The 540121-nt window shown below is 49.3% G+C and overlaps 11 protein-coding genes, 1 long non-coding RNA gene and 1 pseudogene across 45 annotated transcripts; 6 read left to right on the top strand and 7 right to left on the bottom strand.

The window, feature by feature from the left end:
* The first annotated feature begins 2799 nt into the window (after positions 1-2799).
* On the top strand, positions 2800-34062 carry RFX1 (regulatory factor X1). Of its 6 annotated transcripts, none has more exons than XM_074338083.1 (22): positions 2800-3036; positions 10715-11080; positions 17614-17723; positions 17943-18026; positions 18670-18777; positions 19808-19918; positions 20972-21067; positions 21436-21822; positions 22593-22687; positions 25339-25708; positions 27697-27878; positions 28851-28970; positions 29059-29174; positions 29390-29508; positions 29596-29705; positions 30072-30223; positions 30307-30404; positions 31407-31556; positions 31649-31857; positions 32303-32456; positions 32535-32580; positions 32718-34062. In XM_074338083.1, the coding sequence occupies exons 2-22, from the start codon at positions 10762-10764 to the stop codon at positions 32885-32887; spliced, it is 3306 nt and encodes a 1101-aa protein (XP_074194184.1). In that variant the 5' UTR covers positions 2800-3036; positions 10715-10761; the 3' UTR covers positions 32888-34062. The 6 variants fall into 6 exon arrangements, with proteins under 6 accessions (XP_074194184.1, XP_074194185.1, XP_074194182.1 ...); XM_074338084.1 differs by lacking the exon at positions 2800-3036 and adding an exon at positions 3448-3662 and having other exon boundaries at positions 17617-17723; XM_074338081.1 differs by lacking the exon at positions 2800-3036 and adding an exon at positions 3448-3662.
* Positions 34063-34130: 68 nt separating this feature from the next.
* Positions 34131-41836, bottom strand: DCAF15 (DDB1 and CUL4 associated factor 15). Of its 2 annotated transcripts, XM_019746138.2 has the most exons (13): positions 41679-41836; positions 39891-39988; positions 39671-39806; positions 38866-38972; positions 38646-38785; positions 38388-38558; positions 36115-36549; positions 35917-36008; positions 35684-35812; positions 35504-35589; positions 35211-35315; positions 35012-35127; positions 34131-34629 (listed from the first exon to the last, which is right to left on the bottom strand). In XM_019746138.2, exons 1-13 carry the CDS (start codon positions 41808-41810, stop codon positions 34574-34576), a joined length of 1803 nt encoding a protein of 600 aa, XP_019601697.1. In that variant the 5' UTR covers positions 41811-41836; the 3' UTR covers positions 34131-34573. The 2 variants fall into 2 exon arrangements, with proteins under 2 accessions (XP_019601697.1, XP_074194189.1); XM_074338088.1 differs by lacking the exon at positions 36115-36549.
* A 9893-nt stretch (positions 41837-51729) lies between these two features.
* On the top strand, positions 51730-56776 carry PODNL1 (podocan like 1). 2 transcript variants are annotated; one of them, XM_074338080.1, is made up of 10 exons: positions 51730-51865; positions 52000-52218; positions 52779-52872; positions 53163-53227; positions 53357-53466; positions 53712-53868; positions 54153-54268; positions 54721-55378; positions 56057-56205; positions 56340-56776. In XM_074338080.1, the coding sequence occupies exons 1-10, from the start codon at positions 51863-51865 to the stop codon at positions 56488-56490; spliced, it is 1722 nt and encodes a 573-aa protein (XP_074194181.1). In that variant the 5' UTR covers positions 51730-51862; the 3' UTR covers positions 56491-56776. The 2 variants fall into 2 exon arrangements, with proteins under 2 accessions (XP_074194181.1, XP_019601699.2); XM_019746140.2 differs by lacking the exon at positions 51730-51865 and having other exon boundaries at positions 51891-52218.
* A 428-nt stretch (positions 56777-57204) lies between these two features.
* Positions 57205-72290, bottom strand: CC2D1A (coiled-coil and C2 domain containing 1A). Of its 8 annotated transcripts, none has more exons than XM_019746121.2 (29): positions 72152-72290; positions 70660-70795; positions 69554-69663; positions 69396-69461; positions 69003-69137; positions 68680-68914; positions 65172-65296; positions 64722-64794; positions 64480-64551; positions 64257-64387; positions 64086-64158; positions 63303-63436; positions 62816-62930; positions 62562-62734; positions 61765-61887; positions 61620-61678; positions 61412-61528; positions 60191-60264; positions 60056-60114; positions 59886-59937; positions 59701-59800; positions 59524-59614; positions 59092-59229; positions 58937-59001; positions 58316-58379; positions 58099-58225; positions 57947-58023; positions 57818-57865; positions 57205-57737 (listed from the first exon to the last, which is right to left on the bottom strand). In XM_019746121.2, exons 1-29 carry the CDS (start codon positions 72209-72211, stop codon positions 57717-57719), a joined length of 2853 nt encoding a protein of 950 aa, XP_019601680.2. In that variant the 5' UTR covers positions 72212-72290; the 3' UTR covers positions 57205-57716. The 8 variants fall into 8 exon arrangements, with proteins under 8 accessions (XP_019601680.2, XP_019601682.2, XP_019601681.2 ...); XM_019746123.2 differs by having other exon boundaries at positions 58937-58998; XM_019746122.2 differs by having other exon boundaries at positions 62816-62927.
* Positions 72291-72356: 66 nt separating this feature from the next.
* On the top strand, positions 72357-91365 carry BRME1 (break repair meiotic recombinase recruitment factor 1). 2 transcript variants are annotated; one of them, XM_074338079.1, is made up of 10 exons: positions 72357-72467; positions 72913-72976; positions 73547-73598; positions 76992-77166; positions 80021-80102; positions 80339-80443; positions 83811-85076; positions 88194-88282; positions 90273-90365; positions 90691-90973. In XM_074338079.1, exons 3-10 carry the CDS (start codon positions 73568-73570, stop codon positions 90839-90841), a joined length of 1992 nt encoding a protein of 663 aa, XP_074194180.1. In that variant the 5' UTR covers positions 72357-72467; positions 72913-72976; positions 73547-73567; the 3' UTR covers positions 90842-90973. The 2 variants fall into 2 exon arrangements, with proteins under 2 accessions (XP_074194180.1, XP_019601693.2); XM_019746134.2 differs by lacking the exon at positions 72357-72467 and adding an exon at positions 72526-72624 and having other exon boundaries at positions 90691-91365.
* Positions 91366-93209: 1844 nt separating this feature from the next.
* NANOS3 (nanos C2HC-type zinc finger 3) lies at positions 93210-95898 on the bottom strand. Its single transcript, XM_019746168.2, has 2 exons — positions 95307-95898; positions 93210-93400 (listed from the first exon to the last, which is right to left on the bottom strand). The coding sequence occupies exons 1-2, from the start codon at positions 95764-95766 to the stop codon at positions 93357-93359; spliced, it is 504 nt and encodes a 167-aa protein (XP_019601727.1). The 5' UTR covers positions 95767-95898; the 3' UTR covers positions 93210-93356.
* Positions 95899-117454: 21556 nt separating this feature from the next.
* On the top strand, positions 117455-123715 carry LOC141572703 (uncharacterized). Its single transcript, XR_012498086.1, has 2 exons — positions 117455-117581; positions 118391-123715. It is a non-coding gene; the product is annotated as an uncharacterized LOC141572703 (long non-coding RNA).
* A 1654-nt stretch (positions 123716-125369) lies between these two features.
* On the bottom strand, positions 125370-142906 carry ZSWIM4 (zinc finger SWIM-type containing 4). Of its 2 annotated transcripts, XM_019746113.2 has the most exons (14): positions 142513-142906; positions 140289-140490; positions 138639-138995; positions 136797-136945; positions 136545-136695; positions 135514-135681; positions 134609-134959; positions 133152-133289; positions 132646-132900; positions 131898-132033; positions 130710-130864; positions 129228-129391; positions 127784-127865; positions 125370-127374 (listed from the first exon to the last, which is right to left on the bottom strand). In XM_019746113.2, the coding sequence occupies exons 1-14, from the start codon at positions 142663-142665 to the stop codon at positions 126515-126517; spliced, it is 3321 nt and encodes a 1106-aa protein (XP_019601672.2). In that variant the 5' UTR covers positions 142666-142906; the 3' UTR covers positions 125370-126514. The 2 variants fall into 2 exon arrangements, with proteins under 2 accessions (XP_019601672.2, XP_074194178.1); XM_074338077.1 differs by lacking the exon at positions 134609-134959.
* A 4226-nt stretch (positions 142907-147132) lies between these two features.
* Positions 147133-151280, bottom strand: LG07H19orf53 (linkage group 07 C19orf53 homolog). The gene is made up of 3 exons (XM_019746170.2): positions 150822-151280; positions 150685-150740; positions 147133-148419 (listed from the first exon to the last, which is right to left on the bottom strand). Exons 1-3 carry the CDS (start codon positions 150913-150915, stop codon positions 148273-148275), a joined length of 297 nt encoding a protein of 98 aa, XP_019601729.1. The 5' UTR covers positions 150916-151280; the 3' UTR covers positions 147133-148272.
* A 506-nt stretch (positions 151281-151786) lies between these two features.
* On the bottom strand, positions 151787-158222 carry MRI1 (methylthioribose-1-phosphate isomerase 1). Its single transcript, XM_019746150.2, has 6 exons — positions 157189-158222; positions 156873-157111; positions 155911-156086; positions 154677-154853; positions 154374-154598; positions 151787-152012 (listed from the first exon to the last, which is right to left on the bottom strand). Exons 1-6 carry the CDS (start codon positions 157321-157323, stop codon positions 151885-151887), a joined length of 1080 nt encoding a protein of 359 aa, XP_019601709.1. The 5' UTR covers positions 157324-158222; the 3' UTR covers positions 151787-151884.
* A 134-nt stretch (positions 158223-158356) lies between these two features.
* YJU2B (YJU2 splicing factor homolog B) lies at positions 158357-170635 on the bottom strand. Of its 6 annotated transcripts, none has more exons than XM_074338073.1 (12): positions 170560-170621; positions 169803-169843; positions 168285-168351; positions 167968-168012; positions 166686-166739; positions 165552-165634; positions 164142-164197; positions 162714-162774; positions 161742-161884; positions 161481-161653; positions 159161-159299; positions 158357-159034 (listed from the first exon to the last, which is right to left on the bottom strand). In XM_074338073.1, exons 4-12 carry the CDS (start codon positions 167968-167970, stop codon positions 158553-158555), a joined length of 1194 nt encoding a protein of 397 aa, XP_074194174.1. In that variant the 5' UTR covers positions 167971-168012; positions 168285-168351; positions 169803-169843; positions 170560-170621; the 3' UTR covers positions 158357-158552. The 6 variants fall into 6 exon arrangements, with proteins under 6 accessions (XP_074194174.1, XP_074194175.1, XP_074194177.1 ...); XM_074338074.1 differs by lacking the exon at positions 170560-170621 and adding an exon at positions 170408-170553; XM_074338076.1 differs by lacking the exon at positions 170560-170621 and adding an exon at positions 170425-170539.
* A 9065-nt stretch (positions 170636-179700) lies between these two features.
* LOC109454911 (high mobility group protein B3) lies at positions 179701-180282 on the top strand (annotated as a pseudogene).
* A 62950-nt stretch (positions 180283-243232) lies between these two features.
* Positions 243233-529268, top strand: CACNA1A (calcium voltage-gated channel subunit alpha1 A). 13 transcript variants are annotated; one of them, XM_074338069.1, is made up of 49 exons: positions 243240-243458; positions 258566-258888; positions 319521-319814; positions 358239-358344; positions 360392-360531; positions 411925-412016; positions 414512-414664; positions 418624-418817; positions 432646-432749; positions 433868-433983; positions 435272-435328; positions 436371-436466; positions 444797-445006; positions 448073-448185; positions 449414-449526; positions 449640-449771; positions 450085-450157; positions 451925-452042; positions 452178-452245; positions 455468-455574; positions 457729-458538; positions 466984-467447; positions 469266-469404; positions 470953-471082; positions 474939-474998; positions 475804-475910; positions 484278-484377; positions 486026-486186; positions 487679-487816; positions 489505-489706; positions 490805-490969; positions 493187-493297; positions 497304-497387; positions 504870-504986; positions 505137-505202; positions 505378-505493; positions 506940-507090; positions 510689-510816; positions 512086-512182; positions 515552-515657; positions 521798-521905; positions 522037-522137; positions 523196-523305; positions 523417-523555; positions 523712-523825; positions 525120-525155; positions 526194-526380; positions 526691-526938; positions 527743-529268. In XM_074338069.1, the coding sequence occupies exons 2-49, from the start codon at positions 258620-258622 to the stop codon at positions 527977-527979; spliced, it is 7287 nt and encodes a 2428-aa protein (XP_074194170.1). In that variant the 5' UTR covers positions 243240-243458; positions 258566-258619; the 3' UTR covers positions 527980-529268. The 13 variants fall into 13 exon arrangements, 12 of the variants coding, with proteins under 12 accessions (XP_074194173.1, XP_074194172.1, XP_074194170.1 ...); XM_019746095.2 differs by lacking the exon at positions 512086-512182 and adding an exon at positions 512992-513088 and having other exon boundaries at positions 243241-243458; positions 436377-436466; positions 527735-529268; XM_074338064.1 differs by having other exon boundaries at positions 243241-243458; positions 436377-436466; positions 527735-529268.
* The last annotated feature ends 10853 nt before the right edge of the window (positions 529269-540121 follow it).

The raw sequence follows: 540121 nt of genomic DNA, 5'->3' as shown, positions 1-540121 counted from the left end.
ACCTCAGTGGCCATGCTTATCTGGTGCAAAACTTTCCATGAATATAAAACTTGGAACAGAACTGCCAAGTCATAGTTTTCCCAATTTAACAGGGAGCCAATAACTGGCTTAAACAAGAGAGAACATTTATTTGTCTCTGCTGGTGGACAGCCTGGGGACCCCAGGTCATTCTGTCAGTTGCTCCTGTAGGGCAGTATATCCAGGGACATTTGGCTGTGTCTGGAGACACCTTTGGTCGTCACACCTGGTGAGGGGTGTACCACTGGCATCTAGAGGATGGTGACCAGGGATGCTGCTCAATATCCTGCAATGCACGGGACAGCCGCCCACCCCATGACAAAGAATGATTTGGCCCCAGATGTCAATGGTGCTACCTGACCTAGAATAGCCCCCGCTTCTTTTTTTGACTGACTTGTTGAAGAGACTGGGACAGTTGTCCCGTAGTGTACCTCACCCTCTGGATTTGTCTGTTGCTTCCTGATGTTGTCATTTAACTTGTTGAGCCCTTCCATTTCCTGCCAACTGGATGTTAGGTCAAGAGACTTGATCAGAGCCAGGTTTAACATTTTGGCAAGATGTGTCCTAGGGGAAGCTGTGAACTTCCTTTTGCATCACATTAAGTGGCCCACAAGGCCGTTGGGTCCTCATACTGTGATACTGAGCTTCATCAAAACTAACCCTGGTGACAATCTGGCCTCTGTAGCAAAGTCTATTCCCCTATACCCAGCGAGCCCTCTGGTACCCTGTGCATATCTTGTTCCCCATCATTCTCTCACCTGATGTTTTATAATGCTCATGATGATCAGTGCCTCAATTATTTCATTGGATTTTGCAAAATAATACTTTTTTAAAATCTTTCAGTCCTGTTTTTTTTTTTTTAAGCTGGCATTCTTCTTGGGCTCTTTGGTGACTGTGAAACACATTACCTTCCCAAGGTAAGACCATGCTTAATTCCTTACTTGTAATTACCAATGTTTCCAGGAAAGAGTTGGTCGAGATTCACTTCCAATGATATAACAAACGTGTTTTTAACTTTCAAATTGAGATTTAACATACATACAGTGCACAGATCTTAAGTGGAAAGCTCGGGAAATTTTTATATCTATATACCTGTGCTACTGCCATTAGATAAGAACATAGAACATTTCTAGCCCCACACTGCACTGCCTTCCCTGCCATGAAAATTTGTAATGAATATTTGTGATTGAAGAAATGATCTCTAGGTGTGGCAGTGCCCATCTTGGGGTTCATAGACTTCAAGAAGTGGGCAAATGGGTGGGAGGTGGAAATAGGGCTTCTAGGTCCCGCTCCCACATGGCTGGCCCTAGAACCCAACTTGTCTCTCAGAAGTAGCTGCAGGGACTGAGTAACTTGCTTGCCAACTGGGATGGATCCTGGGCACCTCCTGCCTGGAAGACTCATTAATTTGGGGGGAACTTGTCAAAAATGGGGCTCAGCTGGCATTTCCATGCAGACTGGGGCTGCTGCTACTTCTCCTCTTTCATCAAGGGGCACATCAGGGGCAGCAAAATACACTGGAAAGTCCCAGAAAAGGAGAGAGGTTGTCTGGGCTCTGCTGCCATCAGCTGTGTGACCCTAGGGGAGCTACTTCCCCCTCTGAGCCTCTGTTTGCTCACCTGTCAAGTGGGGGTAATATCCTACTTTGCAGGGTGTTGGGAGGATTTCATCTGGCTACATTATCTGTCTGACCTCACCTCCTGGCACTTAACTCTTTGCTTATTCTGCCAGAGCCAGATGTTTGTTCTTGCCCTCAGGTTTTGGTTCTGCAGTTCTCTCCATCTCAGTTTTTAGGGGCCTGCTTCTTCTCACAACTCAGGTTCAGTTCTCATGACCCCACCTCAGGTAACATAGGTTACATACAGCATCCTCACACTCTTCCTGAACACCCTCTAATGTTGCTCCTACAACCCCTATAAACCTATTTTATGTATTAATTTCACTGATAATCGTGTCTCCTCCTAGTAGAATGCAAAGTCTAAGGACTTGTCTGCTTATTTCACTTTTACAGCCTGGGCCTTGCATGGAGGAAGTGTAATTTTGGTTGAACTAGGAAGCAGATGCTCAGAGAGGTGGAGCCACTCTTTCATTGTCACACAGCAGAACTGGAATTAGGACCTTGGGCTCTAAGCCTTTGCTTTCTTTTTCCTCCCTTCTCTGACTCTGGTAGGGACCAGGGAACAAAATTTAACGGGGTGTCAAAAAACTCAGTCATCAAGATAATTATTGTTTTCAAAAATCAAAATTAATGCAAAAATATGATCAAAATATTTTTTTAAGTAAAAGACAAGATATGACCCTGCTTTGACTCACCTCATCCTATTCCCAGTCCTGGCGGATCCTGTCTTTATTAAAAACTTTAATATCTTGTTCCTCATGGATTTATTTTTTTCCATTAATTTTGATATTTAAAAAATATTGCATTAGAATATTACTTATCTCGATGACTGAGTTATTGCGCCCGCGCGTCACCCTTCTCTTTCTACTCCTCCCCTGGGGAAACTGAGGCGTGGAGGACTGGAAGGGGGGGTGCAGTGCGGAGCCCTGCTGAACTGCCAGAGCTCCCCCGGGAGGGGCCGGGCACTGACCTTAGCTTATCGCCCGAAGTGGAAGCAGCTAATTAAGTCCCCCGCCTGCGGGAGACCTTTCCCTGCCAGCGGGGCCGAGATAGCCGCGGTGACCTTTACGGAACCCAAGGCGGGGGCGGGAGAGGGAGCGGCGGCCGCGCGTAGGAAGGAGGTGGCGAGGTTGGGGGTAGCTCCGGGGCTGGGACCTGGGATCAAACACAGCCTCGGCTCCCCACGTCCAACCCATCGTCATAGGGCGATGGGGGAAGGGGAAAAGCACCCGTGACGTCATCGAACCCCGAGCCTGGCCTCAGCCACTGACGTCACAGATGAGCAGAGCTGCGTCATCTCATTCCTCCCGGGACGTCTGCACGCGAGGTCAAGAACTGGCAGACCAGGGAAGGGAGAAGTCTGAAAGGAGAGCTCTTTCCTTTCTCGCCCTTTACATTTGGTAAGGCGCTTATAGTACGCAGGAGCGGACTACCACTACCAGCAGGTCTTGCGTGCTGCGCATGCGCATGACCTCCAGTTAGCGCGGCAAAGCTTCGGGGTAGATTGAACTAGAAGGCTGGTTTTACAGCCGCAAACCAATCCCGACCTCACAGACCCCACCCCTTTATTCTTAGCCGCTGCTTCGTTGCGGGACTGACGGGCCCCGCTGCCTTTAAGGGTTCAGTTTCGTTTGATGGACATTCCTACCGACGAATCAGAGCGCCGGGAAGTCGAGAGGGTGTTGAAAAGCGTGCCTTGGGACCAATAACTTAATGTTAGGGCCCAGAACTATCCAATCACTTCTCCCGGCGTCGCCAATCACCCTGGGCCCCGCCCCCGGCCCGTGACGTAAGTAGGGTGGGTAGCAACAGTTGCCCCGGTGAGGGAAACGGAGGCGCCATAGCCACGGTAGTCGTGGCGACCAAGCAACCCGGCAACGCGTCAACAACAACAACTGCCCGGCCGACCCCCACCCCCACCCCCCCGGTCTGGCCCGGGGACCCTGGCACGTCCCGTCCCACTCCCAACATCTCCTCCAAGACCTCTGGAAAGCCCTTCTGTGGACAGAAGTGGGGAGAAGCCGAGGTAACAGGGGCGGCCCCGGGGTGGCGGGCCGAGACGAAGAGGACGGCGGGACCGGGGCGGTGGGTGTCGCTGTTATAGTCCGGGGGGAAGGGGCGGGCGGTCAAAATGGCGGCGGCGGCGACTGTCGGGGCCGTGGGGGCGGGGGCCGGGGCCCGGCTGGGGCGACACCACCCGCCCTGGCCCTGCGGCCCGGCCCCCATGAGGGGCGGGCGCTCGCAGCAGTCGGCTAGTGGAGGTCGGTCGGCCAGGGCGGGGGGCTTTTATATGTGGGGAGGTGCGGAGGGGCGGGCCTGGGGAGATTGAGCCAATAGGAGCTAGGTAGGGTGTGAGGCAGGGGCTGAGGCTGGTGGGCGGGGCCAGTCTTAAGGTATAGGCGGGGCCGGCTGGTGACCCCCCCCCCAAGGAACCCGTGGGACAGCTAACGCCGGCGCCTACCGCACTCGAGAGCAGTGGGAGGGCACCTGTGCCGCATCGCTTTAGAACAACCCCCAACCCCAGTCTTCCCCAGGACTCAGTGCCTGCCACCGCTGAGGCCTCAGTTTTCCATCCTGTAAAATGGGGAGAATCATTGTCATCGCCCCTTTTCCTAATTCCTTTCACGAATCTCTCTCACGTCATCTTTAAACTTTTATCCCATCTACTGTTTCTGAATGTTTGATAGATTAACTGTTAACTAGTTTTTATTTCAATCCTGCTGTCAGCTCCTAAAGCTGCTTTCTGTCTGAGCAGAGGCAAAGAGACAAAGTTTCATGGAGAAGCTGTGGGCTAGGAGTATGGCTTTAGCCTGGAGGACTTGGTTTGCAGAAAGCGAATCCTGTAGCGCCCAGGAGTGATCTTGAATGACTGAGTTAGAGGAACAGAAACTTGATTGCTTCTCTGTGGGCTGATGCTGTCCTAGACCTGGTGTGTCCCTGGGCAGGGGGCTTGTCCCTGGAGATAGGACCATTCCTAGCTGTTCTGCCCATCCAGGTCTCCTTTTCTGGGAATGGGGAGCAAATGGAGCCTGAGGAAGTTTCTTAGATTTCTTAAGCTGCTTCTGTTGGCCACACACATGTTTTTGTGTCAGTGAAGTTGGTGTCAACTGGGTCACATGTCACTGAGGAGGTACCAGCCTTCGGAGCCATCACACCAAGATCAGAGCGAAAGGGAAGTAAGTGCTCCAAGTTTGTTAGAGGAGAATCTGAAGGACTGCTTTGGCAGGTGGCAAAATCTGCCAGCTTGGGGAATAACTTGTGTTTTTTTTAATAGTCAGCCAGGCCAAGGCTACTTTCCTTTTTCTCCATCTTTCTTTGGAGCTTGGCATCAGCAGAGCTGAGTGGCTGTGTGCAAACTGCCATTTTTAAAACCAATCAATAAACTTCAAGAAAAAGGATCTTGCTTCAGGTTCTCCCAAAGCTTTCCCCCAAGAATTTGAGATAAGGCTGTGGGGCGGGGTGGGGGTGGGGTGGGGTGCTTCACTTCTCCAGGGAATTTTCCACCCCTCTGAGAGGGTGGGAAAGTTATGAAAGGTGGAGATTAATTTTTAGTCCAAGTCTAGAAATAACCAAGTTGCCAGAAAGATCAGTACCACCTGTTAGAAAGGCGAATTTTGAGCAGAAGGAGATGATTCCGATTATTTACTCTTGCTGACTGCCCCCCCACCCCCAAACCCGTAACTTACTTTTGATGGGCGCAAGCCCAGAGGGGTCATTTGACCAGGATAGGGAACACTGGCTTGGTTTGCTTGTCCTTGAAACCATCAACTGCTTTCTAGTTTTGTGCTCCCAGGTGAGTTACTTAACTTCTCTGGGCCTCAGTTTCCTTCAGTCTAAGTTGGGGGCAGTGATCATTGGCAATGATTTTAATTTCATGTTACTGTTCTGTGGATCCCATAAGAGAATACAAGTTGAGCATCAAATACATAGTAAGTGCTCAAACGATGTTAGCTGCTACTGTTATTATAATGATTGTCGCTTCCTGCTCAGCCCTCAGAATTACACCGTTGGTGTTTATTTTTATCATTTTAAATCTGGTGAAAGCTTAGTGGCTAGAAAGGTTGACTCACTTGCTGGGCTGTGTGGCTGGTGATAGGGATCCCAGGAGCTGGATGCCAGGACTCCAGTGTCTAGTGGGAAAGTGTCACTCTCCTAAAGCCCTTAGGAGAGGAGCCAGAAAGAAAAATTATTCCTGGGCCCCAGGCCCCGACTCAACCCCAAGCCTTCCAGGAGGCAGCTGGGTGAGCCAGGGGTGTGGATGTCACAGGAAAGGTGTCTCTGGGGCTGAGGTCCTCGTCCTCCCTTCCCACACATGCCTCAGCATTTTGGGGCTGAGGACAGGGGATGGGCCAGGTAGACCCCCCAGAGATGTTGCCTGCACATAGCAACTGCACAGTGCATAGTCTTCCTGGCCTAGGAGGTTCTTTTTGGACCAGGAGGCATCACCCACCCCTGTAACACAAGCCTGCTGCTGGCAGGAAACAGTAACTTTTTCACAAGGTCTCACGAATCAGTAGATTCGACACTCATAGCAGTGTGTTCCTGGCCCATGGACCCTCATTTGACAGTAAAAGTTGAGCCCCACTGTGTTCTAGGAGCTGGGGATGGAGTGATGGGCCCGTCTCTGCCCTTGGGGAGCTTCCTGTCTGGTAATGGAGGGAAGAGTAACTATGACTAAGAAAATAAACAAGGAAATACAGGGCCAGGAAGAAAATAAAACGGGAGTATGTGCTCCAGAGTGCTGGGGGGAGGGGCACTTGAAATCCAAGAAGGTGACAAATGAGCTGAGACCTGAATGATAAGAAGGAGTCTGTGGTGGAGGATGGGGGTAGAGGTAAAGAGAGCATATGGATAGGGGGACAAGCTGGTGCAGGAGGAGGCCTGGAGCATTTTAGGAATGAGAGACATTGTGGCTAGAACATCCAGAGTAAGAAAGGCAGGGACTGGAGGAGCCAGATCCCAAGGGCCCTGGAGGTCCTGGGAGGGACTCTGGATGTTATTTATGCTCTGTGATGGGGAGCCTTGGAGCCTTCTAAATAAATGAGTGACAAGATAGTATTTGTGTTTTCAAAGGATCTTATAGACTATAGAGGCAAGAGTGAAGCCAGGAGCTAATGACAAGGCAGTGGCAGCGGTCCAGGCAGGAGGTGATGGCTGCTCAGGCAAGCGTGGTGCTGATGAAGATGGGGAACAGTGCCTCACCTCAGGATCTATTTTGAAGGAGTTATTGACAAGTCTTAGAAACTAACGGGATATTGAAAATGAGGGAAACCCACATCGTTGCAGTTCATTTCCCCATTTCCCCATAAGTCCTTTAGTGAAGCCATTCTATAGATGAGAAGGATGAGTTTTCTTTCCCTTTCCTCAGGAGGGCCTCATCTAAGACATAAACCATGTGGTTATAGGATCTGGCATACAGAACAGGTCGCCAACTCTGGCTACCACCTGTTTTTGTGGCCCATGAGCTAAGAATGATTTTTACATTCTTAAATGATTGTGTGTGTGTGTGTGTGTGTGTGTGTTGGGGATATTTTATGACATGGATAATATGCCATGACGTGAAAATTATATGAAATTCAATCTCAGTGTTGAGTAATAAAGTTTTATTGGCACATAGCCACACTTACTTGTTTACATATATCTATGGCTGCTTTCCCACTGCAATGGCAGAGCTGAGTAATTGCAACAGAGATTGTCTGCCCACAAAGCCAAAAACCTTGACTGGCCCTTATATAGTTTGCCGGCCCCTGATCTAGAGTAATTGATTCATTCTCCAAAGAACATAGCTGTTGGCTTTGAAGATAGGACAGCCATTAGTGCTTTTCTTGGCAGTTTCATTGCCAAGGACTAGATTTGCTTAGTGATTCCCTTGTTTCATGTGCCCTGCTCCATAAAGAAAGGGATCTCATATTTAAAAAGATGGGGAAAGCCTCATGCTCTATAGAGATTTGTGACTTGTTCCTCTCTAGGGAATACCCTGCAGAACTCTGCTTAACCTGGTCATCCACAAATGGGAAAAAAAAGTACTTCTTGGTCAAATAACTATGGGAAACTTGGCATCCTGTATTGTCCCTTCTGGAGACTGACAATGGCAGTGCTAAAAAGGCCTCCCTCTAACAGAGAAGTTGGTTTTACTGTTTTATCCATCTCCCCCTCCCCTTTTTGAGCTCAGCCTTTCAGCTCTCATCCTGCCCCTGAGTGGATGGGATAAGGCCTGTGGGCTTTGTATCTCGAGGAGGAGAAAGCACCAGTGAGTGTGGAGCTTTTAAAGCCCTCTCCTGACAGATGGGGTCACAAGGGGCCAGGTCACTGAAGGCCGAGAAAGCCCAGGCCAGGGTTTCTCAGAAAATGCCCCCAGGGCCACCTGCCTCAGACTCATCTAGGGGTGGGAGTAGCTCAAACGGCAGACTCCAGGGTCATCACAGACGCTGGGCAGTGGGGCCCGGGAACCTGCATTTGACCAGCTTCAGGTGATGCTGAGGACACCTGGGTGCCTCCTTCCAAGAGCTCGAGGATCATGTCTGTCTCTTTCCCTCTCCATCCCCACCTGGCACAGATATTTGTGGAGTGAATAATAGCAGTAGCAGCTTCCACTTCTCAGTATTTGTTGGGTGCTGAGCAGATCTCATTGGATTTTTACAACAGCCCTGTGAATCGGCTGTTCTCATCACGCCCAGGTGACAGATAGGGAAACTGAGGCCCAGAGGAAGGTCAATCGTGTTCATGAGCTGAGCCAGAGTTGTGTGATGGTGTGAGGAGCCCCTGGGAGGTGGCCCCTCTAATGCAGGAAGGAGTTTGGGGAGGGCAGGGGCTCGAGGCGGACGTCATCTCCCTGTGCATGGCAGGCAGCCGCCTCTTTCATCTCCAGGTGGGCAAACTCCTCCTGCTGCCTGAGTCCCCGACAGGGAAGCACTGAGACCAACCACCCATCCGCCCTGCTTGGTGGATGGCTCCCCATAACCTGGACCAGGGTCTATCCCATCTGCCTCTGCCCCTCTGTCCCTAATGACTTGGCCTGGCAGGGAAGGTGGCCCCAGAGCTCCGCCAGCTCTATCTGTGGCAGCCCTGTGCGTGGGCACACCCAAGTATAGACAGAAGTCCCCATTTCCTGTGTAGTCCACAGCCCAGAGCAGGAAGGCAGGGCCTGGTGGCTATGTTCTCTTTCTTGGAGCTTTGTTAAAGGGCCCTGGCCAGTGATGTGACCTAGGGCCGTTTCCTAAGTGCTGATCCTGCGCCAGGTGCTTGGCCAAGCTTGCCCACCTGACCAGACTGAACTCTTCAGCAACCCTACATTGTAGGCCTACTGTCCTCCCATTTCACAGGCTGGGCAGTGGAGGCCCAGGGAGGGGAGGTCCTTCCCCACGCCACACAGGAGATAGTCAAGTTCAAGTTGTGCATCAGCCCCATCCAGGACTTGCCTCTCATCTGCCTTGCCCCCTGCTGACTCGGACATCTCTTACATTTGGCATCAAAGGGCAGAGTGGGAATCTCAGGAAGGGAGGTACCTAGGAACCACTGTGCTGCCCAGCATCCCTCAGGCTGCTCCGGGGGGCTTCCTGCTCCCCATTCTGCTACTCTAATGGGACCCAACCCTCTGGGGTTAAGGGTGACCTTTAGGTCTCCCGACCTGAAAATCTACTGATTGTGAGAGATAAATGAGCCTGTCTCTCTGAGTAGGGCTGGGGACTAAGAGCATGTCTAGGGGTCAGGGTCAGAGAGACATGAGTTCAAAGGCTTCCGTCCCTGTTGCTGTGTACCCTTTTGGCAGCTCACCCTGGAGCCTAGCTTTGCTCATCTGTAAAATGGGCATAGTGGCTCATCCCTCACTGGGCTGCTGTGAGATGGTAATCACAGCAAAGCCCTCTGGGGCTTCTCATCAAGGAGCACTAGTTGTTTTTCTCCTCCTTCCCCTTGAAAATCCCACTCTTAGTCGGACCTCAGGCAGCGCTCTCAAATTCAAATAACTTCAGGGGCAAGGCAGGGCCAGGAAGGTATGGGGCTGGAGCTTCACCTCTGAACCACTCAAACATTTGTTCCACTGTCCTTAGATGCTCAGGAGCTGGGAATGCACATTAGTGCACGGTGGGGGGTGGGGGCGACACCGGCTGCCCATCCCCTGCAGAGGCAGGGCTTAGGGAGAAGGGGGTGCAGCCTTGCTTAGCCCAGCACCTGGGAGAGGGACTGTGATCCTTTAGCCACCAGAAAAGCTGCCTCTGCCTGGTTAGATGGACCCCATTCTGAGGGCAGCAGCAGCTGCGGGGTCTGCCCTGTAGCCCTAGAAGGGCACCTTCCCTGCGATGAGTTCACATCTGGTGTGTCCACCTATAACTTCCCTTAGGCAAAGGCCTGAAAGCTTCTGTGGCCACAAGCAGTTCAGGGGGCTTTTTGGGCTCAGACATCTTCCTGGTGTCTGGCACCCCACTGGGAATGATACTCAGCCAAGAATCCAAGACCAGATGGTGGGCAGGTAGGGAGCTCGCACAGGCTGGCTGGCAGACAGCTTTCCCCACGACTTTCCTTTCCAGCAGTTAGCTGGCTAGTCAGGTGCTCAGAGCACCCAGGGTTCAGACTCAGTTTCGGTGCTTCCCTGCTATGTGGCCTGGGGCAAGCTCCTTAACCTCTCTGAGCCTCAGCTCCTCATCTGGCAGACTGAACCCAAACTCAGATGTGATTGTTGCAAAGTTTAAAACGAAATCATGTAAAGAATGCACTCAGTTACAGGGCCCAGCCTGCAGCAGCCCTCAGAACTGTATTATCATTTGTCCCTGGGTAAGGGCCCAAGTTCCCCCCAGCACAGGGATCCCCCAGGCACCAGGGACTGGGACAGAAGAAGGCAGGAGTCCTGGGCAGGGTAAGTGGAAGAGGCACAGAGCAGCCTCGGTCCATACTCAGTGCCCCTGCTGTGATGGGTGGGTTCTATCTGGCCACCAGCCTCGGGATTTAATTAAGTTAGTGATGAACCCAAACATGTCTCTAGGGAGCCAGGAGCTGTCCCTGGTTTCCTCTGCCTGTAGATTAATTCTTGTTTTTCCTTCTTTTTTTTTTCTCCTCTTCCCTCCTCCCCTTCTTCATCCCAAGGAATAAAAAAAAAAAGCCTTATTATTACCATTTTCCCCACTGTTGGCATGGCAACACAGGCATACGTTACGGAGCTACAGGCAGCCCCACAACCCTCCCAGCCACCACAGGCCCCGCCACAGGCTCAGCCCCAGCCACCACCACCACCATCAGTGGCACCCCAGCCCCCCCAACCCCCCGCCACCGCCACCCCCCCCCAGCCCCAGTATGTCACTGAGCTGCAGAGCCCCCAGCCCCAGGCGCAGCCACCGGGAAGCCAGAAGCAGTTCGTGACGGAGCTCTCAGCTGCCCCCACGCCCTCACAGCCGGCTGGCACACCCGCCCCGTCCCCGGTGTCCCAGCAGTACATCGTGGTCACCGTGTCAGGTAAGTGAACGTGTGTGCAGAGCCAGTGTGCTCTGTGAACAGCTCTGAGAGGAGCTTTTGGGAGCGTGGCTGTGAGGGCAGCGTGGTGATGCCCTCCCACTGTCACTTACTGGGCCTGTTACCAGGACGGCAACTTTCAAACTCTCCAGGATTCCCGGGATGGGATTTGGGGGGTAAGTGTCTGGGGACGAACTTGTCAGGCCAGGCAGGGAGGCCTCTGTGCCCTCAGCTCCTCCCTACCAAGGCAGCTCCGAGAGCTGTTTCTGTCTGTCCCCAAGTAAGAGGTCACTTAAAGAAAGGATTGGGCAGTGGAGTTCAAGTTCACACGCCTGTTGGAGAGGAGGGCGAGCATGTGGCTGCTGTGCTCTAGCCCTGGCCTCGCCGCTCACCAGCCCCTTGGCCACCCTGCCTCCGTTGCCTCATCCAGAAAAGTATCGTAATGGCTTCGCGGCTCGGGATGCGTGTGAGGTGCTCAGGGAGGCGCTTCAGGGAGATCAGCTCGAGAACCTGAGGCATGGTCTCTCCTCCCCTCCCGTTTCAGTTTTGGCAGGACTTAGGGGCCATGCAGGGCTCTTGGCTGGACAAGTTCAAGAGCATGTGGCCAAGGTCTCCTGTTTCTCACTATGGCCGCCCCTTACAGCCATGGAGCAAATGACCAGGAAGCTTGGCTTATGACACCCATGGTTCCTGCCCACATCACCTAACCCACGGCCCAGCTCCTCCCAGGATGGGGACAGGCTGGGCAGAGGGAACCAGGAGCAGAGGGTTGGGACAGGCGGTCACTCCCCTGAGGAGAGGGTGCAGCTCAGACCAGGACAGGGCATTGTTAGTGGTTTTCACTGGGTATAAGGTAGGGGGAAGATACAGCAAAACCCCAAGTTGAGGCTCACCTGGTTCTTCTGGAGTGGGGGGAAAAAGGGATGGGGGTCACAGGGCATCGTGGGGGGCTGTGGAAGGAGCAGGTCAAGACTGAGTTTAGGACGACAGATGACAGAGACTCATATCTGTGGCAATGTACGTGGCCTGTGGGACCAGGACAGACGTAGCCAGGGCTCTGGGCAGCATCCTGGAGGCTCCTGGTAGTTTTGGGGTTCCCAGGAAGGGCCAGGGGGTGGAGCACGCAGGGGCTCAGAGCAGTGACTCTACCACACAGATGGTATGGAGGGATGGCACAGGAGAGCCATGAGCACACCAGCTTGAGGCCAGCCTGTGGGCATGGCCAGGGTTGCGGCCATAGGTCTCCTGTGGGTTCTCAGCACTGCCCAGTGATCCGCTACATTTCCTCCTCAGTGTGCCCCTCACTGTCCGAGAAACCACTTCCCCTCTTACCTCCATTACCTCCCTTTCCGTCTGTGCTCTTGACCCCTGACCTTGCTGCCAACCTCACTGGGGACAAGGCACCATCACGTGATGAGAAGGACCCCATCCCCCCCAGCCAGTCTCCCAGCTCCTTGTGTCCATCTGTGTCCACCAGCTCTGCGTGTCCCAGGTCACCCCCTCCAGGATTGGCTGCTGCCCTCCTGGCCTTGTCGCTTGATCCCTATCGTACATGCTTTGCCACCTGTTCTCAAAGATGAAACCGCTGCCTTTTAACCAGGACCCAGCAGGTCCGGCACCCACTCCAGCTACTACCAGTGTCTTCTCTTCCCTTTAAGTCCGAATTCCTCAAAGGATTCATCCTGCCTGCCTCACCCCAAGCTCTCTTCTCAGCCACCTATACCTTTCCTCCCGTGTCCCAGATGGAGTCACCGTCCTCTCAGAGACACCCTCCTATCCTAGTCTCCACCCATATCCCTGCCACCCCTTCTACGCCCCCTTTGATGCTTCCTCCTCTTCTCCTGGCTTTATCAGCAGTGCCCTCATCAGGCCTTCGGCCTCCTCTCTACTCCAGTGACTCATCTTTCATGGTGGCCGTGTCCAGTGTCTCCGCTTTCGATGCCACCTCTATACTGACAATACCCACAGTGAAGTCTGTGCCCTGAGCTGCGGCCCTGGACCCCAGGATCTTGTGTCCAGCTTCTTGTGACCATCCACTTGGTCAAACAGGTCTCTCAAGCCACCATGGCCAAATGGACCTCTGGACTTCTCCCAATTCAAATCCTGTTGACAACCGTCGATTAGGTCCTGTCACATTCCAGCTCAACCCAGATGATTCTGAGGCAGGTGGTCCTGAGTCACTCTGAGAAACCCTGGCCTGGGCTTTCTGGGCCCTAGGAGATCTTGCCCCCTGTGTCCCCTCCCACAGGAAAGGGCTTTAAAAGCTCCACACTTGCTGTACTCCTGCTGATGGACACCCAGCCTTCCAACTCTGGCCTGCGAGGCCTGCGGCTGCCTGGCCCTGCCTGGTCCCACAGCCCCCCGCACCCCTGCTCCAGCTCCACTGGCCTTCCTGTGGCTCTGCTAACCCCCCAGGCTCAGTCCAGCCTCTAGGCTTTTGCAGTGTCCTCAGCCTAGAGTCCGCCCATCCTAGACTTTGTGGTGGCTCATCCCTTGTGTTCTTCCAGTCTCTGCTCAGATGCCACCCCCCTGATGCCCAGACCTCCTCACCCCCACTCTCACTCCCTGTCTCCTTACTTTGCTTTAATTTTCTTCTTAACATTCATCACCACCTGAAGTGATGGTGATAATGATGTCCACCTCCATATCTGTGAGGGCAGCGTTCTGTCCCCTGAGTCTTTGTGGAATGACTAGTGAACGTTCACCTGAGTGCTGGCCTGACCCAGCGCAGCCCTCACAACCCGCCAGCCCCTGGGTGGCCAAGAGCAGGCGGGAAGCCTTGCCTGGCTCTGCCAGAGGGCTTTACTCAGCCTCCAGGACACTGATTGGCCCTGGATCTCCTGGCTGCCGGCTTAAGCTGCCTTCTGGTTCAGGGTCCCTAGAGCAAGGGTCTGGAATGGGCACACAGGTCTAGGCCCCAGAACTCCCCAAGTCCCAGCCCCTCTCCTCTCTTCCCCTCAGCTTCTCCAGCTCCTTCTGGCGCTCCCCCAGGGAGGCCCCATGCTTAGAGGTCAAGGCCAGGAGAGGTCTTTGGGTCAGAGACCTGGGCAGGACTCTCACTAGCTGTGGGGCCCAGGGAGGTGGCTTTCATCCCCCACTCCCCACCCCTAGTCTTCCCACCATGCTACGGGGCACTCTGGGCTATTGAGATGACTCTCGGAATCCCTTCTTTGGTTGGGCAGTGGCTTAACCATCTTTTACAGTGATCCTGTCCTGGGGGATTTCATTTTCCTGCTGCTTCTGGCTCTGGTGGCAGTGAGCCTGTCCCTGGAAGGGTGACTGGACGATGCTTCCTTGATCTGTTCCGAGGAAGGGGAGGTTGGCTGGTGCCCTGCTGCTGCTCTGTTGACCCCTCCCCCATCCCTTGCAGTGATTTCCCAGGGTTCCTCCATGACCCTCTCCCAGGCTATTGTCCCTTTGCATCTAAGGGTAGCCATTGGGCCATGTGAGCCAGTCCCCGGGGTGGGAGGGGTTGGGGGGGGTGTAAGTGACACCAGTGAAGGCTGCAGCAAGGCGCCTGGGGCTCCTCCAGGGCCAGAAGCAATCTGAGCTGACCAGGGACCCAGGGAGTCAAAGGGAGGGAACAGGGAGGGGCCTGGACCCAGACCTGGAGTCCAGGCTGGCAGCCAGCTGGGAGTAGCAACAGAAGGCAGGTCATCCAGCTCGGTTCTTGCAGGCTCTGCCCTAAGGTGCCTTTGGATGTGATGGAAACGCAGTTCAAGTTTCCCTGCTCAAAAATAATCCTCTAGCTCCAGGAATCCCATATTCAGAGGCCACCAGACTCTTCACCGGAAACTTGAGGCAGAAGGAGGGTGCTATGGGCCCTGGCAGCATCCCCAGGACAGTGAAAGCAAGCCTGCCCCCCAGGGATGGGGCTGGGCTTAAGGTGGGCCTGCGTCCAGCCTCTTCCCTGCTTCTCTCTGGGAGTCCAAAGGACGTGTGCCCAGGAAATTGATGTGAAGGGTGTGGGGGGCTAGGGTTTCCCCACAGATGGGGAAACCAAGGTCAGGACAGACAAGGGACCCAGGACCCGGGGGGGAAGCAGGGACCTAGAGCCCCCGCTAAGAGCCCCTGACTGAAATCATCCCTGAGAGCAAAGGACCAGGAGGTAGAGGGCAAGACTGCCCCATCTGTTGTCTCTGGGGAACAGGCCTCCCTCAGCCTCCCCAAGTAGCTTGTGGCGTTTGAGGCATGAGTAGGTCTTGAAGGGGAAGTATGGGGTGGAGGGAGGAAGAGAGGCTCATTAGATTGAGGGACAGGAAATCAGCTGCCACTTCCTGACTAGAGACTTGAGACGGTGGGGCCCTCCCTGACCTCATGCACATGCCCAGAATGGAGATGGCAGACAGATGCAGGCGCTCTCAGACTCCATGTCCACCCCCCCACCCCAACCACACACACACAGCTCGGGCAAGACACAGACGGGGCATGCAGGAAGCCCTTCGTCCAGGAGTAGACTCTGGAATCTCACCTGCTCATCCTCATGTGCGGCCTGGCCTGCCCTCCTGACCTGGCAAACATGGGGGTCCCCGCCTTGGGGGCCACCCCAGAGGCAGGAGACAGGCAAGACTGCTTCCCAGGCTTTCCCGTGCTAGGCAGATGTCTGATCTCAGCAGGTCCCAGGGCCTCCGACTGCTCAGGATCCCTCTCAAGAATCAGCCTTGGTGTTTTCATCAGAGCCCTCAGGGCCTAGGACGTGTCTGGGGCCAGCCCCCCTACTCACTGCCCGTCCTGCATCAGGCCAAACTTCCCACGGGCCTCCTTGGTTGGGCGCCATCCCTTGGGCTGGGTCTGGCTCCCTGTGCCCCACAGACACCCAGGTGTGCCGGGTTCCTCACGTGACTCAGGGTTTTCTCAGGTTTCTTCCAGGAGGCCGTCTCAGTGAGGGCCTCCTCCTTCACGGCTCAGGGAAGCCTAAGTGGATGCAAGGGAAGATTCTAGTAAAACAAGAATCCCTGCCTCCTGGAGTTGGCTGCAGAGGCAGCTGGCCCAGCAGGCACGGTGTTGTCCTAATGCCTGCCCCACATGTGGCCCACGGGAGGCTTCCCTTGGAGGCTGAGCCCACCCTGGGATGTTCTGGACCTTGTGTTGTCCTAGTAGGCCCTGGACCCATGTCTGAGTGTATCAGAGCCTGTCCTCTACCCACATAGCTGAATCTGCACACCGCTGCCCTTGGGGCCTTAGCCCAGGCATAACCTGCGACTCTGGGTTCCATGCATGGTGTGAGGTTCATGTGGGCACAGACATTGGCCTGTGTCCTGGCCTGCCTGTTCCCAACCGGGTGACCTTGGGCAAGTCACTTCCTTTCTTGTCTCTGCTGTCTTATCTGAAATCAGGGTGGCAGGCAATTAAAGTTTTATTCATCTCCAGGTGCCCAAGAAGACCCTACCACAGCTCCTGGGGCACTGGAAGCACTATAGTTAATCCTAGTCCTCCTTGTCCACCGCCCCCCCATTCTTGCCAGGAGCCCCAGAAAGTGGGGCTGGAACCCGGGCTCCTTGTGGCAACATGTTGGAGAGAGGGCAGGCACACGTGTGCCTCCACCCCCACCCCAGCCTCTGGGACTGCTGGGAGCACACCAGGCCACATGAGTGGGTGGGATGCACACGGTCCTGGCTGGGGTGAGGGTCTCCCGGCCAGCGTCTCTCAGGGACACTACCTCCTGCACCCCCACGGCCCAGCTCCTGTTAATCGCTCAGTGAGATGTGCATGAAACTCAAGCTTCACCCGCCAGATAGCATCTCTGGGTACCAGCCTCCCTCCTGACCCCATATTATAGCCCCAGCTATGGGAAGGCCCCATTCAGGCTGCTCCTGCTGGGAGGGGAATGTTTATTCCCAGAGGGCAGCTGGGTGCTCTGCATCCACCCGGGGATTAGCTCAAGGCTGTGGGCAGAAAGCCGCCCTCGCACCCTGCTGCTCCCGAAGAGGTGGGCCAGGAGCACCACGCAGGCTCCCCTGGGTGCTGGGGCGGGGGCCTGGTGAGGTGGGCACCATGTTCTACGATTGCCTCTTCTCAGCTGCCCTTCGGCGTGAGTATCCACCTACCCCACCCCACTGAGGACAGAGAGGCTAGGACCGTGGAGAGGGTGGCGACGCTTAGCCACCAGCCAGCAAGGCCTTCTGAGGCCACTCCTCTGACCAGCTTCTATTCCTGGGAAGCCAGGGGTCATCTTGGGGAAGGGGACCCCAGTGTCTTGGTCCTTCTGGGCTGCTGGGACCCCAGGGTAGGGGCCAGTCACTGTCTGTCCACAAGTCCTGTCTGTTGGAAAAAGAGGGTCCAGCAATGCTGAGCCTTCACTGCATCATGGCTCCCCAATCACCCCTTTTGGGATGAGAAGGACGGGGGTGGGGGTGGGGCTGCTTCTGGATGTTAAGGGTCCTCCTGGCCCTCACTCTACCCCAATGGGCAGCGGCAGGGCTGGCACCCTCAGGGGTTGGGTTGGCTTCAGGCTTCAGCATCCCCTCCTGATGGGCTCAGGCTCAGGGTGGGGGTGGGGGCAGAGGCAGGGTTGACCCCGTGACCCCTTCTCCCAGAAGGTGCCATGCGGGCCAGTGAGACTGTGTCGGAGGCCAGTCCGGGCTCCACAGCCAGCCAGACCGGAGTCCCCACTCAGGTGGTTCAGCAGGTGCAAGGCACCCAGCAGGTAGGACACACCCCTTCCCCAGGGCAGTGGGTAGGGCATATGAGGGGGCAGTGAGGGCTGTGGCTGTGGGTACCTGGCCTCCCCTCCTCACCCCGCTGCCAGAGCCATCTGCTCACCTGTCCTTATCAAGATGTTCACTTCAGCTGCCCCTCTGCCCGCCAGGCCGGGCCTTCTGGGGGAAGCCAGCACAGCTCAGGGCCTTCTTCCTTGCCCCCGCAGCGACTGCTGGTCCAGACAAGCGTGCAGGCAAAACCGGGCCATGTGTCACCCCTCCAGCTCACCAACATCCCCGTGCCCCAGCAGGTAAGGCTGCCATACCTGGCCTCGGCCCTCACAGCCACCCTAGGGGGCAGAACCAACCCCCTATAGCCTTCAGGGGTCTGCCCTCACCAGCTGCGGGACACAGGCCCCATCCAGGGGCTGCCCCACCCACTGCCTTCAGCAGGTGAGACTGTCTGGGCCCATCGGGGAAGGAGGAGACTTAACAGAATTAAGGATTGGCAGTAAGGAAGGTGGCTTGCAGGTCCAGCCTGGTGTCCCCAAGCAGAGAACCCAAGGCTGATTAGGCGCTGAGAGCCCATAGCCAACACAGGGACTGTGAGTTCTCTATCCCCCAGGAGGCTGCAGGTGGGGTGCCAGGCTCAGCACAGACCAGGACTAAGTCCCATCACATTCAAGGGTGAGGCTCCCTGGACACAAACCCTGGCTCTGCTGTTTACCGATGCCAGGACCTCAGGCAAGCGTGTTGGCTGCCTGAGCCTCACTGTCACCTTCTGTTAAGTGGGGGTAACAACAGTGCTGCATCGGGGCTTTTGAGGCGAGTCCGTGAGCTTATAGGGTGCAACACTAGGCTGTCTCCTGGCTCAGCACAGATGCTCGTTAATGCTCATTAACTCCATACCACCTGTCATCAGTGAACTGTGGTCCTTCTCCCTTCTGGCTCCAGGCTCTCCCTACGCAGCGGCTGGTGGTACAGAGCACAGCCCCAGGTGGCAAGGGCAGCCAGGTCTCCCTGCCCGTGCATGGCACCCAGCAGGTGCACTCACCCCCTGAGGTAGGTGGTGGCCCTGTCAGCCCGCTCCGTGCTCCTCTCTCCCCAGGTTGGCCATGTACTCCCATAGTATACTTGGGGCTCCCTGTCATGCCCCCCACAGCCCCAAGTTCCAGAATCCTCCAGCCCTCTCCTCTCAGCCTTGATGCCCTTACTGATCCCGGACAGGGTGGCTTAGCTGCCTGATTCCTGACTGCTGTTTCTGGGAGGAGGAGCAACTCCCCCCCACCCCCCCACCCGACCCCTCTGCGTTGAGATAGGTCTTACAGCTCAAGCTCAGGTGTATCTCCCAGGACACAAAGTGGATCCTTCTTCCCTTTGCAGGGTGGGTAGAGGTTCCTCCACAGGGTGGAATCTGGGGACCCCCCCAAACATCTTTAAGAGTGTTGGGGGCAAGGAGGCCATGGGTGGCGGGAAGCATGGAAGTTGGCATTAGGAACTTGGGGTCAGACCCCCCCCAGCTCAGCCATTTACTCCTGAGGGACTGTGGGCAGGCCCTTGGAGACTTCTGCACCTAGAGTTTTCTACGCGTAAAACAGCTAATAATACCAGCATGTCCCAGAGCTCATAGGGGCTCTGTAGCCATCCTGCCTGGGGACAATGCCTAGTGACACTACTCATAGCTGTGTGGCTGTGGGCATGTCCGTTGCTGTCTGTGCCTCAGCACATCTGGAAATTAGGGAACCCCTTACCTATGCTTCCTCACCTCAGGGCTACAGCCCCTCCACTTATGGAGATAGTAGGTAGCCCCTGAACTAACACTGGAGTCTGGCCATCCTCACTGGGGAAGATGGGTTCCCTCACTAGCAGCTCTGGGCTTGAACCCCTAGCCTTGCCTGGGGTTGGCCAGGGCTTGTGGCCAGGACTAGGCATTTGGGTGCACGGGATGTAGCTGGTTACTAGCTTAGGTGGTTGGTACCTGCCCCCATGGGTTGCTGCCTTCCCCAACAGCTCTTGGGGACAGCCCTCCTCCTGAGAAGGATTTTGTCAGGTTCTAGGTGCCCCAGACAACACTCCCTGTCTTTCCTTGTAGCGGTCACCGGTGCAGGCCAACAGCAGCTCCAACAAGACAGCTGGGGCCCCCGCAGTGCCACAGCAGCTGCAGGTCCACGGCGTCCAGCAGAGTGTCCCCGTCACCCAAGAGGTGCCAAGCCAAGGCGGGCAGCAGCTGGGGTGAAGGGTCCTGGCCAGGCGGCCTCTGCAGCCTGCTAGGCTGTCCATGGGAGCTACAGTGGGGAAGGCCTGTAAGAGCGGGCAGGTGGAGGCCTTGCCACCTGGGCCTTTGGCAAGCACTTCTGCGTCTCTCCAGACCCAGCGTCCTCCTCTAAATATGGCTTCTGCCCTGGGGCCTGGGGGCAGGGTGGCTGAGGCTGCTGTGAGGATGAAATGTGGTCTCGTGGGAGGTTCCACTGAACAGCTTCAAGAAACAGCCTTGGCCCCTTTGGGCCCATTTGCCTGGAGGAAGCCCAAGGCCAAGTCCTGACTCACCCCTAAGGGGCTCAGGAAGAGGTCCCAGCCTTCTGGAGGAGGCAGCACTCTGAGCCACCAGCCATGGCAGCCAGAGCAGGTTAAGAGGCGAGAGTTGTCTGCCCTCTGGTTGTTACCACTGAAGTTGGGGGGTTCCCAACCCTTCAGAAAACCAGATGAAAGCCATAGATCCTCTTCCTGGAGGAAAGCAGATACCGCATCCTGAAGAGTTCGCAGTCTCCTGCCTGGTACCACAGCCCCTCTGAACCTCTAGACCTGAGTTGGAGTCTATATTCCACCACTCAGTACTGCACCCCCATCTTCTGTACCTCACTGTGTCCTGAGGGTGATACCCAAATCCCCACCATAGCATGGAAGTGAGGACAATTGGAACTGTGGACATGGGGGTGCGGGATAAGCCTATAGGGAGTAGGGGTGGAGAGCAGGGACCCCCTCAGTCAGTCCCCAATGCAACTCTCAATTCTTCCACTTCCCCTCAGCTTTGCTTTGCTGAGCTTGGGTTCCACACCAGTAACTGGGTGCCCAGAGTTAACGTAGTAATGAACCTGGAAAGCACATGGTGCAGGGCGGGCAGCAAAAAGCTGGAGGTGGCCTCTTTCTTATCAGGCTACTTCCAGGCTTACATGAGTGCATGTGGACAGGGGGTGAGTGCTTAGGGACATGTTTGCTGCCAGGATTACCATGGTCTGACTCCCTTTTCCCTTCCCAGAGGTCTGTGGTCCAGGCCACTCCACCGGCACCCAAAGCCAGCCCTGTGCAGCAGCTCACGGTGCAGGGGCTCCAGCCAGTCCACGTGGCTCAAGAGGTGTGTGTCTCCCCTTCCTACCTCTGGGCCCACCTAGCTCTGGGCAAATTGGGTCTGGGCTGGGTTGGGGAGGGAAGCAGGCCCCTCAGGCCACAGGGAGGGAATGAAGCCACCCCCGGGGGTCCTCAAGGGCCCAGCCCTGCAGCGGGATCCACCTTTGGCTGTGGGCCTCCCCTTCTCCAGCACCTGGCAGTTCAGGGCCCACGTTTTGCCAAGAGAGATCTGGAGTCTCCTCTCCCTGAGACACGGGGCGGGGATCTTCTGGTCGGGTTGCTGTGTGAGCCCAGCAGCCTGGTGGGCGGCGGAGGCCTGGAGCCCCGCCCGTGGCCGACCCCGGTGACCCCCCAGTGTCTCTGTTTGTCCTCCAGAGCTCAGGCAGTCAGTTTCCCGCTAGGAAGGCAGAGCAGCAAGAGCCCCGGCCCACGCCGCCGCCGGAGCCGCCGCCTCCCCGGCCGCCCACGCCCGGGCCCAGGCCAGGCGCGCTGGCCCCGGAGCTGCCGCCGCTCCCGTCCGCATGCAGCGGCGAGGCCCTGCAGCTAGGCAGCCCCGAGCCGCAGCCGCCCCATTACGAACCGGGCACAGAGCAGTGGGTGGAGCTGGTGGGCGTGCTGCCCCCGCACCTGCTCCTGCCACAGCAGAAAGTGGTCTTCGAGCCACTGCCCGGGCTCCCGGCCCGAGCCAGCCCCGACCAGAGGGTCAGGATCCAGAGAGTTCCCCAGGTGCTAGTGTTCGGCACGGCCGCCACGGCCCTCAAAGTAGGTGGCGGATACACGGGTGGGGGGCAAGGGGCGGGCGGGGGCGGGATCCGCTGGCCCCGGCCCGCGCCCGGCCCCACAGGCCCTGGAGACCACACCTCCGCCTGGCCCATCTGGGGACCCGTCTCTGATTCCCCCCCCCGCCCCCCACACACACACAAGTAGGTTTCAGGTCCCAGGCTCCGCCCCTACAGACCTGGGTGGGGGGTGGGGATGGGGAATGTAGGCCCCTCCCCTAACCTCCTGTGGGTAGTTCCAGGTTCCGTCGCATAAACTGAGATCCATCCCAGACCCCTGGCTCCGCTCCTAAATCCTGTGCAGGGTTACCAGGCCCCGCTCCTGCAGACGGTTCCGTCCCTGATGCAGACTCCACTCGAATCCCTGTCTGTAGTTCCAGGCTCCGGCTTTAGTGACAGCCTTGTCCCAGTGCTTGGCTCTGCCCCTGGGGTCCAACTTTCACACCCACAGTAGGACCCTCTCTGGGGACCCTCTTCCCGCCTCACTGGCTGGAAGGCCCACCCTGTCCCCAGCCCAAACAAAGTCCTGGCTTCTGACACAGTTCTGCTTGATTCCCAGCCCTGGCCGAGGCCACGGGCCCTGAGCCTCTGACACCCGGCCGGTTCACAGTGTGTTCAGAGAGCCCAGAAGTGCAGCCTTCCAGCCCAGAGCCAGCTGTCTTGGCGAGGCTGGGCGTCTGCCAGCCCTTTAGAGGCAAAAACAGAGGAGCTGGCCCACCTCTGACCCTCTGCATGCCCTTCCTCCCACGCCAGGTGCAGCAGCTGCAGCAGGTGCCCGTTCCACATGTGTACTCCAGCCAAGTGCAGTATGTGGAGGGTGGGGATGCCAGCTACACGGCCAGTGCCATGTGAGTTGGGGTGGGGGGGTACGGCTGGGGAGGGGATGGGAGGAGGGTCACAGGTCTGCTCAGCAGCCCCTAGGACTAGAGGCCCCAGTCCCAGCAGACCAAGTGACAGGTGGTAGCTGCTCCCCAAGGGCAGCCAGCCAGGCAGAGGTGAAGCAGGGAGGACCTTGTGGGTCAGACAGGCCTAGATTTTAGCAAAAATTAAATTAATTAATTAATTAAAAATTTTATAAGTTAAAAATTTCTAAGTAACAGGGAATGTTAAACAGTGAAAAAGAAATGGCCTTCACTTCTGACTCTCCACCCTGCCCCAGAGGGGACAGAAACTACCCCCTTTCTTTGTTCAGAAACAGACAGTGCGTTCTGCCCCTTATTTCTTCCCCCGATTGTGTACATCGATACTCGTCACCTAATTGTGCGTGTGGGTCCTGCTCACCCTGTTTCTCTGCTGCGTAATACTCCACTGTGCAGACGCAGCATGAATGATGGAGCTGGACTTTACCTGGGTGACACGTAGGCGACTTCCACTCCTGGGACTGTGCATGGCACCGCATTAACACATGTTACATCAGGCAGACGCCATGCCCCAGGCCTGCCCTAGCCCCAGCTTTATTGTTGCTTCCGTTTTTGGAAGTTTCATTTGGTTTTCTTTGCATTTGTCTGATTTTTCTTTTTTTTTTTTACATCCCTGTCACTTGTCCCTGTGGCTGTGATACTGGAGCAGATCAGCTCATGGACCGTGCTCAACTCAGCCTCTGGGTCATGATGGTGGGGGATGTGGCTCTGGCACCTGAGTCATGGCCCATGGCATCCAGCTAGCTCACAGTTCTGTCCATTTATTTCCAGTGCTGCCAGGCTGTTAGCCATGCATTTAACCAGAGGTGGCAGGGACCACAGAGACCATTGCAGAGGACACTGGTCCCCGAGGGTCTCTGGGATGTTAGCATCAGAGCTGAGTCATGAGCCCAGGCTTTGGGGTCCCGGGGTGGCTCCCTCTGCCTCTCTTGGTAGTATCTGTCCCTTGCTTCTGTTTGAATTTCTCCCTCCGTGGTTATAGTATGTGTGATCCCATGTGGTCCATCATTACCATCAGGTTTTTCTGCTATGTGAAGTTCTTGGAGCACTGTATATTCTGTCTTTCCCTTGCAGTGGATTGTTACTGGATTCCTAGCCCTTGTCTGGCTTTGATCCCTGCCCTGGCCAAAGCCCCAGCCCCTTCACCTCCCTCCCTGGCCCTGTCCAGGCCACAACCAGAGACACACACATTCGTTCATTCAGTGAGTCATTCAGCAAATAGCTGCTGGAACAACATGTTTTTGAGCAAGTGCTACGTGTGGGGAAGTGGGCTAGGCTGCCACTGGAGGGGGTGGGCACTTGCTGGTGCCAGCTCAGGTCATACGTTCTCTGTCACTTGTGTGGCAGATGTGGATTGGGGCGCAATGATCAAGATCTGCATGCAGGTGTCTGAGGGCAGGGCCATTCACCTCAAGTGACCACACCTCTCACCACTCTCCCCACCTCCACTCCCTCTCCTTGCTGCCCCAGAGCCCTGCAAGGCTCCCTTCCCTGCTTCCTTTTCCTTTAGGTGATAGCTCCACTAGCACCTTCTGAGCCAGGCTGACCTGGACCGGCCTTGCTACCTTCCTGGATTTGTAAAATTAATGTTATTTTTAGTCACTAATATGTTGAGAGGGCTCAAAAATCAAAACTATGTCCAATGATGTCTAGTAAGGCAGCAAGAGAGGTGCCTCCACCCACCCCTTCTCACCCCCATGACGGCAGACAGATGTTAGACATAGGTGGGAAATTCGGCTTAGTCTCCGCTCTCTTCCCAACACACCATCTGCACCCTTCCCTCCTCTTCTGTTCACCTAATGGAATGTTCTGAAGGTTGTTCTTTGACAAGACCATGGGACCTTCCTTTTCCTCCCTTCCCTTCTCACTCCTGTGTAGAATTCCATCATCTTTTACTTAATAGCCCCCTAAAGATGAACCCCCAGTCGTTTTTACTCTCTAGCTACAATTTGCAACTTTGAGCCCATGTCACCTGAGGCAGGTCCTGGGACAGCTAGAGAACTCTCCAGGGCGGGATAGGTGCTGGAGGCAAAGAAAACGCATCTGCGCCTGCCAGCCGTCCTGGATCGGCCCCCTCAGTGTGGCCATGGCATTTAGAAGTAGAGCAACCTCCTTCCCACCGTTTCCCTCCAAGGCATGTGCCACGTTCCACTGTGCCCTCGATTTACCTTTGCTCTTGGCTTCTCGTCCAGCTCCCCCCACTAGAACATTAACTTCTGAGGTGGGGCCTTTCGTGTCTTACCCATGTTGGGCCTGCAGTACCTAGAACAGTGCCCAGCATACAGTAAGCACTCAATTTTTTTTTTTTTTTTTGATTGATTGAAGTGTGTGGCCTGTTTCAAGTCACCTAATCTTTCTGTCTCAGCTTCCTCACATATGAGGTGGGGACTCTCATGTCAGACTGCTTTGAGGATTCAATGAAAAATTGCCCCTCAAGTACTGGGGGTGGTACCTGGTCCAATATATGGGGCTATGGCTTCCTGCTCCCATTCTGGGAGCACCCCGTGCAGGACCCCCTCCGTCATGCCCCTCGTCACTCAGCTCCTGCTCCTGACTCCCTCCCTCTGCTTCTTTCTCAGCCGCTCCAGCACCTACTCCTACCCTGAGACGCCACTGTACACGCAGACCGCGGGCACCAGCTACTACGAGGCGGCGGGCACGGCTGCCCAGGTCAGCACACCCGCCACCTCCCAGGCAGTGGCCAGCAGTGGCTCTGTGTCCATGTACGTGTCCGGCAGCCAGGTTGTCGCCAGCCCCACCAGCAGCGGGGGAGGGGCCAGCAACAGCAGCAGCGGCGGCAGTGGTGGCAGTGGCAATGGCGGTGGGGGCGGTGGTGGTGGCAGCAGTGGCAGCGGCAGTGGAGCAGGCACCTACGTGATCCAAGGTGGCTACATGCTGGGCAGTGCCAGTCAGTCTTACTCCCACACCACCCGTGCCTCACCAGCCACGGTAAGTACCAACACTGGCCCCAGCGGAGGCAGGGGGTGGGGGGGCCCTGGGCAGAGGCGGGGGGCGGAGGGCAGTGGTTGCAGTCTACTATTAGCAGGAGCCTAGGTAGCCTGGCACCAGAGTGCTCGAATGAAGATGGCCTGGGATCGACTCCTCACTGTGTGGCCTCAGATAAGTTATTCAGCTTCTCTGGGCCTCAGCTAGTATGCATGAAGCTCTTAGAGTGGTACCCCAAGAAATGTCACCTACTATGATTATAATTGATGATAGCAGAGAGATAGTGAGGGGAGGCTCCACTGTGGGGGGAGCTGCCCTGAGCAAGGTTCTTTGTTCATCTGGAAGGCGGTGGGTTCCGCCCCTCTGCCCAGAGGTCACTGGGAACAGTCACCCGGGCAGCCCTGGATCCCACCCTCACCTGGGCCCCTCACCAGCTCTGTGACTGTGGGTGGGGCAGGGCCTGGTAGTCCCAGGGTAGTCCCGGTCCTCTCAGAGCTTGGGGTCTGGAGTGATGGCTTCCGCACATTTTTAACTACTTCCCTCTCTCGTGATGACCCATTGTGGACCACATAACCAAGGTGGATGCTTTCTCAGAAGGCAGGACCTCCCTTATGAACCCAGTTAGCAAGGCTTCTAGCCTAGTTTTTTTTTTTTTTAATGCTGCTGTGACCCACCTAACTGATTTCATGACTCACTAATGAGTCCTCACCCGCAGTTTGCAAACATACTTCGCTAGAATAGTGCTGTCTGATAGAACGTTCTCGGGTGATAGATATGTTCTCTCTGTGATGTTCCATACAGAGGCCTCTGGCCATATGTGGCTATCAAGCACTGGAAATGTGGGGGTCACTAAGGAACTGAGTTGAGTTGCTTTTTTTTAAACTATTTTGATATAACTGTAGATTTATAGGAAGCTGCAAAAATAATAGAGAGAGATCCCCGTGGACCCTTTCCGCAGGTTACCCTGCTAGTTACATTTTGATATAACTGTCGTATAGTATCCAACCAAGCAGCGAGCACTGGTGTAATGTGGGGGGCTGCTTCTGACCAGTCAAGATGCAGAACCATTCCAGTACACAAAGGTGTCCTTCCCGCTAGCCCCTTAGAGTTACCCTACCTTCTCCCTCCCACATCCCAACCCCCTGCAACCACAAATGTGTTCCCCATTTTTATAATATAGTTATTTCAAGAATGTTCTATGACTGGAGTATTACTCCCTGTGACCTTTTGACACTTGCTTTTCTACTCAGCGTAAATTAAATTTGTATTTAAAAAGCTGTATGTGGCTGGCAGCAACTCTATTGGACAGTGCAGTTCTAGAGAGTTCCATGGGATTTAGTTCCCGTGGGTCATTGTGATATGATATGCCCGACAGCATGGTTGTCAGGATCACAATTGGAAACAGGTAGAGAGAGCACTTAGCAATGAGTACAGCAGCCTCCCCTTATCTGCAGGGGCTACTTCCCTGTGCAGACCCCCAGTGGATGCCTGGAACTGCAGATGGTGCTGAACCACGTACACTGTGTTTTTTCCTATACATACATATCTGTGATAGTGTTTAATTTATAAACTAGACACAGTAAGAGATTAACAACATCATGAAATAGAAAATTATAACATACTGTAGTAAATGTTATGTGAATGGTCTTTCACTCAAAATATCTTATTGTACTGCATTCACCCTTGTGATGATGAGATGATACAGTGGCTTGGTGATGCGATGAAGTGAGGTGAATGACATATACATTGTGACACAGTGTTAGGAGAACTATCTGCTTTGGGTGATTCTGGATCCTTGAGCCATGACAATGTTGATGATTGGATGTCAGGAGTAGACAGTGTTGATGGTTGGGGAAATCTGATATTTTTGTGACCGTCGTTGACCTCGGGTAACAGACCCCAGAAAGCGAAACCGCAGATAAGGCGGGGACTACTGCACTTGAGAAACTAATGTGATTCTTAGCACTTTTCCATCTCCACTCCGGCCCCAGGTCCAGTGGCTCCTAGACAACTACGAGACGGCCGAGGGCGTGAGCCTGCCGCGGAGCACCCTCTACTGCCACTACCTGCTACACTGCCAGGAGCAGAAGCTGGAGCCCGTCAACGCCGCCTCCTTTGGCAAACTCATCCGCTCCGTCTTCATGGGCTTGCGCACCCGCCGTCTGGGCACCAGGTGGGGCTACCCACCCCCAACAGACACAAGGCCCACCCCACCCCAAGTTATCCAGATTTTCATGCCCTCGCTCACTCCCCTCCTGGCCTCTTCACAACTTCCCACCTCAGGGCCTTTTCACCACTGTACCTTCTACCTTGTGTGATTTTCCCCACCTCCTTACTCAAATGTCCCCTGGCCCGATTAACTAAAACTGCCTTTCTGACGCTCTCCACCCTTCCCTTTTCCACCCCCCGCTCCCCGCTTACTTTTTCTCCTCAGCACTTCCTGTCATCCAACATGCCTCTAATGTTACTTCATTCCCTTGTTTTCTGATCTGTCTTCCCATGTTGAAAGCTACGTACCTTGCAAATACAGAGGCTGCGCATAGTCAGTGCTTAATCAAGGCCCGTGAGTCAGTGAATTCATGCAGGAAGGAACAGGGAGCCATCCGACAAACCCACCCTTCCCTGCCTCTCCTTTGCAATCCCTAGATCTCCCTGAGCCTCTTGTTCCAGTTTCTAGTTTAGGAATCATCTTGGGCAAAATACCACATCTCTCTATGACCCGTTTCCTCATCTGTCCATCAAGGATGGTGGGAGGACCCTTCGAAAGGGTAGAGATGAGGAGCACATGGATTCATGTGCTCAGAGCTCAGAACAGCGCCTGGCACATTCCTATGACTAGCAGTCAACAACTGTTTGCTGCACGCCTTCCCCGTGCCAGGATTGGGAGTTGACCTTGGCATGGGGCAGGCATGCCGCAAAGATGCTGGCCCTGTCATCACAGAGCTCAGTTGGCATGTGGGGGCCTCTCCTGGCACCCATAGCCCCTATGTTTTCCCAGCACAGCACCCCCAGCTCTGTGGAATGCGGGTTTCCCCCCAGAGGGCTCTATTTGGCCCCTAAGTAGCAAGGAGGCGGGTGTGATGTGACGCTCGCAATGGATGACCAGTGGCACCCCAGCCCAACCCTCCCCTCTACCTCCCTCCAGGGGCAATTCCAAGTACCACTACTACGGCCTACGCATCAAGGCCAGCTCTCCCCTGCTGCGGCTGATGGAGGACCAGCAGCACATGGCCATGCGCGGCCAGCCCTTCTCCCAAAAGCAGAGGTAAGAGGGCTGGCCCCTGCGCTGGCAGGTGGGGCAGGGCATGCGGCCGACCCCCACCCAACCACCCCACCCGCCCCTTCTCCCCCAGGCTCAAGCCCATCCAGAAGATGGAGGGCATGACCAACGGTGTGGCCGTGGGGCCGCAGCAGGCTACCGGGCTGTCAGACATCAGCGCCCAGGTCCAGCAGTACCAGCAGTTCCTGGGTGAGACCCCCTGGCCTATGGGCCGGGGCCCAGGGCAGGGTCTGTCATCCCCAGACGTTTCACTTGCCCTCCCTGAGCCTTTCATCCCCCACTGCACAAGGGGGACCCTTGCATGGTAGGAAATTGGTGACCACTTAATAGGATCCTAGGATGAAACTCCAAGGGGACAGGCAGATGGGGACGTAGGGCCTTATGGTGTCCCCTCCTGCCCCCAGATGCCTCAAGGAGCCTCCCTGACTTCTCAGAGCTTGACCTCCAGGGCAAAGTGCTGCCTGAGGGCATCGAGCCCGGGGACATCAAGGCTTTCCAGGTCCTGTACCGGGAACACTGTGAGGTAGGGCAGCTGGGCAAGCGGGCACGGGAGAAGAAGGGCCATACTACCTACCACCCAGCTTCCCTGAGCATCTGACCTCCCCAATAGGCCATCGTTGATGTCATGGTGAACCTGCAGTTCACACTGGTAGAGACGCTATGGAAAACGTTCTGGAGGTACAACCTCAGCCAGCCCAGTGACGCGCCACCACTGGCTGTGTGAGTCCCTGAAGGGGCGGAAGCGGGGCACATTGAGTCAGCACGTAGGGCTGGGGTGGCCGGACCTTGGGCATCATGCAGGACAAGGGGGCACCTGCCTGGCCCCTGCATTTGGTGGGGAGACATGGCCTTCTGACTCGTACTCTGGAGTGTGCATGCGCATGGGTCTGATGATGCGTGCATGCGATGGTATGCTGTACCGTCGTCTTCTCCCTACGGTGGGGAGGGTGGGTGCCTGTGTCACAGTATTGCAGAGTGTAAGACCCCACCTGACGTGGTGGCACTGGTGCCTATGTCAGCCTGACTTCAAGGGTCGGCGGGAGGCTGGGAGCCCCTGCCTGATCCCTGGGTGGGGGGTGCCCACAGGCACGATGAGGCTGAGAAGCGCCTGCCCAAGGCCAGCCTGGTGCTGCTGTCCAAATTTGAGCCTGTGCTGCAGTGGACCAAGCACTGTGACAACGTGCTGTACCAGGGCCTGGTGGAGATCCTTATCCCCGACGTGCTGCGGCCCATCCCCAGTGAGTGCACTGCTGCTGCCCCCTCAACCCCGTGTCCCGCCCCCCAACCCTCAGTCCTGCTCAGCCCCCACTGCCACCCACAGGTGCCTTGACCCAAGCAATCCGGAACTTTGCCAAGAGCCTGGAGAGCTGGCTTACCCATGCCATGGTGAACATCCCAGAGGAGATGCTGAGGGTGAAGGTGAGGGTGTGCGGGGCCAGCCTGGGCTCAGCTCGGCTCCTCCCTCTGGGCTGTGGGGCTGATGGCTGCAGGCCTCGGTACCTCTGCTCAATAGAGGCAGTAAGATTTGTCCCAATGCCTGTCTCCTGGGAGCGAGCTTTGGGCGTTGTCTTGACAAACCAGCCTCCTCAGTTGCCCACTTCCGAAACACAATCCCTTTGTAGTTTTTTTGTACACAATACAGCATATTAAAAAAATAAAAACCAACTGCAAGTTTGAAGTTCTCTTCAGACAACCTCGAGAAAAAGTGCTTTAGGTGTTCAGAAATAGGTAAAATCTCAAAAAAACTAGCAACGCTTATAAGGAATCAATAGCTCTCTTCATCAGTGCTGCACATTCACTAACTACTTTAATATGAGGAATTAGAAGGGATGTGCTTACTCTTGGGAAAAAAGAAAAAAGAGAGTTTTTGTAGTCCTTAAAATGCTAATATGACAGCTAAACAGAACTGAATGTCTGAAGAATCACCTGAGTGTGCTGGACACAGCGGGGCCTGTGGAGAGAGTATAAGTTGTATTCAGGGGGAAGCCCTTCAGAACTGACAAGATTTATATATTCATTTATTCAACATGTATTTATTGAGCACCTACTGTGTGCCCAGCATGGCTCTGAGGGCTGGCAGCACAGCAACGACCAAGATAAGATAAACAAAACTCCCACCCTCGTGGAGCTGACATTAATGGGAATAATAATGGAAACAAAATGGAACAAAAATTTATTGAAGCAGTGACCTTTCTGGGCAGTGCCCATGCGAAATTTTCTGTTGTGTCCTTTCATAAAAATAATAATGCTGGTCAGACATGTTTGAAAATCCAGACCCCTTGATCTTCCAACAAAAGCAACGTGGTACACCCTTCTTCCTTTTTAGAAAAAAGAAATAGGCTCAAAGAGATTGTAGTGGGTGGGGCAGGGGACAGCCGGTGTGGATTCCGCGGAAGCCACAAGACCCCCTCCTCCCCGCAGGTGGCAGCCGCCGGCGCCTTCGCGCAGACTCTGCGGCGTTACACGTCGCTCAATCACTTGGCGCAGGCTGCGCGCGCTGTGCTGCAGAACACGGCACAAATCAACCAGATGCTGAGTGACCTCAACCGCGTGGACTTCGCCAACGTACAGGTGAGCGCGGGGTGGGGCGGAGCAGGTGAGTGCAGGTCAGGGCGGGCCCTGGGCGGTTGCTGAGCCAAGGGGTTGCGCCCGCTGTACCCCAGGAGCAGGCCTCGTGGGTGTGCCGCTGCGAGGACCGCGTGGTGCAGCGGCTGGAGCAGGACTTCAAGGTGACGCTGCAGCAGCAGAACTCACTGGAGCAGTGGGCAGCCTGGCTGGATGGCGTCGTGAGCCAGGTGCTCAAGCCCTACCAGGGCAGCGCCGGCTTCCCCAAGGCTGCCAAGCTCTTCCTCCTCAAGTGGTCCTTCTACAGGTGCGCACCGGTTGGGTTGGATCCGACCAGGAAGGGGCGGGGCTGGAGGCCCCTCCTCCCGGGGCGGGACCCAGAGAAGGTTCAGGTCAAACAGAGACCAGAGAAGGCCCCGCCTCCTCGGAGAGGGATGGGAGAAGGCCCCGCCTCCTTGGAGAGGGTGGGGCGGGAGAAGGCCCCGCCTCCTTGGAGAGGCTGGACCCAGAGGAGGCTCCGCCTCTATGGGGGGGCTCTGATGCCCTTTTATGAAGGCGGAGGTCCTATTGGCGGTAGGCGGGGTGAGGGTCCTCCGTTCTCACTGGTGCACGCCCCAGGGAAACCAGTTCCGGGCCGGGGGTGTTAGGGGAAAGTAGCTAGGCTTGCCCGATCCTGGAGGTATTGAGGCGGAAAGATGGGGTGCGAGGGGTGGGGTCAGGCCTAAAGGACTTCTCTGTGCCACGGTCCCCAGCTCCATGGTGATAAGGGACCTGACCCTGCGCAGCGCGGCCAGTTTCGGCTCCTTCCACCTCATCCGGCTGCTCTACGATGAGTACATGTACTACCTGATCGAGCACCGCGTGGCCCAGGCCAAGGGCGAGACCCCCATCGCTGTTATGGGCGAGGTGCGCACAGCGGGGCGCTGAGGGTGCGGGCGGGGCGCCCCTTGGCGAAACCCTTACCCCTTCTTTCCCCATCTTCAGTTCGCCAACCTGACCACCTCGCTGAACCCCCTGGACCCAGACAAAGGTAGGCGAGGCGTGCCCCTGTCCAGGGCCCGAGTCGGGGAGGAGGCGGACCGGGGTGGGGGCGCTAGGGTGGAGGCGCTGGCAGGGGGCTGGTGGTACCCCGCCCTGCTCTGAGCCGGGCCTGGTCCTGTGCCCCAGACGAGGAGGAGGAAGAAGAGGAGGAGAGCGAGGACGAGCTGCCGCAGGACATCTCTCTGGCTGCTGGCGGCGAGTCGCCTGCTCTTGGTCCCGAAGCCCTGGAGCCGCCGGCCAAGCTGGCGCGGACGGACGCGCGCGGCCTCTTCGTACAGGCGCTGCCCTCCAGCTAAGCCAGCGACCTGCCCCTTCCCGCCCGCCTGCCCCCGCCCCTGTCCCCGTCCACGCCAGGGTCCTTCACAGCTTCTGTGGCTTCGCTGTCCGCCCTCCAGACTTGGCCAGGTCCAGAAGGGGCCCTCTGAGACAGAATGCAAGGGGGATCCCTGCCCCTGATGGGGCCGGCACAATCACAGGGCCGGGCGAAGCCGCAGCTGCAAACTCTGACACAAAAGACGTGCCTTAAGGAACCCGCCGCTGTGCCCAGGTGCCTCTTGGGGCAGCCAGCTGGCCCCTTGGCCCCGAAGGCCGCAGCCTCTCCCTCCCCCAACCCGCCGTCCCGCCACCCCTAGGGGGCAGGCAGGCAGGCCCCCTTCCCTGCGGAACTGTTAACTTATTCAGCTCGCTGGCTTTGCACAGCCTGTCCTGGGCCCAGCCCTGAGCCCCGGGTGGGCCCAGGTGGGCATCACCTAGGGACCCCCCCACTGTCAGCAGTAGCCCTGGGACCCCTCCCCCAACAACCTCACCGCCCCACCCCTGGTATAAGTGCAATTAAAGTCGTGGGTGTCGCATCTTTTCCAGAGCTAGGCCCTCCCTTGCCCCGCAGCGCTAGAGGGGGTACTTCCCGGAGCTGCTTGGCTTTGAAGGGAGGGTGGCAGGGGGCACTGCCTCCAGCTTCCAAAGAGCAGCGGGCTGGGCCGGGTGCTGGAGCCCACAGGGGCCTGCTGCCGGCAGTGGGGCTCCAATCACTCAGATCCAAGACCCCTGAGCCCCCCTCCCGCCACTGGTTTGTAATGGAACCTCTGTGCTTCTCCGTGCTGTGCGCCCCCCCACCCCCATGACTATTGTGTGATTCGTGAGTGCCGCCTGAGCGGAGTCGGTAACTTGTTGGGTTTTTTTCCAACCATCATGGCCTTATCTGTTCTGGTTTTCTCAGTGTTTCAACCTGTGAGATAGATGTTTATGGCAAAAAGGAAAAAAAAAAAAGAAAAAAAACCTGACCTATTGTATAAAAATCACTATTTTGTGTGCTCCGCGTGCTGCAGGCTTTTGGGGTGGCCCTCCCACTCCCCTCCACGTCCTTGGGCCTCCCCTCCCAGCGGTGAAAGTGTCCCCGCGTGCGGTAGTCTAGTGTGCCGAGCCGTTTTCTACCTTTTTGTAGTCTTTCTTAAAACAATAAATTCTGCTGTGATATTTGGCTACTGCTGACTCAAGGGCCTTGGGGCTCCAGCTGCCCCAAGTACAGTAAAGGAAACTCCGTGAGGCTCAGAAATAAAACATTTATTACATGAAGAGGAATAATGGGAGCAGGAGAATGGCCACGATGTTTGCCACCTCAGATGGGGAGACTGGGGGGAATCGGGGTCCATTCGGTCCCCCAGGGGGGCAATGTCCACACCTGTAGCCTGGGAAAGGAGCAAATATGCAAAGAGCAAGGGCCCATGCCCTGTGCCTAGCACAAGGTGAAGGCAGGTGGAACAGGGGGCTCCCTCCCTCTGCCCCTTCCCAACTTAAATAGGCATAAATAAGAAGCGTCCAGACTCAGGTCACCAGGGGCTGCCCCGCCCGCCTCCTTCCCACAGCCTAACACTAGTGGTGGTCGGTCATTGGGCGGCCGGCCAGCCAGGAAGAGGCTGCCAGGAAGGTGGCCAACTCCCAGGCCACAGAGGTAGTTGGAGTCAGTGTCCAGGCCGGCCAGGCCCTCACAGCACAATCCACGTGTATCGCTCGCTGTCTGCCAGAACTTTCAGTGAGCATCCTACAGGGAAGGGTCGCGACAGAACATGGAGTCTCAGCAGGCCCAGGCTGTGGGAGGGGCCTGTCTCTTTCCCAGACCTGATTTGGGCCCAGAAGGTTCTGGAAGGCAGGGACCCTGCTGGATTCTCTGCCTCCCACGTGCAGCCACCCAAGAAATGTCTGCTGAATGAATGAGCGACTGGCTGGGGATCCCCAAGTCCCACACCTGCCAGGCCCTTTCCTAGCTGGCTCCTGGGGCGGGCCTGGCTGGGCTGCCCTCCCCTCACCCCAATGGCCAGAGTGCCCCTCTATGCAGTAACACAGGAGTCAGCGCCTGCCCCGGGGCCTGGCCTAGCACTAGGAGAAGGACTTCTGTCCTTCTGTCACTGGGTCACGGGGCCCACCTTTGTGCAGTGCTTCGTTAGTCATTCTGTTGACGTAGCGGCCGCTGCTCTCAGGTACCAGCCATTTCATGACCATGTCCACACAGCTCTTGCGGTACGAGCTCCAGACACTGCCACTGAGGGCAAAAGAGTGCAGGCTCTCATTGCTCTGGCCACTCGCCCCAGCTCCCAGCCCGTCCCAGCCCCAGCCCAGCCTCACCTGGTCTGCCCTTTGACCTCAGTGAGATCACCCACACTGACTGTCACAAAGACGCCTGTGTTGAGGTCCCATGCCACCTTGAGGCTGGTGTGATAGGTCTTTGGTCTGCAGAGGAGAAACGGGATAGGACCACTACATCCCTGAGCTGGGACCCAGACTGCCCCACAGGCCTGCTGTCTTTAGAGCAGTTAACAGAGTGCCTGCTCCAGGTTTTGGGGGCAGGGGGAGTCTTCACACATCCCCTCTCCCTCTCTGAAGGGTGTGAGGTGAGGGCAGGACCCCTGGCCACTCACCGGAGCTGGCCCTCCTCGGTTGGGGACGGGAACGCCAGCAGCAGCAGGCCGATGTTGATGAGGACCTGGTTGGTCTCCGGACATACCTGAGGGACGAGTGGTAGATGGGGGCAGCTTTGAGGTGACCTCCTCCCAGGACAGATAGGCCCTGGGCCTGCCTTGTCCCACCCCTGGGCCCACCTCTAGGATGACGATGTCATAGTCGCTGAAGGAACAGAACTGGTGGCCCCAGGTGGCATCGTGGCGGATGACCTCATTGATGACATACTCGAAGTCCAATGTGAGCTGCTCCACCGTCAGGTACTGGCCCTGTGGGCAGGAGGCGGAGGGGCAGGGGAAGGACTGTGCCAACCGCCACCCCAGCAGGCTCCCTGGGGCTGCCCCCTGGACTGCCTGCTGCCACCGGCACCAACCTGGACAGCGGCCCGCTCCCTCATGGGCCGCAGACTGCGGCCACGGAGATCAGTCACCACAAAGGACAGGGAGATCTTGTCATCCTCGAACTCTGAGGGGGCAGGAAGTGGGGGTAGGGGCAGCAGGAGGCCTGAGGCCCCCTCCAGGCCTGCCTCCCATGCCCAGGGCCCTGCCTGCTGGGTGGGCTCCCTGCTCACCATCCTCTGGCTCCGTCCCTTCACCGGACCCCAGCACGTAATACAGCTTGGTGTAGTTGACATAGCCAGGCTCGGGGGCCGGCACCTCCACTGCAGGGGGGCTGTCCCGGGGCACCACCTCCCCACCTGGGGGTAGGGGCTCAGAGGACGGGCGGCAACAGCTGCCCGAGGGCCCCGGGTAGGGGGGTGGCCGGGCTTCCTCCAAGGTCCCACCCTTGGCCTCTTTGGCCCTGCGGAAGATGTCAGCCACAAACTCCTTGGCTTTGGCGATGGCGGGCGAGGGCTCAGGGGCCCCAGAGGGCCGGGCTGGGGCTGTCTCGGGGCAGAGGCTGGGCCGGGCAGGGGGCACCTCTGGGCTCTGGGGCCCAGGGGGGCTAGGAGGGGCTGGGGGGTAGGTGGTGTGGTCATACAGGATTTGGCAGAAGTTGCTATCGCCTGGAACATAAAAAGAGATGGAGGTGCTGGGTGTGGGGGGATGTCAATAAATGAGCTGAAGTCCAGGATGCTCTCCCACCCTGGGGGGTTCATCTGCTAAGAATCCTATGCTAAGTGAACAGTATGAAACACCCAGAAGAGAAAAAGGCCTTGTCCTTACACACACACACACACACGCACTCACGCGCATAAATACACATTCATTCAAACCTTGTCCTTGACCATCTATTGTACGCCATTCACTGAGGACAGGCGTGAACACGACAGATAATCCTGCCTTTGGGGAGCTGATCTTCTATGGTGACAGCAAATAAAAGGCACAGAACTTTGAGAGTTTACTACACAGCCTGAGTCCTCCCCAACGACAGCGGGCCTGCATCTATGTCTCTGTCTAACTAGGACCACATCCCCCTCTGGGGAATGTGGGCTCAGCGTGGAGAGCCCCACCACGCTCCCTGAACTGAGCACCACCGTGGCTGGGCCCTGGGCCCTGCCTGTACAGCTTCCTTTGGGCCCCCAACAAGGAAATGGGGGTGGGGGGTGGGAGCGTGTCCTCCCAGTTCAGAGAAAAGCTTGTCCAAAGTCACACTGTGAGGTGATTTGAGTCTGCCAACGCACTCCTGTCCACCAGAGTGGTGGCACTTCTAGGGGTGAGGGGATGAAAATGGAAAAGTCAAAATTCCCCTTGTAAACACCCTCCTCTGGTGTTTAGAGTTAGACATCAATGACAGTGCCCCCGCCCTGGGCTGTATGCACGTGGCTGAATCCTGTCTGGACTTTCCTAACAGGACCCACGGCCACGATGGCAGGGGGGCATCGACTCCATCTAGGCTGGGCTGGCAGGGGGTAGGGCCTCCCCGACGTGGGCACAGGTGGCCAGGGCAGCGGTGGGAGGCTGCGCATGGACCCAGGGACAAGGCACTCTGGTCCTGGCTGGTTTGTGGGCTCTGTTATGAACAATTAGTCCTCTCTTCATACCCATTGCCCTTCTACGCCAGGAGCAACCATTTTATATTTTAACATAGTTATAGGGCATCTTTTTATTTGACTGCATTCTTACAAAATTGAAACATTTGTAATTTATGCGTTATCTGGTTATAGATCTTGTTTCTTGTGCATTTGCGCATGACTTTGAGACATGCTCCCCGGAGTCTGCTGATCCAGGGGATGTACCCACCCTGTTCTGCCTCCTGGATCCCCAGGGATGGACACCAGGTGGCCCCCAGCGCCCCCCACCACAGCCTCAGACATGCACAAGCACAGGGCTGCTGGGCTTTGGTCAACTGTTGGCCCTAGGAGCGTGGGAAAGCCCCCAGGGCTGCATGTTGCCACCAGTCTGTGGCATTATCCAGCTTCCTCATGTTTGCCACTCTGTTAAGAAACATCACCTTGTGATTTTCACTGATATTTCTCTAATTACCAATGATGTAAGAAGGCCATCTGTCCACTCACCACTCCTTAAAATTTTTCATTAACATTTTTCTTTTTGAAGAGAGACAGCGCTGTGCTGTCCACATAGGACTGTTTAAACACAACTAAAATTAAAGTCAAACACTCAGTTCTTTGGTCACATGAGCCACTTTCACGTGGCTAGTGCTGGCAGCTGTAGTGGACACAGATATGGAACATCCCAGCCCCGAGGAAAGTTCTACTGGACAGTGCTGGCGTGGGGCGTGGCCGAGTTTGGATCCCGGCAGTCCTACTTCCTGGCTGTGTGACCTTGGATGCGGCACCTCTCTGAGCCTCAGTCTCCTCCTCTGTCACATGAGGTAGTGACAGGATCAATCTCACAGGGTTTACAGCAAATGCTGTGACTGTCATCAGAGCCGGGGACGTACCTGCTGAATGGACCGAGACGGCGCAGGCCACCAGGGAGTAGCTGGTGTTGAGCAGCACCACCTGGTCCTTCTTGAGCTGGAAGGCGGGCTGGAAGGTGGGGAAGGGGTACACCACCTGGTACTTGGTATGTAGCATGAAGCCGTGTCGCAGGCACTGCGCACTAGGGTCACCTACAGCAACACACGCCCATAGGCTCAGCCACCACCATGGCGTAGGGAGCCACGCAGCCCATGTCCCAAGGCCCCCCAGCCCCTCACCTGGGTGGGCCCGACTGGCTTCCCGGCAGGCGGCACAGCGGCCCGGCGGTGGCACAGCCACGGTGCTGATGTATATGTCGCGGTGGTTCTCGTCGCTCATCATCATCATGTTCATGAGCATCCCATTGGCCGACCGGGTGCTAGGGGCCAGCACAGTCTCAGCTGCGTGGCCTGGCGCCCTCCCCTGCCCACCTGTGGCCTCCCCATCCCTGAGTCTCACTTGAAGCCAAAGACGATGACCTTGGAGGCATCGCTGGGCCACTCGCACACAGTCAGGTACAGGTCGCTATAGATCTCCTCGTCCTGGAAGAGCCGCACCTGCCGGACCTGAGCCACATGTTCGGGTTGGTGCAGGGTCAGCGCGGGCCAGGGCCCACAGACGCCCACCTGAGGCTACATACACAATGCTGGACTGGAATTGGGGCTGGGCTGAGCTGACAGAAGCACCCCTCTGGTGGTGTCTCAGGCCAGGGAGCCCCAAGCAGCCCTGTCTGCACCCTTCCTGAGGACAGCCTGGGGAGGTACCCCTCACAAGTGGGGGAAACAGGAAAGCCCGTCCCAGGACTATACGCAGCCCACGGGAGCCCTGCCCAAGCAGAGGGGACTCAGCCAGACGTACTGGTTCCAAGCCCCATCCACCCCAAAAACATTCACCTCTCTGCGCTCCTGTGTAAACTGAGGTAAGAGCACTCACCTCCTGGGGTCGGGAAGGTGGGGGTCAAATACTCAAGGTCAGGGCTAAAGCCAGGGTGGCAACCCACTTGGTCATAACAAAGCTAACGGGTGCCACCCGGTCTGAGCCTGTGAGGTTCTACGAGCTGTGTATACTAAGTTGAACCACATGAAATTGCTGCTATTTACCTATTTTCAACTTTAAAAACAGCAATTTTATGTGGTTCGACCCAACATGGAGTCTTAACCATGACCCCACGAGCACACTACCTATTTTATGGACAAAGAAACTGGGGTTGAGGGGTGGCGTGACCTGCTGGGGTCACGCTGCTGGGCACTGGGCCTGGCCCTACCAGCTTGAGCTTGCTGTGGACGTTGAACTCCCACCAGTACAGGTGATAAATGTAGAAAGAGAAGTCGTCGTCCCCACTGCTGCTGGTGTAGGAGAGAACGTACCGGCCGCACTTGGAAAAGCCCAGGAAGATGTGTCTGGGGGCGTGAAGGGCAGAGTGGCCAGGTTAGGGCCAGCCCACCCCCCCACCCAGCCACCCCCTTGCCAGGCCCTAGCCTCACCCTGCATAGAGGAAGTCCTCATCCACAATGTTCTTTAGGGAGACGCAGACCCTGGGCGGCAGCTTTCGGAAGAGGCGAGGGGAGAGCTGCCCACTGATCTGGGGAAGGGGAAGCCAGGTCTCTTGAGGCACCATTAAGTGGAGGCTACCTGCAGCCCCCCAGTCCCCTCACCCAAGGTAGAGCAGCACCCTATGCAGGCCCACTCCCTGCCAACCGTAACAGTCACAGGTGGTCCAAGCTCTGGAAGATGGGATCCAGCTGGGGGAGAGGATTGGCCGGACCTCACTTGAGCCTCCCTCTCCACCAGGGACCGACACCACCCTCACAGCCCCACACTTCTTCAGCCTCAGCGTCCCTCTTGCCCAAGTACCCCCAGGCTCTGAAGACCAGCACTGGCATTACCTCCCCCAAGAATATTCCCCAGTCACCACTGGCCACATTGGGCCACCTGGCTGCCTTCCTGAAGGCTGTCCGATGGCACAATGAGCAGTGAGTGTCCTTGATCACTAAGGAGGCTGGGATGTGGGCATGACCAACTGCACTCACCTGTCCTTGACCCACTAACCTACACTCAGGGTGCTCAGGCCCTTCAGGGCCTCAGCTGGGGGCCAATCAAAGGTGGGGCAGACAGAAGGGTGGGACTGACCAGTGACCTTCCTACTCCTGCCCAATTCCCTCTTCTTCTCAATTAACTTAGCCGCTTTCCAACCGACTCCCTCATCGCAAAAACTTCACCAAAGAAAGATTTGGGGGGACAGGCAGGCACAAGCAGGGTGCTAAGTGATCAGGGCACCCTGGATCCTGCTACCCAGTCTGATGGGTGATACACAGTCCTGACCTCAAGAGAGTCCAGTCTGATGGGAAAGAGACAACCCTGTCTGGGGAGCTTCCTGGTCGATGGGGGAGACAGCACAGCCCTCAAGGAGATTCCAGTCTGATGGAACAACCCTGTCAACAAGGCCCAGGCTGACAATCCCTGCCCAGGGAGCTTCCAAGCTAAGGGCGGAGCCACAGCCCAGCCCAGGAGCTCCCAGGCTGAGGGCGGAGACTGTCCCTGCCCAAGGAGCCTCAGTCAAAAGGAGACACAGCCCTGTCCTCACGGAGCTCCCAGCCTAATGGAGAAGGCGCACTCCCTAACCACAGCGACACAGTCCTGACCCAATTGCTGCTGACCTGACATCTCTCTGCCCTCCCAAAGCTCCCAAACTGATGGGGGAAGAGATCCCGCACACTGGGAGTTTAGTCTGATTGGGGGAGAAAGAACCCTGCTCAGGTGGCTCCCAGTCTAAGGGGGAAGACCCAGCCCTCTCCGGGAAGCTCCCTCCCATTTAATGGGGGAGGCAGACGCAGGTACAGGAACTCCCAGCTCCCGTGTGGTTAGAGCCGAACAGCGAGAACACCAGCGGAGGAAGCACAAAGCCGGTAGCAGGGGCTCTGCCACGGGGGCGAGCAGGCTCCATAACACAGGGGCCACAGGAGCAAGGTTTTGAAAAATGAGTCTGACCCTGGATCGCCTCCTTTCTCCTTACTCCTCCAGCGGCCTCTAAGGCCCCCTCCATCCCAGCCCCGTCGCCGGTGTCCCGCCCCCAGCCCCTGCATCCAAGCCCTCGCCCCAACACCCCTCCACCCAAGACCTCTCCCGGGGCCCCGCCCAGCCCCCTCCTTCCGCGCCCCCTCCCCCGGGGCTCCGCCCCCAACCCCTCACCCCGCGAACACCCTCCCTCCCTCCGCCTCTTTCGTCCCTTCTCCGCACCCTGCGGCGCCCTCCTCCCGGACTCCGGGCCTCACCTTGACCCGCTCCAGCTGCTTGAGGACATGCTCCCGCCGCCGCCCCGCTGCCCGCTTTCCCCCGGCGCCCCCGGGGCCGCCCCCGCCGCTCCCGGCCCCGCTGTTCCGCTCCGATTTCGAGCTGGGCGCCATTTTCACCCCCTCCCTCCACTTCCGGAGCAACCGGCCTCTTCGCCCCACCTCCGCTGCCTCCTCATTGGCCCTTCCCAGGGACTGCGGCCCGCGGGTTGGATGAAAGCCCGCACTCGGGGCCTCGTCCCTCTATGCCTGTCCATCACAGCCATGTCGGCCCTTGATTGGTAGAGACGGTACAGCCTACGCGGTCTGTGGCCGTATTCCCGCCTTCCCGCAAGGACGCACCAGTAGCTTCACGCCGAGATGACTTTGACCCGATAGGCGGAGGCCCCTGTCCTTCCCGACGGCGTCACGCCCCGCCGTGGCTGGTGGGTTTCCATGGATACCGCGGGCGGTCCAGGCCCGTGGGTGGAGCAATGGGAGCTTGTGGTCCAGAAGGGCCTGAATCCCCAGCCCAGGGATGTCGGTGCGGAGGTGTAGTGAGCACCTCAGGGCCACCGGACCAGGCCGAGGAAACGGATTTGGAAAAAACAAAAAAAAAGATAAGGTTCCATTAAAACATCTTTCAGATGAGCTGGGGGGCAGCCTGGTGGGATGATGGTAATGATAGCCGTCAATCACTTATATGGCACTTTACACATGCCAGACACGGTTCTGAGCTTACAATTCTTTGCAGTAGGGTCGCCGTTATGCCCATTTTACAGATGATAGTAATCATAATAATTCTCTCTGCTATGAGTATCATTTCTGCGTGTGTTAGCTCATTAAATCTTCGTAACACTTTTGGAGCTAGATCCTTTTATACCGTGTTTCCCCCAAAATAAGACCTAACCAGAAAATAAGCCCTAGCATGATTTTTCAGGATGACATCCCCTGAACATAAACCCTAATGCGTCTTTTGGAGCAAGAATTAATATAAGACCCGGTCTTATTTTCGGGGAAACACAGTATCTTCATTTTATACATGATGATATTGAGGCTTACGATGTAGTGCTCCTGACTACCTGGCACATATATACCTCAGATACAAGCTGTTGTGACTATAATCAGAGAGGAAGTGAAGTGATCTTGCTCTCCATATTCTTCCAGCCTCACACTTTCATTTGTTCAACAAACATTTATTGAGCACCTACTATGTTCTAAGTGCAGCAGATATAGCAGTGAACAAGACAGACTATAAACAAGGAAACAAATTTCTGTTCTCTAATCCCAGGTAGGATTAGCAATCGAGGGGAAGGAAGAAGGTTACTTAGGCCAGTCAGAGAGGGGCCCTGTGAAGGTGAGGAGGAAGAATATTCCAGCAAAAACAAAGGTTTCAGGGGAGTGAGGGTGGCATGATTGAGAGACTGCAAAAAAGCCAGTTGGGCCAGAGCAGGAATGAGCAAGGAAAACAGACAGGGAAACAGATAGGGAGGGAGTGTATAGGGCTTGTAGGTAAGCAAGACACTTAAGTATAAAGAGAAGCCTCTGGAAGGTTTTTAGCAAAAGATGATGGAATCTGATATGAGATTTAAAAGATCATTGTGATCCAAAGAATTAAATAAATACCTATGAGTCCATATGGTATAAATAAATGATTGAATAAACAAATGGGGGGGAAGGAACCAATCTTCTGTATATGTGTCCAACTACTAAAGACACTTGGACACACCACTATGTTCTGTTCTGGCTGGTTGCCTGAGGTTTGGGGGTGAAATGGTAGGAGAACTGGCAAAGGGGCATGAGGACACTTTGGGGATGATGGAAATGTTTACTATCATAACTGTGGTGATGGTTTTGCAGGTACATACATGTGGAATTTTGGAAAGATGAGTTTTGACTCATGTATGCTTTAAATATTTTCATTTTGTTGTATGTAATGTATACCTCAATCAAGTTTTATTTTTATTCAACAGATACACAAGGATATATGGTGGTAAGCCCCACTGTCCTGTACACTCAGCCCCAACTACCCAGTTCTTGTCCCAGAGACAGTCAATATCTTTTTTAATTTATGAAAATGATCAAAACTGGTAGCCTCTCTCTGTAACTTTTTCTTCTTCACAAGATTAGCTGTACTCACATTCATCCATGTTGTGGTTTAAATGGTGATCCACAAAAAGATATGCTGATGTCCTAACACCCAGAACATTTGAATATGACCTTATTTGGGGGGGAAAATGTAATTATGTTAAAGATCTTGAGGTGAGATTATTTTGGATTAGCCAGGTGGGCCCTAAATCCAATGGCCAGTGTCCTTATAAGAGACAGAAGAGGAGAAACAGACCACACGCACATGACACACACACACACACACACACACACACACACACACACACAGAGAGAGAGAAAAAGTCCACATGGAAATCAGGCAGAGTTTGGAGTGACACAGCCACAAGCCCAGGAATGGCACTGATTGCCAGCAGCCACCAGAAGCTGGAAGAGAATCAAGGAAGGCGCCTCCATCAACTCTGCCAACACCTTGAGTTTGGACCTCTAGCCCCCACAAATCCAAATAAATAATTTGGACTTCTGAAATGAATATATTTGTGCTGTTTTAAGCCACCCAGTTTGTGGTCAATTGTTATGACATCCCCAGGAAACTAATACTATGTGTAGATCGAGTCCTTTGTGCACCATAGGTCTGGTTCTTTATTCTATTCCCCTCTTACAGGATTTTTTTCATTCCCTTACTCAACAGATGTTCATTGATCATGAAGCGAAGTTGCAAGCTGTGTGGGATGCAGGGCAAGAGAGAATTTTCACTCTAATAAACGAGGCTGCAGGAAATGTCCTTGCACATATCTGTTGGAGGCTGTGTAAGATTTTTTCCCAAGAATAGGTTGGTGGTCCTTGGGTGTCACAGAGAGTAATACTCTAAATCTTCCACTTGCTCCTCCCAAATCTCATCCCCCCACTTCTCCATCCTTTGTGGTAAGGCAGGACCGTGTGACTAATCCTGGCCAATGAAATGGCAGCAGAAGGGTTGTGTGGTACTTCCTGTTGGAAACATTGAAAAGCTGACTTGGGAGTCTCCTCTGTCTCTTCCACTGCACCAGTGACCATGCAGGCTGCTGTTCAAGATGGTGCAGCCTCTGTCAGACTGGGTGCCAGAGTGACTATGTGTCTCAGAGACCCTATTCGTATGTTGCAGATGAGCAATTCTGGTGTTAGTCACTGACCTTTGGGGTTATTTGTTATGCAGAATGATCTTGCCTGCCTAATTAATACAGGTGAAACAGAACCAATAAGATATATACAGATGGTCCCTGTCTTACAATGGTTCAACATAAGATTTTTCGACTTCATGATGGTGCGAAAGCAATATGCATTCAGTAAAAACTGTACTTCAAGTTTTGAATTTTGATCTTTTCCTGGGCTGGTGATAGGCCATATGATACTCCCTCGTGATGCTGGGCAGAAGCAGCGAGATAATGTTGCCCAGCTGTAGACTAATATAAGTATGCTGAGTATGTTTAAGGTAGGCTAGGCCAAGCTATGATGTTCAGTAGGTTAGGTGTATTAAATGCATTTTCAACTTACGATATTTTCAACTTACAATGGGTTTATTGGGATGTAATTCCATCATAAGTCAAGGAGTATCTGTATGTGTACGAGGTATGATAAAAAAATATGGTGAATGTTTAAATAAAAAAATGTATTACAGTAAAAGACACATTGCCATTAATCCCCCTCAAAATATTCCCCCTCGCTTCAAACACACTTATCCCATCGTTCTTGCCACCTTCTGAAGCAGTTCTGGAAGTCCTCGTTCGTGAGTATCTTTAATTGTGCTGCCATGGCTGCCTCAATGTCCTGAATTGATTAAAAATGTTTACTTTTCATGGTCATTTTGACTTTGGGGAAGAGCCAGAAGTCGCACGGTACCAGATCTGGTGAATATGGTGGATGAGGACACACCATAATGTTTTTATTTGACAGAAATTGCCGTACCAGAAGCGATGTGTGACATGGAGGGTTGTCGTGATGGAGGATGAAACCATTTGCCCATTCCATGTTAATGCACTGTTCGTGATTCATGATTTACGGCACACTTTGAAACACACCTTCTTTCAACTGTAGCTCACCCCAGACACCGAACAAGTTGAAACTTGTTAGTAAGGTTCAAGGCGCCACTGCCTATATTGAAGATCCCTGACTTTCCGTTGGCTGGCACTCAGCAGCAGCCTTCACCATATTTTGTGATCATAACAGAAAAGTATATATATCCTTTTATACCGGGGGTGCCAAAAAAAATGTATACACGTGACTTGTATCCATCTTTTGTTATTGGTATATATTCAGTATTACAATTTTAATACAGTTTTTTTCCTTTTTTAAAATGTGTATACATTTTTTTGGCACCCTCTGTGTGTGTGTGTGTGTGTGTGTGTGTGTGTGTGTGTGTATATATTTTTAAAAGATTTATTATGACAAATTGGCTCATGTGGTCATGAAGGATGAGAAGTCCCACAACCTGCCATCTGCAAGCTGGAGACCCAGGAAAGCTGGTGGTGTAGTTTCAGTCTGAGCCCGAAGGACTGAGAATGAGGAGAGCTGATGGCGTATATCCGAGTTTAATGGCAGGAGAAGACCAGTGTCCCAGCTCAAGCAGGTAGGCAAGAAGAAAAAAGGAGTGAATTCCTCCTTCTTCCACCTTTTGCTTTATTTGGACCCTTAATGGATTAGACAATGGCCATCCACATTGGGGAGTCATGAGTCCACTGATTCAAATGCTAATCGCATCCAGAAACACCTTCACAGACACACCCAGAAATAATGTTTAATCTGGGCACCCCATAACCCCCCAAAATTAAATTTGTTTAATTTTATTGGGGAATATTGGGGGACAGTGTGTTTCTGTAGGACCCATCAGCTCCAAGTAGTTGTCCTTCAATCTAATTGTGGAGGGCACAGCTCAGCTCCAAGTCCAGTTGCCGTTTTCAATCTTGAACCGGCAACCTTGTTGAGAGCTCTCACTCTAACCAACGGAGCCATCCCACCGCCCCTCCAGAAGCTCAGCAACAGCTCATTGTCTTCAATCTAGTTGTGGAGGACGCAGCTCACTGGCCCATGTGGGAATCGAACCGACAACCCTGTTGTTCAGAGCTCATGCTCTAACCAACTGAGCCATCCGGCCTCCCCAACCCGATATAATTTTATAATATAATTTTATATTTGACATATACAAGCAACATTCCAAGGACCCACATTTTCATTTTCACCAGATACTTTCAGGTTCTTTGTCTCTTTCTGACCCTCTGTCTCCATGGTCATCACCTGTTCTCTTCTGCGCACCCCTGAAGCCTCAGCGTTCCTCAAGGGTCTCTCTTTGTTTCCCTTCTCTTTTAATTCTATCCTTTCTTCTTGGCTAACGTCATCCATTATGTGGCCCCACTCTCACTTCTGTGGCTATACCCTGTATCCATTAGGATTAAATTCAGTTTAAAATAATAGGGAAAAAAAGAAATAAAAGAGAAACAGTGGCTTAAATAGGAGAGATGGCAGATCAGATTTCTCTCATGTTCAAGATGACTAGAGTGGGTTGTGTTGAAAAGCCTAAAATTCCATGTGCTGTTTTTGCTATCTTTGAGCCCTACAGGGCCCCAAAGCCCCAACCACGAATTTCCCTACTTTTGTCAGATATTCCCCGCCCCACGCACATACCCAATAGGAAAATGTCTCCACATGGCTAGGTCCTCTATCAGCTGCACCCGATCTGGTCTTCACCCTAATGGATTTCACCTCTCTGCCAGCCTAAGAGATTATTCAAACAAACAAATCACAGCCTCCCATGGGAACCAGAAGTCACCCCATCCTTTTGTTACTACAAAGCTTGCCTCCTACAGTCTCTGCATCTTGACCCTGCTCCTGAATGCACTGTCACCATGTGGCTCTGCGTGGTATACGGACTCCTTCTCCTCTTAGTTGTGAGTATATGTGACTAATAAACTGACGTTGATCTCATCTATTCAGTGTTAGACGTCATGTGTTTGGTCATCTTGTACTGTTTTTTTTTTTTTAAGATTTTATTGGGGAAGGGGAACAGGACTTTTATTGGGGAACAGTGTGTACTTCCAGGGACTTTTTTCCAAGTCAAGTTGTTGTTCTTTCAGTCTTAGTTGTGGAGGGCGCAGCTCAGCTCCAGGTCCAGTTGCCGTTGCTAGTTGCAGGGGGTGCAGCGCACCATCCCTTGCGGGAGTCGAACCAGCAACCTTGTGGTTGAGAGCCCGCGCTCCAACCAACTGAGCCATCCGGGGGGCAGCTCAGCTCAAAGGGCTGTCCGTGTTCAATCTTAGTTGCAGAGGGCAGAGCCCACCATCCCTTGCGGGACTCGAGGAGTTGAACCGGAGACCTTGTGGTTTAGAGCCCACTGGCCCATGTGGGAATCGAACCGGCAGCCTTCGGAGTTAGGAGCACAGAGCTCCAACAGCCTGAGCCACCCAGCCGGCCCTATCTTGTACTATTTTTAAGGCATGTGATCCCTCCTTCATCAATAGAGTAAATGGGTGGTGATCAAAACACTGGTCAGTATATAAATCAGGGGTATCAAAACTGCGGCCCGTGGTCCAACTGCGGTCCGCAATCCATTGTTAATTGGCCCGCAGCAAATTCCAAAAATATATTTAGTTTACTTAAATAAACCAGGTGAGGCAATACATACTTCACCTCGAGTGAGTGGCCCGGCTGTTTGTGTATTTTACCGCATATGGCCCTTGGTAAAAAACGTTGAAAAAAGTTTGGACACCCCTGATATAGATGGTACAGCTTTCCACTGTATGAGAGACCCAAGTTGATTCTCTCTTGTTGCTCTACTATTCAAGTCCTTTATTCCAAAGTTGATGTCATGGCCCAAGATGGCTGATGGAGTTCCAGCCATCAAGTCTACATTCCAACAGTAGGAAGGATAAAGGCACTCCCTTTTCCTCAAATTTGTACATACCACTTCTGCTTACAGTCATATGGCCACTCCTAGCTGCAAGAAAGACTGGGAAATGTAGTTCTTTATTCCAGGAAGCCTATGCCCAAATAAATATCAATAATTTTATGGGTTAGGTCCAGATTCTGAAGGGTTTACCATCGAGATGAAAGCTGATTAAGGACTTGGGCCTTAAACTGTGTCTTGAGGTTGGATGCCATCAAAGGATGAGGAGGAGCAGGTCCAAGGTGGGCCTTGGGGTCATTAATTGCTACTGAATTAAGGAAGGCCTTTCCTGTTCTAATTAGAAGACTACATTTTCCATCAGCCTCTTGCTCCCTCCCACATCCGCCCAACAATTCTACCCCACCACCACCAAAATGGGACCAGATTGCTGCACGAGCTACCCAGTGTTCTGCAACTGTCCCTTGTTCCTCTGACTCTACAGTCCTCCCTACTGTGAGACCAGAGCCTCAGGGAAACTGACAAACACCAACACCCCCTCCCCATGCAAACCTTCCCACACGTACAGACACAATTCTGCATGCATTCCACAAAGGTGTACTAAGTGTTGATTGTTCCAGGATCGACATTGGTGGACCACACTCCATGGCTGTCCCTACAGAACTCCCTTCTGGGCTGGGCAGAGCAGCACTTGGCAGGGCAAGATTAGGCTGGGCTAGGAACGGCTAGGCAGGGCAGGACAGGACTGTGCTGGTCTAAGCTGGGCTGGACTTGCCTGGGCTGGGCTGGGCTGGGCTGGGCAGGGCTGGACTGAAAAGGGCTATGCTGGGCTGGGCTAGGTGGAGGGAGGGGACTTTGTTGAAGGGAGATGAGGCCAGTGGGTCATTTACAAGAGTGATGGTTAGATTTCTAGCCAATCAGCATATTTCATCCTTCTAGCCACAGCGACTGGTTCCAGATGGACATGTGACCAATGAGATTCAAGCTTAGGGCTTTCAGTTAGACTAAAGCTGGGGATATCTTGGCACTACACAGAGAGGCCTGCGGTAGAACAGAGAGGTAGAGATAAAATCCATCTTAGGATGTCATTTGAGCCCCTGGATCCTATGCCTGAAAGTCACCTTCCCCCACATTTCATTCATGAGTCGATAAATGCTCTTGCTTGCATTAGTTAGTTTGGTTTGGGTTGTCCATTCTTTGCAACTGAAGGAGGCCTGCCAGAAACTCAAACAGCTTGGTTCTCATTGCTGTTTTCCTGGGGCTAGGATTGGTGCAATAGTACAGCAGTTCCCTGGGGCTGGCCCCATTACTGTGCTACACAATATTCAAACTAATGGCCATTAGTCTCACCTGGAGAACTTGGGGTGGGGCCTGTAGTTCTCTTCTGGCCAAAGCTAAGACCTGTCTCCTGTTGCAGCCCTGAGGGACCCTAAGGGACGCCCCCCCCCCCCCGCCATGAAGCCACACAGTGCTGGGAAACATGGACAAATGACCACCTTTAGGTCTAAGTTTCCTCCTCTGTGGAAGGAGGAGGAAATAGTAATACAGACACCCTCTCTTTCCATCATCCTCCCATATGTTGCTCCCTTCTTCCCACCCATCTGGTGTACCTCATTGTCATCTCCCCATGGCTGGACCCCATGGCCTCCTGTAGCAGGTGTTGTCTGGGGCCTGCCATGCCCCCTCAGGCGTCACCATCACGTACCTATCTTTCTTTAGGGCCAGAGCCTGTTCTACCCAAGGGCTGGGGAATTCAGGCCCCTTAAGGGCCACCCTCAACAAGTGATGAACGGAGGGAGGTGCGGGCTCAATACCACAGCTCCATTGCCCCTTAGGTGGGTGACGCTGACCATGTGTGTTACGTAACCTCCTAGTGTTCCCCTGCGGGACGGAGCCCCAGTTGCCTATGGCAGGAACTTGCTTGAGAACAAGAGTGACCAACCACCCCAATTTGCCCAGGACTAAGGGTCCTCCGGGACACAGAATTTAGAGCCCTGAGACTGGCAAGTGGATAACCCCAGTGATAACACATCGATTATGGGCTGTTCTTTTCCTTCCTTCTGTCACCTCCCTGCTCCCCTAACAGCTGCTTTCTCTGAGATAACAGCACACATACCTTGTCTCCAGCTCTGCTTCCGGGAGATCCCAACCTCCTTCACACGCTGTGAGCAGCCCACCGCCTCAGCCACTGAGTGCTTGTGAGGGGCAGATGCCGTTCTTAGAATGTTCTGTCTGCTACCTGGGTTTTCCCTGTGACAGCCCTTTGAGGAAGGGTCTTCTGTCATCTCCATTTTATGTGTGGGACAGCTGAGGCTCAGGAAGGAAAATGACTTAGCTGAAGTCACCTCACCAGTAAGTGGCATGTCTTAGGGATCAGATTGGGGGCAGAGACTGGTTTCCTCACCTGGTGGCACACACCTGGCATCAAGGGCTGGGATGTGTTGGATGCTGTTTCCCCACTTCATAGGCATTATCTCATTTAATCTTCTCACCCCTCCCAGGAGGTGAGACAACCTTTCCCTCACTTTGCAGAATGGGAAACCGAGGCCCAGGGAGGTGGCTGAGCCTAGGTTCAGGCCCAAGCAGGCTGGCCCTGAGTGCACATCCTTAACCGCCAGGCTGGTGCCTCCATACGTGTAATTTCCTTTTGGGCGGTGGCTGTGGCCATTTGGGGTGGGGGGAGTCTGGCTGCTAGTGAGGCCAGCTGGTAGGGGGAGAGGGGGAGGGGCCCAGATGGCAGACCTGGCTGAGAGCCCTCAAGACAGTGTCTGGGCTGGCAGGCTAAGCCCAGGCCTGCCCTGACCCCTCGTCACCAGCCCCAGTTCCTTGGGGACCCTCCTGCGGCTGAAGCATCCCCCACTCCTCTGCCCCCACCCCTACTCCTGCGGTTGGCCCAAATACCAGACAGGGTGAATTTCAGCTTTCCCCCAAACATTCCTTGCTCCCGTGGCCTGGCCCAGGCTGGCTGAGGTTACGCAAGCAGAGCTGGGGGTGGGGGACCAAGGGGACGGGCTGGGTTGGACTGTCCTCACCACCCCATCCGGCAGCCCACCCACCCTCCCAAAGGCGGGGAAGGGGGTAGGCCAGCTCTCTTGAGCTCCTGGGGGAGCAGGCTGCAGGGAGGGTGGCCTGTGCTGAGATGGGGGGCGGTGGCAGCCACGGCAGAGGCTCCAGGAGGTGACCGCCTGGTTTCCATTAGGAAGCCCTGGTCGGCAGTTCAGGCAAGACGGCAGAATTGGGGCTGGCTATGGTGAGGTGGGGCGGAGGAGGGTCTGAGGGTGGGGCCTGCCTACCCCCACACCCCATTAGGGGATGCTTCTGTCACCATGGCGACCCTGTGCCCAACCTGGCGACACCCTGACCCAGTCCCTCCACTCCCAGCAGCTAAGCCTGCTGCTGCTCCTACTGCTTCCTGGCTCCCCAGCTGCCCCCGGCATGGAGGACGCCGCCTTCCCCCACCTGGGGGAGAGCTCACAGCCCCTGCCCTGGGCCTGCCCCCCGCGCTGCTCCTGCCCCCGGGCCGACATGGTGGACTGCGATGGCCGGGACCTGCGGGTGTTCCCCAACAACATTACCAGGGCCGCTCAGCACCTCTCCCTGCAGGTGGGGGGGGGGGCGCGCAGGGTGCATGCTGGGGGCACCAGTGTGGGAAGTGCTGGGGTGGAGGGTGATGGGGTGTGGAGTCCACATGAAGGGTAAGGTGTTGGGTGTGCAGGTGTTGGGTTTGGTGAGTGTTGGGGTCTGCATATCAGAGGTGAGAGGAAGTGGGGGTACAGATATTGGATGTGGGAGAGACTGAGGATTTGGGGTGTCAGGGGTCAACATCTTAGTGGTTATGGGGTTGTTTGGAGTTAGAGTGATAGAACACTTGGGGTCAATTGTGGAGGTGATGGGGTGGTGGGCATCAGTGTCTTGGCAGTTATGGGGTTGTTTGGGGTGAGGGTGATGGGTGTCAAGGGTTAAGGGTAGGGGCGGATGGGGTGTTGGGATTGATGTCTTTTTGGTTATGGGGTAATGGGGCATTTGGGACCAACTGTGGGGGTGACAGGGATGTTGGGGCTCTCTTGTTTAGGGTGATGGGGAGCTGAAAATCAGGGCTGGGGTCACTTGTTAAGGACTCAGGGACATTAGGGTCAGGGGTGCGAATGTCCTCCAACCTCCAGAACAACCAGCTCCAGGAGCTCCCCTACAATGAACTGTCACGTCTCAGCGACCTACGGACCCTCAACCTGCACAACAATCTCATCTCCTCTGAGGGTGAGGGGACAACAGGAGGCCGCCCCTCCCGCAGGGTCCCAGCAGCCCTCTTCCTCCCCCCGCTGGGTCTGTGGGCAGCTCTGTGGCAGTTCCCAGAATTGCCCTTTGCTGAGCAGGATGGAAACTAGGGATGGGGGGGCGCTGTGGCTTTTGCGGACAGGGAGGGGGATGCCTGGAGGAGCCTCTGCCAGTCCCTGGCCAGGAGCTCTGGGTAGCTGGGAGCACAGAGTCCCCCTGTCCCTCACCCTCTGCCAGGCCTGGGGTCCCCTCACCGCCTGCCCTGCTCCTAGGCCTGCCTGACGAGGCCTTCGAATCCCTCACCCAGCTGCAGCACATCTACGTGGCCCACAACAAGGTGAGGTACCCACCCGAACCCCACCCCAGACCAGACCTGGCCTGGCCAACATCACACAGCACCGAGTGCAGAGGGGACAGCACAGGGCTGGAAGGGAGCCACCAGGACCAGTATGTTGTGCTCCCACAGCTCTCAGTGGCCCCCCAGTTTCTGCCCTGTTCCCTGCGAGTCGCAGATCTGGCTGCGAACCAAGTGACAGAGATCTTCCCGCTCACCTTTGGGGAGAAGCCGGCACTCAGGTAACCCCTGACCCAGCCCAGGCCCCCCAGGCTTGTCGTTCCCCACCATGGGAGTCTGAGGGTCTCATGAGCCTGCTCTGGGGGTCTGGGGGAGGCAGGGTCCGGGATGCTCTGTCTGGAGAAACACACACACACACACACACACACACACACTGAAGGCAGCCCTGAGCTGGGGTGCAGGGTGGGAGTGGAGGGCGCTGGGGAGCCCGGGGGCAGGCTGGTGGCCGGAGCCTGGCTCCCCTCAGGTCCGTGTACCTCCACAACAACCAGCTGAGCAACGCCGGCCTACCCCCTGATGCCTTCCACGGCTCCGAGGCCGTCACCACCCTCAGCCTCTCCAACAACCAGCTCAGCTACCTGCCGCCCAGCCTGCCGCCCTCTCTGGAGCGGCTCCACCTACAGGTGCCCCTTCTTCGCCTCATGACCCCCCTGGCCTTGCCTCCTCAGGCCCCTTTCAACCTTTCTCCTGGGGGGCCCCTCCACCTCCTCAGAATTCCAGCAGTCAGAAATATCTTAGAAATATCTTTCTCCGAGTCTCTTCCACTGGCACAAGTTGGTCACAAGTGCTGTGAGCAGCCTTGCTAAAGCCAGCTCCCTGTCTGTCACTCCCTCAAGAGTCCTCTGTGGCTGGCTCCCTGCTGCCCTCTGTCCTGGACCCTTAGTGTCATTCACTCCTCCTTTCCCAGAACAACCTCATCGCCAAGGTGCCCCGAGGAGCCCTGAGCCGCCAGACCCACCTCCGTGAGCTCTACCTCCAGCACAATCAGCTGACGGACAGCGGCCTGGACGCCACCACCTTCAGGTGGGGCCTGGGGCGGGGTGGGACAAGTACAGCTTTGTGTTGGCAGTCCGAGATGAGAATTCAGAGTCTGGGGCTCCCACTCTCTGTCCCTCTCCTCTGTGTGACTCCTAGCCCACAGTCTCATTTGGTGAGTGCCTACTGTGTGCCAGGCTTGCCTGAGTACCTGGCAGCCTTCCTCACTCCCGACTCCCCTGTGCCGCCATCTTGTTATACAATGTCACAGCTATCACATGCAGATCTGCATCCAGAACTCTGTCCTGGTCACCCTCACATCTAACCCTCAGGCTGGAACCTGCCCTGATCATCCCAAGTTTACCTCCCACCTAGATCTCTCAGTTCACCACCCCAAAGTTGGAATTTCCAGCTAACATCTCTCAGGACCACGCCTTGGCCCTCCTGCTTGGTCCCCCATGCTGAATGCCCAGACCCACGCTGACCTTCTGTCTCACCAGCAAGCTGCACCGCTTGGAGTACCTGGATCTGTCATACAACCAGCTGGCCGCGGTGCCCGCCGGCCTGCCCCGCACCCTGGCGGTGCTGCACCTGGGCCGGAACCGCATCCGTCAGGTGGAAGCAGACCGGCTGCGTGGGGCACGGGGTCTGCGCTACCTGCTGCTTCAGCACAACTCGCTGGGGGCCGCAGGGCTGCCTGCCGGGGTGCTGCGGCCTCTGCGGGGCCTGCATACGCTGCACATCTACGGCAACGGGTTGGAGCGTGTGCCCCTGGCGCTGCCCCGCCGCCTGCGCTCTCTGGTGCTGCCTCACAACCGGGTGGCCATGCTGGGTGCCCGCGACCTGACCTCCACACCTGGCCTGGCCGAGCTCAACCTGGCCTACAACCGCCTGGCCAGCGCCCGCGTGCACCGCCGGGCCTTCCGCGCTCTGCGTGCCCTACGCAGCCTAGACCTGACCGGCAACCAGCTGACGCGGCTGCCCATCGGCCTGCCCATCGGCCTGCACACCCTACGACTGCAGCGCAACCAGCTGCGAGCTCTCGAGCCCGAGCCGCTGGCCGGCCTGGACCAGCTGCGGGAGCTCAGCCTTGCACACAACCGGCTTCGTGTGGGCGACATTGGGCCTGGCACCTGGCATGAGCTACAGGCCCTCCAGGTTAGGGGTGGGCTGGTTAGCCACAGTGACAGTCCATAGAAGGTCCCCATGGCCCCTCCATGCCCCTGCCTGCCCAGCTCCTCTTCCACGAGGCCCTTAGATGATATCACACAGAGCCCCCTGTGGGTGTTGGGGGGGACCCTGGGATGGATGGGACACATCAGCCTCCAGGCCTTTGGCTATGCTGTCCCTGCCCCCTGCTCCTTCGAGACACCACTCCACCTCCTCAGTGAACACCGTGGCCTCTAGCTCCTTCTGACCGCTGATGATTCCAGAATTTAGAGCATCTGTGGGTGCCAGGAGCTGTTCTAGGCATTGGGGATGCCCTGGCCCCACAAACACCTGCTTAGGGAGAAAGTAATCAATAAAGATCGTAAGTAAATGATGAAGAGTGTTAGAAGGGTATGAGGACTCAGACGAAATGCCCTTTGAATGACATTAAATCAACATCTCCCACAGCAGGCGGGGACCTGTCTGGGCCCCCAGCACCTACAGCAGGGCCTGACCCAGAAAGGACTCAGTTTACCTCTGCTGAGGGGAGGCATTTGGCAGCCATGAAGAGGGACGATGGGACGGGGCAGGACTGGGCTGGGCATGGAGGGGAGGAGGGCCCAGGAGGAGAGTGGTTTGGGGCTTGGCCGAGCAGCCAGCCGGGCCTATCTCTGCCCACCTTCCCAGGTGCTGGACCTCAGCCACAACGAGCTGTCCTTCGTGCCCCCCGACCTGCCTGAGGCCCTGGAGGAGCTGCATCTGCAGAGCAACCGGATCAGCCACGTGGGCCCCGAAGCCTTCCTCAGCACACCTGGCCTGCGTGCCCTCTTCCTCAGGTGCCCTGAGGACAGCCGGGGGGGAGGGCGGTCCAGGTGGGCAGGGGAGGGCCCTGTGGACTGTGGGGACCCCAGCAGGCCCAGGGGGTCAGGATGGTTGTGACCCCCGCCCTCATGCCCACCTCTTGATCCAGGGCCAACAGGCTTCACATGACCAGCATCGCGCCCGAGGCCTTCCTGGGCCTCCTGCACCTGCATGTGGTGGACACGACGGGTAACCCAGAGCAGGTCCTGGTCCAGCTGCCACCCACGGCCCCACGTCGGCCCCGGGCATGGGGCCCCTGAGCCCGAGAGGCCCGGCGGAGCAGTCCAGACACCTGGGGCTCTGCTGGGCCCTGGACTAAGGAGATAGCACCCACCTGGGGCCTCAAGCTGCCTCTCCGAAGCCTTGAGGGCAAGGCCGCCGGAGCCGTGATGGCTGGGAAGCTGGGGCACCGCCTCCACACATAGGGAGGGACTGAGGCATGCAGCTCACACATCGGGTGCACAGCCTATGCCAGCCCTGCCAGCCCTGTCACCACTGCCCACAGATGGAGACAGCAACAATAAAGCCTAACCTTTCAAGTGCTCATCACTGACCGGGTGCCCTTCACCTTGTGGGGCGGGACGGGCTCTCACTATCCCTGTGTCCAGCAGAGGAAACTGAGGCTCTAGGATGCTAAGTGGGTCAGGCAATTTGGCCCAGGTCCTGCAGCCAGTGAGAAGCAGGGCTGGATTTCAAGGCCCTGAGACACATTTCAGTCACCAAACACCACCACGTATGGGCACATATAAACCCAGAGACGCCCAAGGCCACCAGCTGAAGAGCTGCATAGAGTGGCAGGCACCCCCAGGCAGGTCACAGACCCCATGACAGATGCACGGGACTTCACACGTGCGTCTAACACGTTTCACAGCCTGCTCCTCTTATAGGTACCTCCCCTTCTACTAACCCTGGGGAGGGTGTGTGTGAGGGGAGACCCATCCCAGCCACCGAGAGCAAGAAACAAAGGCAGGACGGAGTGAGCAGGACCGAGTGAGCCGGGTGTGGCCCTGGCTGTTTATTCCATGTGTCAACCCTAGCGCCCAGCAGGGTCAGGGGACCCCCCCTGGGGAGTCAGCCAGGCTCTGGCTGGCCTCAGAGGCTTCTTTGGGGTATGGATGGGCTTCAGGGTTAAGGCTAGGGAGGGACAGGAAGTAAAGTGCTTGCAGGGGCCTTGGGGCTTGGTCCTAGCCACCCTCCCACCTCTGGGGCAGGCCAGGGGCTGGATACCCCTGGGCTGTGCAAACGGGACTCTCCCAGGCCCACCAAGCCAGGCCTGGGCAAGGGACAGGCACCTTCCCTGACGCCCACTGCCAGGGAGGCTCCAGGTAGGCTGGGTGGGCCCAGCAGGAGACGCATCCATCCAGAGCTGATTGTCTGCTGATTGTCTGCTTGTCTGGTCTGAGACTGCAGCTGTGTCAGCTCCTCCCAGCACCAGGGCCTCGGGCCTGCTCCCCGATCTCCAGGGGCCACAAACCCCATCGACCCCTCACCTACGGAGCCGCTGCAGCTGTAGAAGAGGCCGCTGGGATCAGGGGGGGCCATGACCACAGCTGCCTACCCTCCACCCCCAACACCTGAGCTGCTCACCTCATTCTCAACCAGGTTCCGCCTATAGAGTGCCTCCTTTGCAGCTTCCTAGGGGTCCAATGGGTGGTCAGTGGGCAGCCCCTGACGGCGTTGGCCTCCCAGTGCCCACCCGGACCTTGCCCGGCTCACCCTGCTGCCATCATTGCCCAGGCGCCGGGCAGCCTCTGTGTAGAACTGCAGCTGACGTTCCAGCTGGGCCATGTATTCTGAGGGAGAGACAGGGATCAGGATGGGGCCACTGCCACCACCCCTCCCCCATGTGCCTGTCCCCGAGTCCCTACCCCTCCGGATGCCCGGGCCCCCCTGCTCCAGCTGTGCCCTCTGCCACTGGCTGCGTTGCATGATGTCTTGGTACTGCTGGGCTACCTCCGGGGGCACTGGCCGCCGTGCCTGCCTGAGGGACAGGATCTGGGGGGGTGCAGAGGAGGCTGTGAGGGCCCTGCCTGAGCCTGCAGCTCCCCCAGTCCTGCCCCACTAGCCCAGTGGGTGGGCACCCACCTTCCGCTCTAGACGCTCTTGGTCGAAGGCCAGCACACTGAGGCTATGCAGGGGCCGGGTGGATCTACGGGGTGGGGATAGGGATGAGGGAGTGCAAGCATCCCCCATCCTTGACCCCATTAATTCGACACGCTGCTACTGGGGAAGAGCCAGAGACAAGCCAGGCCCACCACCATGTTGTTATGCCCACAACCTACTGGTGATAATGGCTGTACACCCAGGCAACTGCAATGCCAGGCAGTCAGGGAGGACTTCCTGGAGGAGGCAACAGCCAATTTGGGACCCACAGGAGTCAGAGTTGGGCAGAGGAGCAGAGAGCAAGTGCGAGGGTAGAGGTACTCAGGGAATTGTAGCAGAGAAGCCCAGAGGACAGTGAAAACTAGGTGTAGCCATGAACTAATAGGAGCAAGTGGAGAGAGAGAAGGCTGAGTATATTGACAATGGTCAGATCAAAAAAGGTCTTAAAGGTCAAGCTGAGGAGTTTAAACTGGATTCTCCAGGAGAAGGGGAGCCACAGAAGGTCTGGAAGCAGGGAAACAACATGTTCCAATTTGTGCCTGACGGGAAAATGTCTAGGAAGGGCTGAGATGTGAAGAAGGGTTTCCTCGCTCAGCCACTCACCTGTTTCCCGGCTCCCTCGTAGGGGCAGGCACAGGAGGAGCCTTCCCTTTAGGTCCAGCAACCTGCTTCAAAGGACAGAACCAGCCTTATGAATCTTGGCCCCCTTGAACCGAGCCTCCCTCCCTGGGGTTGCTGCTGGGTGGGTGGGGTCTCACTGTGGGTACAGCTGCTGGCACAGGGTCAATGACCAGCCACCTCTCAGTCGTTGTCTCCAATTGCTGGGCTGTCAGTGGCTCTCGAATCCGGACCATCACCTCCAGCCTCCCCCCAGTTGGCCGGCGACCATCCAGTACCTGGTGGGGCGTGAAGGGAAGCTATTGAAAAGCGGGCAGTGGCTGGAGGCCCATGACTGGGATCCAGGAGAACCAGCATGATTTCCAAAAGTCGACGGGTGTGACTGAGACATCGAGTGGTCATGATAGAGCAGGGTGCTGGGAGTATTTAGGGCTGGGAGGGGGGAGGTCTGAGACTCCCAGGGGAGGGGCTGGGTCAGCAGAGGCAACCTTTGAGAGGCTCAGGGCAGGAGGCATAATGTTAATGAGGGACATAGCCATACAGGAGCATTCAGATGAACGTCCACCTCTCACCTCAAGGATCTCCCGGACCTCACATGCTGTCTCCAGGGCATCCAGCTTCAGCTGGGCTGTGCCCAGGACCCGGTCAGTTTTGAACAGCCCCCTGTGTGTGAGGGGGGACAGGATGGTTGCCCCAGGGCAGCTCCCTCTCCCCGAGCCCATATAATGCCTACCCCCTGTCCAGCTCACCCTTTGTGGACCACTTCGAACTTGATGCCTTTGGTCTGGATAGCCCTTCGGAAGCCTCGGTGGCTACGGTTGATGCACAGTTTGAACTGCTCCTTGAACTCTGCCCAGGGAAGGAAGGAGGGGTCAGGCTCTGGTCTCATGTTCTTTCTGTAGGGGGCGGGGGGGACCTGCTGCCCATGTCTCACCAGGGGAGTCTGTGTTCTTTATCACGCTGGTCTTGTCTTTCTGAGCTTCTTCCTGGGACCGGACAGGAGACATGAAAGCTCGGGGGCTGGGGCCTGGCCTGGGACGCCTACCCGACCCGTTCCCCAACCTGATGGGGCTTGAGCCCATCTCCCTCCAGCTCTTCACATACCACATTGGGATAGGGGAAGTCGAACCGAACGAAGACATCCAGGTCACCGGGGGACAACCCTGTGGGCAAATCAGGGTCAGGGCTGGGCAGAGAGGTGGTCCCCACAGCCCTGACCCCTGCCTGGTGCCCCCTCACCTGGGGGCGTGGGCAAGTTGATGCCCTTCACGATGAACAGGAGCATGTCATTGCTGCTGAGGTCGGGGAAAATCCTTCCGGAGGGCAGGTGGGGAGACAGGCACCTCAGCCCCACTGCCTGCCCACCTTCTTTTCCCTCGGTGGGTGCAGGGAACAAACCCCATACTGGCCTTTGGGAGTGTCTTGGCTCCACAAACTAGAGTTCCCTGTCCAGCTCTGCCACTGGCTGACTTTTGGGCCCTTACTTCAGTCTGTACATACTTATTTAGTATCTACTTTGCACCAGCCAGTGGCCTTGTTGCTGTGGGACCTTCCCTTCATTTAACAGTATTTCTGGAGCCCCTACCATGTGCCAGCCAGTGCCCTAGCTGCTATGGGGCCTTCTCTTCATTTGACATTACTTAAGCACCTACTGTATGCCATCCAGTGGCCTCCTGGCTGGGGATAACAGAAGTAAATGAGAGAGACCCTGTCTCTGTGCTCATGGAGGCTGAGCTGGCTGAATAGACAGATGACCAGTAAACATATAAACAGAAAAAAACAAAGCAACTCTGCAGAGAATTAAAATAAGGGGGATATTGAAGTGTACTCAGGAGGGGTTGCTTTAGACAGGGTGGTCAGGGAGGGCGTCTCAGTGGAGGTGACATCATAGGTGATTCTGGATGTCAAGAAGGGGCTGCTACATGGAGACCTGGGGAGGGGAAACCACTGGGGCAAAGGCCCTAAGTAGGAACATGCTTGGTGCATCCAAGGGACCAGAAAGAGGCCTGTGTGGCAGGAGGCGAGCAAAGTGGGGACAACAAGTGGAGAGAAAGTCATGGAGAGCCAGACCATGCAGACGTGGGGGAGCCAGGTGTGGGTTTTCCTAGGTGGCTATCCTAGGTTACCCCAGGGGCTGTACATAACCTCATCTGTACGTGGGAAAAATGATCCCAACTCCCCAGAGTGTAGGAAGACTTAACTGGAGCAGGACCAACAACCATCATCCTGCAGGCCCATTATGCACTTACTAGACCTTCCCCATTTCCAAATGTGTCACTGTCAACACCCCTTCCCTTGCCATCCTTCACTCGCACCACATGCCTGCCTCAGGACCCTTACACATGCTGTACTCCCGCCACCCATCCAAACTTGCTCCAGAGGCAAGTCCTCTGCCAGCTTCTGGGGAGGGCAAATCCCTCCTCAACAGGGTGTCTGGGCCAGGGACCGTTCGGGCCTTACTTGATGATACTGAAAGTTCTTTGCTCAAAGCGGGCAGTGGGCGTGGGGAGACCTCGGGCGAAAGCCTGCTTCAGAGTCTCCATGCTCCGCTTACAGTCCTCTGCCAGTTTCTCAAATCTGCCAGCAAGAGAGCCCTACTCAGGTCCCTGGTCCCAGAAGTGGGCTGGGGGTGCACACATCTGGCAGAGGTGGGCATGGGGGCACTTACTTGCTGGTTTCAGCAATGTTGCCCAGGTGAGTGAACTGGTTAGAGTGGTTCAAGCACATCTAGGGAGGTAGAAGACAGTGAGGGGAGGGTTGGGGGGCCATGACCCTGGGGGAGGCCTACTGACCCAGGCTGGGGACCCCCTTACCTCATGCTGTTGCCTTATGAGCTTGGTGAGTTCACCATAGCGCCGGGCAGACTCCTGAGATAGACCAGGGCCAGGCCGCTGGACCAGGGCGAAGTCGTCTTTGTTGATAGGGGCAGGTGGCACCTGAGGAGGACCAGGCTTATGGGGAGGGGTCTGCTTGTCAGCAATGAGCACATCCACCAGGGCTTTGTAGGCCACCTTCCCTGGCCACCACTCTGTCCTCTGCCCCTGCTCTTTCTTCTTTCCCAAGGGGAAAAGTGATATTCAGAGAGAAGTGGATAGTCCTGCTCAAAATGGCAGAACTTGTTAACTGTTTCCCCCAAATCTGATCCATACCCTCTTCCCTAGTAGTGGAAGTCTGGCTGGGCACACAGCAGCCCCACAAGAGAGTACATGTTCCAGCCTCCCTTGCAGATCAGTGCAGCCACGTTATTCAGTTCTAGCCAATGGGAGGCGAGCAGAAGTGATGGCTACTCCATGTCACTTCCTTTACAGGATACTGCTTAGCCCGCTCTTTTTTTCCCTCATGGCTTCCCATAGGCAGGATACAGACAGATCAGTGATCCACTTAAAGAACCTGGGCTCTGGAGGGCTTTATCTTTCAAAGCCCAGAGTACCCTGAGTGTTACATGCAAGAAACATAAAAATCTGTCGTGTTTATCCAGTCTTGGGAAGGGCCTATTTGTTACAGCAGCTCAACCTGCACCCTGACTAATATACTCCAAGTCACATGGCTGCTAAGTGGTCAGAGCCCAATGGGCAAGCCTGGGAAGATCCAGCAGGCCTCGGGGGTTCACCTTGGTGATGTCCACAGGCAGCCCGTTACGTGAGGCCTCCAGCATGGGCTCCAGCCCCTTGGCCTGACGCAGGTGCATCTTGGCACCCTCCATGTCGTTCTTCTGCTTGGCTCGCAATGCGGCCTGCAGGAGCTGCTTCTTTCGGCCCTCCAGGAAGGCCAGTTGCTGCTGGGCTGTGGGTACAGGGGCATCAGCAGGTGCTGCCCAGTCCATGGTCAGGTGATTGGCAGCCAGGGCCGGGAGGGGGCACCTACCTCTGGTGGATGTGCCTTTGGGGGCTGTTTTGGCTGCTGGGGTGGATCCTGGCTGGGGTGCCCTTGACGGTGGAGCCTTGGGCTGAGCCATGGGGGCCACAGGGCTGTTGGGCTGCTGAGGGACGGAGAGGAAGTCAGAACATTCTCAGCACCTGTGATGAGGCCACTCCTCAAATGGCCAGGGCCTGACACTGACAACAGTGACCGTCTTAGTTTCTGTTTCCTCAGCACCGAGCACCCCATACAGTTGCGTTCTCATTAAATCTCTGCAACAGCCCTGGGAGGTAGGGGCTATGATTATGCCTATTTTACAGATGAGGAGACTGAGGCTCAGAGAACAAAATAACCTGCCCGTGGTCACACAGCCAGGAAGTGGTAGGGCCAGCACATGAGGCTGATTCTTTCTGGCTCAAGACCCAAACTGTCAGGCTTTTCTTCACGGCTACTTCCTGCCTCACCCCAAGGCCCTGCCCCCAGCCCCTCACACCTTCTTAGGCTCTTCGTCCTCTTCATCCTCTGGGCCTTCATCCTGGTTGGCCAGCTTCATGGCAGTTTCCAGGACCCCCACCAGGCTCGGCTGGGTGGGCTCGGAGGCCTCCAGGCCCTGGATGGGGGGAAAGCCTGTGCGGCCAGTTGCGGCCCAGTCAGGAGGGAGAGACCCACATCATTACGGTGGAGACATGGCTTCCTCTCCCTCTAAAAGAGCCTTGGGCCTTTGAACCCACTTTAAATGCAGGTAAAAGCAGACACACCAGACCAAATCTCCCTCCTGTCTCTTGGCTCCTCTCACCTGACCCCAGGCCTTGACCAAACTCTAAGATGCTCTGCTGGGCATAAGAGGTGGCCCTGGGCCTGGGGGGACTTTCAGGGGACCAAAGTACAAAGAAATCATTGCTCCCAGTGGGGATGCACAGGAAACTCTGAAAACCCAGACGAGACCTCCAACCCACTGCAGGGGCTGATGGGAGACTGAGTAGGTATCTGTAAAGCTGAGAGCTGATGAGTAGGAAGGAGAAGTCAAACAAAGAAGAAATGGAGGGATTAGATAGCAGTGGGCTGGTCAACAGCCTCTTCAAATCAAACCCCGATTTTTAGCATTTGCCAATTTCCATGGCGTAAACACTTCCATTGTGACTGATTTAAAGCTACCCATTGTAGCTTACAGAATTCCTAACCATGTAGCAATCAGCTCCCTGAACCTGTACAGTTAGAAGGAATAGCACCTGCAAAGGCCCAGAGGCTGGAGGGGTGGGGCAGGGGCAGGGTCTACCTGGGGGCACTGGCAGCTCAGTCACATCCACAGCTCGGCCAGCCTTGTGGGCTCGTATGGCGTCTTGGTATTGCTGTGGGAGACACAGGTGTTCGAGCTCCCTGGGCATAGTCTTCAGGGGCTTCCCACCCACCCACTTGGCCCCCACACATCCACTTGGCCCCCACACACTTTGACAATGCGCTCATGCATACGAGCCTTCCGCTGGTCCCCTTTGGTCTTAGCCTGGGCTGCGGCCACGTGGTATCGCTCCATTCGCTGCTCCAGGGCCTCCAGGAGAGTCCGTGGGGGTGGGGGAACCTCTGGCCAGACAAGAGTAGGGGACAGAGTTAAGAATCTTGGAAGGAGAGACTGTCTTGCCCCAGCCTGCCCATTAAGAGCCCCAGGACCCTACCTGGCATGGAGGGCACTGTGGCAGGAGTCATAGGCTGTGGTAGTGGTGACGGTGAGTCTAGGGGCAGCTGATCTGGGGACAGAGAAGTCCAGTGCATTGAGGGGCATGCTTATGGCCACCCCCACTCCCAGGCTGGTGTAGCCTGAGCGAGTCCCCAGCCTGACCAAAGGGGGTGTCAGCATCAGGAAGAAGTCAGTGGAAGCCTCCAAAAGTCCTGGAGGATGGGTAGGTGGAGTCCTCACCAGGTGGAGGGGGCAAGCGGGACAGGTCCACAGGCTCCCCCCGGCTCAGGGCCTCCAGGACAGCATCAAAGCTCTGTGAGAAGGAAAGAGATCAGGGGAGGAGGCTGCAGCTGGAGCCAGGACCCTGTGAGGAGCCTCCATGCCCTGCCATGTGACAGACGACTCCCAGCTCTGCCCTTTCCTTTGCACTGTCTTGCTCAAGCCTCTTCTAGCACTTAGGTCCATTTCACAGAAGAGATAAACTGAGGCTTCAAGAGGTGCAGCAAATGAGACCTAGGGAGTGACCATGCCAGGATTCAAATTTAGGTCTGACTCCACCCCATATTCACTGCCACCATATTCACTGCCATTCAAATTTAGGTCTGACTCCAGCCCATATTCACTGCCACCATACAATGTTGGGAGCATCCTTTCCTCTCCGTCCAACCCTGTCCATCAGTCTAGACACACCTTGGCCACACGGAAGTGTCTGGTGGCGGCAGAGGTATCTCCCTGCTGCTTGGCATGGAGGGCAGCCAGCTTGTACTCGCGTTGGCGGCTCTGCAACTGTGCCAGGGGGCCAGTGCTGCAGGGACCTGGGAGGGGAAACAGTGTAAAAAGCATTTCTATTCTCACAACAGAGACTGCTCTTAATCCCATTTTATAGATGCAACAATTAAGGCTCAGAGAGGGGATGCTGTCTCCCCAAGGTCACATAGCCTGAAGACTGCGTGGTGGGGACTCTACTCAGGCCTGGGAAGCTCCGGAGCCTCTGCTGTTTTGCCCCCAAAAAATTTTTTGGAAAATTTTATGTACCCTTATGCATTTTTAAGTTGACATCTAAAATTTCTCATCTTAAGTTTCAAAAGTAGCTAAGGTTGTCATTCTAGTGTCTTGCAAATATTAACATTCGAAAAAGAAAACCATCACATCACTCTTTTAAATCTAATGTATTTTAACTACCATGGTAATTGGAAACTCACCAATACTCACTTTTAATTTTTTTTAAATATGGTAAAATACGTAAAGTAAAATTCACCATATTAACCATTTTTAATGTTCAGTTTAGTGGCGTTAGGTAGTATTCACATTGTGGTGCAGCCATCACCATCATCCATAAACAGAACATTTTTCATCTTCCCAAATTGAAACTCTGTCCCCATTAAACACTGACTACCTACCCCTCCTACCCCAGCCCCTGGCACCACCATTCTACTTTCTGTCTATGAATGTGACTCTCTAGGGACCGCAAGTTCAGTGAAATCATACAGTATTTGTTCTTTTGTGACTGGCTTATTTCATCTAGTATAGCGTCCTCAAGGTTCATCCACACTGTGACAGGTGTCAGAATGTCTTTCCTTTTTAAGGCTGAATAATATTCCATTGTATAGATATACTATTTTGTTTATCCATTCATTCATCAATAGACACCTGGGTCACTTATACATTTTGGTTACTGTGAATAATGCTGCTATGGATGTGGGTGTACAAATATTTCTTCGTGTCCCTGCTTTCAATTCTTTTGAGTATATACCAACATTTACTTGTAAAATATTTCCCAGGGTTCACTTTTAGCAGCTGGGAATTTCACATCATCTTCTCCTTTTATTTCTATCCACATCCCCTACGGAATTTTATCCTAACATGATCTATGTGGGCACTTGAAAGCCTTTTTTTGACCACCCTACCATACATTTGTAACCAAAATACATTTATGTGGTCTACCAGCAAAGTTGGGAAACAGAGGATTAAACCGCTTTTTAAACGGTATGTTAGTTAGTTGAAAATAATATAAGTAACACATTTTCAGAAGGAGTATCTCTAAATTGAAATAAGTACCATGGCTGGTATGAAAAAAAAAGCAAAATGGATACACTACCCATTGTCCACAAATCCTAGAAACACCTGGGAAACGGCCTGCGTTGTACTTTTTCAGACTGACAAGTGGACTCACTGCTGTACGTTTAGGGGTATTTGCCTGAGAAGGTGTATGTAGGTTGACGTAAAACACCTTGACATTTGATTGGTTTTACCATGTTTCCCTGAAAATAAGATCTATCTGGACCATCAGCTCTAATGCATCTTTTGGAGGAAAAATTAATATAAGACCCAGTATTATATTATATTATACTATATTATTATATTATACCTGGTCTCATATTAAAATAAGAGTGGGTCTTATATTAATTTTTGCTCCAAAGACACATTAGAGCTGATGGTCCGGCTAGGTCTTATATTTGGGAAAACGTGGTATCTCCTGTCATTGGAAGCCTCATTGTTAAAAAGTTTTCTTCTGGGGTTGAATTATTGTAATAATTACATTTAGTACATAATTGAGCAAAGCCTAAATATCTCAAGCTTTCTGATAAATAACTTTTACATACCGAGAGTAAAATTTTATCGGCAAGGCACCTCTTTCTGGAAGAGCGGATGAAGCAAAACCACGTGGCCACAGCCCAGGCTAAGACCAAAGGGGAACAGCGGAAGGCTCCCATGCATGAGCGTGGGGGCCAAGTGGGTGGGTGGGCAGCCCCTCAAGACTGTGTGGTGGAGGCTGGGTCAACTTCCTCACATGTAGCTATTTCCCTGTTTATTTCTTTCCTACTTTCCTTTTTCCTCTTTTAAAGTCTAGAGAAACATGCTTCACACTACCAGATAGGAAGAGACGGAGTCTTGTTATTACGATGTCACACAATTCTCTGTATTCCTGACAAGTTATATGCCAAAAATGCCAGCATGAAAAATTTGGGGTGATTTTGGCCAAGAATTTCAGGTGACGATTTCCAACGGTCCTTCTTGAACTTTGCCAAAAACAACGGCTTCCAGACCAGGCTGGCTGCAGAAGGATTGAGATCCGGTGTCCACCCTCTCAACCCCAGACCAGCCTTTTATGTCATCTCATTGGTTCCCACCTGGTAGCGTCTGCCCCTGGAGCAGAGCCCAGAGTTCAGATTCTAGAAGGGAGAGGGGTGGGTACTCCTTTTCTACAGTGGGAGGAGGGTGACCAAAGAGGGGGAGGTTAGGAAGGTTAACCTCTGGGTAGATGCGTCCTCCAGCCAGGTGAGTTTTAGGAGAAAAGACAGGCAAGCTGGCAGCTTGAAAATTATTCATTTAAAACTCTGTATCTGGGAACATTACTCAGCCCTAAAAAGGAATGGAGGGGCGGCCAGATGGCTCAGTTGGTTAGAGTGCGAGCTCTGAGCAGCAGGGTTGCCGGTTCGATTCACACATGGGCCAGTGAGCTGTGCCCTCCACAACTAGTTTGAAGACAATTTGAGCTGAGCTGCCACTGAGCTCCCGGTGGGCGGCCGGATGGCTCAGTTGCTTAGAGCTGTGCTCTTAACAACAAGGTTGCCGGTTCAATTCCCGCATGGGATGGTGGGCTGTGCCCCCTGCAACTAAAGATTGAAAACAGAGACTGGACTTGGAGTTGAGCTGCACCCTCCACAACTAAGATTGAAGGACAACAACTTGACTTGGAGCTGATGGGTCCTGGGAAAAACACACTGTTCCCCTTCTCCAATAAAATCTTTAAAAAGAAAAGGAATGGAATTCTGACACAGGTTGCAATGTTATGCTAAGTGTAGGAAGCTAGACACAAGACACAAAAGGACAAATACATTTGTAACTAAAATACATTACTATGGGCTGGGGGAGGGGGATGGGGAATTGGTATTTAATGAGGACAGAGTTTCTGTTTGGGGTGAAGTCTGGGAAACAGAGGTGACAGTTGCACAACATTGAATATACTAAATGCCACTCAAATGCACACTAAAAAATGGTTACAATGGCAAACGTTACGTTATATATATATTTTACCACCACAAAAAAGAAGATATTAATAATGAATTCCGGGGGCATGCCGACCTGGGAAGGGCAGGGGTGTCAATCAGTATAGGACCTGCACCCCCACAGAGAGGCCAACTGCTAAATACATCCCCCAACGTCCTATGTCAGCCCAGCCCTGCCCTTGGCCTACCTGGGGGCAGCTGGGGCTTAGCCAAGCCCAGGGATGAGGCTGGGACAGTAGGAGGAGGACCCTCCACTGTGACCCTGGGTTCTGGAGACAGCAGGTTCACAGAGGCTGGTGGGGTAAGTACAGGGGTGTGGCTGGGCGTGGCCGCTGGGCCCTTCCCTACGGCAACAGGTGGTGGGATGTCCTCTTCATCAATGGCATTGCCCTTCCTGACGGAGGCCAGCAGGTTTTCAAGTGTCTGGGAGAAAATGTAAATGTGGGTTTCAGAAAAGCCCAGAGCTGAGTGCGGTTATTGGGTCCCGGCACCCTCCCGTCTGACCGCTCACCTTAAGTCCCCGGTCATAGCGCCGTATCTTGGCGCCGTCTCCGGCTTGCTTAGCACTTTCGATCGCTGTCTGGTAAAGAGCCAGCCTTTCCTGCAAGGTGGCCTCCACCCCTGGGCTGGGGGCTGTGGCCTTCGACTGCAGGAGGGGCCAGGGGAATGGTGTGGGTGGGTAGTGACCCAACTTAGCCCACCCTGATGGTCTACTGCACACCAAGCATGTCAAACCTGGGCCAGTTGTCTCCACTCTGGTGGTGTACAATTTATCGCCCCCTTTCCCTACCAGGGAACTAGGGCTCTGAGGTGTCCAGTCACCTGCCTGAGGTCACGAGACTGAGAAGGGCAAGGGAGGGCCTTGAACCCTGGGCGGTAGGGAGCAGGGCTGTGAGAGTTATACCTGGGCCACAGGAGGGTGGGACTCCAAAGCCTTCTGCTCCTCCCCAAGGACCTCATTTAATTCGGCCTGCAGGGACACAAGGCCGGGGGCCTGTGTGAGGGCCCAATGGATGGGGCAACATCCATTGGAATGCCCCCTGCCCCACCCTGGATGCTCACCAGCAGGTCATCATCAGCCTCCACATCCTCTTCATCGGTCCCCTCATCCTCATCCAGGTCTTTCATGCACAAACTGGCCATCTTCTCAATGGCCTCCATGGGCAGTGGACCTGGTGGCAGAGGGAGGCACCTGACGGACCAAGATCCTTCAAGAGTCCCCAGCCTCCTGTCCCAGTCACCCACAGCCCCAAAGAATAGTGTAACAGGGACTGGGGCAGCATGTACCCCTCCCGGCCCTGCCATGGTACCCCACTGCCCTCAGGGAGTGATTCTGCTACCAGACGACCTCACCAGCCTCATCCCTTCCTTATCAAGTCCGGGTTCAAACTCTGGCTCTGGACGTTTCTCACTGTGGATGCTGGGCAAGTTGGGTGACTCAAACTTTTTATGGCTTGTGCATGTCCAAGATGGACTGCAAAAGAGTTGCATGTATTGAGTTGTAAGTATTTGGAGTTACAAATAAATTTTAGCCGGTAGGTGAATTCACAAATACGGAATCTGTGAATAATGAGGATCAACTGTATTAGCTAAAAAGTGTAAAGGTTCCGTTTGCCCTCTGGGCCCCAGCCCCACTTGACTACTGCGGAGTCCTCTGTCTCCTGCCATTTCTCCCAGGGCCTTTGCATATGCTGTGACCCCTCCCAGAAGTGCTCCCCAATTCTTCACATGGGACTACTCATCATGGGTGCCTCCTCCAGAAATCCTGCCCCAGCTCACAGGTCTCTCCCGTCACTCTGTGCTTACCTATCCCAGCCCTGATCACAGGAAAGCAGGTTGGACAACTAACCAGGTCCTGTTTGAAGCATTTTACGAACACTAGAAGATTAATGCCTGGGATATAAGGGTGGTTTATTCCCATTTTATAGATGGGGAAACTGAGGCCCTCACAGGTGCTGGGACTCAAATCACAGCCAGTAAAAGGTGGAGTTGGGATTCGAACCCTCACTCTGGGTCCAGAGTTGATCACTTAACCTTTAACCCAGACTGTGGATTCCAGGAGGGCAGGGACCTTTTCTGTCTCCTTTCCCCATCTCCCCAGCACCTAGCTCTGAATCCTGCCCATAGCGGGAGCTGAGGAAATGTTCTAAGGGTGGTTTGAGTCTTACCTTTGCCTTTGAGCTTCTCCAGGGCTTGGGGCTGGCCCCCAACCAAAGCCAAGAACTCAGCCTCCAGTTCCTCATTGTTAACTCCATCCTCGGGGATCATCAGGCCATCCGAGGAGAGATCAACCAGCAGGCCCAGCTGCGGGAACAGCAAGGGTCCAGTCAGACCAAAGGATGCGCCCCACCTTGCCAGAGGCAGCCACAATGGACCCAGAGTCCCCTCAGGATGAAGAGAACCCAGGCCTCCTGGGGAAGGCCATTTCCCTGGGAGTGCCAGAAGGCTGGAACAGGCCCAAAATGCAACAGGTGTCCCAAGATGGGCCAGGCCCTCTGACATAGATCAACATGGGACAAAGGGCAGGTAGGGAGACCCAGCTCCCTGCTCTGAGCCTGCACCCATGATGCACGGCTAGCCAAGTACAGTGGGGAAAGCAGGCCACACACCCTGCCCAAAGCACAGCCACTCTGCACACCTGGGCTTTTCCTCCCAGCATCCTCAGCAGAGGGGGCCATGCAAGAAGGTTGGGGGCATCAAGAGCAAATAAAAGCCCTGACAGTAACACAGACCTTGAAAGTGGGATTTTTGCCATGTAACAGACCTGTCTTCCTATCCTATCCTGGTTAATGACCCATCATGATGGGATATTAGGTTGATCTATACAAAATTGCTCTTTCTTTGGGTCAAATATTGGCAATTATGTATGGCTCCTTATAATAGCAATGACGATGATAGTAACATATCAAGTGCTATGTTCTAGCACTTTCCATAAACTATCCCAATGAATTTTCACAACTGTCCTGTGACATAGGGACTCTTAGGGACTCTGCGTCACAGATGAAGAAACTGAGGCTGAGAGCTGTGAGGCCAAGTATCCAATGTTCAGAGGACAGGAGAGAACCTCAGGCTGGCCAGACTCTAACACCTGGGCACTAAGCTCCTTTCATCAAAGCTGTGAAAAATCAAACTGTTACGGTGCCTGGGGCAGAGGAAATGGGGGACATAGAAGAGGTCCCGCCACCATCCTATGGGCTCATGGCAGCAGCTCTGGATTTGCACTTAGTTCTGATCAAGCTGTTAATTCCTATGACCTTGAGCAGGTGTCATCACCTCTCTGGGCTTCTGTGTCTTCATCTGTACAATGGGGATAAAAAAAGACTTGGCCTGGCTGATCCGAGAGTTCAAAGTGTGCTTAAGTCAGGGAAGCAATAACTGTCCTTCCTAGCCCATGTTGAGGCCTTCCCCTCCCCCACTGGAGCTGCTGCGGCAACAGGTGGCCCTGAACCTGGGGCGTGGAGCTAGGAGCTGGGGAGCCAGGTCCAGTAGGCCGCACTTTGGGGGTCGAACCTTACCTTGGGGGCGGGGGCCGGGGCTTACCTGGGGGTGGAGATCTGGTTCCCCTAGGGGGTGGGGCCCTCCCCCGAATGTGTGACAGGAGTGGGTTGGGTTCCCTCGGCGGGGCCAGGGGTGGGGTTCAGTGGGAGGATACAGACTCACCTGGCGGGCGGCGGCCGCGCCTCGGCCCGGGGGTCCCGGGATACCCTTCCTCTTGTGCATCTTCCAGACAAGATGCCTGGACCACCGGCCCCTCGCTGGGCCCTGCCCTGTCTCCTCCCCGGAGCCCTATCGCCGCGCACGCGCCCTTCCGGAGCCCTGCACCCCCTCGCCGGCGCCCCGCGACCGCCAACCCCGCGTCCTCGGTCTCTGGGGAGGCCGCCCTACTTCCGCCTCGTAGCTCGCGGGCGGCGGCACCGGAGCGAGGCCACTGGACTTGCCGGGCCCGCCGCACTGAAACTACAACTCCCGGCAGGCAGTACGCAAGCGCGCATGCGCGCTGCAGGGCGCTGGAGGGTACCTCGGGTACGGGAAAGAGGCGGAGCGTGCGCAGGTGTGAGCGCAACGCTGGCATTGCGCATGCGCGCGGTTGGGTGTCGCAGTGAGCGGGAAAGAGGCGGACAGAGCTCGAGCAGGTGTGAGGGCTGCGGAGGCGGTGTCGGGTTTATTGCGTTCTGCCGCCACCTACGAGCTGCAGCCTCACCTGGTGGTCCGAGTCTGGGCAGTCCTCACGTTTCGGTGGTGGGGTCGCGTTAGTGTGGACCTGGTCACCGGAAGCCAGACCGCAGCGCTCGGACCTCTGGCCTTCCTAGCCCCTCAGCTTCAGACCCTGGGGCGGCCCAGCCTCCATGAGGGGCCAACTTGTTTTTTATTTTCTCCAAAATATTTCACGCAGATAATTTAACCGAATTATTCCCTAACAGCTCCAGGCAGACCTGCCTAGTTCCTGATAAGGACAAGCGGACTTCAAGAACTTCTCTGGCCCAGGTCGGTTTGGGCTTTTCCCACCACCAAGGCTGGAAGGAATTGCTCTGAGGTGGCTCCTTTCCTTTCAAGGTCCTCCGGCATCCCCCGAAGGAACCCCTGACTTTTTGAAGCACTCCAGGTGGCCCCTCTAAAGTCCCCAGATGACCCTGAAGCGCCCCCATTGTTCCCTCAAAAGTCCTCGGATGTCCCTGGAAGGATCCCAAAAAAACCCAGCCTGGAGGGAGGAGCTTCACACAGGCTGCCCCAACTTAGGGGCTAGAGCCAGGGTCTCGAATGGTTCCCACGGAAGACACTCCTGCTCCACTCCTGCCTATGCACTCTCAGATCCTGGGCAGAAGATGGGCAATTCCCTTTTTACTATCAGCAGCATGGAGGAGGTTTGAGTTCTTACCCAGCCACGGCCCAAGGTCGCTATGATTCCCACCCTGTATCCTCTTGGGGCCCGACTGACCCTCAGGCAGCCAGACGGGTTGAAGTGGGGCTGGGGTTTTCTCCCCTCAGCCAATATCACTAGGGTCCATACCCAGAGAAAGGGACTTCTTGTAATGATGGTATTTTGCTCCTTTTCAGATTTCTCAAGGGAGGGATAAAATGAGTAAGAGGAAGAAGCTTCGGACCTCAGGTATTTGGATGTTCAAGTTGATCTCTTTATTGTTGCTTCTGCTCTTAGGAGGAATTTGGGCTTATTTATTGTAGAAATGCTAACATGACCACACCAGGCTCCTTTAAAACATGATTTAATACCCGCTAGTAAGAAAACTATAAATTATGGAGAAGTGCATAGAGTAGAAAGTGCAAGCTTTGTGGAGCTTTCTCCAGCCTCTGGTGGGGTCCCACACAGCCGAGGGAATGCCCTCAGGCTTCGTGGTGGGGTGTAGCCCCCATGCAGGCCCACTCTCAGAGGCCACCCCTGAACGGAGCTTGACATGCTGCAAGGCCATCTGGTGTGTGGCTAAGTGCTTCATTCTGGAACCAAAAACCTGGTTCCTCCCAGCTCTGCTGCTCACTGTGTGACGGCAGATGACTTACTCTGTGCCTGCTTTCCCCCTTCTGTAAATGGGATAATAAGAGCACCTCCTGGTGGTTCTCCACCTGGTGGGGGGAGGAATTTGCCCTCCAGAGGATATTTGGCAATGTCTAGAGACTTTTTGGTTTTCACAGTGAGTGTGTGTGTGTAGGGGCGGTGGTATTGGCATTTAGTGGGTCTAGGCCAGGAATCTGCTCAAAATCATAGCATGCACAGGACAGCCCCCACAACCCAGAATGATCCAACCCCAAATGTCAGTAGTGTCCCAGATATCGGTAGTGCCAAGGTTGAGAACCGCGTCCCGGAGCTCACATGTGGATCAGTATTTGTAACGCACTGAGAAGAGACTCTACGTAGTCACAAATATATGCTGCTGTTATGATTATCCTTCCAGACTTAAAAAACAAACAAATAACTTTTCATTTTGAAACAATTTTGGGCTTACAGAAAGTTGCAAAACTAGTTCAGAGGCCTGTGTCCCCTTTGCCCAGCTTCCCCCAATGGTAACGTCCATCATTGCCACAGGATGAGGACCAATCATACAGTACAGTATGAAAAAACAGGATGAACTTAGGTACACTGCTTCTTCCGAACTTTTTCTGCATATACACAAATGTAGTGTTTTTTGTTGGAAAATAGAATCATCACATGACACGCAGCTTCCATCTTTCACTTCATGGTGTATTGAGACCATCTCTGTCCATATACATACAGAATTTCCTCGTTCGTAAAGAAAAACACCCAATATTGCATAGTATAGCTCCATTACCCTGTCTATTGTCTAAGGTTACTCAAACATCTTAAAAGTTTATAAATTATTTATTTACTTAGTGCTTAATGAACTTAAGGAGTAGCCCTCATTTTTCCCCCAAAACGTGGGACTGAAAAGAAATTATCAACAGATTGAAAATATTTAGTGCAAAGATGAGCAACAGGCTGCTTGGAGACACAGGAATTTATCTGACCTTGGAGGGGGAAGCTGGGGACAGCCAGGCCCACCCACAGCAAGTCATTTGGGGCCTCTCTTGGCAATGGACTCCCCAGCTCAGTAGACCCCTGGGCTGGCCCAGAACAGCTGTTTCTGTGTGTCCTGGATGGAGTGGAGAGAGGGGAATACGATTCTGGCAGGTGGTGAAAGAAGCCCTTTCCCTCCCGATGTCTTTGGCCTTTGGTGTTGAACACAAGGTTCTGCCTTAGTTTTTCTTAAATTAGTCCTGTGGGGACAGATCACAGGAAGGAAATGGGAGGCTCTTCGCTTCTGTTGATATTTTTGCTTTTTATTTGGTACAAACGTCCATTAGCAAAGCAAGCTAGTGTTTGGGCATCTTAAGAAACCAAATAAACGAAGCTGCCATATTTTATCTTTTCTGGCAGACCACAAGGTGGGAATGTGTTTGTGTAAGAAACTCAATAGAGCCTTACGCTGCGTGCAGTGCTGGGGTGGGCACCTGAGGGAAGGGTGGGAGGCAGGTTGAGGATAAGAGCAAAGGGTGCAGCAGACTTAGTTCCTGCCCTTGACACCCTCAAGGTCTAGTGAAGGGAAAAAGAAAAATACTTCTCACGGAGAGAGCTAATTAAACACACAGCAGTGAGTTAAAGTTCTGAATGGGTACACATGAACCATAACTGACAGAATTAGAAGAAATTACAGGAAAGTCGCTGTGGTCTCATGGAACACAAACAGCTGAATAAATGCTGGGGAGGACCCTCAGCATTGGTGGTGTTGGGAGGAAAGGGAGGGTGCTTATACAATGGGTTTCTTTCAAGGTGTATAAGGAACTCCAGGAAGATCAGACTTGGCTCTCGCTTGTCTTTTGTCCTCACTGCCTCGTCAGCAGCTTGGTACACAATAGCTGCTCAACAAATGCTGACGTACACTTAAGTGCTCAGTGGATATCTGAATCCATCCATTCTGGATTCCTTGGGCTGCATATGCCTCAGCTTTATCATCTGTAAGATGGGCATAACAGCAGGACCCTACCTCGAAGTTTTATCATAACACACTCAAGTTCTTAGGACAGTGTCTGGCATGGAAATCACAAGTCAACCCTTATTATTTGTTCATTGAATAAATGATTCTGTTGGGGCCAGATCTGGAGAGGTCTCACAAGCCAGCCACTATTGGCAATTTCTATGTAAGGGAGTTTCCTATGTCCAACAAATAGATGTTAATAAGCACCTTTAGGCTCTAAATTGCTCTTAGTGACGGGGAAGGTATTGCACAGATACAAGGGACCAAGTGGCATCTGAGACTTCACTTCCTTAGCACTTAATGACACTGGGCCCTAGTTTTCCCAGGATGTATATTCTTTAGGTGTTGTGGAAAACTAGAGTGGTTGGTACATAATTAAGTTGTATCTGTGTTTCCCGGGAAGTGATCTACACGTGTTTATTCAGCCATCTATCAAGTATTTATTGAGCTCTGACAGTGTACTAGATGCTCTTCTAGGCACTTGAGACCCAGCAGAGAGTGAGATAGATGGATGAGGCCCGTCCTTGTGTGCAGCAGGCTGTAGTGGGGGAGACAAATGACCCAGTACATCGACAATTGCGGAAAAGCCATGAAGTGAATAAAATAGCATGGGTTTGAAAGGGGATGCTCTATAGAGAAGTCAGGGAATGGCCCCTCTGCAGGGATGTTTGAGCTAAGACCCGAAAAAATCAGTACACACCTCTCACCACTTCCCCAGAGAGATAGTAGGCTGGGCCAGGTGGTCTCGTGGTTTGACGCCAGGCCAGGCCATCTCAGGATTCGGACTCAGTATTGACCATTCCATAGATAAAAAGCCTTTGAATTCCATAGGCAGATAAATGATAGAACCTGGACGGGATTCCATCCCATCTCTCGCTCTCCAGGCAAGCGTCAGAACAGGGGTTTGCTGTCCTTGGAATAAACCTGCTCGCATTGCAGCAGTGCCCCTGCGGCTTTGGTTGTCTGCATGCTCTTGGCGTCCCCTACCCCTGTTTCTTCCTTTGTCTCTAAACCAGGAGAAGGAATCCATCCTCTGAAACCCCCAAAGAACCCAAGGCTCAGAGACTCTCATGGGATCCCCCAGAGTTCTGAGTTGGGCCCTTTGCGTCACCCTGAAGAGTCAGAAGGCAAGTCAGGACCTGCTCCTTCTGTAGAGCAGCGTGGGGAGGAACCAGGACAAGCGGCCTCCAGGTAGGTGGCTCAGAACATTCCAGCAAACCTCCCCATTGACAGTGGGCACAGCACAGCAGCCCAGTGAACAGGATGCAAAAGGGAGGGGACCAACATGACCCATCCAATGCCATGCCTCCCCCCCAGGGACTCGGAGTCTTTGGATTGTGCTTCTCAAAGCTTTCCTCCTGGGACTCTCTATCAAGAAAGGTCAATATGTTAGTCACAGGCAAGGAAAACCTTGAGTTTGTCAAGGTCACTTAGTTACAGAATGCAGCTTGTCCTGTCTGTGGGTCAAATCCATATTTATCTTACATTCCTTCTTGATCAAGAAGGTACTGAAGGAGTAGGTCTGTGAAATAATAACCCATAAAAGAGAATCAATATGTGGTAAGCAGCGTGCTAATAACAAACATCTTACACAGACCAGCTCATGCAGTCTCGCCACTGTGAAATAGGTTTTTATACCCATTTGAAAGATGAGGACTCTGAGGCTTCGAGAGAGCAAATGACTTGCCCAAGGCCACTGAGCTGGTTAAGGCAAGCTGCGGTTCTAGCTGTGTCTTGCTCCTGTGCTCTTAACCACTATGGTTTCCAAGTTCCCCTACCCTTTTTTTTTTCAGGAATGAATGTAATTAGCAGGTGGGGAAAAAAAAGGAACTGGAGAATAGTTTAGTCTGTTCACAGGGTTAAACCACCTGTAACTACAGCAGAGTAGAAAGGGATATTGTGAGTTAGGAGAAGGGGGGGTTCCTGCTCCCCGAAGCCTTCAGAGACAACGTCGTGGATTGGACTGCCAAAGTTTTTGAGTGAAAAATGTGTCTGACAACCGTTTTCAGTGGGTGCGGGGATGTGTCTGATCTCAGGTCCTGGCGGTCTTAGCACTTCAGGCAGCCCTGCTCTGTGTGTGATGTGAAGAGAGGGGCCACGTGTCACACCTAAGCCATTTTCCCAGACATGACAATGCCACTCTGCTCCTCACTCCTGGACAGCCCAGCAGGACTGATGGGGTTACAGCCACTCTCCAACCTGCCACCTGTGTCCTTAGGAATAGTCAGAAGCCACAGAAGTAGGTTCCCACCATTTTGTTTTTGTTTTTTTAAAATGTTTTATTAAGAAATACCCTGTGGGGCCGGCCCAGTGGCTCCACGCTCCTAACTCCAAAGACTGCTGCTTCGATTCCCGCATGGGCCAGTGGGCTCTCAACCACAAGGTTGCCTGTTCAACTCCTCAAGTCCCGCAAGGGATGGTGGGCTCTGCCCCCTGCAACTAAGATTGAACGCGGCACCTTGAGCTGAGCTGCCACTGAGCTCCCAGATGGCTCAGTTGGTTGGAGCGTGTTCTCTCAACCACAAGGTTGCCGGTTCGACTCCTGCAAGGGATGGTGGGCTGCGCCCCTTGCAACTAGCAGTGGCAACTGGACCTGGAGCTGAGCTGTGCCCTCCACAACTAAGACTGAAAGGACAACAACTTGACTTGGAAAAAAGTTCTAGAAGTACACACTGTTCCCCTTCCCCAATAAAATCTTTAAAAAAAAAGAAAAGAAAAGAAATACCCTATGCGTAGACTATAATAGAAAAAGATCATAAAGCAGAGAAGCTTAACACATTTATGTTGAGAAATGAAATCTTGCCAGCACCCAGAAGCCACTCGAACAACCCATCCCAAATAAAATTTTCTAACAGACTCTTGCTAGCAGTATATAGACTTATTCTGTCTCCGTAACCTCTCCTGGCACAATTCAAGCCTACGCATTAGCATATATTCATGTTTTATCCTGTTCTACTTCCAGAGTTGAAATCATAAAATTTTGGTTCCAGATTTTGGTCTTTATTTATTTATTTTTTTACAATATACACGTCCACACTTATTTAAATATAATCATAACCTCACCAGTGTTTTTTTAAAGATTTAAATTGTAAGAGCAGTTTTAGGCTTACAATAAAGTAGAAGATACAGAAATTTCCCACATACTTTTTTGTCCTCACACATACATAGCCTCCCCATTATCACTCAACCAGGTACTTTTTTTTTTTTTTTTAACCAAAGATCAACCTATATTGACACATCGTAATCACCCAAATTCCATAGTTTACCTTAGCGTTCACACTTGGTTTTGTGTATCCTGTGGGTTTGGACAAATGTATAATGATACGTATCCATCACTATTGTCTCATGCAGAGTATTTTCGCTGCCCTAAAAATCGTAGCCTATTCATCTCTCCCCCTGCCCCTGGCCACCACTGATCTTTTTACTGTCTCCATAGTTTGCCTTTTCCAGAATGTCATATAGTTGGAATCATATAGTACGTGGCCTTTTCAGATTGACTTCTTTTAGTAATACACATTTAAGTTTCCTCCATGTCTTTTCATGGCTTGATAGCTCATTTCTTTTTAGCATTGAATAATATTCCATTGTCTGGATATACCATGGTGTATTATCCACTGACCCACTAAAGGCCATCTCAGTTGCTTCCACCTTTTGGTAATTATGAATACACCCGTTTTTTAAGACACTGTTTCGCATATCTGCAACTTCCCTTCCTTAGAATTTGCAGAGTTGGGGGCTGCAGTGCCAGTCCAAGGGAGAATTCTTGTTCTTACTTCAGGAGCCAATGGGATTATAAGGGTAAAGTGCTGCCAGCGCACGAAGCTTGGATTCTAGACTTGGGACTCCACACCCTTCTTGGAGTCAGATGTTCCCCAGGGCACTGCTCCCGTCCTCCATCCCACCCTCTCTCATCAGGTGCTCCAGGGCCTTCTTTCCAGGAGGTTCTGAGCACTACTTTGCCTTTGGACTTCCTTGTCTGTCCCACTGTGCACATTGACAACATTGGAGAACTCCAGAACTTCCTGTTTTGTTTTTCTCCATCCAGTTCCCCGGATAAGGAAACAGGCGCTTCCTCCATGCTCCTTGGACAACCAGAAAGGGAGTCAATTTCCTTTCCTTCTTCCCAGGTGAGCCTGTTTTGTAGCCTTGCCGATGTGCAAACGACACTGCCCCCTTGAGCTGCAGGTCCTGCCTCCATTCACCCTCGGAGCCAACAAGGGCTGGTGAGAGTGTGCCCTGGAGATGGAGGGCAAAGGCCATGTTTGCAGCTGTAGGAAAGAAACTGGTTTTGGTGTTTTGTTTCTTTCAAGTCTTCATTCCTCCTTATCTTTATTGCTGCTTTGTTCTTGTATCTGGTTCACAGAACTCAGTTGGGAGGTTTGTCCCCCAGTTTGCAAAACCCAGGAAGACAGTGACAAGACAAGCAGCTACGAGAGAAGAGGACCTTGGAAGTGGGGCCTTTAGCCTGGTAAGACCCTAAAACCGGCAGGCTGAGCCCCATGAATGTGCAGCCCCTTGGCTCAGCCGTGGCAGCGGAGTTTGACTTTGGCAATGGCCAGATCTGTACCTCTCCACACCCCCTTTGTGAGTGGCTCGCACTACGGATGTCTCTGTACTGCAGGTGCTGTGCAGGCAGCTCACAGGCCCACGAGAGCTGCTCGGGACAGCTGTGCCTGCCCCGAAGCGCTCAAGTCCGGCACCCTCTGCCCACATGGCGTGAGAGTTAGTAAAACTCAGACAGGAAGCCCGTGTTCTGTCCTTGAACCCCTTTGGCTTCTCAGAAGCTTTTTTGTGAGTTGGGTTTGGGGGGAGTCTTACAGTGTTCTCTCTTGTCCTTGCCACCATCAGCTCTGGGGGTGACAATATCTGGCAAAACACACCCCTTAAAACGGGAGTGGGGGTGTGCCCAGCAGCTGTGTTTATAATCGCCCCCAACTGGGAATACCTTCAATATCTTTCAACAGCTGGAGAATGGTTGAACAAATCACGGTCTATCCAAACCATGAACACAACCCAGTAATAAAAAAGGAACAAACTAGTGGCACACACAACTACCTGGGTGGATCTCCAGGACGTTAGAGGGAGTAGGAAAGGCCAATCCCAAAGGTTTATATGCTGTAGGGTTCCATTTACAGCACATTATTGACATGACAAAATCAGACATGTTGGGTAGACACATGGTGGCCAGGGTTGGAGACGGGATGGCTGACGTGGGATAGAGGCGAGTGTGGGTACAAATGGCAATGCCAGGAATCTTTGTGTTGGCATCTTTTCAGTATCTTAACTGTGTTGGTGGAGCCACAGCCTCCACGAGTGTGAGAACCATATAGAACTTAATACACATACGAATGGGAGAGCCGAATAAAGTCGGGAACCTTAGTGATGTCAACATGCCTGTGATACGGTAGTTTTGTTATGTAAGATGTTACCACTGGGGCAAACTGGGTAAGGAGCAAAAGGGATCTTTTCACATTTTTCACAAATGCACATGAATGTACAATGATTTCACAAAAAGTTTAATTTTTTAAAAAAGGGAGTGATCGTTTTACTGTCAGTCAGGAAAAGCAGCATATCACTTGGCAGACAGGTTGCCAGTGGCTTCACTGAAGCCGTATGGACACGCTGTGACCTTCAGTGGTCTGACATTTGCACTGCAGACCCTGACCCTCTCCTAGAAAAGTGGCCCTGATCAGTGCAGGGAGGTAACTGTGGGGGAGGGTCCCCCAGCGCTAAAACTACAAAAGCAAGAGGGGAGCAGCTGCTGTCAGTAGGTACCTAGAGTTGCAAACCTTAGTACCTAGGTATGGAATTTATCCGCAGTCCAGTTTGAAGGGAGAGCTGATGGCACATGTGTGAGAAGAAGGGGGACGTTGGGTTGACTCTCTTGTTTAGGGCCTGAATAGATTGAAGAATGGAGTTGCTGTTAGTGGAGACAGGGAGATTCTCAGGGGGTGCTCAGGAGCTCGTGTGGTTGTGTCACATTGGGGATGACCAGACAAAGCCAGGTGGAATTGTCAGATACGTGCATCTAGAGGTGGGAGAGCTGGGCTGCAGTGACTCTGCAGGTTTAGGCCTGAGCACGTGGAGGATCAAGCTGCCATCTAGCCCGGGATGATACTCTGTGTCCCAGATAGAACCATCCTCTCTCCCTGAGCCTGCTCTGGTCATCTTCCACCTCCTTTAGGGACTTTTCACTTCTCTCTTCCTCTCTTTTAACCTTTTATCATGAAATAATTAGAGACTTATAAGAAGTTTCAAAAACAGTATAGACCCAGGTGTTCACTGATGGATGAATGAATAAACAAAATGGAATATTATTCAGCCTTAAAACGGAAGGAAATACTGATTCATGCTACAACATGGATGAACCTTGAAAACATTATTCTAAGTGAAAGAAGCCAGTCACAAAAGACCACGTATTTTATTATTCCAATTATACGAGGAACTTAGAGTAGTCAAATCATAGACAGTGTAGAATAATGGTTGCCGGGGCTGGGAGGGGCAGAGCAGGGAGTTAGTGCTTAATGGGAACAGAACTTCAATTGTACAAGACGAAAGAGCTCTGGAGATGGATGGTGGTGATGGCTGCACAGCAGTGAGAACATGCTTAATGCCACTGAGTTGTCCACTCAAAAATGGTTCAAATGGTGAATCTTATGTTGTGTGTATTATACCGCAGTTTAAAAACAAAACAGCATAGGGAGGTCCCTGGGTTTCCTCCTCTGGCTTCCCCTCGTGGTAACGTCTTTCGTAACGATAGTCCATCGCCAGCACCAGGCAGCTGACACTGGTATGGTCCACAGGCCCCCTTGATTTTTGTATCCCTGACCTCCACGTGCCTGGTCCTGCTGGGGAGGAGGAGCTGGTGGAAGGAAGGATTCCTGTGCTTCCAGTTCTCCCTTCAGCCCCTGGCACAAAGCTCTGTCCCATACTGGTACAGTAGTTCCTCCTTACCCACGGTTTTTCTTTCCAAGGTTTCTGTTACCTATGGTCAACTGTAGTCTGAAAATATTAAACGGAAAATTCCAGAAATAAACAATTCAGAAATTTTAAATCGCACATCGTTCTAAATAGCGTGATGAAATTTCACACTGTCCTGCCTGGAATGTGAATCCTCTCTTTGCCCAGTGTCTCCACGCGGTACATGCTCGCTGTCCGGGAGCCACTTAGTAGCCGTCTTCATTGTCAGATTGACCGTCACAGCCTCGTAATGCTTGTGTTCAGGTCACCTTTATTTTACTTAATAGTGGCCTCAAAGCCATGCATATAACTTCATTACAGTATATTATAATTCAATTTTTATTGTTAATCTCTTACTATGCCTAATTTAAGGCATTCCCCTATGTGTAGGGGAATGAAACATAGTACAGTGGTACCTCGGTTTTTGAATGTCTCTGTTGACGAACATTTCGGTTTATGAATGCTGTATATTGTATGGATCTATGGTGTCATTAGATAGTAAAATTCATGCCAAATTTGCAGTTTTAGGGGTTGATTTTAAAGGTCTGGAACGATTAATCCATTTTGCATTTACTTTCTATGGGGAAACCTTGCCTCGGTCTTTGAACATTTCAGAATTCCAACAGTCTTCCGGAACGGATTACGTTCGAAAACCAGGTACCACTGTATATATAGGGTTTGGCACTATCCACAGTTTCTGGCATTCACTGGGGCTCTGGGAATGTGTCCCCCGTGGGTAAGGGTGGACTACTATACTGATCCCTTCGGTCGTCTGCACAGCATCTGAGACTTTGTACAGGGGCAGTAACAAATAGAAAAATCTTTAGAGCAGTTGATTGTTGAAGGCCCAAGGCTGAGTCTTCCTCTCTCCACAGGAAACACTGCCAGAGCCCAGTGTGCAGCCGGCAGGAAGCCAGTCTTGGGAGGAGTCCCCAGGTCTCACTGTCTGGGAGGCCAGGGAGCCGGGAGACCAGACCCAGGCAGGTGGCACCTGCTCTGAGCACGACGTCCACAACCCTGTAACACTTGTGTCCAGCAGGGCAGAGTCTCAGCCTGAGGTCTCCAATGACGCCTCTCTAGCACGGGGGACAGTGGCCTTGGCCTCAGAGAGGGCCAGCCAGCACCACCTGTTGGAGCAAGGAACCAACTTGCCAGACTGTGGAAGCACAGAGAGGGGTGGGGTTCCCGGTGCTTGTGGCCAGAAAGGGCTTCAACCGAGCAGTGATGCTGAAGAGAAGGAGCCAGACCAAGGAGCCCCACAGGAGGAAGGTGGCCAAGGAGGAGCAGGTGCTGACCAGGACGAAGGAGACAGCGTCCTGGCCACTTGGGATCCAGAGCCCCGATCTGTGGCCCAGGGCCCCCCTGACCTCATGCAGACACTCAGCAGGGCTGGCTGCGCAGCAGAAGGGAGCTGTAGCAGCCCAGAACACTCCTCCCTTATGACCATTGTCCTCACAGACATGAGCACAGACACCAGCAAGCCAAAACAGAGGGCTCTGGGGATGGCTGGGCCCAGGGGGCAGGCGAACGCCAGGACACCTGCCTCTCTCAGTGGGGAGGCCCCTGCTGGAGGCCATCGCGGGGCACTGCTCAGAGGCGTGCCTCTCGCTGGGGAGACCTTAGGCATAGGGGAGGCAGCGGGGGAAGCTAAGCCCGCTAGTGATGTCCCAGGGGGCCCTGCTCTGGCTCATGGAATTCGAGAGCCCACAACAGGCGCTGGAGGTGTCAGCCCTGTAGCCTCCGAAATGGGCCCAAGTGTTGCTCAGACACAGGTGCCGGGCCCGGATCAAGAAGGGCTGGGAGGTTTGTGTGCACTGCCTTTGCCATCGCAGCCCTCAGGTGAAAAGGCAGCTGAGTTAGGTAGCCAGAGCCAGGAACAAGACCTTGGGGGGCTCAGTCTATCCCTTGGAGCATCTGCTCTGCCAGTGCACAGAGAAGCAGTGGATGGCCCTCCCCTGGATGCCAAGGCCTCCCAGGACAGCCCAGACGCTCTTGAAGGCCCGGTAGGCCAGCCTAACAGGCCTGACTCTGAAGATCAGGCCGCTGGGGGGGTGTCCCCAGCCATGGAGCTCGACTTCCTGCCAGACAGCCAAATACAGGATGCCCTGGAAGCTCCCGACTTTGAAACCCCACTTGAGCAGGTAAGAGCTTCTCCAAGTTACAGCCAGACCATGCCAGGGCCGGCGCCGGGGGCCACAAGCCCTCTCCCAGACTGTCCAGTAGTGGGGGGAAGATGGAGTGTGTGGCAGTCTTACACAGCACGTGAGTCTAGGCGTCCCAAGTCTTGCAGCTTCCATGGGTGTGGAGGCCGTGATTTTCCGGAAAGGAAAGACCTGCCTGTCCATGAGGGGCCTGTCCCAAACATACACATGGAATTTTGTTTTTCTGCTGGAATTTGTAGGGACTTTGCTTACTTCTGGGATCTGCCTGCCTGACGGGTGGTGGGAAAGCTGCCTAATGAGCCTCTGCCGGCTGAGGCATTGACCTGTCAGGGCTGGTGGCAGCCTTGCATCGGCCCCGCTCCCGGGGGAGGCGCCACATCCCTGGCTGGTGGCACACCTGAGCCTGGGCTAAGTGCTGGCAGGGGTCCCCTGGGAGGTAGGCGGTTCTCTTTCCACACACTGGGTTCGGCAGAGAGGCTGAAGAAGGTTGGGCACCTGCCTACAGTGACACAGCCGAAGGGGAGGAGGCTGGGTCTGCGTCCAGGTCTGCCTGATTCTACGACTGCGCCTCAGCCGTCCTGTCCTGGAATGTGGTCCCCGACTCCCTTTACCATTGTTGGCCCCCATTTCTTCAGCCATCCCTGTTGAGATGATTTTTTAAAAGTTCATTCAATGCATGCTTATGGAGAGCCTGCTCTGTGCCAGGCGTGAGCACATCAGGTGTGGTCCCTGCCCCTGTGAGGTTTTCCATGCCACTGTTCCTGCCTGCCTCTCCCAGAGGAAGCATTTAGGTAGCACTTATATCCTACCATTTTGGCACTTCAGAGTCTTCATGCAACACAGCCCCAAAAGACAAGCACAGGAGTTCATCTGGTGCCCAGTTGAAGAAAGCCATCTGTTCTGAGCGTGGAGGGGAATGTGGCTGGGTTGAGCGAACGTGGGTGTACTCTGCACCGCCCTCCTGTTTTTGGCCCTTCACAATGTTCGCCTATGAGGTGATTGCAGACCTGGCCTACCCTGCCACGTGTGGGCTGTGGCTCTTCATGCCACCAGTTTCGTGATCACCAGACAAGCAAGATCATGGAAAGTAGGTCACAGTGCAGTTTAGGCCTAGAGTTTGAACACCGTCCCCTGGATAGGTAGGCGTTCAGGTGCTGGCAACAGCTGACATTGGAGAACTGGAGCCTTGTTTCTTGAAAAATGCAAACCCTTCACTTGGAAATAAATGCCGCCTATGTTACCCCCAGTCTCTGGTCTTTGGGGCAGTGGCTAAGGGAGAAGGCTGGTGAAGCAGTTGAGACATTTGGTGGCATCCAGCAGGCAAAGGAGTGAGCCGTTTCCGGACAGGTTGCCAGACAGGCTGCCAGCGACTGTGTGCTTGGAAAACAGTCCGCAGTGTGGGGTCCCTGGACAGACAGCCAGTGGTCAGACCTGACAGGCCCCCAGAGGAGTAGGCACTGCCTTGACCAGGCGGCCGATGCCCGGGCATGTTTGATTTCAACATTGGGCGTTCCCGAACAAGTCAGGGCAACCAGGCTCAAGCAGGTTCCCATGGGAAGGTTCTGGATGGTACTTGGCAGGAAGGCCATGTGGTCAGGGACTCTTGGGAACAGAGCGCAGATGGATGGAGAGCAGCAGTGCTACCTCCCACCAACGGGCCCTCCACCTCACCAGCCGCAGCCGTGAGCACCACTTCGGAGGAGGCCCCTCGGAGACTCAGGTTCCACAGCAGTGACAGACAGGTTTCAAACCCAGGTCCCCTCATGGGAAAGTGCGGTGTTTTCATCTCATAACAACTCCCTTGGGGTGTGACACTCACCCTGAGCCAGTAGAGCCTCTGTACGGTGCTGAAGGAGCATCATTTCAAAAGCTGATTGCGGGTCCCTCAGGCCTCCAGCAGTGGCCCTGGCATATTCAGTGTGAGGACATCTGTCATGACATTTATACAACCCTGGTGGGAGGGAGGATAGTCCTCATGGCCAGGAATAGTGGGGTGAGTTGGGTGAATATATGACATCGAATTGTGTTTTAAGTCAGAGTCACCTCCATGAAATAGCCAGATGCTAGGAGACGCTGTGTTGTCTACAGCAGGTGTCCCAACTGGCACTGCTGGCATCTAGGGCCAGGTCATTCGTTCTCTGTGGTGGGGTGGTCCTGCGCACGTAGGGCATGGAGCAGCATCCCTGGGCTCCACCCATCGGATGCCAGTAGCACCCCCTCCCCCAGTGTGACAACCAAGACATTGTGAAGTGTCTCCTGGGGGCAGAGTCATCCCCAGGTAAGAGCCGCTGGGCTACAGGTATTTCTTCATGTCTGGTCCTTTGGATTCAGAGACCCCTTTGCAAGTGCAGCTCAACCCTCCCCCCCCCCATGCCCCTCAGGGAAGAGGGGCTCCGTTTGGAAAGGATGTCCCTAGAACAGGTTCCCCACCCCAGGACTTCGGTCTCCTTAGAAGAGGCCTTGGGCAGGCTGCCCCACCTCAGCCTTTTTGCCTCTTTCAGAGATGTACGAGTATATCACCTCCATGATTGAGCTTGACATTTTCCACAAAAATTAAACCACCGTTGACATTTAGAAACTTAAGCTCCTCGGGGTTATCTGGCTCGCTCCCCTATTAATTATGAATTTTTCCCTTGCAATATATTTTCAAAATCATTTTCTGACATAAAATGCATGGCTTATCTGGCCAACCTCTTCTCCTTGACACCAGATGCCCACTTTGCTGCAGTGGCCACCACTAGGGGTCTTCTCTACCCTTCTGGACGCTATAAGACAAGAGGGAGACAGGACTGTAGCACAGTTGTCAGGAACAGAGAAGTGTGGACAGAGCCACCTCCGGACACAGACCAGTCTGTCAGAAGGTGCAGGCCCAGGGGAGGACCCCAGGGTTGCCCTGTCAGCACTTTTTCTGGGGGGAGAAGGCACAAGCAGCCCCGGCTGGTAACACAGGTCTGGGTGTCACTTTTCCTCTGCAGGAGTACCCGCTTTGGTGTTGCCAGTGTGGCCAAGGGGAAGTGAGACGTCCCCTGCATGACTTTTCATTCCCTGTGCAGGGCTCGCCCAGCTAGACTGTTTATACCTGTGCTCTCTTTCCAGTTGTTTCCTGCAGGGAGCAGCCTGGGTCCTTGCTGGGCTAGCACCAGTCCACTCGCTGATGGAGGCCACCTTACCAAGGCCCAGCCCAGGTAGGCTGGGTGGGAGGCTCCCCAGGGATCCTTGCGTCAGTGCAAGTCCTCCCGTCGTTCCTGGGGGGGTGTAGCATGGCTTTTCTGGCACTGGAGCCCCCATGCTCTCTTTCCCCCCAGTCCTATCAGCTCCCATTCTGCTATTGAGGGTGATGAGGGAGCCCCAGCTCTCCAAACCAGTAAGGGAGCTGAGCCCTGTCTTCCCAACGGCGTGCGTCCCTTGCTCCACACAAGTGAAGAACTAGTGACCAGCCATTTGCACCCAAACCAGCCTATCTCCCCAAGAGCCCTGGGGTGGTAACCCCCTCCCAGTTCCGTGGTTTGTTTGAATGTAGTATGTACGTTTTTCTGGAGAGAGTGTTCAGCGCTTTCCCTGAATCTCCTCGGAGGGGAGGCGACCCTGACAGGGCTAAGGACCATTGGCCAAGACCATCTTGGGCGGTCCCAGTTCTGACACACAGTGGGCCCTCCAGGCTCTCCGATGTGTCCTGTCTCCTCGCTTCCTAATGGCTCTGTGCTCCTGGGCCGGCCACCAGTGCACTGCCCCTCCACCCAACCCTTGTGTGTGTGTGTGTGGGGGGGGTTCCTATCCCCTCGCCCCAGACCCTGTCACATTCCATCACCTCCTGTCCTTTCTCCCAGCCCCGCTGGGGGTGAGCACCATCCTCTCCTGTTACCTCGTACTTGAACCGGCTTCTGCAGAGGCGGCAGCTTGTCAATTATTTATGGCCAAGTTTCTGTTTCTGTCTGACAAGTGTGGAGGAGGGACTAGGGGTGCAGCCCTTAGCTGAGTTTCTCTCTTCCTCCTCTTCATCCCCCTCCTTGAGGTAGAAGGTGGAGCATTTTTGCCTCTTGCCCTTGTACTCTGTCACTAGTACCTGATGTACCACTTGTACACACACACGCACATATACACCCTGCACGGGAACCAGAGGCAGTTTAGTCAAAGGGGTCCCACTATGGTTTGAACAAAGAGGAGGGAGATTCGTGTCTCAATCTCTGATGGCTTCACTGGGCCGATGCAACCCCACATGGAATCTGGAAGCGCCCAGGGCAGGTCCTGGGGTTGGTGACCCATGATTGAGTGAGAGACACTGGAGAGCCTAAGGCCTGAGCCAGCCAGCCACCTCGGGGTGACCGAGGCAGGTGGAGCAGAACCAGAGATTCTGTAGTGACAGCCCAGGAGGTGCTGCCAGGCCTGGGGTGTGGTAGGCTTTGGGGAGAGCTGTTGGTGGGAGGCCGGGGGGCCACCCTCTGCCAGCACTCGCAGGCCGCACACATTAGACAATAGTGGGTGCTGCAGCACAGCCACCCCTCCCAGAGATGTTAACACCATCCAGTGCCAGCTCTTCCAGGAACTGCCCTGGGCACTGTGGGACAGGACAAAACATGGAGCTTTGATCTAGTGTGTTGGGTGGAGCAGGCGGGCTGAGAAAGAGACAAGCAAATTAAGTAGATGGCCCAGTGTTAGGGAGAAAAAGACTGGGGAGGGGGTTAAAATTTTAACTCAGTGATCAGGGAAATCCCATTCCTCCTACCCCCCCCCCCCCAAAGGAGACATTTGGGAAAGAACATTCCAGAGCCCTAAGAGGTGCTTAGGGGAAGGCAAGGAATTAAGTATGTCTGGAGCAGGGGAGAGGGATAAAAGGGAGGGGTGGCGTCTGGGCACTTGGCAGAGGGTGCAGTGGGCCAGTTTTCCATTTTCACACACACCCCCAGGCTACATGGGAGACAAGCTGAGGGGCAGGAGCTGGGGAACCAGGGAGCCTGTGGCAACAGTCCACCTGAGGGCAGCTGCAATGGGGAGAGGTGGCTGGATTCTGGGTGTGCTTTTGACAGAAGAGCCAACTGGGTTGGCCGGCAGAGCCTCTGCCCATGGTGGCTGAGTATCTGAAAAAGCAGGCAGCTCAAGGCCCCGCGAAAGCCCCCAGGATGGTGTTTGGCACAGCTGTGTGCTGAGGTCGGGCCTCTTGTCTTCCTTTCCTGCCAGCACCTACGAAGGCCTCAAGCCCTGTGAAGCTGCCAGGATGGAGGATGCAACAGATACTGTTCGCGGTCTCGTCATCGAGCTCTCCAACCTGAAGTAAGGGCTGGGGCGCGGATCCACAGGGAACACAGGACACACAGCAGGCAAGGGGCCCAGGGGGGTGGGGGTGGGGACCAATGGGGCAGCAAAAAGGATGCCCCCCAGGGGCCCAGGCCACCCAGCAAGGGGCTTCCCCATCCTTTGCAGAATGGTTAGGTTCTGAAGAGGGGCTGGGATGGTCACAGCCTCCTCTGTAACAGGCTGCTTCTGACTGTGCATGTGTGTCTGCATATGCCTGTGTGTGTGACGAGTGTGCATGAGCGTGTGACCAGCAGTGTGAGGTGCATCCTGCTCTGGCTCACTCAGCGCTGTTTCTGCGCAGCCGGCTGGTCATGACCACCCATCGGGACCTGGAAGCCTTCAAGCGCCTCAACTACTGGAAGGCCAAGCCTGTGGTGAAAGCCCCCCTACCCTACACATCAAAGGGGGCCGGGACTGTCCCTCATGGGGAACCATCCTGGAAGGGCTTGTAGATGCTTCTAAACAGGGAGCTGGGGACCTACCCCTCCCATGGATATGCGTATTTCCTTGGAGCCTTGGCCCCCAGAGGTGCCCGATGTTCCTGCTGAACAGCTGGCAACCGTCCCTCAGTAGACCCTGAAAAGCCTGCAATCCCTGAGGCTTCCCCTAGTATTTTGTTACCCCCAAGATGCTCCAGCGGGTCCTAGTGGGTCGTGGAAACTGCCCTTCAGCCAACCTGGAAGTCAGCTTCCCCTGGGAAACCCTGGCGGCCCCTCTGAGTCTACAGCCTCCCTCTGGAGTCTGTATGGGGAGGGAACCTGGAGGAGGCGGGCTGCAGCCCCAAAAGCAGGGCCCAGAGCCACCCAGATATTTATCTGGGTTTGCAAATTTTGGCTCCTTTAAATGTGGTTATGGCAGGTTCAGAATTTCTTTCCTGGAGGAGAAAAGGGCTCCCTTTGTTGCTTGTATGTTTGTCTTTCTCCAGATTTCCATTTTATCTCTTCTGGGAAGACCATTAAATGATTCTCTAGTGAGGCCCCAGGACCTGCTGTTTTAGGGCTTGGAGTGTTCATATCCCTTGACGTTCTGCCCACAAACCTCTCTAATCGCCTCTTTCCCCTTTTACTTCGTATCCTCCCTGAGAAGGCCAGGAGCTACTGCTGGGACACAAATCAGGGGGTCCTTGCAAGTTCCCAAGTGGGTCGGATTCCCCAGGAGCAGATGGCTGTGTGTGCCCATGGAGCTGCACACACCGTCTCTGGGTCAGTGAGACCACAAGACGTCTACCTGGAGGGTTTGCTTTCAGTGCTCAGTGGCCTCGCCTGTCCTCTGTGAGACAAGCTGCTTCGAGGCCTCAGCCTGGGAGGAGGCAGTCCTGGCGGGTCGTTACGATGCAGACATGGTATAGGGGTGGGCGCTGCACAGCTCATGCCCAGCAGGCCTGGCCATTGCCCCCGTGGCAGCATCACAAGCAGCCCCAGCCACTGCCGTCAAATCCACTTTCCAGAAAACAGTGCTTCTGTCAAATTGGTCACCGCCATGTGGACTGGACCTGCCTCTTTATTACTTGTTTTGTCTGTGCCCCCCCCCCCAGCACCCAGACTCCTAGGGCCATGGCAGGGCACCCCTCCTACTGCCTTCTTACACCCAGAGAGACCCCATGCAGGAGAAGAGTGAGTCGGGTCAGGGTCCCCCACTGCCTCTCTTTCCTTGACACTATCAGGGCACGCTAGTTAGTCCGGCTCCCTTGGTTGAGTCCTGGCAACTCTTGCTTATGCCATTAGCAGTTTGAAACAACTGGCGGTTGCTGGGATGTCGTGTCCCCAACTCAGTTTGAAGACCCGTGGAGCTGCTAAGAAGCCCTCCTCTGTCTTTCTGCTCCTATCTCCCCTCCAAGCCTAGGCAGCAGGCTGTCTTCAAAGACAGGCTCCCATCCCAGGCTCCCCTCCTTGGTGACCTCAGGTCCCAGTTCAAGGGCAAAGGGGATCTGCATAGTCCAAATCCTGCTGCTGCCCAACACTGAGAGCCTGTGTGGGCTGGGGGCAGAGGCCAGCTCTGGGTTTGGGGGAGGAATGGGGATAGACAGCTACTGCCCCCTGGAGGCCAAGGAAACAAGCTCTGGCAGTAAAGGGGGCAGATGGGTGGGGGCTCCTCTGAGCGCAGCCTCCCAGGAGAACTGGATCCCTATTCCTAGGTGGGGAGGGATCTCTATCTCCTTACCATTCCTGCCCAAGCAGACCCAGCTGCTTTCACAGGACCCCCCAGGACACAGCCCCATTCCTTGCCCCCACCCCCAGAAGTCCTTCCCTTGCTCTGAAGTTCCTGGCATGTGACTCCAAGGCGCCAGCTTTCTGGGACATTGTGGTGTAATTGTCTCTCCATTTCCCCCCTCAAATCAGGGCTCCACCCCCAGCATGGGGGAATCCCACCCATTTGGCATGTTACTACGTGTAGGGTGGCTGGGCATTTGAGGACACCAAGCGTCAAAGAAAGGGCCTACTGTGCTAAGCCGGCAGCAGACTGTCCAGCCCAGAAGTACCAGTAATGGGGCAATGACCTCGCAGAGTCCCACAGTTGCCCTGTGGTACCCACTCCCTTATCTCAGTTCACCCCAGTGCCTCCGGTTGAACAACAGTCAAGAAAGTAGGGGTCAGAGTAACAAGTGTGGCTGACAGGAGAGAAAAGAGGTGCCCCAGCCCCTCCGGAGATGTTCCTGCTACCGTGACCCAAGACCAGCCTCATCTGACGCTGATCCATCGTAGATTTATTGAGCGCTGACTAGGTGCCCAGAGCTGGGGCAGGTGGGCAGGGGTGTCCAAGGACCACCACAGGGCTCTTTCGTCTGTGCTCTCAGGCCCTGCTCCATCACTCCAGCCCCAGGCTTGGGGTGTGTCCAGGGGCAGGTCCTTGCCAGGTGCATCTTCCCCAAAATCCAGCCTTTATTGAGTCAGGGTCCCCAGGCCGGGGAGAAGGCAGCATCCCCATCCTCCCTGCAACTGCCTCCTAAGCGGAAGTGGAGGGACAGCATTAAGAGGGCGAAGGTCCAGACGACTTCCCCGCACCTTTGGAACCTGGATTTTAAAAGCAGAGGAGGGAGGAAAAAAACAATATTAGGTGATGAGTCCAGGTTCCCGAAGTACCATCTCAACCTGCAGAGCTGCCGAGCTCTGGCTCCATCTGGAGGCTGCTTCTGGAAGAGCATTCCAATCTCATTCCTACACGAGGGCGGCTCCAGGAGAGACCCAGAGCCCGGCACAACGCAGAAACCCACTGGGGACTGCCCGTGCTGCCCCCTCGTGGCTGCAAAGCTCCCGGGAGCCGGGATTTGTGACACCCAGGCAGGGAGACCTGCACCGTGCAGCCCTTCAGTGCCAAAGGAGGGCTCCCTCACCCTTCACTCCACACCCTGGGAGGTGAGATTTCCTGCTCCTTCAGAATTAAAAATGAGGATTCTGTAACCATCATCTCTATGTCCCCTCAGCTTCCCGCATCTCCAAGTTGGACCTCCCAGAACCTCCCAGGGATACTAGCATCTCCTCCTGCAGGCAGTCTTTCACTCTTTTAACAAACGTTCATTTTGCAACTGCCGGGGAGGGGCGGAGTCCTCCTACAGGGTCACCTCCCTCAAGAAGCTCACAATCTAATGGGGAAAGCAGTACCCGCCCTTGGCACCCAAATGGGCAGCGACACCTCCCCATCATACCCACCTCCTCTGTTGGCTGACTTCCCATAAAGTCACTAAAAGGGATTTGTCCTTTAAAACCCCAGAGGAGCTGAGGTCTTTTATATCTATAATGGTAACTGCTCCCATTTAAGCCCAAGCTACTCAAAGACTGCATGGTCCATGGCCTGGCAGCATGGCGGCCTCATAGGGAGCCAGTTAGAAATGCAGGTGTTCAGGACCCACCCAGACCTGCAGAATTGAAATCCACATTTTTGTGAGCCAGATCAGGGTAACCCCACATGGTGGGCCGTGCAGGTGAGAGCAAGTTTAAGACCTCAGGAAGGCTCCAGTTGCAGCTCTCTCCTAAGCTGCAGCCCTAAATGCCATCCTGGGCTGCTCCTCACACAACAAACTTGTAGGGCTCCCCCCCCAAAACTGACGTTCCCTCCTGCCTGCCTTGGACCTCTACCTGGAAAATCAGGCTCTTCCAACACCCTCAAATCTGTCCCCACAGCCAGCTGCTTAGGCCTGGTCCAACACACTCTGCACACAAACCTGGTCTTATCCCTTCCATGGCTCCGTAGTGCCCAAGTTCAAACTCTTTAATGTGACCTGCAAGGACCTATAGAGCCTTGGCCTGTTCCCAAATCTGACACCTCCCCCTCCACCATAGAAGCATACACACTCCATCCCTAAGTTCTTGAATAAGCCCCAATGCCTGGGCCACACTTCTAGTGCTCCACCAAACTTACTTAGGCTTCCAAAAGTCACTTCCTCCAGGAAGCCCTCTTGGACCCCCTCATCTGGATCAGGTGCTTCCTCTAGACTCCCCCATTCAGCACCTATCACCCTGTGTTTTAACTGCTGCTCTCCCATTTATCTTGCCCACTGCTGGCCCAGTCCAGTGCTTGGCACAGAATGGGCACACAAACTATGGGCAAACGAGTGAAGAAATGAGGAAGCTAGAGTTCAGAGAGTCTGAGCAACTTCTCTCAGGCCACACAGCTCCTCGGTGCCAAACAGTCCACGTCATTGCTGTACCTGTCTGCAGATCCTACTGCTAGTCCCCATGGCCTCCCTGCCACATAACCTGTGCCTGGAAAAGGACAGCATTTCAGAGAGGGACAGGCCCTTGCCCAAGGCCACACACCAAACTCAAGCCCCAGTTTACCCACATTGGGCAACACTTCTAGAATACTGTCCTAAGGTTTCTACACAGATTCTCTCCCCCCAGCCCTCTGAGGTGGGTACTGGGGCTAATTCCACTTCATAGAGGCAGAAGCCCTCCCTCCACAGCCGATTTCCCCAGCCACCTGCACTGGTTCCTCCTGCTCCTCGGTGGTGACTGGAGTCCTGTGTCCTCGCCTTGTCAGGCCGGGCCAGCCTCTTGCCAGCGGAGTTGCGGGTGGTATAGCTGTAGACAGAGGTGTAGCCTTGGCCGGTGAGCGGGCAGAAGCGGCGGGTGTGAGCGCGATCACGAGTGGCACCACACTGAGGGCACACGTAGTCTCGAAGGATGGGGCACAACACCCGGCCTTCCTCATCCTTGAGCACATGAGACTGGTAGATGGCTCGGGACTCGCCGTTGTGTTTGCAGAAAGAGCACAGGCGTTCAGGAGCTGGTGAGGATTCTTGGCTGGACCTCTGATCCTCTGGTCCTGGTGCTGGTTCTGGCTGGGGATCCAGCCTGGTCTCAGGCTCTTCTTCCCCACGCAAAGCCCCCACCAGACGTGCCAAACCCAGGTAATCTGTCCATGGGTCAAAGGTTCCCATGGCCGGGCAACGTGTGCCAAGGGCAGAGAGAGAAGAAACCCTGCCTGCTCCCAGTTAGTTCTTCTCTCCTTCCTCCCTGCCCCTCCCTGCCCCTCTCTGGAGCCTAGGAGTCTGGGCTGTCAGTTCCCTCCTTATACCTCTAAGGGGGTGTGAAAGGGGAGGAACAGGCTGTGGGAGATTCCTTATTGTCACAGGAGGGCTTGCTGCCGCTCCCAGTAAATGCACCTGCCAAGGAGATGCATCTCTGAGTGGGGGTAAGGGTGTGTGTGTGACAGAACATAGTCTGCAGGGGGTACCCACATTTTGGAGCTACACACCCCACCCAGAGGGCACTGGAAGGGCTACCCCCACTCCTCCTTAGAGAAGGCCTGCCACCTTGCCCCACAGGGTTTTGGGGGTGTGGGGTGTTGGAAGCCTGCCCCCAAGACAAACATTGCTGTAACTGGTAACTAGTAACTGCTTTCTTCCTTACCCTGGGCTGGGGGAGGGGCCGGTGCCCCTGGGCCTTTTGGGGAGGGAAGAAAGCTGCTGATTTTTTCCTGCTGAAAAAAACTGTCTTTAGAAGGGGGATGGTGCTTGGCTCATGGGATGGAGGGACAAGGACCAAGGCCCTCAGCTCTGGCCTCCAGAGCTCTTTCACACCCATTGTCTCAGTGGAACCCCACTTAATGGATGAACAAACTGAGGTGTGAAGCCACCTACCCATAGGTTTATTCACAAAGACTTAACAAAAAATCCTGCCTCTCCCATCCAGTTACCCAAGTCTAGGAGCCCCGGAGGCTAGGTGCTAGCAAGGCAGCCTGTCCTGGTTCTCGGGTGGAGAGGGTGTGAGATAGGGAGGTGGGGGAGAGCAGAGGTACAGGTTGATCTAATGGGGAACCCCCAGCATTCACCAGCACCTTGATCCCCCCTCCCTCAAATGAAACCTCAGCTTAGTCTCAGAAGGGTAAAGCGTGCCCAGGAATCACACATGTGGGGCACAGATATGCAGGTGGAGGGATCAGTTGGCACCGAGGGAGGGAATTTGAAGGTAAAGCAGGGGTCTGCGGGCACCGGGCAAGGAGAGTGAGAAAGCTGGGCCCAAGACTTAGACACAGAGAAGAGTGGCTATGCTGCCTACCCACCCCACTCCTTACTGCAAGAAAGAAAGATTCATTGAGCCCTCCTCGAGCAGGGCTCACCACTCCCTTTCAAAAAGGTTTTGCAGCTGCCCAGTCCCCCCCCCCCGCCCCCCCGCCCCACAAGGTGTCTTCTTCCCCAAATCCAGCTTCCATCAGGATCCCAGACACCAGCCCTCCCCAAGGGGTGAGAGGCCAGGGTCAGGGCAAGGTACAAGCTGAGCAATTTGGGGGAAAATCCTGATGGGTCTTGTTCCTCAGCCCAATCCCCTCAGGCTGTGTGCGGCCCAGCCACAGTGACATTCATCCCTCGGTGGGTCTGGCCTCCGTCCTCACAACCCACCGACAACAATGAATGTTGATTGTGACCTTCGCTGTGGCCTACAGGTCGGACTGGCCCCACCCACCAAGATTTGGAAGGTGGGGGTTGCGCTGGGTGGATGGCAGTTCCAGGCCTCAGGGTCCACTCAACGGTCGATGGTTTGCCTGAGCTGCCCAAACTCACCGACAGGTTGAATGTTCCCCCAAGCCCTTGGCAACTTCTTGGGGGTGGGGGGTGGGTCCCAAAGTGGAGGGCGGGGAGGCAGGGAACTGGAGAGGGGAGGGAGGGACCTATGGAATCATTAAGTCAGCAAATAGTAGGTGCCAACTGTCTGCTCCAGGACCTGGAAAAGCACTAGATTAATATAAATAATAGTAACAATAGATATTTATGTAGCCTTTTCTACATTGATCTTGTACTGGGTGTTGGGGTCCCTTCATGCATTTACTCAAATCACCTTCAAATGGCCCTGGAAAGTGCAGGTGACACCCATTTGTCAGTTTAAGAGACTGGGGCCAGGGGGCACAGCTCTTAGGCCACTGGCTCCGATGCAACAGAGATAAACAAGTCATTTAAATACAATGTATACCTTCTGTGAGCTTCACCAAGTTCCCTGGCCCCAGGATCGTTTATGAATCACAACAACCCCTGGGAGTCATCAGTGTCTCCATTTTGCAAATGCAGGGCCTGCAGTGCCCCCCCCCCAGGCCCACCTGCCACCTGCAGGTCCACTTGCCCACTGGTCAAGGGAGAAACAAAAGGACAAGAGGGGTGACCCACCACCCTCCTGCAAGTTCTCAAGGCATCTGAACTTAGGCTCTTGGTGATGTGAAGGTGCAAGATCGCTCACCCTCCGTCCTCAAAATAGGCAGCAGTCAAATCGCTGCTCTCACTCCGACCGTGGCAAGATGCTCCCCGCCCCCCCATTTCCTCCCGGTAAAACAAGCCCCCAGTCCCACCCTCCAGGGGCCGCGAAGAGTTGGGCGCCCGGCCCCTCGGTTGTCCCCACATGCAGTCTTAGGGGAGGCCGCCCTCCACCTGGGTCTAGGGACCACGAGGACGGCCTGGGGAGAGTCTTTCAATTTTTCAGTCCCACCTGAAATTAATTTAAAAAATGGTGTAACACACACACAAAATTTCCAGTACCCTCCCATTTCACTCAGGGGAATACGGAGCCCTAAAGAACCCCTTGGCGTAACCCTGAAGCGGATCAAGGACCCCAAGTGTGTGCTAAGATTGAATGAACCCCAGAAATCCCCTGGCAGAGGGGGTTTGAGCCCTCAAAGCCGTCCAAGCCCTGCCCCTGAGACACCACCCAAGTCTGGCCCGGGAGACCCGCCCCTCGAAAACCACCGACCCAGGCCCCTCCCCAAGACCCGCATTCTTAAAGCCCACCCACAAATCGTCCCTAGGACCCACCCTCTAAAACCCACCCTTATAGACTCCCATGGAGCCCACCCACAAACTCAACACCCATAAAGCCCACCCCCTAATTGGGTCCTCAAAGAGCCCAGCTCCCCTAAGGCCTGCCCCCGGGCCCCCGCCCTCTGAGCCTGCCCCTTTTGGCACACATTTTGCCTGCCCCAGGAGCGCTCAAAGCCAGAGAGCCCCGCCCCCTACGATCCTCCTCTAAAGCCTGCCTACCTAGACCCCCACGGACCGCGTCCCTACGGAGTCCCCAAACCGCTTCCCGAATCCTGCAAGACGCCCCCGTGAAATTTCGCTATGAAAGCTCTTCCCCAAAGCCCGGCCTCTGGTCCCCAAAGCCCGGCCTCTGGTCCCCAGGCCGGGGTCCAGTCACATCTCCAGCCTGTCAGGGGCTCCGGGTGCGGGGGGAGAAGCACCCTCCCCCACGGCCCACCCAGCGTGAGGCCGAAAGGCCCCAGTCGGGCCCTGCAGTGAGTGGGTAGGTGGGCGGCGACCAGGGCTCCTCCCCTTTACCCCTGACAGGTATCTGAGCCCTCCCAAGGGAGAATGTGGGGTCGCCCGTCTTGGGGATGGACAGGGGATAGTGGTTCTAACGAAGAGAATGCCTAAAACTCTGGCGGAAGGAGGGTGGGTTGGCAGGGCAGAGATAGTAATAATAGGAAATATAACAATAACGCTTTACATACATCACCTTATTAGGATGATGTTTTAGCCATGAGGAAGGTGAGGCTCAGAGTTTGGTATACCACTCTCGGAGGTTCCTCAAAAGCTTTGTTCTTGGTGACTATAAGGCTAGAATGTGGGGGTCATCAGGTCCGAGGCATTCTGGCCATATCGAGGGACCCCAAAGACACCTCTTTCCCTTCTGTGCCTCCTCTCCGCTTGCTTGCCTGCGGGCTTTGATTTTGACCTGTCAAGGAGGGAGGTCCCTGCAACGGTTGTCCCCAAAACTGGAGAACGGGCAGGGGGTGTCTGGTCCCGGCAGACAGGAAGGCGGAGCTGGGGGATGGGCGGGGCTTCGAACCGAGGGGCGGGGCTGCCTGGGGGGTGTCTGTCTCCCTTTGTCTGCAGTGGTCTACGCTGGCTTCCCGCTCTTGCCCTCGGTGTCTGTCTGGGTCTGACTGCCCCTCTCGGGCATTTGTTTGTGTGGGTCTCCCACCCTGCGTGCGCTCCTGTCCCTGGCAGTCTGGGTCCGCCTGTGGGTGGCTGGCCCCTTACACCTGATCTGTGTCTGTCGGCCAGGCCCCTCGGCATATGGGGCTGGTCCTTGGCAAGGGGCAGCCTCATGTCTGTCTGCGTCTCACTGTCTGGATTCGGGGCTCTTGCGGGGGGAGCTGACTTCCTCCCGCCAAGTGTTCTGAGGCTTAATGGGGGGCCGATTGGGCTTCCATCTGACTTTGAAGCCCAGCAGGGTGTGTGTAGCTGTCTCCTTCCACCCCCAACCCCGGCCCAGTGCAAAGCAGAGGTGCCCTTCAAGGCTATTTTGGCCCTCATTCCTCTTCCTCACCGGTAATCCCTGGGACCCCACTCCCACCACGCCCCAGCTGGGAGGGTCTGTCTGGGCAGGGGGCTGGGGGTGAGTGAGGTGAGGGGAGCCTTCCAGAAGCCACACTAACCTAGGGCCCACCCCCACCCTGAGCTCTAGGAAGGCAGGGCAGCTGGTGCTGGTCTGGAGGTCAGAGTCAGAGAAAAGAGGGTGGGAGGCAGCTCTGCCGTCAAGTTGAAGGGGGAGCAGCGCAGGGGTGGGGGTGGGGGAAGGCACAAGGTCAGAGGTTCAGAGCTTCCAAGGGGTGTCTGGCAGCCTGTATGTGTCTGTGTCTCTGTATGTCCATGCGCATGTTCCTACACCAGTGCCCTGTGTATCCCAGTGTGTACATGTCTGTGGGAGCTTGTGCATGGACCTAGAGGGGACCTGGGGGCGGAGGTGGTCAGGGCCTGGCAGACAAAGATCCTGTTGTGGGGGTATGGTAACAGCACACATGGGGTTCCTACGTGAGGTACTGCTGATGGCCCAAGCTGTCCAGAATGGCGAGCAGGGGGCTCCTCATTTCCCCCATATATGCGTGACTTCTCAGGTTCCTGCTCTGCCCTCCTCATGCCAGTGCCTGGCTTCCTCTGTCTGCTCAGGACTTTCAAGTGGGGATAGACAAGGGGCTCATCTGTCCCACCCAGACCTGGAGGTGGTCAGAGGGCTGGGAGCTGGACTTTCTTCCCAAGCCCACCAATTATGTGGGGCCAGGGTTAGGGGAGGCAAGAAGGCTCCAGCTTCAGAGTTAGGGTTGGGGGCTGTGGAGAAGCCTGGTGCCATTTAATGGGACATTTAGACACTTCTGCTGAGTCTCATGGTGCAGGGTGACCCTGGGTCTGGGTCAGGATGGACTCTGTCTGCAAAATGCCAGCAGCAGCTGCCTATGGGCCTGTTACTGGTGGGCTGTTGTGGGCTTGAGGTCCAAGCTACTCAGGTAGGCTATGGGGTTGAGGGGGGGTCTGTGGGTGTCTGTAAATCCAGGTGGGTATGTGCAATAGTGGAAGTCTGTCTCTATGCCAGCTTTGTGTGTGTGTGTTGGTTCATGTGTCGGCACTCCTATGGGCTTGTTTGTGTGTGGATGTCAGTGTGACTGGGTGTGTGTCAGGCTAATTGTGGGTAATGGCAGGACAACGTGTGAGCCAGTGTATGTGGGTGTCTGGCATTCGTTAGTGTCACTGTGGGTGACTGTAGTCTGTGCCATCCGATGACGGTGCCCCCTAACCCTGTTCACTAAAATGGCAGCTCCAGGAGGGCAGGAATTTTGGTATCTTTTATCCCCAGTAATAGAATAGTGCCTGTACATAACAGATGCTCAATAAACAAGTGTCAGGTTTATGGCCATCCGGGTGACTGTGGATTTCTGTGTGTCCCTGTGTCATTTCCCCGCGGGTCTGTGTGTGTCATTGTGCGTGTGTTATTGTATCTGTCTGTGTGTTGGTATTATTGTAGATTCCAGGTGTATTATCAAGTGTTAGGGTAGGTGATTATGGGTATAGGTACTATTGGAGGGGTTCACATGTGTTTGTTGGTGACAGTGTCCTAATGGGTGTCTAGGAGGGTCAGTTTTACCATGGGCAACCATGAGTCAGCATGTACAGCTGTGTCATGTGTGTATCTGTCAAGATTAATATGACCTGATATCAGCATCTGTATAGGTCTTGTACCATCTGTGTGTGTGTCCGGTTGCCTGGGTGACTATGGGTGACTATGGGTGTGTTCTGGCCTGGGTAGGCACGTATACGTCCATATGTGTATGTCCCAGTTCTTGTGGATAATAGTGTCTATCTGTGCTTGTGTCACGGACTTTAACATATATGTGATTGTCACGGTTACCCTGGGTGACAGCCTGTGGGTGCCCGACAGTGTACGTCTGACTGTCTGTGTGTGCAGTAGAGAGAGAATGATGTGTCTGTCGGTGTTATATGCAAGGCTGTGTCTGTGCCGTGGCCACTGTTAATGGTGGCTGCATTTTTGTGTGGCACTGTTTTCACGGGTGTCAGCCCTGGTTGTCCACGTCATTGTGGGTGATGTGTGTGCCCACGTGGCGGTGTTATTATGGGTGATGGGTGTGTGTGTGTGTGTATCAGCATTCCTACAGGTATTGTGAGTAATGGGGAGGCTGTATGTCCAAGTATAGTGTGTGTATTTCGGGTTCTTCATCAGCAATTTGGGAATATCTAACTATGGCTCTGTAAATACATCTGTAAGCAGTCCAGGGCGGTGGGGAAAGGATGAGAAAGGAAATGGGGGAGACTGAAGTGTAGTGGGGTGAGGGAATGCTTCTCAGCTCCCATCAGCCAATGAGGGTTCTTCTCCATTCCCCCACCCCACCCCCAGCATGCCTTCTAGGGCAGGTCCCTGTGAAAGGCTCCCTGTCGCTTTAAAAGGGCTCCCCAGCAATGGGATTCAGGGCCGTTTTCCCTTTTTATGGCCAGTTTTGGAGGGCGTGTTCCTGTTAGCAAACCTTGGCCCCAGTAAATACCCTGCAGCCGGCCTTAATGACAGGCCGGTGGGGAGCCGGCGGAGGGCCGCTGCAGCCCTGGGCCTGCGGCCGTAGCCAGGCGGGAGAGGGAGCCCCAGCGGGGATCGGTCTCCGCAGGGCCCGCGCAAGCCCGCGCGCCCGTGAACTTGGCCGGGGGCGCCCACCTGAACGCGCGTGCCGGGCGGGAGACCCTCCCAGCCCTGCATTTCCTAGGTCCCCACTGCTCTGTTGCCCTAAGAACAAAGCTCGCCGCCGCCCTGTCCCGGGGCCTCCCAGCGGTCAGGTGTCAGTCGGCCCGGGCGCTGCTGTCCCTACGCCCCCATCAAGCATCCCCGCCCCTCGGGGGCATCTCTGCCCGCCCTCCAGCCCCCACCCGCGACCCGTGCTCTCGGACTTGAGGGCCTCCCTTTTGGGGAGTCTGGTCCTTCCCGCGCCCCTGCTCCGGGAAGGCGAGACGCAGAGATGCCGCTGGGGCCTCCCCGCCCCCCTTCCCCAGCCGCCGCAACAATGGAGGGCCGGGCCGCAGAGGCCGGGGCGTCCGCCCCCCCAGCCGCCAGCAGGTGCGCGAGGGGGCTGCGGCCGGGTCTCGCCGCCGTCCCGCCCCTCAGCTCCCCCTCCCCGCGGGCGGTCCCCGGCCCGCCGGCGCCCGCGCTCACCTCGTTTTGGGCCGCCGCCGCGTGTCCCCTCTTGTTTCCAAAACCCGCCCGGAAAAGCCCCCTGAGCCAAGGCGCTGGCACGGGAAATTGCATTTCGGCGGCTCCGGGGCTGGGCAAGGGCTCCCCAGGCCGCGGGCAGGGGGAGGGGGCCGCGGGGCTCCGGCGCCGGCTCGAACCCGCGGCCACCGCCTCCCGCCCGCCTGCCTGTCTGTCTCGGTGACGTGCCCGCGCTCCCCGCCGCCGCCGCCCCCTCCCTCCTCCCCGCGCCGCGCCGGGTGGTGGGTCCAGCCCCGGCCGTGTGTGCCCCGAGGCCTCCCGCCAGGCGCACCAGGACGCACGCGGGGATGCCCACCGGGCGCCAAGACGCAGCTCCTGGGTCTCGCGCGGGGGACACGGGGGCATGAGCGGGAACACGCAGGGACCTGGATACACGCAAACCTCAAAAGCGCAGGGGGAGCATACGCGCGTACAAAGGCACGCGGACCACAAACACAAGGGAAGGGCATGCAAGGGGCTGTCACACACCCACGGGAGGGCGTGGCGGGACATGTAAGGGCACTGAGGCACCGGTTACACGAGGTTGTCCATAAAAGCAAGCTACACACACATAGGAACACCCAGGGACACACATACACGAAAGATACAGACACCACATCCACCCGGAAAGAGGAAGGCCCTCAGAACTGAAATACATAGGAGGCCCGGGGGCAGATGTGGATAATACTGACACACACATACACAGACTCTGAGGGATGGCCACAGAACACACACACACGTAAGCCCAGGGCCACACACAGCACACACAAGATATACAGACACACAGGGGTACACACAGAACTTCCATCCCTCCCCACCCACCAGGTGCACAGTTGTGGGACACACACACACACACACACACATAACACATAGACACAACACATGGATATATAAATAGAAGAGGAACACACCCTTAGAGACATACCAGGCACACAGGCTTAGGGGCACACACAGACATACAAAGTTCACAGACACACAAATATGTACACAATCACTCATGTACAAAGGGCAGAGGCACCTAGAATTCATAAACTCATACCCACACCACAAAACCCCAGGGCCACAGGGGTCTTTACGAACACACAAAATACAGGGACACTTGCAAGCAGACATGTGCACATGAAACCACCTGATTTAGGCACACGTGGGCTAGGTGCACAGGCCGTACACAGGTGGACTAGGAAGTTGTACACAGGTTGGGACTCTTTTTTTTTTTATTGGGGGACAGTGTGTTTCTCCAGGGCCCATCAGCTCCAAGTCATCCTTCAGTCTAGTTGTGGAGGGTGTAGCTCAGCTCCAAGTCCAGTGGCAGTTTTCAGTCTTAGTTGCAGGGGGCCCAGCCCACCATCCCATGTGGGAATTGAATCCGCAGCATTGTTGTTTTGAGAGCTCACACTCTAACCAACTGAGCTATCCGGCCACCCCAAGTTGGGACTCTTCTGAGCAGTCAGATACTTACACGGAGTTCCCATATTCATACACACACACACACACACACACACACACACACGCACACTCACACACTCCAGGTACACAGACACACACACAGCAGGGATCTTACACTGGCAGATGCTCCCTTCAGAGATCCACACACAGATCCCCCTGTAGCTCCCCAACACACACACACACACACACACATACACACACACACACACACACACACCAGCCCCTGCCTGCACCACCGGCTGGTGAAGGGAGGTCACCTCAAGGCAGACCCTGGCCTCCTGTTGGCCAGCGGTAAGCGGACAGATTTCTCATTCTGTGTATTTATTTATCTCCTGCCCCTGTCTGAAAGGGGGTTGGAGAAACCGTAAGTGCCCCAAGTTCAGGCCTTAACCTTTGTGGGGACATGGTCATGCTCCACCTGGCCATACCCTCTCCTTTGGCCCCCTCACCACTGTCCTGCCTCAGTTGCCCCTTTCCCTATACCCTGCCCGCTTCCAGGTCTCAGCCCAGAATTAGCCAGCTGACTCAGGAGGGTGATGTCCCCAGGACCCCAGTTTGGGTCCAGCCCTATTCTTACCTAACACCCTGCCAAATGGGGGATAATCCCCTGGGGAGAAGCTGCAAGACAGACAAAAATAGTAACGGGGCCTCCTGCGTGGAGTCAGCTTTGTTGTCCCTCCTGTGCTCTTCCCTTCAAACTGAAAAGGGGGATGGGAGTGCTCTGGAATATACTTCATTCATTCATTCACTCCCAATCATCTCGGACTCTTCCCAGCTCGCCAACGAAGTGAATATTGTCCTTTTCACAGATGGGCAACCGAGGCTCAGAGAGAGAGGTTGCCCTTGTTCAGGTGGCACAGCCTGGAAGCGGCAGAGCTGGGATTCTATGCAAGGCCTTTCCCGGTTTCCTTGGCATTAGGATAGGCCTGGAAAAGCCCGTTCTCCTGCCCGCTGAGCCTCCTGCCCGCTGAGCCACCCGCGGCCACCAGCAGGGGGCAGCAGACTCCAGAGCCCTCCCCGCCGCCGTGGGGGGCAGGCTGTCTCTCAGCTCCCTCAGACCCCCCCCACCCACCATCACTGTCCCAACACAGAAGCTGAGGACGCTGCCTGGACCCCCCAGGCTGGAACCTCCTCTGCTAAATGCAGAAGACCCAGAAGGAAGGCTCTCATTTTAAATAGAGAGCTCCTTAAATAGAGCTTCCCCACAAATACCACACTCGCACGTGGTACCTCTTAACGTCTAGCTCTGCTCCTTGCTGCAACATATTGGCTGAACGGGCAGCCTCAGCATTCCTGAACTAGGTCAGATCAGGAGAGAGCATTTCGGGAGCCCAGCCCAGTGGTTAGTCTCCCCAACCCCAGAATCCTCTGAATATGCCCCCAAGCCCAGCACAGATGGGAGGGCAATGGGGGAAGCCCCAGTGCCCCGGCTGCTTGATTCCTTTGGGCCAGCGTATGGGAAATGCTCGCCCCAGCCCCCAGTTCCTGGGGCCCCTGCCAATGCTGACTCATAGGGGACCCACGGCTGTGACTCAGCAGCGGCTCTTCCTGAAACTCTCCACGAGAGTTCCCACCCCATGTTACCTCCTGTCCTGTCGGAGTTCTCCTCAGGGACCCAGATGGGTCTGGGCTGGTGTGTGAACCAAAAGACCCTTTCAGCCCTGTCAAACCAGAGCCTCCGTCCCCAGAGGCACCCCCAAGGCTGTGACCATGGGTGGGTGTGCCTGGTCATGGGGCCTGTGTATGTCCAGATGTGTGTAGCTTTCACACTCAGGAGTCAGCCTAGAGAAACCTTGAGAAGGCAAGGCTCAGACTGTGCCTTCCCTCCGCACTCCACTGGAATCTGGGCAGGGACACTCCAGGGCCATATGAGGCCCTGGGCTGCAAGTTCATTCCTTCAACCACAAACCTTGCTTCTCCAGCCATCTTCCCGTCTCCGGAAATGGCAGCTCCAGCCTTTCAGCTGCTGGGGCCAAAACCTTTCTTAACAAATGCAATCCATTAACAAATTCAGTTACTGTCCTTCCTAAATGAATCTAGAATCCTACCTTCTCTGGGGTCCCCACCCTGGTCCAACCCCCATCGATTCTCTCCTGGACCAGTGCAGTTGCCACCTCCTTTTTCTCCAGGCCTCCACTTCACACAGTCTGTTCCTGCACAGTGGAGGGCGCCTGTGAACAAACCAGTCAGCTCATGCCCTTCCTCTGCTCAGAACCTTCCATGGCTCCCTTTTCACTCACACCAAAAGCTCAAGTGCTCCCCAGAGCTCTGCACCCTCTAGCCCATCTACTCCCGGCCCTCGCCTCTCCTATTCCCTCCCTCCCTCACTCTGCTCACGCCACATGGGTCTTCTCAGTGTTCCTCAAACACACCAGGCACACATGGTCCAGTCTCAGGGCCTTTGCACTGGCTGTTCCCTCCGCCAGGGACACTCTTCCCCCAAATACTCACATGGCTGCCTCCCTCATTTCCTTCAGGTCTCTGCTCAAATATTACTTCCTCAGTGATGACCCTCCCACGTATTTAATTTAAAGTCACACCCCGTTACTTTATCCTGCTGTATTTTTCTCCATTGCCCTATCGCCTTTGACCACACTATATGTTTGACTGCATACAGTACCTTGTTTCTTATCTGTCTCCTGCACTCACATGTCAGCTCCTCCTAAGGAGGAAGTTTTGTCCTGATCACTATTATAGCACCGTGAGCAGAGCCTCAGACAATATCTGTGGCATCAATGTATTGGTAAGTACCATGTTCCTGGCATGCTGGGAAATGAAATAGGCATGGACCTGCCTGCTACTGTCTGATGGGGGAACAGTCATGTAGCTAGCTCTCCAATTGCAATGAAGAATTTTCAGTACTGAGAGTCAGAAGCACAAGAGAGTACAGGGGAGGCGAGGGGGCCAGCATGGAGGATGGGGTGCAATCAGGGAAAGCTTTTGGGGGAGGTGAGGTCAAGCAAGTCCTTGATGGTCAGGGAGGGGTTTAGATATAAATAAGATGGCAAGATCTGGAAAGTTTTTGTTTTTAGTTAAGTTATTGAGGTATAATTTACATAGAGTAAAACTCAGCCTTTATACAGTTCTGTGAGTTTTGACAAATGCATACAGTTGTGTAATACTGCTTGAATCGTGATACAGCAGAGTCATTCAGAGGTTATAAGCATGAGTATGAGGTCACATGCGCTGGGCGATGCACACGGCAAAGAGGACAAGGTTGGAAACAGAGGGCCAGTGGGGAGACCAGAGTGGCTGTCCAGGTAAGAAGGGCAGGGAGGAGCCTGGAAGACAGGGGGTAATGAACAGCTTCAGGAAGTGGTGCTGACAGGTCTTAGAGATGGACCATGTGTGGGGACTGAGGAACCAAGGAGAAAAGCTGGGTGTCCCCTAGGGCAGGCTGAGTCAGAGGCACCTGTGGGACACCCAGGAGTAGAGGTTCAGAGAGGGGGTCATCATATGTGATGGCCAAAGCTATGCCTGGGGAGGATAGCATTTGGGAGGCCATTTCACAAAGAAGACTGAGGACGAGGGATGACACCAGGAGAACATAGTGTCCCAGGCCAAGGAGGAAGTGGGCAAAGATGACAGATACTACATAGAAGTTGAAGACAGGGGTGACTGAGAAAGGTGGCCTGACTCAAAAGTTTGGTGTCAGTGGTGGGATCAGGCAGCCATTTGCACAGTACATGCGAGGGAAGGAGACAACAGCACTCTCCAAAAGTTTATCATGAACCAGAAATGTCAGCTGCCATGTATATCACGTTTACATTTTTTTAGTAGCCATGGTAAAAAAAGTAAAAACCAACCAGTGTAATGAATGTTAATATTTGATTTACCCCACTACATCCAAAATAGTATTATTTCCACGTTATCAAGATAAAAATTATCAACGAGATATTTCACATTCTTTTAAAAAAAACATTTATACTTACAACATCTGACCTTTTGGACTAGCCACATTTCAGCTACACAGTAGCCACATGATAAGAGACAAACTCACTGGAAAGTGCAGGTCTAGACAGAACCTGATTTTGCTTTTATATGACTCACCTTGCCCTAAAATTTGGATATTTTATTCATTATGGATCTTTTGCGTTAATTTTGATTTTCAAAATCATCGCATTCAAATATTATTCCGTCTTCCCCACAAAAACTTGTACATGAATGTTCACAGCAGCATTATTTATATTAGCACAAAAGTGGAAACAACTCAAATGTCCATTGACTGATGAATGGATTTTTTAAAATGTGGTGTATCCATGCCACATATTATTCAGCAATAAAAAGGAATGAAATAGCAAGACATGCTACTACATGAATGAACCTTAAAAAGTGAATGAAGCCAGTCACAAGGCACATTGTATGAGTTCATTCATACATAAAGACGGAGAGTAGATTAGGAGTGCCAGGGGCTGGAGGACAATGGGGGGGTTACGGGGAACGACCGCCAGTGGGTACAGGGTTTCTTTTTGGGGTGCTGAAAATGTTCTAAAATTGATTGTGGTGATGGTTGCACAACTCTGTGAATATACTAAAACCATTGTATACTTTAAATAAGCCAATTGTATGATATGTGAATTTTATCTCAATAAAGCTGCTATGAAAAAACAGTTAATCTTGATTAATGAGTGGTTTGGTGCCCACTTAAATTTTTCGGCCCAGCCTTACTCTCCTCACCCTAGTCCCCACCCTGTTGTTCCTCCTACACCAAACTTAAGAAGGACAGCTAAGGTTTGGGGAAGGCCCCAGGGTAGGCAAGGAGGAGTGGTGAAGCCTGGGGAGGGGAGACGTGACCAGTTGTGCCCCCAGCACCTTTTTCCCTGCCAGCAGTCACTGTAGGAGTGGCAGGCTCCCGAATGGGAAGAATGATGGCTCTTTCTCAGATGCCTCTGAAGCCTGATTCCAAAGCCCTGGCCTGCCTACCCTCCCAGACATCCTGACTCAATTTGCCCGCTGTGTGCATGTGACCCTCTGCTGTCCCCCAAGTGACTCAGGCTGCCTGGAAGCCCCCCTCTCTGGGGACGCCTGGCTGCCCACGGTGACTTTTCACAGACATGGTGGAAACAGGCTGGCGCCTCTGGGACCCAGGCCGGAGTCCTGGGGGCAGCCCAATAGGGCCTTGGCCCCACAGCCCACCCGCAGAGGGCCTAAGGGCTGGGGTGGGGGTTGGGGAATTCTTTTCAAAGGGCCTTTGTGGGAGCGGCTGGGGGGGTTGCCGGGGGACCCCACCCTGTGTGACTCAGGCTTCATTGCTGGGTGATGACTCACACCCAGCACCCCCCCACACACACACACCAGCTCGCCAGCAGCAGGTGCTGCCAGCTCTGGCTTTGGGACGGGGCCTCTGCTGCCATGTTCATGTCTCTCTTCCCTGGGCCTGTGACCAGCACCCATTTCTAGGGGCACCGGCCCAGCCTTGACCTCCTTGCCCTATAGGAATGGGACCTAGGAGAAAACATCCCACACTCCCTCCCCTCCTTGGTGGGGGGCAGACCCTTGGTAGTAAGCAGTGACAGGCATTGTCTCACTGTTGATTCATAGAAAGGCAGGGTGTTGTTGCTATCTCCTCTTAACAGATGGGGAAACTGAGGCTCGGTGAGATTGTGGAATTTGCCCAAAGACACAGGAGATCAAACCCAGAGTTCAGGCATGCGGAAGCTGCTGCCGGGAATGTTACTGGGTAATAAGGTCAGCTGCCTGGTGTACCAATGGAAGATTATTGCATTCTGCAATGTGCGCCCATTTCACTGATGAGCACACTGAGGCAGTGAACACTTAAGTCACAGACCGAGAAGGAGAGGTTGGGCCAGGATTTGAATGGAGCCTGGGAGCCCGGGCCTTGCTCAGCCGCTTCCCCACGGGCCTCGGGCGCCCCCGACGCCGGGCCCTTCCAGCCGCCGGGGCGGCTGGACCAGGGCCGCCCGCCAGGCTGCCGGGCGCGGCGCCCACCGGCATCACGCAGCTATGAGTCACCGCGAGCCGGCCCCGCCCCCCGCGCCAACAAATAGCGTGTTGCCCGGCAACCATCGCCAGCGGGGTCGGGGGCGCCAGGGCTGTGAGCGAAGACACGGGTTCAAGCCTCCAGCTGGGTGGGAGCGACGAGGGGATCGGTGACTCGGTAGCCTTACCCAGGTTAGGGACTCAGGTCAAGATCAAGTCCTGCCATCCTGGTGGGCACGGAGATGAGAGTGAAGTAGACAGCTGTGGTTCAGTGAGGAGGACAGAGGTGTCTCTCTCCAAGCCACATCCAACCCTTGTTCTCTGGTGGCCGGTGCCAAAGTCAAGGGATAGCATAGGGTCCTCGTTATGGGGAGAGAGGAACCCCTAGAAGCTGGGCCAGAGCTGTGGCCACATGGTGGAAATCACTTTACTAGAGAGATTTAGGGGAGCGACCTGGGGTGGGGGGATCAGAAGAGTTGTGATGGGGGATTTTTGCTTTTAACCCTAAAAGGAGTTAGCAATGAGTACATTCTGTTCCAAGCTGTTCTACACGTCGTACATATGTATATTAACTAATTTAATGTTCACAATCGCCCTCTGACCTTTCACAGGTATTATTCCCAGTTTACAGATGGAGAAACTGAGTAACAGAGAGGCAAACTTCTTTGCTAGATGACGCAGAGCACCAAACTTGAACACAAGCAGGTTGACTTGGGATCCCTTACCCATCTGGGTCAGGTACACGCCCCCTCATGGCGACGGGCATATCTGCGGGCGTGTGCAGCATGGGTATAAGTAACGAGTCCACGTGGGAGCTTGGATGGGACTTGTAAGGGTATGGCAGGGGCCCCGGTGGGCTCCTTGGGGGCTGTTGACACAAGGAGCTGAAGGCTGTGCCCTCCAGAGGCTGTGACATGCCCCCTGCCAGACTATAAGTATCCGCATCTATTCACTCTGGGCTCCCCCGGACCCTATAATAGTCACCACCCAGCTGCCCACAGGACCCCTAAGGGGCTGCAAGAGCGGTAGCCCAGGGCCCCAGTCCCTATGAGATAGGGAAAAGAGCAGGTACCAGCACCAGGGCAGGGCTGGCAGGCAGATGTGCGCTCCCCCCCCCCAACCTGGCCTCCATCAGGGGGTGACCAACTGTCTGGGAAGTGACCATCTCTGCATTATTTAAGAAATGTTCATTTTACTCAAATGTTGAGTGAATCATTCAAATGGTTGAGTGGAGTGGCAGAAGAGGACAGAGTTCCTGGAGAGTCTAAATACAATGGGTCATAGTGGCGGGTCAGGAAAGCATCCTGGAGATGGTGCCCTAGGATCTGAAGGATGCTAAGGTGGGTGTGAAAAGACAGGTTGGAGAGAAAGCGGAGCCCTGATGAAAAGGGCCTTGTGGCCAATGAGGTGGGGACCATGTAGGAACTTTCTGCAGTGGATGGTGGAAAGGGGATGTGAGTGAATTTAATTGGCTCTGTCTGGAGAATGGATGGAAAGGGTAAGGCCAGAAGCAAGGGGACCAGAGAGCTGTCTGTTAGAGCATTTCCAGGCCAGAGATGATGGTGGTTCAGGGATACAGTTGCTAGATTTAGCAAATAAAAATACAAGAGGCTCAGTTAAATTTGACTTTAAGACAGAACAAGTGAAAAATTTTTAGTACAAGTATGTCCCAAACACTGCTTGGGACACAAACTAAAAACGATTTATTGTTTATCTGAAAATCACATTTAACTGGGTGTCCTGTATTCTGGCAAGAGTACCTGAGGGTCTCAAGGGCCCCTGGGGATGGGTGAAAGATAATAACTCACAAAGATTGAGCAAATGCACTTGAGAGTGGATAGTATCATCCCCATTTTACAGATAGGTAAACTGAGGCACAGTTTTGTTTTGTTTTTTGGTAATTTGTCTGTACAGTTGGTGAGTGACCCCCGACTGGTCCCCAGTCATGTTGGTTGCAGTCCACCAGCGAGTTAGAACGGTCACACCCGTCCTCCACAGGGTGGGGAATGGGGCTTGGGTACTCTGATTCAATAGGTTTCTGTAGGCCCAGGAAAGAGCCTTCCTAATGCAATAGACTCCAGAGCCCCTTCGCACAGCCTAGGATTTGTGCCACCCCCTTGCGCCCCTCTTCCCAGGACATTGAGGCAGTGGGAGGGACGGGAGGCGGCCTCAGGGGGGCTCCGGTCCCCCAGCGGCGGCTCGGCCTCGCCCTCCTCCAGGCCGGGAGGCTCCGCCGAAGGCGCCCGCCAGGAGGGGGAGGGGGAGGGTTATTTTTACCTCTCTCCAGGCGGCCTGGGCGACAGGAAGTGAGCGCGCGGCCCGCCAGATGTGGGGAGCCAGGCAGCTGGGAGCAGCCACAGCTGGACTGGAAGCCAGCCCCGGGCGGGGGGAGGCAGAGTGTGCGGAGGGTGGATCCCAGGCCTCGGGTGCCCCCTTTGTTTCCCGCCGCCCAAGCCTACCCTTCCAGTACCCCTCCCCCCATCCCTGGCTCATCTCGTTGGTGGCCTTGCTGTCCCCCAGCTGTGCTCAAGTCCCCACGATGCTCATGGGGCTCTCGGGTCCCGGGCGGGAAGGGGGACCCCGCTGCTCGCCCTGGGAACCCCTGGGTCCCAGCGGAGTGAGGGTGGGAGGGGGAGACGGCTGCTCGCCGCCCCGCCTGCCACCGCCATTGTTTACCCGTCGGCTGCCTCCTAGGAAACTTAACCCGCCCGCGGTAATTTTATTTGGGAACTTCGGCCAGTTGCTATAGTAACCCCAGTGACGTCAGAGGGGCTGGGGCCCGAAATCCCCGGGAAAGGGGGAATGTGATTAGGAGGAAGACCCCCAAGTAGGGATCCTCCTTAATCCTGCGCCTGCTCTCACATCTGGGGAGAGGGCCTCCAGCTGTGACACCTCTTGGGCTCCCTCATCTGGCTCGGTGCCAAATCGGGGTGGCAGGCCAGGCCCTGATGTCATCCGGCGCAGGGTGGGGGTGAGTCAGCCCCCCAGTGGGGGCTGGGCCAGACCTGGGGGCTATTCCTGTCTGACTCACCCCTCTGTGCCCCTGAGCAACACCCTGACTGCCCTGGGATTTTAGGCACCTTGCTGGGGTCTCCCCAGATCCCTGGGGCTTCTCTGCCCCTCTGTAGATGGGTAGACAAGTGCTTTCCTGGTGCTCTGTACCAGGCTGGGGTGTTGAATGGGAGAGTTAGTGGCAGTGAACTAAGGCCACCATGTAAGGTCCTTCTCCGGATGTGGGGAGTGGCTGGTGCCCTAGTGAGAGGGCAGGTGGTGGGATCCCTGCTCAGTCCATAACAGCCTGTCGCCAGGACGACAGGAGCCAGGGGCCCTGACAGGCAAGGAGGAGCACAGCTGCCAGCCAGCCATCCATCCAGCCAGGGATCGGGCTGGGAGGAGCCACCCTAACCACAGTGACGTGGGACTTCCTCGGCAGGGCCTGTTTGATGTCTCTGTGTGCAGTGTTGCCATGGGACCCGGCAGGCAGCCCTGCGCGTGTGAGCCAGGGTGATCTACCAGGCTGGGTCTGTCAGGGTCCTTTGACCTAGCTCCCCCACCCCATTTCAGGCCTGCTGGGTTGTGTGTACCTGGTGTACCTATAGTCACATCCAACCCCAGGCCTTGCGCCAAGACATAGCACATCTCATCTCAGAGCCTAGGAACAATGGCAAACTACACATTTTCAGGCCCATTTTATAGATAAACTGAGGATCAGAAAGATGTGATCATTGGCCAAAGACATTCAGCTATCAAGTTGGGAAGCAAAGATTTGAAACTTTGTTCTTCTACTCCACTCCTCTCCCCACTCTTATCACACTGGTCTCCTTGCTGTTTTTCAAATACCGGGGTTGAGTTCCTGCCTCAGGACCTTTGCACTGGCTGTTCCCTCCACCTGGAGCTTTTCCTCCAGATGTCTGCATAGCTCCTCCCTCACCTCCTACAAATCTTTGTTCAAATGTCACCTCCTCTTCAGGATGGCCTTTCCTGATCTGGCCCCTACCCCCTCTTGCTTCATCTCTTTTGCCCCCTTCTCTTCCCCACCAGCACATACCACCCAACACCCTACAGCTGATCCTTAAACTACGTAGGGGTTAGGGGCACTGATCCTCCACACAGTCAAAAATCCGTGTATAACTTTGACTCCCCCAAAACTTAACTAACAGCCCATTGTTAACTGGAAACCTTACTGATAACATAAACAGTCTATGAACACATATTTTGTATGTAATATGTATTGTATACTGTATTCTTACAATAAAGTAAGCTAGACAAAAAGAATGTTAAGAAAATCATAAGGAAGAGAAAATACGTTCACAGCATTTATTGAAAAAAAATCCACGTCTAAGTGGACCTTCGCAGTTCAAACCTGTGTTGTTGTTCAAGGGTCAAATGCATATATGTATATCATCCTACCTGTCTGTTTATTGTGTGTGCTTCCCCACCATAGATGACAGCCCCATGAGGGAAAGGGCTTTTTTCTGGCCTGTTCTCTGCTGTGTCCCCAGTACCCAGAACAGTGCCTGGTACACAGCAGACAATGAATGTTTGAAGAATGAATAAATGGGCGTGTGTGTGTGCCCTGTGCCACTTGACCTGGCCTTACCCTGGCCCTGTCCCCCATCCTCCTTGTCATGACAAATGATTGGTTGGCGGTTTGGAGAGCTCCCAACCTTGATGACTGCTGTCCTGGGTAAATTGGCCCGCTCAGGGCCAGGGTGTGGCGTCAAATGTTGAGGGACCAGGAGGCAGGGCTGGGGCCAGCAGGAGGACCCTCCAAGCTTGGGCTGAGTGATGGTAAAATGAGCTAGGGTGGTCCAAACTACGTGCAGGAGCACAGCTTATATGAGGTCAGGGGCCTTGGCACAAGTATCCTGGGAGGCCAGCATGGAGGAGGTGTTTCCCCTAAATTTGAGCCTGATTGGGCTAACAAGGTGAGCGGGTTATGAGTGGGAGGCTTGTTCTGGGGTGTGAAGGGAGTGTTCTGGATGGGCAGTGTGGAGAGGATGGCCCAATGTAACTTCATCACTTTCTACTTCTACAATAGAATGATGTGCGGACGCGCACACGCCCGTGTATGTGTGTGTGTGTGTGTGTGTGTGTGTGTGTGTGTGTGTGTGTGTGTGCGCATCTCCACAGGGAGACACCAGACCCTGGGAACTTCATTCCCGTTTGTAGCTGCTCAGGAAGCCATGTGGTTAATGCCCCACACCCCTCTGGGCCCCACCCTGAGTTGGGGAATTCTATGCCACCCCAAATCTTCCCCTGGGGCCCCACAGGCGGCTCTGCCCCCTCCTGCCCCAACCTGCCAGATCCTGCAGCCTGGGCTAGCCTGCCCCTTGAGCCCCAAAGAGAAGAAGGACCCAGGAGCCCCCAAGGGCTGGGCCTCATGGGATAGTAGCTAGGTGTGGCTTCCGATCCTCCCCCCCAATCCCACCAAGATCCAGGTGGGAGCTGGCTGAGACGCACTGAGGAAATAGGGGGTAGTGGAGGAATTCTGGAATACAAGGTGACCCAGAGGCATCCAATCAACCTCATCGGTCCCCTGCCTGGTCCTGCTGCTGGGTCCTCACCCCCTAGAATGACTCTTATTGCCCAAGAGGTGGGTGATGAAAAATATGGCCCCCACACCCAATTATATGATTTTGGGAATGTTGGGGGTGGGTGGAGGAAAACTGTCCCCTAAAGCAATAATCATAAAAGTCTGGGAAGGGTCCTCTGGCTCTGGAACACTGCCACGGCATGATGGTGGTGATCTGGGGCTCACCTGCCTGGGTCCCATCTTGGAGAGGGCAAAGTGGCGGCGAGGCATGCCCAAGGAGGCTGGCTTGGCAGCAGAGGGCACCCCGCCCCTCCTTTACTGCGTTTTGTTCCCGGTCCCCCACCTGGGCATGGGGCCAGACCCCAAGGCAGGGCCCCGTCCTGGGGAACAATGCCTCCGTGTTCCTCTTGGTGGAGGGGAGGTTGGGAGGATGAGGTGGGACAGACACGCAAGCCGTGCAGGAGAGAGAGATCCAGGGAAGGCTTCTCACCCAGTAATAAAGCAGGAGCAGGGAGTTTCCCAGAGGCCCTGGGTGGGTGGGGGGTGGGGATGTTGGGAGAGGAAGGCATCCAGGCGCAGGGACCACCTAGACTGGGGTTAGAAAGTCTTCCATGGCAGGAGAGAGTTGGATGGGATAAAAGGTGGGACTTCCCGAGGCTGAAGAAAGCACTGTGAGAATGGAGGAAGTGAGGATTCGTGTTTGGCAGGTTCCCAAAATACCTAGGCCTCTGCCCTCCCAGGGAGGGGTCCACAGTAGCAGTGTGTCCTGGGTCTGGCACAGTGCCCGACCCCCCATCTCCCTTCCTCCGGCCTCCTGGGTTTCTATTCCTGCGCAAGGGCAGGACTTAGGCCACGAGCTGTTCGGCGGTGCGATGGGGATTAGGATGCCTGCTCTCCCCAGGGAGAACCTTAGCTGAAAAAAACTGGCTGGACTCGGAGTCCCGGACCCAAACGGGGAAGTTGGGTTGTGTTTGAGGCACAGGCCGAGTCGCGACAAGGAGGGGAAAAGTTGGGGCTTGAGTTGGGGACGGGACCAAATTGGGGGACCGGAGAGAGAAAGTGGGGGCGGACCGGCTCTGGGGGCACATGACGGTGCGCCCGCCCCGCCCCGCCCCGCGCCCGCCCCCTGCCCGGCCCGGGGGAGGAGACGGGGAGGTTTTAAAAGCGATTCGGCCCAGCTGCAGGCCGGCCAGTGAGTGGGATGGAGCGCGGTCGGTTATCGCCCCCGGCCGGGCCCGGGCCCGCCGCCCGCCTGCGTCCCCTCCGCCCGTCCGCCGGGCCGGGGCGGCGGCCGAGCCGGGAGCGCCGCTCTCCTCCCCCGCGGTGAGTCGGGAGGGACCCAAGAGGGAGGTGGCGACGCCGTGGCGCTGGCGGCCGCAACTTTTCCGCGCTGGACTCGTGGGCGGAGTGGGGGTGCGCCCGGCAGGTCCGCCGGCCCTTTACTAGCGGGAGGACTCCCCGCCGCCAGGGGCTGAGGGGACAGCCAAGACGGTGCATCTGGCAGCGGCGGCAGCGGCGGAGTCCTGGGGCGCCCCCTACGGAGCGGGAGAAGGGCGGCCCAGCCTCAACCCTCTCCTGGGGGCCCCTCACCACTCCCTCGGCCCCAGGAGACCCACGAGAGCTTGTGGGGAGGGCGGGTCCCAAGGCTACTGGGGCAGGTCAAGGTGGGCAAGGGGTTGGTGGCAGGGGTGGGAGGGCATGTGCCCTGCTTGGGTTGTGGGGAGATGGATCTGTGGGTGTCCGGGTTCCTGTGGGTGTCTGCCTGGGATTGGTGGGAATGGGGCTGAAAGAGTGGGTGGGGATCTCCTAGAGTTCTGTGGATGGAGGTGGGGGACAGTGGTTCAAGTTCTTGACATGTTAGACAGTAAGTGGCAGTGGTGGGTGAGGAGGTGGGGTAGGGGCTTAGCAGTGCCGTCTGGGTTTGGGAGGACTTGGGGGACCCTTCTCCTACGTCTTGGCTCCTCCTAGCCCAGGAAAGAAGGGCTCCTTCAAGGTTGCATAGGAAGGGGGCCAGGTCTAGGAGATTCCTAGAGGGCTGACTCCCAGCCCTGTGCATTTAGGGGTCCCTGTGCCCTTGGGCTACAAGAGGAGGGTGAAAGGCCCAGACTGAATGCAGACTCTGTCCATCCTAGCCCCAGGCTGACCTCTGACCCCAGCACTGGACTTGACTGCCACCAAAGCCTACACTGACTTTCCTATGAAGCCCAGACAGGCCCAGACCTAGTGGCTTCCTGAATGCCTTGGAGGAGCAGTTGGCTCACTGTCACCTGTCCCATCTCTGCTCCAGTCCCAATCAACTCCATGATCAGTGGTATATGAAGGTGGCTGGGGGGAAGGAGTGGGACCCCTGGCATGAGGGGTGTCCTCTGGCAGCCATGCCCATGCCAGCCTGAGCTGGAGGGCAGTACCCGACAGGTGCCGGGGCTTAAAGGCGAGGTGATGTGAGACACACCCTGTCCGCTCGCCCACGCACCCTGCCCGGGCCAGCCCGTGTGCATGTGTTCACATGCTGCCGTCCTGGGGCCTGGTGCCAGCTCTGTCTGAATGCCCAGGGGGGCACCCACTGCCCTCCACCCTTGCAGGATGTCCTCTGGGAGCTTCCTTAAGACCCTAACTGGCAGACCTTGTCCATGGGCCTAGTGGGACCCCCAACATAGCTGCTGGCCTGGCCTGGCGCTGGCACGCGGAGCACATGCGTGACAGGGCGTGTCCAGGGGCGTCAGGCCTGTCTGTGCAGGCCTGGCTTCCAAGACTCTGAAGACCCTTGCTCACCAAAAGAACCAGCAGAGGCAGATGCTCTAAGGTCCTTTCAGGGACCCCTGTACCAACCTTCTCCTGTTGCAAGTGAAGGCCAGATTGTGTGCAGGCCACAGTTATGGGGCAGACCCCCATCCCATCTGAGGTCCCAGGGTAACTTGGCCTCATGGGTGCAATGGGATGACCAGCTCGCCACGGACCCAGGTGGAACTTTGATATACCTCCAAGCATTTTTCAGAGTTTGCCCTTCAACTTGGAGGCTGGGTGGGCGAATCTATTCCAAAAGAATATGCTGCCAGGAACCCTGGGACATCTTAAGGAAACTCCTTCCTGTGCCTCTCCCTCTGGTCCTTTCCTATTTTGGATGCACTCTATGCCAGGATGAGGCCTGGCTTTTCCTTAGACCTACTGCGTAAGTTTGGGCCTGGCTCTGAATCCCTCTGGGCCTCAGTTTCTCCATCTGTATATGGGGAGCATTGGGAAAGCAATTGGGGAGAAGTGTGTGCCCCCTCCCTCTCCAGGCACTCGCCATCAGATCTCTTTGGGGTCACTCTGGCCACCTTCCATCCTGCCATTGGGTGTCCTGGCTGGACACAGAGGTGTGTCTGGGGAAGACTGGTCATCCGGGAAGGACATACGCAGAGGGCAGTGGGTGTGTGAGAATCCTTGGGCAGACAAGGACGCCGCCATGCTGGGCACGGCTGAGTCATGCTCCAGCGGCGCCTTGCCCCAGGGTGCTGGAGCTGGCGCCACCCTGGGTGTGGTCACTGAGCTGTGGCCCTGGGCAGAGCAGGCCTGGGTGGTCTGGTATGGGGGCCTGGATGGTGAGGAGCCAGGGACCTGACTTCTGAGATGCTAAGCCCCTCCGCCTACCCTGACCTGGGTTTGGTGTCACAATCTACGACTGTGGTCACCCCCACCCTGAGAATGCCTTATGGAGCCCAGGGACCCTGAGTCTTGGGCCTGGCAATTATCAGGGTGCCTAGGGAAGAGCACAGGGCCTAGAAGCCAGTGACTGCCCTTAAGGCCAGCAGCCCCAAAAAGGCATGCCAGGGCTAGGACATGGACCTATCTGAGGATAAGGCAGAGTTGGACATGGTGGCAGGGTGTACCCCTCAGTTAAGGGCTCACAGCATGGATGTTAGGGGCCTTTAGGAATTCTGTGACTGGTCTAAGGAGCTGTGAAGTTTTAAGGCAGGGGTTGCAATGTGGTGTGGTGTGGCTGGACGCAATGGGGGCTGGGATGTGACTTGCATGGTTCCCCTATTTATAACAAGTGATTCAGTCCTCACTTACTCACCCCTTCCTGAGCCCGCCCCCTTCCCCCAGCCCTGGGTGGGCAGCAGGGCCCACCCACTTGCCAGTGCCCTGCCTTCCTCCACCCTGGTGCCAGCCTCTGAAGGCTGTCCGTCGGGAGGGTTGTTATGGTCACGACATTGGGATTGGGGTAAGGGGGGCTGGTGGTCAGGCGGCCCTTGGCTGGGCGGCCCAGGTTGGCGGCTGGCTCAGGGGCCCCAGCCAGGGAGCCTCTGCGGAGAGTCTGGGCCCATTAGGCAAAGCGTTAGTGACAGGCTAGGAGGGCGGGCGGTGGCGGCGGGCAGGGCGGGGCCTGTAGCCTTTGGTATTTTCCGATCCCAGCTGCTCTGAGAGGGTGGAAAGTATTTGGGGACCAGGCTTGGGGGCGGTGGTGGTGGTGGTGGCGCCCCCGGCGGAAGCGGCCCATATTCATTCTTGGAACATGGGGTTGGGGGGGGTGACAAGATGCGTGCCTGTGTGTCTCATGCCTCCACGCCCTGTCTGCAGCGCATTCTCAGGCACACGTGCATCCATCTGTGCAGCCTGGGGCCTGCTTTGCTCCCCCGACCCAGGGCCCACCCTCCCCCCACACCTTCATCTGCCAGGAGCTTAGCCCTCCCTGGACACCGTCTCCCCTGAACCTAAGAAGCAAGCCATTGGGAACAGGAGCCCTGGCTCCTGGGCACCTGTGTGATAGTGCCCCCTCCACGCAAGATCCAGGCCTTTTGTGACTGCGAGGATGGGGAGTGGCCTTGGCCCTGGCCCGGGGCACTGTGCAGGGGAAACCCCACAGGAAACGAGCCTGGCCAAATGGCCGCCCTTCCCGTTCTCGTCCCTGGGACACGATTGTGCTGTCTCACTTCCGGAGGAGGCCCAGGGAGGCCGGCCGCCCTTCGGGGCCTAGTCTGCTCCTGGTTGGTGCCCCCCAGACCCTGAGGGGACAGGGCTGGGCTAGGGCCTGATGGGAAAGTGGGTGGCCAGTGTATATGTGTGTGTATGGGGGGCTAGGGGGACAGATCAGGACGTCCTGTCCACCTTTCTCCCAGTGGTGGGCGCCACCAGATTTGGGTGCTGGGGTCCTACCTGTGTGCAGTGTCCTCATTTCCATCATCCTTCCTGTTTCTGCCTGGTTCGTGATGACCTCGTAGCCCTGTCCTAATTACGTGTAGCACTCATGGGATCCTTACAACCATAGTTTCCCTGCTTTGCAGATGTGGAAACGGAAGCCCAGAGAGGTTGAGTGACTTGCCCAGTCACCCAGCTAGGAAGCTGCAGAGCTGGGGTTCAAATCTGGCTGGCCTGGCTCCAACGTTGGGGTCTCTTAGTCACAGAGCCCCGTTTGCTGAACACAGGGCTGGTTTCATGCCCCACCCCTGCCTGGCAAAGGACCTGGAGCTTGGTTTTGATGCTCTGTTGTCGCTGTCTTGAAATTCTTAATTTCTGAATGAGGGCCCCTGTCTTCATTTTGCACTGAGCCCCACAAATTGTGTAGGTGGTCCTGGTGCAAGGCACTTACTGAAGGACATATACAATGTTGGTGAAACCTCACTGTGCTATGAGGTAGAGGTCCTTGGCTCAATTGTACAGATGAGGAAACTGAGGCCTGGTGAGCATTTGGGAAACTGCTTACACCTTGAGCCGGGTCTGGTGCTCTGGGGGTGTATGTGCCCAGCGTGGAGAGCTGGGCACCCACTGTCAGCATCCGCTCTGGTGGGGTGCGGGCTGAGGCCTGGCTGCCGAGGAGACGGGACCACGGGGGGAGGCCCTGGTGGTTTCCTCCTGCCCTTCAGTCTTCTAGGAAGTGGCGCCAGCTGGGGTGAGATCACTTCCTCAACCGCCTTCCCGCCACCCCCTCGGCTTCCTCTCTCCATGGCCCCATTTAGCCTGCCCAGGGCTCAGTGGTGGTGATGGGGGGTGGGGGTGGGAACAGGGCAGTGGGAGGGCATGAAGACCTGGTTCTAGGAGTCCCTGTAGCCTCCCTGGCCCAAAGAGACCCTTTTGGCATCTCTTCCTTTCCAGGCCTGAGACAGAAGGCATGACTGGGAGGGGGGTGTCCAGGTTGGTGGTCCAGCTCTCCCTTTAGCTGCTGGTTCACATGGGAAGAGGGTGTCCCTGGAAGGCTTCAGAGGACAGCAGCAGTTGGGACCTGGAGGGCACATGTCCTCAAATCTCATTACCTCCTTTGCTCTCTCCCCACCAGGTGCCAGCCACTGGCTCCGCCCAGTGCCCCCCCCAACCCTGTGCCATGGCCGGCTGGGGTTCCTGGGGATGGGATTTGCTGCCTGTCACAAATCACATTGCCAGGGATTTCCAACCGACCCTGAGCCCTGCCTCTGGGGCCATCGCCACTGCCACCAAGGATGCTGCTCGGGGATGGGATGGCAGAGAGGCCCACCACCACCTGCATCTGGCCTGGGGAGCAGGGCTTAGCTGCTTGTGAGCAGGGTCTGCTCCAAGTCATGTTCACAGTGGCTAAGTTCCGCCCCCCGGGCCCTCACCTCCTCCAGCTCTGCAGCTTCTCCCTACCGCTTTGCCCTCTCCCGCCTGTTCTGTTGCCGGGGCCTCCCTGGGCTCTGCCTCCCGTGCCTACTGAGCTGAAACACAGTTGATTTGTGCAGACTGGCTCAGTTCAGCAGGAACAGGAGTCAAGCCCCCTCGGAGCCCATGGCCTCTGCCTTCCCTTGGTGGGCCGATGCCTGAGATGAAAACCCAGATCTAGAGCTGTGTCTGGAGGAGGGACTTGGGGAAGAATGGGGCCAGGGATGGGGTGGTGGACCTAGCTATCTGCTGTAGGCCACCTCCCCCAACTCTGCGCTTGGCGACCCCACCACACACAGTCCTACCTCCAGCTGGGCTGTGCTCCCAAGGAGGTCGGGGGTATGTGTGTGTGTGGGGGTGGCTCTTCCAAAGGGAAGCCAGCTGTGTCCCTGCCTGGGTGACCCTTTGGGCCTATAGCCTTGGCTCCTCCTCTACCAAACCTGGTGGGGGCATGGGCTGGGCCCCACCTTCCCAACAGCCAGTTACCCAAGAGGAAACGGCCTTGGGCCCCCAGACCGTTAAATGCCAACTCCAGGCTTCCGGAACCAGGCTGGTCTGACCTGAGCGTGCCTGGCCCCTTTGCTCTGGGTTCTGCATCTTCCTAACTTATGTAGGGGAGGAGCCTTGACATCCCTCTGGCACATAGGGTGGGGGATGAGGCCCCGGTGGGCCCCCAAAAGGACACAAGCAATATTGCTCAGCCCTGGGGTGGCCCCAGAGCATGGAAGAACAGAGTGAAGCCCCCAGACTGTCGGGGTTGGCCCAGGTACCTCTTCCCCACCCAGGGCTGGGACAGAGACAAGCTTGGGGTAGAGAGTTGTGTGTTGTGCTTGGTGTCTAATTAAATAAAACCTGCCTCTACCTCATTCTTGAAGGTCTGGTTTGTGATTCACTCTCACCTTCCATCCCTGGAGTTCTGGCTTTTTGGGTGGGTAAGGTGGATCCATTCCCCCGGCGTCCTGGGCTCCTGACCTCAGAGGATCCCCATCCCCTCCCTGCCTGTTCTAAGGAAGGCTGCAACTTAGTCTCAGGCGCCTAGATTTAGGGTGCCTTAAGGCATGGAAATGGGACCTTGAGGGATGTCCTGGAGTTGGGGGGCCACCCACTTGCTCCCCACCCTGAGGGAAACCCTGGACTGGAGGGACTGATTTTGGGGGGGCTGATGTGACAGGGAAGGCTGTTCTGGGAGGGAGCTAGATGGTGTCATGATGAACAATGCCCCATGCCCAGGGCCAAGGGGGAATGGAACTTAACTTCAGGTAGCCGTGGGTGGTGACTCTGAGGCAAATGCTGGGCATTCAGAGATAACTGAGACCTGAGGGTCTTGAGTTAGTAAGATATAAGGGATATAAGGCCTGGGTGAGGGTTTGGGGTGCTTAGTATCCGAGAATGCTTGGGCCTGAGGTGTGTGACACGAGGGGGACATTTATGGATGATTTCGAGACCTGTGGGAGGCCCGGGTCCGAGGACGGCATTTGGAGGCTGGGACCACAAAGCCTCTACCTTCCCAGGCCTCAAGGCGGCGCTAAGGGGAGGGCCGACGAGTACGGGTCCGCCCTCACATACCTGCGGGAACACGCGAGGCGGGGCAGGAGGTGGGGCCACCTCCAATTGGTCCCCTCGAACGCAGGGTGGTACCACGAACCAATCAGTGCCCAACGCCGTCGAAGTCCCACCCTCGGAGCCGTCTAGCGTCCTGCCCCGCCCAGCCTCTCCGGGAATCCTGTCCTCGCCTGCCCGGGCCCTGGCGGTGACCAACAGTCCGTCAGCCTCTAAAGGCAAGAGGGTCCCCAAGAGGGGTCGTTTCTCGGAGAGCCAGGAAAACAAGGCAGTCGAGGGTCTTCCCGCTATTCCCTAGACACTTCACTATTTGGGGACTGGGAGCCTCGTCCAAGGTGGAGCCCAAACAAGCCCGGGCAGTGCCTCCATTGACCACGCCCACTGGCCTCTTTAGTTTCGGCCAGAGCTCCGCCCACCAAGGCCTAGTCTAAGCCCAGGGTTCCCACCTTCGGCTGGGTGTCTGCCTCACCCAGCTGTACCCAGCCCACGCCGACCCCCCTCACACCCAGCTCAGCAACTTGGAGACAACAGTGGGTGCCTGGAACCAGTGCACCCCCTAGTGGCCATTCCCAGCGGCGCAAGGGCCAAACAGCCTGGGGTGGGCAGTCGGTGGCCCCAGCAAGGTACTAAATAAGCCTTGTCTCTGCCTAAAATGGGTGCCCTTCCCTTAAACTTTGGAGCCCCCGTCTTCTCATCTGGAAAATGGGAATGATCCTTCGGACTCCATAGAGTTGTTGTGACAAGTGTAACATGACAGGTGTAAAGCACTCAGCGCAGGGCTTGCTCATTGTGACCTTTCCACCCTGCTTGCCATTATTCACCCTGTTACCACTGGATGAAACTAGCAGTCACTCCTATTATGCCCCTCGATAGAAACAGTGCCCTCAGACAAGGCTAGAGATTTTCTATGGAGGGAACATGGAGGGACCCTGTTTGGGTGCAGGCGCACACACCTCAGTCTCAAAATAAAAAAGCTGTGTTCAATCTTTAAAAAACAAAAAGGGAAAAGGAAATAACAATATACAGTTCAATAAATAGAAAAAAAAAGTTACAAAACGATGTGATCTTTTGTCCTTAATTACAAGAAGGGAATAGAAGGGGTGTGAGAAGGGGCAGGGAGGACAAAGAGCGACAGCAGCTGGGACTTAGAGATGCAAATAGAAAGTCAGGTTAAATGGAGAAAAATATGGAAAGGGAGAGTAAGGTGAAGGGGCAGAGCAGGGAGACAGAGGATGAGAAAGGGAAGGACAAACAGAGCCAGAAAAGGCCCAGATGCCAGCCTCTTTCCAGATTTGGGGTGGTGGTCCCTGGCTCACCTGTGCTTGTCTCCCCTGACACCAGGTTTGGAGGACAGTGTGAGCCTGGCTCGGTTCCTGAGTTGTATGTCCAGTGACTAGCAGGTAGGGGGAGGGACAGCAATGACAACCCCTCCCCGCCCCCCCAGCCCGCCCTGAGACCGTGGCACCCACAGGAATGGGAGTCCGGGCTGGATGGTGGGTGAGGTATGTGGCTGAGACCTTAGGCCTCTTCAAATCCTTCAGTGGGGGTGAGCCATTGGTCCCAGCTGGACAGCCTGGAAGGGGTGCAGTACTGAGGAAGAGGGCCCCTGAGGCAGTGAGAGGAAGGTACAAAAGGAGACACCCTAACAAGTCCCCTGGCCACGGAGAGCAGGGTGTGGGGAGGGTCTGCTACATTGACTTTGAGAACTAATTTCAGGAAAAGTCCTGCCTCCCAGCTCCCCTGGAGCCCACAGCAGGCCTGTGAGTTTGGGGAGGGGTAGCTTGCCTATTGCTTTAAAGGTGCCCAAGGCAGGGTCATACCAGCTACCCAAGCATACACCCCCTTCCAGGCCTCTGGGTGATGGTATGGCTTCTGATCCTCACGTCTTGCACACTCCTAGGCACACATGTGGCAGGACGCACCTCCCCCTCCAATCCAGGTGGGCTTGCGAGGATCACAGGCAAGACCACTTAGCTCCAGCTGGGCTCCTTCCCTGACTTAATACTGAGATGCCACGTGGGCCTCCAGTCCAGGCCTCCAGTAGAGAGCGTGTGCCACAGAGGCGGGGCAAAGGGGGACCCCTCCCACCAGCTGCCTTCCACCGCTCAGCCGAAACGTTCCCGCACCAACAGCATGAGCTTTTTCTTGCCCTTGTAGGTCTGTTTGAGGTTCTCCAAGAACTGGGCGAACTGAAGGTGCCCGTCGGGCGCCAGCAGGAAGGTCTCTCGGGCCTTGCCCAGGAACTCAATGAAATCGCCGTAGTGCCGTGGGCTGATGTGCGTGAGGCGGGAGTGGCTGGTGTTGATGTAGGCTGCCACCGCGGCATCTAGGAGCTGGCAGAGCGGCGCCCGGTCAGTGCCCAGTGGCTTGGCTGCACGGCGGGCCCCCAGGGGACCCAGGCCAGGTGCTGAGAGGGTCCAGCGGCGCAGGATGTCGGAGAGCATGGGGGCACAGTGTATGCTCCGGATGATGAGAGGGACGATGGCGGAGAGCTCATGCCGGCCTAGGGAGTGGCTGAGGGAGCAGGCCCAGAGGACGTCGTTGACAGCGGGATGACTGTCCTGGTTGAAGGCGATGCTGAGCTGCGCCAGGGCCAGCGTGGCCAGCTTGTAGGCCCGCAGCGGCAGGCCGCGATGCTCCATGTAGCGGGCCACGGTGAAGAGGTGGGCATGGCCCAGGCCACCGGCCGCGGCATCCAGCACAATCTGGTAGGCTGCCTCGAAGGCCGCGTGGTTCTTCTCGCACAGGGTGAGGGCAGGCAAGGCGCAGTTTTGTGGATCTTTCATAGCACACTGCAAGGCCAGGGTGCGGGCGCAGGCCCAGAGCTCCTCCCGCCGGGGTGCGTCCAGCTGCAGCCGCAACAGTGTGGCATGAGTGGTGCCTGTCACCGCCACGATGGTGGCTGCCTCCACGGGTGTGAATAAGGAGTACCAATTTTGCATGATGTTCATTAGGGCTTGTGAGCCTAGGGGACGTGAGAGGGTGAGACTGGTCAGGAAGAGGGGCAGGAACGTGGCCATGCGTCCATGGGTTTACCCTAACACCAAGATTCCCGGCAGCCAGGGCTGAAGACACACCCCCTTTGCCTCCACCCTCTGCTTTACCTTTCCTAAAGAGCAGAGGGCAGAGGGATTGGGTAGGAACTGTATGTGGGTGGTGGGGCAGGGGCAAGCTTTGGTGTCATTGGCTCTTCTCCAAGCCACTTTAGCCTGGCCAGCCTCCAGGCTTTTGTCCAGCTCAGTGCCCCCTGCCCGACATTCCCTCATGGCCTAGCCCTGAGCACAGGCTGGAGCCAGAGAAAAGTCTCTGCTTCTCTCCTGGGCCCTCCTGCTTTCACAGGGAGACGGGTGGAGGGTCCCTTTGGGAGCGCTCACCAATCTCTGTGGCACAGCTGACCAGCCAGCGCACCATCTCCCTCCGCCTCCAGGTCATAGTGCTCAGGGTCATCCGCATCACCTGCAGGGTGGGAGGGGAGAGAAAGGGGTCACCCAAAACCTTGGGCTGCCAGACGGAGGGAGGTCAGGGATCCTGAGGGGCCCAGGGAGACTTGGAAGTCAGGGGAGGAGGCAATAGGCCATATAATTTGGTCAAATGGCCTCACATCTCTGGGTCTCAGTTTCCTCATCTGTAAAACCAGGATAAAAATCGTATCTACCTCATAAGGTTATGAGAATTAAACAAAATTATGTAGTAAAGCTCTCTGCCTAGTACCTGTTGCCTCAAAGTGCTCAGCTAACATCAGCCATTACTATTACTGCTACTGTTGGTGTTATTCTGAGGCCTCATGGATCCTACTCTGGACAACAAGCCAACCCAGCCCTTCTCTCCATAAAGTTCCATGCTTCATGTCAGCAGATTTCCTCCTGTAGCCCCCAACAGAAAACTTGCCCTACAGGCCCCACCTTCTTCAGGTCCCACCTTCAATAAGCACTTTCCTTGCTTGCCTCTCCCCCTCTGCCCCATCCTCAGTCCTATTTGGTGGACACTGCCTTCTGGAAGCTCCTCTCTAAAGCTCTGCCCTTGTCCCACCCCCTCCATATTCAATGGCTCCAGCTCCTACAGGAAGCTGTTTTGGCTAATTCTGCCCCTGAGGGCCCCTTGCTTGCTAGTTCTACCTGGGAAGGTGCCACCCCTGCCAGCAAGCCAGTCCCAGGCTGTTCCTTATTCTCTTACTTTACTTAAGCCACCCTCTGAGGCCGCGCCCCCTCCACATCCCACACCCTGCACTTGGCTCCTCACCCACAGGCTGAATTAAACCCTCGGCCTCCCCGGTCCAAGACTGGACACTCACCCACAGGCCCCGCCTCCTTGACTTTAAACCACAGACTCCACTCCCACAGGCGGCTAATCACCTTCAGACCCTGCCCCAAGCCCTGCCCCTCGGTGGTGACCCCTCCCATTAGGCCGGGTTCCCCTACAGGCCCTGCCTCCAAGAAAGCTCCTTATTGTCAGGCTTTGCCTCCTTATTGCCTCAGCTCTAGCTCTGCCCAGCCGTGGTCCTTAACCTTAGGCGGCACACCAGTCCCGGGCCCCACCCCCAAGGCCAGAATCCCTAAGCTCTGCTCCTTCTTGTGGCCCACCCTCTCACCTACAGGCTCCAAGACCTTCCTCCTCCTTGGCCACGCCCCAGAGGTGGATTCTCACCTTCAGACCCCCTATGAGTCCCTTATTCATAGGCTCACCCTCAGTGGCAACCTCTTTCGCTCACTCCCAGGATTTACACTCTGCCTCTCTCTGGCCCTGCGCAGACGTGCCACTCACACTCAGGCCCTGCCCATAGGCAGCATTCCCCTCCCCCATCCTCCTGGGCACCCTCACCTGCAGGCCCAGCTCCAGGGCAATGCCCAGGAGGGTGGTGTCTGGTGGTGCGCTGGCCGGGGTGGCCGTCTTGCAGGCATCCTGCGCCAGCTTGAAGAGCAGGGATGGAGAGTGGATATTCTGCTGGATGGAGCCCAATACTGCGTGCAGCCACTTAGGGTCTCCTGGGGTTGGGGGAGAGACAGAGACACTGATGGTACACCTACACCAGACACCAACCCGTCACTGCCTGACCTGTTCATGCAGGTTCCTCCACACTGATGCACGGGTGTGAGCGTGGAAGGACATGCACCTGGCAGATTCTGTGAAGATCCAGACCACTCTCAGCACTCCCACACATGTTCTCTCCTCTGCCCTCCCCCACTTCCAGTGGGAGGAAGCCACTTAGGGACACGCTGGATGCCTAATCATCAAAAGCGTGGATTCTGGAGCCAGAATGCCGAGGTTCAAATCCTTGCCTTGCCACTCAGTAGCTGTGTGACCCTGGGCAAGTCACTTCACCTCTCTGTGCCTTAGCTGTCTCATCTGTGCAATACGTAATACTAACAATGGTACTTGCCTCACAGGGCTGTGGTGAGCCCATACTAATAAATCCTTTAACATGGCATGAGCTACACAAATGTTAGCTTTTATCACTATTATCATCATTGGTCTAGATCCTACAATTCTCCATCACTCCAATCTAGCCACACCAGCCTCCTCTGTTCCTCAAACATACTAGGCACAGTCAAGCCTCAAAGCCTTTGCACTGGCTGTTCCTTCTGTCTGGAATGCTCATCCCAGATGCTATGGCCTGAAATGTGTCCCTCCAAATTCAATATATTGAAGCCCTGACTCCCAATGTAATAGATATATAGAGATAGCATTTTGGGGAGGCAATTAGGTTTAGAGGAAGTCATGAGGATGGGGTCTCCATAATAGGATTAGTGCCCTTATAAGAGGAAAAATCAGAGATCTCTTTCTCCGCCATGTGAGGACATAGCGAGAAGGTGGGGTTGTCTGCACGCCAGAATAGTCTTCACCAGGAACTAACCATGCTGGCATCCTGATCTTGGACTTCCAACCTTCAGAACTGCGAGAAAATAAATTTTTGTTTAAGCCACCCAGCCTGGGGTATTTTGTGACAGCAAACTGGGATAGGACACAGATATTGGCATGGCTCTGCCCGCACCTACACTTCTTAGCTGGAATGTCAACCTGCTTTATCCCGCTCTGTCGCACTTGTTTCCTTCTCACTTACTGTGTAACTATCTTCTTTACCTTGTTTATTGTCTGTCCCCACTAAAATGTAACCCCACAGAGCACAGGATTTGGGTCAGTTTTGCTTACTGCAGCATTCTTAGCACCTGCCACAGTGCCTGGTCCATTTAGAAAGTGCTCCAGGAAAACTGGTGGAATTTGATAGAAGGACAAAAAGAAGGGAGACGAAGGAAAGGAGGAAGGCAGAGGAGGACAGGGGCACGGGGGCAGCACTGTCCTCACCCTTGGCGGCAGTCAGCATGGAGGAGGCCAGCTCGCACTGGCGGGTCTCCAGGTGACCCAGGATGAACCAGCGGGGGAAGCGGTTACTCAAGACGGAGTCCAGTGGGTTGGGGTGAGGCTCTCCAGCTGGAAGTGCTGTCTCCAGTACGGGCAGCCTGGGGTAAAGAAAGAAGCAAGCCCACAGTGAAGCAAGGCTGGAGTCTCCATCTTCCCTAGGAGAGACCACCTGCCTCACCTGGAGCCTCCCACCTCAGGCCAGCAAAGCCCTAAGCACCCAGTAAGTTGGAAGATGTGTGTGTGAGATGTTCACTGCAGTGTTGTTTATGCCATCACTTGGGGATTGAGTAAATAAACAATGCTCTATTCATACACCAAAGGCTATGTGGCTGATAAAAAGATGAGGGGATTATTTCTGTCCTGAGAGGACCGTAAAAAATTCTGCTTCTGCAGATGCTGGTGCATGTGTGAAATGATAACAAGGTAATTCATTGTAATTTTTTTTTTTTTTTTTTTTTTGCAATAGCATACATGTCTATCAGCTCCAGATCAGTTCTTTTATGATGCATCCTTACAGTGGCCCATATGCTATGCGATACAATTAAGCCTTTAAGATGCAATGTTCAGTGAAAGCAAGGTGCAAAGAACAGATACAGGATGTATCATCCATGTAAAAGGAGGGCCAACTTTTAATTTCTAGATGATGGGTTTGCAGAAATCTTGACTCTTGAAGAATAGATAAGAAAGTGGGAACACTGCTTGCATCCAGAGAGATTTGGGTAGGTTGGGACAAATCAGCCTAGAAAAGTACTCTAACTTCTGTGCCATTTGGATGTCTCTCAGATTCAAAATATTACATATTTACATACATATTTTTGAAGAGCATGATAGTTTATTTTTAAAAATTGTACCACTCTGATCATAATGACCAGCAAACACATTATGATGGCTTTTCTCTTGGCTGTTAACATTGCAATATTTTTGTATCCTTCAATATTTCAATAGGACCAAGAATGTTAAAGAAATTACATGTTTTATATGTAATAGCCAAGAGCAGTGGGCAGCCTAGAATGCCAGCATGAATTAACTGGGCTGTGAGTTCAGGTGGGAGAATACAGTTGTGAGAGCACCTGCCACCCCCAATCCTGACCGGACCCTGGGCTGAGTCCCCAGCTATCTGCTGTTCTTTACCTCATGGCTCGCAACGCAAGGCGGTAGGCCAGGTCCGGGTCGTGGGGCAGTAGTGCGGTGAACAGGTAGCGGGCACAGGTGTGCATGGGCACGCTCTCCCGGAACAGCACCTCTCCAAAGCCGCTGAAGGGACCCCCTGTGGGGTCAGCCTGAGCTCAGTCCCTAGGTGTGGGCTTGCTTCTGTGTTTCTGCCCCTCCTGGGGTTTCCCCAGACCCCAGGCTGAGTAGGGGATGGAGAGACCCCAGGATAGAATGGCTGGGAATAGCAGCTGGAGGTCCCCAGCATGGGGGCACAAAGCTGAGACAGAAAAGCCATGGAAAATCCAAACAGAGGAGACCCTGGGCAACCCTGGGTCAGGGGCAGGACTCAGATGCAGGGTGAAGCCAGAGGGTGGGGGTGAGGCTGCTCCTGACCTGGGTCAGGGCCAAACTAGCTCCCCATTGCAGTAGGGGGCGTGGTCTCAAAAGGCACGACCATAAGCAGAGCCAATCAAGACCAGCTGGGCATCAGCAACTAGGCTCATTGGCTCCAAGGTGGGCAGGGGGCAGGGCCTCACCACTCGCAGCAGTTATTGACTGCCAGAAGTGTTAGGGGGCGGGACCAAGGGCTCGGTCTCAGTAAATGCTAAGGTTAAGGACCAAAAGGCGGACCTAGGGCGGAACCTCTTGATGCAGCAGCAACCTGACCAGCTCAGGACAGGGGGAGGACCCTATCTTTCAGAACAGCCAGGGCTAGACGGGGCCTCACCTTCCAGGAGCAGCCCCGCCTGCTTGCGCAGCACCTGCACTAGCCGCTCATCCAGCTCCACCTCCTCCAGCAGCGTCAGCAGCTGCTCCTCATTGCGCACCACTTTGTCCTGGGCGTACAGCCCCTCGGGCAGGGCCCGCTGCTGTCCCAGGCCCAGCAGTGTCACCTCCAGGGCCAGCGCCAAATACGACTCCCCAGGGCTCCCAGGCACCGGCACATGCTGGTAGGCCACCTTCCGCTTCTCAGGGCCTGAATCTGTGGGAGATGGGAACCAAAGATGCTAGCTAGAGGGGGACCCTCTTTTCCAGGACCCCAATGGCCCTTGACCCCAAGCATGCAGACCTTTCAGTAGTATATAGGCCTACTGTGAAGTGATGACTTCACTTTCAGAAGCTAAGCCTATTGGTTCCTGGTACTGGTGGGGCATAGCAAGGGTAAGGGTGTAGCCTCACTTTCTAGGGATGCTGAGCCAGGGGGCTTGGCCAAGGGGTCCCCAGTGTGGGTACCTGGATAAAGGGCGAGAGTTTCCTCCTCCAGGCGACAGGCCTCCAGGAGAGCCCTGCAGAGGCAGCCAATGGGGTCCAGGGGGTGGCCCACCCATCCTTCTGTGTTGGTGATACAGGTGGAGCCTTTCTGTAGCAGCTCTGCGGGTGGGAAGAGGGGCTCAATGCCTGTCTACCCTCCCAAGCTCCGAGGGGGGCTTCCTTTCCCTGAACCCCCAGCCCAGGCTTCCAGTGCCTGCCCACCACCTGCCCACCCAGAGGCTATCTTATCTGTCCCTGGAGCTCTGCAGTAGCTCTCACCTCTACAGCCCTGGCCTCCTGTCCCACTGCCACACCCAGGCCTGGCAGGACACCTGAAGGAAACCGGGCACTTTCTAAAACCTCCAACCAGTATCATTCCCGCCTCATGACCCTTAATCTCACCCACCTCTCTCAAGTCCAACCAGCTTTCAGGGCCCCAGAGTGGTCACCCACCCCACCTGGCAGTCCATCTTCCATAAACTATGTCCTTTATTGCCTCTGGGCTCCTGCCCATGCTATTCCTTTTACCTGGAACACTGTTCCTCCCTCCCCTTCTGGGAAACTCCTATACATCCTTAAGATCTCAACTTAGCTCTCACCTCCAATGGGGGGCTTTCACTATGCCTCCAGGCTGAGTCAGGGCTCTGCTTGGGTCCTAAAACCCTCACGTTTCCTCTCATTACACCCTGTGTTCAATTTCCTGATAACTGGCCCATCCGCCCAACCCCATCACCCAGAGAACATGACTGGTGGACTCCCCCTTGCCCTCCACATCTATTCTATAGACATGTTCTTTCTAGGGCCCATACGGTGTGATTATTTTTTTTCTAATACAATTTGAATTTGTTGCCCATGTTTTAAAATTAGTAAATTCCCCATCAAATAATCCAGATTTCTGGCCTCTTTTAAAACTACAGCAGATCTGGCCACACTGCGTCCAGGTAGCCCTGTGGCTGGCACCCCATGTTCTAAGCTTACCAGGGGCTGGAAGCTTAGAAACTACATTTCTCAGACTCCTTTGTGTGAGCTATGGAAGGTGGGAGAAAGTGAAGCCATTATTCTCCTGCAGCAGCCATGATCAGGTATGTGGCTGTCCACGAGGCACAGACATGAGGTTTCGCCAGCAGCTTCTGGGTACACTCTTGGGAACTGCCCCTGTGGAGGCCGCAGGCTGCTGGGCTTACTGTGCTCCTGAAGTTCAAGTTCTTGAACTCAAGCAGCAGCTTCCCTGACTTTCAATCCTGCAGCCCTTCCAGTGGTTTTGTGATCGATCCCTCAATCCCCCGTTTTAAATTCCTTTCCACTCAAGACACCTGAGTGGTTCGCTTTTCCTGGTGGGACCCCAAGGGGTACCCACAGACCACCCGGGTTTTCACAGCCCCCAGTAGTTGCCATCTGTGCTATAGCCCTCAGGACCCTATGATAAAATTGGTGCCCACCTTTTTTCTGCTGCTTGTAGCTCTCAAGCTGATGCCGCCGCTGTAGCCGGAGTGTATTGACTATGGCACCTGCCAGCCGCAAGGCCTGGCGGGGATATCCGTGGGCACGCAGGGTGTCCACACGGGCACAAGCGGTGGGGAATGGCTCCCCAAGCCAGAGGGGGCGGCCTTGGGGGTCGAAGGTCGGCTTGTCGCTGCCCATATGGCCTGTGAGACTGGGGCCATAGCAGTCACTGGCCAGGATCCTCTGTAGGTGGGTGTCGCTCCAATGCAGTGACCCAGCCTGCAGGGCGCGGCCAAAAACCGTGTGGCGGGAACCTGCAGCTACCATCTCTTCTTCCTCCTCTGGGCCTGTGGGAGAGGCATCCAACCTGGCCTAGCAGTGGGGCCGTGGCCAGTTCCCCCCACTGAGTGCTGGCTTGGGGAGAGACTCTGGGTGCATCAATGGACATGTCACCTCCCCAAATCCTTACAGAAGTCTTTCAAAGGTGTGTGTGTATGTGTGTGAGCTATTATAGCACCTCATGTGGGTGGACAACTGAAGTTGAATCCCTGTCTGTCCATCTTTCTCCCCCCTACATTCCATTCCTCTTTTTTTCTCTTATTGCTCTCTCGATTCTCCCTTCCTGTTTTTGTCCTCCTCTGTCTCTTTCCCTCCATCTGTGCCTTTCTCTTGTCAATCTTTCTTTTCTTTTATCTCTGTTTCTCCCACCCCTGCCTCCATGGCCAGGAGGAGGATGAGTCGGGAGACCAGCCCAGAACTATAGGAGTCTTAAGCATGTCACTTCACTGTCCTTCGGGCTGCCCACTGTCCTTCTGCTGTCCCCTAGAGCTCCACGATGGGGAGGTTGGACCCCCCAGAAGAGGTGATGCTTTTTGGGGGATGGCAGGGACCCCTCTCCTACCTGGGCTGAGGGCCATGGTGGGCTGCAGGCTGGGCCTGTCGAAAGAGTAGTTGCCCTCTTCAAGTGGGCACACGTCCAGCTTGTCCCACTTGCCAAGCAGCTGGAGCCAGCTTGCCCGCTCCTCTGGTTTACAGTGGGGGCTTAGGACAACACACACCCACAGGGCCCCTGGGGAGGGAGGGAGGGTAGTAAACATGGACACTGGGAAGGTTCAACATTCATGTCAACAGTAGCAGCACACATTTATGGAGTGTCTACCATGTGCTGGGCAATGCCCTCTGCCTCACTCTCACCTCACGTCTGAGGTTGCAACTAATGGTCTCTTCACTTTACAAGTAGAAAAACTGAGTCACAGAGAGGTAGTCACTGCCTCAAGGTCACACAGGTGGCAAGTTGGAAGCAGAATTCAAACCCAGGTCACCAGACTCCTCTCACTGTCCACCCCCCCACGCCCCCCTCCCCCCACCATCTATCACAGGGGCCAGCAAACTACTGCCCCTGGAGAAAATCCAATCTATCACTTCTTTTTGAATGGCCTGTGTGCTAAGATTTACTTTACATTTTTTAATGGTGGGGTGAAAAATCAAAAGAAGAGTATTTGTGACATTAAAATTATATGAAATTCAAATAACTAAATAGTGTCTGTAAATACAGTTTTATGGGAATGCTTCCATGCCCATTCAGTTACATGTATCTGTGGCTGTTTTTCTGCTACAATGGGCAAAACTGGACAGAGACCAAAGGGCCTGCAAATCCGAAACTGTTGACTGTCCAGTCCTTATGGAAAAGGTGTGTCGAACCCTGGTCTAATGGATTTATAGTATTTTCTGGTCTGTTTCATCTACCAGGTGTCAGCTCCATGAGGGCAGATATTTAATTAGTTTCTTGCTGTAGCTCCAGCGATCAGTGAGTGCCTCGTACATTGGAGTTACTAATGAATGAAGAACTCAGGGGCCAGACCCCAATCTCGGGGAGGGCAAGACCTGCTGCCAGAACCCTGGTGCCCGCCCCGCTCCAGCTCTGGGCCTTACCCAGCTCATCCCACAGTTGCCGGCACTTATCCGTCATGCCGGCGCCCTGCTGCTGCCACAGGGCCAGGCGTGGGTCCTGCAGAAACTGCTCGGTCATGAGGATCAGCATGCGTGCCCCATTGGAGTCCCGCATCCGCAGCATCTCCCGTACCTGTGTGGGAATGGGGTGGGGAGAAAGGGACAGGGAGCTGGCACCAGGGCCTGGTGCCCCACTGTGCACAACCCGCTGTGTCCGACGTGCCCACACAGCACCTTGCAGAACATGGAGCGCAACTGCTGGCTGGCACCGTAGTAGCCGCCATTGGACAGCAGCTGCTTCACCTGCTCCTGGATCTGCTCCTCATCCAGGTGCCAACAGTTGGCGTCCTCAATGCCTGCGCCCGCTGTGGGGTCTGGGGCGCCTGCAGGGAGAGAGAAAAAGCTGAGGCTGTGGTTGGTGAGAGGAGGCCTCTCCCCTGCCATCATTCAGTCCTCCAAACCACCCAATCCATCCCAAAATTCCATCCATCATCCATCCATCCCACTTCAAAAAAACATCCATCCATCCATCCATCCATCCGACTATCATCCCGTCTAAAACACTACCTATTTATTTATCTATCCATCCATCCTTCCCATCTAAAACATCACTAGCTCATTCATTCACTTATTTATCCATCTTATCTGAAAAACCACCTACCAATCTACCCATTCATCCATGTCACCTAAAACATCACCTACCCATTCATCCATCCATCTACCCATCCACCTTGCTTAAAACATCACTAGCTCATCCATCCATTTACTGATCTATCCCTCTTACTCAAAACACTACCCACCCATTCCCCCCATTCATTCATCCATTCAGGTGGGATGATGGTCCACCCCACCTGAAACATCACCTGCCCTTCTGCTCATCCATCCATCCATCCAAACCACTCACCTGTCTATCCACTCCCTATGTCATACCATGCATCTATCCATCCATGCATCCATGACCCTTAGCATACCTACCTACCCCATTAATCCATCACCCACGCTACCCGTAACTTCCACCCGCTCACCTATCAACACCCATCCCACTGGTTCCTCCATCCAGCTACCCATCCCTATTTGTCTTTATAAGTCATCTGTACCAACTACTCAAAATACCCACCAACTTATTCATCCATTGACCCACAGAACTGCACTATCTATCCATTCAACTAACCCTAACTTTCTATCTGTTCTTCTCCCATCAAACCATCCATTCATATATATCTCCCAAAACACCCACTACCCTGTTAGTCTGTCCATCTGTCCTACACAGAACACCCACCCACTTAATCCATCCGCTATGTCAGTCCACTCATATGAACATTCCTATACCCATCAAGTCACCCCCAACCAATGCAACCATTGGTCCTTGCAGTTTTCCACCAACCCCATCTGTCCACCACCATCAGTGTACCTCAACCCCCTTAGTCAAAGCCCATCTCACCCAACCCCACCTCCAGTTACCACCCATTCCCTGTGCCTACCATTCTAGTTCATCACCCATCCACTCACCCTATATGTTTTTCCATACCATCAATTCACCCCAACTCCCCATCATGAATACCTTCTGCATCCACCCACCCCCACCATCAATTATCTATCCATGTCTCCACCTACCACTCACTATCTATCACGCTTCATCCTGCTCCATTCTCCCCACAATTATAGTTAGGCAACACAGCCCCTAGTAGCTCTGAGCCCTCCCAGAGCTCACAACACCTCCTGGTCTATACCTCACCCGACACCCACATACCCGTCATGCCCTCACCCATCCACACTCCAGCCTGCTCTTGTGATCTTCTGACACCCCCACCTTGGGGCCCGACCTCCCACTTGTTCCCTCAACTCTCGTTCTCCCCATTGGCTGATTTCCACCATTTATCTGCCCACAGCCACATCAAATCCAGGATCTGCCACCTAGTAGGTTTGTGACCTTGACCTCAGGCAATGGTACTGTCCTACCCCCAAGGGTAGGATCAAGGGAACCTGAGGATTCCATGACAAATGTCTGTCACATGGCAAGTGAGGTGGCTATGAGCTAGGTCTTCGCCGCCCCATCAGACCCCTGGGCGCCCTCACCATGCACCAAGTTGATCTCGGAGCCCAGGAGGAGGATCTCATCAGCCAAGCGCTGGGCGGTGGGCAGTACCTCGGTGTGGTGGGCGCTGATGAGGTACTGCACAAACTTCTGCAGCTGGTCCCGGTTCATCTGGGACAGCGTCTCAGAGATGGGCAGCCGTAGCTCCACCTGGCGGGCATGCCGAATTCTGTACAGCGACAGGGCCACCACGTGGGCACAGTAGAAGAGGTCTCGATTGTCACAGCCACAGCTTACAGATGTGATCTTGCAGCGGTCAAAGCTGATGGAGACGTGGTAGAGGCGCTCCGGCTCTCCGGGGCCTCCAGGTTCCCGGATGTTACCACTCAGGTGAAACCCTAAGACAAAAACCAAACTGTCACCACTCTGTCAACCCAGGGACAGATGGTGTTCATCCATGGCCCACAGCAAGATTTGGGTAGAGATGCCAGCTGAGTAACCTAGCACAAGTCAATGAAACTCTCTGTGCCTCAGTTTCCTCATCTGTCAAATGGAAATAAACAGTAACATACTCCTCATATGTTTGTAATGAAAATTAAATGAGTTAATACTTGGTCAGGGTTTAGAATGCTGTTGGCATACAGCAAGTCCTAAATAAACCCAAGTATGAATATTATTATTATAGCAATGATGTTAAAGATGGTTGTCTTGGCCTTTGAGTTACCAGGGATACAGCCCAGGGTCTGGATGCCCTGTAACTTCCTGGGAAGATGCCATAGGCTGGTGACACTTGGGGGCAAGGGGCTGATGTGTCAGGCCAGGGGCCAGGTCACCCCATCACCCCCTGCCCCTCCCTGGCCCCTGGGGAGCCCAGATGCCAGGCTCATCCAACTGGTTGGGCAGCTCAGGCCCCAGCCGGCTCATGCTGCGTCATGCGGGGAGACGGCGGCTTCCTCATACCGGTTAGAGGAGGCCGAGCCTGTGGCCAGCTGGGCCATGTCCAGGCAAGGGGGCCCCCAGGCTGACAGGGTTCAGGGAGGGTCACTTTGGCCAAGCCCCTGCCTCTAGCTGGGAGACGTGACCTGCCCCCACAGAGATGTGATATTTCAGGGCTCACTTGTTTTCTGGCTCAAACGCTACTGGTCCCCTTTTGAGCCCCACTGCATGAGGTCTAGAATCATCTTTCACTTCTAGCTCTAAACCTCTGCCTCCTCCCCTACCTGAGGTCGAAGACCACCCCTCACAGCTGACTCTAAACTTCTACCCTAGACTCCCACCTAAGGCTTGTTGCCTTAGGTCTAAGAACATCCCTAAATCTCTGATCCCAACCTTCAGGCGTAGGATCATTATTATCTCTGGCTCTAAACTTCAGCCCCAATGCATCGCTGGGTCTCTCTGCCTGAGGTCTGGTAGAGGTCTGCTGAGGTCTGGGCTCCTCTCATTTCTGGTTTACAAATGTTCCTTGATGCTGCCTTGGTCCTGCCCTCCTCTTTGTCTCACCACCTCTTCCCCACCCTCCAACTAAGCTGGCTAAGCTGGCAGGCCGTCCGTCCCCCGACCCCTCATTTAAGCCCGCTGCCTGAGGTCTAGGCAGATCCCTATTCCTTAGCTCACAAATCTTGTCCAACCCTTCCCAGAGATCCTCCAGGCCCGCTCCAGGCCTCCTGACAGGGTTGGGGGTAAGCACTCACCCACTTGGAGCACACGATCTACGGCCCCACTCTGTAGCAGGTGCAGCCCACGGGTGAAGGGCACCCGGGCATCATGCTCGCCCTCTGGGGACTGGTAGCCCAGCGACGAGTACATACATATCTCGCGTTCGCTGCGTGGAAACGACCAGAACACAATGCGCTTTTGGACTGGCTCTGGCACCCGGGAGAACCGCTCCTCGACCTGCAAGAAGGCCTGATGGGTTAGAAACCCTGGCTTGAGTCCTGGCTCTGGTACTTAAAAGTGTTATGACCTTGGGCAAGTCAATTTGCCTCTCTGAGCTTCAGTTTTCTCAAGTGTGAGATAGGGATGTTAACAGCACCAGCCTCCTGGATATCATGAGGATTAAATATACATTAATCTACGTAAAGTGTTTACAATAACACCTGGCCATAGTTAGTGTTCTAGAACTTTCTGCCACTTTCCTCCTGGATGTCAGATCCCAAGGTCCTGATGTAGGGTAGTCCTACCTCCCAGGCTTCGAGGCAGGAGGAAGGAAGATAAAAGTGACAACAGCGACCAACCCTACATTTTCTTAGCCTACACTGTGCTAAATGCTTTACGTACGCACTTTCCCTTAATTCTCACAACATCCTAATGATACTAATCACCCCATTTTGCAGCCTAGGGAATCTGAGGCTCAGATGTGGCTTGAATTCACTTTTTCAGGGTCTCAGAGCTAGTGAGCTCTGACTCCCAAGATAGACTCTGTTCCCAGCTTCCAAGGGCTCCCAGGAAGGGAGGGGTGTCCTGGCCACCTCCGTGGTCTCTAGGCAATGAACTGATCTGGTTGAGCCTGCGTTCCAATCAGGCTTGCTATTCACTGGCTGGGTGACCTTGGGCAAGTTTCTCAACCTCTCTGTGCCCCAGTTTCTCAGAGTGGGAAGGAGAACCACAACTCCCAAAGGGTTGCAGGAGATTCTATGAACTTCTATGGGGCAAGAGCTTTCCCAGTGCCCAGCCTGGCTAGGGTTGGTACGTGGGAGCCCCAGAGATGGTTTTAAGATCATTTTAGGCATCTCACATACAATGAAGGGGCAGGGACCTTTCAGAGCCCCTGCTCCTGGGTTTCAGGGGGAAGTGGGAGGATCAGTGACTGGCCCAGGCCTCGGGGACTGATGGCAGATGACTAAGGCCGTGAATCAGAGCCTGCTCCATCCACATTTGGCCCAGACCCATCAGTTCTGGCAGGCTTCCGAACTCCGGAGAGGCCAGTGGCAAAGAATGCCCCCTTCCCCCAAAGCCAGGCACAGCCTGTGAAGGCTTGATCAGGTCCTGGCCACATCTCCACATCCTTGAGCACCCACACTGAGGCTGGGAAAAGGGATGGATGTCCAGGGCCCCAGCCCTGGGGCATCCTGGCAGAACCCCGGAAAGCCAGAGGTGCGGTTCCAGGTGCACCTGTTCAGGTATCATCACAACCCAGACACCACTCCTGCTGCCCACCTCTGGAAGGACTGGGATGGCTGGGGTGGGGAGAAGAGTAAATAGTGGGGTATTTGTTGGGAGGAGGACCCTGAAACTGGAATAATCCCTGCAGCCCTGCCAGGAGAGGCTCAGCAGTTCCAGGTGGGAAGTGGTCGCAGGAGTACTGGGGGTGGGAGTACAGGACAGGGCCTGAAGGATCTGGAGGAGAGGGGGGTCTCCCCACGAGACAAGTGGGTTCTGGAGGCTAGAGGGGGCATAAAAAGATGTCTTACGCTGAGAGCTCTAGAAATGGGGGTCCTTGAGTGTAAGGAAGAGATCTGGACCGGAATAGAGGAATATAGGTCTCTAGGAGCAATGGGGGCTGCTTGTAGGAGATGGAGAGAGGAGTGAGGATTGAATGGGGTGCCCTAATTGGGGGATGAGGATGAACTGGGAAGAGAGGGGTATCCAGGGTTGTGAGAGAACCACAGGGAGGAGGAGAAGGAAGTGTCAAGAATTGGGATCTGGGACCCTGAGGGCATCCGTGGGTCTTGTGGGCTGGAGGGCAGGGCTGGCTGGGAAGGGATGAGGGTGGGTCATGGGGTTTGAAAAGAGTGAAATGGCAGGATAAGGGGCTGCCTCGGGGCAGGGTTAAGGATCTTGGGGGGGGGGGGGATCTAGCTCTGATGAGGGCAGGTCCGGAGGCTGAGAACTGGGAGGGGGGAGGTGAAGACAAGTCCGGAAAGGGGCTGGGGGTGCGTCCTTACCTCCCTACCCCCCTCCCGGCCCCTAGGTCACCTGCTCGAAGGCCCAGCTTTCAGCTACTCGCTTGGCGCTGAGGTCCAGCAGCGCCTCGGGCCGGCCCCGGCCGCGCACTGCCCCGGCCCCGGCATCGCCTTCCTCCGGTCCCGCGGGGTAGCCCCGGCTGCGCTTGGCCGCGGGGGGGTCCATCCGGTCGGGTCGGAGCCGGGGCCGGGGCCGGGACGGGGCCTGTTGGGGGTCGGTCCGATGCCTGCTCCGCTTGGCCGGCTCCAGCGACCCCTGCCCGCCTTCTCGTCCTTACTCCGCGCTCGGCCGCCCTCGGACCCCCGCCGCTCCCACCCCCGCCCCGCACCGGGCAGGCCGGGTGATGCGGCCCCTTTAAGATTCTTCACAACAATGAAGCTGCTTCGGCCGCCGCTTTATCCTCTGCCGTCGTCCCGCCCCCGTCGCCCGTCCCCATTGGCCCCCCCGTCGGCCTCCGAGGCCCTCCTCCGCCATTGGCGGCAACCCCAGACCCGTCTCCAAGTCGCCGCTGCTCATTCGTTATATGCACTGCCTCTTTTACCCGTAAGGCCCAATAAGAGAGCTCAGCGAGCTGCGCTGTCAATCACGGGGCGCCGGAGGCCAATCAGAGTGGGAGGACCCCTGCGGCGCAGGCCTTATGCAGAGTTTCGGGGCGGGCCCTGGGTTCATTCACAACATTCCTCCCCCACCCCCCTCGGGCTGGACAGCGCGCCCAGGGCAGCTGGAGCTGCGCCCACACACGGCTTTGTTTACTGAGGGTCGCTTCCGGGCGCCGCGAGGGGACAATCAACTCGGCTCCGTCCGGGACCGAGACAGAGTGACGGGATCCCCGGGCAGCAGCTCCTTCCTCTGGGCTGTGTGACGCGAGAAACTCTCCCGGCCTTTCTGGGCGCCGGGTCCTTTTGATGCTTTGGTGGGTGGGTGGGGGCAATCACGGGCCCCTTGGTAGATAGAGCTCCTGGGACTGCGGACCCTCTCTCCAGAAATAGAGCCTAATTCTAGCCCCTCTTTGAACCCCAAGCTAAGAAGCCCCAATCCATTCTATGCCCTAAATTTTACATTGAGTCATATGAAATTGCTGATTTTCGTCCATTTATGACCTATTAAAATGGCATTTTCATAAGGTTCGACGTAATGTATGTCAAATAGACCACCTCTGGTTATTTTTTCTGACCCAGCTTGTCCAGGCCACATCTTTGGCCTGGAAGCCAGCCATGGTTTTTAGCCACCACCCACCCCTTGTCTTTAGAGAATCCTGCGTTTTCCCTTCATCATATGTCTCTCTGTTATCATTACATTTCTTTATTTCAGCAGTTGTTTAATTTGTCTCTCCCTCTCTACCTAAGTGAGCCCTAAAAGGCTAATTGGTACACTGCTGTACCATCAGCACCTGAATGGCGCCAGACGTACAGCAGTCGTTCAGTCTATAACTTATTCAGTGAAGCAATTCATGCTTTGCTCCTATGCCATTGAAATGATCTACAGAACAGGAACAACCCAAGCTGGCCCTTAAATGGCATCATTGCTGCCTCTCCCCATATGGAAATGCTGGCTTTTTCCTTCCAGGAATTTCAAGTTTCACAGCTGCACTTTATGGCCAGTCCCCAACCCACCGTTCAGTAAACTCCCTCCAACCTACACTGTCCAGTCACCCTGGCCACAAGTGGCTTTTGAGTCTTTGAAATGGGGCTGGCCTGAATTGGTGTGTGCTGTAAATGTAAAACACAGTGTGTTTTGGAGACTTAGAAAAAAAAGATAAAAGTTCTTATTAATAATTTTTTATATTGATTAGACGTTGAAATGATATTTTAGGTAAATCTGGGTTAAATAAAATACATGATTGAAATTAATCCCACCTGTTTATTTTATTATTGCATTCTATTTTCCTCCATTCTATTCTATACTACTCCATTCTATGTGGTATCAGGACATTTAAAGTTACATATGTGACTTGCATTGTAATTTCTAGAGCCTGCCATAATGACAACAGAAACAATAATAGTGTACTGCCTGCTCTAGCTGTTTAGATATATCACATTTAAGCCTTCTAACAGACCTGCAAAGTGGGGATGTTGTCTCCATTTCTCAGATAAGGAAACTGAGGCTTGAAGAAATGGAGTCCTTGCCTGAGCTCACCCAGATTGGGAAGCCCTAGACTTATTAGAGTGTTCCTTTCTTGCAAAGGACTCAAGAAAAAGACCCACGGGGAGGAGTAATTGAGGTGGGGGAGAGGCAGGAAGGACTTCCTCAAATCACCTGTTTGAGGTGCTCCCGTTGCAAACAGGACCCAGGGTCGGGCTTTTCCCAGCGGCCCCCTTCAGCATCTGGGACACGGCTGTGTGTCCGCTAAGCCCAGATCCCTGTTCCTGAGGATGCTTCAGTAGGAGTTCAACATGCTGAATCGGAGAGCTCACTCCTGGCCAGCGGAAAAGAGGATGTTTAGGAGAAATAAAGAATGTTATCACAGGGTGAGGATGTTTTATTTTATTCTCTAACAACAGATACTAATATTGTCATCATCCCCATCTCATGAATGAGAAAACTGAGGTATAGAAAGTTCAGGTGACTTGCCCAAGGTCCGTAGCAGGAAAGGGTAGGGCCAGCATTCAAGCCTGGGTGGGTGGGCTGGTACTGTCACATGGGCTGGGGATCAAATGCACAGAGTTTGGGATACACCAAGATTCTATTCTGATCCCCTAATTTTACAGATAAGGGGAATGAGGCCCAGATAGGGTCAGAAAGTTGCTCAAGGCCACAGAAAGGATCTCTGATCAGGGAGAATGTATGAGGTCAGAAAGGACCTTGGGAAGATGGGTGTGCCCCCAGGATGAAGTCTCTAGGCCTATTTCAAGCCTGCTCTCTTCCTAGAAACACTTACAAGGAGAGGTTGGGAGGGGGGTTCCAGCTACCCTAGTGGCCCCCTCTCCCAGTGCAGCCAGCAAGTTGGAGCTTCAGGGAAATAGAAGCCACATTTATCCCGCCATCCCGCCGTGAGCTCACTGTCTAGGCATCCACAGCTCCTGACCCAAAACTCTCGTGTTCTTAAGACTCACGGGAAATGGGGCAACGCTAGAGACTCAGCTGAGGGGGGACAAAGCTCCCAAGCTCTGTGGCCACCCACATTCTAACTTTTCGAGGCTCTTTCCCTCTGCCAGCCCCCTGCAGCACCCCCATTTCCCTGTTGACTCAGGCAGGAAACCAGCCAAGGCAGTTTTGCTTCCTGGTCCCCACAGCCCCTCTGGCGGGCCCAGCTGGAAAGATTTGCTTCTTACATTTCTTTTCTTTTGGAACACAAGTTCATGGGCAAAGTGTCAAGGTCCTGCCAGGACAAATGGGCATTCCGAGCAGAGGGGGAAGGTCGAGGCAGGAGAGGAAAAGGCTTGGGGAGTAATAACTGTCTGAAAAGCCACATGTAATGATTACCCTGTCCCTGGGGGGAAGCCCAAGGGGACAGGCAGAGAGGACAGGCCTAGAGGTGGGACTTGGGCTCCCTCCTGCCCCCCAGGACACAAGGGCAGCTCATAATCATATCTGCCAATCCCCTGGCCCTCAGGCTCCCAAATTCTCCAGAGGGAGGGATGTTAGATCCCCATTTAACAGATACAGAAACAGAGTCAAGAGAGGTGAAGGGACTTGCTGAGACAGGAAGAGGCAGAAACTGGCATAGAATGCAAGGTGTGGAGTTTTCCAGTGTGGGGCCCTTGGCTCCAGCATTAATGGGGTTTGTGGACAGGTGAAAGGATAGAGGGAAGTCACGCAGGGCAGTGGCCTCAGGAAAAATGTGGCTGTTTGGGGAGCCCCAAGGGGTGGGGTAATGGGGTAATGTGGGAACGGGTGGGTTGACATTCCAGACCCCATACCTGTCACACCTGAATGCCTTTCTTTGCCCCTGGGGTCCTCCTCAAAGGACAGGCGTCAGAGGGACAAAGAGAGCCAGGCAATTTATGGGAAACTTTGGCCTGGAAATGGCCAGTAGGATTGGCTGGGATTGAGGCAGCTCCTGGTGGCTGAGGGAGAAGCCAGAAGACACCCCAAGTTCACCTTGTACTGGCCGTGCCCTTACAAGATGCCAGACAGTTTCACTTAGAGGGTGAAATCTACTCTCACAGACATAGAAAGATGAACATGTGTTCAAATTTTTATTGAACTCATGTGGGATCAGGCAGATGTGAAATGTTACACATATGGAGGCAAATTGGTTTTACCATGGGAGGAGGGCTGTTAATGGAACTGTTGAAATGGCTGGAATTTGCAAATCTACAGATAAGAGTGGTTGGGTATTGCTATCAGCTGCTTACAATTTACAGAGCTGTAAAATTGGTCAAAGAAAATGCTAATGCTATGAATCAGACAGCCTGGGAGGGTGTATTGTACAGCTGATACACTGAATGATGGTAACCGAGTCATTGAAAAGCAAAATTTTCCCTGCAGAAGCAATTCATTCTTTCACTCAACAAACACCTGAGAGAGACAGAAATCAGATCACTGGTCGCCAGACAATGGGGAAAGGGCGAATGGGGAGTGACAGCTAATGAGGACAGGGTCATCTTTCAGGTGATAGTTTGGAACTAGAGGTGGTCACAAAACACTGTGAAATGTACTAAATGCCACTGAACTGTACACTTTTAAATATCAATTTTATACGTGAATTTTAATTACAAAGACAAAAACCAAGCAAGCAAGGAGAGCAATTTCATAAACACAAAAATCCTAATTGACATCTTGAAAAAATCGGGAATTATGGCAGCAGAGCCTGAATTTGATGGCGACTTTCCAGTTTGGAGTTTCCCTGGGTCCAGCCTGGTACCTGAACTGTGACCTGCCCCTCATCCCTGACACAGGGAAGGAAGGTCACTAGGCTGGAGCTCCCGGCTGACTCCACAGGCAGCGCCCAGTCCAGCAGACCAGAGTGACAATTTTCGGGAGGGAACACCCAGGATGGAGCAGGAGAGAATCTTGGTGTGGGAAGACAGGCTGGGGATGGTCAGCTGCGAGCACTGGGACTCAGCCAGTGGTGGGTTCACGTCCTGGATCTGCAGTTAACACCCCAACCTGGGATGAAGTGATGGGTGGTAAGCACTAAAACAATGCCTGGTCCACAGGCAGCGAAAGGAAAACACTAGATGTTGTGACCTTTTTATACTCGTAGATCAAGATGGCACCGAGCAGTTCATAAGTGCATTCTGGTTTAATCAGCACTGTGACCCTACCAGGTGGTGTCAACACTTCTCTGTCCTATGGATGGAAAATGATTCCCGATGTCACCTGGCTTGTCCCTGGCAGAAGGGGTGACCTGGGCATGTCTGGGTAGGGTGTGCAGGTAAGTGAGGAGGTTGGTGGAAATCACCCGGTGGGAGGGAGGTAAAGCCTGCATGTGGCTGGTCTTCTGTAGAAATTGCTGGGGCTGACCGGCTTAGTTCACTTGGCCTGTGGCCCCAGCACTGGCCTGCTCACAGGACCACGTGACTGCAGGAGCAATGCAAAGCGAGGTTTATTGCTCCAGGGTAAACCAGTGGACACAGGAACTGGGGAGTTGAACTTGTTCTCGGGGCCACTGCTGAGTTCTCACAACCCAGGGAAACCGACCCACGCGCTATAGATGTGCTGGTTGCCTGCTCACAAGCAAGGCCACCCCCCTACCCAGATGTTCGAGCCGCAACCCAAGGCTCTCCGGAGCAGGGCTCCTGTCCACGGTGCTGCCCATGGAGTCACCTGCAGAGGTCTGAGCACGGAGGCGGGGGCTGCAGTGATGGCCTCCGCTGGGCCGAGTTTTTAGGAAGGTGTCTTGGTGGAGGAGGAAGAGGCTGCCTCCTTCTTCTTGGTGGGGGCCTTCACCAGTGCCAGCTTCTTGGGCAGGCTCGTGCTGGCTTTCATGACCACGTCATGTTCAATCTTCTTCCGGATCCCGACTTCCAGGTCCTGAGGGGGCAACCGCGGGGCAATGAGACTGGGATTTGAGGTGGAGGGAGTGAAGGAGGGCCTGACTTGGGGCTAGATCAGCAACTACCCCTGAAACAGCACCTGAGACTCTGGTGGCTGGGGTTTAGTCCTGCTTTTGTCTTGCAATCTTTGGGATATTACATACAAAAAAACCCCTTCTCATCTCTGGACCTCAGCTTCTAAACTTCTGCTCACCCCTATTTCACAGATGGGGAAACGGAGGCTCCTAGAAGGCACTTGCCCAGGGTTCCCAAACCACGTTTGGGAAACTGGAACCTGGCATGCCCAGAGCCTCTGATCTCAGCCTCCAGGCAGACAGCTCCTCCAGTCCCATGTCATCTCCGCTTTGCACATGGTGAACTGGGGCTCTGAGAGACAGAGATGTGAACAAGTTCAAGTACAGGGATTGGAAGCTAAGTGTGTTTGGGTCCAAAACCAGTAGTTTAATCATATTCCCCAAACCACCTCCTTGCCCTGTCCGTATAAGTTCCAGTGACCAGGAGCACCATGACCATCATCACATGCCTGGGCGCAGGGGACATTACAGCAAACATGACACAGAAAAATCCCTGCCCTCACAGAGCTGACACTCAGTGCATAGGTGGGGACAATACAAATGCCAATGACACATTATGATAAACTATTAAATGATGATAAATGTTAAATGCTGCTACGGAGAAAAGAAAATAAGGGCTAGTGAGTGGGGGTGGGGCTGTGTGGCTCCCATACAGGGCAGCTGTTCAGAAGCAACACTTGCAGTTAGACTTGGCTTGGAGGAAGGGAGTCAAGAGAATTTCTGGGTGAAGAACCCGGGCAGAGGAAACTGTGCAAAAGTTCTGAGGTGGGACAAGGAGCAATTAAAGGGCCAGTGAGGCTAGAGGGAGGAAGGGGGAGAGTGTGAGGAGACGAGGACAAGGAGGTGATGGGCAAAGTGTGCAGGGCCTTGTGGAGGACTTAGGTTTTTCCTGAGTGAGGTGGGAGCCATCGAGTTCTGGGCAGAGAAGGAAGATGATCTGACTTGAAGTGCTCACAGGCGCCCTCTGGCTGCTATGGGGGCTGGGTGGGGGGAGGCAGGCGATAGGGAGGATGTGGCTGCAGGTGCAAGACAAGGGGGTGGGGCCAGGGGAGCGGTGGGTCTGGGAAATGGGAAGTGGGTGGATTCCAGATTAATCCTAAAGGCAAAAAGGATGGGATCCTATCTGGATGTGAGAGAAAGTAGGGAATCAAGGATGACCCCAAATATTTTGAAATTCAGGACACAGTGTTCCTGAACAGAGACTACTCGTATAACTTGGTCACATCAGGGAGGGAGAGGAAAGGATCAGAAGCTTGGTTTCGGACATGCCCAATCTGAGATGCTCATGAGACAGCCCCCCTTCCTGTTCCCAGAAGGAGGTAAGCAGGCTGCTGGGCACAAAGTTCTGATAAAACCAAGGCTCTGGGGAAACTGAACAATTTACACAGATTACACACTAGTTAGTGTGGAATACAATTCGAACTCAGATCTGACTGAAAACTAGTTTTAATTTTCTGTAACTTCCTCATAAGCTCAACCCTACCCACCTATATAAAAAAGCTGCACTTAAAATACAACCACAAAAATGACAATAACCAACTTAGCTAACATTTATTTGCGCCCTGTGCTGTTCTCAGCGCTTTACAGGTGCCCTATGGCAATGAATCCTTGCCACTCTAGGGAAAGGTGCCATCACTATATTTCATAGGTAAGAGGCTCAGGGTGAACAAATATTAGCCATCAATGGAGCTGCGATTTGCACCCTGAACTGCCTTCTTGCAAAGCTGGGGTTTTCCTATGTCACCTCCCCTCCCGAGTTCTATTAAAAAACTCCTTTCCTATGTCACCTCCCCTCCCGAGTTCTATTAAAAAAACAGTAACAGCCAAAGCAGCTAAAGTGTGTTAAATACGTTTTGCGGGCCAGGTCTTGCTTCTACGAGGCCCGCTGAATATATGATGCTCCTGTATCAACTGCACACGGGAGGAAACCGAAGCTCAGGGAGCCGAGAGTTCTCCAGGCCCCTCTCCATTTCCAGGCGTCATCCCTGGAACCCTCCGTAGACCTCCAGGCTCCCTACCCTTAGCTCCTGTCCGGCTTAGCTCCATCCCTGGCCCCTCCGCCGGTTCCAGGCTCCATCCCCGGTTCCCCGCTGTGGCTAGGTTCCATCTCTGGTTCCCCACACCGGCCCCCTAACTCCGTCCCTCGCCCCTCGCACGCCCCCACTTACCTTCTTGAGCTTTCGCTGCTGCACAACGCGCGCCTTCTTGGGGGCGATAACACGACCTGGGGAAAGAGGCGCTCGCATGAGGTCGGGGAGTCCCGGGCCCACCTCGCCCACCTCGCAGCCTCCGGAGCGCTTTTTACCTCCTTTCCTCGGGGCCCGGTTCCGCTCCGAAGCCGCCGCGGTCTTGCTCTTCACCGGCTTCCGCGCTTGGAACTTGCGCTGCCCCTGCGCCATGATCGACTACACGCAGGAAGGGGCGGAGCTGTGAACAGCTGCAGCCGGAAAGGCGCAAGGCACGATGGGATACATGGAGGCTGGAGGGCGCAAGCGCTCACGGGAAACACCATGGCGAAGGGTTTAAGGGACGGCTCCCCACAAGAGTGGGTGATTATAGGCAGCGTCGCGCATAATATTCGAAGGAAAGATTATAAAAAGCTAAGATTTACTGCGCGCTCATTTGTTTTGCAAAACGTATACTGTTTTATGCTCTTTGTACACAAAATTCAGTTTAGGACAAGGGTGAGGTGAGTGAGGCACCTACTGGTGCAAAATGTAAGGGGGCCCAGAATTCTGTCATCCGATAGCGTTTTAGAAAAAAATCAAATCGTCAAACTACAGCCTGTAGACTGGCAGCCTAATGTTGGAAATAAAGTTTTATTGGAACAAGGGCTGGTATCCTGGGTGAGGTAAGGTCAAGGTATGTAAATGTAGGATTCCATCCTATTTAATAGCTTGGTATTTTGTTCGTCATGAATTTTTTTGCATTAATTATGATTTTTTAAAAATATTGAAACTATTTTTAATCTTGGTTACTGAGCTTTTTGGTGTCTCCTTTAAAAATATGCACCTGAGGTATAACCCTAGTTGCAGTTCTGAGAGCAACCTATGAGGGTGATACTAGTATTGACCCCATTTTATAAATGAAGAAACCAAAGTATGGAGAGGTGAAGTGACTTGGCAAAAATCACACAGCAGAAAAAGTGGCAGAGCTGGGATATGAACTTGAGCAGCCTAGCTCCAGCGGCTGGGCTCTTCCGAGCCATGCAAAGTCTGCTCTCCCTGCTGTAGGAAGAAGTGTGGTTGTGGGAAGAAGGTCAGCTTTGGGGCAGGCCATTCAATAAGTTTTATTATAAAACCTAGGGGTGGGGGTAGGGTAGGATATAGAGAGCCAGGTTGGTTACTTCTCCATCTAGGGTCCCACCCTCAGGAGACGGTGGTGCTTAAGGCTGCCCGGAGTTCTTTGGGGGCAAAGACGCCCAGCTCTGTGATGATGCCACCGGTGATGAGGTCATGGGGGGTGACATCGAAGGCAGGATTCCAAACCCCAATTCCTGCAGGGGAAAGAGGGGAGGCAAGAATGCAGGTATTTGGCTTTGTGAAAGTTCTCAAGCTGTTGTCACCTGTCCCCTCCCATGGTGGTTCTTAGAATTACGGAATCCTTGAGAATCTGGGGATACTAACCCCAAAAGTGCATGAAAGCATGGACTTTGGCACCCAGTAACAAGTTTAGACCTCTCCCTACATACCACGCCTGTATTGTTGCTGTCCAAGAAGGTTTTGAAGTCTAATATACAATTACCCCACTTCTGCCTGCTTCAAAGATCTCTTTAAGAATTTCCAAGAATCCACCTCAGGGAACTTTGCATGTCCTGTGCCCTCTGCCTACATGCTCTCCCTCAGATATGCACATGACTCAATGCTTTCTTTACTTTAGGTCTTTGCTCAAATGTCACCTTCTCAGTGAGGACTTCTCTGATCATCCTGTCTGAACCCCCTGCACAGATACTTGTTTGCCTCACTTCTCCTCAGCCCTTACCTCATTCTATAATTGTGTTGGTTATCGTGTTCATTGTCTGTCTCCCTGACCCAAATATCAGCTCCACGAGGGCAGGGACTTTTGTGTCTTTTTTCAATCTTGCATCCCAGCACTTAGCATCAATCAGGTGATCAAAAACATTTGCTGAATGATTTACTGAGTGTAGATCACAACTTACACAAGAGGCTGCAAACTGGTGGCCTATAACTGTTTTCTCTGGCTCACAGTTTTTTAAGACCACTGGATTAGCTGCCAGCTTTCAAAAGGTGGGAGATTTCAGATGTTAACACGTTGCGTACAGCGGGGTTTAAATCCCTCATACCCCTCTGTTCCGGCAGTTTTTAAAAGAAACTACTTTAAAATGCACTCTTCTCTTTAAAACGTAAATGCTTCTATGTCATTTATTATTTTTCTATGGAATTTTTTAGGATTTAGTCACCTATGATGTTAGTAATCCCTCCTGGTGTGATACTGCAGAAAGCAGCTTCCTTTATTATTAACGAAACACAAATAATTCAATAAAATGTGCAAAGTAAAAAGAGTCAACAGTAAAAACGAGAATTCTCGTTATCCGTCCCTAACGCATGGCTCAGAAAAAAACGAAGATTCTCGTGATACGTACGTAACATGTTAAAAAATATAAGGCTACTCTTGGAAAAGTCAGAAGACTCATTTTCCTGGGGTGTGCATTCCTGTGACCACTACTGGGAATCTCTCACAGCTGCGAGGCAGAGTGTCAGGCCACAGACTATACCTCGCCTGTGTCGCTTATGTCCTGCTGCCCCAGTTTTATTTTTATTTTTTGGGGGGGTGGTGGGTGGTCAACTCTGCTTTCCAGAGTCTTATGGATTATGACCGTGCTAATTACGCCTCTAGGAAAGTAGAGGTACCAAAAAAACAATGAGAAAAAAAAAAATCAGAATTAATGCATCTATTTTTAAAAAGCTATAAGGAATCACAACAGAATATCAGGACTTCTCTCTGCCTAGTTGTATAGTTATTTTTACTCTGACTCCATACTTGGACTATGGGGTGGTGGCCCTATAGTATTTTCAGTGCTTAACCAGTCCTTTTAAAAAAAGGTTTTCAATTATCATTGTTAATGGGTGCTAACTGAGGGTCAGGCCTGTTCTCCATGTCACGTGGGTTAATTCACTGAAGGCCCTGGGGTTTAAGAGGCAAGTCATAATAACAGCCCATCTTACAGATAGGAATATTGGGGTTCTTAGGGATGAGAGAACTTAGGCAACCTGCCCATAGCTACAAAGCCAGGAAGCAGGGAGAAGCTGAGAAATACCTTGTTTCCCCAAAAATAAGACCGAGCTGGACAATCAGCTCTAATGAGTCTTTTGGAGCAAAAATTAATATAAGACCTGGTCTTATAGAAAAATAAGACCGGGTATAATATAATATAATATAATATAATATAATATAATATAATATAAACGGGTCTTTATAATGTAACATAATATAGTATAATGTGATATAATACCCAATCTTATATTAATTTTTGCTCCAAAAGAGGCATTAGAGTTGACTGTCCAGCTAGGTCTTATTTTCAGGGAAAACACAGTATGTGTCTCTTCATAGGCACTTGGCTGAACATTATTCTTATTTCCTCTTCCTCTTCTTTTTTCTTATTTCTTCTTCAGGTAAGAAAACCGAGGTGGAGAATGGCAAAAAATTTGCTCAAGTTTTTCCAACTCACGAGTTTGGAATTCTGACCTTGAATTTGACCTCCAAGATGTTTCCACTCCAAGGAGCTGCCTCTGCCCCAGGAGGCTGATGACATCCAGCCCGGTGGAGGGACTGGAGTATCTACCTGGAGGTGCCCAGATACTGTGGGGCCTGCTCCTCCCCCTAAGCGATGGCTTACCAGGCGCTGCAATCCTGACTCCATTGATGTCAGTCAGCTCCTGGCCTGGGCGCTCCTCGATGATGATCTGCTGGCCCGACTCTAGATGGAGGTCACATGAGGAGCTGGGGGCGGCCACATAGAAGGGAATGCCATGGTGCTTGGCAGCAATGGCCAGCTGGTAAGTGCCCACCTTGTTCGCTGTGTCACCGTTGGCAACTACGCGGTCAGCTCCCACAATGACAGCTGGGGAGCAAGATGTCGGGGGTCAGCACCTGGCTCTGGATGCCTGGAACCCTGCCTGTTGGCACCCCACCTACTGACCTGACACGCCCCGGTGGGCCATAGCAGCTGCTGCCATGCTGTCAGCAATGAGGGTGGCAGGGATCTGCTCGTAGACCAGCTCGAACGCCGTCAGCCGGGCCCCCTGGTTGTAGGGCCGGGTCTCTGTGCAGAAGGCAAGCTCCAGGCGGCCAAGGTTGTGCAGTGAGCGGATCACACCTGTAGAGCCCCACCCATCAGCAGAAGGCCAGGGTGAGACAGAAAGGGACAGTCGGGCAGGGTTGCCCACTGGTTAGGGGCACAGATCTCCAAAGGCTTGCCACCCCTGGGGACCTTGCTGTGGCTGTTCCCTCTGCCTGATACATGTGTGCTTAGAAAACACCTTCTCGGTGAGTCCTTCCTGACCCCTCCATCTCACATAGCGACCCCCACACCTCTGACGTCTTTCCTGTTCTCCCTCCTCTGCACTTATCACCTTTGAATGCGTCATACATATTTACTGACTTGCTTTTGTCTATTCCTCCTAGTTTCCTGTCCCGATGGCTGAGATTTTGTTTACTGTGTTCACTGCTGGGTACCCAGCATCTAGGACTGTGCCTGGCACACAGTAGGTGCTTGATAAATGTTTACTGAGTGAATGAAGGAATCTATGCACGAATAGTGGGGTACACAGTAAGTGCCTACTAAATATTTGTTGAGTAAATGGATGAAAGTCTTGCCATCAGGGCCTCAGTTCTCAGGTCCCAAGGTGGGACCCAGGCAGGTAGGGAAATCTGGAGAAATTAGGATCAGGTGGAATCTGCTGCCTTGAGCCCCAACACCCAGTCCCCCCCTCCTCTCCTGGTCACAGGTACTGTCTTTCCTTGGGGCTCACTCTCTGCCCCGTCCTCTTAGAGTCCACATCCTGCCTACACTCTGCCCACGCAGGCCAGGCCCATAGAGTGATTGATCTTGGATGGGCAGGTGATTCCATCAGAGGCCCTAAGACACAAAGAGAATTTTGTGGCACTGTTGCGTAAGACCCCTGGCTTTATTCTTCATCTGAATACTGTCAGACCCTCTGCCAACTCATGGAGTGTGAGCAGGAGGGCAGAGCTTAGGAACAGAAATAGATGAGTCCTGATGCTATTTGAACCCCTGGATTCAGCCATACCTGAAGCGTTTCTGTACAAGAACTAATCAATTCCCACTTTTTCAGGGGTAGGAAAAGTGATTTGAGTTTCTTTCTCTTGCATCTAAAAGTGGCCCTCCCGCATCCCCATGGATGCCCACTCACCCAGGGCTGTGCCATAGCCAGCAGTGGCCAGTGCACCAGTGTTACAGTGGGTCAGCACGGTCACCTTGCCACCCTTGGGGGCTGCTCGCTCCAGGAGGTGTTGAGCTCCCAGGTCCCCAATGCTCCGATTATCCTTGAGGTCTTTCTCCAGCATGTCCTCAGCATAGCAGATCACTCTGGGACCATAAGGGGCTCTCAGCAGCAGCCACCAGGCCTCAGAGCCTGGGCTAGCCCCTTCTTCCTGCCCAGCTCCCTTGCTGAAAGCCTCTCACAGCTGTGAGGCCTGGACTCTTCTGGTATTGCCACCTGTCACTCCATTCACTCATGCAACAGGTTAACAGAGCACCTCCTGTGTGGGAAGTGCTGGGGGGCACAGCAGTGAACAAGGCCAACATCTCTGCCCCTGTGGAGCTGACACTGGAGTGTGGGAGGCAAAGGATGAGCAGATAATATGGGGAAGGAAAAGGCAGCAGAGTTAGGGGAATGGGGGTGTAACATATGGGGGCTGGGGAAGACAGAAACCTGAAACCTGAAGGAGGGGACATCTGTGGATACCTGGCTTGCAGAAATGGCATGTACAAAGGCCCTGAGGCAGGAGGAAGCTGGGAGGGGTCAAGGAACATGAGCGCAATGGTGTAGCTAGAGTGGAGGGGGAAAATGGGAAAAGAAGAGGGCAGGTAAGAAAATTCCTCAAAGCAAAAACCAGAAGAACGCGAGGTGGCACTGACAAAGACCTCCAAGGGAGCCAGGGGAGAGGAAGGGGGGCCTGGGCATGTTCAGGAGAGGCACAGTCAAAGGAGTTCAAGCACCTAGGAGCTGGGCTGTCTGGGCTCAACTCCCAGTCCTGCTTGTGTGGCCTCTGGCTAAGCGCTCCTTGCCTGTTTCCCATCTGTAAAACGGGTCGCTGTGCGCAAAAAATGAGTTAGCCTTCACTGAGCAGTGCCTGGCACCAAGAACCCTACCTCTCCCGGACCGCCTCCTCCGTGGCACCCTCTCGCTCGGCCTCCCGGGCTGCCGCGTCGGCCAGGTCGCGGGCGGCGCGGGCCATGTTGACCGCGGTGGGCCGGGCGGTGACTAAGAAGCTCAGCGCGTCGCGCACGAAGGCCACGAGCGCGGCGAGTCCCGGTCCCCCGGCGCCCGCCTGCAGTTCCACGGCGAGGCTGAGGCAGCCCACGAGCGCTATGGCCGGGGCACCGCGTACCTGAAGGGGAGGGATCCGGTCGTCAGGGGCGCCAAGTGCAGGCGCTCCCTACCCTCAGCCCTGCAGCTGCGCCGCACCTTCATGGCGCGGATGGCCTCCCAGGCCTGGCGCACCGAGCCGACCCCCTCGTAGCGCCTCTGCTGGGGCAGCAGCAGTTGGTCGAGGATCTGCAGTGAGCCCCTCGAGTAGCGGATCGCTTCCAGTGGGGGCATGGTGCTACCAACGCACTCCTCGCTGTTCCTCGGTGCAGGGGGCCCGCACGGAAGTGGGGCGGGGCCGGAGTGCGTGGGGCCTCCTCCGGAAGGAGGCGCATGCGCACGCCAGCCCCGCAGGTTCCCGGACCTGCCGTCCACGCACTGATCCTACCCCTATCTCCAGCAAAAGTCCGCCATTTAGCCGCCCCCTCGAACCACAGTGATGGCACCATTTACGAGAAACCTGGATGCAAGGTCCTGTGTTTAGCGTCCGGTTAGGTGTTCAGAGCATGACCCCAAATCCACGTGGGCACCTTCAGGTGCCTGACTTCTCCAGCCACAGTGAGCGCTGGCGGTCCTAATTGGGGATTCGAGGAATGAACAGGCTCTTACTGCTGCCCTAAGACCTTCCCATCCCCGTGGGGAGCAACGGCTGGTGGACTGGGGGCAGTCGCTGAGGCCACCACATCCGGATTACATATTCAGATGGAACCTCAGCCCCAGCAGGGGTGGGTCTGTTTTGTTCATGGCTGTATCCCTGGTGGCTAGGACAGTGCCTAGCGCACTGCACGTGTTCCATCAATATTTGCCAAATGATCTTTTCCAAGGTTTAGGGGGAGGTGGCAGGCTATGAGTCTCCAGGTGTATGCACGGTTGTTTTGGGACATTTTCTGCTGTTTACCAACTTCCTTCACAAGCAGCAACATGCTAGGACCTTTTTCATGACCTAAGTAGCCGCCAGGGGCCAGGGACAATGAACAGCTCACACCTGCATGGACCCTCTGTGTGCCCTCAGCCCTGGCCTCCCAGGTGCCTGGTCTCTTTTGCACTTTTCACTTTCAGCCTGTGCCACCTCCTCTGGGAAGTCTGCCATGATTGCAGGCCAACCTGAGCCACTACCTTGAAGCCCTCATGTTGGGTGAGGACCATGGTTGCAGTCACAGTTGTAGCCCCAGCATCACCATTTGCTTTGAGGCCTGCCAAGCTTAGTTGGGTGGTGGGGTAGGGGAGAGGGGCAGCCCCTGGGCCCGTCTAGTAACCTAAGGCAGGGCAAAGAAGCAGGCTTTAATTTTGGGGGGTCCTACAAGGCACATACAACCTCTTCGGGACCAAATAAATAACAACTCCATCACTGTGGGAAGGTAAGGTCTGGGGAGGGGGCGGCGTCTGAGCTCTGAGGGCTGGTGGGTGAGGGGGACCGCAGTCTATGAGGGGCTTCCTGGAGGGGGTCCAGTCCCTGGAATCGCTCACTCACTCTCTGAGTCTGAGTAGTCAGCCACGAGGGAGGAGCTGAGGGTGCAGGGGTGTGGCATGTCCTGGGGAACAGGTGCCTCCTGAGAGGAGCCTGCTGGAGACCAGGGCCTGTCCTGACAGCTCCCATCCTGCTCCTGAGGCGCACTGGTCTTGGCTATCTCCTGCAAGCAGTCTTGAGGGGATGTGGGCCTGTCCTGGGTGGTGCCCTCTAACACCTGTGGCTCCCCAGACTCGGCCGCATGCTGGGGGCTCTCTGAGATCTCTCGGGACTGCCTTCGCACGATGCCCAGATCCCCCACAGAGATGAGGCCGCCGGCAGTGGCAGATCTGCGGTTCTGGGCCAGCTTCTTCAGGACACCACCAGCTTTGCTGCTGCCACTGCTGCTGCTGCTGCCGCTGCCAGGTCCTGAGGCAGAGGGGAACCAGGAGCGGCTGATGATCTCTGTCCGCTTGAGTTTCTGCTTGTCCTCGTATGCTGGGGGGAGGGAGAAAAGGGGGGGGGGCGGAGGTCCAGAGCCATCCTCTGCCCGGGTCTGCCATGGCCCACTCACAGCCAGGACTCCCCATCTCTCCCCACCCATGCCCACTAGCCCCCACGCACAGTCCAGGGTGTGGAACTTGAGCAGGGCGGCCAGCCTGCGGTCATCCTCTGTCTCAGGCACCAGTGGGATGGCCAGGCTCGCCTTAGCCTGCAGGGCCTGGTCCCTCTCCTCTTCCTCCTGCAGGGCTTTTTTCTTTTCCTGTGGGGGGAAGGGATGGTGGCCATCAAAGCCCTAACTTCTGTGCCCGTTGACCCAGGGGGCATCACTTCAGATCTCAGGGTCTCAGTTTCCTCCTCTCTAAGATCATGGGAGAATAGGGCCTCACACATTGGTTAGGGCACAGAAGGTGCTTAACAAACGAGAGGTGCAATCGTCATTAATACGTGTACCATTCAGTTCTTCACTCATTCATTCCACAAATATTTACAGGATGCCCATCTTGTCCCAGGCCTTGTTCTAGACACTGGGGACACCGCAGAGGGCGGACAGACAAAATCCATTGCCTTCATGGAGCTGACATTCTAGTGGGCGAGAGACAATAGTGGTGAGTAGAAAAAGAATGCCGAAAGAGGGTAGGGAGTGGGCAGGAGGCTCAACTTTAAATGTGACTCAGGGTGGAGAGGAGGGTTAGGGACTATCTCCAAAAAAGTCACATCTGAGAAAAGACATCAGAGTGAGGGAGCCATGTGGGTATCTGGTTGTAGAGTGTTCCAAGGTGGATGGAACAGCCTGTGCAAAGGCCCTGAGGCAGACGTGTGCTTGGAGTGGTTGAGGAACAGTGAGGAGGCCAGTGTGGCTGGAGCAGAGTGAGCGAGGGGAAGGTAGGGCTGGAGCTGGGGCTGGGGCTGGGGCAGATCATTCAGGCCAGCCTGGTGGGTCACAGAGAGGACTTTGGCTTCTTCTACTTTAAGTAAGCCGGAGAGCTATGGAGGGTTCTGAGCAGAGCAAGGTGATCTGATGCAGGTGTTCACAGAAGCCCCCTGGTGGCGGTTTGGGGAACAGACTGGGGGGAGTGGGAGGGTGGGAGCCTGGAGCCCAGGCTGGAGGAACTGTGGGGCTCCATGTGAGAGGTGATGGGGGTGGTGGCAGCAGCAAGATACTAGAGATCATTTGAAGATAGAGGCTGACAGACTTGTTAACAGGACATGGGGAGGGGGCCACCTCAAAGGGCTCAGTACCTGGAAGGATAGATGCCTTCTTTTTCTGAGAGGGGGACGAGGTGGGCAGTGCTGGTTAGGGACTGAGGTGGACTCATTGAGATGTTATGTTTGAGGGTCCTTAGACCCCCCCAGGTGGAGACGCCCAGAAGGCAGGGGACACATAGCTCAGTGCACAGGTCTGGTTGAAGGGATACACTTTCAGTAACAAATAATTAGTAAGAAAAGTAGTACTTTTACTCCTAATAATGGTGACCAGAGAATGATCAGAAAGGAAAGAGGAAGAGATGGAGCCGTAGGATGGTGAGAAAGCTTGCGGCCCATGGGGTCGCCTAGGCTCTGTTAGCAGCGTCCAGGAGCACAGGCCACCTCACAGAGTGAGAGAAGAGGGAGAAGGTTCTCATGTCCCACAGAACTTAACAGTGCCCTGCCAGACACCCGTGAGGGTGAGAAATCCATTTCTATTACACTCATCTGAACGTGCCATGTGTTCTCTGTCACTCCCTGTGACATAGGTCCACCAAGTATTTTTGGCACAACTTCAGGAGCCATTGTGCTCACTGACAGCAACAAGGCCAGGAGCGTCTTGGAGCCAGGACCAAGCTGCAGGGGGTACGAGTGGCATTTGCATCTGCACCCTCAGTGCCTTCACACAGGTGCAGGGGACTTGTCCAAGCATGTACACATTGAAATACACATTCTTACAGTTTATTATAAATGAGTTTCCCCTTTTTTTTCTGTCAGTCAGGGCATAGCAGGAGTGATTTTGGAAATTATCTGGCGGTGGGTTGACAATCTACGAATTTCGTTTTGGGACAGCTGAGTGGGCCCATGAAATGTGTTAGGAGTTGATCAGTAAGTCAGTGCTTTCTGGGCCTCCACCTGATAACCCACAGCAGGGTCAGGCCTCACCCACGCCCCGGCTCTAGGCTCACTGTCCCTCTGAGATCTGCTGAAAACAAAGGCCGGTCCCTCCCCAGGGAAGGGCTACATGCTAAATGATAGCCGCTGGGCTAGGTACCTCCCATGGGCACCGTGAGGTCCCCACAATACAGTTGGGGAAACAGGCTCAGAGGGTAAAATGACGTGCCTATAGCTAAGATGTGATGGGGCGAGGGCTGGAGGCAGGTCTTAACCCGCCATGCGTTCTTGCCCTCCAGTGCTGGCGACATCAGGTGCCCCAGCTCACCTGTGGTCCGGACCCCAGGTAGAGCCCACTCACCCGGAACCTTTTCCGCAGCATGCTGTTGAGGGCGAAGTCATCCTTCCAGGCACTCTGGGCCTCCTGGATGTGGCTCAGGGTGGGGAGAGCCTTCTTGAGAGTGCTCCGGTCGGCTTCGCCATGTTCCAGGCGAAACATGGCGTCCGTCTCCAGCTTCTGCTTCTTCTCATGCTCTGCAACGGTGAGAGCACGGCTGGGCCTTCGGGACCCTGGCTCAGGCTCAGGGTCGGGGCCGGCTCCCCGGGTGTTCGCGGCGCTCACCTGTCGTCAGCACCTGCTCATTGTCTGCCATGTCCCAGCGCTCCTCCTTGCGCTGGGCACCACTCACAATCACATAGTCGCAATTGGCAGGATCCGTCTGCATCTCGATGTAGTTCACACAGAGGTGGCATTTCATCCGGAATCTGGGGGTAGGCAGGAATCAGGACAGTGTGACACCTGCCTGTTTCTTTCCATGGTGTATGTCATTCGACAAGTGTTCACTGAGCACCTACTACATGCCAGGTTCCATACCTGGGGTTACAGCCGTGGGTGAGACAGACAGGGTCCCCTCACTCCAGAACTGACTTTCTGTTTGGAGTTTGTTCATTCATTCATTCATTCGTTCATTCATTCACTCAACAAACCTTCCTGAGCTAGGCTGCTCTGTGGCAGGTATGGCACCAGCTGCTAGGGACACAGCAGTGCATCAAGCCAACCTACTCTAGGAGGTGTTAATGTTTTAGCAGGGGCCATGTTGGCAGCAAAGGCACAAGCAACCCGTGTTGGGTGGTGCTGGCCACTTTAGAAAAGGCCTTAGAGGCTGTGTTGGAGCAGAAACCCGAGGCGAGGGAGGGAGCCTTGATGTCTGGGAATACCGAGCTTTCCAGGTGGAGGGCACAGAGGTGGGAGCCTCCCTGGGATGAGGGAGGGACAGTGAGGAGGCTGTGTAGCTGGGGCAGAATGAGGGGAAGAGTGGGAGGAGGTGAGGGCAGGGAGGGGACAGAGCAGTGTGTGGGGCCTGGGGGCCGTGGGGAAGACTTAGGCTTTTACTCTGAGAAAGATGGGAGCTATGGAGGGTTCTAGGCAAGGGATGTGCCCAGATTGACAGACCAGGATAGTTTCCAGGACAGGTCTGCAGGGAATGGCCATCAGGAAGAGGGTACAAGCTCCCCTCCCACTCGGACTCCATTGTATCCCATTTACCCTGTGGCTGCCCCTGTGTCCCTGAGATGCCTGCCAGGCTGCCTCTACCTGTATATCGGGGTCGTGTAGTAATTGCCAACCTTCTTCTTTTCTGCATTGTAACGAACACCTGGGAAGAGAAGGAGAGAGTGGAGGCTCGGGCTCACACTACCCCAGTGTCTTTTCTCTGGGAGAGGGGCAGATGGGGGTGGTATTCTGCTCCCCTGCAGGGGTGGCACCTAGGGAGGGCACTGAAATTCAAGGCAGGACAGAGCTGTGTTCAGGCTGTGTGACAGGTGCTCAAGCCACAGAGGGTGGGTGGGAGCCAGAGGGCTTGGGTTCAAATTCTGACTCCCCCAGCTGTGTGAGCTCAGGCCAGTAGCCTCAGCCCTGTGGGCCTGTTTCACAATCTGGGCAGTAGGGATGACTACCATGCCCACTGCACAGGGCTACCGTGAGAACCACAGGAGTTCGTAACCCACACAAGCGCTTAGAACAGGGCCTGGCTCAGCAAGCTTCCAAGAAGCTTGACATTTATTTGCTGGATTTACTGTTTTTCTAGAAAATGTTTGGGTTTTTGTTATTTTGCTGGCTAGATGATATATACTCTTGACTGTCTGACCTTGCTTATCAGTGAAAAAAGTTTAGACTAGAAAAACAGAGCCTGGGCTGGCAGGTGACGTGGGCTGGCTGGGTTTTCCTTCCCTGGGTGGCTGCTTCCGTACCCGGCCCTGAGGGTGACCAATGTGTGGTGTCAGGCCCAGCCCCACTGTTTGTTCCCCGAGCACCTGCTGGCCTTTGGGGCAGGTGCTGACTGGGTCTGATCAGGGGGACGTGATGGGGGCTCGCTTGTCCTTCTCAGCAGTAGGATGGCCTGGTCCCCACTTCCTACATTTCCAAAGCCCCCGTGATAAGGACTGGACCCTCCGGCCAAGAGCTACTGGCTCCTGTTCACAGGGTGACCTACTTTCCTGGCCCAGGCACTGTGCGAGGAGCTGAGGGAGGTACTGTGAGGAGCCCAGAGGAGGAAACGAAGTCAGGATGTTTGAGTCACCTGCCTGAGGTCTCACCACTGCTGAGCGCAGCCTTGGATTCATTCATGCCTGTCTGTCTGTGCACCTGTGGTGTAGTCAGGGGTCCGAATTCTAATGGTATAAGGACAGTGATAGCAGCAAATTGACTTTATGAGCCCTTGCATGTGCCATGTGCTGTATGCTAAGCACTTTATATGCCACACAGGTGGACACTCACACCATCTGAATTTTACAGATGAGTAAACTGAGGCACACATAAGCTCGGTTGCTTGCCCAGGGTCACCCAGCTGGGAAGTGAGTCCAGAGCCCAGCCTGCTCACCGCTCCGCAATGAGGTGTGCGCCATCTCCTCCCTGACTCCTGACTGGGAACCCTGGCGGCGACGCCACCCGCAGTTAAGGGGCTTCAATGTCTGTGGGACTGACTGGTGGGGAGGTGGGCGCAGAGGGTGGGTGGCAGCTTACCCATGCCAATGTGGTTCTTGCAGCCGTCACACCAGATGTTATATGGCATCTCAAATCTACACAAACAGAAAACAGCTTATCTGCCACTATCCACTGGGTTTTCCCTTGGTCTCCACACCTGAAAATCCGGCCGCAGCTGCACTGCAAAGGGCACGCACACGGGGAGGATAAAGAATAGGGGGCGAGTGTTCCTACGGCCAGGCCTGTCCCCGCCTGCTGCTCCCTGGCCGGCCGACAGTCCCAGTGAGTCTCTGTGGGTGCTGCCGTGCCTCCCGCGCCTTACCACAGCAGCTCCACGGCCTGCAGCGGAGGAGGAAGCAGGCCACAGGGGGCACTGGTACCCATTTGAGTTAGCCCAGGGCTTGTACTGGCACTGGATTTCTTTCCAACAGTTCTATATGCAACATGTGATTCTGCTTTTCCATGAACAGCAGTGACAGAGCTTCCCTTTTAAAATAAAACCTTACGTAATGAGTAATGAGGTGAATTAAAGACACTGTACAGAGAAGGTGAGGGCTCAGCTACCAGAGTGGAGGGGGTGGCATGCACAGGTGAGCTTGGGCAGCTCTGGAGCATGGAAACAGAGGGAGTTTTGAGGTGACCTTCAGCCCTGTGCCTCTTGAGGCCACAGCTGAGACTCACATCTTGACTCCTTTTCCGTAGATATCCCCGCCTCTGATGATTTTGTCACCGGATCCTCTATTTAGGCCCAGGGTGGACACCAGAGGTTGAGATTGGAGTTCAAGAGGCACAGATGGAAGGGGTGAAGGGTTTACCCTTCTGGGGACACACAGCTGGCATCTGCTTCCTGTCACGGAGAGCAGGCCAGAAACAAGAGAACCCCAAGGGAAGGGCCATTGTCCTGGCTGGACAGCAGTAATAGCTGTGATTCTTTATCCTCCCCCTATCTGTGCCCTTTGCAATGAGACTCCGCAGCGGTTCCTGTCAGGAGTTGGTGTGTACTGCCCTACCCGCTGCGTCACGACTCCTTTTGCAGAATCGCTGGGACAGAGTGATGGGGTGCCAATTCCAGGTCTTGGCCTCAAGAGGCCTTGTGTACCTTTGCTTGCTCTCTTCTGGAACCTGACGCTGTTACATGAACAAGCCCAGGCTAGCCGGCTGGAGGATGAGACATGTGGAGACAGTCAGCTGGCCAAGGCCCTGCTGGACCAGCCAGTCCTCAGCTAGCCGACTCCCAAACATGTGAGAGCCTGGCCAGGTCAGTCAAGCCTGGCCCAGGCCAGCAGAGGCGTCCAGCTGAGTCACACGCTGAGGACTCAGACGTGCTTATCGTTTTGTACGTGGCCATGGCTGACTAAAACAGTGCCTTTCTGCCCGGGCAAACTGAGGTGCTGAATTCTCCAAGATTGAGGTCAGGTGACACGCGGCGCAGGCGTCCACAGGCCTTACCTGATGATGAGGATGCCCTGGGACAGCTTCCGAGCCCGCTCCCGGAGCGGGTGGCTGTGGTGGTATCGGTTGAGAGAGCCATGCTGTGCGGAAAGGAGGACGGAGCAGGTTAGCACTCCTGAGCAGGGCGGCTCATGCTCTCACACTGGCCAACAGAAGCCTCTTCTTGTGACCTACCAGGGGAGTTAATAGCACAATGGAAGGCACAGAGGCCCTGGGGAAGCCAGTGGGGTTGGACTCAGGAATGCAGGAGATTGAATCTTTCTTCTCCCATTTAGGAGTTGAAAGCCACGTGATCTGGGTAGTGACCTCGCCTTTTGCCTTCCTGAGCCTCCATTTCCCCTATCCATCAACTGGATCATAATTACCTCCAGGTGTTGTGGGGAGAATTAGGTAAGATGACAATATTGGCAAATGTTTACTGGATACTTTATATGTGTCATCTCATTTTAATCCCTCAACAATTCTGTGAGGACAAGTTGTTTGATTTCCTTTTGAAACTGGCGTGGAGAGGCTGGGTCATGTGCCTGGAGTCACAGAGCCAAGATGCACTGACTCATTCAGCGGGCCCTACAGTGTGGGGACACAGCTGTGAACAAGACAGATGAACGTCTCTGCCCTAGTGGGGTGAATGTTCTAAAGGGGGGAGAAGGACAATGCCCAAATGGATGGATAATGCGTCAGGGAATTAGAAGGGCTCTGAAGGGAAATAAAGCACTAGGTGATGACATAGAGAACGAGACTCATGGTGAAAAGGAGGGAAGGAGCCTTATGGTGAAAAGGAGGAACAGGTTCCAGGCAGAGGGAACAGCAGAGGGTGTGAGGAGGCCAGAGGAGCGGGAGCTGGGAGAGCGAGGGGCTCGGACCCAGAGCCTGAGCATCAGACCTCATCCCGAGCCCTGCTAGGAACATGGCCAGCTGGGCAGAGTACAAGGGCACTGACGAGAGCCACATCTACAACTGGGAAAAGACTGCCCCAGACTCATGTGCTAAAGCACAAGGCAGGGAGACCTCAGGGTCGCCCACATTCTGCAGTGTGGCTCCAACTTCAGGAGGGGCCGAGGTGCCTATGGCCCCTGCCCTGTGGGGGTCTCTTTGTTACCATGGACGTAGAGAAGGGAGCCTGCCCCTTACCTTTTCAGGGTTGAAATCTGGAGGGTAGTACTTGTTTACACCTTTCCTTTCACCCTGGAAAGCAGAAGAGATGTGACTCAGAGAAGGATCCACGGCAGATCTAGTCACCTCAAGGGGTGGGGCCTGGATGAGGGAGACTGAGGGACATCGTAGAGAATGGCCCTGGGCTCTGTGCCTAATGGGGACTGGTGACCTGGGAGAAAAACCACTGCCACTGCTGTGGAGAACTGCACGAGGGTTACACTCTCCTAAAGCAATGGCATTCAGTTTATTTATTATTTTTGGACCATGACTTACAGTGAAACATATTTAATATGGCAGCTGTGCAAATACACCTGTAATACAGCTGAGGCGCAGGTTTCACGAAAGAACACTTACTTTGGCTGGGGAGTCTCTCTTTTTAAATGATGGCAACCGGTCCTTGAGCTGACTGAACGACCGACCCACCAAAGCAGTGGGTCTCACATTACAACCACCTGGGAAGTTTCTAAAATACTAATAACTGGGATCCACCCCAGACAGCTCCTGACAGAGGACCTGCTCTGGGCAGTGGCACCTGGACACTGGGCTTTTAAAAAGCAACACGGAAAACATGTGTTTAAACAAATCCTTGTACACGCATGTTCACAGCAGCATTACTCACAACAGCCAAAAGGTGGGAACAACCCAAACACCCATCAATGGATAAATGGATAAACAAAATGTGGTCCATCCAGACAATGGAATATTACTCAGCCACAAAAAAAATTAAGGTCTGACACATGCCACAATGTGGATGAACCTTGAAGACACTGTTAAGTGAAAGAAGCCAAACACAAAAGGCACATTATGTATGATCCCATTTAGAGGAAATGTCCCAAACAGGCAAATCCATAGAGACAGGAAACAGATTGGTGGTTGCCAGGGGCTGGAAGACGGGGGATGGGGAGAGACTGCTAATGGGGATGGGGTCTCCTTTGGGGTGATGGAAACGTTCTGGAACTAAATAGAGGTGATGGTGGCACAACATTATGAATATGCTAAATGCCACAGAATCATACACTTTAAAATGGTTAATTTTATGTTATGTGAACTTCATCTCATTAAAAAATCAAAAAAGGAAAAAGCTTACCAGGTGATTTCAGTATGTAGCAAAGTTTGAGAACCACGGCACCAAAAGATCATGAATCCAGAGTTTGAAAATACCATCTTAGAGCTGGGGACTTTAGGGGAAGAAGGGGCCACTGCGGAGTACAATGAAGACCAGAAGAGAACCCCAAGGAACATAAGTCAGTCTACTCACCATCTTGGGACCCGGCTACTGGTCCTCGCCCTCAATGCGGCCAATCTGAAAAGACAAGACACTGACACTGATTGTGTTGTGTCAACCCACTGCCCAGTCCCACGCACCTGGGGAGCCTGGCGGGGGGTGTCCATGGCTTCCCTGCAAAGGTGCTACAAGCTGGGTGTGGTGGTGGCAACTCAGATGAGCCTCTCCCAGGTGTAGGAGGCATTCGAAGAGCAACATTTTTCTGTTTACAGTGTGTCCTGTCCACACTCCATGCATATATATTCACAGTTGACACTTCTCTCCCCTCCAGGGCCCCCATCATTGCTCACCTGGACCAGGGCAGTTGCCTCCCTCTGGTCTCCTGGCTCTGCCCTTGATGCCCACGGTCTGTTCTCCCTACAGGGGCCAGGAGGCTCTCTTAAAAAATATAAATCTGAAATATCATCGCTCTCCTGCTTAAATCCCTCGGGTGATTCCCACTGCTCGGAGTATCATGTCAAACCCCTTCCTGTGGCCTATGGCGCTTGGGTGCCTGCCTGCCTCTCCAAGCCCACCTCTCACCCTTCTCCCTTGTGCTTACTCTGTTCCAGTCACACTGGCTTCCTGGCTGCCTTTCGGAGGCTCAGTAGGTACAAGCCAACTGCCTTGAATGCTCCTCCACCAGCTGTCTGTTCTTTGTCACAGGTCTCAGCTCAAACATCCCCTGTCTGAGGCCTTGTCCGACCACCTGATCCAAAGTCACTTAGCCCCTGGAGTTCTTATCACATCACCCTGTGTCTGTTTACCTGTCTACAGTCTGTCTCCTCTGGCAGCTCTCACCTCGCTGTTATCTCCAGCACCGAGGACAGTGCCTTGTCCCTGATACATGCTGATGGATGAACCACTACGTAGTAACTGATTCAGGTTCCGTAAGAATCAGTGCAGGTGACACAGGTATCAAATGCAGGGGCTCCTTAAACTGGGGGTGGGACACCCCCTGCACCCTGCATGTTTGGAGGAGACTTTTAGGTCATATTAAAAGAAGTTCTACCTTACTCTAAAGAAACATACCAAGGAACTGAAGGGTATTCTATAACAAAGATTGGCAATTTTCTGTTAAAGGACATATAGTAAATAGTCCTGGCTTTGTGGGCCAGACTCTCAACTCTGCTCTTTATAGCTAGAAAGCAGCTATAGACACTATGTAAATGAATGGGTGCGGGTGCACGCCAATAAAACTTTATTTAAAGACATTGAAATTTGCATTTCACGATTGTTACCTGTCACAAAATATTATTCTCTTGATTTTCCCCAAGCATTTAAGACATTAATGCTTCTTAGCTGGCAGCCTGTACAAAATTAGGCGGTGGGCTGGTTTTGGCCTGTGGGTATAGTCTGCTGGCTCCCTGTGCTCGAGTCAGGAAGCTTGGTCTAATTGTTTCTCCCAATTTAACTGTGTGCTCTCTAACGGTTATTGTGCGTCAGGTGCGGCACTGAGCCTGACATCATTGTCTCATTTACTCTGTATTATGTCACTATTTCTCCAGTTGTTGTGGGGGCTTAAGTAACTTGCCCAGGGTCAGAAGCTGATCAGGAGGCAGAGCCAAGGTACAGCCACAGTTGTAAACTATTCTGCCTTTGCCCCGAATCTCTCTCCATCTTGGGTCCTTCATCTGTAAAGTGGGCCCCTGGACCAGATTTTTCTAAGGTCCCTTCCAACCTAAAAATGCTTTTGCCAACAAAATAGCTAAGTGCTCACCCAGGCTTTGGGGTCACAGTTCCCTGGACTTGAATCCCAAAACTTTACTTCTCACTCGCTGGGTGACTGTGGCCAGTGTCTGAGCTTCCCTGAACTTATATTTCCTTACCTGTAAAGAGTGGATGAAGGATACAGGACTTTCTGGGGTTGCTGTGGATGAAATAACACACTGTGAAGTGCTTGCAGAGTAAGTACTCCGTTTACAGGGGCTGGAGTCTTAACATGGTTTTCCCACCCCAGCTGAGGCTCTAGGGTGGATATAATTGGAATCTCTGGTCCTTGGTGTCAAGAGTAATTATAGACTGCATTTGCCCAGGACGTACTGCTTGGACTCAGATGTCGACTCTGCATCTTGCCAGCGGCTTGACTTTTGGCAAGTTGCTTACACTCCCTGAGCCTCAAGTTTCCTCACCTATAAAATGGGGGTTACAGAAGTATCAACCTGATAAGGTTGCTGTTAAGACTCAATGAGTTGAATAAAGTTCTCAGAACAGCGCCTGACAAGTTAAACGGTAGTTTTGATTATTTCTCATGTCCACCGTTCTACAAACGTCATTTTACAAAATCTTCACCACAACCCAGCGAGGTAGGGGTTTACTGGTCCAATTTTTCAGATGAGGTAAATCGAGGGACCCTTCAGGTATAATATGGGCCAGGGTTGAGTCTGGGTCACCGCTGGAGCTGGGGATCTGAGTCGGGGTTCGCGACTGGGACCTGGGCCGGCTACGAACATCCTGATCGCGACCGCAGAGCCCAGCGGTCTTTGACGCGCTCGTCCCCGTCGGACGGCTCCGAGGTCGGAAGAAGTAGCAGCCAAACCCCCGGGCCTCCCCGGCCTGCCGGTCCCTCCGCCAGCCCGCACTTACCTGCCCTTCTCCTGACGTCACGCCGCGCCCGTGGCCGGAAGTGAGAGCTGGGCGCGCAAGGGGGAGTGGCGCACTCCCTGCGTGACGGAGACGCCTGCGCGAGGCGGGGCGAGGCGATAGCGCCACGTTGATTGGCTGAGTGCAAACACGCCGCTCCCCAAAGTGGACCAATCCGGGCCTGCTCCTTCCGACCACAAACACGTCACGATGCCCCACCTCCGACCCCTCCCACTCTACCTGGCCCAATCAGAGACCGGCCTCCCTGCCGGCGAACCTCCTAGGAGCCCGAACTCGATCCCTGAAACCGTAGAGCAAGGGTGTTGGGCAAAGTTCTGCCCCGGCGGGCCAAACCAAACCAGCCCCTGGTTTTGAACGGTTAACGAGCTAAAACTGTTTTTCCATTTGTAAATGGTTGTGGGAAAAAAAAATCAAAAGAATAACATTTTATGACCTGTGAAAATAATATGAAGTTCAAATTTTAGTGCCCATAAATAAAATGTTATTGGAATACAGCTAAGTCCATTTATTTACTTATTGTCTATGGCCACTTTCCCACTACAATGGCAGAATTGAATGGTTGCAACAGAGAGTGTGTGGCCCATAGAGCCTAAAAAATTTACCATCTGACCCTTTTATGGAAGTGGGCCAGTCCCTGCCTTGGAGCCTTCATACTAGCCTGCTGTGCCTTCTGCGCAGGGGAGTGTGGCTTTTGAATTTACTTTTATGCTCTTATAGGGCCTAACAGAATCTGTTTGTCCATTTGTTCATTCAACAGCTGTTTATTAGGTGCCTGCTATATGCCAGGCCACAGGGATTTGAGAGTAAAGGACACACCCTTTTCTCATTGTGGGGACAGAGCCCCAGAGAGCAGTTTCCAGGCTCTCGGCCTCACATAGAAAGGTGCTGGATCAGGTAGTAAATGGCCATCAACTGTGATTGGATGGCCATCAGCGGTGGCTAGTTGGCCGTCAGCTGTAACCAGTGAGCCATTGGCCACTAATATAACTACTGTGGCTATGCTAGCAGAAAAAAGGGGGGCTAGCAAGAAGATGGTGGCTGAGCTAGCAAGAGCAGATTGCAGAGAGATGCATGCCGCCAGGGAGACGACAGTGGTGTGACTTCCCTATCCATGGCTCCGTGGGTGTTCCTTTTTGGCCTCACCATATCCTGTGTTCTTATGTGGGGAGCAGGAGCAGAGACCCCCGCCTGGATGACTCCCCGCACGACAAATGGCGCAGCGAGCAGGGTACGGTGCAGGCCAAAGCTCCCCGAAGGGCAGTGGAGCAGTTTGTGCGTATAAAAGCTCAGTCTCAGGAAGACCAGGAGGAGCAGCTGCCTGAGAGCTGGAACCCCATGGAGGGGTGGGAAGAAGAGGACGGTTCCCCAACCAGCACAGGCCGGAGAAAGCAAAGGACATTGCTGCCCTGTGGGCTGGGAAGTGCTTGCTGAGGCAGCCCAGATGCAGGACTTGTAGTCCCAGGAGGAAACGCTTGCTGAGTCCTCCCTGGGAGACCAGGGTGAGTTCAAGGTCATCCCTCACGCCCAGGACAACCCTGGCGAATGACTATGGACTATGGGGAATTGCCTTCTATCCCTAATTTAATGGACAGCTTGACTGTTTGTTTGGGAACATACCACCATGTAGTGGAACTGGGGGATGTTTGCTTTTGTGTCTTGACTGGCCACCATCGAAAATATGTAAGCACCTTGACTGTGAGCCACTGTTGTTCCAGCACAGTGCCCTGAGAGGCCCAGAGAGAGTGGCGGTGCCCTGAAAGCCTTGGCTGAGTCCAGGAAATCTGGCTGTGCCCAGAGAGGGTAGCAGTGCCCTGAGAGGCCCTGGCTGTGCCCGGGGAGACTGGTGGTACCCTAAGAAGCCCAGGAAGTCTGGCCGTGCCCAGGAGGACTGGTGGTGCCCTGAGAAATCCTGGCTGTGTCCAGCGAGCCTGGCTGTGTCCAGGATATTGCATTCACTTCCAGGCTCCTCGCACAGGGACCCTCGTGGAAGACGCTTGTCGCATAGATTGTGAGGTGAGACCCTATAGGGGTGGAGTGTGGGGACAGAGCCCCAGAGAGCAGTTTCCAGGCTCTCGGCCTCATGTAGAAAGGTGCTGGCTCAGGTAGTAAATGGCCATCAACTGTGATTGGATGGCCATCAGCTGTGGCTAGTTGGCCATCAGCTGTAACCAGTGAGCCATTAGCCACTGATATAACTGCCGTGGCTGCACTGGGTTGGTTAGTTGGTTGGCAGAGAAGCGGATGGCGGACTGCGGATTGTGTGGCTCCTGCTTCCTGTGTCTCCAACCCAGCTGCCAGCAAGACTATAGTGGTATGAACCCCTTATCCATGGCTCCGTTGGTGTTCCTTTTTGGCCTCCCCATATCCTGCGTTCTTGTGCGGGGAGTGGGACTAGAGACCCCGCATGACATGGCAAGTCAGTTATCACGTAGTTATGGTGCTGCATATTGAGTGCTCACTACTCACCGAGGATCATTCACCAGTGTTCACTAGTCACTTACATGTGTCATCTCAGGGAACACTGCTCCTAAGAGATGGATATGCTAGCATTCCCATTTTGCAGGTGAAGAAACAAGCCCAGAGAAGTTAAGTAACTGGCCCAAGGTCACACAGCTAGTGAGGGCTGGAGGATTTGACCACTATCTGCTGATACTACGTAAACCTGTTCCCTTAACCTCTGAGCTATACTGCTTTGGGTTGTATGCATTAATGATAAGGTTTGTGGTGGGCACCTAGAGGAATCTTTAACAAGGGTGGGGTGTTTAGGAGTGGGCAGGAGTGAGAGTCAGTGAGATCCCTATAAGGGTGACCCTTGGGCTGGATTAGGAGGAGCAAGGCAAAGGAAGGGGGGAAGGGCAGAGGCATGCTCACAGGTCCTGAAGAATAAGATAGAGCTGCATCCAGCCCCAGTAATCTTGCTCGCAACAGCTGGATTTTGCTTCAGTCCTCGTCTTGCACCTGAATGAACAGATAGTGACTGTAAAGCCATAAAATGCCACCTGTGAATGACATTTTGGGGAGGAGAGGTGTAATAACCCTTGGCTTTCAAGAGATGCGTAGAACCTCACTCTTCTCACACACAGGACAGGTGAGAAACAGCCTGAGATATGAAGAAACCATTCTATAATGATGCCAAATGCTGGCCAGTTCCTGTGGGGCTCGGGGAACCAACTTAGGGAAAGAAGGGTAATTAGCCAGCCTGGGCAGGGTGGCAAGAAGGGACTTGTGTTGTAGCTCTGGGGACCCTGACCAAGTCACCTCCCCTCTGTTTGCTCATCTGTAAAGTGGGAGATCTCAGCTCTGCCCATGGGAACAAATGCAATAAATGCCTACAAACGTATTTGTAAAACACTTTGAATAAGAAAGCTGTGGGCTGGAAAGGGCATTCTGGGATCATGGTGCAGCTTTTTTGTTTAAAAAAACTTATTTATTTTAAGTGTGTTTTTCCAGGACCCATCACCTCCAAGTCAAGTAGTTGTTTCAATCTAGTTGTGGAGGGTCCAGCTCACAGTGGCCCATGTGGGGATCGAGCCAGCAACCTTGTTAAGAGCACGGAGCTCTGACCAACTGAGCTAACCGGCTGCCCCCCATGGTGCAGTTTTGGAACAAGACAATGACAGAAGAGGAGGTAGGCTTTAAGTATCAGGAAGTTCTTTACATAAAGCTGAAACCCACTTCCCTGCCATTGGCACCCACTGCTCCTATTCCTGTCTTCAAGGGGCCCAGAGGGCCTACTACTCTTCCACAAGCCAGCCCTTCAGCTCCTTCCCACCTCTGAGAGCCTGCAGTTTAAGCCTAACTCTGGTTTCATCCCTCCAATCACCATCCACAGCTCAGAAAGCAAGTTAGACATTTTATATTTGATCTGTGGCTGTGATCAAAACTGTCTGGGGTGCCTGCCTAGCCCCTACCCCTCTCTTTGTGTGAGACCATCTAACCTCCAAGAAGGCACTGCAGCATTTGTACTAAGCCGGCCCATCCTCCGCCACAGCTGTTTGGTGAGGGATGTAGATTTAACCCAAGCTGGGCCAATCGGGTTTGCTCCTGGGAAGTTAGAATTGGCATCCAGATATGCAAGGGAATCTGCTTATGGCCTGCCGTGAAAACATGGAACTTAGGACGTAGGGGGAAGCCATCTTTAGCTATATGCAGAGAAAAGCAGAGATAAGCAACCATGTGGAGATAGAGAGAGAGAGAGAGAGGAAGAGAGAGAGAGAGAGAGAGACTGCCTTTATCTCTGGAGGCCTTCCAGTTGTTAGGTCCCTTGAGATATTCCTATAATAAATTCTCTTCCTTCGACTAAGCTAGTTTGAACAAGTTTCTTTCTTACAACCAAAAAATGCTTGACTGTGAGAGTGGTCCTGTGTACGGTTATGGGAAACTGGTTAGTCAACTGTTGTTTTGGAGCAAAGAAATGAGAGGTGGGTGATGATGTTAAGGCAACCCAAACTCTTTGTCATCCTTTTGAGAGAGCAAAGGGCAAGGACAGTGAGATGTTAGGAAAGAAATCCAATTGCTAATTTCTTTTTCCTGCTGGAGAAGAGAGTTTCTGTAGTAGACAGGTTCTATGGTGCCCCAGATTCCTGCCTCCTGGTGTGTACACCATGTGTAATCCTCTCCCCTGAGTGTGGGCCCAGTGACTCAATTCTAATTAGCAGGATATGATCAAGTGATGGCATATACGTGATTATATGTACCTAAATACATTACATAAGATTGTAGTGTCTGTCTTTCTAGGGGACTCTCTTTCTTGCTGGCTTTGATGAAGCCAGCTGCCATGTTGTGAGCTGGTCCTGTGGAGAGGACCATGAGGCAAGGAAGTGAGGGCGGTCCCCAGCCAACAGCCAGTGAAGAAGTGAGGCCCTTGGTCTGACAGCCTGCAACGAAGGGAAATTCTGCTGATAACCACACGAACTTGGAAGCAGACCCTTCCCCAGTCAAGCCTCAGGTGAGACCCAGCCCTGACCCACACCTTGATTACAGCCCTGCAGAGGACCCAGTTAAGCTCCACCCAGACTCCTGACCCGCAGAAACTGGGAGATAAATGTATATTGTTTTAAGCTATTTAGTTTGTGGTAATTTGTTACACAGCAATAGACACATCTAATACAGTTTCTTTCTCAGGCTATAAATCAACATATAATGAAAGAAACCTACTTGATGTGTTTTCAAATTAACTGTAGGCAAAACAGAAAACTCAATTATAGATCCATATAATTACCTCTGTCAGATCCCAGTGTGATCAGGATAATACTTGGGTTTCTCAGATATACGGCAGCTAGAAAACCCTCTTCCTGGTGTAAGCCTGGAGGCAGAGAGGATAGGGCCAGGGCCAGGGCATCAAGGCAGTTCTCCTGGTCCTTCATGGGCCTCCTCCAGCAGCCAGGCCCTGAGCACACAGCACACCTGGGGAGCCTTGGTGACTTTGCCATGATCCTACAATTCTAGGGGAGGGAGAAAGAAAGCTAGCAAGTTCAGTGACATATCTCTACTCATTAGTGGCTGTACCTGGCTTATTCTGCAGCTAAAGTCATTTGGGGAAACAAAATCTTGAAAAGGAACATCTATTTAGAAATACACGTTCCATGTGTGGCATGAGGAGGGTGGTGAAACTAAGGGCTTTGAGTCCATGCAAGGTAGTGAGAGCTACTTATTTGGCCTATGTCTCCAAAGAAGAAAAAGACAGAGCTGGATTAAAGGAGAAAGGGCCCATCCCTACCCAGTCGTGGAAGGGCACCTTGAAATCTTGAGGCCCCAGCGTGCTTTGTGGCTCTGTAACCAGAAGAGAACGCGGAGCAGAACCAGTCTCTACATTGAATAGCTCAATGCCATCTGTGTATTACCTCCAAACAATAGGAATAATAACATACTTAACTTAGGCACTGCTTTTATTGTACCAAGTTCAAAGACTTTTAAAAAGGGGCCTGTGTCTTTATGCATTTAGGAAAGCTGGATTCTGGGGAGCAATCGGCTTCTATTCTTGGCTTTGCTGCTTGCTATTCTAGTTGACCTGGTGTGTAATCGGAAGGGTCTGACTATCTCTTGGAGTCTACTGTTCTTGAAGTTTGGGAAGAAAGCAAGGAACCAGAGACATAGAGACACCCCTAGCATTTCTGGTTTTCTACAAGCTTTTGAAGTATAATAACTCAAAACATTTATGCTTCTGGCTGGGGGGAGGAGGCCAAGAACGCACAGCAGTGCCAACACAGACCGCATAAGGAAGGCATTTCCTGTTCTCTTGCTGGCTCTGTTGCCGTGATCCTTTATTCACCACTAAACGCCCCAAACACATTAGTCTAGTTCATGGCTCTCTGATGTCCCCCTACCAGATGAATCAGAAGGACATGGGGACAAGTGCAAGGGTCCTGCAATCAGTCACAGGCAGGTTGGCAAGGCTTTGGACTACCACATGCTTTGGTCCTGGCTGTAAGCCTTGGAGTCTAACGCAGGGTTGGCAAGCTTTCTGTAGAGGGCCAAATAGTACATATTTCACACTTGTGGTCCAGATGGCGCTGCACAACTCCTCAGCTCTGACGGTGACTGAAAGCAGCCATAGACAGTATGTAAATGAACGGATGTGGCTGTGTGCAAACTAAAACTGTATTTCCAGAAAAAAATCAGGCAGTGGGCTGGACAGTTTACTGAGCCCTGATCTAAGGGATTGAGAAGATGAAATCTTTATCTTAGAGCAACTATAAGTCTGACTCCTCCCGATAAAAGCAGCTGCAAAGGCGCTGTGGCCAGGGTGCAGGGAGGTCCGCTGTTTGAACCTTGGTCATCTGCTTACTGGTTGTTACAAAGTTCTTAATTTCAGATGCACAGGTTTGAACTTGGACCCCAATCACTTCCTACTTTTGTGACCTGGGGCAAGTTGTTAACTACTGTATGACTCAATTTCATCACCCCAAGTAGGAGATAATGATACTTTAAATTTGGAGTGGCAGAGGAGGTTTCATGGGATGACTTTGGGAAGGGTACTTAGCATGATAATTAGTATTTTAATCTAGATTCCATGATTGTCAAATCAAAAGTCTTTAGCTTAGCAAATAGGCTTTTTCCTTCCCACGGTATAAATTAATTGATGTTTATCAAAGTTGAAATGAGAAGAGCAGTACTTCTAACTTTTGGTCTTCTGCATAAATGACACCAAGTTTGAATCACTACATCAATTCATGATAGAACATTGTCTGTAGGAGAAATGGCACCAAAGAAAAGAATCATGTCTAGAATATCACTCTTGAGACCATGATTTGGATAAATTAAAATCTTTTAAAAAATATTTTGGAGTTAGTTTAAATATAGACAATTGAAATACGAAAGGAATGGAGCAGAATGCTCCTTCCCCCCCTACCATTCTCAGACTTTTACTACAGAAGGTTCTTTTCCTTAAGGAGTGTGTTGTCCAAAGGAAATCAGTACTATTGACAATTTTTAAGAGGAAGTCTCTCCTTCTGTTGCTTGGATTCTAATAAAAACATGGAGATTAAAGAAACAGAACTCGGACCCTCCAGGAACAGAAAGCCTCAGCATGAAGTTCCATTTCCAAGTGACGTTTCTTCATTGCGTCTAACTGTGCTGACTCACCTGCATTAAGGTGATTTTTCAGACAGCAAACCACAAGCATATGGAACAAGCTTCTGGAATAAGACCACGATGCAACACAGTGGGGAGGAGGTGCACAGCCATCAGGTTTAGGGACCACAGAACTGTCCCACCCCCGCCCTCACGTGGGCCCTATGTAATAAATTCCTTCTACGGCCACCAGGGGCACTCTCCAGAAAGATGCTGCTTGCTCAGAGCCCACTCAAGAAAAGGGAGAAGACGCTTTGTTAGGTGAGAGAACTAGTGAGGAGAACCAACAGAAAAAGGTGTGAAATGAAGGGAAGGGGGAAAAGAAAGAAAAATGTCTAATACATTTTAGAAAGTTGGAAAATCATCTTAAACCTCATGCAAAGTATTTAGATCGACTTTATTTCTTATTTATCCAAATATGCCAGGTACCCCTTGTTCATTTATTTATTTGACACCTATTTATTGAGTGCTACGAGGTGTCTAGCATTGTTCTAAGCACTGGGGATGCAGCGATAAACAAAACAGGCAGCCTTTGCTCTTCTGAGCTGATGTTCTAATGAGTTCAGTTTGGTTCATCCTGGATAGTCCATTCTCTACACGCAGGATACCATTTCCTGGCAGGGCATAGACTCTTCTGACCCATTACCCCAATCTGACAACTGCAGAATACGTGCAAAGGCAGGTGGGTGCTGAAGAGAAATAATTAAAGGGATACTTGATGGCTTTTGTTTTGTTTTGTTTTGTATGAATGCTAGCAGGTCAGAATAATTTATGTGGATGCTTGGGACATTCCTATAATTTAAGCAGCACATCATGAAGCATTTTAAAAGGCCAGTTTAAAATTTTATTTTTCCTCATGCAAATACCAGGGTGTCTTATGCTCAAATACCATAATTTCCACAAAGAGGCTCCTGCCATGGCTGTGTTAAACACCACCATAATTTACTTGTTAGAATCTGGAATAATAATGAGTTTGTCTGAGTGGTAACAGCCTGGAAGAACTGACTCTGAAAGATGTATTTAAGGGACCAGGCTGGAAGGCTGAGAGATGTAACAAAAGACATTTGGAGGTGAAATGAAAGGGCACAGGGAGGGAAGCTGGGCAGCTTAAAGTAACTTTAGTGGGGACAACAAGGGTTTGGAGGGATTTTGTCAGCAACTGAGTATTTCCAGGTCCTTAGAAATCACAACATCCTCATTTGATGGAAGGGAAAATGAGTCCAGAGAGGTTAAGTAACAAGGTCACAGAGCTCGTAATGGCAGAACTGGGAACAGAACCCAGATCTCCTGATTCTTGGCTGATGTTTGTTTCACTCAGTTGAACTGCCCATTATAACTGTTGATTGTGTTTCAGATAATCCAATTGGGTCAAGCAGTTTCCATAAAACCTGCCTGTTTTAAGAATCTCCACAGTGAGATAATTAATACAGTTTATCCTTTCTGGCATAGACAGTGGCTAGAGAATTCAAAATGGCGGCGGCTGTCGTGGAGGCAGCTCGTGCGCCGCTGGGAAGCACTGAGCTGCCCAGACTAGCGAACAATACAGTCAAGATGTATAAAGGTTACCACAAGAAGCCTAAGGGCAACATGTCTGCTGATGCGTTCTTTGTGCAGACGTGCAGAAGACATAAGAAGAAAAACCCAGAGGTCCCTGGGAATTTTGCAGAATTTTCCAAGAAGTGCTTTGAGAGGTGGAAGAAAATGCCTGGAAAAGAGAAGTCTAAATTTAATGAAACGCCAAAGGCAGATAAAGTACGCTATGGTTGGGAAGTGAAGGATTATGGACCAGCTAAGGGAGGCAAGAAGAGGACTCTAATGCCCCCAAAAGGCCGCTGTCTGGGTTCTTCCTATTCTGTTCAGAATTCCGCCCCAAGATCAAATCCACAAACGCTGGCATCTCTATCCGAGATGTGGCAAAGAAGCTGGGCAAGATGTGGAATGACTTTAATGACAGTGAAAAGCAGTCTTACAACAATAAGGCGGCAAAGCTGAAGAAATATGAGAAGGATGTTGTGGATATAAGGCTAAAGGAAAGTTTGATGGCACAAAGCGTCCCACTAAAGTTGCCCAGAAAAAGGTGGAAGAGGAACATGAAGAGGACAAGGAGGAAGAAGGGAGGAAGAGCATGAGTAAAAAAACTATCTATTAAAAAAAAAGAATTCAAAGTCTATTTAGTGAAAACTAACAGATTTATCTCTTAATTTTTGGCTCTAGTTCAGTGGTTCTCCACTGGAGCCATCTTGTCTCCTAAGGGACAGGTGGCAATATCTGGAGACATTTTTGGTGGTGACAACTGGGGGAGGGGGTATGTTCTTGGCATCCAGTAAGTAGAAGCTAGATATGCTGCTAAACACAAACATCTCAGTGCACAGGACAGCCCCGAACCACAAAGAATGATCCGGCCCCCAAAGCCAGTCATGCCAAGTTTAAGACACCTGGCGCTAGAGGCAGAAACCAAAATGGGAGCTCAGATTGGGAGCTATTGGGCCGTCTTGACCATGGGGGAAATGCCAAGTGGGTAAAGAATTTGTTGTCAAAGACATTGTCTCAAAAAAGAATTTAAAAATTCTTTGGGCTCCTAAATCCACCACTTTTCCCTTCCTGTTTATGCCGGCACACGGCACAATGTTTACGGCACATGTTTCATTGTGTTTCACTTGATTGGGCTTTGCAGATACTGAGTTTTTTACAAATTGAAAGTTTGTGGCCATCCTGCATCAAGCAAGTCTATTGGTGCCATTTTCCAACAGCATTTGCTCATTTCATGTCTCTGTAACACATTCTGGTAATTTTTGCAGTATTTCAAACGTTTTCATTATTATTATACTTGTTATGGTGCTCTGTGATCAGCCAGCAGCCATCAAGAATCAAGACAAGGCCCTCCACTAGCAAATGGATTACCACTCACTGAAAGCTAGGATGACGGTTAGCATTTTTCAGCAATAAAATATTTTTAAATTAAGATATATACTTTTTTAGGCATAATGCTACTGCACACTTAATAGACCACAGTATAATGTAAACATAACTTTTATATGCACTGGGAAACCAAAAAATTCATCTGACTCGTTTTATTACGATGTTAGCTTGATTGCAATAGTCTGGAACAGAACCTGCATTATCTCCGAGGGCATTCTGGGTTGCTATTTCTTGCCCTCATTTCCTTTCCCCACTCCTAACATTCATTCATTCATTTTATTTATTTTCCCCCACTCCCAACATTTAAATGCAATCCACTCCTGTCAAGGCACAAAGTCTCACCTCACCTCCAGATTCTCCAGTGAGGGTTACCCCAGGGTGGGCACCCCCCCCCCCCCCCCCCCCCCGCTAGGCACTAGCTGAGTCCCTTGGGCGGATCACTTAATTTTTCTGAGCCTCAGTTTCCTTCCCTGTAAAATGGGGAGGGCAATAACACCCATCTCCTCGGCTGCCGAGAGGGCCCCTTCACCCCCACTACTACTACCACAAGGCCTCCCCAGCGCACACCAGAGTTCACACTATGCCATTTTCTGAATCTTTTCCCGTCTCTGAGGCAGGGCTGTGAACCCCACAAATTGGGAAACTGAGGATAGGAGGCCACGGAAATACACCAGTCTCACAGCTTTGAAGGGACAGGCTGGAAATCGGGGGGGTCTTCTCAAGGGGCGCTCAGATGAGCTTCTTATCCCGCTGGGGCCCCTCTGATCCCGCGACCTGAGCTGCCAAGCTGGGGGTTTAGGGTTCCATAACGCCATCCCGAAGCGCATGCCGCGGGACACGCCCGCGAGGTGGGGTGTAGGGGGCACCGGGTAGGGTGTGGGGGGTGCTATGGAAAGCTGGCGATGCACCTGAGGCCCTGCCCAGACGCCGGCGCGGTTGTCAGGGCAACGTGGGCGGGGCGGGGCAAGAAAGTGGTGGTGGCTGCCTCTTTTGTTGGTTTATAGCCTTTTGCCTCAACTCCCGGAAGATTCTCCAAGTTATTCTGTTTTGTCCTTTCGTTCGTTTACTTTATAATTGGGCAAAAACTGATTTCCTATCCTCAGTAGCATGTTTAATTAAATGACAACCACCGGCGGGCGGATCCCCGCCACGATTATGTCCTGGGGGAGACCGCTTTAAAGATCTCCCAGTGTCAATCCGGTTCACATCCACATGTCATTTTTCTTTCCTCTTTTGCCCTTGTGTCCTCTCGAATTTATTAACGGTATCTATAATTTATCCGACTTCTCCGGCTAGGTCTAGCTTAGACCAAATCACGAATCTGAATTTTGCACAGATGATTCTGTGGTGACTAATTCCACGCTACAAAGGAGTTCACAGCAGGATTTCTTTAAATAGAAAACTTCCTCAGAGCACTGAAAACGATTCACTTTACATAAAGTAAAATTCATTTAAACAACAAGGATCTCCCCTTCTACTTTTTTTTCCATTGCAGACATAAACTGCTATGTATAGCTGATTGTACAGATTGTGCCCGGCTTAGCATGGGAATGGGGCTGAAAGCCAGCCTACATTGTATTCCCCAAGCCGGAGCACCGTGCACCTTCTAACTCGTCTATCAGAGTGGGTGCCTTTTTCTATTTGCATGAAGTTTTCATTGTGCCAACTACCTTCCTGAGCATAATAGTTTTATAGTAGTCAGTTGCTTGGCTTTGGGTTTATAGGATGCTTACAATAAGCTTTTATTGTGTGTCATTCCATTTTATTAGTGCCACAGATTTTGTATGGACCCAAGTTTTTGATTAAAATTAAACATGGTGCAAAGAATGTCATGTAGGGTTGGATATCAGTTCTCTTTCTGTGTTCCATTAGGTTATCCAGGAATCCAGATTCCTTCCAAGTTCTAGCCAGCAGAAAGGGGGAGGAGGAAGGCTGCCACAAGTAAGTCTGTGTTTAAGGAGATCACCTCTAAATTATCCTCATGTTTGCTTGAAACCCTTTGGCTCATACATAGTCACATGGACACACCTGGCTGCCAGGGTTCCTGGAAAATGTAGTTTCTAGCTGGGGGCGAGGTGTCCAGATAAAAATTCAGGAGTTGTATTATAAAAGGAATAAAAGGAGAGTGGATTGTTGGGACAGAGGCTGAAAGGCTCTTGAGGGTGAAGACTGGGCCATTGAATTTTTTGAATAAACAAAGCAGATATATAGTGTAAATAAATGGTTGCTGCCACCAATCTGATGCCAACAGGAATCCTCAATCTGATGTACTAAAAGGAGAAATTTTAATAAGGTAAAAAGTTTGCAAACTGGAAACACAACCTCTGGTGGAAAGCAAAAGTTCTCTCCACTGAAGAAAAGGGGAAGCCATTTTTTTATAAAGTCCCGGCCCTGGTCCCTGATTAGTCCATTTGTATGCAAATGAGGAATCCAAATTTGCACAGTCTGATTGGTTCAAATAGCACAGCACTGGCCTGTGTGGTCAGCTTAATGCTCTCTGATTGGTTGTTATTGAGCAGATCTGATTGGTCAGTAAAGATAAAAATGAGGCTATGACTGTGCAGTTTGATTGGATGGGTTAGGTCTCAGCACATTGATTGAAATACAATACCCAGCACTCCTTTATAAAGATTGACTCAGCCTGCAGGAGCATAGTGCAGGAGCTTGGAGGTTTAGTCTGTACTATTCCTCTCCGAAATATTAACATGCATGAGAGGCCTCTGTTGGCAATGGCTGCTAGAATCTGATTATGAATTTGTGCCCAGTTAACCATGAGGAGTCCTTCTTGGCAGATATATTCCTTCTTGGGGTTCACAATAGTAACTGTTTTGTTTTGTTTTTGGTTGAAGAAGGGTCCTGTTATATTTGATAAGCAGCATTGCATAGTGGAGAAGCATGAATTCCAATCTTGCCCTTGACACTTATTAACTGTAAGACACCACCAGCCTCTGTTTTTCTTTTTCTTTTAAAAAAAATTATATTAATTTCAGGTGTACAGCATAGTGGTTAGACATTTGTATAATTTAAGAAGTGATCCTGGAGCCGGCCCGGTGGCTCAGGCGGTTGGAGCTCCATGCTCCTAACTCCAAAGGCTGCCAGTTTGATTCCCACATGGGCCAGTGGGCTCTCAACCATAAAGTTGCCAGTTCAACTCCTAGAGTCCCATAAGGGATGGTGGGCTGCGCCCCCTGCAACTAGCAACAGCAACTGGACTTGGAGTTGAGCTGCGCCCTCCACAACTAAGACTGAAAGGACAACAACTTGAAGCTGAACAGCACCCTCCACAACTAAGATTGAAAGGACAACAACTTGACTTGGAAAAAAGTCCTGGAAGTACACACTGTTCCCCAATAAAGTCCTGTTCCCCTTCCTCAATCAAATCTTAAAAAAAAAAAAAAAAAAAAGAAGTGATCCCTGTGACTAGTCTAGTACACATCTGGCACTATACATAGCTATTACCATATTACTGACTATATTCTCTATGCTTTACATCCCCATGACTATTTTGTAACTACCAATTTGTACTTCTTAATCCCTTCACCTTTGCACCCTGTCCCCCAACCCCCCTCCCATCTATCACCCTGATAAATCTAGTACCCATCTGACACCATACATAGTTATTACAATATTTTTTATTATATTCTTTCTGCTATACCCTACATTCCCATGACTACTTTGTAACAACCAATTTGTACTTCTTAATCCCTTCTCATTTTTCACCCACCCCCTCAACCCCCCTCCCAATTGGCAACCATCAAAATGTTCTTTGTATCTATAAGTGTGTTTCTGCTTTGTTTGTTTATTTTGTTCTTTAGATTCCACATATAAGTGAAATCACATTGCATCTGTCTTTTCTCTGTCTGACATACTCCACTCAGCACAATACCCTCCAGGTCCATTAATGCCGCTGCAGATGGAAGAACCCATTCCTATCCATGGCTGAGCAATATCCCATTATATAAATGTGCCACCTCCTCTTTATCCATTCTTCCATTGACAGACACCCAGGCTACCTGTATATCTTGGCTAAATAATGTGGCAACAAACATATGCATGCACATGTCCCCTTGAAGTAGTATTTTTGGTTTCTTCAGATAAGTACCCAGAAGTGGGATTACTGGGTCCTTATCTCTTGTTATAGCCTTTGCTTTAAAGTCTATTTTGTCTGATATAACTATTGCTACCCCAGCTTTTCTTTTTTCCGTTTCCATTTTCATGAAATACTTTTTCCATCCCTTTTACTTTCTGTCTGTGTGTGTCTTTCAAACTGAAGTAAGTCTCTTATAGGCAGTATATGTAAGTGCTTTATCTATTCAGCCACCCTATGTTTTTGATTGAAGCATTTAATCCATTTACATTGAAAGTAATTGTTGATAGATATGTAACTATTGCCATTTTACTATTCATATTTTTGATCTTTTTCATCTTAAAGAAGTCCCTCTAAGATTCCTTGTAATACTGGTTTGGTGGTGATGAACTCCTTTAGCTTTTTCTTGTCTGGGAAGCTCTTTATCTGTCCTTTGATTTTAAGTGAAAGCCTTGCTGGGGAGAGTAGTCTTGGTTGTAGATCCTTACTTTTCATCACTTTGAATATTTCCTGCCAATCTCTTGGGGCTTGCAAAATTTCTGTTGAGAAATCAGCTGACAATCTAATGGAAGTTCTCTTATAAGTTATTAGTTGCCTTTCTCTTGCTGCTTTTAGGATTCTCTCTTTGTTTTTAACCTTTGCCATTTTAATTATAATGTGTCTTGGTGTGGTCCTATTTGGGTTCACCTTGTTTGGGACTCTGTGCTTTCTGGGATTGTATGTCTATTACCTTTGCCAGGTTAGGAAAGTTTTCAGTCATTATTTTTTCAAATAGGTTCTCAATCCCTTGCTTTCTCTCTTTTTCTTCTGGTACCCCTATGATGTGAATGTTGTTACACTCGATGTTGTCCCAGAAGCCCCTTAAACCATCCTCATTGTTTTGGATACTTTTTTTCCTTTTGCTGTTCTGATTGGGTGTTTTCTGCTACCTTGTCTTTTAAATCACTGATTCGATCTTCTGCTTCAGCTAGTCTTCTGGTGATTCCTTCTAGTGCATTCTTTATTTCAGTTATTGTATTCTTCACTTCTGACTGGTTCTTTTTTTATGGTTTCTATGTCTTTTTTATGCTTGGTACCTTTTTGTTGAAGCTTTCAGTTCCTTGAAAATCCTTATAACCAGTGTTTTGAACTCTGTCTCTGGTAGTTTGTTTGCCTCCATTTTGTTTAGTTCTTTTTCTGGAGTATTCTTCTGTTCTTTCATTTGGGACACATTTCTTTGTTACCTCATTTTGGATGCCTCCCTGTGTTTGTTTCTATGTATTAGGTAGATCTGCTACATCTCTTGCTGGGTGGCATTCTGTAGTAGGTGTCCTGTGGGGCCCTGGCTCAGTCTCCCTGTTCACCTGCTCCAGCAGTATCCCTTGTGTGGGTTGTGTGTGTCCTCCTGTTATATTTGAGCCTTGATTGTTATTGGCACATCAGTGGGTAGGATTGATTCTCAGGCTGACAGGCTGTGGGGTTTAGCCACATCCACAACTAATAGGATGCTGTGCTGGGGGCCTTACTACACAGAGTGGGACTTACCCCAGTGGGCTCTGGTGCCTGTTGAGACCACCCTTTGGGTGTGCCATTTGTGGGGCTAATTGGGTGGTGCTCTGTTGTGGTCTGAAGTTAACCTCCAAGTATATTAGTTCTGGGACCTCTTGGGAGGGGCTGTGGTGCAGATTCGGGTCAGCCAATGCCTGTGACTGGCCAGGGACTACCTGGTAGGAGCTATAAAATGATCCATGGTTGGTTGCTGCCTGTGCTGGACCTGGAGGCGTGTGAGAGAGACCGCACTGCAACTGAGGACAGCTGCCACCAGTACTGGGTCTGGGGTAGCTCCACAAAAAGCCAGCACACACTGAGGCCTGTTAAAAAAATAATAGATGCTGTCTTCTTGCTGGCTTCACATAGCAGAGGGGATGAGGGAGCTCTTTGAAGCCCTTTTTATAAGGATGTTAATCCTAGTCATGAGGGCTCCACCCTCACAACCTAATCACCTCCCAAAGACCCCACCTCCAGATACCATCACACTGGGGGTAAGGTTTCAACGTATGAATGTTGATTGGGTGGAGTCACAAGCATTCAGTCTATAGCAGTCCTTTTTTTTTAAGAAGTAGGCAATCTTTTTTTTATTTTATTTTATTTTTTTATTGGGGAAGGGAAACAGGACTTTATTGGGGAACACTGTGTATTTCCAGGCCTTTTTTTTCCAAGTCAAGTTGTTGTCTTTCAATCTCAGTTGTGGAGGGTGCTGTTCAGCCTCAAGTTGTTGTTCTTTCAGTCTTAGTTGTGGAGGGCACAGCTCAGCTCCAGGACCAGTTGCCGTTGCTAGTTGCAGGGGGCACAGCCCACCATCCCTTGCGGGAGTCGAACCGGCAACCTTGTGGTTGAGAGGTTGCGCTCCAACCAACTGAGCCATCTGGGAGCTCAGCGGCAGCTCAGCTCAAGGTGCCGTGTTCAATTTTTAGTTGCAGGGGGCGCTGCCCACCATCCCTTGTGGGAGTAAAGGAATTGAACTGGCAACCTTGTGGTTGAGAGCCCGCGCTCCAACCAACTGAGCCATCAGGGAGGCAGCTCAGCTCAAGGTGCCGCGTTCAACCTTAGTTGCAGGGGGCAGAGCCCACCATCCCTTGTGGGACTCGAGGAGTTGAACTGGCAACCTTGTGGTTGAGAGCCCACTGGCCCATGTGGGAATTGAACCGGCAGCCTTCGGCGTTAGGAGCATGGAGCTCTAACTGCCTGAGCCACCGGGCCGGCCCCCCTTTTTTTTTAAATTTTTATTGGGGAATATTGGGGAACAGTGTGTTTTTCCAGGACACATCAGCTCCAAGTCAAGTCATCCTTCAATCTAGTTGTGGAGGGCGCAGTTCAGCTCCAAGTCCAGTCGTGGTTTTCAATCTTAGTTGCAGGGGACGCAGCCCACCATCCCATGCGGGAATTGAACCGGCAACCTTGTTGTTGAGAGCTTGCGCTCTAACCAACTGAGCCATCCGGCCATTCCTCCTGCAGCACAGTGTCAGCTTGTTGTCTTCAATCTAGTTGTGGAGGGCACAGCTCACTGGCCCATGTGAGAATCCAACCGGCAACCTTGTTGTTCAGAGCTCGAGCTCTAACCAACTGAGCCACCCGGCTGCCCCATAGTAGTCCTTTTGAGTATATCCTATTAGGGATCATGTGATGTGATATGTCAGTGTTAACCATGACCAATTGCACTCTGGGGTCTTTAACCTCACACTTTTCTTCCAACCTGAGGGGTTGGAGAAGGCTGGAGAAAGTGGAAAGATGTGTGATGCAGTCTTGAGATGTGACACTGTCAGCAAGAGGTAATTAAGGGTTTGCAGGAATTGTCCCCCACGGCTGAAAGCAGAGGGTGCTAAGAGGAGGGGATGAAGGGCACAGAGGGTCTGCTGCAGAGAGGATGATAAAACAGCCCATGAACTCACAAGATGATACAGATTAATGTGGTGCTTGGTATATAGCAAGCACTCTGAGGGTGCAGCCACTGCTACAGTATTCCAACATCCGGGCATATAGGTCTGAAATGGTCAAATTGTGGACCCCACAAGCTTGCCCAATGACAGCACCTTTATTTCCCAGCATTTCCCAAGATTAACAAAGCTAAGCAGTCCCAGTAGCACTGAGACCTAAAATTCTGTGCCCCCCAAGAAATATTTCAGAAATAATAGAACTAACGGAAGTAAAATGACTGAAGTTCAAGGACTTGGTACCTCCAGCTTCTGCTCCTGCCTCATGGTGCATATAATCTATTCTCCACACAGCAGCCAGAGGGAGCCTTTGTCTTTCCTTTTCAGCAAAGTTTTCAAAATTGTCTTATCACTATTTTTTTTGTGAGTGTGTGTGTGTGCTTTTAAAAATTGAAGTGGGAGTGGCTGGTTAGCTCAGTTGGTTAGAGCGCGGTGCTAATAACAACAAGGTTGCTGGTTCAATCCCCGCATGGGCCACTGTGAGCTGTGCCCTCTTTTAAAAAAAAGAAAGAAAGAAGAAAAAAATTGAAGCAAAGTTCACAAAACAAAATTAACCGCTTTAAAATGAACAATTCCATTTCATGCCATTTAGAGCATTCTGAGTGTTGTGCAACCATCACCTCTACTTCATTCCGGAATGTTTTTGTCATCCTAAAAGAAAAGCCTTAAACCTGAGTCGAATGTGAGAGCCCGAACACTCACAATAGGGCGCTACTTGGATGGTGTTTTATTTGTAGTGTGTGGGCTGCATCCTTTGCCACACCCTTATATTACTCAACTTTGCTTTTCTCCCTCTTCTCATTTAGGTTTCAGCTGAGTAAGCGATACATCACTCATTGATTTGTTCACAGTCATTTATTTTGTCAGGCATTGAACCAGATGGTGAAAACACATGGATGGAAAAACTTGCCCTTGACTTCAAGGTAGTTACACGTGGTTGAGGTGATAGGTGAAGCAGTTAAACCATGGTATATATCAGAGGCTGGCAAACTATGCCCTCCCGGGCCGGCTCGGCCCAGTGGCTCAGGCGGTTAGAGCTCCATGCTCCTAACTCCGAAGGCTGCCGGTTCAATTCCCACATGGGCCAGGGGGCTCTCAACCACAAGGTTGCTGGTTCAACCCCCGCAAGGGATGGTGGGCTGTGCCCCCTGCAACTAGCAACGGCAACTGGACCTGGAGCTGAGCTGCGCCCTCCACAACTAAGATTGAAAGGACAACAACTTGACTTGGTAAAAAGTCCTGGAAGTGCACACTGTTCCCCAATAAAGTCCTGTTAAAAAAAACCCACAAAAAAACAACAACTATGCCCTCCCACTTGTGTTTGTAAATAAAGTTTTATTGGAACACAGCCATGCCTATTTGCTTATTATTTTCTATGGTCAATTTCATGCTATAGCTGGCGGAGTTGAGTCATAGCGACAAAGACCATTTGGTCCCAAAGGATGAAATATTTACTCCCTGATCCCTTTAAGGAAAAACGTTTGCCAACCTTTGGTATATACAATGAAGGCAAATTTAAAGTGTGGACAGAGAGCCCTGGAAACTGAGGAGCAGCCATTAACAGCTGGGAGTGGGGAAGTTGCAGGGGTAGGAAAGGCTTGCTAGTGCTAAAACTTAGGTCCATAAATGCATAAATCTTAGTCGTTCAGCTCAATGAGTTTTGCACATATGTATGCCCATGTCATCACCACTGGGATCAAGACATAGGGTATCACCAGCCCTCAGGGGGGGTTCCCAAACCATTCATGTAAATGGCACTGTGCTGGAAATCACATGCTTCCTGCAGCTTTTCCCTCGACTGCTGCTGGTACGTCCTTCCAGCTGACTTGTCTTGCCACTGTCAGAGTTCCATTGGTGGATATACATGTGTGTGTGTGTCTGAAAGACTCCACTGCTGAGGTTCTCTTCTCACCAGTTGGAGGTAGAGCTACACTATGGATTCTGGAGTATGACCCCCCAAAGGAGGGCGTAGGAGGTCTGTAGAACACATCCGGAGTTCTTTTATTTACCTTCTCCGTCTAATTTGCTCCATGAGTATGAATTTATTAACAAATCCTACCTGGAATTTGGTTAATTTATTAAAAACAACAACATTTTACTTGGAAATAAGCTCAGGCACAAAAAAGTTGCACAAACAGCACAAGCATCCATTCCTAGGTATACACCCCAAAGAACTGGAAACAGGTATTTTGGAAACAAAATCTTGCACATAAACGTTTATAGCCACATTATTCACAATTGCCAAAAGATGAAAACAACCCAAATGTTGTCAATGGATGAATAGAGGAACAAAATGTGGTCCATCCATACAATGGAATGTTAGTCAGCCATAAAGAGGAATGAAGCTGGATGAAGCTTACAATCATTACACTCAGTGAAAGAAGTCAGACACGAAAGGTTACATAGTGTATGATTTCATTTATATGAAATGCCCAGAACAGGCAAAGCCATGCAGCCTGAAAGCAGATTAGTGGTTGCCAGGGGCTGGGGGAGGAGGAAACGGAGAGCGGGCCAACCACACTGAACTCTGCTGTTTTCCAGACCTGCAGACCTCTGCACCACCTTTTCATCAGCCTTGACTTTGTGTTAGCCATCTAGCTAATCTCTTTTGTACTCAATACTCATCTCAAGCATCACCTCTTTCCAGAGTTTTTTCTTATTTTCTGTGTTAGATGCCTCTGAATTAATAGCACTTATCACCATGTTGTAATTATCAGCTTGCTCCTCTGGGGCAGTACAGCACAGCGGCTAAGAACCTCACCTCAAGTCAGTCCGCCTGAGTTCAAATCCTGCCTCTGCTCCTAATTAGCTATTCACATAATAACTTCTGTGGCTGTTTAGATGTGGATCTAAAAAGGGGGAAAATTATAGTATCTATCTTCCTTCTATCATCTTTATAAGGTTTCAATGAATGTATATATATATATATATATATATATGTATTGTTTAGAACTGTGCATGACACATAATGAATGCAATGTAAATTCTAGTTATTGCAGCAGTCATCTATTGCTATAGAAGCAAAGAGCTCCCCAAACCCAGTGTCTTGGAACAATAATATTTTAAACTTTTAAAAAATATATAGGCATTTAAAGCTATGCATTTCTCTAGTCACTGATTTAATTGCATCTCACAGCTTTTTACATGTCTGTATTTTCATTATCATTCAGTTAAAAATATTTTCTAATTTCCACTGATTTTTTTTCTCTGACCTATAGGTTATTTAGAGATACATGGATAAATTTCCAAACAACTGGAAATTTTCTAGTTATCTTTTTTTTTATTTCTAGTTTAATTCCATTGTGCTCCTACTCTGTATGATTTCAGTCTTTCAAAATTTGTTGAGACTTGCTTACAGAACTGTGCATGGGCTATTTTGGTGAATGTTCCAAATGTAACAATCATTTATTCTTGCTCACGTGTCCAAGGATTGGCTGGGACTTGGCTGATACAGGTGGGAATCAGCTGGGTGGCTTTGATTCATGCTTGAGCTTCTTTGTGCAGACTGGCTTTAGGTCTACTTTGCATGTGTTTATTCTGGGGCCTTGGTCAAAAGAGTAGCTGTTCTAGGGGGAAGCTCTCCTCCTGGTGATGACAGATAAGAAGGCAAGTGGGAATGTGTGAGGTCTCCTGAGGTCTAGGCTTGTACATGGCACAGTGATTCTTCCACTACATTCCACTGACCAAAGCAGGTCAGATGACCCAATGTCAAGGTGTAGTAACTATCCCAGTCTTTTTTTTTTTTAACTTTTCAAAAATTTATTTTAAGTGTGTTTTTCCAGGACCCATCAGCTCCAAGTCAAATAGTTGTTTCGATCTAGTTGTGGAGGACACAGCTCACAGTAGCCCATGCGGGGATCGAACCGGCAACCTTGTTGTTCAGAGCACCATGCTCTAACCAACTGAGCTAACCAGCTGCCCCCAATGTCTTTTATTTTCTGTATTTTGATGCTTTGACATCTGGGGCTTTGTTGACTCTAGAGGGACTGCCTTTCTCAGGGTTAGTCAGTTCCTAGAGATAATAAACAACTTTCCAATGAGGCCACCTTTCATATGCAAACCAACCAATTCAGAGTTCACATTCCAACCACCTCATTTATTGGGTTCTCATACTGTGGGCCACTAGCAATCTGCCATAATTGCCCCAGGGCCAGGTATCAAACAACTAGGGGCAGCCCCTACATCACAGAGCCCACAGAAATTATTCAAACTAGCCAATCCCAAACCTGTTTCCCCTGCCTATCTGCTTCTTCCCATGGAAACCACAATAAAGTCTCCTGTGCACACTTCCCCCTTTCTTGGCATCCTGCGTGACCCGGGTGCTTACACGTGTGCCCTGTGGGGCTTGGTGTGCTCCCTCCTCTTGGGAACTTTGAGTAATAATCTTTTCAATGGCAATTGTCTTCTGATCTGTTGGTCTCGCTATACATCTATTAATACACTATATATGAAAACACAAATGGTGGGGACTCTGCCTCTAGTGAGAGTGACAACAAAGTCCCATGGGGCAGGGTGTGGGTTGGGGGAGGGGTGAAGAGGTAGGAGCAATAATTCAATAACCAATAATACCCTCACTGGACTATAAGCCTTCAAAGTCAGGACCTGGGAGAATCCATTGTGTTTTCCAAAGTGTTTTAGCACCTGGAACATAAGTACTCCATGAATGTATATCAAACTCATCAATTACTAATAGGAAGCCTGACTATTCTGGCACCCTGGTACACTCAGATGAGGTGGTGTTGCTTCCCAGACAGCTGAGAAAGTGTCCTGGTTTCACAGCTGAGCATTTTGACCCAGATTTGGAAAGAGATGAAAAGGGTATGTTTTTTGTGCATAGCTTCTGCTCTCTCTCTGTTGTTTTCTCAAAGTCTCCCACTTGACATTCAATCACTCTGGGATGTCTCACCCCCACTCTGCATTTGTTTGACATGCTGTGAAAAGGCATTTCCAGCAGCTTTATTTTGGGATTTTGGCAGCATCACCTCCCCACCCACCAACTGCCCTACTCAGTCTGTTCCCAGAAGGGCAGAGAAGGCTCTACTTGTCTTGGGTGTTGACCTGGTCTCCTAGTTTGTTTCGCAGATGCCTCCGCAAGGACAGCCTTATTTTACTTCAATTTGTTTTCTCACCAGCTTCAAAATAGTGTAACAACCCACGTTCCAAGATTCACATCTAGCCTAGGGTTCTCTGGCTCCAAAATGGGTTTATGCAAATCTTGAAGGAGTTCCTCCATTCAGAAGGAGGAACACAGCTTTCTAATCTGGACCATACAATATCGTTGAATAGATGCTTGCTGGTGGAGATGGAAACGTAGAACATTTGTGGCTAATGTGTAGTGGTCACCAAATAGTTTCTGAGGGTCTCAAATTTTCTTCCTTTATTTCCTTTATTGGGCTCTAACTAGGGGCACATTTTGATACCCAGATACCACACCTGAAATAATGAAAATTCGGGCAATAGACTGGGTGACTTCTTTGTCCAACATTTTATTTTGAAAATGTGCAAATCCATAGAAAAATTACTAGAACAGTACAATGAACATTCACAAACCCTTCACTTAGACTCCCCACTTGTTAATATTTTCCATGTTGGTTTCATCTCTCTGTCTCTGTCTTTGTTTCTCTATTTTTGTCTCTCTCTGTCTCTGTTTCTCTCTCCATATATGTAAATGCATATACGAGATCTGACAATTAAGTTCACGAACTTGCCACCATGCATTTACACTGGCAGCCCTGTACAAACAGCTTGGTAAGGTTTCATAACCTTGGTATATCAGGGTCTCACAGCTGTGTTTGTGTCAACGTGGGGTGGTGTCTTGCTGAGTGGCGTTCATTATTACCGTTGTGTGTTTTTGTGTGCTGTCGTGAGAATGTCTGAGCTTGAATTAGAGCAATGAACAAACATTAAATTTCTTGTTAAACTTGGCAAGAGTGGAAGTGAACTCAGGAACATGTTATGGGGATAATGCCATGAAGAAAACGGCAGTGTACAAATGGGTTAAACGTTTTTCTGAGGGGAGAGAGCATGTCACTGATGGAGAGAGGTCAGGGCGGCCAGTAATGAGCAGAACTGGTGAAAACATTGCAAAAATTTGTCAAATTGTGTGTCAAAATTGTCAGCTGACTGTGAGAAGCATAGTAGACCAAGTAAACATCGATAGAGAAACAGTTAGGAAAATCTTTTCTTTTTTTTTTTTTTTTTTTTTTTTTAAAGAGACGGGGTCTCGCTATGTTGCCCAGGCTGGAGTGCAGTGGCTATTCACAGGCGCGATCCCACTACTGATCAGCACGGGAGCTTTGACCTGCTCCGTCTCCGACCTGGGCCGGTTCACCCCTCCTTAGGCAACCTGGTGGTCCCCCGCTCCCGGGAGGACACCATATTGATGCCGAACTTAGTGCAGACACCCGATCGGCATAGCGCACTACAGCCCAGAACTCCTGAACTCAAGGGATCCTCCAGCCTCAGCCTCCCGAGTAGCTGGGACTACAGGCGCGCGCCACCGCGCCCGGCGGAAAATCTTAACTAACAATCTTGGCATGAGAAAGGTGTGTGCAACATGGTCCCAAAGGAACTCACCAATGAACAAAAGGAAAGGAGAGCCGAAGTTTGCCAAGATCTTTTGGAGAGGCAAGACAATGTTTTGGGCCCTGTTATCACTGGTGATGAAACACGGGTATACCAATATGACCCTGAAACAAAGCATCAAAATGCACAATGGAAGTCAGCCAGTTCTCCACGACCAAAAAATTCCATCAGTTCAAATCAAGAGTCAAAACGATGTTGCTAACCTTTTTTGATATCAAAAGGATTATTCATTGTGAATTTCTACCAACTGGACAAACAGTTAATCAAGTTTATTATTTGGAAGTGCTGAAAAGGCTGTGAAAAAGTTAGATGAAAGCGACCTGAACTTTTCGCCAACAATTCATGGCTCTTGCATCACGACAATGCACCAGCTCACACAGCACTGTCTGTGAGGGAGTTTTTAGCCAGTAAACCAATAGCTGTATTGGAACACCCTCCCTACTCAGACGATCTGGCCCCCAGTGACTTCTTTCTTTACCTGAAGATAAAGGAAATATTGAAAGGAAGACATTTTGATGACATTTAGGACATCAAAGGTAATACAATGACAGCTCTGATGGCCATTCCAGAAAAACAGTTCCAAAATTGCTTTGAAGGGTGGACTAGGCGCTGGCATAAGTGCATAGCTTCCCAAGGGGAGTACTTCGAAGGTGACCGCAGTGATACTCAACCATGAGGTATGTAGCACTTTTTCTAGGATGAGTTCAGGAACTTAATTGTCTGACCTCCTATTGTGGGAATGGTGCTATACTTGCCTCTGGACATGGCTAGGGGACTTTTTGGCTGTAGTGTGCACTTGAGTTTTGTCTAAAATAGATGTAAAAAGAAGATGGTGCCAGTTTAACTATGAACCCAAAGAGCCCTATGGGAAATGGGTTTGGTAATCTTCGGAAAACATTTAACTTAGTACTTCTCATCCTGGGGTGGTTTTTCCGCTTGGGGGACGTTTGGGAAAGTTGAGATTGTTTTTAATTGTTATGAATGGAGACTGGGCAGTGCTACTGCCATCTAGTGGGTGGAGGCCAGGGTTGCTGCAAACATCCTACAACGCAAAGAAACGGCCCCCATGGCAGAGAATGATCTGGACCCAACTGCGCCGAGGTTGAGAAAGCCTGTTTTCTGCTGATATGAAACCTGCAGAGCTGTCATACCCTCAGGATAGCCCAGGTGTTAGTCCTATTTCATGAGACTCAGGTTTAGTGAAAATACAGAAGGTTGGGGCACGGGGACTATATGGTCTGTGGGTAGAGAGAATTTTGGAGGACTGTAGAATGATATATGAACTGCAACAGGATGCAATTGAGAGGAAGAAGAAAATAAAAATCTATAAAAAAATCAATGCTGAGGTATTCAAAAATTAGATATTTCAAAAGTTCCGTAAGTTGGATTTTCCAAAGCAAGTCTTTTATTCATTTGCTTATTCATCCATTCTTCAACTAATATTTATTACCTATTATGGGCCCAGTGCTTGAGCTACAGCAGTGAATAGACAAAGTTCCTACCCTCGTGGGGCTTCAATTTGAGGGAAGGGAGATGGACAGGAAACATGAAACATAAATATGAGTGTGTTAAAAGGTGGTAAGTGATATGGAAAAAAGGAATATATAACAGGGTAAGGGGGTTGGAAGTGCCAGGGAGTGGGTTGCAGTTTTACATAGGATGGTCAGGGTGGGCTTCGCTGAGAAAGTAAGAACTGAGCAAACTCGATGCAGGTGAAGGAGACAGCGGGTGGAAGCGCTTTCTAGGCAGGGAAAACAACAAGTGCAGAGGCCCTGAGGCAGGGTGAGGGCAAGGAGGTGGTGGTGGGGGATTGTGCAGGGCCTTGTGGGCCTCGGGAAGGACTTGGGGTTTTACTTTTAGTGCCATGGGAGCTGTGGAAAGCTCTGAGCAGGGGAGGGTTGTGACCTGACTCAATTGTTCAGTGGTGCCCTCTGGCGGCTGTGGGCGGGACAGACTGGTGTGTGTGTGTGTGTGTGTGTGTTGGGGGCGGGTGTTGAGGGCAGGAGAGAGACCTGGGCAGAAACAATGCACTGGTTCAGGCGGGAGATGATGGAGGCTTAGACCAGGGTGTTAGCTATTTGTGTTATTTGTGTTAGATCACCACTTCGCAATTTGCATTTTAGTGCAATAGCTGCATTTTCTTTTTTTAAAGATTTTATTGGGGAAGGGGAACAGGACTTTATTGGGGAACAGTGTGCACTTCCAGGACTTTTTTCCAAGTCAACTTGTTGTCCTTTCAGTCTTAGTTGTGGAGGGCGCAGCTCAGGTCCAGGTCCAGTTGCCGCTGCTAGTTGTAGGGGGCAGAGCCCACCATCCCTTGCGGGACTCGAGGAATTGAACTGGCAACCTTGTGGTTGAGAGCCCACTGGCCCATGTGGGAATCGAGCCGGCAGCCTTCGGAGTTAGGAGCACGGAGCTGTAACCGCCTGAGCCACCGGGCCAGCCCCATACCTGCATTTTTATGCATGGAAAATTTATTGGAATGGTTTAGGCAAATGAAATCATGTACAACAGAGAAAATCAGGTGGTTAAAATAAAGTCCAACGTTGCTAAATTTAATATATGTCCAACTCTAGGAGTGTGCCTGAGCTGTTATAATTCTTTTTTCTAGCAAAAGTTTTTTTCCCGTATCCTTCCCTGGGCTTTTAGGTATTTACATGAAATGTCTGCCTGCCAACCTCTAATGTTCTAACTGGGTGAACATGACCTTTCAAACTGAGGACACAACACACAGAGAGGAGAGGAAAAACTGGAAGTAAATTTGGATATAATCAGTTATGTGCACGGAGAACCGTTTCTGTACTGAAGACATACCAAACATAAGAAAACAGGCCATTTGTTAATTTCAGTGAGTCTGTTGGCAGAAAAGATATGTGAGGGTGTTGCCAAAAGCTCTGCCAACTTTAAATTTAGGACACCAAGTGCCCCAAGAGTGGAGAAGTTTTAGATTCCTTGCTCCCATTCTTACTATAACCTTTTTGTGATGTTCAGGGCTTGTTACATGAAGGGGAATTTTATTTCCAAATTTCCTCTCTGCTCCCCTTCTGCAAATTATCTAGACTGGAATTAAAGTCAAGTAAGTTTTTTGATGAGAGAATGGACTGTAGAGACCTTTTCTTTCATTCAGCCTTCCAAATGGAGAAACTGAGGCCCAGACTGGCGAAGTGACTTCCGTATGTGCCTCACTCCAAGGCGAGGCCCTTGGCTGTATCCTCTTGATACTGACTGTGTAATAAGTGATTTTTCCTCTCTCATGAAAACAAACAGGATCAGCGAACTGCTGCCTATTGATCTTAGTTCTTCACTAAGTTCTTTGAATTCCCCTTGGGAAATGCATTATGCAAACTATAGCTGGGGAGAAGGAACATGTAGTGTCGGCAAATTTTCCCTGAGAATTCTTCCTTTCTCCAGAAATTAGGCTCCAAAGTCGGTGTAAGGCTCCATTCAGTGGCAATAACAAACAAACTGGAAACTTTAGTGCCTTCGATCAGCACAAGTTTGTTTCTCCTTTCTGGGAAGCTGATTATCTTGGCTTACTTCCAAGCAATGACTCAGAGATCCAGGCTTCCTCCATGTTGCACCAGCACCAACACTCACACGGCTTCCAAAGCCACCTGGGGAGGGGAAGAAAAGACCAGAGGGGGCACAACAGCTCTTAACTGCCTCTGCCCCTTAGTGATAATCCATTGGCTACAATGAGTCACCTGGGTGTGTCCCAACTGCCAGACAGGCTGGGAAATGTAGAACATAAGGGTGAGCACTGAACCCTGCTTATTCTTTTTATTAGAGAAGAGAGACAATTGTTTTTGGATATCACCAGGATAATAAAAGGAGTGTGAACACTTTCTCCTTTTGAAAAGCAGACATTTAGACATGCTTTTAACACATAGTGGGCAAACCCTGTGTTTCCCCCAAGATCAAGTAAACCACATTTGTTTAAGGGTGATGCCCTGCTCTGATATTTGAACCCCCAGCTTTGAGCAGTGAGGGTGGGTCAATCAGGACAGGCTTCATTTTAAGGGCTTTAGAACAATAAAGATTTAATTCTCACCCACACTACCCATTTCAGTTATCTATTTCTGAGTAACACACTAGCCCCAAACATAGTGGCTTAGAGCAGTAATGGTTATTATTTCGCATGATTCTGTGGTTGACTGGGCTCAGCCAGGCAGTTCTTCTCCACGTGGTGTAAGCTGAAGTCCCTCATGTGGCTGCATTCAGGGAACAGGGCTGGAGAACCCAAGAGCTCTCCTCTCCCAGTAGACTCCCCTCACTCAACAGTCTGGCCTGAGATTCCTGTGAGAGAGAAAATAGAAGTTGTCAGTTCTTTTAAGACCTGGTCTTAGAAGTTCCAGGACATCATGTCTGCCACATTCTGTTGATCACTTCTTGACGGAAAGAGTAGACAAAAGTTGTGGTCTTTTTAATCTACCACACTAACAATTTCGGTGCCTTGAACCTTCCAAGAGAACCAGACTTTGAACCATTCAACAATCAGTATGTGCTACACCATGCTACAGCAAAAATTCCCCAATCCTGGTGGTTTAAAAGGGAATTGACAAATGTTTTCTGTAAAGGACCAGGTAGTAAATATTCTGGGCTTTGCAGGCCATATGGTCTCTGTGGCAACAACTCAGTTCTGCTGTTGTAGCTGGAAAGCAGCATAAACATGGCAGGTAGCAGAGCCTGAGGCCTCAAGTTGGCATTTCAATGTTTCCACTTGGAAGGGACACACGATACTTCCTCTCCCACCTGATTGGTCAGAACAGGACACATGGCCCTAACCTATCCCAAGGGGGCCTAGAGGTGCTGTCCTTCCATGTGCCTGGAGATTACACAAACCATGATGGCTACATATTAGGTAATACTTGAGCATTAACCAGCTTTGTCTTTGATGGAGAGTCTAAAACCAGGAAAGCATTTTGATCCGACCCCCAACACTTGATGTCTTAAAATTTCTATCATATCCATATTGCAATGAGCAATAAAAACATAAGGCCTGGTTCAGACAGTAGAATAGTTGCTATTTTGGGAGATCCTAAAATGGTCACATGGCCAGATGTTGGTAGAGTCAGAGCTGAACACAGGTTTCCTACATCTTGGTTCTGTATCTCTAACTTTTCAATAAAGGAGCTCTCGTTTTGAATTTTAACAACTGGTTACATAGCCCTTGCTCTGTGCCTGGCACCATTCTAAGCATTTTACCCATAAACCAACAGGTAATTTAATTCTCGTAACCACTCCAGAAGGGAGATACTAAGATTATTATGCCCATTTTGTAGACTAGGGGCAGCGGCTCTGAGAAGCACAGTGCCTTGCCCAAGGTCAACCATCTCATAGATGGGGTAGCTAGGATTTGAACCCGTATTGTTTGGCTTCAGGGTCTGTACCCTTAACCAATGTCTCTACATTTTATTTGCTAGTGCATTGATTCCTTGCTAGAAAAGTAAATATTCCCACACATAGAACAGTGACTGGTACCTTGAAAGGACCCAGAAATTGGCAGCTCTTATTATCCCAAAGTAAAATAAGTAACTCAGAGATGACATTTCCTGGTAACAGAATACTTTTTAGGGCACTGTGTTTTGATTAATCCATGGTTTGGCATGACTATCCTAAAAGAAATATTGCTTTTTAAAAATCCCCAGCATTTGGCTATTTATTTTTGTAATGTGAACCTCCCACGCAGTCTGTTTATTTAATTGCCCTGATTGGAGCTCTAAGGAATTACATTTAACATTTGTAAGCAAGGTTTTTATGACACAGGCTTTTGACTAACAGGGTAGAATGTTATCCTAATTTTGACCCCTTCAATCTACTTCATGTCTTCTTTCGGCAAAACCCTTTAGTCTTTGAAAGCCCCTTCTTTGTTTTCTGACACAAGTTGATATTCTAAGCTCATTCTGTTCATTTTCAAGGCACAGATTTTTGTCCGTTTTGTTCCCTCCTGTATCCCACTGCCCAAAACTGAGTTTGGCATTAAATTAATGATTTAATTCTTGAATTTCCCTTACTTTTCTGCTTTTTCTCCAATAACTCAATTTATACTACCTATTAAGTCAGAAATCAGAACTTGCACATTATAGGGAAACTCAAATGCCTCTCCGAGGTGAGACTTTCCCACTGACATCCTTTCACTGCAGCTAAGTTCAGCGTGGTCATAACTCCAGGATCCCAAGGTTGAAAATAGTTTTATGCAGCCTTAACAAGTTCCCAGCATCCTGTCTATTTTAAGGACAGAGGGGGTAAAGAAAAAAATGTGACAAAGAGTCACTTCCAGGGAGAAATGTCCCCTTTTACTGGCTCAGGATGAGGGGCCTCATCCCGAGAGATTCTCACTCCTGTAAATCACTCAAGTCCGAGAAACAGATGGTCACATGTTGGGGTTTTCCCCAGTATCAGATTGTGACTGCCAGGCAGATATCCTGCTCTGTTGGGGATGCAAGGAAACATCATTCTCAAGGGGCAAATCAGATTCTATTCAGGCGCTGAACTTTCATACCAACTGCTGACGAGTAGTCATTGGATAACTCATGGAATGTATGGCTCAGTTCATGCATTCATTCATTGTGGCAAGAGCTGTCCCAGGTGCTGGAATTACCGTTGGGACTGAAACAGACTAATGTTCCTGCATTCATGGGTCTGGCAGCTAGTTGGGGAGGCATACAATAAAATAAAGAAGTCAATTATTTGGTATGCCAGGTGCTGGTAACTGGTATGGAGAAAAACAACACTGTAAAGGGGGATGGGCAATACGAGGGTGGGAGTTTGTATTAACCATGTTTCTGATGCTTTGATATCTGGGGTTTGGCTGATCCTGAAAAGACTGCCTCTTCCAGGGTTAGCTAATTCCTAAAGCTAGTAAAGAACTCCAATCGAGATTACATACCCCAATCACCTCCTTTATAGGCCATTCACATTCCAGGCCACTATCCACCTGCCCTAATCACCCCAGTGCCAGGTACCAGACAACAAGGGACCATTCCTATTCCCCAGAATTTGATGAAATTATTCAGACTAGTGAATCTTAAACCTGTTCATCCTGTCTCACCTGTTCCTTTCTGCAGAAACCACAATAAAGACTTTTGCCCACGTTTTCCCTTTGCTCTCTGGTGCTTCACCTGTGGCTCTGCATGGCACGGTGTGCCCCATCCACTTGGGAACTGTCAGTAACAAACTGTCTTTTCAATGGCAGTTGTCTTCTGATCTGTTCAGCCTCACCATATCTGAATAATAATAAAATTTACATTTCAAAACAGGGTTGTGTGCAATTTTAGATCAGACGGCATGGGATGACCTCACTGACATTTGAGTGAATAACTGATCCTATGTTCATTGCAGTATTGTTTTCAATAGCCAAGTTATGGAGGATACCTAGGTGTCCATTGATAGATGCGTGCATAAAGATGTGGTACATATATGAGGATGGACAATTAAGTTTGCGAACATCCTAGAAAAAGTGCTACATACCTCATTGCTGAATATAATTATGGTCACCTTCAATGTACTCCCCGTTGGAAGCTATGCACCGATGCCAGCGCCTAGTCCACCCTTCAAAGCAATTTTGGAACTTTTTCTGGAATGGCCATCAGAGCTGTCATCATATTACCCTCGATGTCCTGAATGTCATCAAAGTGTCTTCCTTTCAATATTTCCTTTATCTTCAGGTAAAGAAAGAAGTCATTGGGGGCCAGATCAGGTGAGTAGGGAGGGTGTTCCAACACAGTTATTTGTTTACTAGCTAAAAACTCCCTCACAGACAGTGCCGTGTGAGCTGCTGCATTGTCGTGATGCAAGAGCCATGAATTATTGGCAAAAAGTTCAGGTCGTTTTCGTCTAACTTTTTCATGCAGGCTTTTCAGCACTTCCAAATAGTAAACTTTCTTAACTGTTTGTCTAGTTGGTACAAATTCATAATAAATAATCCCTCTAATGTGAAAAATTTTAGTAATATCATTGCAACAAGTTCATGAACTTAGTTGTTTGACCATATACACAATGGAATATTTCTCAGCCATAAAAAAGAATGAAATTTTGCCATTTGTGACAACATGGATGGACCGACAGGATATTATGTTAAATGAAATAAGTCAGACAAAGACAAATACCATATGATTTCATGTATGTGTGGAATCTGAAAAAGAAAACAAATGAACAAACAAAATTAAACAGAAACAAAGTTATAGGTACAAGAATAGACTGATGGTTACCAAAGAGGAGGGGTTGAGTGGGAAATGGGAAGGGGATTAAGAAGTATTAATATCCAATTATAAAATAAGCCCTGGGATGTAATGTACAGCATAAGGAATAGAGTCAATAATGTCATGATAATTATGTATGGTGATATATAGTTACTAAACTAATTGCGGGGATCGCTTTTGTAAGGTATTGAAATGTTTAATAAGTTGTACACTTGACACTAACATAATATTGTATGTCAACTATAATTAAAAATTAAAAAATTAAAAACTACTAAGAGAAAAACAAATAAACAAACAAAAAATGAAGGAAGTGAGGAAGCAAGCCGCATGGATATCTAGGATAAAGCATTCCAGGAAGAGGGAACAGCAAGTGTCCTGAGGCTGAGCCAGGCCTGGCGTGTTTATGGAACAGCTAGGAGCCCAGCGTGGCTGGATCAGAGTGAATGAGGGAGCAGTGGGAGGAGGTGAGGGCAAGGAGGTGACAACGCAGAGTGTGCAGGACCATGTGGGCTATAGAGGACTTTGGCTTTTGCTCTGAGTGAGGTGGGAGCCATGGAGGGTTAGGAGGGACATGATCTGACTTACATGTTCCCAGGCGCCATCTAGTGGCTCTTGGGGGAACAGACGGGGTGAGTGGAGTGAGGGGACCAACCCAGAAACCACAGAGGAGGTGCCTGCAGTGGGGGGTGGCTAGACCAGGGTGGTAACAGTTAAACAGGGACTTTTAACATGGGTGTGGGGTATTGTGGGGTGTCGATGAAACCTGGGCACAAATATTTTTTTTCCTTTAAATTCCTCATTGTTACTTTGAAAATTGTCTTTGGTAAGACATTGTTTTTTTAAAAAAATTCCCCGTTATGATATTTACAAATTTTTTCACTCTACATGTGGGCCGGCAGGGTACATGAGTCAGGGTTTTTGTTCGCATGCAACAGAAATGGATCTGTGGGTCTTACATTTAAAGGATGGGTTTTATGGATCATAATATATCAGAGCCTCATAGAATCTACCGGAAGCTGTAGAAACAGGCTTGTAGAAAGGGCAAAAGCTGATGAGCCCTGGCGTCTGGTGGACGTCATCTGGGTTGTGAATTGCTGATGCTAACGGCGCGTGGCCATAACCATTGGTAGATGCTCCCAGCTGCCAGTGTCTGCATCTTCTTGCCCAAGGGCCTCCCCTAAATTTGTCAAGGGCTACACAGCAAGTTGGAAGTGCCTGGGAATTAACAGCTACATCCCCACCCTCGCCACCATCAGCAGCCATTAATCCAGGACTGATGGGAACTGGTGGGTCAATCCCCAGCTCCCTCTACCCTCAGGTGGGATGCCTCTGAGGGGCGCGTCCTATGCAATCAATAGCCAGCAGCTTCTGGTGGGACGGAGCCCCAGTTGCCCAAGCCGGTAACATGCTCATGGGTGCACCTGTTTGGGCTGCCCTCCCTGTTCTGTCTCACAGTCCCAATCCCCTACTGGTGTCTCCTGGAGTCACCTCCTAATTAAACCATTTGCCCACATGAGTCCTTGGGTCAGCATCTACTTCTGGGGGAATCCAAGTGAAGACAATTGTATTCCATGGCAGGAATTTAGAATCCACATTAAGTGTGAAGCATTGAGAAGTGTTGTCAATATCGACATCTAGAAGTTTCTCTGAAATCTCTCAATTGCCTGGAGACAGCAGTCCTAGAGATAGGAGCCAGGCACAATGTGTTTCTGGGCTGGGAGTCAGCTCTGCTCAGAGTCCCCTTCTTTCTACACGGCTAATACTTGATGTAGTGGGGGAGGGGTCAGAGGGTGGTGTTCCTGGCAGAGCTCAGGACGTCCCTTCTCCTGGTCACTCATGTATTATCACAGTTTGTCTGTGCACTGTCATGCTGGATAGAAAAGTTAGTAGGAAGTTTATCCTTGTCTTGTCTGTGTTAGATGAACCTTCCTCCTTGGAGGCAAGCAAGAGGATTCAGAGTTAAAGTCACATGGCAGGCAGTCTGGCCACATGCTACCCCAGCTACTGTCCTTCCAACTCTCCCAAATGACCCTGGGCTATTCACCCAGGAGTCAAAGCGATGAGCCTAGGGTTGGTGAGTGTGAGACTCATGCCTGCCCTGGGAGGGGAGGCTGATGTTGGGACAGCCCTTGTGCTAAGATTACTGTCAGGGGGAATCCCCTCCCCCTGCCCCAAAGCGAGATCCTGGTGCTAACAGGAAGGGGGAAAGATAGATTCTGGATAGCCAGAAATATAGTCAATATTAGCTCCTCAGGGGGAATGAGGTGCTGTGAAATTCATGATTTCTTCGTTGCATTTAGATCAATTTTCCAGAGACAGAAAAAAAAAAAAAGTATCATGTTATAGCCTACTGCTCTGGACTGCCTTGGAGGTCACTTGCAAGCAGTTCCCTTTTACACCAACAACTACTTTCAACTCTCTGACTATATTTGTTTCCTACGGCTGCCATAACAATTGGCCACAAACAGTGGCTTTGGAAACAGAAATGTATAAGTTCTGGAGGTCACAAGTCTGAAAGCAAAATGTTAGCAGGGTTGGTTCCTTCTGGAGGCTCCAGGAGAGACTCTATTCCATGCTTCTCTCCTGGTTTCAGGGGGTTTCCAGGAATCCTTGGCATTTCTTGGCTGGTAGATACATCACCACTCTAATGTCCGCCTCTGTTGTCTCATGGTCTTCTTCTTTACCCACGTCTCTGTGTGTTATCTCCTTTTCCTGTGAGGAAACCAGTCATTGGATTTGGAGTCCACCTTAAATCCAGGATGATCTCATCTCGAGATCCTTAACTACATCTGAAAAGACCCTTTTCCCAAATAAAATCACACTCAGAGGTTTGGCGTTTAGGATACAGACATATCTCTTGGAAGACCAGCGTTCAACCCACTATACTGACTAAAGCCAGAGTCCTCAGCCTGTGTGGGTGTTATGGTCTGAATGTGTGTGTCCCTCCCAAATTCATATGTTGAAAATCCTAATGTCCATGTGATGGTATCAGGAGGTAGAAACTTTGGGAGGTGATTAGGTCATGAGGGTGGAGTCCCCATGAATGGAATTCATGCCCTTATAAAACAGACCTCAGAGAGCTCACTTGCTCCTTCCACCACGTGAGGACACAGAGAGAAGACAGCTGTCTGTGAACCAGGAAGGGGACTCTCACTAGATGCCTAATATGCTGGTGCCTTGATCTTGGACTTCCGGCCTCCAGAACTACAAGAACTCAAACAGTCTATGGTAATTTGTTATATCAGTTCAAATGGACTAAGTGGGCAAGCCAGAAGTGCTATGAAATTATTGCCTCTGGAGTGGCCCTCAAACAAAGTGGGACAGACATTGGTAGATAGATATTCCTCTTCCTCACTTTGCAGTGGGACATTTCTGAGGAGACTGCTGCATGGCCTCTCCTAGCATCCTGGCGGGATCGGGGCTTCATTGCTAAGAGTGGGAACGTGCTTGTGGCAGACGGACTCAAAGATGGTCCTCGCCTCCTGATATTCACATTATGTGTGATCTTCCCTGTAGGGTAGGTGTACTTTCTTTTAACCAATAGACTATGGCAAAGGCAATGGGAGTCAGTCCCATGATCATATTACATAAGATGGTCATTTCTGTCTTTCGAGCAGACTCTCTTGCTGGCTTTGATGAAACAAGCCACTATGGTGGGAAGGGCACGTAGCAAGGAACTGAGGACCACTGCTAGTCAACCCCCAGGAAGAAACAGGTCCAAAGCCTAACAGCCTGCAAGGAACTAAATCCTGACAACAACCATGTGATTTTGAAGTGCCTCCTTCCCCAGTCAAGCTTTTGGTTGAGACTGCAGCCCTGGCTGACATCTTCTTTGAAGCCTATGAGAGACCCTGAGGCAGAGGGCCCATCTAAAACATTCCCGGATTTGTGACCCTCAGAAACTGTTAGATAGCAGAGTGTGTTGTTTTAAGTTGTTAAATTTTGGGGTAGTTTGTTACACACCAATAGCTAATTAATACAGTGCTCGTTATCATGAGTTTTATTGGTTTCTCGTCTATATTTTGCTTCCCCATTTCTTCACCCTGCTTCCTGGGGTCACCTCCCCAATAAACTTCTTGTACTGAAATACTTATCTCCAGGTCTGTTCTTGGGGGAACCCAGACCAGGCCACCTGGGCCATCTGCTTTGGTTTCTGTGAGAATCAGTGCAAGTTGGAAAATGTCAAAGAACAGAAAGTATCTTAAAATGTCCACGTGGTGGTCGATAGGGGTGGATTTGTACTCAGCATCCATCCCAACCTCCTGCTGACATGTATCTTCTTGTAATTCAGAGGCTGGGCAGCAACACATGGCATTTCAAAGACTCCCTTGCAGCCAGACTACTAGAGATGAATTAGGTCCAGCCAGCTGGGAAGCATTCTGGGTTTGGAAGGTGCGAGGCCGACTCTTTGCTGCTTCCCCTGTTAGTACTGGTGAGGATGGTTGATGAGATCTTGGTTTTTCATTTTTATTTTTCTAGCAAAATTCCAGTGTCCAGCCCCCTAACTTGTGAGTTTCCAGAGTCATTTTGGCAGCTGCAGCGGCAGCTTCCTGTTTCTGAATCATGACCCTGGAGTTGTGGTTTTGAACTTAACACCACAGTGGGAAGTGGTTCCCCGATTCCTTCCTGTATTAATGAAGGTAACCACAGGTGCTGTAACAGATAAAACCTGTAACACCGTGTTTTTGAGATGGCAGAAGGATGATTTTCATTCTTGTGAAGTCAATGGGGTGTTTGGCCACTGGTTTCTTTTGTGAGACGGGGACCTCCAGATGCAAAGGTTAGGATGAGATTAGCCACGTGAGAGACTTGTTTGAGGCAATGCTGGTGTGAGGAAATGAGGATGGAGGTAGGGAGGTTGGGAGGACTATTGGCAATGTGCAGAGGGAAGACAGTGAAGGAGAGAGGGAAGGAAGGAAGGTGGGATGGAAGCAGCACAGTTGGCAGGTCAGCTCTGAGAGATCTGGCTGCACCATTTTCTTGTCCTGCACCTCCCAGGACCTAGCCGGCCTCAGTGTCCCTGCCCCACTTGGTCACGGGTGGGGAGCAGCCCATGGGAGGCATGGCTTCGGCCCCTGTGCAGTGCTGGACTTCAGAACTCAGCAGCTGGGGTCCTTTTCTCTTTTTTCTCTAAAAATGTGTACTCGATGTTTATAGCATGATTATTCACAATCACTAAGGGATGGAAGCAACCCAGCTGTCCATCAATGGAGGAACGGATAAACAAAGTTTGGTATACACACACAATGAGACATATTCAGCCTTTAAAAGGAAGGATTTTCTGACACCTGCTACAACATGAATGGACTCTGAGGACATTATGCTGAGTGAAAGAAGCCAGCCACAAAAGGACAAATACTGTATGATTCCACTGAAACGAGGTCCCTAGAGCTGTCAAATTCAGAGACACAAAGTAGAAAGGGGCTGGGAGGGGGGATGGGGAGTTAATGTTTAATGGGGACAGAGTCTCAGCTTTGCAAGATGAAAAGAGTTCTGGAGATGGATGGTGGTGATGGCTGCACAACCATGTGAATAGACTTAATGCCACTGAACTAGACACCTAAAAATGGCTAAGATGGTAAATTTTGTGTTATGTGTTTTATATCACAATTTTAAAAAGGAAGTTTTTTTTCCCCCCTGTTAACCCTGCCTGGTCCATGGAATCTCTTAATTGTACATTCATCCGTCAAATGATGGTCTCGAAAGCTAAGCGCTGTTTATGTGGCATGACTCTCATCCCCAGAAGCGTGAGGTCACACATTTGCCCCCTCCCTGACCCTTTAGTGACCAGTGTCTCATTTCCAGCTGTCAGGACCTGCCTGTCTTTGCCTGGGGATTCTTGTAGCCAGAGTCTGTTTGGCCTCCACGCTGGCTAGAGTGCTGGGGAATCAAAATGCCCAGGGAGCAGCCTTTTACTGATGACTGATGGGAGTGGGGGCAACAATGCCCCTGTTCCTCAGGTGGATGATTCCCAGGGGCTCCCAGACTTCCCTGGAGGGACTAAGCTCTAGTTACCCACAGAGGTAACGCTCTTGCCAGTGCATCCCTTAGCAGCTGACTTCTCTGTATTAATCCCTATTCTCTACTGAGGCTACTTCCTAAGTAGTCACCTTATCCTGAAATCCTTGTCTCTGTGTCCGCTTCTGGGGAAATTCAAATTAAAACATTCTGGAAGTAGGCTGAGTAAGCTAAGTCTATTCAACTTGAACTTGGGTGTGTGTGTGTGTGTGTGTGTGTGTGTGTGTGTGTGTGTGTGAAGGAAGCACCATGTAGGAAGGCATAAGCCTTGCAAAGAGTTGGCATTGCCCCAGCACAAGACTTTGCCTTGATGTCTCCTATAGCACAGGGACTGTGACCTCCAGTAGAGCTGTGTCCTAGAAATGGTTGAGTCGATTTATGATTTGAAGTGGGGGAAAAAAACCCCTAAAGAATTGCTTTTGCCATCAACCCAGAATTGCTAAAGTTCCTTTTAATATTTGGAAGCAGTCGTGGAGGAATTGGCAACCGTCTCCCTTCAGCGTGCAACTGGATGGACCCTCCGACACTTCTGAGCACAAGGAGCAAATACACACCCATTGTGTGCCCACTGACACCAACAAGAAGTTCCGTTTTCTGACCCCACTTTGAAAATGACAAGGCTGTCACTATCTGTAAAAGGCTGAGCAATTTCATTGCCAAACACAAGTTCAACACGGAGAAAACTGTCTGCCTTCCAGCTCAGGAGCACCTGCACAGCTTGGCACCACACCTGGCTTGGCTGCCCTAGGGGATAATGGAATGCCACCATCACGGAGTGGTCAGAGACTGCCAGCCCACCGATGGGCCTCTTACCGCTCCTGTGCCAACCACTGACTTCCACAGAGCCCCGGTTTGGAACCACTGCTTCTTTCTTGGTCGAGAAATAGAAGCAGATTTGGATTCTCTTTTATGGCACAGAAGTTGGCTGGCTTTCAAGGCAAGTACTTTGAAGACAAATGCTTGATTGGACTTTGGGAGGAAGTTTCTTGGGTTTTTGCTCACTCTCAGAGCAACCTGACAGGGAGATCAACCAGGGCTTGGCAGTCCTCTGGGATCATTTGAATGAGGGGGAAATCAAGGCCCTGTGGTCACCACCAGAGATTTTGTGAAAAATCTGGGAACTCCTTTGGTCAAATTGCCGGGATGTGAGAGGAGGTCAGAGACTAACCCTGTGGAAATGTTTAATTCTAGCGAAGACTTCTGCAACCTGGTGTGGAGAGAAATCTGCAGATATACAATTAAAATTTACTTCCTCCATTAAAACAGATTTATAAGCCGTTTCTCACTGTTATACAAATAGTAGGATGTGTTGTCATCACCCAGAACTAGAGCCATTCCTCAGCTGCTTCAAGCTAACATGCTACCTGCTCACACCTGCGACCTTCACAGGGTTGCTCAAGGGTACTGGAGCCCCCTTGCCTATACAGAGGGCCAGAAGTGCCTGGGAGTTTATGTCCCTCTCCCTCTCTGATCGGCCAATCACTGATAGGTTTTATGGATTGAATATTTGTGTCCCGCCCCCCCAGTTCATATGTTGGAGCCCTAACCCCCAATATGACTTTATTTGGAGACCTGGCCTTTAAGGAGGTGATTAAGGTTAAATGAGGTCACAAGGGAGGGGCCCTGATCTCATATGACTGGTGCCATTATAATAATAATAAGAGACACTAGAGAGCTCCCGCACTCGCTATGCACACACCGAGGAAAGGCCATATGAACACACAGTGAGAAGGCGGCTGTCTGCAACCCAAGGTGAGAGCCCTCCCTAGACATCGACCCTGCTGGCACCTTGACCTTGGACTTCCCAGCCTCCAGAGCTATAAGAAAAGACATTTCTCTTGTTTAAGCCACCCAGTCCATGGTAACTTGTTATAGCAGCTCTAGCAGGTAAATAGAGTCCAAAAGCCCAGTACCCTTTGCCTGTAGTCTGTGCTCCAGAACTCCCTGCTGGATGGGTCTGAGTTCAGGACTTCTGCTGACATTGCATCCTTGCGATGCTTCTTCCCTTTCTCTGTCCCGCTTCCCTCATGTCCTTCATAGCTATCCTGGGAGAGCTTCTTTATACATCACTTGCACCTGAATCCTTGTCTCAGGTTCTGCTTCGGGGAAAATCAGACCTAAGAAGTCAGGGAGGCAGAATTTTGCCAAAGGTCACTTCAGTTTTTAGCTGAGGACATAGAAACTGCCAGGACGTGAATTCAACTTGCAGAGCTTTGGTGGTTTCTATTAGTGGGAATCCTGATTCTCCGTGGGTGTTAATTAGATCAAGCCATGTCAGCTGCTACAATCAGTGAGTCCTGAAATCTCAGTGGCTCATCACAACAACGACTGTTCTCTCACTTGTTTGCTGTGTGCAGGTTGGGCAGCCCCTTACATCTGGTAGCTGCAGGCAGAGGAGGAACACCAGGAACTGGTGAGGAACACCAGTTCTTCACTGCTTCTGTCTGAAAATGGCGAGCATCATTTCTGCTCACAACTCATTGGTCAAAATTAGTCATCTGACCCGAATCCAAATACAAGGCATATGGATGAACCTAGAGGGCATTATGCTAACTAAGTGAGATAAGTCAGACTGAGAAAGACAAATACCATATGATCTCACTTATATTTGGAATCTGAAAAACAAAATAGATAAACAAAAACAGAAACAGACTCATAGATACAGAGAACAAACTGACGGTTGCCAGCTAGGAGGGAGATTGGGAGTGCTGGGTGAAAAAAGGTAAAGGGATTAAGAAGTACAAATTGGTAGTTACAAAATAGTCACAGGGATGTAAAGTACGGCACAGGGAATATAGTCAATAATATTGTAATCACTATGTATAGTGCCAGGTGGGTACTAGACTAGTCAGGGGGATCACTTCATAAACTATATAAATGTCTAACCACTGTGCTGTACACCTGAAACTAATACAAAATAATATTGAATGTCAGCTGTCATTGAAAGAAAATAAATTTTAAAAATTGATAAACTGAAAAAAAAAAAATCCAAGGCTATTGGGAAATGCGACAAGCACATGGGATATTCAGGGAAGCACAGTCTGTTCTTACAGTGGAGTTGCACCTGATACAAGAATTGAGTTATGAAGGCAGTGAAAAAGGCAAAAACTGCATGTGGCCCAAATTGCCTTTCACAATCTTTTAGAAAGGTAATATCAATCTGACTTGTAGACTCATATTTTCTTGTATCCTTCTTCCTCATTTTCAGGCAAAAATTAATAATTCTTCTAAAGTTTTGAAATTTTGCTAATAAAACAAAACTAAAATTTGAATGTATTTTTGTGAATTTCAATAAGGCATATTATTTGACTTGAATAAGAACCTGAATTAGATCCCAAAAACTCTAATAAAAAAAAAAAGTTGACAAATTATACTTCATTAAGATTAAGAAATTTTCTTCATCAAAACATCAAATTGAGAAAGTGCAAAGTCAAGCAATGGACTGGGAGAAGATATTTGCATTACACACGTATAGTCTCAAAGGACTCATATTCAGAATAAATAAAAAACTCCTACATATCGATGAGACAGATAACTGAATAACAAAATGGGCAAAAGGCTTGCACAGGCTGGGTGATTCTGCTTTAGGTTGCGGATTGGTTGGGCTTAGCTGGTGCCAAGTTGAGGGTTGGGTTTACTCTGCTCCACACTGGTTAATTCTGTGGCCCAAGATAAAGCAACTGTTTGGGGTATGCTTGTCTCCTGATGATGCAGTGCAAGAGCTAAACTAAATCATGCAGGCTCATTTAAATCCTTTACATCTGCTAACATCCCATTGGCCAAAGCAAGTCATATTATCAAGCCCAAAGTGGTGAGGAAATATACTCCATCCACAATGGGAGAGCATTGCCCAGCCACATGCAAAGGGGATAGATGTACTGAATTTCTAGAAGTACAAGCCCATCTATCATAGCTGTCATGGTTACGTTACGGGAGAGAGGGAGGTCCTTACCCAATAGGAAGCAGAGCTGAAAGATAGCTTGAGTTCTGACGACATTTTTGGCAGCCTTGGATCCAGCCATGCTTGGAGCCAGATTCATCTTTGGACTTCCCAGAGTCACCAATCGATACATCTCCTGCCACTTCCCTTTTTGATTAAGCTATTTGGAATCAGGAGCCTCTCACCTACAACCACATTTCCCAATACGCACACTCCTTCACACTATAATAGAACGCTCACCTCTTCTCATCAACAACAGCACTGGATGTTAATATTCTGTTTTCAGTTTTTGCCCATTTTCCATGTGTAGAATTGTACCTTGTTTAAACTCCATTTATTTACCAGCAATGACGACCCTTGTTCATCCACTGGCAATTTGTAATTTTCTTTTGTGAACTGGATTTAGCTCCTTTTTGGATTGGGCCGATTTTTCAGTCTGAAGTCAGGTTTGTAACAGGGAAATATTTCCCAAGTGTTTTGGGTGCTGAAGTAGTTTTTGCTGTTGATTATAATATCCCTCCAGGCTGAGAGTGTTTCTACCTTCATGTAGTCAATGTTTCTTGTTGAAACGAGCATAGAATGACTTGTGTCACCTTTCCCAAGCAGACTCAATGAATGTTATATTGGGTGAGAGAGCTAGAGTAAGAAATGACAGAAGGTGAGACAGCTGTCACAAGATTCCTGGAAGATGGCATCATATTTCACAATTTCATGGTGACTGCTCTTTGGAAGTGTGACACCTTCCAGGAGAAATCTAATGCTTGAAAGAGAATTTACCTATTAAAAAAACTTGAATATATAAATCCAACTAATTTCCAGGAGAGGGGAACAGCACAGAAAGGGGAACTTTTTTTTTTTTTTTTGGAAGCTATTCATTGTCACTTAGAGATCTGAGACTAGAATTTGGGAATATGGACACTGACTTCTTAACTCTTAGGGGAGACAAGGGAATGGAGTGGTTGAAATGCTTGCTCCTAAAATTGTAATCTGTGGCATACAGCATCAACATCACCTGGGAACTTTCTAGAAGTATAGAATCTCAGCCTTTGCTCTGGATCTACTGAATCAGAACCTTCTGCATGGGCTTTGACACATGATAAACCTGGCTTCCAATTCTGTTTATGTCACTTGTTGGTTATAGGGTCTTGGGCAATTTATTTAACCTTCTCTGAGACTAGTTTCCTTATTTGCAAAATGGGGCTGATGGTAGTAACCAACTCGCTGGGTAGTTGGGAGGATTAAACGAACTAGCTTATTGTATTAGTCAGGGTACATGTTAAGATGCTGTAACAAAGAGGACCTCCAAATACAGTGGCTTATGGAGCATCGACAGGTGTTTCTCTTTCACATAACAGTCTTCCAATGAGCTGTCCAGGTTGGCAGGACAGAGCTGTTCCACACATCGTCATAAGGAATGCTGCTTCTTTTCATCTTGTTGCTCTGTCATTTCTTAGGGCATTGTCCTTATTTGATGGACTGAGACTGAATCGCAGGCACATCTACATTCCACTTCTTGAACAAGTCACTCATCACTCTGGGTCACCTTTCACTGGCAAGATCTTACTCATCTGGACACACACCCAAGAGAGGCTGGGAAATGTAGTCTCAGACTGGGCATCCGTGTCTCCTCTGGAAGTCTCCACTGCAGAGAGTCAGAGAGTGTCAGAGAGTCTCCCCACTGTGTGTGCCTTGACGAATTTCAACCTGTACTACACAGCATTTTTACTATGATATTTCTCAGTCCAGAAGCACTTGCAACCTCTGATCCTGCCAGCTTGTAATATGTTACTGGTTGTGGTATGTTGCTGCCTCTGCCATTTGGCCAAGGCGATTATCCAGTCCTTCCTAATTACCTGGTCAGGAGGGAGATGGATAGTTCTGTAGTCACCATGGGATTGAGCAGCAGTGTTGTATTTAGAATATTTCCCCATGTGTGAGAGGCTGATTAACCACATTTGCTAAGTATCTAACAGCTGCTATTAGCCTTTAATAATCTTAATTCCCAAAGTAGCTTGGTGGCAGAAAAGCCACTCTCCCGTTTCTCCCTGCCAAGTTTCCCGGAGGACAAATATTTGCTCTCAGCATCTGTATGTTAGAGACCAGAAAGGAATGTTCTCTGCATCCTGAAGATCTAGCCAAGGGGGTTAGTAACAGAGTCCATATTTGGCAGAAAGATTAAACCCCGAGAATGAAATTGCTCTGACTCTATCCCAGGGGTGAATGGATTATGTTCTCTCAAAACATTTGCTTTAGAGATGCGCTAGGGAGAAGATTTTTTTTCTATATTCATTAACAGCTTACCTCTGTTGTACAAAATTAGAAATCAGTAGCTACCTATGCTACCTAACTGCGGGGAGGCTGGGAAATGTTCCTGGCTACCATTCTGTTACTTTGGAAGAAAGGGGAAATGGATTTGGGACAAGAAGCATGGTCCAGAGAGCAGGTGGTCTGAAGAGGTGGGAACAAGAGCGGATCTAGCAGTGACTGGCTCTGGCCAATGTGTTAGTTTCCAAGGACAGCCAAAACTAAGTTCCACAAAGTGGGTAGCTTAAAACAACAAAATTTATTCTCCCACAGTTCTGAAGGCTAGAAGTCTGAGATCAAGATATTGGCAAGGCCATGCTCCTCTAAAATCCGTACAGGAGAATCCGTCCTTGCCTTTTCGTAGCTTCTAGTGGCTTGCCTGCAATCTGCCTTGGCATTCCTTGACTTGCAGCTATAATACTTCAGTCTCTGCCTCATTGTCACATGGTAGTCTCCCCTTGTGTCTTTTCTCTCCTTCTTAAAAGGACACCAGTTGTGGAGACAGAGTCCCAGAGAGCAGTTTCCAGGCTCTCGGCCTCACGTGAAAAGGTGCTGGCTCGGGTAGTAAATGGCCATCAGCTGTGACTAGTTGGCCATCAGCTATAACCAGTTAGCCATTAGCCACTAATATAACTGCCGTGGCTAAGCTAGCAAGCACAGATTGTGGCTAGCAAGTGGAGTTGGTTGGTTGGCAAAGAGCAGACGGCGGATTGAGCAGCGTGTGGAACCTGCTTCCTGTGTCCTCAACCCAGCCGCCAGCGAGACTATTGTGGTATGACTCCCCCATCCATGGTGCCGTTGGTTTTCCTTTTTGGCCTCGCTATTTCCTGCGTTCTTATGCAGGGAGCGGGACTAGAGACCCAACATGACACCAGTCATATTGGTAAAGGGCTATCTCTACTTCAGTATGACCTCATCTTAACGAATTACATCTGCAACCACCCTAACGAGGTCATATTGTGAGATACTGGAGGTTAGGACTTAAACATATCTTTTCTGGGGGGGACACAATTCAAGCCAATAACCAAGGAACGGCTCAGTGAAATCACCATGGAGAGACAACTTGTCCTAGCCTTCTCCCTTCCCCACCCCCATCCTAAGCACCATCTGAGCCCCAGAAAACTAAGATGCAGCACTAGGGAACCAAGAAAAAGCACCCCTTCAAGGAGAAGAGTACCCCAAACTGGCTGAGACGAAGTTTACACCACCCCACGGAATAGGAGTTTGAACTAGTCATGAAATTGTTACCAAAAAATAGTCACATCTGTTAGGTATCTAAATTGGGAACTGAAATTCATACCAGTAACATCCTCAAGGGCTCAAAAGAAAGATGTCCAAACGCCTAGAGCAGCGGTTGGAACTATGGCCCACGGGCCTAATTTGCTGGCCGCCTGTTTTTGTAATTAAAGTATTATTGGTGCACAACCTCAGCCCTTCACGTATGCACTGTCTATGGCTGTTTTTATGCTACAAAGTCAGAGCTGAATCATTGCGACAGAGGCTGTATAGCTTGCAAAGCCAAACATATTTGTTATCTGGTCTTTTACAGGAGTTTGCGAACTCCAGTCGAGATCAATTTAAGACCAGTTTAAGAAATATATACTCCACATAAAATTTCCAATGTATTAAAATTGGTATATACAAAGTTCTCTAAGCCACCAGCTCCAGTTTTTTTTTGTTTTGTTTTTTTTGTTCCCAGCACAATTAGGAGGGAATCAAGACTGCACCTGTTCCCACTTTCCAGCGAACAATTGGGTAGTAAACATAGAATGTCATCCTAAGTGCATTCTAAAACTTGGGGAATTGTGGGTACATCTGCTTTAGCAATGCAAGCCCAGATGATTCCTGTTTTCACTCAATGCACAACTGACTTACAATCTCCTTATTGAAAAATTAGAGACCCAACATACTCCAATGCAAATGAGTGTTATTAAACACTATAGGCTTTGCCAAACATCCCGCAACAAATTAAATTGGTAATAACAAGCTAAACCCACAGTAGTTTATCATTAACTCAGCAAAAAGAACAGCGTTTGAAAACCATGGCCAACCCAAGACAACACAAAGACAAAATGTTCCTTTAGGAAATTATAAAAATTTCTACTATTGGCATACGTGTGTGTAATGCTGTGAGCTATTATTTGGCAGCCAGATTTCTAGGTGGAATACCAAATTAGAGTGCTCAATAAACTATCGTAACTTGCTGTTTTAAATTTCTGAACACTATATTTGCGTAAACCTTACTGACGTGCTTAGCGTAGGTGTAATGGACATCTGGTGGGTTTGCCTGTCCAATATCCATTCCTCTTCCTTCTGTCAACATCTTCTGATTTTCCTTTGGCAAATCATTGTCCTAGTCTCATCCAGGTGGTTTGAGAAGGGCCAACTTTAGGACTGGGCCTATGACCAAGAATGGCCAATCAGTTCATTTTATCTCTTTGCCCATAGTTCCACCAGGAGCACATATCTCAAGACAAGCCAATGAGACTGAATTCCAGGATTTTTGTCCTGGAAGTTGCTAAGCCTGGAGAACAAAACTACCTACAACACGGACAGCTGAACAGCTAATGAAGATAACACAAAAGGAGGCAGGCCTGAGAATAGAAAGAGACAGATTCCTAACACACAGTTTGAGCATCTGGATCCAGCCAAGCCGGAGGCCAATATGTGACACTCTCTTAAGAACCAAAAACAGAGATTTGCACTTTTGCAGCCCCTCAAGACCATCCTCCGAAAATCTGTACCCTAAACATGCCGCAGAACTCAGGAAACGCACTAGGTTACTCACTAGATTACTGGTTTGTTACAGAGGATATTAAAGGATACAAATCAACAACCAGATGAAGAGATACATAAGGCAAGGTCCCGAGCGCAGGAGCTTCTGGCCTCGTGGATCTTGGAAGTGTTTTGGTTCACCGTCCTGGCAGCTCTCTAGACCTGGTCCTGTTGGGTTGTCATGGAGGTTTCATTACAATGATTGATTAGATCATTGGCCATTGGTGATTGATTCCATCTCCAGTCCTCCCCTTCTCTCCCTAGAGATCAAGGTGTGGGACTGAAAGTTCCAATCCTCTGCTCACATGGGTGGTTCTCCAGGCAACCAGCCACCATCTGTAGGTGCTTTCCAAAATCACCTCCTGTGGGGGCAGAGCCCCAGAAAGCAGTTTCCAGGCTCTCGGCCTCACATAGACAGGTGCTGGCTCAGGTAGTAAATGGCCATCAGCTGTGGCTAGTTGGCCGTCAGCTGTAACCAGTGAGCCATTGGCCACTAATATAACTGCTGTGGCTACGCTAGAGAGGAGAAGAAGAGAGAATGGGGGCTAGCAAGAAGATGGCGGCTGGGCTGGCAAGCGTGGATGGCGGTTTGCGGACAGTGTGGATCCAGCCTCCAGTGAGAGTATAGTGCCGCCAGAGAGAATATAGTGGTATGACTCCCCTACCTATGGCTCCGTGGGTGTTCCTTTTTGGCCTCACCATATCCTGCGTTCTTGTATGGGGAACGGGAGCAGAGACCCCGCAGGCCATCCCGCATGACAAATGGCGCAGCGAGCAGGGCCTCCCGCACGACACCTCCTGTGACTATATTTAAAAAAAAAAAAAAATCACGACCTTAGCATAACAAATCACTCTTATCTAAGAAAATGCCAAGGGTTTTAGGAGTTCTGTGCCAGAAACTGGGGTGGAGACCAAATATGTATTTCTTATTATAAATGATAATATCCCAGATCCTAGGCTTTCCTTTCTGGGCTTATTAATTCCAGGAAATTCCCAAATTTCCTGCCTGTCAATCAAGTATCTGGAATTGCCAATGTCCAGGTGCTTTATTACCTCAGGAAACCCTCGTGTAAACTTCTCCTCTCCCCGTGAGTGAGAAATGTAATCTCCATGGCAGCAAGGTTAAAGTTCTCTTGACTTCACGTCATTGGGAGTTTAGTTCTCCAGGACAAGAAACAAACAAACAATCAAATCGGCAGACACCTTATACTGATTTCTGTACCACTCACAATGATTATGAACAAAGTCTGTAGGGGAAACATTTCTCCCTTTCCTTTCTGTTGCTCAAAAATACTGTCATGAAGCAGTGCAATATAACACCTATAATGAAGGTTCAGTATTATGTGCTGCTGACATCTGGCGAAACCAAGAGGGCCTCCAGTGACCTAATCACAGTTCCCCTCCCCACTCTGTTCCCTTGCCAAACAACATTCCTTATCAAACAGCTTGGGTGCAATGCCCACTTCTCCCTGAGAGGTGGGTTTCCCTTCCTGCTAGCCCTTAGAATTACTCCAACAAGCCAATCACATGCTCGAAGGGGAACCAATGGCCACCTCACCCTCTTGTTACTGCTAAGCCTGCCTCCCACAGCCTCTGTGTTCACTGTGTTCCCAAGTGCAACCCCATTTGGTCCCGCCTGGCATGCAGTCTCCTTCTTTGAGTATGTGTGACCAATAAATGGTGGTTAATCTCATCTCTTTAGTGTTGGGTGCTGTGCGTTTGGCCATCCCCATAACCCTAGGGCAGGAATCTCTTCCTCACCAATTGGCTGAAGGAGAGGCTATAAAAGAAGCAGTGGCTTTTGTCCCTCCATCCTCCTTGCTTCCCCACCCCCCAGCATAGCTAACAGGTATGACACACCCCTGTTAAAAACACTGTAGCAGTTTTGAACAGGGAGGGAGCAGGTCCCATGCAGGGCGTGTGTGTCTGTGGGAGTGTGTATAGGATTAACAAACCCCTAGGTGGGATCCTATTCACAATAAAAAGGAACTCAGAACTTGGATAGATTTTAACGCTTTACAGGGAGTGAAAACAGTCAATCTCAAAAGGTTATGTGCGGTAGGATTCCATTTACATAACACTCTTGGAGTGACAAAATGATAGGGATGGAGAACAGATTATTGGTTGCCAAGGGTTCAGGAAGGTGGGTGTATGATTACCAAGGGTTAACATGCAGAGTTCTTCTCGGGAGATGGAGCAGTTCTGTATCTGGATTGTGATGGTGATTTTAAAAATCTATACATGGGATAAAATTACATCTCACACACACACACACACACACACACACACACACGCTTCCCAGGTGAAACTTTAGGTGATGTCCTACCACCCCAAGCTGAAAAACCTCTAATTTCTTAACTGCCCAATGTAAGATTAATCACGCATTTATTGATTTTAATTAGAAAAACTCAAATCTGTGATCATACTCTCTCTAATATTGCGGCTCCTGCGCTTTTACAAGGTGCAGAGAAGTGCTGCGCAATTAATCCCTCCGTCAACAAATATTTATTAAGTACTAACTGTGGGTGGACTGTCCCTCTTCTCTTGTCCTTTAACTACCCCATACATATCAATGGCTTCTTACTGTCTCCAACTTTGACTCTGTCCAAGTGCTCTCTCTGGCTGCAGGAACCCACATCGATCACAAAGGAGATTTGGTGGAGGCGTGGGGCAGCCCTCATTCAGTGATGCAGGGGAGTAGAGGATAAAGACCCACCCCCCTCACCCCTCTGGTACAAAAACTCTGAGGTATGTGTTCCACACTGTGTCCCAAGGTTTCTTAGTGGAAGCAGTCCTTAGTGGTGACCTGCTCATTGATACGCCTGTGCTAACCTAAAAAAAAGGGCCTTTCAAAGTGAGAGGCAACAAGTGCTTTTTGAGATCAGTAAGAATAGCTCTTCGGGAAGCAGAAGCCCGGTTGTTCTGATTAGGAGACAAAGGAGTATTTATGAGGAGGGGAAGGGGAACATTATATCAATAGAAGGAAGGCATTTCTATGGTGCGGTGAACATAACATAGTGATGTTAATTCTAAACAATGTGTTTAATTTTCATTCCAGTAGTCATCAGTCCAATAGTCATAACTGCTTTTTTTGTGTTATCTTTGCAAATAGTTCTTCAGGACACAAGGTTGCCCTAGGCCCAGTCCAAAGGTTATTTTGCTTTATTTTTAAAACATTCCAAAGTTTGAGATATAAGATGTTTGAGGTGGTTCCTCTGGGGTGACAGCTCTGGCTCCATTTTAAAGTGGCTCCGTTTATATTGTTTACACCTGTATGGGCCACCATCCTTTTCCTGTCTCAGGTCCCTAATGCATCCTGGGTCCACCTCTCAAATAAACTACTTGGCCTTGAATGCTTATGTCAGGCCTCCTTCTAAAGGATCCAACTTAAGACAAAGCACCATGCTCGGCACTGTGGCACCTACTCCGATGAGCAGAGGGGAGGTCAGATATATGCACTGGGCAAAAGAAGGGTATTAGAATGCATTGGGACTTTGCTAGGCGCCAAATGCTTTTATTTCTGTTTTCCTCATTTAATGCTTACATGAACACATTTGCATTTACTTCTAAGTGCCTTATATATACCAATGGTGCCAAAAAAAGTACACATTTTAAGAGATGGTATCTATGAATTGCTTTTCAAAGTTGAATGGAATTACGGCAGCAATGTGTAGTATGACATTCACTCAAAAGATGGCGTTAATAAATGAATGCTAGCGTCATTCATTGTATTACAATTTTACTACAGTTTTCCTTTCTTAAAATGTGTGTACATTTTTTTGGCACTCTCTATTAATTCAGTCTTCACAATACTATGAAGTATAGCTGATTCTTGTTATTTGCAGTAGTTATGTTCTATAAATTCACTCAAACACTGAATGAGTGAATTCTGAACTATTACTCATAGGGGAACATATCCATCGGTCTGTCGGTCCATCCATCCATCCTTTCACCTACCTACCTATCACAGAGATTATAACCTTAAATCCTAAGAACAACTCATCCTGATAGATTCTTTTTCTTTTTTTAAATTTTACAAGAGATAAAAGGAGGCTTAAAAGAGGTAAATGACTTGCCCGAGGCCACGCCACCAACAGGTGACACGATTGAGGTTCCATTGCTAGAGCTTCTTGCACTGCCCTTCCTGTCTCCATCCTCCAGGCATCACTTACATGAGGCTGAAACAAACAGGCAGAATGAGGCCTTGTTTGACACCAATTCAAATTTTCTACTGTTCTGAGTGTGTTAAGGAATGACCACCAAAGTACCATGAGTTGATTTGGGAGCTGCAAATAAATTTTAGCTAGGCCAAGTTCAAATACGGGACCTGCAAATAACGAGGATTGACTGTATGTACCATTATAGATGAGGAAATAGGCACAAGTTTGAGTAACTTGTCCAAGGTCACACAGTTAATAAGTAGTAGCGGACTGGAGTTTGAATGAAGGCAGCCTGATTCCAGAAGCTAGGCCTCCAACCACTGCTCTACATTGCCTCTTGATAGACCCATGTGGGAAATCATAAATTAGCCTCAGGGCTCTCTCTGGCTGCAGGAACCCACATTGATCACACATGGGATCAAATCATGGCTGTGAAAGTTGAGGTGACAGGGTATTTGGCTTCTCCCAACTCCTCAGGGAGGGAAATGATTGTAACAGAAACTATAGAACTCTGAAAAGGATAAGAAATCTGCTATGTAAATTGTGAAACAAAAGTAACACCCGCCCCCATGTGTTTGCTCCAGTGTGTTAAGGTAAATGATAACTTGATTTAACAAAGAGCGCTCAAGTGGCAATGGCTCAAACAAGACAAAACTTATTACTTGTTCGATGGGGGTACACCGGGCAGCTGACTTCCATGTGATCATTCAGGGACTCAGGCTAATGGTGGCTTTGCAGTCTTCCACATGTGACTTCCCAGATGGTGTCATTCCAGGGCAACATAACTAGGGAAGTAGGGCATAGAGGGAACACCCAAGCTTCTTAAAAATCTTAACTCAGAAGTGGCACCGTTACATCTGCTCTAGTGTGGAGTATCAGTCACATGACCAGTCTCACTGCAAGGAGGGCTGGGAAATGTAGTCCTTGGCTAGGGAGCCTGTAATTAGGAAAAAAGGAGGAAGGATTTTTGTTGGACACCCAGCCAACAATGTAAATTTTATCAGGAAAGAAAATTAAAGGGAAGAGAAATAAGTCCAGTTCTATCTAATACAACTCAGCTAGCAATACTGTTTCAGTTTATGTTATAGTTTCAGGTTGGTGTTCTGCTTTCTTGTCAATACATATGTGTTTGGTCATATCAAGATTTACATAATTTTTCATCTTACAGGACACACGTTTCTTAATTTTGTGTATTGTTTAAAACTTTGGTCCTAAGGTCTTTTCTTTGAGATTCTTCCCCTCCTCCCTTGGCCCAGTGTCACAGGGACTACATTTACCAGGATCCATTGCCAGAGGAGCTTGGCCAATGGGAGGCAGTGGTAGAAAACTGGAGGGCAGGACAAGAGAGGAAACAGAGTTTGTGTCTTCTTTTTTCCCCTGGTCTTGTGGCTTCTCCACAGCAGTGGTGGTGTCTTCTCTATGTTTCCATATTCCTGTGCAGACTGTTCCCCATCCCCCTTTTTTGGGTCCCAAAGTTCCTGCTGGGCAACCCGTGTGGCTCCAGCTCCCACAGAACAGTCCTGTTTCTGAGCTCTGGTAAACAGTCCCTAGCCCTAAGAGTGGTAGCAAATTACTGCTGTTGCTAACCTTTGTGTTGTCTTTTTGGTCCCCATTTGGCTTCTTAGTTTTCTCATCATCTGAATGAACAATTCTATGTATTTAACTCCCTGTGTTTGCCATAGCAATGTCTAGACTAGTGTTTGATCCAACAAATGGGTACCATGGCCTAGCCAAGTTGAAACATAATATTGACCATCACAGTCCACTCCTTTCCATGTGCCACCCAGGTACATCTACTTAAATCATATTTAATATCCAAATAATGACAATAATAAAGTCATATTTCTGCCTCATATGCTACAATTATCCTGCATGAAACTGAAAAAGCACTAAGTATTTCCCCAGAAGAGAATGCAAAGTCCTTGGGCGCTATTCACTCTCCTCCTTGATATCTTGTAATTTAAATATTATGGTGTAAGATTAACTATACTCAAATACTATACTATAAAGTTAATCATCTTATGTTATAGTAGGATAAGAGATGGAAGAAAACAAAAATATTTGCTTAATAAATATATGTGCCCAAACATATTAACTATGAAATAAGGAAGAAATGTAACAATTATAGTCCTTGTTTCTGTATCTGGTCATGTGGTCATAGCTGACACTTATCACTACCCGTCTCCTATTCTCTTTGTCCTCAGCAAGCACTTCAGCTGGTTGTGGTTCTTGACCTCGTGGGGTGACCTAAACTTTCACTCCCAAAGAGTCTGGACCATTATTACATTAATAGCCTTGCTTGATTGGGTTGTAGTTTTCTATTAATTTTGATCATAGAGCATGGTATCACTAACAGAAAATCTGAACCTGTCACAAAACCTGCTGACTCCCAGATGTGTAAACTAGAAAAACAAGATTTGAGATTGTGTGTTACATGACATTATTGCTGCAAAAAGTCAACAAATATAATCTATAGCTATCACTTAATAGATGTGGACACAGAGTGGTCACAAATATATAAAAAGCCCAAACACCAGTGCAAAGAAAAAAAAGGCTTAAGAGAACATGCCAAGATGTTAGCAGTGGTTGGCATTGGAAGATGGATGGGTTGGTTGCCCAGTTCAGAAACATAAATCATGTTACCTTCAACAACAACAATAGTGACAATGGAATTAATGGGCTCCCATTACTGAAAAATTCAGAGGTAGATTTGGCTTCAGACACAGTTGGACTCAGATACTAGAAGGATGTTGTCAGAACACCATTTCTCTCCTTTTTTACATTCAGGTTTCAGTCTCAGGGAGGCTGACCCCCATCATTCCAGGATTACATTTTTGTTTTCTTCTCCAAGTTGATACACACCAATGGAAAAAGCTCATCTTTTTCCCAAAGGTTCCACCCCAAATCCTGGCATTGTCAGATTGGCTCATCTTGGGTCACCTTCTCACCCTCGAACAATCTCAGAGGCCAGGTAACGGGGTCCTTCTGAGGGGTGAGTCTACCCCAGGAGCTAGAGATAACAGTCAGACTTGTTCCAATCCCATGGGAAAGACATGGGGGTGGGTGGTTTTCCAAAGGAAAATCAGGCTGTTGCTATCAGAAAATATGGGGATGATGGGTATTGCACAGTTGAAAACAATATCCATCTACCACAATGAGTGCTTTTAGTTTTCTGTCTATATCTTTAAGTTTTTAACTGATGTGTATGTATTGCTTCTGTTATAGGCTGAATGTTTGTTTCCAAAAGTCATATGTTGAAACCTAATCTCCAATGTGCTGGTATTTGGAGGTGAGACTTTTGGGAGGTGATTAGGTCATGCAGGTGGAGCCCCAGTGAATGGGATTCGTGCTTTTATGAAAGGGACCCCAGAGAGCTCCCTAGCCTCATCCACCAGGTGAGGACACAGCAGGAAGATGGCCGTCTATGAACCAGGAAGACAGCCCTCACGAGATATTGAATCTGCTGGCTGTTCCCTTGATCTTGGACTTCCCAGACTCCAGAACTGTGAGAAATAAATGTCTGTTGTTTATAAGCCACCTAGTCTGTGGTATTCTGTTATAGCAGCAGCCTGACTAGACTAAGACAGCTTCTATAACGGAAGAAATATTATTAAAAAAGAAATCCTCCCCTTTCTGTTACCCCGCTTACTATGTATCCTTTATGTCTGTGTCCTTGTGGGGGATGTGTCCCCCTTGTGGGAGTGAGCCCCACAATCCGGAAGGGGGGACAAGTTCCCAGCTATGGCCAGTTGGCTTCCTAAATTGAGACCAGATGTTTGGATTGGGGGCCTTTTAGAGGTGCCATGTGTCCCTGGACTGACCACTGCTTTCTAAGCCAGACGCTTCTGCTTTTTGATTTCTTAATATGTGTGATGCTGAAATTCCATGGTGTTCTGTTGCTGGAAAGATATCCAACCCTGTGATTCTGAGAGATGCTCTGTCGTTCCTGTGGGAGCCCTCCAGGCTGAAGAGACAACCAGTCCCCAAGGTTAGGAAATGAATGTCCTGATAGAGCTAGGGGGGAGCGAAGGGCGCCAGGAAGAAATTTAACATTCAGAATGGCAGACTGATTACAAAATTACTCAAGAAGCATTAAGAAAGCAATGTATGCAGAGCAAAGAGGAGATAGTTAGAGATGCTTGAATTTTTTTCCATTTTTTTATTGCAGTAAAATACATGAAACATAAAATTTCCCATCTTAACCATCTTTAAGTGTACAGTGCAGTGGCATTAAGTATAGTCACATTGCAACCACCACCGCTTTCCATCCCCAGAGCTCTTATCATTTTCCCAAACTGCCACTGTCCCCATAAAACACGAACTCCCATCCCTTGCTCCAGGCCCTGCCACCTACCATTCTACTTCCTGTCTCTCTGAGTTTGACTATTCTACCTCACATAAGTGGAATCATACAGTATGTGTCTTTTTGCGACTCACTTATTTTACTTAGAAAAATGTGCAGATGCTTGGTTTCTATTCTTGAAGAATGGCTAACCATCCTGTGTTTTCTGTCTTTCTGCAGAGGCCTTCATAGTGATTCAGCTTCTCTTCTGGAGTAAACTTAAAAAAATCTTAAGCGGACAGCTCGATGAGTTTTTACATAAGTAGCAACTTATGTGAGGTAGGATGTAGAATATTACCAGTACTTTTTGTGACTGGCTTATTTCACTTAGTATAATGTCCGCAAGTTTCATTCATGCTGCAGCATGTGCCAGAATTTCCTTCTTTTCAAAAGGCTGAATAATGTTTTATAGTATATACAAACAGTGCCAACAAATGTTTACATATTTTAAGAAAGAAAAAAAACTGTATTAAAATTACGCTGATGGTAACCACTTTGAACACCTCTTGTAATTGCAGAAGTCAAACGTGACTTGTAGTCATCTTTTGTTATCCGTATATATTGAGTATTACAATTTTAATACAGTCTTTTCCTTTCTTAAAATGTGTGTACATTTTGTGGCGCCCTCTGTACATAATACATTTTATTTACCCATTCATTGGTTAATGGATATTTATGTTGCTTCTACCTCTTGGCTATAGTGAATAATGCTGCTGTGAAAACAAGTGTGCAATATCCCTTCAAAGTCTTGTTTTCAATTCTTTTGGGTATATACCCAGAAGTGGACTTGCTGGGTCATAGGGTAGTTCTATTTTTAATTCTTCGAGGAACTTCCATTCTGCCTCCCCTCCCTCCCTCCTCCCTCCTCCTCCCTCCCTCCCTCCCTCCCTCCCTCCCTCCCTCCCTCCTCCCTCCCTCCCTCCTCCCTCCCTCCCTCCCTCCCCTCCCCGTGAGTCAGTGAAGATGAGGAATGACTATTTGTGCAGTTTGGTTGACACCACCTTGATTCCAGCAGTTTTCCCACTGTTGCTTTTGTAGCAACAGTGCAAATGACAACACAGAGAAAGAGGAAAATAACATCTTAATATTAATATTATTACCAACGGTGGTTTGCTGGTAAATGTTTAACAACAGTCTCTCCAGAAAGAAAGAAAGGAAGAAAATAGAAAGAAAGGAAGAAAATAAAAAGAACAGAAGGAAGGAAGAAAGCCTGTGTGTCAATTTCCATAGTGTAAATACTTCTTGCATGGCCAATTTCAAGCTACTTAAGTGGCTTGGAACAATTCCTGAAAATTTTAACAATTGGCTTCTTCTAGCTGATATGAACTGGTTCCAGCACATCACTGATGCATGGACCACTGACAGGGTCTCAGGGACTCTCGGGGGTCCACAGAGCACACTTGGGGAATGGTTGATTTAGAGATAGTTGAAGAAAACACGTCTGAGGGTCTTAGTTTAGGAAGATATGAGGAAAATCACATATTTTAAACAATTTTTCTTAACATTTAATCCTGATTGGTTGTGTTCTGAAAACTGTCAAGACTGAAAGCAGATTGGCAAGGGCACTGGGTTGGGAGTAGAGGACTTCGCCCTGGTCCTGGCTCTCACGCTACTGGTAGAAGTGGTGGATGTGGCTGGTTATCTTTTGGGGCAGACTAGAAGCTTGATCTATCTCCACACTTCCTGTTATGTGAGAAGATTAAAGTCCTACTTACTGAAGGTACTGGTAACCTACAGATGACAGTATTCCTAATTAGCACACCATTGTGAACTGAATTGTGTGCTCTCCCCACAAATTCATACGTTGAAGCCTTAAACTTCCATGTAACTGTATTTGGAGATGGAGTCTTTAAAGAAGTCATTAAGGTTAAACGAGGTCATAAGGATGGAACCCTAATCCTATAGGACTTGTGTCCCTATAAGAAGAGGAAGAGACACCAGAGTGCGCATGCACAGAGGAACGACCATGTGAGGACACAGTGAGAAGACAGCCATTTGCAAGCTGAGGAGAGAGGCCTCAGAAGAAAGCAAACCTGCCACACCTTTCAGACTCCAAAAATGTGACAAAATAAATTTCTGTTATTTAAGCCACCCCGTCTGCAGTATGTTGCTATGGTAGCCTATGCAGACTAGTACACATGCCTTCCACACACCCCTTCCACTATTTTCCCTTTCTCACTGCTTCCTGCTTGGGATTCCACTTATTTCTGGGGAAAGCTGACTTCCCTCTCAGCTCCTGTGTAGAACATGTAGCCAAGTTTAGGCCAATCAGTGGGCCCCATCTACCTGCCTGCAGTCATTGGTTCAGAGGTGGTCATGTGATATAGACTGAGCCAATCAGAGTGACTCAAAAGACAGAGATTTTCTATATCCTTCTCTGGTTGTGAACAGGAAGCTTGAAGCGCGGAAACAGCTGGCAGCCTTCTTGTGACCAAAGGGATGGCCAACTATCAGTGAAGCCAACACCATAGAGGGTAAAGCAGAGCGATGGGAAGAAACGAGACTGCTGATGACACCGAGCACCAGTACACCAAGCATCTCTTGAAATCCCATCTTACTTTTCATTTATTGTATTTATTATGTCTGCTTGGGCTGCTATAACAGAATATCATCAACTGGGTGACTTAAACAACGGAAATTTATTTCTTACAGATCTGGAGGGTGGAAGTCCAAGATCAAGGTTCCAGTTGACTAGGTTTCTGGTGAGGGCTCTATTCCTGGCTTTCGGATGGCTTCCTTCTTGCTGTGTCCTCATATGGCTTTTCCATCGTTCATGCACATAGAGACAGAGTGACCTCTCTCTTCCTCTTCTTGTAAGGACTCCAGTCCTATCAAACTAGAGCCCTGCCCTTATGGCCTCATTTAACCTTAATTACCTCCTAATTAATTAGGGAGGCACGATTTAGTCCATAGCAGCCAATGTTCTTTATGTTCAATTCAGTTTGAGGTTTTACTTATTCACAACCAGAAGCAGCTTAAATGATGCAGTGGAAACTCAAGTGACTTTTAATAAGTCGGAGCCTCACTTTTCTCATCTGTGAAATGCTTACGAGGCAGGAGGTCCCTGTCATCCTCCTGGCGTTACCACGCAAATCAAGTAAAATAATGTGTTTGTGACTATGTGGAATCATATGAAGTTCATGGAAGATATTTATGAAAATTAATATAAAGAAGAAGGCTACTCGGTACGGCAAGGCAGGGGAAAACATGGAAAATCATACCCTATTTTTCCAAAGAGACAGATAAATAGCGACATGAACATGCATACGTGTCGTATGCACGCCTGATTCATAGGTCCAAAAATAAACCTTCAGACCCGATATGGTGTGAGTAACTATAAATACAGCAATATTAGCTGTGAGTGACAAGCCCAATTAGATGACAGAGAGATGATTTAGAAGGTCTTCATATAAAGCATCTTGAATAGCTGTAAAACTGTTTGATGTTTCAGCTGTAAACAGCTGTAAAACTATTTGATGTTTCAGCTCAAGAATGAGATGAAAATTAAGAGGAGATAGTTCATAATCTGTGTATACACTCTGCAGAAGGTTCTATCAATGTCCCACCCTTTCTTCTCATTCTTAGTCATCACACCCTCGCCCAACTTTCAATGGTCAGCACCTGCATTCATTTGCCTGAGAACTTTCTGTGGCCTTTGGGGCACCTATTTTGATCTATGCAGTCAGACCAGAAATACCTGGAAAAAATTGCCCTCATGAACGTCCATCAACCAGTGAGTGGTAGGAGGTGGTGGACAAATATTCCAGCTCCCCTCATTCCTCAGCTGGACAGTATTGAGGTCTGTATTCTGTGCTGCTTCCCAGAGGTCTCCAGTGGGACTGAGTTCCAGTTGCTTAACACATTCTGTACCGTTTGCCTTCCTTCCCTTTCTCACTTTCCATCCCCCTCCTGGATCTCTTGGAACCACCTCTAAAATAAATTACTTTCACTTGCATAGTGTCTTAGGAGTCTGCCTCTGAGGGAGCCTAGACTAAGACATGGTCCCCGTCCTGCATGCATATATTTTGTCAAGAATAATAAGCCCTTATGATTTTCTCTAGCGCTTCACATTTTTCAATGTGCCTTCACATACAATGGGGTAGTATTCAGCAATAGAAAAAGAATGAAATACAGATAGACTCAGCAACATGGCTGAATCTCAACTCCATTTTTGCTGAGTGAAGTAAACCAGACTCAAAGTATATTATGTACTGGATACTTCCATGTATATGACCTGCTGGGGAAGGCAAAAACTATAGGGACAGAAGTAGATCAATGATGGCTATGGGCTGAAGGTGCGAGAAGGGGTACATTGATGGGGGTCATGAAACTGTTCTATATCTTGATTTTGGTGATGGTTCCATGACTGTGTGCATTTTTCAAACCTTACAGAGCTGAACATTAATAAAGGGTGAATCTGACTGTAGATAAATTATACCTCAATTAAAAACAGTCCTTTAAAAAAGGAGCGTTCACCATCATTGTCTTAGCTGGTTGCCATAACAACCTGTAGCAATCAGGTATGATTATTCATTTTTTTCAGCCAACTGCTGCTTGCCTTCCAACCCACCATTCCTCTCAATTATTCTTGCCAAAGTCACTAGTGACCTCATATTTGCTCAAGCCTGTGCTAATTTTCAGCCCTAACTTCCTTGAGCATCTTTACCACTTGGCATTGTAGGTGCTCCCGCCTTGGACACTCCTCCAGCCCATGGCTTTGGTGATGCCGATCTGTTCCCTCCGCCTTTTTGCTTCTTTATCCCATCCCTCCCCATCTGTCTGCCTTTTCCTCTGCTCGTATTTCCCCCTACACTCCTAGGGGAGCTCCGCCAGCCTTTTTGCACCGTCACTTATATACTCAGGACTTCCCAATCTGTTTTATGTCTTGTCCACTTACTTCCTATTTCCCCGGATTTCCAGTGTAATACTCATCAGTTGATTTTGCAGCCTCCAAAAATGACATTAAATCAGGGAAGCTTTTTCTAAAGTTTCCAAAACAAAACTGTAGCTCAGTGTCACCGTCATTAGGTTCCAGGCCGCTTACTTACCTTCACGTCTTGTTTATCCATTCATCTGTTGATGGACACTTAGATTGTTTCCATATGGTGGCTGTTGTGAATAATGCTGCAATGAAAATGGGAGTACAGATATCTCTTCAAGATCCAGATTTTCTTTCCTTTGGATGTATACCCAGAAGTGGGATTGCTGGATCATATGGTAGTTCTATTTTTAATTATTTGAGGAATCTCCATACTGTTTTCCATAGTGATTGCACCAATTTACATTCCAACCAACAGTGTACAACTGTTCCCTTTTCTCTATATCCTTACCAACACTTGTTATCTCTTCTTGCCTTTTTGATAATAGCGAAGGCTCAGGATCTTGACCTCCAATGGCTAAAGATGACACTGAATAAAGCCAATTAAAATAGCGTTATTTCATCTTCCTTTGCATTTTTAATAACTGTAGAAGTTATACACATTGAAATGAAAAAATGCACTTCCAAAATGCAAAGAATAGAAAGTGAAGGTCTCCACTAATCTCTCACCGAGAGCTCACCAATATTAGTGATTTGTAATGAATCCTTTTAAATCCTTAGCTATAAAAATGTGCCATAGTTAATTTTGAAAGTTGGAACATATTGTACATACTATCCTGTCTACTTTATTTACTTGATAAGATTTATTGGATATCCTGTGATTTTAATACATTAATTTTACAACTGAAGAGGATGCTGTGGTAACTTGTCTGAATTCCTGAAACCTGTGAATTTTAGCTTATATGATAAAAGGGACTTTGCAGGTGTGATTAGGTTAAGGCTCTTGAGGTGGGAAGATTAGCTTGGATTATGCAGGTGGATTCAATCACACTGGTCTTTAGAAGAAGGAGGTAGGAGATCAGAAACAGAAAGCAAATGTGATGATGGAAGCAGAGGAGCAGAGGGAGATTTGAAAGTGGAGGAAGAGGCTGTGAGCCAAGAAATGCACGGAATGCATTTCTAGAATCTGGAAAAGGTAAGAAAATTCTCTTTCAGAGCATTCAGAAAGAAGCACAGCTCTGCCTATACCTTGGTTTCAGATTAGTGGGACCCATTTCAGATGATACCTTTGTGTTGTTTTAAGCCACTGAATTTGTGGTAATTTGTTAGAGCAGCAATAGGAAACTAACACAGATGCCATTCCATGTTGTGGCATAATTTATTTAACTTATTTTCTGTTGATGGGCATTTAGGTTACTTCATAATTTTTTTGCTCTTACAAAAGATGCTTGTGGTAGATTGCCCAAATGATACCAATACTTCACCCCTCCCTGTATCCATACCTTTTGCCATTACCTTTGTAGCACGCTACCATTTTGACTATGGCCTTGGCCATGTGACTTGCTTTGGGTCAATGGAATGTTGGTAAAGGTGCTTGAAAGATACCTACGCAACTGGGCTTACTTGCTCTTGCACCCTGGCCATCGCCATGAGAATGTGCCTGGGTTAGCCTGCTGGAGGATGAGAGACTATGGTGTGTAGTCAAGTTCCCCTCGTCACCCCAAGGTCAGCCAGCCAACCACCAGATTTGCAAGCAAGTCTGGCTAAGGTCAATAAAACTATCTGATTCTCAACTGACCCCAGATATATGAGCAACAAACTTATTGTTGTGTGCCACTGACATTTTTGTGGTTATTTTTTATGCAGCATTATCATGGCAATAACTAATGGACACAAGGCTGTTCTGAGCATTAGGTTAGGAAATGAAGTGTTGAGATAATTGTTATTGTAGTGGACACCTCTTGGGGGATCTACCTGTCTACAATGCAATGACCTCTCTTTATTCTTCTCTTTGGGAATCCTTCTCCCATCCAAAGGAATGGGCCACAGTGCCATGTTGGTTCAACGTGATTGCTCCTCCCCCAGCCACAGTTAATTGGATGGAAAAAGGCGTCTCACCCCAACTGGCTACTTCAGAGCCTTTATTTACTCTCCCTTGGAATTGGAACTAAAAGTTTCTTTGGTTTAACCTAGATTGGTCTTTTGATTGAAAGCACCATGGAAGGCGGGGGCGGGGGGAGGTCATTCTTATTTTATTCCCAACATACTGAGTGCAAGAAAATAATAACTATGTGTATTGAGAGCTTATTGTGTCCCAGGCACTATGCATTTATTATCTCATTTTCTCACATCAGCCCTATAATTTAAGTCCCATGATTATTCCCATTTTACAGATAAGAAAACTGAGATCAGAGAGATTAAAGGCCTTGCCCAAGAGCACACAGAAAGTAACAGGTAAGTCTGCCTCTCACATAGCTGACTGCAGTGCTATATATTCTGCTATCCTGTGGTAGGTGCTCAATGAATATTTAAGCATGAATATGTGGATGGATGCAGAGAAAAAAGATTGAAGCTAATGAGCAGACACTGAGAAGCTAGCAGGTTCTGATGACTTTTTGATGACTGGTCCTAGCTCCTGTGAGAGGCCCATTTGATGCTTGATCTTGCATCATCTGAGGTATGGCACATCCTTTCCCTTTCATCATCGTATCATCATCATCATCATCACCATTTTGCTTAGACTCCCTTTAGTGAGTTTCTGCTAGATACTGCCAAAAAATTCCAAATAAATATAAACATCACGTTTAGATTTCACATAATATAAATATTAATAAGGTTAACATACTTCACCCTCCCCAAAGTTTATAACAATGTTTATGCCTACCACAGCATAAATTAATGCCCATTTTTCCACATCCTAGCCCGCACTGGATATCATCATGTTTTTTTTAATGTACAGGGAAGAGACCAGCTTACTGTGTTCTCCCTGGACTGGTGGACAAAGTTTTCATGGTAGCCGTTCCCTTCCGTGTGGTCCTACCAGAGTCCCAGCGCTATGAAGGGAATGTCAATTCCAGTGCACCGTCTATTAACCAAGGATATGAGGCCTCATCTCTCAGACCCTGTGTGGTCAGTAAAACCTCCCAATACCCCCCTCCCCTTATGCTCTATGATCGTTTGTCATGCCATCTTGCATGCCTACCTCCTGACTGTCAGCTCTCTCGTCTCTGATTCCTGTGCTCCCCTTTGCTTCTTTAGAGCTCATGAATGCATGTATATGTGTACAACATCATTAACCATCAGGGAATGCAAATGAAAACCCCAATGAGATTTGACTGCACACCCACCGGAATGGCCGTCATCAAAAAGACAGGCAATACCAAGTGCTGGTGAGGCTGGGGAGTGACATGCCCACTGCTGGTGGAAAGCAATCTGGCAGCTTCTGACAGAGTTCAACATATGCTCACCCAAAGACCTGGCGATTCCACTCCTGCGTATTTACCCAGGATAAATGAAAACACATGTCCACACAAAGGCTTGTATGTGAATATTCAGCCACTTTATTCATAATTGCCAAACACTGGCAACAAACCAAATGTCTATCAACAGGTGAGGGGACAAACTGTGATCCATCCATACAATGGGATATAATAAAAAGGAACAGAAACTGGTAAACAGACCAACATAGACGAGTCTCAAAAGCATTATGTTGAGTGAAAGGAACCAGACACAAAAGAGGGCATAGTGTTGAGTTCATTTCTATAAATTTATAGAACAGGTGAATTTAATCTATGGTGACAGAAAACAGATCAGTGTTTGCCTGGGGACAGAGATGGGTGTGTTAACTGAAAGGGGCATGAGGGAACTTTTGGGGTGATGGAAATATTCTGAATCTTGATGGTGGTGGTGGTTACATGGTGTATACATTAGTCAAAACTTGTCACACTGTACACTTAAGATGGGGGCATTGTACTGTAGGTAACATATACCTCAGTAAAGTTGATTGCAATGTGTCATGTGTTACCTCACATTGCCACTTGATCTAGAGGCAGGCTTTTCTTCATGTCCTGTCCCACCATCAGATTCCATCTGGGAGTCTTCAGAAGGTCTTTTGCTAGCCTAATTTTTTGAGGACCCACCTGTGCTGGACACTATTGGAAGTGCTGACTGATTTCATAATCATTTCATCAAGATGATTAATCCATTCAAAATCCTTAACCTAGTTTACAGGGAAGAAACTGAGATTCAGATGAAGTCATTGCTTTGGGTTGAATTGTGTCTCCCCCGTCTTAGTCTGTTGGGGCTGCTATAACAGAATGCCATAGACAGCATGGCTTATAGACAACAAACATTTATATCTCACAGTCCCAGAGGCTGCAAGTCCAAGATCAAGGTGAGGTAGATTCAGTATCCAGTGAGGACTCACTTGTTTGTTCATAGATGATGTCTTCTTACTGTGTCCTCAGGATCTGTCCTCATGGCAGAAAGGACAGGGGAGCTCTCTAGGGTCTCTTTTATAAGGACACTATAATCCCATTCATGGGGCCTCTACCCTCATGACCTAATCACCTCCCAATGCCATCACATTGGAGATTAGGATTTCATATGACTTTTTGGGATATACAGACATTTAGTCTATAACACCCTCACGTATAGGACTTATGTTGAAGTCCTAACTCCCAGTATCTCAGAATGTGACCTGTTTGGAAATAGGGTCATTGCAGATATAATTACAGTTCACCCTTGAACAATGTGGGGTGGGAAGGGTAGGGGAACCAACCACCTGAGAAGTCAAAAATCTTAAATCAGCCCTCTGCGTACGCAGATTCCCAGTCTCAGATCAAACATACAGTTGATCCTCGGACAACGCAAGTTTGAACTGTGTGGGCCCACTTTTAATGTGTAAGGGGGCCCACACAATCCAAACCTGCGTTGTTTAAAGGTCAGCTGTAGTTCAAATGAGGCCGTTAAGGTGGGCTCTCACCCAATATGAAGAGTGTCCTTATAAAAAAGGAGAAATCTGGACACAGTCACACAAACAGGGAGGCTACCCCATGACCGTGACAACAGCCAGCTGCAGCCAAGGAGAGAGGCAGGAGCAGATCCTTCCCTCACAGCCTCGGAAGGAATGAGCCCTGCTGACACCTTGATTTTGGATTTCTAGTCCCCAGCCCTATGGGTAAACACACCCAGTTTGCAGTACTTCGTTCTAGCTTCTCTAACACTCTAAAACAATACCTTAGAAATCGTAGCAGCAGGAAGGGGAAAGCTGAGGTCTGAGTACAGGCAGATTGGACAGCAGAGCTTGAATACGTCCACCGTGTCCTTTCTTGGTTTAAATGATTGGCTCACACAGGCCAGGAATGAGGACATTCTGTCTTACATTTGTGTCTCTTGCTTTCCTCTGTCCTGATTGCCCATTCATCGCTGTTGCCATGTAGTTGGACTTTGCCCAGGATCTAGAAGCAGTAATTCTCTCGCCTGGGCAGAGGGCAAAGGCATTCATTTGTGCCCATGGTGGACAGTGTCACATTTACCAGCAGCGCTGTGTGTGCAGCAACAGCTGTTGGGCTCAGAGAGAGACTTCTACCACCCTGGAGGGCAGTATGAGTTCGGCCAGCTGTCTGCTCTTTTAGGCAAGAGAAATATGATTGGGAGAATGTAAATAGTGTAATAATGGCCCTCCTGTGTTGGGTGAGATGGCTCAAAAAACGGATGTCTCTAGGGATGTAAATGTGTAGGTGGGACAGTCCTTAAGATTTTCTGGGGATTCCTGGGAGAATTTATTTTTCCTTTTGTATCTGTTTCTTTTGGGAGCTAGAGAAGAAAAATCAGGTCAAGTAGACTGCTGCGAAAAACGATCCGGGTCTCAGGGATTCAGACAGTAACTGATGATGCACTGGCAGCTGAGAACTGGTTAAAGAAAAACAGGTAAAGTACATTGGCCATGCGGCCCCAGCCTCCCCCATTCTTCATCCTGTCTGGGCCCTGGGGGACTGACCTCTAAGGGTGACATCATTGGGCTGTCTTCCGGTGTATTAGTCAGGGTTCTCCAGAGAAGCAGAACCAATAGGATGTGTGTATATAGGAAGATATTTATTATAAGGAATGAGCTCATGCGATTATGGAGGACCACAAGTCCAGAATTTCCAAGATGGGCCGGGAAACTAGAGATCTAAGAGTATGGATGGAATAGTTCCAATCTGCAGGCAGACTTGAGAGATCCTGGAGGAGCCAATGTTTCAGTCTGAGTCTGAAGGTAGGGAAAACCAATGCTCCAGTTTAAGCCCAAAGGCCTCTACTGGAGAAAATCTCTTTGGCTCCGGGAGGTCAATTTTTTGTTCTCGTCCCGTCATCAACTGATTGGACAAGGCCCACCACGTTACCAAGGACAATCTGTTTATTCAAACCCCACTGATTTAAACGTTAATCCTATCTGAAAACACTCTCACAGACACACTCAGAATAACATGTAACCAAGTATCTGGGCACCACATGTGAGCCAGTCAAGTTGACATATAAAATTAACCATCACACCTGGTTTCCAGTTGATTCAGCCCAACGGGAGGCACTCACAGATGAAAGACGAAAGGAGAGTGAGGTTAGGAAATTTATTTTTTGGCTTCCTCTACTCCAGGTTGCCATGGATTGTGTGCATCTGTCTACTGAAGGCTATAGTTCCTTCAAGCTGCCCTCTGCATGGCTCTCTCTCTGTCTGCAGGGTCTAGAAATTGCTCCCCCGTTTTTGCCCCTTTGGGCCTGGGTGGGAATAGCTCCCTGCTGCTGCTAGCTTGGGAATGCTTCATTATCCCACTTACCCTGCTCTTGCAGTAAGTATATTTTATTAAATGCTTTTCAAATTGCCCAGTTTGAGCATGCCCTCTGTTTTCTGAATGGACCCCGATGGATATTATTAATAGTAATCATAACTAATAGTTATACTCATGTAGCATGTACTATGTGTCAGGCACTGCTCTAAGTGCTTTGTAAGTGTTAACTTTTCAAAAACTCTGTAATGAAAATATTATCATTATTATCCCCATCCTGCAGATGAGAAAGTTGAGATACAGAGAGGTTAAGCGACTTCCTCAAAGTCACAGAGCTAGTAAGTAGTAGACCAAGAATTCCAGTGCAGGCTGTGGGGGCAGAGCCCCAGAAAGTAGTTTCCAGGCTCTCGGCCTCACATAGACAGGTGCTGGCTCAGGTAGTAAATGGCCATCAACTGTGATTGCATGGCCATCAGCTGTGGCTAGTTGGCCGTCAGCTGTAACCAGTGAGCCATTGGCCACTAATATAACTGCTGTGGCTACACTAGCAGAAGGAGAGGAAAAAGGGAGAAAGAATGGGGGCTAGCAAGAAGATGGTGGCTGGGCTGGCAAGCGCGGATTGCAGTTAGGATGGCGGTTTGCGGACAGTGTGGATCCAGCCTCCAGTGAGAGTATAGTGCCGCCAGCGAGAATATAGTGGTATGACTCCCCTACCTATGGCTCCGTGGGTGTTCCTTTTTGGCCTCACCATATCCTGCGTTCTTGTATGGGGAGCGGGAGCAGAGACACCGCCTGGCACCCCGCAGGCCTCCCTGCATGACACAGGCCATCTGGCAACAGGGCCTTAGTCATTCACAATTGCTTTAGATTTTTCCAAGAAGTGATGATGATGATGATGGCGATGACAGCAGAAGCTAACATAGCGTGCTTGCTTCGTCATGGTCCCATGTTAAGTTCTCCGTCTGTACTCTTTTTTTCTTTTAATTAGTTTCAGGTGTACATGTTGGTTAGACATTTACGCCCCTCTCAAAGTGAAAATCCCCTCCCCCACGCTACTACCCCTCTGGTATCTTATATAACTCTTACAATACCATTGACTATTGTCATGCGGGAGACCCTGCTCGCTGCGCCATTTGTCGTGCGCGGAGGCCTTCTCGCTGTGCCATCTTTCAGGCGGGGCGGCCTGCGGGGTCTCTGCTCCCGCTCCCCACACAAGAACGTAGGATATGGTGAGGCCGAAAAGGAACACCCACGGAGCCATAGGTAGGGGAGTCATACCACCACAGTCTCACTGGAGGCTGGGCCCACCGGACGCCGACCTGCTGTCCGCTTTTCCGCCAACCGACCGACCGACTCTCCTCCACTCTCTCCTCTCTTCCTCTCTCCCAGCTCTCCTCTTCCGCTCTCTTCGGCTCTGCTCGGCTCCTCGGCAATCCTCTGTAGCCGCAGCAGTTATACCAGCGGCCAATTGGCTAACCAGCCACAGCCGATGGCCAATCAGCCACAGCCGACGGCCATTCACCACCCGAGCCAGCACCCTTCCACGTGAGGCCGAGAGCCTGTAAACTACTTTCTGGGGCTCTGTCCCCACAACTATCTTCCTTATCCTATACTCCACCTCCTGTGAATATGTATATATTTTAAATTATAGTTGGCATACAATATTCTTCTTCTTCAGCTTCGGTTGTATAACGCATTGGTCAGGCATCTACACAGTCTATGAAATAAGCACCTTGATAAGTCCAGCGCCCATCTGGCTCTGTACTCTTGACTTAATCTTTACCATAACTTTCACTGGCAGTGCTCTTGTTATCTGCAATTTATAATGGAGGGCACTGAGAGTCAGAGAGCTGAAATAGCCTGCACATTGTCACGAGGCAGAATGGGTATTCAAGTCTGTGTTTGGAGAACGTGGCAAAGGTAGGCAAATAGGGAGAAGTGGATAATTGGGGCCAGTTGTTCAATCTATTCTTGGCCGCCCACTCTTGCAAAGAACACAAGCGTTTAAAAGGTGGTTGACTCAGGATGGTCTCATTTGCCTAAGGGAAAAATCAGAACTTTTGGACATTTTCAAAGGACTTTTAAGGAAACCAGGATAGCTATTTATGTTCATCATGACTCATATAAGTCATGTGATTTAAAAAACAGGAAAATTCTATGGCTTCCGGCACAATGACAATAACATCTTACATTGCATAGCATTTTAGAGTGCACAGTCCACTTTAATATCAGATGCCTCGTTTTATACTCAAAACAATCCTCCTAGCTTTGCACTGGAGGCGATGGAGGCTTAAGTGAATTGACCAAGGTCACAGCTTGCCAATAGCAGAGCCTGGAATGAAGAAACGCATTTGATATGTAGTAGATGCTGAGAAACTTACATACAACACCAGTCAGCAAACTATAGCCCAAGGGCCAAATTCAGCCAGTAACCAGTTTTTATAAAGTTTTATTGACAAACAGCAAAGCCCACTCCTGACACGTTGTCTGTGGGGCTTTGATGGGCAGAATTGAATGGATGTCACTGAGAATGTCTGATTTGAAAGGCCTAAGAGATTTATTGTTTGGCCCTTTACACAAAAAGTGTGCTATTTCTTGACATACATCGTCTCAGTTTTCAGTGTAATCTTTTAATCTGTAGTATACTCACATGGTTCGAAAGCTCTTAAATGTAAAAAGGTAAGCAGGGAAAGCCCCCTCCATCCTTGCCCCCTCAGGCAGAGAGCCCCTGTGATTAGTTCTCATGCATCTTTCCAGAGATGGTTTTAATACACATAGAAACCAATGTTCTTTCTTTCCCTTTTCAACACGATCTCTTGATTCTCACAAAATCCCCACAAGAGGGGTCAGTTTGCTCTCCCAAGGCTCGGTTCCTTCACTTTGTTTCACTGCACAGGCCAGGGGATCATCTAGCCACTGAACCGGGGGTGCACTCACCACAGAGAGAAGACCCTTCCACCTCTGCATTCTTCCTATTCTACTCACCCCCCTTTCTTTAAAAAAGAAACTGTCAAGCATACACAAAGCAGAGAGAAGAATACAATGAAAAATAACAATGGACCCTAATGTCTCTATCCTCCAGCTTCCTCAATTAGCAACATTCTGCTCATTACATTTATCTTTCCCTCCCTTTTTTGTTTGCATTTTTTTAAAATTGGCGTGAAATTCACATCACATAAAATTAACAATTTTTTTCAGTACATTCACAATGTTGTGTGACCACCACCTCTATCTAGTTCCAGAACATTTTCATCACCCCAAAAGGAGACCCTGTCCCCGTCCCCATTAGCAGTCGCTCCCCACTCCTCCTCCCCGAGGCCCTGGCAACCACGAGTCTGCTTTCTGTTTATGGATTTGCCCATTTTGGATATTTCATATCAATGGAATCATACAACATGTGGCCTTTTGTGTCTGACTTCTTTCACTCAGCATAAATTTTCAAGGTTCATCCATGTTGTAGCATGTGTCAGTGCTTCATTTTTCATGGCTGAGTAATATTCCATTGTATGGATGGAGTGACCACATTGCGTTTATCCATCCCTCTGTTGATGGATGTTTTGGTTGTTTCCTGGAGATAGCATATCACCTTACCCATAAATCCTTCAATCTACATCTCTAACAGATAAGGACTTAAAAAAACATAATCCAAATACTACCAACAGACCTTATGAAAGTAACACTAATTCCTTAAGTTCCTTTAACACCAGTCCAAGATTAATTCTCCCTGCCTAAAGAATGCCAGTTTCTTAGACTTACTGTAATCATTTCGCAATATATATTAATACATAGTATGTTGTACAGCTGAAACTAATACAACGTTGTTGTATGTCAGTTATATCACAGCAAAAAAAAACAAAACACAAACAACAACACCTCAAAACAAAAACAATGCTGCTTTCCCCAGTGAGGTGGATTCCCCTTACTTTGTCTCCTTCACCTTGGGAAAAATATGGGGACTCTCTCTGCCCTAGATGCCACTTACAGGAAAAAGAACAGCCCTCATCTTTAAAAGGAGGCCCCTTTAAAAAGAAACTTGGGTCGCTCCCTTGCTCCAATACAAAAACTACAGGTGTGGCAAACAAACCTAAGCGCTATCAATTGCCTTTTTGCATTGAAAGACTCCGGGGAGAAGGGTGAAGGGAAGCTGTTTCTAGAATGAATAGAAAAGACTCAGGGAGGGGGTTAGCAGCTGTCCCTTAATGATTGTTTTTGTCAGAGCATCAATAATTTAGGTTGCGATCTGGCGGAGGGGAGGTGGTTAAATGACGAGCGTGACTGCATTTCACGCTGCCTCACTCCTGTTCTACACGCCCCTTCCGCAGACCCCCTAGGTGGAGGAGGGAGAGCCCACGTGTTATCACTTTTCCTCTGCTCCCATAGAGAACCCAGTCTGAAAGGAAGTGGAGTGGAGAGTAACAGCATCTTTCCAAAGCCGAGAGTGCTGCCCTGTGCTGGGAGGTTGTGAGGCAGTGTTAAGGGGCTTAGAGAAGAGGAGAAATTGATCCCTCCCGAGCAATGGGAAGGTCGTGCCCTTGGCTGGATTTGTCTCTCCTGGCCAGGTGCCCCTGTAGCACGTTGCTGGAGGTGATCAGGAGCTTTTGAGCCGACAATCCTTCCCTCCCGCCTCCCGGCATCAGGGAATCCTCCCCCACGCCGTCCCCCCCCCCCCCCACAGCTGGCACAGCAGCCCCGATTGGCGCCTGCCTTTGTGGGGAGCCCTTAGCTCAGAACACGGCTGCTCCTGCCATCCCCCTTCTCTCTCCTCTCTCGGGGCTCCCTTCTGCTTTGCATTGGGCAGGCAATGGATGCGTGGGCTTCAGCCGTCTTGGCCCCCTGGGTGCTGACAAGGGGGGACCCTCAGGACACGTGGAGGACCCGCTGCGCGGCGCACTAACCACACCACGGGAGCCCATGTTATACCGGTGAGTGAGCCGGGCTTCCAGAGGTGGGATGCTGGGATCTGGGTCCTGCAGGGGGTTCAGTCTCTATTTCCTTGCTGTAATATTACCTCTGTGTGCAAAGGTAGGAATACAGGGTCTCCCTCACCCCCTTCCTATGAATGGCTTTTCTGTGGGACGTGGGCAGTTGATTTCTGGATTTCACTTGTTTCTGTCTTAAAACCCCCTTCCTCTTTCTGAATAGTTTCTCTTGGCGGGTGGTGGGGGAGGGGCAGACCCCTCACTTCCAGCTTATACTACTTTCTTTCTTAAATTTCCATTTGCTTCCCACTGCCCTCCGCTCCCTGTAGACTTGATGTCTTTGCCAACTGCCCTGGACCGGGGACCTTTCCCCCGTGACTAGAGTGCCTGACCTAAGTCAAATTTTACTTTTTTATGTCCTCCCCACCCTTTCACTCAAGTCTCTTTCGGCTTCGAGATGCAGGCAGGCTGGACAAGTGACAGGGCGTGGAGGCCTGCGCGCCTCCCCTTCCCTCACCATGTCTGGCTTTGGGGGTCCCTGAAACAAAAGTTCCTGACACCCCGCGTGCCGGGCCTTGTCTTCTGCGCTCAACGCAGCGTGAATGTGCTGGAACAAGGGAGGTGGCAGATTGGGGTTAGGCTGGTGAGAAGAATGACATCGTCTTAGGAAACTGCTTGCTCAGTTTACTATTTAATATTCTCCCCTCCCTTGCGCCCCATGCAAAACAGCGACAGTACTCCACACTCCTCTAGCCCCCCCCCCCGCCCCCCTTTTGCTTTTATTTTGGACAGAGTTGACTCTCGGGGTGGCTTTTGTTTCTCAGGAAAGAGAAAGACTGGAGGCAGGATCCCTCTCCTTCTCTCTGGCTCTGCGGCTGACAGCTTCCCAGAGCACATGCTGCGGGAACCGTGCGGGCACAGGGGGAAGGCTTCCGCCTGGGCTCCCCTGCCTTCTCCTGGAGGCCTGCTTTGGGGGGTCCCGAGAGACTGAGCAGGGACAAGGAACCAGAATAGAATGTAAACAGGAGGACAGGGCATCTTCCCGGTGCTGCCTTCTCTGTTGCTGAACCCACAAGAGGGAAGCTCATACCTGTACCCCTCCCTCCCAGCGAATATGCGTTGTGGTGGCGTGGGTGGGGGCCTCTGCTAGCTATCCAACTGGGTCTGAGTTTTCTGTTCAAAGTCCACGACTTCAGGGCAGCCTTGTCATTTCCCACGCGCACTCTTTCGGGGACAGTCTTAGGTCCCTTGTGGGGGCGGGACGGGGTGGAGGTCTCAGTGTCTGTGACTGATGCTGGCCCCTCACATCCCAAGTGGCCTCTAGTCCCATCAACACCCCAAGCCCAGGCTGCAGGAAGGTTCCCAACTCCATACGTCTTAGTAGCTGAGTTTTTTCCGTGGATATTCTGTTTTCCTTCACAATACAGGAATTTGCAGAGACGCATACAGATGTCACTCTAGGGGGCAAATGCCATTGTCCATCTAGTTAAGATGGGTTTAATTCAATACTACCCATCACCCCCAAAAGTAAGCAGAAGATCAGGACCAATGTTCAGGAGGCAAAGGGTGGATTTGACATTGAACAAATTACTGGGCAAATGACCTGTAAAGTAATGCCATGTGCAGCTCTGGGACATGAGATGGTCGGCATGGGGTTTTACTTATTTATTTTATTCTTTTTGAAATGTTAACATACAGGACCAGAGGGCCCTTGGTGGCAGAGGGCAAGTGAGGGAGATTCTATTCCAGGATCTTTCAACCCTGCTGTCTTCACAGTGACAGACAGACAAGGGCCCTTGGCATCTCCTACCACCTCTGGCAAGGCCAAGCCTGTCTGATGGAGGAGGCAAGGCTGACTTAGCCAAGGGGAAAGGGCCACTCATCAGGATTCCCAGACCTTCCCCTCCAAGTGCAGGCCGTGGGCCAGCTGGGACCTTCTGGGAATGAAGTCTAAGGTGCCACCTAGCCCTGCTGAGTTAGAATCTGCATCTGAACACTATCTTGGGCCAGCTGTGTGCTCGTCAGAGACTAAGAAGAACCTGGAAGGGGGTGAAGGTAGGGTGTCACTGGGCCCTCGTGTTCCTGGCTGACAACCAGTCCAACCATGACTCCCCTGTGGTGGGGTTCCTGGGAGGCCTGGCCAGGTGATGTATAATGCTGAGCGTATAGTACGAGCTCACTAAATCTTGACTACTTTTTTTTTGACAAGCTAAGTTTTTCTTTTAAAATTCATTGACTTTTTAAATTCTTTTCTGTTTGTTCTTTTAAAAAAATACACCATTAAAAACGTCACTGGATACAATTACACTGAGTTTTGAAAGAAAGGAAAAGGATATTAGACCTGCAATCTATTGGCTACTTTTAAATTACTCTCCAGAGTGAGTGTGTATGTCCAGTTTTTCTTTCCTTTTTTAATTGTAAAATACACACTATTTTAACCATTTTAAAGTGAACAATTCAATGGCACTTAGTACTTTCACAAAGTTATGTAACCGCCACCACTGTCTAGTTCCAGAACATTTCCATAATCCCAAAAGGAGGCCCCTCCCCATAAGCAGTCGCTCCTCATTTCCCCACCCCCAGCCCCTGGCAACAACCAATCTGCTTTCTGTCTCTATGGATTCCCTATTCTCCATGTTTCACACATGGAACTGTACAATGGGTGGCCTTTGTGTCTGGCTTCTTTCCCTTCTGATTTCTTCTGTAGTTCACATTTCCGTCCTTTCCTTCTTCCCTATGTCCCACCCACTCTTCCTCTAAATCATGCAGGTCAGTTATGAGTAACAGAACAATATTACAGACTTAATTCCCACGTTAATTCTTAGTGACCAGGAACAAGTGTGGGCGTTCTTAGTTGCCAAACATTTTTCAGGACTGGGTGCCAGGGCTGCTCACTTTTGTCTAAAGTGGTGCTCACTTTTGGTATCCAGTTATTTGTCTCCAGCAAAAACCATCCCTAAAACTTTCAGCCCCAAGGGGAGGCAGTTTCTAGACCATTTCATGAGAGTTTTCAGATCCCAAGATGTGCGACAATTTAATCACAGTGGCACACATTCTGTATTCAATAAATATTTGTTGAATGAACAAAGTATGTCAGCACTGATAATTGTCATCATAATGAATTAATGTCTTCATATATTAAAATGTTGCTACCACACACAGCCACTGTCTGGCTGAAGGGGCAGAATGAATGAGGGAGATACTGAAACTCCTACCAGTACTAAATACTGAGAAGTCAAAAATATGTATTGAGGGGAAAAAACGTTCAAAGATGTAGGATGTAGGCACAACTACTTACCCACACCTGCTGAGGACATCAGAGTGAGCAGGTATGTAATGGTTTCATTTAAGAGAGTAATATTAGAGGAACACTCTCCCCCGGGAGAAGTTAAATTTTTTTCCTGGCAGTCTGTCATTTTTCCTTTAACCTTCCATAGCTGATGGAATCAAGTGAGTTTAAGAGAGAGAGAAAAGAGGGAATGATAAATGGGGCTGAATGTCTGGAACATTGGTCCGGCTGCAATATTGCCCAGCCTGGACAAGAGGAATCATTGATCTACCTGTTAACAATTATTTATGCATCCTTCCTGTCAGACAGGCCCTGTACTGGGCTTGGGGATTCAGCAGAGAATGGAATCATAATGGGAGTCACAATCATAACAGAGGCAAACATGAATTTAGGGCTTACCATGCGTGGGACACTGATCCCACCATGTTACATAGAATGAAATTATTTCATCCTCACAGCAACTCTATGAAGTACACGCTCTTATCATCCCCATTTTACAGATGAGGCAACTGCAGCCCAGAGAGGTAAAGTGACTTGCTCAAGGTCACACAGCAGGAGGTGGCAGCATCTGAGCCTAAACAGGCTGCCTGCTAAGTTGGGAGCGGTTCTCAATTAACTCTCATCAGCTATTGGCTGAGGGATCTTCCAAGGTTATTAACTCCCCAGCGTCTCTGGCTTGTCGCTTGCTCCTGCCACCTGCCGGAATGAGCCCCATGCAGGGAGCAGCAGGTGCTGCAGGCAGGGAGCCATGTGCATGTGTGGGTGGCGAAAGGTATAGACACTGGCAGAATTCTCTTGAATGATTCATAGCAGAAACATCTTTTGAGTTGGATTTTGGGATGGGGAGATGGAAGGGCATTCAGGATGGAGGCAAAGAAGTGTGGAAGTCAGGGGTGTGTTCAGGATTGAAGTAGGGAGTCCTTTAGGGTTGGCCAATGGGTGATCTGATAGTCTATGACGAATTGGAGGGAGGACAGACTCAGGGAAGGATGAAAGGTTACAGTCCATCGGAGCAAATGAGGGCCTGAACCAGGGCAAGTGGGAGAGGAAGTGCTAGGTAAGATGAGCAGCCCTTATGATGTGTAGAATATGGGGTGAAGGAGGGAGAGGTGGAACTCCACAATGGTTGGGGTGAGCAATTCCATTGCATTTTGGGTGTCTTGCAACTTTGACCACCAGAGGGTGCCTGTGAACACCTGTGTCAGGTCACATCCCTGCTCTCCTTAGAACCTTCCATAGCTCCCACCTCACTCAGAGCAAAAGCCAAAATCCTCCCCCAGGCCCACAAGGCCCTGCTGTCCCTATCACCTCCCTGTCATCACCTCTTCCTATTTATCCCCTCTTTTACTCTGCTCCAGCCACACAGGCCTCCTTGCTGTTCCTTGAACACACCAAGCATACTCCTGCCCCAGGGCCTTTGCATGGGCTGTTCCCTCTGCTTGGAACGCTCTTCCCCCAGACACCCTCATAGTTCCTCCCTTACCTCCTGCAGTTCTTTACTCCAGTGTTTCTTTCTCACTAGGGCTTTTTCTGGCCACCTTCTCTAAATGACAGTCCACTTGCCCTTTCGTCTTCCCCTCTCCTGTTTTCTTTTCTCCATGTGACATTCTGCATATTTTAACTGTTTATCTTGTTTCTTGTCCATCTCCCTACTAGAATGTCTTCTCTATGATGGCAGGGGTCTTTGTCCTGATCTAAACCATGTCTAAAGCACTGCCTGGCACACAGTAGGTACTCATTAAATACTGCTGGATAAATGAATGAATGAATGAATGAATGAGTGAATGATGGGGAGGATAATGGAGCCATGAGCTGAACTCGGGAGAAGGAATTCAGCTTGAGATTCAGTGGCTCCCATGGATCCTGCCCAAACACGTGCACTCCAGGGGTCTCCCAGCCTCTGTCCTTCTTGAATCCTGGTCAGTGTCCTGGGACCGCCTGTAAAAGCCATCCAGAGACCCCAGGCCATCTGTTTATCCTGGTGTCTCACTGTGCTGTGATCGGTCAGTGAGGGAGAAAGCAGTGAAAAGCAAGACCAGCTGTGACATGGTTTCTTGTCACCAGGGGATGGATCTTTGCAGCCGTACTCAGGGCTATGCTGGCGTGCCGGTCTCAGCCTTTGCCATCTGCCTGCCGTTTTATTTAGCTCTGTTCTCACGGATATGGGGCAATTCTGAAACTTGCCCTAAGCATTGAGAGATCTTGCTGGCCCTGGCTTTATTTTTCATTTCACCTTGTACTTAGCTTCTCTGTGCCAAGGTGGGGGTGTGGGGTGAGTCCACACTGTCTGAGATGGGGCTGCTTCGGGCTGTGGTCTGAATTCCCATGAAAGGTGGATTGTATGTGTCTATATCTATATGCTGTATCTACTTCTTGGTGCCCTCAATAAGTGGGTGTCTGATGCTGTGAGGCAAGAAAGCTGAAATGCGTGCTATGGTGAATATTTAAGTACCTGCAAAGAGAAGGGTGTATGGGGCCACCGGTTAGCTCAGTTGATTAGAGCACGGTGCTCTTAACAACAAGGTTGCTGGTTCGATCCCCACATGGGCCACTGTGAGCTGCGCCCTCCACAACTAGATTGAAACAACTACTTGACTGGGAGCTGATGGGTCCTGGAAAACACACTTAGAAAAGAAGATGGGTGGATGTTTCTTAACAGAGGTTTGTTTTTTACGCATTTTTTCATATTGTTAAAATATACATAACATAAAATTTACCCTTTTCACAGTTTTTCAGTGCATTAAGTACATTCACACTGTTGTGCAGCCATCACCACCATCCATCTCCAGAGCTCTGTCATCTCATAGAACTGAAACTGTCCCTATTAAACACTCACTCCCCATTGCGCTCCTTTCCCAGCCCCTGGCACCCACCATCTACTTTATGTTTCTATGAGTTTGACTTCTTTAGGGATTTCATATAAGTGGGATCACACAGTATTTGTCCTTTTGTGTCTGGCTTATTTCACTCAGCATCATGTCCTCAAGGTTCATCGGTGTTGTAGCAGGTGTGAGAATTTCCTTCCTTTTTAAGGCCAAATGATATTCCATATGTGGATACACATTTTGTTTATCCATTCATCCATCAGTGGACATTTCGGTTGTTTCTATGTTATCAATTTATACTCCCACCAACAGTGCACAATGTCACTTTTTTCCACATCCTCGCCAGCACTCATAATCTCTTATCTTTTTGATAATACCCATTCCAACAGGTGTGAGGTGATAGCTCATTGTGGTTTATATTTGCATTTCCCTGATGGTTAGTGATGTTGAGCACCTTTTCATGTACCTGTTGGCCATTTGGATATCTTTGGAAAAAAGTCTATTCAGTTCCTCTGATGGTTTGGTTTTTATTTTATTTTTTGCTATTTATTTATTTTATTTTTTGCTCTTGAGTTGTATGAGTTCTTTATATATCTTGGATACTAACCCCTTGTCTGATATATGATTTGCAAGTATTTTCTCCCATTCTGTAGGTTGCCTCTTCACTTTGCTGATGGTTCCCTTTGCTGTACAGAAGCATTTTAATTTGATGTGGTCCCACTTACTGATTTTAGCTTTTATTGCTCCCTGTTATAAGCTTTTACTTCCAGGCGGAGCCTTAACACTCACCCTAGACCTGGTTACCTGCTCTGGAGATTGTTTGTTCAGGGCCAGGAAGTCACTTTCACTATCAGCCAAATAAAACATCATCCGGAAGGTGATGGATGCATTTGAAGGCTGGTTTAAAATGACATTTACATTATCTTTACCGTGGCTGTTCGAATCCGCAATCTGCTGAGTTTCACACCCTTCAGCCTAGAATTCAGGAAAGGATACCATTTCCAGGGGTCTTAGCAACCCTTGTTTTGTCCAGGGCTAGATTAAGATGTTTTGTTGACTGAGATCTTAGCACACAGAACAAGACAGGAAGGAATGAAACTGCCCAGGAGAAGGTCAACAACAAGGGGAAGAAAGAATAAAGGCCGAGAGAGAACAAGAGAGAGGAGGTGAGAGGAAATGATTTTATGGGGAAATACTATGTTTTAGATCTTTCTAATGAACAGTTTGGTGTTCTCAACAGGACTCGGCTTCTGCGTATGTTCCCCTTGAATGCTAAGCTTTCAAAACACAAGAAAAACACTCATTAAATGAAACCAGTGTTGCTTCCATCAAGTTGTGTATTAGAGGATTGCTATGGACTGAATCATGTCCCCCATGTTTGTATGGTGAAGCCCAAACCACCAATACGATGGTGTTTGGAGATGGGAAGTCATCAGGATTAGATGAGGTCATGAGGTTAGGTCCCCATGATGGGATTAGTGCCCTTAGAAGAAGAAACACCAGAGGCCTTAGTCTCTCTCTTTTTCCTCCATGTGACAACATAGTTAGAAGGCGGCTGTCTGCAAGCCAGGAAGACTGTCTCACCAGGAACTGACCATATTGGCACCCTGGTGTCAGACTTCCAGCTTCTAGAACTGTGAGTAGTTAAACGTCTATAGTTAAAGCTACTCAGCCTGTGGTATTTTGTTATGGCAGCGCGAGCTAAGACAGGAAGGCTGCTGTAACAAATAGGCCCCCAATTGGATGAAAGGTTAAGCACAACAGAAGTGTGTTTCTGATTCCTCCTCATAGCCCTGGGAGGGTATTCCTGGCCTGCAGATGGCTCTCCTCAAGGACCCAGCCTCTCATAATTTCGTGGCTCTACCACACACTAGGCCTTTAGTGTCTTCCCTGTCCAGCCATCACAGGAGAGAGGAACGGTCTTGAGGACACACCTTCTCCTTGAAACTCTGACCTGGGAGTGACACTCGTCATTTCCACTCATATCCATGGGTGAGAATGAGTCACAAGGCCACACCAATTCAAGAGGACCTGGGAGTTTAGTCCATGGCCGCTGTCTGTTCACCAGGGTGTAGCCTCGATTCTGGGAGCAGGATCTGTCAAATTTTAAAATGTGAACACTCTTTGAAATAGCAATGCTATATCTAGGAATTCATTCTATAGAAATACTTGCAGCATTTCACAGAAATCTATGTATAACATAGTAGATGCAACATTTTGGGGAATAGCCCCAAATAAAAAAGACCCAGCTGGGGGGTGGGGGTGGGAGATGAGGGTGAGGGGCATCAACTATATGGTGATGGAAGGAGAACTGACTCTGGGTGGTGAATACACAATGGGACTTATAGATAATGTAATACAGAATTATACACCTGAAATCTATGTAATTTTACTAACAATTGTCACCCCAATAAATTAAAAAAAAAAAAGACCCAGCTGTCCAGACTAGATAAATTTTACAAAGTCTTTACAAAATACTATAGGAACTGGTGTGGAATATTGCCTAAGATATATTATTCTGTGCAAAAAGTGTTGAAGACTTTTATGTGTATATATATCTACATACATACATATACTTACGTGTTTACATACATATATAATCTCACAAATTCCATGCTTGTAAAAAAATTATTCTACATGTATGTGATTGTGTATTTGTTTTTCTATTGCTGTCATATCAAATTACCATAAAACAAATGGTTTCACAACAGCAGTCATTTATTATCCCCTCGGTTTCATAAGTTGGAGGTCTGATTGTCTTGGCTGGGCTGCAATCAGGTGTTAGTGGGCTGTGTGCGTCTCTGGAGGCTCTGGGGAGAATCCGTGTTCTTGTTCACTCAGGCTGTTTGCAGAATTCAGTTTTATGTTGTTTTAGGACTGGGGTCCTGTTTTCTTGCTGACTGTCAGCTGGAGGTGGTCTCAGCATCTAGAATGCCAGCATTCCTTGGCTTTTGGCTTTTTCACCTCAAAAACCAGCTGGGATAATCCAAGATAATCTTTCTGTTTTAAAATGGGTAACCTAATTCCAGTGGCATAGTCCCCTTGCCATGTAATGTAATACACTCAAGTGCCAGTTTATGGGGGATAAAATCCTGCCTACCGCAGACTGTCTATGTTTCAGGAGAAGTGAGTCTGGCAAGAAAAATGTTCCCTGCCAGACTCTGGGTTGGACGGCAGAGAGGCATTGGGCCTCCAAGAACCTGGGTCCAGATCCTTGACCTGTCTGCTCCGCTCCGGGCTATGGGACCTTGGGTGAGCCACTGCGTCTCTCTACTTCAGTCTCATCTTCAACACGAGGGAATAGATTTCCCGCTTCCTCTAGGACTGGTGTTGGGTGGGGACATCTGGCCTATGTCCCCTTTTCTTAACTCTAAACTTGGGTGTAGGGAGGAAGGGCATAGCTAATCCCTTTCAGTGAATTTAATATGAGTATTTTGGCTTTAAAAATATTTGCTGTGATGTAAGAAACATGCAGGAAAATGCTCAAATTACACAGGTATATATACTGTGTCCCCACCATCACTTAGGTCAAGAGGCAAGGATTTTCCATTTCCCTCGTGGGTTGCCAGGTTAAGCTAAAAAAAAAAAAAGATAACACCTGGTTACATTTGAATTTCAGATAAATAGTGAATAGCCTTTTGGTGTAAGTATATACCATGCAACAGGGTGTCCTGTACTTTATGTGGCGATCCTATCAGCTGGCTCCCTTGTGTTCCACCCCAGCCAACAACCCTCAGCCCCAAGGCCAATAGATTCTTTTTTTAAATTTTAATTTTATTAGTTTCAGGTGCACAAGACAAAGCAATACTTAGACGTTTATCATTTATATCCCTCACACTGTGTGAACCCCCCTCCCCCCATCCACTATCCCTCTGGCATCGCACAGAGCCATTACATTTCCACTGTCTCTATTCCTAATGCTGTACTCTGCTTCCTGTAACCATATAAATACATATCTATATACACACACATATATATATGTATACATATATATATAAATTTATGGTTGGCATTCATTATTGTTCAGCTTCAGGTGTACAGTGCAGTGATCAGGCATCTACATCATCCCTGAGGTGGTCTCCCAAATGGGACACGTGTCCATCAGATACCCTACAAAATCTTTACATTATTGATTACATTCCCCAAATTAATTTTCAAAACTCTGTAAGGCCAATAGATTCTCTTATCACCATAGATTCACTTTGCCTGTTTTTGAACTTCATATCAATGGAATTACACAGTGTGTCCTGCATTGCGTCTGTGAGATACAGCCACGTTATTGCCTATAGCACATTCTTTTTTCATTGCTGAGCATTCCATTATATGGGTGAACCATAATTTATTTTTCCACTTTCTTGTTGATGGACCTTTGGGTTATTTCCTGTTTTGAGCTACTATAGAGCTTTACGAACACAACTTTTGGTGGCTATATGCACTCAGGAATAAAGCTACCTCACCATTTTTAGTTTTAAAATTTTTCTCCCAGACGGTGAAAAAGACATCCTCCAACACCAGTGAGTAAATTGAAAGCTTGTAGGGTTACATGCTAGCCCCTTCCTGGCCTTTTTTTATTTCCTGGATGAAGGACCTCATGGGCATTTTTGAGTTCCCATCTTCTCCCTAAGAGCATCACGTCTTTCTAATCTGTATGATGAGCCTGCAAAGTTTTAGAGAATGTTTTCCGTCTACTTTTTTGCTTAGTGCTATATATTTTACTAATTTTACCCGAGATGAAGCAGCTTTTACCTGCTATTAACACTTGTTTCACAGTGGATGGGAAAGCACAGCTGTGTGAGTGTCCCTGTCCACATGAGGGGGGTGGTCATAGAAGGTCCCCTGACTTCCTGTGGTCACTCCCTCCCTGCTCCTTCTCCATAGTTCCTGAACTGGCCTGTATTAATCAGGAGTACCTCCAGGGCCATCTAGTTGCCATGACAACTCAGACTGGTCCAGGCTTGGTGTTGGGGGGTCAGCCTCCATTTCAGGTGTGGCTTCAGTTTGGATTTAGGAAAATGGTGGATACAAGTTGTACCTGGTGCTTCTGGAAAGTTCTGTTCTTGTTGCATAACAATAAGGCTTTCTGTGGCCTCAGGCTTAATGCCATTTATTTTCTGGTATTTGCTTTTCTGCATTGTCTTTTTTTGGCACCTTCTGTTCATGGAACCCAGCTGCTTCTAGGGGGAGACAACCCCACATGCTTTGCCATGTACTTTGTGCTGTGGTTGGGCAAACAGAGAGAAGGAACAGCACATCTGGTCACAAGCCCCGGCAGGTGCCAGGGAGGGACACCAGCCTGGGAAGTGCCTGTTGGCTGGAGATTTGTTTGTTTCTCCTGTGTACACAGAGGACAGCTGGGGCTCCAGTGCAACTGATGTCAAGGGCTCTGCAGAGCACACTCGATGGTGTTGTTAGAGCAGCTGTCCCCTCTCTCCATGGCCACTAGGCTCCGCCCACTGGACGCAATATCAACACAAGAGCCAGTGTTGACCAAGCACTTTCCATGGCCCGGCGCTGTGCTCAGGGTGCTGCCTTTTCACAGGTCAGCCCCCTGACCCACCGCGGTGGTAGCATCATCCCACATTGTACAGGAGAAAACAGACTCAGAGGGTTGAGTAATTGGCTAGGGACCACACAGCTTGTTGATTGTGTGCTGAGGTCAGACCTGGCTCTGGAATACATCTTCCTTCCCACCACACTTTCATCTCTTTCCCACTTAGGAGAAGTTCTGGACCCCGGGCAGCCGTTTGCAAGGTGCCTGATGATATTTTCCTGGGTAGAGCCATTCCTAAGACCATTCATTCATGAAATATCTAAGGTGTCAGGGACAGAATGACAAACAAGACAGATCACAATCCTCATCCTTGCGTGTGGCATTAGAATCCTGTGGGGGAGACAGATGTTATTTAAGCCCACACATAAGTACCAGTCCCAGAGAAGGACCAGCCCCCGTAGAAGACATCATTGGAGGACTTGATGGGGCGTGCCTGCATCTGACTACAGTCCTGAGTGATGAGAGGGGGCTGGCCCATTGCAGATGAGGGGAACCGCATTCTAGGAAGAGGGAACAGCAGGTGTAAAGGTGGAATGAGCTCGGCGGAGATCAGGAAGGGTGAGGAAGGCAGTGAGTCTGGAGCTTAGAGGGCAAAGGGGAGAAGGGAGAGGATGAGGTCGGGGAGATGGGACAGCCCTGCAGGGTGTGGCTTTTATTCCTACAACAGTGAAAATGCTGACTGATGTTTCAGAAAGACCCCACTGACTCACAGCAGAAAGCAGATTGGGAATTGGGAGTGACCGACCTGGGAGAGGCAACTGCCTTAGTCCAGAGTGAGCAATGAGGGGGGCTGTGCAGTAGTGGGAGGTGATGGGATTCAGGACATGTCTTGGAGGCAAGTGGATGGGACCTGCTGATGAATTTGACTTGGGGAATGAAGGGAAGTGAAGAACCATGAGTGAAGACTCAATTTGTGGTTTGGTTAGCAAGGTAAATGGGGGACCCATAAGGAGATGGGGAGACTGAGAGTCATGTGCTATAGGGCAGGGGTGGGAAAGGGAGCATTCTGTCCCAGGTCAGTGTGATAAACATGTGGATGTCTCAGAAGATGTCACCTGGAGTGTGTGGATTAGCTTTGGTCTTTCCTGCTCCTCTTTCTGCCTTCTGTAGGTGCCTAAAATATTTCCCATCAAGGTGTGTTCACTGTGCCTTGTCTCTGGGGTTTTAGCTAAATTGTAGATACTACACAGCACACACAATCTGTCAGCTGGATTCTTTCTTTAATTTTGACACAGGAAGAATATTTTTTGGGGGGAGGGATGACTCTTGGAGGTAGAAATGGAACCTTGATTCTACCTCCTGTCCTCAGTTTTATTTCTGTAAAATGAGAAAGAAAATACCTTCCATGGGTAACTGATTATAAAAGGAATAACAGATTTTTTTTTCAATTAGAAGGGAACATATTTGGAAAAACACAAAAGACTTAATAAATGTACGATCATAGGCAATTAAGAGTAAGGTTTCATGGGAGTAAATTGAAGCTTCAAGGCGTCAGGAAGGATAGATCTATGAAACCCTAGTAGTTATAAGGTTTGGAAAGAGACTGATAATGAGTTAATGCTTCAGAGAGGATTGGAGAGCTATCATGTCTGTGGATGCTTCAAGCAGGGTGAGAAGAAACAGTTGGGAGGTTGCTAAGCCTCCATTCCCACACTCATTTCTTTGCAATCCGGGGGCGGCCTCATTCTCTCAACGCATCGTCTTACACCTGTGGGTGTTGAGGTAATTTTGCAATATTTGTGCATGGGGTTTAACCTCATAATTCTATTTCATTCATGCTGGCCTTCCAGTGAGTTTGCTTTTCTTGGACAGACATGGAGCTGCTAATGGTGGGGGCTGATGCTGGTGGGAAAAATCCGTTTAGGATTGAAAATATGCTGTTGAATGAGATGTGCATTGTGAAAGCCATAGACTGTCTCACTCCAAGAAGAACCAAGGAAAGTCCTCCCCACGGACCACTAGGTGCTGCGTGATCTGCCGCATCACCTCCCACCCTCATCTCTTCTACTCTCCTCCTCTTTCACTCCTAGACACCCTGGGCTCCTGGTTCCTTGAGCAAGTCACACATGGCTCTACCTCAGGACCTTTGCACATGCTATCCCCATAGCCGGGAACACTCTTTTCTCAGATACCTACATGGTTACTGCATCATCTCCTTAGGTTCTCTGCTCAGATGTCATTTCCTCAGCGATGCCATCTCTGATCACCTATTTAATATACTAATCAGCCCACCCAATACTCCTTATCAGTTCTCAGCAGAGTTGTGTCCCCCCCAAATTCATATATTGAAGTTCTAACCCCCAACAGCCTAGAATGTGACTGCATTTGGAGAAAGACTTTTACAGAAGTAGTTAAGGTAAAATGAAGTCCTAATGCAATATGACCAGTGTCTTTGTGAGAAGAGATTAGGACACAGACATACACAGGGAAGATGATATGAAGACACAGGGAGAAGACTGTCATCTACAAGCCAAGGAGAGAGGCCTCAGAAGAAATCAACCCTGCTGACACCTTCATCTTGGACTTGTAGCCTCCAGAACTGTGAGGAAATAAATGTCTGTTGTTTAACCTGCCCAGTCCATGGCGCTTTGTGACAACAGCCCCAGCAAATAAATACACTTTTCCTGTTTAATTTCTCTCCACGGCACTTTTCAATTCCTAATGTCTACATAACATCCTTATTTTGTTCATTGTCCCTCCTTGCCCCCCTGAGATCATTCGTTCCATGATGAGGGAGACATTTATCTATCTCATTCATGGCTGTGTCCCCAGAGCCTAGCACAAGGCTGGCACATAGTAGGCTCACTCAATGTTTGTTGAGTGAATAAGTGAGTGAAATAGAGACAGAGCTTCCAGGGGTGCTAAGTTCCTCTGGTGTTGAGTATCCACCTGAAACATTTGTGAAAAGTGAGACCCTGTCCCTTTTCTCTTTTCCAAAAACCAGCTGAGGTGGCAAGAGCAGGCTTATTCAACAAATGGCCACAACCCAACATAGATTTTAAAATTGATCCTTGAATTCGTTCTTTCAGTTTTTTAAGTGACTTTCTGGAGCTCACAGGACCCAGGGACCAGAAAAGCCTGAACAAGCAGGCTCCTGATGACCCATTTTGCAGAGGGGAACACTGAGGTGCTGAGAAATCCAGCTTCCCACTTTCTGTAGCTGGCATCTGTGAGGTGGAACATGTGTCTGGGGACACAGCTTATGGTCTTTCACTACCATCACTTGCCTCTGTTGCCAGGCAGCTTCTAAGAACTGGGTTTCCTGCCCTGAGTTGCCAAGGAAATACTAAATCCATTGGGCTGGGCCTGAGGTGTATTTTGACTTCCTGTGAAGGAGGCTGTCTGGTCGCCTGTGCTGTCCCCTGATCTGCCTTCTCTCCTGTCCCTGTGTTCGCTCTTTCTGCACCTCCTCATTCTCCCTCTCTTTCTCTCTCTCCTCCTCTAGTTTCACCCTGTGCTGGAGGCAGAAGACCCTGAGATTTATGAGCAAAGCCCATGGATGTTGAAGTCCTCTTGGGTCCTGGACCCCATGTTCTCCCCCCACAATTATTATGACGCCCTGCAGGACGGTGGCTCAGGGCCCCCAGGTCCGACCCCCTCGGGCCCACCCAGCATCCCTCAGGTCTCGCAGTCCCACCGGATGAGCGGCAGCTGCGAAGGGCCCCCTTTGAAGCGGCGGGGCGGCCTGGTGGACCACCGGGATGTCATCTTGGCCCACCAGGCACACAAAATCCACAGCACCCCCCAGGCCAGAAGGAAGGAATGGGAGTGAGTATGCACGGGCCAACCCCATCCCTGGGCTGGGGCACGGGTGGGTGGCAGTGCATGCTGTCTCATGGGGTCAGGCAAAGCTCATTTCTTGCAAACTTTGAGGGGGGATGCCTGCCTCTGGAGCACACTTATGAGCTGTGCTGGCTGCTGACACCTCAGATTCCTTCCCTACTTGTTGACCAATATCTGCTGCCTTAAGCCCCCTTGTAGACCTTTAGGGCACCTCATGTTATAGCAACAAAGGGGTTAATTATAGGCGGGGCAGGGCATCTTCTGAGGACCCTGCTCCAGGACTAGGACCTGTTGGCAGATATTTCCAATGAGACTGCGTTCCTGAACTCAGCTGAGAAATGCTTCTTTCTGGGGAGAAAAGCAAGAATTGCACTTCTCAACCTGTGGTTTTGGGGGCAGAAGACAAGTTTGTGCTGAAGGCAGAGAGGGGACTGGGAGAATGGGGTGGTTCTGTCGACTCTGGTCTGGGCCCCCCTTACTCTTTGCCCCTAAAAGTGGGTCTTTTTCTGGTTGTTGCTGTGGGGTCAAGGGTGGGCTTCGAGCCAGCTCTGCTGGTGTGATCTTGGGCCACTGACCTTCCTGGGCTCATAGCCTTATCCGGGAAGTTGCTCTTTCCAGGCTGTTGGAGGACTGAAGGGGGTTTGTGTGAAGGTTCAGTTCTGAGTTCGGATGGAGAGCTGGTAGCTTTTCTTTTTCTCGAGTTTCTTTGCAAACAGCTCAGAGCTGGGGCCCTGGCAGACATCGGGAAGGTGGGATGTGAGTAGAAATTCCAGGGCTATTGGAGCTGAGGCTGACACGGATGCTGATCCCTCCAGGGACCCTGAAATCCCCTCTCCCACCCTCTCCACCCTCCCGTCTGACCTCAGGGAAGTTAGCAAGTCATCTGGGGCACCACACACAGCTTTGTCAGGTTTCCCCGATTTTTCGTCTGCTGGGATGGAGAACTGGGTTATATACGCCTGTGGGGTTTGGGGTGTGCTGATGGGGGCTGTGTAAATACAGGGTGCAATGAAAACTGGATTATCAAAATGAGCCACAAAGGACTCAGGTTACATGAGAAAGGTGGTGCCGGTCTGGCCTCTGAGGTGGGTTCCTGAGGTTAGACTGACATCTGGTGGCACATTTGGGCATCATGCAGAAAGGCAATGGTGACAAAGCTTTATTTTCTCACACTGCGGTGGTCCTTTTGACTTTCTCCTCTTCATCCATCCATCTACCCACCCACTCATCCATCCATCCATCCATCCATCCATCCATCCATCCATCCATCCATCCACTGATCTATATTTCTACCTATTCACTCATTTCTCCATCCATCCTTCCATTCCTCAATGTACTCATCCACCTTTCCTTCCATCATCCCTCCCTCCCTCCCTCCTTCCCTCCCTCCCTCCCTCCCCCTCCCTCCCTCCCTCCCTCTCTCCCTCCCTCCCTCCCTCCCTCCTTCCTTCCATGAATAACTAGGGTGCACCTAATACCTCGTGACAATGCTGAACACTACTTCTCTATTATCCCCTCTTCAGGACTCACCTTCTCTCTCCTCTCCATTTATTCCCATGTTTCTCCTGTTTCCTTTCATTTTTTTAAAAAAACAAATTTGATTCTCTCAGAATCAGTGAGGCTTCTCTAAGGGGCTAGAATGAGTTATTTCTGCAGACCCTCTGAAAAGAGATGTTTAGGGGAAGGAAAAGGATTGGTGAATTAAAGAATTAAAAAAAAAAAGAACCCTTTTCCCCAAGAAAAATGATAAGTATAATTTATAATAATCACAACTAATGTTTATTGGGCACCTACTGTATGCTAGACATTTTATAATCTTGATGCCCTTTTATAACTCTGCTATGCCCTTGGGCTTGCAGCTAGAAAGCGATAGAATTGTGATTTGAACCCAGAGGCTGTCAGACTCTAAAACTCAAGTTCTTAACCATTTGGCCAAAGAGTGTCCATGTAATAGGAGGTGGCAGGAACTTGCTTTCATATAACTCAGAAAACAAAGTCACATCAGGGAGAAAGAGAATCATTGTAGGATATTTAGAATCAGGAGACTTTGTTTTAGGTGCCATTTCTGCCACAACCACCTGGAATGGCCAACTTCTGCCTCAGTTTCCCATTCTTGTCACTTTTTAGGATCATAAAAAGACTCGAATCTTCATAGCCATGATTTTCAAACTGCTGAACTCTTACCTGTGTCAGTAAAACAAACACATTTTTCACACACCCATAAAAATGTTAAAAGAATGAGATGTCAATGAGAGAAATATTTTTAAATGGTCTTCATTTTTAAAATTCAATAGTATAACACTTTTGCCCTCATGTTTCAGAAGTTTGCCTTTATTTTTTGAATACTGTGTTTTGTAAGACCTTTTTCTTCTGAAAGAAAAGAAAGAGTAGAGAGAAGAGCACAGTGTACTCTGTATACCCATCACCCAAATTTAATAATTATTAGGATTTGCCAGATTTGTATCATCAATCCATTTTCCTCTTATTTTATGAGCTATTTTGAAGCAAATCCCAGACCTTGTATGATTTTACAAAACTTCAGATTGCATCTCTAAAGCACATGGACACTGTATTACTAATATCACACTGACAATGAGTTTTTTTTTTTTAAGGGAACAGGACTTTATTGGGGAACAGTGTGTACTTCCAGGACTTTTTTCTAAACCAAGTTGTTGTCCTTTCAATCTTAGTTGTGGAGGGTGCTGTTCAGCTTCAAGTTGTTGTCCTTTCAGTCTTAGTTGTGGAGGGCGCAGCTCAGCTCCAGGTCCAGTTGCCGTTACTAGTTGCAGGGGGCGCAGCCCACCATCCCTTGCGGGAGTCGAAACTGGCAACCTTGTGGTTGAGAGGACGCGCTCCAACCAACTGAGCCATCCGGGAGCTCAGCGGCAGCTCAGCTCAAGGTGCCATGTTCAATTTTAGTTGCAGGGGGTGCTACCCACCATCCCTTGCGGTAGTCGAGGAATTGAACTGGCAACTTTGTGGTTGAGAGCCCATTGGCCCATGTGGGAATCGAACCGGCAGCCTTCGGAGTTAGGAGCATGGAGCTCTCACCGCCTGAGCCACCGGGCCGGCCCGACAATGAGTTTTATGTCATCTCATTTCCAGTCCACATTCAAATTTTCCTGTGTGTGTTTTTACAGTTGACTTCTTTGAATCAGGAAGGTCTGTGTATTGTATTTGATTGTCATATCTTTTTTTTTTTTTTTTGCTGTGGTGAAATATACATAACATACAATTTACCATCTAAACCATTTTAAAATGTACAGTTCAGTGTCATTAAGTACATTCACATGGCTGTGCAGCCATCACCACCATCCATCTCCAGAACTGTTTTCATCTTGCAGAACTGAAACTCTGTCCCCATTAAACACTAACTTCCCCTTCCCCTTCCCTAGCCCCTGGCACCCATCATCTACTTTCTGTCTCTATGCATCTGACTCCTGTAGGGACCTCATGTAAGGAATCACACAGTATTTGTCCTTTTGTATCTGGCTTATTTCACTCAGCATCACATCCTCAGGGTTCATCTGTGTTGTAGCAGGTGTGAGAATTTCCTTCCTTTTAAAGACTGAATAATATTCCGTTTTATGGATGGACCACATTTTGTTTATCCAGTCTCGTGTTAATGGACCCTTAGGTTGCTTGTACCTTTTAATGATTATGAATAATGCTGCCATGAACATAGGTGTATAAATATCTCTTCCAAACTCTGCTTTCAGCTCTTCTGGGCATATATCCAGAAGTGGAATTGCTGGATTGTATGGTAATTATATATATATATATATATTTTTTTTTGGTTGTCTAATCTCTTTAGACTTATTTAGTCTATAGCACTCTATCCCCACCCCCCACCCCCTTTCCTATCCCATTGATTCATGGAAGAAACCAGATTAATTGTCCTTCTAGAATATGCCCCATTCTGAATCTCTGTTTGGAAACGCTCACATCAAAACCATGCGGCTTTGCCCATCTGTAGGAATCCGACCAGGCATAGCGCCACCAAGGTGAAGTAACCATAGTGATGGGACTCCACATCACAAAACGTCTTCATGAGAATTTAGAATGCTTTTTGGCCACTTTCTAATAGAGATTGCATGAGCTCACCAGTGTTTTCACTTCTTCCTGTGATTAATGGAGTCCTGGTTCCAGGAGGGGTCAGAGTCCCCGCTTTGCATTTCTCACTGCTCCTTTCTGCTCCCATTCCTATTTTCTTCAATCCTTGCTTTCTAGGCTGAAATCTTTCACTTTGTCAGCCTATATCCCAATCCATCAACCCATTTACACAGGTCTAAACAGACCACGGTACGTCACCGTCATGGTTATTTATCTTGTTTCTTGTCTGTCTCACCCACTAGAATGTCCCTGGCAGGGATGTGTTCTGTTTTGTTCATGTCTGTGTCCCCAGTTCCTGAGAGCAGGCTGGTACCCAGTAGGTGCTCGGTAAATATTTATTGAATGAACACATTCGATGAGAATGAATGAGGGTCACTGCCAACTGGCTAAATAGATTTGGGTCAACCAGACATTGAGGATTAAGAAAGCCAATGCTTCTCTTCATTTTAGATGAAACAATAACAGAGATGGAAGTTCGAGTATTTGGTTCCACTCTTCCACAGATGTACTCACTGGGGGTGCCCCTAACCCACTTTGGAGGTTCTTGTACCCAGAGTGAAATGAGGAGGTGCTGCCTCCCTCCACCTCTCCTCTCCCCTCCATGGTACCCTTTTCTCTGCCCCCTTCCTTTGCTCCTCTTTCTTCCTCCCTCCTCCCTTCTTTCTCCTTTCAACCGACACTATCTCCCTTCCTCACTCCTGTACTCCTTTCTCCTTCCAGCCCCTCTTCTCTCTCCCTTTCCCTCTTTCCTCCTCCCATTTACCCCTGACTTTATCCATTCCTCGCCCCTTCACTCCTTCGTCTCTCTCTCCTTCTCTCCCTTCCTCCTTCTTTCCTCTTCCTTCCTTTCCCCTCCCTCTCTTTCCTCCCCCCTCCTCTCTACTCTTTACTTTCTCCCTTCCTCACCCCTTCATCCCTCCCTCCTTCTCTCCTACTTCTTTTTCTTCACTAATATTTAGGACACCACCTCTGGGCTCAGCTCCACGTGGGGCCTTGGGGACACATCAGTCAACAATCTTCTCTTTCCAGAATGACAGTCTCAACCCAGCAGGAAAAGTCAACATGAAAGAAATGATGACAAGCAGGAAGAGTGCCCAGATGGGGGCTGTGCAAGGGTTGGGGGGAGTAGAGGGCTTCCAAGGAGGAAATGAATGTCCAGCCTTCTTCTCACACTTTATGGCATTTGGATCCCCTGTGGGGTCTTGTTAAATGCAGATTCCCATCTGGCAGTTCTGGGCTGGGGCCTGGGACTCTTAGTTTCTTTCTAACAGGCTCATCAAGTGAGGTTGATGCTACTGTCCATGGACCCTGGTCTGAGCAGCCAGATTCTAAGCCACTATCATCCTCCTCCTCAGCAGCAAATAGAGGACCTACAGGGAGAGGAGAGCTAAGTGAACATCCATGAGAACCATGAATAATACTTACTGCGCTGTGATGATAATAATAACCAATATTGATGGAGTATTTGCTGTCTGCAGGGCACAGCTGCAAGCCCTTTATGTATAGTCATTTAGCCCTCATCACCATTGTGATAATAGATTGTGCCGCATGTCCCTTTCCAAAGCATTGCTGAGTTCTGTGTCACACACAACAGTCTCATGGAGCAGCTAGAGCAGGCGTCATTGTTATTATTACTATTATTTTGCTCCTTATGCAGATAGGCAAACCAGGACAGGGACGGTGCAACCCTGACTTCCAGGCCAGAGCTGGGCATTTCTAGGATATGGGGGCTCAGGCCCAGCCTTCCTGCAGGTCACCAGCTGTGGCTGAGGTGAGCAGCCTGAACTGTCCTGGTCCCTGGGGCCTAAGTGGACAGGAGGGGATACACAAGATGGGGAAGAAGCAGGAATGAATTCTTCTGGTGAATCAATTTTCCCATTTATTCTCTGCCCCTGTCCCCCATTCTTTCCACCTTCAATGCCCAATAAGATAGTTCTATGGTTTTCAGTGGGAAAATTGGGATTACTTAGGATTATATGGGACTGTTGGTAAAATGACTAATGCCACCGGACCCTATAGAGAGATGATTAACTTTTATGTGGTTATCTCAATGATTATTGAGATGGATCTAAATTTTCCATGGCTCCCACCTCTCTTGGGGAAAAGCCAAAGTCCTCCCCAAGTCCCTCAAGGCCCTATGTGATCTGCCTGTCACCTCCCTACTTTCACCTCTTCCTACTCTCCCCCTTGCTCACTCTGCTCCAGCCACATGGGCCTCCCCATTGTTCATCAAACACATTAGGGCAGTCCTGCCTCAGGACCTTTGCACTAGCTGTTTCCTCTGGTGGGAATGCTCTTCCCCCAGGTACCCACATGGCTCCTCCCTCTTTTCCTTTCAGTCTTTACTTAAAGGTCACCTCTTCAACAAGCCTTTCCTCACCACCCTATTTAAAATGCAGCGCCTATTCATATCGATTTCCCCTGCTCTCCTTTATTTTTCCCATTAGCCCTGGTGACCAATTCATAGGTATGATGTGTTTGGCTTTTATTTTATTGAGTGTATTCTCTCTGCTAGCTCCATGAGGGCAGGAATTTTTGTCTGGTTTGTTTGCTAGGTCCTCTGGTTCTAGAACAGGGCGGGTCCAGCAAGGCACAGTCAATGGGCCAAATCTAGCCAGACACCTGTTTTGGTATGGCCCACAGGCTAAGAAGGTTTTTACATGTTTATGTGGTTGGGGAAAAAAACAAAAGAATAATATTTCTTGATATGTGAAAATCATATATAATATTTCTTGATATGTTAAAATCATGTATCACATTTGAATATACAAAATTCAAAGTCCATGAAGTTCTACTGGAATGCAGCCTGGTTGGTTTTTGTGCATATGTATTGTTTGTGGCTATGTTTGCGACACAGCGGCGGAGTTGAGTCTTTGCAACAAAGACTGGCCTGAAGTCTTTGTTTACTGCAGGCCAGTCTTTGTTGCAAAGATTCAACTTGAGAGTAAAAATATTTACTTTCAGGCCCTTTACAGAAGTTTGAGGACCCCTGGGCTAGAACAGTGCCTGGCACTTAGTGCTAAACCCTTCTCCCCTCTCGCCTGCGACTACCACGACCAACCACCAGGTGGAGCTGTGGCTCCCGAGCGAAAACGGAAAGTGGTCCGTTCACCCTCCCTGGTCCACACCTCTCGGCCTCATCCTTCCCGCTCCCGGTGGACAGTGTTTTGAGAAATGGAAGGCAGCCCCAAAGAAAGAATCCAATTTTCATCAGATATGGAGATTTCTTTTTTCATACCCAAGGGGGCTTAGTAAAGACGAATTGGGGTTGACTTAGGATTTGAAGGGCCCTTAGAGAGCTGAAAGGTTCCACGTAGTTCCTGAGGTGAAATGTGGGGGCCAGTGTGGCTTTGATCTGGGGTGTGGTTGAATTTCTGGCCTGGGAGCGAGAGGGCAGGTTCAAATCCCATCTCTACCCCTTGCTGACTGTAACTGGGGGAAGGGATATTCTCCTTCTCTTTGTACCTCAGTTTCCTTGTCTGTAAAGTGGGAGTAACAGCAGCACCCGCCTCTGGGGTTCTTACAAAGATGAGATTCAATGCATTACTATAGGGCATGCATTTAGAACAGTGCAGACACACAGTAAGCCTTGCTGACAGTGTGTGATGGTCCCAGGGAGCGTAAACTGTTAAGCAGCTGGAGTCCTCAGTTTACACAGTTAAAAAAAAATAGTAAGTTGTTTAGACATCACAGTTAAACTGAAACCTGACCTTTAAAGAAGACCTGCTTGGGAATCAGAGCACTTTTTTTCTTTGCTTTTTTAAGGGAGGCGGTTGTACAATTCTAGCCTAGCTGATATTAACAAAAAATAGGTCTGGTCCCAGGGAGCTTCTTTTTCAGTGCAGTTGGCTGGTTTTTAGTGCAGGAAGACCCTCCTTCTGTCTTTTGAATTAGCAGCTTTGGTTGAGGCCAGCCATTGAAGGCCCAGGAAGGTCTCCCCACAGATGGTGTGCGTGTCCCCCTCATTCCTCATGATCTATCAGGTTTTTCCACAGTAGTCTTTGGAACCCAAGCAGCTTGTGAACCTACATTCCCTCCTCCCCCGAATCACCACCTGTCCACCGCTGGTTCCCATTTTGTTTTTCTGCCACCATCACTCTAAAAGTCTGTCCTTTCAACACCTAAAATTTCTCTTGATAGTGTCTGCGCACTCTCTTTCCAGGCTCCCTTAACTGCGTCCACCCAGCTCTGCCTACACTTCCACCATTATTACTCTCACGTTGGTCAGGTCTCACTAACCTTCCTTCTGTTCCCTGCATTTTCACCTCTGGGCCTTTGCAGTTGCTGTTCCCTCTGGAACATCCTTGCCATGGCTGGCTCCTTCTGGCATTCCAGTTTTAGCACCGATGGCAGCTCCTCATGTAATCACTGTGGACCACATCACTCTGTTCATTATTTACAATTATGTATTTACTTCTAAGTTGGATTGCCAGTAACGTGAAACATGGTTTTTTATTGTCTTCTTTTCTACCACTGGATCCCCAGTGCTTAGAAAACTGCACAGTGCATAGAAGGTGCCAGTGTTTGTTGAGTGAATAACTGATTGATCTTTGGGAACTGAACATCTATGTTGATGACCTGTCTCTGTCTCTGGCTTGGAGGCCTTCAAGCCCCTCAGAGCAAGTGAGCATCCTTATCTCTTTAGTTCTCTGCCCAGAGCATTCTCTGTTTCCAAGTCCTGCATGCTGTACTCAAGGGGGTCGGCCTGGAGGAGGAGGCAGACATGCAGACAAGCAATTGTACGCAGCATCTAGGGCTTCACAGAGACTAGTTTCCATTGTGTTCCACAACCACCATGGGCCCAGCCTTGGGTCAAGGGGCTTAAGGTATGAGCTCATGAGGTCCTCACTCCATCACCCATTTCACAGGGGAAGCAACTGAGGCACAGAAAGGAAAATATTGAAGCCAATAGGGAAGAACCAACCCCAGATGTGTCTGAGTCCAGAGCCCAAACTTTTAAGCTTTTAAATCCTGTCCTTGCAAGATCATGAACTTGGAAATGACTGGCACATAGTAGACTGAATGAGTGAATGAAGTGTGATCACTAAGCTTTTTCCTGCCCTTCAGGTACTAAACTCCATGAAGGCAAGGTCCTTTTCTTATTGATCCTTGAATCTCTGGAATTAGCACAGAGTTTTACAGGTAGAAGTCACTCGATATCTGTTGAACTTGGTTGTGTCAAGTCTGAGACAGATTCAGAATGAAATCTATAAAATCCTGAAGGCAAGTGGGGCACACATACCCCAGTCTCTAAATCCTGGCTGCTGGAACTGGCCTAAAAGAGGCCAAACTGGGATAAAATAAAATGAAATAATTTCTTACCTTCTAACATTTCCAACTTGTACAGTCCCTTTGGGGAGGGGGTCAGATGTTTAGCCTAGGGCTACAAATCAGATACACAACAGTGCAGTAGAAAACAATCTCACCATCTCCTTGAAATGCCACTTTGCTAAGCAAATGTGTTCTTTGACTAGCGAAGAAGGCTGTTCTTGCCTGTTTTAAGTTCTGAAGGGCCCCCAAATGTGGTGTGAAGGACAGATTTGGGGGCAAAAGGAGCTGCTTTTAAATCTTAGCCCATCCCACTGGAGCTGGTGACCTTCGGCAAATGCCACAGCCTTTGCTGGTGGGGCGGGTGTGGAGGGAGAGGAGTGATTACAAAAGTTCTTAGTGCAAAGAGTCTGGGAGAGTGCATTGACAAGTCAGGGCTCAGAGGAAAAGTTAGCCTTATCTCTCCCCTCCTGTGGTCTGGGGATTGTCTTGGCAATATTTACATGTAGTTCCTCCAATCTGCATCTTAGGTCAAGGGATTCTGAATAAGAGCCCACACAGCTTTGTGGCTCTGGAGGTAGCTTGGCTGGATTCATAGTCTAGTTCTGCTACTTGCTGTGTGAACTTGCACAAGTGACTCCACCTCTCTGAGCCTTAGTTGCCTCATTTGTAAAATGTGGAATATAACAGCACTTGCCTCATAAGATTATCGCAAGGAGTAAACATTTGCAAAATGCTTAGAACAGTACCTGGCACGTTATAAGTGTTACAGATGTGTTAAGTTTAATAAAACGAACAAATTCCCACCCACGCTCCCAGTTGTGACCTCAAAAAGGGCACAAACTTTATCTTATTGATCATGTATCACCAGGGTCAAACCACATGGTAGGTGATTAGTAAAGGTTGGATGGAAGCTGATATGAGACTAGAATGAATTTGTGGCTAAGAGATGAAAATATAACCTCTAAATCTGGGGTGCCAGCTCTGGAGGTCACGTGGTCATTTGGTCTCTATTGCGAAAACTCAACTTTACCGATATAGCATGAAAGCAATCATAGAAAATGTGTAAAGGAATGAGCATGGCTATCAGTAAAACTTTATTTATATGAACAAGCAGTGGGCTGAGGGCTGTGGCTTGGTGACTCCGTCTCTAAATCATAGTGAGAGGTTAGTGGGAACAAAGCGGTGTTTCAGATGGTGCTTTCTGTAGAGACGGTAATATCAAAAGCCACCAGTGGTATCCCTTAAACCTCAAATGGAGCATCTATTTATTTATGTTATTAGTATTTATTCAGCACAGATGCTGTTTACATGTTGATCATTGTAATAGGCACTGTCATACTTAAAAAAAAAATCTTTAGAACAACCTTGGTGAATATCTTTAATTATCCTTCCCTCCTTTTTAAAATCAGGAAAGTAGAACCCAGAGTGGTTAAGTAACTTTTCCAAGGTCATACAGGTCAGAAATGACATTTCAACCCCGCTGAGTTAGTTTCTAAAGCTCTGGCCTTTTCCTCCCGGGCCAGAGAAGGGCTGGGGCCTTCTTTCAAAGCTGCCATTTAAATGTTCACAGCCACACACTCAGGCTCAAAAGCAAGCCTCTGAACATGGGGAAGCATCTAAAGACTAATACAAATGCATTGAGACACACATAATGGAAATTCTTTAGAAATTGGCTGGAGCCTGTGCACTGGCTGGGCCTGTTGGTGGGCCCACTGGAACATTCTGGAACTCTTCAGTTCTTGCCTCAGCAATGAGGATGCCCTGTTTAAAAGAAGCTTCATCCAACGGGGCCAGGCTGGAGGGCTCCTTGAGTTTCTCGGTCGTGGAGGGTGGGACTCTTTCTCCTCCATTTTCTTTCACAGCCCTGGCGGGAACCCTCAAATTTACCTGAAATGCCAGCTTGTTTGATTCCTACAAGTGCACCCAATTTTCAAGGGCTGACCCATTCTCTTTAGATGTTTCCAAAATCTCCAGTCCTGAGTCAGGCCTGTGTGCTGGCCTCTGGTTGACTTCGGTAGGTGAGCAGCACAGCAGGGTCATGGATTTCTTTGTGTTGGGGAAGGGTTTTTGGTGACAGTGCATCTATGTGGCTTTGGCTGCTCTGCAGGATACTCCTTCATGGCCTTGAATGCACAGCACCGCTCCTTGGAAGGCCTGTTAAAACACAGACATTGCAGGGCCTACCTGGAGTTTTTGATTCAGCAGACCTGGGAGGGGCCTGAATATTTGCATTTCTCGTCAGCTCCCAGGTGGTATGGTCCGGACACCCTACTTTGAGAAGCACGGCTGTAGGTCAGTGGTTCCCAACTTTGGTTGTACATCTGGATCACCTAGGAAGTCCTTAAAAATCCCAGTGACAGGCTGTCCGTACCCTAGAGAGTCCCACTCTGAGAGTGGAGTCCAGGCATTGGCATTTAAAAAGTTTGCAGATTATTCTAACGTTTATCTGTGCTTGAGAACCAATGTGCAGGTCAGCTCTGTTCACTTTACTTATGATACCCTCAGGGGAGACCCCCCAGGTTTATGCACAACTTGGATATTTAAAATCCGCTGGGAGATGAAAAAAAATCACGATGTCTAATCCATTCCTAAGCCAATGCGGAATTATTCTTGTATGATTCACTGTTTGGATCCTTATTCTTTTGGCTTCAATGATCTCCTCTCTGTGTATTCAGAGCAGATATTCAGCTGGAACACATTGGTACAGCTGATTGTTAAAATACTAAAATATTTCCACACCAGTTAGTAAATAGCTGTGGCCTGGAGCTGTACCGTGTGAGCTCCCCCACTTGCCAGGTCCCTTCCTGGGTCCTCCCTCGCTTCCTGACAGTCCACACTCCAGGGGTGGTGCCTCTTGCTAGCTGTTAAGTATTTTTAAATTTCCCCCCAGTGCATTTGAACGACTTGCTCATGTCTGTGTCTTTAGTTTTGGTGTCTGAGCAAATGGGTATCTCAAATAGGTAGGAAGGTCAGTGTGCAAACTCAGGGGTGTGGGAAAGCTCCTCTGTGATTGGAGAGGGGATTGGAGTGGCGCTGATTCCAATTCTGGTTGTAACACTGACCAGCTGGGGCAGTTGTCTAACCTCTCTGTGCCTCAGTTTCCCCAGAGGGCTGGGTGAGACTTAAATAGAAGTAATGCGTGGACAGGTCTTAGAATGGGGCCTGGAATGTAGTTAGCATTATAAGAGTGCTAGTGTTTGTATGAGTTACCTAGTACTGTGTAACAAATGGCTACAAACCATGTAACACATCAGCACAAATTCAGTGACTTTAGATAACACGCATTTATAATCTCACGGTTTCTGTGGCTGAGGAATTCTCTGTGGCTTAGCTGGCTCCTCTGCTTCTAGACCGCTCACAAGGCTGTAATTGTTAGGCCTCTGAATGTTAGAGACCTTGACTTAATAATGTTAGGTCTCTGAATGTTAGGTCTCAGTGACCTTGACTTAGAGACAGAGCCATGTCTGCAAGAAAACAACAAAATGTCTGTTGGCCTGCACGTGCAGATAGAGCGAAACTTGCGATCACAGAAATCGCCACAAAACAGCTACTGGCTTACCGGTAGGGAGCATTTTCTGTTCAAACAATGCTATCCTGTCAGCACAGCCCCTATAAAACCCTCCTCAACCCCTTCCTTGGGGCTGCAAGTCTCCTTTAGACAGGCAGCCAGGGCTGTAGCCATCTTTGCTCAGCCTGACAGACTTTCTCTTAATAAAATAGACCTTCTCTTAATAAACTTTCTTAACTTGCCTGACTGTGCACGTTCCTTTATCGGCCGACCTATCAGTAACCAAGGTGTTGGCCAGCACTGGGTCTCATCCGAAGGCTGGACTGGCACGGATCTGTTTCCAAGAACCTCTGCTTGTTGGCACTATTCAGTTCCTTGCAAATAGTTGGACTAAGGGCCTCAGTTCCTAGCTGGCTGTTGGCCAGAGGCTGCTGTCAGTCCCTCCCAATCTGGCAGATGGCTTCGTCAAAGTTGACAGATCATGTTTTCCCGAAAATACGACCTAGTTGGACAATCAGCTCTAATGCATCTTTTGGAGCAAAAGTTAATATAAGACCCGGTCTTATCTAACATAATATAATATAAGACCAGATCTTATATTAATTTTTGCTCCAAAAGACGCATTAGAGCTGATTGTCTAACCAGGTCGTATTTCCAGGGAAACACGGTGGAAAGACAATTTGCTAGCAAGATACATAGAAGCTGGAACCTTTTTTGTAATCTAATCAGGGAAGTGACATCCCCTCAAAGCTGAGGTATTCTATCGCTTGGAAGTAAGTTGCACAGGAAAGAGGATTCTGCAAAGTTGTGACCACCAGGAGGTGGAGAACACCGGGGTCATTCTTAGAAGCTGTGTGCCATAGAAGTCGTCGTCTCTTCATTCCTGGGTATAGGTGATGTAACTTCAGTCATCATCACTACCCCTTGGGGCGTGGATGTCATGCAGTGTCAAAGCATCCAGTGTGAGTCATCAGTCCACACCGGTTACCTTTGAGACCCTCCTTTGTCCCAGCAGCAGGGTCCTTTCAACTTGGAAACTCAACTGCTACTGAGACAAGTATAGGACCCAGGAACCTTTCCTGAGGGTCTGGCCACTTCAGATGCCCCATGTATCCTTCTACTCTTGGGGAACAGTCAGTCTGTACTTGGGGGATTTCCTAACCTCTCTTTCCTCCCACTTGCTACCCTCAAAGTCACCCTCCTCCCTCTGTTCCTGGGCACAGCTGGTCTAATTTCCTCAGTGAGGTCAGGATTTCCTAAGAGACAAGAAACATGTGGACTTCGAAGACTGTTTCTTTCTTCTGAGAGAGGAGACCACAATCTTTTATAACAGTGTTGTGTTACACAAGGGATGAGCAAAGTTAGAGGGGTGTACAGGTGGGAGCGATCGTCTGGGGCCTCAAGAGTGGGTCACAGAGGCGGTGAGGAGGGTTTCCTGGGGCAGGAGGTTGGGGGCGGGGCTAAAGAGGCCCCCAGTTATTTTGGGTTTGAAAAACCCCAAAGTTAGTTATTCAACGGAAGCTGGTGGATGCCATGTGCAAATATGGACTCAGTATGGCTAAATCTTCTGATTTTATGTGAAAAGGCAAAAATTTCATTTTTGTGTAATCTTCTGACTTGTTCTTAATGAGATATTTCTATTGTAAGATGTGGGTAGACCAAGAGAGCAATCTGTGAGCTCTCTGTAACATCTGCTGTGAACCCTAGTACTTAATGTAAATATTAGGTTGGTACAAAAGTAATTGTGGTTTAAAAGGTTAAAAATAATTGCAAAAACCGCAATTACTTTTGTACCAACCTAATACTAGTTATTAATTTTATTATGGATTCTTAAAATGAGAAGATAAAGTGAACAAAAGAGAGGTCTGGAGAGAAGAAATGCAGCAAGGCAGGGGAGAGAAATGGTGGATCTGAATTAGGACAGAAGTGTTGACAGTAGGATGGAGAGATTCAGAACCGTTTCAGAAGAACAATCCACAGGAACCACTTACTCATTGGCCAGGGCTGCGATTCTTACTACTTGCTGAGCCCTTTGCAGTGCAAGGAAGCCAGGGGGCCCTTCTCAAAATTGTGTTTTTAGATGCGTAAAATCAAACACAAAGTAGACTAATTATAATGAAAATTAGTTATCAAAGTATCTTCAGTGGAGCTGCATAGTGTAACAAAGGTGCTCCTTTAATAACATGTGAAAAACAAGATCTAGTGACAGGCTTACCCTTTTTAAGGTGGTGATGCGAGTCATGATTATTTCAAGATATTTGCAGTGATTGTAATGTGACATACAAATACGCTTTGTGTTGATGACAAAGTCACACGTGGTGCTAACGCTATTAATACTACTGCGATTCATTGCTTCCATTCATAATTTCAGCTAGAGGTCGTGAAAATTAAGATGTGAATTTTTTTCCCAGTGGAAGTCACAGACACCCTGAAATAAAAACAAGTTAAGTGCCCCTTGATCCAGGGAGTGAAGAAAGGGGTGGTTCAAAGGGAATTCTGAGGTTTCTGGTCTGGGGAGGATCAAAGTGGAGTTACCCAGGAAGCTGTAAGAAGTGAGAGGATAGAGCAGAGGGGAGAGGAAGAGGGTAAAAATAGAGCTGGGGAGGGGACTGTGAGGACTAGAGCCCAGTAACTAGGCCTGCGGACTTGGGAGCCCGAGTGTCTGGGTCCAAATCCTGGCCCAACTTTCTACCAGCTTTGTGAGCATAGTGGCTTCAACTGCACCTCACTTCTGGTTCCAAATCCAGACTCTGTTGGCTTGTATATCAGTTACTGGACCAACCTCTTGTGCCTCAGTTTACCCAACTGTAAAATGGGAGGTTGGTGATGACAATTGCATCACCTACCTCCCAAAGGTATTATCAAGATCAAATGAGTTAATTAATACATGCAAAGAACAGTACTTGGCACATAGTAAGTGCTGATGTAGATAGAGCCATTATTATAGAAGTGATGGAAGTGAATGAAGTTCATCATTAATTATTCATTCAGCACTGAGGCAGAGAACAAATCAGACAAGATTTGTTCTTGGGGTTTAAATTGTATAAGGAGAGACAAATAAAGCACAAGTAAATGAGAAGTGGAATAATTTGGGGTAATGATAAGTGATAATAAAACAGGGTGTTGTAGTAAAATGTGACTGGGATGGGAGCATCTTAGAGAAGGTGTTGAAGGACGGCCCATCTAGTGAGCTGACACTGGAGCTGAGTCCTGAATGAAGAGGATGAGCCACGTGTGCACAGTTCTTGGAGAACAAAGTTCCAGGCAGAGAGAATAGCAAGTGCAAAGGCCCTGAGGCAGGAATGTGCCTGGTCTGTTTAAGAACCAGCAAGGCAGCCAGTGTGGTGGGAAATGGTGTTGAAATGTTGGTGGGGGAAGCCCCTGTGTTATATGTCAGGGATATAAGGATGAATACATCCCCGTGAGAGCCCTCAATGAATTCAAGGACAGCCATGGACTATTCCAATGAAGTAGATACTTTAAGAAAGGTATAATCAAGGGATTCACAATAATTTCTAAAGAACTCATGAACCAAGACCAAAAGATAAGCAGGAAATCACCCAAGAACAGAACAAGAAAAATAAGACATGATCTCTGGAGCTAGCTAGAAGAACCAGCTAAGGAAATGATGGTTGGGTCATGAAAAGCAAGGGAAGGTAGTGTATCAAGGAGATCCCACCGAGGGCTCAGGTAGACAGAGATCAGGAAGAAACCAGGTGTTGGCCAAGTGGGGTGAGCAATGGCTCAAAGCCAGATGTGTCATGTGGGGGGAAGGGGAGATGAGTGAGCCGCACGTCTATTCTCCTAATCACTGAGTGTCAGGATATGAGAGTCATGCTTTGACTCATCTCTTTCTTTCAATACTGGGAATTGGTGTGTCATCGAGCACTTTCTATTCTTGCTGTGAAATGTCTTGCTCATCCACCATTGATGGGTATTGAAGAACCCCACCAAGTTCTGATGCTGAGTTCCGATCTTCATCAGCCTGTGTGCTCATGACTGCACCAACCTCTTCGCTATTTCCTCAAATGGCCGCCCCCTCCTTCCACTTGTCAATTTCATTCTTCAACATGCTGTCCCTTGTATGCTGCCGACACTTTCCATCTGAGTTTTCCTCAGACATTTACTCCACTCCTGTGTTGTTCCGGGCATTGGGGTAGGGGTTGGATAGCACTTGTTCCCATTTCTCAGTCAACTTGGATGAGGTTCTTACCCTTGAGGACTTTACATTCTGAAGGAAGAGCAATTGGGAAGGCAGCGATTACGATAGTTGCTGGTGATATTGACCACTGGTGATATTTCTGGCTCTCTGCTTCCTCCAGCTTGAGGATCAATATGAGCACACAACTTGCTTTGGTTAACAAAAGGCGAGGGGAAGTGACTTGAGTCATTGCTGGGTAGGAGTTTAAAAAGGAAATATGTGACATGCCACGTTCCCTTCACCCTGCTGTGACAAGATGGATGTCTATCATTCTGGGTCCAGGTGAAGGCCTCCTGCTGCCGGAGCTGGACATGCAGCAGGTATAAGAAATAAATATTTATCTTGTTAGCTACTGAGATTTGGGGTGCGTGTTACAACAGCAAAATCAGGCCCTCCTGACTATGACCAGAACACTTGTGACTTCCTCAGACACTGCATGCTGGTTTCTCTTTACTATATATGAGCATATTCTTTGCTTTGCTTCTAATTCCTTTCCAAATCCTATTGATTCTTTAAAAATAGCTTCAGTGAAGCCTTCTTTAAACTTTCATAACATTTACAGTCCCTATATCACTATTTAGCGCCTAATCTTTGGCTGTGGTGGATATTTTGCTGTGGTGTCATAGGTGAGTCTTGTTTCATTACTATTATGGGCTGAATTGGGTCCCCCACCCCCAAATTCATACATTGAAGTCCTAACCTCCAGGACTTCTGAATGTAACTGTATTTGGAGAGGGGTCTTTAAAGAGGCAATTAAGGTAAAATGAGGTCATATGGGTGGGCTCTCATCCAGTATAACTGGAGTCTGTAAAAATGGAAGCGATTAGGATACACTCAGAGAGGGATGACCAAGGGAAGACACAGGGGAAAGGTGACCATCTACAAGCCAAGGAGAGAGAGGCTTCAGACACTTTGATCTTAGACTTCCAGCCTCCAGAACTGTCAGGAAATAGACTTCTGTTGTTGAAGCCCTCTAGACTGGGGTCCTCTGTTATGGTGGCTCTAGCCAACTAAGACATTCACTGCAGACTGTGAACTTCTTAAATGCGGGGCCATTGCACCTTCTGTTCCCTCTTCCTGAGATGCTCTTCCCTCAGGATGGCTCCTCCCTTGCCTTCTTCAGGGCTTTACTCAAATGTCACCTTCTTAGCGAGGCCTCTCTAACTATCCTGTCTGTAATTAGAGCCCACACACATTTCCTACTCCCCGTTCCTTTTAAAAATATTTTCCTTCGCCCTTAGCCCAATCTACCACAGTACACATTTTACTTTTTTATCCTGCTTATTGTTTGTTTCTCTCCACCCACAGTCTAAGACATCAGCCCTCCATGGGCAGGACTTTTGTCGGCTGTATCCTGACATCTAGAACAGTGCCAGGAGTCAGGAGGAATTCAGCAAATATATTCAAATGAATGAACAGATGGGTGAATAATGAATGAGAACTTTTGTGGAACTTCTTTTGAATCCCTCATACTGCCTTGTGCAGTGTGAAGCATACAGTGGTTGCTTAATCAACACAGGCTGATTACATGAGTGGCATCACAGCTTCCTAGGAATGTAGATTTTTTTGAACAAAGACTTCTATTTGAAAATTTTGGCAGAGACTTGCTAATAAAAGATGAGATGAATATGGGATAGTACAAAGGAGGCATAGTCTGTAAGTTGGTAATGTGAGTGAGTCTGAGAAATACGGACACAGAAAATTGTGTCCTAAATTGTGGGAAGTGGAAAACCCAGAATTTTGGAATCAGAGGTATTGGTTATAAAGCCTTTGGCTGCAAGTAACAGAAAACCCAGTTCACACTGTTTGTTTTTTTTAACTTGAGTTATAATTCATATAACATAAATTTAACCATTGACCCATTTTAATGTGTACAATTCAGTGGAATTTAGTACACTCACAATGTTTGCAACCATCACTTCCGTCTAGTTTCAAGACATTTTTATCAGCCCAGAAGGAAACCCCATACTTTTATAAGTATAATAATAATAGTAAGTATAATAATAATAAGAACAAAACGTTGTTGGTTCCCATAACCGCAAGTCTAGTGGGATGTGGGCTTCAGGCACAGTTTAATCAAGGATCCAGCTTTATTTGTCTGCCATTCTCTCAGCATTTGCCTCTTCTGGGGGTTGGTTTTATTCCCAGGCTGTCTTCTCTCAGGCTTACAAGATGTTGGTCACTCCAGATAACCAACGTCCCTGTTCACAGTTAAGAAGAGGCAAAGCCTGGCTTCCTGGAGTAATCTCTTTAGAGCAAAAAGGTTCCTTCCCAGAAACCCCCATAAACCTCTCCTTGGGTTGTATTGATCCATGTTGACCCGTGCTGCCCATCAGTGAACCCATTGTTAAAAATGAGGTTACGGTTGACCATAATCTACCTACATTAACCAGCTGGATGGCTAATGGCTCTGGCCCACTGCCTGAGATGAGCCTGAATTTGCATCCTGACTCCGTCACCTCCCAGCTGTGTGATTATGCACCCATGACTCAACCTCTCTGAGCCTCAGTTTCCTCATCTGAAATGGAGATCATGTTACCTGTTCATAGAGTTCTCAGGAGTATAAAGTGAGTGATAGATGTACAGTACCCAGCATAGTCTGACAAGACTAATCACAACCAGCAGCTAGCAGATAAAAGCCTGAAGGATAGCAGCTTTTGGCTGCTGTTTGCACAACTTCGGGGCACCATTTACGTGGACTATACATGTGACAGTGCCCTCTGGAATTGTACAGCTTAGCAGATTTGCAAAATGCTTTCCAAGGAGTTACTTAACTAACCTTCCCCATGGGTTAGGCACCATCATTGCCCCTATTTTGCACATGGGGAAACTGAGGTACAGGGGTTAAATGGTCACTTGCCCTGGTCACACAAGACATAAGTGGCATTCGAACCCAAACAGCCTGACTCCAGATCTTGTCCCCTTGTAACCACCGGGCAGTTGGTCTCTAGTATTGCTAGCCATTGTGCTCAGCCTGCAGCATTTCCTCTTCCAGAAACCCAATGAGGCAGAAACCACTGATACAAGTGACAGATGCAGGGAAACCACATCCCAAAGTTCCCCCGCAGGAGCTGCGATTGAACCCACTTCTGCTTGACACTTATGTGCGTCCTCCCAGCTCCGTACCAGGCGGCCCTGAAGGTCTCTGCACTAACCTGAGCTCCTCGGAGGCAACTGAGATGGGAATCAAAGTCATTATGGTGATGGTTGCAAAATATTAATATTTCAGTGAGTGGGTTTCAAACTCTGTAAACAGGTGTGGTCCTCTTCTGCTCCTTTGTAAAGACGCAATTTACTTAAAGCAGAGGAACCCGAGCTCAACTTAACAAAGCAAAGATGGTGAGTGGCCGCAGGAGCCTGAGGAGGAGCCACCTTGGCAGCTTGGACGAGATACCTGGCAGCTCTGGGCGTCTCCTGAGGGTCCTCTCTCCCACCAGCTGGTGCGGGTCCCAAGTCAGGCTGGGGTCAGAGACCCCCTGGTGGTCGTCTGTTGCTGACAGAGGGGCCAGGACTGAATCATAGAAAGGGCTTTCTATTGCTTTCTCTGTTTCTGTCGATCTCTGTCTCTCTGTCTCTCTCTGTCTCCGTGTCTCTGTCCCTCTGTCTCGGTCCCTTTTTCTGTTTCTATCTCTCTCTGGTCTCTCTCTCTCTGCATTCCTCTTTTTTTCTCCCTGAGTTTCTCCCTTACTCTCTCCCTGGGTATCTCTGTCTCTGTCTCTTTGTTTCTGTTTCTCTCTGGTCTCTGTCTCTTTTTTGGGGTCTCTGTCTCTCTCTATTTTTCTTTTTCTCCCTGGATGTCTGTCTCTCTCCCTCCCTTGTTTTCTCACACATGCACACACTTTCCCTCATGCCCCCTTCACCCACCCGCTTTTGCTGCTCCATCTGCACGACCAGAATGACACCCTGTCTGTGGGTTGGGAACTGGGCATGGAAGAGGAATTATCCGCGCCCCCAGTGTGGGGTCTCAGCTGCTGGAAAGGCACATTCACAGAAAGCATGTATCTTGGGTCCAGTTCCCTGAAAGCAGAGCCCGAGATGGTTCTGGTCTGGGGACTGATCAGAGGTAGCCTTGGGAGAGACCTCGAAGGCAGTGCTTCTCAGAGTTTAAAAACCTGGGGAGGTTTTTACAAATCCTGATGTCGGAGTCTCACTCCTCATCAACTAAGTCAGAAGCCCTGGGGGTGTCTCCAGTTTGAGAACCAGTGGTCTATGGGAAATGAGGGAAGCAGGATAGGGTAGGGGAAGAAGCAGATCGAGGATGTGGGTCAGCTCAAGTTCAGCCTCCGCCAGATCACAAGTTCAGCCTCTGGAGCATGAAGACGACAGACCTGACCCCATCCAGGGCTCGTGTCTGGGTTGGGGGCCATTAGCAGTACAACTCATAGCAGCCTGGGGATGGGTGCCCCAGCCTGTTAAACAGGGACCAGCAGCCTCCTTTCAGGACATAAAAATAGTTTCGATCATAGAGGACCAATGATACTCCAGTGTTTACATTTCTGTTTTGGAATTCTGTGCCTTTCTGGGAGACATATACTGTTGAACAAAGAAAGAGCTAAAGGTACTAATGGAAGAAGTTGATTCATTTATTGAGTTCCCATGACATGCCCAGCCCTTTATGGAATTAGCATTCTCATAGGAAAGACAAATAATAAACTATTGAACCCAAACATAAGCAAGTCATTTCAGGTAGGTGCTATAAAGAGAGATGCTTTCCGATGTGATTATGAACAGGACGACAGAGGGAAGAGACATTACACAACAGTGGATGGGTAAGGAAGTCCTCTCCACACTGAGACTTGAAGCAGGAAAAAGCAGCCACTGATGATTGGGACAAGAGTCCCAGTCTGTGAGAACAGCAAGTGCAAAGGTCCTGAGGCAACAATGAGCCTGCCACATTTTAGGGGCAGAAGGGTGACTGATGAGGATGGAGCAGGGTGAGCTCGGGGGAACACAGTAGGAGACAAGGCCAGCAAGAATCAGGTCATGCAGACCCTTGCAGACCAGCATGGAGAGGCTGGGCTAGCTTCCTAAGTGTAATAGGGAGCTATTGAAGGTTTGAAATGGGAGAATACCATGATCTGATGTAGCGTTTCCTTTGAAAAACATAAAGTTCAAATAACATAAAACCAACCAATTTAAAGTGAACAATTCAGTGGTGTTTAGTACATTTATGATATGCAAACACCACCTTTATCTTGTTCCGAAACATTTTCATTGACCCCGAAGTTAACTCTACCTGTTAAATAGTCACTCCCCATTGTTCCCTTCCCCCAGCCCCTGGCAACCACCCATCTGCTTCCTGTCTCTATGGATTTACCTATTCTGGGCATTTCATACAAATGGAATCATTAATGTGGGTCCTTCTTGTGTCCGGCTTATTTCACTTAGCAAAATGTTTTCAAGGTCCATTCATGTTGTAGGGTGTAGTCCTTTTTATGGCTGCATAATATTCCACTGTATGGCCAAAGCACACTTTATTTGTCCATTCATCCATTAAAGGACATTTGGGCTTTTTCCACTGTTGGCTGTTATGACTATGCTACTATGAACATTTGTGTACATGAACTTGTTGAATATCTGTTTTCAGTTCTTTGGGGTATATACCTAGGTGTGGATTTTGAATTTTGAAAATTTTAAACCACTGGCCTCTGCACGAAGAAAAGATTGTTGGGGAGCAAGGGCAGAGCTGGGAGGCCAGGGAGAGGCTACTGCAATGGTCTGGGTGAGCGATCATGGTGGCTTGGCCTAGGGATGTGACAGTGGCCATGGAATGATGTCATTGGGTTGTATTGGGGCGCTGTGACCACCCACACTTATTGATAGAGAAGATATGGGGGGAGTTTCTGGCTCAAGGAAATTTTCCCCAAAGGTTTCCTATGATTCTGAGGTGAAAAAGATCTGAAAATAATGTGAACTACTCTTTACTGAGCTCTTTAGAGCCCTCCCCAATCAGCTCTTCTATCGCTGAGCGAAATTCTCCATGGATTGTGGCCCCTTCCTCCTTCTCTAATCCTGTCTTCCCCACAACCCTCCTTGTTTCCCACCTTTTGGCCCCCTCTTGCCTCTAAAATCCACAGGCTTATTCTGCCCCAGGGCCTTTGCACCTGCCATTCGTTCTGCCTTGAGTCCACTTCCTCGATATCCACACAGTGGCCCCTTTTAAGTATCAACTCTGAAGTCGCCTGCTCAAGAGACCACCTCCAGTCCATGTCATTCTCTATCGATATGTTCCCATTTTATTTTCTGTTTTGTGGTATCTGAAATTATCTTCATAAATGTGTGGCTTGCGTGTTCTTCTCGCCCCACTGGAACACCAACTCCTTGAGGGCAGGGATCTTTATCTTATTCACAGCTGCATCCTCGGGCCTAGAACAGTACCTGGTAAGCAATGAGTGCTCATTTGTTGCCTCCATGACTGGTGTTTTGATTGAGTGCTCATTAATGTGCATAGGATTCTGCCCTGCCTGAAGAGATCTAGAAGATTCTGAGTTTTTGAGTGGAGAAAACCTGAAAATACAGCTGAAGGAGCCAGCATGGCCCACGCTATCTCATGATGGCTATGATTCCAACGAGAGATGCTGCATCAGAGGGGAAAGTCAGCTGTCCTGGGAGGGAGGGTGCTGTGTGCAATGGAGAAGCAGAGAACTGAAAATAATGCACAATCTCTCTTGTTTCATGGGCAAGTGCGATGGACGAAGGCCGCCCAAGGGCTTTGTGGCTCCAAGCTCAGCTGCAGGGTTAGTAATAGGCTGTGCAACCTGGGCAAGGTCTCTGGCCTCAGTCTCCCTCCCAGGCTTGTTGGGAGAAGCCTAGAAAGACTCTTGCCTCAGTGTCTGGTACACAGGAAATAAACTCTCCCCAGATGATGCAGTGTTGAATTGCTCTTACAACCAAACTAATAATGATTAGTATTGCATGTCCAGATAATGAATATTACTATCATTATTAACATAATCAATATTTTCATACCCATAATAGTAATAAGGGCAGCTGTAGCATAGCCGGTCAGACAATGGTCTTGGTTCAAGTCCTGACTCTGCCAGTTACTAGCTGTGTGACATTGGGCGAGTCACTTCACCTCTCTGGGCCTTGGTTTCCTCATCGATAAAATGGGATCGTGATCATAGCCATTCAAAAGGGGAGTTAATACATGTGAAGTGTCTGACATTCAGAGAGTGCTATGAAAGTATTTCCTATTTATTCTTATTCCTATTTTTGTCACTACTATGAGATCTGTCATGTTTGAACCTGCCCCATAATTTGAGATATTTTCTCTGTGCATAAAAGTGGGTAATATGTTAAAATAGCTCTTTTCAAAATAACCTTGTTGGATCTTGCCTACAACCCTGAATGGTTTCCCTCCCGTCTCCTCTCCATCGCTCCCTCCCCCTTCCCCAGTTCTTAGAAAGATGGTGGAGGTCTAAAAGGGATAGGAGGTCCTGTGAAAGGTGAGAGAATAGGATAGATCTAGTCAGGGCGGAATTGGTCTAACAAAAATCTTAGAACAATGATGACTTTGATAAGTTTGCATTCACACAGGTGGTGGCAGGAGGTCTTTTGAGGGTTTTAAAATGGTCACAGTAATTGTGACCAAAACATTGCATCTCAAGACACCCAATGCCATGCTTCCCGAATATTATTGGCCAAAGATAAGGATTTCCTTCAGAATGGCTTTTTCACAAACTGGAAGGATGTAAGAAGTAAACGAACAAGACAGAGCTGGATTTGCTGAAGGGTCAACCTGAGAGATGACAGAGTGACAATCTTGCCACTGTCCGCTTTGCTTCCATCTTCTCTCTTGACAAGAAACAAGAAATGTCTTCAAGGGGGGTGCAGAGAGAACAGCCTCAGTAAAGGAGGAAGTGGCACCCAGAATGGCAGCAAGGGCAGATAAGAAAGAGCCGAGCTCCTTTAAACTCCGTCGGCTTGAACCAGACCCATCTGAAGGCAGAGAGAGAATTTGCAGATACAGTTAGGGAACCACTGGCCACACAGATTTTTTCTTTATTTTTAAAATTTATTTTTAAGCATACTATATGATATTAGTTTCAGGGGCACAACATAGTGATTCAACATTTATATACCTTATGAAGTGATCACCACAGTGAGTCTAGTAACCATCTGTCACCATCATAGTTACCTCAATATTATTGACTATTTCTATGCTGTACATTACATCTCCATGACTTATTATATAACTGGAAGTTTGTACTTCTTAATCCCTTTCCCCGTTTCCACCCATCCTCTCACCTCCCGTCTCTGGCAACCATCAGTTTATTCTCTGTATCTATGAGTTTGTGTTCTGTTTTGTTTGGTTTGTTCGTTTTCTTTTTTAGATTTTACATGTAAGTGAAATTAGGTGGTATTTGTCTTTCTCTGTCCAACTTATTGCACTTAGCATAATATGAAAACTTTAAACTGTGGAGAATTCCAGACACGGCCCGGATCAGGGTGAGGCACATGAGGTATTTGCTTTGGGTACAAACTATAAGGGGCACCAATAAATATTTTAATGCAATATTTAAAAAAGGAAAAACCAATGCAAAAATCTCTGATGAGCAAAGTATCACAATATTAAATAAACACCAAATTTGATTTTTCCTTTGGCCTCAGGCTCCAATATGACTTGGCATGTGTTATGGGTCGAATGGTACCCCGCTCCTCCAATTCTTATGTCGAAGTCCTAACTTATTCAGGACCTGAGAATGTGGCCTGATTTGGAAACAGCGTGGTTGCAGATGTAATTAGTTAAGGTGAGGCCAACTGGAGCAGGTGGGCCCTAATCCAACAGGACTGGTGTCCTTAGAAAAGGGGAAAATTTAGATACAGAGACACGTGCGTCTGGGAGAATGCTGTGTAAAGATGGAGTTATGCTGCCTCAGGCCAAAGAACTACCAGAAGCTAGGAGAGAGCAGGGAACAGATCCTTTCTTAGCACTTTCAGAGAGAGAGGGTGGGGGGTTGGGAGGGGCTTGATCTTGGACTTCCAGCCTCCACAACTGTGAGACAATACATTTCTGTTGTTTAAGCCACTCAGTTTGTGCTCTGTGTTATGGCAGCCCTTGCAAACTAATACAGCCCAGCTGTGTAAGTGTTAAATTTTGTGCCTAAAGTTAGTGCCTTACTCTCCTCACCCTTATTCTAGCCCTAATGCCAGAGGTGTTATTTAGGAAATGGGATTGGGGCCCTAGTCTGTCTCCCCTCCTTCCCTCCCTCTTTCTTTTTCTTTTAAATAGCAGCTTTCTTGAGATATATAAATAACAAACTCAACCCTTTGAAGTGTATAATTTAGTGGCTTTTAGACTATGTATAGGGTTGTATGACCATTGCTACCGTCTAATTCCAGAACACTTTCATTACCCCCCAAAGAAACCTGTACCCAGCATAGGCTGTTGTTTTCTGGGTTCAAAACGAAACAAAACAAAACAAAAAAACCAACTTATCTTAGGCCTTCCCTGACCGGCTCAGGTAAAGCTGATGACACCTGCTTTGGTCTCCCCACTGAGGATTCACCCCCGTGATAACCAGATCTGGCACAGGTGTCAATCAAAGTGCACGTGGGCCATGACCCTGCGCGGGGCCCTGGGGCTCCTCAATGTGCCCAGCCTAGCCCTTTAAATGCTGAATCAAGGGGAGATCCAGGGAGCACCCAGACAGCAGATGAGGGGCCCTCGGGGAAACTAGGGATAGTGGCCATTTATCCACTGTAGTAGAAATATTCCACAATTGTTAACAGCACAGAGGGTGAATAAATGGCAGCTGTGATTGTAATCTCCCAGTCGGTTTGGAGTTTCTTCTTTAAACACTAGCTTCCCAATTAGACCTTGAGCTATTTGAAAGCAGGGGTCCACGAATCAGTTATCTATGTGGCCCCAGTGCATGCGTGGCATACTGTGGGTGCTCAATAAACGTTTGTTGACTTGGAATTGAAAGTCTGGAGAATAACAAGGTTTTGGGGGAGAAAGATGGTAAGGCTGGTTTTCCCATAATGCACTTGAGGTGAGAGGACTCCCTCATGGAGGGAGGGGGTGTACAGCTCGTTGGACAGAGAAACACCAGGAGGGAAAGGGAGGTGGGAGAGGGAAGGCAACCAGTAAATGGAATGTCATCAAGCTGGTTACTACTGTGGGCAACTGGAGCTCAGTTCCGCCAGGAACCTCTAGAGGCAGCAGAGAACACGCTCTTCAGCGTCACTGCACTAGAACGGAGAGGGAGCTGGAGTGTTTATCCACTAGTTCTCATTTCTCATTGCTTTCCAGGATGTTAACTCCCCAGCATTTCTGTCTGGCCTCCCTCTCTCAAAAGTCACTGGGGGATATCATGAGTGGGACACAACAGCATCTGGCATAGGGTTCTTGTAAATATTTACTGAGATAATGCATAAAAACCACAGGTCCTCAATGTTGGGTGCTATTATCTCTGAAGCTGTAACTCCCAAGCTCAATGGAAAGAAGGCTGATATAGTCATTAGGGTAAGGCCAGGCTGCTGTAACAAAGAGGCCCAATACTAATTCAATGCCTTAAAGAGGGTAGCAGTTTGTTTTCCTCAGTTGTTATAGTCCAAGGTGCACCGTCCAGGTTGATGGGATGGCTCTACTCCAGGCAATCATTCAGGGTCCAAGGTTCCTTCTGTCGTGTGGCTCTGCCACTGCTGCAGACACTATCGATGCTCCACCCACATCACCCCTGACACATAACCATTTCTGGACCTGCTGGCCTCATCATCACCTACACCTCTCCGCCTCAGAGCGTTTCCTGGCAGCTGGAGTTTCCTGTATGTGGAAGCAAGGCAAGCCTGAAGTGTCTGGGAGCTTACCCCCTCCAGGGGGCAGCCTCGATCAATGACTGCTGAGACTTGGTGGATAAATACCCCAACTCCCTCCTCCATGGGTGGGATGGCTCTGAGATATGGGTTCTATGCTGCCTTGCAGAATTCTCCAGCAGGATTGACTCCCAGGTGCCCATGGTGGTAACTGGCTGTCTTCCCTACTGTATCTCAATTCCCCAGTCCCCTACTGGTGTTTTCTAGGGTCATTTCACAAATAAATATTTACACTTGAATCCTTGTCTCAGGGTCTTCTTCTGGGGAACCCAAACCAAGATACGATCCTCGAGGTATTGTCATTTCCTGGCTTACCAAGGATTAAAGTCAAATGTGAAGAGACGTCCCTTTCCTTAAGGTTCAGGATAGGCACTGAAAACTTCGGCTCGCATTTCACTGGTCACATGACTGCCCTGAATCGCAAGGGCAGCTGGGAAACGTAGTCCATCCTCATGCCAGCATGTTGGCGGACATGAGTAATCTCTTCCGCAAAGGTGACTGAGAATGAAAACTTGATGACCTTATTCATAAAGTGCATTATTCACTGGAGGATAACATCATGTTCACAATCATGTCTTTCTTCCTGGGTTAACTGAAAAGTTCCTTTCTGGCTCATTCCCAGGAACAAAGTCATTTCCCAGGCCAGAAATCATGGTGCTCTAGCACTTGAACCGTAAAACACAGAAAAATATCACCTTTTTCCTGTTTAGATGACACATCTGTAGATTAAGCGCCTGGACCCTAACGTATCTCCCCCCCTCTCAAGCCTGCAGAGCAGTCACAGAACCCCAAAATATGCATGTGTTTCTTCATTTAGGCTGCCACGTAGTTGTACCCAATTTTCCTGGGAACAATTTAGAGGGTTTTAAAACATATTTTTACAGCAAGATCTATTTTCATTTTTTTTGGTGAGGGAGGGGCGGGTTGTTGGTGAACCTTAAACACCACTCCTCCTCTTTTCTCTAGAGGAGGCAGGGATGGGTGGGAATGTTTCCAGTGTGCCAGGCAATGAATGCATCCAGAGCCCAGAAGAGCTGGTTCTTAATCCTTTTTGCCTTGGAAGCATTTTTTTTTCCACCATCCAAGCATCTTGCCAGCCAGTTCTTCCGTGCTCTCTTCTTCCTCCCCCAACTGGGAGCCTTTTTCCAAAGCTCTCAGATTAAAAAGTGCTGAGGGCAGTGTCTCTAAGTGCTCTGCGCTCCTGTTGTCATGGCAAAAGGAGCTCGCAAAGATAGACTAACTCCTTCCTCCTCAAGGGAACCAGCAACCTGGGGCCATGGTTCAACCTGGGGCTTTAGTCCTTCCAGTTTGCAGCAGCAGCCTCTGCCAGCTAAGGCATCAAACACTTTTATAATTTTGGTTGGGTTTTTTTTTTTTGTTTTTGTTTTGCATTTTAAAAGTTTTTAAAAACTGAGGTGTAAGATGCTTTGGGTGGGATGTGTAAAATACATATACTTTATGTTCGTAACTCTAATTTTTATCGAGGTATAAAACTATGTGAACATCTCTCACATACAGAAGAACAACCTTGCCCCCCACAAGATTCCTTGGTGCCCCTTCCCAGTCTATACCCCATTGATCACCATTGGTTAGTTTTACCTATTCTTGAACTTCCAGTAAACAGGAACCCTCACTGTGTTCTCATTTTTTGCCATAGACAATTGTCATTTTCCTAGTTGTAAGTGTGAATTAAAACATTTTCAGGAAAGCTTTCTATTTTTACTGATGTGTGACTTGTGACAACAATAGCGTTTACATAGTGCTTCCTGTGTTACAGCTGCTGGTCTGAGTGCCTTGCATATGTCAACTCTTTTCAGCCAGGCACAACCCTGTGAAGTAGGTACTAGTATCATGCCTACTTTTCAGATGAGGAAATTGAGGTACAGAGAGATTAAGTGACTTGCCTAAGATCACATAGCTGGAGTTAGCAGAGCTGGGAATGAAACCCAGGCATTCTGGCTCTAGGATTAGCCATTAAGCCTTACAGCCTCTCCATCCAAGTGTGATGCCTCTGAGATGGTCCCAATGATCCCACCTCTTGGTTTTCATGCCCTTGTGTAACCCCTTCCCCTTGAGTGCATGTTGGACCTACTGATTCACTGCTAACAAGCAGATTACAGCAAAGTGGTAGATGTCACTTCCTGATTAGGTTTCAGAAAGACCATGGCTTCTGTCTTGCTCTGCTTTCATTCACTCTTATTTGCTGGCACTGATGAAACCTGTTGCCATGTTGTAAGCTGCCCTGTAGAGAGGCCCACATGATGAGGAACTGAGAATGGCCTCTGGCCAGTGGCCCAGGAGGAAGTGAATCCTGTCAACAACCGTGTGAGTGAGTTCAGAAGTAGGTCCTTTCTCAGTTGAGCTTTCAGATGAGACCACAGCCCTGGATGATGCCATCTCGATGGCAGCCTCATGAGAGAGCTTGAGGTAGAGGCACCCACTGAGCCATACCAGGAACTACGAAATCAGACATGTTTGTTTTATACTGCTAAGTTTTGGGGTGATTTGTAATGTAGTGTTTGATAATTGATGAAATAAGCAAAAACACTGGTGTTGTTATACAGATGTGACTTCAAGTCACATCCCTCGGCCAAAATGCCAATCCTAAACCTTTTCAACAAAAATTCCAGTGCTGCTTTAGCTTCAAGGCCAAATTTAATACAAAAGCCCGATCCTACCCTCAATCCCAATCGCTTGGTCCAAAATTTTAAAAAATCTGGCTGTGATGGTCTTGGGCTAAAGGTAGCAGGAAGTCTTGTACATGTTGTCTTTCCCCTAATATATGTTTTACAATGAAATCAATGAATTCTTTTTATAAAAATGAATGTTATTGAACTATCTGAATTTACCCCTTATTTCCCCCAAGATAATCCTCATTAATGGTGGTAATGGTCTTTCAGAATTTTTCCCATTTGTGAACTAAGTTAAGCAAAATTAACATCCTGCATACCTATTGCTTTGAGACGTGTTCTTTTCCACTTAATAAGGGGTGATGATGTTGTGTTTATGATGTGGGCTAGAATTTCTTCTGATCTTCATTCCACATTGTTTAGAGAGCACCTACTATGTGCTAATCTGTGTCCCAGGGCTTGGATCCCATCAGTGCCTTCATCTGAAAATATATCTATTTAAATCCCTTTGTCTTTTGCTATATTTTTCCTCCCTTCTCATCTGTAAAATGGGGATAAGGACTACAACCTCCCTCATACAGTTTTGACAAGGAGAAGTAAATGACTATATGTCAGGTTTTCAGCTAAGTGCTTGGCACACAGTAAGAGCTATATTTATTAGCTATTGCTATGATAATTTCTCCATTATCTTTTCCCTTCTTTTCTTCCTCCATTCATTTCTGTCTTGCATGCCTCTCCCTTTCCCTTTTTATCTAGGGAGGAAGGGTGATTGAATTCCGACAGTGTTCTGTGTGGGTCCATTACCAGCGGCTAGGAAGAGAAGAATGAACTAAATTAGAAGATGCATTTGGCTGGCTCAGGGAGCAGTGGTGAAGAGCTGGAGCCAGCTGGAATGAAACAGACACATCTTCCTCCCCTTGCCCATCCTATTTCCCCGCCCCCTCCTCCAACAAATGATTTCTCATTGTTTCGGGAGATCCAGAGAGGTTTAGCCTGGCAGGTGGGCACTGAGGGTAAGGCTGGCCCCATGGCTGAAGATGAAAGAAAGGCCTGCTGCTGGCAAGAGCCACCCACTCCTTTATCTGCCTGTCTCCGAGGTCCCTCTGTTCCCTGCCCACACACCTTGCCTGCTATTTAATCAGAGAGAATGCACGCATCAGCCCTGTAGCCACCCTCAGTGGTACAGCCTTTGGTTTTTCTTACCCCTTTTAAAAATAAATCCATTGTCAAAGGAAGGAGACACTTTACTATTTGATCATTCACTTACTCATTCATTCAATACAACAGCTATTTACTGGGGGCCACTGGGGTCAGCGCTGGAAACACAAACATGAAAAGGCCATAGAACCCACCCCTCAGTGCAGCCGACACACAGATCAACAACCACCATGGAGTCAGAATGCTGCAGGGAGGAACATTCCGAGTGCACTGCGTTTACTCTGTGGAATCAGGAAAGCCTTCCCAGTGGAGGAAGCATTGAACCAAAGTGAGTGATGAGCTGAAGTTTGTCAGGCTAATGAATGTGTTGGTCTGGGGGAGAGCACCCAGATGGATGGGATAGCCTGGGAGTATCAGTCAGCATTCTTTTAATTGTAAGAGATAGAAACAATGCTGACCGACTCAGGTTTTAAGAAAGGGTGGTGGTGGAATTTATTGACTCAAGTAATTTAAAAGTAGTTTTCAGGAATGGCTGTATCCAGGAGCTGAAGTAAGGTCGGGGTTCAGGAATGGCTGCATTCAGGAGCTGGAATTCAGAGTTGGATTATTTTAAGTGAACTGTTACACTGATGGCCTATATTTGTGGCAAATCTCTGTAGATTTACATAAATTGATACACATGGGCCTGTGTGATGAAAGTTTTATGTGGCTAGACAGGGTAGGGTGTTGGGTTGCAAGTCACAGCAAACTCATGCAGACTGCACAGCAAGGGAAGATACTGACTTTCATCACGAAGTACAGAGGTGGTGTGGGCTTCAGGAAGGGATTGATCCAGCACTGTTTTCGTCACTCAAGTATCCAAGATCTTGGGATTGCTGTCATTGCAATTGAGGTTACATGCTTCCCTGTTCATGCTTAATGAAATAAAAAAGGTAGTTACCCGTGGCTCTTGTAAGAGACAGGGATGTCTTTGTGGGCTTTACTGTCCAAATGAACGTGTGGGGCAAGTTGGATTCCTTTTTCATCACTGCTGATCCTGCAACAGGGCTTGAGGCAGATTCTATAATGTCACATGGAGTTGGTTAAGTGCTAGGTTGGGTTGGGGAGAGCTTAGCAGCCCCATCATTGCGTGGAGAGATGTGCCAAGCCCCGGGAACCCTGGTGGATGTGCAGTGCGGGTCTGTCATTCAGGACATGTGGCCTGGCTAGTGGAGAGTGCGTTCAGGGGGGATGAAAGTACCCTTTCCTCCAGCTGGACACAGTCTCTCCTTGGGAGCATGTAGGTTCATTTTTTTTTTAAATTTCAAAAAGAACTTTTTTTCATGAAAATGTTCAAACTTAAACAAAATTGGAGAGAATCATAAACACAACCTTCACATACCGATTTCCTAACGTTAGTACTTGTCAACATTTGGCAAATCTGGTTTCTCTATACCGCCATCTACTGTCTGCACTTTGCTGGATTGTTTTAAAACCAATTCTAGGCATATTACGTATCTGTTAATCTTACAGCATCTATCTATAAATCTATTAAAAATTAAAATCACAATGCTATTGTTTAACACAAGTTTTTTGTACTGGAATAAGATTTACAGAGAAATTGCAAAGATAACAAGGAATTCCTGTATATCCCTCACCCAACTTCCCCTAATGTCATCATCTTACATTCGTGTGATCCATCACTGTGGTACATTACTACTGACTGAACCACAGATTTATTTGAAAATTTAACAGTTTTTCCATTAATATCTTTTTTGGGGCTGTTCAAGGATCCAGCCCCAAATACCATCGCATTTAGCGCAATGCCATTTTCACATCAACGAACAACGACTATAGTTTCTTAATATCGTCAAATATCCAGCATTTCCCCATTTCCCTGCTTGACTGATAGGTCTTGTAAGTCTCTTGGAATCCTGTAACATTTCTGCCTCCTTGTTTTTGTTTCCTTGCCATTTATTTGTAGAAGGAACTGGATTATTTCTCCTGGAGAGCAGTCCACACTTTGGATTTTGCTGATTGCATCCCCATGGTGTTGGTTTAGCGCGATCCTCTATTCTCTATATTTCCTGTGAACCAGTGTCTGGATCTAGCACAGGGGCTGGTGAACCTTTTCTCTAAAGACCCAGACCCAGATAATAAATATCCTAGGCTTTGCAGTTCTTGTGGTTTCAACTCTGCCATTGCAGTGTGGAAGCAGACATAGACAACAGGTAAACAGATGGGTGTGGCTGGGTCCCAATGAAACTTCATTTACCAAATCAGGTGGAAGGCGGGGTTTGGCGGGATCTTCACCACAGTCTGATGATCCCTGATGTAGGGGATTAATCAGATTTGGTTTTGGTGTTTGTGTTTGCAAGAATAATTCTTTGATGGTGCTGGGTAGTTCCTATTGCCTCATTGGGTGGCACATCTGGTTGTCTCTTATTGTGATGTTGAATTTGACAGGTGTTCTGATGTTATCAGCTCAATCCATCCATCATGAAGTTCTCCATCAGTGGGCTGCATGTCAGCATTCCTCTTTCTCCTATGTCATAAAAAAAGCATGTCAAACATAACACAGACTTACAATGGGATACATTTGGAGAAGTTAGATGCCTGAGTCAAGGAATAAAGGCATGGGTAATTTTGATTGATATTGCTAAGTAACTCGTCAGGAGGCTTGCACCAATTTCTGCTCCCACCAGCAATGGACTAGACTGCCACCGCGGTACCCCTCAGCCCCACCAGCAGGACGCATTATCGTGCTTTTGGGTTTTTGCCCTTGTGGTAGGTGGAAAATAACATCTCAGTGCAAGTTTAATTGCTTTTCTCTCATTAGGAGTGAAGATGAGCCCCCTGTCACCTGTTTAAGGGCCACTTGTATTTCCTCAGGCACCTGGGGAAAGTGATTACTAACGCAAAAGGCAGGACATGCATAATAGGTCGACTGGTCTATTTTTAAATCCCAGCCACTGCTGCCAGTCAACACATTCTGCTTATCTATTGGTTTGATTTTTGGCATGGACGTGGCATTCTCACCTGCTTAATTTAAAATTTAAGCGCCCGAGGTCTTGGGTTCAAATATCACCTTATCAGAATGCGTGTTATGTGTGTCTTCTCATGCTATCTGGTTTATTTCTGTGTTTCACATTGTCTTTGTTCCCTCACCATCATCTTCTCCCCCTCTCCGAAGAGAATGCAAACTCCATAAAAGCAAAAATGAGCGAAAATGTGGTCTCATGAAACATCTGATTTTAGGGTCATCAAAATGACAGCTATCTTTGGTTTCCTTTGGACTCAGAGTCACACTCAGTTATCTTGAAAAGTCCTTCATCTATCCCTCCATCCATCCATCCAATCAAATCTTAACAAGTACCAGCTATGCCTCACGCCCCACGCTAGACCCTGCAAACACAATAGGGAACAATACAGTTATGGTCCCTGCAGGCCAGCCTCCCAGGCTAGCAGGTACCTGGCGTGCTCTGAATGAAGAACAAGATTGATCATTGCAGGGTCGAATGGAGTCTAACAGCTCAAAGAAGGCTTCTTGGATAAAGGAACACTTAAGCTAAAACCTAGCCAGGAAAGGCAGAGAGGAGGGAAGGGTGCTTCTGGCTATGGGGACAGTATTAGAAAGGACTGGAGATGGGAAAGAAGATGGTGCATTTAAAGAATTGAAAGGAATCCAGGTCAGCTGGAATGTAAAGCATGAGAGAGAGGAGGCGGGGTCTGGGGCAGAGGCCAGTTCGGGGAGGGCCTCTGGACCACGTTAACAGAATTGGAATTTATTCTAAGAGGTGATGGTGGCCTGGAATTTTGTGGAAGCAATGGCAATGAAGAGAAATGGATGGATTTGAGAGGTATTTGGGTGTAGAATTAATACATCTTGGTGAATGACTGAATAGTGGGATGAAGATAACTGGTTGTCTTAAAAGCGCATGTGCTTGGTTTGCCTAGTGGTCAGAGAGCAGCATCACCAAGACCAAAGTCATGGCATAATGCTTCCAACAGGCTTTCGATCTGTCCCACAGCAGCAGACAGCACCTCTCTCCATTTAGATGGAAGCACATGCATTGTCTGCCATATTTCTTTGGCATTCCAGGTGGAGACTAGAGCAAGGACAAAGACACAGAGGTGAGAAATGGCTTGGAGAGGACAGTGACAGGGATGGAGGCCCCTAGGAGATAGGGAGATGCTGCATGGATAGTCTGAGTCTCAAAGGAAGATGAATTCTTTCTCAAAGGCAAAAAAAATAAAGTTTTAGAAAGAGAATTGGAGAGACTGTCAACCCTCCTTAAAACTTATTGGCTACACACACCATTATTCAGAGGGTGTATTAAACAGCATTAGTAATGCTAGCTGCTGTAACAGATAATCCCTGAACTCGAGTAGCTGAACACAGTGAATGTTTCCTCGTGCTCATTTAGCTGCCCAAGATGGATGGTCCTCTTGGGAGGTTTCTCTCCAGGTGGTGGGGACTCAGGAATCCAGGGTCCTTCCATCTTGGGCCTTTGTCTTCTCCTAGGTGAGGCTTATAGTTCCCTCGTGGTGCTTCTAAACTTGGCTGGCAGATGGGGAAAGAGAGAACATGGGAGACCCGGCATTTCTTATGGGTCAGGCTTAGAAGCGCTTCATATCACTTCTGCCTAAATGTCATTGACCAGAATGCAGTTCCAGAGCCCCATCCAACTGCAGGGAAGGCGGGGACATGTACCCTTGCTGTATGTCCAGTTGGAAAAGGAAATAGGATTTGGCAGACATGGAGCGTTTTCTCTGCCACAAATGGGACTAGCAAGAGAGGCTGGTTGGATAATCAAAATCCATCTCCATGATTTACCATAATTAGACAAACACACACACACACAAAAGGTGTGTGAAGTGTCAGGAACACCATCTGTGCAGACACATAGTGCTTTAGAGTCAAAAGCTACCTTACTAAAACAAAACAAAACAAAACAAAACAAAAACAAAAACAAAAACAAAAAGCTACCTTACTGCATTCTAGCAAGATCCCATTTAACATTAGAACCCACTTTTGGAAAACAAATTTTTTTTTTAGCATACCCATCTTCCCTTCTGACCTCAGGGTCTCTTTACTTTGCTAGCACCTTCAGCTTGTTTTTCTGTAATGCATGACTCCTAGGCTGATTTTTCTTTCAAATGTCTCCTTAAGTCCTTGGTCCTTTCTCCAGCACAATTGCTTGTTTTCTTTGCCAGCCCCAGGCGAGAGAGAGAGAGAGAGAGAGAGAGAGAGAGACTGAGCAGTTGTATACTAATCACTAAGCTATTACTGTTATTATTCAGCTGTGCAAAGAGCATTCAAAAAACCCCAAATATAACTCACCTTACTGACATCTCTCTCTGTCTCTTTCTATCTTCCCCTTTCTATCTCTTCCTCTTTCTGTCTCTCTTTCTCTGCCTCTCTGTCTTCTCTTTCTCTTTCTCTGTGTCTCCCACACCTCCTATTATTAATATATACTTTGATTGCATCATGTGCCTCTTTCATTACCCTTTGTCAACACTGTCATGTAGTTTTTATTGATGTGATTATTTCATTAACATGAAGGTAAGGGTTATGGCCAGTTTTGCTCCTGATGCCTCATTAGCACAGAGCAGGTGCTTAAAAATATTTATTAATGAATTGATGAACAGCTGTGAATACCTAATTATTAACATTCCATTCTTACACTTTTCTTATTCTTATGTTTTACTCCTGACATCTGACTGGCTCTTTCCCTCACCTCATTCAGATCTCTATTCAAAGTCACCTTCCCCAACCCCACCCACCGATGTAAAGTTGCAACTACTCTTCCACCACCAACTTTTCCCAGGCTGGGTTCCTCGCTCCCTTCCTTGCTCCCTTCCTTGCTCCCTTCCTTGCTCCCTTCCTTGCTCCCTCCCTCCCTCCAACCCCTGCCTCCCTCCTTCCCTTCCTTCTCTTTCTTTCCTCTTTTCTTTTTTTATTCTTTTACATTGCGCTACCACACAGCAAAGTTCACAAAACTTAAGTGCATGGCTCAATAAACTTTTGCATGTGTAGATACTTGTGTAACCACCATTATTAGATATTCAAGATAAATTTTTCCATGCCTACAGAATGTTCTCTCCCATCCTTTCCCAGGACAGTACCCGCACCCCTGAGGCAACTGATACTTTGATTCCCATCACCACAGGTGGGTTTTGCCCGGGGTTGTTGCATGGATCAGTAGTTTGTTATTTTTCATTGCTACATAATATTCCATTACATGGATACTTTACAGCTTATTTATAACCATATGTTAGTTGTGCCTGTTTGAACTTCACATAAATGAGTTTTCTCTGTTTTATATTTACCCTAAGTGAGTGTCACCATCTAACGTACTGTAAATTTTACTTATTTATCTTGTTTATGCTTTATTTCTTTTTAGAATGGCAACTCCCTGAGGGCAGGGGTTCACATCAGTCTTACTCATCACTGTATTCCCAGCATATAGAAGTTGATTCTTGTTGAACGATTGAACCAGTGAAGGTAAAATATTTAGGAAAATAGATCGCGTTATGCTTAGAGAAGAAACCTCTGTGCTGTGGGTTACCAGCCTATGGGGTGCAAAGGGAATCTGAGGATGAGAAAAAAGAAATCAGAGTAATAGAAAGGTTTTTGACATAATGGAATTTAATTTATTTTTCCTGATAGCATCACTTTTATTATTTATTGGAAAATAATTCTTTGTTAAAACAGAAGACAGAGGGGACAAATCATCCATAATAGGGACAGCAACAAATTTTTATACTCTTATTTTAATAGCTATATAAGGTTCTTTTCCTTAGAACTTACTTAATTCCCGTATTGCTGGGCATATTTTGACATTACAAAAATAAAATGCTGCAATAAAGTCTTTATGTACTTTTCCCTTCATTTGGACTATTTCTTTTGTATAGATTTCCAGGAGTAATATTACTGGATCAAAAATAAGATCCATTTTAATGGTTTATGATACATATAGCCAAATGGCCAAATGGCTTTTCCAAAAGGTTGTACCAATTTATTAGCAATGCTTGAGTCTACCCACTTCAATGCACACTGATCAACATTGAGTATTATCATTTAAAAATATTTTAAATTTAATAGACAAAAAATGTAATCACCTTATTATTTTGATTTTGATTTGTTTGATGGTAAGAGAGCCTAGTTATTCCACAAATATTTGTTAAGTAACTTCTTGATGTCCAGCTGTGTGCTGGGTCCAGGGTACCGGTGAGTAAAGCAACCGCGTGTTTTGTGCTCTCATGGTGGGGGTTGTCGCTCAGGGTCCAGAGGAAATGAAATTCACCCCTCTGCGGTCCCACTGATAGTTCAAGGGAACCCAAAAAGGATGGGAGTACCCAGGAACAATAGTGGGGAGCCATTATCACCCTTGAATTGAAGAAATCGCATTGTTAGAGCCAGTGAGAGCTGGACCTGTAGAGTAGGAGCTGCCTAGCTAGAGGTGTCATTGGGGCGGGACCCGGCCACTGGCCAGGGATGTGTCCCCAAAGCAGAGAAAAAGTGGGCGAAGAAGTACCCAATCCTCTTTCTCCTCCTTGCCTCTGAGTTCCTGTTGATGCGTCCCCATGGCTGAAAGCAACCGGGACCCAGAGGGCCTGAGAACTGGGGGATGCTCAGAGCAGAGAAGAGCAGAGAATGGTGCCTCTGTCTCGGGTGGGGTAGGCAAATGAAGAAACACCCTCTCAGGAGGAGATGCTCATAAAAGAAATCAACAAAGAGTTGTGAAAAGTGCTGTGAAGGAAATTAACAAGGTGTAGCAATATGGAACAATAGTGGGGCAGGGCTGTGGGAGGTCAGATCTACTTTCCCAAGGGCTATCAGAAAATAATAGTTGTCGTGGCAACATTTAACTTATGATAGGCCAGATCCCATTCTAAATCTTTTGGTTGTGGTGACTGATTCAATTTTCACTAAAAGCCCATGGGTAGATACTGTTATTATTCCTATTTCACAGATGAGGTTTTCCAAGGCTTTAGGTGTTCATTGTGGAAACCTTGGTGGGAAGGGGTTCCAGATGACGTTTTGTCATTCAGAATCTGGCCCATTGTTTTTTAATTGTAAAAATAGAGCTACCTCATTCATTCGTTAATTTATCCAACATGTCTTGAGGGCTTATAAAGCTAAATAAAGCTGGTTTTTGCACTCAAGGAGTCTTGTGCAGAGAAATAGTCAGGTAAAAAGACAGCTTATTCTGAATGTATGTGTCAGCCAAGAATTTTATTTAGCTGTATATAAATAAAATGCTGCAGTGGCCCAAGGATGTCACAGTCAAGGTCCTCTTGGTGTCTGCCTCATAGTCAGTCTCAAAATGGTTGCTGCAGCACCAGACATCACGTCTGCATTTCAGGGATGTGGAAGGTCAAAGGACAAAGGTCAGTTGAGACCAGTGCCCTTTCGTTTTATTGATCAGCATTATGCACATGACCATACCTCCCCGCAGAGGAGCCTAGGAAATGTAGTTCTGTTTTATTGCTGGAGAAGAAGGCCTGAGTGAATAATGGGTGGGCAACTGGCTGTCTCTGAAACACTCTATCTCAGGTGTCTACTATAGCGCCTGGAACACAGTAGGAGCTTAATGATTGTTTGCTAGGAATAGATAAATAAGCTGGAACACAGTGGAACAATTACTAAAATAAAGGTCACTGCAGTCCAGTGCTGGCATAGGGTAGGGAGGGAGCACAGAGAGAAAAGGAATGGGGCCACCAGTGGGGGGTGGTAATTAAGTTTAATTTTCTCCTTCTACACTGAGGTGCTCTCATCTAGTCTGTCCTTAAATTGCCAAATATCCCATTCCTGCGATTCCTGTGTTTTTCTCCCCTCCAATCCTTCTTCAGCTCCATTACATCTATTTTCATGTTCAGAAGATCCGTGGTATTATAGCAGTTAGATGAAGAAATGATAAGGTTAGATTAAGTAGATTCTTACATGAGACAGACTTGCTTTTCTCCATATCCTCCCTGATGGCGTTTTATCGGCTTTGATAGCTGTAGAAGCTTAGTTTGGGATTTTTTTGGCAAAGTTCCCAGAGAGCGGGGTTTATCTGAACTACCTAATATGCAGCATTTGCAAATAATTATTAATAGATGTTTACATTTTCATTCTTTATGAATGCTGCTGTGGGGTGATTTTGTAATTCAATGGGGACGTGGTAAGTGTGGATTGTCATCCTTTCCAACATGACCCCTCCCTCCGTCTTTTCCATCTCTGCTGAGGGCGGCTCTGTCCTTAGGCTGCTCACGTCAAAATCCCCGAGGCGCCCTTGACTCTCTCCTTTGCTCATCCCTTAGGTCCATCCATAAGCAACACCTGTCTGCTTTGCCTACAAAGTATAGGCAGAAATAACTCTCCCTGGCACCCACGTGGTCACAGCCCCCATCATTTCCCACCTGGACCAGTGCAGTTGCCTCGTCCTTAGACTCCCAGCTTCTGCTTTCCTTTCCTTCTGTCCTTGAGGCTGGGGGAAGCCTGACAACACTTGAGTCAGGTCGTGTCTCCCCTCTGCTCAGAACCCCTCATGACTCCCACCCGCTTCAGTCTGGAAAACATCCAAAGTCCTCGCGGTAAGCTACAAGGCCCTGCATGACTTGCCCTCACCTACTTATTTGTACATACCAAGCATGCGCCCACCTCAGGGGCTTTGCATTCACTGTTCCCTCAGCCAGGGATGCTCTTCCCACAGATTTTTGACGGCACCCTTCCTTCCTTCAAGTTGCTGCTTGAATGTTACCTTACCAAGGAGGCTTCCCTGACCATTTTCTCTATAACCCCCCCTGCCCCAATTTTACTCCCATGCCCTACTTCATGTTTCTACACCATGACTACCATATTAAATAATTATTGGTTTACTGTCTGTTTCTCACAGTTAGAATGTCAGCTCTGTGGGGGCAGGGATTTGAAGTTGTGTTGTTCTGGGCCATGTCTTAGGTGCCTCGAACAGCTCCTAGCGCACAGTAGGTGCTCAATAAATACATGTAATATATGAGGGGCAGAAACAGCTGTTCAAATGTTTCGGATGACAGAGCCCAATTGTACAGCCCTTTTGGAAAGACACTTGGAAGTGTGTATCCAGGATCTGACAAATGCAGCAATTCCACATCTGACCCAATCATTCCACATGTGGGTCAGTATCTTTATGTTTAAAACACCAGGACACAACATGGCTTATTTGCCCTATTACTTTTAAAAGCATCTAGTTGGAAATATTATTAAAAGTTCATAAAAGGGGAATAAGTAAGAAGTAAATGTAGTTATTAAAATGATGGTTACAATATGATCTTAAGTGAGAAAGTCATAGAGGAAACCTCTCCATTCTTTGAATTAAGACAGAATGAGTTGAAAATTGATATTTTGTGGGTGCATCATTTCCTGTTGAAATCGTAGGGTAGAACAATGGAGCGTCTCCCATTTCATCTTTGGCTTTTGTGGTGTAATCAGAGGGGGGCTTTTCTGCGAACACATTTAAGGTCTTCATCAGTTCCCCCAGAGGACCTTTAAAATCATTTGCTCATCAGTGCATTCTCTTCTGAAGCAGTTTTCACTGTCATCACTGGTTTTCTGCTTTTCAATTGTTAACCAGCCTAACTTTACAAGTTCCTCACTTGTCAGTGCTGTCTTTTGTGTTGCAAGTGGTTCTCCCACATCACTTTTATTGATTTCATGAAATCCTGCTGTCTTTTGCAAAGATTTCCAATGTTCACGTTGCAAATGATTCACATTGTTCCACAGCTTACAGGCTGCTGTGGGGGGTGCTTACCCCACTGAGTGGGATTCACTACAGGGGTGCCTGTTGGGACCACCCTTTGGGTGTGCCACTTGTGAGGCTAATTGGGTGGTGCTCTGCTGTGGTCTGAAGCCAACTGCAAAGTATGTTGGTTCTGGGGCATCTTGGGAGGGGCTCTCATGCAGGCCCAGGTCACCCACTGCCTGTGACTGGCTGGGGAGTACCTTGTAGGAGCTACAAAGCGATCCACAGTTGTTCATTACCTGTGCTAAACCTGGAGGTGCATGGGAGAGGCCATGCTGTGAACTGAGGAAATATTGGAACTGGTCTGTGAACTGGTCTGCCACCTTTACCAGGCCTGGGCTAGCTCTGCAAAAAGCTGGGACACCCTGAGGCCTGCTGCCACCTGCTGGCTCCCTTAAGTTTCAGCCACTGATAAAACCTCATGCGGTATAAAAGTTAGGTGAGGCTGGGTCTCAGGAAGTCACTAGACGGGGAAGAGTTGTGGTCACCAGGTTAATGAAGATTCTGGTTTGGTGCCAGTGCTGAGCCTGGAGCTATTCAGCAAAAGTCTCAGAGCACACCGAGACTACTCGCCACCTGCCTGGGGCCCGTGGACTCTGATAGTTTTCCAAGAAAGAGTGCAACGAGGGCAGGGCTGGCTGTTCATGGAGATAGTGCCTCCAGCACTGGGGGAATTGGGTGGGGCAGAGTCCCAGTGAGTCAGCAGGGTGGAGCGAGCAGAGCTCACCAGGCCAATCAGATTCAGATTTGGCCGTCAGCGTAGGGGGAGGGCTCAACACAGGAAAGATGGCACCTGACTGAGGGCTGCAGAGGAGGAGGCTTCCTTATGGGGAAAATGGCAACTGTATTCCAGCCCTCACTGCGAAGCCACACACCTCAGTCTGCCCCCTGTATGTCTCTGCCACCATTTGAGTCACTGGCTGTACTCCAGAGCCCAGGGGGAGTGCCTCGAGTGAGTGGGTCTTGAGCGGTCCCCTTAAGAGGACGTCTGGATTTTCTGCAGACTTCTGTCCTGGTGAGTCTGAATCCCCACTGTTTTTCAGTCATATATTAAGGGGGCTTCTCTTCCCGGCACCAGTACTCCAGGTGGTGGAGCCTGGTGTGAGGCTGGGATCCCTCACTCCTTTGGGGGGGAACCTCCATGGCTGAGATATTCCTCCTAATTCTCAATCACTACACGCAGATGTGGAGCCTGCCGATTCCGTGTCTCTGCCTCTCCACCTCCCCTACTCGTCTCAATGTGACTTCTCCTTTATATCCTTAGTTATAAAACTTCTGTTCAGCTAGATGTTAGAGGGTGCTCCAGGTCGGTTGTTCTATAATTTAGTTGTAATTTTAGTGTGTTCATGGAAGGAAGCAGTCACAGTGTTTATCTACTCCACTATCTTGGATCTCTTGAATATAAAATATCTTTATACTAGAATTACCTCTGTATGTAAAATAAAAACCTGGGGGGAAAATTAGACAGAAATACAACAAAACATGGTGTTTGCATTGCAGTAGTCATGGGATAGTGGCTTAAATTTCTTTTAACATGAAAATTACTTTACTTTTAAAAAATATGTAAAAACAAATTATAAGAAGTTTAAAGAAAAGTTTGACTTATTTGGGAGGAGGAGAATCTCTTTGGTAATGAAAAATGACTCCAAGTTGGAGGCAGAGAAAGTTAGTGACATCAGCACCCAGCTGATCAGCACCACATCAGCTATGTGGATTATCTCATGTAATTCTTGCAACCAACCATCAATTAAGTGAACACTGGAATCTCCCTGTTTTACAAATGAACACGTTGACCCAGAGAGGTTGAGCAACTGGCCCAAGGACACACAGCTCAACCACATGTCATTCTGCCTTTTAACACATCTTTGAGGTGAATTAAATCTCTTTCCCTTTCCTCTGGTCACCACAGGGAATTTTTCTCTCTCTTTCTCAATTTTGGAACTCAATCCTTTGAGACAGTTTCTTAAGCGAGCGTCTTAGGTATACGAGTAAAGTGATTTTTGTCGGCATGGGATGAAAGCATTTTCTACAACTAAAGATATGGGTGATGCCAGAGGAGGAAATAAAAGAACACAGAAGAGAGAAGTTTAACGTTCTGTCAAGTCAGCCCATTATGGTCTTTTTGTGGGACGACATGCATTCAAACGGCTTGAACATAAATTCATTCATGTTCTCTCTGCATGTAATTCTTGGATGGAACTTTTAGTCCCTTCCAATGAGTGTTGTTGGGGTTTCCTTCCTGTTACCTTTATTTGTCTGTGTCTCTGGTGGGTCCTTCCTGCTTTTACCCTCCTTGTTTCTGGAAATCAAATGCCTCCTTTGGACATGAGATGCAATTTCACCTCATGCAGTAAATATTATTACCACTGCAGCTAACAGCTATTCTTTACTACCCTGTGCGTGGCCTGTTATTTACAGGGTGGCATTTATCCCTTTCATGATCCCAGCGGGTGTGTACTTCCCTCATCCCCATTTTGCAGATTAGGAAACTGAGGCTTAAATGATTAAATGATGGGTCAAGCTCATGTAGTAGAACATAGCTTGGCTATTTGTGCGGAGGAGTGATATTATTACTCTCTCTCATTGTGGTTGTGTTTTTCTTAAGTGAGGAAATCACCCCAATGGTTGTTATTTCCACCTATAGTGAATGTAAAAATTATGAATGAGATATTTCACATTTGGTTTTCTCATGCTAAGACTTCAAAATCTGGCATGTATTTTTATACTTATGTCTTGATTCAGACCAGTCATATTTCGAGTGCTCGGTGGCCACATGAGGCTTGTGGCTACATTTGGAGAGTGCAAGTCCCAATCTTTTGACACTTAGTTCTGGGATTTTTCTCTTACACAATGAAGCTGGGCTATACATCTATTGTGTGGTGGGGGTACCTGATTTATACTCAACTTTTATCCTACAAGCCCCGTAAACAATTTTTTGAAGAAGGAAGGAAGGAAAGAAGAAAGAGGGAGAGAGAGAGGAGAGGAGAAGAGAGAAGGGGCAGGAGGAGGAGAGGGAGGGAGGGAGGGAGGGAGGGAGAAAGGAAGGAAGGAAGGAAGGAAGGAAGGAAGGAAGGAAGGAAGGAAGGAAGGAAGGAAGGAAAGAAAAAAGGAAGGAAAGATATTTCTCCTGTCCAAAGATTTTGAAAGAACTAACAGAATCTGTCCAACTCCATTGTCTTAGTTTGCCCCCACCCCCACCCTCAGAAGCAGATCTGGAAGCAAGGATTCATCTGCTTTAAGGAGAGGTACCAGGACACAGTGGCCGAAGAGCAGGGAAGGGAAGAACCAGTAATGGGTGTGCCATTAAGCAAGTTCCTATTGTGAGCAACTGGGACTTAGTACTAGTGGGGACCTCTGGGAGGCAGCAGAGAGCCCATTCCTCAGAGCGACCACACCCTACGACCAAGGGAGCTGGGTACTTATCCATCAATCAAGGACGCTCCCAGGAACACTCAGTTGCTAGCATCCCAGCCCACTGGGTGGACACTCTGATGGCCAGAAAAAGCCCCCTGGGGGCTGGCAGTGGGAAGTCAGACCTGTGAAGTCATCACATCAAGGCTGTACAGTGATGGCCACACGCGTGAAACACCTACCTTCTCATAAATTTGAAAGGTTTTCTTTTTCATCACAAGCCTTCCTAAACATTAAGTGCGTTCACTTTGTGACAGTCGGGGCACCGTATGGGACGTGGTGTTATTTAGCTGTTGTCATCTCAGTGACAGAAAAGGCAGAACATCTACGGAAGGACATCGCAGATGTATGCATATATTTACGTGTAACCTCGCAAACATGTGTGTGTTCCTATTTATGTTGTCACCAAGCTTAACTCTTACCACATTCTCTGTTGTGTGTGTGTTTCCTGCTCTCTTTGTTAGTCATTGGGCGAAACAGAAGAAAATAAAAGGAGTAAGTCCACGTTTCCTGGGGAAATAAGGCTGATCTGAGTCTAAACATGTCGGGGTCAGATTTCCCCCCATCTCTGTCCCCAGCCCCATGCCTTCTCTCTCCCTGTTGGAAAATCACTTGTATTGGTCTCTTGTTTATGTTTTGTTTCTTCTTAAAAATGTGAGTGAGCGTTTTGATATTTTTGCGCATTCTGTCTCTTTCTCTCATGAAGATTGTCAACGTTCCACACTGCTCTGCAAGTTCCCTTTGTCTCTTTTTGAGGCATTGGTCTCTATTCTGCCTCTGTTGGTTGCTGATGATGGAACCATGAGCAGGATAGGCAGAACCGTGGGGCCCCAGAATGCCAAACATTTTAAGGGCCATGATGTAACTTTACAAGAGGAAAGTCTTTCAGGTGAGTTTCATAAGATAAAGATTTTCACTGTGTGTTTTGGATGCTTTGACATCTGGCTGCCCCTGGAGGGACTGCCCCTCTAAGGGTTAGCCAATCCCTTGAGAGAGTGAGTCAGCAGTGAGCATGCAATTCAAACACCAACCAACCAATCCAGAGCCCACACTCCTACGACCTTCTATATCAGGCTGTCACACTCAGGGCCACAGTCCACCAGCCCTGATCACCCCAGAGCCAAGTATCAGACAACCAGGGACAACCCCTATGCCCCAGAGCCCTGAAATTATTCAAACTAGCCAATCCTAAGCCTGCACACTCTGCCTCCCTTGTTTCTTCTTGAGGAAACCATTTCAAAGGTTTCTGTGCACATTCCCCACCTCAGTCCCTCTGCTTCCTGACCAACCCTAGTGCTTTCTTCCTGTGTGGCCCTGTGTGGCATGGCGTGTCCCTTCCTCTTAGGATCTGTGAGTAGAACAAGCTATCTTTTCAGTGGTGGTTGTTTCCTCATCTGGTGGCCTTAACTGCCTGAATAATAAGAAAACCCACATTTTAAAACAATGAAAGGCCAACCTGGGATGACAGCCCTGTCATCGCCATCACCTCCCTTTCCTCATCTCTTCTCACTCTCTCCACTCCAACCACAGGAGCCTCCTCACTGTGCTTTAGATACACCAGGTACCGTCCACACAGGTCTGTGCCGTCCATGTTTTCCCTGCTTGCAACACTCCTCCCCCTGATATTTGCATCTCTGTTCATTTTTCTCCTTAGGCCTCTGCTTCAATGTCATCTCAGAGAGGTCTTTCCAAAATAATTCCCTCTCCTCTTCTATCTCACCCCCTACCTGCCCCATTTTTCTTATAAAAACAATCTCTACCTGACATATGATAAATCTACCCAACTTCATTCATTTTTTTCTGGTTTCCTGCCCCAAACATGAGTTTCTTATTTGTTCTGTCCATGGCTGTGTCAATCTCCAGTGTCTGGGGTAAAGCCTGGTATATAATAGATGCTCAATAGACATTTGTCAAATAAATGAAGAAATGAAGCTGATCATTTTACTCACTCATTCCGGGTGAAATGACACATTTGATTCTGTTGTCTGTGGCTTTACTTCAAGGTAAAACTTGTTATTTTGTAAGTTGAGGGGACCTGGCTGAGTTCTTACTCAAGAAAGGCCAAGACAAGAGTTTCTATAAGCAGATGTAGTTCATTTGATTAAATTTCCCTTGCTAACTTCTCAGGATATACATAACTATATAAGTAAGCATTTAATCAAGCTCCTGACTTAACAGAGCGGTTAGATGCTGAATGGAATTTGTAATTGCCTGAGAACATAGTAAACCTGAGCACTTTTGTTTTCATAATTAAGTGTGAGGTTCTTGTAACAATATGATTCAAGAATACTTCAAGTATTTTACATGCAAAGAAAATTTTTGTCTTTTGGAAATGCTCAAATATATACAGAAGAAGAGAAAATTGAATGGTAGCCCTCCATGTTCCTATCACCCATCTTTAATAATTATCAACTCATGACTCTTGTGTTCCTGTATCCCAACCTTTAACATAACCTTACTTTGCAAATTAAAGCAAACCTTTCATTTGCTTTGCTATAATCCTGGGTTATGTTGAAACACATCTCAGACATCATCTGTACAGATTTCATCTGTAAATATTTTACTATGTACTTCTGAGAGCTAAGTACTCTGCAGCAGCAGCTGCTGTGGAAAATGGTATGGTGATTCCTCAAAAAATTAAACATAAATACCCAGAAGTGGAATTGCTGGGTCATAAGGTAGTTCTAGTTTTAATTTTTTGAGGAACCTCCAAACCATTTTCTATAGTGGCTGCACCAATTTGCAATCCCACCAAAGGTGCATGAGGGTGCTTTTTCTCTGAATCCTCACAAACACTTGTTTATTGATTTATTGATGATAGCCATTCTGACAGGTGTCAGATGATAGCTCATTGTGGTTTTAATTTGCATTTCTCTGATGATGAGTGACATCGAGCACCTCTTCATATGACTATTGACCATCTGTAGGTTCTCTTTGGAGAAATGTCTATTCAGGTCCTCTGCCCATTTGAAAAGATATCTGCCCCCCTCTGTTCACTGTAGCACTATTTACAGTAGCTAAGATATGGAAGCAACCCAAGCAGCCATCGATATACAATTGGAGAAAGAAGATGTGGTACATACCGTGTTTCTCCGAAAATAAGACCTAGCTGGACAATCAGCTCTAATGCGTCTTTTGGAGCAAAAATTAATATAAGACCCAGTATTATATTATATTATATTATATTATATTATATTATATTATATTATATTATATTATATTATATTATACTATACCGGGTCTTATAGTAAAATAAGACCAGGTCTTATATTAATTTTTGCTCCAAAAGATGCATTAGAGCTGATTGTCTGGCTAGGTCTGATTTTCGGGGAAGCACGGTATGTATATACAATAGAATATTACTCAACCATAAAAAAGAATAAAATCTTACCATTTGCTATGGTTGGATGGACCCAGAGAGTATTATGCTTAGTGAAATAAGTCAGACTAAGAAAGACAAATACCATATGATCTCACTATGTGTGGAATCTAAAGAACAAATAAATGAACAAACAAAACAGAAACAGACTCAGATATAGAGAACAAACTGACAGTTGCCAGAGGGGAGGTGGGGTCGGAGAACTGGGTGAAAAAGGTGAAGGGATTAAGAAGTATGAATTGGCAGTTACAAAATAGTCACGGGGATGTAAATTACAGCATAGAGCGTATAGTCAATCATATTGCAACATCTATGTACAATGCCAGGTGAGTACTAGACTAGTCAGGGGGGATCACTACATGAATTATACAAATGTCTAACCACTATACTCTACACCTGGGAGTAATATAAAATAATATTGAATGTCAACTGTAACTGAAAAAATAATGATTTTTAAAAATTAAACATAAACTGACCATATGACCCAGCATTACCAGTTCTGGGTGTGTAGCCCAAAAAATTGAAAGCAGGGACTTGAAAAGATATTTGCACACTCATATTCACGACAGCATTGCTCATGGTGGCCAAAAGGGGGAGCAACCCAAGTGTCCACTGACAGATGAACAGATAAATAGGAGTGATCCATGAAATATTATTCAGCCTTAAAAAGGAAGGAAATTCTGACACCTGCTACAACGTGGATGAACCTTGAGGACATTATGCTGAGTGAAATAAGCCAGACACAAAGGGACAAATACTGTGTGATTCCAATGATATGAGGTTCCTAGAGGAGTCAGATTCACAGAGACAGAAACTAGAATGGTGGGTGCTAGGGGCTGAGGGGGGGGGGCGTATGGGGAGTTAGTGTTTAATGGGGACACAGATCCAGTTTGGCAAGGGGGAAAAAGTTCTGGAGATGGATGGTGGCGATGGCTGTATTTAATGCCACTGAACAATTAAAAATGGTTAAAATGGTAAGTGTCATGTTATGTGTATTTTACCATACACAAAAAAGCTAAACACTCATTTTAAAAATCATGACCGTAGTGCTATTATCACACTTATGGCAGGACTAGGGTGGCATTTTTCAGTCCTTACCTTGCTTTGCGTTTGCCAGCATTTAATACTGGATTACCCCACCCAGGGACTTTTTGTGGCATCACCCACTAGGCTTTCCTCTCTCCTCCTTTCTGGTGCCTTCTCAGTCTTCACTGAGGGCTTCTCTCTTTCTCTGCTCTGCTCTTAAATGCTGATATCTCTCAGGGATCCATCCTAAGGCCTCAACTCTCTCTTGGGCCATTGTCCGGGATAATTTCATCTGCTCTGAAGGTATTCATTACTATGTGTATTCTGATAGCTCCTGTACTCATTTCCTGGGACAGCCGTAAAAAGAAAATTACTGCCAACTAGGTAGCTTAAAATAACAAATTTATTGTTATCATTCTGGAGGCCAGAAGTCCCAAATCCAGTGTCAGCAATTGTCCCAATCACATCTTTATAGCAAAAGAAGATCCTGGCCTACTTGTTGGATTTGGTCATCACATCTCCTTTAATCTTGAGAAATTACTCAGTCTTTATTTGAGCTTCTTTACATGAACACTTTCAAAGGATATAGGCAAGTTGTTTTTTAGAATGTCCTTCAATTTAAACATGATATGATTCAACTTATTCAAATAATGCCTTTTTGACAGGAGGTCCCCAGAAGTCGTGTTTGCATCCGTCTTGGTACATCACACTAAGAGGCACGTGATGTCAACTTCCCCATTCATTAGTGGTGTGGTTAACTTTGATCACTTGCTTACCCTGTGTCCCTGAAAATAAGACCTAGCTGGACCATCAGCTCTAATGCGTCTTTTGGAGCAAAAATTAATATGAGACCCGGTGTTATATTATATTATATTATACTATATTATGTTAAAGACCCGGTCTTATATTATAGTAAAATAAGACCCAGTCTTTATTATATTATATTATATTATATTATATTATATTATATTATATTATACCCAGTCTTATAGTAAAATAAGACCGGGTCTTATATTAATTTTTACTCCAAAAGATGCATTAGAGCTGATGGTCCAGCTAGGTCTTATTTTCAGGGAAACACAGTATCTGCCAGGGCACTCCATTATATTTACTATTTTTTACCATTAATATGAACAATCTTCTGTGGGAAGTGACTTGGATTCAATGTACATTTGTTACTCCTCAAAGTGTCACCCATGACTTTCAGCGTCCCCTGATAGTTATTGCATGTTTTTATGCTGGCTGCCAAATTGCCTGCATCTATAACTTTTACCAAAATAAAAACTGAAAATGCGTTATGGCACCCAGCCCTAATCATTCTCCAGTGAAAGGAACCAGGGCTCCTTGGAGAAATGGCGAATTCTAGGATAGGGTAGTTAAGAATGATACTGGAGCCTCTAGGAGTGCCATAAAGTAAAGAAACTTAAAAAATATATGAGGCCTACCAAAGGGACATAGGAACCAACCCTATAGCCAAAGCTGGTAATCCGAAGAATACAATAAATATGTGAGTTATACTGATAGCAATAAAATATTGATTGAGCGAATGAATGAATGAATGAATAAGGGAGAAGAGACAAATCTTCCTTACAAAAGAATTCTAAAGAATAAATTTAAATATTCTTTCCTCCAGAAGATGGAGCTTAATCTTGTCCTCTCTCCCACTAAGTGTGGGCTGGGCTTCGTGACTCACTTCCAAAGAGTAGAGTAGAGAAGGGGAAAAATAGTAACTTGACAGAGGAGACACCTGGGAGACACCACGTATGCAAGTGATCAAGGTCAACGTCACAGTGACAGGTCATGTAGACGTCATGGCTCCCGGATACAGTGTAGCGAGGAGGGCATTTCACCACTGTGGTCTTCTTCCCTCAAATCCATTATCCCAGTCTAATCAGGAGAAAACAACAGACAGACCCAAAGTGATGGACATTCTACAAAATAGCCAACCAGTACTCCTGAAAATTATCAAGGTTGTGAGAAACAAGGAAAGAATCCGTCACAGACCAGAAGAGACTCAGGAGACAAGATGACCCAATAAGAATGTGGCATCCTGGTTGGGATCTTGAAACAGAAAAGGATATTAATGGAAAAACTGGTGAAATTTGAATGAAGTATAGGGTTTAGTTAATAGCATTGTGCCAGTACTGGTTTCTTAGTTTTAGCTAACGTATCCAGGTTACATAAGACGTTAACATTAGGGGAAGCTGGGTGAAGAGCATATGGTAATTCTCTTGGACTATCTTTTCAAGCTTTCTGTAAGTCTAAAATGATTCCAAAATAAAAGGTTTATTTAAAAAGTTAAAAATAAGCCAATAGTGTCAGTCTTGGTGAATGATATTCACAGACTTGGAGCCCATGTCTGGAAGGTTGACTATGTGAGTTTTAAAAAAAAATAGACTTTACTTTTTAGACCCATTTTAGCTTTATTGCCAAATTGAGCAGAAGGTACAGCGATTTCCCATGTCCCCTCTGCCCCCACGTAGCACAGCCTCCCCCACTATCAACATCCCTCACCTGTGTGGTGCATTTGTTAGAATTGATGAAGCTACAGGGACACATCATCACTCAAAGTCTATAGTTTACTGTAGGCTTCACTCTTGGTGTTGTAGATTCTGTGGGTTTGGACAAGTGTGAATGACATGCCTCCATCATGATAGTCTCATACAAAGTGGTTTCACTGCCCTGCAAATCCTACCCTATTCATCTCTTCGCCTGCCCCTGGCAACCACCTCCATAGTTTTGCTGTTTCCAGAACGTCATAGAATTGGAATGATACAGTACGTACCTTTTCATATGGGCTTCTTTCACTGAGTAATAAGCATTTAGGGTTCCTCTATGTCTTTTCATGGCTTTATGGCTTATTTCTTTTCAGTGCTGAATAATATTCCATTGTCTGAATGTACCCCACTTTATCCATGGACCACACTTCACCTACTGTAGAACATCTTGATTAGTTCCAAATTTTGGCAATTATGAATAAAGCTGCTATAAACATCCATGTTCAGGTTTTTGTATGGATATATGTTTTCAACTGCTTTGGGTAAATACCAAGTAGCACCATTGCTGGATCGTATGGTAAGAGTAAGTTTAGTTTTGTAAGAAACTGCTAAACCATCTTTCAAAATGGCTGCACCATGTCACGTTCCCACCAGCAATGAATGAGAGTTCCTGTTGCTCCACAGCCCTGCTAGCATTTGGTGTTGTCGACGTTCTGGATTTTGGCCACTCTCATAGGTATGTGGTGGTATCTCATTGTTGTTTTAATTTGCATTTCCTTGACAACATATCATATGGAGAACTTTTTCAGATGCTTGTTTACCATCTGTGTCTCTTCTGAGGCAAGGTGTCTATTAAGGTCTTTGGCCCATTTTTAAATTAGACGTGTGTGCTTTCTTGTTGAGTTTTGGAGTTCTTTTTATGTTTTGGATAACAGTCCTTTATCAAATGTATTTTTTGCAAATATTTTCTCCTAGTCTGTGATTCTCTTTTTATTCTCTTGACAATATTTTTTGCAGAGCAGAGAATTTTAATTTTAATGAAGTCCGGCTTATCAATTATGTCTTCCATGAGTTGGGCCTTTTGCGTTATATCTAACAAGTCATCACCAAATCCTAGGTCACCCAGATTTTCTCCTATGTTATCTCTTAGGAGTTTCAAGGTTTTACAGTTTATATTTAGTCTGTGATCCACTTTGAGTTAATTTTTGTGAAGGGTGTGATATTTGTGTCTAAATTTATTTATTTATTTTTGCATGTGTATGTCCAGTTGTGCCCGAACTATTTGTTGAAAAGACTATCTTTGCTCTGTTGTTATTTCCTTTGTCAAAGATGAGTCGACTATATTTATGTAGGTTCATTTCTGGGCTCTCTATTCTGCTCTGTTTATCTATTTGTCCATTCTTTCACCAATATCACACTGTCTTTGTTACTATAGCTTTATAGTAAGTCTTGACGTTCATAGTGTCTGGCCTCCAACTTTGTTTTTCTCCTTCAATATTGTGTTGGTGATTCTGGGTCTTTTGCCTCTCTATTAAATTTTAGAGTCGGTTTGTTGCTATCCACAAAATAACTTGCTGGGATTCTGATTGGGATTGCAGAATCTATAGATCAAGTTGGGAGGAACTAGCATCTTGACAATATTGAGTCTTCCTATGAACATGGAATAGCTCTCCAGACTATGGTAATTAAAAAAAAATCTCCTGGTCCAGTGCTCTCACCATAACACCACACTGTCTGATTCGTTGAGATTCCATTAGTTACATTTCCTATAAAAAGTGAAAAGACACATCTTTGGAATGTTGGAGAAAAGTCTTGATTTTGCTGGAACACTTGTCAAGTATGCTGCGCACCTACCTGAGCAAATAAAGTTTGCTTGAGGGTCAGGTGGAGGGAAGCAAACACATTTAGTGGGTGGTTATGATTTGCATGCATGAGCCAAGGAGGCTGGGTTCTAGAAAGATCTCACATCTTTGTTTTTTAAGTGTCTGACAGCTCAGATCCAACCCAGTTGTGCTGTGGTTGTTGAGAACGAATTTTCCATTGGAATTACTTCTTTTAAAAATTAGTTTCAGGTGTACAAAACAATGCACTAGTTAGCCATTTCACCCCTCATGAAGTGATAACCCCCATACCCCAATCTATTGCCTTTCTAACATCGTATGTATCTATTACAAGTGCATTGGACCAGGTCAAGCTTGGCCTCTCGGAGACCTGACCATCAGTGCGTGCCTTCTGTTATAGGTTGAAGTGGGTCCCCTCAAAATTCTTATATTGATGTCCCAACCCCCAGTACTTCAGAATGTAACCTCATTTGGAGACAGGGTCTTTACAGAGACGAACAAGTTAAAGTGAGCCATCATCCAACATGACTGGTGTTTTTATAAAAAAGGGAAAATTCAGGCAGAGACACACATGGAGGGAAGATGATGTGAAGAGACATAGGGAGGGAGAAGAGACGGCCATCTGAAGCCAAGGAGAGTGGACTCACAAGGAACCAGCCCTGCTGGCACCTTGATTTGGGACTTCTAGCCTTCCAAATGTTGACAAAATAAATCTCTGTTATTGAAGCCAAAAAAAAAAAAATCTCTTTAGCATGGTTGTTTGACCTCTTATTATGTGCCAGTCATTGTGCTAAGTGCTTATCTGCTTGGTTTTAATTAATCTTTACAGCAACCTGTGGGGTAAGGAGTCATATCTTCATTTTACACGAAGAAGCTAAGGTTTGGAGAGGCTAAGCACTTTCCCAAAAGCACACAGTTAGGAAGTGCTAGGGCTAGGATTTGAACTCAACTCTGCATCCAAAAGTAGGCTTTGTTTCGTTTGTTTTTAGAACGTTACAGGGCACGTATCGCTATACGCTGGTATGCCGGGAGTGACAGCCACATTTCATCTTGCCTATATGCAAATGTCTGGATTATCAAAATTGGTTTTTGTCGTTCATACCCTCCAACTCCCAAAGATCTTGGTACTCGTTCCTGACGGGTATCCAGACCAGAAAGCAGAGACCAAATGTCTTTGGCTGATCCATCCTTGCAACTCAACATGACTGGATTAGCTGGTAATTGTTTTAGCAGCCAATGAAAGTGATCTGCAGTTATTTATTTGGGGCACTTATTTCAGAGATGCTAGCCCTGTTCAATTGAATAACACTCTCAAAGCCAGGATGGTAATGCTGCTGCTGATTGATAAATTAAACCTCCAGCTGGCAGATGTATTAAAGATTAGAACCAATGGCTGAGACTGATTTCTGTAGCCCTGCTGTTAAACTGCTTCTGTCTGTGATGCTAACGAGATTCTAAATTTTTTCACCTGGTCAACATTAGTAATTTGGATGAATGGGGGAGGGGTGGGGCAAGGAACTACTAACTGCAGTCATTTGAGGAGCCTACATATGAAGATTTCTTGCTCATCTATCCCCATTGCTAGGTGATAATAAGATTTCAACATTAGAGATTCATTCCTTTGGCCAGATAAATTTTTTTGCTCTGCAAAGTGAATCTACAAGGATAATGAATGAAGCCCTGCCACACTTTAGGTGAATGAGCTGAGTTTTTTCTGGAAAAGGGGGATTGAGTAATTGGGGGGATGGAAGATTCTGAGGAAGGAGAGGGGAACCCCAACATGTCAAACTTCGTAGGCAAGGTTTGGAAATGCTATTGGGTGAATGGAAAGTATCGACAAGTCTTCTGCCATTTTGATGGGTGGCAGTATTTGGTGTGTGGGTACCTCTGCTTGTCACAAGACTGGCTGTGCTATTGACATTTAGTGGGCACATGCCAAGGGTGCTAAACACCCTACAGTGCACAGGGAAGCCCCGAACAGCAAGAACTGTTCCATCAAAAATGCCAACGCCGCCACCACTGATAACCCTGGAGAATGCAAAGATAGGGCTGTAAGTCTGTCCCTTCCAGAGGAGTGATTACTGAACCTGGCTGTGTCCTATGGACTTGCTCAATGAGAATCGGGGGAGGGAGGGCGCAAAACTCAGAAGTTTTCCAACACTTTACAAGTGGTTCTGATATGCAGCCAGCTCGTCTGCTGTCTAGGCATGGCTTAGGGCATCCTGGAGGGCTGTCACCATGCAAAGTGCATCACCCAGAGGTAAAACGGAGGCCAGAGTTTGATGTAGAGATTTCATGGTGCAAGAAGTCCACACAAAAAATTGTCACAGATCACCATGACCAGTGGTGCTACCAGAGGTCTACATTCAGAAGTATTACAAACATTTTCTGTTGAAGTACAACCCACACAGAAAACTGCACAGCTCATAGGTGTACAGCTCAATGAAAATGCACAAAATGCACAAAATTTACAAAGTGAACACACCTGTGTAATTATCACTCAGATTGAGAAGCTTCCAGAAGGACCCCTGGTGCCAGTCACTCCTCTAGCCTCATGGATGATTCGTTCTTCCCATTTTGAAAATCATGTTTGTGAGATTCACCTGTGCACTTGTGTGTAGCTGCAGACCATCCATTCTCATTGCTGCAGAGGGCTCCACGTGTGACTGTTACGCAGTGTATTGCTCTATTCTGCAACTGATAGCCATTTGGGAAGTTCCTAATTTTTAGCTAGTATAAATATGCTACTTTCACACATTCTAGGGCATGTGTTTCAGTGAACATACATATGTCCTCATTCCTCCTTGGTCTGTACCTCGGTGTGACAATGCTGGGTCACAGGGTATTGAAATATTCAGTGCTGGCAGAAATGGCCAGTTTTCCAAAGCAGTTATACCAAATGACACTCCCCCCAACAGAGTATGAGAGTCTGAGGTAGTTTCACATCCATGTCAGTGACCTGGTCAAGTTTTTAAACCTCTTTCAGCCTGTGTTTTCATCTGTAAAGTGGGGCTTCTCTGAAAACTCAGTAGAAGCTTTACCTTGGTGGTCACGCTTTCCTGAAAAGCTCTGGGGTCTTTTAGACATCTCTGCAGGTAAACTTCAGGCTGTGAAACTCAATGGTCTTAGGAAAGCCCATCAAAACAAGTTATACGTAAGTTCACCTTGCACAGTATAGCTTTTTTATACGACTGGCTGTTTGCATCCAGTCACATGGGATTACTTTTTGTTTCATAGTCATGTGCCTTTAAGATATGAAACAACGTCAAGTACAAAGTCTAATTGTGAAGATTTCTATGTACCCCATCTCCTTGCAACTCTGATTGCTCTTGGTTTCATCATTTTGTTCATATCTTGACAAGTTAGAAAATCTTGAAATTGCTGTAGGCAACCTGTAAAGGCTTACCCACAGGCCCAGGATGGGGAATTTATATAAAGACATATCTTCTTTTCTAGAATGTTCCAAATGAACCCAAATACTGATGAGGGAGGGCTTTAACTATGTTTCAACCAGCTAAGTTTTGAAAAACTATTTGCCTTCTTCATCCTCTTCTTCTTCCCCTCTCCCCCACCCCTGCCTTACAGTCTATACATAGCTTTGTGAAAATTCAGTGGTTTCTTGGTACTTTCTCTTTAGAAGACAGTTCAGTGACATCTTACAAACCTGAAGAGACACATACCCTGAAATTCCATGCCTAGGGCTATTCTTACACAGATGCATGCTTCCAGGCACCAGGAGGCAGGGGTGTTTAAGAGTCCCAACTGGAAACAACCCAAATGTCCACCAACAGGAGAATGGATAAACAAATTGTGGCACACTTTCAATGGAATACGATACAGCAGTGAAAGTGAATCAGTTACAGCTACATGTGACCACAGATGACTCTTAAAGACATAATGTTGAGCCAAAGAAGCCAGACCTCACAGAATACATACTATATGATTCAATTTATATAAAACTGCAAAAGATGCAAACTAGAACTGTATTGTTTAGGAATATACAATAAGGTAGTAAAAGTATGAAGAAGGGCAAGATTATTAATACCATAAAGTCAGGATAGCAATTATTGCTGGGGGAAGAGATATGTGTATTTCTGAAGAGCTGGAAATATTCCATTTCTAGCTTTGAATTTGAGTGGTAGTTTTATGAGTGTTCATTTCACAGCAGTTTCTTAAACTGTGCATTTATGCTTTAGGCATTTTTCTGATTGTTCAATTTTACAGTATAAAAAGGAATGGGAAATAAACTGCAATGGCTTTGGAATTAAGTGAACACCATGCAAAGGGCATCACCCAGAGGACCTATCCAGCCAACTACGACCTAGTTAGATATCTGCACCTGGCAGTTAACACCTGCCACCTCTGGGGTCTTTTCAAAGATGGGGTAAATCTTTTCCAGCTTTCCAGCTCTATGATTTGAAACTTTGATATAAGTACCCCCAAACCATTTTCCCAGTTTTCAAAAATTGTCTTTTGCTAAACAGACCACATTTGTGTAGAGATGGACTAATTGCACCTCTAGACACCAAACCCCTTCTTTTTCTATCTTTAAAGTTGTTTCCTTCCTCCCTCTTTCTACTGGCAAGTTGCCGGGAGCGTCCGGTTGTCTGCAACTGAAGTGGAACCAGTGGTAAAACAAGGTTTCCTCCCTGGGGAGGAGGAATCCGTCGTCCCAACTTCCCCCTGAGCTTCCCGACCGTCCGGATCTCCCCTCTCCCCAGCCCCCAACACAAACTCCGCGGAGCCAGGTCGCCTCGCATCTCCACGATTGGTCGCGGGCCATCATGTGTCGACACTCTGGGTGGGTCTTTTCCGCGTTCAACTCACTCATCAATCGCTCTTCTTTGGAGCGTGGCTGCCCAGTGGTTCAGACCTTTGCGCCCATTCCCCCCCTTCCTTCCTCTCCCCTACCCCTCCACACCAGTCTTATTTTAGCAAAACCGAGAGAAGGAGGAGGAGGCTTTAGGAGAGGGGGAGGAGGGAACGCCAGGCATTGCAGCATCCGGGAGCAGCTATTGAGTGGCTAAGCGACGGCGCACACCTCTCTCTCTCTCTCTCTCTCTCTCTTTTTTTTTTCCCTGTTGGGAATTTTCAGGATTTCATTGCTGCAATTTAACCCCAAGATGAGGCACGGTTGAGCGAAGCGCTGGGCACACACACACACACACACACACACACTCAGCAGAAGAGGCAGCCGCTGGTGATTCAGGAAGAAAAAAAAAATCACTGGGACCCTGCGGCCTCAAGACTCCTTAAGAGCCCCCCGGAGCGTGTCCCTTCCCTCCCCTTCTCTCCTTCCCTGTTAATATTCTTTAATTTTATTTTTGGGCTACGGATCTTTTAGTATTTTTAACGTCTAGGAACTCAAGCAAAACAAAAAGGGCGATTTTTAATTTGGTGGGCTGCCCTCCCCCCCAGCAAAGACCTGGTTTTTATTTTTTTCTAATTAAAAAAAAATGGGCCGAGCTCACTCCTTTTGCAAGATGCCAGCCTGACCCAGACCTCGGAGGAATTTGAAGCTTCCACTGCGTCCCGGGGGGCGTCCTTTGCAAACCGTTCGCATCTTAAAGGGGGTGTGCGTTTTTTGTTGTTGTTGTTTTTTTGTTTTTTAGTGCCGATTTTTTTTTCTTTTCTTTTTTTCCAGAGTGGGTGGCCTGGGGATTGCCTGGATTCCTTCCTCGGTTATTTTTTGCCTCGCTTCCCTCTCCCCTCCCCCCGCCCGGCCCCCGCGCCCCGCCCCCGCCCCCTCCTCCCGCCCCTCCTTCTCCGGGGTCAGCCAGGAAGATGTCCCGAGCTGCTATCCCCGGCTGGGGCCGGCCAGCCGCCTGGTGAGCCCCCGACCCGAGGCGCCGCGCCGCCGCCGCCCGATGGGCTGGGCCGGGGAGCGTCTCCGCAGTCGCAGCTCCGGCCGCCGTCTTCGCAGCCCCGGCAGCATCAGCAGCGGCATCGGCAGCGGCGGCGTCTTCCGCATCCTTCGCCGCAGCGTAACCCGGAGCCCTTTGCTCTTTGCAGAATGGCCCGCTTCGGAGACGAGATGCCGGCCCGCTACGGGGGAGGAGGCTCCGGGGCAGCCGCCGGGGTGGTCGTGGGCGCCGGAGGCGGGCGAGGAGCCGGGGGCAGCCGGCAGGGCGGGCAGCCCGGGGCGCAAAGGATGTACAAGCAGTCAATGGCGCAGAGAGCGCGGACCATGGCCCTCTACAACCCCATCCCCGTCCGACAGAACTGCCTCACGGTCAACCGGTCTCTGTTCCTCTTCAGCGAGGACAACGTGGTGAGAAAATACGCCAAAAAGATCACCGAATGGCCATATCCTTTGCCCGAAACCCAGCAGCTGCGCCTTCCCCTCCTCCCTCCGCTTCCCCTCTTCCAGGCTGGGAGGGAGACCCGGGGGTTGATGGGAGGTGGGGGGGTCTTCCAGGGGCTGGGAGAGGGGCCACTGGGGAGGAGTGTGCAGAATCTCTCCACCCCAAGCTGGGTTGAGCTACCGTGGAGGCTTGGGGTGGGGGTGTGGGGGGCCGGGGGAGTGGATTCCTCCTAAGGACTGATTACAGAATGAGGGCTGGGCCCTGGGTCGTGCAGGGGCCACGGTGGGGCCTTTGGAGCCAGTTCCCGAGGGGCCAGAGTTCTCCGGAATGAGCTGGGACCCAGCCGGGGCCTGGGTGCACTGGCCAGGGCAGGGGAACCACGGGGGCCTTGGCTGGGTTTCCTTAGCCACCCCGCACGGGAATCCACGGTTACTCCAGAGCCAGAGCCCAGTCCCAGCTCGCTGGCCTTTCCACCTGGCCTGCCTGTTAGGTGGAAGCTGCACTCTCCCACTCTTCAGGGTTCCCATGACCAGGAGTGAGGGGGGGAACATGTGGCCTTCACACCGACGGACCAGCACTGGCCCAGGGCAGCTGGTCCGGAAGGGTTGGAGGGCACTTATTCTCCCCATGTCTGTAGGTCCCATTTCCTCCCATCATCTTTTGGGGGGTAGAAAACATCCTAAAGGCCCCATCTGGGGCCCTGACCTGGAAGACCCAGGACGGGCTCTTTCAATAAGATAGGGCAGGAGAAAATGAGGTGCTGGGTCCGTCCTAGGGGGCTGCGTCAGGCCTTGGGTTGGATTCAGCTTCTCCCACCCTAGGAAGCCAGGTGGGGGACACCAGGAGAATCAGCACCCGTGTGGACATCTCAGGCAGGTAAATGCCTTTTTTTTTTTCCTAAATCAAAGATCCAGAGGAAGGTGAAGACCACATTTTCCTCTATTCAGTTGCTACCAAAATGCAGATCCCCTTGTGTTTCTTTAAATCCGTCCCTGCTTGAAATAAACCTTAAGGAGGGCTTAACATCTGTTGAGATGTAGGCAGGCAAGGATGGGTAATTAGTCGGGCTTTCTAGCAGTTATCTAAGCATGACCCAGATTCCAAGTGGGGGGATGCACCCTGCTCCCCAGGCTGACTGGCCACTGTGCCATGGCTGAATGTGGCACTTCTCGGCATGGTTCCAACTGGCTGCCCTCAGTGTAAAAATGACCAGGGCTGCATGGGTCCCTGGGGCTCAGCGGTGAGCCCCCATCCATTTTGTGTATAGTTTTGACTGTTCTATACTCAACAGGGCTGAGTCCCAGGTGGTCCTGGGTTTGGTTATTGGAGGAACGCAGTGGTGGGTGGATTCTCTTTTAAGGGGGCTCAGAATTAGCCAAACTTTTGGCTTCTGAGTGCTGAAATTGTCACAGAGGGTGCTGAGGTTTTGTAGTGTGTGAACAGTATATGTCGAGCATTGTGAAAATTAAGAGTTTCAGCTGGGGTCTTTCTGGAGGGGCATGCTCCTGACCACTGTGGGTGCCCAAGGCAAGAGCCTGCTAAGTTCCAACCTCTCAAAGCCCCGTTGAACTGTTCAGGGGTCTTGTGATCACTCTGCTTTCCTCCCTACGAACCCCTGGAGGAGTGGTGGGGGCTTAGAGGATGGCTCAGCTAACTCCAGGGGGTGTCCAGGAGGAATTCATGGGCTGACAGGATTCTGAGTTGAAAATGGCTTTAGATTGCCTTCTGGATCCTGGATTTGGCTTCTTATAAGAGAAAAGGAAGGAGGTGGGAGTCCTAATGTGTCCTTAGCTCACCCCAGTCCAGCCTGAATCCTGCAGAGCAGAGGGCTATTGGGGAGGGAGGAGATTGCTCGGTGGAGGGGTACAGGTGAATTGGGAGCGGTCATAGTTACTTAGGGGTGTTTTTGGCTTTCTTGCTCTTGGTAGCTTTGTGATGAGTTTGTGCATTTTGCTCTCCTCAGACAGTTTTTGTTTTCTCTTTAGCCCGAGGCAGCAATCACATACAGCCCCAGAGGCAGCAATCACATACAGCCCCACTCGAGGGGAAAGCTCTCCATCCGCCTGTCTGTCTGAGCAGGTCACGCAGGATGGAGCTTTCTCTGGGGGGATGACAGGGGCAGGGACAGAGAGCTGGGAGGCTAGATATGGGGATTCAGGCCATTGCAAGGAGATGGAAATGCCGAGGAGTCAGGTACCAGGGCCTGAACATTGCCTTCTGTCTCCAAATACTTCTGCCATTTAAAAAAAAGTGTTTAAGTACTTATTATAAACTTTCAGAATAAAGTGTGATATAGATTTAGGAAAGTACACAAGTAAAGTCCAGCTTAAGAAGTGTTCACAAAGTGAACACAGCATGCAACTGGCACTCAAGGCAAGAAAAAGGATGTGACCAGTCCCCTCAGCAACCCCCCTCCTATTCTTCCCAGTCGTTCCCCCACTAGGGTAACTGCTACCCTGACATCTCCCCAGCACAGGCTCATTTTGCCTCCTACCTTACCTCCTTAATGGAGTTGTAGGCTGTGTTACTTTGTATCTGGCTTCTTTAGCTCAACAAGATTTATCCACGTTTCTGTGAGTGGTTCCTTCTCATGGCTGTGTGGTATCTTATTGTGTAACTCTAACACAAAGTACTTACTTGTTCTAGTGAGGGCCATTGGGGTAGTTTCCAGATTGTGCTGTTGGGAACATTCTTGTACGGGTGTTTTGCTGAACTTGTACTTTGTATTTCTCTTGGGTCTATACCTAGGAGTGGAATTGGCCCTGCCATTCTTTGATGCGTGTGTGGTTTTGGAAGCATCCTTGACTAAGGGTTGCAGGTGAATTTGGAAAGCAGCTTGCTCGTTGTCTTTGCAGGTGGAGCGAATGCAGGTTCCGTGCACTTGGCTGTGTGCTCAGAGGGTCTAAGAGTGTTACTTCCAGACGCCAGTTCCAGCGTGGCGTGCTGGTGGACGGTGCAGCCTTGATCTCCCCGTGCTCGTGGGCACTTTGCCGCTGTGATTTCTTATTCTTCTGCGTACCCCCCACCCCAACAGCGCAAGCTTGAAGCCAGCAATGAGAAGTAGGGGTTCTCATTAATTTTATTTTTCTCTTCCTAAGTAAGAAAACCCAAATGGAAGTCTCAGATGTTCAGATTTACACCACTGCCTTTTTCTCTTGGAGAAGGCCAGGCAGCAAGCCATCTTGACCGCATACCTTGGTTCTGTTATTCGTTGATTGGAAGTCTGATTTAAATATGGCCATGATGGGCTCTGATGATGGCTTCTAAAGAGCTCAAATCTGCTAGCTCAATAAGGCGCATCTGTCAGCCTTCCTAGAGTCCCCACTTAATGCCACTCGCTCCTTCTGATGTCCCACCAAGCGCCAGTGTGAATGTCATCTTCCCCCAGTTCTGCTGATGCCAGCAGGTCTCCCACGGAGCAGGGTGTAGGAATGTGGGCCATTGCAAGCGCTGCGGACCCAGGTCTATGTGTTATCATGCGCTGTCTTCTGAATCTCACACGGGATTCTGTCTTATCACCTATGCTTTTGGGAATCGCAACAAGAAGCCCAGAGTCTATCACGTCAGGTAACCTATGGACTTTGACTGGCATTCCCCCATTTTTGTTTTTGTTTTAGTGAAACGCTCTTTAAAGACAACTGTCCTGCATGAGATACACAGGGAGCCTGTTATTGGACTCCTGGCCCGTCCTGAAAAGTAGAATGTGCTAGAAGATACTGCTATAGAGGGCAGGACAGTATGACCCATTAATCCCTCTATTAGATTAGTGTGGCTGGTATTTCCAAAAGAGCAAAATTCTGGGAAGTAATAATTAGCATGGCTTTTCCCATTGGGATTTTTTTTTTTTTTCTACAAAAGAGCCATCCCTTCTCTGAAAAATCTACCTTGAACTGACAAATACGGTCTTAGTTTATCCCACCTGGTGTGAGTTTGGGTGCTTTTCACTGCAGACATGTTAGCCCTGCTTGATACCGGGGTGCTGCTGCAACCCCCCCCCCCCACTGGGAGTGTTATATATACATTGTTGTGCCCTCAAACTTTCATGTGAATGAGGATTGTTTTGTTGACGTCGTGATCCTGGTCCAGCAGGTTTGGGGTGGGGCCTGGGTTTTGCTTTTCCACCTGCTTCTAAAGATTGCCCATGCTGCTCGTCCGGGGGGTCCACCTGCACTGTCCAGGTCACATCATAGACGCATTCTGTTACTCTTTTTTCCTTTTTCTCAAAAATCGGGTTTATTGCAGTATATTTTACTGATAGCAAATTCCCCGTTTCTAGAATTCAGGTCTTTGAGTTTTGACATATGCGTGCAGTCATGTGGCCACCACCAAAATCAAGGTAGGGAACAGTTCTGTCACCCTAAGTTACCCCCCAATGCCCCTTTGTGTCAGCCCCCCACTGCCCACGCCCCTTCGTAGCACTAATCTGTTCTCTATCCTTATAGTTTTGCCTTTTCCAGAAGGCCATGTAAATAGAATCCCACAGTGTGTAGCCTGCTGAGTCTGGCTTCTTGCACACAACTTTTGCAATCCATTTATGTTGTATCATTAGATCACCCTTTTCAGTGCTACGTAGTATTCCATGGGTGGCTGGACCAGAGTCTGTTCACTCATTTTCCCAGTTGAAGGACATTAGGGATGCTTCTAGGTTGGGCAGTTATGAATAGAGCTGCTATAAACACTGGCAGATGGGTTTTAGTGGGAGCATTGAGAACCTACGTTCCACTTCTCTTTGGGTAAATAAATACCCAGGGGCGGGATTGCTGGGTTGTGTGGTATGTGTTTATAAGAGACCGCCAAACTATTTTGCAAAGTGGTTGCGCCATTTTAACATTCTTATCCTTGTTATTCTGAAAGCACCAAGCTCTAAATGCCAAGGCACATGTGGCTTCGAGGGTTTAAGATAAAGAATTGTGGGTGTTCAGAAAGTGATGGAAGCAAGTGGTAGCGTTAAGTGCCAGAGAGATGGAGGAGAGTGAGGATGTTGTTTGTAGCCAAGTGCCTACACTGGTTTGAAATGTAAGGAGAGAAGGGGGTCTCTGGCGTGGGGTGCCCCTCAGCAGTAAAACGTCAAGGTTGTGAGATCCGTCTTTGCCCCCTGTTCACCACTGCAATCCCACCACGCCTAGCACAAAGTGGACACCTCATAAACGTTTTTCCAGTGACTGAAAAAAGGGCCTCTCTTCACCCATTTGCCAAATTATAGAGCTCTGGCTCTATAATGGGTTTTCGGTGTGTTTGATGGGTTTTTGGTGTGTGTTGGGGACAGGGGTTTTCATGAGGTGATCAGACAGACCAGACGAGGTCTCTGAAATTTTAGTACTTGAGAATTTGGGGAGCAGTGGCCCCTTGAGAGTGGAGTCTTCCTTCAGGGCCTTGGTGGGAACGTCTGTTGGGTGCTTGGGGCTTATGAAAGCCCCGCCCCCATTACCTTCCCACTAGCAAGCACGTATGAGCATTCCCTCAGTAATGGAAGGCATCACCAGGAAGGTGGGCTCAGTGCAGAGGTGGCCAGAGCCCCCAAAACTCTATATTAATGACATTTCCGAGAATGCTAACTCAGCTCCTTAGCAAGGAGCCGGATGGTGCCATGAAAGATGGCAGAGAGAGAGGGAAGGCACTCCAGACTGTGGCTCAGCCAGGCCTGGGTTTTGATGACTCAGTTTCCTCATGTGCATGATGAGAATACTGCTTCTGATAGCATCTCCCTCGGAGGGCTTCTGGGAAGGCTAAATGGGATCATGCGTGGTAAATACTCAGCACAGAGTCCAGCCTGGAGAAAGCCCCCCAAATACATGAGCCATAATACCAGAGACTACTTTTTCCCTAATGTTCTTTTGAGGAAACTGGCTAGAAATGAAACTGTCTGGGTAGAGGCGGAGCAAAGGGCCCCTCTGTAACTGGCCGGTTTGGATTTACTCATCTGAGTGTAGCATCTTTAAAAAGCAACCCTCAGGTATTTTGCAGCCCCTGTTCTCTCCGGGAGCTTTCAGGGGGGAAAAAATTCATGCCCACTTGACCCATTTTTCTATTCCTTTCGGTCTAATACAAAATTGTCTTCCTCTCTTTTGAGCCCTCCCTCTGTGGGTGACAAGGGAGTTCTAAAGTACATACTTATCTTCCTGCTCTCCCCTACCAAACCCATGTCCTCCGTTTGAGCCCATCAAGAGTCCAGTCCAGGATGGAGACTACAGGCTTGGGGTAGCTGCTGTGGCCACCCCAGGTGACACTAGAGTTGAACAGCTGAACACTGCTCAGCTTTGGGGTTAGCATATGTCCCTCCCACGCCCCCAATTCCTCTCTTCTATTTTTCCTGGAAGAATAGAGAAGGCAAGGAACATTCCAGAAGAGGGAATCAGGTGGTTGGCCTCAGCACCTTGGGTTTCACAAACCAGCAGGCATGAGTTCTTGTCTGGGTAAGCTGACCAGATGTCCCAGTTTGCCCAGGACTGTCCTGGTTTTAGCATCTCAGGAAATCCAGCAGTCCAGGCAAACCAGGACGTTGGTCACTCTCGTGGTGAGTTCTTAACACCCAAGAGGAGGGGGGAGCAAGAGATGGTTCCATGGCTCAGGAAAGGAGAAGATAGGTCGCTTTTTCCCTCTGAAAAGCCAAGACTTTTGATTGGAATGAATTCTGCTTTTGGAAGCCGCCCATTTAAGGCAGCTAATGCTAGAGAGATCCCAGCTCTGAAATGAATTTCCTGAGTTAAGTCCGGATCAAGTTTTGTCATCTCTCTTGGGTCAGAGATGGCTTTATCTTCTGTCAGACTGGGAACATCTTGGAGCTTCCTTGAAAAGGGGCTCAATGTTCCGATTGGACCTGGAATTCAGAAGTAGTAGCCCTTCGTCACGAATAACCCTACTCATGAGGCAGGGCGCCCCCTCTGGAGCAATGAGGGAAACTCAACTTCGTTGCCCCCCTGCCAGTAAACAATATTCACGCTGTTAAGTTCTGCTCTCATTTTAGGCCTGTGTGCAAAATATACACATATAATTTTAAACCAATTTTTAAAGTATTTTTATACAAGCAGCATTTGCAGGAGTGCTAAGTCTGATCTCAAGAATAAACAGACAGGTTTGTCTTAAATGAGACATACTGGGGCCGACCTAGAACTTGCTCTGCAGTGGGGTTACCTGGTTTCTGACCTTCCAGGATCTGCCATATTCTTTTATCTCGTTGACCTTTATTATTTTCTTTATTAAGAATAATGGGGGTGGGGGTGGGGGGCTATGCCGACCTGCATTTGCTGCTGTGAAATGTTTTGTGACACATTGTGGAGTCTGCATGGGAATGTGCCTATCTGAGCAATGGCACCAGAGTGGAGGCTGAAAAGAGAAGACACAGAGAAAAGAGGTGATAGTGATTGGAGGCGAAGCATACAGGGCTTGGGGACAGGAGACCTGGCTGCAAATCTCAGCTCTAGCTCACAGTAGCGAAGCCTCAGTCTGCTCATCTGTAAAATGGGTGTGGGGACAGAGCCAGGAGAGCCGTTTCCAGGCTCTCGGCCTCACGTGGAAAGGTGCTGGCTTGGTTATTAGGTGGCCATCAGCTGTACTCAGATGGCCATTAGCCACTAATATAACTGCCGTGGCTACGCTAGGGGGTTGGTTGGTTGAAAGAAGCAGGCTGCGGATTGCGGCTAGCAAGTGCAGTTAGCAAGCGGATTGTGGATCGTGTTGGTCCTACTTCCTGTGTCTCACCCGGCTGCCAGTGAAACGGGGGTGCAGGAAGACCCCTCATTGGGGTACTGGTGGATGTTTGCTATTGTGTCTCGACCAGCCGCCATCAAGACTATAGTGGTATGAACCCCCTATCCATGGCTCCGTGGGTGTTCCTTTTCGGCCTCACCATATCCTGCGTTCTTGTGCGGGGAGCGGGAGCTGAGACCCTGCATTACAATGGGCATAGTCCTATGTCCAGGGAATTGTGGGAAGGTTAAAAGATACTGTGCACAGAAAGCATGTAGCACGTATGATCAGTGTAAATAGGACAGATGGATTTTAGACTCTGTGACTCCAGGGCTGCGTTCATTGTGGTTACCGCTCTGGCCCTGTGCTTGGCACCTATGGGGCCTGAATACATAATTGTGGGGTGCTTTCATGCACCTCAGGTTCACGACCTGTTGTTTTAGTTCTGCTCCAGGTTCACCACACACGCTCAATATTGCCTCTCCAGTCACTTATTTTTCCTTGTTTCTTTTGATATGTATGGAAACACAGATAGACCAGCTATCTAAGTCAAGTACTAGAATGGTGTTCCCCAAAATGGAGTCCCCAACCCCTCAGGGTGAGCTGCACCTGCTCTAAGGCAAACTTCTCACATTTGGGCGTGCGTCAGTATCATCTGGGGGGCTTTTAAACACAGGGGGCTGAGCCTCACCCCAGGAGGTTTTGATTTAGGAGGTTTGGGGGGGGGAGCCTGAGAATTTGCATTTCTAGTAGGTTCCCAGATGGTGCTGCTGCAAGTGGTCTTGGAAACACACTTGAGACACCCTGAACTAGAACGTGACCAGCAACTTCTACGTGTAGTTTCCAACCTCGCTTTTTTCTCATCCTCTCCCCCACTGTGCTCCTTCAAAGGCATCCACTCTCTCTTGGATTGTGTGGGTCTTATTCGCTTCCTTCCTTCCTCCCTTCCTCCCTTCCTCCCTAAGTTTTATCACATGTACCCTAATAAAAATTTAACGTCTTAATATAAATTTGACTTGCTTAGCTTCTGAGCTTTCTAGCCTTCTGGAACTCATACTCGCTTTTTCCACTCAGCTGTGTGTTTCTAAGATTCATCTCTCTTGTGGAGTCTCGCTGTAGGTCATTTATTTTTCTTTGTATAATATTGCATTCTGTGATGATTCAATAATTTGTCCATTTTCCTGGGTGGTGGACATTTGGGATGTTTCCAGATTTTTTTAAATTTTATTTTTTGCTTTTATGGACAGTGCTGCTGTGATGAATACATAATTTTTGAATGATTGAATTCAAGGTGTTAATTTTAGTCTGTGTATTCGGGCATCTAGCTTCATCTAGAATCAGCTGAGATTCATCAGCATTTATGGAACACCAGCCATCTGACAGGTACGGGCAAAGGCATTTCACATTCTACTCCTCATTCTCTCTAAGGGCTGGGTCAGCCAGACAGCCCCGTTCCTGTTTGTTTTCTTAAAGTCAACCTGTGGTTTAGACATTGGCTTGTACTGTGTTTCCCCGAAAATAAGACCTAGCTGGACAATCAGCTCTAATGCGTCTTTTGGAGCAAATATTGATATAAGACCCGGTCTTATTTTACTGTAATATACTATATAGTATAAGACCGGGTCTTATATCAATATTTGCTCCAAAAGACGCATTAGAGCTGATTGTCCAGCTAGGTCTTATTTTCGGGTAAACACGGTAGAGAAGCTGCATGGACAAATCAAGAGCATGGACTCTGGAACCAGGTGGCTGTGGTTCAAATCCCAACTCTGCTTGTCACTAGCTGTGTGACCTTGGGCAAGTCACTTAAGTGTCCTGTGCCTCAATTTGCCAGTCTGTGCAATAGGGATTCTGATAGCACCTACCTTGGAAGAGTAAATGAGTTAATACATGTTATGCTTAGAATAGTACCTGGAACTTAGTAACCACCATATGTGTTTATATATGGATGAATGGATGGGTGGGTGGGTGGATGGATGGATCAATGGATAGATGGATGGATGAATGGATGGGAGGGAAGAAAGGAGGAAGGAGGGAAGGAAGGAAGATGGACAGATGGATAGAAGGAAGGATTGAGGGAGGAAAGGAGGAAGGAGGGAAGGAAGATAGATAGATGGATAGGATGGAGAGAAGGAAAGATGGATGGGAGGTCAGAAGGATTGATGGATGGATGGATGGATGGATGAAAGGAAGAATGGATGAGTGGACTTACTGAGGTGGCTGTATTTGGGTCTCTGACCTAATGCTTGGCATAGTGTATGGCACACGGTAGATGCTACAAAGTATTAGTTATTATTCTGTCTTTTCTTGCTAAGGTTTCCAACTCCCTTGATCTGTTATTCTTTGGCATGTGTCTTATTAACCCATGCTCCGGATGATCCACTCAACCACCATTGCTCCAAGGTATAAGCCAAGGGGAAATCAGTCACAGACAGGGTCATGGTGATTGTTGATAGTAGAATTTCATGATTCCAAGACCCAAGTAGAATTTTCCCCATCTCTCAGCAATCCTTTTCTATGTTCCTAACCATCTTCCTCTCCCATTTCCTACACCCCACTGACAGACGCTCTCCAGTGCCAGACTCCCTCCAATCTCCCCACAGCTCCCCCTTCCTCTAACCATACCTAGTCTTGCTCTGAGTGTCATTGTTGAAGACATCAAATACTTCAACCCAGTGGGAATAATCAGCCAGCTTCCAAGTGGGTCTTACGAGGACTCGGGGCTTATGGGTCTCGCACAAATTGGAATAGCCAGAAACATTTATGGACTTGAATTGTCTGTGGAAGAGTTGTTAGAATGCAAATTTCTAACAGTGTGGTATATTCCTAATCACAATGCAGTCTTTTAGGGATCATGGATGGATGTTTGTGCTTGGAGGGGGGGAGAACATCACATGCAGTCAGTGTCGGATAAGTGGGTGGGTGGTGGGTGGATGGATGGATGGATGGATGGATGGATGATAGGTTGGGTGGATAAATAGAAGGAAGGAAGGAAGGAAGGAAGGAAGGAAGGAAGGAAGGAAGGAAGGAAGGAAGGCGAGCGAAAAGATGGATGATGTTGGTGGGTGGGTAGGTGGATGGATTATAGGTGGGTAGATAAGTAGATTGGTGGATGACTGGATGGGTGGGTGGACAGATGGATGGATGATAAAAGAAGAAAGGAAGAGGAAGGAAAGGAAGGAGGGAGAGAGGAAGGAAAAAAGGAAGGGAGGAAGGAAGGAAGGAAGGCAGGAAATATGGATGGATGATGAAAGGTTGGATGGATAGATGGATATATGGGTGGATGAGTAGATGGGCAGATGACCGGACTGGATTGAAGGATAACAATATGGATGGGTGGGTGAATGGGTTGATGTTGGATATGAGAGTATATGTATATGGAAGGGTGGGTGTCCGTGTCGGGTCTCTTTAATATTTGAGTTCTTATTGGCTTGGGAATGACCAAGTCCCTCCACTTACCACCTTAGTTGTACCTTTTCCAGGGACATGTTTTTTTGTGAAAATCAGTAAGATTGCATGCGTGTGTCTTACCTCTCTAGTTTATGTTCCTTGAGGGTAGGGGACAGTAATTTGCCTTCTTCACATTCCCCAAGATTTCCTGCATTAATATTTGTTAACTGAGTGATAATTAGGAAAATAGTGTTGTGGACAAAGGTTATTAAATTTCTGGGAACACCTGGTGATCTTTACTTCAGCATGGGCCCGAAAGTGGGATTCCTTGGATTTTGCTCCATCAGTGAATAGCGGTGGGCTAGAGGACGCTCTCTCTTCTGAGCAGGTTGAGTTCATGCCCTAGATTCTTACCCACTGGCCAGAGACTACAGATCAGATGTACCCCATATGATCTTGTCCCTGTTATGTCTTTGATTTCATCTCTTCCGTTCTCTACTCCTTCTACTCTGTCTCAGCCCCACTGACGCTTTTACCCACACCCAACTCATCTGAAAGCGTTTGTGTTGCCTGTTCTCTCTGCCTACATCATAGTTCCCCCAGGTTTCCCCATAGCTGACTCCCCTTCATTTAGGACTCAGCCCAAAAGTTGCCTCCTCCAAGAAGCCTATCTTCTTCATTTATTGAACACCTAAAGTACAAAGAAAAATATAAAATATATGTCTACTCTCCTATCCAGAGAGAACCTCTGGAGACGTTTTAATGTATTTCATTCCATACCTTTTTATGGATATAAGCTTTTGTGAACACATTTCCATGCCATTAGATATCCTTGGTAGTGTCAAGGCAACCATGTACAGTTGCACAGGCTGTACACTGCACAAGGGTATCACATCTCATATCATAGGAATCCTAGAACTATACATTATTATTTCAATGTCTGGGCTGATAGAAGCTTAAATATCTTGTTCTAGGAAAATGAAGATATTATGACAGTTTTTTGACAGATGGCCCTAACACTTGAAAAAGGGGCATCTTATTGAAATTCACACGGTGGTGCTGTATGGTTTGGCAGAAACCCTGGAAATATCTGGTGATATTCCACTTTCTGGCTGTACCCGTTTTTGTGTGACCATCTCCCGCTGTGCAGCACACATCTTTGTGTGTGTGTCTCTGTCCAAGGTTCTGGTTATTTTCAGAATAAAATTCTGGTCTAGATACAGGGCTTAAGTCTTGAAACGGTTGCTACCACTTTCCTTGGATCTATGAAAGAGACAAAATTCAGGAATTTGAGGGGGAGGAGCTGGGAAAGAACAGTTGGTTGGTTTGCAATTTTTCCTGGGCTTCATGTAAAGCAGTGCTTTTGAACTGGGGGTGATTTTGCCCTGCGGGGGACTTTTGGAAATGTCTGGAGACGCTTTTCATTATTAGGAACATGGAGGGAAAGGTGATACTGGCATGTAGTGGGTAGAAGTCCACTGAAAATGCACAGGAAACTCTCCCCCCCACCACCATCCCCCAGTGAAGAATTATCCTGTCCAAGATGTCAGTAGTGCTGAGATTGAGAAATCCTGATGGAAAAGATGTCATGGTTTTCTTGGAGGAGAGTGGGCAGCTTTAGGGTTTTTGGGTGACTTAAATTTAATTTACAGTTTCTCTTCCTAGCTGGGTGTCGAAGCCAGCTTTCTGTGAACTTTAGATCCTACACGATCAGCAACAGGCTTGCTACCAACAGATTCGTTGCTGTAAATATAGACAAGTATGTAGAAGGAAATCTCACCCGGAGTTGGGAAAGGTTGGCATGAAAGCTGCTGTGGCCTCCGTTTCTCTCTCCTCCTCCTTCTGGTGCCCAGTTTTTACATCGTGTCTCACTTCTCCTGGGCTTCTGGCATGGCGCGTGCTGCTGCTGGTGGACTGTTTCCTCTGCTCCCTTAGGCTCCATGTCAGGGCTGGGGCAAATGAACTTAGAGATGTGAAGGGGGGAAGGAATGCATGCATGCATTCATTCATTCATAAATATATATTGAGCACCTACCATGTGCCAGATGAGTGGGGCGTGGGGGGGGGTAATGAGAGCAGGGAGGTGAGAAGAGTAGCTTTTGAGCAGGGTTTTGTTTTGACCACAGTGAGGACTTTTATACCAAAGGAATTCCCATTTTTTCCCCCTGGCACACCGTACTTTTTGTTTTCCATAACAAAAATCAGGTACTTTGGGGTCTATATTTTGAGACCTGCTGTTTACCAAGACAAGCCACATTGCAGTGACTCCCACCCTCTGATGATGTCTTTCCATACACCTGTGACAATGTCCTTAGGCCAGAGTCCTGGAAATGGCATAGCTGGGTCAGGCTGAGGGCCAGGTCGCGAGGGACCGTAAGTCTGTGCCCTTTCAGACTCCGAGGTCCCCTTTCCCCGATTATGAGGCCCATCTGGGTTGCCCTTGATTTAACACCTGTGCCAAACAGGGAAGTGGAAAACGGAATCCCCGGTGGTGCAATGTGCATTTCTGAAAGTGCGGAACCTTTTCCGTGTGGCTGTCTGCATCGCCTTCATGATGTTCTGCTCACCCTCTTTGCTCGGTTTTCTCTAGGGACTTTCTGCACAGGTATCTTTTGGAGGGGGGTGGCACCAGCTTCTGTAGACACTGAGGGGTTCTGTGGCTCTGTGTTGGTTTTGAGGCAGTCCAGCCTAGTGGTTAAGAGGGAGGCCTGTACAACCAGCCTACCTGGGTTCAAATCCCTGTTCTGCTTCTTTCCAACTGCATCATCCTGGGCAAGTCCCTTAGCCTCCTGGACCTCAGTTTCCTCATCTGTAAAATGAGTGTAACATTAGTGCCTGCCTCTTGGGGTTGTTATAAGGCTCAAGCAGCTCTCAGAGCAGTGCCTGGCACACCGTGGGTACTAAATAAGAGTTTATCCCCCATTATAGTTATGGCCCAGGCATCAGCTTCCTCTCTCAGTGCAGTAGTGTGTATGTATTTCTGTGTGCCTCTCTTGGTGCTTGAAAACCTCTTTATTTTAGGGTGCAGTAGCTGTCACATGATTTTGAGTGAGCTCTCCCAGCCTGAGTGCCAGCCACGATTCTTCTAATTGACCAAACAGGATCCCCCACCCCACCCCCAAACTTGAAGGAAAGCAATTGGATCATTTTCCACATTCAGGATAGGTGGGCCCTTGAGCTTGTTCACATCCGGGATTTCACTGGCCCTCCAGTAAGAGCAAGTGTCACATCCTGGGAGGACATGGAAACTGACTGCCTTTTCTAGACTAGTTAGTGCCTCCTCTGTGCGGAGAGCTTCTGAGCCCCAGGCTGTGTGAGAGCCAATGTGGCCAACTCGAGCTTTACACCAGCGCCAGGAGCTCAGTGGTTTTATTTTGGCCCCCATTTCACAGATGTGCACACTGAGGTTCTGAGAGTGAAAGTCGCTTGCAAAGGTCACACATCTAGCAAGCGGGGAAACCTCATGGGACAGGTAACAGTGCATCAGGGACAAAGGTTCAGAGACCTTGGAATGACTGTGGCAAGCGATGGTACAGGGAACAAAGGCGTACCTGGGAAATTGCGAGTCAGGTCCAGGACGCCGCAAGAGAGTATCTCAGTAAAGCGAGTCACATGAACTTTTTGGTTTCCCAGCGTGTGTAAAAGTTATGGTTGCACAGTACTGTAGTCTATTACATGCACTATAGCATGATGTCTGACAAAATAATGTACATACCTTAACTAAAAATACTGTATTGCTAAAAAATGCTAACGCTCATCTGAGCCTTCAGCGATTTGCCATGTTTGTGCCGGTGGAGGGTCTTGCCTCGATGTTGATGAAAACACATTATCTGCGAACTGTGATAAAGCGAAGCCTGCAGTGAAGGGGCAGAGTTTGAGCTCAGCCAGGACTAGGTTCCTCTGTCAGTGGTGTGGCCTTTGGGAAGTTACTTAACTGCAGGGATCCTCAGTTTCCCTATCTGTACAATGGACAGAATAGCACTTTCCTCCCAGGGATGTTGTTAGGATGAAATTGATGGTGCCCTGTAAAACACTACGTGGCACATAGTAGGTGCTCAGCACGTGGTGGAAGCTCTCTGTTTCCTCCTTGGTATGGGCCCTGGGACACAGACAGACACAGACACAAACCCCTGCCCTGATGTGGCTGCCATTCTAATGGGGGAGACGGACCAAGGACCAGGTAAAGGGTACAGTATAAGTGAGGTATAGTAAGTGCTGCGGTGCAAAAATAAAGCAGGGCGAGGAGATACAACAGAGGGTGTTGTCACCGAGAATCTGAGCAAGGAGGTAACCCAAGGGGACATGTGGGCTGGATTCAGTGAGGAACAGGGAAGGTAAGGGGCAGGTGTGGTGAGACCAGAGGTCTGTTTTGTGCACAGATGGCTCTGTTTAGGGAGTGAAGAGGGTTGGTTGGGGAGATCAAGGTAGGGCTGGTGAAGGGGACAGGCGAGGGGCCCTGAGCATGTAGGTAGTGCTAGGAAAGGAAGGATGGAGAAGCATCCAAACGATATTCTAATTTCTTCCTTTCTCCCTCAAGTGTTTGTCATCCTTTGTCCCTTCCCCCCACCCCCCACCCCCATCGTGGCTCACTGAAAGACACAGACAAAGGGATTGAGCTCTGGGTTACTTTAAAAGTTTCAGGTTATTTATTATAAAGTTCTAGGATATTTTTCTAATCTGTTTGATGTCTCATTTCTTTCCTCAGAGGATGTCTAGACCTGCACTGCCCAATAAGGTAGACACTGGCCACGTGTGGCTATTTCAATTTTAAAATAAATTAAAATGAAATTAAGTGAAAAAGTCAGTCCCTTGGTTGCTCCAGCCACATTTCAGGTGCGTGGTTGCTACACGTGTCTGTTGGCCACTGTACTGGTCGGTGCAGACCTAGAACATTCCATCATTGCAAGAAGTTCTAGGCATTTCTAGCAACAGCATCTCCTGGGAGCTTGTTGGAAATACAGAGTCTCACCCCCCTGCCCCCACCACCCTAGACCTGCTCAGTCACAATCTGCATCTCAACAAGATCCCCCTGTTGATTTTGGTTGCACTTGGAATCACCTGGAAACTGGAAAAATGCTGATGACCTAAGCCCCACTCCCACAGATGCTGGTAGGAGTGGTCCAAGGCTGCCCCTGGGTGTGGGGAGTTTTGAAAACTCTCCAGGTGATACAAACGTTCAGCTAGAATTGGCAGAGAGGCCACTGGGTGTTTAAGAACACTTGGAAGGCAGGTAGACTGGAGTTGGAGCAGTGTGACCTTGGGCAAGCCACTTACCCTCTCTGAGCTGCAAGTGCTCTATAAAAACCAGGACCTGCTGGCACCTACCTCCTAGGGGTGTGAAGAGCAAATGATGTGAAGGTTCAGAGGGCTGAGCAGGGGCCTGGGATGTGGATAGTGAGCACTCCACACAGAAAAAATTGTTAATTTTTTAAAATGAGGTCAGCGGCCTTTGAGCTAATCATTGGAGTGGAGGAAACTAAACTATTTTTTTAAATGCTTTTTTATTTTCATTTTTAAAAATTTGAGGTAAAATTCACATACGTAAAATTAACCGTTAATCATTTATAGTGAACAACTCAGTGACATTTAGTACATTCCCAGTGTTGTGCAACTCTCACCGCTGTCTCGTTCCAAGACATTTCCATCACCCCAAAGGAGACCCCATCCCCATGAGCCTCCTTGGTCTCCTTCCTTCCTTAGCCCCTGGTAACTGCTGGTCCATGTCTGTCTCCATGCATTTACCTATCCTGGTTTTGGAGTTTTTGAAGTCCCCTCCCTCTGGCAGAAGACTTCTCAGCATCCAAGTGAAACTGTGAGACAACCCAGCTCTCTGCATTTCCAGATCTTCCTGTCCCTGGCACAGGGGTTTCCCCCACCTGTGTCCCCCCCTGGCACCCTGGGCCTTGCCTGGTGGCCGTAGTTAATCCCAGCAGCAGGCCCGCGTTCTGCTCTCCCGGGGCCTCCACAAATGAGAGGTTTCATCTCAGCTGGGTTTCTCCCAGTTAAATATTTAATAAATAAGACCTACAACTTGTGATGCTGGGAGTGTTTGATAGTGAAATTAATGAGGGGGAGAGACTCACAGGCGGCCCACAGATCCGTGCCTGAGCCTGGTCGAGGGCACCCTGTTGGCATAGAGCTGGGCAGGTGTCTGAGCCACCAATGTTTGCTCTCTGCGGTGGGCCACACCATCCCATGTCCCGTGGCTGTGGCCTGCCTCTTGCTTTAACACTGTGTCTGGCACAAGGGAACCACTTGATAAATATGTGCTAAAAGAGAGGGGGGAGGGAGAGAAAGAGGGAGAAGAGAGATAGGGGAAGAGAGGGAGAGGAAGAGTAAGCAGGAAAATACAGAGAAAGAGAAACAGAAAGAAGAGAGAGAAAATTGTTCCTTCTATCCTTTCCCCTCCCCATTGCCCTTATCACCTTTTGTTTTTCTTTTTTCTGTCTCCTATTTCTCATTTCCTTACTCTCGCCTGGTGGCCAGCTCCTCATCCCTTTTCATTTCCTGTGTCTCTGTTATCTTTTCATTTTCCGTCTGAGTGTTTGCCCCTTTTCTCTTTCTCTTCATAAACTGTCCCTTGGTGTGTATGTCGTATTTTTTTCTTGGCTGTCTTTGACTCATTTTGTGTGTGTGCGTGTGTGTGCATGCATGCGTGTGAGAGAGAGAGAGAGAGAGAGAGAGAGAGAGAGAGAGAGAACCTAGAGAAGAGCATATGAACATAGATGAACGTTTTAAAGATCAGCCGTGAAGTGCACAGCCATTGTGCCCAGGTCAAGAGCCAGAACGCCCCCATCTCCCCAGATTCTCCCACATGTCTGTCTCCTATCACAGCCCCTCATTTCCTCCCGATGAATCACTATGGAGGGTTCCATGGGAGACATCAGCTTGTTTTTCTTTGTGGTTTTACCACCTAGGTACTATAGAACCTAAGCAGTAGGGTTCAATGTTTTGTGGTTTTCAACTTTCTATAAATAAAATTATGTGATATGAATTGTTTTGTGTTTTGTTTCATTGGCTCACAGTTATGTTAGCAAGATCCATCCTTAGTGTGGTCACTGTGGCTCCTTGATGGTCATATTTGTTCCCTGGTGGTGAACATATGAGTTTGTTCCATTTTGATTGCCCAAAATAAGCAACGTTGCTAGTCGTTTATGGATTTCACTGCCCATGTGCAAGGGTACATGTCTCGATGTAAAATCGCTGGATACTAGAATTAGTGCATGTTCAGTTTGACTGAATACTGCTGAAGTGTTTTACAAAGTTTGCGCTAATTTATGCTCCTGCCAGCAGTGGCTGAGCTTTCAAGTGGCTCCACACGCTCACCGACACATGATATTGTCAGATTTAATGGCAGCCCGTCTGGTGGGTGTGTGGTGATTTTAGTTTGCGCTACTCAATTACAAAATGGGTGAACATAATTTAATATACTCATCGGCTATTTAAGTTTCTTCTTTCGTGAAGTACCTCTTTGTGCCCTGTCCACGTTTTTATTGGGTTGCTTGGGTTTTGTTTTTTTGTTCAGATTGATCTGTAGGTGATCTTTATGTTTTCTTTATCATTATATGCTGTGCAGTATCTTCTCTTGGCTTGCCTTTTGATTTCTTTTTTATGACATCTGTTGATCAATAATAGTTCTTAATTTTAATGTGGGTTGCATTTAGAAATCTTTTCCTTCACAGTTTGTGGGTTTTATATCCTATTAAGGAAACCCATTTCTGCCTCGATGTCATGGAGATATTCTATGCTATTTCTAAAAGTTTTACAGTTTTGCTCACTGTATGCCTTTAATTAGCTTGGAATTGATTTTTGTATATGGTGTGAGGTAGGGAGTCTGATTTCCTTTTTATTCCTTAAGTGTTGTCCCAGCACTATTTATTTAAAAAAATCCGCCCTTGCCTCAATGATCTACAAGACAACCTCTGACTGTTTAACTCATACGTCCTTTGGTCTGGTCCGTTTTCGTACTCAGCCAGTCAAGCCACAGATACTTACTGAGTGCTGACTACATACGAGGCACTGAATTACAGTGATGAACACAGCAGATGCAATCAGTGTTTTCATGGAACTTACAGACTGGCCGTGATGGCAGATAAATAGGTATGGCTCCTTAATTTCCAATTACAAATGCCATAAGACCTTAGGAGGGACAAGTTCAGCATGCTCTGCGAGGGGCACGTAAAACAACCTCCTCTAAGGAAGTGGAAATAAACTGAGTCTTTAGTGGAACCCTGCTATAATGGGGCAGGATGGGTGGGAAAGATGCTCTGACCAGAGGGAACAGCATGTGCAAAGGCCCTGTGGCAGATGCGCAGGCATTTGATATTTATCCTAAAGGCACTGTCTGGCCACTGAAGCAGCAATACAATGAGATTGTCTGTGAACTGCCCCACTGGGTGCTATGTGGAGAATGGATTGGATGGGGGCAAGAACATAAGCCATGAAACCAGTGAGGAAATGATTGTAGTCCTTCAAGGAGGAGACAGTGTCCCTTGGACTGGAATAGTGGTTGTGGAGATGGAAATCATCGGTCAGACTGAAAGATATTTTGCACTGGCATGATTTCTCCCCCTCCCTCTCTTCTCTCTCTGTTCCTCTTCTGGTTGAGTTTCCTGGGTGAGGAAAGCAGTTTGTGTTTCTGCCAAGGGTACGTGCTCTGGAGGACAGATGGTCTTTGGAATTCTAGTCAAAAGAGTCACTGGGCAGCCCCTGGCCCCCAGGGTGTTCTGGAATCAGTTCAACAATGGCAGTTTATTAATAACGAGAACAACAACTCATTGATAGCCTTTCCCTGAAAACATCTTTTAGCTATTACCTTATTTGTCGCCCCAACCAACCCTATGAGATGGGTGGAGAAGAGAGACGAGGATTTTTATCTTAGTTTTATTCTAGAATGGGGTGGGGAAGTTAATTGGCACTCGGAGATCACACAAAAGGTGTTGGTTTGGAGATTGGAATCTAGTTCCTTGACTTCTGGGATTGGAATCAATCCCCTTTATGGCAAGATCACATACCAACTCCCAAAACATACTCTTCAGCAAACCATTTCCCACGGGGAGCTCCGAAATAATTTACAAGACTTCAGTTTCCTTGACTGTAAAATGGGAGTTAAAATAGCTATCTCTGAACTTTGTACCTGACAGGCAGTCAGGACTCATTACATTTATTTACCTGAATCTATTAGTGTAAACAAGGGGCAGAAAACTCAAAAGAGGCTGAAGCAAGAAGAGTGGAGTTACTGGCTCCTGGGAGGGAGGAATCCAGGAAGTGACAGGGCATCCAGCTTGTCAGAATCCAGGGGTGATATGACATCATTAAACCTCAGTTTCCACGCTCTGGTTTTTGAAGTTGGTTTCATTCTCCATGTGCACCTGACATGCCATTTGGTCCTCCCTAGATCATATCCAAAATGATTCTCTTCCCCAGCCATCCTTCCAGCATTCTCAGCACAGCCATCCTCCCAGCATTCTCAGCACAGCCATCCTCCCAGCATTCTCAGCAAATGGTTTATTGCTTTTGATTGGCTCAGCTGGGGTTATATGCTCATGTGTGCTGCCAATCACTTCAGGGAAATTGGAGGTGTGTAAAGAAGTGCTCTGATTGGCTTAGGCTTGAGTCACATGCTTGGTCTCTGGCACTGGGGGTGGAGCCAACTTCATGGAACAGGTTAGAGAGATCTCTTTAAAGTTCTTTAAAGTATTCGGGTGTGCCAACTTCAGTAGTAGTAGTGAACCTCAAATCTGCCAGCATTCTGTTGACTGGAATTTCATCCAATGGTTTATCAGTGAGGGTCTCAGTAGGAAACAGAAGACATGCATCAAGAATTGAATTGATAGATGTGGGAAGTTACTAAAACAGAGAGGGAGGAACAAAGGGACAGAGAGAGACAGACAGAGACAGAGAGAGAGAGAGAGAGAGAGAGAGAAGAAATAGTGAGGAAATAGCTTCCTGGCAGGAGCTGCAACCTGAGAAAGCTGGCAGAATAAATGTCCCAACTTCATGCCCTCCCCCCATCTCCTTCCAGGACACCTCATTGTCCAAACCCAACTGGAAGCCAGAGGGTAGGGAGCTCAGTGAGGTGGTCCACACAGGTCAGCCTCCCTGGGCACAGTGGAGTAGAGAAGAAGGGTCACAGAAGGATTCGGGGTCACAGAAGAGAGCCAGCACCTGTGACCCGCATAACTGTAGGGGACACTGGGACATTTATTCCATGTATACATCCAGCAGGAAGAGGTTTGGTGGACACGTCCCACTGTCTTTTCCACAAGAACAAAGATTCCCAGATAGCAAACAAAAGTCTACTTTGCTGCTGTTATTATTATGGGTGGTGATGATTGTTGGTTCTCTACATGCTAGAACCTCCTCTTCTTTTCTTCCGCCTCTCTCCTTCTGCTTAGCGAGCTGGTGGGGGTCTCAGCAGGCAGTCTGTGCCCCTGGCAAGGTCCTTGGTTTAACAGGAGGCTGAGGATGGGCAAGCTTCCTGCCTGAAGCAAGCAACTGTCTTGCTGAAGGTGAAACCTAGGAGAGAACCCTCAGGCTGAGCCGGGGAGGTGGATCAGGTCCCAGGGGCAGGAAGCAACCCCCCTGCCTCCCTCACCTGTTCCTCCCTCTTTGGAGCCTGTCTTGGCAGCCAGAAGTAGGTGCACCAGTGAAATTGCAGCCCAGACATCTTCACAATGGCTCGTGCCCACACCCCTCCAATCTGGTCCAGCTATGTTAGCTGTGGATCCCAGTCTCCAGCCCCTTCAGGGTGAGCCCAGAAACTGTGACAATGGCTTGTTCCTCTTAGCCTTGCCCACTTCTTTGAACTCCTTCAAGGCACTGTGATAATAGGGCCATCACTGTCTTGGCTTCCTCCATTCAAGCTTAACTGGCCTCTCCTCCCCTCCATGGAGGGCGGAAGAGCAGCCCCTCATTGCTTCTGGCAGCAGACCTGCCAGGCCCCTGCTTTCCATGCCAAGGTCCAGGACAATGAGCAGAGAGGCGGACAGACTCACGTCCCCCAGGGCCCCCAAGTGCTGGCTCCACTTCCCAAGAGCTCCATGAGTCCTGGTATCACTGCTTTCCAACTTTGCCAGATCCCTGCTTCCGGCAGTGACGGCTGCATGGGTGCAAATCCTGGCTCAGCCGCATGGGCTTGACTGCATGGGCACGTGACTTCACCTCCCTGTGCCTCAGTTTCCTCAGCTGTCAAATAAGGACAATCATAGTAACGAGTTCTGGACAACTCTGGGAAGCTGCTCAATGCCCTGAGGGATAGATGCCATTGTCATCATCCTGTGTGACAAAGAGAAAACCAGGGAAGGGAGGTTCAGTAGCTCCTCTGAGGTCTCACAGTCCTCGAGTGACAAAGGTGGTATTTGAATCCAGGCGGTATGACTCCAGAGTCTGTGTTCTCAGTCAGTGACGATGGTTATACTCTGGTTCAATGAGCTGTTGAACAGCTTTAATGCAGTAACGTAGGCAAAAAAGCTTAGTCCAGTGCCCAGCGCATAATAAACACTCAATGTGGATGTTAGTTATAATAGCAGTTATTATATCATTTTATATTATCTAGTTATATATTAGTATAGAAATAAGTGGTATAAGTACTTGATAAATTAATATACAGTTATATATTATCGTTATAGTTCCAGGGTCAGTAAACTTTCTGCAAAGGGCTGGATAGTAAAAATCGAAGCTCTGTGAGCCATACGCTCTCTGTCAAGGCCAGTCAGCTCTGCCGTTGTAGCAAAGGCACCCGCCGACCATATGTAAATAAATGGGCATGGCTGTTTCCCAGTAAAACTTTACTTACAGAAACATGCCACAGGCTGTAATTTGCCAAGGCCTGGTATAGTACGGGTTACTGTACATCAGCATTTTTTACCTGTGTTCCTCTGTGTGTGTCCTTCTTTTCCCTTTTTTTTTACGAGGTTGGCCTTTCTTTCTCTCCTTTGTTCCTGTCTTTCAGGAAAGCTTGTCAGGCCACTAGAACACATGGGCTTTCACACACCAAGCTTGTGTGTGTAAGACGTGGAAGAGAGAGTGGTGGGGACTCGGAGCTCAGCCGTCTCCCCCTGCCCCTCTCCCTCCCTCATTCCTGAGCTCCCAGTCACCATTTTCCTTGCCCATTGCTGATTGCTTTTGCTTTGGGGCCCACAAGGCTCCACGGGCTCCTGTTCCCACAATCCTCCCACTCGCTCACCTGGCTCCCGCCATGCTGGCTGGGCTCTGTCCTTAAAACACAGCTGGCACAATCCTACCTCACGGCCTTTTCACTGGCTATTTCCTCTGCCTGGATCCTCCCTCATTTCTCCCAGGTCTTTCCTCAAAGGCCATCTTCTCGGCATCCACCCTGTTGTTTTACATTGCACACCCAGCATTTCCCCACCCTCCCCTGCCTTAGTCTCCCCTTGGCACTCTCTTGTTGTCTCCCCACTTTACTGTGCCCTCCACAAGGTAGGCAGTTTGCTTGGTTTCGTCCACCGATGTGGACTAACACAGCTGCTGGCACTCAGTCTATAAATGTGTGTTGAACAAATGAGCTATGGCTTCATTCATTTTTATTGCGGATTAACATTTGATTGTATGGAAAGCCCACAGTTTGCTTATCTATTTACCTGTTAGTGGACATTTGGGGTTTATTCTTGTTTTGGCCATAATGAATAAAGCCGCTGTGACATTCTTGTACCTTCCCTCAACTCTTCACTTGGCGAATCATTATAAATCATTTAGGTTTGCCATTCAATGGTACATCTTCAGAGAGCCTTTCCTGACCCAGCCCCCCTCTCCCGGTCTAAATTCGGCCTCTCCCCATCATTCCTTATCCTAGCACTTAGCACAATGCACAGTGATATATTCATGTTGTAGGGGTGCAGAGGGCATTCCGGCCAGAACTGTCTACTTCCAGAGTGAGAAATAGAAGAAAAAAATCAACACAAACATTTGTACAACAGCTCCAGGGAGGTGCTTAGTTCTGGGGTTTCCAAGGACAGAGAGATGAGGATTTGTGTGGGGAGGGGAAATCAGGGGCTGCTTCTTGAAGAGGGTGGCTCTCAGCACACCATTCATCCATAGTCTGCAAACATAGGATGAAAAAGCTGTCACAAGGTCTCTGAGCTCACGGTTGGTGGTGAAGATGGCAGGATTGACAGCTCCTCGTTATATATTGTCATGATGTCATATGATGTCATGCAATGGCACATCATCAGAAAGCTGGCACAGAAACACTGTGGGGAGGTGGTGTAGATCCCACGGCCAGTCCATTTCTCAGGGCATCTCAAACCGTGTGGCCTGGTGGCCACTGTCAGAGCCAAACGTGAAGACGGATGAGAGTTGGGGCAGAAAAGCACTGAGCCGTGTACGATGTTGCCTCCATGAGAGCTGAAGTCTCTCTGTTTTGTCCTCTGTCATATCCCCAGCATTTAGAACGCAGCCTGGCATATAGTAGGTGCTCAGTTCATCCTTGCTGCATGGATAATAATAAGAAACCATGTGGTTGAGAACCTGGGCTGTGAGCTCAGAATGAGTTGTGTGACAGCCCAACCATTACTAGCTGCGTGCCTGATAATAAATCTCAGCTTTCCACCTGTATAAAATGTGCGGGAAATGGTCTCTGCCTTACAGAGTTGTGTACGTATTTCATGGATACTGATCAAGGGTATACTGTGGGTAAAGCACTGTTCTAGAATAGGAAGCAGACAAAAGTCCTTGCCTTCATGGGTTTACATTCTCATTGGGAGAGACAGTAGGATAAACAACAAATAAAATAATAAGTTGCATAGTACTTTAGATTATAAGGGCAATGGGTGTGTGTGGGGGAATCGACCAAGAAAGAGGGTGGGAAAGTCAGTTGCTATATTAGATAAGGCCTCCCTGAGGAGGTGGCGTCTGAGCCAAGACTAGAAGGAGGTAAAGAGGAAGCCATGAGAATGTCTGGAGGAAGAGGGAACAACAGATGCAAAATCCTGTTGGAGGAACAGTGAGGAAGCCAGTGTGGCTGAAGGGAGAGAGTAAGGGGGGAAGTGGGAGAAGGTGAGGGCAGGGAGGTGACAGGTTGTGCAAGGCCTTCTGGGTTGTGAAGAGGACTTGGGCTTTGGCTGTGAGTGAGGTGGGAGCCGTGGAGGGTTCGGAGCCTGGACTCAGTATTCACAGGCTCCTCTGGCCACTGTGCTGGGCGGGGCGGGGTGGGGGCAGACTTTGGGGACTGAGAGTGGAATCTGGATGTTCAGGAGGAGTGATTGACGGTCGTGATCCAGGCAAGTGGGGGTGGGTCCACGGTGTTGGCTGTGGAGATAGTGAGGAATGGTTGGATTCTGACAATAATTAAAAACATTTCTTATTGTGGCAAAATACATGTAACATAAAATATACCATGGTGAGGTGTACAATTCAGTGGCCTTAATGTTTCCAGTATCATGCAGCCATCACCTCTGTTTAGTTTCACAACATTGCATCATCCCAAAAGGAAACCCTATACCCGTTAGTAGTCACTTCCCATTTCCCTCCTCCCCTTAGCTCCTGGAAACCAGCTCCTGGATATAATTGGAAGGTTAACCAGTAGGATATCTGGATAGATAAGTGATGAGGGCTCAATTAGTTAACATGCAGAAAGCACTTAGGTGGCACATAATAAGTGCTCAAGACTTGCATGGCAAAGCTGTGTTGGCAGCAATGGTTAGCCCTTTCCAGAAGCCTTGCTCTAACACAGAACTGGCCTACTCATCTATCTGGAATTCCTGCCTGCAGCAGAACCAGGATCTTTCACACTTGTAGTCTGGCCTGGGTAGGGGTGGGAGAGTCAGCAGGGCCAAGCCAGCACGATCTGTTCTGGAACACAATCCAACTCCGGTCCAGATTTCCCAGAACCATGCAGCAAAACGTCCAGGGATGGATGGTGCAGCTGCTGGGAGTCCTGGCAAGCAATGGCCTCAGCGTCCTGGGGCTGCTGTTGCACCAAGTAGCGTATGTTGGGCCTTTGGTCTGAGCCAAGATAGCGGCTTTCAGGGGAAGCGCGAGAAGCACACAGGTTCTCTATGTGGTTGTACACCTGTTTCCTTATGTGGTTTCATGTAAATCCCTACTCCATTCTCTGTTACTGTTGACCTCTCTCTGAAAGGAGTGTGAAACTCCCCACCTTTTCCCGATGTTTATGATGTGTTTTGGTTTCTAATGTTGAGACCCTCTACGTATGCTCTGGTATTCACTTTCTGGTTCATTCTATCTCTTCCTCACTCAGTGTATTATTTTTCCTTGTTCCTTCTGCCCTCTACCTCCGTTGATATTTCTCCTCATTGTTATCTAAATTTTATTCTCAGCTCCTGCACTATGCAGGGCAGTAGAGTTAAGAGACCGTGGACCATACAGTCCTCAATTCTGGTCCCACTTCTGCCACCTTTGAAGCTCTTTGACTTTGGGCAAGTCTTTTAATCTTCCTGAATGGAAATCCTTCACCTTGCTCAGCTAATATTTCTCTGGTCACACAGTAGCGTGTCTCTTCTCCACCTCCTCCAAGCTAAGCACGGCCTTGTGACCTGCCTTAGCCAGTGGAAGTGACACATGTCACTTCTGGGCAGAAGCTCTAATCAGTGTATGATTCACCATATTCCCTTTTGCCTGCCTCCACCATCACACATGCAGAGATGGAACCTCCCTCAGACTAGGAGCTGGAGAGAGGATGGCATAGAACAGAGTCCCAACTCACCTGCAGTGGACACATGGCATGAGCAAGAAAACTGGCCTGAGGTGTTTTCAGGCACTGAGGTTGGGGGATTGTTTGTTCCTGCATCAGAATGTGGACTATCGGGCTGTGAAACCATCATTTGTGCACTGGGGCTGATACCTAAGCACAGTGTTCTGTGAGGGTTACGTAGACTCGCATACATTTAAACTTTTAGCTAACCAGTATTACTTTCCTTTCTTCCTATAGGGCCTCTACTTCCTCTCCCTGTTTTTTAATCTTGAAAAAAAAATGTGGGAAAGAATTGTTTGACTTTTCCTTGGAGAAGATGAATTATTTCTAACGCTCTGGGCTTTGATTCAGTAACCCTCAACCTCATTCTACTACGACTTTTCCCTCTTCTTCCCTGATCACGGAGCATGTGCTGAGGGGTGAAGGCGTCCGTGTTTTAACTCATTCCGTTTTAACTCTTGCCATCTTCATCTTCTCTTTCCCACCTCCCCTTTGCCTGTTCTACTCCTGCTTACCCCACCAGGGAGCTTATACTCAGATTCTAGAACCTGCAGTGTTTCTCTGTTGTCTTCAGTTTCTTGCTTACTTAGCCCCCCTGGGAATCAGCCGTAGTAGCAAATTAACAAATAGCTCTGAAGCGCCTCAAGCTTGAAGACATTTCTTTTTGCTCACCTAAGCAGGATCCTGGAGTAATTGCAAATATCTTACCCTCTCCTGTAAATCTTTCTTCATAGTTGTTAGAGATTCAGCCAGGGTCAGTGAAGACCCAAGCAGAAGATCTTGGCTGAGGATCTCTGATGTTCTGGCCTCACTGGGTGTTGTCATATTGATTAAGCTCCTGGGACTGCTGCCAGCAGCCTCTAGGATTAAATCAATAGAGTTTGCAAAAGTAAAAGCTTCTTTTGGAGGCACAGAAGATGCTGTTTTATTTTTTTCATGATAAAGCTTCAAGGAGAATCTTCATGGATGGCAGGGCCAGCAGAGGAAAGGCCAGGCAGACCCAATATTTGGGGAAGTGCGTAGGGAGCAAGAGAAGGCAGTTTCATCGGGGGCTTGGGGATTTCTGGAAAGTCTGCTTAACATGGGTTGTCAATGTAACAGCTGGGAGAGCTAGAAGAGAAGGTGGAAGATACTGAAAGGACTGCTGCTGGGATGTAAAGAGAAATGAAGTAGATGTGGATTCTTTCTCTCATTGAACAAACCTTTATTGGGGTCCTGCTATGTGCCAGGCCCCGGGATGGGTGATGAGGATGTAATGGTGAGCAAATTATATGATGTCTTCTGGGAAGAGAGAAGGGAAAAGAAGGAGAGACTGTCTTGTGAAGATGGAGACAGAGATGAGAGTGATGCAGCCACAAGCCACAGGATGCCTGGGACCTTGGCTTTCCTAGAGGGCCTCTGCTTTCTCTCCCTGTTTTTTAATCTTGAAAAAAAAAAAAAAGGGAAAATAGGAAAGAATTGTTCAACTTTTCCTTTGAGAAGATGAATTTTTTTTTTTTCAAGATTAAAACACAGGGAGGGGAAGTAGAGGCCGTTGGAAGCACGGAAGGCTACTCCCCCTAGAGCCTCTAGAGGGAGCTCAGTCTAGTTGACACCTTAATTGTGGGTTTCTGGCCTGTCTAACTGAGAGGAGAAATGTATGTTGCTTCAAGCCACCCAGTTTGTGGTAATTCATTATGGCAGCCTTTGAAAATAAATACAGATGCGCTAATGATGTTTTAGATGCTCCTGAGAAGGCACAAAAGGACCGTCATCACCAAGACCTCTCTGTGGCAGGGAGGAAATAGAAGGAAGACCCCAAACTCCTCCTTCCCTCCAGTCTCCTGCTGGTGCCTCCCATTGGCTAAATCCACCCAGAAGGCAGGGGATGAGTGATGGGATGGGCTTTTTCTAGGAGGGAAAGCGAGGCAAGGGATTGGTACATAACCGACCTATGTCAGGTTGACAAGGAAGGAAATGAAAGCAGGAGAGGGTGCTGAGAAATGGTGTCTGTGGGTGGCAGGGCTCGATGGGAAGGGTGTTGTTTGCATTTAAGAGTTAATGAGCTAGAAGGAGGAGTGTGGTGGTTAAAAGATGCTGGAAAAGGATATTTTGGAGGTGGCTGGTGTCACTTCTGGGCTTGCATGGCTGGCGCGGCTTGGAGTTGACATTGGTCGTTGATGGGGAGATAGGGATGTCTTCCCATGATCAAAGAGGGAAGGGATCAGCGTGGATGATGGTCTCGCCACGTGGAATGTGAAGGTCATAGAAAGTCACAGATTCCTTCAGTCTTGCTCCCATATTTTGTTTTCCTGAGGGCCTCAGACTCTTGACCGCTGGGACTGCCTTTGACTCGCGGCTTCCCCCTGAGCCCAGTGGTGCTGGGAGGGAGGGACCTTCGTGGACATGCCTGATTTGGGCCTTGCTGTCTTTCCTGGGGCCCTTCTAGTTAGCTACTCCTAAGAGGGGGCCTCCTTCACCTCATCTGGCTTCTTGGGTACATTTGTCACCTCATTTGGGTTGGGAGGGTCCTTCTTTGTGTCACTTGCTTTCTTGGGGCCTTTCTCCTTGGTTTCCCTGAGTTTCTTCAAGGCCATCCTGACACACATCTCTCTGGGTTGAATGATCCTTTTATTCTTGGGAACTAATTTGAAGCTGCCAGTGGGCCCCTTGACCTTGGAGTTGATGATTTTTAGAGAATTTCCAGGTTTGAATTTAAGCCAAGAGATAGATGGCGTGTAAAGAGAAGAGGGAGAGGAGATGGAGGATTTCACTGACCATTGCACAGGGCTGTCAGTCATTCTGCACAAGACAGAAGGACTTCTCATTGGGAGAGTGAATGTATAATTGAACAGGGTTGTTAATTGATCAGGAGACAGAGACCTCACTCCACTCCAATATCCCCAGGGAACTTGACTGTCCTGAAATAAAAAAGAGACCCAAGAGTGTAAAAGTGACTGAAACCTCCTGCTCAACACTTGTTTTGGTGGTTTTTTTCCTTTCTCTTTTTGATCAAGGGAACTACATTTTGCTTTTGCATGTGTGTGTGTGTGTCTGTGTGTGTGTGTGTGTGTGTGTGTTTTCCCTGAGTCATGTTAACTCTTCCTCGTTTAAACTTTCTGATACAGAGCAATTTATACATTTACATTCTGGGTTTAGTTTCAGAAGGAACACACACACACACACACACACACACACCTACCTCACTTTTAAGAACTGGAAAATAGTCCTGTGAATCTCCAGGGTTTGCTTGACAGTTTTTGTGAGAATGTCACGCATGCATCCCCTCTGACCCAGCAATTCTGTATCTTGAAATTTATCCTGCAGAAAAAATCTTCACAAGTGTACAAGGAGGTTTGGTCAGATTATTTATCGCAGCTTTGCTTGTAATAGAGACAAACTGGAAGCATTTAGGGGAGTATTAAATAAATGATGATGTATCCATTCACAAGAATACTGCACAGCCTTTTAAAAGAGGGAGGTCCAAAAAAAATAAAAGAGGGAAGTTCCATGTGCTGATATGGAAAATTGTGCCCAATGTGGTGAGGGGCACAGCACGTTGCAGAAATTAGGTATCAGAATCACAGTGTTGTAAAGGAAAAAGGCAATTTTGTGTGTTTGTTTCCATTCGTTCAGTAGTATTTATTGAGCACCTACTATGTGTTAGGCATTGTTCTAGTTGCTAGAGACACAGCTGAGAACAAATCAGGCGAATCCTTGCTTCCATGGGGCTGACATTCCAGTGAGGGAGATCAACATCAATAAGATAAATAAATAAAATGCATAGTTTATTTGGTGTGAGAAGCTGCTAAAGACAAACACACAGGATGGAGCTATTGGCAGGGGTAAGATTTGAGATCTGGTAGCCATGGAAGATAGTGTTTTAGTACAACCTGAAGGAGGCAAGGGAATGAGCCCTGCTGAAATCTGGGGAAGAGTAACCCAGGAAGAGAGAGCAGCCAATGCAAAGAATGTGTTTTGGGAAAAATCTGTATGATGAACACCAAACTGTGAGTAGTGGTTATCTCTGGAAAGAGCAATGCAGTGAGGACTTTTCACTTTTTAAATGATACATTATAAATTATAAAAATGGAAAACAATACAATCAGACCATATTCTTTTTATAACTAAAACTATTTGCTGTTTTTAAAAAGGATCTTAAGGGTTGTCTGGGTGGTGTTTCTCTTTATAGTTGGGGCCCAGAAGAAAGAGCCAGAAAAGTCAGTGAGTAAAGTCGTATGATGGGAACTCTGAGAATTAAGAGGAAAGAAGAGAAGCAAAACCAACGGGAATTTTTTTAAAAAATTAGATGAGATTCACATAATTTAACCATTGTAAAGTAAATAATTCAGTGGCATTTAGTACATTCACATTCACAATGTTGTGTAACTACCACCTCTGTCCAGTTCTAAAACACTTCTGTCACTCCAAAAGGAAGCCCTGGCCCCATTAGCAGTTGCTCCCAATTTCCCGCCTTCCTCCAGCTCCTGCAAACACCAAACTGTGTTCAGTCTCTATGGGTGTGCCTGTTCTAGATTGCCAAGAGGTTTAAACAGCTGAAACGTCCATCAGTGGGTGCAGATAAACAAATGGTGGTCCATTCATAAAATGGCATCTCATTTCACCATGAAAAGGAATGAAGTAATGATACACAGTACAGTATGGATGAAACTCAAACACATTATGTTGAGTGAAAGAAGCCAGAGACAAAAGGTCACCTTTTGCATGATCCCATTTATGTGAAATATCCGATGGAGATTTTTGCAACGTGTATTTTGAGCTTGATATTCAGAGAGTGGACCACATATGTTCACTGCATTCTGCTCTTGGAATTATTTCAGATTTAAGAGAAGCCCTAGTCAGCCATGGGGAGAATGGGTGTTGGTGCCCTCCAGTGAAGAGAAGGGACCGAGACTAACGTGGTAAAAAAAGAAATAGGAAAGTTAATAGTAGCAGCAATTGTAATAAAAACAATAAAATAATCATTGATTGCATGACCGTAATGAGATGAACCCCACCTCATGCTTTGCTAAGCTTACTAAGTTTTCTAACCATCACAGGAACCAGAGCAAATAATAACAAAACACGCACATTTATTGAGTATGTACTATATGCCGGGTTCTGTTCTAAGTGCATTGTGTTTATCCACTCGTTCCATTCTCACACAGTCCTGCGAGGCAGGCGCTACATTTCACGTTTTATATATGAGGGAGCTGAAGCTCAGAGAAGGAAAAGTTTTGCCCAAGGTCAAAACCGTGTCTGACCCCCCAAACCCTTTCTACTATTCTGTTCTGCAATTTCTGCTACAGATATTTCCAGTTTTCTGAGCAGCAGCATGATCTAGCGGCCCTGGGTAGACTTCTCTTTTCAGAACCAAAGTGTTGAAAATCCTCGGATAACATTAAACAAATGACACATTAAATCTCTCTGGTGTCAGGTTTTTAGTTTTCATTTGATTTTCCTGCTGACATAATGAATCTTTTTTTTTTTTTAATGTGAAGTGTAGGTCTTCACAAAAATATCTCAGAGAGTGTTAATACTTGACCCAAGCTGGGTTTGCTTGCCCTGCCCCAGGCTTGCCTGGGATAAGGACGTGAAAGTAAATTTGCGTCTCTTGTCGCTGGCCGTGGTGCTGAAAGCAGCCTGGCCAGCGCCAGAGTTGCCCTTGTTACCGTGTTGTCACTGCCGAAGTCTCAAGCTGATGGGCTGGTTGGTGGAGAGCTCTTTTCTAGGCTTGATTTTTGGTTGGTACTGTGTGTTGGAGAGTTTGAAGCCCATATCTGAGAACTACAGGCCCATTGGATTTTTGGAAGTTGAAATACTTATTAATATGACATATTTGGGATGGACTTATGAGGGCGTGGACTACCATGCGATGGTTGATCGTTGCTACATGAAACTGTGGCAGTTGGTTGGGACTCAGGTGAGGTCTAGTCCACTTGGTCTCATCCATATGGTTAAAGCCCTGGTGTACCCCAATTTCAATTTTTAAATAAAGACAAAACCATCCACCTTTTAATAAAGGTAAGCTGCTGAGTAGTCTTTGGGGACCACCAGCTTAAAAGTACAGATCTTGGGGGGAGCCCTTGCTCTCCCAGTGCCTCCTTGTAACCTTGAGCAATTTATTTAACCTCTCTGAGCCTTGATTTCCGTATCTGTAAAATGAGGCTTCCAACAGAACCCACCTTGTAAAATTGTTGCAAGGAATGAACTGAAACAATGCATGTAAAGTGCTTAGCACGGTGTCTGCCCAACGAAGCTCTCAATAAAACTGTAGCTATAATTGTGGCTGTTGTGCCTGTTAATGGCCCCCTAATCGTTGATCATATTGCCGAGTTAAATGATGGCTTCTGTTTAGCGGAGCAAGGAATACATTGTACACCCATACACCCAGGGCCCTGGTACCTCCCACTCTTTTCCTGGTGATTGTGATGAGCGTGGAACTAACATGAAAAGAAGGTCCATTTGGTTTCTCCCCAAAAGCTCACCTGCATGGTTGATTCACTGAAGTATCTATTTCCTCAGAAAACACCCATCAGGCAGCCCCATAGTAGAGACAAGATTGTCATGAGTTAACAAACCTGATTTGATTTTCACTCCAACTACAGGAGGTTGGAAATGAGATGGGGATGGGGAGGGCACCACCAAGACAAGGATGAATTACTTGTGTATTCTGCAAGGTCTTGCTAAGGGGCTTGAACCAGCAGCCGTGCCCACTTTGCAAACTGATTTTCCTTGGTGTTCTGGATCCCAAGAGCAGCTCTCGTTAGAGGATGCAGCACTTTCTCCCTGGGAAGAAGCCCTTGGTCTTTACAGTGTCACACACAGACCCTCTCCAGGCCCTCTGTGGTCCTGATCAGTGTAATTGCAGGGGGAGCTTTGTAATCTGTGCTTGCCTGCAGGGCTGTTTGCTACCCTGCCTTCCACAAGCCATTTCAGGAGCCAGCTTTTCCTCCCATCAGGGATGCTTCTCTCCTTTCATCTCTTCCCCCACCCGCCTTCCTCCCCTTGGCCTCTTTGGCTGGCTGATTATTCTGGATCCCGCTGACACAGGTGCTTTCTTCCCAACCAATCCGGGAGCAGAAAGACTCAGCTCAGCTAGCAGAGGCATTGCTCACCGCAGCTGTGAGTTAGAACCCAGGATTTCTAAATTGGGAGGACGAGGCACAACTTGGGGTTGGGCTGAGAGAGCCTCCCCTCCCCCTGCCTGGACTACGTTTGACTTTTGCCTGGGGCAAGGCATCGCTTCCCAGGCCAAGAACTCAATACCCGGTCTTTGTGTCTGTGCACCAGCCACATCATTGTTTATTTCAAGGAGCTGATTGTGTCCTTAACAGGCCCCCAGAGACTTGGCATGAGATGGAGTGGAGGGGGAGGTACAGAAAGCAGGACCCATCCATTTTTCCTTCCTAGCACAGGTGTTTACTGAGCACCTACTAAGTAACACGTGCTTTCTTAAGTGCTGAGAATACAGCAGTGAACAAAGTAGGCAAAAATCCCTGCTTTCATAGAGCTTACCGTCTAGTAGGGGAGACAAACAGTGAACAGGGTAAAGAAGGAAAATACAGCAGATGGTTGGGGACAAAGACCAAGGGGGGAAAATGAAGCAGGAAAAGGGGGTTTAAGGCCTCACTGAGGATGTGGCCTTTGAGTAAAGACCTAAAAGAAGTGAGAGAGGGAACCATGTAGGTCTCTGGGGAAAGTATCCTGAAGCAAGAACAGCAGGTTCAAAGGCCCGGGGGCAGGAACACTCCTGATGTTTTGGGAACCCGGAGGAGGTCAGTGTGGCTGCCGCTAATTGAACAAAGGGGACAATGAAGACCATGAGGGCAGGGAGGCCATGGGAGCCGGTCATGCAGGGTCTGGCTGGCTGCCTGGACGCCTTGACTTTTCTTCTGAGTGAAATGGGAGCCACGGGAAGGCTATGGATACTTTCACGTGCACTGTCATAATTTTCTTTTCTGCTTATTTGTCTTATTCCAACATTGCTTTTGTTTCATCAAAATCTTGGATTTCCTATCAGCCCCCTTGCCTGAGTGGTGGCAGAAGACCAGAACTGCTGAATTCTCCTCCTGGGGTCAGAACTTGGGGGAGAAAGAGGAGCCCCCACTTCTTTGGGGGATGACTCAAAGCCACAGTGACCTGGGCTCCTCCTGGCCCTGAAGTAGCTCTAAGGCAGCACTCCCCCAACGTCAGCGTGCACACAGAGCCTCTGCAGCTCTTGCTAAAATGCACCTTCTGACTCAGCAGGTCAGCTCGGGGCCTGACACCCTGCATTTCAGTGGGTGTGGCAGATGCTGCTGGTCCTTGGACCACACACTGAGTAGCAAGGGTCTCAGGCCATTGTTGCAGGTTCCCTTTGGGCATGTCTGTGGACATTGGCAGAGGCATGACATCTGATACCCAGTGTGGCCGTGTCTGAGCAGAACGAAGACACAGAAATAGGGAGGAAGGCTTGTACCATTGCTGGGGTGCTGACTAAGGCTTCGTCGCCGCACCCAGAGAACTCTGGGTCTGACATCCAGGCAACACTGGGCACTTGAAACCCTGACAAGGCAGCCCATAAAAGTGCTTCTTGCTGCCAGCCTTCTGAGATGCTTCCTGGAAGCTCGACTCGAATCCAGTGCAAAGGAAGTCACATCCCGGCTGTTTGGGGGTTGGAGGACGGGGGCCCGAGGAATGAGAAGGCAGCGTGATGCAGAAGTGAGCAGGCAGGAAGGGGAAGCGAAATCATCAGATTCAAATCATGGCTTCAGAAGCCTCAGCGAAGGGAGGCCAGGGAAGGGCTTGGCGTTGCTTCTCTGTGTACAAATATTGTCTCTTATTTTCCGGGCTGCAGGGTGAGGCAGAATGGAGTATTTGCGCAACAGAGCCCAGCTTTGTTCTCTGTGCTTCTAATGACTGTCAGCTCGGAGGCAGGAAGCCAATCAGAGATGATCGTCGCAGGGCTGGCTTTTGTTGGCTCCCCAAATTGCCCTGAGTCTTAGATTTGCTTTTCAGAGTGCGCATGGAGCACAACTCAGCTGCTTTCTGCTGGAGGCAAAGGCTGGAGCTGGTGACAAAGAAGGCCTGGTTTTCCTGGCTTATGTAGACTTTCACTCCCAGGTTTTCTGTTTCAAACTCTGTTTGCCCACCTAGAAAGTGGGTAGACGCTCCAACTCCTCCTCCAGCCTGTAAGATCCCTTGGCTTTGTGGAGCTTCCAAAATGCCAAAGCTAACCCCAGGACCAAAGAGGAGACTGAAGCCAATTAGATTTACAAGGGAGAACGCTGGGAGGAGGGCAGTGGTTTGACACAGTCAAGTTCCCCACGACACTCGATTTGATCCTTCTGCACAACAGTGGATTTCAGTGTTCCCAGGAGACACTTGGCAATGTCTGGAGATCACTTTTGGTTGTCATCAGTTTTGGTTGTCATAATTGGAGACGAGGGGCTGCTACTGGCATCTGGCGGGTGGAGCCCAGGGATGCTGTCAGCACCCTGCAGTGCAGAGAGTGAGCCGGCCCCAGTCGGCATGAGCACTGAGGCGGGGAGACCCTGCTCCAAAGTAAGCGTTACCCTATGGCTTTCTTCCTCTAGCATCCTTTTCTCCACCCCTAAACCTTCTTCCCAGAGGTTGCCAGCTCCATTTATTGAGGCTATGGGACCAGGAGTGCTTCTGCAGGTCTGGCAGGGGACATCCTTATAAACCAGTTGAGTTGTGGATCAGGCCCTAACATGAACTGAGCAGGACAGACCCTCCCCCAGTGCTGACCCTTCAGTGGGATGCGCTGGTGCCCTTGTCAACCCAGAGGAGAGTTCCCAGGATGCAGGGAGGAGTGAGTGCCAGGAGGGGGATGGAATGCTGCATCTGGAAGGAGTCTCACGGGCTGCTCCTTCCCTCCCTCAGATCTTCAAAGGTCGGCTTCTCAGAGGCCTGCCCTGGCCACCATATTATTTTTTTATTGAGGTGAAATTCACATAACAGTATTAGCCATTTTAAAGTGCCTAATTGAGTTGCATTTACTACATCCACAATGTTGTGCAGCTATCACTTCTATCTAGTTATAAAACATTAAGCAGTCGCTCCCCACCCCCCTCCTTTTGCCCCTGGCAACCACCAGTCTGCTTTTCGTCTCTATGGATTTGCCTGTCGTATCAGTGGAATTCATATAATATGTGGTCTTTTGTGTCTGGCTTCTCTCACTCAGCATGTTTTTGAAGTTCACTTACATTGTGGCATGTATTCATGCTTCATTTTTTATGGCTGAATAATATTCCTTTTTATGGCTACACCACATGCTGTTTAACAGTTCATTCCTTGATGGTTATTTGGGTTGTTTCTCCCGTTTGGCTGCTGTGAACATGCATGTTCAAGGATTTGTTTGAATATATTTCCCATTTCATTCGTTTATGGAGTGAAGTTGCTGGATCATGTGGTAATTCGATGATTCACTTTTTCAGGGACCACCACACTGTTTTCCACAGTGGCTACACCATTGTACATTCCCACCAGCAACGCACAGTGGTTCTGGTTTCTCACATCCTGAACATTTAACTGTTTTCTGCTTTTTGATTCTAGCCATCCTAGTGGGTGTGAAGTGAGACCTCATTGTGGTTTTCGTTTGCATTTCTCTAGTGGTGAATGACATTGAGCATCTTTTCATGTGCTTGTTGGCTATTTGAATATCTTCTTTGGAGAAATGTCTGTTTAAGCCCTTTGCCCATTTTTTAAAAATTGGTTGTCTTTTTGTTGTGGAGTTGCAAATATTCTTTATATATTCTAGACCCTTATCAGACATATGAATTGCAAATATTTTCTCCCATTCTGTTAGTTGTCTTTTTACTTTCTTGATAATGCCCTTTGATGCACAAAAGTTACATTTTGACCAAGTCCAATTTATCGATTTTTTTTCTTTTGTTGCTTGTGCTTTTGGTGTCAGATCTGATCACCATATTTGAGATTGCAACCCCCGACCTTCCCTGTGTTTTCTCTCCACAGCATTCACTGTCTTCTAACGTAGTACTGCGTAATGTAGTTATCTCACTTATTCTCTTCTTCTCCCCAAGGGCAGAGGTTTTTGTCTGTTTCATTCTCGAATGTGTCCCCAGGGCCCAGAATAGGACCTGGCACACAGTAAGTGCTGAATTCATATTTGTCCAATGAATGCTGGAGGTGAGATAGAGGAAGAATATCCACATTTTCATTAAAAAATCACCTGCTGGCTTTTTAGGGCAGTGAAATTACTCCATATGAGACTATAATGGTGGATACATGTCACTATACATTTGCTCAAACCCATGGATTGCACCAAGAGTGAACCCTTGGGGGGACGAGAGTAAATGGGATCCAATACATGGTGATGGAAGGAGAACTGACTCTGGGTGGTGAGTACACAACGTGAGATATAAATGATGTATGACAGAATTGCACACCTGAAACCCATGCAACTTTACTAACCATTGTCACCCCAATAAACTTTAATTTAAAAAAAAAGACAAGGAGAAAAAGAGAGTGAACCTTTACTTAAACTATAGACTTTGTGTCAACGTAGGATTGATTACAAATGCACCGCTCTGGCGGGGGCAGGGGATGTTGATAGTGGGAGAGGGTGTGCGTGGGGCGGGGCAGGGAGCATGTGGGGAATCCCTGTATCTTCCGCTCAATTTTGCTATGAACCTAAACGAGCTGGAAAGATTTTCCTTAATTCTCCAATACTCCCTTTGAATATATGATTTTAGCCACCATCATAGCAAACTGCATCGTCCTGGCCCTGGAGCAGCACCTACCTGACGACGACAAGACGCCCATGTCTGAACGACTGGTGAGTGACATCTCTCAGGGGTTTGTCCTTCGCTGTAGTGGCACACTGAGGTGGCAGAGGGGGCTCTCGGTCTCGGAGCCAAGAGCTGGATTGTGGGCCCTCTGCCCAGGAAGCCTAAATGTAATGAACACAAATAATCTGGGAGAGAGATGCCCTCACTGCCCATCCCCCACCATCGCCGCCCCCCCCCCCCCAACCTGGTGTCAACCGAGATGGGGAGGGGTGAGAGTGGTCACATTGTTCATGAAAATGCCACATTCAAACCAAAATTCTTGTGAACTGTTTGGACCAGACACCAAAATGCAGAGAACAGCACAATGAATCCCCCCATCAACTCATCATTCAGATTCAAGAATTATCAAGATTTTTGCCTCATTCATATTTTCTGTCCTTTTATATTTCCCTCGTTTGTCTTTCTTGGCCAAAGTATTTTAAGGCAAATCCCAGGCAACCTGACAATTCGTGGCCGCGGACCTAAGTCTGCATTGCTAAAAATATAGGCATTTTCTTCCATCACCACAGTGACGTGTTCACACCTGACACAGTTAACAGTGGTTCCTTGGGATCGTCTGAGACCCAGTCAGTAACCACGTTTCCGTGATTGTCTCAGAAGTGGCATTTGACAGTGGTTTGTTTGACACAAGATCCAAACATGGTCTAGATTTTATGTTGTTTAAGATGTCTAGTCCTGAGCAATATATTCTCTCCTACCATTGACTAACCACGGAAGCCAGTCCAGTTGCCCTGAGGAGTGTCTCACATTCTGATTTTTGTCTGGTGGCTTGCTTATGGTGCCATTTAGCTTGTTTCTCCATCCCTGTGTTTCCTATACATGGATGTCAGCTCTGGAGGACATTCGAAGTCCTCATTCAAAGTTGCTCATTTGGTGAAACTCTGAAGAGCTGAAAATTAATATTAAGAACCTTCTTGATCTTCCCAGCTCCCTGGGTCCCCTTCTGCCATTCTGACAGTGCAGTGGAGTAGCCTTCTCTCCTCTCTGTCACTTTTTTTAGAACCAGTTGTAATAGCTCCAAGGTAGAGAGAGCGGGTATAAGAATCTACTCCTTCCTAGTTCATGCACGCTGGATGGCCTCAAGACTTTTAGTTATGCACTATAACATAGTTATGCATGATAGTGTGTATTCTAAAAAATAGAACTAGCCTAGCAGAACTGTGATGTCAAGACTTTGTTTTCTTTCTGCTTGAGATGAAGCTAAGTGAAAAGAGTCAATTGAAGATTAGTAAGCAAATAGTAGTACCATGGTAAGCTATCATGATATAAAAAAAAATGAAGGCAGAATGCAAATGATTGAAGCCTGAGAAACATTGTCATAAGAGCTGGGAAAACGTCCACGTAGGGGCTCTGATGGAGCAGAGTTTATAGTTTAATTTCAAGTACTGTAGACTATCACCTGAGATCCAGAACTGGCGGGAGATCCAGCGAGAGGATGGGGCGGAGGCCCTGGCAGTTTGCCAGCCAGCACAGGCATGTTTATTCCAGTATCTTAGCAACCTGAATATCTGTGCTGGTGCGTGCCAGCTGAGGACCGTCATGAGTGTCAGATTTGGGGGGAGAGGTCAGTACATAGCACCTGAGTGATGCGTGTGACAAGTAAACAGACTAACCCTGTGCTTCCTGGTGGAGTTTTCTGCAGTTCTGCAAATGTTCTCCATTGGTGCTGTCCAATATGGAAGCCACTGGAAAGGTGGCTCATGTGACTGCAGAACTGAACCTTTCACTGTATTTCATTCAAATTCATTGGCACTTATTTAAATTTAAACAGCCACATGTGACCAGTGGCTGTTGTTTGTGGCCTCGTTCCAAATAATCCTCCTTGGCCAAATAGTCTGTGAAGTTGGCCAAAAGGGAAGAAGGAGGGTGTCTTCTTCATGCATCTGTTTCTCTTGCAAAAGCCTTCAATTAAAAGAACTCCAGGAAAGATTCGTTGGGAGGCAGTGAGTGCTGGTAGGTCCAGAGAGGCAAGGGGAGGTGGGCTGGTTCCCTGATTGTGCCAAAGACCTTGACCTTCCTCTGTCTCCCTTCTAGGATGACACAGAACCGTACTTCATTGGAATTTTTTGTTTCGAGGCTGGCATCAAAATCATCGCCCTGGGGTTTGCCTTCCACAAAGGCTCTTACCTGAGGAATGGCTGGAACGTGATGGACTTCGTGGTGGTTCTCACAGGGTACGTGGCGTGTGCGGCGTCTCGTAGAACTGTCCTGAATTCCAAGGACTTTGGAAGCGTAACAGTCGGTGGGGCTCAGGCTGGGGAAGTCTGCGCCCCCATATTCTCTGCCTCCTTCCACTCCACCGCCAAAGCTCGGCTGTGTATTACAGCAGATGCTTTCTGTTACAATTAGAATAATAGCTTATTAGCGTTGGCTGCTTCCAAAGTGCTTTATGTGCATCCTCTCATTTAATCCTCACAACAACCCAATGAATTAGGAAATATTAATATTCCCATGTGACCGCTGAGGAATCGGAAACTCAGAGAGGAATTTGCCTGAACTCAACCAGCTAGTAAGTGATGGAGCTGGGATTTGAAACTAAGATTATGTGATTCCAGAAGTCAAGTTTTTAACTCTTGTGTATGCATGGCCCTTTTGCTTTGCCCGGGGGCGTCTTGCCCTTATTTTAAGTTGGTAAGTGTTTGTTGAGGACTTCTGGGTACAAGGGAATGTGGTAGGACTGTGGAGAAAATCATTCTAGATAAGGTGCAGTCACTGTCTTTGAAGAGTATTCAAATCTATATATAATGAACCATAGTTGAAAGGTGGATGTGTATACACTTTCCATCAAAGACCCTGTATAAGGTAACACTAGCTGCTATAATAAAGTATCAAAAGCTAGTTCACAACTTAAACACACCAGAAGTATATTTATCACTCATTGAAAGTCCCAAACAGCTGTTCCTCCTTGGCAGGCTTCTCTCCTCCAGTGATGGAGGGCCCCCGGCCCTTGCTACATGATGGTTCCTCTTTATTGAACCACAGCTTCCAAGAAGCTTTTCTGCATCAAACCATGGAAAAGAAACAAGCATGGAAGGTGATACTTAGGAGGTTGTATGAGCCTGGCTGAAACCTGGCATGTATTCCAGTGATAGACCTTTGGCTACAAGTCAGTCACATGCCCACACATCACTGCAAGGGAAGCTGAGGGGTGTGATACTGTGCCTAGAAGGAAAGGGAAATGGGTTTGGTGCATGGCCAGCCTCTCTCACAGACTCCAAAGCCCTTTATCAGATCCCAGTATAGATACTACCATTTTGTGTTGGTTTCTGCCTCCCCTGCCCATCCACTCTTCTCCCATGAGCTAAGCCTGGTTCTTCTCTTCCAAGACCCGCTTCGTGGGGAGCCTTCCTCATAGTTCTCTTCTATGGGGTCATAATCCTCCCTGGGTTCGTATTTCTCTTCTAGGCTCTGCTGCTGCTCCAGGTCCTGTCGCTCTTGGCAGATGTTGTGGGTCTTACCACCCTTATTGTGTCGGCTGGGATCTCATAGTTCAGGTTTGGAGCACATGGGTTGTTCACAGCAATGATGATTCTCACAGTAGGAGCTATGTCATATGGGGCTGTTTCAGTAGAGGCAGCCGGATGTGAGACGTCTGTTGTGAGGCCTCTGGGCTCGCTCTAGCAGGCTTGGGTGCTCCCTGAAGGACCTCTGTTGCTGTGCCCACTGTCCTCTCGCTTGGGACCTTCGCAGGTTCCAGAGACATAGCATCACGTCGGGCCCTTTTCTCTTAGCTTGCTCGGAAACTCGTCTGTCAAATAGCCCAGGAGCTGACTTGTTGTTGTTGTTCAAAATGCAAAATAGAAAAAGTCAGACATTCCAAAAGAAGTAGAGGATAATATAACAAATATTTGTGTATGCATATATCCATTCAATGAATATTTAGTGTGCACCTTCTATACACCAGGCATTGGGACACAGCCGTGAAGAAAACAGAAAAATCTCTCCTCTTGTGGAACTGATATTCTAGCGGTGAAGAAAGAAAAAATGAATGAATGAATGAATGAATGAATGAATGAAATAGCTAGTGTGTTAGATGGTGTTGAGGGCTCCAGAGAAATAATCAGGGAAGGGGTGGGATGTATTATGGGCAGGAGGGCTGGAAGCCTGTCTTCATTGGGAAGATGATATTTGAATGAAAACCTGAAGGAGGTGAGGAGAGCTGAAGGAGGAGAGTACCAGGCAGAGGGAACAGCAAGTGCAAAGGCCCTGAGGCTGGACTGTGTTTGATGAACAGTGGCGGCCAGGGTGGCTGGAGCGGAGTGAGGGAGGGATAGAGTGGGAAGTGAGGGCAGGGAGGTGATGGAGCAACCGGCCATCCAAATGAACCTTTCTCATACAGTATAAGTCCCTGTGTTCCCTGTTCTGGCCCCATTCCTTTCTCTTTCCCATCCAGAAGCACTTTCCTGAATTTTGTTTATCATGTCCATTTATGCACTTACAGTTTTATTGTATAGATATATAAGAAATATATATAAACATACGGTATTATTTTGCGTGCTTTAAGTTTCTCTATAAATGTTTTCTTCTACAACCTGCCTCTTGCTGTCAACATGAGATTCATCTGATTGACAAGACTAGGTCTCGTTCACCCATTTTCATTGCTGCATAGTATTCTATGGTGTGAATATTCGTTCTACCAGGTGTTTATCCATTGGGCTTGGTTTCCAGCTTTGGGCTATTTTGAACCAAACTGTCCCCTTATTCTTGCGAGTAGATTTCTCTAGGGCATATCCCCAGGAGTGGAATTGCTGAGTCGTGTACCATACACATCCTCAGTTTCACTAGATATTGCCAAATTGCTCTGCAAAGTGGTTGTGCCAATTTATGCTCCCTGGGGGCTAGGTTTTGCCGGCAGGAGCTGGCTTGACCTTGCTGGCAGGAAGGAGCCTTAAAAACCCCTGGTTTTTTATAACTTGGTTCTTGAAACACCTAGGGAAGCTCAGTAAATCTCAGTAAGTGACCAGTACATTGAAAGGTGGCCGTTTGATGGGTCACTTTGCCACTTGGATATTTGTATCTGGTCCTTGAGTACAACAAAATGGTCTTTTTTTTTTCTTTCTAGTTTCCTGATGTCTGATAAGACTCTAGAGGAGAAATTCTTCATCTGGGGCAGCTAGATCCTAAAGATGGAAGCCCATAGTTGAATCTATGAATCCTCTCAAACTGCATGCAAAAACTGTGTGTGTGTGTGTGTGTGTGTGTGTGTGTGTGTGTGTGAGTGTGTGAGCATGTGAGTGTGTGTGTGTCTGGTCTGTAGTTTTCATTAGATTCTCAGGGGGTCCTGGTCCTAAAACAACAAGGAGTCACTATTGTTGGTTTCTATTCCTTTCTTATCCCCTTCTTTCCTTTCTTTTTCCTGCATTCTTTTCCCTTATTTTTCTGGCTCTTACTTCTCCAGTAATCACCCGTCCTTCCTTATTGTCTAGTGGTTCTGTCTCCTTCAAAATCAGGCACACAGCTCAAGTTTCATTACTTCAAATTCCAAGGGCTGTTTAGTCTCCTGTTGGGTTATAAGCTAGAAACAGGGAGAGGAGACTGAAAGCTCTACAAACCTAGCCTCTGCTCAATGTCAATGAGAGGGAAATGCAGTAAACTCTTAATGCCATGTTCTGGGGGGAGGGGACTTGAGTGTATTAATTTGACATTGAGACAAAGATGGCTTAATGAGCACTTTCTGATTAACTCATTGTCTTCTCACATTTCTAAGCAAACCACAGCATTAAAACACCATTTATTTTTCATGGGTTACCAAGGTTTTTGCCTTCTTCTTGTGTGAAGTTTGGCGGAAGAGATCTTATCCATGGATTTTTTGTTTATTCTGTATAGTTCAAGGCCTCAGAGAAATTCTAACTTTGTAATTTTATCAAACTCCTTTAAAGCGTACTTCCATCGTATTTGAAGGCCTGATCCTCAAACTGAAAATGTGGAAGAGAAAGATTTCAGGAGCTTGGCTATTTTTCTGAGATAATAGAGCTTTTACTGTAATGCTCAAATATATATAAACACCTAAGAGGTCAAATAATACAATTGTGCAAGTTAAGAAAAGAGACTGTGAACAAGGCTAAGGTAGGAGCAAAGAGAGTTGTTTTTGTATTCACGGACTTCGCCCCATACCTGCTCAGTAAAATAAATGGTTGCTAAGCTGGAAACGGTAACACTTCTGATAATCAGAGTGTTCTGGGAAATTCACCAAGCTGTTTAAGGACTTGGGGACTGTTGCATTGGTAGCGATAGTCAAACATTTCAGGAGTCTGACAGATACCCTGACATCTGCTAAGTCAGGAGATGGATGAGCTCTGGGTCCCTGCCAACTCTGACATTTTGTGACTCTAAAAATGAAGTTTCCTTTTTGGAAAGTCCTATGAACTGCCCCAGGCTTTGGGCAGTTTTGTTGAGGATCAGAAGTGAGGAAAAGATCCAAGTATTTGGGGACGAGCAGGGAAGGACCCTGACTTTGGTTTCATAGCATCGTTGAATTTTAGGGCTCAGTAAATTCTGGCAGGTCCAACTCCTTTATTTCACTCATAAGGGAGTTAAAACACAGAAAAGCTAAGTAATTTGCCCAAAGTCACACTCAGATGTTGGCAAATCAGGAATCCTCCAAAATCGGAAAGTATATTTATGTCAAGGAGCCTAGAACCCCAGTTTGGGGGCAGCGGGAGGGGTGTAGATGATGAATGCCACCCCTGGGGTTATGCCATCAGAGCTTGTCTTCTCTTCCTTCCTTCTGCCCCCCATGTACCCAGCCTGTGGCTCCTTTCCAGAGAAATAGGAAGGGGGACTCAGAGTAACCCCAATACCCCCTTTTATATAGTTGAACTGAGGTCCACAGAAGTCCAAATGACTTGACCAGAGTTACATACCTCTCAGGCTAGCTTCCCATTTTGATTAATTGATCAAACACATGTAGTCACTGCTCAGCTTCTCCACCTTCCTTCACCTGCCGTGGAGCTGTTCTGAGTTGCCTGCAAATATAAACAGCATTCTAAACACAACAAAAGACAACCAGTGTTCTAACTCACAAGACCAACTAACAGCTTCTATAAGTACCATTGACATTTTATTTTAATGTTTCTCTGCATTAATTCCCCCCCCCCCCCCCCAGTGAATCAGTCACCCTTGACACCAAAAGGATTCCTTACTGTGGCACAAATACTTTTTGTCTTTCGCAGAGTTTTATCGTTGAGAGAGCATAGATCTTTTTTTTTTTTTTTTTAAAGATTTTATTGGGGAAGGGGAACAGGACTTTATTGGGGAACAGTGTGTACTTCCAGGCCTTTTTTTTTTTTTTTTTCCCCAAGTCAAGTTGTTGTCCTTTCAATCTTAGTTGTGGAGGGTGCTGTTCAGCTTCAAGTTGTTGTCCTTTCATGAACTGGCAACCTTGTGGAGGGCGCAGCTCAGCTCCAGGTCCAGTTGCCCGTTGCTAGTTGCAGGGGGCGCAGCCCACCATCCCTTGCAGGAGTTGAACCGGCAACCTTGTGGTTGAGAGGACGCGCTCCAACCAACTGAGCCATCCGGGAGCTCAGCGGCAGCTCAGCTCAAGGTGCCGTGTTCAATCTTAGTTGCACCGGGTGCTGCCCACCGTCCCTTGCAGGTCTTGAGGAATTGAACTGGCAACCTTGTGGTTGAGAGCCCACTGGCCCATGTGGGAATCGAACTGGCAGCCTTCGGAGTTAGGAGCACGGAGCTCTAACCGCCTGAGCCACCGGTCCGGCCCAAGCATAGATCTTTTGATTGTTCAGAGCATTTGGTTGTCAGGATATTTGCTGAACTATGTTCCATCATGAACTGCCTCACTTCCTAGCAGCAGGAGCTAGTTTCTCCATCTCGTAACAACAGTGATGGTGATGATAATGTTGGCTGCCATGGTTGTTATTCTCATCATTTCTCGAGCACTTACTAAGTGCCAGCATTATATTAACAATTTTGTGTGCACTGTCAGTTTCACAAGCCTTTTTTAGAGAGGAATCTGAGGCTCAGAGGTCAAACTACTTGCAGGGTGCCCCATGGCTAGTAACGGGTGGATCAGGACCTCAGCTGCCTTACTAGGACACTTCCCTAAAACTAGGGTAACCCTGAGTTAAGTTCAGACAAAGGGCTGTATTCAGCCTAATATCCTTTTGAACATAATGCCTGTTATTAATACCAGTGGCAACATTGTCAAACTGGAACTTACAAGGCTACCATACATGTATACAAGGTCGGCCAATTAAGTTTGCAAACTCATCCTAGAAAAACTGCTACGTATCTCATTGCTGAATATCACTATGGTCACCTTTGAAGTACTCCCCTTGAGAAGCTATGCACCGACGCCAGCGCCTAGTCCACCCTTCAAAGTAATTTTGGAACTCTTTTTCTGGAATGACCATCAGAGTTATCGTCATATTGTCCTTGATGTCTTGAATGTCATCAAAATGTCTTCCTTTCAATATTTCCTTTATCTTTGGGTAAAGAAAGAAGTCATTGGGGGCCAGATCAGGTGAGTAGGGAGGATGTTCCAATACTGTTATTTATTACTAGCTAAAAACTCCCCTCACAGACAGTGCTGTGTGGGCTGGTGCATTGTCATGATGCAAGAGCCATGAATTGTTGGAGAAAAGTTCAGGTCGTTTTCCTCTAACTTTTCAAGCAGACTTTTCAGCACTTCCAGATAGTAAACTTGGTTAACTGTTTGTCCAGTTGGCACAAATTCATAATGAATAATCCCTCTGATAAAAAACCAAAAATGGTTAGCAACATGGTTGCAACAAGTGTGCAAATTTAATTGTCAGACCTCATATATGCTCAGCTAATACTTACAGCCCTCTGGGTAAGTACTATTTTCATCCCCATTTTACAGATGAAGAAAGGAAGGCTCAAAAGTGGTTAAATAACTTGCTCAAGGTCACCCACCTCACAAATATTGGCTTCAGGACTTGAACTCAGGCAGATCTTGATCCAGAATTCATTTTCTTGAGTCCTACACTATTTCCCTAAAGTCAAGTTTTCCAGGGAAGTCAGGGGGATCCTTCCATTTTGGGCTCCACTGTGGCAGAGAAAATGGGCAAAAGAGATTTCCAGAAATGGGAGATCTACAGAGCCCAATGATTAAGACAGGCTGGACTTCAGAGTCTGAGGGGTCTCTGCCAGTGATGGACTCGAGAATGTGAGTTAATCTCTCTGAACCTTGTTTTTCTCACGTGGAAAAGGGGAGTAATGGCAGTGTCTACCTATTTAGGCTGTGGTAGAGATTAGAGGAAGCAATATAGATGGCAGATACTGGGAACTGAGCCCCTGGACCTTTCTGAGTGCTTCCTAAATGGGAGTTGGTAACCTGTGTGGTGGGCAGTTCCCACACAAGCTAACCTCTTTCCACCTCCAACACTCTCACCTCTGCGCATCGCTGTTGGAGGGCCTTCCCCAGCATGGCAGGGAGCTTGTTCAGACCCCATGACAGATGCTTAACACCCCCAGGAGCAGTCTTTAACCAATGAGCAAAGGAGTCAGTGAATAAATACCTTGGCTTCCCCATTGCTCAGTAGGAAACTCTGAAGTGTGTCCTGCAACTTCTCACAGGGTTCTCTGCAGGATTGAATCCCAGTTGCTCAAATGAAACCCATTCATTCGTGAACGCTTTACCAACTTGTAATTCGTCCCTTGTAATTCCATGGATCACCTCCCAAAAATTCGTGTCTTGGCTCTGTTCTCAGAGGCTCCCAAAGTGAACGTGAGGGGCAGTAGTTGGAGGCCTCGTGGGTTATCCATTTCAGCACCCTGGACAGCACTCGGCACGCTCTTGTATGCGGGCCTCCTCCTTTCTCCCTCCGCCCTGACGGAGATGAAGACGGGCAGTGCGAGGGCCAGATGGCCAGGTGACATTTTTTTCTGTACTGAGCTTCTTGGCCATTTTCCCTGTGTGGCTGGAGAAGACCTTGCCATCCATCTCTCCACAGGTTTAGGGACTGATTGAGGTCTTGTCCTCTTGAATTGCTATGACAAACTCCAGCCTGCCTCTAGAGAGGCATCTGGCCACTGCCTCTGTAGTTTGCAGGGCTAATGACTTCTCTCTGCCTGGTGGCTGCCTGGCGGGCAGAGGAAATCTCAGCAGAACGGGAAGCAAGTGGGTGCCTGGGGCCAAGGCAGAAGCTGCCAAGTGAGAGACACTGTGCTTTGCTTCGTGAAGGGAGGAGCTGCAGGACTTGGAGGTGCTGTGTGTGTCAGAGCTCCCAGGGAGGACCGGGACCTGACCCAGAGACGAAAGGCCCGTACTATCAGGGGGCTCGTGCAGTAGAGAGCTAAAGCTGAGACTGGGGGGGGGGGGGGGGTTGTCCTGGGAAAATGAAAGCCCTTCTTTTCTTGACTTCCCTGGCTATAACGGTCCCTTTGGTGATCTCATGCAACCTCAAAGGTTTAAGTACCTTCTATGCTGATGTCTCCAGCCTGGAACTCTCTCAAAGTGCCCACTTACGGAAGAACTCACAGGCATCTCACATTCAGGATGTCCAAAGCTGAGCTCTTGAGAATCTTCCTATCATTTCCTCTTCCTGTATCATTGAATGGCAGCTCCATCCTTCCAGGGGCTCTGGCCAAAAATCTCGACACTTCCTCCCTCTCACCCCCCCACCCCATGACCAGTCCTTCTGCGAATTCTATAGGTTCTTTCTTTGACATACATACAGGGTCTCACCACGTCTCCCATCGTCACTGCCACACCCCAAGCTGAGCCATCGTCATCTCTGAGCTGGGTTGTTGAAGCAGCCTCTTCCCAGGTCTCTCTGCTTCGGCCCCCTCCCTCAGCCTGTTATCAACACAAGGAGCCAGAAGAGGGTCCTTTTAATACGTAAATTAGATCACATTACTTTTTTATTCTCATCACCCTATTGGTTCCCATCTCACTCCATACAGAAGCCAAGTCCTCACTGTGGCCCACGAGGACCCTGCACGATCTGCCTCCATCGCTTCCCACCCTCATGACCCTCTACCCTCCTCCTCTTCTCATTTGTGCTCCAGCTGCACTGGGCTTCTCACTACACCTTGAATACTTCAGGCAAGTTTCCACCTCAGGGCCTTCGCACTTGCTGTTCCCTCTGCCGTTATGCTCTTCTCCCCAAAATTGCTCAATCCATTCCCTCATCGTCAAGACTTTACTCCAATGTCCCCTGGCCCTTATCTACAATTTCAGCACTCTCCCAACACTTCCTGTTCTCTTTCTTCTATTTAGATTTTTTTTCCATGCACTTACCACACTTTCTGACAAACTGGATATTTTTCTTATTTTTTTGCCTGTCTCTTCCACTAGGTCAGCTCCATCAGGGCAGGAATTTGGTCTCTTCTGCTCATGGTTGTGCTCAGTGTTTAGAATAGTGCCTGGCACACAGTAGGTGCTCAATAAATGTTTTTGACATTATACTGAGGGCAGTTTTCTGCTTCTTGAGGCAGGGAAGCCCCTGCCGGAGGGCCCGTGCCTGTCAGCTGGTCTTGATGAGATGGTACAGTTGAGAGTGTTGGTTTAACTGTTGCACGTACTATGGCTGGAGTATGCCTGCCCAGGATTGTGGTTCCACCCCAGGAGTTATGGTGTATCTTATGTGTTGTAGCTCTGAATGGACTAAAACTCCTTTGGCGTCAGCTTTGTTAGCTACTTGGTATTAATAAGGTGACACAAATATGTACAGGTTTGTGTGGAAGCAGGAGCGTCTGAGCAGGGGTGTGTTCTCGGGCCTGCTGTGTATACTTGTGCCAGTTGCACACTGAACCAGGCAGCTGGAGTATATTTTCTAAGTGTGTGATTCACCTATTTGTAACCTTCTTTTGGAGACATCATAGGCTAAAGAGTATCAAATACTTTACTCCCTTCAGCCCTAAGAAGCTTTGAATTTAGGAGTCAAATGGTGTTTTTTGTTTTGTTGGCGTAAGGGGAGTTGTTTGTTTTCTGGGTTTTTTGTTTTGTTTTGTTTTTTGTTTTGTACGGAAGAGGCACAGGCATGGGTTGTTCTGTTTTTACTGTTCACAGGCACATTTGAAGGCCACCTAGAGAATTTCAGGACACAGAACTCTGGCATCAGGGACAGAGGCCGGAAGGAAACCTAAGATTCTTAAATCCTGTTCTGGGCACTAAAATGTGGCTGGTTGTTTCCCTCGCTTCCTGTTAGTATTCCAGGGATGTTAAATAGAAGAATTATACGACTGAGTGGACAGGAGGGGTCAGACAGGGAGGTCTTTGTGAACTAGACCGAGGAGTTTAGACAGATAGGATGTTTCCAACGCGGAAACTGTGAAGCGTGTAGCAGAATTGCCTCCTGTGCAAATTTGACTGACGTAAAATCATTGGCACACGTGCAAAAAGGAAAAGAAAGAATGTAAAAATTAAATTGTGAGGTCATTTCTACCTGCCATTCCATTTTGTGAGCTTTTTCCAAGGAACATGCATGATACGTGTTCTTCGTAGAACCCCGTTCAGTCAGATCAGTTAGGAATGCTTTTCTCTGCAAGTAACAGAAGAGAAAGCTAGAAGGGGCTTTTAGCATGAAGTAGAGCTTTGTGTCTCCTGACCTAGAAATCCACACGTCAGAGGACCAGGATTAGTTGAGTGGCTCAGTGACGTCCTTCCATCTTCCACTCCACTTTCTTTAGTGGGTTGAATTTTGACTTCATGCTTTGTCAACTTGAGGCTGCAAAATAGCTGCCACATCTCCTCCTCTCATGATCCAAAATCAGGAAAGCAATGGTGGGAAGAGAAAACTTTCATTGGAGGCTTTCCTCTTTTTATCTAGATGGAAAAATCTTTCCCAAAATTATCCCCTATGTCTTATACCCTTACATCTAGTCTTCAGGAAAGACTAGAAACTTGAGTATCTGGCATTTTTGCCTTTTTCTGGGAGGCGGGCTCGGCCTATAAGTAAGATGGGAGAGGGAAATGGCTGTGGGGACAGTCAGCAGTGTCTGTCACATGTAGGATACTATTCTCAATCTTTTAGATCACATATTACTGTACACATGAAACACACTTATTGTTATTCATGCTTAAATACATAAAACCATGTAGACTGAACTTTATGGATGATTTAAGGGCTTTTCAAGAGTATTTTTGAGTCCATGCAATTTTTCCCTTGAGAACTAACTTCAGTATCAGAACTTAACTTTCCCATGTAAGACACAGCATTACTTTGGAGATGTGGGTTCAAATCCTGACTCTGCCATTTCGAAGATGTGTGACTTTTAGGCAAATGGTTTAGTCTCCCTAGTTCTTATTTTACTCATTTGTTAAGTGAGGCTCATATTAATACTTACCTTATTGGATTGAAGTGAAGAATTGATGGGATATCTCTTAGTACATAGTAGGGGCTCAATAAAATATAGCCAAAAGGAGGAGAGAGAAGGGGAAGGGAGGGGGGTGAAGGAAGAGGACTCCTGACTGTGATGCAGTAAGACATAGAATCAAGATGATTTGGGATGATAATGGAAATAGGAAGGAAAAGACGGATTTAAAGGCTTTTTCACCAGAAAAAAAGAACATTCCAGAACATGACAGTCGAGTAAATGGTGTAATGGTGGTGCCTTTGGAGGGGTATGGAGCACTTCTAGTGAAAACTTAACTTCAGTCGTGTTGAGTCCCCTCTGAGACGTAGAAGTCGAAACGTTGTTTAGCAGGCCGATGTAGAAGTGGTGAAAGCTTGACTGGCCTGTTCAGCTTCGCGAGTCATCCACAAAGCGGTTGATTAAAGCTGGAAAGCGACGGAGGCCTGTAGGCATGATGGTGGGACAGACAGGAACCCAGGGTCAGACAAGTACCCACACTTGGGGACCGGAGGGAGGAAGAGGAGCCGGGAAGGAAACGGGATGATGCTGGTGACAGGTAGTTAGGAGGAGCAGCAAGCTGTAGTCAGCGATAGGGATCGCATCAGAAGTGAGAAGAAACCTCCTGGGGCTTTGGCACTTTGTGATTATGAAGAAAAGGGGGTGTGCACAGGGAAGTTGGGGATGCATGAAGCCTTGGTGGCACAGGTCTGATTGAAAAGACAAGAAAGCAGTCAGCCTGACCCTCCAATTTGGGAAGTTGGACAAGGCAAGGAAAGAAGAAACACTTGGTAGTTTCCACCGCATGCCGCAGATAAGGTGGGTTAGGTGGTCCCTTTGGGGGAATAGCTTGATTTCCTGGGTCTTTTTCCTCTCTTTTACAGAAATTTTTTTCCAAAGGGTGAGATGGTGAGCATGTTTAGAAACATGAAGAAAATGGGCCTCATGTATTATTATGTCTCTCTCCATAAATAAAATTCTAGTTACAGCATACCAAAACATCTGGACAAATTCTCTTGGAACGTGGCGGGTATGTTTGGGGTGGTTTTACTTGGTAATATACAAGAAATGCACTTGAGAAACTCTCTCTCTCTCTCTCTCTCTCGCTCTCGCTCTCGTAGAGGTAGGATATGATCCACCAAGATAGCAGAAACTGAGGTACAACTCTACGTGATCTCTTCTCAGGAGTGACATGTCTGATGTATTGTGGTTTCAGATGTGAAATCTATATTAACAGATACTCAGGTAGAGCCTTCAAGTTGCAACATTAGCCTGCAACCCAGCTGCTGCTTGTGAGGGCAGCTGAAGGTGAGAGGGCAGCCAGGAGACACACATGGAATTTAAGACCATGGGCTTTGAAGTTTGAACAGACTCAAAACCCAGCTCTGCCAGTTCCGAGCTGTGTGACCTTGGGCAAGTGACTGTACCTCCCTGAATCTTAGTTCCTCATTTAGAAACCAGGAGTAATAACACTCTCTCTCTTATAGAGTAGTTTTAAAGGTTAATGAGTTAATGTGTGACATGTGGTGAAACAGGTTAATGGATGGTATTTACCAGTGCATGGTCTGAAGAAAAAGGGATGTAGTGTTTCTTTGGGCCTCAGTTTCCTCATCTGTGAAATGGGAATAATAATTCTACCTACTCAAAAGGTAGGCGTCAATGAGATACTTGTAAAGCACTTAGAAACTGGCACAGAATAAAAGCTCTATGTTATTAGCTATTGTAAGACTAATAACTATAATTATAATGATGATAATAATTATTACTACTTCTTCAGGCCTAGTTCCATAGACCAGTTAGTTAACTATAGAGAACATTTGCTCTTAGTTGGGGACCCAGCATCCACTACGGGGAGATTCCCACCTTTGTGTATCGTTCTGGATCACAGAACCCCAACTCACTCACAGGTTGAAAGTTGCGTTTGTAGAGGGGGGGGTCTCCCTCCCTCTACCTGTTGACAGTTAGGACATGTGATTGATTGAAACTCAGCCCCATGCATCTCCACCAAGGAATTTAAAAACAGAGTAAGAGACTCAAAGATGAAGGGATGGTTCCAAATTCCTTTTGTGGCAGCCTGCTGCAGTGGAGGTCGGTCTAGCTGCATTGCCCCTGCCCATTTTCCAAGCCCCCTTCCTCTGGCCTCCTGTTGACTGAGCATCCTAAAAATCTCCTTTATGCCTAAAACAGCCAGTCAGGTTCTGGGTTTTGCAACCCAGAATTCCAACTGACCCTGAGACAAAGATTTGAGGGCCAGTAGTTTGGAGATCCCAGGAAATGTAGATTGGGGAATGGACGACTTAAGATAGGGAGGGAAGGCAGCCGGTAGGCAACCAGCTCTTGCTTAACCCCTCTGGAGAACTGTGGGAGGCCCAGGAGGACACGCCCCTCAGGCTTAGCCCCTAAGGAGTGAGGGAGCTGAGATGGGGGATCCTTCTGGGGCTGAGCTCTCTGGCTCCCAGCTTGCCCTGCACTCCGAATGAGCACCGTTCTGTGGCCAGAACGTCATAGACATTTGCAGTGAGCCATGCGGGACAGCGACACAGCACGTAGTTTTGGCCTTGCTGGCTACACCTACCTAAGTCTGCTATGAATGGTTGTTCAACTGTGAGGTTCCTGGTGAAGCATTTTCAGAATCAGTTCATCTCTAGGCATCAGCCAGCATCAGCCATGAGAAGGAAATAATGCTCATCCTGTTGTTACCAAATGGGAAGTTAGAATAGCTGCACTGTAGGGAAGGGATAAATGAGGAGCAGCTGAAAGCCAGACCCTGGACCTTTGGGGAGTTTGGGCTCTGTTGGTATTCTGAAGACAAAGAACTCTCTCCTTCCTGGCCTGGTGGATCTTAGGATTTCTGTGCAGAGACCAGCAGAGGTCAGAGCAAATTAAAGGCATGGACATTTGAAACAGAAAGGCCAAAGAGGATCCAGGTGAGTTCTAGGACCCAGGCTTGGGGATGAGTTAGCAACATTTTTTATTGTCAGTGGCTGGCAAAAATGAGTTGCATTTATTCCAGAAAGGAAGAAATGAGCAAACCAGGCTTCACAAAATTGCATGAGCAGGGTTGCCTCTCCACTGAGTACGGCACCGCAACCTATGTGTTTATACCTGAAAAAGGAAAGAGAAATGTGGTTCCTAAAGTCCCATTGTATAGTCTTGTGCAGTCTGGAAATGGGGAAATGTTTGAAGGATGTATTAGGAGTGCATTCAGTGGCAAATAACAAAAAAAAATCCAACTCGTAGGGGCTTAAACAAACAGGGCCTTATCTTTCTCATGTTACAAAAAGTCTGTGGTAGATAGTGGTTGGCATTGGCTGGCATCTCTGTGATTCTTCTGGCCTTTACTTCATGGTTACAACATGGTTGCTAGAGCTTCTAGTGTCATGTCCACATTCAGTGCTGAAAGAAGCAGGGATGAGATGACTCCATCCAGCTCTACCAACTTTTGTATCAGGCCAAGCAAAATCACCTCTAGCTTCATAAGAGCCTGGGAAAGTATTTAACTTTTCTAACCATTCTAGAGACTGCTCTAACTTTTGATTTTATTTATGGTTAGAGGGTAGATTTAAAGTCAGAACTTTATTTTATTTTAAAACTCTGTCTTATTTCACCTTATATCCCTCTCTTCTGTATGCCCCTTTGTATCAGTTATATCGTGTCATAATAGTGCTGCATAACAAACAATCCTGAAACCTGGTGTCTTAAAGTGAGAGCATTTATTTAGCTCATGATTCTGCAGGTTGGCAGTGCTCAACTGGGTGCTTCATCTGGTCTCAGTTGAGCTCCTTCATGCGTCTGTGGTCAGCTGTGGGACAGTGGGTGGCTCTCCTGTCTGGGTGTTGGCTGGCTATAGACTGGTCGAGGATGGACTTGACTGGGACTGCTGTGCTCTGCTCCACACGGTGTCTCATCCTCCAGCAGGCTAGCTTGGGCTTGTTCACATGGCAGAAGCAGGCTTCTAGGAGAAAAAAGAAGTGCACAGGCCTCTGGAGAGCTAGTCTCAGGAACCACACGCCCTCACTGTGGCCATTGTTAGCCAAAGCAAGCAATGAAACCAGTCCAGATTCAAGGGGTGGGGCAGGAGACCCTATCTCTTGGTGGGAGAAGCAATACATCACATTGCAAAAGGTGTGTGTCCCTTGAGGCCCTTTGCCCTGACTTCTGTTAGCCAGTGGTGCCCCACCCACCCTCCCCTTCCTTTTCATTCCTGACTCTTACCATGAAACAGGGATGATGATATATTATTATTACCATGTCATACAGTGAAAGGGACAGAAAATGCCAGCAAAGTTTCTGCTGAGAGCCCAGAGCCCGTTGTGCAGCCACCTGGGAAATAAAAGTGGGGAAGATTACACAGCCTCTTCAGATACCTTCAGCTTTTATCAAATCTCGACTTGATACCTGAACTCTGAGCCCTCATGGGCAGTTGAAGCGAGAGAACAGATTTCTTGCCAACCACATTGACCCAGCGTAGTTCACAGCCACGCAGCCTGACTCTGTGTCAACTGGGGCTTTTGATTTTTTTTTTAAATGTCACCCACTCTTGATCATAGCTAGATGGAAACCTTGTTCTGATTCTATTAGTTAGGGGGCACAGAGGCCAGGCTGGTAGGCGTCTGCATGAAGACCTTTTCTCCACCCTTCTCCTTCCCACTCCAATTCTTTCTTTTTGTTTCTGCCTTCTTGTTTAGCTACCCCCACCACTATTCTCTCCTGCAATTCCAGGTTCCTGGGAACCCAGGCCAGTGGGGGAGGTCAACATCAAAGAAAAGAAATTGGCATTACTTGAGCACCTGCTGTTTGCCAAGCACTTTCCATTCCTTATCACCTTCAAACCCCACCACAGCTCCGTGAATATTGTCACAGATGAGGAAATCTAGACTCAGAGAGAAGTTTCTCGTCCAAAGTCACACAGGTCAGAAGTTCTGCAGCAGGATTTGGACACAGGTCCAGAGCCAGGGTTCCTTCTGTCTACTGTTGCATTTTAGAGGGAAAAAATAGGGAAAGGGATCCCAGCCTCCTCCATCCGCAGTATATGCTCATTCACCCCAGGACCTTTGCACTTGCTGTTGCCTGTGTCTGGAATATGCCCTCTCTTCTGTGTTTGACTAACTCTTACTCAGACATGATATTTAAAGTTTTAACATCCGGAGTGGCGTGGGCACTGACCAATTAAAAAGAGGCTTTCCCACAGAGTAAGTGGCTTGTTTTGCTTTGGAAGACATGTTGGACATAGAATTCACATCTTTAAACACTAAAATCATAAACCATATATTGAGATGTTTTCACTCGAAGAGTTACGTGGGCACTGAAATCAGCTTGATGTTGTATCTCACATTTACGCAGTCATAAATAACTTCATTGACTGGAGTCACAGGAAGACTACGAATACCATTTAAATTAATTGCATTTCTCTCTCTTTTTGCCCCAGGGTTATGTAGTTGAATTTATTGATGATGAGTGCCAGTTGGATGTGACTTCACTAAAGGCACAGAATATGCATTTCTGAGTACAGTAGTCTCCCCACCTTTGCGCCCCCCACACACACATATCCATGGTTTCGCTTTCCAAGGTTTGAGTTACCCGTGGTCTACCTTGGCCCAAAAATATTAAATGGAAAATTCCAGAAATAAACAATTCATAACTTTTAAATTGCATGCCATTCTGAGTAACGTGATGAAGTCTCCCGCTGTCCCTCTCCATCCCGCCTGGGACGTGAATCATCCCTTTGTTCAGCAGGTCCAAGCTGAAGATGTCCTCTGCCCATTAGTCACTTAGTAGCCATCTCGGTGGTCAGCTAGAGCGACTGTCATGGGATCGCAGCGCTCGTGTTCAAGTAACACTTATTTTCCTGAATAATGGCCCCAAAGCACAAGAGTAGTAGTGATGCTGGCAATTCACATGTGCCGAAGAGAAGCCATCAGGTGCTTTCTTTAAGAGAAAGGGTGAAAGTTTTCAACTTAGTAAGAGAGGCTACATTCACATAACTTTCGTTGTAGTGGATTGTTTTAATTGTTCTATTTTATTAGTTATTCTTGTTATAGCTTACGGCTCCTAATTTAAAAATTAAACGTTATCATACGTATGTATGCGTAGGGAAATAAAGTGTGTATATAGCGTTCGGTACTATCTGAGGTTTCAGCATCCACTGGGGGGGTCTTGGACCGTATCCCCCATGGATATGGGAGGGAGTGGCTACTGTATGTGTTTCTGCTCCTAAAAAGTTTTTAATCAAAAGGGATTAGCTTCATAGAAATTACATGAACATTAAAACTTCCAGAAGTTAATTTAGGAAAATATCTTTGGGATAATGAAAGAAAAAAAGAGAAAGGAGGCTCCCCTTTTGTGCCCGCGTCATGGTGAGGTCTAGGGGTCTTAGAGGGGGCTTGAGGTGCCAATGGGACACTCCTGGGACTCGAGGAAGTACATATTTACTGATACTAATTGTCGCCATCCCCAGAAAGCCCTCCTGACCTCTCTGCACCATGCCCACCATAAGGCCAGCTTAGGTGCCTCTTTTTGGGCATCTTGTGGCACCTGTGTGAACCCAACCACCATTGTTTCCTGGGTTAATCACTGATCTTCTTCTGGAGGGCAAAGACAGAACCCAGGGTCTAGTACAGACCCTGAGAATGGGGCTCAATAAACATCCCTCTTGAGTGAATAAGTGAATAGCTGGTAGTAGAGGGAACAATGCCTTCTGGTAGATTTGCCCAGGCATTGCTGAGATGGATGGTGGGAAGAACGTGATGTCCTTAATTCCAGTCTTGTTGCTCTGAAGGAGAGAAGCAGCAGAGAAAGCCCAAACAGGAGCAGCCAAAATCTGCTCCCAACCTGGCCTCCTGCTGGGTCTATGACAGTCAAGGGGGCATTGTGGAAAGCCTTGGGTACCAAGAGCAGTGGGGGCTTCGAGAATGCAGAGGCTGGGGGAACAGCCCCTAACTTCCCATTCTCTAGTCCTTTCTAAAGCAATGGCAGAGGCTTGGATGTTTTAAATTGTAGGTTCAATGACAAACCCCCATGATCAAGAGTGGGACCCGGAGGTCAGATAGACGTGGGACTCCCCAGCATCCAGCTGAGGGACCTGCATCACTTACAGTCAACATTGACATTCACTGAGAACTTAGCATGCGCCTGGTCCTATTCTTAACACTTTGAGTAAACTATTGAATCCTCCCAGTATATCCCTCTTGGGGATTGTCATTATCCCCATTATATCACTGGGGGACAAGGCAGTACTGATGGTGACTGCAGATACAATGCTTGCTGTGTGTGGCCAGGCTCTCTGCTCTAAGGACTATCTCATTCAGTTCCTGCCTCCCCATAAAGTGTGAGCTGTCATCATTCCCATTTTACAGATGAGAAAACTGAGGCTCAGAAAAGCTAGAGGACTTGCTCCAAGCCACGCAGCTAGTACGTGGCAGAATTGGGGCTTCAATGAGGAAACCTGGCTCCAGGATCGGTGCTGTTAACCACTGCCCTGGATTGTTTAGCTGGATATACGACAACCCATCTCTTGCTAATAATAATTACTGTCATTTGCCATGCACTTGTCATGTGCCAGGGGCTGTCTGAACCCTTTGCGTAGATCTCTCATTTGTGCCTTAGAGTGATTCTAAAGTTGGGGCTGTGAGCACCCCCATTTGAAGATGAGACCCTGTGGCCCTAGAGTCAGAACTTCACCCCTCTGCCAGATCAAGGTCACCCTCAGGCCCTGACCCAAAGCTCTGGGTAGAAGCTGGTTTCGCGTGTCTGGGGGTCCATCTTCTTTAGCTGATGTTTTAGAGGTGTTGAATCGAGCGTGACTCTTATGAAAGAACTCTGATCATTGTCATCCAATCCTGCCACCTTGTCTGTCTCAGTAAAAGCAGCTTCATCTTTCCAGATGCTGGGGCCCCAGACCACATGGTCTCTCCACTCTTTTTCTCAAGCCCCTACATCCAATCTATTAGCAAATCTGTTGACTGCACCTTCAGAATCTACTCAGAAGTCCCCCCACTTTTCTCCACCTTCACTGCCCCACCCTAGTCTGGCCCCCATCGTCGCTCACCCCATATCCTGGTCTAACTCTTCCCCCTATTGCCCTCTCCCTAAAGTCTGTTCCCCCACAAAGCCGCCAGAGGGCGCCTGTGAGCTCCTGAGTCCTGGCGTCATCCTCCTGTGCTCTGAACCCTCCATGGCTCCCACCCGACTTGGAGAAAAGGCCCAAGTCTTCCCCGTGGCCCACAAGGCCCCACATGCCCTGCCCTGTCCCCTCTCTGCCCTCATCTCCCTTAACTCTCCTCACTCAGCTTCAGCCACAAGGCTTCCTCGTTGTTCCTTAAACGCACCAGGCACGGTCCAGCCGCAGGACCTCTGTATGAGCTGTTCCTTCTACTTCTACCTGGAAGCTCTTCCCCAGGTCTCAGCGTGACTCCCCCCTCATTTCCTTTGGGTCTTTGCTCAAATGTCCTTCACAACTGTAACTGCCCCACCCTTCTCCTGACACTCCCTCCACACCCCTGATAAGCAAATGCCAAACCATATTGTTGTTGTGTGTTTTTTATTTTGGTTATAATCTATCTTCCCCACTAGAATATCAGCCCCATGAAAGTGGGACCTTTATCAGTTTTGTTCACTGCTGTGTCCCAGAGCCTAGAACAGGAACTGGCACATAGTAGGTGATCAGTAAATCATTCTGGAGTGAATTGTCCCAGAAAATGCCCCAGGAGCATCCAGGCCGTGCTCTGGTTAGAGAGCAGGGTCCCTACCCCTGCCCAGTCCTCTGAGGCACTTGCCCTCCTCCACCACATACCCTGTTCTGTTTCCTTCTGGCTAGTTGGCCTCACTGTTCTTCCTTTTTTAGTAAATTTTAATTGTAGTAAAATACATGTAACATAAAATTTGTGATTTTAACCATTTTTAAGTGTCCAGATCAGTGGCAGTAAGTACATCCACATCGTTGTGCAGCCATCCCCACCATCCACCTCTAGACCTTTCTCATCTTCTCAAACTGAAACTTGGTCCCCATTAAATGCTAACTCTCCCCCTCCCCCAGCCCACCATCCACTTCCTGTCTCTACTCTAGGGACCTCAGGTCCGTGGACTCACACAGTATTTGTTCTTTTGTGTCTGGCTTATTTCGCTGAGCATCATGTCCTCAAGGTTCATCCAGGTTTTAGCGTGTGGGAATGTCCTTCCTTTAAAGGCTGAATAATATTCCATTGTATGGATGGACCACATTTTATTTATCCATTCATTCATCGATGGGCACTTAAGTTGTTTCCACCTTTTAGCAATTGCAAGTAATGCTGTTATGAACATTGGGTGTGCAAGTATCTATTTGAGTCCCTGCTTTCAATTCTTTTGAGTATAAACCTAGAAGTAGAATTGCTGGATCATCGTTCTTCCATTTTTGAAACCTCAAGATTTAACTCCCTGGGGGCCCTGTAGGTCTCATTGACTAAAGCTTTCCTATGACATTTGAAACTAGAAATAGGGGTACAGTGGGGGCAGACTGCTTTTGTATCAACCTTTTTAAAATACACCAGTAGGAACATGCGTGAAATTCCTCCCCACCCCACCCCACCCGATCTCAAAATACCCCTTGTTTTAGGCAACGGCTGTGGCATCAGGAAGGCAGCGTGTGGCATGAGACACAATATCGCAAGTGGCTGAGAGCCCAGAGAGAAACCAGGACAGGCGCGCTGGGGACACGGAATGGGGATGGAGCTAATTTTAGTGGTTGAAGAGGCTGCAAGAAGAGAGAGAGGGGTGTGTGTGTGTGTGTGTGTGTGTGTGTGTGTGTGTGTCCACGTGCAGTGACAGAGACATCGAGGAGGAGAAGTTGCTGGATAAGTCAGCCTGGGAAAAGGAAAAGTAACAGGCAGAGGACTGAGAACCAGCCCCAAGGGTCGGAAGGGGTGAACCCCAGGGTCAGGGTGAGCGATGTTGGTCAACAAGTGGAATAGAGATAATTGCATTTATGGAGGTTTGGTCTGTGTGAGGCACTGTTCACCCACCCCGACCGCCATTCTATGAGAAAGACACCTATGTCCTATTTATGAGCAGGGAGACTGAGGCACTGAAATAAATCACTTCTTCCATAAGAAGCAGGGGATGATCCTAGAAGAGAGGTGAAGATACAGGATCAAAGGATAAACAAAGAAATAGAAGCAAGAAGGCTCTCGGCATATGATTTGGCTGGGAAATCCACGAGGATGGCCAGGTTAAAGGGAGGAGCCGAGGTGGCAGAAGTGGCTGAGCACTTAGATTTGGGAATCAGGGTGGATGTGGTGAAGATTCTGGCTCTTCCACTCATTGGCTGTGGGGCCTCCCTCACCCTCAGTTTCCTTATCTGTGAAATGGGATGATGCCACCTGTCTCCCAACATTGCTGTAAGGATGTCATATGCCCAATAGGGGTTGTGCTCCCGGATAAATTCTTAGTAAATGGTAGTCATGGTTTTCATAATGTTTGTGAACGATATGGTCAGGTAAAGGGGAAATTCTTTATTCATTCAAAAATCACTTACTGACTTTTCCTACTCAGTGCCAGGTCCTGAGGATCCCGTGGTCAACAAGACAGACATGGTCCCTGCCCTGTAGAACCTCAGCCTAGCCACGCTGCACTCAACAGCCTAGTAATTCTCTTAAATTGTGATATAAATAATAACTAGCACTCACTATAAGCCAGGCACTGTTCTGCAAAATTTTCAAAATATTAGCTCATTTAATCTTCACAAGGAACCTATAAGGCAAGAGCTGTTATTACCCAGATTTTGTATATGAATAATATATAAAGGATATAACATATGGATTATGCGCGCGTGTGTGTGTGTGTGTGTGTGTGTGTGTGTGTGTGTGTGTAAACTGAGGCACACATAGGTTAAGTAACTTGTTCAAGATCCTGCAATAAGGACTCTGGGTTGCAAATTTGGGATGGCCTTGGACCCTGCATCCGCGCCTCCAGTGGCTCACAGGGGGAAGGCTTTTATAGGTGCATTTATTCCGTTTTCTCTTTGTCAGTATAAACACCCCAAGCCCCATCGCAGTAAACTGTGGGGCATAATTAGTTAATGGGAGGTAAATGCTTTAGAGATGGAAATCGCTGTGCTTTTTTCCCTAGGCATTGTTCCCTGCGTGCTAATGCAACACAATGTATCTTTCGTCTGTCAGGCATTTTAGACAAATTCTATTTTCCTCAAAATATTTTGCCAAAGAAAATAGCGAGTGGGAAAGAAATTCAGACACAGGCAGGGAGAGGAAACCATTCTCTTAGGTTTCGATAGAAAGGCAGAGTGGTTAGGAGCATGGATCTGAGTTAGGCAGATACTAGTTTGTATTTACTTCCTCCCAGCAAGCAACATGCTGGCGCTGTGCGTGCCTCAGTTTACCCATTTGTCAAATGAGGAGAATAACTGTCCCTGCCTCCCTCCAGTTTACCAGTTCCTTCCCTCGCTGTGTTTAATCACCATGACCATCACCCATTAAGCTTTTAATTCCTAGTATGAAATTTCTCATCTCTGTGAGTTCTCTCTGGCTCTTTTCGAACTTGCTTCGTCTTTTGTAGTAGTTTTGTCTGTCTACAGTAGGGCTTCCCAACGGTGGCACTATTGACACTTTAGCCTAGATAATCATTCGCTGTGGGGCCCGTCTTGTGCTCTGTGGGTTATTGAACAGCACCTCCTTCCTAGATGTGACAACCAAAAATGTCTTCAGATATCACCCAATGTCCCGTAAGAAGCAAAATCATCACCAGTTGAGAATTGCTCTATAGGTATTTTCAAGCACATCTTATATTTCCTTAAACACAATATGCAAAGAATTATATCGTAATCAGTGTGTGATAACTTATTAAATATCTAAATTCTTTATGGCTTTTTATATGCCGTCTCTTGGTTTCCTTGAGTGTTTTATCATTTTTGATTGTGAGAAACTCATTTTCTTTGGAACAATGTTGGGCGGAGTACTTTGGGGCTGAGATGAAAGTGACGTCCCCTGGAAGATGTGCATTTACTTATTCCAGGTGCCTGGGGTGCCCCCATTCCAGGGCCACCATGTATATTTATACAGAGGGTGCCAAAAAAATGTATATACATTATAAGAAAGGCAAAAACTATATTAAAATTGTAATAATATACACCCATAACCAAAAGATGAATACAAGTCATGTGTATATGTTTTGTTGGCACTCTAGGTATACGTTTGGACCACCCATGTGTTGAGAATTTAGGAAAACAATGTCTGTAAAGGCCAGCTGGGGTTTTCATTTCTTCAAGACTTTTATTTCTCTCGTCCTCTGCTAAGTGCCCAGATAAGTTTCCTCAAAATCTCGTGGGATGGGAAGATGGAGTAAATGTACTCCAGTTTTCTTACCTGAAAGCAGTAGACCTTTGGGAGAGTCCCATCCTAATTCACGGAGGGGGGGTCTCCTTTTAGACGCTATCTTAGGTGGGCCCTGGGCTTTGCCATCCACCCCTGTCCCCCAGGAGGCCATGAAAATTGAAGTAGCAGTTTTCTCAGTTAGGGAGACGTCCTTAGCAAAAGTGGCTTTGATGTTCTGCCTACCTCCCAGAGGTTCCTGATTCCACTTAAATTAGGGCTGATAATGATCTACTAAATTGTGGGGCCTTCAGTGCTTTAATAAGAGCATCTTAGAATTTTCAGCAGGATTCATGATTGTTTTCAGCAAGAGGGTCAGTCTGATTACCCAGCCTGCTGTATTGCCAGCATGGAGGTCTATTGTGTGGATTATATTACATAAAGTAGCAGAGCATCCAGTGCAAGGCTTGCTTGGCATGTGTTGGCTATTTTCCTTTTACTGAGGATGGTGTGAAAGGGAAGGGAGAACAGTGAGGTCTTGGTTAGGGGCCTTCCCCATAGGGCAGAATGGGGTGGAGAAGTCAGAGGATGTGATACGGATTTCCTTGGATGATGTTTTAGATTTTAGCCAACATTGGCAAGGAGCCTCGTTTATTTCTTGGAGTAGCTCTGGGTACCCAAAATGCCGCATTGCTCCAGGTGGAGTTTCCGAAAGAAAATTCTCTCTCTCAGACTCAATTCTGGCCCATGCAGCATTGGCTGCTCCATTTTACCTCTTTCTCCCCCGAAAGACACAGCTCGTTTTCTCTCTCTCTCTGTCTCTCTCTCTCTCTCACACACACACACACACACACACACACACACACACACCATCAACTTAATCTGTGAGCTGGATGCTGGGAATTGTCCCCATCCCCAGCCAGAAGTTAAACAATAAATGAGGGGTGGCCGGTTAGCTCAGCTGGTTAGAGCGCGGTGCTGATAGCACCAAAGTTGCTGGTTCAATCCCCGCATGGGCCACTGTGAGCTGTGCCCTCCTTAAAAAAAAAAGAATAAATGAGCCTATTAACCCTACGTCACACATCTGCCATTAAAGTACCCAGCTTCCTAATTTGTTCTCCTTTCTCTTACTCTCTATCCTCTGAGCTACTTAGAGACAGGTACCAGTTTTGTCTATTTCTGAATTCACTAAAGCCCTTTGCCTGGCAAGCAGGCAGGACTTCTGAAAATGTGTTGAACGGAGTTGCTTGTTCTTAACTTGCAGCTAGAACAGGAATCTCATTGGTATGAGGCAGCTTTAAGGTCATAAGACTATATGTCAGGTGTCCCCGAGACCACCTTCAGGTTTGATGATTTGCTAGAAGGGCTCACAAGACCGGGAAAAGCTGTCATACTCACAGTTACAGTTTCTTACAGTGAAAGGATACAGATGAAAATCAGCAAAATAAAAGATACTTAGGGCAGAATCTCGGAGAGACCAGGCACAAGTTTCCAGTTGTCCCCTCCCAGTGGACCTTTGTGGATAGTGTTCACTTCTCCCTGCAATGATGTGTGGCAACACCCATGGTATACTGCCAACCAGGGAAATTCATTTCAGCCTTGGTGTCCGGGGTTTTTATTTGGGTTCAGTCATGTAGGCATAGAGCCACCCCTATGACTGGCTTTAACTGCTTAGTTACCACCCCCAACGATCAAACAGATACAGCATAGCCTGGGGCCTCAGGCGAACACACACTGGCGTCCACCATCAATTACATTGTTACATAAACTACCTGCCATGTCCCAAGACCCCAAGTATACAAAGACACTCTTCTCAGGCAACATATTCCGAAGGTCCAGAGTCTCCCTCCAAGGAACAAGTCAAGGGCCATTGTTAGTTATTTTTTAATGTGCACCTTATACACTTTTCTTTGGAATGCACAGGGTTTGAACACCCCAACCCTGCTGAGTTAACCTTTAACCGTACAGAATATAAATCCAACCAAGTTGTTTCCCTTGTAAAGTTCTCCCGAGGTCATGTGTTGCTCTCAGCAGGGCACTGGGACCCTGTGTCATCTGGCCTTTGCCCAGCTCACCTGTGTCAGCTCTCCTCTCTCACTTTATCAAACTTCTTTAAGATCCTGCAGCATTTTGTGCCTTCTCTCACTGGGCAGCCTTTTCTCACCATTCTGGAAGCTAGAAGTCTGAAACCAAGATGTCAGCAGGGCCATGCTCCCTCCTAAGGCTCTAGGGGAAAATCCATTCCTTGCCTCTTCCAGCTTCTGGTGCTCTAGGAGTTCCTCAGCTTGTGGCCACATCACTCTAATCTCTGCCTCTGGGGTCACGTGACCTCATCATCTTCTCTGTCAGAACTCTGTCCGCCCCCCTCTTAGGAGGATACATGCAACTGCATTTAGGACCCACCTGGTTGATCCAAGAATAAGCTCCTTCTCTCAAATTCTTAATCATACCTGTAAAGACCCATTTTTCCAAATAAGGTCATATTTACAGGTTCCAAGGATTAAGACATAGATCTGGTGGGGGTAGGGGGCTAGGGGGTTGGGGGGTGGGGGTCACCATTCAGCTCACTATACCCGGAATGCACTTTGGAATTCAACTTCTGACCTCTGGGGACTGACCTTGTATTTAATGGCTGGAGCGTCCTGCCCCCAACATTTGCTGTGTGACCTGGGAAAGTTGACTTCCTGGGGGCTTCATTCCACTTACAACGTACCAATCACTGTCCTACACACTTTACATACATTAACCAATTTCAGTGTCTCTGTGGATAAAACCACAGGGAAATCGAGGCACAAAGGGGTTAAGTAACTCACCCAAGGACACACAGTAAGCGGCAGAGTCAGGATTCGAACCTGTGTGATCCAACTCTAGTTACGTGCTCTAACTGCCTCACAAGTGTTGTCCCAAATACTTTCTGAGCTTCCGCTGTGCTAAGTGCCAGGAATGAAAGGAACATGGGACCAGGACGGTACATGACAGAGCTGGGGATGGGGTCTGCACCCTGACCTAAGATGCCCTGAATCTTGTTTAACTCCTTGTGCTGGATTTATTGGAGAATCCCAAGCCAGTTCTCCCCTGGCAAGTCAGGTATTTGCATACGCAGTTGAGCGGGAGCAGAGACTCTGCCAGGTTGGATGGAACCTGCCTTGCTGCCTCCAGAATGGGCTCTGAGTGGACTGTTCCTTTGAGGAACCAGGCATCCCCACTCTCCACTGTTGGCCACTCTCTCCTGCCGTCACCACAGCTGCCGGGCAGGTGTGACAGCTTTCCTTTCCTCCCCCTGCCCAGTGGAGTGGAAACCCCCGGGGCCCCGACACCGAGCGTGCACAGCAGCACAGAGACACACAGTGAATGCGGTGCTTCCCCTCCTGCCCTCCAATGCAAGCTGGCCGATCGCGGCTGGCCGACTGCCAGGGTGCAGCCATTGCTTTCTGACTTGGGCAAGGGGCTGCCACCTCCTAAAGCATCAGGCTGCCCATTCGGGGAGGGGGTGATGGTCTCTTCAGAAAGACTATGAGCTTTGAGGTAGTCACGAAAGCCACCCTTGAACACATTCTTAGAGTTTCACTGTCCAGTTGGCCACCACTAGCCATATGTGGGTTTTGTTTTTTTTAATTTATTTGCAATGAAATATATATACCATAAAATGTAACATTTTAACCATTTTTAAATGTTCAATTCAGTGGCATTAAGTACATTCACCTTAAGTACAGCCATCACCACTGTCCGTCTCCAAAACTCTTTACATTTTACAAAACTGAAACTCTGTCCCCATTAAACACTCACTCGCCATCCCTCGCCCCCAGCCCCTGGCATCCACCATCTACTTCCTGCCTCTATGAATCCGACCACTCTAAGGACCTCAGATCAGTATCTGTCCTTGTGACTAGTTGATTTCACTGAGCACAATGTCCTCAAAGTTCACCCATGTTACAGCAGGTGTCAGACTTTCCTTGCCTGTGAAGACTGAATAATACTCCATTGTGTGCTGTACGACCGTTTGTTGATCTATTCATCTGTCAGCGAACACTTGGGGTGCTTCCACCTTTTTGCTGTTGTGGATAATGTTGGTATAAGCACAGGTGTACAACTATCTCGAATCTCTGCTCTCAATTCTTGGGAGTATATACCCAGAAGTGGGACTGCTGGATCATATGATAATTTTGTTAAATTTTTTGAGGAACCACCACACTAAATTTTTAATTAATTAAAATCAAGTAAAATTTCAAATTTTGTTTCCCACTCACACCAGCCACGTTTCAAGTGGCCAGTGGCTGCCATATGGGACTGTGCAGATAGCAAACGTCTCCATCAGTGCAGGAATCTGTCAGGCAGCTCCGCTCCCGGGTCCTGCAAGGAGCAGCACAATGCAATAGAAAGATACCTACAACTCAATAGTAAAAAAAACCTAGTAACCTGATTTCAAAATGGGCTAAGTACTTGAATAGACATTTCTCCAAATGGCCAAGAGGCATATGAAAAATGTTCAACATCACTAATCGTCAGGGAAATGCAATCCAAACCACCATGAGATACCACCTCACACCTGTCAGGATAACCATTATCACAAAAATAAAAGACAATAAACGGGGATGAGGACGTGGAGAAATTGGAACCCTTGCACATTGGTTGGCAATGGAAAACAGTGCAGAGGTTCCTCAAAAAATTAAAAATACGGGGCGGCCGGATGGCTCAGTTAGAGCGCGAGCTCTTAACAAAAAGGTTGCCAGTTCAATTCCCACATCGGATGGTGGGCTGTGCCTTCTGCAACTAAGATTGAAAACGGTGACTGGACTTGGAGCTGACGGGCCATGGAGAAGCACACTATTCCCCAATATTCCCCAATAAAATAATTCTAAAAAAAATTAAAAGTACAACTACGATACAATCCAGCAATGCCACTTTTGGGTATTTATCCAAAAGAATTGAAATCAGAATCTTGAAGACATATTAGCACTCCCATGTTCATTGCAGCACTCTTCACAATAGTCAAGATGTGGACACAACCTAAAAATCCATTGGCAGATTAATAGGTAAAGGAAACGTGGTGTACATACAATGGAAAGTTATTCAGCCTTAAGAAAGAAGGAAATCCTGCGATATGCAGCAACAACATGGCTAAACCTGAGGACAGGATGCTAAGTGCAATAAGCCAGTCACAGAAAGACAAACACTGCATGATCCCACTTGGATGAAGTGTCTAAAATAGTCAAATTCATAGAATTGCAGAGTGGAATGCTGGTTTCCAGGGCTTAGGGTGGGGGGATAGGAAATTATTAACCAACAGGCATAAAGTTTCAGTTAAGCAAGGTGAATAACCTTTAGAGATCTGCAATATTGTACCTGTAATTGACAAGACTGTATTATACACTTAAAAATGTGTTAAGAGGATAGATCTCATGTTACGTGCTCTTACCACAATAAAATCAAATTTTAAAGAAAAGAATTCTTAGAGCAAAAAAGAAAAAAGGCAGGCACACTGTTTGAGAAGTTACTGGAAGGATGGATTTGCCATCGACTAAGATGGGAAGGGGACAGGGGTGGGGACAGATTAAGGGCTCAGCTTCGGATGCACTTTTACCTGCCTGCTAATGAGTGGAGCTATTGTGTTGGCCATTCAGTATTTGGAGTCTGAAGCTCAGGAAGAGATGACAGAGCTAGAGGTGGAAACGCAGGAGTCATCAGCCTGTGGAGGTTATTTATAGCTATGAAACTGGATAAGGGAGTGGATGTAAAAGGGCACGAAGGACTGAGCCTGGGGCTGGGGCTGGCTTTCCATCATTAAAGTAGTTGGGGAGATCGGGAGGAAATGGCAAAGGAGACTGAAATGGAGCAAATGAGGGGACGGTAGGTCCTGAACAAGGAGTGAGGAAAGTGTTAAGACACCAATTCAAAGAGATGATTGGCAGTGTCAACTAATGCAAGTGGTTTGACTCAAATGAGGAGTGAGAATCAACCATTAAGCTTAGTCGTTGGAAGGTCTTTGGTGATGCAAGCAGAGCTGCTTTGAGGCAGGCTGGAAGGAAAAGGCTACTGGAGGGATTACTAACAGTTCTTTTCAAAGAGTTTTGCTGTGAAGGGTGGAGGATGGGGTGTTAGCTGGTGGGGAGAGTGGAGTTCAAAGGTTTGTTTTCTTTTTGGAAGATAGGCAACTAACAGCAGATTTTATGCTGATGGGAAGAACCCAGTAGAGAGGGAACAAACATGACGATGCCAGAAAGGAAAGGGTTAGTGAGAGGGACATCTCTCGGTAGTCAGGAAGGGATGGTATTTGATGTACAAGTGGCAGGTTTCACTGTAGGTAGGAGCGCAGACACGAGTCATTATGGAAACATGAGGGAAGACACTATATGGACACAAGTGCTGGGGGCGGGCCGTAAATACAGTGGCAGGTACTTCTGGACGTTCTAATGCTTCTGTTTGTTTACAAATTATCAAGGACAGGTTCATGAGCAGCAAATTCTAGTATATTCAGTAATTACTTGTAGGATATTACTCTATATCAGGCACTGTGCTGGGTGCTGGAGTACAGCTGCAAACAAAGGCACATCTGAGCTGTGTTTGTACTTCTGCTCCAGAAGACGACACCACACATCCACACATGGGGTTGTTCAAAGACCAGCCATCTCAGATGTCAAAATCAGGAATGATGTTCGTCTATTCTTCTCCCTCATTTTTCCACTACTTCGTCTTCCACTTGCTATATTTTAAGTCCTTAGACCCCAACTCATCCCAGAACCCCCTGCACCCCACTCCCCACCATGATCCCATCCCTACGCCAAGGCCAATACTCCATCATTCGGGAAAGCAAAGTTCCAAAGAATCAAGATTATATCAATGGACCCATCTCCATGGCAACAGTCATGAATGAGCCAAGCAAGGTAACCCTGGAGATGGCGTGAATGAGAAGTGGTCCGTTGCCATGGAGATGTGCTGAATGGAAAGGCCCCCACAAGCAAGGCTATGTCATGAGATAGAATAGTCAGCATAAAGTCGGTGTGCCTATTTTCAACTCAGAGTTTCAAAAATACATTTTCATAAAGCTCACGGTCCACCTCGCTCCTCTCTACCTTCCACTCTTGCACCGTTCATCCTACAACTCAACCCAGGCTTACCCAGTCTCCTTCACATCCTTCAAGGACATCCTGGGGGCTGTTCTTTCACCACATGCCTCCCTCCCTGGGCTGAATTGGTACTCCTTTGACCAACTACTGTTTTCCTTGGGAGACCAGCAATATTTTCAAAAGCCATGAGCTGATGGAAATGACACTCACTACATTCTTTGGGGCAAGAACAGTTGATAAACTGGGCCAACTCAGCTCACACCTCTGAGGGTTATCTCACTGGGTAGACCAATTCTCCATTAAGGAAGAAGGGGTACTGCTGCAGTACCCGATGCACAGTGACAGAATCTGATCATACTGGTGATACTGAATATATACCCTTAGTGTCCTACATGGAAACAATTCATAAAAGCCCAGGACGTAGGCCCTAGGAAGACACCTGAACAACGTAGCGAAGTTCAAAAAGCATTTCTTCATTCATTTCCTCATTCATTGATTCTTTTGCTTGTTCAACCATATTAAGCAGTGTTGTAGCAAAGAGCTAGAAATAACTCAAGTGTCCATTGTGGGGAACTGTTCAATCAATTAGGATACACCCATCCCATGGGATGCTATGGAGGCATTAAAAAAAGAAGGAAACAGATCTCTGGGTGCCCATGAGAGCTAACACTTGCCAAACACTTACTGTGTAAAAGGCACCATATTCTGAACAGTGTTCTAGAATGAGTAACAACTCATTTAATCTTATAACAAGTTATAAGGTGGATGCTGTCATGTTCCCATTTTACATCTGAGAAAATAGGAATCTCTATATCCAAGATACGTTGTCCGGGGAAAAGAGCAAGTTTTATAATGGTACATGTAACAGCTACCATTTGCTTGTAAATGCATAGACTTTCTGGAAGAGTCCATAAGAAACCAATAATTACATTTGTCTCTGCACAGGGGCCCTGAAAGACTTGGAAGTGTACAGAGAAAACTTACTTTCCACCATAAGTGATATATGTTGCTCTGAATTGCATACGCTGTATGTGTATTATCTTCCACAAAACCAAACAGTAAATGGTCATTGTCTTAGTCCACAGGGGCTGCTATAACCGAGCACCACAGACTGGGTGGTTTATAAACAACAGCGATTTATTTCTCACAGTTCTGGAGGCTGAGAAGTTTAAGATCAAGTCACCAGCAGACTCCGTTCCTAGTTCATAGACAGCCATCTTCTCACTGTGTCCTCATGTGGCAGACGGGGGGAGAGAGCTCTCTGGGTTCCTTCATATAAGGACACTAACCCCACTCATGAGGGTTCCATCCTCATGACTTAATCAGCTCCCAAAGGCCCTACCTCCAAATACCAGCACATTAGGGGTTAGGATTTAGAAAAAACATGGATGAGCAAAATATTTTGCTGATGAGGAAAATGAGGCCCAGAGAAGTTAAGTGACTTGCTCAAGTGGCAGAATTGGAATTCAAAACCAGGCAGCCTGGATGCAGGATTTATGTAGGAAAAAACCTGTGACTAGAGCTGTGTGCATGCGTGTGTGTGCATGTGTCCGTACGTGTGTGTACCTGTATGTGTGCATTATTCGTACATGTGTTCATACATGTGTACATTCAGGTGTGTGCGTGCACATGCATCATGTGTGCATTGTGTGCTGGGAGAGGAAAGTGGCAAGAGAAGAATCTACAGGTCAGCAGGGTCAAGCCATGTTCTGAGGGTTTAGGAGGGAGCCATGGAAGGTTTTAGAGAAGGGATGATGTCATCAGATTTGTATTTAGAAGGCCCACGCTAGCCAAGTGTAGAGGACAGAACACAAGTGTATGTGACCCAGTCGCCCTGCCTGGGTACAGGATGCCGGCCCTCCCTCTCCATCCAGCACATTATCAAGGGTCAGGCTGGACGTGGCCAAGCTAAGCAGCCCCCCTCTAAGGTTGGGCAGTGACTATCGCGTGGATCAGCTTTTTGTCCTGCTCAAAGCCTGAACTGAAGCTGTCCCACTAAGGTTGGGGGTCAGGTTTCCCTGCTCGTAGAGCTGGCTTATGGAAAGAGTGCCCATCCAGTGGTGCTGAGGTGAGCAGTGAGACGGGAAGTCAGCGTGGGTAAATCCTGACCCCACCACCTCCCTGCTGTGTTACCTTGAGCAAGTCAGCCAGACACTCTGTACCTCGATTTTCTCATCAGTAAAGTGGAGCCGATAATACCCGACCTGGAGGAGAAGTGTGTATGTGCAAATATTGTAAAATACGCACAATGTCGTAATAGTGAGGGTGTGAAGATGCTATGTTACCAGGCCACCTGGGCTTGAACCAGCTCCCCCTCTTGCAAGCTGTGTGACTTGGGGAAGGTTCTGGAACCTCTCTGGGCCTCATTTGTTTCATCTGTTCAATAAGAAGAAGAAGAATACTCCTACTTCCTAGAGTTATGGAGAGAATTAATTGGAAGAATCCACATAAAGCTCTTAGAAGAGTGCCGACCTAGATCCTTGTAAGCACTTACTAGATGTTAGGGACTGTGAAAGATGTTAAAATATTACCTGTAAAAATATTACCATCATCGTCATCATCATCCCCACCCCCACCACCACTAAGGGTCTCTCTTTCCCTGCCCTGCCAGTTTTCTTGGAATGGAATTACACACATTTCCCCTCTAGGTGGCCACATTTAGTGTCAACGACCTGACCTTGGGGTTTCGTTAGCTCATTGCTAGAAAGTGCTTTGCAGTCTGCAGACATCACTGGGTTTGTACAATACAATTGACCCTTGAACAACATAAGTTTAAAGTGTGCCGGTCCACTTACATGTGGAGTTTTTTCAATAAATACTATAAATGTATTTTCTCTCCCTTGTAATATTCTTCATAATATTTTCTTTTTCTCCATAGCTCATAATAAGAATACAGCCTATAATGCATATAACATAAAAATATGTGTTAGTCGACTATTTATGTTATTGATAAGGTTTCTGGTCAACAATGGGCTATTAAGTTTCTAGGGAGTCAAAAGTTATATGTGGATTTTCAACTGCACAGGGGGTCAATGCCCCTGACCACCCCCACCCCCGCCATGTTGTTCAAGGGTCAACTGTATCTAAGCCAATGCCCAATCCTTTGGCCTGGCAGGCAGAGGACACACAGAATAGACTCCTCTTGCTTTGTCTGCCTGCCCACCTCTCCTTTCCTCTGGGCCATTTTCTGTTCTGTTTAGGGGGCAGCCTGGGCCACTTGTCACTTTCAGCTTTCTGGGGAGAGGACGTCTTTCCACTGAAGGCCTGTAAGCACACCCCTGGTGCTGTTATTTAAAAACCAACAATTGGCTCGAGAATCAGCACTGAGGAGTTTGTCCTTAAAATTAGCAGGAGTCATTGGAAGGCTGCTGTCAGCTATTCTGACTGCCAGTGTGACAGCACACCTTTCCCCAGGTGGCCTGCCACTGTATGCAGTGTGGGGGTTGGCTCTGCTCTCAGGTGGCCTGCCCCACGTTCCTGATCTTCAGGCACAAACTGTGATCATTACTTCTTTAATGGACCTTTTATAGCACTTACGATGTATATGTGCACGTATGTGCCCGGGTGTGTGCACGTGCTGTGAACGTGTTTTGAGTACTTTACAAACAATAACGCAATCAAGTATTTCATCGTCTCAACAAGGCATGGTACAGGTGATAAGACCAGGGCACGGAGAGGTTAAGTGACCGCTCCAGGATCCCTAGCTGGTGAGTGGAGGAGCCAGGATGGACCACATGTACCTCTGCATCCTTAAAAAGTCGCTGACCACCATTTTGTGAGCCTGGCCATGTCCACACACCATATGCAACATGGCATATCATTTTTAAACTAAACAAACAGCTCTGCTTTAGGTTGCCTTCCTGATTGTCCAGTGAGTCGACTCTGTGACGTGTGCTCAAACAAAACAAATTCTGGAAGACCTAGGCCCAGGGACTGGGTGGTCTGGGTTCAAATCCTGGCTCTCCTACTTCTGACTAAATGCCTTGCTCACTGAAGAAAATGAAAACCTTGTTTTCTCATCTGTCAGATGGGAATAATTATAATCTCCACTTTGTTGTTGAGTGTGAAAATGAGTTCATATGTATAAAGCTCTTAGAGTGTTCTGAGCACAGAGCAAGGATTCAATTCAAATAGACATCTATTCATTTATTCATTCATTCATTTAGCACCTACTATGTGCTGTGCACTGTTCTTGCTGATAGGGAGACCTCATGGCCCTTAAGATCTAGCAGGGGAGGGACAGACCGTAAAGAATAACAGTGGTGTGCTAGAAAATGGAGTGTCGTGGGAAAAAACATTAAAGTTGGGCAAAAGCAGTTGGGAGTATTGAGTTGGGGTGTAGGATGCAGTATTCAATGGGGGTGATCAGGGTAGGCTTCATTGGGAAGGTGACATTTGAGCATTTGAGCAGACTACTGAGATGTTGGCACATATTACAATTTGGTGGCACTGATAAGAGTTTGCATTTCACCTAAGGCAAGTGTCACTCACTCCCATTAATTGGGTAGGATCCAAAACTTGGCAGAGGACTCGGGTTTCTCCTAGTTCCTGTATCACAGCTCTTTATGAAGATCTTGGCCTGCAGAACCCATCCCCCCTTCTTCATTCCTGCTGGGAGAAGGGGCTTTCTCCCTAGCTTATCTGTCAGATTGTGGGGAAGGAAAGAATTCAGAGTCATCTGGAAGCTGATCAGATGGTGAGAAGATGATGGTATTTGCTGCTGAGGAAAAGACTATGTTAGTTAACACCAGCTGCTATAACAGACAAACAAGAAATCCCTAGCTTAAGAGTATGCGTGAATGAGAAATTAACCTCTAAAGTACAATTGGTAAGGGGTGGGGTGGGGTGGAAGTGTGGGTGGTGCAGCTATGGTTCTGCTAAAGCCGTAGGCAGGAGGGCAGCTGTCGGGGTGAATGGAGGTACCATCTTCTTCAACATGTGGCTCCAGGGTTGCCCTAAGAGTTCGTATCCAACCAGCAGGCAGGGTAAAGGAGAAGTGGAAAAGTATTTATGGTCTAGGCCAGAAAGTGGAGAACTCACTTCTGTCCACGTTTCACTGGTCAGAATTAGTCATATGACCCCACCTAGCTGCAAGGGAGGCTAGGAAATATAGTTTCTGACTAGACATCCATATCTCTGCCATCCTATGAAATTGTATCAACCCATATCATGCAACAGTCCTATTTAGTGGGCACTATTATTAGCCATACTTTACAACTGAAGCTCAGAGTAGTTGAGTAATTTGCCCAAGATCACACAGCTAAGAAGTGGCAGAGTGGGAACTAGAATCCAGGAAGTCTAGCTGCAGAGCCCCAAGCTTAGCATAAATTCATTGTAATTAGGAGGAGGCAGTGGGGCCCAAAAGTTGACATAATCCACTTTTTGGTCATTGAGGAACTGACCACTTGTAAAAGTGAGTCCCGGCTCAAATAGCTCACTCCAAGGTAACCATGGTCCACTGGGTCCACATCCTTGGTAATTAGGTTCTAGGTCAGAATTGTTCAGCTGTAGCACTGTTGACACTTGGGGCCAGAATATTCTTTCTGTCCTGTGCATTGCAGGATGTTTAGCAGCATCCCTGGCTACCACCCACTAGATTCCAGTAGCACCAACCCCGTGGTGACAATAAAAAAATGTCTCCAGATATGTCCAAATAACCCCTGGGAGATGAAATTGCCCCTGGGTAGAACTGTTGTTCTAGATTGTCAAACGTTATCCTACAAATATAGTGCAAGTCCAAGGCAGACTGACTTTGAAATTGCCAACCTTACCAAAAAAAATGCAGGATTTCATAAATTCCATGAGCAGGACAGTGGCAAAGTACTGAAATAACACCCTGAGACATTAACAGTCGGGCCCAGATGGTGTTCATGTAGTTAAAACTTGACAAAGACAAAGATATCACAAGTTCTTTAAAAAAGAATGGCTTGAATAACAAAGGATCAAAACCAGGGTCACTGGTGAAACCCCCTGCAAATTTGAAAACAAAGGTGATCCTCCTGAAAATTCATGATGCCGAAGTCAAGAGGAAAGTATGGGATGTTACATGCTATCGGGCAGTTTTGTGGGGGAAACTGCACACACACACACACACACACACACCAGCTGGAGTATGTATGCCAGGCACTGTGCATGCTCATTGCTCAGTGAGGGCTGTCTTCCCAACCAGTCTGACCATTTTCCCTTAGGGGACCTTAGCGGTGAGGCAGGAATTCTTGGATTATTTTTTTCTAATGAGTATTATCATTGCTGACTTCTAGAGGGTGCTTTTCTTCATCTTTATCACACTGTGAGTAGGTTCTGTTACTACTCCCATTTCACAGATGAGGAAACTGAGACTCAGAAAGATGGATTAACCATCCCATAGCTACACAGAGCAGGGATTCAGACCAGCCTGGCTCCAGGTGCCATGATCTTAGCCAGTAGGCTCAATGGCCACTGTGATTCTTGAGGGGCCCTCACTTCTGGAATCTTCTTCTCTCAATACCCTTCGCTCTCTCCCATTGACCAGAGGCAACATGGCTGCCCACTCTTCCATTAGCTATGAAACATGATGTATAAATTCAAAGCTTGGGTCTTTGTGGGGAAAGTGAAACAGGAGGATGGAGATTTGAGGCTATTTTTGGCTCTGTGAAGAACCTTCCGTTGCCTGAAGGAATCAAAAAAGGAGACTGTTGAAGCTTGTGTAGAACTTGGGGTGCCTGTGAGTCTGTGTAAAAAATGAGAAATAGAGGTGTGCTTACTAGAGGGTTTGGTTCATTGGCCTTGGGTTGGGACTTTGGGGACTTTTTCTGCTAAGACAAAGGATAAAGTGACTCAGGTTCACCTTGCTGCTGCTCTCCCAAGCTCTGCGACTTTTCTGCTTTTTTATTTTTTTCCTTTCTCATTTTTGGATCCGGACTTCTGCTGACTCATCTCTCCAAGCAAAAAAAGGAGGGAGGAAGTTGGAGTTGTTCATTGACCATTTTCTTTCTTCAGTGACTCAGCTGTGATTCACATTTTAATTAATGGAGGAGAAAGACCCGATCAGTCCTCAGGCATGTGTCCAATCACCCATACCTCCAGGCTGGTGATAATAATAAACCCCCCCAAAATGTGGGATGCCCCAAATTAAACTATGGCTCATTTCCTCCATTAGTCCTGAGGACTCCACCAGGCCCTCCGAGTTCTGGGTCTCCAATGGGACCCTGATCCAGAGGCAGCTGGTCTGAGCCCTGAGGCAGGGGGCTAATTTCTGCAGAGTTAGTCTGAGGTCAGGACGAGAAACAGTCTGGAGACCTCCAGGGACAGCAGAAGGGTCATGGGAATGTAATAGCATTTTCTGAATTGGTCTTTGGCTGTAATCCCAGACTCAAGTCTTCTCCCCTTCCCTCCCCCCTCCCCCTTACCTTGGGGCTTGAGATTTGTCAGAGCCAATTGCAGGGGCCATTTCTGAGCATTTGGTTTGCTCAGAGAATAAGAAAAGTCCAGATCATCATGACTGCTACTTCCGGAGGGCTTACTATGTGTCAGGCAGCGTGCTCAGCACTTTTCATGAATGGTCACATTTAATCCCCCTACTGTCCACTAAAAGAAAAAGCTTTTCTATAATTCTCCTCCTCCCTGTGAAGAAACTGAGGTTGGGAGTTTGCCCAACATAGACAATTAGTGAATAATTGGGATATAAACCCGGCCCCTTTCCTCCTGAGAGCCAGAGTGTACATCTGCTACACTTTCCTGCATTTCCCTCAGCTGGAGAGAAAAATTGAAGCTGACAGCTCATTCACCAAATACTTATTGAGGCCTGCGATGTACCAGGTCCTGTCCTAAGCACTGAGGGTCCATCAGGGAATAAGAGACAGATCCATGGCCTCATGGAGCTGAAATTTTAGCTACACTAGTGTATTAGTCACTGGGTATTAGATAAACTGTTACGAGTAAGTATATTAGATACTGCTTGCTGCTGTAACAAGGAAACACCAATATATAGAAGCCTCAAACACAATAGAGGTTTAGTTCTTGCATACATCAAGTCCCAAATGGGTATTATTAAGCAGTGGGCAGCTCTCCTCCAAACAGGGAGGCAGAGGCCCAGGCTTCTTCCGTGTTGTTGCTCCTTGTCTTCGGTCCATGGCTTTCAAGGTCTCTGTGCTCCTTGACATGAACCCATATAAGGGAAAAGACTATGGAGGAGAGTAGCCAGGAAATGTTCCTAGGCCTGGCCTGGAATCAGCCCACATCACTTCCGCTCACCTTCCACTGGCCAGAACTGAGTCACATGGCCACACCTGCCTGTAAGGCTGGGAAATGTAGTCTAGCAGGGTGCCCAGGAAGACGAGACAGAAAGCAGTGTCTGCCTTGGGTCCCCACATGTTGATCTGTGTCACCCTTTACAAGTCCCATCTTAAGACAGCTTCACAAGACACCCCTATCATCTACCCATCTCCTGTGTTCCTTGGGCTTCCTACTCTAAGGAATTGCTCTGGTGTTGCAATGGGGGAGGCAAAAACCTAGCAGAATGTCTTTCCCTCAATTTGAAGTCTTATTGGAAAAAGGCAGCAGAGTGTCCCTGCTTTTTGAGGTGAGGAATCCTAGAATCAAATCCTGCTTTTTCAGAGACCTTTGTCTCAGAAACTGAGGGGTTTAAGAACCCTCAGATGGGCAGCCTTCATGGGCCATCCATTCTTCCTACCTTTTATTATTAGTCAGGGTCCCAACAGGAAACAGAATTCACCTACCAGCTGGGTCAAAAGAAGAGCAGGTCATGAAGAAACTCCTTAAAGAGGCAGGGGCAAGTCAAAGAAACAGACAGGTAAAGGATATTGAGATCCCCAGAGGGAAGCTATTGTTCTCCTTCCACTCCTGGAACCCAGTAGAGGCAGAACCATCCAGGAACAAGTGGGCTCAGAACCAGGGAGCTAACAGAAGAGAGACTGCAGTCTTTCTCCTTCCCATTGGAGGTGTAGTCCACAGGGGTCAACCTCATAGGTACAGAGCAAGCTGGAGAACGGACCTGATAGGCCAATAGGGCGTCATTAGCACGCACCAGTGTGACCAACTACATGCCTCCATTATGTAATCTGCTCTGTCATGCAACTTCAGAGCTGCACAATTCAGCACGGTAATCACTAGCCACACCTGGCTATTTAAATATAAATGTAAATCCATTAAAATTAAATCAAATGAAACAGTCACTTGCTCAGCCACAATTTAAGTGCTCACTAGCTACCCAATGGCTGTTGGCTGCCATATTGGACAGCTAACATTTCCATCATGGCAGAAAGTTGCCTGGGCTAGCACAGAAACAGTGTTGAAGGCAGGCAGAGCTGTAGCTCGGTGGGGAGGAGGTTCTCTGGATAAAGGAGCAAAGGGAGAAGCAGGGACGTTGAGTGAGTAGCTTCGCTGGGATGGAAGCTTTGCTTCAAGGGGCAGAGTAGAGGCAAAAGCCTTCCGTTCAAGTTCAGCTCTGAAACGTACTGCGTATGATCTCGGTCGAGACACTTGGCCTCTTGGAACCTCGGTTTGCTCATGAGCAAATTGAGTGTCAGCCCACCTCTTGTGATGGTGGTGCCCATCCACGAGGCTATGGAAAAAGTAAGACTATACAGTGTTAGTTGTTGCTGTGTTGGGAAATGAACATTGAAGCCAAAATGGCCCAAGAGAACCAGTGAGTAGGGTTCCTTTCTTTCCCTCACACAGTCCCCTTATCTGGACCTTTAGTACCCCTCAACTTTTGTAGTGTAAGCCCTAACCGTTGGTTTCTTTTTTCTTTTTTGTAATACGAGTGTCTGACTTAAGCTTTGATTGCCGAGGCATCCATTTCAAAGAGGCATCCACTTCAAAGACAGCTATCTCAATAAACACACTGCCAGCCACTGGACCAGATAAGGAGCCTGGCCTCCTTCTAACAGAGGCTCCTTTGTTTCAGAAATCTTGGGTGATTTCAATATCTGACCTTTGGAGCCACTGCTTTTTTCCCTCTTTCCCATGCTTTCAATTTCCGCTCTTATGTTTTAAATTCACCAATAAAGAGTGAGCCTGTGAAACCCTAAGCCGCCACCTTCAACCCCAATAAAAGCAGAAGCCCTGGCCCTTGCACACTCTCTTTCCCTACAACCTCGCTGTGTGGCCCCAGGTGTGCTATGTAATTTCCAGGTCCTGTAAGAAATAAATCTTTATTTTTACAAAGTTCCCTGATGATTATTGCTGAAGGGAGTCTTGCAATCATAATAAGAACCACAAGGGCTTGTTCAGCCACAACATTGGTTATTGATAAGTTGAGACCCGGACAAAACACGTTTATTCATCTTTAGCCAGTGCCTTTATTAAATTGACCCCACATCTGCTTCCAACCCTGATTCCTTGGGAACTTGCCAACTTTTTCTTAAGACATTGGCGGTTGCTTTTATGAACTCCCTTCCTTTCAATTTCCTCAACGATCATCAGCTCCTTTTTTTTTCTCTTTTTTTCTTTTTCTCCTTTGTCTCAGAAATCCACGTCCCTTCACTTTTCCAAGCTTGGGGAGTACTGCAGGATAATTAGAAATGAATGGGACATGAGATCAAAACCCAGCTCAGCCATGTATTATTAGCTGTGTTAGCTGTGTTGGCTGTGACTCAGCGCCTCTGATCTGGAACGTAGAGGGAATGACAAGCCTTACTTACCTCATGGAATTGTCGTGAGGATTGAATGAAATAATGCACACTGGCTGGCCCACAGCGAGCACTCGATAAACATTAGCTTCTTTCTAAATCTGTTCTTTTAACTTTATATTGATGTGTCACATACATACAGAAAATCACACATACGAGGTACAGCTTGAGTAATTTTCAAAAACTGAATACACTCATGTCACCAGCACCCAAATTAAGATACAGAATATCCCCAACCTTCAGAAACCCTCTCATTCCCTGCCAGTCACCAATAACCCCATCCTGACATGGAACAGTCTAGATGAGTCTCGCTTGTTTTTGGATTGTAAATACGTGGGATCGTACCGCACGCGTGGCTGGCTTCTTTCCCTTAATGTTGTGTGAGCTCCGTCATTGTGGTTGCTGTAGCTGTAGGTCATTCATTCTCATGCTGTGTGCACTGCACCACCTGTTATCCGCTTTGCTGGTGGTGAGCATCTGGGTATTTTCCACTTGGGAGCTATTATAGAGAAAGCTGCTATCACCACTCTTCTACTTGTCTTTTGGTGACCACTGCTCAGATCTCTCTGGAAAGTTTCCTAGGAGTGGAATTGCTGGGTCAAAGGGAGAAATGTGATTCACTTTGGTGGAAACTGCCTAACAGTTTTCCCGAGTGGTGGCACCAGTCTAAACTCCCACCAGTGCAGGCAAGAGTTGAGCTTTTGTTTTTATTTTGGTCCGGGAGTGCTTCTTCCTCCCATAGGAGGTACCCACTCCGTGTCTGGGAATTTAGCTGAAAGCATAGTTGTCCATTTCCTTGAGAGTTTTACTCCATCAAACATCTCTAGCAGACCTTCAGGCTCTCCTTCTCAACTGATACTATGCTCTTTGCTTGCAAATTTGGGTGAATCTCCCCTACTTAGAAGACACTCTGCCCTGCCCCGCTCAAATCGCCACATTACCTTACCCCCTCTTCTCATTCCACTCTCTCAAGAAGGTTTCTCTTCTGCTGCCTCCATCAGCCTGTGATCCGCAAGGTAATGCAAGGGTGCCCTCAGGAGGCCCGGGACCTGCTAATCTGTTAAACCCGCAGGTCCGCTCTCAAGCACCATCCCCTTCTTGTCCCTGACAGACTCACCCATCTTTTCTAGAATCACTTACCTGGTTTTCGCATCTGCTCCCTTTCCTTTTTATTTAAGTAAACACTGCATTTTAAGAGAACTTTAGGAATCACCCAAAATAGAAACGTGTCCTTTTGTGCAATCCCCTACTTTAAAAGACAAATCAGAGGAAGAACTGCTCAGTGCAAAGGTTAAGACACTTGAGAAGACCTCGTGTGTGTGGTAAAAACTTCACATTAAGGGAGGAAAATGCAGGAGAATATCTGTGTGACTCAGGGAGGGCAAGGACTTCTTAAATAGAACTTGAAAAGCACAAACTCTAAAGGAAAAAACTTACTTGGCTGCTGTCTGTGCCACACTCTGCCCCCGGCAAGCCCTCTGCCGTGTTTCTCTTCTTAAATAAACTTTCTAACTTAAAAAAAAAAAAAAAACTTAACTTGATTACATGATAACTAGAATGTTCTGTTCAAGCAAAGACATAATGGTGGGGGAGACCAAACTGCCCGGATCCAGATCCTGGTCTTACCATTTCCTACAAATCCTTGGGCAAGTTACTCAACCTCTCTGTGCCTCAGTTTCCTTGATCAATAAAATGGAGAGCAGAGCATCTACTTAAGGTTATTAGGAGTTTTAAACAAGTTTGTGTATAAATCACTTAGAATAGCACCTGGTACCTGCTAAGAACTAAAGTGGGGTTTGTAAATCATGCATAGGATGGTAGAAGAAAAACTAACCAAGGATTAATAACTAACTGGGGTCCATTCTGGTAGCCCCTAGCCACATGTGACTATTTTAAATATAAATGAATTCAAAATAAATACTATTTAAAACCCAGTTCCTCACCCGCACGACCCACATTTCGAGCACTCAATAGCCACATGTAGCCACATATCTCAGCGCTGATCAAAGGGAATGTCTGCAAGTCAACAAGAATAACGCAGCAACCACAATAGGAAAACAAGCAAAAAGGGATGTGATCAGGCAGATTAGGGAAGAGATGTCTGAGAAGCTAATCAGCGTATGGCATGGTACTCAAAATCATTTATAATCAGAAAGATGAAAATTAAAATAGTGAGTATCCCTGGATGCCTCTTACAGTAGGAAAAAAATAGAAAAGTAGGTAAGATATCTTAATTAGGTGGAAATGTGGAGGCCAGAGGAAGCTCCTGCCTCACTCCTGGGGGTGTGGCCCAGGTAGCCACTCTGGAGAGTCATCAGTACTGAGTCTGGTTGGGTCCATACCCACCAGCAGTTATGCTCCCAGGCACCCATCTTGAGATTTTCACTGGGTCTCTAAGGGGCAGGCACAGGGCTGTTCACTTCAGCACCATCTGTAGAGGAGGCATTGGAGCCTACCTGGTGTCTGTGCCTAGGAGGCGGGAAGTGGGACGTAACAGATGCACCTAGGGAGCCCCGGACCCAGGGACAGTGTCAGACTGCACGTCCAACAGACCATCCTGGATGGGGCTTCAAAACATGGTTCTGGGTGAAAACAGAAAACAACAGAAGATGCCTACCTTCGTGCCATTTGTGTATATTAAAAATACACACACTCAAAATGAAGTACCTGTTTTGCAAGAACCCATTCCAGTAAGACCAAATTAAACATTATGTCGGTTGTCTCTTGGAGGGGGAGAACTAAAGTAGAGTCTGGAAATGAAAGGGAATGAACGAACGAACGAATAAACAATCGAGAGAGGGATACTGCACAGACGAAAGGTGAAAATATGCCATGGATTGAGGAACTCGACTCTCTCCATTTGAGGGTTTAGAAAAGGAATTTTAGAAATTGTTTTCCCAAGAGGAGCTACAAGCCAGGTGATAGCAAAATGAACTTGAAGAGGATTGGCACAATCTATGAATGGGAAGAATACAGACTGCCTGGGAAGCAGTTATGCCCCTAAGTACCCATCGCAGGAAGAGCTGACTCAGACCTATAAAGAGGCAGGTGCTTCTTCTAACTTAAGGTCAGGGCGTCCACAGTAGCCTTCATCTTCTCCGCTGCTTTCCAACCATGCTAACATCTCCTCCTCATTCTCCTGTCCTCTGCCCCTCCTTTCCAGCTGGTAACCTCACTCTTTACCATGAGGTGTCTCCAGCCCCAGGGCCTTTGCACATGTTCCCCTCCTCACACTCCTGGCACATAGTAGTTGTTCCTCTGCAAATATTTATTGACATCCCGACTTTCACCCAACAGAGAAAATCGAGCTCCCTCTCCACTCAGGTTAGTGGAGGCACGAGCTTGGCTGAGATCCCAGGAGAGGATACGTGGGCTAATGGAATTAACCAGGGGCAACATGGTGGAGGCCGCAAAGCCGGGATCCAGGGACCACATTTTAGCTGTGTGATTGTGAGCAGTTAGCTAACCCTTCTGGGTCTCAGTTTTCCTATCAATGAAATGAGAGTAGAACACTTACCTGGTAAAAATATTGGGGCATAAAATGGGATCTCAATATGTGAAGCATCAAACATACAACCTAAAAAAGAACATAAAATCAATGAATGTTGCCTTTATCAGTCGGTTCTTCTATAACTTAGGTGCAATAACAAAATACAAATGATGATGATGGAAGCAAACATTTACACAGGACTTAACTAAATTCCAACCACGAGTGTAAGCATATCACATAAATTCCCATACATATAAGGGAACTACTATTATCATCTTCCCTTAACAGCTCAGGAAACTGAGGTACAAAGAGGTTGAGTGACTTGTCCAAGGCCATTCAGTGATTGGAGGAACTGGAATTTGAACCTGGGGTGTCTGGCACTTAACCGGCTAGGGAGGATGTTTGTTATTCAAGTTACAAGAAGTCTGGAGGCTGGGCAGTTGGTTCCACAGCTCAGCGGTGTCTCCAAGGAATCTGTTTCATCTTTCCACTCTGCCATCTTTAGTGTGAAGACTTCCTGGTCCCCTTTACCACTCAGGGTCCCAAGATGGTCACCTCTGTTCCAAGATGTCTACCCAGCCATCCCGTGTAGACACACAAGAAGCGGGGGGGGCTATCTCCTGTCATGTGACTCCTCAAGAGTCTTTCCCAGAAGCACCCAGCAGACTTACTCAGGACCTGTTAGGCACATGGCTCAGTCATGTGACCAGTGCTCCCATTGCAAGGAATCCTGGGAAAAAGAGACTATTGGGCATTTTCTGCTCTTTGATGGAAGACGGGCTCCATCTAGCAAGGGAGGGAGTAGGGATGGCTATTAGGTAGACAACCATCAGTGTCTTCCATGATTCTTTTCCTAGTTTAAGACAAATCCTGCCTTCTATCCACCCTTTAATCTCTTCTAGAATATACTCTATTAATTATCCCTGTGCTTTCTTTCATTTCACTTCTTCATTATTCCTTCATTCATTCAACAAACATTTATTGAGCACCTGCTGTACGCCAGGCAGAGTTTTAGGTACTGGGTATAAAGCGATGAACAAAGCAGATGAAAATCCCTGCCCCAGCAGGGTGGACCTGCTAGAGCAGCATCATCCAAAGGAACTTTCTACACTGATGGAAAGGTTGTATGTGTGCAGCTGTCCACATGTGGCTATGGGGCACTTGAAATGCAACTAATGTGACTGAGGAACTGAATGTCTCATTTAATTTAAAATAAATTAAATTTATATATTTAAATAGCTATGTGTAAGTGCAACTGATTAAATTAAGTATATATATTATAGCTGAGTGTGGCTAGTGGTTACCGTATTGGGCAGTGCAGCTTGAAATGCTGAGAAATACATCATCGACTTTTCTCTCTTGACACAGAAACATATTCACTTCTCTCCCACCCTGAAAATCCTCTCTTCTTATACCCAGGCTCTTGTTTCCAGTTCTCCTCTTGTTCTCTCCAGCCATCAGCCACTGCGTGACTCCCCAGTGACCCGATGCCGTGCGTAATGGATGCTCTTTGTCCATTGCATCTTACTCATCTCTGTGCTGCCCTGGAGACCAATGACCTCACCTTTTTCAAAACGCTTTTGAACTTGATCTCCAGGGATGACACTCTCTGCCAGGTCTCCTTCCACTGCTGTGACTTCCTCTTTGTCGTCTTCTCCCTCTACTTCTTCTCTCTGAAAATGTTGCTGTTCCCCAACATTGCATTGGAGGCTCTTGGCTTTTCTCATTTTGCCTACGTACCCTGGGATATCTAGTCTACCGTAACCCTGTCCTATGCCACTCCTTATTCATTCACCAGATACTGAGTAGCTGCTAGGCCATGAAAAGTGCTTCAGGTGCTACCAAAAAAAAAAAGTCTCTGTCCTCATTGAGCTGACATTCTAGAAGAGAATGTGAATAATAAACACAACTTAATAAACAGTGTATTTCCGGAGAGTGTAGGGTCTCTTTAGCTAGAGGTGCCAGGGGAATCCTCTCTGAGAAGGCAAAATTTGAGCTACAACCTGAAGGATTTGAAGCAGGCCAGTTACACTGAGAGGGAGAGAGTTGAGGGGGTGGGCAATATAACCTTCCCGTGGTGGGAAGGAGCTTTTCTTGGTGGCACAACAGAAAGGCCGAGTGGCCAGGGTGGTGTGCGGGAGCCAAATCACACAAGGTCTTGTGGTCATGGTAGAGTTTGGATTTTACTCTACCGGGAAACCTGACGGGAGCCACTGGAAGGTTTTAATGAGGGAATTACGGAAAACTGGCATCTCCAACTCAACGTCCACGACCCAGCTCTTGATCTTCCTTCAGACCTACTCCTTCATCTTCCCCATCTCAACCGACAGCAACTCCATCCTTCAGATAGCCCGGGGCAACACTCTGCAGTTGCCCTTGATTCCTTTCTCTCCCACCCCACGCTCAATCCTTCCGCTGGAAGCCTTGGTGGCTGCCATATTGTTCCCCATAGCACTTTGCATCATCTAACATGCCATATATTTTCCCATTGTCACTTTGTTCGTAGTGGCCTCCTCAGGCCCTCCCTGAGTACCCAGCCCATAGTAGGTGCTCAAAAACCCTTGCTGAATAAATAAATGACCATCACTTGGTGGTTCATTCAGAACCAGGAAGCCATTCTTTCCTTCTCTTTTCTTCCCCACCATTGCCCTAGCCCCATCCAATGAGCCATGTGAGGTGGAGAACTGGGTGTCCTGGGTTCGAGTTCTTACTCAGTGGTGTGGACCTCCATGCATTAGTAACTTCTCTAGGCTTTAGTGTCCTCCTCTGTAAAATGGGACTCATCCTGCTAAATACTGGGAGGCAGGGAGGATTTGATGAGCCCAGGCAAGCTCCCTGGTGCACAGCAATCAATGGCAGCTAAATATAAATCGGGGCTCCTTTGTACTCCCACTGCCTGTGTCCTAGTTCCAGCCCTCATTATGCCGGCCTGCTCTGCAGCTCCCTCCTAGCTCCTGCCTCCATCACCACCCATCTGTCCTTTCAGCTGTCAGGCTTGTCTTCCTAACGCCAACCCTAATAACATCCCTCCCCGGATCCAAAACCTTATATGACTCCCACTGTCCACACGACAGACCCACCTCCTCAGCTTCCAGTTCACAGACCACTCAGTTTTCTCCCCACCAGGTCTCCTGAGTGAAGGCTCCTGCCTCTCAGGGCATTCTCAGCCAGAGAAGCCTTCCCCTCCTCCTGTTCTCCTAATTCTATCTCACCCTTCCAATGGGAGATTGGGAGATAGTACATCTTGGGTGCTGGCTAGGATGGCCCTGAGAAGGAGGGAAGTAGGATTCTCCGCCTCCGGCTCAGACAAGTTTAGGCCAAGGCCACCCAGTGAGAAAACACAGGACGAAGGTTTAAGCTCAGGCCTGAGATTTTGTGAGATTTGATGCTGTGCTGCCTCTTCCTACTTGGGTTCCACAATAGCGCCGTCCCCAAACCCTTCCATCTGTATTCGTTTCCTCCTCATTCCAACCTCCTACAGCTCTGGAGCCACTTAGACTTGAATCTCTTACCCACTTACTGGTGTAGTCATTTAAGGGAAGGGTTGAGTTCATCTCAGCATTTTCACTGCGTCTAGGACAACCTGGTCTAGACCCATCATCGTTCACCTGGAACAATGCAGTTACTTCCTCCCCAGTCTCCTAGCTTCTGGCCTTATCACCCCAAGGGGCCTTATTTTAATACAAGTCAGATCATGTCCGTCTTCTGCTCAGAACGCTCCATGGCTCCCACCTCACTCAGAGCAAAAGCCAACGTTTTCCCTGTGACCCACAAGGCCTTGCACTCTCTACCACATGGCCTCCCTGCCCTCATCTCCCATTGTCACCCTGGCTCACTCGGCTCCAGCCACACTGGCCTCCTCACTATTCCCTAAATGCCCCAGGCACAGTCCTGCCTCAGGACCTTTGCACTGGCTGTCATTCTGCCTAGAGTTTCCCCCTGACATATTCACGTGGCTCACCCCCTATCTTTCTTCACATCTTTACTCCAGTGTCTCCTCGTCTGGACCTGCACCGCCCAGTACATTCACCGCTGGCCACGTAACGGCCATTAAGCACCTGAATTCAGATGTGCTGCAAGCGTAGAATATGAACCAGGTTTCAAAGACTTAGTCTTTGAAGAAAAGAATATATAACATATCTTATTAATCTTTCATATAAATTGCCTGTTGAAATAACACTTTGGATAGATTGAGTTAAAGAAACTGTGTTACTAAAATTAATTTCACCTGTTTCTTTTTACTCTTTTAATGTAGCTACTAGAAAATTATAAATTTCACAACCCGCTCTCATTAAAGTCCCATTGGGCAGAGCTGGTCTGAGCATTCTTAACACTGAACTACGTCCCTACCAGACGGTAAAGAACAATTGCCTTCACCAACTGATATGAATGTCGTTATTCCCCTCATTCTGCCGCACGTCTCTGGTGTTCCCCTTCCCCCTTCCCTGCATTGCTTTTCTCCCTCGTGTTCTTCACTCTGGCATCCACCAGATTTATTGGGTTTATTCTCAGTCTCCCCTCACATGGACAGGGATTCCTATGGCTCGTGTCCCCAGGACCTGGACAGGGCCCAGCATGTTGGAGGTGCTCAGTGAATGTGTGTGAAGTGAGTAAAGGGAGACTTAACTGATGCCCGCTATTTGCTATCATGCCATAGCCAACAGCTTCTATCAGCCAAGAAGGAAGAAAGCGAGACGCAGAAACAGATTGGTGATTTATAAGATGGAGTTTGAGGAACCCAAATGAATATGAGAAAAGATGGCAGAGGAAGAGAAAAACAGAGTAAATTGAATTAAAAGTTCTTTGGGGTTGTATGGTATGGCTCCCTCCTAGTCTCCAGCTTCCTGGCACCGTCCAATCCCCACCATGGCACCATCTCATTCCTTGAATTTGTCAAGCCTTTTCCCACCCCGGGCTCTCTGTCTTGCCCATTCCCTCAGCCTAGAACGTCTTGCCCTGCCAGTTTGCTCCTCCTCATCCATGAGACCTCAGCTTGAGACAGGTCCTCCCTGGGTCCCAGACTAGTTAACACAACCTGCTGTGTGCCCTCAGAGCTGTTGTCTTCCGGCTCTAATAAGAATGCATCATACCTGTGATGGACTCATTCATTGTATGCATTTTTCTGTTAAACGTTTTTCTTCTGCGTCAGCTCCATGAGGCAGAGAGGGCTCGTGCATTGCTCTGCCCACCGTACAGAACATACTCAGATGCACATTTGTTGATGGTGGAACATGGGCCAGTCCAACCTAAAATGCCCATCTCTGCTCTAGGAGTAGTCTTGAAATAGAGTTGGGAACATCCCCTGGCTTAGTTTGGGGTACCCCAGAATAGATCCTAAAATAAGGATTGAGGTGCAGGTTCATCTGGGAGTTGACACCCCAGGAAATGTTGATGGGGAGAGGGAAGGGGAGGCCAGGAAGGATGAGTGGTTGAGCAGGTGACGCTTGTGGGCAGCTGGGATCAGTCTCTCTGGGAGCCTATGCAGAACTCACACCTTAGAGCAATCTGGAATGAGAGGCCAGGGTGCTGGGGAATTGCCCCCCCTACTCCCCACAGTCTTGGGTTGAGGGCTGCTCCCAGGGGGGCATTCACTCCCTGGGCCTGTTTCAGTTTGGGAGAAAGCCCTCAGACAAAGATATGCAGATACTGATTGTGACAGGCCACAGTGGTAAGGTCCAGACCCCTGGACAAGACTGAAGACACCTTAAGATTGTTTGCATGGCCACCATCCATTGGTTTTCAGCATCTCTCGTCCATTGTCTGAAGCTCTGATGACAACCTCTTCTGTTGAGTGGCTCTGTGGTAGGCTCATTCTACATCAGAATGCCTCAGAAATTGACTCGTTCAGGAAACAGATCAGGGAGTTCCCCAGGCTGCCTGATGAGGGGCTGCAGGACCCCTTGTCTCACCAGTAACACTTTTTACACATAAGGACTTAGGACGGGGTATTTTCCAGGTGGGTTTTCGGCAGAGGGCTCATCTCGTTACGGTGATTCTTACTCATCTGCATTTGCAAGAGTGATTATTTTTGACCCGAGGCTTGGGGTCTGTAGTGCCCTCCTTGGGCTGATGCCAGCTGGGCCACACCATCAGGGCCACACCTATTGTTGGTTGGTTGGTTGGTTTTTCCATTTATTTTCAAGTAGCTCAATGCACTTCCTGTGTACCAGGCACTGTCGACCACTTCACAAGTATCAATTCATTTAATCTTCACAATCCTTTGAGGGCTTCTGTTGTTTGAAGCGTACTGTCAAGGTGTGATGTATTGTAGGGCACTGTTGTTGTCCCTATTATATAAAAGGGGAAATGGAGCAGGGAAGTGACTTGCCCAAAGTCACCCAGCTGGGAAGTGGCAGAGCTGGGAATTTGAACCCATGCAGTCTGGGCTATTAATACTGAACTACTTTCCTGCCGGTGGTAAAGAGCCCCACGTCCCAAGGGTCTGCCACTCCCACGATCCCTCCCCATGGCCCCCCAGCCTCCCCATGATCCATTCTGATTATAGTTGTAAAATGTATTGAATATCACCCTGACTACATGCCCTGGGGGAGTTTCCATTCTTCTCAGTAAAACATTTATTATCATCAACCGTACACACCTGTTGGAGTCTTTGTAAACCACATGTTAGCCCGTGAGGCAGGTAACTATGTAACACAGATGACGAAACTGAGGCCCAGCGATATAATATCACCTGCCTGTGGTCACCCAGCTGGTAAATGACAACATCAAACCCCAGGCACCCCTGCCCATCTGTCTGATCCTGACCCTGAAACCTACCCTGTTTTCCGTTCTGGCTTCTTTCTTCCAGCATCTTGGCGACAGTTGGGACGGAGTTTGACCTACGGACACTAAGGGCAGTTCGAGTGCTGCGGCCGCTCAAGCTGGTGTCTGGAATCCCAAGTGCGTGAGTTTCCGAGCCTGGCAAGGGGTCTGCTAAGGGCCCAGGAGTCCACAGTGTCCCCTCTGCACAGCATCTCGGGAGGTGCCTCCGAGTCCCCCATCCTGTGCCAGGACAGCCTCCACTTTGGGGAAGCCCTCCAAAGGACCCCCAGGAACCTGGTTTCAGGTGTGGGTGCACTCCTGAAAGTAAGCCAGGAGCCTCACCCATAACCACAACACCCATTTATGGAGCGTCTACTGTCTTATCAGGAGCCGTGCGAAGCACCACACATCATCTCATTCAGTACTCACTACACTATGAAGCGGATAGTGCTGACATTTCCAGGGGGAAACAGATGGGGAAACTAAGGCTCAGAGGGGCTGAATAATCTGAGCAGGGTCCATGAACTAGAAGTTAGCAAGTACGACCCCATACCGAGGAAGTAACACTGGTGGCAATAACTGTTACCATTTATTGAGTGCCTACTGTGTACCAGGCCTTGCAGAAAGAGCTTTATGTTCGTCCTTATAATGACCCAATGAACCCATTTTACAGATAAAAAGGCTGAAGCTCAGAAAAGGTAAATCACTCACCTGAGTTCTTATAGCTTTTCAGTGATGAGCTCCAAAGTCCATAGTCTTTCCATGCTGCTTTCTCATTTTCCGAGGATGCTTCTAATCCAGCCTTTGGGGGTGGCTGCAACATTCAGGGTCAGGATTAGGTTCAGCTGCAAAAAAAAGAAAAACAAAATAAAACAGGGCTGACCTTTTTCTGTCCTACTGCCTCAGTGAGTAATAATAATTATAGGCACTTACTATGTGCCAGGCACTGTTCTAAGTATTTGCCATTTTTAAACTCATTTATTCTCATAAAAATCCTGTGAGGTTGGCTCTATTATTAGCACCATTTTATATTTCATTGGCTTTGTTCTTCAAGTTCATTGGCATCTCGATTTAAAGGGTAAGCTTTCCCAGAAAACCACCAGCAGGGTCTTTTTGTAGAAAGAAGGCACTTCTACGGTACTTAGATGTCTGCAAGATTCCAGCAGTTACCAGCGTCGTATTAAATTAAGGGCCATTGCAAAAGTAATACTAACAAGACTCTGTTTGCTGACCACTTCTGACATGTCAGGTGCTTTGCTAGGTATGAACTCCCTCTCTGAGAGGGAGGTACTATTCTAACCCACATTTACAGATGAGAAAACCGAGGTTCCGAATGGTAACCGGGCTTGCTCAAGGTCACGTCACTAGTAAGCAGATGAATAGATCTGGTCCCCTAGAAGCAGACTTAGATACATGTTCAGATGCACCTTCTTTATCGGGTGGGTGTTGCTGTCAGGAGAGAGGGAATGAGGAAAGCAGGATGGACCAGGGGTAGATGCTGGGCAAAGATGCAGTGCCAGCCCTATCCTGTGGGAAGTTCTGGAGTATGAATAGCACCAGAGGTATCCTCCAACTTGAGGCAAGGAGGCTGGCCTTTTGTACTTCTCTGGTCAATTAGTGAGGGTGGGAGGTGGGGCAAGCAACAGCCTCCCAGGTGAGGCAGCTCTTGATAACCAAGGGCAATTCTACAGAGAAGAGGAGAGCTGGGAGCCATTAGCAGCCAGCGCCCACCTGAGCTGGCGGGTGGATTCACCTGCAGCAAAGGAGTCCTCGCTTGGGCACCAGTAGCGTCCAGTGTCCAGAGCCTAACCAGTTTGCCACATTGCCTCCCTTAGTGTCACCTCACATTTTGGACCCCTTGGAGTAGCATAGCCCCTTGGAGCCTTTTGACAGTTTCCCTCCCTTGCTGGGGTCTCCACCCATCATGAGGTGTGAAGTTCTTCTAATCAAGAAGCAAGCCCCCAAACTACATGTTGGAACCCTAATTTTAACCATAGACTTTCCTGATAGATAGTAGTAGTTACAAGCATAGGATCTGACACCACTCAGACCTGGGCTTGAATCCTGACTGTTATTTCTCGTGCCCTTGGCTGAATCACGACACCTCTCTGAGCCTTGCTTCCCACCTCTGCGAAATGAGGATCATTTTACATGCGCACCCCCCTCATGGTTGTCCAGAAGCCAATGAAATCACGTCTGGTTTCTGTGGCCTGGAACTGGGATGTTGACTGCTTGCTGGTGTAGCCCACGTGGTGCCTTTGCATAAATTAGGGAAAGACGCCCCCTCCTGGTGGAAAAAAATTAGAAAAAGGCGCCCCCTCTGGGTGAAAGCCGTCCAACGCCCAAGACCATGGTTCAGAAAGCAATGGATTTCCACTCTTCGTAGTCCAAAAGGTCGTCAAGTGACACAGCATATATCAAATACTTTTTTTAAATATTGAAAAATGAAAAGTGCTTTTAAAAATGGAGAGGGATTGTTCCTAATGTAATAATGAGCCGCCTCTGTGTGCCCTTCCTCCATGTCCCTTCCCCAGCTTTCTGTGTGCTCTGGGTTCCCTCAGGAGGCAGCCTGGGGGCAGGGTTTGGGATTGCCTGTTCACAGGGCCATGCGGCGTCTCTCTGTGTCTCCCCAGGTTTACAAGTCGTCCTGAAGTCCATCATGAAGGCGATGATCCCCCTGCTGCAGATCGGCCTTCTCCTATTTTTTGCAATCCTTATTTTTGCAATCATAGGGTTAGAATTTTATATGGGAAAATTTCATACCACCTGCTTTGAAGAGGGGACAGGTAGGTCTGAGCATCATGATGTTTTTTTCCCCAAACTTCCTCTCATTTCTTTTCCTCCCTTGGGGACAAGCTCCTGGACGGGTTATGCAGGGTTTTGCTTCTTTCTCCTGGAAGCTGGGAGAACCCCCATCCAAATGTGCTGTAGGTAAGATGAGGTGAAGCAGCCCCCGAGATCTTGTTGCTAGTACCTTGTATTGGGGTCCCCCAGAGGCTATCTCAGGTGTAAGTGGTTGATTTGGGAAGGAGCCCCAGGAAGTTCTATTGGGGGCCTGCATGGTGAAGTGAGACAGGGAAGGGAGGCCATCTTGTAAGAGGGTGTTATCAAGCTAAGTTACCACTATGGACAACCAGGGCTCAGTGCCATTGGGCACCTCAGGGAGATAGCGTAGGACACACAGCTCAGTGCCATACCCCCTGAAGGGCGAGGGAGCTGGGTATTTATCCACTGACTTCTGTCCATCACTGGTGAGGACGGCTCCTGGGTGGGCATGAGTGTCCTGGCACAGCTGGATGCCCCTGCTATCCAAACACTTTTGTTTTCAGGTGGGAGCAGGCAGGGCAAGTGATGACAAGATATGGACAGGGTGCTGACAGCCTCTGCCTAGTTCCCTTGCAGTGACCACAGCCCATGCTGAGTTCTAAAGTAGGAAGAAGTGGGGGTGGCCTGGCCAGAAAGGAAGGGGTCTGACTGCTTTGTGGGTGGTGACCCATTACCTGAAGAAAAGGAGAGTAGGGGATGGTTTCTCCTGGTCTCCCCCAGAGTGTACCTAAGGACACCCCAACTGGGAGTCCTGGCACCAACCAATCAGAACCGAGTGTAAGCAAGATCCTGGTCCCTTTTCACCGCACACTGTGTCAGTGTCAATCCCTTAGTGGCTGGGTCAAGAAGTGTGGGTGGGGGACAGGCAGGAGACAACCCCCTCCCCAGACTCAGCTCTGAATCAGCAGTGTGGCAGGGTAGTTTCTCCTGAGTCCCCCATGTCCACCCTCTCAGACCTAGTAGCTTCCAGATACATTTTCAGTTCAATCCCCTGCTTATCCAAACCCTTTTGCTCTCTGAAGCCCAAGAACCAAATGGAATCAAATAAGGAGAGAAGCCTGTGTTTCAGTATTTAGACCGCCAGCCATCTTGGCACAGACAGGCTGAAGAGCAGTGTTAGTTATGGGTCAGGGGCACTGTTAATTCAAAGAATGGGCGGAGGAGACAGTGAAGCTGAAAGGGGACCCGAATAGGAAAGGAAAGTGATCTCAGGCCTGTCTTATTGGGGAAAGGTTCTGTGCTGAGTGGCTTCCTACCCCCCTTCTCTGCCCGGTGACCCCCAAGTGGCCAAGCCCCCTCCACAGACCTCCCCAGAGGAAAGGAAACCCCAGTAGAGAAGGTTTATTTGAGCTGCTTTTTTTCCCTTTTTTTTTTTCCTCTTTCTCCTCCTGTCTCCTCTCCTGGGCTTGTGAAGTTTGCTCAATATGGGATGTCCTAATTATTTCTTTCCCCGATGAAGAAGGTGTTAATTGAGGCAGAGCTATTTCTGCCTGGCCTTGTCACCCGGGCAGAAATTCGAGAAGGAGAGATACAGGGCAGGGCCCCTTGGAAAAATCAGCCAAGAGCAGAGAAACCAGGACTCCTGGATCCTAAATTTGAGGGTTTTATTGGGTTTTTTTGTTGTGTTTTTTTTTGTTTTTTTTCCCTTTCCAGCCGAGAAGACACATGATGGGCTTGGGTCTGGGTGGGGTTGTAAGGGGACAGACGTGGGTGGGGCCCCTGGAGGGTGGGAAGCCTCCATTTAGGAAGATGACTGAAAAGCTCACGATTAAAATTATAAGGCGTGTGAGTAAGAGACAGATATATACAGACACCCAGGCAGCAGGTTAATTTTAAAATATATTTATAACCAAATTCCTCAGACTCTGGACGGTTGCTTTTCTCGAAGCAGCGCTCAGAGTGTTTCATGATGAAGGGTGGGGGTTGAGGGGGAATTGAAATTAAGAGCGCCACTGGGCAAAGCTGCTAAAGATAGACAAGTTTTCAGTTGCATTCCTTTGTCATCAGGAACCTGGTTCCTGTGCGCCCGGCACCATGCTTAACTCTCATGGAGATGCAAAGATAAAGTGAAATTCTACCTGCTTTCACTGTCTGCAACCAGTTCATAGCAGTGAAGACTAATGCATGATATTATTCCCATACTTTGAATGTGGGGGAGCTGTTGTATCCCTGAGAAAAAGGAGGGACCAGTGCTCAGTGGGGTAATGAAGGAGGCAGAAATTGTGCCAGACTTGGGCACAGGGTGGAGACAGAGAAGGTTCCCGACAGAGGCGACCTTCCCAACAAACAGTGCTTCTCATTTTAGTGTAGGAGCCCGTGGATTTTTTCCCCCCTGCCCTGAGCCTTATGTTTAAAAGATTTTGCCTTCCAACCTGTATTTATTAAATCACAGTCCCTGCACCAAGTCCGACATGAATGGGGAAGGCGTTTCCAGCCATTTAAACTAGTGGCTGACGTGGTCATTGCTTCTTGAGCAGTGGGAGTTATGTTGCATGACCTAGAGTTTGTATTTAACCAGAGCTTCAAAGGCCAATAAGATTCACTGGTTCCATGCTGGTTTATTTCTCTTTACTGCATACTGAGTGGAGGTTGGGAATTGGTGCACGTATTTTGGAGCACATATTTGAGATATATTTTTGTTTAGTGCAAAGCTTGAGTTTACACACTCAGCTGTCTGTTTTCTTGGTGGACAATGTCACTCTGAAAACCTTCAAAAGTGTCACTCGCTGGATAGGGTCCTCTTATATCTGCTGCTGTGGTCCACTAGGGACATACCTGGGACCATTTGTGCCCCCCTGACTCCATGAGTTTATGGAGGCATCTGTCCTCCTCCCTCCTAATCAACCCCTTAGAATTTAGACCTGACCATTAGTGCCCAAGAAGCTGTCTTTAGTTTCAGTGAGGGGGGCGTCTATTGGCACATGTCTCTTTACTTATGGCATTTTCACAATCTGCCTTCTGCTTTTTGGGAGAAAGCTTAGCTCCTGTGCCTAAGGGTAAGTACTGTGTGTACTGGCCTCTATTGCTCCCTGAAAAGCTCCCTAAGCCCAGCACATCTCAAGGAAAAAAAAAAAATCAAGCTACAGAAGAATAACATGATACAATTTACAAATTTGTCCTAATGGAAGTCTGGAGAACACTCCACCCAACTATCTCACAGTGCACATAGCACATTTACCAAAAGTGACTGTATTAGGGACCATAAAATGCATCTTGACAAATTTCAAAAGACTAAGTAATACAGAACATATCCTCTGGCCACAGTGCAATTCAACTGGAAATCGGTAACAAAAAGACAACTCTAAATGTGTTTGGAAATTGTGAGACATGCTTATTTGTAGATGAAATGATAGGATGTCTGAGATTTGCTTTAAAAATATTCTATTGGCCAGGCAAAGTGCGGAAAGGGGATATAGATGAAACAAGAGTAACCCTGAGTTGATAAATGTTGAAATTTGTGATAGGTACATGGGAATTTATTATACTATTGTATTTTTACATATATCTGACAAGTTGTTGTTTTTTTTAAGAGAAATACTTCTTGGTTATCCATGGGTCAAAGAAGAAATAATAGCAGAAGTTGCTGAATATATTTTACTTGAACAATAATGATAATGCATGACAAAATTTGTGAGATGCAGCTAAAGCCACACTTAAAGGGCAATTTATAGCCTTAAAGAAAGTTAATCCATCTCAAAAACTTAGGAAAAGTAATAAAACTCAGAGAAGAGGTTAATGAAATAGAAAACAATGAATAGATTGACAAAGCAAATGTTGGTGTTTTTTTTTTTAAAGACGGATAAATTCATCCCAATACCCTTTTTTTGTTTTCAATAGGTTGAACCTTCATGGTCCCCTATTTCTCAGAACTTGTTTTTCTGGCTCATTCTCCTGACTTTTCTCGCTTTCCCTTTCATAGATGACATTCAGAGTGAGTCTCCGGCTCCGTGTGGGACAGAGGAACCCGCCCGCACCTGCCCCAATGGGACCAAATGTCAGCCCTACTGGGAAGGGCCCAACAATGGGATCACTCAGTTCGACAATATCCTGTTTGCAGTGCTGACTGTTTTCCAGTGCATCACCATGGAAGGGTGGACTGACCTCCTCTACAACGTAAGTGATGCAGGTTCATGGGGAGGTAGCCTCTAGTACTAACCAACTCCTAAGGCTGCAGTGGAGGGACAACTTGACACTGCCCCAGAAGAGCTGGCCTGACACTCAGGCCTTTAAAGATATAGGGGTGGGCAGATGGGGACTCATCCTCAGAACTCTGAGTAGGGAAGGTCCCTCGGGACATGGAAATCCAGAGGGCACACAGATGCTGCAAGTGTTTAAATATAATTATAGATTTTTGAATACGGGGACACCTCACTTTATTATACTTAGCCCTACTGTGCTTTGCAGATACTGCATTATTTACAGATTAAAGGTTTGTGGCAACCCTGTGTTGAACAAGTTTATTGGCACCATTTTTCCAATAGGCTCAGGTGATGGTTAGCATTTTTTTAGCAATAAAGTATATTTTAATCAAAGTATGTACGTTGATGTTTAGACATAATGCTATTGCACATTTATGAGATCACAGTATCATATAAACATAACTTTTTATGCTCTGGGAAACCAAAAAATTTGTGTGATTCACCTTATTGCAATATTCACTTTATTATGGTGGTCTGGAACTGAACCTACAATATCTCCGAGGTCGCGTGATTCAAAAACCAACATGGATAAAAGAGTAGTGTCCTTGGACATATGCAAGGGGGCTCTGTGCTGGGACTCGCTGGCCCTCTTCTAGCCATGCCCCTCCCCATGGTGTGAGGAGTCCACAGGGCTGAGGGGACATGTCTACCAGAGGCTGGTGCCACTATGTTGGATTAGGGCCACCCTACTCCAGTACAACCTCATTTTAACTAATTACATCTTCAATGACCCAATTTCCAAATAAGGTCAGATTCTGAGGTTTTGAGTGTTAGGACTTCAACATATGTTGAAGGAGAGGACACAATTCAATTCATAACGGCCCCCCACTACTTTCTAGACCACACTGTGGATTATCCAGGAGCCTAGAATTCTCTGTCCAAGCCCAGATTCCCTGGGCTTGCATGAGATTCTTCTGTGGGTGTGTTTTCCAACTGGACCACTCATTTGTACCCTCCAAGGGCCAAGGGTGTCCTAGGGGTGGCACAAGTGTGGCTGGAGCTTAGACATGCAAATGGGATTGTCCACTCCCGGGCAGGACAGAGCCGTGAATGGGAAGAGAAGGGGGCAGGCCGTGGTCAGAAGGCACGGCTGCCTCTCCTCACACCACGGTCTCGTCCCGATGTCCAGATTCTAATTTTTACCCTACCTTCCCAGTGCTTATGAAGGTATATTTGTAAAGGAGAAGCATGCAGCATATTTTATTTAGTAGCTTTTAAATATTTATACATAGTAGGTATGTGGTCCTCCGTTGGTACTCTTGTCCTAGATCTTGAAAATATTAGGGACAGGTCTGAAGAGATGTATACTCGTACCCCTACCCGCCCCCCACTTTTGCCTGTTTCCTATCCCCCATCCTGGGCTGCTCCACACAAGTACTGAAATTGCCAGTTAAGGTTCTTCCTATATGGGCCAGGGTTTGACCCACTAGGGAAGCAATACCAGGTTTCCTCCTGCATGCAGAGGAACTGAACTTTCGTGGTCACCATGTGTGTTCCTTAAGGATTTTCCCCCATTGAGTTGGAGGGAGATTTACAAGAACCCTTTTGATCAGTGGCTCTTTTTAGGGTAGGGATGACACTGCTGCTTGAGAGTAGGCAGCAAAAGGAGTTGCCATTGGACAGCTGTGCATGTCACGCACTGCACAAGTCACCACATCTTGGGAGTGCTATTCATATCATAGACAACATAGATTTCTACCATTATTATGATAATTTATTGACAAATGTAAAGGACGTGCGAAAGGGACATGGTGTCCTAATTTGTCTGAAGACCTTGTCCAAGCATAGCATGGACAGGAACAGACAGCAGATCTGAGAGATTCTCAGGCCCTCTCTTGAGCTTCACCTGCGGGGAGCTTGGGCAAAAACTTGCCAAAGCTTGCTGGGGGATTTTTATGAGGTTTGGGTTTTTATTTTGTAAAGCTGGCATGAGAGGAGATTACAAGGGGAAATGAACCCTCCTGGGAGTTAAACAGAACTGGAAGACAATTAGAAAATTCGGAAGAGCAGAAGTGGGGAGTGGGGAGCAGGAGCTGAGAAAATTGTGAATATGGAGAAGGGCTGGATGTCCAGAGAAAGGGTCTGGGGTTCAAAGGAAGACACTGGGGTTGTGCTCAATGATAGGAGAGAAAGTATGAACAGGACCATGAATTTCCAGAAGATTCTACAGTCATAAGCACCATTATCTGAGGGGATGTTTGTCCTAGGAGCTTAGAGCTGAGCCGCCTCGAGGGGAAGCAAGCTCAGGGGGAGTAGTTTGAAAGCAGAGTCAGGTGCCAGGCTGCCTGGGTTCCCATCCCAACTTCACTTCCTTGCTGTGCAACCTTGGGCAAGTTGCTTGACCTCTCTGGGCCTCCATTTCCACTTGTGCAAAATAAGCAGAAGCACAGTCCTACCTCACAGAGCAAGAGGACTGAGTGAGATGGATAAATGTGAAGTATTTAGAACAGCACCTGGTATTGGGCAAGCTCAGTATAAGCCAAATTCTTCTTTTACGAAACATGTATGAATTTTTCGTCATAGGAACTCCAGCCGCACTTGAAGAAGTGATGTGAGCTATAAAGTCCCTCTTTATTTCCCACCCTCACCCTTCTAGTAACAGCCGCTAACTCATGGTAGCCTTCTACAACTTTCCATGCACTTACATCCCACTGTTGTCCTTTGGGTAGAAGCCCAAGCAGTGATTTCAAGAACACTGATGTGAGCCTTGAGCAGTAATAAAGTACCACAAATTAGATGGCTTAAAACAACAAATATTTATTGTCTCACAGTCTGGAAGCCAGAAGTTTGATATCAAGGTGTCAGCAGGGCCGCGCTCCCTCCAAAGGCATTAGAGGAGGATATTTCCTTGCCTCTTCCAGCTTCTGGTGGCTGCTGACAATACTTGGTGTTCCTTGGCTTATGAATTCTTTGCTTTCCACTCCAACACACCATCTTCACATGGCCATCTTCCTATAAGGATACCTGTCATATTGGGTTAGGACCCACCCTACTCCAGTACAACCTCATTTTCACTAGTTGTATCTGCAATGACCCTATTTCCAAACAAGGTCCTATTCTTCAGCATATCTTTAGGGAGGGGACACAATTCATAACACCTCCCAAATAAATGACTGGCACCTGAACCTTTGTCTGGGGCTCCCCAAATTAAGACAGCCCACCCCCCAGTACAACTACTAGGGCCTCTCATTGCCAAGGGCAGGAGTTCGGGTCTTTGAGTTTCTGGCGATGGCAGAGGTGTCACTTTCCTAGACTCAGCAGGACCCTGCCCTCATGCCCTGCCATCTGCCAGGCCTGTTCTAGGGCACCCCGTGCTCTGTCCAACCACAGGCAGGCACAGGGTCTAGAATCGTGTATAAAGTCAAGAGCCATGGGCATGGCAGGTGACATCCACAGGGACAGCCAGACACACCTGCCCCAAGCGTCTTGGATCCACAGGCTCAGCTCCTAAATGGACGCTGCCTCCCTGGGTGGGCAGCACCTTACGATCCCAACCACTCATTTCTTTTCTCAACATCATTGAAATCCGTTTGTGTATTTTGTAATTATTTATTGACTGCCTACTTTGTGCCAGGAAACGGGTGATTGGGAATACCACAATGAAGATGACAGGCAAAAATCCCCACCTGGTAGGGGACAGACATGAACAATAAACATGATAAATGATAAACTACTTAGGAAGTGGGAGATAGACAGTAAGCAAATGGAAACATGGTCACTCCTAGACCAGGAGACAGGGAGGCAGGGCAGGAGAAGGAGAATTTTCTGGATTCTCTTAGTTTACATAATCTGTCCAGAAAGATTCCACACCAAAATAAATAGGTAATTGACTGATTGATTGACTGATGTAGCAATCATAAATGATCATTTTAATTTTGTTCTTAAGTAAACAAAGTAAATGAAGAAGAGATAAGCCTTCACAGAAGAATTCCATTTAATATATGTAGACACTTCCCTTCCATCAATGGAACTTAATCTCTGTACACTGGAGGGAGCCCGGATTTAATGACTCACTTCCAAGAATCAAGTAGGGGAGTACAGTTGTTTTACAGGGGAGAATTCTAGCGGACACTGTCTTAACCAAGCGATGCAGGTTGGCATCCCCAGTGAATGTGTGATCGTGCGACCTTTGATTTATTATGATAGGGAGGGAATCTCACCTCTGTGGTTTTCTTCCCCAAGACTCATAACTCCAGTTTAATCATGAGCAAAACATCAGACAAACCCAAGCTGGAGGGCATTTTGGAGGATACCCGGCCAGTCCTCTTTGAGACTACTAGGTCAGGATAAACAAGGAAAGACTGAGAAACTGTCACAGACCAGAGGCACCGAAGGAGATGTGAGGACTAAATGCCACGTGGGATCATGGATGGGGTCCTGGGGCAGAAAGGGGGTGTTAATGAGAAAACTGAGGCAATCCAAGCAAAGGCTGGAGTTTGGCTTTTCAGTAACCTGTGAAGGAGAGATTACTGTTCCCCATTTTACAAATAAATCTCAGAGGTTGAGACATGCCTAAGGTTGTCCAGCCAGGAAGTGACGGTGCCAGGCTGTGTGCCCTGATTTCCTCTTCCTGTGCCCTGGGCTGGTACCAGAAAAATAGATAATGGGGGAAGGCGAGCAAGAAAAGGAGGGTGGGGGAGGGAAAGACCAATTTAACTTTTAAAGGAATCGTTTCTTGAAACTCTCACTATAGTCTGGGGCAGAAAAGATGAGAGATTGGAACAGGAGAGCCCACCTCAGATTCATTTTTGTTTTCAAGTTTTATTGCAGTGTAACTGGCATACAACACTGTAAGTTTAAGGTGTACAGCAAAATGACTTGACATACATATATTGCAAAATGATTGCCACAGTAAGTTAACATCCATCACCTCATATAGTTACCAAAAAAATTGTGTTCTTTTTCCTTGCAGTGAGAGCGCTTAGCAGCTTCCCAGCATCCCCTACAGCAGTGTTCCGTGCTGTACGTTACAGCCCTAGTACTCATTTATCTTATAACTGGAAGTTTGTACCATTTAACCACCTTCACCCAATTCCCCCACCACGATAACTCCTGCCTCTGATAAGCACAAATCTGATCTCTTTTTCTAGGAGTTTGGTTTATTTTGATTCCACTATAAGTGAGATCATACAGTATGTATCTTTTCACTTACCGTAATTCCCTCAAGGTCCACCCATGTTGTCACAACTTGTAGGGTTTCCTTTTTTGTCATAAATAGTATTCCTGTGTGTGTGTGTGTGTGTGTGTGTGTGTGTGTGTGTGTGTGTGAGAGAGAGAGAGAGAGAGAGAGAGATTTTCTTTATCCACTCATCAGTGGACACTTAGGTTGTTTCCATGTCTTGGCTGTTGTGAATCTTGCTGCAGTGAACATGGGGGTGCAGACATCTTTTCCAGTTAGTATTTTCGTTTCCTTTGGATAGATACCCAGAAGTGGAATTGCTGGGTCATTTGATAGCTCTATTTTTAATTTTTTTAGGAACCCCATACATTTTTTCCATAGTAGCTGCACCCATTTACATTCCCACCAGCAGTGCAGTGCACGAGGTTCCCTTTTCTCCACATCCTCGCCCATACTTTTTCCCTCATCCTTTTTTTATTTATTTTTTATTTTTTATTGGGGAATGTTGGGGAACAGTGTGCTTTTCCAGGTCCCATCAGCTCCAAGTCATTGTCCTTCAGTCTAGTTGTGGAGGGCTCAGCTCAGCTCCACGTCCAGTCGCTGTTTTCAATGTTTAGTTGCAGGGGGCACAGCCCACCATCCCATGCGGAAATCGAACCAGCAACCTTGTTGTTGAGAGCTTGCGCTCTAACCAAGTGAGCCCTCCAGCCGCCCCTCCGGCAGCTCAGCTTCGGCTTGTTGTCTTCAATCTAGTTGCGGAGGGCACAGCTCCCTGGCCCATGTGGGAATTGAACCGGCAACCCTGTTGTTAAGGGCTCATGCTCTAACCAACTGAGCCATCTGGCTGCCCAATCCCTCATCTTTCCGATGATGACCATTCTGACAGGCATGATGTGATACCTGATTGTTCCACCTCAGAAATTCTTAACCTTGTTGAACCACAGACCCCTTTGTCAGTCTGATGATTTTAAAGGCATAAATTAAAAGGCAGGAGATGGCAGGGAAGCCAAATGCATTGAAATTATCAAAATATTTTAAAACACAGATTTGTGATGTAGTTTTAGTGTTTGTAACACATTACCGACAGGACCTGATAACAGATCAGATAATTCCTGTAATTTCATGAGCGTGTTAAGCTTAAAAGATTTTGCGTGTTACCTGTAAACTGTATGTGATTTCTGGTAGGGACGGACGTCACGGGTTCTGCCCAGGTGGCTGCCGTTTGCTGCCTCCCTTCATAATGGAAAAAAGTGCCCACTTCCAGTGCAGATGTAGGGAAGTGAAGGTTAACTTTTTTTTCCATTCAAATTCATAGCCTCCTTGAATTCTATCCTCAGGAACCTCAAGGATTCCCCCACAAAAGCTGAGACTAAGGGAATCTCACAAGTGACTTCCCCAGTCGCTGTGTCTAGAAAAACCCTCAGAGGAGGTGATAGTTTAGGTGATAGGTGGGGTCCTCATGATAGTAGTGCCTTTATAAGAAGAGATATCAGAGAAGTCAGTGTGTATCTTTCTCTGGCTCTGTCTTTCTCTCCTCTTCCTCCTCTCCTCGTTCTTGCCTCTCTGTGATTTTCTCTTTCTCACTCTGTTTCTCTCCCTCTGTTAATGTCAATTAAGAAAGCAACAAAACTGTGTTTAGTTGATTATAAACACACGGTCCTTGACAAATGGTCACTAATGGTTGAAAATGATCTTTGACCTAAGTATTTTTTCATTCGTAGATGTTCATTTTGGCCACTATCAAAGCATCAGATTTTCGGGGATTGTAGATCACACATTCATTCAACAAACCTTCATTGAATGCCCTCTGTGTGCAGGCACTTTTCTAGGCACTGAGGACCCCAGTGAACAGAGGAGACAAAAATCCCTGTTTGGGGGAGTTGACATTTTAGTGGGGGGAAGCAGGCAATCAACACGATAATTAAGAGATACCATTTTTATATATGTAAAGGGAAGACAGCATCTTAAATATTTCAGGCTTTGGGGATCAGGCAGTCTCTGTTGCAACTACTTAGTCTTCTGTTGTAGTACAGTATCAGCCACAGACCAAGTACATAATAACTGGGCATGGCTGTGTGACGATAAAACCTTCATTTACAAAAACGGAGGCTGTAGTTTGGCAACTGCTGTGTTAGAGAATGATGAAAGCTCAAAAGAAAAACAAAACAGTAGCAGCGTTGTGGTTTGTCAAGGTGAGACGTTGCAGTTCTAATAAGACCTGAAAGAGGTGAGGGGGAGCCGTGAAGGTGTGTGAGGGAAGAGGGACCCAGGCAGATGGGACAGCCAGTGCTAAGGCCCTGAGGCAGGAGTGAGCGTGGCTTTTATGAGAAGCAGCAAGAGGGCCCGTGTGGCTGGAGGGGAATGAGTGAGGGCCAGAGGGACTTAATGAGGCCAGGGGCAGTGACAGGACATCTCATAGGCAGAAAGATACTATAATGTATTCAAACCAGGACAATTTGGAGAGCAAACAGGGAAAAGAAGACTCAAAAAATAATTAACAGGCATTGCATGATCAATAAGGGGTATAAACTGGGACATACGACCTCTTTCATGGCCTCTGTGGGACTTTGTCTCTTTTACGGTCAAAGCCAACCCATTTTTATGCTAGGTGCTGTGGAATTGGGTGTTTTCCTAAGCTGAGTTTTTTTTTTTTACATCCTCTACATTTTTTCTGAATGAACCATGCTCAAAAAATTAGAGGAAAATAAACCATAAAACAGAAGGCACTTAAGGATGTTACTGGGACTCGGCCATTAATTTGTTTGACGAGTATTTATCGAGCGCTTGTTAAGCGCCAAGGCGCCACATGAGGCACCAGCAGTGCTGGAATGAATCAGTACCTCCCCTCTCCTCTAAGGCTCTCACGGGCCAATCGTTATAAACACAAAATACTACGTAAGTGCAGCCATGGAGGAAGTAGGAAAAAAATCAGTTGCAGGTCTAGCCCCAGCCCTGCCACCCACACTCTGTGTGAACCAGGCAAATCATGTCGCCTCTCTCAGCCTCAGTTTCCCCATCCACTAGGTGTGGCGATTGTGGGAATCAAGGCGTGTTTTGTTAGCTCAAAAGGGGTGTTCTATGAAAGTGATAGTGAGTGTTCTGCCTGGCTCTCCATTCCCAGGGAAACAGCCTGATCGTTGGGACGTGGGTAGGTACGTTTCCCTTTGGTTAGTATTATTTAAACAATCCACCCACAGGGACCTCAGGATTGTATGCATTCACCATGCAACCAACACTTAGCACCTACTGTGCACTGGGTTTGTTCTGGGCACTGGGGAGGTGACACTTTAGGGAGCAAAGAGCCTATAAATAAATAAATTCATAAATCGACAACCTGATTCAAAATGTGAAGCATACTGAAAAGAGAATGAGATGCCTGGCTATGCCGAAGGGAGGGGACGACCTTTCCGTCAGGAGGCCTGGGAAGGTTTCTCTGACAGGGGACTCTGGAGCTTAAGGCTGAGTAAAGAGGAGGAATCAACCAAGCTAAGATATAGGGGAAATTGGGTGCCAGGCAGAGGCTCAGACAACAGAAACAACTAGCTCATTATAATCTTGAACTTCACCTTTTTGGGTACCAATTTCTCCATTGGACGTACAGGGGACATTCTTTTTCCCCACCTGCTTCATGAACTCTATATAAGGGTCAACGAGAAAGTGACATTTGAGAAAGAGGTAGAGGAGTGAACTAAGGAGATACCCGGGTGTATCAGTCAGGAAAGCTAGATTGTGCTGCAGTAACAAACATTCCCCAGAGTCCCTATGGTTTTAACAACGAATGTCTTTTCTTGCTCGTGCTACCTGTCCAGCACAGGTTGGCAGTGGGGAAGAAGGGAGTTCTGCTCAACGTAGTCACCTGGGATCTAACTAATGGAGCAGCTACCATGTAGAATATTGCCACTGACTGTCCAGAAGGAAAGAGAGCCCTGGAGGGTCCCACACTGACAGTTCAATGGTCTGGTCCAAAAGTGACACAGGTATTTCTACTCACTCCTCATTGGCCAGCACTTGTCATGTGGCCCTCAGCCAACCACAGGGGCACAGGGAAGGGCCATCCAGTCATATTACCAGAAATATGTAGTGACAGCACTAATGGAGAATAGCATGCCAGGCAGCAGAATTCTTTTAAGCTTTTGGAAGAAAGACAAGACGATCTTGAGAGCACATCATTCCCGATATTATTAATGATTTTGACAAGTGAGCAAGTTTTCCAACCCCTTCCTCCTCCCTGCACCCAGACAGACTCATGCACACTCCACCCTGAACTGCCCAAAGAGATGAGACCCAGGAGGGGAGACTTGTGCCACCCCTCCACCCCCGCATTCTCTGCTATCACAGAACAGCCATGGCAGCTACAGTCTTTCTGCTTGGGAAATATATTTCCCATTTTGCTTTCGAGCAAACCCCAGGGAAAGCCCACCTCCTACTTAAAAACGGCACCCAACCCTCCGCCAACTTCTTTTCAATCAGTTATTGGACCCAGAGCATGGAACTGAATAATTGGGCTAGATTTGGAAGAGAACAAGTGTCTCTAAAATCAGGCAGCAGAACCCCAGTCCCCAGGAAGAGAAAAGCAGATGAGGGAGGAGGGAGGAGGAAGAGGGAGCACGACTTAGGATGGAGGCTGTGGGCTGTGCAGGGCACTTAGACCCACCTCTTGTTCAGTCATTCAGCAGACATTTCGGCAGACAGCGCCTGCATGCCTGACATTGTGCCAGGGAAGACAACAGGGAATAAAAAGCACAATGTCCCTGCTGCTTGTGGAACTGACATTTCAGCTGGGGAGATGAACAGTGCACAGGAGAAATAAGTAACGTATAGAGGAGGAGAAGCAGGAAGGGAAAAAATAGAGCAGAAATGGAATTAGAAATGAAGGATGAGAGTTTAAAGGCCCTTTAGAGAAGGTGACATTTGAGCAGAGACCTCAAGGTGGGGGAGGAGCCATGTAGGAATCTGGGGGGAGGGCATTTCAGGCCGAGGGAACAGTACGTGCAAAGGCCCTGACGTAGGACTGTGCTGGGTGCATTTGCGTAGCTATGAGGAGCCTGTGTAGCTGGAGTAGTGATGGGAGAGGGGAAGAATCTCAGACGTTGAGAGCAAGAAGGTGAAGCGGGTGGGGGGAACCTCTGCCATTTACTGGCTCAGTGACTGGATTCATTTTCTGTGGCTGCCATAACAAAGAACAACTGGGTGGCTTAAAACTACAGATACGTTTTCTCTCCCAGTTCTGGAGGCCAGGAGTCTGAAATCCAGGTGTCAGCAGGGCCAGGCTCTCTCAGACTCCGGGTGGAATCCTTCCTTGCCTCTTCCTGGCTTCTGGTGATGGCTGTCGACCGTTGGCGTTCTTTGGATTGTGGCTGTGTCCTTCCAATCTCTGCCTTCATTGTCACGTGGTCATCCTTTCCTGTGTGTCTCTATCTCCACCTGGCATTTTTCTCTTCTTAAAAAGACACCAGTCGTATTGGATTAGGGCCCACTCTCATGACCTCATCTTCACTTGACGGCAGCTGCAAAGACCCTCTTTCCAAGCAGGGCACATTCATGGGGACTGGGGATTAGTATTTCAACACATCTTGGCGGGGGTGGGACACAATGCAGCCTCCAACAGGGATGTTGGGCATGAGACTTGACCTCTCCGTGCCTCAGTTTCCTCACCTGGGAGGCTGGGAAGGATTATGTACCAACTTTTGGAGTTCGTGACAGGATTAAAAGCTCAAATTGGCTGCCTACCTGGCACTGTGGGTGTCTGTTATTATGCTGAGCAGCGTGTCATGGGGTCAGAGGGTCCTAAGCCTGTCGGAGAGCTGGGGTATAGGCAGTCAGAGATGGGGGGCTGCCTCAGCAGCAAGGGGTCTCAGCTACTTCTCCCTGCTCAGTCTTCTCCTGACCCCGCAACCCCCGACTCGCCACTCTGTTTGCATCCAAATCCTGCTTCTCCAGATGGCCCAGACTTTTTCTTCTGTTGTCCAGGCAAGTCTTCTGTCCTGCCTTCTTTCTGTCCATCCTCGTTCTCCGGACTAAATTCTTTCTTCCAGAACCTTCCAAAAGCAAAGCATAGAACTTTGGGGCTTGTTAGAACAAGGGCATGTTCTGGGGGCTGGCTGTTCATTGTCCCCAGAACCTATCTGTATCTGTGATGATGACTTTGGTTGGGTGTTTTTTTCAGTTTTTTCTGTGGGAAAATACACATAACGTACATTTATCATCTCAACCATTTTTAGGTACCTAGTTCACTGGTATTAAGTGCATTCACATTATTGTACAATCACCACCACCATCCATCTCTAGAACTTTTTCATCTTCTCAAACTGAAACTCTGTCCCCATCAAACACTAACTCCCCATCCCCTTCCCCCAGCCCCTGGCACCTACCATTCTACCCTCTGTCTCTATGAATCTGACTCCTCTAGGGACCTCATATTAGTGGAATTGTACAGCATTTATCCATTTATCCTTTTATGACTGGTTTATTTTACTTAACATAATGTGCTCAAGGTTCATCTATGTTGTAGCATGTGTCAGAATTTCCTTTCTTTTTAAGGTAAGTTTGACTGTCTTAAAATAAAACAAACAAACCTTTTTAATTGAAACAAAGTAAACGTACAGAAAACCCCACAGATAATCAGTGAGGAGCTTGGTGGATATTTCACAACCAGAACACACCTATGTGACCAGCATCCAGATAAGAAAACAGGGCCTTCTCAGCCCCAGAAGCCCCCCTCATGCCCCCACCCCAGTTGCTACCCTCTCCTTGGTGCCCCATCTGGACCTCAAGCATTGTCAATGAGTTTGCCTATTTTTATATTTTGTATAAATGGAATCTTACATATGTACTCTTTTCTGTCTGGCTTCCTATACTTGACAACTCTGTAATGTTTCATGTGATGGGTGGCAGTCATTCACTGCACTATATTCCATTTATTTATCCTAAGGATTCGGATTGGGGTGACCATGAAGCTCACTCTATGAACATTCTTGCTGATGCCTTTGGCACGTGCAGGGTCACACTCCTAGGAGTGGAATTTTCAGGTGGTAGTGAAGGTGCAGGATTAAGAAATTCCCAACCTATTTTTCAGCGTGGTTCTATCATGAATTACGGGTTGAATTGTGTTCCCCCCAAAAGAAATTCATGTGTTCAAGCCCTAACCCCCAATACATCAGAATGTGACCTTGTTTGGAAATGGGGGTCATTGCAGAAGTGATTAGTTGCATTAAGAAGAGGTTGTTAGGGTAGGGTGGGCCCTAATCTAATATGAGTGGTGTCCTTATAAAAAGGGGAAATTTTTGACACAGACATGCACACAGGGAGACTATCATGTGAAAAGGAAGGCGAAGATCAGAATGATGCATCTACCAACCAAGGGACACAAAAGATTGTCAGCAAACCCTCAGATAACAGAAGAGAGGCTTGGCACAAATTCTCCCTCACAGACCCCAGAAGGAACCAACCCTGCCAACACCTTGAGCTTCCAGAACTCTGAGAAAATAAATTTCTGTTGTTTCAAGCCACTCAGGTTGTGGTTCTTTGTTAGATGCCACAGGTAACTCACACACCATGTTACCCTCCCTTCAGCAGCATGTGAGGGTTCCGGTTCCTCCACAGACTCACCAACACCTAGTACTGTCAGTCTTTCTCATGTTAGCCTTTCTGCTGGGCAACAGAAGCACTAAATGTGCCTTTCAAGTTGAACTTTTAAAGCCACGCCTGGGAGTCCCGCATTCTGCAGATGCTGCAGAGCTGGAGACCCACTAGATGGCTCCCCCTCCTCTGGCGGCTGAAGCTGAGGCTTCCCCAGGACAGAGGTTAAGTCCATGGGTTCTGGGGCCTGGCCCCCTGGTTCAAATCCCCCATTTACCACTGTCTAGCTCCGTAACCTTTGGCTGGCAATTTTGTCTTTCTGGGCCTCAGTTTCCTCAAATTGTGAAATGGGCATTATGATAACATAGTAGTATCAGAAGCATTAAATGATTAAATGAGCTTATATAAATAATATGCTAGCACCCAGTAAGTATTCTGTAAGTTCTGGGCTATCTATCTATCTTTGATTTTCTTCCCCTCTTATTTCCTTCTTGCCACAGTGTTCTCTTCTCCGTATCACAGTAGAATGTTCTGTTTTGTGGACTTCTTTCCCTTTGAAAATTGAGCTGGGCACTTCTGGGAATTTTTGGCAGTTGACATTGAGGCAGCAGAAAATAAAGGAGGGAGACACTTGAGGGAAAGGCTTACAGCCCTGCCATCTGGCTCGGTGACTGAAACTAGCCATCAGATCCTGCCATCATATACCTGTCCTAAGGGAAGAGTGTGTGTGTTTTGAGGAGGAGGGAGAGAACCAGGGTCATTTTTCTTCATTTCAGTAGGCTTTGTGTTTTCCTTCTCCTCCTGGAGTAAGGTCTGGGATGTTCTCCTGAGTGTCATGCTGGCCCTAGGTCCTGTGAGGACTACATGGTTAGGAGGGGGTTTTGTCCTTCTAATGGTACTTTTGGGTTTCCCTCACTGGTCAGTCTTGTGCGCCATTTCCTTCTCTGGGCTGCCAGAGCTCCAGGACTCCTCATGCCCTCACCTTTTGGGTCCGACCTGAGTCCCCACTCGGTGCTCACCTGCCTTCCCTCCTTGCTCCCCGCAGAGCAACGATGCCTCAGGGAACACCTGGAACTGGTTGTACTTCATCCCCCTCATCATCATCGGCTCCTTTTTTATGCTGAACCTCGTGCTGGGTGTGCTGTCAGGGTAAGTCTTTGCTACTCACCCGTCCCACTGTCCCTTGTCATTTTCTTCCCAGGAAGAAGCCATCGAAGCTTTGTTTTGGTTCTCCGGGCAGAAAACAGGCCTCTGTCCTTGCTTGTTAGCAAGCCCTGTACAGTGGTGCAGGTTGTGCACTGCTGGGGGAACCCAGTGAAGGGACTTGTGGAGGCTGCAATCCAGCCTCGCCTGGACTCACCACACTGTGCCCCTGGCCTTGAGCCACCTCTACCCAGGGGAAGAAGAGTTTCTTTCCAATTCAGACCTCATTCCGAAGGTTTTCTCAAATTTTTCAGACCCACAACCCACCACACAGAAAAATGCTATAGAGCTTTACTTTCTATAATTTATATTTTAAAAAAGCAATAGGTTGGGTTTCCCCCCTCCCCTGTTTTCCAAATATAACATTTTGGCCTACAATCAAACATGCATTTTCATGACACACATTGTCCCTAAGCCCCAGGATTGATCTTTTTTGGCTTAACATAAACGAGTTGCATATTATTACCAACAAGAAATCTGGGGACTGGTATGGTGGCTCCCTGGTGCCCTCAGAGACCCCAGTTCCTTCTAAATTTCTAATCTAACGTCCTTATCAGAGATTTTCAATCTTATGGTTGCCTCATTGTTTCAAGATGGTTGCCTTACACCCACAAGATGTCATCCCACACTCCAAACAGGAAGAGGAAGGAGGGAAGCAGGAAGGGGTGGGGCCGATATGAGGGAAGTGAGGCTGCTGCAGAAGCCTTCAGCCTATGTCTCATTAGGCTAACTTAAAACAGGACTGAAAATATTCTGTAGCCAGAAGCACAAAGAATGAAAATGGAGTATGTAGCCAATAGTGGTTGGTATGGCATGGTCTATAGTTTTGCTTTTTTCTCTAGTTGGTTGGAATTATTGGGAAATGTGGGAAGTTGGCAGAGATGCCCACTCCTAGAATATTGATTTTTCTCCCAGAAGACCTGATTCCACTTGTTGAAATTCTCTGCCTTCCAGGAACTTCTGAACCCCCAAATATACATGCACGTGTGCGTGCACGCACACATACACACACACTCCCTAACATTTATTAAACAGTCAGTCCTCACTTTTTCGTGCTTCTGCAGGGAGTTTGCCAAAGAAAGGGAGCGGGTGGAGAACCGGCGGGCTTTTCTGAAGCTGAGGCGACAGCAACAGATTGAACGAGAGCTCAATGGGTACATGGAGTGGATCTCAAAAGCAGGTGAGGCCCTTTCATCTTGGGGCCCAGAAATCGACATCCTAGGCCACAGAGCACAGAGTCACGCATGCAGTTTGGAAACGGAGGAGGGCAGGGTCATGATGGGAGGAGGAAGAGGGTTGAACTTGTAGTCCCGATTTTTAGCAATAAGAATTCAGAGTATGATAGTAAAACTTCTGGGATAAAGCCGAGATACAAACACAAGACCCGGTCAGGCTCAGGAAGACATGGGGAATGGCTTCCTCAAGGGATTTCAGGACCTCAGCACAGAATTTGCATCTTCAGGCCTGCCCTTTCTTCCTTAACCACGTGCCCAGGATAGGACATTGCATAATGGTTACAAGCTCTAAAACCAGATTTTGATTCATGTCCCAGCTCCACCACCTCCTAACAATGTACCTCACCTTCCTGTGCCTCAGTTTCCTCAGCTGTTAACTGAAGATAATGATAGTACCTACCTCATCAGGCCATTTGGGAATCCAGTGAGATAATCCAAGCTAAGTCACTTAGGAAGAGCAGTGCCCAACCCACAGTGAACACGTGTTTATTTGTTCAGTCATTCAACAAACGCTTAGGCGGCACCCACTGTATGCCAGTCACTGTTCTAGGCACTGAGGATATAACAGCGAACAAACTGACCAAATCCCTTCCCACAGGGCTCTGGTATTCTACTGAGAGAAACAGAAAATAAACAAATAACATAAAATGTTGGGTGCTTCCAAATGCTGAGAAGAAAAATAAAGCAAGGCAAAAATTTAAAAAATAAACCAGGGTAGGAGTCAGAAAATGGTCAGAGGAGACCAACTGATCCATCAGAGAGGGTCTCTCTGAAGATGTGACACCTAAGCAGAGATGTGAAAGAAGCATGTGGATGTCTAGGGGAAGGGCATTCCAGGCAGCGGGAACAGCACGTATAAAGGCCCTGAGGTAGGAGTAAGGTCACAGCAGGAATCCAGTGTGGCTGGAGCTGAGAGAGTGAGGGAGAGAGTGGGAGGAGAGGAAGGCAGGTAGGTGACGCAGCCTGGGTCAGGCATAACCTTATAGGCTATAGTAAGGATGTTGGTTTTGTTTTGAGAGAAGGAAGGATAATTTGGCTATTGTTACTGTTGCTGAAGTGGGGCTGGGAGTCAGAAATAACTGAGCAGCACATTTCTGGCTGATTGAGCTGTCGCCATCAGCAAGGGGAGAGTGGAGGTGGGCAGCTGGATCCTTCTCCTTCGGGCCCAAGGAAACCCATCCCTAGGAGAGTCCTCTAGACCCTGGAGCTTAACTCTGTGTTCTTCCTCCTTAGAAGAGGTAATCCTTGCTGAGGATGAAACCGACGGGGAGCAGAGGCATCCTTTTGATGGTAACTGTTCTGAACCTGGCTCTGGGGTGGGTCCCAGGGGAGATGGGGAAATAGGCCCGTTGGTCCGAAGAGGCTTTCAGGGGATGAATGTTCAGGGCCTAGATAATGCGAAGAACAAACACGAGACCACGTCAGGCTCAGTTCAGGACTTTAGCACAGAGTTTGCATCTTCTGGCCCACCCTTTCTGCCTTAGCCATGTGCCCGACTTCTGTTTTGTGCCTCCATTTTTCTCATCTGCAAAATGGGCATGAACATAATGATACAGACATCACTGGGGTGTTTATGAGGGCTACATTAATTCTTGTAAATAGAATACCTAGAACAGTGCCTGGCTCAGGGTGGGCACCCTTTGTATTTGCTAAATGAAAAACATTAATAATAATTTCACCAAGAATCCAGGTTACAATAAAGGACAGTTGTCTTATGTGTCAGAAGTGTGGCTAGATGGAACAATGAGTTTTTACTGAAAATAGCAGGGCTGAGAAGGAAATAAAGGAGCTGGGACTTCATCCCCATAGATTACAAACTGGATTTTACTATCTGCGGGGAAGGGAAGAGATTACATGTGGTGGCGTCTAAGTCACTTTATTGGAAGTGGATGCCTCAACTCATTGTCCCCTGGAGAGCTGTTGGGCGAGTGGAGACTAAATACTGAGGGAGGACGTCCACAGTGCCAGCCTGCCTCGCAAGTCTGCTAAAGTCAAGGGGTGGACTGTCTTCATAGCAGTCACTCTAGATCCAGTCCCAGGACTCCCAGAGGAGAAGCGGTGGCTGAAATCCCAGACTTCAATTGCACAGGACTCGATTCTCATCTTTATCCCTTGAGCAAAGTCATGTGACCTCCCTGCGCCCCAGTCTGCACATCTATATGAGTAAAATGGGCATGCTGTTACTTCCCACCAGACTGGGTTGCCACAAGGGTTAAATCCAATGACACAGAGAATGTCCCTGACAGAGTACCTGGCCCCGAGGATGCACTTGGTCAGTGTCATTGCTGTCACAAAAAGGGTCACGTCTTTTTCTCTTGCCATGTTTCCATTGTTGGAGCTCTGCGGAGAGCCACTATAAAGAAGAGCAAGACAGACCTGCTGAACCCCGACGAGGCAGAGGATCAGCTGGCCGATATCGCCTCTGTGGGTGAGTCCCCCTGTTTAGCACCAGTCGTCCAGCAGGTGGGAGCTAAAGGCTTGGGTACCCGGTGGCCTAGATTTACGTCTCGACTCTGCCCCTTCGCACCTGTGTGTCCTGGGCAGGTGACATGATGAGGGGAGTAACAACAGTGCCTGTCTTCTAATATTGTTGCGAGAATGAAATTCAATAATCCACAGTAAGTGCTTAGAACAGTCCGTGGCAAAGAATAAACTCCCAAGAGTGTTGCCTGACGTTATTCATTCATTATTCTTGAATAATAATATGATTCCTGAAGGCATTGAGGATTCATTGAGGGGCTGCTGCTCTTATTAGGTGCCCAGTTGTGAACAAGACAGAGACCACATCCCTCCCCACCTGGAGCTTGCCATTCAGCACAAGAAATAGATACTACACAGATGATGACACAAAGAGCCCTGTGGTGATAAGGGCACTGCAGAGGAGATGGCCTAGAGCAGGCTGGGCCTGCTCTGGGAATGTGTGTGTGGTCAGGGAAGGCTTCCCAGAGGAGATGACATGGAAGCTGAGAACGAAAGGCTTGGTCGGGGTTCACCATGGCAGAGCTAGCGGAGAAACGCATGCAGACGGCTGTAGTCAGACTATTGCTGTTGGTCATCGCAAGGGCAGAGTTTGAAGTGGGAGGGGACACTTCCCCTTTTCCTGCTCATCCCTGTTGAGGCTGTGTTGCTTTCGACCTTCTCCAAGGAGAATATCTTATTTTTTGACATGGGTTTTTTAAGTTCCAAGGATGAAAGCAGTGGTGGGAGAGCATCCAGGCAGAGGAGATAACACGAGACTCAGAAGGGAGAAGGCATTTAGGCTGATGGGGGAACTGTGTGGCTGAAGAAGACAGGAAGAAGGGAGAGGAGAAGGAGGGAGGGAAGAAGAAAGAGCAAAGGAGGTGGGGCGAGGGAAGACGAAACATTTAATATATATGCACGTGTTTCTAATCCACAGGCACCAACTATTGCATACTCAGCTTTTTTCATTCATCCCTAGTTTATGACCTTCCTGTTGAGTTTTGACATAATTTCCATTGCAGTCCCGTACTCCATAAGGGTGGCTACTCTAGTCTTGCTTAGCTGTGGCTCTATTATGTGGTGTTTGAGCTGTTTCCAGTGTTTGCTCTTACAAGGAGCACTGCTGTGAACATTTATGTACAATTATTCCCCCCACCCTTTGGGCGTGTTTCCTTAGGGATAATTACAGGATCAAAGATATTAACAGCTTTTCAACTCATTATTCACAGAGCCCTTCTGAGTTTGAAAAACACTGAACCCATTTATAAACCTGCCGAGCACGCATAAGTTCACAGATTCCCCACCCCAGCCCTTGCGTATTACCCGTTTCCTTTCCTTTCCCAGTGAAGTTGGTTTGTAATGATACCTTCAAGCTTGTTTTCATTTGCATTTTTAATTTGTAGCCAAAACACTCTTTTCCTTGTAATGATAAACTAGTCCTATTTCCACTTGTGGGTACATCTGTTCCTCTCCTTCCAGCAAGTTCAAGAATTATAGCGCTCTATCGGTGCTCAGTGCATTTGATCAGTTGTGTCTGCCCTACATGTTTTCCTAATTAGGCGGCTTCCACTTTTTAAAAGGTGTTTTGTTCTATTTTGACAGGCAGGTAGCTTTTGTTCTTACCACATTTATTAAATGCCAGACACTGAAAAAAATGGTGGTACCCAAGTCAGGATCTCCACCATGAATAAGATTGGATAGCTGCTCTTAATTAACAGGGAGATATTATTTTCCATCAATCATTAGAGGAAAGATGAAAAAGTGATACTACCCAATCTCAGCAAAGATGTAGGAAATGGACATTGTCATATACTGTTGGCAGGAGTATTAATTGGCAGTGTTTCTCGTGTATGGTTTGGCATTATTTAATTCTTGGTGTTTATATTCTTTGACCTAGCACGTCCACTTCCAAGCATTTCTTCACATGTATAAAAGATCTACGTGCAGCCTCTTCTCAGCAGCATTGTTTCTGGGGTTCAAAAAAGTGAAAACCAGAAACAACACACATGCCCAAATATGGGTAAATGGTTACAGAAATGATAGTACTTACATACAGGGGAATACTTTGCAGCCAGGAAAAAGAATGAGGTTGCTGCTGGCATGGGAAGATGTTTGAAATATATTTTCCATTGAAAAAAGCCAATTGTTCAACATTATGTAAAATGTATGATCCCATTTTTAAAATAATATTAAGGAAGGTGTCAGCATAAGTAGCATTCAAACCTGTGGAGAATTTTGATAGAGAGTTTATTTGAGCCAAACTGATGACACTGCCAGAAAGCAAGATCTCAAATGGCTCCAGAGATTAGCAGTCTGCAGTTTCTTTTCTGCATTTGAGATTAAGGAGGGAACACGAGGAAGATTATTGAAGGTGGAAGAAAGCAAGGCAGGGATTGGATTACAGGATGTTAACAAGATTACGTGTTCCCTTCAGGGTGGTTATGCCTTGAGAGGTCTGAAAAACAGGTATTTCAAAGGTGTGTTAACCTAGATACACAAAAACAATGGGCAGGGCTTGTTTAAGGCAACGATAATCCTTTCGCTAAAGGGTTATAGGTCTAGGACGTGACTACCCTCCATGACCTGCCCAGTTAGGAATTTATAATCAGATCACACTGTGAGGTTGCCTTGGTTAGATTTATTACAGCAGCCCTCTTTTTGTCCACAAGTGTAAGAGTTTCTTAAAGATTTGGGAGCTAGAGGATTGTAAGGGATTTTCATGTTCTACGTGATTCTTTTCTGAATTGTACAAATTAGTGACATATGTTACTTTTGAAATCAGAAAAGTCATTAGATAAATTTAAAGTTACAGTACTTAAAAGCGACAGAGACTGATTATTAATATAAGGAATTTCATGGCTGACTAAGGCAGGGAAGAGTTTGGTGGAAAAGCAAAGAAAACTTCGTGAGGGAGGCATTTTCAAACGGGTCTTCACGTGCAATGGGGAGAGTGTATTAGTTCTCTAGGGCTATCATAATAAAATAGCACAAACTGGGTGGTTTAAACACGAGATATTTATTTTCTCACGGTTTTGGAGGCTGGGAGTTTGAGACCAAGGTATCAGCAGAGGTGGTTTCTTCTGAGGCCTCCGTCCGTAGCTTACAGATGTCCATCTTCTCCTCATTTCTTCCCATGGTCTTCCCTCTGTGTGTCTGTTTCCTAATCTCTTCTTATAAGGACACCAGTCATGTTGAATTAGAGCCCAACCTAATGACCTCATTTTAATTGAATTACCTCTATTAAAGGCCTTGTCTCCAAATACATCACATTCTGAGGTTCTGGGGGTTGCGAAGTTAACATATGGATTCGGTGGGACACAATTCAGCTCAGAACAGGGGTCGCGATCCGGGGGCCATGAGAGAGATTCACAGAGGGTTTGTCTGTGGGAGACCCTGCTCTTAAATGTGTGGCTGACATAAGACTTGCTACTTGGAGAACCCAGGTTCCAGGCATTTGATAAAAATGTGATAAAAGGACGATGAGAAACTGAAGTAAGAAGCTAACAGACTGTTAAGAGCTGACGGTATCCTATGGCACCTCTGTTAAGAAAGCAGGTAACTTACAACTTTCTAAACAGATACAAAACACAGGCTAATGGCTTGATATCCTGGGACCAAGTTTGCTACAGGCAAACCCACCAAAATTCAGTTCCTTTGGTAGTTTAAAAATGCACCCAGAAAGAGAATTCTAGAAGTCCAGGGTTCTGAGAGGGAAACACCTTTATTTATTTCTGTAAACGATGATGATGATAATGATGATGTGTTTCAAAGTAAGGCAGGAACTGTGTGGTGTTTGCCCTCCTTTGTACCATAGTAAACACAGCCTTACAGAATCCGTGATTGTAACACCATGTCGAATCCTTTGGTAAATACATTGTCAAGTGGTCTCGTAATTTATTCCTGGAATATGGAACTTGAGTCATTTATAGGAAAAGTTGAGCGTGAATGGAAGCTGCCATCACACCATTTCTTTAGGAACAATTAGATTCCATTTAGATGATTTTAATGATATAAGTTCTATGTGGGCTGTATTTGTTTCCGGGGGCTGCCGGCACCAAGTACCCTAAACTGGGCAGCTTAAAACAACAGAAAGTTCTTTTTGCACAGTTCTGGAGTCAGGAAAGCCAAACTGAAATGAAGGTGTCAGTGGGGTTGTGCTGGCTCTGAAGGCTACAGGGGAGAACCTGTTCCATGCTTTTCTCTTAGCTTCTGGCATCAGCAATCCTTGGCAATCTCTGATTTGTACGTGCGTCCCTCCTATCTCTGCGTCTGTCCCCATGGTCTCCTGTGTCTCTTCTCCTCTTACAAGGACTCTAGTCATTGGACTTAGGGCCCACTCTAATCAAGTCTGACCTCAACTTGATGACGTCTGCAAAGACCCTATTTCCAAATAAGGTCACGTTTACAGGTACCAGGGTTAGGACTTCAGTACGTTTCTTTGAGGGACACAGTTCAACCCACAACTTGGGCAGCACCTATTTCAATGTACAGCAAATTTTAAGGGCATCTAAATAGCCCAAAATCCCCAGATTAATCCTTGTTGGTAACATACTGCTGTCCTCACCACAGAACATTCCAGACTGGCACTGCTCTCCTCTGGCTCTTGACTCCTTGAATGGGGCTGGTTTGAACTGAGAAGTGCTTCATAACACACCAGATTTGGAAAACTTAGCACTCCCAAAAAAGAGTGTAAAATCTCTTTAATATATTTATATATTGATTCCATGTTGAAATGATAATATTTTGGAAATACTAGGTTTCATAAAATATCTTATTAAAATTAATTTTTTAAATCTAAGAATTGCCTAAAATTGCAATTCCAGACCACAGAGAAAAATTAGAGACAGGAATGTACAGAGAAAGGGAGCATGGGTCAAAGTGAATATGAAATGCAATAAACAGGTAGCAGGACGCAGCTAGAACAGGGGCCTGGCACATAGTACGTGTTCAATTAATATTCACTTCCCTCTCCCTTTCTGATGAGCAGTATGCGTATTGTGGGATGTGTCTCCAGGCCAAGTAATCAGGAAAGACTTCCTTGACGCATTGACATGTGGACTGGGTCTTGATTTCTTGGGCTTAAATAGGAGATTTTATGCCCAATAATATGCCTGCATCGTGCTAAGGTGTATTAACCCATTGATTTCTCCCAATAGCCCGTTGAGATGGGAAGTGCCGTTGTGCCTAATTTACAGATTGAGGCACTAGAGTCCCAAGATGCAAGTTGACTTGTCCAAGGTCACTAACTGGTTGGTGATGGAGCCAGGTTTTCAATGTGGCTCCAGCAGGAATGGGGGTCCGGGGACTTCTGCCCACTGTGAGATCTCTCTCTCTTTCTCTCTCTCTCTCTCTTTCTCTCTCTCTCTCGGCCCATGGAGCATCCCTCCCTGACCCCTGAGACCTTCAAGAATCTCATTCCTCTTTGCCATTCCCTGTGATGCCTCCAGGTGTGAGCACACCTTTGGGATCTGCAGGGACCAGAAATACCCCAACTGCAAAGGGCCATGTGGAGCTTCCCTGGGGTTCTCCAGGCCTCTGGGGTCAGGCAGGTGATGGACAGGAGGGAAGGATCCAGCCAGCAGGCTTAGCCAACTGCTGCCAGGTGGGAATGTGGCCCCTCCCTATGGCCATGTGTTCCAGGAAGGAGTATAGTGAGGCGGCTGAGAACCCCTGCTCTGAACACTCAATGCTTCTTAACAGTCACTGGACCCCTCTCAGCCTGTGTTTCCTTAACTGTAAAATGGGGTGAACACTGGCTCCTACTTCCTATAGTTGCAAAGAGGAGCAAGCAGTTTATCATGTAAAAATCTGTCCCTCACTTTGCCTGGTGCCTACTAAGTGTCCGATAAAGGTAAGCTATTACTTTCATTCATGAGAAGCTGAAATCCATATTTTTATGGAAAATCTCCATGTTTTTTTAAATGAGGACCAATAATTGCAAGTTTTACAAAGCCAGGATGAACCAGTATGGCCCCTGGGATCCCAACTCGTGACTTCTGTTTAGAATTTTGCTAAAAGGATGTGGCATCCTGCAAGATGTTTGCTGTGTCCCATGCCTGGCTGATGAGGTAGGGTAGATGACCATGCTGGATGGATGGACAAGTGAATGAGCAAATGTACGAATGAAGGAATTGATGGATAGATGGATGAATAAATAAATGAGTGAATGAATGAACAAATGAGCACACTAAAGACTGAACAAACTAGTGAACAAATGAAAGAATGAGTGAACCAATGAAGAACTGTAAACAAATGAATGCAATGGAAGGTTTTCAAGCAGAGGTATTTTAGAAGATAAAATCAATGTCCAAAACTGAGCTCTGACCCTCCCCCCAAACCTGCCCCTCTCAGTGGATGGCAGCTCTCAAAACAAGAGACAAGAAATCTCAAAAGTAATACCCAAATGAACGACGTCGTATGTTAGAAGGTGTTAAGTGCTGTGGAGAAAGAGTAACACAAGATGGGTAGGTAGCGCAGGGTCAGAGGGGGCAGGAGTGCGGAGGCAGAGGCGCACGTGTGTGATTTAAAACAGAGTGGTCAGCATACGCCACATTCAGAGGCGAGATTCAGAGAGGTGAGGGGTTTAGCTGTACAGGTGACTGGAGGACAGGGGCCCAAGCAGACTGAACAGCCAGTGCAAAGGAAAGGCCTGAAGGTGGGCGCAGGACTCTGGGTAATGAGGAGTCTCAGGGATCTGGACCTCTGGGGTGACTGAGCTTAACAGGGAGGTGAGGCCTGATGGTGTCTGAGATGAGGGTGGGGCGGCAGCTCCTCAAGCACGTTTTATTGGTGCTCACTGGCAGCTGCCACTTCAGAGATCTGACCCAGTGTTGGTATTTGTGCACTGAGGCTGGGTGGAAAACTGTGCCAGGTGCTGGGGTCATGCAGAGACCTTGTCCTGCTTCCAGGTTCTCCTAAGCCCTCCACAGTGGCACGGCCCTGGCTCCCCCAACCTCTCAAAGGGGTAAGGAGGGCAAGTGGAAGCCCTGGCACTGGTGTGGACCCCACACCGTTTTTGCCTATCCCTCCAGTGCTCAACCCAAAACCCTAGGCTCTTCCCTCTCACACCCACCCTCAATCCATCAGCAAATGTTGAAATCTACCTTAAATAATACATCCCAAATCTGCCTACTCTTCACCCTTCTCAGCTACCAGAGTCTAACCCCCATCAACATTTGCCTGAACCAGTGCTGTAGCCTCTTCCCTGGTCCCACAGCTCCTGCCCCATGAGGGCGCCTGTGAGCACCTGAATCAGGGCACATTGCTCCTCCACTCAGAACCCTCCGTGGCTCCCACCTCACTCAGAGCAAAAGCCAAAGTCCTCCCTCAGCCCACAAGGTCCTTCACGACCTGCCTTGTCACCTACCTGTCCTCACCTCCTCCCTCTCTCCTCCTCAACCACTCCGCTGCAGCCATACTGGTCTCCTTATGCTATTTCCCAAATACGTCAAGCATATTCCTGCCTCAGAACCTTTGCGCTTACTGTTTACTCAGTCTAAGATTCTAAGGTGACGTAGGTCAATGCCTTCACCTTGACCACTGGATTTAATACTGCAGCCTACCTCATGGCCCCTCCTAGGGCTCCTCCCCTTATTCTGCTCTACTTTTCATTTTTTCCAAAGTACTTTTCACCTTCCATTACACTAATAACTTACTTATTGGGATACGTTTGCTGTCTATCTCCCCAACTGGAGCGTCAGTCCCAGGATACTCTGTTAACTAGAGTATCCTGAGCACCTGGAACGGAGTTGGACATACAGTAGGTGCTTCATAAATGCTTAAGAGTAAAGACATGTGCAGGCAGAGGGCACAGCTGGTTCATTCCTCAGTGATCATTTCTAAAGTAAAGTGTCCATGGAAAACTAGGGTCCTATCCACACCTCCTCCTGGAAGCTTTCCAAGTATGCTCCATGCAGCTCTGCTTTCTACCCCCGCACCTGGGGTCCTGAGCAGAGGTTCCTGCCTCATCCTGCCCCATGGCATGACCCCCAGAGTCATCAGACGGGGCAAGGAGGGGAAGACACACAAAAATTGGTTCTGGCAACAAGAGCCGTCAGCCTCCCTACTGACACTCTGAGCTCTAATTGGTTATTTCCAATACCATTATTTTCAGGGACATTTCTTTCTCATAAGCTCCATCTCTGGAAAGCTAAGCCCTTGGGTCATGACAGTTCCCTTGGGCCAGAAGGCTTGCTGGGGAGGCTAATGGATCCCCTGGCCACAATCCTTGCCTGGGCCACGCGTTGGTTAATTTCCTCCACAGGAATACCCTGACATTCTCCATCCTTTCCCTGGCAGGGTCTCCCTTTGCCCGAGCCAGCATTAAAAGTGCCAAGCTGGAGAACTCGACTTTTTTCCACAAAAAGGAGAGGAGGGTGCGTTTCTACATCCGCCGTATGGTCAAAACTCAGGCCTTCTACTGGACTGTGCTCAGTCTGGTAGCTCTCAACACGCTGTGTGTTGCTATTGTTCACTACAATCAGCCCGAGTGGCTCTCCGACTTCCTCTGTGAGTACCACCAGCCTGCCCCACCAGCTCCCTCGCCCCTTCCTCACACCCCTTGCCAGTTCTCTCTCTCTGGCAATACGTGTCCCTTCTTTGGTCCCTGTTGAATCTGCCCTTTCATTTGGCCATGTCTACACCTGGGATTGGGGCTGATGTTGCTGCTGCCACAATGCCAGGGCCCAACTTATTTGGGCCTGAGATCTGGAAGCTAGAATTTAGGCCACTGAACACATCTGTGGTCCCTTTCTAAGAGAGACACAGGGGTGCTGGTGAAGGAGATACTGGAAGAGATAGAGAGAAGCAGAGACCGTAAGACAGCCAGATAGAGACAGAAACATACGTGTCATTTCTAGGTGAGTGTCTGGGAATGTTAAATATTATGTGGTTGAGAGATGGGGGTGTCTTAGGGACAAAAAGTGGCCCCATTTTCTCTGTTCATTTCTGACTCTCTGCTTCTCCCCTCTTCTTTCAAACCTTCTGCTTCTTTCCCCTTTCCTCTCCCGCTCTGTTTGACTTCCTGTGTCTGGGATCCATTCCTAGTGGCTCCCCTCCAACAACTGTAAAAGCATCCTACTCCCTCAGTGGGTACCAGGACCCCCACGGCTTTGACCTTCTGGGCCTATTCCCATTTTCCAGGAATTAGCATGAGATAGTATCAAAATTGTTGACCAGGTGGGGGTGAGGAGAAGCGTGAACTGTAGGGAAACATTTGACCAGGACTTAAAAGTAAAGAGCTCTGAGGAATCATCAAGAGGAGTGGCTGGGCAGTGAGGAGGGCAAGTGGAAGCCCTGGCACTTGTTGTGGACCCTACACCGTTTTTGCCTGCTGGCTACCCTCCTCCTGCATCTACTGGCTTGTCTGACTTAGGTCTATGAATTCTGTGCCCTTCTGATGTGGTTCAGAATTGACTCAGACAGCCACTGGAGACAGTTGAGTCTTCAGCCTAGAAAGGCCTGAGCCTGGTCCAGGTTACCTGGTCCAGGTCTCCTTGCAACCCTCATTGTTCCCAGTCACATTGGCTGATCTCCCCCGGACACCCTCCAGGGACCAGCTCTCCTTCCGAGAGCCCTGACCTAGTTCCAACCTTAGTAATTGCATTTGGTCCCCCTGGAGTCTCTTACAAATGAGGATTCTTCTCATCTTAACCTCCTCTGATAGTCTATTTTTAATCTCCCATATTCTCCCCACTAATCACCTTACTCTGTCTGTCCTGGTTCAGGAACAGAGGGTTGGGACTTTCTGCCCTGGACCTCTGTGTCTGTAAAGGTGCTTTAATTATCTCCAGTTGAGAAAACTGAGACACAGAGAGGTTAAGGAACTTGCCCAGGATCGCACAGGTAGTACGTGATGAAGTTGAGATTTGAACCCAGACTCCAAGCTGTGGTCTGATGACAGATCCCTACCCTGGCCCCCCGTGGCCTGGGTTCTCAATGCCTGCCCTTAACTTGCCCTGTGACCTTGGACAGCCATTACCATATCCATTGATTGAAGGCATCTTCAATTATAAAGCACTCTTATTTTATGCACCACTAACAAATTAAATAATGCTGCTGTCTAAACTAGGACATGGTTTTAAAATACACCCCAATTTCAGAGATGTCAGCATGTGAACAAAAATATATGTCTTAGAATCAGTGAAGTATAGTAGTTTCTCTGAGTCTCAAATGCTTCTGTACTTGGTGGAAATTGAATTCTATGGCTCTGAAATTTCTGCCAGGCCCACCAATGCCACCGACAATTCTCTCAGGTCTTGTGCATCACCAGCTATCATGTTTCCATGGTAACTGGAGAACATGCATCTTGGAAACTCTTTAAATCCTCCCAGAGTTGCTGCTGGTGGTTCTTTGAGTGCACCAGATGTTATGGACAGATTTCCCTCACTGACATTTTGGTCCTGGAGGTCCTGGAGACCCTAGAGTTTCCCCTCAGACACTAGGAGCTCCCTGAAGTCCTAAAATTAAGGGAATGTTTTAATAGGAATGAGCAGGAAGGACCTTGACAGTTCAAACCACCTCTTAAAAGAACGATATAACACATGCCCTTGACCTTCAAACAGAATCAGCTATGTGACCCAAATTAAAATTCTTGGAAGTGTGAGTCCTCTCTCCCCTTTCTGTATACTTTCTTCCCTTCGGAAGCCCTCGTTACCTCTCCTTTCCATCCATTAGGTGAGTACCTGTCTCCTTCCTGATTCTTCATCTTCCTGCCCCACCAAGAAGCCCTCTCAGAAAAAGACCTGATGTTAGCCATTTCTTTGCCTGTGCAAATAAACACTCATGTGTTATCTCTCCCAGAGGCATTTGCACATGCCTTCTCCCCAAAGAACAAGAGGCTTTGTCTTGCTCTAGACTTATAGACAGACATCAGGAAAACAGGAGGAGTTCCAGGGGACATCAGATAGGTTTTCCAAGTTGGGAGAAAAGCTGTGCCTTGTATCAGTTCCTTGTGGGGCTACAACTAAATCCCTAACACCCGGGGCTTACAAACAGGACACCGTTATGATTTCTATTTCTATTTTCCCTTTGGAGCTCAGGCATATAAAAGTGGATTCATCATAATTCTTAGATTATGACATGCTGACATCAGGGGGTCATTGTTATTTTGTTAGTTAGCCAGGTAGTGAGTGGTTAGTTAGCCAGGTAATTCGCTCATTCCCATGTTTATTCGTTCATTAGTTTTTAAAATGGAGTCAGTTTTCAGGAACCTACCATGCAGCGCAAAACCTAGGTCCTTGCAACATCCAACCCTTTTCATCAAACCAGGGCAACCCCTGCAAGATGGATACCCGCTAAACTTTTTCTCACTCCTTTTAAGATTGGCCTGGCTTTGATTGGTTGGAGCGTAGTGGACAGTTGTCGCTCCTCCCCATTAACAGAGGGGAAACTGAGGCCCATGGAAAGGAAGCCTTGCATAATCCTTGGCCAAAGCCACCAAAGACCAACCTCTCTCTCCCTTTTTGCCAGGCCAGGCAAGGGACAGGATTGGTATTAACAGGAAACTCAGAGCCACCCGGTAGCCCCCCTCCCAACAAAACTAACTTTCTCTCTGTTCTTCCCCCCACTTTCTAGACTATGCAGAATTCATTTTCTTAGGACTCTTTATGTCCGAAATGTTTATAAAAATGTACGGGCTTGGGACACGGCCTTACTTCCACTCTTCCTTCAACTGCTTTGACTGTGGGGTAAGTGCCCTGGTTTCTAAGGAATTGATTTCTCCAGTTCTTGCCAAGCATGATACCTGGGGACATAGAAAAGGGAGAGGCAGGGTCACCCCTGGATATGAGAGACTCAGCTGAATGCAAATAGGAATGTGAGGACCATTGCAAACATTGGATACAGGCTCCCAGAACTGTCAGCCACTCCCGGTGGGAAAGCAAATGTGTGGACCCTCTTTGGAAAGTGGGGGTGACCTGGCAATGCCACTGCTAGGGTTTCACCCTAGAGAAATGCATACAGATGCCCAGGAGACACATACAAGAATGTCCTGAGCAGCCTTGCTTATAATAGTTCCAAACCAAATGACCCAAATATCCCTTTGCAGTAGAATGGATAAGGAAGTGGTGGTGTAGCCCCATAACGGAATTATCTGCAGCTATGAAAGGCAGACACCACAGCTACACCCGTACGCCACACAATATTACACTAAAGGAGGCAGACACTGCAAAAGCAGTCCATACCATGTGCGTGATTCTGCTCATCAAAGTTCAGGTGAACTAAAGTAATCTGTATTGTCTAAGGATGATACTTCAATACTTTAAAAAGGTAGAACTCAAAAACCTTACGATAAGCAGAAGAAGCCAGACACAAAAGGTCACATATTGCATAATTTCATTTATAGGAAATATCCGGAACAGGCAAATCCATACAGACAGAACAGCTCACTAGTTGACAGGGACTGGGAGTTCGGGGGGTGGGGGTGGGGTGGAGAGTGACTATCCATGGGGACGGAACTTCCTTTTGGGATGATGGAAGTGTTCTGGAAACTAGATAGAGGTGATACTTGCACAACATTGCAAAGGTATTAAATGCCACTGAATTGTGCACTTAAAATGGTTAATTTTATGTTATGTGAATTTCACCTTTTTTTTTTTTTAATCAAGGAAATGGTTCTTAGAAAATTCAGGATGATGCTTATGTCTAGGGGATGCCCAGAGGCTTCTGGGCTGCTAACATGGCCTATTTCTTGATGTAGGTGGTAGCTGCATGGGCACCCACATTGTAATTACATGTTTCAGGAATTCTTGACTCTCACGAGCTCTTAATAAATAGAAACAGAGAAGGGATGAGAGGGGTCTGAGACTGTCACCCTGCTCGCATTTGAGGGTGGGAGTTGGGCTGGGTTCCTGCAAGGCTCGGCTTGAGAGCATGTTTGCAAGGACCTTGGACACCAGAGCAGATCCTCTGTTCTAGGTCATCATTGGGAGCATCTTTGAGGTCATCTGGGCGGTCATAAAACCTGGCACGTCCTTTGGAATCAGCGTGTTACGAGCCCTCAGGTTATTGCGTATTTTCAAAGTCACAAAGTAAGTCTTTGGAGATGAGGGGGAGGGGCACCTAGGAGGAGGGCACGCAGGCTCAGCGACTGCCGCCCCGGCCCAGCCTGACCCCCCACCCCACCTCCGGCCTCTGTTGGCAGGTACTGGGCGTCTCTCAGGAACCTGGTCGTCTCTCTCCTCAACTCCATGAAATCCATCATCAGCCTGTTGTTCCTCCTCTTCCTGTTCATCGTCGTCTTCGCACTTTTGGGAATGCAGCTCTTTGGCGGCCAGTAAGTACTCAGCAGCGTGTCCAGTTTCTGCTTCCCTAGGGTCTGGCCCAGGGACCCCCCACGCACACACCAGCCCCCACGTGCCACACTCAGTACCCCCGGAGGCAGAGACCCACCTCCCTTGTGCACACTGCCCTCCTCGTGGCCTGGACGCCCCGTCCTCTCTCCCAGACAGAGAGGACCCTGGGTACCACTCAGGTGTCCTTCTGGGGGACAGAGATGCTGGAGATGTTGCCCTGGAGACAAGCTGCTGAGCCACGCCCTCAGGACACCTCGGGCGGGGCCGATGAGAAATGTCTGTGTTCTCCCACAGGTTTAATTTCGATGAAGGGACTCCTCCTACCAACTTCGACACCTTTCCAGCAGCAATAATGACAGTGTTTCAGGTACAACCTTCACCCAGCCCCACGCCACGCGGGGCCACACGGGAAAGCACCAGAGTCAGGAGGCAGAGGGCTGGGGATCATGGGCTGCAGCCTTTGTTGGGGGTGCACAGGCAGGGATGGGGGAAGCAGGGTGAGCAGGTTTAGGATTGGCTGGTTTGAATCATTTCAGTGGGCACTGGGGCATGGGAGCTGTGCTCAGTGATCCAGTACCTGCCTGGCCCTGGGGTGATTCGGGCAGACAGTGTTGGCCTTGAGCGTAGAGCCTGATAAAGGAAATGGTTGAGGTGTGGGCCCTGGATTGGTTGGTTTGCATTTGAAAAGCATGTTCTTGGGCAAGTTGTTCACTATCTCTGGGAATTAGCTAGCCCTGACTACATGTCAAAGCATCAGAACACAGAAAATAAAAGACATGGCTCCTATACCCATCCTCCCCCAGATTGGAAGACACCCCAATCCCATATTCCAGAACAAAGAGATTGACCCTGGGTTGTCTCCCCAAACCAACTTCTGCACCCATGTGGACACAGGAGCTAAGGATTAGGACTGACCTAGCTGGGACCTCCGCAGCCTTTCCAATGGGTTCTGTCTCTTTGGGGTGCAGAGAGTGTATGGAAAACGGGACTTCACTCCCCACCCCTTTCCTACAGGGGGTGGTTTCTAAATGAGACCCTGAGATGGGAGTTGGAAAGAGATCGTCCACGAAGCAAAGCTCTGAGCCCTCACGTTGATTGATCGTCGTTGTACTCACCACCCACAGATCCTCAGCACAGGGGTTCTGGCCCAACAGCAATTCCGTGCCCCAAGACCACCTGGAAGTGTTGGGGGACATTTTGGGTTGTCACAGCTGCAGGGCTGGATGCTACTGGCATCTAGTGGGTGGAGGCCAGGGCTGCTACCCAACACCCCAGAGTGCACAGGACGCCCCACCCTGAGAATGCTCTGGCCCCAAATGTCAGCAGTGCTCAGGCAGAGAAACCCTGCATTAACAGATTAGCATTTCTGGAGTTCTTTCCCATATACTTGATCCTCGTGGAAATACTACCAAGGAGGGAAGTGGGGTTTTTTTGTTTTTTTAATGAGCATGTCGACACCACACGCATGTCCCCTCAGACTTTCCCAGAAGCATCCGCCCAATTTCTGTTTGTCAACACCTGTGTCCTTCGCCTGCAGCCTTCTCTGGTCACCAGCACTCACCTTGCCCCGGGCACAGCTGCCCAGAAGGACCAATGAAGATGTTGCTTAAACAATAGAAATGTATTTCTGACAGTTCTGGAGGCTTAAAGTCATGGTCAGGGTGCCCATAGGGGTGGTTCCTGTTGAGGACTCTCGTCCTCACTTGCAGACAGCCACCTTCTCCCTGTGTCCTCACATGGGGGAAAGAGAGAGACAGAGACAGAGAGAGGTGGGGGGGGCCCACAAACACTTTGGTGTCTCTTCTTAGAAAGGCACTAATCCCATCATGAGGGCCCCACCCTCATGACTTCATTTAACCCCAAGTACCTCCCATCTCCAAACACCATCACATGAGGGCTAAGAGCTCCAACATAAGAATTTAGGGGTCACAACTCAGTCCTTCGCAGATCCCCTTCTCCCATGAGGGAAGACAATTACTGAGAGGTTCGTGACTCCCCCAGGGTCACCTTTTCCTCAAAGCTGGGCTGAGAGCCCCTCACTGCCGGGACAAGCAGGCTTGGGCCCTACAGCTGCATCTCCGAGGGGTACGTGGCTGAGAGAGGGGTTGGCTGTGTGTTTCTCCCTCCCTTTCAGATCCTGACAGGCGAGGACTGGAACGAGGTCATGTATGACGGCATCAAATCTCAGGGCGGCGTGCAAGGCGGCATGGTGTTCTCCATTTACTTCATCGTGCTGACACTCTTTGGGAACTGTATCCTCCATGGGGAGATGTGGGGACGCGCCTGGGCCCAGGGCAGAGTGGATGGAGGGCGCGAGGGAGGGGATCAGGAGACCCAGCTACCCAGGGACCAAGTGGCAATGTTTTCCCTGACTCCGACGTCTTCAGACACCCTCTTGAATGTGTTCTTGGCCATCGCAGTGGATAATTTGGCCAACGCCCAGGAGCTCACCAAGGTGCAGTTGGTGGGAGAATGTTTCTCTGGCAAAGTTACCACCTACTCACGGCAGATCAGGACCGTGCCAGGCATGCAGGGACAGGGACGGTCAGAGCTTTTGCCCTGGTTGCACTGTGCCAGAAAGAAGACACCTCCTCCCCACTCAAACACACTGTCCCTAGTCAAGTGGAATCTATAGCAGAGGAGGTGGGAGGGGGTGAGGTAACAGGGTAGCAGGAAACAGATTGCGGACTCCACCCAGTACCTGTGGATAGGCAGCGGGGCGGCCTCAAGGGACCTCTAAGGAATGGTGCAGACCTCAGGCTCGCGGGCGCTGTCACTACTCTAGACCTGAAAGGACAGGACAGATGGAGAATAACCTACCCAGGGTCCTGAGGCTTGACATATGTCTCTGTGAGCTTGGAAGCTGGCCGCACCTCACCACCGAGTGATAACAATAAAGAATTCTGTTACACGCCTGGTGCCAGGCATTGCTGTTATCACCCTTTTGCAGAAAGGGAAAGTGAGGCTCAGGAAGGCACAATCACTGGCCCCAGCTGGCATGATAATAGCAGCTACTATTTATAGCATCACGCTATGCATGTCAAGGGCTCAGCACAGTTCTTGGGACAGAGTAAGTGCTCAATAAAGGGAGCCTTTGTCAGTCACTCGGCACGAGCCAGGCCCTGCACCTAGAGCTCTCGTTTTATAGAAGTCGGAATTCTCATCCAGACCTGGCAAGTTCCAGAACCCAGGTTCTTGACTCATACATCCTGCCACTTTAATTTGAGCTCCAGCTGAGCAGATAATGATAAAAATAAAAATGATAATAACCACAGAAAGTAATTTTATGCCAGACACTAGCAAGCATAACAGATAGGGAGTTACTGTTGTCCCCATTTCACAGATGGGGAAACTGAGGCCCAGAGAGATTGAGTGACCTTGCCACATAGCTAGGAACTGAAAAAGCAGAAAAGAGAGAAGAGCAGAGGAAAGGAGGTCAGAAAAGAATTTGGGGGATGGGGGAGTGGGAACAAGTCATGCAAGGAGAAGCCCAGTTTTTATTCATGGTCAGTGATACTGAATTACGGGCAAAACCTGGTGCCAGATGCCCCCCTTGGGCAGCCATGGACCTCCTGGGAGTGAGGTCCACCTCACATAGGCACAGAGGAGGTAATATTGCTTTCAGTGACACAGCTCATATTTCTAGGATAGCCTACAAGCAGGGCCACTGGGAATCGTTCAAGTTGTGCACTGCACAAAGAAGGTGGACACCTTTTTTGCAATTTGAGATGGCTATTTCGGGAACAAAGTCATGTTAGGAGCTATCACCCTAAACTTTCCCCCAGCATCCCCATCATATAAAGAGACATGTGCAGTCTTCCTCCTACCCCAGGAGGCCTGGGGCCTCCCACAGCTTCACAGCCCAGTGACTCAAGGTATTCAGGACATGTTCATGGAACTGAACCAAACTGAGCAGACGTTTCCAGCCCTCCATCTGCTGACCCTGGCAGGAGGGAAAGAGAGTTTCCCAGGCCCAGCTCTGACTGGGGGTGGAGGGGGGGCTACGGAAGTCTCTGCCACCCCAAACACATGGCCACGGGCCTGGCCACAATGGAGCCAGCTGACATGGCTGCTCTGGGAGTTGATCCAGCCGTGAGCTCATCCAAGTCATTGAGGAGAGGGGGTTCCAGGAGGGTAGGAGAAGGGGAGGGAGAAAGGCACGCTCATCACCTGTGAGGGATGGACATTCTCCTGCAGACCACATTCTTTCCTTCATTTATTCCACAAGCATTTCTTAGGCATTTAACATGTGGCAGACACCCTGCTAAGCCCTGATATGTTTTTATCTCATTTAATCCTCACAGAAACCCCAGGAGGCATGTTCTCTGAGCCCCATTTTACAGATTTTGTCATTCATTAATTTAAAATCATTTATTGAGCACCTACTGTGAGCAAGGCCAGGCCTAGGAACCAGGGACACAGCCATGAACAGAACAGAGAGAAATCCCTGTCCTCGTGAGGCTGTTAATTTGAGTGGGAGAGACAGACAAGTAAATTTGTCAGCTGGTGAAGAGTACTAAGGGAAAAAGTGAAATAGAGCAAGTTGGAGAGAGCTGAAATTTTAGATGAGGATTATGAGGCACAGAGAGATTATGTGGTTTACCCAAGGTCACACAGCAGTAAGTGATGGAACTGGGATTTGAATCCAAGTGGGTCTAGAATTTGTGCTCTTAACCACATGCACTGGTGTTTAAACTTGAGCACATTTCATACTCATTTGGGAGCTTGTTGAGAATGCAGGTTGCAGGGCCCAGCCTACGTTCTCTGGGAGGCCTGGGGATCTGTATTTGCAGTGTTTCTGAGGCAGGTGGTCCAGGGACCTGGCTCAAAGAAATACTGGATGTAGTGCCAGGAGGGAGGCCTCATGAGCAGGGGAGCTGGCTGGGTCCCACCTCTGTGTTGTCACTGATCTGACCATTTCCAAGGTGGTAAGGTTGCTTCTTGCTCCAGAGATCCCAGTGCAGGGGGAGAGGGGCCCTACAGCCACATGACTTTTCTTACTGGCAGGTTTGTCTCTGGCCTTTTCTTTCTCTTTGCTTTTTCTTGGTTGGCTTTTCTGTTTTACGAATGAGGCCCTGCATGAAGGCTGAAGAAGGATTTAAAGCCCCAAATCATCTTTTTCTGTATGTATTTTTAAAACATCTTCCCCCATTCTCCTCCTCTCTGAACCTAACTGACTGAGAATATGAGTTACTCTCCTGATTCCCTTCTGGAAGCTGTTGGCAATGCCTGGGATGGTCTATGGGATGCCAAATTTTTCTGCACGTGGGGGCTAGTCAGTGGCTTGGGTTTTTTTCAGTCTTGATTCAGAGAGCTTAAGCAGCCTGGAAAGTAGAGTGAGAGGAAAATCTTTGCATTAATTTCCAGCTCCTTGAGACAGGGTGCAGAAAAATCTCCGCTGTGGAAAGGGAAGGGAGTTTTTCCTTTTTTCTTCTGGCTGTGTGCTAACATAGGGTTAATAATGAGCTAGATATCTAGCCTGTGCATAAAGGGGATAGCAGTACACTTAAGGGACACAGGGCATCCGTTCCAATTGGCAGGCTTAGCTCTGGTTGATGCCCAAGCCAAATCTGTTTGTAAAAATTTCCATTGTCGCCCCTGCTTAGCAATAGGGTCAGAGGTGAGGCCCCAAGGCCCAGTTCATGTTTTGTAAACAGGGACCCTGTGTGCCTTTTAGGATGAACAAGAAGAAGAAGAGGCAGCCAACCAGAAACTCGCCCTCCAGAAAGCCAAGGAGGTGGCAGAAGTGAGTCCTCTGTCCGCAGCCAACATGTCTATAGCTGTGTAAGTGCCCCCAGCTCTGGCATACTCTCTAGGCTCCTCAGCCTCTGCACCTTCCCAGTCAAGGATTTGGGGCAAGGAGCAGTCCCTGACAGGGTTGAGCTTTAAGAAAAGGTATTTCTGCCCTCCCACCCATTTTTACACAATAAATAATTAGTAAGCACCTACTATGTGCCAGGCACTGTTCTAGCTGCTGGGGCTATAGCATTGACAAGGGGCATATGGGTGTAGGGAGTGCCAGGAGTGGAGAGAGTTGTGATTTTAAATAAATTGTCAGAGAAGTGACAAGGCCTGAAGGAAGTGAGGGAGGAACCATGGGGTGAATGTGAGGGAAGAGTATCCAGATGGTGGGAATAGCATATACAAAGGCCCTGAGGCAGGAACATGCCTGGTGTGTTTAAGGAACATAAAGGAGGTCAGTATAACTGGAGTGGAGTGAGCAAGTGGGGAGTGGTAGGAGATGAGGGCAAGGTGACAGGGGCAGATCATGCACGACCTTGTGAACTGTGGGGAAGACTTAAACTTTCGCTCTCAGTCAGGTGGGAGCCATAGAGGGTTCTTGAACAGAGGGACAAGACCTCCCTGGCTCAGGTGATCACAGGTGCCCTCTCATTGCTGTCAGAGGAACAGACTGTTGGGGGCGAGGGCTGGAGCCAGGAGACCAGGTTGGAGATAACTGCACTGGTTTGTGCAAGAGATAGTGGGGGCTGGACTAGGGTTGTGGCCAAGGAGGTGACATTCTGCTGCTGAATTCTAGACAGATCATAAAGGTAGAGGGGACAGAGTTTGCTGGTGGATCAGAGGTGGTGAGTTAGTGAAATTTAAGGTGTCTTCATAGGAGGTTTGTTGACACCAATATTCTTTTTTTCTTTCTTTTCCCCTTTTCTTCCGCCTCCCCCCTCCCCCCTCCCCCACTCTGGTTCAAGCCATTGTTTCTCAGGTTAGTTGTGTAGGACACAGCTCCCTGGCCCATGCTGGTATTATGAGCCTTGCACTCCCCCCGGCTGAGGCAGTCAGTCACCTGTTGTCAGTCAGCTGCTCACAGCAGCTCATGGCAGCTCTCGCCAACCTCCAGCTGCTCACTGCAGCCCCTGGAGCTGTTGTTCACAATCTTAGCTGTAGAGGGCGCTGCTCACTGGCTCATGTGGGCATCGAACGGGCGACCTCGGTGTTAGGAGCACGGCGCTCCAACCACCTGAGCCACCGGCCCCAAATGTACATCTACGTTGGTGAACATTATAGTTTACAAACGCCGTAAATTTTATGGCTCTATGGTATCATTAGATAGTAAAATTCATGATAAATTTGCAGTTTTAGGGGTTGATTTTAAAGGTCTGGAATGGATTAATCCATTTTGCATTACTTTCTATGGGGAAACCATGCCTCGGTTTTCCAACATTTCAGAACTCAAACAATCTTCCTTAATGGATTACGTTTGAAAACCGAGGTACCACTGTACATAGAACCCTTGAAAAAATCTGTATGCCCCAGTCAGGCCTCAGCCTCGCCAGCATTCCTGGCAGCAGCCCCACTGGCTGCTTTGCACCAGTGGGTAAATAAGCACTGGCCCCAGACTCCCCAGCACCCATTCTGGTTCTCCCTGGGACCCCCAGACCTCCTAAGACCCAGAACTGAAGGATCTTGTAGGCAGCAGCAGGGTGGAGGGCGGGAGGGCTCCTCCGGAACCTGCTCTGTTCCAGGCCAGTATCCATTATGATTGGCTGTTAAAATATTTTGGACATCAGGACTGCCTCCAGGGGGTCATGTGCTATAATATAAAGAGGAGTGGAGAGGATGATGGGAATACCCACCTGGGTTGAAAACTGCCCCTCTTTTGCCCCCCATTACACCAAAATGCCCAGCTAGGTGGAGATACACATTGTGTATCTGGACCAAGATTCCCACCTGAGAAGCAAGGCCGGGATGTCCAGCAAGGTTTAATTTTCCACACAGGTTGAGACACCTACTAGAGCTGAGATACCCACCTGGGTGGAGATGCTCACCTGGGCCAAAATGCCCACCTGGAAGGACACCCATCCTGGTGGAGATGCCCACTGAGCTGAGACGCTCACCTGGGTGGAGGCTCCCATAAGCCCGTGTGGTCCATGCAGGTGCAGTGCCCAGCACTGCTCTAACCTCTGGGCCCTTCCCTTGCAGGAAGGAGCAGCAGAAGAACCAGAAGCCAGCCAAGTCCGTGTGGGAGCAGCGGACGAGTGAGATGCGCAAGCAAAACCTGCTGGCCAGCCGGGAGGCCCTGTACAACGAAATGGACCCTGACGAGCGCTGGAAGGCCACCTACGCCCGGCACCTGCGGCCCGACATGAAGACTCACCTGGACCGGCCGTTGGTGGTCGACCCCCAGGAGAACCGCAACAACAACACCAACAAGAGCCGGGCGGCCGAGCCCACGGTGGACCAGCGCCTGGGCCAGCAGCGGGCCGAGGACTTTCTCCGGAAACAGGCGCGCTACCACGACCGGGCCCGGGACCCCAACAGCAACGTGGGCCTGGATGCCCGACGGCCCTGGGCTGGCAGCCAGGAGGCCGAGCTGAGCCGCGAGGGGCCTTACGGCCGGGAGTCGGACCACCAATCCCGGGAGGGTGGCATGGAGCCCCCAGGGTTCTGGGAGGGTGAGGCTGAGCGGGCCAAGGCTGGAGACCCCCACCGGCGGCACACACACCGGCCCGGGGGCAGCCGGGAGAGCCGCAGCGGGTCCCCGCGCACTGGAGCTGATGGGGAGCCCCGCAGGCACCGGGCCCATCGCAGGCCAGGTGAGGAGGCCCCGGAGGACAAGACCCAGAGGAGAGCCCGGCACCGTGAGGGCAGCCGGCCGGCCCGGGGCGGTGAGGGCGAGGGCGAGGGTCCAGATGGCGGCGAGCGGAGGCGGCGACACCGCCACGGCGCTCCAGTCACATATGACATGGACACACGGAGGGAGGACAAGGAGCGCAGGCACCGCAGGAGGAAGTAAGTGGAGGCCATCTCAAATCTATGACCGGCGTAGTAGCAATAGTAACAGCCCCAGGGGCGCCTGCTGTGTACCGGGCCCTCTCCTGAGCAACTCAGTCTTCTCAGCAACCCCCTGAGATAGATCCCATTGTCATCGCCCCAATTCACAGATGGGGAAACTGAGTGGTGGAACTGCCTTGCCCAGGGTCATACATCTGATAAGTGACCATGAACCCAGGCTGTCTGATGCCAGAGGCTGCAGGCAGATCATCACACCCTCATGTGTCTCAGAAACTCCATGAGAACTCACCCCCAGAGTTTACGGCTCTTCCATGTGTGACCCTGAGCAAGCGACTTCACGACTCTGGGCCTCAGTTTTCTTAATCTGTAAAATGGTATCATGGGATCTAAAATGGCATAGTGGGGCATTACTGGAATTAAATGAGGAAGTCCATGCAAAGGGCCTGAACGAACAGCTGACACGTAATAAGTGCTTGGTCAATAGAGACCATTTTTAGCTGTTATTGAGTGAACCATCTTTTCACCTGATGCTATTCCTCAGGGGATTTGAAAGGCCACTCTGGGCCCTCAGAATTGAAGGGGAGAACGAGGTTCAAGGCTTTTGGAGGCATCTTCCAGGCCAGACCCTTATCCAGTCAGAAACAGCCATCTCTTTTTCATAACAATGTTTTTTAACAGTCCTTAGAAGGTTCTATAGTGATTCTACACCTAGGAGCCCAGCAACATGTTACATGTTGAAACAGACATTGTTCTTTTATTAATTAATGTCCTTTTAGTCTCCTTTTATGTCACCATTATGGCATCTTATTGATTTTTTAAAGATGTGTTTCAGTGGCTCTGTTACATGACATACACAACAGGCCAACACTTCTCAAAATCGGATGTGTGCATGAATCCCCAGGGATCTTGCTAAAACACAGATCCTAATTCGGTAGATCTCAAGTGCAACCTGGGAGTCTGCATTTCTAAGGAGCTCCCCGGTGAGGCCGGGGACCACACTGGGAGTAATGAGACTCTAGAGGACAGAGTGACATAATTCTGAAGCAGACACCTGTGCGCAAACTCACCAAGACTATGACAGGTACAAATGCTGGCTGATTCAGGGGTGTACACACAACTCACCTGACACGAGGCGTTGCCATCAGTGTCCAGATGTTCCAAAATGGTGAACACCTCTAGGTGAAGTTCCTTATGAAATAGAGTCTAGTCTTCCTTAATTTGTCCAATAGTTGTATTCTGGGAAAACGTGATGTGTATTTTAAACATGCAAAAATACTTGATGCTCATATGGAAAACAGGTTAAACTTAAAAGCACAGATCGTTGCAAGCAGATTTTTTCATCTGTGTGAGGGATATAAGAAAGTTGGAACGTAATTCTTTCCCAGGTGGGACTGCCCTGCACATGGTAAGAGATTAGTGTACTTGCTTCCCACTTCCTAAATGCCCATAGTGCCCCTCAATTATTATATCATTGGATCTCCACATATCTCCACCATAGTCCCCTGAAAATCATTGTTCCAGGTCATTCCTACTCTAGGGTTTTCTCTTATGGGTTTATTCATTCATTTCATCAGTGCTTACTAAATGCCTACTGCAGTCTAAGCCAGCACTATGGGTTCAGTCAAGTAATTGCAGGTGATGGGCATGTAGGTGACAGGCTTCCAGCAGGAACAATCAGAGAAAGAAGTAGAGTGTTCTAGACTAAGAACAGCATGTGCAGAGGCCCAGAGGTGGAGCAGAAGGAGGCCAGTTTGCAGTTTGGAGGGTGAGGAAAAGAGTGGCAGACAAAACAATTGAAGGGACAGTGATGGGTCGGTCAGCAGGACCTTGAGTCCCTTCAGGCAATGAGAGGCCTCTGAAAGGATTTTAGGGGGAATAAAGTGTTTAGCACAGAACTCCATAATTAAGGATCAATCACCACTATTGCTGTTAATATAGTGATAATATTACCATGTTTCCCCACAAATAAGACCTAGCCGGACCATCAGCTCTAATGCGTCTTTTGGAGCAAAAATTAACACAAGAACCGGTCTTATTTTACTATAAGACTCAGTCATATTGTATTATATTATATTACAGTAAAAAAATTTAATTTTTGCTCCAAAAGACTCTGATGGTCCGGCTAGGTCTTATTTTCGGGGAAACACGGTATTATCATCCTTAGCATTATCTCTACTCCCATTATTGAAGGAGGCAGAATGACAGGGACAGAATGACAGCACAGCCTACTGGCGAAGGGCCCGGACTCTGGAGCTGGAGGTCACACTCCTGCCCCATCACTTCCTGGCTTTGTGACTTGTAGTATGTCCCCCTCTCTGGGTATCTGTTTCCTCATCTGTAAAGTGGGGCTAAGTACAGTACCTACCTCCTAAAGTAGGCATAAGGTTCAAATGAGTTAATATATGTAAAATGCTGTAAGTAGAGCCTGGCTTATAATAGGTGTTCAGTAAATGTTAGCTATTATCAGTATGAATATTATTAATATTAATCACTCAATAAATGTTAACTATTTTTAATAGTAGTAAGCACTCAATAAGTGTTAGCTATTTCTATTAAGACTCATTGACAGACATTCAAAAACAATTTTAGATCTGTAGCCTTCAGATTGTTCATTCACACTCCTTTTTACAGATGGGGAAACTGAGGCACAGAGAGGAAAAGGGATTTCCTAAACAGCCAGCTACAAGCAGTAAGATGATAACCCAGCTTTCTTGAGTCCCACTACTGGCCCCTGGCCCTTCTCCTCTACAGACAAAGAAAGTACCTCCCCACTTCCACCCGTAAATGCTCAGCTGGTCGGCTCCTATTCTAAACCAGGAGGGTACAGCTAACTCCCTTATTAATAGACATGTCAAACCCCTGGCCAGGGCAGGAGTTATTCATTTGGCTGATGAAAAGGTTCTAATGCTCACTGGAAATAAAACGTCATGAAGATTCAGGCACTTTTAGAAAAAAAAAAAACCCAAGATGAGCCATTCATGTGCTTTAAGAAAAAATAAGAATGGCAAAGATAAAACTTTACTCAAGAATATAATATAGTAAAAACAGCAAAGCTGGTGGCCCTACCTAAGAGGACTGCCTCCTGCATTTTTCCTCTTGTCATTCCTTAGGCCTTTTCCCAGACACACTCTGTTTTTCATTCTCCAGAGCATTGGCAATATATATGATTGTTTTCTTTCTGTTCCCTCTGTCTCTCCCCATTTCTCCTTCATCACTTCCTCTCCAGTTTCCCCAGCTTTAAATGTGCTCCTCCCATAAAGATTTCACTGGCTCACCCCAGTGAAAAGTGAGCAGAAGCACATTCTGTTTCTGTCACTCAATAGTTGCTGGCCTCGGATCCCCCACACCAGGCAGCTGAGCTCAGTGGCACCCCAGGGCCACCAAAGTGAGGATGGAGTTTTTCCCTGACTCCCAGTAAAAATCTGGAGTGCAGAGTGTCCACCACTCCCCCCAGCAGCCAGGCAGTGGGGGGACGCTGCTAGACCTGACTTAGCAAGGGGGACTCTGCCAAGACCTACGCCCCACCACCCCAGAATTAACCTCTCAACTCTTTGCATCTTCATTCCACCTGCTCCTATCACCGTGACAACCTACTTACCAAAAGGAGCAAGAAGAAAGATGCTGGACTTCTGAGCCTCACAATTTATCCTGCAAGGGGAAAAGAGGGTGCTTTATCCTTTAACACCCTGATTTTTACAGCACCCACTGGGCTTTATTCTCCAGCAACCCGATTCCATACACCCCAAGTTGTCCATCGCCCCAGTTTATTTACTGAGTGGTGTTGTGGTTTAAAATCTCTAGGACCAGAGTCCAGCCCTTTCCCAGCTGGGTAACACTAGAAAAATGACTCTGCCTCTGTGGGCCTCAGTTTCCTCATCTTTAAAATGGGCCTGATCCTAATACCACCTCCAGTGGTGGTGGTTGTGGGGATTAAATGAGTTAATACGTGTAGATCCTTAAGACAATGGGGCAGAAGGAAGCAGGACCATCCTCTGGGTCTCGGGGCCTGAGCATGCCCTACGCAAGGTGTCTGCAGCCCTTGGGAGAGGGATGCTGAAGTGATCAGCTGGCAGAGGGATGCTGTGCAGGATAGGCATTATGCAACCAGCTGCCTATTCAGGGCAGATGATGGCAAATCCCCAAGAGGGGAGGGGGAAGGGACCTGACTTCAGAGTTTTCTGCCCCTTTTAGATTCTCCTTGGAGACATTGCAAATGAAACCTCCTAGAGATTGATATTAGGCCTCTTCCAGCTGAGCTTCTTAAAACTCTGTGACGCACAGAGCCAACGAAGGAAGCAAAAACAAGACAAAACAAAGGCCTGCAGATCCCCTTTCCATCTGAACAGGGGGCTCTTGGTCCCAGGCGAGCCACTGTCCCTCTATTGAAACATTCACCGTGGTCTCAACTGCTGTGTTATTTAGTCCAACCTCTCTAGATGGTAGCCAAAGGATTCAGATGCTCTTTGAAAGGATAACTTTACTCAGCCTGCTTTGCAATAGGGCTGTCTCTCTATTTAAAAATATATATATAGGGGCGGCAAGATGGCTCAGTTGTTTAGAGCACAGGCTCTCGACAACAAGGTTGCTGGTTCAATTCCCGCATGGGAGGGCAGACTGTGCCCCCTGCAACTAAAGATTGAAAACGGCAACTGGACTTGGAGCTGAGCTGCGCTCTCCACAACTAGATTGAAGGACAGCTACTTGGAGCTGATGGGCACTGGAGAAAGACAGTGTTCCCCAATATTCCCCAATAAAAATTTTTTTTTTAAATTATATATATATGTTTGTGTGTGTATATACACACACACACACACACACACACATGAGGGAATTCTCCCAGCCAGATTTTCATCTGAAGGACAACTTCTAAAAAAGTTAGAATTAGGAACTCATTTGGAGGCTGTGCAAGACGTTGGGGAAATAATGGTTTCAAGTTCATTTCATTCCATTCACACAGTTACAGCTGATGCTCACTGTCCAGGCACAGCATTCGTTTCTAGGGTTGGTGGTGATCCCTGCTGGTCAGTAGTCCTGGGCTGGTAGACACATCGCTCCAACATCTGTCTCTGACGTCACAGGTGTGTGTGTATGTCTTCTCCCCTTTTCTTCTCTTCTAAGGACACTTGCCATTGGATTTAGGACTCACCCTAATCCAGGACTCTCTCGTCTCATGATCCTTAATGACATCTGCAAAGACGCTTTCTCCAAATAAGGCCACATTCACAGGTTCTAGGTAGACGTATCTTTTGAAGGACCACCATTCAACCCACTACAGTCCACCTTCTGACCCCACCCCAAAATTCACATCCATCCATGTGCAAAATACATTCACCCCATCCCAATAGCCCCAAAAGTCTTAACCTGTTTACAGCATCAACTCGAAAATCCCAAATCTCATCATTTAAGCCAAGAATGGGTGAGGCTCTGGGTATGACCCATTTGGTGGCAAAATTCCCCTCCATTATGAATCTGGAAACTAGAAAACAAGTTGTCTGCTTCCAAAATACAGTGTTGGGACAGGCACAGGATAAACATTCTTATTCCAAAAGGAAGAAATTGGAAGGAATAAAGGGTCACTGGTCCCAAGCAAGTTCTAAATCCATGAGGGAAAATTCCACAGGATTTCAAGGCCTGGAAGGACTTCTCTAGCCTCACCTCATTCACACATTTACTTGTATTCCTCACGGTGACTCAGTGTGGTTCCCGTGCCCGTGATTTGGATGCAAAACAGTCTAACTCACTAGTGGTTACAGAGCAAATCGGCACCAGGGTCTCCACTTTCATCTCCAAGTTCTAGGGAAGGTTCTACTATTCTTATTCCCAATTTAAAGATGAGGGACCTGAGGCTCCGAGATGTTAATCAAACTACAGAGGGTCACAGCTAGTAAGTGGCATTGCTGAGACTCAAACCAGGTCGGTCTGCCTTCCAGCGTGTCGATCCATGACCTACTCACGTGACTGAATAGGGAGAAATTCTCCTGGGCCTGCCCTACTCTCTGTGCGGCCTCAGAAAGACAAGTCTGAAAATAAATTACCTTGTCCCTCCTTTGCGTACTAACACCATGGACTTTTGCAAGTTAAAATGCAAAAACTGAAATGGTGCCAGTGGCTTAGCAAGTGGGAGACCTTTCAGGGGAGGCCCGCTTTTTTGATTTGTAAGCATTATGTAGATCTAGGCTTCCGGGTTGGGCCTGGGGAACCAGACCTGTGCTGGCCAGGGGCTTCAGTTCCTGTGCCTCAAACTTCCCAGGCGTTCAATGAACTGGTACAACCTGAGAGCTGTCTTTTACTCACTTTTGGTCTCTTGAGTGAGTGTGTATGATGGCAGTAGCCTGACGAAACCGTTTTCTAGTATGCTTCAGCTTCTCTGGGCCTCAGTTTCCTCATCTGTATAATGGGAAAAGTCATGATGCCAGCCTGATCAGATCTTTCAAGAAGTTAATGAGTTGAAATAGAACAGAGGTTGGCCCACACTCTTGGCCATTACAGTGAGTGCCAAGGATTCCCACACCCGTCAGCTGTGGGCTAAGCCTTCCGGGAGATCTCAAACTGCTTCATGAGAGAGGTGCAGTGTCAGGTAGGAGTTAGCAGTATGGATGCTGGACCCATGTTGTCTGGACTCCAAGCTAGCTCTGTCACCAACTGGCTGTGTGGCCTTGGGCAAGGACCTTCCTGCCTCTGGGCCTCAGTTTCCTTATCTTTAAGATCGGAATAACAGTACCTTAAACTAATAGTGAAAAAAAGATGAGAATAACAGTACTACTCAATTCTCATAGCTATTCTGAGGATTAGATGAGCTGATGTGTGTCACGTCCAGGACACAGCAAGGTCTCAGTAAGTGTGAGCTGTTATGAGGACGTATGGAGGGCACAGGCTGCAGAATCAAGGGCTGCCTTTAAGAAGAGCCAGAGAGAAGTCTTGAACTGCAAAGCCCTCTGGAAAGAAGCATCGTTAAGACTATAAACAACAGAGGTCCTTTGTTTCCGGGAAACAGACTTTGCCAGGGACCCGTGCCCAGGGATTGGGGGAGGATGGGGCCCCTTATACGAGGATCGAGTGTTCAGAAGGGGGGTGTGGAGGCAAGCAGATGACACGCGGGGGCCAAGCGCTCAGTGAGGTGGCTGGGAAGCCAGGTCCACCCAAATCCCTGAGTAAGCGGGCAGAGCAGAGGCCAGCGAGGACAGACGTGCAATGAGTGGGCTCTGGCCTGGGAGGCCCCTGACAAGCTCGAGACCCAGCCATGCTCCCTGGGGCCACGGCTTCTGAGGGTCTCTGTCAAGCTGGGGCTGAGTGTGCAGGTGGGAGGAGGCACACTCCCTGTAGGGAGGCCTGGGCCTGTGGGACTTCTGGGCCTCAGTGTCCTCATTTACGAAATGGGGACATTCATTTATCATTTGACAAGTAGTGCCTTGTTCTGGGCACTGTGATCACAGCTATGAACAAGACAGACAAAAATAAACTGCTTGCCTCATGGTGCTGATGGCCCAGTGGGCGCTGAGGTAGGATAAGCTCAGTGAGGACCCTTAAAGTTTTTCTCTCCCCCTCCAAATGCACTAAGCACTCCTTTTTGACTCTTCTTCTCCTGTCCGACTGCATGGTGTTAATTAACAGTCATTGAGGCGCCCTCCTCATCTCCCCCATTCTCCACCTCCAGCCTCATTGGCCTCTTGAAACTCAGCAAGCTTGTCCCCACCTCAGAGCTTTTGCACTACCTGTTCCCTCTACCTCAGATGCTTTGCCCCCATACTTGTATTTCTGTGAGAAATTATCTCATCCCTTTACCAACTGTGTTGCCTTGAGCAAGACACTTAACCTCTCTGAGCTTCCATTTTCTCATCTGTAAAATGGTGCTAGTAATTGCCCCTCGTAGGACTGAGGATGAAGGAGTTATTACAAGTCAACAGCTTGGAACAGGACCAGGAGTTTGTGTTACTGAAGTGTCTGCTGTTAGTATTTCTATTGTTATTCTGTAATATAGTCATGTGCATAGATTGCCTGCTTCCCCCCCACATACATACTAGAGGCATTTAAGGCCACGAAGCAGATGGTGTCCCCTTGTCTCTTTAGCCATTCCTGGAAGCGTTGTGTGCCCGGTCTTGCCTGGGAGCTAACGGGGGAGAGGTAGACGGGTCTGGAAGTTTCGGATTGGGTGGATATAGGCTCTGGCAGAACGTTCTCTTCCCCCTGATTTCTCTCCCTCCAAGAAACAGCCCTCCTGGCAAGAGAAGCACCACGCTGAAACCTGGGAGGGTGGGCAGTTACACGCACATGGGGACCAAGAATCCACCAGGGCCCGCTCAGTGCCCAGCGCTGGAGCGCTTTGGGACACGGCCACTCGATGTCCAAGCTGTACCCCTGAATGACGGCATCTTAGGCAGGCTTCAGAAATGTTCTCTGTTATTCTCAGTCACAGGTTCTTTAATATTGGTTTACCTTCCACAGGGACAACCAGGGCTCCGGGGTCCCGGTGTCGGGCCCCAACCTGTCGACCACTCGGCCGATCCAGCAAGACCTGGGCCGCCAAGACCCGCCACTGGCCGAGGACATCGACAACATGAAGAACAACAAACTGGCCACTGCAGAGTCAGCGAGTCCCCATGACAGCCTCGGCCATGCCGGCCTGCCCCAGAGCCCCGCCAAGATGGGGAACAGCACCAATCCCGGCCCCATGCCGGCCCCACCCACCACGGCCACCAATCCCCAGAACACCGCTGGCCGCCGGATTCCCAACAACCCGGGGAACCCGTCCAACCCCGGCCCCCCCAAGACTCCCGAGAACAGCCTTATCGTCACCAACCCCAGCAGCACCCAGACCAACTCAGCTAAGACTGCCAGGAAACCCGACCACACCACAGTGGACATCCCCCCAGCCTGCCCGCCCCCCCTCAACCACACCGTTGTCCAAGGTGAGACCTCACCCTTGCATGTGAGTGGGTGGGGACCCAGCATCCCTGGGCTCAATCCCTGGAGGCTTGGCTGAGTGACCCTGGACAGGGACCCCACCTCTCTGGCCTCAGTTTCTTCCTCTGGAAAATGGGTATTGAGATAGTTCCTGCCCCATAGGACTGCTGGAAGCATTGAATGAGATAATGTGCATACAGTGGCTGGCCCGTATATGCCCAAGAGAGTGAGTGATACTGCCTACATCCCAAATTCCCACAGGGGAGCCAGCAAGCCACCATATTTGAAGAGCAGTAGATTCTTCTGATGGAATTTGGGGGAGTCAGATTATTTTTTTTCAACTAGCGCTGTCCAAAAAGAAACATGACGCAGACCACATATGTAATTTTCAACTTTCTAGTAGCTAAATTAAAAGGCAGAAAAGAGAGAGATGAGGAAGGGAGAGGGAGGGAAAATAAAAAAGAAATAGGTGAAATAACTTTAATAATAAATTATATTTAACCCAAAATGTTATTTATATTCAAAATGTTACCATTTCAACATATAATCAATATCTTAAAAATTATTAATGCTAATTTTTAACAATATCTTAAAACCTATTTGACATTCCCTTTCTCGCACTCTGCCTGACATCTGTGTGTTTGGCACTTACAGCACATCACCATAAGGACTAGTCATGTTTCCATATTGGGCAGCGAAGGTCTAAGCACTTGAAGCACTGGCTGTTCTCACCCCCTCAACTCCACCCCCCCCCCCATTTAAGATTAGGATCAGAGAAAAACTAGGAATTTGGAAATGACCCAGTGAACTTGTTATTTCCTAAGATGATAACAGTAGCCCAGTTCCTCTAGTGTCAGTTCTATGCAAGAGATTTCCATGAGGTTGTTCCATAAATGCTCACCACAGTCCGACGAGATGGATCTTGTCATTGTGCCCATTTTACAGATGGAAAAACTGAGGCTCAGAGTCTCAGCCTACCCTTGGACTCCTAGCCAGCCGAGGCTGCAGAATCAGTATTCGGGAGGGTGATGGCTCCTCGCCCTGGTCAGGAGAGGGGTGTTAATGGGGGAAACCCTGAGTTTGATGGTAGGTGAGCTCAGTATCCCCATCTATAAAGTGGGGTTATTGGGACTCACCCTGCCTGCCTCCAAGTGACAGTATGAAGATCATCATGAGATGGGAGAAAGTCTGTGTTAATATCCTGTGAGGGTCCCACCAAACTCAAGGCTGTAGAGTGGTTGAGAGCAGGCACTCTGGGGCCAGGCTGCTTGGATTCAAATCCCAGCTCTGCCACATCCCAGCTGTGTGACCTTAGGCAAGTTACTTCACCTCTCTGTGCTTCAGTTTTTTTCATATGTAAAATGGGGATCATAAAGTACCAACCTCACAGATCATGTGAGGATTAAACTGCATAATATGGTACCTGGCACATACCCTGTTTCCCTAAAAATACAACCTAGCCAGACAATCAGCTCTAATGCATCTTTTGGAGCAAAAATTAATGTAAGACCCGGTATTATATTATATTATATTATATTATATTATATTATATTATATTATTACGTCATGTCACGTCACATCACGTCACATCACATTATATGACACCCGGTCTTATAGTAAAATAAGATCGGGTATTATTTTAATGTTTGCTCCAAAAGACGCATTAGAGCTGATGGTCTGGCTAGGTCTTATTTTCGGGGAAACACGGGAGTACACACTTTATCAGAGTCAGCTGCTTACTGCCTGCTCCGGGACGTAGACAGGAGCCCAGAGGCTTGTGGGAAATTGTGGCAGGAGCCCTGTGTTGGTTCTTGTCCCAACAGTGAACAAAAACGCCAACCCAGACCCACTGCCAAAAAAGGAAGAAGAGAAGAAGGAGGAGGAGGAAGACGACCCTGGGGAAGACGGCCCCAAGCCCATGCCCCCCTACAGTTCCATGTTTATCCTCTCCACGACCAACCCGTGAGTATGACCCATAGCTGGGGCAGTGAAAGTCAGGCCAGAGAGCGGGTAATGGGGAGGAGTGGCCTCCAGGACCAACCTTAGTCCGTAGGGGACCTTTGAGCAAATTTAAAATTGAAGCCCTTTTCTTAAGTCATATGAGGTAAAAATTTGTTGCAAAGTACTGATTTTGTTGGGAAACACCCCATCCTGCCATCAGCTAGAAAATCATTGTCATAAATATCCTAATCCACACTGTCTATGATGTGAGAGGCACCCCTGAGAAATGGCTGCCTTGTGAAGTGCACAACCTGTACAACCATACAGGCATGGCAGCCCTGGTCCCTAAGCTTTGCTCCTAACCTCTGCTCCACAAGGGTCTGGATTCTGGGCAGATAGCCTCTCATTTCCACGGCCCTCTGTCTTGGGCATCCTCGAGGTGGATAGATTATTTAAGAGAAAAATTTATCACATGTATGTCATGGTGGTTCAGTGTTATTTGACACTTTTCCAAAGGGTATTCCTTGAAATTCTGCTCCCTCGAAATGCTTCTTGACAAAGAAGAATCATATCAAATAAGCTGGGGGGTAACTGCTTTTCATAAGCTGCCTCTCGGGGACTTTTTTATTTAGTTGACTTTGTCTGTTTTATTGGAGAGATGCTTACGTGGCCCTTATTCTGTGTCAAGCGTGGTTCTGAATGCTTTACAATTTATTTTTATTCTCATAGTAATCTTATGCGATTGGTACTATGCTTATCCCCATTTGACAAATGAAGAAACTGAGGCCCAAAGATGTGAAGTCACCTGCCCAAAGTCATACAGCAAGCAAGTGGGGGAGCCCAGAGACAGACTGATCCAGCATCCCTGTTCTTAACCTCTCATTCCTGCTGCCATTCAGATACCCTTATGACATATTTATCATTATTATTAGCTCCACTTAAAAGGTTATGTACATAAGTATTGTTCATTAGCATATCAAAGGCTCTGATAAGGCCTACAATTCATCATTTAAGTAACTAACTTTTTGGAGCCTCTACCATGTACCAGGCATATTAACTCTTTGATCCACACATTCTTGTGAGTTAGGCCCTTTTATTATGGCCATTTCACAGATGAGAGCACAGAGGCACAGAGGGGTTAAGTAACTTGCGTAACGTCACTCAACTAATTTTTAAAAAAAATAAATTTACTTAACCCAGAGTTTCCCAGTTTTCTCTGACCATAGGACATTTTGTGCATGAAAAAGCTTTTCATCGCCTATAGAATCAAGGACAGTATTTCTTCAATCCAGCTGGGAATCAAATGTTCCAAGAAGTTATTTGGGAGTGATAAGAACTTATAAACAGGGCATGTGAATATCTTCCGTAACTGAGAGCCCCTCTCCTTTCTTGGGATCCCAGAACCCTGAGAGAACCCCCAGATGTAGGAGCTTGATAGTTTGTTGGGTGTGGGACTTGGGGAGTGAGAGATCTAAGGTAGTGGTAGGTGCTATAAGGAGATGGTAGAAGGAAAGGGCTTGTGAGCCCATGGTCTGAGTGGACCTCTGCACACCTGCCTATTGCCAACAGCCTTCGCCGCCTGTGCCATTACATCCTGAACCTGCGCTACTTTGAGATGTGCATCCTCATGGTCATTGCCATGAGCAGCATTGCCCTGGCAGCCGAGGACCCCGTGCAGCCCAACGCACCACGGAACAACGTGAGTCCTACCCAGTGTCCCCTTCCCAGCCCAGCTCCTCTGTCTCAGGCCACTTTCCCCTCCATCCAAAAGCTCATAACTAGGGTGAAAGGGATGCTGGTCAGGAGGGGAAGCTCCGACTCTTCAGGGATGTTCTGGAGAGCAGGGTGTTCCTAAGGAAGTGGTGGCTCTGTGTGCCTGGCAGGGAAGCAGTGGCCCAAAGTGGCTGGGGCTGAGCATTGCTGGAGTCCCTGGTTGGGGAGTGAGGCTGATGGGATTCTCTGTGTGGAATGTGGGAGATACTCAGGCAGGGGGATGCTCCATAGGCGATCCCCTAGGCAACCACGTCTCACCAAACAGACTCTTCCATTTTGACATGAAGCTTTGAAAGAAAGGATTGTTTTGACTTAGAAACACAGGTTAAACTTTTAGCTTTTTGGAGAGCTAAAAGGCTCTCCCTTTGCAGGTCCAGGGTCTGCAAATGGCCCCTGTTAATTGAGCATTTGCTGTGTTCCAGGTACCATCCTGGGGCATTTGGGATGCAAGCCCTCCCAGGTATCCCCATTGGACACATGGGGAAACTGAGGCTCAGGAAGGTTAAGTGACTGGTCCAGGGTCATGCAGCAGAATTCCAATTTGGCCTCCCCTAGAGTTCCTGCTGCTTCCATCAACCATCTCTGTTTATTAAGCACCTGCTGTGTGCCTGGCCCCCCCCCCTTGAAGCCTGTCAAGTAGGAATGAGTGCCTGCCAGTGGCCAAGAGGAGAAACTGAGGCGCTGCCAGGTGGGAGCATGGCAGAGGCCGGACTGGCAGAGGTACCTCCTTTTCTAGCTCCTGTCCCTCTCTCCTGCCCAGCACCAAAAGTACATTTTCCACTGGGGATGAAGCCTTGCCACCCTCGCTAAGTAGGTTAGGAGTCTGGCAAGGCTGGAGTGCCCCATAAATCAAGGCTGCCTGTCGGCAGCTTACCTTGCACTTGCCCTTCCTTAGCAGGCCTGGCAGGCCCCCTGGGGACCTGACTACAGGGGCATGGTGCAGGGGAGGAAAATAGCAGGAAATAATTAGAACAGGGCTGCTGGAGGAAACTAGCTCCAGGGCCGGGCGCTGGCTACACTCAGTTATCTCCTGCTGCCCAGTTCCCCCAGGGACCTCAGCGGCCCAGGCCCTGGGAGGGCACATTTCAAGAGGGCTCAGCAAAGCCCCTGCCTACTCTAGGAGACCAGAGAAGGCCCTGTGTACAGCAAGGAGGGGATAAGCTTGGAGAGCTCAGGGGGTGCCCTGTAGCTCCCAAGGCTGTAGGAATCTAGGGAGAGCTCCAACCAGCCCCCATGGGGCGTTCTGCAAAGCATCAGCTCTCTGCTCCATCTCGCAGTTGAAACTTCTCACCTCAAAGCCCTCCTCCCCTCATCAAGAACACGGTGTCCCTGTACTGCCAGCTGATGCCCAGGTACCCTCCCCTGAGTTCTTCCTACTAGCTGAACGAGAACAGGCCTCAGAAAAGTGCCTAGGACACATATGGTCCATTTATCAAGGATTTTAAAGTATATACACCCATGTAACTACCACCCGGGGCAGGAAGTAGAACAGAACTGCCCCTAACCACTGGGGCTTCCTCGATCCCCACTCTTCTTCCCTCTGGAGGGAGGTTCAAAATCAGGGACAACATCTGGAGACACGTTTGATTGTCATGACTTGAGGTGGGTAGGGGGTGCTCCTGGCAGCTAGAAGGTTGATGGCCTGGATCACTGCTCATTGCCCTCCTGTGCCCAGGACAGCCCCCATGTAGCAAATGTCCCGACGTCAACAGTGCTGAGCTTGAAAAACCCTACCCTCGAGGTACCCGCAACCCTGCTTCTGTAAGGAGCGTGTCTTAGCTTCTCTGATACCCCCACCTGCACATGCATCCTTCAACACTAGAATTGATATTTGCCCGTTTCTAACAGTAAAGAGATGGACTCATTCTGTGCCTCATTTCTGACACCTGGCATTGTGTCCACTATGAGATGAGCGTATATAGTTGTGGGTAGCGGCTGCCAGGCTTTTTCATGGCTGTTTAATATTCCACCGTGTGGCATGATTCGTTTATCCATCTCCCTGTTGACAGGCATTTGGAGTGTCTCCACTTTAAAACACCGTCACACACTCCCACCCCTGACATGGTTCAGAGGCACATGGGCATGACTTTTTCCAGGGTGTAAAACCAGAAATGGAGTTTTCGTATCATAGAATTTGCATAGGTTGGACTCACTGGATGAGGCCAGATGTTTACTGGATGATGCAGTGACAGCCGCACTGGCAGTGTCTGGGGCTCCCCCTGATCCACAGTCCTGTCAACACTTGGTGCTGGTGGCTCTTGCATTTGGCTGACCTGGTGGGTGTGGAGTGGAATGTCACAGGGACTTTGATTTGCATTTCCCTGGGATAAACGAGACCGAGAACCTTTTTGGATTAGACTGAGCCACATAAAATTGCCATGTATACAGGTCAAAAGGATCTAAATATTAGATTTGGTTTAATCTAATTTATTGGACTTTTTATTTCCTCTTGCTCAACTTCAGCTCTCCAGAATTTGATTCACCTGACCACCTGGCCTGCCCTCCCCCCACTCCTTTTCTTCTTCTTTCCTCCCTTCCATTCATTGCTTTAGTTAGTAGTTATTTAATGAGCAACTACTATGTGCCGGGCACAGAGCTAAACATCAAGGACTGACAGGGTATGAGATGGTCCCTCCCTTCCTAGACCTTACAGACAGAACACCAGGCCTTTGGCCACACTGTGCCCTCTGCTCAATACACATGAAATGCTGTCTCTCCACCATCTCCTCTGCCTGTCCAGATCCTTCCAGCCCCGTGCTTCTGCCACCCCTCTCCAGGAAGTCAGTCTCTGGCCACACTGGTCCCTGATGGCCTTTCAGATACCACACATAACGGGAATGTGATTTGTGACCACAAGAAATCACAGAGGCCAACTCCTGCCGGACCCAGTACAGCTCCAGCTATTCATTCAGCAAGCCCTTCTTGAGCACCTACTGTATGTCTGGCCCTGTGTTATTAACTGGAGATGTCACAGGGACAGGCAAACATCCCTGTCCTCTAGGGGCTGACATTTGGGTGACATTTGAGATTGTGAATAACTATAACAAGAGGTTTGTCAGGAAGGAGGAGGGGGGACAGGGAGGAGACTAGGTAAGGAAGATCGTGAGAGCCAGGAAGTGGCATTTTAAACAAGTGGTCAGGGAAGGCTTCACTGAGGAAGTGATATTTGAACCAAGCCACAAAGGAGGAGACAATCAACTTTGGTTTCTACCTGAAGTGAGGTGGGAGCCGCAGTGGGTTCTGAGCGGAAAAGGGCCCTGACCTGACTCGGGTGCTCATAGTCGCCCTCTGGTGGCAGTGCTCCGTAATTGTCAGGCCTTACTTGAACGCAAATCTGGAGTTGCCCCCTGCTATTACCACGTACTGAGCAGTGTGCCAGCACAATCACATCTTCACACCAGTGTCACATCACAGACGTGTTATGGTGTGTCCTGGAGAGGAGCCAGCTGCAGGACATTGTTCGTCCAGGCAGAAACCACCCAGCCTTGGCCAATAAAAAAGGCTCCCATCCCGTTGGTAAGCAAACCGGCCTAATAGTGATTTTGTTAGGACTTTGCTGCCATCTGCTGGACAGTTTCATTCACAACATACAAATCTATACTAAGGGTGGGAGGGGCCCTTGTGCAGTACACGCCCTGCCCATCCATACATGGCAGCGGTGTTCCCTCCTTGGGGTTTTTGCCGGTAGTAGCTGCACCCCCCAGTGGGCCATCGCTAGGTTCACAGGGGCTCTCCTGGAGCAAGCCAGTGACCCACTGCCCCCTTGCTTTTATCCCCTGCAGGTGCTGCGATATTTTGACTACGTTTTCACAGGCGTCTTTACCTTTGAGATGGTGATCAAGGTGAATGCCAGGGCTCCATGGGATTCTGCACCCTCAAGAATGGCACCCTGGTGCAGGAGGCTTGCCCCAGGGATTAGAAACGCTTGGTGTGTTTGGTTTGAAGAGCAGTGAGAGAGCCAGTGTGATTGGAAGAAATGAGCAAGGAGAGTGGGGAAAACCAGGGCAGGGAGATGAGAGCGAGGAAGTGACAGTGAGGGTGGGGGGCAGGTCATGCAGGGGTTTGGCGGCCACAGGGAGGACCTTGGCTTTTACTCCAGGTGAGGTAGGAGCCATGGAGGATTCTAAGCAGAGGAGGGTTATGACTGGACTCGTGCTGACAGGTGCCCTCTGGTCTCTGCGGGGAGGACTGACATGGGGGGGAGAGGGCAGGGTGGATGGGAGCCATGGAGGGTTCAGAGCAAAGGAGGGAGGTGATTGTGTTGGTCCAGGCAGGTGATGGTGGGGGTGACACCAGGGTGGTGGCCAAGAAGATGACAAGAAGTGGGCAGATTCTTGGAATGTTTGGAAGGCAGAACCAAGAAGGATTGCTAGTGGATCCAATGTGAGATATAGGGCGAAGAGGAGTCAAGGGGAACCCCAAGGTTTGGGCCTAAGAACCAGCAAGTCATGAAGTAGAGAGGGGCCACCTCTCATTGTATGGGGGCTCCTCACTCCTCCCCTTGGGTCCTCTGGCCACTGTCCCATCCCTGCAGGATGAGGGGGTCCCATTAGTGACCATGCCGCCTCCTGTCCCCTGGAGGCTAGAAGGGTGGGGCCTGCTCCCCAAGGCATGAGGGATCTGAGCACCATCTCTTCTGCCCCATAGATGATTGACCTGGGGCTCGTCCTGCACCAGGGTGCCTACTTCCGAGACCTCTGGAACATTCTCGACTTCATAGTGGTCAGTGGGGCCCTGGTGGCCTTTGCCTTCACGTAAGTCTCTTCTCGAGGCCTTCACTTGCCTCTTCAGTCCCCTTCCCCAGCCTGGGGCTTCCCACTGGATTAGGGGATGTGTTCTCAGGGTGTAAAGGTGGGGAGCGTGAGCTCTGGGGCAGTGGGGGCATCGCATGCCACCAGGAAGAGCTTCGATTGGCTTTTGCATGACAGCCACCATGGAGGAAGAAGGAGAAAGGACCCCCCCCTTCTGCCTCCCCACACAGCCACGTCACAACCCCTCGCTCCACTGCTTTCTGTAGACTAGTCCCGCCAGGACATCTCATCTTCCTTCTGCTCTATAAACTCCGCCCAAGCCACTGTCTCTTTGGGGAGTCCCTAAAAAGACAATCAGGAAATGAATGTGCATGAGAATTCAGACCCGCATCCTGTGCCTAAAGACCCCGTAGTTGTAGAATTGGTGACTCCCCTTGTGTGTCTTTCGCTTCTCCTGTAATCCTAGGACACATGGCCTAGCTGAAAGGCCATGTATCATCAGGCCACTCGGAAATGGCACCCAAGGGCTGAGCAGCCATTAGCTCTTAGGGCCCTGGTAGCAAACTTAACAGGGCCTTGCTCACGTTGTAGGCATTTGGATCAAGCTGAAAAGACCTAGTCAGCCCTTAATCTAGAAACAAATCTCCTTGAGGATCCTGTCTGTACCCATCACACTGGCTCATTCCCAGAAAGGAGTGTCTCAGGGATTCTGATTACCTCACCCCTATAGTGAGAAATAGGGGCTTACTCTGTGCGCTTGCCTCCTGGCTCCCTTCTTAGCAGATCTGCAGGCGGTGCTTGAATGGTCCCCTGAACAAACAATGAGGGATCGGTTTTGTCGTGAGGGTCAGAGCAATGGCTCATTTCCAATCTAAGGACTAAAGTCTCAGGTTCTTCCCTGGGAACTCAATCAGATCAAGTTGTATTCCAAGAGCAAGAAAGCTCCAGTCTGGAGGACTGAGCTGATAGAGATATGCATGAGAGTCAGGGGGTTGGTTATATTTCTGACTCCGGCCAGATTCCCCACCCCCTTTTTTCTTTATCTGCTCCTTTCTCCTCCTCTTTCTTATCTGCTCTGTTTCTTTCTCTACTCTTTCCTTTTCTTTCTCTTTCTTCCTCTCTCCCTCTTGCCCTCCCTGTTTCTCTCCCTCCCTCTTTTTTAAGTAGTTGAGTACTTATTTGAGTATTAGAGCAATGGAAAAGATTATTTTTTTAAAATCTAAAAGTTTGGCTACATTATCATTAAGATGTTCTGTAGGTACAATGATGATAATAAAATAAAGTAAAATGCACAGCAAATGGGGGGATTGCCACAAATAAGGACTCAATGGCCTTCATATATAAAAAGCAATTACAAATCAATAAGAAACACTGACCCTCAATAGATAAATGGGCAAAGGATTTAAACAGAAACATCACAGAATGCTGGCAACTAATAAAAATGGCAGGGGGGGCGATATCCAACCTCATTGGAATTTGGAGAAATGTAAAATACAAACCAGATACAAGTTGTTTGCCATCAAGTTAACACCAGTTTCTTCCAAAAAAAGATATTTAAAGATAATGCCCAGTATATGTGGGCATGTAATGAAATACCCTCCTCCCTCCTGCCATCAGCTATTTGAGCGGCTCCTACAAGGTGTCACGTAGGCACCTTGCAAAGCCCTGAGAACATTTAAATTCTGAAGAGCCAAAGCATTTTACTGCCCTCAGCCTGGAGTGAATCTCACATCCCCTTTCCTCCCTTGCTTCTTTTTCTCTCTCTTCCTCCTCCTCTCTCTTTCCCCTTTTTTTCTGTCATTTCTTCTCTGGCTTCCTCTCCTGCTCTTTCTTCTCTCCCTCCCTCCCTCCCACCCTCCCTCCCAACCTCCCTCCCTCCCGCCCATCCTGCCTCCCTCCCTCCCTTCTCCCCCATGCTGGCCCATATCTTTTGGTGATGTGAGCCTGACCATCTGCCTAACATGAGTGTGACCTGCAGAAGGCAGACACTTTGCCACACGCTCTGGCATCAGGAGACCCCGACCCCTCCTTGTTCTGACCAGGGGTGGTCTCCATGACAAGGGGGGACCAGCTCAAACAGGCACCCCTCCCATACTTCCTCAACCCCTCCAGGATGACATCTGCGCAGCAGCTCCCAAGTTGGTCATAGGTGGGGGGGGACCCTGTCAGTCACATCCATTTGTCCACACACAACCCTGCATTGCCAGCTGTGCCCTGGGTGGTGGGTTCTACTCTCTGTGGCCACCACTGGGTGAGGCACCGTAGAAGTGGTCTGATCAGCTCACCCTTGGTACTTCCTCCCAGAACTCTGTTGAAGCTGACATGCTTCAGCTCTGGGGTGGGGCCCCCACTGCTGCCTCATCCCACCTCCATCCCCCAATTTGACCTCACAATTTGGGGCAGGGATGGCCTTCTAAAGACCTGAGAACAAGTCTTTCAACCATACGGTTTTTGCCACGATGGGCTGTGGTTTGCAATATGCTGTTTCTGGGCTCCCTGGACCCATCATTAGGCTCGACTTGAAGCAAACCTAATCTGCAAAAACAAAATAATTTTTCCACCAAAAATCAATCAGCAGAATGATTCTTTGAGTTGCAAAAGAATCTGCCACAGGAAGCAGGTTTTTAATTTTTTTTAATTTTGAGTTTCCTTTTTAAAGTTATACAAAGGCGTTCAAAAGCAGCCTACCCCTCACGGAAATTTGGCAACATACTTGTAGAGTCAACCTTCTAAACTGGTTTCATGAAGTTGCTCCAGGCATAAAGCCAGCCAGCCCGTGACCTTGAAAATCCCTATTTCTGGTTTTTTTTTCATTCCCATACAAGGAAAGGATCCAGACAAAGATTTAAGGCCATCCTGTGAGCCTCAGTGTGCTCGTAGATCTCACAGGAACTGTGACATATGAGATTTTGCCAGTGGATTCCTGACGAGTGCCAGGGTTTCTCATGGGGTTTTGGAAAAGCTGACAATCATGGAAGCACCTTTATACGTTGGGCATAGGGATGGGAGAGGTAGACCCAGAGACCCCACCCCTGACACACCCTTCCCACCTCACTGCCAAGAATCCATCTGGTGCTGCCACTACTCCTCCAGGTCAGGGCTGCAGGCCTGGCACAACTGGCTGAGCACCTTGATCAAGCCACTCCTGCATGCCCATGGGGCCAAGCTGCCAGAAAGCTAGAGAAGGACCCCTCAACCTGCAACTGTTTACCCCATAAAAGCTTCAGAATCCTCCCCCTGGCTGCAGGTTTGTGGCCTCCTCTGCCCGAGAAGATCTCTCACCCTGCTAGGACTTCACTTACTGTCTTTCCTTGTTACCACGTGGATGTCACTTTGGCAGGAGAAGAGTATGCTCTAAGGATGTCAGCCTGAGTACCTGCCCCAAGGGCCTTCCTTTCTTTCCTTTTTGATCTTTTAACTTGTTTAATCTGTTCCGTGTGCCCAGCTTCTCATAGACAGGGCTGAGAACCACAAATGTTAGATTAACCTTATTGTTTTAGAAAAAGGTTCCTGCGATTCTGCCTGGTTTCTCTATAGATGTGTGAGTCCCTTAGCTTCTCTGTGCCTCAGTTCCCCCATAAAATCAAGAAACTCGACTTGGTAATAGTGATACTAACAGCCTCCATCTATGTGACCTTCACAACAACCCCATGTGGGAAGTTCCTAGTGTTCCCATTTTGTAGATGCCCAAACTGAGGCCCAGAGGGAAACGAGTCTAGCAAGATCACTGAGTCAAGTTCTGCTGTCAGATTCAGGGTTGCTGCCCATCTCCCAGGCCCGATCCTGAAGGTTTTCAGGAGTTGGCACAATGAGACTTGGCAGCCCAGCCAGCCTGGGTTCCTGGAAGCCCCAGCAAGGCCTGGAAATCCAGGGGAAGAGGGCATGAGGCTCTTCCCTTACTTGTTGAAAGGAATCTTGCTGTTCCAGCCTTTGGGGCCGGAGGCAAGGATTCTGCTACAGGGGTGTGATGGCGGCCCTGTCTCAGATGTGAGCAAACGACCCCTGTGGTGCTCCCAGGGATGTGCCAAAGCTCTCCCGACAGCTTCCACCCCTCCTGCATCTCGCCCAAATGTCTGTGTGTGTGTGTGTGTCCTGCTCCATCCACTGACCGAGTGCCATGTCCACATGACCACCGTTAACACGCCATCTCATGAGCCATCACACGTGATATCACGCTCTGCGCCCATGCATCGGGGCAGCCAACTGACATGTCTCAGCAGCTAGCGGATCGTGACCCTGCCCTCACTGCCAAGAGTCCATCCAGCACTGCGACTGCTCCCTCAAGGCAGGCCAGCACAGGTGGCCAAGCGCCTTGATCAAGCCGCTCCTGCGTGCTCAGGAGCTGAATTGCCAGGAAGCCAAAGAAGGAGCCCTCAGGCTATCACTTCTTTTATCCCCATCCTCAAAACAGCCCCTGCCCCCTGAAGGCATTCTTTTTCTTGCATGTAACGAAAAGAAGATTAGAGTGCAAGATTCACATACCTGGGTTTAAATCTCAGTCTGCCGCTTCCCGCCTACATGACTTGGGGCACGTCACTGTCCCTCTCTGGGCCTCAGCTTCCTCATCTGGAAAATGGGCGTAATGGTGTCATCTTCCCATAGATAGACACACAGACATTCAGAAGAGTCACATATTACACCTAAAGTCAGCAGGTTAGGCAAAAATTGTTGAACAATCTCTTAATAGTCTATAAAGGGAAATCTACACAATTCTGTGTATGTTGTGATTCCTAGATACTTAGAGCTTTGAGAGCAACTAAACTAAAGCAAAAAAGGTAGTAGGGAGGGAAAACCCAATGGGAGCAATTGTAGACATTTAAACCATTCTGTATTTTTGAAAATAGCACTAACTTCAAAAAGAGTGATGGGTGGAAAATTCTGTCGGGGGCCTACGTGGCGGTGGTGCTCCCACCATTCTCCCGGCAGTCAAATTTTTTCTCACCTTGATCTCCATTCATGATTGGAGAGTTGTCATGATGCCGAGAGATTTCTCCAGGCCCACATTTTCTCAGAAGACTCTTGAGAGTTGCCCCTTAATTTTATCCCAGGTGGGAACTCTTTGCTGACCCCTCCTTCATAACTTAGGGCAGAAAGCCAAGGCTATTGCTACTGTTCACTGAACATCCGAGTCCCAAAGGCCTTTTTTACAGAAGAGGATGAGAATTAGGGGCAGAGCTGGGATTCAAACCCAGGTCCCCAGCTCCAAAGCTCACAGCAGTCAAAGCATTCCTAAAACCTTCCAGCACCAGAACCCCTGGAGAAAAGGGGTTTCTCCAGCTCTTGGCAGTGACTTTCAGTCGCAATTTCGCCTTTGGTCATTGATAACCTTCTGGCTGTCCTGCTACTTGGAAATTTGGCTTTCTTGGTGCTGTCAGGCAGTGCCAGGGGCCTACCAAGGGCAGGGGACTGAGCGGGGGGCTTCCAGATGGAAGGATGGACGTAAGCCAGAGCCACAAGCTTGAGGGTGCCCCTCCTGGTGCCTGGGCAAGGCCGGGGGTACTCAAGTGTGCGTGTGTGTATGTGCGTGTTCTGTGTTCTTTCTTCTGAGGCCGCTTACGATCTGTCTCTCCCTCCGACGCCACCTCACCAGGAGCAGCACACGGTAAAGTCTCTCTCTCTCTCTCTCTCTCTCTCTCTCTCTCGCTCGCTCGTCTGTCTCTCGTTCTCCGTGCCCTGGTGCAGCCGCGTTGGTTCTGGGCCTGTTTCCGTGACCTTGTGTCCTTGCTGCTGTCCTGTCGCTTGCAGTGACCAGAGCCCCCCTCAGCCTGCTCCCAAGGGAGGAGGAACCCTGAAGGGTCTTGGCCACTGCCTCCCACCATGACCACTGCCAGCCCACTTCTTGGTGGAGAACAGAAAGTGGGCGGGGGGCCTCCCCAGGGTCTGATTTGAATATGGCGGTTGACCTGGATGGTGCCTAGTTACCAGAGGAATGAAAGTGTCCGCCTCCCAGATGGGAGAAGGGTGAACAGTCCAAGCAGCTGAAACTTGGGCTCTGAGAGGAGAAAGTAACCACCCCCCTCCCAGCAGTGTCTACACTCTTGGCAAAGTGGTTCCAGAATCTGCTTGTTTTCTGAGAGCACATTGATGAAGTTACTCCTGCCTGCTCAGGGGCCAAACTGCCACTAGCACTCTCCTTAGTGCCTCAGTAAACAGGTGCTTCTCAGCGTCTCCCGGGGACAGAGTGCCTCCTGGAAGAGACCCCACATCGGCCATGGACTCATTTTCCGATGAGTGGATTTCCCCGGGAAGCGTGTTCCCAAATGTCAGCTGTTCCGCACATCCAGATTTTAACCAGTCTGACATGCAACCTGGATGTCTATTTGCTTGACATTTTCCCCTCCAGCACATAGTCTAAACTTCATTTTAATTTTGCTAAGAAATTGTATCATCCGCTTACAACCAGTATTGTTCACCTCAGACAGAACCACAACTGCAAAGGGGCATGAAACAGTTGCACTGCTAGTTGTTGCATTCAAGCTGGGTTCTCTGTTAAAAGAGGAATTCGTGTTAGGGACCCTAGTAGCACAAACCGGAGACTTTCTTTCTGACCAAAGCGGAAGGCCTGAAAGATACTTGCAGAAGAAATAATTGTCTCCCTACATGATCCAGTTATTTAATTGTGTCCCTCTTCTGCCTCAGATTATCTCCGTGACTCTCTTGAGGTGTGTCTCACACTTCGGGGGCACAGCCTTGAGATAATAATGATGACTTTGGTTTAAAAGGGAAAACACACGTTCAGGCTACTGAGTCCGAAGCATAGCTGTGCCTGGCAGGCTGACGTCCAGTTCTCCTCTTTATTCCCTGAAAAAATGAGAGAAGGGAACCCTAAAAGAGCAAATGGTGTGAAGAATGATGTTTTTGCACCTGGACATCCAGACAGACTGTGGTGGGAGGAGTCTGGGAAAGCTCTATCCATGATCCAGGAGGTAATTATAATATAAAGATGATTGCTAGGAGACACCCCCCCACACACCCCCAAAGAACTCTAATCTGGATCCATTCACATGACCACATGCCAGGTATATGCTGGGTGCTGGGACAAGAACCAAGATTAAAGGGGGAATGAACACACAAAGGAATAAACCACAGTTTAAGCCTTTGAGGAGTTTTCTGTCTAAGGTCAGAAGCAAAGACAGAAAGAAAGATGATTCTGAAATAGCATTAGGGTCCAGCAGAACTCAGAGGCAGGCAGGGGAGGCTGTTGGATGAGGGAGCATTTAACTTGACTTTCAGGGCCGCATAGTCCTCTGAATGGAGAAGTGCAGGGAGGGTGTTACTAGCGGCACAAACAGTATGTGCAAATGCGGAGGCAAGAGTATGGCTGGGCTTTGGGGTGTGTAACAATAGATGGGAATGCAAAGGTTAAGGTAAGTTGAGCTAGATTTCAAAGAGCCTTGAATGAGGTGTAAGAAGTTTGTACGTCTAGGAATTCCAGTGTGTCAGAGGATTCTGAGCAGGAGAGGGACGTGGTCCCCCAGTGGTTGACTTTGACCACTGAGTGCAGAAAAGATGGAAGGAGAGACGGGTGGCAGGAAAGTTGGGAGATGGGAAATGGGGAACCTAAGATGGCGGCCAGGGACAGATGGTGGGGGTGTTTAGGAGAACAACCTGCTGGGGATGGTGGTGGGGGGCGGCCCAAGCAAGTGAACATGACTCGGGTTTCTGCCTTGGGCAACAGGCTGGGTGGTGAGTACCATTCACAAGCCTTTGGTGGCCACACCCAATGCCCTCCTCTTAGAGGACCTGAATCATGGTTGGCTAAGGGTGTCATGGCCTCCCCAGGGTCTGCACTGCTAAAACTCACACCCTGTGGACTCTGGACTGAGCCTCTATGCAGCTGTCTGACAACGATGAGCAAAGAGCCTCTGGAAGGAGAAGGCAGTGGTTCTACATCAGCACCTAATGTTCTGGTTCTTTCCACTCCTGGGGGCTCAGGGAATACGGGGGTGGGGTCTTGGTTTAAGGGCTGCCTTAAGCATTTCTTGAATCCTGCTGGAAGAGTGAAAAAAATCTTGTTTTCTAAGAGCCCACCAAGAACACCTCCAAGGAAAGAGCACAGAGGGCAGCCAAGCTCCCCTGGCCTGGGTCTGAGGGCCACCACAGGCAGCTGTTCAGGCCCAGTGAGATGGTGGAGGGACCTCAACAAGCCCTGACACCAAAGCCACAAAAGCCATCTGCTCACTGGCTCCCAAGCCCAAATATAGCGGGGAGCTGGACCACTGTTCCCCAGCAAGGGCAGGACTGGGCCAGGCTCACCCCAGATACCTAGGCCTGGGAGAATGGGGTCATGTGGAGCCATAGGCCACCCACCACCCAGCCTGACCTCTGCTCCCTCTCTTCCCCTGTCCCCACCCTAACATCCCTCAACAGTGGCAATAGCAAAGGAAAGGACATCAACACGATCAAATCCCTCCGAGTCCTCCGGGTGCTACGACCTCTTAAAACCATCAAGCGGTTGCCAAAGCTCAAGGTGAGATTGGGGCATGTGGGGGGCCAGTTGGGGTTGCCATGTACAGTTGAGCAGGTTGCACACTGCTCAAGGATACTACGTTGAAAGGGGTGCTGATAACATTGCAGCTATTGCGTATGGATATATTTTTACAACTTTCCAGCAGATGGCAGTAAAGTGGATCTAACAAAATCTATAGATGACAATTTTCTGTTAGATGAAATGTCTCCTCCAAGATTGGAATCCCTTTTCCTAATTCACATTAAGTCATCATGTGGATGAAACTGGACATAACCCTAATCTGGAAAGCGGGACACTAGGTTTCTTCCCATATAACCTTTAACTTTTCATCTACCTGTTCTAGGCTCCAATATTTCCTGTTCAAAGATATGCACTAGCATTTCTCAAAAGCTTATCATCCCCCACTCCCCAAAAAAGAAAGAAAGAAACAAAATGAAACCTAGTCATTCAAGTACATCTTTTCAATTTACACTCCACCTGAGGGCCACCTGCATTATCTCTTAATGTTTCTTTAAATCAAGTCACGTTATTATTATTTTTTTACTTAAATGGCTATATTTTAAAAGGAAATGCTATATCCAGTTTCTCAAGTTGGAAAACCAGCACCCACTGTTAACAGAAAATGAAACTAAATATCTGCTCTTAAAAAAAAAAAAAAAAGAGGATGATTGAAATCTAGCCAAATACAGTTGCCTGACAAAGGCTTTGAGCGTGGATGCTGCTCTTTCTTGGTTAAAAGGAAAAGTATCAATGTTCGGTGTTAACATAGTATCAACTAAGGAAGACTCTGGCCTTCATTTAAAAGGATCTAAAGAAAATTGGAGCAGGAATAACTTTGTTACCGTGAGATTCAGTGGTGCTTAGTGTTAGGCTTCTATAAGACGAAAGATATCACCAGGGGTGTGCCCTCCCCTCCATGATTTTGGAAATATTGATATGAATACCAATATGTTGACGAATGTGTAAAGAGTCGAAATGTGGCTGTCCTTTGAATGTGAAAGCTTGTTTGCATTGAAATACGTGGAATTCCAGCAGTATTAGGTTCAACAGTTCTTCACCATTTTCTGGGTCACAGCCCCCTTCAAAAGCCCCATGAAAGCTGTGTACTCTGTCCTCCTGGGGAAGGCTGGAAAAGCTAGCCCATAATTCCGGCCAGTTTGATGATCCTTGATGCCCACTTATGGTTAGGATCCACTAGAAGCAGAACGGGTAGGGGACATTCCAGACCAGGACCCCCTTCTCTGTTGGTGGACAGAAGGATTCCTTCCTACGCAGGGCAGAAGCTCGGCACACGAAGTCATCTTTCAAATCTAGAGCACCCCCTACTGCTCAGTGGACAAAAGGAAGGAGACCAGAACTACAGATGATGGGAAACAGCGTGGTGTGAGGCAGGGACACAAAATTAACAGGAAATGACCTCTGTGTAGGACCTTTCCCCTTGTACTGAACTTGGACAGGCTCAAAGAAGTGGTTCCACTTCCCAGGGGTGAGATTGGACGTTGTAGGTGCATAGGAGCTCAGGATCAGGTCCCGCCCCAGCACGTATGTCTCAGAATTGTGTGATAGTGACACCACTTCGGTACTCGGGGCCGCTAGAGGCGAGGGCCAGCGGCTCCGGCCCCTCACTCCCTCTCTCCGCCCCCGCCAGGCCGTGTTTGACTGTGTGGTGAACTCGCTCAAGAACGTTTTCAACATCCTCATCGTGTACATGCTCTTCATGTTCATCTTCGCCGTGGTGGCCGTGCAGCTCTTCAAGGGGAAGTTCTTCCACTGCACCGACGAGTCCAAGGAGTTTGAAAAAGACTGTCGGTGGGTCTCCCCTCCGCGTCCCCGCTGGGGCAGGTGGGCGGGGCGGGGCCGAAGCACCAGGCTCTGGGGCTCCGACACCACAGTGGTGAGCATGGGGAGTGACACAGATGCAACCAGCTTGGGTCTGAGGTAGAAGGGAAAACAGTTTTGTCACTTCAGTCGCTGCCCACCACGTTGGGATGAGCCATGAACTAGTTGCTTAACTTTTCAGTCACCAGCTTTGTCAAGTGGGGGATATTAGTACACCTCCACGTTCCCTGATTTGAAACCTTTATAGGCAGATGCGTTTCAAAATCAGAATAGTTTGAGATTTTAGAAACGGAGTATCGTGCATGTTTTATATAGGACATAACACCTTCAGCTGGGTCCAAGGCAGCTGTGGCATCAAACACAACATTTCTGCCAGGAAACATATAACTATTACATTTGCACCAAATGGGATAAAAAACAAGTATCAAAAGCCTCACAACCAATTGGGTCAAGTTTTGTTACCAGACAAATTAGATCAGAGATGGGCAAACCTTGCCAAGGGCCAGATAGTAAATATTATTGGCTGTATGGGTCATATGGTACCTGTTTTGACTACTCAGTGCTGCCATCATAGTTCAAAAGCAGCCAGAGACAATAGGTAAACAAATGAGCATGGCTGTATCCTGATAAAACTTTATTTCTGGAAACTGAAATTTGAATTTTGTATAATTTTTACTTTTTATGAATGATTTGTTTTCAACAACCATTTAAAAAAAATTTTTTTTAAAGAAAAGAAAACATTCTCAGTTTGTGGGCCATACAAAAACCAGTCCAGATTTGGTCTACGGGTCATGATTTGCCCATCCCTGAGTTAGGAAAAAAGTGTTTGGTTTTCAGAACTTTCTGGATTTTGGAATTGTGGATAAGGGATTGTGGACCTGAAATCCCCCCATCTTGGGGTCATCTTCACAATGGAAAACTCGGAACTCAGCTCAGGAAAGTGCTGAGCCTTTAACTTAACCAAGCGCTCAGTAAATGTTATTGGTAAATGTTATGGAAAACAGCCACCGTTGTTATTTTGGTGGCTATTCCCTAGAATTGGAAAGATCCCAAGCATTTGGCTAGGAGTCTGGAGCTTAGCCTTCTTTCTTGTCCTGAAAAGGAGCAGCCACTGTCCCCAGTGGCCTGATGTACCCAGAAATGTGCCTGTCTCTATCCCTGTTCTTAACTCTCCGAGTCTGAAACTGCCCCCTCAAGTCTAGAAATTTTCAAGTTGGAAGAGAGTGCTAGACTGGATCGGCTCTTCCTCTGGTGGCAGGGTCATGGTATTATCTGTGGGTTTGTCTCCAAGTGGATGCACACATCCTCCAGGGAGAAATAGGGGGTGTCACTGCTTCCCGGGCTGAGGGAGAGGCAGCATGGGCTGATGGGCCCCTCTTCCTCCTCCTGTCTCCAGTGGCCAAAGACAAGTGTCCAGAGCCCCCTTCCTCCTCTTACTAATGGTCCCCATTTTCTGTGGCAGTGGCAAGTACCTCCTCTATGAGAAGAATGAGGTGAAGGCACGAGACCGAGAGTGGAAGAAGTATGAATTCCATTACGACAACGTGCTGTGGGCTCTGCTGACCCTCTTCACCGTGTCCACGGGAGAAGGCTGGCCACAGTAAGTGGCCTAACCAGAGGGCCCCATAGGAGGAGCTCAGGGGCCCCAGGGAACTGGAGAGGAAAGGGTCTGAGAGTCCAGTGCTGAGAAAGGTCTGGAAAGGGACAGTTTGCTCCTGGCTGCCCAAGGTGGGGACCCTGCTAGATGCCCGAGGGGCTGTCACCAGAGCAGCAACCTCCATGAGTGTCGGGTTTGTAGGGGCAGAAATCCAGCCGTCACTCGGTTTGCTGAGCCCTGAGTGTACAGGGCTGCGTCCCCCAGAACCGCCCAGAAGGGACACTGTTCCTAGTATACAGAAAGGCTCTGTGTATACAGACAGTCACATCCTCTTAACTCTTTCTGTGCTGGAGAACGCAAATCTCCAAGACAAGTGTGTGGAATGGCATTGTCCAAGTCCATTTGACCATGGGACCATTTCTCTCCCAGAGAGGGCCAGGGCGGGGGTGAGACAGGCGAGGCCAAACTATGCAAGTGCAGGGTCGGACCCTGTCTTTATTTAAAATTTTAATATTTTGTTCATCATAGGCTTTGGGGGCACTCATTTTGATTTATTAAAATATTGCAGGAAAATACTATTTATCTTAGTTATGGAGGATGTTGGCGCCCCCTTAATTTTTGCCCATGGCAAGTGCCTCACTCTCCTTTCCCTAGTCCAGGTTCTTCTGCCAGAGGTCTTGGAAATGCCAAGTTGAAGGCTGAGTAGATCCTAGCATGTACCCTCAGCATCCTCAGCCCCTCCTCCTCTCAGCAAACACACCAACCTGCACTTTTCTACTCTCCCACGCATACACTCAGTACCCACACATGCTAACCCAGAAGGCACCTTTGAGTGAATTTGTCTCGCAGCGGCCCTTTCCTCGTATACCTGAAACTAATATAAAATATTACTGGATGTCAACTATAACTTAAAAAAAAAGAAGTTAAAAAAGATAACCCTTCCTCAGCAGACTTCACTTCCATCTGTCAGAAAATCATTACAATATACTTAATGATTTTGCTCAAGTAAGTCACTTTCTGGCCACCTGCCAAAAACTTGTCACCACGAATACATAAATCTATCATTTCTACAGTATGAATGGCACCCCTTAGACACAGAGCCCTTGAGCAGTGCACAACCTATGCAATTATACAGAGCAGCTATGCACATACACACTCTCATGTGCAGCCCCATTGCACTTCCTCAGCTCCCACCACCAGCGGTGCTTAAATAACCCCCACCACACACACACACACACACACACACACACACACACATACACCTGCTTCCATGACCCCCTACTCCCGCCCATCCATCAACACAAACATGGTTTCAAATCCCAACTCAGCCACATCTGAGTGGGTGATCTTCAGCAAGTCACTTTAGATTGCTGAACCTCAGTTTCCTTGTGTGCAAAATGGAGCCAGTAAGAACCTCCCTGAGAGAGTTGCTGAGAAAATAAATAAAACATTGAACATCATTTCTAGCACATAACAGGTTCTCGATACAGGCGGTGACAGTAACCGACATTGTTGTCAACATTCCCCACAGACAAGGAGGTGGGAAGCCTTAAGATTTCATAAAGTAACCACGGTACCTGAAGTCAGAAAACAGTGATTACTTTCATTTCTTGTCCATTTCCTCTTACTATTTCCCTCTATTCCTGTTCCCCTGTCCCACTTGCCCCCTCTTCCCACCCCTGTCCTCACAGGGTCCTAAAGCACTCAGTGGATGCCACCTTCGAGAATCAGGGTCCCAGCCCTGGGTACCGCATGGAGATGTCCATCTTCTATGTCGTCTACTTTGTCGTGTTCCCCTTCTTCTTCGTCAATATTTTTGTGGCCTTGATCATCATCACCTTCCAGGAGCAGGGGGACAAGATGATGGAGGAATACAGCCTGGAGAAAAATGAGGTGCCACTTCCTGGTTGCATCCCTATTTAAAAACAGACACCCTCCAGCCCAACTTCCCCCACACACACACTCAAAGAAACCAGCTTCTGGGGATATGTGGGGAGGGAACAGCAGCATTGTCCAAGCAGAATCCAGTCTACAGGGCTGGTTTCCAGAGGAAAATACATCAGACAGAAGGTGTATGTATCAGTCAGTTTAGACTAGGTTCTAGGTTATGCTGCAGTAACAAACAGCCCCCAGGATCTCAATGCTAAATAGCCACAAAGAGGATGATTTCTTGCTCTCCTGGCATGTCTAAGTGGTTCTGCCCTACGTCATCATTATCCTGATTCCCTCTGAGACACTAAAGTTAAAAAAGAGAGTACATATGTCAAAGCATGGTTCAACTCTTGAGGCTCATGCCCAGAAGTGACACAGGTCACAACTGCTCACATATCACTAACCAGAGCAAGTCACACATCCATGTGTGATGTCAGTGGGGTGGGGAAGTAGAATATCCCCCAAGGAGGGGTAGTGAATATTTATGAATGAAAATCCAGTGCACCAGAGCATATAGAATGGTCGTTTCTCCTTCTAGCTTCATCCAAGCTAGGGGGAGAACTTAGCATGTATCCTTCCTCTACTCTGTTGGCCCCTGAGACATCATAAGCATGATTCCTCCCTCTTTCCCTCCCTCCAAGAGAAAGAGAAGGAGAAGCAACGTGATCTGTAGGAAAGAATGGTTAGGCTTCAAAGTCAAACTTTGGTTTAAATTCGGGTTTGGCCCACTTGGCCACCTCAGATAAGTGGCTTAACTTCTCTGAGCCTCTTTTTCTCATCTGCAAAGTGGAGCTGTTGATAGTATCCACTTCCCATGTTTGCTAAGGGGATTCCATGAGATAATGGGAGACATGTCAGCGCAAGTGCTGGCAGACGATGACTTCTCAAGGAGCCATAGCTGTTGGGAGAAGAACTCCATCCTGGTGAGGAAAGTCCAGGAATCCCGGCTGGGGGAAGGAGAAGCAGAAATGCAAACAGATGTGCCGAGCTAGAGGGAGGGTGCTCGCTATCCGGCGCTGTCCTCCTCTGGCCCTCACACCACTGGCCTGTCTCCCGCAGAGGGCCTGCATCGACTTCGCCATCAGCGCCAAACCTCTGACCCGACACATGCCCCAGAACAAGCAGAGCTTCCAATACCGCATGTGGCAGTTCGTGGTGTCGCCGCCTTTCGAGTACACCATCATGGCCATGATCGCGCTCAATACCATTGTGCTCATGATGAAGGTGAGCCCCCAGCCCTGCTGCACCCCTGCCGCGTCCCTGCCCCTCACAACTGCCTTCCCCCAGCAAAATGGAACCATCTGCTGGGAGTCTTCCCGGACAGACCACACTATGTCACCACCCAGCTTTTGCTCCAGCTGTTCCCCCTGCCTGACACACAATTCCCACCACTCTGCCTGGCCAGCTCCTTCCAGCAGCACCTGCACAGCTCTTCCTCCAGGAAGCCTTCCCTGATCTCCCAGGACTGTACCAGGTGCCCATCTTTGCAAGCATCCTACCTCCCATGCCCTAGTAACAGTGTGGGTTGCCCGACAGCCTCCCCCACCAGCCTGTGAGCTCTGAGCCAGACAAGTCTTAGTCACCCCTGAATTCCTGGGGTTTGGCAAGGACCTGGCTCAGAGGAAACGAAGCCCTTGATAAATGTTTGATGAGTGAAATGAGGAAGAAGGGGCAGGTAAGGACCTTAACACCCTCAGGGTGACAGAACCTCTTGAGAGTGAAAAGTCACAACCTTTCTTTCACCCTGTGCTTTGGAGACCAAAAGCCTGGATGCAAGTCCAGCTCTGCCATTTAACTCATTGTTTCACCTTGCACAGTGACCCATGACTTTTCAGGGCCTCAGTTTCCCTGTCAATAAAGTGGGAATGTTAATAATAGCACCTTCCACAGCCCGGGTGGGGAAGAGGATTGAATGAGAAAGTTCATGCAGACATTAGCACGTTTCTCGACACTTCAAAAGCACTCAATAAATTTAGCTACAAATTTTTGAATTGGCAAAAAAGCAGTGCCTATTTTTGCTCAAAAACTCTTCTCATAAGCAAATTCTTTTATCTTTTCCTTATGATGCTGAACAATTTCAAACAAACAGAAGAAAGACAGATAGTAGAGTGCTGTGCTTCTCACACTGTAAGGTGCTCACGGACTATCTGGGCATCTTGTTAAATTCAGATGCTGGTTCAGCAGGTCCAGGGCGGGCCTGGGACTCTGCATGTCCAACCAGCATCCCTGGACCACACCCTGAGTATTCAGGCTCTCATGAATACCCAATCGCCATCACCCAGTTACCCATCTGAAACATTTTGCAACATTACCTTCGTCTATCTTTTTTCTCATATTTTTTATCGAGGTAAAATTCACATAACATAAAATATACCATTTCCAAGTGTACAATTCAGTGGCATTTAGTACATTCACCATGTTGTACAGCCATCACCTCTGTCTACCAAAACATTTCCATCACCCCAAAAGGAAGTTCTGCCTCCATGAGCAGTCACTCCCCATCCCCCTTCCCCCAGCCCCTGGAAACCACCAATCTGCTTCCTGTCTCTATGAATTTGCCTGTTGTGGACACTTCATCTACGTTTTTTAAAGTATTTTAAATGATAGACACCACACTAGTTCACCCTTAAATTTTTCCATATGCATTTCTTAAAAAGAAGAACATTTTCCTACATATTTTTATGCTTGTCAAGATGAATAATAATTCTCTAAGATCCATATTGAATTGTCTCCAAAATATCTTTTACAGTACATTGTTTTCTGAGCCAAGATCTAGATGGTTACACATGGCCTCCAGTTTTTGTCTTTTAAATCTCTGTCCTCCCCATCCATACCTTTTTTTCTTTTTTCACACTCTTGACTTTTGGAGGAAACCAGACGAGCTGAAGGAAAACAGTTTCAGCTCCGGGTACATTGGTTTCCTTGGGGTCCTGTAACTTCTTCCTCCATCTGCCCTATTTCCTCTGACCTGGTAGTGAGGTTAAAGGTTTGAGTCTGGTAAAATAGTTTGGGCAAGAATATTTTATAATGAGTCAGCATAGTGGCAGGCGATGGACTGGGAAGAGGTGGAAGGAAAGTCTTTGAGTTGCTGGAAATATTGTAAATCTTGGTCTGGGGAGTGGCCTCCTGGGAGTAAACAAGTAGAAATGAAAAGAAAGAGGTCTGGAAACCCAACGGAAGTGCTGCAGAGAGGATGCTGTAGCCAGCCCCACGAGCCCCATCCAGCCACGCTGTCCAGGATCTGAGATGCTCAGACAGGATTCAAGAAAGGAGTTTTTGTTTTGATGTAAAGAGCTTGCCGGGAGCCCGGGTCGGCTCCCTAGGAGTCAACAGGGACAGCAAGTGTGAGTCCTGCCTGCTCCGGAATAGGACAGCCACAAAGCCACCTCCTCCGTCCCTGCCATTTACTGACACCACCCCCCTTCCTCCTTCCTACTCTAGTTCTATGGGGCCTCACTTGCTTATGAAAATGCTCTGAGGGTATTCAACATCGTCTTCACCTCCCTCTTCTCTCTGGAATGTCTGCTGAAAGTCATGGCTTTTGGGATTCTGGTAAGTACAGCCTTAGGGGCGAGAGCTGTGGGTTGAGAGGAAGCGCAGAGAAGTACTGGGTGTTGGGTGGTGGTCTTCTCCCAACCTGCCCCCAAGCCCCCCAACCTCAGTGGTGGCTTGAGCATCCCTCCAACACCCACAGACTCTACTTAGGTTTGTGCTTGCTAAGTAACACCAATGATACCCGGCACGTATTAACGGTTACTGTGTGCAAGGCATGTATTTATTCACTCGTTCCTCAAAATGACCCAATGGGTGGGAGTAACTGTCATCCGTTTTAGAGATAAGGAAACTGAGATCCAGACAAGCCAAGTCCATGACATTCAAACTGTTCTAACCACAACCCACAGTGAGAAATACATTTTAAAGTGGAGCCTAGCACGCAGATATGCATATAGACAACCAAATGAAATTTTCACAGTCAGTATTGACCCTTAAGCGTACCCGGCACGCGATTGTCTATTCTACTCTATTCCATTTCCTTTTTTTTTTTTTAATGCAGCTCATGACCCACTCACTTGATGTCACCTTCCACTAATGCACATGGTCTTAACCTGAGGCCCACTGACCCCCAAAGATCTGTGGGGGGTGGAAGGTTCTGTACAATTAGATGTGAAAAAATTGCATGTCTATTTTTCACCAAGCGCTAACTGGACTTTAGCATTTCCTTCCATCTTGAAGGCAAACAAAAAACTTCTGCAATATTACCAATACGATCTGTGTCATCGATAAAAATCAGATATTTTCTTAGTGCCGTCATAGACATTGTAGATACCTCTCAAAATTTACTTTGCATTCATCGTTGCTTCCAAATGCTGGTGGTTATTAAACCTACAGCTAGAACTGATTTAATATGTACCTGAAGAAGTGTGTTCATCATTTGATCACCATTTAAAAAAAAATACTTTGGGGGTGGCCGGTTAACTCAGTTGGTTAGAGCGGGTGCTGATAGCACCAGGATTGCTGGTTCCATCCCCACATGCGCCACTGTGAGCTGTGCCCTCCTTAAAAAAGAAGAACACTTTGATCATATTTCAATCTAACAGGTGTCCTTGCAATTTTATTTATTTTATTTTATGCATTTTATTTATTATCCTTGCATTTTGTTTTATGCATTTACAAAGCTTACTCTCAGAGGGTCTTCCCAGATAGTACCAAATGAAAAAAAAAAAAAAGTGAAGGTCTGAGCTTAATGGCTTGTGACTTGGAGTGACTTCAAGAAGTTCCCCAGTGAATGGCTGAGGTGAGACTTGAAACAGGGTGTCTTCCCTCTGATCACCCACCTAGCCTGTTTCTCTGACCTACGTTGCAGGGTCTCAGCCAGGGAGTCAGGGGGTTGGAGCCTAGGTTCTAACCTTGGCTTTCCAAGGTGGTAAAGATCATCAGCTTTAGCATCAGAGAGACTTCAATTCAGATCACATCCAGTCTCTGTCACCTCACCTGTCTCTCCATCATAAGAAGGGTCCGTCCTCTGCCTCTCTCTCAGAAGAGCTCTTGCAAACACTAAACGCAAATAGTGTGTGTCTGGAGACTGAGAGTGAAGTGTGGATACAGTGAGTGCTCAACAAATGCTAGGAAGGGTTACAACAAAGCTCATTACTCTCTCCTCCAAAGTAGTGGCTCCCAGCTCTGCTACCTATCAGAAGTACTTGGGGAGATTTCTTAAAACTGAATCATGCCCCAGACCTCCTTGGAGGTTCTGATTCATTTGGTCAGGTAGGGTCCCCTGACTGTACTTTTAATGAATGCCCCCAGGGCAGTCCAAGGTACAGCCCAGGCTGTCAGGCCCTGCACTGAGCACCAGCCAGGCAGGGGAGGCATGCTGCAGCCAGGACAGTGGCACCAACTCAGCGTTCCAGTCCTGGGGAGGCTGCCAGGATAGGTCATAGAATGTATATGGGGAAGAGCTTGGGCTCTGGCACCCATACATGGGTGCGACTCTTGCCTCAGCCCCTTTCTAGCTGTATGGTCAAAAGCAAGGTGCTTGGCCTCTTTGTTCCTGCCCAATGCAACCGTGTTGGCAAATTTTCATTCCCAGGGCATCTTCTGGTGGTGAAGTGATTTCTACCAGGGGCTGGAACTTTATCTCCCCTGCCCCTGGGAATCCCGCAGGGACCTGCACAGAGCTTCCCCCTTCAGTTTTTGATGAAGCTCCAAGTTCCCCACGTGGAATTTAGGCCATTCAGGGGAGCCTTCTCGTCCAGGGGTTTGTGGCCTGTGACCAGACACCTAGGAAGTTGTCTTCGTTTGGGCTCCCCTAGAAGCAGAGCCTGAGAAAAGGATTGAATTTATCTGAGGAATTTATCTGAGAAGTGACCCCAGGAAACACTGTAGGGAAGATGGGGAAGGAGGCAGGGGCAGGAAGGTAGCCAGTACAAGGTACACTAAGAAACATTTCCCACTGTGGGCAACTGGGCGCAGTTCTGCTGGGGACCTCCGGGCGGCAGCAGAGAGCACATACATCCTCATCATCCCACCCACAGGGGTGGGAGCTGGGGTATTTATCCTTTAAAGCCAATCAGCCATAGTCAGGAGCTGCTCCCAGGGGAGCTGTTAATTCCCCAGTAAATATGCAGTCCAAGAAAGCCCCTGGGTAGAGTAACAAAGGTGTGCAGTCAAAATATGAGGGGATATGGACAGGGCCCCAGCAGCACCTGCTAAAATACCGAAAGTACTGCTTTTAGACAATTGTGAGACAGCAGCTTCCATCTATTGCTCACCTACTGTATACCACATTCATTATCTGATTGCTGTTACACCCCGATCTTCCAGAAGAGGGTGCCAAGGCCCACACAGTCCAACTCTAAGGACGTTTAACTCATACAAGCTGAAAGAATTTGAACCTGGCAAGTAGAGCTCCAAAGTCTGGGTCCTTCTCCGTGAGACAGAGGGTCTGCCGCAGGGTCACATGCTCAGGGGAGGAGCTGAGCACCCAAAATGGGGCCTGAGCCCTGACCTGGTTTCTGTTTTGTGAGGATACTGGGACAATGGTCCCACTGAGACTTGAGCGGGGAAGCTGTCTGTTGGAGCCAGACCCTTAGATCCAAGCAGGGGTACTGCTCAGTGTGGGCTCAAACCGTGTGCAATATTGTAGTATTTAACAACAATGCGCTGTACCTGTGTGTCCCAGTTGAGCCACCACCTGGCCAGTCAGGACAGATCAAGTTAAGCTGTGGTAACAAATAACTCCCACATCTTAGTCCCTTCGATCAACAAAGGTCTTTTTGACACTCAGCAAAAGGACTCTGCTTGTAGTCACTCAGGGACCCAGGCTCATGTCGAACATTTCAGGTTACCAGGGTTAAGAGAGTTCTGACGAGTCCTGCTTTGGCCAGGAAGTGACTCACATTGCCTCTGCTCACAGCCCGTTGGCTGGAACTAGAGACATGGCCCCATCTAACTAGGAGGGTCCAGGATGAGCCGCCTGGCATGTGCCCAGAAGGGCTCTGCACCCTTGTTACTGTCCCCCTTCCCCAGATTAGGAAGTGGAGGCCCAGAGAGGTTAAGTCACTGGCCCACAGCAGCACAACTGGACATTAGCAGAGCTGCCACGTGAACCCAGAGGCTGCTCTCTTCGAGGGTGTGCTAGGACCTCAGTCCTGATTCAGTGGGGCCTTGAGCATAGATTCTGGACTCACCTGGGCCTGAGTTCAAATCCTGGCCTTTCACCTCCATGCTGCTCACCTACCAGGCCAGTGAGTGGCTTCACTCTCTGAGCTTATCACCTCATGTAAAATGGGTGATAATCCTTCCTTCCAAGGGTCTTTTCCCCAGCAGAGCTGAAGAGAGACCTGGAGGACCCCTCTGCAGCCAGATGAGGCAAGAGCAGGCCTGGGGTCCCAGGGAGGGGGCCCTCAGAACAGCCCATCCAGCAGCATTTTGCTACTGAAATGACCGAGACTGTCCCGGGCACTCGGGCTGATCAGCAGCTGTGCCCCGGGCCAGCCATGGGGGCCGGGCACGGAGCCCTGTGTTGGCATCTCTGTCTTGTGGATTCCCATTCTAGAATTATTTCCGCGATGCCTGGAACATCTTCGACTTTGTGACTGTTCTGGGCAGTATCACCGACATCCTCGTGACTGAGTTCGGGGTAAGCTTCCCGCTAGCTTCTCTCTGGGCACCTCCTGGCTGGGAGGGGGTAGGGGTGTCATCCAGAAGCAACACGTCCCAACAGCCACATCTGGCTTGGGCCAGCGCTTGGCCTTTAGCAGAGAGGGAGAAAGCAGGGCCCCCAGGGGTGAGGGTGGTCCCTCAGGAGAATGCTTCAGGAAGACGGGGGTGCCCAAAGCCATGGCCATAGAACCAGAACTGTAGCGCAAACGCCCTGCATCATGGCTGTTGGTTTATGAATAAACCGTATGGCTGAGAGCATTGAGAGAACTGAGACTCATGAAGGATCCAAGGCTGAGCCCCACCCCAAACTCCACAGTGTTGGGGTTCCAGGGGGAACCAGCTTCAAGTCCATTCTGCCGAAACTAACCATCTTCTGGTTCATTGTAGTATTTAACAACAATGGGCAGGAGGGAGCCATGGCCCTTGGGCCAACAAGGGGACACCATTCCCAGCACCTTAGGAGGGTCCCCAGGATATCCACCCTTCTCTTTCAACCCTGGGGTTCCCAACACGGGGGTCTCTGGACCTGTCTGCAGTGGCCCCACAGGCCACATTGTCCTTCTGGCTTGTCTGGAAGACTCGGGGCCCCAGAGCTCCTGTCCACGACCCACTCCTTGGCCATTGGCCAGTAGGCCCAGGCTTCAGAACCCTCGGATGATTGGGCGTAGGGTAGGAGCTCCCCACAGGGGAGAACAAAAGGGCAGAGCATGTCAGAGCCAAAGCCGGGGCAAGGTATCCACCTCGTAATAACAGCAATAAAAGTAATAATGACTGACGAGGATGGCGTACTCGCTGTGTACCAGCCACTGTGCCAAGCATTTTACATGGATTAGCTCATGGTGTAGGTTGGGCACTCAGTATATAAAAGCACTCCCTCAGAGGGTTCAGCTGAAGGGATTAGAAAGCAAAGACCACTCAGAGGGGAAGGGAAGGTACCGAGCACCCAGCCCCCATGGGGAGCTGTAACCTGCCCTGGTGCGGAAGTGGGGAGGGATCCTGTGCTGGATTGGGGAGGGGCTGCCTGGTGGTAGCTATAGATACAGAAGAACAGAACCCCTAACAGAGACAAGGGCCAAAGCAGGAAGAGGACTTCATGGGAGAAATACCCCAGCCTTTGTCTCCTCCTGCTCTCTCTCCCCTGCCAGCACCTCCCATTGGCCAAGCCCAGCCAGAAGGGAGCCAGAAGGCCAGGGATCCAGGGGGGTGCTCAGAACAGGCAGAGAAGAGCAGAGAATAGATTTGGGTGGGGTGGCACCCAAAAAGAGGATGTTGCCCCATTTCACAGGTGAGGAAACTAAGGCTCAGGGAAGTGGAAAGACCTGCCTAAGGTCTCGCAGCCAGGCTTGGTGACTCCTGAGGACACATTGGTATCTCCTGGGGTGTCCCCATCTGAGCCCCCAGCAGAAAGGGATCAGTTGGCCCACTCTTCCATCCTGGAAGACTGGCAGAGCTAGGGAGCTACACAGAAGAGGGGGCCATTCTCCAATGCACCCCCCCAACACCCTCCCCCAAGTGGTATGCTTGCCACACCTGTTTGCCTTCAGCTCCAGTGAGCCAGAAGTCCCCTCGTCCACCTATCCCCTCCCTGGCACTTTCCTCTAGAGGGTCATGTGCACATGGGGGTTGTCCCTGTTAGGTGCCCCCACCTGGCCACTGTCCCCTGGCAGAGAGCCTAGACCTCATCTTTGTCCCAAGTTTGTAAGAGGACAGTTCCAGCTGGCTGTCAAAATATCCAGCTGAGCTCAAGACAGCCTTAAACCAATGTCCCTCTGAGTCAAGAGGTTGGAAGGAATGGACCACCACCCCATTAGGGCAGGTGGAAGAAGTTGGTTGAAGCCTCCAGTTGCCAGTAAGAGATCCACAGAGCTGGACCCCAACAGCCTGTTCTGGCTGCAAGGCAAGAAAGGACAGGAAGATGGGGCACAGGGTCCAATTCAGGGACATCAGGACTCTTGCAATAGTCAAACAGCCCTCCCTACAAGCTGTTTGACCTTGGACCATGGTGTTACATCTTCTCATCCTGTATATGGAGATAATCTTCATAACCAACCCCATCGGATACTTGGAAGCCTCACATTCATTCATGCATTCAGTAGGCATGCATTGAACACCTGCTATGTGCCAGGCATTGTTATTAGTGCTGGAGACAGAGTAATGAACAAATCAAAATATACAAGAATGCCTGCCCTCATAGGGCTGACAGTCTAGGGAGGGAGATGGCAACTTTTAACAAGAAAGAGCAATCAATGTGAAGTGCTTAGCACAGAACCTACCAGGAAATAAATAGTTCACAAATGGTGGTTGTTATTATTGCTATTATTACCAGGAATGTACTGGGATGGTAGTTTGCTAGCCAGCCCCCCGGCTCTGAATTAGAATCATTTGGAGGAAAAGATAGAGGGTGGGTGTTTGGACCCTCTTAAGGATGATAAATTCCCAACCTGGAGTGGGGGGAGGCCTGGCCTGCCCTGCCGGACAAGGAGCCCCAGCCACCCCTTTCTGCCTCCCAGGTAAGCCCACTAGGTCTGAGGCAGAAGGAACCAGATCCTCAGGAGGGCAGGTCCCCAGGGTTTGGGGTGGGGAAGAGGGCGTGAGACCCACTGGGCCTCAGCTGCTGCCCCCAAGTGGCTCGGGTGATGTGGGTTTGCCCTGCGTGCGATGGATAATGACTGTGTTTCTTGTCTTGTCTCTTTTCATGCCTGCTCTTTAAACTGTATATTGGCACAACGCCGTCTGAAAAACTCATCCAATCAAAATGCACTATGAAATTCATTTGTTCATCCATGACGTGGTCTGTGTGTTCATACACCAATGACTTATCTCCCAACCCACCACCACCACCCCCACTCCCCGCCCGGGAACCGAAACCCATTGGTTTTTTGGCACTGGTTACAAATCAACCTAAAAAACGCTGAACACGCCTCCCCAACTGCCCCTGCCCGCCCGCTCCCCCTCCATCTTCAACATCTGCATCTAGAATCCGGTTGGTCTTACTTCTTTCTGAAGTCTAAATGCCTTACATTAACTGTGAACGCATCTTCTCGCATCAGCATTGCACGTCACGCCCTGGGCTTTCTGACTAGGAATGCCTGACACACCCCCTACCCCAGTCTGTCTGTCTCTCTGACCCACCCTACCCCGTCCTTCTTGGTCCCTGCAGAGTCTCAGTCTCTCCCTCTTTCTCTCCCCACTCTCCTTCTCTTTCGTTATTTTTACTGGGTTCTGAATTGGGCTTTTCTGTTTGGCTTGGTTTGCATCTTTTGCAGAGAAAAGGATGGGTTTGCCGGGACGAGTCGGCAGGCCAGGTCTCCTACCCCATTGCTTACACACATGTGACACTCAGAGCCCTCAGCCACCCTCCAGTCTCTCCTGTCCCTTGTTGAGTTCCATGAAGCCTGGGCCCCAGGAAAGCTCCTCCCATCCCTCACCATTCCAAGCCCTCGAGCTCTTTGGGCTTAACCACCGGAGATGGAAATCTCCAGGTCTGATGGAGAAAGTCTGAGGGACGGGCAGCATGCAAGCAAAGACCCTCAGACAAGGGGGACTCAGAACAGCTAAGGCTGGGGTCTGGCTGCTTCCAGGGGGCCAGCCAACTGAGGCCTTCTCCTGAAGTCCTGATCTGCACACAACATGTGCCACACACACACACACACACACACACACACACACACACAGTCGCTGCACATACCTGCCCTCTCCTCTCTTACATTCAGCCACGCCCATACGCCCACCCCAGCACACACTGTCTCCATCTTTCTCTCTCCTCACTTACTCAGCTCCTTGCACATTTGTGCACACCCCCCATGTTAAATCCCACTTGCCTCTCACCCCTGAGCCCCTTTGAAGGACCCCTAATGGCACATTTGCACCTGGATCCTTTACCTGCTAGTGGTACACATGCACTCATCCACCAAACGTTTAATGAGCCCCAATTTGGTGCCACAGATGGAGGGGTGGGCAGAGGAAGACACCACCACTGCCCCCCTCACCTACAGTCGACCAGATTTGGTGCATTTGTGACTTCTAGTACCTTATCTCCCACTAACACCTCAAGGCCCACATTCAGGTGGGAGAGGCAGGCATTGTTCAAATAACCCTCAAATTCACTTGGAATTGTAACTGTGCTGCAAGGTGAAGGATGAGCAGTGTTAAGGTGGAGAAGGGGAAAGGAGCATTCGAAGCCCAGGACAGCACGTGCAAAGGCCCAGTGGCAGGATGGAGTTTGCAGGGGTCAGAGTCTGCAAGTAAGGGGGTGTGGCTGAAATAAAGAAAAGGAAGGCTGACTCATAAGAAATAAAGAGGGCAGAAGGGGACAGGCCTTCTGGGGGCCTTGTTGTGGGAGCCTGGGAAGATTTGGAGCAGGGGAAGCATGTTCAGAAGTGAGATTAGACGGGATCACTGTGGCTGCAGAACCCAGAGCAGTTTGGCAGGGGCCTGGGCTGGAGGTGGGCACCAGGAATCCCAGCGAGGGACGTGCAGGAGGCAGAGAACAGAGGAAGCCAGCAAAGAACTGGCCATCTGAGCAGGCCCCTTTCCAGGACCCAGTAATGGGTTGGGTCTGGGGTAGGGACTTGAGTCTGGCTGGAATGGGGAGGTGGAGGTTAGGGAATACCATGCGAGGGCCAGATTGGGGGAAGAGCATGGGGGGTGGGCCTGGCAGGTTTGAGGGGCCTCTAAGAACACGGATAAAGTCAAGCAGGCAGGTGGTTGTGAGGTCTGGAGCTCAGAGGCCAGGTCTGGGATGGAGGTGGCAGGATGTTTCCAGAGCTTGGGTGTATAGTTCCCATGTCCAGGACCAGGATACACAAGGCAGGGTTGAAGGAAAGAACAGCTGCTCCTTGCAGGCTGTGGACGGAAAGATGGAAGCTAGGACAAGGGAACTCACCGGAAGTTCCTTGAGCACTAGAAGGAGTTGATGCAGACCCAGGAAGAGAGCAGACTAGCACCTCCCCTCCCCCATCACCCAGACCTCTCTTATCTCTACCCCCTACCTCCCTTGTGTCTCTCCTCTCCCTTGGCTCCAAGAAGGGCAGCATGCTGTCTGCACGTATCTCCCTGCGAAACCCTTGCTTCTCCCGCATGGTGGCAGGCTCCCCCCGCTCCTCCCTGAACCCCTGAGGCTGCTTCCAGGGCCCGCCTGCCTCTGCATGCTGAGCCATGTCCACATGTTATGTCCCACCCCAGGAAGGGATGGCTTGTACTCTGGGATGGATGGGAGGGCCTGAGGACACCTGGGCCATCAGACCCATCCCCAGATGGAGATGGGTGGCCAGGCAGGGCTGGGAGTCAGATCAGTGGGGCACACAGTGTAACTCTCTCTTAGCCCAACTGGGTGTGGGGCCTTATTTAAGGCGCTTAGGACATGGTCACAACAATTAGGCCCAACGGGGTCAGGGTAGGCTCTCCCAGCCCCCTCCCCCATCCTAGAGACTTAAGGGCCAACTGATGTGTCCCAGGAAGTATCCTAGACTTCAGCAGAAAACCCAGAGGCATTTTGCCAGCCCCAGAAATCCCTTGAACCCCCATCGCGGCCTCTCAGCTCCCAGGCCAGAGCTAGCAGAAGATACAGATCTGATAGCTGGGAAGCCATCAGGAACCAGCAAGTAAGATGCCCAGATAATTCATTGTCCAAACTTTTGAGACCTAAAGGGGTGCTAAGAGTGTCAGGGCAGCCTGTATGGTCACCCCGGTACCATTTGGGGGTGAGGGGTGGGTGTGTTTAGGGTTCCTCCAAGTCCCAAAGAGCAGAGTCCTGTGAAGGCCTCTGCCTCCAACCCACTGGGTAATTGAGCAACAGGGGTTTCCATGTCCGCCTGAGGCTGTGTTCTCAAACTCAAATGCCTCTGGGGTCCAAGCTCACGCCATAAGCTAGGAAAGCAGGTGCCATTTCTAGAACATGGGGACCTTGGCAAGCTGGAGGACACATGGCCTGCTTTAAGGGAAGCAGCTGCATCTGAGCCCCAACTAACTTTCCAGGACAGAAATAGGTCCAGGGTTGCCAGAAAGCCAGATTTGGGGGCAAAAATGTGATTTTTTTTAAACACTGGCAACTTTTTTAATTTTTAAAAATTCTCGGGGTTGCCAGTTAGTTCAGTTGGTCAGAGCGTGGTGCTGATAACACCGAGGTTGCCAGTTCAATCCCCGCATGGGCCACTGTGAGCTGCGCCCTCCTAAAAAAAAAAAAAAAAAAAAATTTATCTTGCTCAATAAAATAGCTTCATCAACCAGATTTGGTCCATTTATGACTTCTAGCAGCTTATCTCCCACCAGCACCTCCTGAGGCCCCAGCAGGCAAGTCCTGGAACAGTCAAATAATGACCACAGCCTGGGTCCACCATCTCCGGCTGGCTGCCTCCCCCACTCCCCTGCTGTCTGGCCCCAGGGTTCTGGCTTGGGCGGGAGGAGGTAGAGGCAGTGACTAGACAGGGGATCTTTGAGCTGAGGAAGGGGCCACCCAGGGAGGTCCTGGGGGTAGGGATGGCCCCACCTCCCCGCCCCCAGCACCAGCCCCTCAGTGGGCCTGGGCTGATGGTGAGCTCACCCACCCACGGGCGCTGCGTACTTCCTGCTTCCCGCAGGCCTGGTCCCGTGCTACTCCACCCAGCCCCAGAAGCTGAGAAGCCATCCCTGAGAGGGGGGAAAAGGGCCCCAAATGCATCTTCTCCGACTCAGCGGGCAGCGAGGACTCGCCCTACAGCCGAACAGCCCCAGCTCCCTCCCATCCTCCCCATGCCCGCTCGCCAAGGGGGTAAGAAAAGATGCTCTTCCACTTCTCCAATTGGCTCAAGTCCTCTTGGCCGTGGGGTGAGGTCAGGGCGGGCAGGAGCGGGTGGGCAGCTCGGCAGGGCAGGGCAGGGTGCCCGGTGAGTCCCATGACAGATGCATTTCTGGCCTGGAGTGTAACATGCCCTCGGAACCCGCACATGTCCACCAGGCCTGAGCGTGCTGGCTCTCCCCACCCGCCCTGGTGTTTGTGCATCGTACACGTGTGATGGATTCGGCAACTTGACCTGCTTGTGTCCTATCGTCTCAGTGCATTTGGTTGTTGGGAGAAACAAAAACCATCTCGATTTTTTTCCTGATTGGATGATTCGGATATATTTTCTTTTCCTTGTTTTTTTGTTATTTCTTCCCCACCCCCACCCCGTTCCCTTCTCTTCCTTTTTCTTTCCTTTTCCCCATTGTGGGTGGGGCTGGCAGGGAGGGCTTATGCTTTTTGAGTTGATGCCTTTTCCTCCTTCCCACCTTCTCCCCCCCCCCATTCCCCCACTTGGTTCTTTTTTCAAGTTTTTTCCTCGACACCATTGCATTAATAGTGCTTTCTCTCCTCTCCCTCCTTATTTGGGGTCTGGCTTGCTTTTTCCTGTTGGTTGGCTTCATGTAGGGGCCTCTGTGAGTGGTGACAGCTCTGAGCCCCTGGGAGTGGGTGAATGGTCACCCTCTTTCTCCATTTCCCCAGAATAACTTCATCAACCTCAGCTTCCTCCGCCTCTTCCGCGCGGCCCGGCTCATCAAACTCCTCCGTCAGGGTTACACCATTCGAATTCTTCTCTGGACCTTTGTGCAGTCGTTCAAGGTGAGCCACTGCCCCTGCCTCCAGCCCAGGGCTAGAAGAAAAGCAGGCACCCCCCGCCCCCCGACTCTAGCTGAATCTAGAATGCGGGCTGTCAATGCTCCTTGCTGAGAATCGATCTGCAGGGCGCTTGTCTAACTTCCTTCCCACCAGGCTCTACCCTACGTCTGTCTGCTGATTGCCATGCTTTTCTTCATCTACGCCATCATCGGGATGCAGGTGAGTGCCAGTCCCCCTGATGTTCTCAGAGGTTCCCAGAGAGGGGCCACTGCTCTTAGGCAGAGGTGGCTCTGGCGAGCCCAGTTCAGAGAGACAGCCATGGGGGTTGAGTGGGGTTTCCCTGGAGCCACTTAGGGGCATGGCCACCCCTGGTCATCACCCTCCCATTCCCTAGGTGTTTGGCAATATTGGCATCGACGTGGAGGATGAGGACAGTGATGAAGATGAGTTCCAAATTACTGAGCACAATAACTTCCGGACCTTCTTCCAGGCCCTCATGCTCCTCTTCCGGTGAGAGGGGGTTTGTGCTCTCAATTTTTCCTTACGATGGGGAGGCGTGTCCTCAACCTTCAGTTTTAGTGGGGGCATGTCCTTTTCTTCTCTTCCGTGAGGGCATGTTCTTTTCCTGTACGTGAGGGGGGGGGGGGGTGTCGGGAGGTGCCCTCTGCCTTCTGTTCCCCTGAGGTTTGGGATAGGAATCCACGGACCCTCGCAGGGCAGTTGCTGAAGGTCCTGGGACTCAAACCTGGGAGGCGTTTTCAGGCATTGTCTCCTTGAACCCTCCTGACCATCCCGTTAGGTGGGGATTCTTGGCAACCACATCTTACAAACGAAACAGGCACATAAACTCTGCGGCTTGATTCTTAATCCTGGCTGCATGTTAGAGTTCCTTTGTTCATTTGTGGGAGGTTTTTGAGCACCTACTGTGTGCCAGGCACTGCTCTAGGTAGTGGGAACAAAGCAGAAAGAGAAAACACTCTCTGCCCTCAGGAAGCTATATTCCTGTGGGGAAGACACTCAGTAATCAAATTATAGAGGATACTAGAAAGAGGTAAAATTCAAGATTAAGAGGGAAATGAAGGCACAAAAGAACAAATAATGTATGATTGTACTTACATGAGGTACCTACAACGGGCAAACTCATAGAGGAATAAAAGTGGAATAGAGATTGCCAGGGGCTGGGGAGAGGAGAATGGGGAGTTAGTGCTTAATGGGGACAAATTTTCAATTTGGGATGATAAACGGTTCTGGAGGTGGATTATGGTGATGATGGTGACTCATTATTGTGAATGTGCTTTAATGTCATTAAATTAGATGCTTATAATGCTTAAAACAATCAATTTTATGTGTATTTTGGCACAAGTTTGGTTTTTTGTTTTTTGTTTCTTTCTTATTTAGCAACAACAAAAAAGGAATGGAGGGCTGGGAGGTCATGCCTCCCTGGAAGGGGGTGATATTTGAGAGAAATAGGCAAGGGAGGGAGCCAAGTGGATATCTGGTGAAGGGCAGTCCAGGCAGAGGGTACAGCAAGTGCAAAGGCCCTGAGGCAGAAGGGTGGCAGGCATGTTGGAGGGCAGGAAGGAGCCCAGTGTGCTTGGAGCAGTTACCTAGGGAGAAAGTAGTAAAAGATTACAGTCACCTGAAAGGGAGGAAGTCATTTAAACACACCTATGTCCTCAGGCCCCACCCCAAACCAATTGAATCCAAGTCTGTGGGAGTGAGGTATTAGCATCAGCATTTTCAAAATAGCCTCCCCCGCCCCTCGCTTTAATGCACAGCCAAGGATGAGAATCCCCTCACAGAGCTCCCAAAGGAAAGAGGTGACTTACCTGGGACTCAACCCATGCTGGTCCAGTTCCAGAGCCCAAGTGCTTACCTTCAATGCTCTGCCTCCCTGGGAGGCGTTGGTGTCCAGGGCTGGCTGCCCAGGTCCCTGATGCCCCTCTCTGTCCTCAGGAGTGCCACAGGGGAGGCTTGGCACAACATCATGCTTTCCTGTCTCAGCGGGAAGCCATGTGATAAGAACTCGGGCATCCTGACTCCTGAGTGTGGCAATGAGTTTGCTTATTTTTACTTCGTTTCCTTCATCTTCCTCTGCTCGTTTTTGGTGAGTCGGTGGACATGTGGGGGTGGGCTGCCTAGAACTGGCTCCTCTTGGGTATGGGTTTCTCTAGAATGTGGCTATGTTGCAGACTTGCTCCCTCCAAGCTTCTCTGAGACAGCTAGGATCAGACAAACCAGGGTTTCTCATCCTCAGCACTCTTGACATTTGGGGCTGAGTCATTCTCTTTGGTGGGGGCCGTTCTGTGCATGGCAGAGTGTTTAACAGCATTTCTGGGCTCAATCCACTACATGCCAATAGCACATGCCCCACTGCCCTCCCAGTTGTGATAACCAAACATGTCTCCAGACATTGTCAGATGTCCCTTGGGGATGAGGGGCAGAATCTACCCCATTTGCGAACCACTGGGTATCCTAAGGGAAAACCCAGTAGAGCTGAGAGTTGGTCCCAGGACCGTTTAGTTGAACTGTGGGAGACTCCCACCTGCTCTCTGAGAGCTGGATACCTTCCTCTGTACAACCAGGAGGCAGGAAAAAGTCAGCCACATAAACATGCTCGGGGCTGGCGGACGGGTGGCTCAGTTGATTAGAGCGTGAGCTCTGAACAACAGGGTTGCCAGTTCGATTCCCACATGGGCCAGTGGGCTGCGCCCTCCACAACTAGAATGAAGACAATGAGCTGCCACTGAGCTCCTGGGCGGCCAGATGGCTCAGTTGGTTGGAGCTCATGCTCTTAACCACAAGGTTGCCGGTTCGACTCCCCCAAGGGATGGTGGGTTGCTCCCCCTACAACTAAGATTGAACAATGGCAACTGGACCTGTAGTTGAGCTGCGCCCTCCACAACTAACATTGAAAGGACAAAAGGACAACAGCTTGACTTGGAGCTCATGGGTCCTGGGAAAAACACACTGTTCCCCAATAAAGTCCTGGAAATACCAAAAAAAAAAAAATTCTCAGGGAGCTTGGGACTTTGAAAGGTATTAAATGGGTTTTCACTAGTAAAAGATAAATTTGCTAGAAGGAGGAATCTCATAGAACCCAAGGATAAGAAACACTGCAAAAGATTGAAACCAAGAACCAGGGGGAAAAAAGGACGAATAGGTAAACAAACAAACAAAAAAATAGGTAGAGTTAGATAGATAGGGAATTACAGCAGCTGCCTGCTCCATCCTGCTTTCTCTCTCTCTCATTCTGTCTGGGGCCTCATTTCTGCAAACCATTTTTGTTCTCTGCTCTCCCTGGAGCAGTCTGAAGAACAGACACTGCTGGGTATTTTAAGCAGAGGAGATTAAATATAGGGATTAGCTGCACAGGATTGAAAGAGCAAACAGACAAGCTGAAATCACCAGGGATTACTGACTGCAGGACTGCCAGGGCTGGGGTATTAAAAGGAAAAGAGGGTGTTACTGATGGACCCAGCGGCCCCTGGCACTAGCTGTCTGCTGCCCCTGGACGACTGCAGACAGTACTAGTTTCCTGTGGCTACTGTGAAAAAGTACCACATGGCCTAACACAACAGAAGTTTTTGTTCCTTAGTTCCTGAAACTAGAAGTCCAATCAAAGTGTTGGCAGGGCCATGCTCCCTGCAAAGCCTCTAGGAGGGATCCTTCCAGGCCTCTTCCAGTTTCTGCTGGTGCCAAGCATTCCTTGGCTTGTGGCAGCACGTCTCCAGTCTCTGCCACCTATCATCACATGGCCTCTCCCTGTGTGTTGGTGTTCACATGTCTCTCATATGAGGAGAGGAGTCATACTGGATTTAGGGCCTCCCCTAATCCGATATGACATCATCTTAACTTGATGACATGCACAAAGATCCTTTTTCCAAATAAGGTCACATCCACAGGGACCAGGATTAGGATTTGGACATGTCTTTTGTGGGGGGCATAGTTCTACCCACAACACAGACCCTTGCAGGAAGCAGAAGGAGTCTCCTCTCCTTGTCTCCTCCCAAGTCTGGCCTCCTGATTGTGGTTCCCACTAGATGATGGAAGAAGCCAGCTGCCGAGGGAGTGTAGGAGAAGTGGTTTGTAGATCCCAGGCCAGGCAGCAGCATCTGTCAGCAAAAGCCCAGCACACCCACCCTCTTCAGACCATGACCTCACACCGGGAGACTTACATCCGCTGACCCAGAGGGTCCATTGCTCAGTTCCAGATTCCCAGAAGAGAGTCTGATTGGGCCATGCCAGCCCTTGGTCAAATGGCCACCCTTGTCCAAGCAGCTATGGGCATATATAGGGTCAAGCTCTTATAATGCAGTCCATCTAGGAAGGGCAGGCACCCTAGAAAACATCTATAAGGCTTGACCATCAGCCCCCTCCCAGGGCAGGAATTTCTGTTTTGCTCACTGCTGTGTAACCAGCACCTAGGACAGGGTCTGGCACACAGCAGGTACTCAGTCATGAAATGATGAATTAAAAATCGACTCACTAAAATTAAGGACATGTAGAATTACAGGTCATTTATTAATCACCTATTATGTTTATATCTAATCATTTGTTTAATGCCTACTTTATGCTAGGCACTGGGGGCTTAAGGGGAGAACACGGTTCTCTCAGTTTGTAGGGGTGAAGGGCAGACAAGTCAGCCACAATAGCACAATCTTATATGTGCTTTGATGGGGGAGATTCACACTAAGAGAAGGAAGATTTCAAAGAGTGGCCCCCAGGGATGGTGAGCAGGAATTCAACCACATAGTCATCAAATTGGTTGCAAGTAACAAAAACTGACTGAAGCAAAACATGCAATTCATTAAAATGTATAACTGAAAAGTCTAGGTGAGGCTGGATCCAGGCAAGCGGACCCCATCCTCTTTGCTGTTCTCCTCCACACTGGCTTTATTCTCATACTTCTCCTTATAGAGGCAAGAAGGCTGCCAGAGTGCCAGAAAAAAATCGCAGGAAAGGCTCTCATTGCCACTTTGGGTCACGTGCCCCTCCCTAACCAATCACAAGCCTGGGTTATATGACCACCACCTATGGAGCCGTGAGATAAGGGTCAGCCACACCAAACCAGAACACCTACGTATAAAGGAAGGGGTTCCTCAGGTGCTGTTACCCAAAGAGAGATGTTCACTAAAGGAACATTTGCAAAGGCCTGAAGGCAAGAAAGATGCAAGCTCCCCATGCTCTACAGACTAGAAGAACACATGAAAAGGAGCTATCAGAGGCAGATGAGGGCAGGAAAATTCATCCATCCATCCATCCATCCATCCATCCATCCATCCATCCATCCATCCAAGAAATGTTTGCTGAGTGCTTACTTTGTGCTGGGGCTGGAACACAACAAGGTTTTTGCCCATGTGGAGCCTTCACTTTGGCCCTAGTGGGAGCCAGGTGTGGGAGGATTTGGGGTCATGGTGGTCCCCTTAGTGTTAACCCCTATTTCACTTGGCTTCTCCTCCCTCTCTCTCTCTGACTCTCTGTCTCCATCTTTATCTCTGTCTCTCCCCCCATCTCCATTTCTCCATCTCTCTGTCTGGGCTCCTTGGCACATGTGTGTTTCCTACCTGCCCTCCCTCCATCTCTTTCTCTGTCTCCTTTTCCCCTCTCATCTCCCTCCGCCTCTCCCTCTGGGCCTCTGTGTATATGTGTCTGGATGGCTCTCACTCTCCCCCACCCCCTCTTGGCCCCCGGGACGCCCACAGATGCTGAACCTCTTTGTTGCTGTCATCATGGACAACTTTGAATACCTCACTCGAGATTCCTCCATCCTGGGGCCCCACCACCTGGATGAGTACGTGCGTGTTTGGGCCGAGTACGACCCTGCAGCGTGGTAAGGAGTCACCCCGAATCCTCCAGCCACACCATCCACCTTTCTCTGGCACTGGAGCCCAGACCTTGGGACGTTGGGTCCCTGGGGAGCTAGCAGGCATCTCAGGGCGGTCAGTGTAGAGGAAGGAGATGAGAATCAGCATCCTCTCATGCCCCCAGTTAATGCTTTGGGTACCACCCCCACCCAAGCCCCAGGCTTTCAGGGAGATGAGGGAGGGGGTCAACCATGAGGAGTTCGCCTCCTGTGAGTCTCTCCTGCCCCTCACGATGAGGCCTCCAGATGGTGAGGACAAATTTGCCAGGCCCCAGGGAGGAAACCAGAGGCCTCTCAGCTTCAATTCTCCTGGGAGTGTGGAGAGAGGGGCTGGCCTAGCTCCCTTGGCATACAGGATTGGCTGCAAGACTACAGTGGTGGAACTTAGCTCCCGTTGGGATCCCAGGACCCTGGAGCAGATGATCACATAAGTCCCGGGGAGAGGACACAGAGCCTCTGTGGCCTTTGCATCTTCATGGTCATGAGAAGTGTGAGCTCTCCCATCTGCGTAGGCACCAGACTGCCCCCTTCTGGCTGACAGGTGGTGGTGTCAGAGGGTTGGCTCCATCCTGTGCATGTGAACTGAGCTCCTGCTCAACACCAAGCACTTGCAGGACACTCAGAGGCACCGTCCTGATGCTTACAGCCCATTAGTCACTGACTGAAGTTTCTAGTTCAGGCTGGGCTCAGGACCTGAGAAAGCATTAATGGGCCCCCTCTGCCGCCTAAGCACTGGAGGGGAGGCCTCAGGAGGAAAGCAGGGAGGCCTGGATCCTTGCCATCCGTGCAGCCCCAGATAAGTCCTCCGTGAGACCGAGAGGCTGGGGTGAGCCGCGGTTCTGGGACTTGACTTTCAGCTGGTTCCTAACTCTTCCTCTTTTGATTTTAGGTCACAGCAGTTGGATGCTGTCCCCATGTCCTCTATTCCACGAGCTCCCCCCCCACCCCAGTGTAGCCCATGTAGATTGTTGAAGGGGGAGGTGCAAGGAGAGCCCTTCGGGAGGTGCCCCCCAGCCCAGAGCTCCTGGCACACCCCAAACAAAACCCTCTGTCCCCTGGGGTCTGCGAGTGTCTGGGAATGTCTCAGGGACCTTTACTCATCCCAGGTCTCCCTGATCCTTTCAAGCCAGGGGGTCCCCAGCACCTGGCATCACAACCTCCCTGTGTGTGCAGGGAGCCAGCGTGAAGGCAACTTGGCCCCTGTGTCTCCACTAATCCCCTCTCTTCTCCTTTCAGCGGTCGGATTCATTATAAGGATATGTACAGTTTATTGCGTGTAATATCTCCCCCTCTCGGCTTAGGCAAGAAATGTCCTCATAGGGTTGCTTGCAAGGTTTGATTTCCACTAAAACCTGCTAGCATCCATGGAATGAGTGTGGCTTGGGGTTCTTCAATATATATATTTCATATATATATATCCAAAAAACAGAGCCATCTCTCTTTCTTGCATTAAACTAGAAAATTCTTTTAGCCAACAGAATGCAGTCACGTAGACTCAATGAAGCATGGAACATACCTCTCCGTTCCCTTCAGCCATTCTGCTTGCTCTTAGCTGAAGCTGCCCATCCCAGGGTCTCAACGGCACCCCAAATCAGACACATCCGGGAGGGATCGTAACTTTGCTTTGCCCTCCCACCGTCACCTCCACTCTCTCCCCCTCCAACCTTGGCCTCCTGAAGCCCCCAGCCCTATCTTCCACCACCCCTGGCCCCTCCTCCCCACCTAGGCCCCCTCAGAGACCAGCCTCAGCCAAACCAGAGAACTTTGCCCAATTTTTAAAATAACACCAAACCAAAGCATTGCTCCAGGCCCTCCAAACTGAGGGGGGAAGAAACCCGTTCCCTCCACATTCCACCAGAATCATAGCTCAGAGTCAAAACTGAATCTGACTTTTCTCTTTTCTCTCTCTCCCTGCTCGCGAGCAGTGAAGTAATCTTTTTTTATTACCTTTTCTTCCATTTTTTTCCTCCTCTTTTCCATTTATTTGAAATACCTATTTTATTGTTCTCTGCATCTTTCTCTCTCTATTTTTTGGCTCGTATGGTTTTTGTTTTTGTTTTTCTTCTGTTTCTTCCCCTCCCTTCACCCACCTTTCCTTTGGTTCCCCGTCCCCACTCCCGTTTTTGTTTTCGGTGCTGCCAGGGGCCGCATGCCTTACCCGGACATGTATCAGATGCTGAGACACATGTCTCCGCCCCTGGGTCTGGGGAAGAAGTGTCCGGCCAGAGTGGCTTACAAGGTAGATTACCTTTGCTGACCACCGACGTCCGGGCACTGGGGATTTTTCAGTGCTGGCCAGGAATAATCCGCCAAGTCTCTTTTTCCAGCATTCCTCTTCTTTTTTTTTCTCTTTTTTCTTTCCTCCTCAAGTAAATGGATCATGACCATCCCTTGACTCTAAGCAGCACAGTGTGTCCGTCCTTTCCGATGAGTGTGTCTTGGTGTTTTGAGACTCCATTATGGCCGCATGGCGGGGTGGGGGAGGGGAGCCCCTAGGTTCCCTTGCACCTGGTCCCCTGGAAACCAAATTGGACACAAACACACTTCGGGGGGGGTTGCCACCATGCCTCCTTTCTGCCCACGCAGAGCAGCCCCACGCCCAGGCCAGAGCAGGTACCTTTCAGCAGGGGGGGCTTTGGCCCCCAAAAAGGCAAGGCCCTGGCTCCATCTTTTGTATCTTAAACCCCCAGGTCCAGCAGTGCCCCCCCCCATGCACACCTGAAGCTGATCTCTGACACTGGGCCTTGGGGATCCAAGACCTCCCAAGGAATATCCACAGCCTCTCTTCCCCTCCACCCTCCCCTCTGGAGTTGCTTCCCCAGCCCCTGTCCCTATGCCACCCATCTTCTCCCCCCGAGACACCCAAACATGCCTCTCCATTGTTCCAGAGTGGGCAGGCGGGCCGCAGCTGGACCCCTGGACCGTGGCACCCTGATGCAGGCCATGCACGCTGCCTTGGCGGGAGCCTGGGGCGGGCAGGCACCATGGCCGTCCGGGGAGGTGGTGCATGCTGGCTGAAGGAGCAAGGGTCCTGCCGCCAGGTGGCTGGGCCAAGCCACCCCTCTAGACCCCTGTCCCGGAATCTCCCTTGGCACCCAAGGACAGATGCTCTGTTTTCTCCAAGAAGTTCAGGGATGACCTGTATAAGTCCCGCGCCCCACCCCCAAAAAAAAACAAAGATTACCCCATCATCCCATTCTCCCATCCACCTTGGTCCACCCTGTGTCTGCAGAAGTTTTCCCTCTCCTGTCAGTGTCATTCCTTCTGCCTTGCGTAGCTGCCTCCCCACAACCTTGTTCCTTTTCCTCCCTCCGTGCACCCCTCCTTCCAAGTCAAGACCTGGATGAAGCAGCCCTACCAGCATCTCAAAATCCCTGTGCCTATCCCTTCTCTCTCCAGTTGTCCTCTTGTCCCTCTTCTTGGTTTCTGCTTGTCTGAGAGAGAGAGTGAGAGAGTGTGTGTGCGTGTGTGTGCATGCACACACCAGTGCAAACGTGTGCACACACAGGAGAAAGGAAGAGCCCTTTCCTTCCTGGCCTCTGTGCAGGGCCACCACAGATCCATAAGGCACTTTGTGCAAATTTGAAAAGATCATCTTTTCCACAGAACACTTTACCTGTTGAAAAATTGTAATCCAGTAATGTGTAAAAACCACTTTTCTGCTGGCAGCTGGGAAGTTGTCATTTAAATACATAAATCCATGATTTCTAAGACAGGAATCCCTTTGTGCAGTGCACAACCTGCACAGCTGTGCACAGTGGCCCAGTATGTGTGTTTCTGTATCTACTGCCTCCCTCCCCACCTTGCCCCACCCCATCTCTCATGTTCTACTCTGGATTTGCCATCCCTCTCCCCATCTCCAACTCTGTGTTTCCTGCTGACATGTGTCTGAATCCCCAGATGAACCCCAAACTCACCCTCAACCCCCATCTCCGTGCCACCTCAGCCTGGGCTGGTACACACCAGCCCAGCATCCTCTCCCATGTCACCAAGCACAGGGGCCAGAGCCCCTGCCTGGGATACAGGGAATCTTCTTCCCTTGGCCATGGGAACACCCCCTCACCCCTCACCCCACCATCGCACAGAGCCAAGATCCAGACTTGCCCTGAGATACACTTTCCACGGAGCTATGAATGAGTCTCGAGATTCCGTCTGCATGCGCCCGTCTGCCATTCTGTGTGTCACGGCTGGTCTCGCTGCATGTCTGCAAGGGGCCCACCCCATCAGAGGGGGCCACCTGCTTGCTGCTTCTCAGAGAAATGATGTGGTCTGTGCCCATCTGGGCTGGTCTGGGCCAAGCGGGGGTGGGGGCGGGGAGCCAGCGGCCCCAGGTAGCTGTGGCCGTGGATCCCTCTGCCTGGCTGCTGCATGTCTTCTGTGATCCGGCTTGTATGCTTCTTTGGGGTCAGAATGGAACGGAGCCGTCCAGAAGAACTCTGGGGCAGGGCTACCCAGATCTAGGGTCCATCAGGTGGGAGAGGAAGGGGCAGGGGCTCATAGCATAGGAAAACAGTGCCCTCCCTATGGGCCACCAAGGGAAATCGGGAAATGGAGCACTGGGGCCAGTAACCTGAGGGTGGGGAGCACCGTAGCTGCTGCCTTCAGAGTTCTTCCTGGAGCTCCCTGGGTAGGGCGGGTCTGGTTCACGGGGAATGGGGAGGGGTGCTTGGGAATGACTGCCCTTGCCTTTGGTTTTCTGCAGAGGCTCCTGCGGATGGATCTGCCTGTTGCAGATGACAACACCGTCCACTTCAATTCCACCCTCATGGCTCTGATCCGCACAGCCCTGGACATCAAGATCGCCAAGGGTAGGGGGTGGGGGCGGGGCCGAGGGGTGGGACAGGGTGGAGGCAGGACCTTGGAGGGGAGAGCTGTGGGCAGCTAAGGATCCCTGTCCCTGCCTGAAATGAAGGAGCCGCTGCCCCGTCATGGGCTTCACTCACTCACCCATTCATTCACTTGGCAAATATCTAGGGCGTGCTGCCTGTGCACCAGCCACCACTCTAAACTGGCAGCTTACGCTTCCAGTGGGGGAGGCCTCCCCTAGGAGGTACTGAAGGAGATAAGGTGATGAGTTACGTGGATACCTGCTGGAAAAGTGCCCCAGGAAGAAGGGCCAGCAGGTGCAAAGGCCCTGGGGTAGGAGGTCACTTGGGGCTGTGTTGAACTGACTTGCCCTCTGAGTAAAGGGGGTGTGGGGCGTAAGGCAGCATTCGGAGAAGAGGACGGACCTGATGCTCCTCACATCTGAACAGGCCCCTCTGGCCACAGTGGGGAGAGTGGACAGGAAAGAAGCCAGACTGGAGGCCACTGACCTAATCCAGATGAAGATAGGAGGGTGGCTCTGACTGTTTAGATTCTGGACACTTCCTGGGAGCTGAGCTGACTGGATGGCCAATGGATTCAAATGTGGAGCATGGAGGGGGTGTAGCTAGAAGGAGTCAAGGCCACCCTTGACTTGGGGGTGGGGCTGTTGCCTGAGATGAGGAAGAGGTGAGGGTAGGGGCGAAGGGAGGGCAGGAGGTCAGCACTGCCTGCGGCACATGAAGACATGGAGTAGACAGGGGGCTCTCCACTTACACTTCCAGTGGGGGGAGGGGGTGCTCCCTGAAAAGGTTCTGAGGGAGGTGAGCTGAAGAGTCTTCAGTCTGGGCCAGAGATAGAAGTCAGGAGGCGTCAGATGCTAACAGATTTTAAGCCAGGAGACTCGATGAGCTCTCCAAGGGGATGAATGTGAACTGAGAGATCCCAAAGGACCAAACCCAGGGCCACTCCAGTGTGAGAGGGGACTGACAAGTTGTGGCCAGGAAGGTGGGCAGAGACTTGGGCAGTATGGACTCCTGGAGGGCATCTCCAGAAGGAGGAAACCAGCGTGTCGGGCTGCCCGGCAGCCAAGGAAGATGAGGACCAAGAGTGACTGGTGGATTTCGTGAAAGGTCAACACTGGTCACCCTGACCAGGGCAACTCTAGTGGAGAAGTCAGGGTCCCTGACCTGGAGTGGTTTTCAGAGGCCTGACAGCAGATTAGATGTGACTTGGCAGCTGATGGAGCAGCAGGTCAGAGAGAGAGGACATGATCAGCAGAGAGAAGCAAGTCAGGAAACAAGCTGGTGCTGGAGGACTGGGTGTAGCCTCCAGCAGAGGTGGAAATTGGGGGGCTGAAGATGGCAGTGAGGCCTCCACCCAGCTGAAGCCACTGGGTTGTCAGGAGGAAGGCGGACCGAACTTCAGGGATACAGGCTCCTTCCAGGTTCCTAAGGGGAAGAGGAGGCAGAGGAGCCAAGTCCAGAAGTTGTTGGCGAGGGAGGTGAGCAGCTTCTAGTGGGACGGTGGCCGGCGGAGGGAGTGAAGTTGAGGATAGGTATTGGTAGAAGTGGGAAACATGCATGTGAAGGTAGAGAGAGCAGGAGGAGCCACCAGAAAGAATGAGAAAGAATCACAGGGCGTGAGGATGAGGCGCAGGGGACAGCAGACGTGGGGGTGGGAACCACACCCTTGTCTGGCACAAATGGAAGTTAGTTTCTTGTGCAACAAGTCAGAGGCGAGCAACACAGACCTGCCAGGCAGCTGGGCACACATCACCGATCGGGCCCAGGTCCTGTCTGTATTGTGGCTCTGCCCACCCCAGGCTGTCCCCTCATCAGCATGGTCAAAGGTGGTCTGGGTCCAGCCGAGGGAGGTGAGGAAGCGCAGGCTGGGCAGCAGTTTCCTTGTAATCAGGTGGGAAAGTCATGTTCTGTGGGCTCATCTTTCCCATCTGCCCTGTCCTCACTACAAACCTTGGCAGGCGACCTCACCCTCTCTAAGCCTCAGTTCATGTATTAGCTAGCTATGCCGCGTAACAAATGACCGCAAATGTAGCAGCTTAAAGCACACGCATTTATCAGCTCATAGTTCTGTAGGTCAGAAGTCCAGGCGGGCTCAACTGGGCCCTCACCAGGTAGAAATCAAGGCCAGGGTCTTCTCCAGAAGCTCTGGGAAGTACCTGGACTCCTCCCAGATGTCTCCATGCCTGCCTGCCATTCTCTGTGCCCACGTGGTTCTCTGCCCTGGCATGCCACTGGCTGCAAGGGGATTTCAGCTTCAAAACACAGGAATGCATTTTGCCATTGTCTCAGAAAAGGCGAAATCCAGGTTAACCCCACTCAGGGCCAGCCCAGGTTCTCATTCAAGACTCCACATGGCTGACCAGCCAAAGGGCACTGTCTCGTCCTTTAATCCCTTCAAAGACCAGATTCTGTCTGAAGACGAGTTCTGCAATGGCCTGGAAGATTCTAGGGTGGGCCTCCTGGGAGCTGAAGGGCTTTGACCTCCCTGCGCCAAAGAAGGGTGTTCTGGCAAGTTGTCTGCCTGAGTGAGACTGGTGGCCATGTTGGCCACAGCTCATGGAATGAGAGCCTTCACTGAGTGCCTGCTGTGTCTCCAGTCCTGTCCTCAGCACGTGGGACACGACAGTGAAAGGCAGGCAAACCTCCGGCCCTTGTGGCGCTGCAGGGAGATAGGCAACAAACAATAAAGACGCTAAGTTGAATATCTAACATGTTTGCAGGTAAGAAATACTGTGTAAAAAGAGATAGCAGGATAGCAGGGTTGAGAGTTGGGGAGCGAGATCAGGGGTTAAACCCTAAGTGAGCGGTTCTCAACCAGTGACCGTTCTTCCCCCAGGGACATTGGGTAAAGTCTAGAGACATTTTTGATTGTCACAGCTGGGAGGAGGCTGGTGCTAGTAGCCTCTGGCATGTAAAGGCCAGGATGCTGCTAAATACCCCAGAGCATGCAGGACAGACCCTGTGACAGAGACTCTTCACCAAAAGGCCTACAGAATGAAATGGGGAGGGGAGGACTTTTGGACCATAAACTCCTGTCCTGGGAGCCCCAGTGTTAATAATTCTGTAACTGGAGGAGGAATACACCTGGGGTTCATACTTGAGCGAACCCCATGACCACAGCTGACAGCCACCTGGAAATTCTCTAAAGATTTTCCCTTTGTTTAAATGTAAAGGACAGTCCTGAACGCAAGGCTTCCCAGTGAATTGAAGCAGAGGGAGCCTAAGGTGGTGGTTCTCAACTGGGGAGATGTTGTTCCCCCAAGGGGACACGTGGCAATGTCTGGGGACAGGTTTGGTTGTCAGGACTTGGGGAAGGGGGTGCTACTGGTATCTAGTGGTTGCTGCTCAACATCCTACAATGCATAGAACAGCCCCACAATCAGGGATCTGGCCCCACGTGTCCACAGTGCCAGCTGAGCCCAAGGAACACTGCCCTGACTCCCTTACCTAATTCAGAAGCCAAGAGCAGCTCGGGTGGCTATAACAAAATACCACAGATCGGGTGGCTTAAACAACGAGAATTTATTTTCTCGAATTTCTGGAAGTCCAAGGTCAAGGTGCTGGCCAGGTCGGTTTCTCCTGAGGCCTCTCTCCTCGGCTTGCAGACGGCCAGCTGCCTTCTTGCTGTGTCCTCACACAGCCTTTTCTCTGTGTGTGTGCACCCCTTGTGTGTCTCTTTCTCTCTCATGGGACACCAGTCCTGTTAAGGACCACCCATGTGACCTCATGGAACTTTACCTCTTTAAAAGTCCCATCTCCAAATACATTCACATCAGGCTTAGGGTTTCAACATGAATTTTGGATGGACATAATTCAGGCCATAACAGATGTCTTCCTTTTCTCCACTAGAAACAGGAAACATCTATGCTGTAAGGAGAGAGCAACTTTTAAGAGGAAATGTCACGTTCTCTTCATTCCCTTCCCATATGTCTGAGAAGGAACCAGAGACCCCTGGCACCTTGCTTAGCTACAGTGGACGGGAAATATAGCTATAATTCCAACTGCTTCCCATGAGGAAAGAAAAACTGTTATCGGTTGGTGTTGAGTCTTGAGAGCCCAGCTACACGGCATTTTCCAAAGGGTCTCCCACAATAGTTTTGACCTGTGAACCTGAGGCCAAGCCCACACATCTGCCCCAGTGACCACAACCCCTGCAGCGTGCCCTCTCATGGGTGAGATAGGGAACAACATGAGACGATAAGTACAGAGAAGAGAAATAAAGCAGGAAAAAGGCATAGAAGGTGATGGTGAGGTAGCTAGAAGGTCTCTTTGATAAAGGGTTTGAGCAGGGACCTGAAGGAAGGAGGGCACCAGATAGATATTCGTAGAAAGAATGATTCTGGCAGAGGAAACAGCCTGGGCAAGACCCCGAGGCAGGACTGTGCCTGGCATGTTGAAGGAACAGTGAGGAGGTCGGTGTGTCTGGCACAGAGTGAGGGGAGAAGAACAGATGAGGGCAGATTATGCAGGACCCTGGGCGAGGTGGAGCTCTGAGGGCTCTGAACGGAGGAGGCACCTGACTGACTCAGGTGCTCAGACATGCCCCCTGGCAGCGGTAGGCGGGACGGGGCCACCTGGGCAGAGGTAACTGCATTGGTCCGGGCCGTTCAGCTCCCCATCACCTCAATACCCTCCAGAGCAGGATCTGAGCTTTACCTGCGGAAACGCCCTTCTGAAGGCTCTTTCCCAAAATAAAGACCTGTCTCCAGAATCACATGGGCAAAAATGAGTGAAAGCTGTATGAAATGCCTGGCAGACGTGTGTGCTTTGGCCCATCTCTACTGAGAAGGAGAAGTTGGGCAGGGCACCAGATGCAGCCCCAGGCTGGACACAGGAAAAGGAGGAGTGGGGAAGGCTGGGCAAGGAGAGGCCAATGGGGAGTGGAGGCAAAGTGTGATAATGGAGCTGCCCAGGCAGGGCAGCTAGTCAACCTTCGTGCCCCGGTAGATGGTGGTTAAAACACTGAAATACTTCTCTAGTGGCCAGTAGCCAGCCCTTGCCCTTCTCCCCACACAATCCAGCAACTACAAAGTTAATGTTTCGCCCAGCAGGGCACCACGGTACCCTTGCTCTAGCTCTGTGGTCAATGTCTCTTTCATACCTGCTGTAAGTGTTTGGAACACAGGATTGGGGGCTCTGAAAATGGAAGTAGGAACAGAGGCCAGGCTGGTATATCAGTCAGGATAGACAAAAATGTGCTGTGTTACAAACAGCCCTGCAGTCTCAAGCCAAGAAAGGTTTGCTTCCCACTCCCATTAACGTGCCCTTCCTGGGTCGGCAGGGCACTCTGCTCATCAGTCACTTAGAGGCCAGGCTTGAGAGAGCAGCCACTGTCCCTAATGTCACCAGCCTTCATGACAGAATGAAAGAGAACTCAGAAGGGTCTTTCACCAGCCATTAAATACCCAAAGTGACCCCTCACTCTATTCATACCTCACATGACCCCAGCCAACCACAGGGGCCAAGACAGGCCACGCTCCCATGCACTTGAGCAGGAGGGACCAGAATTGCTGGCAAAGAGCCTTAATGACCACCATGGCTGGAGTGAGGGACCAGAGATCGGCAACAGCCAAAGGTCACCTCCACAGCAGAGGAGACTTGGTTGAGGGAGAAACCTCCATCAGGACTGTTCCGTGGCACCCCAGCCCCCCTGGGGCTTACGCCAGGCCTCAGCCCAAATCCGTGGGCTGCTGCAGTAACGGTCCTATGGCAGACACTGTCCTCAGGCTGCATGCACCTTAACTACTTTAATCATCAACTCAGTGAGGCAGGTACAATTGCTATCATCCCCATTTCACAGATGGGGAGACTGAGGCACAGAGCAGTAGATTAACACCTAAGTCGCACAGTTAGTAAGTGGGAGTCAGGTTTCCACCTGGGCCATCCAGCCCCTCCTGAGGCTCCGGTGCTGGACTGTCCCCCGCACAGCCACTCCACAGTTCTGTCCCTGCCGAGGACCAGAGCCCCCATAGTCATTCCTCCTCCGGGCTCAGCCCCACTGAGCGCTGGGACCCAAGGGAACCAGGACTCCAGAGCAGGAGCTGCTAGCTTGGCAGCTGCCCCAGAAGCCAGCAGGCACCCAGGCAGGCAGTCAGGGCCTCTCTGTGCCCACGTTGCAGGAGGGGCCGACAAACAGCAGATGGACGCCGAGCTACGGAAAGAGATGATGGCCATCTGGCCTAACCTGTCCCAGAAGACGCTGGACCTGCTGGTCACCCCGCACAAGTGTAAGAGCCCAGCCTGGCCAGCCCCGGGCCCCGACCTGCCAAGACATAGAGGGAAGGAAACGAGGCACAGGGTCAGGGGTCTGGTGCATACAAGGACCCCCACCCACGGTGAGCTTACTCTGTGTCTCCAGCCACAGACCTGACAGTGGGGAAGATCTACGCGGCCATGATGATCATGGAGTACTACCGGCAGAGCAAGGCCAAGAAGCTGCAGGCCATGCGTGAGGAGCAGGTATGGCCTGGGCCCTGACAGCCCTCTCCTCCAATGTCCTTCTCTCTGGGGTCACCCTGGCTGGGCGATGCTGGCTTCCTGGTCACCATGAGGACCAACCAGCACAGCAGGATGTGGCCGGGCCCCAGGACAGATCACTGAAAAGTAAGGCTGTGCCAAGGAGAAATAACCTGGAGTAATTCATCTGCTCCACCAACACTTATTGGGCACCTACTGTGTGTTGGGTGCTATTCTTAGCCCTGGGGGTGCAGCTGTGAGCAAAACAGACCAGAACCTCAGTTGGAGAAAAGCCACCAATGACAAATGACTAAATTATATAGCATGGCAGAACACAGCACCATGGGAAAGAGTGCCTGGGGGAGAGGGGTGCAACTTGAAATGGGTAGTCAGGGGAGGCCTCCCTGAGGAGGTGGTGTCTGAGCAAAGACTTGAAGGAAGAAGAAAGACTGACACAAGCAGATACCTGGGGGAAGAGCCTTCTGGGCAGAAGGAACAGCCAGTGCAAAGGCCCTGAAGCAGGACCATGAGTTGGAGTTTGGGGAGCAGTGAGGTCATATGGCAGAACACAGCAAGCAAGCGGAGCAGAGGGAGAAAACAAGGGTGCAGAGGTGACGATTATGCAGAGCCTTAGGAGCCACGAGGAGAACTTTGACTTTTGTTCAGAATGAGGGAGCTCTTCAGTAGAGAAGGGTAGTGGCCTCACTCAGGTGGTCGCGCGCGTGCCCTCTGGTGGCCATGAGGGGTAATGGCTGGAGCTAGGAGACCTACTAAGAGGAGGTAGGCTACTGCACTGGTCCAGGTGGGAAGTGATGAGATGAGACCTGGATGGGGCCATGGAGGTGTGAGAAGTAATCCAGTTCTGGATGGATTTGGAAGGAAGAGGCTAGTGGCTGGCTCATGGATCTGACCTGAGTGTGTGTGTGTGTGTTGGGGGTTTGTCATGAATAATTTCTGGGATTTCAAGTCATGGGTGGGCTTAGCGTCACTTCCACAGCCTCCCTCACCTGTGCCCAGCCCCCCTCCACCCAGTGCACAAATGCTGCTCTCTGCCTCCCCAGAACCGGACACCTCTCATGTTCCAGCGCATGGAGCCCCCATCACCAACGCAAGAGGGGGGGCCTGGCCAGAATGCCCTTCCCTCCACCCAGCTAGACCCAGGAGGAGGCCTGTGAGTGTCACTCTGGCCAGGAGGTGGGGATGGAGGGGCAGGGGTCGCCAATCCTAGACGCAGAAGCCCCCGGAGTGCCCACTGCCACACTGGCCTGTGTCCCACATACAGGATGGCTCACGAAAGTGGCATCAAAGAGAGCCCTTCCTGGGTGACCCAGCGAGCCCAGGAGATGTTTCAGAAGACGGGCACATGGAGCCCAGAGCGAGGGCACCCTAACGACATGACCAACAGCCAGCCCAACTCTCAGGTTCCTCTGTCTCCCCACTGTTCCAAAGGTTCAGGGGCCCGAGCAGCATGAGGGTGGGGACTGGGCCCCCTGCCTGCAGCTCCACACATACCAGGCTGCCCCTGGGGTCTGAGTGGCCAGCCCTGGGGCTCACCCAGCCTCGCCATCTGTCTGCAGTCTGTAGAGATGCGAGAGATGGGCCGAGATGGCTACTCGGACAGTGAGCGCTACCTCCCCATGGAAGGCCAGGCCCGGGCCACCTCCATGCCCCGCCTCCCTGCGGAGAACCAGGTGAGCGCTTTCACCCACCCCCCTGCAGGTGGACTTGGGCCCAAGAGGCCCTGCCTCCTGAAGCCCAAGGCATCACCTTTCTCCAGGACCCAGGCCTGGGCGGGGTCTCCTCCACCCTCAGCACCAGCACACAGGCCCCGCCTGGCCATGCCTGGGGTACCTGGAGGCCCTGGTCCTCTTAGCGCCCTCCAATGGAGGGCAGAGAGACAGGGACACCCTGGGGCAGGGTGCGATAGCCACTGCCAAGTGGTTTGTCTCTGCCCTGTTTCGGGGTGCTGAGGCGGGAGGATGTGGAGGACACGTGTGGGGGTGTGGGAGGTGATTTGTGAGACTGCAATCAAGAATACAAGCACGCACACAGACATGCGCAGGCATGCACACGCATGCACACATACACACTGTGTTTCCATACACATGCACACACATGCACATGTGGGTCTGCTCCCAGGTGGCAGAGTCTGGGGAGGATCCAAGACAGCTGGCGTCCGTCCTATCTGGTCTCTGTGGGGGCCACTGGGGAGGGCCAGGGTCGTGTGCCTGATGTGTGTCTGTGTGTGGCTGCTCCACTCAGCTCAGGGCCCTCTGGGGGTGGTAGGGTGTGAAGATCCCAATGCTTCCGGCCCATGGGTCAGAAGCCAGAAGCATGGCTGGCTGCCCATCCAGCCCAAGAGGCGGGGCAGCATGCCTGACTGTGCCGGGCTGTCTGTATGCTATGCCAGGGCATCTGCACGGGGTGGAAGGCTGTGCTGTGCCTGGCTGGGCCAGGGTCGCCCAGGGGCCTGGCCTGTGGCTGCTGGCAACCTGGGTGGGGGGCACCCAGCCTGCATGCAGCTGCCCAACCCCATCCTGCCGATCTCCCTCCCTGCCCCAGGATTTAGCTGCTGAGCCCCAGGAGAGGGTGGTGACAAACTCAGCTGATGGCCACCGTTCCTACCCCCAAGCTTTGAGTGTCATCCTCCAAGCTTTGAGTGTCAGCCGGAGCCAGGGCTGGGGCATTGCATGAGGCAGAGCCCGGGGCCAGGGGCCTGTGGCCATGCCGTCCATCTGTCTATCTCGTGCCTCTGCCATCTGTCTGTCTGTGTTGTGTCCTGTCTTGTCTCTGTGCCTGTGGGAAGACCACTGACCAGGCCAGGGGTCACCCACTCACTAGAGACTTTAACCTTTCTTTCTCTCCCTCCATTTTCCCCTTCACTCTTCAGGTCCATGTACCACCTCTCACTCCCTTTCTCGGCTTTTATATTTATTTTCTTCTTTCTGTTTTTTCTGTGTGCACCATCCCGTGGGGCTGTGACAGAGGAGAAGGGGCCGGCCACGTGGGAATAACCTCAGTGTATGTACCACCAGCCAGTCCGCTGCCCAGCTGGGCTCCGGCCCCCTCTTCCTGCCCACCCCCCCTCAGGGCAGTCCTGTCATCTCTGCAGTCCCCAGACCCCACCTTTCTTTGTAGACCACACCTGCTCCCCCATGGAGCCCCATCCTTGTGTGTTGTGTTCTCTTTGTGCCTCACGTGTGCCCTGGGAAGTAGTCCTGCCCACCCCCCCTTCTCCCTCTCCCTCCTATACCCTATTCTCTTCAGAGACCCCAAGCCAGAGGGTCCATCCTTCCAAAATTCCAACCTACTCCCCCATACATGGCCTACTCTTTTTCATTCCCCTGACCCTCTGGTCCTACAGCCCTGTGTCCCGTAAAACTCGTGCCTCGGGCAGTGCCAACAGCCACTCACCTGGGCCAGTTCCTCCCTGTCCTCCCCTCTCCCAGCTGCAGAGAACCACAGGACCCTCCCTCCAGGGCATGACCCAGGAGGGCAGCATGCACAGGCTCCCCGGGTGTAGGCTGATGATGAGAAGGCAGGTGCCCCAGGGCTTCGAGGGCCAGGGTGGCCCGTTGGGTAGGCAGGAAAGCTTGGGCCCTGTTGGCCAAGGAGGACAGTGAGCTGATGTGCTGGGCTGCTGGGCCTAAGCCTGTAGGCCTGACAGCCATGGGAGTCAGGCTTCTCACCCTCTTGGAGAGCACGCAGGGGTGAGGGCAGGGCGTGCTGCCTAATTCCCCGGGTTCCCAGGTTTGCACTGGATGGGGAAAGCTCATCTTTTCAGCCAGCCTGTGTGTCCCTGGCTGGACCCTCAAGGCCAGGAGGTAACCCCAGCGGTGGTCCTGAGAAGCAGCAAGGGTAGATCAGATGGAACCTCCTGGCCAGAACCCAGGATGGGCCTGGGAGGGGACAGAATATCACAGGCCCTGGTTGATCAGGAGCCAAGACCCCCCCCCCCCCCCAGCCGACACACCATCACTGATGGCCAATGGGGCAGGACAGACCCGGACCACTTGGTACCAGCCACTGACCCCAGCCTGCCCGCCTGTCCCCCCCCAGACCATCTCAGACACCAGCCCCATGAAGCGCTCGGCCTCCGTGCTGGGCCCCAAGGCCCGGCGCCTGGATGACTACTCCCTGGAGCGGGTGCCACCTGAGGAGAACCAGCGGCACCACCAGCGGCGCCGTGACCGCAGCCACCGCGCCTCTGAGCGCTCCCTGGGCCGATACACAGACGTGGACACAGGTGGGCGGCCCCTCAGGGCCCGGGGATCAGAGGGAGGCTCTGTCAGGGGGCAAGGGAAGAGAGGGGAAGAGAAGGCATGGGGTTGGGGGGGGTAGACAGAGAAGGGGAGGCCTAGATGGGACCTAGGGGACCAAGCTGGGCCATCAGAGCCTGGGGACCGGACCCCCAGCACCCACCACAGGCCTTCCTTGGTCCAGGGGAAGGTGCCCCTCTCTAGGGCCCACAGACCCCCTTGGTGGCCTCCTATGTGCATGTCCTGCCCCACCCCTCCCTCACAGCTATCTGTCTGTCTGACCCCTGCCCGGCCCAGGCTTGGGGACAGACCTAAGCATGACCACCCAGTCCGGGGACCTGCCATCAAAGGAGCGGGACCAGGAGCGGGGCCGGCCCAAGGACCGAAAACACCGGCCGCACCACCACCACCACCACCACCACCACCCCCCGCCCCCTGACCGGGAGCGCTACGCCCAGGAGCGGCCTGAGCACCGGCCCCGGGCCCGTGACCAGCGCTGGTCCCGCTCTCCTAGCGAGGGACGAGAGCACATGGCACATCGGCAGGTGCGTGTAGCTGGAGTTGTCCCCAGACCAAGCCATGGGGGGTCAGCCGGTGGGGGAGGCCCACACCCCACAGCCACTCTGGGCAGTGTCCTCACTCCCCACTGTGACCTGTGACCCTCGGGGCTCCTTCCCAAGCCAAGGGGAGCCTGCAGGAGTGGGTGGACCCTGCCCCCTGCCACTCGCCCCCCCACTCTGCCCTCCAGCCCTTTGCCCGCCTGCCGCCCCCTCCCTGCCTGCAGCTGCTTCCTCTTTGGTTATGGATCACGTTTGAGTTCAGGCCAGCCTGGTCCTTATGGCTCATGCCGTGCTGGCCGCCGCTGCCTTTTGCTTTCCTTTAACCCGGCTTCTGTTTTTGTTTCAATTATGATTTCTGTCCTCTGGACGCCTGTGAGTAATTTTTGAAACTTCTGCTATTTTAATCCTGAAACTTACAAAACTCCATTTCTCATTTCTCTTTTCACTTTGTTGTGTTGGTTTTCGACTTCCCCTGCCCTCCTCGTCTCTCTCCCTCCTCCACCATCCTCTTCCTCCTCCCCATCCTGCCCATCCTCCCCCTCCTGACCCCTGTGGCTGTTGCTTTTTTTCCTTTGATTCCATTCAAATGTCCTGTGTCGTCCTCCTCCTCCTCCTCCTCCCCCTCCCCCTCTTTCCCCTCCTCCCCCCTCCCCACACGCCCCTGGCCCCTCTCCTGTCCTTTGGTTTTCCCTTGCCCCCCCCTTCTGTCTCCTCCTGTCTCCTTCTGGTTGATTTTGTTGTATCTTTTTTTTTGATTTCCTTTGTTTCAATTTTCGTGTAGGGCAGTAGTTCCGTAAGTGGAAGCCCAGCCCCCTCAACATCTGGTACCAGCACTCCGCGGCGGGGTCGCCGCCAGCTCCCCCAGACCCCCTCCACCCCCCGGCCACACGTGTCCTATTCCCCCGTGATCCGCAAGGCCGGCGGCTCGGGGCCCCCACAGCAGCAGCAGCAGCAGCAGCAGCCGGTGGTGCGACCTGGCCGGGCGGCCCCCAGCGGCCCTCGGAGGTACCCAGGCCCCGCGGTTGAGCCTCTGGCCGGGGAGCGGCCGCCTGGGGGACACGGCAGCAGCCGCTCGCCAGCAATGGAGCGGCGGGGCCCAGCCCGGAGTGAGTCCCCCAGACCGTGTCGCCACGGCGGGGCGCGATGGCCAGCGTCCGTTGCGCACGCATCCGAGGGCCCCCCGGGCCCCCGGCACCACGGCTACTACCGGGGCTCCGACTACGAGGAGGCTGACGGCCCGGGCGGTGGTGCAGACGACGGGCCCTACGACGCGCCGCCTCCTGTGAGACACGCGTGCTCGCCCAGGACTCCCCGGGCCGCAGGCCCGGCCTGTGCGTCTCCTTCCAGGCACGGCCGGCGACTCCCCAACGGCTACTACCCGGCCCACGGACTGGCCAGGCCCCGCGGGCCGGGCTCCCGGAAAGGCCTCCATGAAGCCTACAGCGAGACTGACGACGACGACTGGTGCTAAGCCAGGGCGAGGTGGCACCCGCGCCCGCCCGGCCCCCCCACGCACCCCACGCACACACCCCACGGGGAGGAGCCGCGCGCGGCCGCGGGGCCACCTCGCTGCCACCTGCCCAGCACACGGGGGAGGCCCGGGAGAGGACCTGCCGGACACCCCCGGACTCTGGAGGGAGTCCCCAGGGCCAGGACACGCCAAGGTGTCCCACAAAGACCCTCGGGGCCCCCTATCCAGCCCCGGCCCCCCACGATGGGGGCCCTCGGGGACAGACAAACCACACAGCCAAGGGATTCGAATTAACTCAGCCATTTTTGGAGAACCTTGGGGAAAATGGAAATTTAAAAAAAAAAAAAAAAAAAAACATTTTTAAAAGAAAAACCGGGAGAAAAAAAAATTGCTTCTATTGATGAGTTTTATCATCTCAATTGAATCTTTCCTTCCCCTGGTAAACGTGAGCTGGTGGCCCGTGTGTGACGGAGAAGCGGAAACCCAGCGTCCCACACAGACCTCCACCAGACACGTTCATACCCCACCACACACGTTCTCAGACACACACTGGAGTGCTTGCTGGTTATACCAAACCCTACTATTACTGCCTGCAGAAATCGATTTAAAAAAAATAAACAATTTTAAAAAAGGACAAAAAAATTAATGATTGAGAAAAGAAGCATTTTTTTCTGACATTTGGTCCTGCTTGAAATAACAAAAGAAAAAAAAAGAACAACACCACCGATTTCCTTTGCTTCTTTTTGCCTTTTTTCCTACCTTGTTTGAAAACTGTGGGCTTGGGACTGTGAATTATTGCATGACATTCAAAAAGAAAAAAAAAATAAAAAGTTGAATCAAAGGGCTTATGGGCTGGAGTGGTCTTTATCCTTCTCTGCAAAGTGTTCCCGGAGTTTTTTGGGGGGGACCATGGAAGGAGGCATTTTGAAAGTGGCTAAGAATGAGAAAGCTGGTGCTTGCCAGTCATACACTCTTTGCAATGCCTGGGTGTTCATATCCAGCAGAGAACAAAGCAGACAAGTTCCACCCCTCACAGAGCTTGGTGGCCAAAGCTCCAGGGATTCTGGCTGCCATAGCAGGCCTAAGAAAGCCAAGGCCAAAGATGCTAACCAGGTCATTGCCAGCCATCCTGGCTGGGGGGGCAAGGCAGTGCACCCCACCGCCGTTCTATGCCTCTATCCTCGGCCTCCACGTCTCCCACAGTCTACGGCTGCTGCCTTTGCAAGCCAGGTTGTACCTAAAAGCAGCCATCCTTGATCTTAAAGCATCCTGGACAAAAACCATCATGGATGGTCAGGCCAGTGAGACCTCAGGGAGCATCTGTGAGGCCCCATGCATTTGCAAAATTATCACAAACACCCTGCAGGAGGCACCTGGGAAACCCAGCTCAGAGGCCCTGTGCCCAGAGAATTTCCCCTCAATGGGAGGTGAGCCCTCCCTAAGTCCCAGGCCTCTAGCACCCCTACCCGAACCCACCCGTCCCCCAAGAAGCTGCTTCAGAGGGGCTCCATCTTAAACTATAACCCATTGCACAGACTTTCCTGTGATGCCCCTAAGTTATCCACAGCCCGTGGCAGGTCCTAGAGGTCAAAGATCAGAGCAGCCCAAGGGTGGAAGGGGACAGTCAAGGTGACGGCAGCCTATCAGAGGCAGAGGTAGGGGCGAGGATCTTATGAGGGGACTGACAGCCTGTCCTCCCTCCACCTTCCGCCCCACACAGTACATCTGTCCATCTGCCCACAAAGCACCAGCCACACACCCCCACTCCAGCCTTCCAGAAGCTGACCCCGAAGATGAAGGTGGTAGAGGACCACCCCCACCGCCCTCATCGGTGGGGCCTCACCTCTCTACCTATTCTGTGAATGTTTCTGTGAATATGGTTGACAGCTTACAAAACTGTAATCAGCAAGGTTCAGAGGTGAGGGGGCTGAGTTGATTTAGGTGAGCATAAGGCCAGTTAAATTCTTTGTTCCAGGTGGGGTGAAAAGCTTTGGCCTGAAAGAGCAGCATCTGGTCCTCCCTAGAAAGACCTTCAGAGAATCCCACATAATCTTCTGATAAGGAGAGGGGATATGGTCCTCGGGGAATATCCAGGTGCTATTACCAGAAGAAGAGGGATCAGAGACCAGGCAGGAGAAGGTTAACCACAGACACCTACCACACCCCAACTTTTGGGTCAGTCATTGGGCCCTGAGGGGTGTGACACCACCACCTCTCCTGGAGCTCCTCCTAATTCAGCTCCAGCCTCACTGGCTGTGTAACCTTAAGAAAGTAACTTAATCTATCTATGCCTAGGTTTTCCCATCTGTAAAACAGAAACAATAATAAGACTGTTTAAGAAGATTAAGTGCGTTATTCTCCATCAGGTGTCGGCAAACTTTTTCTTAAAGGATCAGAGAGTAAGTATTTTTAGCTTTGGGACCCAGATGGTCTTGGTCAAACTCTTCAACTCTGCTCTTATTCCAGGAAAGCAGCCACAGGTTATATGTGTTCCAGTAAAACTTTGTTTATAAACACAGGCAATGGGCCGGATTGGGCCCTTGTCCTGCACCAGTTCACAAACTTTCTGTTCTCAACACCCCTTCACCTTCTTAAAGTTATTGAGAACTCCAAAGCATGTCTATTTATATGGGGTATATCTACTGATATTTGTCATTTAGAAATTAAAACAGAATTTTTTAAACTATGTATTAGTTGTTATTTTTTTTCTTATTTATTTTTTGTATTAATTTTTGAATTATAATCAACAATAACCCTACTAATTATAACATTTTTTATGAAAAATAGCCATATTTTCCAAAACAAAGAATTCCATGAAAAGAGAGGCTTTGTTTTACATTTTTGCCTCTCATTAATGTCAGCTTTGCAGAAGATGGGCCTCACATCCTCTTCTGCATTCGACTTGTTTCAATATCCAATATTCCCTGGAAACTCCACTGTCCATATGTGAGAGAACGAAAGTGATAAAGGCAAGAACATCTTAATATTATTATAAAAATAGTTTGGCCTTATGGACTCCCAGGAAGGATCTCAGCAGCCCCCAGGGTTCTGGACCCCTTTGAAAACCCCTGTTCTCAGAAGAGAACTTGGCCTATAGTAACCTATATTTACTATCGCCATTATTACAATAGCATCAAAGCAGAATGTTGAGGGGTCTTGCTCCAGACCCCGGGACTTTAGTTTAAGAGAAGGCTGAGGGACTTGGAATGGCAGGGCAGGCAGAGCCCCTCCCATAATAATGACATGTAGGAAGCAACTCATCCAATAAGAAATTAGAGAGGGTTTTAACTTCCTAACCAGGCAGCTTGACTAATCACAACCACCCCAGACTTCCAGACCAGCTGCCTGCTGGAGGCAAGGCTGACCTCTGGCAAAGTTATCCCTGCCTCTGTGCTGCGGCTGTTCAGGAGAGGGTGGGTCCATGCAATTTTCTCCAGAGCCAGGGAAACTGTAGCCATCTGCTTGCCAAAGAATGAGGCCACTGCCAGAGCCCCCCACACCCCTGGCCCCAGAGGCCAAGTCTGTGGCTGAGTGCCAGGTGGCTGGTTCCCAGGCCTCCACAGCCCACACCTTTATGTGGGAGTGAGTGTAAGTTGCCCAGGAGACACAGGGTGGGGGCATCAGGGAATGAAGAGGCAGAGGGGGCTTGGCTTAGGCCCTGGTCTCATGTTTCCTCAGTCCCTGGCTTGAATCACATCACCTGGAAGCCTGTAAAAAGGGCAAGGGAACAGGCTCTGAGGGCCAGGGGTACTGTGCAAATGCCCCGGGCAGCTCCCTTCCTGGGCACAAAAGTGTTAGAGACCCAGGCTCCATTTCAGACATGTCCTCAGGGCGTCAAGGGATCGCTATGCCTTTCCTGCAGTCCATAGCCTCCAATTGCTACTTCTCTGAACCTCAATGTCCTATATGTGACATGGGACCCATTGCTGTATTGGGGGAACAACAAAATTTTTCCTGTACCCTCTTAGGTTCAGTGACTGGGGCCCGTGACTTAAACTAACAAATGACAGATTAAGAGGAGAAAAGGCACTCCATTTTTATCAATATTTACAGAAAAGAAGTGAAATTCTAAGAAGCAGTTCAACTCAGGTGCTTATATACTATTTTAAAAAAGGAAAGGGGGTAGGGGCTTCAAGGGACTATACATTGCAGGGAAATGACTAGGAAATATGTAGGGAAAACTAAAGGAATACAAGGGTGATTTTAGCAAGGTTTGTCGATGCAGACTCATCTCAATGCTGACTCTCCATCTCCGGTGATAAGAGTCACCCTCCTCTTCCTAGTACAGAAGGTAGAGCCACCTTCACAAAGGGAAATTTTTGTCACTTTTCTAAAGGGAAATTTATTCCCTGCTTTTAGGGAGAAAATGAAAGGGCAGAGAACTCTCCATGTGTCTGTTGATTCTCAATCACCTTCAGCTCAAAATAATCCTGATGGCCAGAGTGGCATACTGGGGGGAGGTGGGGTATATCCTGATCCCTGTCAGCTGCCATCACATACTTTGGGGGTCATGGATGGCTGATAGAGCTCAGCTTGAGGGAGAGACAGGTCTGTGTGTGGGCAACAAACGAAGCCCCCCAATTATGTTGTCTGCTGGCCGCTCAGGAACTCAGGGCAGCCCTGGAGTGAATGCCTGATTTTAGAGAAACAACCAGAAGGGGGCGTACGGGGACAGCACCCTCAGCCAGGAGGCGGCTTGTCACCTTTTATTTGAAAAAGCCTCTCCAGCACTGCAAAGCCAGTATCTATGTTATAGTGACCAGTGTTTGGCATGATAAAACATTTAAGTCAAAAAAGAAAAACAGATGGCTTTTACAAACTTAATGATATACTAGTAATATTAGGCTCCTAGGGCTCTGTGGGGACAGAGCCAGGAATGCAGTTTCCAGGCCCTTGGCCTCACATGGAAAGGTGCTGGCTCAGGTAGTAAATGGCCTTCAACTGTGATTGGATGGCCATCAGCTGTGGCTAGTTGGCCATCAGCTGTAACCAGTGAGCCATTGGCCACTAATATAACTGCCATGGCTACACTAGCAGCGGATGGTAGCTGAGCTAGCAAGCGCAGATTGCAGTTAGCAAGTGGGGTTGGGTGTCAGAGACGTGGACGACAGGTTGCAGATCTGTGGCTCCCGCTTCCTGTGTCTCCAACCCAGATGCCAGCGAGAATATAGTGGTGTGACTCCCCTATCTATGGCTCTGTGGGTGTTCCTTTTTGGCCTCACCATGTCCCGTTCTTATGTGGGGAGCGGGAGCTGAGACCCTACATGCCATCTTTCATGATAGGCTCCCATAACAAATTACCACAGGCTGCGTGGCTTAAAACAACATAAATTTATTCTGTCACAATTCAGGAGGCAAGAAGTCTGAAATCAAGGTGTCAGCAGGGTTTCAGGGCCACTGAAGGTTCTGAAAGAGAATATACCCCCCCCTTTCTTCCAGCTTCTGGTGGCAGCTGGCAGTCCTTGGGGTTCCTGGGCCTTGTGGCTGCCTTTCTCCAGTCTCCGCCTTGGTCTTCTTCACATAGACTTGTTCCCTGTCTCGGTGTCCTTTTCTCTCTCTTATGAGGATGCTTTCACTGGATTTAGGGCCCTCTCAATTCAGTATGATATCATTTCTATCCTTACCTTAATTATATCTGCAAAGACCCTATTTCCAAATAAGGTCCCTGTGGTTTAATAAGAAATATATTTGTTCTTTGTCCCAAATTCCTGGAATAGAGCTCCTAAAACGCTTGGAATTTCCTGAGTCATAGGAGTATCCTTTGTTATTCATAAGAAGCCCCTTTAGAACACCTGAGTTAATGCTAATGAGGTGACTTGGGGGGTGCCCTAGGTAGCTTTAGGATCAGGTCTGGTCTCCAGAAAGACCACGTGATTAGAGGGTGGGAACATCCAGGCCACCTCCAACCTCTGGAGAGAAAAAGGGGGCTAGAAATTGGTATATTAACAAAGCTGTAAGGAGAGAGTTGGCAAACACATCCAGGTACCAGACTGGAGGGTGGGACATCCCAACTTCATGGGCACAGAAGCTCCTGCTCTCAGGACACTGCCAGATCTCCCTTCATGTACCTCTTTCTCTGGCAGTTCATTTGTATCCTTTGTGATAAACCAGTAACATCAAAAGTGCCTCCCTGAGTTCTGTGAGCCATTTCAGCAAATTATTAAACCGGGGGTGGGAGGGGCCTGGCAACTGGGGGTCCAGAATGAGTCACCCCAAGGTGTGCCTTTGTGGTATGCAGATTGTTTTGAGCTAAAGGCAACTTTAGCCACAGGCTCAAAAGAATCTTCTGCCCCCTCCCCTTAAATACCTAGAAGAATTTAAGAATTTGAATTAGAGGTCTTGACCATAAGAGGTTATTATCAGAGATAACTTCTCTTTTTTTTGTCCCCGCCCCTTGCTCCAGAGATAACTTCTGTTGACCCATCTACAGGGCAGGGCAAACTTCTATTTACTAAAAGATTGCTCTTCTTATCATCTTGCAGTGACCCTTTGAAGCCCCCAAGGCACCTTTACCTCATCCCTAGTGCTGGATGTCTTACATACCCTTGTTCCCTTTCTATCGCTGAACCTCTCATGCATGTGGGGTCTCAGCCTGTCATGTATGTGGGGTTCCCATATATATGTATGTCTTCAATTTGGTTATTTTCTCTTGCTAATCTGTCTCATGTCTGTTTGATTATTAGACCAGCCAGAATAACCTTGAGGGTAGAGGAAAGTTTGTTCCTCTGCTACAGAACACTCGATTTATAGCCTGTGGGTCAGAACTACGGGTGGCCCAGGACTTGGAAATAGTGTTTGAAGTGGGGGGTGTAACTGAACCTCTTCACTTGTGGCACTAACCCCAGGTAGATAGTGTCAGAACTAATTAAATCGTTGGACATCCAGTTGGTGTCAGAGAATTGGTTGTCATGGGAAACATACACACACACACACACACACACACACACACACACACATTTGGTGTCAGAAAACATCCCAGCCCCATTCTGAGGTTCCAGGTGGACATGAATATGGGGGGAAGGGACACTATCCAACCCATAACAGGAATACAAGTAATAAAGTAGAAATGGAAAAACAGATGATGATGGTGCCATGAATGACCAAAATGTGGGACACAGCCAGGAAAGGAGGCCCTTGATCCTGGCTCTGTCCCCCAATCTGTGTCCTACAGGAGCTGACTTCACCCTGGGCCTGAGTCTTGGGGATACAATTACCGTGACCAAGAGTCACCCATTCACTTGCCAATGCTGCCCAGTGCTATACACTACAAGTGTATGTAGTCTATAATTCCTGTGTTGAAAACCTACCCCCCAACGTGGTGGTATTAGGAGGTGGAGCCTTTGGGAGGTGATTTAGATCATGAGGGTGAATACCCCGTGAATGGGATTAGTGCTATGAAACAAAAAAATGTTAACTTCTACTGCTGAAAGTCTTACTCAAAGAAAGGATTTATCTTCAAATATATGGTGATGGAAGGAGAACTGACTCTGGGTGGTGAACACACAATGTGATATATAGATGATGTATTACAGAACTGTACACTTGAAACCTATGTAACTTTATTAACCATTGTCACCCCAATAAACTTTAATTAAAAAAAAAAGGATTTATCAAGTCATTGCTAGAAAATGAAAAGAAGAAGACTGATCTTGGGGCATGGAGTGTAAACCACCAGCAGCATGGCTAGGTAAGAAAGACAACATGGCTGTCATCACGGAGTTTTGCAAGCGTTTTTTATACATCGCATTGAGGGGAGAAAGATGTAAGCCATTCTGAAGAGATTTACATTAGCTAGAGACACAGGGAGTGGGAGGAGCTGAAGCAGGGCCAGCTCTGGGATGGGCACAGCAGAAAAGCTCATGTGCAAACAAGAAGCAAAGGCTCCTGGAATTCAAGGGTGCCTGGCTATTCTCTCTTCTTAGATAATCTCAGAAATAGCCACCTGGAAGTTAATTTAATAATTCTAACACTAAGGAGTGTGAGCAGTCTTTTGTTGGTTTTGTGCTGCAGTTGTGAAATGATGAACCCCTTTCTGTCTCTTCCTTCCACCTGTAATTTAATTTAGGACATCTCAGATTTTTCTCCTTGTCAGTGCCCTTTATGAAGGGGATCCCGGAGAGCTCGCTTGTCCCTTAGGCCATGTGAGGACACAACAAGAAGATGCCATCTATGAACCAGAAGGAGAACCCTCACCAGACACCGAATCTGCTGGCAGGCACCTTGATTTTGGACTTCCATCCTCCAAAACAGCAACAAATAAATGTCTGGGGGCGGCAGGATGGCTCAGTTGGTTAGAGCGCCAGCTCTCAACAACAGGGTTTCCGGTTCGATTCCCACATGGGCCAGTGAGCTGCGCCCTCCACAACTAGATCGAAGGACAACGACTTGGAGCTGATGGGCCCTGGAGAAACACACTGTTCCCCAATATTCCCCAATTTTAAAAAAAAACGCAGTTGGATAATGAATGCGCATCAAAAAGTAATAAAAATAAATGTCTGTTGTGTATAAGCCACACGCAAAGGTATTCTGTTATAGCAGCCTGAACTGACTAAGACAGCTGAACACCTGCTGAAGGCCAGGTGGGGACACTGCAGAGGATGAGCAGACAAGTGCTGCTGGCCGAGTAGTCTGCAGAGGGGATGGACATGGAACCACTGTCATTCTACCCCTGCCCTGGATCTGCCATGACAGCCCCATCCGCTAAACGTGACACCCATGCTCCGTCTGGCTGCCTGCCTGCCCAGAATGTGGCCCGTGCCCCTCTGCAGTCCCGTCACCCACTACCTTGGGGCCCTGCAAGCTATATAGAGCTCCAGGTGCACCAAGCAGGTAGCGCCACCTAGAGGCCAAATGGCGAATGGCCACGGCGGTGGTCGCTGTAACTAACTGGTCAGGAACTCCAGGGATGGAGCCAGGAGAAGAGGCAGTGTGGAGCCTGAGAGCACCCCTATTCTCTTCTCCAGGGACAGAAGCAGGTTCAGATGGGACATCACGGATGTAAATTCCCTGCCGCTATCGAAAGAACTCTCTAACGACTACTCAGAACTGAGCCGATGGCTCAGGAGGACCAAGCATCCTGCTGGAGGCCCTGTAAGCCTCTAATTTTTGCCGCCACCTTTTCTCCGGAATTCCCAGTGGAGAGAGCAGGCATGCAGAGGAACTACCAGGAGCACGGTGAGAGAAGATGCTGCTAGGAGAAACAGAAGATGAGGGAGACACTTTCAGATCGGAAAACTAAGGGGTCAGAAAGTTTCAATCATTTGCCCAAGGTCGTGCCCCAGGTCACAGAGAGGTAAAGTGTAGACCTTGAATCCGCAACCCCTTGATTTACCTCTAGTCAGCCCTGTTGCTTCCAGCAGGATGACAGTGCCCCTCTTGGGTGGTACCTAGTTACCTCCTGCCACTCCTACCCTCATGCTGTGTCCCCTTTTCTGGTTCTATGGTCATCTCATCCTAAACCCACTCCCAGGCTCTGCCTCCCTGCCTGCCAGAACTGCTGGGAATGCAAACCATTAACCTACGAAGCAGGAACAACAGTCTCTAGGTCTTTGAACTTACGGTGGTCAAAAGTTAAAGGTGGTTCACGGTATTGCACCAATCTCCAATGTCCAGCCCTCTCTCTGCCAGGGAGAGCGAGGTCATGATGCCTCATGACTGGAAGAATGAATCAAAAGTCCCCTGCTGGACAGGGATGGACCGTTGAAATCATTATATTTCAACTTCTCACCACATCTGCCCCCAGGACAATTTTTCTTTGCCTTGCTTTGGATCAACCGTGGTCCTGAGGGTTTTCACCTGCTGGGCAGAGGATGCCAGTGTGATGTGATTCCCCTGGAGGCACCGTGGTCTAGACAAGCCACGTCCAACAGCAATTTAAAGTGAGTCGTGTTTAAATATTCTAGTTACCACAACGAAGAAAGTAAAAAGGAACAGGTAAAACTTTTTAAAAGTTTTTTTAATAGAGATGAAATTCACATAAAACTAACTGCTTAAGATGTATAATTCTGTGGCATTGAATAATTGAATATATTTACAGTGTTGTGCAACCACCGCCACTATCAAGTTTCAAAACACTTTCATCACTCCAAGATAAACCCCACTTCCATTGTCAATCACTCCCCAGCCTCCAACCCCCCAGGCCCCGGCCCCTGGCAACCACCAACCTACTTCTGGTCTCTATAGATTTGCTTGTTCGGGGCATTTCATATAAGTGGGATCATACAATATGTGACCTTTCAGTCTGGCTTCTCTCACTCAACATAATGTTTTCAAGGTTCATTCACGTTGTAGCAGGTGTCAGGACTCCATTCCTTTTTATGGCTGAATAATAATATTCCATTGTGCGGATGGGACACATTTTGTTCATTCATCTATTGATGGACATTTGAGTTGTTTCTACCTTTTGGCGATTGTGAATAGTGCTGCTATGTGTATGTGTGAACACATTTTTGTTTGAACACCTGTTTTCAATTCCTTTGGGGTCTAGGCCTAGGGGTGGAATTGCTGAGTTCTATGATAACTCTGTTTAGCTTTTTGATCAAGATAAAATTATTTTGAATAATACATGTATTTAATGCAACATAGCCAAAATATAATCATTTCAATATGTAACCAATAGGAACATTATCACGATCCTTTATTTTTTTCTTACTGAAGTTTTTGAAACCCAGTGTATATTTTTCTCTCAGAGCACATCTCAGTTTGGACCAGCCATCTTTCAAGCACTTGATGGCTTGTGGTGACCATTCCGGACAGCTCAGCTTTAGCCTCATACCTCTCACTCTGGGGTCATTCTCAAGCTCTGTGGTGCCTGGGCATCACCCCACCACTGCCCACTGGTTTCCAAGTGCAAGATCCCACTCATTTGTGGGCCTCTGTGCTGGGTAAGTGGGTGACACCTGCAGAGTAGGGTCCTCTAATCCCTGCTCTGCCATCTACAGACACACACATCTGCTATAGACTGAATGTATGTGTGCCCCTAAAGTCTGTGTTGAAATCCAACCCCCAATGTGAGGGTATTTGGAGGTGGGGCTTTGGGAGGTGAATAGGTCATGATGGTGGAGCCCTCGTGAATAGGATTAGTGCCCTTATAAAAGGGACCCCAGAGAGCTTCCTTGTCCCTTCTACTATGTGAGGACACAACAAGAGTGTCCTCACGAGACACCAAACCTGCTGAAGCCTTGATCTTGGACTTCCAGCCTCCAGAACTGTGAGAAACAAATATCTGTTGTTTATGAGCTACCCAGTCTGTGGTACTCTGTTATAGCCACCCAAGTGCACTAAGACTTATCCTAACCAGGGACCCCAGGCTTCTAATTAATAAACTAGGAGTAAGGTAGGGAGAACAGGTGTATGCAGGCCCCTGGGGTTACCTGGCACTGTGTGCGTGCACACGATGCCAACCACAGCAGCTCATGATGATGCTATAAAAGCAAGACACCATGACCATGTGCCTCCAGGAGGAGGTGGGTGCCTCAGGAGTCCTGCAGGAGTTACCTGGCTGCCGAGGCAACCACACACACCCAGGGAGCCATCGTTGGCTTTCAGCTGCCTATGGGCAACCCCGAGTCAGAGGTCATCCATTGGGCTGGTGCAGAGATGGATCAGAGATGGAGGAGGTTGGCCTGGGCAGGGAAACCCCAGGTCAACAGGGGCCCAGCTGGAGCTTCTGCAGGATTGCTTCTTGGGGAAATGTTC

Source organism: Rhinolophus sinicus, linkage group LG07 (genome assembly GCF_036562045.2).
Source record: "Rhinolophus sinicus isolate RSC01 linkage group LG07, ASM3656204v1, whole genome shotgun sequence".
Taxonomy (NCBI): domain Eukaryota; kingdom Metazoa; phylum Chordata; class Mammalia; order Chiroptera; family Rhinolophidae; genus Rhinolophus; species Rhinolophus sinicus.
Note: the sequence above shows the minus strand (reverse complement) of the source record. Positions and strands in the feature narration are given on the sequence as shown.

What these genes read in the sequence shown, in the direction of transcription:
- RFX1 (XM_074338083.1), top strand. Translation starts at nt 10,762, where the DNA reads ATGGCAACACAGGCATACGTTACGGAGCTACAGGCAGCCCCACAACCC. An exon ending in AGGTGCACTCACCCCCTGAG is followed by an intron (nt 18,778 to 19,807) that starts GTAGGTGGTGGC and finishes CTTTCCTTGTAG; the next exon opens with CGGTCACCGGTGCAGGCCAA. An exon ending in ACCCGCCGTCTGGGCACCAG is followed by an intron (nt 27,879 to 28,850) that starts GTGGGGCTACCC and finishes ACCTCCCTCCAG; the next exon opens with GGGCAATTCCAAGTACCACT.
- DCAF15 (XM_019746138.2), bottom strand. Translation starts at nt 41,810, where the DNA reads ATGGCGCCCAGCTCGAAATCGGAGCGGAACAGCGGGGCCGGGAGCGGC. An exon ending in GTCATCGTCTTTGGCTTCAA is followed by an intron (nt 38,786 to 38,865) that starts GTGAGACTCAGG and finishes GCTGGCCCCTAG; the next exon opens with CACCCGGTCGGCCAATGGGA. An exon ending in CGTCTCGGTCCATTCAGCAG is followed by an intron (nt 36,550 to 38,387) that starts GTACGTCCCCGG and finishes TTTATGTTCCAG; the next exon opens with GCGATAGCAACTTCTGCCAA.
- PODNL1 (XM_019746140.2), top strand. Translation starts at nt 51,928, where the DNA reads ATGCTTCTGTCACCATGGCGACCCTGTGCCCAACCTGGCGACACCCTG. An exon ending in TCTACGTGGCCCACAACAAG is followed by an intron (nt 53,228 to 53,356) that starts GTGAGGTACCCA and finishes GTGCTCCCACAG; the next exon opens with CTCTCAGTGGCCCCCCAGTT. An exon ending in CTGCGTGCCCTCTTCCTCAG is followed by an intron (nt 56,206 to 56,339) that starts GTGCCCTGAGGA and finishes CTCTTGATCCAG; the next exon opens with GGCCAACAGGCTTCACATGA.
- CC2D1A (XM_019746118.2), bottom strand. Translation starts at nt 72,211, where the DNA reads ATGCACAAGAGGAAGGGTATCCCGGGACCCCCGGGCCGAGGCGCGGCC. An exon ending in TAAGCCCCAGCTGCCCCCAG is followed by an intron (nt 65,297 to 68,679) that starts GTAGGCCAAGGG and finishes TTCCCCTCCCAG; the next exon opens with GTCCCTGCAGCACTGGCCCC. An exon ending in AGAACTTTCAGTATCATCAA is followed by an intron (nt 60,265 to 61,411) that starts GTAAGGCCCGAA and finishes GCCCTCCGGAAG; the next exon opens with GATTTTCCCCGACCTCAGCA.
- BRME1 (XM_019746134.2), top strand. Translation starts at nt 72,569, where the DNA reads ATGCGCGCGGTTGGGTGTCGCAGTGAGCGGGAAAGAGGCGGACAGAGC. An exon ending in GAAGTGGGGCCTTTAGCCTG is followed by an intron (nt 80,444 to 83,810) that starts GTAAGACCCTAA and finishes CTCTCTCCACAG; the next exon opens with GAAACACTGCCAGAGCCCAG. An exon ending in TTGAAACCCCACTTGAGCAG is followed by an intron (nt 85,077 to 88,193) that starts GTAAGAGCTTCT and finishes CTCTCTTTCCAG; the next exon opens with TTGTTTCCTGCAGGGAGCAG.
- NANOS3 (XM_019746168.2), bottom strand. Translation starts at nt 95,766, where the DNA reads ATGGGAACCTTTGACCCATGGACAGATTACCTGGGTTTGGCACGTCTG. An exon ending in AGCAGGAGGAACCAGTGCAG is followed by an intron (nt 93,401 to 95,306) that starts GTGGCTGGGGAA and finishes TTTAAAATCCAG; the next exon opens with GTTCCAAAGGTGCGGGGAAG.
- ZSWIM4 (XM_019746113.2), bottom strand. Translation starts at nt 142,665, where the DNA reads ATGGACCCCCCCGCGGCCAAGCGCAGCCGGGGCTACCCCGCGGGACCG. An exon ending in CTACAAGCAGCAGAAAAAAG is followed by an intron (nt 133,290 to 134,608) that starts GTGGGCACCAAT and finishes TCCCACCCGCAG; the next exon opens with AGCTGCTACAGAAAGGCTCC. An exon ending in CCCTGGAGCTGGGCCTGCAG is followed by an intron (nt 127,866 to 129,227) that starts GTGAGGGTGCCC and finishes CCCACCCTGCAG; the next exon opens with GTGATGCGGATGACCCTGAG.
- LG07H19orf53 (XM_019746170.2), bottom strand. Translation starts at nt 150,915, where the DNA reads ATGGCGCAGGGGCAGCGCAAGTTCCAAGCGCGGAAGCCGGTGAAGAGC. An exon ending in CCGGGCCCCGAGGAAAGGAG is followed by an intron (nt 150,741 to 150,821) that starts GTAAAAAGCGCT and finishes CTCTTTCCCCAG; the next exon opens with GTCGTGTTATCGCCCCCAAG. An exon ending in AGCAGCGAAAGCTCAAGAAG is followed by an intron (nt 148,420 to 150,684) that starts GTAAGTGGGGGC and finishes TTGCCCCCTCAG; the next exon opens with GACCTGGAAGTCGGGATCCG.
- MRI1 (XM_019746150.2), bottom strand. Translation starts at nt 157,323, where the DNA reads ATGCCCCCACTGGAAGCGATCCGCTACTCGAGGGGCTCACTGCAGATC. An exon ending in AGGCCATCCGCGCCATGAAG is followed by an intron (nt 157,112 to 157,188) that starts GTGCGGCGCAGC and finishes CCTCCCCTTCAG; the next exon opens with GTACGCGGTGCCCCGGCCAT. An exon ending in TGGCTATGGCACAGCCCTGG is followed by an intron (nt 154,854 to 155,910) that starts GTGAGTGGGCAT and finishes GGGGCTCTACAG; the next exon opens with GTGTGATCCGCTCACTGCAC.
- YJU2B (XM_019746145.2), bottom strand. An exon ending in CAAGAACCACATTGGCATGG is followed by an intron (nt 162,775 to 164,141) that starts GTAAGCTGCCAC and finishes TTCTCTTCCCAG; the next exon opens with GTGTTCGTTACAATGCAGAA. An exon ending in CAAGTTCCACACCCTGGACT is followed by an intron (nt 159,035 to 159,160) that starts GTGCGTGGGGGC and finishes CCCTCCCCCCAG; the next exon opens with CATACGAGGACAAGCAGAAA.
- CACNA1A (XM_019746094.2), top strand. Translation starts at nt 258,620, where the DNA reads ATGTTGAAGTCCTCTTGGGTCCTGGACCCCATGTTCTCCCCCCACAAT. An exon ending in TCAACTGCTTTGACTGTGGG is followed by an intron (nt 448,186 to 449,413) that starts GTAAGTGCCCTG and finishes CCTCTGTTCTAG; the next exon opens with GTCATCATTGGGAGCATCTT. An exon ending in ACGCCCAGGAGCTCACCAAG is followed by an intron (nt 452,246 to 455,467) that starts GTGCAGTTGGTG and finishes TGTGCCTTTTAG; the next exon opens with GATGAACAAGAAGAAGAAGA.